This window comes from Epinephelus fuscoguttatus, linkage group LG23 (genome assembly GCF_011397635.1).
Source record: "Epinephelus fuscoguttatus linkage group LG23, E.fuscoguttatus.final_Chr_v1".
Lineage (NCBI taxonomy): Eukaryota > Metazoa > Chordata > Actinopteri > Perciformes > Serranidae > Epinephelus > Epinephelus fuscoguttatus.
Genome location: NC_064774.1, coordinates 19299561 through 19807588, shown reverse-complemented (window position 1 = coordinate 19807588; position 508028 = coordinate 19299561). Strand labels below are relative to the sequence as shown.

General features: G+C 41.3%; 19 protein-coding genes and 3 non-coding genes across 37 annotated transcripts in view; 10 read left to right on the top strand and 12 right to left on the bottom strand.

Moving 5' to 3' along the window:
- Positions 1-844: 844 nt before the first annotated feature.
- On the bottom strand, positions 845-13762 carry polr2a (RNA polymerase II subunit A). Its single transcript, XM_049567718.1, has 29 exons — positions 13415-13762; positions 12484-12616; positions 12237-12373; positions 11946-12119; positions 11539-11820; positions 11259-11420; positions 10875-11095; positions 10633-10765; positions 10396-10520; positions 10067-10277; positions 9776-9985; positions 9519-9687; positions 9324-9418; positions 8993-9196; positions 8679-8901; positions 8314-8497; positions 7946-8117; positions 7731-7836; positions 7124-7329; positions 6765-7028; positions 6421-6628; positions 6236-6336; positions 6049-6153; positions 5707-5889; positions 5418-5621; positions 5135-5321; positions 4923-5036; positions 4684-4833; positions 845-4523 (listed from the first exon to the last, which is right to left on the bottom strand). The coding sequence occupies exons 1-29, from the start codon at positions 13499-13501 to the stop codon at positions 3373-3375; spliced, it is 5901 nt and encodes a 1966-aa protein (XP_049423675.1). The 5' UTR covers positions 13502-13762; the 3' UTR covers positions 845-3372.
- A 10109-nt stretch (positions 13763-23871) lies between these two features.
- zbtb4 (zinc finger and BTB domain containing 4) lies at positions 23872-44496 on the top strand. Of its 3 annotated transcripts, XM_049567526.1 has the most exons (3): positions 23872-24033; positions 24262-24393; positions 35841-44496. In XM_049567526.1, exon 3 carries the CDS (start codon positions 35857-35859, stop codon positions 41377-41379), a length of 5523 nt encoding a protein of 1840 aa, XP_049423483.1. In that variant the 5' UTR covers positions 23872-24033; positions 24262-24393; positions 35841-35856; the 3' UTR covers positions 41380-44496. The 3 variants fall into 3 exon arrangements, with proteins under 3 accessions (XP_049423483.1, XP_049423481.1, XP_049423482.1); XM_049567524.1 differs by lacking the exons at positions 23872-24033; positions 24262-24393 and adding an exon at positions 29908-30080; XM_049567525.1 differs by lacking the exons at positions 23872-24033; positions 24262-24393 and adding an exon at positions 30089-30228.
- Positions 44497-46847: 2351 nt separating this feature from the next.
- On the top strand, positions 46848-54099 carry shbg (sex hormone-binding globulin). The gene is made up of 8 exons (XM_049567527.1): positions 46848-47892; positions 49892-49989; positions 50434-50623; positions 50764-50925; positions 52628-52784; positions 52980-53116; positions 53370-53574; positions 53702-54099. Exons 1-8 carry the CDS (start codon positions 47791-47793, stop codon positions 53830-53832), a joined length of 1182 nt encoding a protein of 393 aa, XP_049423484.1. The 5' UTR covers positions 46848-47790; the 3' UTR covers positions 53833-54099.
- Positions 54100-55674: 1575 nt separating this feature from the next.
- On the top strand, positions 55675-79628 carry neurl4 (neuralized E3 ubiquitin protein ligase 4). Of its 4 annotated transcripts, none has more exons than XM_049567723.1 (29): positions 55675-55874; positions 61105-61624; positions 61716-61781; positions 61868-62364; positions 64083-64194; positions 64295-64383; positions 64469-64541; positions 64824-65097; positions 66748-66929; positions 67033-67118; positions 67256-67418; positions 67513-67723; positions 68032-68108; positions 68294-68372; positions 69409-69578; positions 69702-69830; positions 70106-70248; positions 70410-70628; positions 71439-71537; positions 71626-71778; positions 71866-72033; positions 73311-73469; positions 73659-73838; positions 74144-74237; positions 74634-74741; positions 74838-74982; positions 75242-75354; positions 76744-76903; positions 77026-79628. In XM_049567723.1, exons 1-29 carry the CDS (start codon positions 55710-55712, stop codon positions 77228-77230), a joined length of 4839 nt encoding a protein of 1612 aa, XP_049423680.1. In that variant the 5' UTR covers positions 55675-55709; the 3' UTR covers positions 77231-79628. The 4 variants fall into 4 exon arrangements, with proteins under 4 accessions (XP_049423680.1, XP_049423678.1, XP_049423677.1 ...); XM_049567721.1 differs by having other exon boundaries at positions 70103-70248; XM_049567720.1 differs by having other exon boundaries at positions 69702-69854.
- Positions 79629-84417: 4789 nt separating this feature from the next.
- On the bottom strand, positions 84418-105479 carry hdlbpb (high density lipoprotein binding protein b). Its single transcript, XM_049567724.1, has 28 exons — positions 105376-105479; positions 103029-103108; positions 101753-101854; positions 101280-101431; positions 100764-100979; positions 99385-99591; positions 98930-99145; positions 96616-96822; positions 95944-96051; positions 95644-95748; positions 94234-94312; positions 92961-93100; positions 92741-92845; positions 92514-92627; positions 92340-92426; positions 92057-92188; positions 91402-91620; positions 91006-91227; positions 90650-90868; positions 90175-90316; positions 89696-89823; positions 89496-89600; positions 89121-89255; positions 88878-89021; positions 88325-88504; positions 88082-88198; positions 87811-87969; positions 84418-87462 (listed from the first exon to the last, which is right to left on the bottom strand). Exons 3-28 carry the CDS (start codon positions 101826-101828, stop codon positions 87370-87372), a joined length of 3807 nt encoding a protein of 1268 aa, XP_049423681.1. The 5' UTR covers positions 101829-101854; positions 103029-103108; positions 105376-105479; the 3' UTR covers positions 84418-87369.
- Positions 105480-108510: 3031 nt separating this feature from the next.
- arhgef15b (Rho guanine nucleotide exchange factor 15b) lies at positions 108511-130049 on the top strand. The gene is made up of 16 exons (XM_049568518.1): positions 108511-108829; positions 113895-114431; positions 117047-118057; positions 118169-118223; positions 119828-119895; positions 120045-120313; positions 120812-120972; positions 121210-121362; positions 121600-121729; positions 124429-124503; positions 125680-125772; positions 125893-126047; positions 127717-127884; positions 128125-128210; positions 128318-128422; positions 128918-130049. Exons 2-16 carry the CDS (start codon positions 113999-114001, stop codon positions 129085-129087), a joined length of 3132 nt encoding a protein of 1043 aa, XP_049424475.1. The 5' UTR covers positions 108511-108829; positions 113895-113998; the 3' UTR covers positions 129088-130049.
- Positions 130050-130162: 113 nt separating this feature from the next.
- LOC125883902 (uncharacterized) lies at positions 130163-134679 on the bottom strand. Of its 4 annotated transcripts, none has more exons than XM_049568522.1 (4): positions 134490-134679; positions 134287-134410; positions 134125-134213; positions 130163-131141 (listed from the first exon to the last, which is right to left on the bottom strand). In XM_049568522.1, the coding sequence occupies exons 1-4, from the start codon at positions 134514-134516 to the stop codon at positions 130266-130268; spliced, it is 1116 nt and encodes a 371-aa protein (XP_049424479.1). In that variant the 5' UTR covers positions 134517-134679; the 3' UTR covers positions 130163-130265. The 4 variants fall into 4 exon arrangements, with proteins under 4 accessions (XP_049424479.1, XP_049424480.1, XP_049424478.1 ...); XM_049568523.1 differs by having other exon boundaries at positions 134287-134407; XM_049568521.1 differs by having other exon boundaries at positions 134125-134407.
- Positions 134680-136747: 2068 nt separating this feature from the next.
- LOC125884345 (uncharacterized) lies at positions 136748-142712 on the bottom strand. Of its 2 annotated transcripts, XM_049569242.1 has the most exons (19): positions 141246-141439; positions 141103-141158; positions 140933-141022; positions 140147-140274; positions 139918-140058; positions 139770-139838; positions 139530-139700; positions 139360-139456; positions 139063-139271; positions 138755-138905; positions 138479-138687; positions 138282-138402; positions 137999-138204; positions 137790-137907; positions 137537-137709; positions 137366-137460; positions 137159-137277; positions 136921-137070; positions 136748-136845 (listed from the first exon to the last, which is right to left on the bottom strand). In XM_049569242.1, the coding sequence occupies exons 1-19, from the start codon at positions 141266-141268 to the stop codon at positions 136799-136801; spliced, it is 2373 nt and encodes a 790-aa protein (XP_049425199.1). In that variant the 5' UTR covers positions 141269-141439; the 3' UTR covers positions 136748-136798. The 2 variants fall into 2 exon arrangements, with proteins under 2 accessions (XP_049425199.1, XP_049425200.1); XM_049569243.1 differs by lacking the exons at positions 140933-141022; positions 141103-141158; positions 141246-141439 and adding an exon at positions 142577-142712.
- On the top strand, positions 141567-145701 carry LOC125884344 (uncharacterized). 2 transcript variants are annotated; one of them, XM_049569241.1, is made up of 19 exons: positions 141567-141723; positions 141816-141871; positions 141952-142041; positions 142173-142300; positions 142382-142522; positions 142593-142664; positions 142768-142938; positions 143016-143112; positions 143195-143406; positions 143559-143709; positions 143778-143986; positions 144085-144202; positions 144284-144489; positions 144561-144678; positions 144769-144941; positions 145025-145119; positions 145201-145319; positions 145391-145543; positions 145621-145701. In XM_049569241.1, the coding sequence occupies exons 1-19, from the start codon at positions 141701-141703 to the stop codon at positions 145665-145667; spliced, it is 2379 nt and encodes a 792-aa protein (XP_049425198.1). In that variant the 5' UTR covers positions 141567-141700; the 3' UTR covers positions 145668-145701. The 2 variants fall into 2 exon arrangements, with proteins under 2 accessions (XP_049425198.1, XP_049425197.1); XM_049569240.1 differs by having other exon boundaries at positions 143192-143406.
- A 3857-nt stretch (positions 145702-149558) lies between these two features.
- Positions 149559-153737, bottom strand: LOC125884346 (uncharacterized). The gene is made up of 19 exons (XM_049569244.1): positions 153426-153737; positions 153282-153337; positions 153116-153205; positions 152898-153025; positions 152683-152823; positions 152543-152614; positions 152275-152445; positions 152113-152209; positions 151810-152027; positions 151542-151692; positions 151264-151472; positions 151052-151169; positions 150765-150970; positions 150566-150683; positions 150312-150484; positions 150126-150220; positions 149926-150044; positions 149722-149856; positions 149559-149646 (listed from the first exon to the last, which is right to left on the bottom strand). Exons 1-19 carry the CDS (start codon positions 153446-153448, stop codon positions 149597-149599), a joined length of 2370 nt encoding a protein of 789 aa, XP_049425201.1. The 5' UTR covers positions 153449-153737; the 3' UTR covers positions 149559-149596.
- A 2311-nt stretch (positions 153738-156048) lies between these two features.
- Positions 156049-160391, bottom strand: LOC125884347 (uncharacterized). Its single transcript, XM_049569245.1, has 14 exons — positions 160286-160391; positions 160044-160188; positions 159912-159964; positions 159087-159176; positions 158486-158610; positions 158257-158400; positions 158004-158054; positions 157694-157867; positions 157523-157607; positions 157216-157433; positions 156853-157006; positions 156471-156688; positions 156276-156386; positions 156049-156187 (listed from the first exon to the last, which is right to left on the bottom strand). The coding sequence occupies exons 2-13, from the start codon at positions 160070-160072 to the stop codon at positions 156297-156299; spliced, it is 1431 nt and encodes a 476-aa protein (XP_049425202.1). The 5' UTR covers positions 160073-160188; positions 160286-160391; the 3' UTR covers positions 156049-156187; positions 156276-156296.
- A 2556-nt stretch (positions 160392-162947) lies between these two features.
- ankrd46b (ankyrin repeat domain 46b) lies at positions 162948-167497 on the bottom strand. Its single transcript, XM_049569215.1, has 4 exons — positions 167382-167497; positions 164746-165088; positions 164390-164548; positions 162948-164265 (listed from the first exon to the last, which is right to left on the bottom strand). Exons 2-4 carry the CDS (start codon positions 165054-165056, stop codon positions 164049-164051), a joined length of 687 nt encoding a protein of 228 aa, XP_049425172.1. The 5' UTR covers positions 165057-165088; positions 167382-167497; the 3' UTR covers positions 162948-164048.
- Positions 167498-168792: 1295 nt separating this feature from the next.
- On the bottom strand, positions 168793-302955 carry col4a6 (collagen, type IV, alpha 6). Of its 4 annotated transcripts, none has more exons than XM_049569536.1 (49): positions 302889-302955; positions 302578-302698; positions 302353-302398; positions 226815-226895; positions 204858-204992; positions 204529-204573; positions 204129-204248; positions 203938-204000; positions 202936-202971; positions 202755-202817; positions 202335-202370; positions 202164-202205; positions 197701-197790; positions 194556-194609; positions 194327-194389; positions 194045-194089; positions 193436-193489; positions 191698-191767; positions 191469-191579; positions 191229-191378; positions 190707-190754; positions 188966-189052; positions 187828-187985; positions 187490-187672; positions 186792-186975; positions 185471-185515; positions 183495-183566; positions 182865-182972; positions 182284-182502; positions 182011-182169; positions 178355-178525; positions 178127-178270; positions 177863-177985; positions 177474-177655; positions 177319-177382; positions 177119-177193; positions 176732-176839; positions 176505-176612; positions 176317-176388; positions 175593-175712; positions 175382-175498; positions 174702-174863; positions 174481-174579; positions 174114-174266; positions 173712-173828; positions 173164-173355; positions 172586-172757; positions 172340-172454; positions 168793-172209 (listed from the first exon to the last, which is right to left on the bottom strand). In XM_049569536.1, the coding sequence occupies exons 2-49, from the start codon at positions 302586-302588 to the stop codon at positions 171949-171951; spliced, it is 5133 nt and encodes a 1710-aa protein (XP_049425493.1). In that variant the 5' UTR covers positions 302589-302698; positions 302889-302955; the 3' UTR covers positions 168793-171948. The 4 variants fall into 4 exon arrangements, with proteins under 4 accessions (XP_049425493.1, XP_049425492.1, XP_049425495.1 ...); XM_049569535.1 differs by lacking the exon at positions 197701-197790 and adding an exon at positions 196413-196505; XM_049569538.1 differs by lacking the exon at positions 190707-190754.
- trnan-guu (transfer RNA asparagine (anticodon GUU)) lies at positions 250916-250989 on the top strand. The gene has a single exon. It is a non-coding gene; the product is annotated as a tRNA-Asn (tRNA).
- On the top strand, positions 251252-251325 carry trnan-guu (transfer RNA asparagine (anticodon GUU)). Its single transcript has one exon. It is a non-coding gene; the product is annotated as a tRNA-Asn (tRNA).
- trnan-guu (transfer RNA asparagine (anticodon GUU)) lies at positions 251588-251661 on the top strand. Its single transcript has one exon. It is a non-coding gene; the product is annotated as a tRNA-Asn (tRNA).
- Positions 302956-306288: 3333 nt separating the features above from the next.
- On the top strand, positions 306289-359178 carry col4a5 (collagen, type IV, alpha 5 (Alport syndrome)). Its single transcript, XM_049569539.1, has 49 exons — positions 306289-306605; positions 330788-330844; positions 332457-332546; positions 332847-332891; positions 333286-333330; positions 334412-334474; positions 334843-334896; positions 334997-335023; positions 335659-335739; positions 337205-337267; positions 337378-337413; positions 337538-337579; positions 337681-337773; positions 339501-339554; positions 339651-339707; positions 340275-340319; positions 340404-340457; positions 340572-340613; positions 341577-341670; positions 341918-342205; positions 342771-342860; positions 342988-343058; positions 343225-343416; positions 343498-343666; positions 345694-345786; positions 345888-345992; positions 346083-346180; positions 346523-346673; positions 347038-347151; positions 348434-348601; positions 348758-348847; positions 349135-349281; positions 349396-349494; positions 349599-349688; positions 349807-349946; positions 350027-350153; positions 350303-350482; positions 350583-350633; positions 350727-350912; positions 355981-356114; positions 356496-356568; positions 356690-356761; positions 356875-357003; positions 357312-357410; positions 357582-357794; positions 357877-358054; positions 358149-358263; positions 358351-358523; positions 358815-359178. Exons 1-49 carry the CDS (start codon positions 306516-306518, stop codon positions 358894-358896), a joined length of 5049 nt encoding a protein of 1682 aa, XP_049425496.1. The 5' UTR covers positions 306289-306515; the 3' UTR covers positions 358897-359178.
- A 26868-nt stretch (positions 359179-386046) lies between these two features.
- LOC125884378 (insulin receptor substrate 2-B) lies at positions 386047-411131 on the bottom strand. Its single transcript, XM_049569281.1, has 2 exons — positions 406620-411131; positions 386047-392262 (listed from the first exon to the last, which is right to left on the bottom strand). The coding sequence occupies exons 1-2, from the start codon at positions 410800-410802 to the stop codon at positions 392258-392260; spliced, it is 4188 nt and encodes a 1395-aa protein (XP_049425238.1). The 5' UTR covers positions 410803-411131; the 3' UTR covers positions 386047-392257.
- A 9700-nt stretch (positions 411132-420831) lies between these two features.
- Positions 420832-435332, bottom strand: gc2 (guanylyl cyclase 2; the record flags this gene model as incomplete). The annotated part of the gene is made up of 24 exons (XM_049569230.1): positions 420832-421972; positions 423362-423439; positions 424779-424864; positions 424947-425041; positions 425349-425447; positions 426957-427131; positions 427222-427414; positions 427725-427888; positions 428008-428156; positions 428361-428510; positions 428595-428751; positions 430237-430413; positions 430501-430581; positions 431018-431134; positions 431741-431837; positions 432053-432137; positions 432479-432597; positions 432903-433006; positions 433735-433866; positions 433964-434265; positions 434345-434462; positions 434571-434750; positions 434834-434962; positions 435057-435332. Coding segments are annotated over 24 exons (3408 nt in total), but the record flags the coding sequence as incomplete, so codon positions are not given.
- An 18125-nt stretch (positions 435333-453457) lies between these two features.
- On the bottom strand, positions 453458-468005 carry rasl11a (RAS-like, family 11, member A). The gene is made up of 8 exons (XM_049569335.1): positions 467306-468005; positions 463745-463801; positions 463501-463583; positions 457173-457213; positions 456964-457093; positions 456757-456832; positions 456247-456323; positions 453458-455168 (listed from the first exon to the last, which is right to left on the bottom strand). Exons 1-8 carry the CDS (start codon positions 467469-467471, stop codon positions 455022-455024), a joined length of 777 nt encoding a protein of 258 aa, XP_049425292.1. The 5' UTR covers positions 467472-468005; the 3' UTR covers positions 453458-455021.
- A 3509-nt stretch (positions 468006-471514) lies between these two features.
- On the top strand, positions 471515-499263 carry usp12b (ubiquitin specific peptidase 12b). Its single transcript, XM_049569324.1, has 10 exons — positions 471515-471662; positions 478973-479053; positions 479230-479313; positions 481041-481170; positions 481778-482082; positions 482413-482489; positions 482685-482768; positions 485766-485963; positions 486711-486789; positions 492967-499263. Exons 1-10 carry the CDS (start codon positions 471615-471617, stop codon positions 493066-493068), a joined length of 1188 nt encoding a protein of 395 aa, XP_049425281.1. The 5' UTR covers positions 471515-471614; the 3' UTR covers positions 493069-499263.
- Positions 499264-503644: 4381 nt separating this feature from the next.
- Positions 503645-508028, bottom strand: part of arhgap36 (Rho GTPase activating protein 36) — a 111053-nt gene continuing 106669 nt past the window's right edge. For all 3 annotated transcript variants that reach the window (XM_049569299.1, XM_049569301.1, XM_049569302.1), the window contains exon 12: positions 503645-507577. In XM_049569299.1, the coding sequence (XP_049425256.1) occupies positions 507261-507577 (317 nt within the window). In that variant the 3' untranslated portion in view covers positions 503645-507260. The remainder of the gene's footprint in view (positions 507578-508028) is intronic.

Below are 508028 nucleotides of genomic sequence, written 5' to 3'. Positions count from 1 at the left end.
TTCTTCCTCATTTCCTTCCATCCTTCCTTCCCTCCTTCCTTCCTTCCTTCCTCACTCCCTCATTCTTTCCTTCTTTCCCTCATTCCTGTCTCCCACCCTCCTTCCTTCCTTCCGTCTCTCCTTCATCCTCCCTCCCTCCGTCTGTCCCTCCTCCCACCCTCCTTCCTTCCCTCTGTCCCTCCTTCCTTCCATCCCTCCTTCTTTCCCTTCTTGCTTCTTTCCTCCTCCCTCCCTTCCACCCCTCCTTGCTTCTTTCCTTCCTTCTTTCCCTCATTCCTTCCTCCCTCCCTCCCTCCTTCCTTCCTTCTTTCCTTCCATCCATCCTTCCTTCCTTCCTTGTCCACTTAGGAACAACTGGCCTTCACAGAATGAGAGCTAATGTCCTCGAGAGTGGCCAAAAATTAATTGCTGGGTCTCAGGAGGTTAAATAATAATGCATCTTATTTTTGAGACACGTTTTTATGTTAAATCTTACATCTGTGTTCTAGTTTTTCAAGTGTAAGTGGAGTCTGCAAACATTTCTCTTCAACTCTTAAAAGTGTTTTTCTCTTCAGATGGCGCCATGTCGCCTTCAAAATGAGGTAAGTTACAGTGGCATAAAATCTTATTACTCAGTATAAGTGTCTTAAACTTATCCTGAAGTACAGTAACTTCTTTGCCCCAGTTAAAAAAACCTGGAGCATACTGGTGTTTATCTACATATATCTACTATAAGCACCATTTCCTTTACCCAAAACGCTTTAAAATGAACATTTGTTGTTGCACAAAATCATCATAAACACAGGCTATTCAGTGTGCTCACATTACAGCTGTAGTTGTGACACATAAAAAAGACAGACAGACATATAGTAAAACTTTTATTCATTTTTTTCAAGTCAAAAAACAAACAGAACAAAGATACAGAGAATGAGATAATGAATTGTTTTCTATACAGTGGCAATTTCAAGTTAAATCTTCCTTTGCCCAGACACGTGATGTCTTTCCTCAGTTTGAAACCCTGTCTCGCCCTCGGACGCACGTCAACCGCACACTCATACACACATTCATACAACCTGGGAGTCCTGATGTCCTGAATTGACCGGACAGCACACAGTTAAGACGACAGGATTAGATGCAAGCAGAGTGGACAAAATATCACAATGTCCGGGGCTTCGGTCCACCACGATTATTTACTAAGTGCAATTACCAAACCTGCTTTATCTCAAAAGGCCAGAAGGTGCAGTCCTTTCAATTCAAGACTGTGTTGGAAGCAATGTTTCACGAAATCAGGACTAATTATTTGAACATTTTCAGACTACTGGCTTTTTGGCGTTTTATCTGCTCAGGACTCCCAGTCAGATCTAACACACCTCCCCCCTCCCCATGATTCCCCCTCGTCACAGGTACATACATTGGTAGAAAAAAGGAAACACTGACTTCAGAAATGAGGATCACTTGTGGATGAAGAGGGGAGAGGGAGGAGACCCAGCTAGTCCAATAAATCCAGAAACCGCGCTGAATAATCAAATGGAACGAGGAGGGAAAGGAAAAACTGTTTCCATCATCATCATCATTATCATCGGGCATACAGACGGTTCCCTAACAGTCAAACTAGATCGACTCATGTAAGTAAGCACCCATATTCAAAAAGAAAGTTCACACTAATGTAGTGGGTAAGTTTTTCTTAACAGAGAGGCCAAAAGTGCTGCTTTCTCCTGACAGTCTCTGCTTAACATAAAATGTTCCACGCCGTCTTAAAGACTAGGCGTCCCGAGAAGTGAAGCACTGATCTTTGTGCCCCTCTACCTTTAACTGAAGCATTGTCATGAACTGGTGGAGTGCAGCGTGTTAGTGGAAAGAGTAAGTCGCTGTCGTGGCAAAAAACTCTGGGGCGGAACGAGGGGCGAAACTAAAAAAAAACCACTCCCCTCCGTCCCCTGCCCCTTCATCCACAGTACATGAACATGAGCCTCCTGCAAACAGGTTTACAAAGTCACCAGAAGCAAACGAGAGAAAAGCCAAAAAAAGAATTTTTTTTTAAAAAAAAATCTTAATTTTCCTCTATTCATATTCACACAGAATAGTAGTTAACTTTCTTTCTTAAATAAATTGAATAGTCTAAATAAACCTGTGTACACGTCAGCTATCAGAAATGGGACAAAGATTAGCGAGAGGGAATTGAACAAATTTTAAACCTAAAGCTCGATTAAAATGTATTAACATGTGCTACTCATGCAAACAATGACAAAAGCAGCGACGTCAAACTAGTGTCCCTCGTCCAAGTGTGCCCCATTTCCTTCTAGAATTGAAAATTAAAGACAGAATAATAATTCTATTATTTTTTTCCCCCATATAAATCTTTAAATTCCCAGTGTCAAGGGAAGAATCTGGAAAATGTTCTTGTGTTGTTTTTTTGCTTTTGATGCACAAGTCTCCAAAATGGTAGAGGACAAGAGGATGCTGGTGGGTGTTTTCATGACATCTTTCAGGTTTTGTCTTTGGGGTGTGAAGGAGGAAGAGGGGAGGGCGATGGGTACATACACCTGTGGTTAATGATGTTCAAGAGTGACATTTCTTTTCCCTGCAAGCCAGTTTCTCTCTCCCATCATGTCTGTATTCCCACGGACCATCCGACTGTCATCTTTGGACGATGTGACCCAACCATTTTTATTTATTTATATATATATATATATATATATATATATATATATATATATATATATCGAACACCTTTGATCCACCAAAACTGGCAGCGACTGGACTTTTACAAAAGCAGCAAAATGTCTAACAAGATACACCTTGGTGAAATATGCAGTAAACAAACTTTACCTCCTCGATTTTCTTTAGAGCTTATGCGTTTAGTGATGAATACAATCCACTTCTCAAAAGGCTTTTGGCAATATGTACGTCTCCCACGACTATAACATTTAGAGAATGAGAGAGAGACTGGATGCAGTACACTGTTAAAGTTAAAAAGGGACGTTTTCTCCCTCGTCATGTGTTCACCACATCTTCCTCTCCTTTTCATTCCCTCATGGGATTTGCGGTTTTGCTCCAACACCCCGTTTTGAAAATTAAAAAAACTATTTCAAAAGGCAGCCTTTTTGTTTTCCTTCAGGCAGAGCAGTCAAGTCTTTCACATAGTAGTTTTAATGATTTCTTGTGGTAGAGAGGGCGGGGAGCTCAGGTGGTCGAGGCTGGAGCGAGACAGAGGTCCCAAAGGAGAAAGAATCGCAGTTGGGACCCCTGTGGCTAGAAGCGCCGCCACCTCCAGCTGGTTAAAAAGGTGCTGTCCTTCAGTTGTTCACCCATGAGGTGACGGGGTTTCTTCAAGTGTCCACCCATGAGGTGACGGGGCTTCTTCAGCTGCCTCCCCTTCTCCTCCGCGGCTCATCAGTTGTTCTCCTCGTCGCTGTCGTCGGGGCTGATGGCCGGGCTGTAGGTGGGTGAGGTGGGGCTGTATCCGGGGGAGGTGGGGCTGTACGTGGAGCCTTTGGGGCTAGTTGGCGAGTACGTAGGAGACGTGGGGGAGTACTTGGGTGAAGTTGGGGAGTAAGTAGGAGAGGTAGGGGAGTATTTGGGGCTGGTGGGGGTGTAAGTGGGGGAGGTGGGGGAGTACGTGGGAGAGGTGGGGCTGTATTTTGGAGTCGTTGGGGAGTAAGTGGGAGAGGTCGGGGAGTACTTCGGCGACGTCGGGGAGTACTTTGGCGAGGTGGGGGAGTACTTGGGAGAGGTGGGGGTGTACTCCGGGGAGCTGGGGCTGTATGAGGGTGAAGTTGGGGTGTATTTGGGGGAGGTGGGGGAGTAGGAGGGAGAGCTGGGACTGTATGAGGGGGAGCTGGGTGTGTAGGTGGGCGACTGCGGGGTGTAGCGCGGACTGGAGGGCGAGTAGGACGGAGAGGTGGGAGAGTACGAGGGAGAGGTGGGGGAGTAGTTGGGGCTGGTCGGGGTGTAGTTGGGGGAGGTCGGGGAGTAAGAGGGTGATGTAGGGGAGTAGGAGGGAGAGGTGGGGGAGTAGCTGGGGGAGGTGGGCGTGTAGTTCGGTGATGTGGGGCTGTAGCTCGGGCTGGTGGGCGAGTAGGAAGGAGAGGTGGGCGAGTAGGACGGGGAGGTGGGGGAGTAAGATGGAGAGGTTGGAGAATAAGATGGGGAGGTGGGGGAGTATGAAGGAGAGGTGGGCGAGTAGCTGGGTGACGTCGGGCTGTAGCTCGGCGACGTCGGGCTGTAGCTCGGCGAGGTGGGAGAGTAGGAGGGGGATGTGGGGGAGTAGGACGGGGATGTGGGGGAGTAGGAGGGAGACGTCGGGGAGTAAGATGGAGACGTGGGAGAGTAGGACGGAGAGGTTGGGGAGTAACTGGGCGAGGTGGGTGAGTAGGAAGGAGATGTCGGGCTGTAGTTGGGGCTGGTCGGGGAGTAGGAGGGAGAAGTCGGGGAGTAGGAGGGTGATGTTGGGGAGTAGCCAGGGCTCTGTGGGGTGTAGCCTCCAGGGGAGCGAGGCTCGTAGGCCGGGGAGGTGGGTGAGTAGTTGGGTGACATGGCTCCACCTATGGAGAAAAACAGAAAAACTTTAAGGGGTGTTCTTTAAGGGGAAAAGGACGCAGAGGGAGATTCCCTGTCTTTCTTACATACACATCTACACACTGTATGTTGTGAAAATTGTTTCATTAATAAGCCACATGTGCTTTTCCCCCCTCAGTGTCTAACCTGGAGATGGGATGTACGGGCTGGCAGGTCCTGGAGATCCAGGAGACCCAGGAGTGGGCGACCAGGCCGGGGAGTAGCCCGGAGAGAAGCCACTCGCGTCTGACGCCGCACTGGGAGAGAAACCTGCTGCTCCGGGGGTCATGCCGCTTCCTGGAGGAAAAATAATCAAGGGCAAAGCTCAGTAACGGAAACACAAAGGAAACAGGAAAAGAGCCAACTCAACTTGAGGAAACACTTACCGACACTAGGGGACCAGGCACCGTAGGCTGGTGTTGCTCCCGTGTTCCAGGGGGTCATGGCAGGTGACATACCACTCATGGGACTCGGCACCGTACCAAAGAACATTCCAGTGGCTGCAAATAGGACACATATAGAACATAAACATTGTAGCTCTTATACAATATCAGCAATAGAAACATTTCTCCATTAAATCTAACGTCTTTTGACTTACGTCCAGCCACGCTGATGCCAGGTATGTTTGTCGGGATCTCCATGCCGTATTTACACTTCTCGGCATCCAACAGCAGGTCGAAGCATCCCGTACCAGCCGGAGCGAGCTGGCCAAGCATGATGTTCTCAGATACTCCCTTCATGGGGTCACTCTCACCGTGGGACGACGCCTCCATCAACACATCCACCTGGAGGAGGAGGTGCAAGAAAGAGAGGTTATTAAGACGATCCTTTTTCTAATCAGCAGCAGTTTAGTAAAGTAGAGTCTTTGATGGTCCTCTTACCGTCTCCTCAAAGGAACACTTCATGAGTGGTCCCGTGTCTTGACGGTTGATGCCGTGACGTGTGATGGCCATCAAGTGACCGCGGCAGGTCATGGTGTCACAGAGCAGAGCCAAGTGACGGTAGTTGACGTAGGAACCGTCAAAGGAGATGACGTGGTACAACTCCCTCTCCAGAGCCTTTCTCACTGCCTCAATTCCCAAGACCTACACAAGAGAGAAGCAGATAAATGTCTGTAAAAATCTGCTGTTATTACACTTTGAAAACAAAGGTATTTTTACGCTTTCTTACCGTGAAGATCTCCACAATGTCGTTGGACGTGGTCCTGACGGGATCTACGTCCTTCTCGCTGAGGACCCTCATGAGGCTGACGCCGTCTGTCTCAAGGATCCACTCCTGCAGGGCCTTGAACTCGCCATCCTCCGTGATGATGATCTTCTTCTTATTGTCAGTCTGAGGCAAGTGCATGTACACCTGGAAGAGGAGAGTGTGACCTTTAACTTGCAGCCACAGGCAGGTATTTCCTATTGTTACTAATGACATGATTGTGTGGGATCTGCAATCATCCTGTAATGGAAACCCTCTGTAGGTGAATACTATTATTAGTGTGTGTGTGTGTGTGAACTCTGTTACCTTGCTGATCTGCTCAATGCCTTGTAGGGTCATGTCTGTCAGCATGTTGGACTCGATGCACCTCAAGAACACATCGTCGTCCATTTTGTCCACAACCTCCTCATCCTAGACACAGAAAACACAGGTATTATGACTGATACTGAAGCTGACTACAGTGCACTTATCTTTAGTGAATATCAATGCTTACCTCTTGGAACTTGTTTTCATCGCTGTTCATGATTCTGATTCGCAGAACCAGCTTCTCGGCGTTGTCGTCATTGAAGATACAGTTCAGATCATCTCCGAAACCTTGCAGGAAAACAGAAGTGTCATTACGAAGAACTACCTTGTTTGTGTTAAAACACTGAATAACAGTATGTGTTCATGTCCTACCTGCGTTGATCTTCTCTGCAATCTGCTCCATAGTCAGTTTACGATCAGTCATGTGCTTGCGGTCGAGCTCGATACGCAGCAGCCACGGCGAAATGCGAGTCACGTCGAAGTCGGGCATCTCATAGTAGACGTTCACCCACTCCTGGTCCTCGGCCACCACTGTGTTCTGGGGGTTGGGGTCGTAGTAGATGGCGGTGTTGGCTGTCACCTAAGTAAAAAGGCAAATGTTTACTCACTGCGTCAAAGTAAGATGAAATTCTTTTGTTGATATGACATTATCAGATATGGAATTGCAAAGTTTGAAGGGGTGGTGAATCAAAAACCATTCAGTGTCTTTCTCTAACCTTTCGCAGTGTGGTGTGCTCCAGTCGACACAGGATGTCCTTGGCCCTCTCAGCGTCACGGGCTGCCTGACCCAGCAGGAAAACCGTCAGCGAGGGTGTTTTGGGCCTCTTGGAGATGTTGATCAACTCCTTTAGACGAGGCACACCGAGTGTTACGTTCTTGGCCGACACACCGGCGTAGTGGAAAGTGTTCAGTGTCATCTGGGTGGCTGGCTCTCCCAGTGACTGAGCGGCCAGAGCGCCAACCATTTCACCTGGGTGGGCCTGGAAACGGAGGAAAACATGAGATTAAATGAAAAAGGCAAAAAAAACAGTGTAGTTGTCTGACATATCAGGATACAACAATGTGCTAAACGTACAATGGACTGGTTGAATTTGGTCTCGATCTCTCCCAGCAGCCAGTCGAAGGCCTCTGTGGAAAGGCGGAACTCCTCGGTCATGCGTTTGGAGCAGAGGGTGGAGCGCAGGTGGATGTTGAACAGCAGAGTGGCGTTCTGCTGGGCCTGTCTGCTGAGCGGGTCGTCACCATTCACAATCACCAGCTTCTTACTCAACTCGTGAACACCTGGGGATGCAAACACAAGGATCAATGCTACAATGCCTCTTAAAGTATTGACTTTTATTAGACCTTTTGCTGCAGTTTTATAATGAGCTATATTTCATAGAACATTTGAATCCTAGATACTCTATGCTGTAAGATACAGTTTTCTCTATCGAGCAGAGAGACGAGGACTTCAACTGTTGATTCACCAAGTAGCTTTACATGGCTTTAAGGGGCACCCAAGGTCAGGCCATGATCTCCTATATCTAATTGTACAGCCAGTGCCTCTTTCACATGGTTCACAAAGTCCTGTGGCTAAATATAGCATGAAGACACTGTCTGAGTAGCAGCTAATTAACAGAGGACGAGTAAACAGTGAGTGTTGATTTGTTAATCTTCAGTTATTGTGCTATTTTTCAGCTCACCCTCGACCACCCTGAGAGGATTGAGGTCTGTCGGGGTTCGAGTGTTGATGCGGAAGATCTTCTGAGCGTTCCAGATCATTCTGGCCAGGTTGCACGGCAGCACCACCTGCAGGCGAGGAGAAACATTAGATTATATGTGTAGTTTTGATTGCACGTGGCAGACCAAGAGACTGTTGAAAGAGCTGAGGTACGTCAACGAATGTGAGCACACACACCTTACTGTCCCCGGTGGGGAAAATGGCTCGTAAGACCTCCCTGTCCTCCTTCATCTTGTCAAACTCCCTCTCCAAGGAACTCTGAACGTGAGCGTTGGTCAGCACGTCTTTGACTACGTCTTCCTGCAGCATCCTCCTCAGAGCTCGCTCATTGGTGCAATCAAACTTGAACCTAGACAGAAAATGACAAAGAGTTATGCCGCGGACAATACCACGCACGTAAGTGGGTAAAGTTATAGCAAGTTTGGGACTGAAACTCCCTTCCACTAATCACAAATCCATGTGAGGTACTGAAAAAGCGACTGACATCAGATTTATGAAAGCATGGCTTATACTACTCTAATTCTATATTGGTGTGTGTGACTTACTTCTTTTCAAAGGCCTTGTGTGAGGGTTTGAGTGTTGCCACGTTCTGGAACTCGACGTTCTCTCCTGCCAGGCCGTCCTCACCGTAACGCAGCTGAACCACCTGGTTGATGGAGTTTCGTACCGTGCCGTCGTACTTCACCATCACCGACTCCATAGACTTGATCAGACGACGCTGGATATAACCTGGAGAGGTAGACTTACCACGTTAGAAACCATAAAGACTTCTTGGTTCATGGACTGTCCATTTAGATGCCTGGGGTTAATACTAATAACTACTAAAAAATAGTTACTCTTGTTTATTTTTGAAACCCATCCTGACTCATTTCTTCCCGCACATTCCTTCCATCCAGCTGCTCGGACTTACCAGTCTCAGCAGTCTTGACAGCTGTGTCGATCAGACCCTCTCTGCCTCCCATGGCGTGGAAGAAGAACTCAGTTGGAGTCAAGCCAGCCAGGTAGGAGTTCTCCACAAAGCCTCTACTCTCGGGACCGTAGTCATCCTTAATGAAGTGAGGCAGCGTGCGGTGTTTGAAGCCGAAGGGGATTCGTTTACCCTCCACGTTCTGCTGCCCCACCACGGCAATAACCTGAACAAGGAGGTAAGAGGTAGAGAGATGTCAATCAAAGCTTTCATTTGTCTAATGTGAGGTAAAGATGACGTTAGAAGGTTTATTTTACCTGTGAGATGTTAATCTTTGAGCCCTTAGAGCCAGCCACCACCATGGACTTGAAGTTGTTGTACTCAGACAGAGATTTCTGGGCTGAGGATCCTGTTTTGTCACGAGCGTCGTTGAGGATACGATTCACCTGGTTCTCAAAGGTCTGCCTCAGTGTGTTACCAGGTGTTGGCTCCAGCTCATTGTTGTGAGCTTTCTCGATGACCTGGCAGACAAAAGGCAATTGTAATATAGCACTATTCTATGTGTGATTCCTGCTGAAAAGCAGGTAGAACTATGTTGATACAACCACATTTGAGATGTTGGTGACTTTACAAACACTCTGTGCTTACTTCTATCACATCCTGTTTGGCTTTCTTGATGGTATTCTGGATGTCAAGGTAGGTCTTGGCATCAGCAATGGAGTCACCAATACCAATGGAATGACCTGAAGAAGAAAAATATTGAGACAAATCAGAGACAAAGACCATAAAGTGTTGGTTGCCAAAACACTAATATCAATTTTAAAATCAAAACTGTACACTTACCCTCGATGAGCAGCCAGTTGTTGACCACTGTCTGAATGTTGGAGTAGAAGAGTCTAGTGATGTCGTGGCCCATCTCCAGGTATGAGATGTGGACGAGGGAGCCGGCTGAGGTTCCCAGTGATTTCTTACACAGGATGCCCATGATCAGCTCACCGTTCTCCACAATGACCTGTGTGAGTGAGTTCAACGTGAATTCACTTGCACTATAATTGATTTCCATTCTTAAATCTATACATGATTAATCAGGGATCTTGTACCTTGGTGTCCCCAGGGGAGATGTGCTTGTACGGGCCGCTGTCTTCATCGTCGGGATGGGTGCTGTGTGTGCGGATCACGTTAATGTGTCCAGGAATGATTAGGCTGAAGATCTGCTTGCCGGTCCACAGAGGACGGGGCTTGAGGATGGCCGGCTGAGGCACTTTACCATCCCAGGTGGAGAGGAACATGAGAAGGTTCATCACTTCACCCTGTGGTGGAGAAAGACAGTGTTAACAACCCTTTCAGCCCAGAAAAATCAGCAGCTGGTGACCCCGTGCCAATCTTCTCACCCTCTCTAAGAAGACGTCTCTTTTGGTGAATTTGCGGACAGCTGTGAGGGTGTCCTGCACGATACCCATGACAGGCCTGTTGGACTGGGGTGTGACGATCATACGCGGCACCATGGCCAGCTCCTGAATCTCTGCCCTCGTCTCGAGGGACTGAGGCAAGTGGAGGTTCATCTCATCCCCGTCAAAGTCAGCGTTGTATGGGGTGGTGACACTAGAGGGAGATGAAAGCATGGCATTTTAGAGCATACCAAAGTTAGTGTAGATACAGTCCAAAAACATAATTATGTACAATTAATGTAAGCCAGCGACTTGTGGTCGTCATTTGGTACCTGAGATTGAGTCGAAATGTAGACCAGGGCAGAATCCTGACCCTGTGCCCCATCATGGACATTTTATGTAGTGTGGGCTGTCTGTTGAAGATGACGATGTCGCCGTCACACATGTGTCTTTCCACCTAAACAGTGAGAAATTTTAGTTTAGTTAGTATAAAAATATATTTTAGATCATCTGACAAACCATAGTTGTAGATGTAGCTTTGAAGCTTCTTATAGGTATTTAAATCTTGCCTTGTAGCCAATCTGCAGGTGAAGGTCACTTGGTTTTGGGTGGAATCGCAGATCAATTCTGTCTCCATTGTCACGAATGATGTATTTGGCTCCTGGGTACTGGCTGTTGCCTCTTCGCACCAGCTCTTGTAGTCTGAGACAGTCATCGGAATGAATTAGCGGACACATTTCATAGACATTGTTTTGAAACACAGGTTTTTATGCATTGGATAACGTTTAATCAGCTAACTGCTTGGCAGTACCTGTCAATATTAAATGGTGTGACAATTTCTGGGAAGGTCATATTGGCTGCGATGGATCGTGGCACGCCAACTTGGTCAATCTGCAGGTTGGGGTCTGGGGTGATGACAGTTCGGGCAGAGAAGTCCACACGCTTGCCCATGAGGTTACCTCTCACTCGCCCCTCCTTTCCCTTTAGACGCTGTTTTATGGATTTGAGAGGGCGGCCAGACTTTTGCATCGCCTGTGGAAGGGAAAATTCATTGTAACTTTAACACCCAAAAATACTGACTGTGAAAGCAACAGAGGCTGGGCTCACATTAGTGTTATTTCGACTATGCTCCATTGATTGTTGTACTTGGCACAAATCTAACCCTATTCAAGGCATCAGGGAGGAGCATTCTTACCCTTGGCAGGCCCGGCAATTCATTGTCCACCATGGTGGCGACGTGAAACTGGAGCAGTTTGACATCCTCAGCTATGACATGAGCTGCCGCACCACTCTGCTCGTTTCTTCTCAGCTGGTTGTTGATTTTAACAATGTCAGCCAGCTTGTGGGTCAAGTCATCCTTTAACACAGAAGTTAATTGTTAATTTGTTGTTATTGGAATTTCATTTTTGCACAGCTTAAAAACATGCAGTGTAACACCACAACAAAAAATTTAGTCTGGGGTCATATTGCTTTACCTGGTTACGGGCAGAGCCCTGCATGACCACAGCAGGCCTGACAGCCAGTGGAGGCACAGGCAACACAGTTACAATCATCCACTCTGGTCGTGCAAACTTGGGATCCATGCCCAAGATGATGTCCTCTTCGTCAGAGATGCGCTTGAAGATCTCGTGCACACGCTCGGGACTCAGCAGGATTTTCTTCTCCTGCGAATCCTCATTGACGTGCTTCCACTCGGCGTACAGCTCCAAGCCGGAGCGTCTGATGCGTGGCTGGTAGCGCCCGCAGCCACCGTGGCCCTGTGTTAAATCACATTATGGGGAGTGAAGGAAAATGCGTGAGAGAGAAAATAAGTTGAGCAGTGCTGTGAATTTTAAGAGTCAAAATGCCTATTAACTATGACAGAAAGACTCCTCCCAAATACCTTCTCCTTGGTAATGTCCTCCTCAGTCTCCTGCTGTTCCATTCCGAATTTGTTGTCCATCTCCTCTCCTCCTTCACAGATATTTTTTCCTTTGCACAGCTCGTACACATGTGTCAAACGTTTCCTTGGCTGCCCTTTAGATTTTATCAGGATGTCTTTGATCTTTGGATTGTTCTGGAGATAACAGCGATGGGAGCATGTTAAACATCAAATAATAGAATATAATACTTTCATAATAAAATATCAATGGATTATTATCATTACGTATGGTAATATGCTGAATGGACATACCGAATCCACTAACAGCTTGGAGCAAAAGAAGCAGACACATCGAAGAACCTTCATTATCTTTGTTACGAAGCCGACATGGAAAACTGGCTTTGCCAGTTCTATGTGCCCAAAGTGGCCAGGGCATTCTGTCATGTTGCCTGAGGAAACAAAAAACAGGTTTATATTATTATTAAGTAATGACATCAGATAAAGACAACGCTCAACTGATCAATAATATATTTCAGCATCAAATGCTAACATGACATACCTGCACATGTCTGACATCTTCCCGTCCGCTCTATGACCCCTTGTCTCGGGTCCATAAGGCCACCAAGTTTAGGACGTCCTCCTTCTGTTGTTTCGGGGTATTTGATACCCCCTTCCGTAACAGACATCCGTTTCTGGGGAGAAAGACAGTATGTACTTAATCTGATGTTGAAATAGTAAGTCGATCATCTACTATCAGTGCTAGAATATAAACACCTAACGTCATATTTATTTTTGACAAGCATTCATCTGAATCAGTGACAGATCAAAATTTCTACAAACCATCATCTACTTGTCAGTGTTAAAAGTTTAGATCAAACAGATTTGAAAATTATACAAATCTAAATTTGTCTAGAGAGAGCTGAAATGGGCTAAAAAAAAATTCTGTAAACATCAACTTTACCTCTAATATGAAACTAAAATTCATGAATCCATACAACCACTTAACACCCAACCCTGAGTTAAAGAAAACATGCATATCGGACTTTGTGTAAGTACCCTTTTATTAATTTATTGTGTGAGAAAAAAAACAGACCAATGCGTACAATGCGACCAGTAGTAAAAACAAACGAGCTGTGTGTACAACGAATAGCTACCAAGTAACCAACATTTCTACTCACTGATGGGTCTGTAAGATACATTACATGAATAAAAAGGGGGTTTAATTCATGTGATAGCAAGGATCATTTCTCTAAAATGTTGTGCTTAAAGTTTTTCAAACTTCCTGCAACATGCTAGTTAGCACAAGCTCCACCAGCCTGACACAGCTAGTTAGCTAGGCTAGGCTAACAGCCAGCATTTTCCGTTGTAAACAGAACCATGTCTTTGCCACATTTGTTAAACTACAAGATTAGTCAAGAAACTGTAAGAGTGATGTGTGATCTGTCCGAGAATTAATAAAATACCCCCACTCCCCCAAAAAGAAAACCTACAAGCTCATCTGGACTGATGATGCCGAATTGAACTCTCTTGATCGTGCGCAATGGGCATGCGCTGTCGCCGGAGGGCGGTCCGTGCATCCTGTCTATTCAAAGAGACGCGTCCTTCCTCGGCACGCCGCTTTGTGAGCAGGAACAGCCTTTAAATTGTCACCACGACTCTGGTCAGGCCGCCAACGGTGACCGGAAAGTCTCCGAAGGCGATATCCCAGGGACCTCTGCTGTCGGTTGCCTTTATAGTCGAGTTATTTGTATTTTGGTCCTAAGTAAGATGGCTACCGACTGCTCCCTTCCCTTTTCTGATCTACACTGTGGAGCGCTCTAAGCGCTTCTGAGTATGAAGCGGTTCAACGCTTGTTTATATAGACTGAGTGCATACTACGGGGTTGCACACCCAAAAAGGCAGGGACTGGCTCTTCGGAAGGTGGGACATGGATCTCTGTAGTAAAACGCTCATTGGCCATTCAAGACAGTTATATGAATAATTAATTTGGTTTCACGTACAGCCAATCAGAGAGCACGTTTGTTTTTTCTAGCGAATCGGAACTAAAGGCGGGCGTTGATTTAATCTTAACTCATTCCGATTGGCTTTATTAAAACAGAGTAGGCGGTGCGTTGTGTATTTTGCATGTAAAATATGAATATTTAATTAAAATCCTCTTGATTCGTCCGTTTTCTCATGAATATTGAGGAGTAGAAAAGAGCTAACCAATGGCTGTGAAGAAATGAACCTTCTTAGAATAATTTCAACAAAACCCGCCCTTCTTCCGATGTTTGCCGAACGCGGCCGATGTGAATTTCTTCCCTCAGAGCAAAAATAAAAAAAATCTCTGTTCTCCCGTTCGTCTCGCTCTAGATCAGCCTGGGCTCTAAGAAAAGAGGCTCAGGGCTGAGGCCTGTTAAGACCTTTCATTAAACAGGGGAAAATGGTCGAAATACAGTATATTTTCACCTCGAAACACTGTATCATGGATTATTTTCGAGCTGCTTTAGAATCACGTCGACGGTTCGGTTTTTCGCCCTCTTCTTCTTTGGATTTCTGGGACTTTGTTGCAAGCCTCGGACTCGCCTGCGAGTGATGTCCGGCCAGTGGACTGGATTTTCCGCACGCCCTATAGGAAACTCTCGGGGAAGCCTTAAGTGTTGATTTAACGTTTGTTTTTCAACAGCTGTTGACCGTTTTTGCATGAACATGTTCTCTGTGTGATTTATATCTAATATTATTGTTCAGTTGTTCTTATGTTTTTTAATTTTTTTGTTAAAATGTGAAAATTGTCGTAGGCCACGTTTCGAAGGCAGCCTGAAATGCCGTCGTTTTGGCGGTTAAGAAACACTACTTAGCTATTTATTTAATTGGCAACTAACTTGAATTATTCAAGAGTATGATTATTACAAGGCATTTATTAACCAGATAAATGCGATATGAAATCCAAATTTAGGTTTCTAAGCATTATCGTTACAGATGATGATCTGGTTAGCTTAACGTAAGATTGCTCCGCCGACAACGACGGTATGTTCCCTGCCGTTTGTCTATTATTTTACACATTCTTCATATTTATTGTATGTAGCTTATGTAATAAGATGTGAAAGCAATATAAAACATTTTTAAGTACTGCTATACCAAGAAGGTGTATTAACTAACCCTGATGGTTTAGCCTTGTACTTCACGATACGGAACAAAACGTCCAGCTAACGTTAGCTTCTTACAAGTTAATTATTAGCCACGCTAGCTAAGTAAATCCGCGGTTTTGCTAGTCAGCCTTTGTGTTAATGTTAATGTTGCAGTAAACGGATGTTGTTTAAACTGATGGAGACGGTATGTACTGTGTTGTAACGTTGCTTTGAGGACTAACGTAAAGCTATAATAGCTAGCATAGTTGGACTCCATTAGCGCCCAACATGGCGGTGTTTGACGATATGCTTCTTGTTGTGAACGAGAAAGATGGAGTCTGGGATATTCTTGTTGGCTAACTTGACCGGCCAAATAGCTGCGCAATTGCAACGACATGTCGAGCTCCGTGAACAAAACAAGGAGCGCTTAAGTTCACTATGTATCTTCCTAATGTTTACGTTATAGATTTTAAATTGACGAAACTGCCTCTCAAGTTTCCTAGCTGACATTTCAATAGTCTTGACTCTCCGTCGGTGTCGAAGTTGAAGCCATTTTGCTAGCTTACTACGTGCATATTTGTCTGCTATTGGAAGGATAATCCTGCTGTGTAGTTTACAGGCTGTTTTAAGAGCTGGTTTTACAGTGATTGCGACAATTGAGGCATTCCTCCCATTTACTCACTCGTATGATTACTGAAAGTTAGGTGTTTAAAGGTTAGTTTAAGTATTAATCTCGTCTCCAGGGACTTGGGAGATGCCATTAGCTTGTTACACAATAGATTTATCCGGTTAGCTCTCGTTAGTTGTGCCCAAGGGAAGAGAACATGGTTGCTCGGTGTTAATGGCTAAATAAATGTCTAAAAGCAGAACGGCACAGTGTGTTAATGTATGGTCCTTTGGGAGCCATAAATCTCCGTTGTCCCATTCAAGAAGTGTGGAGGTATTTGCATAAGGTGCTGGAATAATGTCTCTCTTGACTGTTGTGCATTTTGTCTGTAAGAAGAGGAAGTAAAAGCTACACTGGTTTAATTACATCTGAATGTCTCGGTGCTATGATTGCTTTAATTCAGTCTGGTGTTGCTTGTAGGCATATCAAATGTAATGACTATGTAACAGTGCTTAAAACATCCTGACACGTTGTGTTATAATTTTTGACTGCCCATTGTTTAAATAAAGACACTGAACCAACATGATGGACTGTGAGGTTGTTTTATTCCTGAGTAATTACACAAAATTAATTTCACAAAAGCCATGTTGACTGTTACATTCATGTCATGTGGCACAGCTGACTGTTGATGTGCTGGTACCAGCATGAACATGCCTCTTTGCCATCATCTCTTATTTTGGCAGGTCCAGCAGAGAAAGAGGCATCAGTCAAGCCCAGATGCAAGGATACATCACACATCTGCCACATCTGCAGTATCCTTATGGAGTCTAAACCATGTTCTGTTCTGAGTTATTTTATTAAACTGAAACAAAAAAAGGTTTGACGTGTAGAAGAATGTGACAGTAAATCACTTTGTTCACCATGTGCCATGCAATACCATGACTATACAAAGGATTCATTATTGACCAGCTGGCTCCCTCCTCTGGCTCATACTGAGAATGATCAGCGTTGCAAAGCATTGCACAACCACATTTTCAATGCGGAAGCAAGTCCCACCAGGCTGTCAGACATGCTCCCTCTACTGCTGCAAGGAGGTTAGTGCATTGAGTAGCCTGAGGTCTCAGGCCTGTACGTGGGTAGCAAATCTACAGCACAGTTGTTGAATGATTTCTGCAAAATGTTAGAGATATCAGAAGCAGTTGCCTCCCTTTTATTAACCATTTGAGGACAAGTAAAATGTATTCATATCAATATGGGTTGGGCTTTAAACATGACGTACACCATGCTTTTTTATATTAAATATGACAGACTGAATGTCCAACATAAGATTTTTAACTGACAAGGCAAATGTATATATTATGTAAATATAGGAGTGTATTCTATGTACATTTACTCAAGTACTGTACAGTAGTGTGAGGTATTTGTAATTTGTGTGTATTTATACCACAACTCTAATCTTCTGCAATTATCTAACAGTAATTTTGTTGCCGATATGGACTCAACATGCAAAACAATAGTAGATGGCATGATAAATAATTAATATTTGCCCAATGTCGACTTGATACAGCTGTATAATGTGGCTTACATAATCCTCTAATAATGTAACAGTGGTCATGAGTATAATTACTTTTACCTGTAATGCTTAAAGTATATTTTACTGGTAATACTTGCATAATTTTACTTGGGTAAAAATTCAAATGCAGGACTTAAACTTTGTAGACTATTGTGTGATTACTTGTACAACATCTGATCTCTTCTTTCACCCCTGCACTGTAATTTAAACGTGAGGTTATCTTAAAATGGATGTTTGTAAGAGCTGGAAATGTGTGAAATTATTTAAAAATGCGAAGCATTGAAAGCTTATGAACACAGTTTGATTATTTAATGTCTCAGAAATACTGCAGTGTTGTGCGGTGAGAACACATCTGATGACTTACCCTCAGATGTGTTTAGATATGCCTAAATTTTGTTGTTGAAGTGATGGCATTGGTCTTTTTTAAATTCTAATTGATTTTAAGTTTGATTTGCCTGTGATGCTTGCAAGTACACTGATAACGTTGGGCCTCGCTGATGAACACTTGACGGTTTTGACAGTTTGACTTTGCATGATCTGTAGCATGTGGGTGGCTGTAGGTTATTCACAGTAGTTGCTTTTTTAGAGAAGACATCACTGTGAGGTAATGTTTGTGAAAAATAGTTCAGGCTTTAGGTTTAATTAAGTATAATTTTTTGTTCCTGCCTTGGCAGTTCATGTACTGTACATATAAATATAGTATATACGTGTTGCAGCATGTGATATCTCTCCCGAGGCATTAATTCCTGTAAGGGGTGAGGATTCATGTATCTAGGGGGAGCTCTTGTCTGTTGATGTCAGAGCCTGACAGCGAGTGTGTGTTTTCAGGGGTTGGTGGGGAGGGGGGGGGGGGGAGCTTTGTAGCACAATAAAGTCGGCGAACAAGGAGGGAGAGAGAGACAGACAGGCAGATGCAAAGCATGGTGGGAGGAGCAGACTATTTATTTTTTCAATCTGATTAACAATCAAAGAGCCTAAACTATAACTGCACTCTGATCAGAAAGGAAGAAGAAAGTAACCTCATTAGATGTGTTCAGTGAGTGAGCCGTTGAAGCACAGTCCATCAAAAATACACTACATGCCTGCTTTTTCTAAAACAATTCAGTTTCTCCGAAATCTGAAAAGCAAGGCAACACATCCTGAAGGCTGTGATGCTGTTTTTTTTGGGATAAAACATCCCTGCTGACCATGAAATTTTGTTAGCCGTGGTAAAGTTTGTGAATTAGACTCTGGGAACTTATTGCTGTAAAAACAGCCAGTCGTAGCCTCGAGTATCAGCTGATACACCATCAAAAAATAGAGAAACAACTGCGAGGATATTTGTCTAGTCAGGCTGTTTTGTGTGTATTTTTGCACACAAAATAAGAGTGAATCACCTGTTGTTATGTGAATGAGAAGAAATCTGTCTCAGGCTGTATTACCCCTTAAGTTATGCACCAGGATGCTGTTTTGTAATAAGGATGGGTGACGCAGGGTTGGAGGCATGCTCTCTCTCAGAGCCCATTGGAACAGGCCGGCCCATTTCTGTCCGCAAGAGAATGTCCTGTTCTTTGGGTGTTTGTTTTGGCTGATGTCAGCCCCTGCCAAGCGTCTTCATCTTTCTTTTATCCTTCCTTTTATCATCCACACACCCTTTCAGACCTTCCAAATTCTCCGCTCCCCTCTTTTACACAGGGTTCTTTATAGGCAGCTCATTTGTAGAGAGCAGACTCAAGTAGGAATGTTAAGTCAGCTAGCATTTGAGTTTTGTCGGAGATCTACGTTTTGTTAAAAGTCTTTCAGCCTCTTCCTGGAACTATCTGGGTGCTAAATTAATTGCTCTTGATCCTACCTCGCGTTGCAATCGGCTTAGTGCTAATCTGGGGTTCTCACAGTGCAGCCAAGTCTCGTCCAGGCAATGCTGCTGCACTGAGCTGTCCACTGCTCTCTTCTCCCGAGGTCTTGACCTCTGGCACTGTCAGTCAGGCTCCCCTTTGCCTGTACACTGTATTTTTTTTTTTTTTTCACATTCATTCTTGTCTCACTCATTGTTAAGCTTTTGGGAACCTTGTGTTTTTTTTTCCACCTTTTTTCTGCACCGTCCGCCCTTGTAGTCACATGATTGCTTTTCCTCCCTCTCAGAAGCGTCTCCCCTATTGTCTGAACCTCCCACTTGTACTCAAACCTTCTTCATATTTTTTCTGACTCCCTCTTCCACTCTCTCATCTTCCCTCCCTCGTTGCATTTCCTTCACTCCTCTCTCTTGCACACTAAGCCTCAGAGATGGCCACATGCTGTCTGCAGTGGCTCTCTCCTGGCCGTACCACTCGCCCTGCCTCTTTTCCTCTTTTCTCACTTTTTGTGTGTTTAGTTTTTCTGCTGTGCTGCTGTTGTGTTTCCCCTGGCGTGTCGCCATTGCCTCTAACCATCTGCCTCACTTTCTTCTTTCCCCTTTTCTGCTTTCCTTTTCTTCTGATGTCAGTGGTATATTATTTTATTTTTGATCACAGGATAAGTGTACCTCATGCTGCCATCGCTCAAAAACCCTTGGTGTCTTTCTTTTTCCTTTCTTATTGTAAGACGTTCTCGGCTCCCCGTCTTTCCGGGAGGCTCTGATTGAAGTGTCTCTGTGCTATTTAAAGAGGCGTGCAGAAAAGCAGGGTTGTTTACAGTGCCCTCAAAGTACAGGCTGTCTAGAAACAGGAAGTACCATCGCCCCGAAGCGCAGCAGCACACGGCGTCAGCCAACATGCAGCCACTTCCTCCTCCTCCTCATGGCTGAACAGAGGCTCCAGCAAAACAACCCTCACGCTTATCAGAGAATTATGCACCCCTCCCCTCCGCTGCCTGTCCTCCTGAATGGCGCACATACACAGCAGGCTTTTCACCCCTCCACCATGTCCTATCTCGCTTTCTCCCATTCTCTTATGCCAACAGCCCCCCCTCCTCTCCCTCTGACTGTCTCTCTTCGCCAGTACAGCATGCCTGAGTAGCTGCCTGGAGATGAAGGAGCTAATTAATTTGATTTAGCCGTCCTCTCTCTCTCTGGCAGTGGAAAAACCAGCCGTCCGCCCCCCCCTCCCTCCTCCACACCGTATCAGGCACCCCTCCCAGATGATTTTCCACCTATCCTTTCCAGTCTCCTTTGGCAACGTCCACACTCCAAACCCTCTCTTCTTCTCCGCTTTTGCTTTTTTCTTTCCTGTTACACAACCGTATTTTGCCAGCGGTTTATTACATATCAAACTGATTGTAAATTGCATGCCAACTGTAACTCTCTTACGTGGCCTACACCCCTCTAATTCCTTTTTTTAGCATTTACCGCTCCTGTGTGCCCAGAGACAGTTTGTGTGACTCAGCAGTGTTTCGCTGCTCGCGCAAACATGCTTTCTATAGCTCAGTGTGTCTGAGGCAGGCCTGTCAGGCTACGTGTGATCAAGCCCCACTTCTGTTACTTGATACTCTGACGATTCGCACGTTGAGTTATATTAGAAAAGTCCTAAACTATACAACTGCCTAACACTTGTCAACACAACTCTGTGAATCCTTTGAGTGCTTTTATCCTGCACAATATAAAGACATACTCCCAACTTTGCAGTACGCAGGTTGTGGACATCTGCTCAGGGTAGCCTCTATGTCATTGTGTGTTTCAGTCCTTCAGTGTCGTCTTGCAGGCGAGGGGTGGTGCATTGTTTAACTTCCTAACTTCTCTACTGAAGCTTGTAAAGCTTTCTCAGTTTTTTAAGTGTCTCCTCTATTGCAACTTAAAAGGTAAGAATGCTTGAGCATTTTTTAAGCTCTAACACTCAGCTGCCGAATGAGATGCTGCTTTAGTTAAGCTGCAGCATTTTGTTACAAAAGTCACAGAGGACATGATCAAAGATTTTCCTCCATTTTCATGTGATCAAAGGAACATTTTTTCTTAAGCTCAACATGATGGGCTCATTTTCTTGAGGTTGCACAATATTTCTGTAATACCAGAAAGTTTTTGTTATTTCGGTTTCTAAATTTTTGGTTTGTGACCCTTTTAAAGAAGTAGTTGGGAACTTTTTTTTTCTTGCATGCCATCGGTGAAGGAAGAATCCAAAAACAGAAAGGCGATTGCGTTTAACAGCAAAGCTTTATCAAAACATCTGTTTACAAACTCTCGCACAAGTCATGCAGTACAATCCAAGTCTCAGCTGTGGAGTGATATGTGAAGCGCTTTCCAAACACAAGCATTTTCCCCAAAATCTTACCATTTAAAACACCTCTGCATTTGAGTTGCGCATGTGTTTGAACTGCTTGTGCGTTCCACTGAGGAGAGTTTCAAACTCAAGTGTTTGACTAGGTGTGCGACTCGTCCGCGCATGAGACTGCACAAGTGTTTTAAATAGTATGGTTTTAGCAAAAATACCTGTGTTTGTGAGGTACTGAGCGTATGACTGGATCAATGAGTTGTGTGAGAGTAAGAATTTTCTCTATTTTTGGATTCCTCTTTCATAGTCCCAAATTCAACGCAACATGAGTCACTGATTTTCAAATGATCATTTTGTGGGTGAAGTATTTCTTTAAATTGACGCAGTGTCTATTTGTGGCTCCTCGTCAGCGGTTGCATAAGTCTGCTGCTTGTGACCAGTTCAACTAAAGAGTGAATTCTTACCTTGTTTTATATGAATAATTTTTAGAGCTTGCAGCGGTAAAATGATCCATTAATTCACAAGAGCAAAGCTTGAGGTCATTGTATGATTAAATCTAATTTCAATATAGCACAATTTTTTTTATACTGCATTTCTATCCTGTTCATCATCTCACATCTCAGATTTACCTTGCAAATATATAAATATTTCATGACAGAAAAGCACTGTTGCACCCACCTCTGGACTCAGCTGCAGTTCTGACCGTGTGACTTGACGTGTGTCCACATGAGAAAGGATATTGGAGCAGAACTCTAATATTTCAATTTTTATTACATTCTTACTGGACCGGTTGAAATCCTCTTCACCCCGGCCAAGTTGAAGGCCAGTTGCCTCAAAATCTCTTATAACATTTTATTAGATTGGATTTCGACACTCCTTGATGCATCAGGAAAAGATTTTGACACTTTCCTGGAGAAGTAGAAGTTGGGATCTTCAAGGAAAAATATATGAATATGCATGTTTGACATATAGCTGGCACGTAACTATTCCCAGCGGAGTAACACACCAATACACCCAGGTCCTCAAGATAACAACGTAGAAAAGCATGTCATCCAACCGTTAAAGGCCGCATACTTACTTAATAAATTTACTTTATGACTCATCTGGAAGAGATAAAAATGTGTAGTTTCTGTTAACAGATTAAATGTTGATAGACAAGTTGTTGCATAATATGAATTTTACGTTGCTCAACATATAGATGAGGGGATATCAATTTTATTTTTGCTGGTCTTGTGAAAACATAACATCTCAAGGTATGTGTCAGAAATCCCTGCAGAGGAAGTACATGAACTCTGTGCTGCACAATGTGAACTACAGAGTACTTTAGCCCCGTAAGGCTTTCATTAGGCCATTTAACCTTATTTGTGAGTGTGCATTTACTTGTGTGTAGCGAGCGATATGCCTGAAACGTCACATCTGCAGTTAAAGTCATTCATGTGGGAGCTGTTTGTGTACTTTTGTTCCATGTTGTTAAACTGCCGCCCTGACGTGTTTTTGTAAACAGCAGAGGAGTGTTAGTTGAGTACATGCTCCAGCGTGCTTATCTTTCCCTATTTCAAGCGAGGTCTCATAATGTTACGCACTGTACCGCCCCTGCGTCCTTAAGACAATGCTGAGGGCTTAAACACCCTTTCATCTGTGTACACCTACAAATGTAAACATTTCTCATGCTTATCTGAACATGTGCTTCCAGCTGAAGCTCTCCAGGGGCTCCTCAACCTGAGTCAACAGACGGAGAAAGTCCCAGTGCTGCGGAAAAAACATTTTGGGTCGTACCCATGCCCAAAACAGGGCGTAATGAAAGCCCTAAAGAAGACAAAATGAAAACCCTGGAGCAACTGATTCTCCCTCGCGTAAAGCCACAGGTTCCACTGGAAGAAGACCCCCTTCAGTTTGCCTACCAGGACCACATAGGAGCGGAAGATGTGGTCCTCTATATGCTGCACCACGCCTGGATGTGTCAAGCTCAGGAGTATGGGAGCGGTACCCTTCTTGACCTCCTGGATCATGGACTACTTAACAGCAAGACCGCAGTTCGTGAGGCTTGGGAATTGTCATTCTTTGGCCCTGGCTCCATTCCTGTTCATGTTGTACATGTACAACCTAAAACACAGTCCTGCCACATTCGCAAGTATTTGGACGATACAGCTGATGTGGCGTGTGTGCAAAGTGGACAAGAGGGGGAGTATAGGGACCTGGTAGGGGCCTTCAGTGAGTCCTGCTGAACGCCACGAAGACCAAGGTGGACTTCAGGAGATCAGACCACCCTGCCAGCTGCTCTGCATAAGGGGGGAGGCCATTGACATGGTGCGTACCTATTAATACTTGAGCGTGCTCCTGGACAGCAAGCTGGACTGGTCCGCGAACATGGATGCGCCGTACAAGAAGGAGCAGAGATGCCTCTTCGTGCTCAGGAAGCTCAGATCATTTGATGTCTGCAAGGATTTGCTGCTGGTGTTTTATCAGACTGTTGTGGCGAGCATGTCGGACGAAAGCAGCCGACATCTGGACCGGCTGGCTAAAAAAGCCAGCTCAGTGCTGGGCAGGAGACCGGACTCACTGGGAGCTGTGGTGGCCAGGCGCACACGGAATAAGCTGCAAGCCATAATGAACAATGTCAACCGCCTTCTCCACATCATCCCGGCTGGACAGAGGAGCAGCTGCAGTGAGTGACTCATCTTACAACCATCCTACAGCCATTAGGCTCTTACACACCTCTTAACAGCCTTATCTTTTCTATTGCTCTTATCCTTTGTTTTTAACTCTCTTATTTATGCATATTTACTTATTTCTCTGAGGGGGTGACTAAAGTATCTTTTATCTATCTATCTTGCAGAATAATCATGCACTCTGGTTTCACTTTGCCTCTCTGTCCTCACATTTCTGCACACAGGCTCCAGACACAGGACTCGCCGTGTCTTCCTCATGAAGCCACCGCTTCCTCTTTAAGAAACCACTGACATTTGAACTCCTCGAGCGTCTTGTCATCCCACTTTGATCTCAGTCCAAGTCAGCTGGAGAGCAGGTTAGTCATCCCTTCTTTGAGATCACTGAGGATGTTTACTAACCCTTGAGCACGCCTCTGGGTATATTCACACACATGTATTTAGTAGGAATCCAGCCTAAATTTAAAAAGAAGCAATTTTTATTTACAACAGACTCATGACTGTTTCTGATCATGTCTGTCTGCCTGTCTTCATACTGCATTTCTCTCATCTACTAGATAAAAACCAAACTAAAGATCTGATACATGATATGCACGTCAAACAAAGCTCGTATTGAATTGAACACATTTAGTGCTCGGTTGCACTAAATACAAAACAGCCTGCCTGCAGGCATGACTCTGCATTTTGGGAACTGACAGGGATGGTGAACTTTCCCTTCTTTATCAGACATAAGATGACTGACTCACTCAGCTCTTTTACTGGAACCACTAAGCACATTTAGTAGGTCAGTGTGGGGCCGCTGAAATATGAATTGTCAAATTATTAAAGTTACCCTGTGGGGTTTTCATTGTAAGTGAAATAGGGATGAAACGATTACTGGTTTCTTGATAAACTGCAGTAAAATTCCCGACAGTCAGTATTACTGTTTCAAATTTTAATCATTAAAACCATATTTGATTACTGTACTTTGAAAAACTCATATTAAATACTGTCTAGCATCAGTCAAAGTTAGCAACAGTTTCCAGACTCAGGCACAGTGCGTAACGTGAGGTTTGTTTTGTTTTTTCCCTTGTTTACAAAATGGGCGCGTAGCAGTCAAACCCAGTGATGCGAATGGTCCCTTGTCCCCATCTACAGTGACACACACTCGAGTAAGCATTTCAAAGACAGGCTATCTTTAATGTTGATGCATGTTTAATATGATTTTCACATGTTTACTGAAGGTATTGGCTGTGTTACTATTTTAATGTTTTCACAAACAAAAAAGCGCAAAGTGTTGCTGATTTTATTTGTGGTTTTCAATATAAAATTGGTGACATTTTAATTCCACAGTAATACTGATAATATGCTTGATAATTGAGTGGACATTTTGGTAAATGGACTTGCATTTATGAAGCACCTTTCTAGTCTTCACTCAAAGCGCTTTACATTTGACATTCACCCATTCACACACACATTCATACACTGATGGCAGAGGCTGCCATTTGAGGTGCCACCAGCTCATCAGAATCTAATGTTCACACACACATTCGCACACTGATGCCCAAAGATACTTCAACATGTGAACTGGGGGAGCTGGGGACTAAACCGCCAGTGTTCTGATTAGTGGACAACCCGCTCCTGAGCCACAGCTGCCCCACTTATTACCACTGTAGTCACTTAAACCGTGATATGAATTTTTCCTACTGTTTCATGATCTAAAGCAATGAAAAATTTACTCACATTAATATTTTTGGACTAAAATGCATGTTTTTCCCTCAAAGCTTCTATTATGAATATATGTATGATATCAATAGTTAAAATGACTATGTGTAATGCAAAAGGGGTTTGTTACAGTGATGAAACCACAGATAACTATAACCAGACTCTCTATAAACCTCTTCAATTTTAACGCTCTTATTGGGAAGCTGCAGCTAATGAGTCAGAGATTTCCCTCAGGAGTTGGTAGGGACCAAAACAGAGCTCAAAGAGAGTGAATATTGGACAGGTTGGACAGGAACGTAACACTGGATGTGTAAATAAGTAACTGTTTGCTAACCGGTTTTCCATATCAACCCAGATGGTGACAATACGTCAGTACCAGGGTGATGGCTTCTTTCTGTTGCCCCCATATGGCCCCCAGAAACCCCCAATTATTTTGAAGTTCCTCTCCATAACATTAACTTCTTTCCATGAAAAAAACCTCTTCATGGCTTTAAATTGCTGAAATGTCAGTCTACACCTTTGCTTCATTTAATAGACAAAGATCTGTCAATATGCAAATTAGTCTGAGCCTCTGACTCCCCCAGTTGCTTGCCTGCAGCTCAAGCGTACCTGCTCACCTTCCACTCTGCTCACTGCTCTCCACAACGTTAGAAATGTAACAGTAATAGAAAACATGAGCTTTCAGCTTGACTACATTATATATCAGATAATAATGCGTTGCGAATGTTAGATAAACCTTGTTCCTTACACCAGGCCTCTCCTCTGATACACTTCGTTTCACCGTGGGGTTATGCTAATGTTATGGACAGCCCCACCTCACCAGAGGACACAATTGGTTCCTTAGGTATGTGATGTAACAAACCTTGGCTGTCTGAATCCGTGTTGTTGAGACTGTCATTGGTACGCTGCAGGTGGATATGCACTGCTGTGGTGTTGACTACTTATTTCACTCATGATATGTCTTAGAGCGTATAAAAAAAACACCATATTGACATGCTAATAAAGTTTAAAGTATGATTTTCATTGGGGGGGTTCCTAGCTTCTGAGGTCTCTTCCTCTTTTATCACTACATAACAATACCGTCGTCAACTGTTACTGCCCTTCACAGTCAGCAGAAGTGTGTGTTACCTTACCCACATGGCGTGTGCATATGTGTCCTCATGCACACGCTGGTAGACCATAATAAACAAACAATACAAGGACCCACTTATCAAAACATCGCTCCTACAGCGCTGCCAGTGAGCAAACACTCTGCAGGGTGCCTTTAACTGCACCATTTACTTAAGTGTGTGTGTGATTTATATGATAATTGTGCTTGTTGTCTTTCCTCTTTTTTATTTTTTTGTTCTGTAAATACTCAATTGTGCTGTTGAGAAAATAACATTTTTGGATCACATCTTATAGAAATAAATGCATATTTAGCTGAAGACATTTATGTACGCCGGCTTGTTGGTAAACACCGCATGAAGGCCTCAAACGGATTTAATATTGATCTCGAGACTCGGTTAAACAGTTTTTTCTTTCTTTGGATAACGGTTAAATATTGAGTCTTGGTGAGCTAATGGTTTAAATTTTCCACCAAGATGGCTTCCTTAGTTCCTCCATCTTTGTGTATTCAGATGTGTGTGTCGCTTGGTAGCACAGCATGAAAAGCTATGATCACGTTTGGCCAAACATTCATGAATAGGGACGGCTGGACAACGGGGGTGCCTCTGAATACAGAGTTTGTGGCTGGCTGCAGCCACGGGACAATGCCAGCACACATGTGTGGACCGAGCGGTCGCACTCCTGGAACACACACACACTATTGTCTTTGCCAACGGGCAATCTGCTCCACACACACACAGCCCCTCTGTCTTTTGCTCCATGTCTTCACACAGACATAATGTTACTCTTAGTTTCACTGTCCTATCCTGAAGCTATTCACAACTGCTGTCATGTGTCCCGTCCACACACACCCAGCATGCTTTGAAAGCGTGCAGGAGTGCATGAGAGAGGACGGGGGGAGGAGGGGAAAAAAAAGTTCGTCCAACTCCAGCAGCCAGAGAGGTCACAGGAACAACACCCAATCCCAGAGCGGTTCCCATGGAGACAAGTGTGGCAGCGTACAATGAGGGTAGGAGAGAGTGATGAAAGAGAGGGAGAGAGGGAAAGGGCAGGGGAAGAGTAGGAGGAGGGCGGGATGCTGGCGTCAAGGTTCAGTTGGTGGGTACTGGGGGGTGGAGGGGGTGGGGGGTGTTGGGACAGCACTCAAAAGGACAGTGGGAAGTATAATGGTGTTGAAGCATAACAGTACGTGAACATTCTTCCACCCCTCCTCTCATTTTTTGCCCTCCTGTTCCCGCTGATAGAACACCTCCTGATCTGAGGCCGTCGAGTGGCACGCAGCCGACGACGGAGGGAGAACTGAGATATGTGGAATTTCCACTGACCATGACGTACGTGTCCTAGTGCAACCAGAACGAAGAGCTGTTGTGAGGCATTTTGCATGGATACGGATGAATCAGAGTTGATATCCAGCTGCAGGACATGCTGGTTGTGCAGTGGCGCCTTTGTTTTGGTGAGGGGAGGGCGGCGTTTCACTTGTGCTGTAAAACAAAACAGGAGCTAGTCACCAGTAGTTAGTTTAGTTAGTTAGTTTAGCCACATGTGCCAGACTCAGATACGCATGCTGACCTGAAAGCAGTCAATTGACATGACCGGCATCATCAGTGATAGCACTTGAACCCGTTTAGCTGAGGGCATGGACAATCGAAGAGTGTCCCTGTCCCAGTGTCTGTCCAGCTTTACCCCCTTTTCTCTTATAAAGAGGTGCTCAACTCATTTTACATATAAAGAGTAGTTTATTTGTCATAATGGGAACTGCTCAGCGTGTGAAAACAGTGAGAAAATAAAAGGGTGTTCTGACCACCTTGTTGGCACAGTGGCACAGGGCTTGTTCCTCAAATTTGAAACCTGCAAGCTGCGATTTTCCGCATAATTTAAAAACATTTCAAACGTGTATTAGTATGCAGGAGCCATGAAGGGCTTGCAAATTTATCTACAACTTGCAGCGACAATCATTTGTGTAATGCGATGCTGCTGATATTTGTGATATGTGTGCAAGCAGTGTTTGTTCGTGCGAAATGGGCCCCTAGCTCAACTTTTCCCGCGACCAAAGGCGACGTCATCTAACAAGATGGAGGATAGAATTATTGTGGCAATGCAGCCTGCTGTGCTATTTTTGATCTGAGCGCCCTTCAACGCTAGTAACTGAGGAAGTGGAGTTTTAGAAGTCGAGGGCATTTGCCAGGCAGGGAGAGTCTAGTGAAAGATGCTATGGAGTTGCATCATGGGAAATGTAGGATCCAGCGTTATTGGAGCTTGACCCACGCTGGAGACTTTAAGCGAGGATATCTCGGCCTCTGCTGCGTCGATTTTGACCGCTCTTTTTTTAATCTGTCTCTCACAAGTCTTTAGACCTTATCGAAGTGTGGCGCTAAATCACTGGAGTTCCCCTTTAATGCCTCCATTTTTCCCTCAACTTCACTTGTTTCACAGAGTGCTCCCATCCGCCATTTGACTACCGCCGGCTTGTCCTCCCTCTGTCTCACTCCCTCGCTGCCTCTCCCGCTCACTCTCCTCTCACTCCCCGTCTGTGTGTCTGTCCGTCCGTCCTTGTGCCCAGGTTTTCTGAGTTGGCGTGGTTCCTGTTTGTTTTCAGCCATTTTGGGGACTTGCAGTGCTCGTAACAAACTGCTTAAATGGCGTCCTCTTGCTTGCTTGCTCTCCCACTCTGTCTCCCTCTGCCTCTCCCTCCCTCTCCCTATCGCTGGGCTTTGTGTATATAAAGTAGTGTGTGTGTGTGTGTGTGTGTGTGTGTGTGCATGTGTGTATGTGTGTGCAGAGAGAGGGAACAACACTTCCAAATAAAAAGAAGATTGGATTCAGTGGGGGGGTTGGCTGAGGGGGGGTGCAGAGGGGGGGGGATTCACTTGCTGGAAAAAAAAAGAGCAAAAACACTAAGATTCGTGTGTCAGAGGCAAAAAACTGGAGTGAGACAGGCGAGGGAGAGCAAGAAAGGGGGAGTGAGTGAGGGAGAGTGAGCAAGTTCGAGTGTGAGAATCGCTCCTGCCCTCTGTCTTCACACACTGCTGCCTGTATGTGTGTGTATGCATGTGTGTGTGTGTGTGCGCACCGCCTCTCCCTGCGCTCACTCTCTCTCCCTCTCTCTCTCCCTCTCTCTCACACACACTCAGACGTGCGCATACACAGACCAAGGGGGAGAGAGAGAGAGAGGGAGAGAGGGAGTGTGAGGGGAGAGAACACATCGCAGCAGAGATGCAGCAGGAGGTTTTCCGAGGTACGTTCTCTTGTATGCTTGCCTTCCTGAGAGACAGCCAGAGAGAATAAGAGGAAGAGAGGCTGAATTCTGTTGTTTTCCTGCTTGTTTTTCTGCTTCACTCTGCTGCTGTGGCGGTGGTTGCTCCGCGCGTGAAGAGGAGGAAAAGGTTTTTATTTTACCGTGCGTGTGTTGGGGCGTGAGTGTCGGTGGGTGTGCGTATTTATGCAGTGTGTGTGTGTGTGTTTGTGGACGCGCATTTATGTGTGTGTGTGTGTGTGTGTGTGTGTGTGTGCCTCTGCTGGGTCTGTCTGTGTATGTGTGTGTGTATGTGTGCCAGTAACAGGCCTTGTCTCCCTCATCCTCTGTTGCTGGCGCACCACGCAGTTCTTTTTCAAGAGCGATGACTCGCTTTGAGATTGTGATGAAACTTTTAATTTATCGAAGCCTCTTGCGTCTCTGTGATTCACCGCAGACAGGGGGGGCGGTCAGCACACGTCAGAACAGATTTGAGCTTTGTTGTTGGGGTCTTAACACGGTGTCCCAATCCTGCTCATCAACTTACGGCCAACATCAGAGGAAGTGTTTCGAGGGGAGAACTTAACATGTAGGCGACTGTAAACATCTCTAGTTCCACCGACTTGTTCTGTCTCTTATTTCGGTCACGGGCCGCCCAGTTTGTCCTCCATTTTACCAGCCTGTTGTTTTGCTGGAGGTTGTCTCTCGTAGAGCAGCAGAGGGCATATTGATGTCACCAACCCCGTCATTGTTGCCCGAAGCCTTACTTTTTTTTTTTTCCAAAACAACACAGCATCTGCTGCCAACTACTCCACATTCCTGGTTTCCATGGATGCCAAGCCAAGCCCCCGTGCTCAATGTATGGAATATATATTATCCACGCTGCCACGGGGGTAGGGGTCATAGGTCAGACAATAGGAAGTGTAGTTTCTCGCTGCTCTGTGGTGTCACACTGATGATGTCGTCATAGGCATGACAGACTTTTTTGTGTTTGTTTTACACACTAGTTAAATCCTGTCTGCTGTGTCTGTCTTCGGGCCTTTTTTGCCCTGCTAACACACATGTGTTGTGGTTTGTACGACCAAGTTGGTTGGCTTTGTTTGATTGTGCAGTTATTTTTTTTAATGCCACAACCATAAAGGATGTGGACGTCCTCAGGAAACTGGTGCAGCACCTCATCTTCTCTAACCTGCCGTAGTTATACTTGCAGTTTATGGTGACTGTGTTAACGCGCCGCGCTGGCTCAGCTTTGCTAATACTTTTATGTTTCTTGGTTGTTTGAGAACTCCAAAGGAGCTTTCACACCCCCTTCAACAGGGACTGCCCATGAAATTGAAAATGATTTTGGGGGAAATTACCTCAAAAAGGTCACCGGTGTCATGTTACTGCTCTCCAGGGGTACCTTTTTGTGGCCGTACTGTTTCCGAATGCCTCCCGTGATTCTGTTGCAGCGAGCAGAATTATGGGAATTATGTGCTGGGCTGAGAGCTAACAGAGCGTGGAGAGTATGGCGTTTTAGACATGGGCAGGTTCGCTGGTGCGTGGAGCGGCATGTGAAAACACCACCATACGACAGTTTACACGTGGGGAGGGGGAGACGAGGGGGCATGCAGTCAGTCATGCTGAGGGGGATCTGAAAGACAAGGAAACCATGAAATGTGAACATAGGCGAGACGTGTTTGAAGTTACCCCTACCTCCCCTGCTCCCACCGCCACAACCACCACCACCACCACCACCACCTCCGCTCAACCACTCCCCAGCCCATACCAACTTCCCTTCCCCATACCTCCCTCCCTCCCTCTATCCCATCTGGCTGGCTCCACCACGCTCTCTTGGCCAGGGGGGTTGTGGAGAGTTCAGTAGCTGTTCTTGCTAACGATGCCCCCCTACCCAACCACACACACCCTTATGTGCACACATACACCCTCCTCTTCACAGACCAACTGCTGCTGCGATAGTTGGGCCCCTCTGGCTGCCCCTCACTGGGGAGAAAGCCCAACCGACACCTTCCTCTTCCCACATGCTCCTCGCCGCTGGCTCACCGGCTGGAACATCGGCTGGAACACCGAGGCCCCCCACGTTCTGCCTTGCAGGCACTCCCCTTAACCCCTCCTGATACACACACACACACTCACACACACACACACACACACACACACACACACACACACACACACACAATGACAGCACATCATCGCTAAGGATATGGTTAAAGGATATTTCTGATTTATTAACTGTGCGCTCTTAGATCTGTGATTGCAGTGACAAAAAGAAGTGCAGAAGAAGAAAAATGCAAATTACAGACAGACTTCTTGGTCCAGCTTTGACCTGCAGCACCTCAGGCACCAGAGTACTCCGTCAGGTTGCTGTAGCTCTGCGAGCACACGCTGTCCAAAGAGGAATTATCACCAATATTTCTGGTGCACTCGCTGTCAGTTTCATTTCAAAATGATCTAGATCATATCTAAACTGTTGACTCATTTAGAGGCTGTCGTCTGACCGCCTGCTTTCCTCGTCTCATCTGGTTGTGCCCTCGCTCCGTCGTTGTGTTTCCAGATCGCATTAACTACTGTGGTGAGCACAGTAATTGCTAAAACTATTAAAATAAGACACAAGTTGGTATCAATCAGAACTGTCCTTTAATGATGAGAGTACAGGGAAAGCAGAGATGACTTGATCATCTGAGCTATTAAAGACATTTTAATGAGGCTTCGATACAAAAACAGCGAGTTTACATTCATATTAAAATATAAAAGTAAATTAAGTGGCACTGAAACAGTATTAAATATGTATTTTCACTGTGACCTTTAAGCCTCAAACAGCCTTTTTAGAGCCAGCGTAAGTTTTAGTTTGAACTGCATGATATCACGCTACTTGTGGTCAGATTTTTGAGGAGTTTCCTTCGAGATGGAAGATGGCAACAACAAAAAAAAACAAAACAGCATGGTAATTGAATCCTAACAGTTATTTGTCTGTCAGCACAAGTACCAGTTTCAGTGTGGAATAAACAGATTGCTCAACGGCTGGTTCAAGGCCTTGAGCTGGCGTATAAGCCAAACTCCTCTGCCGTCCTGCCTTATGTTATGCAAGGCCACTTCGGCAGCAATGTTCCTAGGGACTGATTGACCATTCAAACTCAGTGAATTACTAACTAATGGTTTTCAAGGTCATGAAGTCATCCGTGCTTTTCAGATGCGAACGGCAAAGTATGTCAGAGTCGAATAGTACAACTGCTGTTGTTTTGGTCTCAGAATTCAATTCAGTGCTTTTAATTTTAAAGTTAAACTGCGCTCGGAGAGGGGACTAATGTGCAAGTTTGTGCTGTTTCTAAAGATCTAAAATTAAAAGAATAAAATTTCCATAATTAAAAAGCAATAAAGTTTACTACACATTTGTTATTTGATATGGAATACAGAGTGAATCAGTGCGTAGCTAAAAGTAGGCTTCTGTTCCTTCTGCCTGTCAGTGAAGGGCCTTTGTCGTTACATGAAAGCCTCTGTGTTTGGTAAAGTGTTTTTTATGTGTACCTAAGTCTAGTAAGTCTTTTATCCTGCACCAGCTGAGAACCTGTTCATGCTATGCGGTTTTGTAGTGCCACAAGCATAAATAGATGAACACTTCATAGCCTGACCAACATGTTTGTTTGCGCAGAACATCCTGTTGCAGAGAGGTGTGGGAACAGGGTTGCTGTTTATTTTGATTTTGTTTTAGGGCCTGTGCCACATTCATGGTCACATTTCTCTGTGAGTCTCCCAGAAGGATGTATGTGTGTCGATGTGTTTAACCACTTCTCTGCACGGTGTTTCACTGCATGTCCTGTGCATTTGTGTACACGTTCCTGTGCGTACGAGTAAATCCGGTACATTTAAAGCGCGTTTGAAGCTGCCTGTCACAGTCAGATGGCGTGTCGTGCAGGCTCGGCTGTGTGCGTCACAGGGAGATAAAGAAAAAGGAGCGAGGGGGCGTCATACGCATTTTCCTGTCCGCCGCGCAAGCATCAGATGAGATGGTGAAATTTTTAGCCTTAGCACTGTCTCTCAGTGTGTCCGCCCACTTGTAGCAGACTGGCGCTTGCCATAAGGGATTTCCTGCACAACAACTATCGCTCAGCAAATGTGAGTGACAATAAAGGCCTGCTTCAGTACAGAGCAACAAAATATGGCAAGCCTGGCGAGGCACGGTTCTGCATCCTTAGACGTTCAACTTGAATAGGCATGAGCTGTTTCTTTTGCTCCCGTGCAACAAAAAGCATGTGCTGCTGCTTGCTCTAAGTACGTCATTAATAGACACATGTGTTTTCCTTTTGTTGACTACTTCATTCCACCTGTACCCTCAGTCTCAGCGCTGTGCTGCACTCAGATTCACCTTTTGGTTTTAAATGTCATTTACAAGTGGGCCCCTCCATGTTGAACTACTTTGTTTATGCCTGTCTGTCCTGCCTGTGGGCATGTACGAGTGTATGTACAGTGCTGTGTACACATGCATGTTTGTTTGTGTGAGTGCATGTGCGTCGTTATATGTTTGTCAGTGTGCTGGTTGTTTCTGTGTGAGTGTTTGCCTGGGCTCCTGTCTGTCTGACAGTGCAGTGTGTCTGACTGTTCCTGTTTCAACCCCCCCTCCTCCTCTTCCTCTCCTCTCCTTCTCTCTGTCTCTTGCTCTCTCACTAACCCTCAGTCTCTTTCTCTCTCTCCCTTTTTCTATCACCCTTTCACTCTCCCTCATCCTCACCCTCTCTCTCTCGCTCTCTCTCTCCCTCCTCTTCCCTCTGCAATAACAGTGCTGACCTAGTTTCTGCCTGTTCAGGGCTGCCTGTGGAATTTTACAGCGGCCTGCCTTCCTGGCTGCTTTGCTGCTTGAAAACGCAGGCAGAAAAGCATGACTGAGGATTTTTCTTCTCGTCGCATCATTATGGCCTTATACTGTCTCCGTTCTTCTCCCCAATCTGCAGCCCTAAATAAATGGACCCATTTTGAATAAGTAATAACAGCAAATTGCCCATCACGCGAGAATCTGCAGCGATCTTACGTATGAAGAAACTGTAGCAGGACTGCATTCGCCACCATGGCAGTTGAATTAGAATGGAAATGAGAATAGCCTGTCGCTCATCTTTTACAGCTTAGCTGAGATTGTACCGGATGCAGAGGGCGGAAAAACACCCCTTCTCTGTGCACATGCATGCAATCTCCCTCCCTTCTCCTCTTCCCCTCTTTCCTTCCCTCCCTCCTTTGCCTTCACAAATAAATGGTTAGAGTCATGCCCGGCAAACACTAGCCACTGCCAGGAATGGCTAACAAGGCTCTTGCTCAAATAGCAAGAGAGTGGGACTATTTTTACGTGCGTTCGGACCATAGATCTTAGTCAACACTCTATTCTGAGGGAATCTTGATTAAATCTGAACGCCTTCCAATTAGGCATAGGGAATGTTGTGTCACAGCCGAGAGAGATGGATCTCTGGAATGCCTTTCTAAAGGCTTGGTTGTGGCACGCTGAAATCTAAACCAGCACTGCCGCAGATTCATTCCTTCCCCCTACCCTCTCCCTCCTTTCGCTCACCATTCCTGGCCGAGCTGTTGGAGTTCAGCATTGCTGGGGCATTTAGTTTTCTTTTCCGTTTCTCTAAAGTGTTCCACGAGCGTCACAGCTGCTAACTGCAAAAGCTTTGGGTGTAATGTTGATTCTTTGCTTTCTGTCGATATGAATTTACTAACATTTATCTTACGTTGCTTGTAATACTAATGCATACTGTCTGATTTCTCTTTCAGATTTCGGGGGCTGGTCATGGTGTCCGGTGAGAAGGTGTGGGACCCCCTCCACGCGGGCCTTATTCAGTCACATCTGAGTGAACAACACTTGGCTGCTGGGCTTACTCCCCTCTGCAACATCACGCATACTGCAACTAAGGACACCACGTGGCGCCAGAGTCAGCGGTTGCCACCTTTGTCTTCCCCGCCACTGTCATTAGTGGCTGTAGACACCCCTCACCCAGTACGGGCCTCCTCACCATTACACCGGCCTGTCAATTTCTACGGCTTGAACAAGATCGAAGGGCTACACAAACCAGTCCACTGTCTTGGAGTGGCCTCCCAGCCGGAAGAAGAAGAAGAGGAGGAGGAAGGGGAAGCTGAGCCGTTGGAGATGAAGGGTAAAAGGCATGGGGGCCGGGGAGAGGCCATGATGGAGGACAGGCTGGAGGACATGGCTGATGGACCTAAAAATGCAAAAATCACCCTAAGCTTCCCACTTAGTGCCGCTCCCCTCCCAGCCTCCCTGACTTCTCCAAACCACTGTCGTAGCTCTTCCTCGTCCTCGCCTTCCCCTCACCGACGGCGGCCATCCTCCAAGAGCTCAGATGAGGGGTCACTGTGGAAACTTGACGCTACCATGGACGTGAAGCACAGACCTTTTAAGCCCCCGAGGCACGACAGCTCTCCGTCCTCTTCACCATCCTCCTCCTCATCTCCTATGACTGTTCATGCACTTATAAGGAAGGATATAAAATCCCCGCCTCCTCTTAAGTGCTCCAAACTCAATCCAGAGACTCAGTTTCACAGGTCACCCCCAAGATCCTCCAGTGGGTCTTTAGGTGGCTGTTACGGGGGCGATGGATGGGATGAGAGACACAGGGTGGCCAACGGCACAGCCTCACCCTCTCAAACCGCCCAGATCCTCTTCAGCTTGGGCACATCGGCCTATCAGAGAGGAGGGGATGCAGAGAGGAGGGAGAAAATAACAGGAAGACCAGCTGGGAAAGTGGGGAGCCCTCATGGACCAAGCCTTCACCCACCCACCCTCCACCTCCCTCCCCCCTTACCACCACCTCCTCCTCCCCCATCTGAGGGCCTTACCGCACCCCCTCACTCGTCTTCCTATTCCCCTACCGACAGTCTGAAGCCCGAGCTGATTTGCGGGGTGTGCCATCGGCTTTTCAGCTCAGCCTCGTCCCTGACAGTCCACATGCGGCTGCATCGTGGCAGCCGCGCCCTCAGTTGCCGCTATTGTGGTAAAGTCTTCATCCACAGCAAGAGACTGCAATCCCATGAGGCTTCCTGCAGGGTGCCAGGCCTACCCTCCAACAGCCTGGGCCCTCCTTCTCTCACTGTGCAGCCAAAGGAGGAGCCGCTGGAGGAGGGTGAGGTGAGAGTGGAGGGGGGAGTGATTGTGGGACAAACAGACATCAGCAAGGCGCGGCCGGGGAAGAAAGCGCGGAGCCTCCTGGCACGTATCCAAGGTGATGATGCAGCAGCAGCAGAGCTACTAGCGGGTGATGAGCACCATTTTGTGAAGGTGGTAGATGGCAATGTCATTTACTTCTGCTCTGTGTGTGAACGCTCCTACATGACTCTATCCAGCCTGAAGCGTCACTCTAATGTGCACTCATGGCGCCGCAAATATCCGTGCCACTTCTGTGACAAGGTCTTTGCCCTGGCCGAGTACCGCACAAAGCATGAGGTGTGGCACACAGGAGAGCGGCGCTACCAGTGCATCTTCTGCTGGGATGCCTTTGCCACCTACTACAATCTCAAAACACACCAGAAGACCATTCATGGGATTAATCCCAGCCTCATTTCCAGTGAAAAGACAGCTAATGGCGGTTATAAGCAGAAAGCTAATGCCCTCAAGCTCTACCGCCTTCTCCCCATGCGCTCCCAGAAGAGACCCTACAAGACTTACAGTGACAGTTTGCATAATGGACTGCTACTGCCACCGACTGAAACACCTTCGCTCTCCCTGCCTGGCCTGGGCTGTACTCTGGGCCCTGGGGACCTACAAAGCCTCATCAGTGGGGCCCACCCTCAGAGTGTAAAGCCTGACCCAGAGGACTTCCCCGATGGCTTCCCTGTTTCTGTGTCTACTGAGCATGGGGACCTCTCCTCACTAACACCCCTCCCCCAAGCGGACATGCCCCAAGTCAGAAAACATGAGAGTGAGGCCCTAGAGTTAGAGCAGGGGAGAAGCGGCAGCAGCTTCAAAATGTCGAGTAGCAGCAAAACCAAAACACCCAAGACTGGTAGAGGCACAGAGACAAGCATGCCTTCTGTGATAACATATGGCCATACAAAACCCTCTGTCATAGTTCATGGAACAGCGGTGTCATCCTCTGTCATTGTGCATAGCAACCAGGTCACCTCTGGGAGTGAAAAAAGCCCAATGAGCAGCCCATCCCCTGAAACCAGCAGCAGTCAGACTTCATACAAGGGCAGTCCCAGGCCAATCAAAAAGCAAAGGGATAGTGCAGATAACCACAGAAAGAGGCCAAGAGACAGTTCAGATACCACAGAGGAGGGCTTGAGAGGTAGACAGGGTGAAGAGACAGGTGGATTATTTCACAAATCACGCAAATCCCACAGCAAGAGTGACATCTCTAACTCAAAGCAGCTGTCAGCATCTGTAGGGCCACAGGTCAAGGAGGCAGGGCCACTGTGCCAGATTACTGTACGTATCGGTGAGGAAGCCATAGTGAAGCGCAGCATCTCTGAGACAGACCTTAGGCGAGACAAGAGCCTTTCTCCTCCCAAAACCAAACGCAGTGAAACATCTGTGCGGGAAGCCAAGGAAACACGCCATGCTCACTCCCACCACCATCACCACAAACACCGCCTCCACCGCAGAGTCAGCCTGGAAGAAGAGGGTGATAAGGAAGCGGGAGATTGTGAGGAGGATGAGGAGGAGGAGGAGCAGGTGAGGAAAAAGAGCTCCAAGTCCCCTGATGAAGTGAGGGAGTACTACTTCCGTCGGGAGGTGCGTGATCAGGAGAGTGACCATGACACAGAGGATAATTTATGGCGGCCTTATTACTCCTACAAGCCTAAAAGAAAGGCCCAAGCACATCTACAGAGGGTGAAGAGCTGGCAGAGGAAACTGAAGTTCAAGCGCTCGATCCGGTTGAAGAGGAGGACAGAGAGGCTCAAGAACCATGTGAATAAAGACACAGAGAAATCACAAGATGAGGAGGAGGATGGAAAGATTGAGGAGGCCAAAAAAGTTCCAAAAGCTAAAAGAGACAAGGGAGAGGGGGAAAAGAAAGATTATCTCTCTGCCCCTTTAAAGGAGAAAAACAAAGATGCGGGCGAACAAGTTAAGGAGACCCGTCAAGAGGCTTCCACTCCTCCTCTGCACTCTCCAAAGCCTCCTCTGTCTACCTCAGTGGCTCCAACGGGAATTAAGAGGCGGCCTTGGACTAATGGGAACGCAGCAGAGTGTGGTACATGTGGCCGCTGGTTCTCAAGCCCCAGGAAGCGAGACAAACACGAGCTGAGCCATCTGCTGGAGTTTGTATGCCTCTTCTGCCGAGCCACGTTCCCCTCGAGGGATAAGTTGGAAGACCACCAGAGAGCCCAGCATCCCAAGCCTTCTGAGGCACCACCTGTACCCCCGAAAGTGGCACTTGGCGAGCAACTTGAAGGGGTCGGGGTTAAATCTGTGCCAGAGATTGCAAAGTATGATGAAGAAAAAGGGGGGCAGATAGTGGGGGTTAATTCTAGTCCAAGTCGCCTAAGCAGAAGAGCATTATCACGACACACCTGTCCACAGTGTCACAAGGTGTGCAAGACATCTTCAGCACTAACTCGCCATATCCGACGCCATGAGTTAAGCAGTTCCCCAGAGAGAGAAAAGGAAGATAAAGACTCAGAGCCAAAAACAACAGAGACAGTTGTTACCACTGTTAGCAGAGACCTAGAGACTGAAAAAGGACAGGTTCCCAGTGCTCTCTCTGTTTCAGTTATCAGCTATTCAACACCAGACCCGCCCAGCAGTGGCGACTGTTTGGCGTCACAGCAGCATGAAGACCATCTCACTGAACTGACAGATGAACATCAGATGTCAGAATCAAGAGACAAACCTGAACTGACAGAGCTCACACATCCAGCTCTAGAGAGAGAGCCCAGCCCACAAATCGCAGACCCTCCATTAGAAATCCCAGTTAACCTTACACCCACTAAACACGAATTCACGCCTGCCACACCCTCCACTCCACACAGCGTGCTCGTCATGAACGGATCTGAATGTCTGGACTACCGCACCCCCAGCAAAAAGAGCCTAGACAGCCAGATCCACAGAATACCCAGCCCTGTGCACATCGTGGCATCCACCAACACCTCTCCAAATGTGCCCATGACGTCACAGACCAGAATAACCACTGCTGCTCCTCCTGTTTCCATGACAACAGCTCTCAGCTCTGAGGGGGGATTCATGAAACGGGATGGGGTCATTATGGACAGAGAGAGGCAAGGGGGGAGTAGTGTATTCCTTCGTGCAGGTTATGAGGAACCACCTCTGGTCCAGGACCTCAGAGTTCAATCCCTGTCCAGGAGCCCCTCTCCCAATGAAGCACAAGACCTGACCATGTCCTCTATTCTCGCTAGAGAGCGGGAGATAGAGAGGCAAAGAGAGAAAGAGAGAGAGCTGGAGAGACTGAGAGAAAGGGAGAGGGACAAAGAAATAGTGAAAGAGCGAGAAAAAGAAATAGAGAGGGCCCATCAGATGAGTAGAGCTGCACACGCCCCACAGGACCAGGTTTCTCTGTTGGTCCCTAAAGAGGAGCCCTTGAGCCCTGTGCCGTCCCCCCAGCATATCCCCACTCAAACCACTATGAATGGATCCTCCTCACACAGGCACACTCCCAAATCCCCCTGCCGGTCCCCCTCAACTATTGGCCTCCTAGCTCAAGCCAACCGCCAGGTTCACTCCAGTTCACAAGGACTCGACAGGCTCACACTGCCCACTGGAGCAGCTGGTGCTGGTGACCGCCCCTCTGCCCACGCTCTGCTTCTCCCCCGAGCCCCCCAGCCACCTGAGCCTGAGCACCACGATACTGTTTCTTCCAGAGATTCCCAGCAGGGAGACGCCACCCCAGTGGGCTACCCTGCCCAGAATTATCCCCTACCCCTTATTGTGCCGGACAGCTACCGCTCTGGTAAGAAGCAGGAAGAAAACCTGCTCATGTCCTCCTACCCTGCTGGAGCACTTCCCTTTGGCCCACTGGGGAAAATGATGGTCCCTAATGGCGGGGACCTGGCTAAGCTGCCATTTTATCCGGACCCTTACCAGCTGCTCTATGGGCCTCAGCTGCTGGCCTACCCCTATAACCTGGCGGCTCTTCCTGTGGCTCTGAACATGATGGCACCTGGGGGGGACAAGGTGGAGCCTCTGCCTTTCCTCCCTGCCATCTTTAACTACGCAGCCACTGCTGGGCCCTACATGGGCACAGCCCCTCACCCCCTTGTGGCAAATCCCAGCCTCTACAGCAGCAGCAGCGGCAGCAGCAAGAAGCAACGAGACAGCAGCAGCAGCAAACCATAGGACACAGAAGCACTATAAGGAATATAATTCAATGGGGACGGCCTGGCCTGTTTAGGATGGGAGCGGGAGGGGTGCGTGCTCACTGAGTCACTGAGTACACTCGCACAGTACCCCTGCCTCTCTTTTATTCAGTAGAGATCAGAGCTAGGCATTAAATCAGGAGTGGGTTGAAGGGAGGAGAAGGAGCAAAGAAACGGGAGAGGGGCCGATATTATAGTAACGTATCATTACTCCCCTCTCTTTACTCTTGCTCACCTTTCTCCGTGTCTCTCCTGTCTTGCTGTAGTGTGTCGTAGTTCTAGAGCTTGTTTAATCTTCCTCTCTGACTCATTATATTATCTATAAGAATAAGAACTGCTAACAGGGTGTGTGTTGTGTGAAAAATTAGTTCAGTCTGCTTCCCTTTATAGTCACTGCATAACGAGGATAACCGCTCTTCAGGGAAGGCTAGTGAAGGCAAGGATAAGGGATGAAACAGAGGAGTCCTTTACTCAACACAGTTGAACGTGAAGCATTAATCAACTCAAACCTTGCGTGTGTTTGTATGAGCGAACAAGAGTGCAGGTGTATCCTGTTGTTAAACTGTCCATGAAAGTTATATATGAGCATGTACATGCACATGTACGTAGGGATTTGTGCATGCAAAGGTGGGCTTAAGCAAGTATTACTGCATACGTGTGAAAGTGTGTGTGTGTGTGTGTGTGTGTGTGTGAGTGTGTGTTTTTTGAATGATGTGTGTGAATGGCTAGATCATTCCATGTGAGACTCACACAGCATTCCTACTCTAGTTGGAATAGCTACTGTAGGTCAATATGTAGAAGTGCATTTAGAAGTGATTCCTCATATCCAAATCATAAAGAAGTCAATTCTATGGCTGGATGCAAGTCTATGACAATGACAGATCGTCTGAGCTTCTAATGTCTCAACTAACCTGGTGACTTTGTGGCCAGATGGCACTGTAGGATCTGTATAGCATTCACCATAGTTTATACCTTATGTGCACAAAAATAGAGAAGTAGTGGTCATTTAAAGGGGACACTTGTAGCTGCTTTGGATATGTAGCTGGCCACTGGGTAAGACATAAAGGCTGGTAGACCATTGCACTTCCGTTTTTCATCTCATTTCCTTCACGTATAAAAAAAAAGGAAAAGAATAAAAACCAGTCAGCCTTCATCTTGCGTAGCTTTTTCCTCTTTGATTGGAAGAGGAAAAGGCTCCATTTCCTAAGCCAGGAAGAAGAAAGTGACAGCAAGGAAGGAAAAAGAAAAATGGATTCAGGGTATTGAGTTATTTCTGGATAGGAAAAGAAATATATGGGCACAAAACTGTTGGACTCTGAGTCAGAAGGCCCCGCAGAAATGACTTTGGGGACAAATAAAACGTCCTGCTCCCCAACTGAGGGAGGGATTGGAAATAGCCCGAACTATTTCCCCTCCTGCCCTGTGTCATTTACTAAGAAGTAGGAAAAGGCTGAGCTTAGCAGCCAAAGTGGTGGCCGAAACTCCCCCAGGTGCCCTCCTGGGGCCTTTTTGTTATGTGTAATGTTATCTCTATATGTTTGTTTTGTTAAGCTATGTTGTTTATGTTGTTTAGCCCTCTTACCAGATGGAAATGGCTTCAGTGAAAAGGGGGAGTAAACTTAAAAATATGAATGTAAATTTAGTCATGAGGTTAATGAAGTACAGCTGCATTAATGGTAGAGTCTGTTTCAGTTCCTTTTTGTTTCTGTTTTGACACAAATAACCTGTTAAAGAACCGTATAACGTCTGGTATGCATATATACAGTAGTCCTAGGAACATGTCAGTAAACTTGGGTTCTGTATCCACAAAGCATGAGCAACACTTGCTTCCTAACCGTTTATATCCTCAGCAAATCTGGCATTGTGCGCACAGCTTTTTGTTTCCGTTTCCTTCGATATTTTCTGGCCTCTTCATCTTCCATTAATCTGTTAATATATATATATTTTTTTTTATTCATTATACACCGCAGTTTGGGAAAAACTCCACAAAACTAGCTGAAACATCTACGTCTCACAGTCACTGTTTAGGAGCTGTTTAATTCTCCCTCTTCCCTCAAGCATACACTCGCACACTGCACCACCTCCGAATGAAGTACACGTTTCGGCGTGTGTGCATGTGCGATGGTACTGGGGCACCTTTTGGTTCAGGCAGGAGTGTTTTAAACACATCGTGACCAACTGCAGGGGCGCGCTAGCATCCCCCTTGGGTGTGGTTACAAGCCTTTTTTTTGCGTGTAGGCGTACGTGTTTTGTGTACGAGAGTGAGTGACTACGCGAATATGAAAACCAAAATAAATCTGCCTGAGCAGCGTATCCCTTGGCAGTATATGGGCCACCTGTTTTTTTTTTTTGTTTTGTTTTGTTTTGTCCTTTGACACTTTCTGTGGGTAAGTTTCAGTGTAAAAAAGCCTTGCTGTCTCCAATACAATATCTCAAGCCATTCCTGTAGATGGACATGTTTGTGTTTTTGGACCATTTCTTATGCCATAGTTTGCCATCATGGTTATCATACAGACCAAAAGCATGCAAATCGACGTATTGTAGTGACTGGACTGGAATCTGGTGGTAATATACAACTATTTACTGTATGTTTTAGTTTAAATGAATGTGCCTCTGCTTTGATATTTAAATAACTATCTATAGTAAGATGTGGATCTGCCAGATTTCAACTGTTAAGGTGCCTTGTTATGGCATAAGAAATTTAAATAGCAAATGAACGTTTTTCTTGAGAAATGACAGTTTGATTTGGAGATAGATTTCATGGCTTTGTTTGCTATGAAGCTGTTCATAGATGTAGGGGTGTGGCTAAACTGTTTTGGTATCGTGTACATGTCTAGGGTAATACTGTGCCATATAGAGCCCACAAAATATGTTAATGTTATTTTTAAAAGATGTTTTAATGTTGCCTGATGACTTTGTCTTTAGATTTGATACAAAGGCTTGTAGCCACAGCTCTCCCAAAGTCTGTAGTCTCCTTTTACCCCACATTCTTCCTGTTCTCTCTCTCTCTCTCCCCCCCTTGTTTCCGTCTCCCTTTCTTTCTCTTTGCTGCAATCAAACAAAATAAAGTATTAACCTGATGACCCAATGAAATCAACTCTAGTCTGGACTCATGTTTTTTTTAAGCAGTGTTTCTATTAATCATTACAAGTTCTTAATTTGAACCATGTGCTTAAATTTGGCAGATTCCTTGATCCTCCATGTGAATCCTCTAGTGAAAGGCTCGTTTGCACATTTCACAACTGATTTAGAGAGCTGGTGAAAGCAGAACATACTGTGGTCGCACTTCTCTGAAGCATCGCTCCATTGGTTGATACATCTGTCACTGTGCATGTAGTGTTAATTTAAAGGTACACTAAGCAGTCGCTGTTTGTGAACATGCTCGTCAGCGAAAGAGAAAGTAAAAGCCAACCCCATATTCACTCTTGTTTGGCATTTGGCCTCTCTATGTTTGCGTTTTTTCAGCGCTGGGTCGATTGAATGCCTGTTGCCTACAGTCTGGCATCTGGTCGCTATGTTTTAATAAAGCTCTGACGTCACCTGAATGCTGTGAGGGTACCTGCCCATAAATGTCCCAAACACAGAAAATACAGGCAGAAGGAGAGTCTCTGCAGAAAAATACACCACCACACACTTCTAGTGGGTCATAAGAGATAATGCAGATGATTCTGTATGAGTCTATATATTGTATTTTTAGGAATATCCTTCATTGTATACCTTTAGCTGTTTCCACTGATGAGTAGTTTTTGGTATCTTTGGTAATTGTTGTTTTCATATATGTACCATTAATCCCAGCATGCACTCATGTTTTTTTTTTATTTCAGATATAGAAACATACACTGTCCTGATAGTTTGTTGCTGACATGTAAACCAGAGGCTGATAACAGCGTCCTCTTGGCAGTCAGGGAGGTGATTTCTTAACGTTCTTGCATGAGCTCTTTCCCACTAGTGACACTCAGTGGTTTGAACAGAAACAGCCAGCTTTGTGACTCCCTCGACTTTGCACTCTCGAAATATGATGTCAGAGATCATTTGAAAACGGAATATGAATAAAATAATTTCACAGATTGAATGAACTCATCAAAACGTATACCATGTATGTCAAGAGAGGGGAAAAACTGGTACAATTATGGCCTCTGGGATGGTTGGGATTTAAAGGTAAAGTGCACTCTTGCCAGTAATAGTTTTACCTCATTGGATCTTTTTCACAGCAGACATTTTGACTAATGGGAAAAGCACAGGTTTTACTAAAAGCATTAAAGGGACAGTTCACCCCAAAATTAAAAGTATGTATTTTACCTTTCCCTGTAGTGCTATTTATCAGTCTAGATTGTTTTGGTGTGGAGTTGCAGAGTGTTGAAGGTATCGGCCTTAGAGATGTCTGCCTTCTCTCCAATATAATAGAACCAGATGGCACTCAGCTTGTGGTGCTCAAAGTGCCAAAAAAGTACCCGCCAACCATATCACTTTGCATGTGTGCATCTACTGCAAGCTCACCTAGCACCACTGAGGTGGACACCATTAATGTTTACATATTCCACTGTTGTTCATGAGTAGATGCTCTCTTCCTTCTGTGTGGCGATGCAGTTGGTGAGTGTAGTTTGGTAGAAAGAAAATAGTTCCTACATGAAACTGCTCACAACAAGGTCTGTGGATTATCTTGAGTAACTGGGTCATAATTTCTGGAAAGAAACTTTATATGTCTTTTAAGTTCAGGGTGAACTGTCCCTTCAAACAGTGGCTCTGTTCCATTCAGATGCTCCAGTAAGTGAAGACAATGGGCCAGCATGCACAATAAAAGGACACCGAAACTTAACCAGCTAAATGAAAAGCGGCCATTGTTAATGTTAGACACGGCTCAAAAAAATTCACACTGAGCACATGTGACAGGCATCAAAGAGTCAGGAGACGCCGTGGTGAATGTTATGCTTTCCTGCAACATCATCCAGCGTGACCGGTTTGGTGGTGGGTCAGTGATGGTCTGGAGAGGCATATCTTTGGGGGGGTCGCACAGACGTCCATGTCATGACATAGTCCATAACGGTGCCCTGACTGCTGATAGGTACCAGGATAAAATCCTCAGAGTGACTGTCAGGCCTTACACTGCTGCAGTGTGTAGGCAGTTCCTGGATGACAAAGGCATTGATGCCATTGACTGGCCCTCTCGTTCCCCTGACCTAAATCCAATTATATGGGACATCTATGGGACGTTATGTATCGGTGCATCTGACGCCTCAAAGTACTGCCACAGACTGTCCTAGAGATTGCCCTGATCCAGGTCTGGGGAGGAGATCCCTCAGGATACCATCTGCTGACTCATCAGGAGCATGCACAGACGTTGTCAGGAGTGCATACAGGCACACGGGGGCCACACATGAGTTGCCAATGATAAGATTCACACAAGTTGGATTGATTTTCGGTGTGATTTTGAATCCAGCCCTCAGTGGGTTGATGATTTTGGTTTGCGCTGACCGTTGTTACGTCATTTTGTTCTCAACAAATTATACAGTAAAGATTTTCAACTTGAATAATTCGCTTATCAAGATCTGATTTGTGATTTAAGTGTTCCCTTATTTTTTTCAGCAGCTGTCAAAAAAAGGCTTATTTGCATATACCCAGTATAGTTAATAGACGTGTGTTTGAACTTCAATACTTAAAACTCAACAAATGAATAAGGGATAGTTCACTGATTGTTCCTCTGTGTGTGTGTGTGTGTTAAGCTCTTTTCCCAGTATTCCCCAGTTATCACAGCCTTCTTGGAAGGAGACCATATAACGGGAATCCAGCCATCCGCAGAGAAAAAAAGAGTTTCATGACTTGAAGCACAGTCCCCCTCTCATCTCTCTTTTCACTCTACAACACACACTGAGTCATAATCCAGCAGTGGGGACTCAAGGTTTCTGTGTAATGGGTAAACACACATCAGTGGTCTGGCTAAGGTCACTCACCTAGCCTGCAGTGTCCACTCCACATGAATCCCCCCCAAAGGCGAGAGATTCACAGTCTCATGGAGATACACTTATTAAAACACAATATAACAGCTTCTAACTGACTTTTTTTCTGCCTTTCACTTCACACTTTTCTATCTCTATCCTCTGTTTACCTGCTGCCCACTCTGTGTGCTTCGTCCACTTCCATGTTTGCAGAGATCTGGTCACAACCATGCAGCCACTCCCTCCTGGGGATCGATAACCTACACTGACCATGCCATATTTGCCCTCTGGACCCCAGGACCGAGTGCCAGCAGACACCCACGCTTCACACACCGTCGCAGAGTCTCTCTGCTCCTCGTCCCACCACCGACACCTCAGGGTAGCTTGAAGTCAGCAGACCACCCAAGGGCTGAGGAGAGTGCACACTGGGAGGCCTTGGTGGGTGAATGCACTGAAGGATGGCTGTGTTTTGGAAAGCAATGGCAGGTGGACTGCTGCTCACTTTGGGCCTCACTCTGCCAAGATGGGGAGTTGAGGGGCAGGGGAACGGACAGGGTAAGGTATGTTCACACAGGCAGCGCCATGATTATAATGCTTTGAATGAGAAGTTCACTGGTTTATATGTTTGTTTTTTAAAAATACTCTCATCGATCTCAATCTGATAAAGAGCTTTGACCGTATAAACAGATGAAGAAACACTTGTTTTGTTTTTTTTTAAGTAGAAATTCTTATGTAGTTACGGTCTATAAATTGTCTATGTGCATTTTGTACCATTAAAATCCCTAAATCTCTGAGCGTAAATAGTTTCTGTGATATTGTTTTTGCCTTGGGGAAACTGGGGTTGGTTGGGACACAGCTATTTTCTGGTCCTTTGAAGGTCACAGAAACAGAAATGTAACATCAAAATGTTTCTTTACCTGCACTCACCTATGTTAAAACATCTGAAAGTCACTATTTTTCTGGTGAGGGCAACTTTTCAGTTCATAGTATCAAAAGTAAAAAAGTGGTCCTTGGACTAAACGTATTGTAAAACTGTGTTAGATAGAGAGAGTTCTAGATAATAGACAAAGGAATCAGCTACATTTTGATATAAGATTTGAAAGTCTGTGTATTATTGTGTATTATTATTTTGAATGGTCAGTGGCAAAAATATTAGACATTCCTACTGATAAATTGCATAAAAATGTTGCTTGGTTTGTAAAATGGACAGTTATTTAATTAAATGATCATGTTTTCTGGTTGTTGTTTAAATAAAATGATCAAGTTGTTCCTATTGGTAGCTCCACTTTTTTGTAACAGCATTTTAACCTCCTGAGACCTGAACTTTTGTTTGGTATGCAATTTTAATTTCTCCTAGATATCTGGGCTTAGCAGGACCTGATAAGTGTAAAGAACCAGTCATTGTCAATGATAATAAGTCACAATCCTCAAACAAGACGACAATAAAGTCCCAATGATTTTTGTTTTTGATTCACCATTGCCTCTGTAATTACTGTTATTGAAACCCTGTGGTGTAGCGGAGGGTTGACACGGGTATACAGGGTATACCCACCTCTTTATCTCCCACCTCTCAGCCAAAAAGCTATTGTAGTTTATAGGAGAGTGCACCCACTTCCTCCTCAGTAGCCTACCCATCAGAAGTATTGATTATTAGTAGCAGGGAAGTCTTTGGATGATGTTTTAGAAGTTACCTGGCGAACTGAGTAATGCTGCTTCGTGCAGTTCCCCCACCTGGACTCTAGTTTCTGAAGGCAGGTGTCTGACTGATGGACATTGTTCACAACACCACAGTGTGAAGACATTTCATGCACTTCCCCATGAATAGTGGGGTATTTTATTTTAGGACCTATGTATGACTTGAGAAAAAATGGGTACTTTTCACTGGCATGTGTCTTTTGTTTCATATTTTATTATAATTTCATTTTTTACAAAGTAGTTTGAACTACTTTCTCTGAATACTTAACCAACCTGAATTTCTCCCCACAGCTTTGCTATGCAGTTTAGCTTCTTCCAAAAGTAATTGGATGCTTTCAAAGTATCTGCCCCAACACTGATTAACCAGTAAAAAGGAAAAAAAAGTCATGAATCAACTCATACTGTATGCACTTCAGATGCCAGTTGTAGCGGGATATCCCTGCATGCCCTAATAATAGTTTATTTAGACTTAGGACTTTGCTCAGTTTGTGGGAGGACAAATAAGCAGCATTACTGCAACACCAGCAGCTGTTTTTACCCCATTGAGGGATTCTTTCCCCCATTAGTTTCGTGATAGCCGCTGTATATTGATATACTGTAGTTGGACGCCATATGGCTCTCTTGTCAATGACTTGACATTGATTTTGCACTTCATTACCACTTGTACTCCCCTTGTTAAAAGATCATTAAGTGGAATCAATAACTGAATGAAAATCATCACTCCTGGCTTCAACCGCTGACCAATCAAGATATCTGACAAGAAAATACAAAGGCAGGGTTTAATGAATATGAGCTGTGCTAGAAGAAGGGCTGAAGTAATGATTTAATGTTATAAGCGTGCCTTATGAACATTGTGTCTTCCAGAAAGAAGTATCAGGCGGGGTGACTGTCTACCTTGGCCAGGACAGAGACATCTGGAGGCCACTGATCCACACAACAGTAAACCTCACTGTGATCAGCAGGTATGGCAGCAGGAGCAGAAGACTGCACCATGAACTCTTCACAGCAACCGCTTGCTGAAATACTGTGGTCAAAGAGGCAAAAAGGATCCTGCATATTTGAAATCGGAAACTGGTTTAATTTGACAGAAAACTCTCAGAGCAAGCACTTTGTGGAAGTATATGGGTAAGCAAGTACAGGATATAGTTAGGAATTCTGGACCCGCTGGAAGATTGTTGACCCTGGCTCCCTTATTTTTGATTACATAAATATTATATAACCCTTTATTATATTGCCTTTTTCCAACTGAAGGCCCCTAGAAGTATCACTGCCTTTACTCCTATGTCAGTGGCACCGGTCTGGGTAAAAAATAAAATATTGTTTGTCAGTTTTAATATTTATAAAGCAGCTCAACATTCCCTTTCTTTTAACACTACTCTGCTCTGGGTTCTCTTCTGTTTCTGCAGTATCAAGTCATCCTTTCAGTTACGGACGTTTGATCCAGAAGGTGTCGTTTTCTATGGAGACACCAAAAACGGGGAGGACTGGTTTATTTTGTCCCTGAAGGATGGCCTCCCTCTGATGCAGATCAGCAGAGGGGACATCCTCGTCAGTGTGGAAGGTGGCCCCAAGATCAATGACGGAAAATGGCACATAGTGAGTCTCCAGTGTCGTTTGATTTTCTCTGCGAATCAATGTCTTGAAATGACACTAGAAAAAATGTTATTTTCCACTGGAGACAAGTGAAATTTCCTAACTTTAATCTGCATTCTTCTTGTGCTCCTGGTGCCACCAAGCTGGAGGTGAGCAACCACGACAAGTTTGTGGTTCTGGAGGTGGATGGTGGCAATAGGCTGGTGGTGGGCATGCAGTCCAAACAGACAGAGGAAGTCCTCTCAGGTGAACTCCGGCTGGCTGTTGGCGGGATCCTGATCAACAAGGAAAAGATGATTGTTCAGGTATAGTGTGCTAATCCACCCTGTGATACTTAACATTACTTTACATTTGTCTTTTATCTGTTTTGTTCAATACACTACACAAGTTATTGGTAATTTTTTTTAGTCCGCTTTTTATCAACCTGCTTCTCCTACAGCACATACTTCTGCTTCATATAATGAATTCCTACATTTCCCATAACAACTTTCAGCAACAGCCAGAAAGTGAACACGCGCTTGTCATGAAGTTGAGGAAGTTTTCACAGTTACTGAGCTAGATCCATCCCATGACATCTGGGCAAACTCCATCCACTGAAAAAGACTGTGTGATACAATTTAAAGGTCCAGTGTGTAAGATTTGGGGGGATTTAGTGACATCTAGTGGTGAGGATTGCATATTGCAACCAGCTGAAACTGGTTAGGATTCCTTCAGTGTTCATTGTTCAGGTTTTTTTTTCCAGAGCTACATTTTCAGCAGAGGTCTCTTCCTCTTTAAAACAAAAGGACCAGGTGATTTAAACCGGTAAAAACACTGAATAAATTTGTTTTCATGTTACAAAAATCAGTGTTTCTCCTTCCCTGTTACAGGCCGCTATCCAAGCACCTGCAAATGTGTGCTCACCTTATTTCTGATCCAGATGTTCAGGAGGTTTTTACTGTGACCCACATTATCCACAGAGGTCTCCACCTCTCCAAAACAAACTCATCTGGTAATTTAAACAGGCAAAAACACTGAAGATGCTCCCGTCGCGGAGGGATTGCTGACAGCAAATGCTCCTATCTGGAGCCAGTGGTTTGTCCATTCTGGGCTACTGTAGAAACATGGCTGTGCAACATGGTGATCTCCATACACAAGGACCTGCTCCCTATGTAGAAATAAATGTCTCATTGTAAGGTAACAAAAACACAAAGATTCTTATTATCAGCTGATTAAGCACTAAAGAAGGCTTACTTAATTTTTTATATTCCACTTCTGTAAATATACAAAATCCTACACACTGGACTTTAAAGCTCAAGAGGAAAATAAAGCTTGCTGGGAGTATTTTTTTACAGTCACACATGCCTGGAGTATAAAGAAAGTAATTCTTTAGTGGCTGCATTGCATTCTGGTTTATTGAGGCTTTTGTCAGCACCTCTGCCTCAAAATCATTCGTCAACAAAAGAGCTTTTGCTGCTTATTCTGGGGGACTAACACCGGAGAAATTACTTTCCTGTTGGTGTTTAAAAATTGTACACACACTGTTTGGGGCCTGCGACATGACTTATTATTTGGCCAGCCGTCCTTGGTAATAAAAGAGAGATACTACCGTGAAATGGGTCTCTAAATCAAACTGTTTTGTTTTCCACCAGTAAGGTGTAGACAGGGGGGGTTTATGTTGAATTTTTGTTGCTTATGCACTTTGTAACAGGACTGTGACATATGTGTGACGTGCATAGGCATACATTTTTTTTGAACGGAGGCAGGGGACACGTCCTCCTCAATATCAAAAACATGTGCATTCGTTAAGTGTCAAAATATTCACCAGAATGCAGGATGTGTTTGATGCTCAACATTTCCAGGGGTACGACCCCTAATCCCCCTATTACATATATCCTTGACAAAGTACACTGAAAAATAACCATAAGCAATAATGAATGTTTAAAATGCTTTATACTCCCACTCCTCCTCTCGCTGTTTGTCTTGCAGTTCATTCCACTAAATGCACTGTTGCGTTCTTTGCTGTAGTTCGAGCCACACATGGATGGCTGTGTGCGGGAAGGCAGCTGGCTAAACCTCAGCGTCCCCTGGGAGGCAGAGGCGGAGGAGCTCTGGCCTTGCTATCAAAATGTCCAACCTGGCAGCTTCTTCCCTGGCACTGGATTCGCCATTTTTAACACCTCAGGTGGAAACATTGGGTTCTATTATACAAGACACGGACAAGCGCTAACACTCCTTCATGTAATAACAAGCTTTCCATCAGGCCTGGATGATGCATTCTTGCATGACATAGCATCTCCTGTAGAAATATGCTTGTATTTATAATATACTGTATTCATATTCTATTAATTTGTTTGAGTTATTCTTTTGTCCTCTGCAGTTTTTCCCTTTGAGGCAGATCATGGGGTCAAGACTGAATTGTGGGGAGATTTCAGTAAGATGGATGGGACCATTTTGAGCATCAAGGCTCCTGGGCAGGAGCTGATGTTCTCTTTAGTGGCCAATAATAACACAAAGGTATGCACATAAATCAGACATTAGCCAAAGTGAATTTGCTAATAATTCCTAGCATCTGTTAAAACCGCTCATGGCAGTGTACTGGTGGCTTACATGAACATTTGCGTCATGCAATCCCCATCACACACACACACACACACACACACACACACACACACACACACACACACACACACACAGATGGATGGCCGCTGTGAATTCATCCACAGAGTTATGTCAAGTTGTTTCTGCTGCCTCTCTCTTGAATTTGCAGGAGGTCATGGTCACTTTTGGTGAAGAAAAAATAAGTATGAAAGATACTTTCAAGAGACTGGTGATAACCTTTGAGACAGATTTGCTGCAAGTGCTTCAAGATGAAGATGAATCAAAGACTACTACATTACCTATCAGCCCAGTGAGCCACCCCGGTTACTTGACCACATGGAGAGAGGGTCATCTCGCTGTTGGAGGTCTCCTAGGTGAGATTAAACAGCGATGATGTGCAGTGTGTCACAAAACTGTCCACTGTTTAGACTGGACAAGGAGCACAGTGGAGTGCAATTAAGGTCACCCCTGTTTTCTTATTCCTCTTCTTTCACTTTTCAGGTGAGGATGAGGAAGACGGCTCACAGTTCTTGACAGGGTGTCTGGAGAAGATCCAGGTCCAGGGGAGGGATTTGGACCTGGATTTAGCCATCAAACACATGTCCATCTCCTCTCACAGCTGTCCTGCATAGACCATGAAAGTACGGATGTTCAACATGTGGACTCATGTGGATTGCTCGTGGTGGATGTGTTTGGGTCCAAATTACGTGAAAAAAAAAAAACGCAATGTGGGTGAAGGGCAAAATTGTCTGCAAAATGAAAGAGACACAGTGGCCTCTACAAAGCATAATGATATACTAAACTCTTTTATTAGGCCACTAGTAGTCGAATGTGGTATTTGTACCAATTAACCTCTAATATGTGGAGAATTTCCAATAAATTTTTAATATATTGTTCTATAGATATCTCTCCATTGGCCTCCTTTCAACAGAACATGCTGAACATTCTCTTTAATATAGCGATCTATGAATACAAAATTTTGCTTCTACACTGAAGGCAAAATAAAGAGCTTTCAGGAGATTTGAACACTGATGAAGCACTAATGTTGACTAGATACAGAGTGGGGTGAGTGAGACAGAGAATTAAGACATGGATTTTGCTCCCTCTAGTGGATTGTCAAAGGTAATGTTAGAGTCGTGCCAACCACTCTGCATGATGCTACCCATAAAATAAAACAACACTGGACTAGTGTAAAATAAATAAAATATTACTTGTCATCCAGGAGAAAATAGTCTATAATGTTAAGGAATAAGCACAAATGTCACACTGCCAAAGTCCGAGGTTCTTTTTTCTCTTTATTAAATGTTTATAAAGTGGAAATATATTACATATGCCTGCACAAGTCATGTTTTGAGTTGAATAGACATAGAGGGAAAAAAGGAATGAGACCAAATATTCATTATGCCTGTGGCTCATAATCAGAACACTTTTGATAAATGAATTTGATAAATGTTTAAGATATATTCTTGTGAATTAATCGGGATATTATGTGTGTGTAATGTATTTAAATTTATGATAGACTGAAGAGAAATAAGCTTAAATTTTTACCTTTTTTGTCCAAAATTCAAGCAGAAACGTTTAAGACATTATTATTATTATTATTATTATTAGTAGTAGTAGTAGTAGTAGTAGTAGTAGAAGTAGCATATTTTACTTCATGTTCATATTAAAACAAATCATGAAAATAAATGACACGCCACGCAAAATGATTGCGATACTATGATGTATCTATTTTTCTTCCCGTGGCAATATCGTACTGATACACAGATGCCAAGTAGCCTATCCATTTTTTGTCTATGAAATATTAATATTGCAAATAAAATTTAACTTTTGGTAGCCCACTAGAATAATGAAATGAATATTCTTTACTTTTCACTAGATATCTTACTCATTGTTGCAATAAAAATAATTGAAGTGAGATAAACAGACTGAAAACTTTATCTTATTGGATAAAAGGGACATAATTTACAGTTTAAAAAACGGTATTAAATTGCTAAATATGTTATCGCAATATTTATCGTATTGCAAAATGTTTAAAGTTGCAATAATATTGTATAATGACTAGGCCTAAATATAGCCTACTGATAATATGATATGGTGGAGCCTTTGGTGATTCCCAACCCTAATCTATAGCCTAAATAAAATGTTCACTCACTGAAATCAAAAGTTTTTATCTTCAGTGGACTTCACATTTAATCAGATTTTGACTAAAGCCAAAATTCAGAATAAGAAAACCGATTTAAGACAGATACAGGCCTAAAATCAAATATGAAGGCTTCACTTTATAAATATTAACGTTTGATTAAGTGTTCAAATTATATTCTAAACAATTCCATAATTTATAAACAAGTGTAAATCTTAAAATTTATGTTATAGTGATTAATTTTATGTATTACAGAAATGGGTGTGGTGCAGTTCAACTTTATCACTTGCGGTAATCTACCGGCTGCCGTAACCTTAGCTACTGTCGCAAACCCCGACTGTCGTAAATACTGGCCGCCCACTGAAGATGGCGGCGGAGCTGCATCCGCGGAGCGGAAAGCTGATCGGCCTGTCCAACTCGAACCGGACCGCCCGGCGCAACCAGCCAGTCCAGGAGTTCAACCATGGCCTGGTGCTTAGCAAGGAGCCGCTGAGGGACCGGGATGTCTTCACCGTCCGCATTGACAAGAAGGTAAACAACAACAGGCCCGCCGCTGATGCGTCTCCTGAGCGGGGATGAGAGCAGCGGGAATGCGGGAGCGGAGCTTTGCAGGACGGGCCGGGGGTCTGTGTCTGTCCGCAGTGAGGGGCTTCCCCTACACTGGGCGGCTCACACTGCCTGACAGCGACCACGGTGGTAGCGATTCTTGTTAGGTGTATAACAGAAACTGTCAGTGATTTAGCAGAGACAGGTGGACTTAATAAAAACATTATTTTGTGTTGGTATGTTAAACGGATCATTTGGCTAGCGATAGCCTGCTGGTGTTGCCCTGGTACCGTCAGTTAGCCATGCTAATGAGCCGTTAGCAGTAGCAAGCAGCGTGAGCTCAAGCTAGCCGGGGCTAGCTCTTCTGGAAGGTGCTGTCGGGGCTCTGCTGCATGTTGACAAGGACTTACTGTTGCTTGTTTTACTACAGGAGCTCAATTGAGTTTGTTAACAAGGCTCTGTTTAGTTTTGTTTTGAGGGAGTCGGTGACAGCCGTAGGTGCCTGTCACCTTCTCTGCCTGTCTGTCCTGTTGGCTAATAATACTGCAGTGCTCATACCAGACCGTTGGGCTATTACAGGGACTCAAAGGCTGTGTGTGAATCTAAATTGGCACAAAGGCGTAGAATTAGTCACTGCTATCTGCTACTAGTGTCATTTATATTATTCAGAGTGACATGCTACTATCCACACACACATCATGATCTAAACACAAAGCACATGCAGACCTACCAGCACTGATCAAACAGCCCTAGTGGTGTAATGCATGACATGGAGCTGGCCACTAAAAGCTATAACTCATTAATCACTGGTGCTGGGATCTTTAAACATACACTCTTCCAGTCAATGCAGGGGCATGCACTCTCATTTAGCTCATTTGTCACTTATTATTCATTGCACTTTTAAGATATTTGACAAAGAATATGAACCAATTGGAGTACACATTTGTCATCCTGCTGTCTTTTGTCCATATGGTCCTTTGATTTATCCAAATCCAGATATGATAGGGTACATATTGATCCAGAGAACATGATTCATTTCTCACACCTAATGAGAAAGGTCCCCCTCTTATTCTTCAGGGAAAATGACACATTTTCCACCATAAATATGTCCTTTACCATCTCCATCCATTATTTTAGAAGCTCTGTTTTATACTAGTTTTTACTGATTGCATTTTTGCAGGCAACCAGTAAAAAAAGACACAAGCAGCTCACTATCTTGCTGTCCATAAAGATAACATAACCAAGAATCTATCTTTAAGTCAAACATATATTCCCCTAGAATATGTTCATCTTTTTACATGGTCATCTCCACTGATCAGTATTTATTTTTAGTGAGGCATGGTGAAAGAGCTAAATAAATTCCTCCATTCACCATTTCCTTGAATTCACAGCTTCCATGTCCACTTCAACATAAGTGCTTATCTGTGTCTTGTGCTGCGTTCTCTTGAGACTCTGGCCTCACCATATCATATCGAAGCCTGTGCACAGTGTTTACATTTCGGCTGTTATCAGCACAGGAGAGCTTGTCTGTTGTAATGGCTACTGCCTCTGCAGTCTGCAAGCCTACTGGGTTTATCAACAACATGGCAGCTCTGTAGCTCATGCCAGTGCCAACTGGGCCACACACACACCCTCTGAATGACGGTGTGTACGGCCAAGATGAGACAAGTTAGATCTACGACGATGAGACGGAGCTTCATGTGAGCCAGTGAGGCTAACGTGTGGTTTAATAGCACTTACTGCACATGAATGATTACCCATCCCTGATGGTCCTCTCAGGCCCGCCATAAACAGCCCCATGCTCTGACATGACATGCAGCGCCTGTCTGAGGATCAATACTTTCCCATCACAGGGCACCCAGATTGGCATGCCTGCCCATGATGGATGATGGAAAATGAGTGCAAGAGGATGAACACATGAAGTGATTTATTGGACAGACAGTTTGCCCAGAGTAGGACGCTGTCAGTGGTTTAGGGTTTGTATTTAAAGCTGTGGCTGTGATCTAGAGGAATATCACATATTGTACGTTTTAGGGAAGCAATGGTTTTAAACTGAAGATGATCTATGACCTGTAGTCTATCAGCAGGCTATCAGTCACAAACAGTCTCTAGTTCAAGCCTTTTAGGTGTAAGGATTTGCTGATTATTAATCTTGTATCATATGAAACTGGAGATTTTTTGTAGTTTTGTACTGGTGATCGGACAAAACAAGCTATTTGCTACATGTCACAAATATTTTGTCGATTAATCAATAAGTTGTTTGGTTTTTAAAATGTCGGAAAGTGGTGAAATATGTTGATAAGTGTTTCCCAAAGCCCAAGATGATGTTCTTAAACATTTTGCTTTGTCCACAACCCAAAGATATTAAGTTTACTGTCGCAGAAGACTAAAGAAATCAAAAATATTCAAACTGAAGAAGCTGGAATCAGAAAATTTTGACTTTTTTCACTTAGAAAATAACTCAAACCGATTAGTCAATTATCAAATTAGTTGGAAATTAATTTAATAGTTGACAACTGATCAATTATTTGATCTATATATCTATATCTATATTCTAGGAATATAAGGCTTAGACTAATAAAATTATGAGGTTATCACAAGAATTAAAGAATGGCTGGGCAGTATATTGATTTAAAATTGATGTTATAATTTGAGACAAGATAGTGTCTTAGCTTTTGGACAGTGTTATATCACAAGTGTTGTCTTTTCCTGGTCTTAAAGACTGCGTTACAGTAAAGTGATGTCATTTTCTGAACGTACCACACTCTTCCATTCTAGTTTTATTATTTCCGTTTAGCTACATAGTCATTGTGTCTGCATTACTGAGGATTATTTATCAGAAATCTTGTGTAAATATGTTGTAAAAGCACCAATTTTCAACCCTAAAATATCGTCACAATAGGTATTTGGTATTGATTGATTTTCTCCATGTCACCCAGCCATAAATGAAAGTATCAGCACATTAAGTGTTTTGTAATAAAAAAAAAAATCGTATTAAAAATATATACTTTCTCTGTCAGAACCATGTTAATATTTTATACGGCAGTAAAACCTGGCTGTTAAAATTTTAATAATTCCCTCAACAGAGTTCAGCTGTTACATTTTGTCTCTCTGTGTTTATATGGTCTGTTGGATGAGAAGCCTTCTCTGCTCTGAAGTCCTTTCAGTGCTTCCCAGGCTCTGCTTTTGATGCAATTAATTTTTCATTCTCTTCAAAAAGCTGTCCAGTGGTCATACTCCGCATGTATCCTGTAGTTATTGGTCTTTGAACAGAGAGAGAGAAAGCGAGAGAGAGAGAGAGAGAGAGACTGAGAGGCAGACACCCACAGGCTGCCGTTACATAAGTGAATGAGCAAGAGAAGGAGATGTCTGTCTCCTCCACACAGCGACCCGGTCAGGCTGAGTTACTACTAAATCTGTTAACCCAGATACCCGGGCTTTCGTAGCACACTGCCTTACATAGCACCTGCCACAGAGCTGAGGAGGACACAACGAGAGCAGACGAAGGAGAGGAGGCAATGTAAAAGGCAGTGTTGTAAAAACAATTATGTTTTTCTCGGAGGAAATCTTTTTTTGTTTTCTTGGCACGGACATGAGCTGCAGAAAAACACCTCAGGGGCTGGTCAGGCTTCAATGTTATACTCAAGGTCACGTCATCAGGGTGGATTTCTGCCAACTTTAACTGGAGTCCCGTGGAGTATTGGGGGGGGGAAGAAAAGGAGAGTAGCTGGAGATTAATCTTTCCGATGACTTATGACTGAATTCTTTATCTCGAGGAGCAAACTGCATGGCTTTTTGCTGGGCGTGTTTATCCGGAGGGGCGGCGAGAGGAGTGCAGCGAGCCAGGCGAACACTCCTCAGCAGGATGACGTGGGTTCGTGCCCCTTTGTCGGCGAGCATCTGCTGGGCTGAAGTGTCTCTGAGCAGGACTCTGAATCCCCACCAGCTGCACTGACTCTGCTCTGCAGTATCGCTGACTCTGCATCCTGTCGTCCACATCATGGAGGCAAAACACATGAAACTCAGAAATGACCCCAGGAGATCAATAAAGTATCACGTTATTGCGAGCTGATGTTGAGCTTCGTATTTCTGGGAAGACATAGATATCTTCAGCTGCATGTCATGTGATAGGATTCCAGTGTAATGCGAAGGCGAGAGGAGTTTTGCAGTGAAACATTTGTTTGGTGTTTTCATGTCTTGAATCCTCCGTGGAAGGCGAGATCATGGAGGTGAAGCTTGCTTGCTCAGACAGTGTTTGCTTTTTATCTGTGTTTTTATGAAAGCGCTGGTAGTCAAACCTCTTGTCATTGTTTTAGTGGACAGAAGATAACATGATAAAGGAGATGGGAGCTGGGTCATATGGCAACTCTTTATTTATTCTTTTTATTGGAACAAAAAAGAAAATGGCTTGACCTTTCGGGTCTTTGTCAGGCAAATGTCCAACATGACAAAGGATCATGTGTACACGCAAACACTGATTACAGTCGTCTGATTTCATGGTCAACTGAATAAACAAAGAAGTGCAACACCTACAGTATGAGGGGACAGCATTGCATGCTCTATTTATAGCTCTTTAATCTGGTCTCCTGCACCTGATCTATATATAGTACAGCATGTGCACTCTACTACCTTTAAGTATGAAAATGTATGAACATCTAATTTTGGAAGTTGGGTGCAGGTGCACTGAGAGATGAGTTAATGAATTAGTTTGACCCTGGATTCACGTTTTAAGCACCTGGCACTAGACATACAACCATTGCCACTGCATGCTGCCGTCACGTAGCTCAATTTTCATCAAGCGTTTGTTTCTGTTGTGTCACCGTGTGTTCGCACTGTCCTGCTTTATTTTCAAAGCAGCGCTCCCTGAGCGATGCTCTTCACTGACAGAAGGACTAAAAATAACAAGATGGATCATACAACAAGGCGCTCTTTGTTTTCCATAGATATCTACCTGCAGTTTTTAGCACAGCGCTTCAGTCTTTCAACATCACAGCTCAGATGCTGCCACTCTGGGTGTTTTTGTGATCAGAGTAACAGCTGCTGACAAGGGTTTTGTTATAACTTATTGTAGCTGCTACTATCTCCAAAATTCATATCTCTAGAGGACTCATTCTAGGATATATCAGTAAAAAATGTCATGTTTTGGTAACTTGTGAAGGTCATGACATGGCATTTTTTGAGCCATATTACATTCCTTTCCTCTGTATCCCCCCAGGTGAACTCTTGGAGCGGTTCCATTGAGATTGGCGTGACGGCACTGGACCCCGCCGCGCTGGAGTTCCCCAGCAGCGCCACAGGCCTTAAGGGCGGCTCCTGGATCGTTTCAGGCTGCTCGGTGCTACGTGACGGCCGCTCCGTCCTGGAAGAGTACGGCCGCGACCTCGACCAGCTAGCCGAGGGGGACCGGGTGGGCATTCAGCGCAGCTCACGTGGAGAGCTCCACCTCTGGGTAAACGGGCAGGACTGTGGTGCAGCAGCGAGCGGCTTGCCGCCCAAGCTCTGGGCAGTGGTGGACCTGTACGGCAAGTGCACTCAAGTGACGGTGGTGAGCTGTGAGCCGCCGCCGCCCTCTGCGGAGAAAGAGACAATAGAGCGGGACGAGGAAGTGGATGATGATGAGGAGGAGGAGGAGGAGGAGGAGGAAGAGGTGGTGGTGCGTGGGGGTCGGGAGGATGCGGGGATCACGGCACTGATGAATGTGGCAGCAATGAATGGAATGATGAATGGAGATGAAGGTAGGGCGCCTTTTTATCACTGTAGTTCATTTTTCATATTCTGGGTTTCATTGTGTTCACCTATTGTATGTTCCTCTCTCCTCCCTGTCAGTGCCTGAGCTTAGCTGCAGTCACAGCAGACCAGACAAGTTCCCAAACAACCTGGAGCCGGACACGGGTAAGAACATCCTCCTCAGATCAGTTGATGGACGTCGTGCAACATGACCTGTATTGACAACCTCCTCTTCCTCTCTGTCTCCTCAGTTCTAACGGAGCACCAGCTCTTTGACGTGTTCAACAACGCAATAGTATCTTTTTATCGCTCTGAGGATGAGGGCGGAGGGGAGGATGGCGGCGGTGGAGGAGGAGCAGGAGGCGGCGGCAGCAGTGGAGGAGGAAATTCAGGATCTGACTCCTCTTCCAGAAATGACAGGGGGAGCAGCAGTGGGGGAGGTGCTGTCAACAGTGACAGTGGAACAGGGACATCAGGAGGAAGTAGTGGAGGAAGTGGAGGAAGTGGTGGCTCTGCAGGAGAAGGTGGGAATGCTAACAACAGCCCTGCTGGTAACGGAGGGGTCGGGCTGGCGACTGTGACGGGTGCGATGACCACCAACGACGCGCTGCTGTTCCATGAAAAATGTGGCACACTGATCAAACTGAGCAACAACAACAAGACGGCAGAGCGGAGGAGACCTCTGGACGAGTTCAATAACGGCGTGGTGATGACCAACCGGCCGCTCCGACACAACGAGATGTTTGAGGTGTTTACAATCACACGACTCAGTGCTGCCATGTTTGTGCTTACATGAATGAGACCAGATATCGTTTTAGTTTTTAAATATTATAAACGTTGTTCCCTGGTTTTAAAGGCTGAATTACAGTAAAGTGATGTAATGTCCTAAACTTACCAGACTGTTGTAGCTGTTCTATTATTTGCCTTTAACCACTCAGGACCTGTGTTCACCAAAGTATTTTTCCCAGCTGAAAACACCAGACGCTACTCTTCAGATGCCCAGCTGGGAGCGTGTGAGAGCGCTTTGGAGGCACTACGTATTCTGTTTTTCAGCTGAAATGCTTTGATTGCATCTGGTTGCTATGATATGGGAAATCTGTGAAAGTAAAAATGTCGAGGCAAGGTAGAGTACTTGCTTTGGATGAGGGGAAGGCAGAAGCATGCAGGGGGAAAGGATGGACTTGCCGGTCTGTGTGGGTTCATTACAGAAAACATATATTACACCGATCAGCCACAACATTAAAACCACTCGCGGGTAAAGTGAATAACATTGATCATCTTGCGACAGTGCAATGTTCTGTTGGGAAACCTTGGGTCATGGCATTCATGTGGATGCTACGTGACACGCTCCACCCATCCAAACACCATTGCAGACCAAGTGAGCCCCCTTATGGCAACGGCACTTGTCAATGGCAGTGCCCCCTCCCCAGCAGGACAATGCACCATGCCACACTATGTTAACTGCTCAGGAATGACCCCAGGAAGGGGACAAAGAGCTCAAGGCATTGACTTGGTCTCCAAATACCCCAGATCCCAATGTGATCGAACATCTGAGGAATGTGCTGTTACCCCAGAGGTACCCCCGATCCATGGTGGGTCCTCCTTGGACCGGACTTGGCTCTGAGCTGTTAAGACATGAACACAGGACCTCTGGAGGATGTCCTCTGGTGCCTGGCATCGGGGCGTTACTTTCAGATCTTTTGAGTCCCGTGAGTTGTGAGGTGGGGTACCAGCACATCTTACAGATGTTTCATCAGATCTGGATCCAAGAAATTCGGAGGCCAGATTGACGCCTTGAGCTCTTTGTCTTGTTCCTCGGACCATGGAGATGTCTCCTCCATTAATGTTGTTGTTCAGCACATGTACCTGTAAGATGTGACAGTGACTGTCTTTGTGTACTTGTCCCACCCCTCTTAATGTCATAGGATGGCCGGGTATTGAGATACTTGGTCAAAAACATTGTAAAATTAGATTTTCTCCATATCACGTAGCCATACTTAAATGTCAAAATTGTATTCATTTTCATCCATTGACAAACTGAAGCACCACTAGAAGACAATTACAAGAGTGTGAGTATGAAAATGAGTCTTTGCTTGGTCATCACATGACTTGACATTACTAGACACTCTCAAAGAGAAATAATCAAAATGTTCATAGAAATTTTACTTTTATTCAAGACTGTTTCAGTGCTTTTGCCTCAGGACAGTCAGAAATATCAGGATATTGTTTTATTGATAAAGGTGTTTCTAGTCTGTGCTGACGATACAGAGTCTCTTACAGTGAACAGGGTATTTTGTCATTGCAGTCGCATAAACTTCAGATGTTCACCTCATGCTTGGAGGTCTGGTGCCATTCATCACTCTGAGCTCGAGGCAGAACAGAGATCTCTTCATTTTAGCTCATGAATAATGTGAAGAAAATTGTCAGCACCAGAAAAGTTTAAATGTATTCCTGTTACATTTTCAGATCCGCATTGATAAGCTGGTGGACAAGTGGTCGGGCTCAATAGAGATCGGCGTGACAACACACAATCCCAACAACCTGGACTATCCTGCAACTATGACCAATCTGCGCTCAGGTGACACACACACACACACACACACCAAGATGCACAGACACTATGTCAAAGACAGCAGCTGTTGTTCACTGTGAAGTTACTGACATTGTTCTGTCTGTAGGTACAATCATGATGAGTGGCTGCGGGATACTGACCAACGGGAAAGGAACCCGTCGGGAATACTGTGAATTTAGCCTCGATGAACTTCAGGTTGGTGATGGCACATGCACACGCACATTTCATTCTGCCACCTATCATGTGAGTGTGTCTGTTAACTCCTCTGATCCATGTTTAGGAGGGAGATCACATAGGGCTGATGCGCAAAGCCAGTGGAGCGCTCCACTTCTACATCAATGGCATCGACCAAGGTGAGGCGCATCGAGACGCTTCTTGAGGGGAAAGCAAACCCACTACTGGGGAGTGGGTGGTCGCGATGATATGATGGTGATGGTTATAAATGAATGATAGAGAAACACCCAACCAGTCAGCTCTGAACAGAAAGATGGGGCTAAAATATAGATTTGTTTTTTAGATTTTTGTTTTCCTGTGATTCTGTGATGCTTTACATAATAAGTTGGACATAATAAATACTGTAACTGAGACTGTTGTCTGTGGAGCAAGTGTGATTACCACTCTGTTGTCTTTCCCAGGTGTTGCAGCAGCTCAGACCCCCGGCGTGGTCTACGGTGTGGTCGACCTCTACGGCATGGCCGTCAAAGTCACCATAGTCCACAACCACAACCACAGTGACCGCCTCAGACGCAACAACGCCATCATGAGGGCTTTATCGCCCGACGTGGGCCGGCCCAGGCCAGCTCTGTCTCTCACTCCAGACGCAGAGGGGCCCGACCGACTGCTCTTTCACCCCAACTGTGGCCAGAAGGCCGCCATCATTAGTGATGGCAGGACGGCGCTGCGGCCACAGTGAGTGCGAAAAGACTAAAATAACAATAGGTGCAAAAAGCTGGTGTTAGTTAGAGCAAAATTAAATAACAGCAGCTGAAGGTAAACAAAGCAGCTTCACCATGTTTTTTGAACTCTGGGAACAGATAGCCGACTTGTTCCTGATGACAGATGAAGCCTGTAGGCTTGATAAGGAAGAAGTAGGTCAGAAATGTATTTAGGTCCAAAGCCATTAAATAATTGATACACAACCAGCAACGTAAAGCGTGTTCTGTAACACACTGCTGCAGTTTATTTTTGCTTGTGGCATGTTCGGTTGTAGCATCCAATATGTTTTGTGTAGGCTGGTGTCATTGATTTATTTTCTGCTATAAAAACACATCAACAGCAAAGGCCAGTTTCTGAATTTGTGGTCCAGCTGAACACAGATGGAATCCCCTGAACCTTGTAAAAGTAAGGCAAGGCAAGTTTATTTAAATGTACATTTCAGTAGCAGGGCAAATCACTGTGTTACATACGAAGTGCAAAAGAAACACTGTTGTGGCTTCCAACTAAGTTCAAAAACAGCCACCCACAGACGCCATAATGGGAGATATGATGAACCCACTGGATGTATTGAGAGTTGCAGGATGAGGCTATGAACTGTTTGTCTTGACTGTCGCATTTAAAACAAATGAAAACAAAAATCCCCAAACAGACATTCCCCCAAATAAACAGGCCTGTACACAAACAAAGTTCAAATCAGTGGGGTATTAAACAACTCCATCTAACAATAAAACACTAATATTAACCAAATAGGCAGCGGTCAAAGACTTTAACCTCATTTTAGCACACCTGCCTTTAATTAAAGGTTCCTGAGATGCCTGGTCAGTGACTCAAAATAATAGCAAACTAGGACTTGGACAACAAGGCAAGTTGATATTAAAGGACATTTAAATACAGTCATTGAAGATATACTATGCAAGATTTTTCTAAAAAAAATAATGTACAGACTCATATGGGAGTAATCCCTCTTAATCATTAATTACAACCCACTAGAAGTGTGTGGTGGTGTATATTTCTGCAGAGACTCCGCCCTCTGCCTGTATTTTCTTAGTTTCCTTTTATTTTCTGTGTTCGGGGACCCCTGTGGGTGTGCACCCCCACAGCGCTCAGGTGAGGTCAGGGCTTTATAAAAAGGCAGTGACCAGGTGCCAGACCATGAGCAACAGGCATTCAAGAGACACAGTGCCTAAAAAAAATACCATAGCAAGGTGAAACACCAAATGAGGGTAAATTTGGGGTTGGCTTTCACTTTCACTTTTGCTGGTGAGCATGTTTATGAACAGTAGACTGCATAGTATACCTTTAACAGTGGGGTTTTTACTGGACTTATGGTATCTTCTGTCGTCAAGTGTTTCATTAAATTGGGTATGTCATGATTCTACAAGAGTTTTACTAAGCTAAGTGTAAAAGTCTGCTTTAGTTGTCTCACTAAATTTCTAGTGGAAAGTCTTAAATAAACTGGATTGTACTCAAAAAGTTGAAAGGGTTTTGGAAATGTTTTAAAAAAAATCTTCAGGTTTAGAGTTGATACTGCTTTTAGCATTTGCCCTACATGAAAAATACCAAAGTATGCAATGGGCAAAAATGCAGAAATCTTCTACAAGCAGTCTTCTTCTTCTTTCACAGTGCGACTGACGACTTCAACCATGGCGTGGTCCTGAGCAGCCGGCCGCTGCGCTCCAATGAGGTGTTCCAGGTTCGCATCGACAAGATGGTGGACAAGTGGGCGGGTTCCATCGAAATCGGTGTCACAACGCACAACCCTGCTTACCTGCAGCTGCCCTCCACCATGACCAACCTGCGCTCAGGTAAAGTACATGTGGGATACATGTAGAATTGCTGCTACATTTCTCTGCAAGTGTGAATCTCGTTACAACATTAACCAAATGTTTTGCTGTGTGTGTTTTCCAGGGACGTGGATGATGACGGGGAATGGCGTAATGCACAACGGAACAACAATACTGGATGAGTACGGACACAACCTGGACCGGCTCAAGGTGAGTGATGTTTGTTCTTTATTCCTCACCAGACTGTCACTTTCTGCCTTTTCATCCATCCCCCTCTCTTCTCCTCTCACATCCTTCCTGATATTTCCCTTTGTATGTTTTTATTAACCCTTTCTTCCCTCCTGCAGGCAGGTGACACAGTTGGTGTCGTGAGGAAAGAAGACGGCAGCCTCCACTTCTTTGTGAACGGTGTGGCTCAGGGCCCGGCAGCCTGGAACGTCCCTCCCAGTGTCTACGCTGTGGTCGACCTGTACGGCCAGGCTGCTCAGGCCACCATCATGGACGACATGGGTGAGTGACTGAGGAGCAGCTGAGATGCTAAAATTACTGAGACCCCTCTTTAGAAGATGTGAGCTTATATCTTTTCCCAATTATATTTTGCTAGTGGACCTCCCGCCTCTCCCAGAGGACAGCTCAGAGGGCCCCACAGCCATGTCCCCTGGGAGCCCCTGCTCGGTAGGAGGAGCCAGCACGATCAACGACCTGCGTTTTCACCACCTGCATGGCACTAACGCTGTCATCACCAATGGGGGGCGCACCGCCCTGCGTCAGAACTGCCGCAGCGAGTTCAACGACGCTATTGTCATTTCCAACAGGTGATGAAACACATGACAGATAACTTAGCACATCATATCTTTCCCATTTTCCCAGTGCTTTCTCTCATGTGTTAACTCAAAAATATCGATTCATCATAATTGATATTGATTCTGAATATTTGAAATTGTTTCAACAGTACCTGTCACTCTGCTGTTCTCTTCTACTACCCCAGAAAAGTAGTCGCTATCATTCTCTCGCCTTCTTCTATTTATCTTTTAATATATATTCTAATTTATTTGCCCTCAATGTCAGTTTCTCCCTGTGGTATTGAAAATGGTATCAAATATTGATATTTTCCTCCTTGTAGGTGCCTTCGAGATGGAGAGCTGTTTGAAATCATTATTCAGAAGATGGTGGACCGCTGGTCGGGTTCAATAGAAGCAGGTGAGGTGTTTCTAATGTGTCCACTCTGCCTTTCTATCCTTCTTTTTAGTCAGCCAACAAAAATGACAATAAAAGCTACTGTGTGTTGCTTCACATTTATCTCTATGGCAGCATTGGAATAATTCCCTATAAATGTGTTTAATATGTAATCACTACAGATTTCTTCTTACCTTCTCTGTGTGCAGGAGTGACAGCCATCAGGCCAGATGAGCTCGAGTTTCCTAACACTATGACTGATATCGACTATGACACTTGGATGCTCAGGTAGAACACTATGAGAACATGAAGACTCTAAATCTGTTTTTTCCAGCAATATCTTTATTCATCCCAAATGTTTTCAAAGACCGTTTGTTTACTCAATAATATTAATGATCTTTTCCAGAGGTCATAGTCTTTGGTCTGCCCGTCTTGAAGAGATTTAGAGAACTCATTTTGCAGTTAGTAATAAAAGATCTAAGGCAGCGGTGTCGTCCTTGGGCACATGATGTTTATCATGGTGTAAATCTAGGATTAAAATTAGATCATATATTAGTGAATGCCTAATTTATTCCCCAGAGCTTGTTTCATCTCCGTCCAGAACTCTTTCACTTCATCGCATTCTTAAATCACAATGGAAAAAGGTCTCTTCTCCTGTCCACACCTAATACACAGGTGCAGGATACTTGTTTAGCTTGTCTGGTGTCACGTATGACCTCATCAGCCAATTTTATTGCAAAAATTTGAATCCAGTTTTGACAGTTTGTGTGTCTGCTTTGGCACATACTGCTCCCCAGTCCTCCAAAGGGACTGTATTACCATAAATTTGTTTATTTTGCTGTTTATTAGGCTCTTAAACACACACTTTGCTGTTATTTCTGAGTTCTTCATTATTATCAAATACACAACAATCACAGAGAAACAGTTACTGGTAACAAAAATCTGGGATCTCAGGCTCCCTCCGACAATGCTAATTAAATATGTATTTAAAAAAGGAAAGGAAGGAACACCGATAATCACACAAGGAAAAAAAGAGAGAATCTAAGACATAGAATAGTGCAAGTTAAATATAGGGATAAAATATGACAAATAAATTTGCGAATGATTAAATTGAATGTAAACTGGAATATGTACTTCATCCATTTGCTAAATGTTAGTGCCTATATTTGGTTTAATCATGTTCCCAAAGTTTTTTTTTCCTTGAACCCCTTAGATGAAGAAATTCAAACTCAAAAATGTAGAGCTACATGAAACCTAGAAACATAATACGTTTATAAAAGTTCAGATCATATCTATAAAATTTGTCTTCCTTCTTTTCACACAGTGGAACAGCCATCATGCAGGATGGCAACACGATGCGCAACAACTACGGCTGCGACCTGGACTCCCTGACCACGGGCTCACGGATCGGCATGATGCGCTCAGCCAGCGGCGACCTCCACTATTACATCAACGGCGTGGATCAAGGAGTCGCCTGCACTGGTCTGCCCCCAGGTAAAGATTAGTCAGAGGAAGTCAGAAATGTGAAACCAGCACTCTGAAGCCAGATAGGAGAGAAATACTGCTGTGTCGAGTTGGGAGTGTAGATGATCATCCACGTCTCTCTGTGTCTCTCAGAGGTGTACGCTGTCATCGACCTGTATGGTCAGTGTGTTCAGGTGTCCATCACCAGCTCCTCAGGCCCGCTGGACAACAGTCTCTGTACCAGCAACATCACTGAGAAGAGCTTCCCCATCCACTCACCAGGTAGACATCAGGCTCCCTGCTCAGGTCTGCAAAGCCTTAAAACCCCAAAATATTCGGTATAATATGATATAAAACAGAGAAAAGCAGGAAATCTCCATATTTGCAAGGCTGAAAACAGCATTTGTCAGCTATCAGTGTAATAGGCGATTATTTTTCTGTTGATTAGTCGAGTAATCTTTGCAGCTCTAGTCTGAAATGCTATTTTAGTAGAAGATATATCAGTTGTCCTCAAAGCCTCATCTCCATATTTCTTCCTCTCTGTGTGTGTGCAGTAGCAGGCGTAGCCCATCGGCTCCACAGTAAACATGGTAAGAATGTGGTGCTGCTCGGCGACGGCTGCCAGGGCGTCAGAGTCGGAGGTTACGCTCACGGCATCGTGTTCAGCGCGAAGGAGCTCAAAACAGACGAGCTGTTTGAGGTAAACAAAGGCTTGAGCCTAGAACGTTCTACCTTGTCATGCTTTTAAGTAATTTGCATGTTATCTGCGTATGCTATAAATGTTTGTCATCCTTTTCTAGCTGCTGCTGTTTTGTTCTTTTTCCTGATCTCTCTCTCTCTCTCTCTCTCTCTCCACTGCAGGTGAGGATTGATGAGGTGGATGAGCAGTGGTGCGGTTCGCTGCATATCGGTCTGACCACTCTGGCACCCCCGGAGCTGCCGTCCTGCCCGCTGTCAGGTCTCTCCCCCTCCCTCCCTCAGCTTCGCACCAAGGTCACCTGGCTGCTCTGCGGCTCTGAGGTCCGTCGCAACGGCGTGCTGCAGCGCCAGAACTACGGCTGCTCACTGGACCGGCTGACGGTAAGCTGCAGCTCCCTGCACTGTGAGCACAGTTAGATTAGAGGTCACATCAAAGACCTTTAAACCCTCAGGGATCTCTTCGTCTGTCTCAAATCCATTGACTGAGATAAAGATGTTATCAGCTTTGAGATTTTCACAGTGTGACATCAGTATTACATCTTAAAACTGAAATTGAATCTTATGTTACTCATCGACCACAATAACCATTTCTTCTCTCTTTTTTATTCTGTTAGCATTTAAGATTATTGCCAAAGCACTTACTAAAATGTGCTTTTTAAAAACTGCTATGCAGATAAGGAGAAGCACACAGCCACAGCAGCATCACTCACAGTTCAGGCTGAGCAATGCTTTAGTATTTAACATGTCACAGGGAGAAATGTGGCCATTCAGCAACACAAAAAGCATCATTTAATGTTGACTCAAGGTAACAAAGGCTATGAATTATGTTGTGATTTATTTTAAAATCAATCTTCAAGTTCACTCATTTGAATCTTGATTATTTTCTGTTAGAGCTGCAACGATTAATTGGTTAGTTGTCAATGATTAAATTAGTCAACAACTAATTTGATAATCAATTGGTTTAAGTCATTTAAAAAGTCAAAGTTCTCAATATCACAAATCCCAGTTGACCTCAGAGGGCTTTACAACATACAACACCCTCTGTCCTTGGATCCTCAGAGCGAATAAGGAACCCACGCCACACTCAGTGCTTGTTATACTCACCTTGTCAGAAGATATTGTGCTCTTCTTTAAATTAAAAAAAATCTCAAAACTGTTTTTAATTCTTCACTGAACATGATTGTTCCTCAGGTTGGGAACCGTGTTGGTGTGAAGAGGTGCAGCGATGACACCATGCACATCTTCATCGATGGTGAAGACATGGGACCTGCAGCCACTGCAGTAGCCAAGGTACACACACACACACTCACACACATTTTCAGTACACAGCTACTCGGCCCCACGCTGTCATTCAGCCCCTCTCTCTGTCTCCTCACAGAATGTGTATGCAGTTTTGGACCTGTATGGGCGGATAACGGCGGTGTCCATCGTGAGCTCTTCGTTGATGGAAGACATGGAAAGCGTCAAGGCGCCCTCGCTCTCCTCTGACAGCTGCAGCGAAGGAGAAGAAGACAGCACCCCTGTCAGAGAGGTAGGAGCACCAGTCTGTCTGTTAACAAAACATGTTGCTCACTGCATCGTTGAATTTCCTGAGAGAAACTCTTCATGTCGCCTCCAGGTTGAGACTGAGCCGTGTGTACTGGTGCCCACTGTTATGGCGTTCCTGGAAAACCACGGCAAAAACATCCAGCTGTCCAACCAGAACCTGACAGCAGCCAGAGTATCCAGCTACAACCAGGGCCTGCTGGTCACCGCCCAGCCGCTAGCTCGCCAGCAGCTGTTCCAGGTAATGTACCTGTGTGGCTATGTTTCAGCTTCTTTGTCTTACTTTTAATAACTGAGTTTGTAATTTCAGTATTTACATAGTGTAGAGTAGTGTTGCACGGTATACTGGTACCAACGGTAGACCGCGGTACTAAAACTCCACGGTACATATGATACCATAATGTTGGAGTACCGTAGTACTACGGTACCTCACGGTACCACTACTGTGGGATAAGTTCAAAGTCCAATGGCAAGAGGGTGAGTGTCCATGAGCCGTCCAATAACGGCGGAGGATCTTTGAGCAGTGAAAGTCATTATTTATTTCTTACTTGTAGGCAGTGATTTGTTTTCCACAGAGCTCTACGGTGCGAGCATTTTACTCGCATTTGCGACTAAAAATATTTTTGCGCGAGCAAAAGAAATCATTCAGGAGCAGGCTGTGCGAGTACAGATTTCAACCAGCAGCAGAAACGAAAGGCGAATCCTGCCGGTTGTGGGTTGAACAGGGGTCACAGACAGGAATACGGCGGAGCACTATGGCCACCTCAATATAACGGCTTACCGGCGACAGAGAAGCCCGACTCCAGGTCCAATAATTTCCTCTTTGTTGGTGTCATGACTGCCCAGTAGTACCTGAACAGCCGAGCCGTGGCGGCACACAGGTATGTGGCGTGTCAGAGGAGAAACGAGGTGTTCACATTTCTCTCTTTGTGGCAGGTAACGGTCCACAAACCTCACCGCACTTTAGGGACTGTTCTTAGCTTATCAGGGGAGGAGGGTGGCTGGTTGATTTTTATTTCATTTATTTATTTTATTTTGATCCCCCCTATGTTAATCACTTATCGATGCTGTTTTTGAAGTATGAATACATCAGTAAGTAATTTATTCCAAAACTCAGGGAACTTCAAGGCACTCTCTTTGGAAAAATTAAAAAGCCTTTATTGTTATGGCTTGGTCATCTTAAACCTTTAAAAACTCTGACGCGTTTCGGCATACAAGCCTTCGTCAGGGAGTCAAACAGTAGTAATTTATTCCATTGAAATATCATTGATGTGTAATAGAAAAGTGATTTAACTTTTTATATTTGACAAAAGGCACATCTGCCTAATTTTTGCTTTGGTATCGTGATACTACTCAGAACCATGATACTTTGACTGGTATCGTACCGTGGGTCCCAATTTTGGTACCGTGACAACACTAGTGTACAGTACTTACTAGTAGAATATATATAGAATGCGATGGCAAGGTGTTTAGGCGGTGATTGTTCCAGTGTGTCAACAGCCTCTCTTTCCTCACCAGTTTCAAATCGACCGTCTGAACCCGTCATGGACGTCATCGCTGTCATTAGGGGTGATAGGTCACTCCCCCGACCGGCTCAACTTCCCCTCCACAGCGTGCTGTCTGAAACGCTCCGCCTGGCTGCTGCAGAGAGACTCTGTCTTCCACAACTCCCTGAAGGTACACCCACACTCTTAAACACACAGAATCTGTCTGTCATGTTGCACTGCTCTATTGATTTTTGCCTCACATGACAAACGGAGTGTGTTCTCTGACATCAGCCTCATCGATTGTTTGATTGATTCTCTTGTTATTTTCTCTCACTCGCTAATGTCTCTCCTTTTCTTCCATTTTTCCTTCACTCAACAGATATGTGAGAATTATGGTCCTAATTTGGACACCTGTCCAGAGGGGACGGTGTTGGGTCTGCTGGTGGACGCCAACAGCTGTCTCCACCTCTATGTCAACGGCATGGATCAGGGTGTGGCTGCGCAGGACATTCCTTCGCCCTGCTACCCCTTCATCGACCTCTACGGCCAGTGTGAACAGGTCAGCACTACAGACACATAAACACACTGAAACGGTCATGTCAGTTTGGTGTTTGACGCTTTTTCTTGACAGTTTACATAAATGATTGATCAATTATGGAAGCCTGTTTGTGCCTTTCTCAAAATTATTTGCAGATACTAACTCCATATTGGCGGAAATGAGCTTCCATAAACAATTATCTAAAGAAAAATAGTTGTTGGCAATTGATGTTCTGACAACTGACTAATCAGTAGTATTTCAGGATTACATTACTACGATCTAAATCCCAAGGTGATATCCTAATGAATGTTGTGTCGTCATGGCAGGTTACTATAGTAACAAATAACGTGCCAGCTGTGGGCGGAGAGAGTGGTGAGACCCGTTGTCAGGGCGACATGGAGAAGGCAGACATGGTTGACGGTAAGAAGTTTGTGTTTTACTGTCAGATTATCTTTTCATTTATTCAGGGGTCCTGCACAGTTTGGAAAAATATGGATTTTTAATTTTATTTTAATTTTTGTAATTTCCAGGTTTGGATAAGTGTAGAAAAAATACTTGCATTTCTGGAGTATTGCCCATTATCTCTTTTTATAATATAATATCCACAGTTTCTAAAAATACTATAGAATATAGTCAGAATGTAACATACATGGTAACAGCTGGATTTTCAAACCATTTATTAACATAATAAACATCAAGCTATTTGTCAAATACAGTTTAAAAAGTCTACAGGAAAGTCAGGAAAAGTGTGGAATTTTCAAAAGGAAAATGTTTCTGTTCAGTCTTGTATTTTATCTGTTTTGTTTTTATATACAGGAATCAAAGAGAGTGTGTGCTGGACGCCCCCTCCAGAGGTCAACCCCAACAAGACCTGCGAGTACCAGGCACTCTGCTCACGCTTTAAGGACCTGCTCACATTACCAGGTGAGTTTTATCCCAAGCCTTTCTGCCATGATCTCTGCCTCAGATCTAAAGTCATGTAACAACCCAATCTTTTTCCTCTCTACCACCACCTGTAAGATGGCTATTTTAATGAAGACGCAAAATACAACCTGTGCTACTGTGAGTCCTGCCACAAGCTTCGGGGTGACGAGGCTTATTACAAGAGAGGAGAGCCGCCTCGGGACTACGCCTTGCCCTTTGGATGGTGCCGCTTCGCCCTCAGGTGGGAGGACAATCTCATGGGTCACATACATGATAGAGCACTGAGATAACAGGGTGAAAGTTTGTAAATGGCTGTGTTCCTGTTTAATTTTCCTTGCCAGTATGTAACGCTATTCTACTTCTACTACTACAAATAACATGAAATAAAATGGACATAAAATAAAAATCACATGATGTCTGTCGGTCTGTTATTGACATCAGCAGAGCCCTGTCAATGCTGAATGTGTGTCTATATAAGTGCATGTATCTTCTTTGTTTAGGATCAAGCCCCACTGTGAGGTTTCTAATGCACTGAAGAAGTGGCACATCGCATACCACGGCACCAGTGTAGGAGCCCTGCGACGCACGCTGGACCACAGCCAGCTGCTGCCTGGTATGAAAATTGTTGGTTCCTTTTTATAAAGACACAAACTCTGTGACTTTGAGAAGAGGTTTCAACAACTGACTGAAAGAAATGTCCCTGAAACTAAAACCTTGACTAAATGTTGTGACTTTTCAACAATATTTTTATGACTTAATATATTATTACCTTTTCATGACATTTTATTGCCATGCTACATATGACATTTTTATGACCTACTATACCAGCACATTTTTATCACATTCTTATACCTTACTAAACTATGACTTTTTTCCTTCACATTATAGCATGTAATTTTAAAGGTGATTTAAAAAGTCATAGTAGAGTATGCAAAAAATTAATGAAAAAAAGGTTATCATATAGCACGTCATCAAAGTCATAGAATAATATGTCAAATATGTACTCAAAATGTCACACTGTAAGGATGTGATTTAAAAAGTCATTGTATAATATGTCAAAAAAGTCACAGTATAGAGTATAGTATAGAGTGCCATAAAAATGTGAAAAAAGTATGTCATGAAAAAAAAGTCATAGTATAGCATGTCGTCAAAAACTATGAAAAAAATATTATAGTGTAGTATGTCGTCCAAAATCATGAAAAAAACATCATAGTATAGTATGTCATTCAAAAGCCTGAAAAAAGTCATAGTATACTATGTCCTCAAAAATCATGAAAAAAGTCAGTATAGTATATCGTCAAAAACGATGAAAAAGTCATACTGTAGTATGTCGTCCAAAATCATTAAAAAAGTCATAGTATAGTATGTCATCAAAAATCTTGAAAAAAAAGTCATAGTATAGTATGTCGTGAAAAACAATGAAAAAAAGTCATAGTATAGCATGTCGTCCAAAATCATGAAAAAAGTCATAGTTTAGTATGTCATCAAAAATCTTGAAAAAAATGTCATAGTATAGTATGTCGTCCAAAATCATGAAAAAAGTTATAGTATAGTACGTGGTCAAAAATCTTGAAAAAAAAAAAAAGTCATAGTATAGTATGTTGTCAAAAATCTTGGAAAAAAAAGTCATAGTATAGTATGTCGTCCAAAAAAAAAGAAAAAAAAAAAAGTCATAGTATAGTATGTCGTCCAAAATCAAGAAAAAAGTCATGGTATAGTATGTCGGCCAAAAATCATGAAAAAAAAGTCATAGTTTAGTATGTCGTCAAAAATCATGAAAAAAAAGTCATAGTATAGTATGTCAAAAACGATGAAAAAAAATAAGTCATGATATAGTATGTCGTCAAAAACGATGAAAAAATGTCATAGTAAAATATGTTGTCCAAATACAAAGAATGCATTCAATGTGAAGTTCAGAGATTGTATAAAATGTTTCTGAGGGCCGTCATTGGCCAGCGAGCCAAACTTGACCTTCATGATAAATGTAATTTTGTTGTTGCAGGAACATCATCCATCTTCTCGGTGTCTCCGGTGAAGGCGGAGGGGCCTAATGGCTACACTGAGCCAGAGGAGAACAGTGCCCCAGGCAGGGAGGTTCCCAGAGTGCGCCTCTCCCCCACTATGCGCTACTCCGGCATGGAGATCTTTGCCCCTAAAGTGCAGTAAGACCTCCTGCTTCACTGATACATGTGATTTGTTTGCACCTACCCGTTTACAGTGGAGAGCGAACAGGAAACAACGGGACAAAGAGCACTTACTGATAGTTTCCTCTCTCCTCATGCAGATTTCGGGACCCGCGTTCTCACCGCAGTCACCATGCTCAGGTGGGATTCCAGGTGTGTGTGCGTCCAGGCTCCTACAAGGTGGGACCCCAGACACTCGGCCACAGCGAGTCCCTGGACCCTCGCTTCAGCAACTCAGAGATTGAGTGGATTACAAAAGAGCAGGGCGGCACGCTCCTCTACGGACTGCTCATCCGGGTCGAGTGAATGTTGCGACAAGGGAGGCATTCGGGTGGAAGTGGGGAGGGTCCATGCGGCGCTCCTCGTACTTTTAATAAACTGACAACCAAATCCAACCCCTGCCTTGAGCGAGAGACTCCTCTGGAATCCAGCTGTTCCTACTGTGGATTGTTGACAATTCAGCATTATTGATTTGTTTTGTTTATTTTGTCAGTTTTTGGTTGTTTGCTCTTGGACTCTTTTAATGGCCGGGGGCTACGGCGGTTTCAAAGAAGAACAGACACTGCCTGCACTTTATGTTTTGGACACTCGTGGGCGATTTTTAAACTAACTTCTCATCGACACGACACGTTTGTTCATTCGCTACAGTTAGTTCTTTTTGCCACGTTTTTTGTTCTCATCCTTCCCAGTATATTTTCTTCCACACTCACAAACAGCTGTTTTTTTTTTTCCTTTAAATTTTGGCACTTATTTTAACACTCATCACCTCTGCTCTGATGAGTGTTTTTGATTTGGGAGGAGCTGTCCCCTGCCAATCTGCACGTTAAAGGACTGTCACCTAAAAAGACTGAAACGTGGGTCAAAAAGAAAAAAGAAAAAAAAAGAGTGACAATGTTTTCATAAAAAAAAACAGAAAGACACTTGAATCTGAGAATGAACCTGAGAGTGTCTTGTGATTGTGACTTCTTTGGGGGGGGGGGGGGGGGGTTTAAAACTGGAGGAAGAAAAAAAAATGTTTACACATGTACAACTGTATGTCGCTGTCCTCGTCATGTCTCCACGTTAGCAGTTCGGCTACTTTATCAGTCCTGTTTGCGTTTCTGTTGTGGCCCGGCATCACGTCTGACTCATCTTGTCAAATGGAAAACATTCACAGGCTTTAAACTGTGGTGAAAACTGGAAGGTTTGACATAAAAACAGACTTTTGGAGATTATGAATTGCAAATGATGTTCCAGCCTGACAGCATATGTGTTCATATTGAGAGGATTATGATGAAATTAAAAAATATACATTTACTTCTAGACTTGGCAGGCTTGATACAGGAAAAGGGGAAAAAGTCAAAGTTCGATACTTTGTTGTAGAGCAGCGTAAGAAGACTGATGCCACTCTCATGTTCTAATGGGAACTATGAAACTCCGGCTAGCAGTCTGCTAACTTAGCGTAGCATGTAGACTTGAAACAAGGAGACACAGCTAGCATAGCGCTGTCTTAAAGGTAGCCAAGTCCACCTGTTAGCACCTCCAAAGCTCACACGTCTTTTGTTTGTTTTGTTGATACAAAAACCAAAGAGTAAGAACACCACTTTGCCATTTTATAAAGTGTTACATGCCACAGTCTTTCTTGGCAAGGATCAGTTGCCAGGCAACCAGCGGAGACTCAGCTGGTTGTCTTGCAACCAAGAAATTGTTTGGCACAAAACCCCTTGTAAAAGATGAAATGTCGTTGTATCACTTTGGTTTTTTACAGATAAAACAAATTACAGGAAACAACAACATGCTGGTGAGCAGCTACCTTTGACCCCAAACCTCACTGTCTCCTGGCTGTAGCTTCACCTCAATACACAAACAAGTGAGTGCTATCAGTTTTCTCAAAAAGCAAGCTCTTGGCAAGAAAGTGAACTACCCATAATGTCGTACTTTAAAAAATAAACTAAAAGGCAGGTAAATGTGCTGAAGCCAAAAGGTTTAAGTGGTTTTCCACATCACTCCGACTGTGTCACTTCCCCCTCATCGTTTACTCTAGATCCACTCACACCTCCACTCTGATCTCTGCGTCAGTCGTGACCGACTGTGTTTACCTGGCAGGACCTCCAGAGCCAAAAAGGTGTAGTTTCCAGATCAGCAGGCCGTCATGTCGTCTGCATTCAACGACCTTTGCTGGTGTTTACATGTGAATGTTATTCATTAGGGCTCTGCAGTTCTTTTACATCAGCTAACATCATGGATTTACATTTGTCAAATGTTTTTACAAGGGTTTTCATTTAATCCCAAACATCCACCTAATGATTGATTGTATGTGAACAGCTTTCCAAAGTGTTGTTTTTTTTTTCACTGTTGTCAGTCCTGTTGCCAATTTGATAAACCTGCTACAGAACATGAAACCCTGACACTTTTCAAGGCACAGTTTTGTTGAGTCAAACTCAAAAATCATAATTGAAGAAGCTCAGTCACCTTCTAAGAGCAGCTGTGATTTGACTGATGGAAGGTCTATGGGGTTTGGCAGAAGGAGAAACTTCCAATCAAAAAATGTGAAAACTATTACTATATGGGTTATTTACAGCCCAGTGCTGCTTTGTACAATTTAGTTTGTATTGTTTTCTTCATTTGTTTTCTGTATGTTGCGTTGTACAGGCTGTTACATAACAAATCATATCTTCCTGATTTATAAAAAAGAAAAATAAACTGACAGACAGTATGCACAGAAGGATGGTTAAAGTTGTGGTTTTTTTTCTTTTTTAAATTTTATTTAAAGTAGAAAAAAAGTCTGATCACTGACATGTTATTGCAGTGTTGCATACGTTCTCAATCACACCTTTCCCAAAATGCTGTACTAATTACTCATTAAGGCCAATACTGTTTTTTTTCATAGCTTTTTGCAGAAATAATGGCTGCTTCAGGGGGCAGCTCTGTCCTGCCATTTAAGAACAGACACACACAAAGTGATGTGTCAAAAACGATGAAAAACAAAGTCATACTATAGTATGTCGTCCAAAATCATGAAAAAAGTCATAGTATAGTATGTCGTTCAAAATCATGAAAAAAAAAGTCATAGTATCGTACATCGTCCAAAATCATGAAAAAAAGGTCATAGTATAGTATGTTGTTCAAAATCATGAAAAAAAGTCATAGTATCGTACATCGTCCAAAATCATGAAAAAAAGTCATAGTATAGTATGTCGTCCAAAATCATGAAAAAACATCATAGTATATAGTATGTTCTCCAAAATCATGACAAAAGGTCATCGTATAGTATGTCGTTCAAAATCATGAAAAAAGGTCATCGTATAGTATGTCGTTCAAAATCATGAAAAAAAATGTCATAGTATAGTATGTCGTCCAAAATCATGAAAAAACATCATAGTATATAGTATGTCGTCCAAAATCTTGAAAAAACATCATAGTATATATTATGTCGTCCAAAATCATGAAAAAAGGTCATTGTGTAGTATGTCGTCCAAAATCATGAAAAAACATCATAGTATATAGTATGTCGTCCAAAATCATGAAAAAACATCATAGTATATAGTATGTTCTCCAAAATCATGAAAAAGGTCATCGCATAGTATGTCGTTCAAAATCATGAAAAAAAATGTCATAGTATAGTATGTCGTCCAAAATCATGAAAAAACATCATAGTATATAGTATGTCGTCCAAAATCATGAAAAAAGGTCATCGTGTAGTATGTCGTCCAAAATCATGAAAAAACATCATAGTATACAGTATGTTCTCCAAAATCATGAAAAAAAGTCATCGCATAGTATGTCGTTCAAAATCATGAAAAAAAATGTCATAGTATAGTATGTCGTTCAAAATCATGAAAAAAATGTCATAGTATAGTATGTCGTCCAAAATCATGAAAAAACATCATAGTATATAGTCTGTCGTCCAAAATCATGAAAAAACATCATAGTATATAGTATGTTCTCCAAAATCATGAAAAAAAGTCATCGCATAGTATGTCGTTCAAAATCATGAAAAAAGGTCATCGTATAGTATGTCGTCCAAAATCATGAAAAAAGGTCATCGTATAGTATGTCGTCCAAAATCATGAAAAAACATCATAGTATATAGTATGTTCTCCAAAATCATGAAAAAAAGTCATCGCATAGTATGTCGTTCAAAATCATGAAAAAACATCATAGTATATAGTATGTCGTCCAAAATCATGAAAAAACATCATAGTATATAGTATGTCGTCCAAAATCATGAAAAAATGTCATAGTATAGTATGTTGTCCAAAATCATGAAAAAAGGTCATCGCATAGTATGTCGTTCAAAATCATGAAAAAAAAAGTCATAGTATAGTATGTCATCCAAAATCATGAAAAAACATCATAGTATATAGTATGTCATCCAAAATCATGAAAAAAGGTCATCGCATAGTATGTCGTTCAAAATCATGAAAAAAAATGTCATAGTATAGTATGTCGTCCAAAATCATGAAAAAACATCATAGTATATATTATGTCATCCAAAATCATGAAAAAAGGTCATCGCATAGTATGTCGTTCAAAATCATGAAAAAAAAATGTCATAGTATAGTATGTCGTCCAAAATCATGAAAAAACATCATAGTATATAGTATGTTCTCCAAAATCATGAAAAAACATCATAGTATATAGTATGTTCTCCAAAATCATGAAAAAACATCATAGTATATAGTCTGTCATCCAAAATCATGAAAAAACATCATAGTATATAGTATGTCGTCCAAAATCATGAAAAAAGGTCATCGTATAGTATGTCGTCCAAAATCATGAAAAAACATCATAGTATATAGTATGTTCTCCAAAATCATGAAAAAAAGTCATCGCATAGTATGTCGTTCAAAATCATGAAAAAACATCATAGTATATAGTATGTTCTCCAAAATCATGAAAAAAGGTCATCGCATAGTATGTCGTCCAAAATCATGAAAAAAAGTCAGAGTATAGTATGTCGTCCAAAATCATGAAAAAAGTCATAGTATAGTATGTCGTCCAAAATCATGAAAAAAAGTCATAGTATAGTATGTCATCCAAAATCATGAAAAAAGGTCATCGCATAGTATGTCGTTCAAAATCATGAAAAAAAATGTCATAGTATAGTATGTCATCCAAAATCATGAAAAAACATCATAGTATATATTATGTCATCCAAAATCATGAAAAAAGGTCATCGCATAGTATGTCGTTCAAAATCATGAAAAAAAATGTCATAGTATAGCATGTCGTCCAAAATCATGAAAAAACATCATAGTATATAGTATGTCGTCCAAAATCATGAAAAAACATCATAGTATATAGTATGTCGTTCAAAATCATGAAAAAAAATGTCATAGTATAGTATGTCGTCCAAAATCATGAAAAAACATCATAGTATATATTATGTCATCCAAAATCATGAAAAAAGGTCATCGCATAGTATGTCGTCCAAAATCATGAAAAAACATCATAGTATATATTATGTCATCCAAAATCATGAAAAAAGGTCATCGCATAGTATGTCGTCCAAAATCATGAAAAAACATCATAGTATATAGTATGTTCTCCAAAATCATGAAAAAACATCATAGTATATAGTATGTTCTCCAAAATCATGAAAAAACATCATAGTATATAGTCTGTCGTCCAAAATCATGAAAAAACATCATAGTATATAGTATGTCGTCCAAAATCATGAAAAAAGGTCATCGTATAGTATGTCGTCCAAAATCATGAAAAAACATCATAGTATATAGTATGTTCTCCAAAATCATGAAAAAAAGTCATCGCATAGTATGTCGTTCAAAATCATGAAAAAACATCATAGTATATAGTATGTTCTCCAAAATCATGAAAAAAGGTCATCGCATAGTATGTCGTTCAAAATCATGAAAAAAAAAGTCATAGTATAGTATGTCGTCCAAAATCATGAAAAAACATCATAGTATAGTATGTCGTTCGAAATCATGAAAAAAAAAAAGTCATAGTATAGTATGTCATCCAAAATCATGAAAAAAGGTCATCGCATAGTATGTCGTTCAAAATCATGAAAAAAAATGTCATAGTATAGTATGTCATCCAAAATCATGAAAAAACATCATAGTATATATTATGTCATCCAAAATCATGAAAAAAGGTCATCGCATAGTATGTCGTCCAAAATCATGAAAAAACATCATAGTATATAGTATGTCGTCCAAAATCATGAAAAAACATCATAGTATATAGTATGTCGTCCAAAATCATGAAAAAACATCATAGTATATATTATGTCATCCAAAATCATGAAAAAAGGTCATCGCATAGTATGTCGTTCAAAATCATGAAAAAAAAGTCATAGTATAGTATGTCGTCCAAAATCATGAAAAAACATCATAGTATATCGTCCAAAATCATGAAAAAACATCATAGTATATAGTATGTTCTCCAAAATCATGAGAAAAAATCATAGTATATAGTATGTCATCCAAAATCATGAAAAAACATCATAGTATATAGTATGTTCTCCAAAATCATGAGAAAAAATCATAGTATATAGTATGTCATCCAAAATCATGAAAAAACATCATAGTATATAGTATGTTCTCCAAAATCATGAAAAAAGGTCATCGTATAGTATGTCGTTCAAAATCATGAAAAAAAAGTCATAGTATAGTATGTCGTCCAACATAATGAAAATATGTCATAGTATAGTATGTCGTTCAAAATCATGAAAAAAAAGTCATAGTATAGTATGTTGTCCAAAATCATGAAAAATATACATGGTATAATACGTCCTCAAAAACGTCGAAAAAACATCATAGTATAGTATGTTGTCCAAAATCATGAAAAAATGTCATAGTGTAGTATGTCTTCCAAAAATAGTCACAGTATATAGTATGTCGTCCAAAATCATGTATGTTGTGAAAAACGATGAAAAAAGTCATACTATAGTATGTCGTCAAGAAGCAAGCTCTTGGCAAGAAAGTGAAATGTCGTAAAAAGCCACAATGTCGTACTTTAAAAAATAAACTAAAAGGCAGGTAAATGTGCTGAATCCAAAAGGTTTAAGTGGTTTTCCACATCACTCCGACTGTGTCACTTCCCCCTCATCGTTTACTCTAGATCCACTCACACCTCCACTCTGATCTCTGCGTCAGTTGTGACCGACTGTGTTTACCTGGCAGGACCTCCAGAGCCAAAAAGGTGTAGTTTCTAGATCAGCAGGCCGTCATGTCGTCTGCATTCAACGACCTTTGCTGGTGTTTACATGTGAATGTTATTCATTAGGGCTCTGCAGTTCTTTTACGTCAGCTAACATCATGGATTTACATTTGTCAAATGTTTTTACAAGGGTTTTCATTTAATCCCAAACATCCCAAACTAATGATTGATTGTATGTGAACAGCTTTCCAAAGTGTTGTTTTTTTCCACAGTTGTCAGCCCTGTTGCCAATTTGATAAACCTGCTACAGAACATGAAACCCTGACACTTATAACACAATACACTTACGTACAATTTAATTTGTATTGTTTTCTGTATGTTGCGTTGTACAGGCTGTTACATAACACATATCTTTCTGATTAATTAAAGGAAAAATAAACTGACAGACAGTATGCACAGAAGGATGGTTAAAGTTGTGGTGTTTTTTTGGGTAGGGGCTGTAAAACAAAAAGATACCATGAAGAAAGACAACCTACTGGTGCTTTTGGTTCTTTTTTTTATTTAATTTTATTTAGAGTAGGAAAAAAATTCTGATCACTGACATGTTATTGCAGTGTTGCATACGTTCTCAATCACACCTTTCCCAAAATGCTGTACTAATTACTCATTAAGGCCAATAGTGGGTTTTTTCATAGCTTTTTACAGAAATAGTGGCTGCTTCAGGGGGCAGCTCTGTCCTGCCATTAAAGAACAGACACACACGAAGTGATTTAAAAATGCAGAGACTCAGCCATGAGTTCATCAACTAAAAATAAACAAATTACTAGTTTGCTGTCCCAAAAAACACACAACTATAATGACGCCATAATTGTAGCAAAGTACAGTAAAGTACCACTGACGGACAGTGATCTGCCGTATGATCCTGTTGGGTTGCATAGTCGGTTTGGTTTACTAATCTGTCGCCAGCTTTAAAGAGTAATTTCTGCACCAGCTTTGCTTTTTAGCTTGGACCCTGAGTTTTCTGTTTTTGTTCTAAAGTCTAACGTAGAGCTGCCAATCTGGTCCTGAGCTCTTCCTGGCCCTGTCAGATAGTTTTACATTTTGAGAAGTTTGCTTTCTTTCCGAAAGATGGTAGATTATTAGATTGAGATTAATCTCATATCTGTGCTATTAGTACGGAGCTGGAATCAGGACGTGGTTAGCTTAGCCTAGCTTATCTTAGCTTAGTTTAGTTTAGCATCTCTACAGGAATCAAATGAAAACAGGTAGCATCTGTAACCTCAGCACTCCATAACAATAAAATATTAGCTTGACCTGGTATCCTGATACAGATGCTTGTTATCTGCCCACAATGATAAAATGTTTGCTGGAGACATAAACGACATTTAAATCCAATATTTCTACTTTAAAGTACAATCTGTTGCTGGAAAACGAGTAAACAAGTTCTTTATGCTATGCTAAGTACCAATCGTACAGACTTGAGAGTGATAACAATCTTCTTTTAATATAGGAAATTCGGAGTGTATGAGTTGCCTGGACTCGGTTCCTAACATGGAGGGGGCTGATCCAGCGGCTAACAGTGCTGACTGAGCTAACAGTGTTAACCAGGGTGGAACCGGGGGATGGGCACTATGCCTCTGCGATGACGCCTTCCCGATTTAAGCTGCACCCGCTGCAGTGGCTTGCTGCTATATAAATTCTCAAAATGTCGTATAAAGAGCATTTAATTTTCAGAAAGAAAGCAAGTGTGTTTCCAAAACTGTAAAACTATTCCTTTAAGACTTCCAGGCACAAGGAAGCATTGATTTAACTGACTGAAATCTGGACCAGTTGAATGGTTTAGCAACAGGACACATCGCTCTCAGATCTTGATAAAGGAATAAGGGGCAACAAGGTTTCTGCTACAAAATATCACTAAATACATGTGAAGCACTTGCATGAGGGAAAACCAAAGTGCAGCTGTTGATACTGAGTTTGTTTTGTGGGAGGGGAGGTCAGATTTTAAGCAGCTTTATATGCATGTTGACAGGAAAAAAAATTAAGTGTTTATGACAAGTTGAGAGAGTACAAACCTCTAAATGCAAAGATAGACAAACGGACAAAGACGATGTAAAAGTTTGGTTCAGCTTCATTCAAATATACATCTTAACTTCCACGCGCGCTCACATACATACATACATACAGTCTTCCAAATATGCCAGAAACCAACAACAACAAAAAAGTCCCACACAGTTTTAAAAAAATAGCGAAAAGTTCTTTGTACACTTACACATAACAACTGTTAACATGTTCCCAAACCCTGACGTACGACATTCACTCCCAAACATAAGGTTGTAAGCATCAAGCTACAGTGAGTGCTTTTATAAAAACGCATGATCACAGTAGTTCAAATAAAATGGCTCATTTTTGAATAAATAAACAGTGACAAAATGACCTTCAGTACAAACACCTGGCGCAGGACTTCCACATCTTTTGATTCATCGTCGTTTAAAAAGAAAAAGCTCCAGAAAGTCGACTACAGCAGCTGTTTTTGCTCCCCGCCCAAACATAAATAAAAAGGGGGATCTACAAACACTTGTGGGTGAAAAACCTCTCCTGAACCCACCGACACACGCACACACACACACACACACACACACACGCACACACACACGGCTCATTGCCTCACCTGCTGCACCACATTAGTGTCTGGTAAGATGAGCCAACGAGAAACCTCTTTGTGAAAACCACAGGAAAAGAAGATGTCATTGCTTACAAACTCTTTTTGCACAGTAAAACACAGACCTCTTTTCTTTTTTAGCTTAAAAATCCAAGATTTAGCAATTGTTACTTGGATACACGACCACCACCTCCCCAGTGCTCTCTGACCCCACTCCTCTGATTCAGCAGACTGTGAAGAGTTTAAACATTTCTAATGTGCTGGAGTCAGGTGATAGATTTTGTGGAGGAGTTTGGCAGTCACGGGTGAAAAAGAGGGGACAGTCTTTGACATATTTCAGCGAGACCGGCAGGGGTGGTGCAACCGAGAGGCAGAGCTGGACAGCAAAACTATGAAGAGAGCACTCAATGTTCTTTTTTTCTCTCAGGGGGAAGGAGGAGGTGGAGGTACTAAGAGGAAAGACAGATGAGGAAAAAAAGAAGGGATAGTTCTCCCAGAATTCATTGTGGCTGGTTGTGGGAGGACAGTACAAGGGGTTTACAGAGAAAGAGACAAAGGGAGGTCACTAAAGAGAAGAGGAGGAGGAGGAGGGAAGGCGAGCAGCAATTTGATCAGAGACTTTGTCTCTCATCATCTACTTTACAGAAGTTTTTTTTTGTTTTCCTCCACATGAGCAGCTTCAGAACTTCTTGGGACCCCAGGCGGATGCTTGCTTTGGAGCCACACCTGTCCCAAAAGTAGGGAAATCCTCCGCACTGCTCATGTCAGGAGCCTGGAACAGATACAAAGTCTTTGATACGCTGCACTAAAAACTGGATGTAATACAAGACTCTCAGGGGCTAATTCACAAAAGGATTTGGCAGCTTTTACAGCCCCTAAACCTGCACAAATAAGCCAAACAAAAAGAAACTGTAATTCTCACCGGGGTGGTTAGCGGCTGCAAATGATGTGCAAATCATGGTACTATCAGTGGCCCTAAATACTTCAAAATATTTCATCTGATTAAGATTCAGTTAGAGAGATAAACAAAGGATCATTTCACTTCCCTAGGATCATTATCCCTAATACCACATAATACCCTAATACTACAGTCATAAATGAGCGTAAGCTAAAAACTAACCTTGTTCCCTGCTGCGTTCCAGGGAGCGTCCCGCACCACAAAGCCTTTCGCTGGACCCCCGCTGCTATCATCACCTCCTCCTGCTCCACCTCCTCCTCCATAGCGAGATGGAGGCTTCATGTAAGCTGCCAAGGTCTCCGTCTCCGTCACGCTGAGCATCTGAGAGAGGTGGAGAAAGGACAAACAGTAAACTTCTTTTGCACTTTTTATCTTTAGTGCCAGGAGTGAAAAACACTGAATTCTATATTGTGTGCAACTACTAGAGTCTCACATATTCCTCCTCCAGGTTGAGCAGGTGGTCGATGGCGTTGTCGACAGTCTCAGGAAGGCCTGTCACTGTCACTTTGTCGGGCTCGTCGGAGCCTGGCTGAGGGAACCGGATATCCACCTTAACACAAGAGCGGGAGGAACAAGGGGACAACAGATGAAAATCAAACAAGATACAATAACACAAACAGAATCAGAACTTTTACTTTTCTCCCACGTGTGTAACACTCCCGAACAAACATCTAACCTTGAACTCCTCCATCAGCTTGCGGATGGCTTTGCCACGAGCTCCGATGATGCGTGCGTGGGTCCTCGGGTCCAGGTGAACATCCTGGCTCACCATTTCCTGCAGCTCGGCCACCAGCTGCTGGATGGCTTGACGTGCCTCCTCCACGTTACGCTCGTACCCCGAGATCACGATCAGATCCTGGGAGGGGAAGCCCAGGACAGAAGAAAACACAACCGGGGAAAACACGCGTCATTAATTAAGATGAAACGGATAGGTACATGTAACAGAGGGTCAGACAGAAGGAAACAATGTGAAGTGGACAAAGAGGGAATAAGAAGCATGTATTTAAGCTCAAAATAAAGCCAGTTTTGAAAAGGAAAATGCGATCATGAACGAAGGACAAATACACCAAAGGGTGCAGGTAAAAAAATGTGGGTGTATATGATTTTAAAAACTACATAGCAGCGGATGTTTGGGTGGAGAATATGAACACATGATGCCTGCGGCCACGGCTGTTGCTGGCACAGAGGTATGAAAACTACATCATTAACAGCATGACACAAACACACACCTGCTGCTCGTCTCCTTTGTCGGGGAACTGGATGCTAACGTCGTGGTCTTTCCTGATCTGGGAGATGACCGCTCCTTTGCGGCCGATGATCTTGGGGTGAAACTTTGGATCTACGGACATGGTTACCTTGAAACTGCGCAGGGCCTGAGAAGGAGACGGGGCAGCAAAGACCTCAGACACTCAAGAATCGTTACAATGTGATGATAACAGAACTATGTTGAAGACTTGTGTGTGTGTGTGTACCCTGTCCTCCTGCTCAGCCTGCAATTCTTTGACCCTCTCGAGCAGACCTTGTTTGGCCCGCTCCACGTTGGATACCAGGCCCGTGACCTTGATCACGTCCAGCTGCTTTTCTGGCTGCGGCACCCAGATGTTCACCTGCACATGCAAAACCACACAGACAACATGCAAACAATCAATCAGAGATGACTTGTGTTGTTTGGAAGTCTCCTTTAATTACACTCCAACTTTTTTCCAAATCAATATGGTCGATGAAACAATCGCAATAACAAAGCATTTTTAAAACAGCTTCTCTCATTACATCACTGACGCAGACCTTCTGACCAGCAGTGTGAAAGGTCCCATGGCCAGAAGTGGCACCAGAGCGCGTAAACTCACCTCGTATTCCTCCATCATCTTCCTGATCCCACTGCCCTTCTGGCCGATGATGTAGCGATGCAGCTCGTAAGACACTTCCACGTCCTCTGTTATGGGCACCAGCGCCTGAAGGAAGAGGCATGGACAGGATTATTACTGAGGAAATGGATGATGAAGAACAGACAGCATCATTTCTGGAATTAGATTACAATGGTGCTTACAAGGAGGGCGGCTTTAGCCAGTTCACACTTCTCTGCACGCCCAGCAATCGTGATGATGTCACACTTGCGGGGCACGAACTCCACTTCTGGGCTGACCTCACCGTTTTCTTGTGGTGGAGCATCCGGACCTGGAAGTTTACCACAGATGATGGATTAAAAGCCAGTTTATGACTTGCCTGTTTCCTGTGTAAACATAATAAGACTTTGCAATTTCCTTTACTGCAAATACAGTATTTTTCTCCACTGGCTGCCGTATTGTGGATTAAAATATCACATGTTAACCTTTCTCAAAAGGTGGTAATTTCTAATCTTGACTAATTTACAATGATCTGCCATTTTTTTTTTAGTTATATGTTCATAATGTGCCACCAGATATAATTTCTGTGCTCTTTTCTGCTCTCTTTGAGGTGGCAGCATATTAACAACAGCATTAGCATGATATCTGCAGGTACACTTGTCTCGTGTGTTGTGTTTCTAACCTGAAGCGCTGTCGTCTCTCTCTGGGAACTTGATTTGGACCTCGTGCTCCCTGGTGATGTGCTGGATACGGCAGCCTTTAGGCCCCATGATGGCTCGGTGGTAGCGCTGAGGGATGGCCACCTCCACACTCACCTGGGACTCCTGCTCGAGAGAGAGGGGGAGGAGAGAGCAGACAGCTGGGTAACAACAACAAACACACATCATGGGTTTAGGATTATTCCATCACTTCTGGATGTGAGATCATTGAGCACAACAGGACATGTTTGCTGCGCTCAGATTTTACCTCTTGAACCTTTTTAATATTTAAAATGCAGCTACTACTGGCAAAATTTCAATACTTGGATTAAACTACTTTAATTTAGCTTTGACCTAAACAGCAATATTCATCTGTGCAGAAAATTACAGAAAAAAATTGTTTAGTGATGACCTGAATTTCACCCTGTATCGTTTCTTAATTTCCTCAAACACTCTTACCAGGTCCTCAATGATCTCCTGGATGCGTTTCTTGGCGGCCTCCACGCAGTCCTTGGCTCCCTTCAGAGTGACCCTCTGACTGTTGGCTCCCGTGCGAGGGAAGCTCACAGCTACTCCGCCGTACTCCTCCGCCAGCTCCCGCAGCACCTGGCCTCTCCGACACACAAAGTGCCGGTGGTGGCGAACATCTACTACCATGCTGTCCTCCACCACGTCGTCCTGGAGAGGAAGACAATAAATAGGGCAGATGGTTAAAAAGTAAAATGCACGAAAAATCTAGGCAGATAAAAAGAGACTTTTAAAATGAACATAAGATGAGTGAATAATTTCAACATCAAATGCAGTGTAGTAATTACCAGGTTTTTAACCAGACTTTCCAGCTCCTTTTGGGCCTGACGGACGGCTTCTTCCTTCCCTACGATGGTGATCAGTTCCTGCTCTGTGTCATCCGGCGAAGGGAAGATGATGCGAGCCCCCGTCTTGTCCCGTACACGGCGAATATTGGCCCCACCACGGCCAATCAGGAATTTATGGTACTCTGGTTTGGCCTGAAGCTCAGCTGTGAAGTTGTTGACTTGCTAAAAACGGCAGGAAGTACAGAAAGGAGGACAGAGTACAGAAAAAGGGATGTAAGTATTTGGCGTCTCTTCGCCTCATCTCCATGGTAACTCACTTCTCAGTCATTTTAAGTCACCTCATCTGTTCATTCACTCTTTGTTTCCATCTCTTGTAATGTTTCTGTCCCCACTCACCTTCTCTTCAGCCAGCTGCAGCAGCTGTTTCTTGGCCTTCTCCACTTCACCGGCAGGCCCTCTGATGGTGACCTTGTCCGAGCCGGAGCCCTCGGAGGGAAAATGGATGTGGACGCCGCCGCAGTCTTCCATGATGGAGCGGACGAGGCAGCCCTTGGAGCCGATCAGAGAGTTGTGCAGCTTGGCAGGGATGGCGACCTCTGTCTCCTTGATGTTGGCCTGAAGGGGTGACAAGAGAAATGAGAGTCAGGGAGATGTTGGGATATAGCTGCAACTGCAGTATTTGTCTTTCACCTCATCCTGCCTTCATATATAAATATGTAAAGGAATATTACAACTAATATTCAGACCTTAAACTTTAATTCTTCTTTAATTAATCTAAATTTGTTGGGTTGCAATTTTGGTTATATTTAATTTAAACTTATTTAATTGAGCATGGGGATGTCTTAACACTGTTTATCTGCACACACTCCCCAAACGGTGGTGACACAGAGCTGGTTGAAAGTTTTTATTATCAAAACGTAATCTAAATTATGCATCCATCTCATGTCAAATGTCAAGTAACTTTTTGCGGGGACCATGAAAGAAGGAAACTGCAAAAGAACAAAGATCTATTAGCTACAACAAATGACAGAAAGAGTCTGACGTCTCTCACCAGTTCTCTCTGGATGGAAAGGATTCGATCTCTGGCTGCCTCACAGTTGCTCTTCTTGCCTGTGATGACGATCATCTCAGAGTTACTGTTCTCTGTCGGCAGGTCGATCTTAGTGTTGGTCTCTTCGCGGATCTGGTGACATTTTAAATAAAGGTTTCAGCCATTATGCATATTTTCAATATTGGTTCATTTCATTATACGGCTTAAAAACTAGAAATCTTAAACTAAAATGAATGCTTAAATTGAAGTGATCATTTTCACATTTTCAAAATGCACTTCTCACCTTTTTGATGTTGGCACCGCCCTTACCAATTATGTTTTTGTGAAACTGCTTAAAGATGGGAACAGAGAGCGAGAAGCTGTTCTCAATCTGAAAGAGAAAGAAAACTGCTGTGAGGTCAAGTGTAGGCAGACAGAGACCGATAAAAAGACGGGGGTGGAGCATGGTGGGTCGTACCAGGTCGGCGATGATTTTCTGTAGGAACTTTGCACATTTCTCCACCTCGTTCTTCGGCCCTCTCAGCTGGACTATGTCACTCTTCTGCGATGGGTCGGGGAAATTGATAATGACCTGGAGGCAGATGACATAATGGTTGTTGAATTAAATTAGAACTGGAGCAAAACAAATTATCGCACAATGATGAATGGACGAGATAAAGTGCAGGCAGGGTCAGAGACGATTACCTCAGGGAACTTGTCTCTGACTTCTTTGATCTTTTCTCCCTTCTGGCCGATGATTGTCCGATGGAACTTCTGCTCCACGATCAGGTCTTTGGTGCGCTCGTTTTCCTGGAAATCAGGAAAGACAAGTGTGAGCAGGCGACTTTGGATTCTGTGTACGGAGCTTTTTATTGGCCAGCAGAATGAATGAATGAACCAACCTAAACTTTGACCCCATTCTCACCATTCTCTGGACCATCTCAATGAGCTCTCTGCGTGCCAACTGGACTCCTTTAGGGTCTCCCTCAATCCGCACCAGGCCACTTCGTTCAGAGTCCTGGGGGATACGTACCGACACTTTGTACTGCTCCTTGATCCGGTTGACTGTCATAAGGGGGATGGAAGGTGTGAAAGAAGAGTTAAAATTAGGGGGCTACATTTTCAAAGATGTGCCAGAAGATTTTAAGCCAAATCTTTTGAGGATAAAACATTAATCCTCTGCAGGAAAGGTTTCTGTGAAGAGGATGTAGCTCTGTCTGTCATGGAGCACATTAGCTGTGCTCAGTTTGAATGTTTATGGTGCGTCAAACTGTTCACACAAACTTGCCACAGCCCTCCATCATCATAATCCACTTCTCTGCTTTCCACTCTAAAAACTAGTCTCTAACGAAGTCCACTGTAAGTCACATGAATTCAGGCCGACCACAGCCACTGTGCTCCAGGACGGCTGAATCTGAAACTGAGACTGTACCATATACTATTATACCGCACTGCATCAGCGTTTCTGTGAAAGCCACAAATCAGTGGAACACCTTGCCTGACGATGTGAGGCGCTGCAGCTCTATCAGCACTCTCAAAATCAACTTAAAAAATCTGTTAAAAGCTGCTCTGCTCTGTGCCCACTGACTTTGATTTTCATTTTATGGTCTTCATGATTTGCTTTTATTTAACAGGCATACATTCGTGATGTGCTATTGTGTGTAGCTTTGTAATGTGTGTCTTCAGACAGCGAAAATCCACAGGACAAAGCAAAACTCAGAACGGATTTTAACTGAGATGAACAGGAAGATCTGGGAGCTGGTAAGGCAGAGTGAAGTTTCCCACAGTTCATTAACAGATACCACTCACACTGCTATGACACAAAGCTGGCTAAAAATCTGCAAAGTATCCCTTAAGGTTTTGGGGCATGCCAGATTGCCTGTCAAGACGCACATAATAACAGCCAACTCTATTTTCAGACTGTGTCATGGTATGATCATTACAACAGACACACAATGTGAGGATGCCACAAAAGATATCATCGTGTATGGTGGAACCAAGAATTTGACGCAGGGTCTCTTCACTGGATGTCTTTACTCAGTGGCATAAAAACTTACTGAGTCAGTGGCTTGAAAAAAAAAAAAAAAAAAACAGAAAAAGAAACGCCTGCTCCCACTGACATCTGAACTCTAAACCTCAGCAGTGTCGATGTCCCAGATTTTTTTCTGTTGAGATCAGCAGAACAGAAGTGTACTTACTGTTGGCTCCGTTCTTCCCGATAAGGTGTCTGTGGAAACGCTGGTCTATGATGACTTCGGTGTAGTCCATCCTCACCAGCTGAACACAGAGAGCAGCAAGATTTGTCAATGACACTGTTCCTTGAGCTGCAGTACTGAACCTCATCAAATCTGTATCTGTTTTGTCTCTTTCTCTGTATCTCTCGGCTTTCCAAACATTTCATCATCTGTGCTACATTTTATAATAGATAACACAAAGTTTAACAATAACAAATATAAAACCAGAATTACAGGCTCGCAGATGAATGCCACTGTGAACCAGGCAGGTTACAGTTCACATCCATGTCTGTCCAGACTCATACTGTACTGTATGTAGCCATGACAGTTGACGATGGTTTAAATATGGATGTTGCAAGTGAGCAAAACGTGGATGCTTCACACACGTCTCCAACCCGGCAACACAGAAGAGTTATAAAATCAGCTCAGTTTCAAGATGGGCACCCAAAATTAGAGTCCCCATTGCAGTATCAGACCAAATGTCTCCCCTTCTGTTCCTGAGTTGTGGCGCTAAATCATCATCAGAAAAGTGGTTCTACAGAATACTATTATGCCACAGTGCAGCTGACTTTTCGATCTTTTGGATATAAAATATAATCTTTTTATTCAATTAAATATTTGGGTGAAATTTTGCCATACTCGAGTTAACTCTCGACAACAATGCCCCATCTTATTTTGGAATGTTACAACTACCTTGAAATGAATTCTGTTGGAAATAATATCAGGAGCATTTGACTGTGTTATGAGCTTTTTTACTAAAGCAGTTAGTCATCAAAATTGATCCTCTTATCACAAGAAATATCCCATCTAAGGCTGCAACTAACAGTTGTTTTCGTAATCACCTCATCTGCTAATGATTTTCCTGCTTATCTGACTCAAGGTTTAATCTATAAAATGTCAAAAAATGGTGAAAAATGCCAATCACAATCACGTGAAGCCCAATATGACACTTTCAAAGTGTTGGTTGTATCTGACCAAAAGTTCAAAACAATATTAAGTCAAAAATATGAAGTTTACCATGATATGAAACAAAGAAAAGCAGCAAATCCTCACATTTGGACAGCTGAGGCCATTTATACTTGAAAACTGACTCTGGACAATTAACTAATCAATTGACCAATCCAATAGTTGACTAATCGTTTTAGCTCTAATCCCATAAATTAAATTTGGGTTAATTTCAGATGCAGGGCCCTACAAAATCAATTTATATTTTTCCAAGTTCCGTTTTATTTTTTCCTAAATTCTGTGCTTTTAAAAAAAAAATTCTGAACCCTGTGTTTTACGATAGATTGAATAAAATTTCAACAATTCAATTAGAAAATATTTCTATGACAGATGACTCTGTAGTGTGTGTTTGTGTGTGTGAGTACTCACCAAGTCCTTAATGATCTCTTGTATCTGGGCCTGAGCCTGTTCCACCTCCTCCGTCGGCCCCTCCAGACTGATTCGCTCCTCACCATCCGTAAACTCTATGTGAACCTACACAAACACGCACGAATAAAGATAAACCAGTGCATCGTCTCGTGCCCCGCATTGTGTTGATTCCTCCTTGCTTCAAGGTCAACAAAACAAATCTCAGTTCACGCTACAACTGTCACTTCTAAATTATCTGTGACCTCCTACATAACATGCACTGTTCAAAGTACACCCCCTCCTCTCTTCCTCTCCCCTCACCCGTGGTAGCTGCTGTGTGATCCGCCCGATGTTCTGTCCTTTCTTGCCGATGATGAAGCGATGCAGCCAGGCCGGAGCAGTCACCTCCACCACCATCACACTCTTCGCCTGCACAGGGACAAAAGACTTACGAGTAAGAATCCTATTTGTATTCACACCACCTCACTGAAATGTCGGAAGAAGTAATCACTTATATAGTTACAGACTGATTCACCTAAAGTAAATCACTGTCTGGAAACTGAAATTGCGTTAACATATTTCTGTATGAAATGGGACCTATGATACTTCTTCTTACTTTTGTCAAGCCAAATGTTACAATCTCAGATGGTCGTATTAACATGGCTTAAGTTTCAAATAATGAAGTAAATGTATGTAAAAGTGAGCAAAAACCTCAGGCTTAAAGAGACAGGTGCTACAATGGAGCGTTTCAGACAGAGGGTAAATACTGGTGTTCCAGCACAGACAGTCTGAGGACAATAAACTGTTAATTGACCCTTGAATGTAAACATGTTGTAGAATCAACCCAAAATAAAAACATGAACCTGAAAATGTGCATAACAGGTCCCCCGTAACATTGGATCAAGTGACTAGATGTAATGCGAGAGGGGTCGCTCACAGTGGCGAACCCACAGGTAATTATCATGTACTCTCAGCCTCCCCTCTCCTCCTCACCTTCGCATACACCTGTGTGAGCGCCGGTCCCAGCTTATCGGGCTCCCCCCTGAGGATGATGGTCTCTGAGCCAGAGTCCAGAGGGGGCATCTCCACAGACACCCCCGTGGTCTCCAGGATCTCCTGCAGGGTGTTGCCCTTTGGACCGATGATGTACTTGTGCTGAGACTTCTTCACCTCCACGGAGATGGTGGTGGTCTTCCTCTTCTGCAGGGCGGATGGGGAGAAGATTAGAAATGATGAGTGAGCAGCATGGAAAAAACGACGGTGGTGAAAGGAAGGACGGCAGGAGGAAGTGAGCAAATTGAGGAGCACAGTGAAGGATGAATGGGAACACAACAGGCGACAGAAAGAAGAATGACAGTCAGGAAACAGGAGGGATAGAATGGATGAAAGTTGGCATGAGTAGGCGGAAAAAGGAGGACTGATTGACAGAAGGAGAAGAGGAAATAAGAAGGAAAGAGGTGAGCAGAGCAGTAAAGGAGAGTGATTGAAAGCGAGAGGGCAATGGAGAAAATATTTGTTTTTGCCTCTCATGCATATGCACTAAATGACATTAGCATTCTCATTCTGTTGTTCTCTGGTGAAATCCAATTTTCTCTCCACACTATCTCCGGCCTGCCTATCACCAGCACTCATCTGGTATACACAAACAAACACACGCTTCCTCTCCACGTTTTATCCATCTATCTTTTGGAGTTTCTTTTGTGTGATAGATAAAAACCTCCTTATTCTGAAAACACACAGTTTATCTAGCTGCACTAAACATTATTATTACAAATGAGGTTTAAGATCCAGGCGGCAGAGTGAACAACTAAAGTGAGACTGTGGTGAAGACAGAGCAATAAAGTCCGCATCTGCCATCACGTGTCGGGCCATGAAGCCAAAACTAAACCCCAATCTGCTCCCTCACAGCAAGTTGTTCCGCGTAAGTCGAGCACAGATCAAAGGCTGGCATTAATTACTGAACTAAATGTCTGAATGATCCAAGAACAACAGCAGGTAGGGATGTAAACAAACAATTGAGACTTGTCTCAAGTGCTTGACCCACTTTCACTGTCACTAATCCAGTTTCATGCTTTGTTTGATTCCTTGTTTGCTTCTCCGTCTAAACTACAATGCTTACATTGATATGGTTGAGGATACTAGAAGTGATAGAATGAAAATATCCGCAGCACCTTATCAAACAAATATGTAGATGAACTAGAAGTACCACCTTGTGGTTGCATGCCTTCACAAACTAGTCGAGTTGCAGTAACAGTGTGTATCCATGTCTATCCAGATGTGGCTTTGACAGTAGACAACGCTTCAAATATTAATGTTGCTGCAAAGATGTAAAAAAAAAAATTCACACCCATCTTCAACACGGCATTACAGAAGACCTAGACAATCAGCACAGTTACAGTTACCCGTTACAGTACAGGGTTCATGGTCTGGTGTATGCAGCCGCACCAACAATACACAGTATGTCGATTAATGCGCATAACGTGGAACCAAAGTTCAAAGGGGAGTTCAGCCCAGGAATTTTTAGCTGTATCTTGTAAGGAACATACGCTGAGGTTAACATGCTAACACACATTCAACAACGTTCAACACTCACCCAGATGTGCTGATTACAGGGATGATGAATGTTTGGGTGCTTTAAATGTTTAAATGTAAGAGATGCTTGTGACCTGTTGCCTTTTTGGAAAGTGTTTGCACAGTGTCTGTGCAGTTTAACCCAAAGTGTTTGAAATATCTATTTATAATGAAAATAACTGACTTAAGTTATAAGTGGGCAAAATGCTACGTCAATCCCCAGCAGGAGGAGTTTGTCTGTCTGATGCTTCAACTACTGTCTATTCAAAATACTTTAAAACAAGTGTATCCTTATGCTGTTTTTTCAGCTGTACTGAACTCCCACTGAACTGTGACTTATAATCTGGGGTATGAGCTAGACCATGACTTTAGTTCACTGTTACACCCCTAGTAAAAACAGAGACAGCAAACAAGGGAGTAGACAGAGGCGTAGGCCGTGAAATAAAGGTCCCCAGCTGGAGCGTGAATGCTACAGTCACATGGTATACGTCTTTATCATTACTCCACCAGGACACTAAGATAGATCGCAGTTAGATTAAAGACTGCTTTGCACAAATGGAGATAAAAGCTCCGTTGTTTAAGCTGTTGCTGAGCCACTAATGACTTTGAAAAGAATCAATTAAACATTACAAATCAATTCTAAACTCATTCAGGAGCCAGCGTGAGTTAGTTAGAATGGGGTGATACTATGAGGCTACTAAGGGCTCAGGAAACCGCTTCTTCTGAGCGAACACACCTTGTCGTCGTAGATGGCTCGGATGCGGTTCAGCGCCAAGGCGACGGCCTCCTTCTCCCCGGTGATGACAATCTCGTCCTTGGGCAGGCTGGGTGGGGGGATGCTGATGCGAGCGCCCGTCTCCTGGCTCAGCTCCTGCACCAGGCGGTTGTGGGCGCCAGCGATGAAGGGGTGGAAAGCCTTCTCCAGGGACAGACGCTCCACTGCACGCTTGTCCTGGTGAGCGGGTGAGTGTGAACGAGGAGTTGGCAAACAGAAGAGTCAATCAGGCAACAGAACATGTAAACAGTAACTGCAATGTTTGGAGAGGCAATAAAGTAGAATCTAGAAAGGGAATTCAGCAGTAATGGCCGAGTCACACCCAAAATAAATAATGTATGTATCAAGCCTCAACTACATCTGGTTTCAGGCCTACTTTAAAAAAATCACATCACAGACTGAACCCCGCAGCTCACCTGTTCAGCAGAGATCAGAAGTATTTCATGTCGAGCCTTCTCAATGCCCTCCTTGGTGCCAGTGATGCGGATGTTGGCGCTGGGGTCGTCAGGACGTGGAATAGCGATCTTGGTGGCGGTCTTAAGCTCCAGCTCTTGCAGCTTCTCACCGTTCTTACCGATGACAAAACGATGGTGCTCCTTGGGGATGGCGACCGTAGCTGAGGCCTGGTGGGTAGCGGGAGGAAGGGAGTTAGATTTGCATTGTTACACATTGTGAAACTGTGGTAGATCAGTGAATCTGGGCTCACTGTCATGCCTGAACTGATTTCATTTGCATTATATGAATCTCTCTTTGGAGTTAACATTCAGACATATCCATAAAAATCTACATTTGTAGATGTAGCAGCTTCAGTGTCAACATTTATGATATTAGAGGCGAGAGTATTAGTTTTCTAGTTCATCACATTCCTAGTTCACCAAGGACAGCGGTTGGATGAAACTTAACTGTATAAATGGAGTATGTGAGTTTTCAGTAGGTAAACAAAAACAAAAGCATTCGACCTTGCGAAGAGGACAGAGTGTTTTTCTGCACTATTGTATCAATAACTGCAGCTCAGCTAAACAGGTGAACCTCAGTGCACCAATTGAAGTGGAAATCAGCATGTTTACTGCTGAAGCCCAGAAAGGCCGCCCACGGGAGCTGACGGTCATTTTTCAGCTCAACTTTTTGTCCTAAAGCGGCCTGCCTGCACAGATAGGATTCTTCAAGCTGCAGCTAGAACGAAATATACTATACGATTCAGTGAGGGCGTAAAAGGAGCAAATACCACTAAAAGTAACAGATTGTCACATTAAAACCTCTCTGATCACTTCACTTTAGGTGGTGATGTGACTCTTTGTTATTCCTCAAAGAAACATCTGTTACCCGCTGGTATTTTTCCAATGGTATTCACCATCAAGACAAAACCCCCTTTTTTATATTTCACTCACTGCTGTGTGAGGTTCCAACATACAGCAATGCATAATCCCTAAAAAACAAATTGTACAACAGCAGCACCCACCGTGCTTAGACCAATACACTGTCACACAATGTACCAAGATAAATAGGTAACAAGAGGCATTTTTAAATTGGCAGAGTGACAGTAATTTTACCGAAGGTGATAATCTCACGACTGTCCACTACTGTGTGACAAAGCTCACAATTAAATCACAACGGCATGCAGAAGCAACAACTTATATCCATTTTAATTTGGAAAATCAATTTGCTGTTATTTAGCAAAGGAAAGATGGCATTTTTAAACAGATCTAGTCAACAAAACAATCCTACAACACACTCAGTCTCCCACAATCCAACAATGATGACAAACTATAAGCACAAACAACTGCGGTGAATTTACCTGCGTCTGCAGGCGAGCTACGATTTCCTTGCGAGCCTTCATGACAGAGTCCAGTTTGCCGGTGACCATGATGGACAGACCCTGGTCTTTGGCCAGGGACAGCTCAATGTGGGCCCCCGTCCGCTGCATGATGTCCAAGCACACTTTGGCCTCCTCGCCCTCCCCGAACTGGCTGTTGTCCTTGTAGCGACGCTCCTCCAGGGGCACGTGGAACACCTACACACAGAGCGGGTGAGCAGAGAGGAGGCAGGCAGCGTGTCTCACTTGCGTTATTTCCCATAAGTGGTGCATGTTATTGACCACTAATGTGGCTTGTGGCAGAATTTAGTTACTGTCAAAGAAAAATGTAAAGAGCAGAGGATGTTTTACTTTAATATCTTTGTAGTATTGGTGCATGTAATTCTTGGTATGAATGATAGTCATTGTTATATTCAAAGCAGTTTGCAAATTAGAAAGTGGGTGTCTACAGTAACTCATCACATGTATACTTGTGTACAGAGTCAGCAGCTGCCTGACCTGGGTGATGACAGAGGCTTTGATGGGCCTGATCTTGCTCCCCCACGCTGAAGCCGGCTCCCCGGCCTTTTCCCCTGGTGCCCCCTTCTCCGGCAGCGGAGGGAAGGCCTCCAGGTAGGTGGGGATGTAGGCCTCATCCTCCGGGACACAGCCTGGCCCGGAGAGACAAAGATAAATAAGGCAAAGATGGAGGCAGAAAACAGACCGCATGTGTGTATGGAGAGAGGAGGATCATTAAAGTTAAGAAGAGTTGAGACGCAAAACACCATAACTCAAAAATTATACCAGCCTCAGAAAAAAAAACATTCATAAAATATAATCATATATGGTACAAGAAAACTGAGAATACAAAGCAAAGACACGTAGAAGACCTGATTTCTTGGGCCAATAACTGTGACTAGCTTGGGCGACTGAGGTGAAAGCCTTCAGTCAAAAGTAAAAACAGGTTAAGTGAATGGCAGGCAAGACGTTACCTGTAATCTCCTGGTCCTTGAGGCCACTGCGATGCTCCGCAAAGCTCTCCGGGGTCAACACTGCCACTGAGCTCATGGTTCAAGACTTATTCCGCTATTCCACTACAACAGAGAGGTGTTGAAAGATGGAGTGCAAGATAATAAGAACAAATGGTGCCATCTCTGAGGAAGACATTAGCTGCTATACGTGCGGGAAATGTTATATTCCTCATGCACTAACTGGACAATTCAACAGCAAGACGCCATCAGAAATACATAAGCTCGTTTCAAACTGTGTCTCTGTCATTGTTCTTCTTCCCTCCCTCTCTCTAGGATTCTTTTCACAAGCCCCAGAAGATTGAGGCTGCCTCTGTGGCATTGCTACACTGCACCGGTGCTGCACGTTACACCTGAGATGCTCCAATTAACACTTTACAAGCCTCAGACAAACACACGTTGCCAAAAAAGCCTCGGGGACAGGGTTATCACAAGTCATACACCAAGAGCTGTCTTAGTCTAAAAACAACTACTGCGGACATTCCTTGTGATTCAGAATCACAGGATCTTGTCAACAGTGGGTCCTCTCTGAGCATTTTGAAAATCAAAAGACTGCAAATCATTAAGCTGCTGCTCCCCTGGCTGTGAATGTTAGACCATCTTTATGAACACAGAGACAGTCTCATGATTTAGGGAGGATTTTGCATTTTTATGGCGACTAACTGCTGGTGCAGCAATAAAATAAAAAAAATCATTAAAATGTTAAAAAACGCACTTTTCCGAGACCCTCATAAAAATTGTTCTCTAATTAACAGATGGAAGGAAATGAGGATTCCTCTCTTACATCCCTTACTTGTACTCCTGGGTTGTGCCTTTAAGATGAAGTCTTTAATATCTTTGACAACCAAGATGTTTTTCTCACTACATAAACAGCCATGCAAATCCATTCCCTTACTGTGCGATGCTTCTGGCTCAGCACAACAGCGACTTTGTGTTATTATCTAATATCTGTGACATGCTCCAGTAGGGCTGTTTCTCCTGAAATGTTACTGTGTACTCCCTATGTGTATTCAAGTCATTGCTGCCATGTGAGATCTGTGCCTGCTGGCAAACACTCTGCCTAAGCCCCTCTATAATAAGACAAAAATGTAACTACACTAACAAAAGTAGAAGATGCATCTCAGTGAGGAAACAAGCAAGTCTGGGGAAATATAGCAGGATACAGTAACACTGAGTCAAAGCTGTGGAAGATAAAACAGAAGTAGCTTTACCGTACTGTACAAAGTGAGCCCAGGCTTACCTGCAAAAGGTCAATTGCCAGAGAGTCCGTCCAGTTAGCGGCTACCGTAGGCGCTTCAGTGTGAGTGTGTGTTTCAGCTCCTGGGTGCACAGGATGGGAAAAAAAAAAGGCTGAAAGTGAAGACTGTAAATCAAAAAGCTATAGAGCACGGAGGCTGAGTTAATACTGTGAACACCCACACTGCACTGCACCTTACACTGTCTGGATCTGATTCACTCTCCTCCCTTCTCCTCCCCTCCCCTCTCCACATCTCTCTGCCCATCGTCCCTCCTTTGTAGTTTTACAAATTCAACAGCCGAGGAAATCTGAGAGCAAATATAACCTGTGTTGTAGGAGAAACAAAGGACTGGAGCACACTGACCAATTTACAGCCAATTTACAAAAACATGATGCCTCTCACTAGTTTATAGGTTCAGCCTTTGGTGTGTTATGTTGAGATTACGGGGGATAAACACATAGCAGCCAGTTGATCAGAATAACAAACTCATGCTGTGCAGCCAAGGATTGCTCAACTTTGTTAAGATTCTAGTGGAGATCTGAAAGTTTCCAAAGATACCAAAAATGCCAGGCTAATGTTTTGGATATGGTGCACCCAAAAATATCACAGTGTTGGGTTTAAATATTTCACTAAGTAAAAACACCATAAAGCTTCAGTAAAGAAGCAAAACGAGCTGATACATATTATATATGATGCCAACAAGAGTGAAGAAGATAAAATATGTGTCAAGGACTTTGAAATGGATCCAGTGTCTTTTATTCAGGGCCTCCCAAGTAGAAATATAACTGCTGCAACTAGCAAAAGGTTATGCAATATTCTTACTTGTGCCGCAAGGAAAAAATATGCTGTTACAGTGGACTAGTGATAAGGGCCCTTTTGTTAAGGGCTGGTGTAAAGTTATTTTTGAGCAGAATATCTTACAAATGTTTAACAAAGTCTGGCTGCCGTATCTGAATTATCTTGGACCTGATTCTTCTGTCATTAGTTTCCTGAACTTGAACTCCTGTAACCTGTGATTTACCTGCAACATAGACTAATTCCTGTAACTTCCTACCTATGTTTGTATTATATAGTTCATGGAAATAAGGAAATTCAGTTGGGTATTGTTAAAATAAACAGTAAGAAAGATGCTACTTATGTCGAAACAAGGAAGATAACTGTATGTTAGGGGAAATGATGGCATGCAGCTTAGTACATTCACACAAGTACTGAACATGCATTTCAATTGTAAGCCACTTCTACTACACTACATTACAGATGCAACTATCTTACTCCATCTACATCCCCATCTCCAGTTATTCAACAGCAATAGCTTCTTTGCAGAAATAAAAGTGTGCATACAAACACATTTATATCATTATTAAACAACTCAATAACAAATACGGTAGCTTGAATTGGCTCCACCTAAACCAAATTCAACAGTAAATGGCTGCTTACACATGAATGCAGCAATACTAATGAGTGTAATTATAATGAAATGAAGTGACTGAGACATGAGTGCTTTTACTTGTTAAACTTAATGCATATTGTTCTGTTAATATGTGGGTATATTTACAACTACTTCACACACAATTACACAACAAATAATAGCTCTGAATGGAGGACTTTAATTGCAGTATTTCTGCTTTTACTTAAGTGATTGATCACGATACTTCTTCCACCATTTGTAAAGGGGGTTAAATGAGTAACTACTGCTGCATGTCTCCCATCGTGGCTCAGCAGCACCTGCTAACACTTTGATAGCTAACCGTTATATTGAAAAGCAATGAGCGAGGAAACTAAAACAAAATTAAATAAACAAAGGGCACTTGACTTACTGCAACACAGTTTAACACTACGTTTAGCAGCGGCTGGGACTATTAATACTATTGCTGCTGGCTCTCAATTGATAAATAAGACATAAAGACGGTGAAATTAATCCAGCCATGCACCGTGCTAGCTAACAGCCCCGCTAAACGCATCTCTCTCGAGCCGACGTCTTTATTGCTAGCTTGAGGATGCACTGCATGGCTGGTCCCGTTAGCTTAACGGCTGTGGTAACCTCTGCAAACGTAGGCGAACAATTGGGTTTCAAACAGTAGCTAGTCTGCTTCGCTAAGCTAGCACACCGCTGTGCTCCGACCTCAGCCGGGGGGATGATTAGGCGCAAGGACTTTCTGATAATCGGCTAAAAAACAAGCCAGGCGAACAGATAACCAGTTCCAGCTCTCTAGCTCCGGGGGCGCTAACCTTGCTAACCCCGGCTGCTTCTTGTCACAGTCGCACCGGCTGTCTCGCTACTATATGTAGACTCGTACACACTTCATATTTAGGTAAAAAAGGAAGATGAAATAAAGAGAGAATTCCTACCTTTCAGAGAGAAAATATAGCAGAGGGTGTGTGTCTGACAGGTGATGGTGTAAACACAGATGTGATTGGTCTAGGAGCATTTCCTCTGCCGGCGGAGCGATACCGGCATGCACTGCGACTCACTGAGTATAAAGCAAATGCCGCAGTATCTTTGCGCAACAGGAGCATCCAAGTTAAGTAGATCCAGGTGATTTTAGTCTCGCTATACCCACCCTGCCGTTATATTCAGATGTTAAAGAGCTAGACGTGGTGTCCTGAGTGGTCATCAATAAATGAAATGATATTAAAAGTTTTCAGCCCTTTGCAACGTCTCACGTCCACCAAACTGACCGGGTCTACTTACCATTCATAATGGCCTGTGTGCTCTACAGGAGTCAGAGCATCGTACTTTCTCCCAGGTTATGCAGCTCAGAGAGTTAAAAATAAAAAATACTTATGGTAAATATAAATTATGAGAGTTAGTCCCATGTAATTAAATTGCAAAATAACCTCATATGTAATCAGTTACAGTTACTGAGAAAAAATATACAATTAATTAAAAGCTACTAATCAAAATTTTAGTGATTACAGAGGGTCTAAATCTGAATATATTCTTTACATTTAAAACTTTATGTATAGAATATAACTTTCATTCTTTGCTTTGCATCTTTTCACCATACTGGAATATCTTCTTTCTTTCGGACACTTTTCAGCTTTACTGCCCAGTTTAAAACATTTGTTAGAGAAGTCATCAAAAATAATTAAATGTGATAAGTTACATTACTTTGGTAAAGTAATTAAAATATTTACATTATTTATTACATTTTTAATAGGGTAACTAGTAGGCCTTAATATTGTAACCTATTACATTTCAAAAGTAACCAACACTGGAGATAGTAATTCAACAAACTTGACATGTTAAGCCATTTTTGTGATACCAAGTCATAATTGTAAAAAAAAATAAATAAATAAAATAATAGAAAATAAATTAATGAAATGAAATAAAAAAATATCTTCAGTTGTGAAATACAAATTGTAAAAAAAAAAAGAAGTTAAAAGTTATGAGATAGTAAACAAAATGTTGACGTACAAAGTAAAAAATCATGATAGTAAGCCAAAATAATGAGATATAAAGTTACATCTTGGATTACTAAATTAAAATCATTGATAATAATATAACATTTAACTATCCAAGTCAAGTGTCTGATTACAAGTAGAGTTATAAGACAGTAAGTCAAGATTTTGATTTATGAAACCCAAAATATGAGATAATACTTAAAAAAAAATGAAGATTAGTCAAAAATGATGAGATAATAAGTTAAAAGTTTGGATTACTAAGTTTAAAAATGTATTGTGACCAAAATTGTGGAAATAGTAAACCCAAAGTTAAAGTGATAAGTCAAAAAATTGTCTCATCGTGAGTATTTTTATGTTTATCACATCTCTCTTCTTTTTATTTTTCTATTCCCAGGCTTCCATAACATATTGATTTGCATTAAAACTTTACCATTTACAGCCCAAAAATACTTTTGGACTTCACATACAGCAGTGGAAACAATAAACATCTCAAATGAAATATAATCTGTGAAGAATTCAGTTTCTCTAATCTACAGGACACTTAATGTCTGTTCCAAAGTCAGGCACTAGGTGGCGGTAGGACACAAAAGTAACATACAGAGAGGTGAGTGAAGGGAAGGACGTCTCAGCAGCCAAGCACCTCCTCCTGTGCACCTGTTAAGCTATGGTTATTGGGTTATTGTATCATGTGATATATATTTACAGGCTGCAGTTACCATAGCACAATATCAGACCTGTGTCATTATGTGCTCGTAAAAAGTAGGTCTAACAGAATAATTATTGTGACAGCAGTGTGTTCACTGTTTATTGCTGAAACAAGCAGAGACTTTACTGTAAAGAACAGGTTAAAGTATAATAGGCACACTTTTGCGATACCAGCCATAAAAGAAAAATATTCAGAGGTTTATTATAGTTTCTGGGGTGTTAGACAGAAAGAAAGAAAGATGTGTGAAGTTCACAACAAACATATAGAAAGTGCCGGAAGTATGGCATTTTGGATTTCAAAATAAGAGTGCTAAAATGAAACCGCCTAATCATCAAAGCAAGATTTGTGGTTAAGAATATAGGATACAAAAAATTTACCATACAAGAGTAAAAGGGTAAAGCATGCAAGAGTAAAAAAAAAAAGAGGGTTGAGGATATTTTTGCGTTTATTTTATGCAGCACAACTTTTATACAGCAATATTAAATGAACAGTAGATAGTGAATCTCATGCAAAAAATACAAAGATAGAATTCATAATTCTATTCTTGTGTGAAATAATGTGTGAATAAATCTCTTCATTTGTATTTACCTCTGTAGTTACCAACACTGTAGCACTGGAAAGCCAAGTCCCGTCTGACATGTAGATTTTTTTTAGTCACTTATTTAATTTATATTTAATTTTTTTGCTTTTAAAATAGACTGTTGATGTGTCTGTTTTGAAAATGCTTTTGAAAAGATAGGCTCAAGTGCATGCTGTTATGAAGGGCCCGATAGTGTACACTTTCATGAAGATATCGTCTCATCACATGAACACAGACTTGACATTGGATAACATTAACATACATATAACACAGCAATCATCATTGCATATATATCACAAAAATGACCAAAGAGAGTGATGAATTATTAACTTAATTGAACTATTTTAATGGTTTACTACAGTTTATTTGGAATAAGGATATATTTTTGTTATAGATACTACTGACTATTTCACAAAAAGAGTTAGGTTTACCTTTTTCAAGGGCAAATATAGCAAATGACACTGTTTTAAAATACCGGTTAAAATACACAACAGTTAAACAGTTTTAACAGCATTTAACTGTTTGACTCTATGAAATAATTGTTCTGAGGTAATTCCCTGCATGAGTTTTAAGTAACAATAAATACATTGAATTGAATTTCTAAAATAGATACATAGCTACATGCATGTATTCTTAACAACTATAGCCTCCATAGACAGAAGATAATTATACAGCTGTTAAGCATTTATTCCCAGTTTACATTGTTTTATTTTGAAAAGCGTAACCGGAAGCTATAGAGACTACCGTGTGTGCCTTGTCGGTTGGAGCCCTCAGGGGGGTTGTTGCACTCCTACCTCCCGTCCTCTCCTCTCATACATGCTGCTGGTAACAAAGGAGACAACAACAGGGGGATGATGGGTCCTCACACAACAAGCCTGTCACAGAAACAATAAGAAACTGAGCCGGTTCGCTTCTTCTACGCTGCGGATAATTTCAATAACACTATATTTAACTACCGAGTTAAGTTTAAAGTAACGTTACAGTAGCGCGACCTGCGCCTGGACCCATTTTAACCTAAAACGTCTTTTCTTGCCAAAGCTAACCATGTTGGACTGCCAACAGTAGAGCCGAATTACTGAGGAGAAGGAGTCAGACATGTCTCATTAACATCGGTGAGTTTTCCTCATATAAATCATATTTTAAATTAGATTAGTTTATAAGTGGTGATTTAGCAGGTGCGGTTTGGTTGATGGTTGAGACTGGAGGCACCTGTTCCCCTGAGAAACCATTGTAATACATGCCTAAAGGTTTATAGCTTTGTACTGACATTATCCTACTGAAAAGTATTTCTTTAAACCCCTGTGGTATTGTTATTGAATATATGGAGTTGAATTTATTGACATATTTTAATATTTTGTTAATGTAGGTAAGTAACAGCACAGGACTACCTTATATATAAGGCGATTTTAGGGATTCAAATAAGACAGTAGCAGGGAAACTTTTATTTTGACCATATTATAGACAGTCTGACCTTGACAATTAATTCGTCTTTATGAATTCAATGCTGGGAAACGATTTTTATTATAATTAATATACAATAGTTGGCAGCTTCACAACCTTATGTCCACATTTGCATATAGGTAGGGTTTTCTTGTCCCACCTTATGTCACTAAACCAGATCTATTCTTATTCCTTTTTCCTGTATTCCCACCTCTTGTATGTGTGTGTATGAGTGAGTATGTGTGTGTGTTTTCCTTTCTGACACACCTTTTCCGTCCCCTCTTCCTGTCCAACGTGGAGCTTCCATACACACCACATGTACTGTAATGGTAGCTCTCGCTTAAAGCCCCCCCTACCCATTTTGTACACAGATTGACCCATTAGTGTCCAGAGCAGATGGTATGCTGTACACACACACACACACACACACACACACACACACACACACACACACACACACACACGGAGAGAGTGAGCATTGTGTTAATGGACGCCCCCTTTAAGCACTTAAGGATTGTTCTCAAGCTGCTCTGATTTAAGGGATCACACCATATCTGATATTTATTGGATTTCCCCGGACAAACACACTTACCAAAATGAATGACTGGCCCACTGACCCAGCCTGAGTGTGTGTAGGGTCCAGGAGACTGGAGGACGTAGCCATTGAACTAACCAGGTCAATAGAGCAAAGGGAGACAAAAGAGTCTGGTGGGGGCCGACTGAAAGAAAGTGAATGGGGAATTGTAACCTCAAGTCTATTCTTTAACTTCTGCAAGTCCATTAACACACCATCAAAATGAGTTATCCCCACTGTGTGTATGAGTGCTTTGTGGGCGCACACACACCCTCCCGTTCGAGGTTTATATGTCACCCTGTGGACAATGATAATAACCAGAGGGCCCAAACTGAAACCTGGAAAGACTTACATTACACACACACACACACACATTGCTGTGGTGATGTCATGTTTCCCAATGCCTGAGATTATAAAACAAGTTGAGCACTCACAATCAAGACACTGTGTTAGAAAATGAAGATTGGTGCAGCACGGTTATAAAGGAGCAACGTTTTTTAATTAGTTCCTGAAGTTTTCATGCCATGCGTTCCTGCTCTGTCATTTTGTTATTACCTAATACGCGCTATTTGTCAGCGCAGGAATATCTTCTCGTCAGACTGAAACATGAAGCCCTCTCTGTCTTTTTATTATAAGCTCACTGACTGTGCAGCATGCACATCCCTTCCAAACTGGTCAGACGAGCTGGTGCACTTTCTCAATGACAAACAAGTACTGGCCGTGTGTTATTGACTCAAGTTACTTCTGTGGAAAAAACTCTGTAGACGTCCCCCCCAAAAAAAGTAGCTGCTGTCTGTGGTGCTTTTGTTCACCTGCTGGTTTTAGGCACTACTTTTGATTAATTTATTTAAATTGTTGTGTGGTACGGTCACGACTCCATATGAAAAATGAGCAGCTTTTAATCTTTCACAAAGCATTGAACACTCTGTGAATGCTCCATTAAAGGAGCACTTTACCGTATTGCTCTTGCATAAAGTTGGATGACTTACGGAAGAGAGATTTTAAAAATAAAGGTCAGAATTGATGCAGCAGAGGCTGGGATGTCAGCCAGAAACATATACTCCTACGTTTCCCATAAAGCAACTCAGTAATAAGAGCATAAATTGATTATAGAGTGCTCATGGAGAACATGTTTTTTTTTTTGGTTAGATGCCTGAAAAAAGGTCTGTGGTTAATACAAGCTGAAGAGACTTTAATGTTTTGTCGTATGACATAAAATACGTCGTACATAAAAACTAAATAAAACTTTTATCATTTCCCCGGGATTTTGAAAAACCTCGGCGTGTTTCCACCAAAATTAGCTGGGGGAAAAACGCCCCCTCAATCCAAAACTTTCCCTGAAAAAAGTACCTAATGGGGGGTAGGACTTTTCAGATTCCCCAGAATTCTTGATGAAGAACGCAAATTGGTGGAACTCACACTTGCAGCGTTCCGCACTTCCGTGCCAGTGTGGCGGCAACCTTTATTTTATTTCTACAAGCTTCAATTTGTTTGTGTTTGGAAAATGGAGCAAAAGAAGAGAAGCTATGAGAAGTGGACGGATGACGAGGTCCAGGCTCAGCAGGACTTCGAATTGGCGCCTCGAAACAACCAAGTCTATGGAAGAATGGCCGACAAACTGGTGGCGCTAAATATAGGGTGCACGCCGAAAAACAAATTCGTGAAAAGTTGAAGAAACTTAAGCCTATGATTTGATTAAATTTTCTGTAACTTTGAGATGCGGTTGAAACGCAAACCACACAGATTACCAGGAATTCTTTTACCTGGAAATGAAAGCTCCAGGAAATGTTGGTGGAAAAGGGGCTATATGTCTTTAAAAAGGTGGTTGCTAACAAGAAGCTAAATGAGACTACAGTGAGTCCTCCCGCCAAACATGGCTTTACAGCTTTGTCGGGGTGGTGACATTACAGTCATGAAACCAAAGTGTAGATTGCTTCTAGCCTAGCGTTAGCTTTTTACTAGACTTCAAAATCATAAAAGAAAGTGGTGTTCCTGTTATTTTGCTGAACAAAACTTGAAGGTATCGTAAACTTTTGTTTGCCACAGAGATTATTTTCGGCAATAACCCAAAATCCAATGGAAAAATCCCATAGGCTTTTTGACAAGGGAACCAGGGTGACACTAACTTTCGCTTTGGCCGACAGAAAAACATCACCTCTGAAGCACTCTGTAGGCTGCAAATTCTTATTTATATTCTTTATCAGCAACGCTAAATGGAATTGCTACTTGTTATTATTTTAACTATCAATTAATCTCTTGGTTAAAAATGCTCATCACATTTTCTCTGAGCCAAGGATGATGTGTTAAGAAGGTTTGTTTTTTTCCAAAGTCCAAATTGTTAGCGATGCATAGCCAAGAAAAGCTGGCAATTCTCACATTTGAGAAGCTGCGACCAGTGTGTCAATCATCAGAATAATTTTTGGTTTAATATCTGTCATCAACTGACTGATGATCTGAGTGATTGGTTCAGCATTTGTAAATAACTGTTGAGATATTAAGAGGTGAACATTAAGGTTTACATCCATAGAGAAATGCTGCTAGTGTGGCTGAAATATAAATACATGAGGTTCATATGACTAACAGCTGCTTACTGGTCTCTGTAACAGGCATCTGTCTTTATTTTACACACTTATCAGTGAAACCAAACTATAATCACTACTTTAATCATCAGTTAATTGTTTGTCAGTCTTCCAATGATGTGTGAGTAATCCTAAATGAAAGCAGCTGCGTGCAAAAAGTTTCAATCAAAGATTCACACAGAGCAGTGCTGTCACGTTTCCCTCTGGATCTCTGCTTGGTCTGTGCATGACTCAGACGATGAGTAACTCCGGTTTGGTTGGGTATTGCATCAGCTGTTGCACACGTATCAAAAAAAAATATGGTCAGAAGAATGTGCAGCATGGCCACTTGGTCGCCCAGAATGGAAATTTCACCTTATTGTCATCACGTTTCTTTTTATAGACGCTTTCTGGCTGAAAGCAGCGTCTCATTTGACTGCTTCATTTGAATGACTAGAGTGCTTTGAATAAGGAAATCGTCAGTGTTGGAGGAATGGATCAGCTCTGATTGTGTGTAAGGCATAGCAGCACACACTAAGGGGTCATATTTTTAAAACATGGGCGTCTACAGAATGCAAAGACCTCAGACAATGTTGCTGCACAAGAAATATTGAAGGGGCGTACAAACATTTTCAGAGTGCTTGTAAGGTGAAAGATTACGAGGAGCTTGAAGCTATTCAACCTGTTCGTGCACCAGTGGACAGGGTGGAGTGATTATTGATTTAGATAGTTATTGAAACAGTGGTTAACTGTTAATTGAATTACAACAGTGTGTCATGAATCATATGATACCGTTAAAACGTCAGCTTCTGTTCAGGTATGACGCATGGATTAACAGCAGACCGAAGAAGAACTGACATTTATGTTTGCTGATTTCCTTTTACAGAGACGTTCCAGCTGTATTAATATTACATTTGAAAATAGCTTCCATAGGCTGACTCTCACTGACAGCTACCTTCTCTGAAATCGAAACCTTGTGTTTGATCGGCATCCCAGGCAGTAAATGAATAAATAAGATCATGCCTTTCAGCTGTGAGTCATTAATAGACAACAACTGAAGGAGATGTACAGAGACATCAGGGAAAAATCAATTCTCTCTAGTCATGGCTGGATACCTCTCCACTGCGTCTTTTTGTGGTGCAGTAAACAGACCTGTCAGCTTCAGCTACTCAGCTGATTCTGTATTATCTCTTGTTTTCTTTGCGGGGACGTGTGCTCACTCAATGAGTGGGCTCCTTACAGTGCAAAGTTCAGTCTCCTGTGAGGCCTTACAGTGGGGAATGGTAATGCAGAGTTCAAAGTCTGGTTGTGGGATTATACTGTAATGGAAATACTGAATTATGTTGTGTTTATTGCATGTGTAAATGTTTAGTTCGGCTACAGAAAATGACTGTGATTAAAGTGGGTTGTGCTTTTTAAGGGAGTCACAAGACGAGAAGGTTTAGAACCACTGACCTCGAGGTTTAAGGCGTTCACTGCGTTATCTCTTCTTTCCTAGACCTTTCTCTCTTTCTACCTTCATTCCCTTTTAGCTCTCTACTGTCTAATAAATGCATCAAATGCAACTGGTTTTAATCTTTCTTTTCCTCTTTCTTCACCCATCAGGTGATGATGACACAATAACATTGACCTACGCCCTCAAAGCCTGACCACACATTGGTCAGAGCTGGGAGTTAAACACACCGATACAAGAGAACACTCCAGCTGCCATGTCCGTCCAGGAAGCATCCCAGCGGCCCCCGTCGCCCGTGCCCCTCAAAACTGACGCCAAACCGAGACCGGAGATCCCCCCAAAACCATCATCACAAACTAGCTCCCCTCCTCTGGGAGACAGGAGTAGCAGCACGAGCCTTCCTGGAGGGAAGGTCAAGAGGATTGTGAACAAGTTTAGCCAGAAAGAGTCAAATGAACAAGGAGAGAAATCCACCAATGGTACTGCAGAGGTAAAAGCAATTAAACGGTCCAAAAGGCCGCCAACGGTGAAGCCCAAACCGGGCCGCGCCAGTCTGCAGCTTCAGCTTGGGAATGAGGGAGAGAAGGCGCCTCCGCTGCCTTTGAAGAGGAGTCGTATCCTGCAGAAGCAGAAAGAGACGGAGGGAGGAGAGCAGGAGGATGGCATCAGTGCGACAGGAGGTCGATCAGGTACAGTGGGTTTTACTTGGGTCTTGGTGTTTCTGTCTGCTGCTTTTTTATTTTTTATTTAGTATTTTTTTGTATACATGTTTTTCACTATAGATAACTGTCACCAGTACTTTCCTGTGCTCTGTACGTTTAATGCCTGGTGTCCAAATTTTCACCGCAAATCTTTAAAATATGCACACATTAAGGCGAGGGTAGCACTAAAACAGTTGCAGGTAGCAGTTCTCCTCCAGCTCGTTTAGCTTGATATGGTAAACGTCTAGTCATGTGACTTCTTGAAAATGAAATTAAAATGTGTCACACAATTGCAGACACTTATCGCAGCTCTTAGTCTGCAGTCTGCAGGACAAAGATCAGATAAAGCTATGAACCGTATTTTACTCCTTGTATCCTCTGAGTCTCACACAACCTGCAGTGTAACTAAAGTCAGGGCCGGTTTCACAGACACTGCACTGATTGTAGTTTTAGAGAATTTTGCGTGACCACATTTAATAAACGATTCAGAAAGTGTGTAAGTACAGGGTTTTGCATATGAGTGTGTGTGCGCGTACATTCATTGATTTTAATCTACAGTGCAGTCGGGTTATTGTTCTGACCGTGAGCTCTAAAACAGACAGGTGTGGTGCCGCTGGCTAAGCTGCACCAACAGCAGTAAACAGGTTCCGTCAGTCAGCTGATCACGTCTCTGTGTTGGCAAGAGGGAGTATATGTGTGTGTGCATGCTCCTGAGTAATGTGAAAGCAGGAAGTGATGCCCACTGTGCTTACTTACAGTAAAAGAGAATAACACAGAAGCATTTATATCTGTTACCTCCTCTTCCTCGTGATGGTGTTTGTGATTACACGGTCGTATAGTAGAGCACACTGAAACTTCCCTTGCATTTTAAACTGTAGCTCATTGACACGGGGACGTCCTTTGCTGACTCACCAAAAGAGGAAGCCAAAGACATTTTATTGGCCGCCTGATTAAATAGAGATTTGTGTGTCCCCTCCCAAGGTATATATATACACTGTGCTTTCACTTCTTTGTTTTGGTTCTCTGTGAGCAACAAGAAGCCTTTAAAGGGATAGTTCAGATTTTTTGAAGTGGGGATGTCTAAGGTACTTATCAAACAGTAGATGTCAGTCAGCACATCCCCAGTTTGGAGACGCAGGCTGGAGTCCGACACAGAAGTAAAGCCATGTACTGGTGTTGAGTAAATTCCCACTTAAAAAAAAAATCAATATTAGTTGAAGTGAATGCTATTTTAAGAGTATTTTCACAGCTTTACCTTTATGTCAGTGATTTCCAATGGGAAAATAAAGCCATTGTATCGTTCTCTTCAAAGCCAGACTCAGACCAGTGATTTAACATTGCTAAACACGGCACCTGCTGGTCTCCTGCTGCCTCGATCTCATAGTTTGTTTGTGTTGTTGTGTGACTTTGGCTTTTAAAAGGGTAAGATTGGATTCACAAACATCACAAAATAACACTAACTGATGGAAGAAGCAGTAGACCAGCAGCTCCCGTGCTTATTGAGCTAAAATGGCTATTTTTCTCGATGGAGTCTGGTGGCTTTTGACACCCATCGGACTCTCTAGCCCTTTTTAAACAGGAATTGTGCAAATTTGCAGGAAAGCCCAATCAGTCTTTTTTTCAGCATTGGCAGTATAAAAACAAAATGGGGGAGTGCGGCAAAATGTCACCTACCTACTTTTGTTTATACAGAATGCAACTTTTTCAAGGCAATGGGGCGCGTGAGCAAGTAACAAAATGTGTAGCTCAGCGTGTAACCAGTGACGTGTCTCCCTAGTTGCTCATCTTTACAGTGTCTGTCAGGTTTGCGTTTCCCTCTTGCTACTAGCTACTCACTAATTCCTGCTATCAGGTGTTTCCTGTTTATCCACTGCCAGTGGGTCGCCGAAAAATTGCTTCAACGATTAATCCAGTATCAAAACACTTTAATTTATTTTCTGTATATCAACTGATCAGTTAATCGACTAATGGTTTTATCCCTACTGGTGATACTGAAGCTATATCAGAGATGGAATTAAGCTTTAATGCAACTCCTGCATGTTATACAAAAGTGTAAAAAGTTCAATCTTCTATCCATCTTTATTTAAATATATATATTCTAAAATGACATCTGTGTTGGTTTATAGTAAGATTTAGTTTGACCTCAAAACACCTCATTATCTCTCACTGACTTTCTTCTTTAATGTCTTCGTGCACTGACCCTTTCATCCTTCATCCTCTCTCTCCTTTCTCTTTCTTCCACCTCTTCCATTTCCTTTTGTCAATATTGGATCCCCCCCATGAAATGCTCCAAACTTTCCATGAATATTTGAAGACACCACTTGCAGACGGGCTGTATTTGCATAGTGATGAACTGCTGACTAGACAGTCCAGTGTGTGCCATGTGTAGCTGGAAAAAAAAAGCTCTTAATGAAAGTGAGCTGCCCTATCTGGGGATACACATGTAGGAAAGAAGTGCGCAGGAAACAGGTCATTCACACCCGTTAGCTTAGCCTGAAGGAAAATAGGCATCTCAGTGTTTCCTTCAACAGTAACATTAGGTAGGACTAAAATATCATTAACATTTCAAATCTGTTAATCTTTGTTGATTCTTTTCGACGCAGAGCCTGATGGGAAAGAGGTGGAGATTCAGCTAACTGGGGGAGGTGAAGTGGAGGCGGAGCACAGTCCAAACACGCCTCTCAGTCCATGCTGCGACCCAAGCTGCAGCTGTGTGTGCCACCTCCAGTGGCCTGGCATGAAACTAATATGGGTGCCCGTGGACGCGGATGAGGGCAGGGAGAAGGAGGATGGAGGCGGACAGGAGGTTGAGACTGATGAGGAAGAGGGGAGGGATGAGGATGTGGAGGATTGGGAGGAGGTTGATGTGGAAGTGAGGGGAGGGGAAAGGGACAGCGAGGCAGGGGATGAGGTGGACAGGACGTCAGTGGTCGATGAGGGTGAAGTGTTGAAACAAGAAAAGGCAAAGTTCCACCAGTGTTTGGATATTTTGATCGCCGACGGTCACAGGAGACGTTCGGACCCGGGCCCTCACTCTATTCTCACCTCTTTCGCTGTCACTCGCTCTCAGTCCCCCCCTGTTCCCCCAAAACGAGCTCAGTCACCACATATCCACAACATACCCACCCAAAACGAAGAAGAAAACATTTATGAGGCCACACTTCCGGTGCCAGTGGTTGACCCCACTCCTAAAAAGACCACAGTGGATATTACACACCTGGAAATTCCTCAAATCAAAGTGCGCAAACCAGCCCGCCGGTCTAAACTCTCCTACAGCACCTCAGACCCAACATCTGAGTTTCAGATGAACATAGAACCCATCTCCAGCCCAGAGGACGTGCCGCCTGCCATCCCGCCAAGGATGCCTGTGGCTCAGGACAGCCGCAGCCTCACGCCAGTGCACCGTGGCGGCATTCCTCTCCCCCAGCCCACACTGGAGGAGTGGCGCACCCTGCGGCCCTCGTCCCCCAGCGGCTCTACTACCAGCGGGCTGAGCCCCCAGCGGGCCATCACTCCACCCCCACTCAGCCCTCACAGACCCCCACCTCCGCCGCCAAAGACAGACCCCAGGAGGCTCAGCAGTGCCTCACTGCAATCCCTTACACCGAAAAAAGGTTTGTAGTGAACAAACATTATTACTTTTGCCTGATGAGACATGAATGATTTACAAAGTGCTAATTTTCTGTGTAATCAAAAGCAATGATGACATGGATTCGTCTTTTTAGAAGGAGAGGAGAATGGAGGGAATGAAGGAGAGAGAGAGGACACAGCTGAAGAACCGTGAGTTCAGTTGTTTAAAATGATAAGGCTGAGGATGTTTTATGTTTTTCTATTTGTAAAAAAAAATCCCATGAAAAGACCAAAACCATCAATGAACTGATCCTTTTAATAGGTATTGTCTGCCTGATGTAGCTTAATCCTCTGAGTCATAGAAATCCATTATTGTCCAAACGCACACCAGTGAGCCGCACTGTTGCACTGAATGACATGCTTCTTTAATGCCATGAACATGGGCACCGTAGCTTATTTTAATCAAGCTAAGTGGCTAATGGGCATGTAGCTACTTCCATGTTTCAGATGATACGTCATGTTTGTAGTCGACCAATGAAGATGAGTTTACATATCACCTTGGGTTCGTCCCTCACCTTCTCAAAATGGTCCCACACTTTGGATTTCCTGCCCGACATGTTGTTAACTGGCCTGTGGAATAACTGCAGGTACCAGCCCTGGAAATTAGGGGCCGTACACATGCCGTGTCTTTAACCGCCTGGAAGATGTCAGGTCGGGCGCTGGATGCTACTCTCGTGGCTTTTTTGTGCCAGCTTTCAAGAGCACGGACTAACGTTTGGTCGACTAATAGGGGGCAGCCCTACTTTTTTTGTAATCTGGATCATATTTTCCCATGTTTTAGTGTCTAAGTGACTACTAGAAACAACAATTTTTTAAACTGGTCCAGTATTAAGAGAGACTGCTGCAGCCGTAGTAGAGAAACAGGCGGCAATGTAATCCCTGCGGGCAAGTGTGCACTGTATATTTACGTCCACTGAAAGAGCTTGTTTTTGCCACTGGCAGACTGAGATTGTTATTCTAAGTGCCGGACAACATAATGGAAAAGACCCTTTTACTCATCCCGTCTGTTTGTTGATGTGTGCAACCAAGTCTCACTCAAGGAGAAATCTTGTTCTGAAATCTCGCTGACATTTCCACATTGTAAACATCGGCCAACTTTTCAGCCATGACTTTGAAATTCTTACGATAACACGTAGCTTCACTTTCTGTTCTCCAACACAACAAACTCTTCCCAGTAGTCCTGTCTCCAACCCTCACTAATGTTTCCATTCTTGTTTTTCCCGCAACAAGTCACCTCTCATGAGACTTCTCCTTGAGCGAGTCTTGGTCACAATGACAAACAGACCAATGAAAGGTACAGAAAAACTGAAATTTCTCTGTAGGGTCCTTTCCATTATGTTATCAGACGCAATCTGAGCCTGTCAGTGGCAAAACAAGAACTTTTAGTGGACTTAAATTAAGTATGCACACTTGCCCATTGGAAGAACAGTGCAGCCTGTTTCACTGCTACAGCTGCAGCGCTCTCTCTCGATGTTGGGGTAATTTCAAAAACTGTTTCCATTCGTCACTTAGACACAAAAAGTTGCTATGTTTCCCTTCAAGTCTCAATTTGGAAGAAATGGGCTGAGAGCCACAGTCAGAGTACAGACGTTGGGTAGTATTAAGAGATGCAGTTGACACCTTGTTGGTTTTGGCCTTTTATGGGATATGCTGACATGAAGAAAAATATAGAATCGGTCATATCCTTTAAGTGAAGACTGGTGTTGTTGTGTGTACGGAGGAGTCATTAACTTTGTCATTCACTTTTGTTTCAGGCGTCCAGTCAGGAGCGGCTCCCTCAGGAGGGAGTCCTCGTTCAACTGGGAGTCCCGGCTGCAGGATGGTAAGGCTGACACCTGTAACAAACAAAACATAAAAAGACAACGATGAATCAGGCCACTGAAACACATTGTCAGTATGTTGTCATGTTAGCCATCACCATTATATTGTGGGGTCTACAATTGTGAATATTTGTGACCTGTGTACCCTTAGAGCCTCTGTACCAGACATACCGCGCCACCGTCATCACCAAGGAGATCCGACGGCAGACAGTTTGTCGCAACATCAGTAAAACCAGTGCGGACTACGCCATGGACTGGACAGCCCGTCAGTCAGGGACTGGAACTGCAACTGGTAATGGAGCACCCAGGAGTAGCCCTGTTCCAACGCCGGGCCAGAGCACCCTGTGGCAGGACCTCCCAGCTGTTCGGGAGGCAGGGGTGCTGGAGCAGCTCACCCCTGAGCAGTGCAAGTACCAGGAGGTGAGGGACTGATGTGAGGAGAGGAGGGAGAGGCTAATGAGAGAGAATGAGAGATCAATGATGAGAAATGGGGAGAGTTGCAGTATCAGGTTTCAAATCACATCTTAAAGTAATAATGTGATATTTTTATTTAAATCAAGGTCCACTTGGCCTCATGGTATCACTCACTCCTGTAATATAATATCGATTCACTCTCCTATCCCGAGTTCATGAAAGCTTTTACAGTCACTGCTCCGACTTTCCAACATCAGGCAGGACTTTTCAAGTGGAAAAATCCCTCTAAGTACAGGAAGTGACAGATTAGTGATGCATTTACAAGGAATATTTTAAATGCTGGTGTTAGAAAGAACCCTGAATTTTTGCTCATCCAAGTAGGAAACTATTGCAAATGTTTTATACAGGAAACCACGGATACAAAGAAGCCCTGCTTTTTCTGTGCAGAATAGGATGCACCACAGTATAATTTTAAGCCTAAAGTTAATATTTTTTCCCTGGCAGAGTATGTTCGAGGTTTTGACATCTGAGGCCTCTTACCTTCGATCCCTGCGAGTCCTGACCGAACACTTCCTAGACAGCCGGGAGCTGGAGGAGACGATGATCATCAGAGACAAGAAAACCCTCTTCTCCAACATCCTGAGGGTCCGAGAGGTCAGCGAGAGGTGAGAAATGGCAGGATGGAGGGAGATAAAGGAAAAGGGAAATAGGAAGGTGATTTATGACTTGATCTAGCATGAGGTCACTCACGACCAAGAGATAGGACGGAAAAGGAAAAATGCAATGAGTCATTTCCTGAACTGAGGCCGGGCCACGGTAGGTTAAGGCATTGTAAGTCTTTGTCTTCATGGTTCAACAAGGTTTTATGTGTCTGATGAACCCTTTGCTGTCTGACTCTACAGGTTCTTGAAGGACCTGGAGGACCGCATATTCAAGGACCTGGTCTTCCCTGACATCTGTGACATTATCCACTACCACGCCCAGCACAACTTCCCTGCCTACATCGACTACGTCCGCAACCAGATCTACCAGGAGAAGATCTACACTTCACTCATGTAAGGAATTTTCTAAAGTTGTTATACTAGTTTAAGATTTCAGGGAATTTGGGGAAAATCCTTCTCTCTGTTGTATCTATCGATAGCATTTTGTATATGCCAAGAAAACTACATGCTAAAGCAGGAGTTCATTGTCAGATATTGTATCGTCTGAAACCACCGTGCTCTCTCCTTTATCTGTTTTACAACCATATGAATCTTACAGCTGCATTACATACCATATATGTGTGTCTACAGGAAGAACAACTCTCAGTTTGCTTCGGTCATCACTCGTCTCCAAGAGTCGCCTCAATGCCAGCGGCTGCCTTTCATGTCCTTCTTGCTGCTGCCCTTCCAGCGAATAACACGCATCAAAATGCTCATTGAGGTGAGAAACATCACAGGAACACTGGTTAAATCTTGTTGTAGAAATGTTTTTATAGTGGAACAATGGTAATGTTTTTTTGCTTTATCATCATTAAGTAAATGTTGTTCACACAATGTAATGGCTATAGAATAATGACTGCAACCAGGTACGGTCACCTAGGAAAATGAAGTCCTGACTTAGATCACAAAGAGAATGCATCAACCATTACAAAATCAAAACAGCAAGAGGACAGCTCTCGTAGCTATCCACAGTTACCAAAGTGTGAGTTCTTTGCAGTTACTATCACTAGTGGTGGAAAAGGCAGACAGTGGAACAACTGTGGAAAACAAAAGCAATGTGTCCTCTGTCGTTGGTAGCTGCTAGGCTGTGAGGACAACGGAAAACGAACTGGTTGTCTTTGCGACAGTGGTGCCAACAATAATACCACTGGGAAACTGTGGTGGGGGACTGAAAAGATGTCTGTTTCCCGTTTACAGGATTCCTATGGAACCAAATTAGAAAAACTGCTTTTTGGCCTGGAAATGGCTTCGAGTAAGCAAAATGTTTCGGAAACGTTTTGAATAGACATTGTCCAAAACAGCTTTTGGATCAGTAAATCGAAAGCGAAGCATCTACATCCTAATCCTCACCTATAATCATGAGCTCTGGGTAGTGACCGAAAGAATGAGGTTGGGGATACAAGCAACTGAAATGAGCTTCCTCTGTGGGGTAGCTGGACTCAGCCTTAGAGATAGGGTAAGGAGCTCGGACATGTGGCGGGAGCTGCTCCTTCATGTCGAAAGGGGTCAGTTGAGGTGATACAGGGATCTGATCAGGATGCCTCCTGGGCAACTCCTGTTAGAGGTGGTTCGGGCACGTCCCACTGGTACGATCCCCCGGGGCAGACCCAGAACATGCTGGAGGGATTACATATCTCATCTGGCCTGGGAACGCCTCGGGGTCCCCCAGGAGGAGCTGGAAAGCATTGCTGGGGAGAGGGATGTCTGTGATGCTTTGCTTGGCCTGCTGCCCCCGCAACCCAGCTCCGGATAAGTGGATGAAAATGGATGGATGGATTGTCCAAAACACGTGTTAACGTTTTGCAAAATACGTTCCTTGTAATGCTAATTTAAAATCTAGTGTTGTGTTGTGTGGCCGTTAAAACGTCCCCAGTATTACATGATACACATTGCCCAGCCTGGCATCGCATCATCGCCAAGGCTGTATCCTCTTTGTCAAATCAGTAAATACACATGAAAATTCCGAAAAGCTGTTGTGTTTTTGCAGGTTAACCAAGGCTTTTTAATTTGAAGCACATAAGATACGTTAATATTCACTGTCAGTTTGGTGAATCTTGAAATGGTGCTGGTTACTACTGATGCATAGCTAACGTTAGCTTGAGTGGGGGGCTGCTGCAGTACAGTCATACAGTTGAGCTGTCGTCTCCAACGAAATCTCAGCCTGTAGATCAAACAGCTGGCTATTTACAGGTTGGTTATTTATAGACATAGACAACACTTAGCCTAACATCACCTGGTGATTTCATCAAATATACATACTTGAATGAATCAATAGGTGTCGTGGTCTGAACATCTATACATTTAACGGTAAAGTGCATGTTTAATAATGTATAGCTGTATTGCTATATAGGCCAACCCATGTTAAAGTACTTCGATAAAGTCATGGAAATGGGGTAAAATCTAAGGAAAAATTTTGGAAAATTCATTAGTAGAACTGTGTGAGAAGCCTGACTTTAATAGTTAAGACATAGTTCAATGAATCTAGCAATTTGCCAAGTATCGTAGCCTGGCTCTGTGTTTGACTGCTGTTAGCCAAAATATAGCTACAGGTCATAAGCACCCAGCTAAACCACAATTGAGCATTTTTATATTTCAATTTCTACAGATTAAACAACAGAGACAACATTTTAATCACTGAGCTAGAGGCTTATATCGATTTTTTTTAAAACTTTGGATAGAGCCAGAGTAGCTAGCTTTGGTACCCTGTCTCCAGTCTTTATGCTAAGCTAAGCTAAGCTAAGCTAAGCTAATTGCCCCCTAGGTTAAGCTCAGTACCTAACATAGAGGCATATGAGTTGTAGCCAGTCCTCTCATCTGACTCCCAAATGCGGATATTTCCCAAAATGTGGGTTAATCTTTTGAAGTAGAAAAGTAACAACATAATTATACACATCATGTGTGCATGCAAAGCTTGGCTAGAAAACAGCATCTGTAGAAAAGTCATTCCCGCACGCTATCTTTGATCTTTGTAGGGTAGTAATGACTAATCAGATTGTGGTTTTGAGTCAGTGTGCAGGTGTTTTTCCTCTCCTTTAAGGAAGAAGCTCAAGAGGTCTGTGTCACAGTTATGTCACTGGTATGTGACCACAATGCAGTTAGTCTTTGCAACCTTTTAATTATTTCCTCGTGTCTGAACGGATCACCACAGTACATTCTGTACAACTGACCCTTCTCTTTTCGTGCTACACGTCATTGAAAGCCAATAGCCTGACTTTATCACGGTGTGTTGCTTCGTGGAATGTCAACATTTCAGCGTAATCTTCCCCTGATCCCCGTCACTGCCTCTTGACCTACGAGCAAACATATGGGCACACCTTGGCTCAACCTCATGACCTTAATTGCATGTAGATGGAAAAAATGTATCCTGTTGATGCTGTTTGTCCGTTGCAGAAATAGAAAAGAAGTTGTTTGTTGTTTCAGAACATCCTGAAGAGAACAAAGGAGAGGACGAATGAGGAGCAGACAGCCTCCAAGGCTTTGGCTTCGGTGTCGAAGGTAAACGCCCCTCACTCTTCACCCTCTTGTCTGCCTACAAATCCATATCATTTGACTCCCGAGTGCTTCGCATGCCTCTGGATATTTGACGTCAGCCATTGTCTGAGTGAAGGATTTCCTATTGAATGAGCTCCGCAGTGACAGTGAGTCATATGTGTCACTAAGGACAAAGAGAGTGTGAGTTTTCTCAAACAGGGAGACATTTGTGAAAGGAACGAACCTGATGCTCCCAATGAGGAGCAGCCAGTTTTATCTAAGGACAGCTGAAGGCAATGTGAGGCTTGTAAGTGTGGAGAGAAAAATAATCTGTAGATTCAAGGGTAACTCCTGTGTTTTTCAACCTGGACCCTCTTTTACCATGTTTGTGTGTTTCAATGACTAATGTTGAAAACAATTTTTGAAACTGGTCCAGTATTGAGCGAGAGTGCTGCAATGTACAAGCAGTGTACATTCACTGACAGGCTCAGATTGTTTTTGTGTGTCTGACGACATCATGCAAAAGAACCCCATAGAGACAGACCTTTCTTAGGGAGTAAGATCTTTTTTGTTTCACCAGAAACCGCCCTGAAATCGCCATCGTCAAAGCCACCAGATTCCATTTAAATAAACAGTAATTTTATCATGGTAAAACAAACTTCATTCAAAGTCAACAGAAGCAAAATAAAACACACAACTTGTCTTTACACTGACTGAACAATCACCAGCTCTGGTTTGACTGAAATAAAACCTTAATTCACCCAGTTAGATGTGAAAATATTCTGACTCTATACATGATGAAATCACTGTTTATTTCAATGGAGTCTGGTGGCTTTGCCAATAGCAATTGTGGGGCCCTTTCTGGTTAAACTAAAGGATCTTATTCTTTAACAAAAAGGTTTATCTCTAGGGATCTTTCAGTAATGTTGTCATACACTTGCCCTCTCTCTCAATACTGGATATTGTTGTTCCCATTTGTCACTTAGACACAAAAACATGGGGAAACAAGAGCCAGGTTGAAAAATGGCTCGAAGTTACAATGGAAGTACAGTTGTTGCTATGGAGACAATACACTGTCTCCCCTAGTCGCATTAGCGTAAACTGGCAGGTTTTCAGATAATTGCAGACCGCTGCATTGCAGGTAGTTGCAAGTTTCAACTCTTCTCTTTCTCTTTTTTCCTCTCCTATGATCTCCTGCAGATCATCGACGAGTGTAACACGCAGGTGGGAAAGATGAGACAGATGGAAGAGCTGATTCATGTCTCTCAAACACTGGAATTTGACAAGCTCAGGGTAAAGTTACACACATTATTTGCATTATTTGTTAGAATTTTAGTTGGACTTGAGCTACTTGCACATTTATTTTGTAAAGGAGCTAAACGGTCCTTCCTTTGCTTGTGTCTTCCTCTCCAGGCTATCCCGATCATCTCCCAGACACGATACTTGGAGAAGAAGGGAGAGCTGCAGGAAATGTCCAAAGGAGGAACTCTCTTCAACATGAGGGCAAAGTTCATCCCCGTCTACCTCTTCCTCTTCAATGATCTGCTCATCATCGCTGCCAAGAAAGGGTGAGGCAGAACTGACTGATGTTCAACACCAGTTAGAGACACACGCTAGTGGCGTGGCTCTAGGGAGGGCAATGTGTTTGTCTGGGGTAGGCTGCTAGGTCCACCACTTGGTGACTTTGTGATCCTCCGACGTTTCCCCTAGAGGCATCAGGCCACATTTTCAAGTCATCCAACCTTTGGCTTAAGACCAAATACCTGCAAACCAAATGACATTTCCATCAGACTCAGCTGTACTTTCTGTTTAGAGCTAGTATAACTAGTTTAATATAGCATGGCTGTAGACTCTTATGCCTACCATACACTAGACGACTTTGAAAAGAAACCCTCTCACATCTTAAGACAATGTGAGCTTTTAGTCACGCACTCACACATAACTCTAGAAATACAAGATTAAAGGCGTCATATGCTGACAGTATTTTTTGTGAATTCGACATCAAGTAATGAAGATAAACTGTGTTTGCCTACAAACTTTACATGTTGGATTTTGTCGCCTAAACTCGCTACTAGCTTCCGTTGGTTTGCTGTGTTATAATAGTAGTAGGAGACCGTGGGAATCAGGGGTAAACCAATTCAAAATTAAGATTTCTCACTAAAATAAGTGCTGGCTGGTGGAATTTGATAGACGCCGAATAATACACCGACTCTTGTTCTATCCATAACTCTACATGTTTACTGTCCACTGGGTTTGCTGCTTCATGTTTAGTGCTGAAGAGAGCACAGTTGTGTGTTGACAATGTTCACATCATTGAAATTCTTTTTTTGCTTGAGCCATGGTTAAAACTTACAATAGTATTAAATATGTTTGATTTTGTTGTAATGTGAGGATGAGAGAAAGACTGATTTAAGACAGCTCGGATTGAGTTTTATGACCACGTTACAACAAACCATCCAAATCACGGAGGTGCGCTAATCGAGATAACGCTCTCATGATTTTAATCTAACAATAGAAATTTGTCTGTACTTGTGAAGCAACTTCAGCCACGTTCCTCTTAAACTTCTGCAGAAGTCAAGTTGTGCCAAGCACTTCCTCACATTACAATGACCTACATAAAACAATGTGTGTCAAACATCAGCCCCAGCACGCTGTGCCCTGCAATATTAAGCATCTTTGCCTATAATTCATGAGGCAGAGCTGAATCAGCACCCAACGATCAACTACTGCCAATAAAAAGCTAGTAAGCCTTGCTCAAGCTGCTTCTGGAAAATAATAGATATAAAATAATGCCACTTATCTCACTGTTCAGTACGGTGCTTCACATTTGGGCTGTATAAGAATGCAGCCAGTCCTCTTGGAAACTATGCAGAGGAAAGTTCTCCACCTGCTTTCATAATGCCACCTTAACCATGGACAATGTGACCACTGACCGCAGAAGCAATCATGACTCTTAAACAGAGTGTTATCACTAGCAAAATGACTCCAAACTTCCTCAAATGTATTAGGAAGTAGTGCTTAAAGAGAAGTGAGAGGAAGAGAAAAGTAGAATTCAAACATTGCTGTTGATGCAACATAGACAGCAGGTAGGAAAAGAAACAATGACACAGAACATATAAAATAAACCTCAGTACATAAACCTTCATTTATCACCGTTTATCACTATCACAAATATGTTCCCGCTTTATCCCCAAAAACAACAACAAAAAACGACTCACCCTTCTTTTTCTTGAACAGTGCGGAGCGTTTTGTGGTACTCGACCACGCCCATCGCTCTCTGGTGCAGGTGCAGTCTATAGATGAAAGTGGGGGCAGCTGCGGCCCATACGAGCACTGCTTCAACCTCACGCTGCTGGAAAACCACCAGGGACGCATGATGGAGAGGCTGCTCAAAGCTCCCACCCAGTGAGTAGCTCTAAGAACCTAAGAATAGTAAATCTATTCTTACGCTCTACATACACTATAACATACAAATTCCTACAGCAGTCACATGAAAAATGTCCACAAAGGAGCTTTAAATACAATATGAGACATTGTTGATACACGATTTTCCATTTGCATTTCACCAAAATACAACCTTCATGTTGCAACAAAAGAAATGCAAATCTGTTTGATTGTTATTTCATAAGCTGTTTCTGTCAACAGGTCAGACATGCACAGGTGGATGGCAGCTTTCCCCAACCCCACCAACCCAGACACAGACGACAATGAAGTGATTTACGAGGACTGGGGTGAGGACACGCACACACAATGCACACAAAGTGAAACTACAGTTTGTGGTTGTTTGTGTTTTGTATCCGAAGTTTCTTACGGTTATGTGTGTGTGTGTGTGTGTCAGATTGTCCTCAGGTGCAGTGCGTGGAGCAGTACATTGCCCAGCAGGCAGACGAGCTCACATTGGAGCCCACTGAGATCATCAACGTCATCCGCAAAGCCAATGAGGGTAAGAACATGAAGGGAAACCTGGACCAAAGAGCTGTTTTTAAATTTGTTTTTCAGACTGTCATGGAAACAAGCTGGCCGTTACATGTAAAAAAAGATCATAAAAGGATTATAAACATTTCCTCTTTTACAGAACAAAACTGCAGCTGAAACTAAAGTGATATGAATCTGTTCTTGCGTCAAATTAATTTTTCCACGTCTCTACATTTGGCATTATCAGTGTCTGTGGATCTAAACAGATTACGAAGGTTTAAAATGTGGAACAGACAGTGGAAGTCGAATGTACTGACATGACTTTGTATCATTATGCCCCTTCCTTTGACTCTGCTTGTTTATACAACCTGATCCTTGTAACTTCCTCAATCCTCCAACCCTCTCACCTTAGCAGTTTATTGATTTGTTTTCACTTTCTCTGCATGAACGATACAGAAACCTCCAATCTTCCCTTGTTTGTTCTCCTCCCACCCCCCCTTCCTCTCCTCCTACTTCCTCCTAGGCTTTTATGAAGGCATCCGCCTGTCCGACGGTCAGAAGGGCTGGTTCCCTGTAGGAAACGTCATAGAGATCACCAACGAGCACGTGAGGCGGCGAAACCTCCGAGAGCGCTACAGAGTCATGCAGGCTGCGAGCTTGGTCGCCAACAGCAAGGCCAACACCGCTCATTGATCGATGGATGGAGGATGTCTACATTGAGTTGTTGTCATGGATACAAACTCTTCAGGAGTTAACTCTGTACAAAGACTATTCAGGGACTTTATAGTTAAAGTGTCGGTTTCTAATAACCGGGAAATGAAAGATAAAAGGAGAAGGGTGACGATCATGAAACGTCATAACAGACCTGCAGTGATCAAGTACGTGAGTGTGCACTTAAGCAGCTGGGAGCTCGAGGTAGATCATTTACAACTGGCACTGACAAACTATGTGAACATGCATGCATTATATTACAGATATCAGCATCTTGAGTGTACCTCCTCTTGTGAGCATGTAGCCCTGCGTTAACCTTTGCTCTGCACAAACTGAAACTGCACATTTGAAATGCCAATAATTCTCGCCACTGCCAGACCTGATTGTGCACATGTCAGACCTGCTGCGAAGAAAAGAGTTGGGTGTTCCTGCAAACGCCTCTTGTGTCCTACTTGTCACATGCACAAACAAGTTAGATCCTCTCATTCCTGACATGCACAACAACCTGGTGTCACCATGGTGGCCAAGAATACAAGATATGACATGTTTTTATGATACAAGAATCCTGTAAATGAATCATCTTCACTGAAACTCAACAGGAATTTATCTCACCACGTAACAAACCGTTACTGTTAAAAGAAATCTAATCAGGAAGTGCCTTTGAATAAACTCAGAGCGCAGGACTACACACCGGGACTTCTATCAGGATCAAGCACAAGAGCTTTGAAAATGCATGTCAATGTGGGCTGAGCTGTACTGCCATTATGACGTTAGCTTGTTAGCTTGTGTCAGTAGCCGTTGTGGACTAATACTGTAGCTCCCCATGCAGCTTGTTGTTGTCTGTGGATAGACTGTAAATGTACAATATGTTGTAAATATTGAGTGGGGGGTTCTCTCCTTCAAAAACAGTAGAAGTGCTTTTAATAAAAATGTGTGTCTTTTTAGCTTGAGGCTCAACTGTTTATTTTTATCTAACACTGATACAGTAAATAACCAATACTCAAATGTAGACTGGGAAACAATATTTAAGGGTATACTGGGTCAAAGACATTAAAGATTAAACCACTGCAAAAAACCCTCAACTGGTCGCTTCCATTATGAGAACAAGGTAGTGAAAAAGTCCCTTAAAAACTCACCCTGGGACGAGAAGACCCTCAAGTTTAAGACAATGCTCCTGTCTCTCCGAGGCTCAAGAGCACATGCACAGCATCGTCCTCAGACTCTAAGAGCGTCCAATCCTTTACTTTGAAATAACCTCCAGCGGCACTCAAACTGCTCTTTACCTTAGAGTCTGAGGACGGTGACGACTCGCCAACTGGCAGATGGACATCAGCATCCCTTCCCTCCACAAACCCCAAATCCCCCCAGCCTTGTTCTCCTTCTTCCCTGGCACAACTGAAGCTGACGTAGCCAACGTTGTTTTGGGTACAATCATTAGTTATTAATAGAGGTAAAGTCTCAAATTCTTGTTGGGTTCCAGTGCTCACTGATGCATCCTCGTGACGTTGGTATGACACAGGATCAGGAAGTGTTACCGCCAACGTATTGCAGTTCTGCGCCCAGATTTTGTCCTTCTCCATCACGCTGAAGCAACTCAAGAGGGTGTTGGCTGCCTCAAGCTCCGTGTCTGACCAACATCTTCCCTGCTGTAACTCACTTTGCAAATTGGCCTCCTTCAGATACTGCACATCGCTACAGTTATAGTCTCCTTCAGCTGACGTCGAGTCCATAAGTTCAGGGTGAAGGAACGAGATGGAAAAGTCCATTTGCGGACCAGTAAGGGTGTCCTCACTCTGTATCGGCTGTTGGTGGTGCAGTGTCAGTAGGTTAGTGACGGCCTGGTCCTCCTCCTGGGTGAGCTGGACGATGACTTGGTTTGGCTGCACTTGAGGGTGGAGGGCGTTTATTTTCAAGGTGAGGCTGCCCAGATTCCGGGTAGGGTGTGGTGCTAATCTGAATGGGTCAGGACAGGTTGGTGGAGCCAGGCAGGCGGACATAATTGGTGGAGGAGTGTTGAGCTGGAAGCAATCGAAAGCCTGGTGGAGAGAAATGAGGGTGGAGAGGTTTTACTGGAAAAATAGAACAAAAGCGATATATCTCCATCATCTCTTGTGACCCACTAGAAGTGTGTGGTGGTGTATAGCAATGTTCTTAGGAAAATACATATTTACTAAATGATTAAAGTTTTTAACCGACTAATGTTTCTGATGCCGATTAGCAAGGGTAGCAGTGTTTAATCAACTAGTCAGCTGATCATGTACATCCCTAGAAAACACTGGCAGTCTATGGGATCTGATCTATAGGGGCTTAGTTGTGACCCCAGTATGTGATTTAGGCTAATAGTATGGACTTGTGTAGCGTTACACACGTGTTAATTTCTAAACAACTAACACGACATACGTTCAAACAACTCTAGTTTGCAATATTTACTTTTACAGAAATACATTTTTTGTTTTCTTGCCATCCTCGCCATCTGTTTTATGCTCTTTCCTTTTCTGTGCTGCTCTCCAATTATTTTGTGAATCCCTTTACAATATACAAACATCTCAGGTCTTTGATAGTTTGCCCTGAAATTTAAAGGCTATAAAGCTGACTCTATGTCTCACTGTCAGAACACATTGCCCCTTTTTTTGCCTTTGGTCTCAATTTCCTTCCAGCCCCCTGGTCAGGGTCTTAGCTCTGTCTGACAGCACTGAGCCGATCTTATTAAATGTCCTCTTCTGTCTGAGCCCCTCTATAAGCTCTACGCTCTACACCCACCACCACCACCACCACCCAAAGGTCACAGAGGACAACATCAGGACCCCCCTCGTCACCTCAACCTGAGCACAATACATTCTCACAGTCTAAATAAATGTTTGATTTAAAAAAATGAAAGTGTCCCTTACCATAAAATGATGTTCACTCTCACTGCACAGAGAGCACCACATTCTACTGTATTTTATATCACATCTGATTACAGTGTGCTGTAGCCACTGTTGCAGTTAGTAGGAGTGCAGTGCATCAGTCCAGTCATGGTTTCATCATTAAATACCATGACCTACCTCAGCCAGTGACATGAGCCACCTAGTGGCTTGGGGGGATATTACATTTAACACAAATCAAACATATGGCTCCAACAGTACTGAAAGTCTTAAGGTAACAATGCAATGTTCTGCTGAGAAACCTTTGGTCCTGGCATTCATGTGGATGCCATTTGACACGCTCCACTCAACCGAACACCGTTGCAGACGAAGGACACCCCCAAGCAACGGCACTCCACAATGGCAGTGGCCCCCTCCACAGCAGGACAATGCCCAATGCCTCACTACGAAAGCTGTTCAGGAATGACCCAAGGAACGTGACAAAGAGCTCAAGACATCGACCTGGCCTCAGTGGAACCTCCTTGGTTCAGACTTGGCTCTGACTTGTCGAGACATGGACACAGGACCTCTGGGGTTGTCCTGTGGTGTCTGGCACCAGGGCGTTGGCAGAGGATCCTCTGAGTCTGGGCAATTTGGAGGCCAGGTCAACACCTTGAGCTCTTTGTCACGTTCCTTGGGTCATTCCTGAATAAGGGCATTGTCCTGCTGTGGGGCCCATCGCCATCAGAGAGTGTCATTGCCATGAGGAGGGATACCTGGTCTGCAACAGTGTTCGGGTGGGTGGAGCACATCAAGCGGCATCTACATGAATGCCAGGGCCAACGGTTTCCCAGCAGAACAGTGCATTGGAACAAAAACAATCGATGTATTCACTTCATCTGTCAGTGGTTTTAATATTTTGGCTGATCGGTGTAGGTAAATGTAATATATTAAGGATGGGAATTAAAAGAGGCCCCACCATATGATATTAACATGATACTTATGGCACGATACAATATTATTGGGATTTCAAATGTGTTGGAATATGCTGAGTATTGGGATAAAATATATTGCAATGTATTGTGATTTAATACTTTTCCCTCATTTGCTAATTTATATCCCCAAAGCAAAACTTTGTCAACATCTGTTATATAAAGTTTTTGGTCCGTTTATCCGTTTATCACATTAGTCATTATTATTGCAGCAACATGTATCTAGTGGACTGAAAAAAGCAATTGATATTATTCTAACGGACTACAAAAAGTTCAGTTTGTGTATGAAAATTAATAATTTATGTCATAAAAAAATCGATACTTGGCATCTGTGCCTCAATACGATATTGCCACACAAAAACACTATATTGACCCCCCCACACACACACCTAGTATATGTATATTTAACAATTTTAAAAGCTTAATTGCATTTTGTCCTTGAAATCCATCCTGAATCCACCCTTTTCTGCTGGGATCAGAGTAATCCCCATTTTTGGATCAAAGGTATGCAAGATGCAAGAAGTAATTTTTACTTCTTTACTCCTCTATCTCTATGTATAATATTGTTGATTGTAGATTGTAACACAAATTGATGTTTGATATTTATGCCTTCACACTGCACGAGGGTAATGTGACACCCTTACTTAAGATGGCTTCTCTTTGTTACAAAACTGTGCCTGATGATGGTGTAGTCATGGAAACGCTGCAGCATTAACATCAATATTTTTGCAAGTTGGACAGTGTGCAGAGGGTTTTCTCTACAAGTCAGATCAAAGGTGTTCCAATCCTACGAAAAACTTTTTAACAACACATGCTGAATATTTGATCCAGATCAAAACCAAAACTGGATTACATGATGTAATCTGATTTCAGAATCCCTTTTTACTGTAAAGATCTGATCCAATCTGATCACATTACTTCAGAACAACTGGGTTCTGGACCTTTTCACTACCTGTATTCCTAACTTTTGCATTGATTAGTTAGTCGTTCATCCAGTCTTGATTCCCTTTGGATGCGTGGTGCTGAAAATGACATTTAACTACTGTATTTTCAAAACTGTACCACATTCTCTATCTCTGCAACACTCAGCTTTATGAATGTGTGTCTTTATGCTGTCTTTAAGAACTAACTCCCAAGGTTATTGAAGGTATGAATGAGGGTATCCATGGCAACAGTTCACTTACCCTCAGCTCACTGACTATGTTGGGGATCCTGATCCCAGAGACCATGGTGGGATCAGTGTAGAAGAACTCTGCTGGGATGTTGGGATGGACTGGGGAAGAGAGGAGAGGATGGGCGCTCAGCTGAAACTTTAAAAACAGACATGTGGGTAAAAACTGACTCACCTGTTTGGTTTGTAAAGTCCGTGTGATGGTGTGCAAAGGCTGCAGCCATGTACTGAGGCATAAAGGAGGGGTGGTGCAGGGTCCTGTTGGAGTAAGGAGGCAGGGTGGGCTGCCTGGACCTCTGCTGGAGGAGAAACATGGGGCCATGTTTGTGTCGTCACAGTAAATTTTGGGCTGAAAGACGAATTAGACAGAAAACTCACGGCGCATTGTCCATCACTGTAGCTCATGGTTGACTTGTTTAATTAAGCAGCTTGAGGAGAGTCAACTAACTGGCAAAGTAGCGAGCTCACATGTCGTCAGGAGAAAGTCCAGAATAAACTGTCACGTCCATTAGCAGCTAACTGGTAGCAGCTAGCGCCCCCTGCTGGTTGGATTAAGAGACCCCGTTTATCTCCCTGTTCACCATTATCAAACTAATAAAGATATTTGAATTTTTCCCTTACACAGAAGTTTGTTTGTTTGTTTCTCACAGGTTTAAGTTAGAGAGCTAAGATTTTTAACTCACTCAGCAGGTACAATTCTACAAAAAGGATTAGGGCCATGTCAAAGAACAAAAAATCTTAGACACAACAACCTCCAGGGGATGTTTGTTCTGGTGACCCACTGGCAGAAATTAATGAATACAATAAACAGTTTCCGGGTGGTAACGCCTTATGTGACATTGTAACTGTAGTTGTATGACTTGAAATCCTGTTGGCAGTTTTCAGTATTATTTTGGTCCTGCTAAAACTATATTACTGTCACCCGCAACACTGTTTGTTCACCCTTCGTCAATTTTTAGACAATGTTACCCGACTTTCCAGTGATAATCTGTGGCCTTTTTCCTCCAAAGATTACGAATTTAATCTTATATTTCAACTTTATTCTCATAGATTTACGACTTTATTCCCTGGATTTACGACTTTATTCCTGTAGATTTACGATTTACGACTTAATTCCTGTAGATTTACAACTTTGATTCCGTAGATTCACGACTTTAATCCCGTAGATTAATCTCGTAGATTAACTACTTTAATCTTGTAGATCTATTACTTAATTCTTGTAGATTTACGACTTTATTCTCACTTTTACAACTTTATTCCCATCGATTTGAATTTATTCTCAAAATCTAAATTTTTGTCTCTTTAAAAATTTGGTCGCAAGTTTGTTAAAATCCTTGTCAGCACTTGTTTTCCAAGACAACCCATCCACCTGGCAGGTGTAGCATATCATGATGCTGATTAAACGTGCCTTGGGCTGGTCACAATTAAAGAAGTTTGATCAATCATAATGCCACAGATGTCCCAAGTTTCAAAAGAGCGTGCCATTGGCATGCTGACTGCAGGAGTGTCTACCAAAGCTGTTGCCCATGAACTACCATAAATCGTCTCTAATGTTGTTTCCATCAATTTGGTAGTACATCCAACCAGCCTCACAGCAGCAGACCCCATGTAACCACATCAGCCCAGGACCTCCACATCCAGCATCTTTGCCTGCAAGATTGTCTGACACCGGCCATCTAAACAGCTGATGCAACAATTATTTGTGCAACTTAGATTTTCTGAACAAAGAGTCAGAAACAGTCCATCTGCACACTCGTTGCCCTCACCAAGGTTGTGCCCTGACAGCAGTTAGTCATTGTAAACGACTTGTGAGGTTGGGGGTTTTTCATGGAAGACATTTTGACTTGTCACAGTAGAAAAATCACAGGTGTAAATATTACTTACACTAATTAATGATGGTTGAATTTCATTTAACTGCTTTTATGTCTGGTTCCTGGTGTTGTGCCTGTTGGCTCACTATCACTCACTGAAACACTTGAGATGAGCCACTGTTCATGTCATCAGCAATACCTGTGCTTATCCTGTGAAGTCAAAATTCTTGCTATGAAAAAAGGCCTTTTCCTCAAACGCTGCATCTGGTAGGTGGAGCCAGTTTTAAATTGTTTTTGCCTGATATGTTGCTTTTGTTTGCATATCAACCCTTTGTCGCTTGTTTAATTCTCCTGATTATAGGACTACTGCATTTGCTTATTAAAGTGACATTCCTTATAGCCAAGAGGTTTCTCATCTCACCTGCACAACTTGTATTGTTCTGTTGCTTTTGTGCAAATAAACCTTAGAACTACTTAACACTATTGTGTCGTTTACAATCTTACCTGTGAGGTAATTGGGTACTATAGCTGCGTGATACTAAGGTACTTTTTCCTCTGAAATATAGCAGAGTATGGGTACTAGAGTTACATAAAAAGTACAGGTTTACTGGTGAAAACTGCAGTTTTGAGTAGGTAGTTTTGGTGCAGTAACAGGTTTATCCTCATTACCACCTTTAATATGTACAAACCTTAAGTTGCTTTCACCCACATCCAACCCTAACAGACAGTTTGTCTCAAAGTGTTAATCTTCCTGTGTCTGCATCATTTGTCTGTAGTAGGTGTTCGACAAGTTTGTATAAAAACACAAATACAGCACTCTAAGAACAACAACTTTATTAAATTCCAAATTTTCCATTTAAAATATTAGGACTTCCTTCAAATTTGGCTAGGATTTACTTTAGTCTGTGAGGATCCTTTTGCTCCTGTGAAGAGAGTTCAGAACATTCAACAAAGTGTCACTTTAGAGCTTAAATTTGATTTTCAATTGTCAGTCTCACCTTTTTTCATGCTACTGAAGAGATTTCTGAACCTAGAAACTTTGATGTAGCGGGCAGGGGGGTGGACAGCAGGTAGTCTAGCTGGCCTGCTGGTAGTAGAAGGTGTAGTTTTCAGTGGTGCAGAGGGCCTGATGGCAGGAATCAGCAGCCCTGCAGTGCAGAAAGAGGAGGAATGCTCAAATTGTGATACGAGTGACCAATAACCGGTCATCTCCAGCAGGCGATGAAACTACACTACCTGCTGTGGGCTTTGTAGTGTGGATGATGCTGCCGACACCATCTGTGTCAGACTCAAACCTGTACACTGAGAAGAGGCGATGGAGGCCAGCCAGAGGATATGTGCACTGTATTATCACCCTGTAAAACAAGAGGACAGGTTATTTGCCGCTACCTCATTTATCTCATGCTAAACAGCATCTCTTTGACAATTTAGCATTTAACATACCTCTCAGTGGCATTATCAGAAGCTCCCTTGTTCATATTGAGGGATTTCCTGCTGTAGACAATCTCGTTATGATAGGTCACATTTTCCTTGTCGAGCTGTATGTGAAACATGCAAATAGTGAATATTTGTGACATTCGGATTGGATAGTTTTTAGATTTGTAGCAGCAGTACCATGACGATGGATCCACAGCCGTTGAGTGGAAAAGAGAAGAGAGCCCTGGTGCCGTCCGTCTCTTTGGGTCCACAGTATTTGTCTCGGAGGTTGGTTCTAGCAGGAACTCCTCCACTTGGGATGGCCAGAGACAAGTCAGCCGCCACAGTCATCCTCCCATCAGTCGAACACACTAAAGAAAGATTCGTTTAATTGCGTCAGTTTTATACAGAAATCACAACTGCTCTTAGAATTAGGATAGGATGTTCTTACTAATGAATTCATTATTGGAGAACAGGCAAGTCTTGACAGTTGAACCCTGAACCTCTGATGTTTCATGATCCCGCATGAAGATCTCGAAGGTGCCGGAGAAACCCTTCAAACTCATGTCCTATAAAAACACATGCAGCTCAGCCATTGATCATCATGTTCAAAACTCAACACAAGGGTCGATGCTTCCACCAAGTCACTCCTCATCTCACCTTGTACTCGTAGCCATGAGTGAAGAGCGGCACATCAAGCAGCAGACTCTGGCTGTTGTTGCTCATGATGTAGCCATGCTGGGCTGCCAGCTCTTTCGTCAGTGGGTCTGAGTCGATACTGATCACCCACAGGTAGTCAAAAGGCCGGTGGTCCAGTCTGAAGCTGATGCCGGACTCAGAACAGACAGCGTCAAAAGCTGGAGGAGCTGTTAAATACAAGACAAAGGGTTACAATACAACAGCAATGACAACTATCTAACTTTATCAAATTTAGTAGACTTACAGATGTTGGTGAACAATGCCACGATAGATGCCGGGTGGTAGTAAGACTCATTGTCAGGCAGAACTGTCAGTGTGTAGTTGATGTCCAGCTTATACTGAAGAACTGCATCTTCTTTAGAGAACTAGGAGACAAAAACATGACTGAGGACAGACAGTTGCAAGACTCAGAAGTCAACCTACTTTGAAAAGACCATTTACCTTCTCTTCAACGACAGGGTCATCAAAAGGCACCCTCAGAGTGTAGCCATGAGTGCTGTTGGGATGAACAACCTTTGTGATGGTGTGGCTGCTTGTGTTTGTAAGTGGAACTGTGAATTCTTGTCCATTCAAATTAACAGAAGCCAACTCAACGTCTTCAGGGACGTCTCCGAGGTAGACCACGAAGGTGTGCTCCTCAAGAACTGTTCCTGGAACAAGAGGATATTCAGATGATTGCTGCATCAAACTGATGATTGAGTTTGTCATTAGACTTACTGTTTTCAGTGAAAACAGGGCGCGGTAGCAGAGGAGTAGCCAGCATCCTGTGAAATCGGAGCCTGGTCTCTACTTGATCCTTATCCACTGAGATTTGCTCCAAGTCGAGATGATAGATGTAGAATTCGTAGAGGTCGCCAGACACCAAGCTCTGCAACAGATGCATGCAAGTATTCCTTCAAACTACAAGTAAAACACTAATTCAGATATTAAGAGTTAGTTTCTTCTATTGCATGCTCTGATGAGCAATTTTGTGATTTAGGCTACCAAGCCCCGTGTGAATCTACTTTAAGTTTGTGCTTGCTCACCTTCCTGTATCCTCCATCAGTATTATAGGGGATGCTGATCTGGACTGTGGCGTTGTGCTTCTCCACAATGTAGCCTCTCTCCTCTGCAACTGGCTGCCCCACAAGTTCACCATTGAGACCAAGGTTGAGCTGTGTGGCGTCTGGAGTCACGGACGGCACATCTGGAGTTTCCCACATCATGTAGCCGCTGTGATCATATGACCCTTCATCTGTGGACATTACAATAATATTATAGCTTTAACTAGGGTCTTTCAAAAAAGGGAAAAGAGAAGCCACAGAGTAAGGAAAAATACTGACGCATGGAGCAAGCAGCCTCCAGGTCGACCATGAGGACGATCCAGCTTTGTCTGGAGAACAGAGTTGCATGGACCACCTCTACTGGAACACCATTCACCTGGAGAGAGACTCAATTAAAACCTGCCTTGGACTAAGTGCTTTGCAAAACATGTTTAGCATCGGTGGTTTACCTCAGTGCTGAATGAGTCAGGTTGTCCATACGGAGCACGAAATACCAGCCTTCCATCAGTCAAGTCAAATGCATAACCCTGCTTTCTAGCGTCAGAGATGTTCACGGGCGGCAGCTGCTCCTCATTTCTCTGAAACATCACCTGCCAGTCTGAAGTGGTGGAGCTATGTGCCTTGAAAGAGATTTAAGGTGTTAAAAAGTGGCACTTGACTGAGAAATTCTAAAAATAATTTAAACATACAGGTTTGAGGGCATTCCAGTCATCTTTCTTTGTTCCAGAGGGACAGGTGAGTTCACTCCTCACAGACACCTGGGAGAAAAACACAACAGTCAACATCTGAAACTACTCCAGAAATTACAAGAAAAATCTGAGACGTAAACCAGCTTACTTCCATGTAATTGGTCTCACAGGTAACCTCTTTGGGAAACCAGGGGAGAGAGGGAGAACAGGTCTTCCTCATGGAATAGGTGACCTCCTTTCCTTCATGAGTCGCAATCAGGTTGAAGTTAAAAGTGAACTCTTCGTCATTCTGAAAGACCAAGTAGAAAATTATAGGATGCCACACCTAACCTGTACAGTAAGAGTCAAAAACTGTTTTATATGCAACTTGTACGCACTGTGTTGTCAGTGTGACAGCTGAAGTAAGAGGCTCGGAGCTCCACATGGCCGGCTAGAGGGAGAACACTGACAGTGTAGCCACACTGAGCTGCATACTGCTCAGTGATGGCGTGCACGCCTGTCCCACCTGGAAGAGAAATATTAGATCAGTAATGCAGCTCACCATTCACTCCAATCCTGTTATTGAAAAGTAGATGAGATCTCATTGATTTGTTCAGTGGTTCCCAGTCTTTTTCCTTAAGGGATCCCTTGTCCATCATTGCCTAATACCCCTGACTAAATGACATATCTTTTAAGGATATTTCATATTCTATTCAATGCATAACAGCAGAGAACTACTGATAAACTGTACACTTAACTAAATAGTGAACACAATAACTGCAGGAAAATTGTGTAAAATGAGCGATTTGAATTATTTTGAGCTGATTATTTCTTGTAAATATTACACAAGACATGAGTTCCTGATATTTTATAGTAATTCTGTCTATACTGTTTTGTTTCTTTTTGGGAGTTTTTCATAGTTTCTTTTCCCTGGTGTTTGGCCATTTTTAAAAGGGCTCTTCGGTTGTTTTAACTGGGTACTTTTCTAACAAAGAAGAAGGCTGTTTGGCAGAGAGTAAAGGCTTTCTTTACAGAAATGGCCTAAATCTCAGCATTTTGTACAACTGAATATATTTTTAAAGAAACGTTTTCTTATATCCCTTTAAATCAAGATGACGAACATGTTTGCCTAGCCCTGTTTTAGGTGATGATGGCTGAGCATGACAAAGCTGCCTGGCACTTACCAACAGCCTCAAAGCGAGGTTCCTCTCCAGTGAAGGAGAGATCAACAGCTGCCATGAAGTGGCGATCATGACACTCCATATGAATGACTCCTGTGTGCACAAACAAGTTAGAGTTCAAATATGGACATCCTATTAATTACTGTAGGTCAGTGAGCCAATATTTCAGTTACCATCAGGAATGCCAGCACACGTTGCAGCTGACCACACAGACAGGAGTAAAGCAACACTGTAGGACAAAAGCATATGTCTCTTAGATGCAAAAATGTCAACACATATAAAACTCAATAACCTGTAGGTCTCTAAAACAACTCACCCAAGGCAAATCTCAAAAACCATAGCCACTGATGTGCTGGCAGTGTCTAAAGCTAGCCTAGCTGCTAGCAAACTACACCTGCTAACCAACACAAGCTAAAGGGAACACTTGCTTGGTGTGTATCCTGGCAAAACTAGCACCATGTCCTGCTACACCACATTTTATGGTCCATTTTTTCACCCATGAGGTTGAAAAGCAACTCTAACCTCATCAGCTGCAGCTGATTGAAAGACAGCTTGATTGCTGATGAGCTACACATGTGGCTGTAACACTGAGGGCCTCTGATTGGCCAGTGAATAAAATGACTTATAAAACCTGGCGTAGCAGAGAGCAGGACATGGTGCCAGTTTGAGTGGGATACACCAAGCAAGTGTTCACTTCAGCTTGTGTTGGTTAGCAGGTGTAGTTTGATAGCAGCTAGGCTAGCTTTAGACACTGCCAGCACATCAGTGGTTATGGCTTTTGGGTTTTACCTTGGGTAAGGTGCTTTAATTTCATGCAATTTATAAACTGTGACATAACATTAGTGTGCCAGTATGCTTGCAGTTTATATCTGCTTCTGTCTTGCAGTGTGACCTTGCTCCTGTCTGTGTGGGCAACTGCAAAATGTGATCCTATTCCCAATGGTAAGCGTTGAAATGTCTGAAAACAGAGGCTTGTAGTCGTCAGGTCATGTATTCAGATCTGAACTTGTCTGTTCATGCAGAAGTTCTTCTTATGGAGTGTCGTGATCGCTTCTTCATGATAGCTGTTGATCTCTCATTCACTGGGAATGAACCTCACTTTGAGGCCGTTGGTAAGTCCCAGGCAGCTTGGCCACAAATTAGCCCCCCCTGAAAACGAGTATCTTTTCGATCACCCTGGTGTGGCCTCAAAATGAAGCTGATTAGTTGATGTACAGGGGTGTGTTATGTGATTGTCTTCCAGATGGGACAGGCGTGCACGCCATCACTGAGCAGTATGCAGCTCAGTGTGGCTACACTGTCAGTGTTCTCCCTCTAGCCGGCCATGTGGAGCTCCGAGCCTCTTACTTCAGCTGTCACACTGACAACACAGTGCGTATAAATAGCCTGTAATACAGGTTTTGACTCTCTTGTACAGACCAGGTGTGACATTCTGTCGTTTTCTACTTTCAGGATGACGAAGTGTTCACATTTAACTTCAACCTGATTGCGACACATGAAGGAAAGGAGGTCCCCTATCCCATGAACAAGACCTGTTCTCCCTCTCTCCCCTGGTCTCCCAGAGAGGTTACCTGTGAAACCAACTACATGGAAGTAAGGTTAATTTAATCATAACATTTTGCTAGTGTAATTCAGAAGCTTGCTAACCTTGAGTTCTCTGTAGGTGTCTGTGAGGAGTGATGTAGCCTGTCCATCTGGGACAAAGGAGGATGACTGGAATGCTGTTGTCCAAACGGTATGTTCAGCATAGCAGTCTGGGAAATGGGTGGAACTTCTCACCTACAGCTGGAATACAATAACATTATTTAATAGCTGTTAAATCTGCATTTGCTTTTAAGGCTTACACCTCAGCTGCCTCAGACTGGCAGGTGATGTTCCAGAGGATGGACCAGGAGCTGACGCCCATGAGCCTGGCTGAAGCTCATGAGCTGGGTTATGAATTTGACTTGACTGATGGAAGGCTGGTATTTCGTGCTCCGTATGGACAACCTGACTCATTCAGCACTGAGGTAAACAACTGATGCTTAATGTCAGTCTTGTAAAGCATGTAGTCCAAAGCAGGTTTTGATTTGGAGTCTCTCTCCAGGTGAATGGTGTTCCAGTAGAGGTGGTCCATGCAACTCTGTTCTCCAGACAAAGCTGGGTGGTCCTCATGGTCGACCTGGAGGCTGCTTGCTCCACGGGTCAGTATTACTATTTTTATGCTGTGGCTTCTTCTTCTTGATGGGACAGCAATAAAACCGTAATATTGGTGTACTCTAGAAGAAGGTTTGTACGACAGTGGCTACATGATGTGGGCAACTCCTGAGGTGCTGCACCCGCTGTTGTCTGGTCTACATGGGACTCAGGTCAACATTGGAGTCAATGGTGAACTTGTGGAGCAGCCAGTTGCAGAGGAGAGAGGCTACATCGTGGAGAAGCACAACACTACAGTCCAGATCAGCATCCCTTATAATGCTGATGGAGGATACAGGAAGGTCAGGAAACTCTGATAAGTTGCAATCACTCTGCAGTACAGACACATTCAGGCTCCTCATATCTAAATTAGGAATTTTATATTTTTGTGTGGGGGACTTTTTGATCTCTTACCACTGCTTGACATTCTTCCCTGAAACTGTATTTTTTGCAGAGCTTGGTGTCTGGCGACCTCTACGAGTTCTACATCTTTCATCTCTACTTGGAGCAAATCTCAGTGGAAGAGGACCAAGTTGACACCAGAATTCGTTTCCACAGGACGCTGGCTACGCCTATGCTGCCACGCCCTGTTTTTACTGAAAACAGTAGGTCTGATGACAAACCCATTCATCAGGTTGATGCAGTAATAATCTGAATGCCTTTTTCATTTCAGGAACAGTTCTTGAGGAGCGCATATTCACTGTCTACCTTGGAGACGTCCCTGAGGACGTTGAGTTGGTGTCTGTTAATTTGAATGGACAAGAATTTACAGTTCCACTTACAAACACAAGCAGCCACACCATCACAAAGGTTGTTCATCCCAACAACACTCATGGCTACACTCTGAGGGTGCCTTTTGATGACCCTGTTGTCATGCAGCAGGTAAAAGGTCTTTAATTTTGACCAGATGTGTTTTCAGATTAATACTGGTTTTATACATGGAAACATCTGCTCGACTCAGCCAGAATTCTGTCTCCTAGTTCTCTAAAGAAGACGCAGCCATGCAGCACACACTGGACATCAACTACACACTGACCGTCTTGCCTGAGAACGAGCCTTTTCACCAGCTGGTGTCAGTCATGGCCTTATCTGATGCCTGTAAGTCCTTTACTTAATTTTTAGCTTTGGTCAATCCTACTCGTACATTAAATGGTTAACCCTTTGTCTTTTCTTTAACAGCTCCTCCAGCTTTTGACGCTGTCTGTTCTGAGTCCGGCATCAGCTTCAGACTGGACCACCGGCCTTTTGACTACCTGTGGGTGATCAGTATCGACTCAGACCCACTGACGAAAGAGCTGGCAGCCCAGCACGGCTACATCATGAGCAATGACAGCCAGAGTCTGCTGCTCGACGTGCCGCTCTTCACTCATGGCTATGAGTACAAGGTGAGATGAGGAATGACTATTGACAGCAATTCTCTAGTTCTCAACATCAATCTAAGATGCACGTTTTACAGGATGTGTTCTTGAATGGCTTCTCTGGCACCTTCGAGATCCTCATGCGGGATCCTGAAACATCGGAGGTTCAGAGTTCAACTGTCAAGACTTGCCCGTTCTCCAATAATGAATTCATCAGTAAGAACATCAGTCTTTTTTCTTCTTCACTGTAAGAGCAGGTGGGTCTCCATATGGTTGGCACATGTGCTTAAACATGTCTGTCTTTAGTGTGTTCCACTGACGGGAAGATGACTGTGGCGGCTGACTTGTCTCTGGCCATCCCAAGTGGAGGAGTTCCTGCTAGAACCAACCTCCGAGACAAATACTGTGGACCCAAAGAGACGGACAGCACCAGGGCTCTCTTCTCTTTTCCACTCAACAGCTGTGGATCCATCATCAAGGTACAGATTTCTGATGTAAACCATTGCCTTTAATTCCTTTAAAACATGCATCTGGCAGTGAATGTGCCTACGTGTTTCTCCAGCTCGGCAAGGCGTATGTGACCTATGAAAACGAGATTTTCTTCAGCAAGAAGCTGCATGCTCTGAAAAATCCAGACTCCAGCTATGATATTGACAGGTATATCTTCAACCCAACCCCTCTGGCTATCTATGCCTCTTGTACCCATAAGGCAAACTATGTATCCCTCTTGTCTTGCAGGGTGACGATGCAGTGCACATATCCTCTGGCTGGACTGTTCCGCCTCTTCTCAGTGTACAGGTTTGAGTCTGACACCGTTGGGGTGGGCCGCATCGTGCATTCTGCGCACTCCACTGAAAGTAAGTGGTTCACCTAAATAAACCCCATCCCCAATTTATTGCGTGCTGAATCTGTTTGTCTTGTGCGCTAGGTCTACAGAGTCCCACCATAAAGCCTACTATAGTGCTTCAAACTCCAGTGTCAACTACCAGACGCAACAGAAGACCTGTCTCAATACGACCTGGCTACCAACCTGCTCAGTATGTCAAAGTATCAAGCTTTCTGAGGAATCTGCCAAAGAAAGGTCAGTACTTGATTTTAAAACCTGTCTAAATTTCATGATCTGCAGATAACTTACTAAATACTATATTCTCTTCACAGGAGCCAGAGGATCTTCTCAATCCAAAGTACATGCCAACGTAGTTTGAGGATGGCTTTGATGTATTTTTAACTGTAAATCTCAATAAAATTTCTTTAAAAAAAAGCAGACTGTCATTGGAGACTTCAACCAACACCACTATACTTTTTTTTTTTTTTTTTTTTAAATGCATTTATGTTCAGCAGGTTTGCTTCAGCATGTTGCTGTAGTAACTGACTCAGGGTTAGCTGAACTAGCTTTCTGAAACAAAATTCAGTTTCCCTCATCTTTAGACTAAACCTTCTCAGAATTTTTCCTAATCCCACTTTCTGAAATGAGGCCCAGCTCTGAGATATTAAGCCTGGTTTATGTATACAAATTGGGAGTTTCTCATGTACAAAAATGTAGCCTGATTGAGTGTCACCACTTGACCCAACAAACACCAATCTGTCTTGCCATGTGACTAAAACATGCGACATCTAGCTGTTAGTCCAGTGCTCAGAGTGGAGATGGCAAAAAAATTAGTCACATCTGGACCTATGTTGGGAAACAGAACAGCTGTGCTTAGAAATGTATTTCTCTTTCAATGCTATTATCTTGATCATGAGTTGATAACATTAAAATTAACATTAAAAATGAGCTTTATGTCAAAGAGAATCAACCAGCTATATGAAACAAATCGCTATTGCAAGTTTCAGACGAAGTGCCATGCCAGCATGCACGGCTGGTGTCTTGACAACTGTAACAACAGACTTAAGCTGAATGTCGGCTCAAGTATTGACCATTTTAACAGATCAGACTGCAAGTATAAGACTGGCAGAACTTGTGCTGTGCCATTCTGTAAGACGTGCATTTAGATCAGTCCTTGTCATTGAAGATTGGCTTGGCTGCAACTTGACAGGCTTTGAGCAGCTGCTGACTGAAGCAGACAGATGGGAGCTGGTCAACCTCATCTTCAGTTACTGTAAGTTTCTGCTTTAATGACATCAGCAGCAAACAAACTACACCTTTGCCTTGATAATGTTCAATTATGACTGTCTCCTGACAGTCATGACAGTCATCTTGAAGGCAGAAATTGGGTGTGATTAAATTAAGCACTCATTTCAGTTGTCCATAATTATCTTGTGATCGTGAAAAATTCTTATTTAGAAATCATCTGTTTTCTAAAACTGACAAGTTATGAGAAAACGAGCTGTGTCATGTGTAACGAAATAATTAACTTGTGATCTTAACAGCTTGAAAAAAGTGATTGCAAGCACAGCCATTCTTGGTTTCCTTGGGTTAGTAACAATTACACTGCAGTTCAGTTGTTGCTGGATGGTAAATACAAGCGGATACTTTGATAGTTTGGCAGGGCATTTGCGAGTAGATTCCCAGACAATGGTGTCACTATCTGATGTGTTCCCTGAGAAGACGGCAAAAGTTAAAAACCCATTATTGAAGAAGTCCAATCGTGGACTTTAAAATTGGCTTCCTATGTCTGTTTCCATAGGTTGGTGAACTCAAAGCCTCATCAATGAGCCGCACAGTTCATCGATGGATCAGGAGTTGGAAAGATCAGTTTGGCAGTATTCAGTCCTCTAGATCTGAGAATGGAGACAGAGGAATTGTCAGAGCCACTGTGCTCGGTGACCTCAAGACATGAAGACAAGATCTAATTTTCATGTCCTTATTGTGGGGGTCTCAAGAAAAATGTGTCCACACTAAGACTGAATGGAAATGTGAGGGGACCTCCTGTGCTCAGGAATCTCTACACGCCAGTAACGCCTCCCTCATTGGTCACCTGTAAAAGAAGGCCTCTCACTTGACACATCTCATACAGTACCTGGGCCTCACATCACCTTTTCAAGGGCTAATGTCACATGATATCAAATATGTCTGTTTTCCACAAACACTTATGTTGGTTTTATGAATGTGCATGACCTTGGAATCCGACCACTCCACCGGCTTGACTGATTTGTTTGGTACTGTAACATGAAACAACCTGCTGGAATAAGAAACAACCAATGAGCGCAGCAGGGGAATGACAATTCGCCCCTCAGCGCCATGGGTGGGACTAATACTGTTGTGAAGCTGCTGTCAAGAGGTACAACAAAACCAATGAGGAATGTTAACAATGATGAGCGCTACAGACCGTTTCAAACATACATAAATATTCTAAGTGGTTTCCTCTGTATTTCCCGTTAGAAGGTTGTTGATGCAGACTCTGACAGGAAGTAAACAGGGATCAAAGGTGTTTTAACACCAGAATAGCAATGAAACGATCTATGGACAAGATGGATGCTATTGAGGCTGTAAATCAACATGTCTTCTCAATACTGCCTCACATCATACTTTGTTTTACTTCGCTGCACCCTTAAAACCCCGGCAAAACAAGTACGGCAAGCATGGCTACTCATCGACATAGACATCAAATGTTACATTCAGGTGTGGGTTTCTAGTGATGGTTTGGGAAAACTGAATCCCTGGCTCCCACAGCAATCAGAGTGGACGCAATGTCAGACTGGAAACTGAACATTAGGAGCTGACAATTCTGTCGGGTATCAGACAGAAATGTTAGGCCACAGGAAGACCTTCACATGGGCTCATCTTACTTGTGCATGCATGGATATCTAGGAGTCATGCAGTGACTACACTTAACTTTACTTTCAGAACATTACATTTCTTACTCATTTTAGTCACTGATTCAGGCAATAAGGAGACTTGTGCTTGAGCAATGTTCAGAGCGCAATGCTAAATCAATGGAAAGATAGAGTATCAAACTGATGCAGCAAAACACGCTTTTAAGTCACAATCTTCCGTGTCAAAATCTGGTGCTTGCATAACCCACAAGTACTACAGACAGCTCAGTAAGATTTGGGTGTGCTATGCCAGTCCCAGCTAAAGCCTGGTATATACTGTGGAATTTTGGGATGTCCCAGACAGAAGATGACCAGTGTGAAAGAAACATGGTGGCATCTTCGGTTGTAGCTCTAACCAAAAAAAAAAAAAAAAGGGTCCTATGTCACAGTGGAAGAGGTTCAAGGATAGCCATTGTCATGATCTTATGATCAAAGACATGGGATAAAATTCATGAATGAACATCTCACAGTATGACTGCTGGTAAGACCCACGTCTAACCAACCAATAGAAATGCAGCATGCAATGACACTGCTGCTGAAACTAAACAGATGGATAGCATCTCGCCATGGAGGCAAAATGTGCGGGATTCCAGCAAAGAGGAAACCTCAGAGCTGTGGCAGAAGCCTTGCCTGTGCGTGTGCTCCAGCTCGTACCATGATCAAGTAAAGAAGGACGAAGCATGGAAGGAAACAGGAGTTGCAGCTGCCGGGTGAGCACCCTAGTAGCTAGCAAACACAAAACTTGTGATTTGACAATGTGACCCTCTGTTGCGCTTCATTTGAAATAACCCATGCAACATCTTTGCTCACTACCTATGGGAAGTGATTGAATCATGTTGTAGCCTGCAATTCAAGTGTCCTCAGTCTGCATACAAACTTTGATGCCCAAGATTTAGATTTATGGCATATAGCTTGCGCCAAACTTAGTTTGCTAAAATCTCAGTCAGAGGCTCGATGTAGCCTCAAGCAGAAATGATAATGTGTCACAAGTCTAATAAGCTCTCTTCTTCCCAGCTAAAAGGTTCTCATTTTTAAACCTGTACTGTACTTTTAGTCTTGAGCTCCAACTGATTTAAATTCCTGTCAGGCACTCAGATTTTGAAAGGTTTTACACAACTTAACACAGAAGCAGTTATACTCCAAAACCCATAAGACTTTGAAAGTCAACACCACACTTAACTCATGGTTCAACCAAGCAGCTCAAGCATCATGCTCTGTATCTAGGAAACAATGTACAGATATGAACCTGCACTAAGCTTTTGGTTTGTTACCAAGTTACCAAGGTTTGTCCTTACATGTTCAGGAAGTTAAAGTCTCAATGACAATACAAGAGCATTTAAGACAAACATTTATTGAACTTTATTTAAAATCCATGCAATTACAATCCAGAATATAGAGTCACTTTAGCTTGAGATGATCCTCTAGATCCTGTGAAGAGAATTCAACAAGATGAACAAATGCTTACATTTAACCAAATTTCAAATAACCAAGCAACCAACCTACCTTTCTTTCTGTTTAGAAAGCTTGATACTTTGATGTACTGAGCAGGAGGCTGGTAACCAGGTCTAAGTGAGACAGGTCTTCTGGTGCGCCTGGTAGTAGGCACTGTAGTGGGCTTGATGGTGGGACTGTCTAGACCTAGAGTACAAGGTCAGATTGTCAGCATGCGATCATGTAAAGTGTTGTTTATTCATATGAACTGCTTACCTTCGGTGGAGTGCGCAGAATGCACGATGCGGCCCACACCAACAGTGTCAGACTCAAACCTGTACACTGAGAAGAGGCGGAACAGTCCAGCCAGAGGATATGTGCACTGCATCGTCACTCTGCAAGACAAGAGGGATACATAGTTTGCCTTATGGGTACAAGAGGTGTCAATAGCCAGAGAGGTTGGGTTGAAGATATACCTGTCAATATCATAGCTAGAGTCTGGGTTTTTCAAAGCACGCAGCTTCTTGCTGAAGAAAATCTCGTTTTCATAGGTCACATACTCCTTGCCGAGCTGGAGAAAGAAAAGCATAATGTGGATGCAGGCGCCAGATGTAAATCGCCTTGTTAAGTTAAATGCAACCGTTTACATTAGAAATCAGTACCCTGACAATGGATCCACAGCTGTTGAGTGGAAAAGAGAAGAGAGCCCTGGTGCCGTCTGTCTCTTTGGGTCCACAGTATTTGTCTCGCAGGTTGGTTCTAGCAGGAACTCCTCCACTTGGGATGGCCAGAGACAAGTCAGCTGCCACAGTCATCCTCCCGTCAGTGGAACACACTAAAGACAGACATGTTTAAGAACATGTGCCAACTATAGAGACCCACCTGCTCTTATAAAGAAAACTGATGATGTTTTTACTGATGAATTCATTATTGGAGAACGGGCAAGTCTTGACAGTTGAACTCTGAACCTCCGATGTTTCAGGATCCCGCATGAGGATCTCGAAGGCGCCAGAGAAGCCATTCAAAGTAATGTCCTATAAAACATGTGCATCTTAGTCACTGACCTCCATATTCAGAACTAAATGATTGCTGTCAATAGTCATTCCTCATCTCACCTTGTACTCATAGCCATGAGTGAAGAGCGGCACGTCGAGCAGCAGACTCTGGCTGTCGTTGCTCATGATGTAGCCGTGCTGGGCTGCCAGCTCTGATGTCAGCGGGTCTGAGTCGATACTGATCACCCACAGGTAGTCAAAAGGCCGGTGGTCCAGTCTGAAGCTGATGCCGGACTCAGAACAGACAGCGTCAAAAGCTGGAGGAGCTGTTAAATACAAAATAAATGGTTAACGAATTCATGCACAAGTAGGATTGACCAAGTCTAAAAATCAAGTCAGTGACTTACAGGCATCAGATAAGGCCATGACTGACACCGTTTGGTGATAAGGCTCGTTTTCAGGCAGAACTGTCAGTGTGTAGTTGATGTCCAGTGTGTGCTGCATGGCTGCGTCTTCTTTAGAGAACTAGGAGACAAAATTCTGGCTGAGTCGAGCAGATGTTTCCATGTATAAACTAATCACATCTTAACAAAACTGCTCAAAATTAAAGACCTTTTACCTGCTGCATGACAACAGGGTCATCAAAAGGCACCCTCAGAGTGTAGCCATAAGTGTTGTTGGGATGAACAACCTTTGTGATGGTGTGGCTGCTTGTGTTTGTAAGTGGAACTGTAAATTCTTGTCCATTAAAATTAACAGAAGTCAACTCAACGTCCTCAGGGACGTCTCCAAGGTAGACAGTGAATATGCGCTCCTCAAGAACTGTTCCTGAAATGAAAAAAGGCATTCAGATTATTGCTGCATCAACCTGATGAATGGGTTTGTCATCAGACCTACGGTTTTCAGTGAAAACAGGGCGTGGCAGCATAGGCGTAGCCAGCGTCCTGTGGAAACGAATTCTGGTGTCAACTTGGTCCTCTTCCACTGAGATTTGCTCCAAGTAGAGATGAAAGATGTAGAACTCGTAGAGGTCGCCAGACACCAAGCTCTGCAAAAACCAAGTATCTCATCACATTTTTCCTGTGAAGAAGTTTTTCAATGTGTAATAAACCTGATCCTTCTAGCAGACATAAACTACATTAGGGTTATGACCATGCTTCCTGACCTTCCTGTATCCTCCATCAGCGTTATAGGGGATGCTGATCTGGACTATAGTATTGTGCTTCTCCACAATGTAGCCCCTCTCCTCTGCAACTGTCTGCTCCACAAGTTCACCATTGACTCCAATGTTGAGCTGTGTCTTGTGTAGACCGGACACCAGTGGGTGCAGCACCTCAGGAGTCTCCCACATCATGTAGCCACTGTCATCATATGATCCTTCATCTGTGAAGACACAACATTACAGCTTTGCTTGTTAACCGTCATGGAAAAAGAGAAACTATGGAAAATGTGAGATTGTAGCAATGACCTGTGGAGCAAGCAGCCTCCAGGTCGACCATGAGGACCACCCAGCTTTGTCTGGAGAACAGAGTTGCATGGACCACCTCTACTGGAACACCATTCACCTGGAGAGAGACTCCAAATCAAAACCTGCTTTGGACTACATGCTTTACAAGCATCAGTTGTTTACCTCAGTGCTGAATGAGTCAGGTTGTCCATACGGAGCACGAAATACCAGCCTTCCATCAGTCAACTCAAATGCATAACCCTGCTTATGAGCCTCAGAGAGCTTCACAGGCATCATCTGCTCCCCATCTCTGTGAAACATCACCTGCCAATCTGAAGTAGCTGATGAGTAGGCCTACAGGGGAGATAGATGCCTCCGCTTACTATATTGTTAATCCAGATACACATAGGCGACAAGAATCAAATATTCAAGAGTACAAGTTGAGACATACAGGTTGTAGAGCAGCATTCCAGTCGTATTTCTTTGTGTCAGATGGACAGGTCACTTCACTCCTCACAGACACCTACAGAGAAGCCAGGATTAGTAAATATTAACAACTTCCAAAATAATATTACATCTATCCAAGCTTACTTCCATGTAGTTGGTCTCACAGGTAACCTCTCTGGGAGACCAGGGGAGAGAGGGAGAACAGGTCTTGTTCATGGGATAGGTGACCTCCTTTCCTTCATGTGTCGCAATCAGGTTGAAGTTGAATGTGAACACTTCGTCATCCTGAAAGTAGAAAATGTCACACCTGGCCTGTACAGTAAGAGCCAAAAACTGTATTACAGGCTATTTATACACACTGTGTTGTCAGTGTGACAGCTGAAGTAAGAGGCTCGGAGCTCCACATGGCCGGCTAGAGGGAGAACACTGACAGTGTAGCCACACTGAGCTGCATACTGCTCAGTGATGGCGTGCACGCCTGTCCCATCTGGAAGACAATCACATTATTAGACCCAACACACCCATGCACATCTAAACAGCTTCATTTTAATTTGTGGCCAAGCTGCCCGGGACTTACCAAAGGCCTCAAAGTGAGGTTCATTCCCAGTGAATGAGAGATCAACAGCTATCATGAAGAAGCGATCATGACACTCCATGTGAAGAACTTCTGCATGAACAGACAAGGTGTGTTAAAATAGTTAAGTTATAATTAAAGGCCTGTATGCAAACAGTTCAAATCTTACCATCAGGAATAGGATCACATTTTGCAGTTGCCCACGCAGACAGGAGCAAAACCCCACTGTAAGACAAAAGCAGATATAAGTTGCAAACATACAGGTGGACTGATGTCAACTAACAGCTCACAAACTGCAATGAAAGCACCTTACCCCAGGTAAAACCCAAAAGCCATAACCACTGATGTGCTGGCAGTGTCTAAAGCTAGCCTAGCTGCTAGCAAACTACACCTGCTAACCAACACAAGCTGAAGTGAACACTTGCTTGGTGTATCCCAATCAAACTGGCACCATGTCCTGCTCTCTGCTACACCAGGTTTTATAAGTCATTTTCTTCACTGACCAATCAGAGGCCCTCAGTGTTACAGCCACATGTGTAGCTCATCAGCAATCAAGCTGTCTTTCAATCACTGCACTGTGTCTCACAGCAGGAAAAGCACAGGTGTGACAAATGACATTAATGATGGCTCATTTCCATTCAAGTGTTTCTCTCTGGTTAGAGTTTTTTTTTTAATTATTTATTTTTTTTTATCTGAAGATACTTGATGTAGATCAGTGGTTCCCAAGTGATGGGTCGTGGTCCAAAAGTGGTTCGTGGGTCCATTCTGGATGGACCATAAGTGACTTGCGAACATGTCAACTTTGTAAAAAATGCACTTTATTCTTTCAATTAACTTCCAGCACAGGGCTCTTATTTTGAAGTGCCGTTTCCTGCTGTTGAGCCAGTGAATACCCATATATTAAACTGTGTGGACCTTGAACTAATGACTATGGAGCAATGTGGACCCCCTGGCTGCACCAGTTTGGAACCACTGATGTAGACAATGCCAGCAGTAATGAGTAATAAATAAATAAATAATGAATAATTTAAGAAACTCACAGACTGAATTACAAGTTCACAAAAAAAAACCCAACCTTTTTTTCATTTCTCATATCTTGTCAGGATAGACACTACAGAGAATTCACTTCAATAACTTACAACAAAGACCTAATAAAAAGGTAAAATAAAAGAGCATTCATTTATTTAATTTACAGGTTACATATGCAGACACCCATGTGCAGAGAACCAGCAACAGCAGAATGGAGACAAGCGTCCATTTGATCCCGACTGAAACTCCAGAAATGAGGAAACAAAAGGTTAAGCATCATGTTCCTTCTTTACATCAATTTATATGACACTAAATTTTATAACACATAATTCATTTTTGTAATATGATCCCCCCAAGTTCAGTTTCAATACAAAGTAGATTTACAAAACATTTAGCACAATGATTCAAATACAGTTTAAATAAAGTTTCACTACCTTGATGAAGGTTTTGCTTTCCTTCCAAATTCACTCTTGATTTTCTTTGGCCTGATTGTGCTGAAAAACATTCACACATTTACATTACAAATACTAAATATGAATTGCAGATGGACTGGTCTGATGTTCTGACATTTGAGTTTTACAAACACACACCTGTGCTTGCAGCTTCCCTCTGTGTGCCTTTGACTGGCGTGACTGAAAGGTCCAGAGAGGAATGCAAAGGGTGTTCCATAGCCACAGTACGGCTATCGTTTGCTGGGTAGCGACACTGAATTGTCAGCCTAGAACAGACAAGACTTACATCAACACCATCATGTGGTTAAAAGACAGACTGAGTTCAGTGTGTATGCTTCCAACCTGTATGGAGAATCTCTGTGTATGAGAGGATCACCCAAAGGCAGAAAATCTTGAGGGTAACTGATCTGGTTTTCATAAACAAGGAGACTTCCCTCAGTCTGAGGAAACATGAGAGGATCAGAACAGAGGCCGGAGCGAGTACTTTCTTTGTTAATCCAAGTTAATTAAATTATCTCACAGTTACAGTTGTCCCACAGGAGTCCAGGCTGAAGCTGAACAGAGCTCTAGCACTGTCCGTCTCCATGGGAACACAACTGGGGTCCAATAGCGTGGTTCGGTTGGGATGAGTGGGTGGAATGGTGTGGGTGGTGTCGACCACTGCCACCATCCTCCCTTCTGGCAAACATACTGTCAGAGAAACACTGCGAGTGTGAAGATCATTATAAACTAACACACAAATATGCTTCGGTTTGAGCTTGTGGTTTGTACCTAGCAGCTCTCTCGCCGGAAAAATGCATTTATGGACGAGACTGTCCTCCACTTTCAGAGACTCTGCGTCTACAACAGACACTTCCACTCCTGCGACAAGACCCTGCAATGTCAGCTCCTGTGTGGGAGAAGAAAAGGAGAAAATGTGCTTTATTACAGCAGAGCACCAAACTCACCAGACTCCATTTAAATAAACAGTAATTTTAAAGTGTATGGAGCCAACATATTTTCACATCTAGAGGTTATTTTATGAGTTTTAATTTGCTTCTATTAACTTTGAATTAAGTGCATTTTACGATGATAAAATTAGTGTTTATTTGAATGTAATCTGGTGGTTTTGGCGATAGCAATTTCCAGGGTCTTTCTGTTTCAAAGAAACAGAAATTATACTTTTTAAAAAAAAGGTTTATATCTGTAAGGATCCCTTCCAAAATGTTGTCAGACACTTAGAATAAAAATCTGAGCCCATCAGTGCCAAAACAAGCACTTTTAGGGGACGTAAATTGGCAGTGCTCCAATGCCCTGAGAGGTGAGACTGCAGCCTGTTTCGCTGTTACTGGCTACAGTGGTCTCACTCAATACTGGACCTCTTGGCTATGATTGGTTACCTCATAGTTCATCCAAGGGCTGTCGAAGGGGATCTCCACAGACAAGTAGTCCTCCTCCGCCTCCACGACAAACCCACCCATCTCCACCAGGTCCCAGTCCAGCTTGCGAGCTCTGAGGAACAGCTCCCACTGCAGCTCGGTCTTGGTCCCGTGGCGCAGCAGCACCAGCAGGCTGCTCTCTGTGCACTTCCCCTCCAGCTTGGGGGAACGTGGAGCTGCACCAGGTTAGAAGGGGAATCATAAGTATATTGATTTAAACCACACAAACTGCTCTAAATCTATGATGATGACTGAATTTCTCACCTGTGTATTCGACACTCTGCTCTATAGTAGCTCGATGGTAAAACACCTTTCCGCTGGGTAAGATGTTAAAAGTAAAGGAGAAAGAGAGGCTGTACGTCTCATAGCCACCACCTATATACTGGGATCAAACAGCAGGTTGTTTCAGATATTTTTGGTCTTCTAAACAAAATAAAAGTGGCTCAGTGTCAATCTGACCTCTGGGATTATTTTTGGGTGTGACAACGGGAAACGAAGCTGGTAGGAGTGGCTCCCGTTGGCGTGGGAGATCCTGGACACACTGAGGTCGTCTGTGTCACTCTGGGTCCAGGTTAAAAGGTCACCATCACCACCATCTACTGTCACTTTCTGGAGGGAAACATCAGGTGCAAAGACGCCGAATATGGCGGAGAACGATCTGTCAGATAGGTCTGTGTCTGTGGAGAGAGAGAGAGAGAGAGAGAGATCAGTGATGGCAGTGTGTTTACCACATTGGAAATACACATAATCTGTATTTCTACCTCTTTTGTTCTTTTTTATTAGCCAAATATTACTAAATATTAGTTAATATTAGTATTATCGTGGCTTAGGAAAGCCTTACTGTTGGTGAGGACTGGAATTTGTGGGATGAGAGGAGACTTGAGGAGCCTGAAGGAGCGATGCTGCGTGAAAGGCCAGCGCTCATCCTCCCACTGACTCATGAAGAACAGATCTGTAGGCATGGACTGGCTGTACTGTCCCCTCACAACACCACTCTGGAAGAATTACAGCAGACAAAACTCACGACAGAACATTTTGTACAACTGATTTCTTTAGAGCCATTCACAAAAAAAAAAAAAAAAATTCACAATTTTCTTCGACACAAATATAATTTTTCTTCCTCATCCTATAAATCATCTTATTATCTGTCACAAAATAACAAAGTGGGAGACAGTGACACTGTCCTATAGTACATCTTGTATACCTTAATGTGTCCACCATGGGCTCCAACAGGAATCCTGACCTCCACTCTCCCCTCCTGCAGGCCCATCTTGTATCCTCTCTCTTTACTTTCAGACTCACTCAGAGCCCGGCCGTTTACTCCGACCCTAACGCCTCTGTCTCTGAACCGACCGTGGACTAACGGAGAGAGAATATAAGGGACAGTCCACAGCAGGTCAGACCCATCAGCTGTAGCCTCACCTGGGGGTGAGAAAGGGGAGAGCAAGGAGACATGTCACTCTGATATTTTGCAACTGTACAATAGTGCAATACTGATGAACTGTACTAACTCAGTGTGCAGGCAGCAGTGATTTCAACAGCCAGGAGTTGGTACAGGATGATTGCTCTGACAATCTCTAAATCCACTCCACTCTCCTGGGAAAAACACCCACACACCGCATCCAGAAAAAATAACAAAACATTGCTCTGAGACCCCTGCAAAGAATATCGTCTCTGAATACCTTGACAAAGTATGAGAAAGGGGAGGAGTAGGGGCAGCGGAGGGTGAGGTGAGAGCCATGCAGTGAGATGTGGTAGCCAAGAGCAGCAGCCTCTATCGGGGAGAACACCTTCGCTTCCTCTGGTGACTGGTCATCTGTGTGGAACATCACAGCCATTGCTGCCTCGTCAGCTCCCTGCTCAGTGACAAAGATGTGTCTAATCAACTTGTTTATGAAGCCATATGAAGCAAAACCTCATTTAAAACCGCACATTCATCCTGCACACAGGATGCAATTTATTTTAAATCCTCTTGTCTTGCCATTTACTAACCTTCAACTTCTTTTTGGATGTAATGGGCAGGATATGTTGCTGCACAGACACCTAGAGAGGAAAAAAATAAGGCTCTGTATCCTTTCATAAATGGCCTGAATCTTCTCTTGGCCCTTGCATATGTTTTGGGGAAAAAAACCCTTTAAAATTAAACACAAATCTCTTTCTCTTAAACACAGTATATTGTCAAATCTCTTCCACCACCATAAAAAGTGTGGATGTGATGACATAACTACACAGGTTAGTAATTCACCTCCATATAGTTTTCCTCACACACGATCTCTCTGGTGCTCCAGCGCCCCTGGAGAGAGCAGCTGAGCTGAAAGGGATACGCTGCTGCTTTCCCATCCGCCTGCAGGTTCACAAACCAGAGACGCAGGTGATAGTCTGTGCCTCTCTGCAGAGGAGAGATACATGAGTGGTAGGTTGTTAAGAATGGAATCCTGCCACATATCAAAGTATATAAATGTAGAAAAATCTACCTCACTGTGGACGTGACAGGCCAGGAAGGAGGCACGAAACACCAGGTCTCCAACGTCATCGATTAGGACAGTGTAACCACAGAGCGTGGCCTCGTGATCAGACAGGAAGTGGAGTCCATATTGGTCTGGTGGTTTACATCAAAAGGTCATTTACATGTATGGATACCGAAGCAGAATCCAAACAATTCCATCAACAAAGAACCTCTCTGGTTCCTATTTTTCTCAAGCACCCCTTGCCCACCAAATTAGCTCTGGTTCTTGAAGCAGTTCCATTCAGGATTCGTGGAACCTTGGTGCTATCGAGCGAACAAGCTTGTGTTTTTCAGTATTTTTTATGCAGAACCACTGTAATCTAGGATGTGTCATTAATGAAAGACGTTGCTCAACAGAAGTAAACTGTAAACATGCTCACTGATGTTGTCACGGTTTGCACATCAGGTCAAGATAAACTTACTATTTTTTGGTTCCAACTGAGAGCCAAATGTACTGTAGTTAATTTTTGGTCAAAATGCTCCGAGCGGTACAAAATTACATGCGGATTTGGAATTGAACCAATACCATGTTGGAGGAAAACAGGCTTCAGGAGGATAAAGAGACATACCTTCAAAGTCAAAACGAGTCACCCGGCCAATGAAGCTGGACTTGACAGAAAGCCAGAAGTGACGATCAAGACATTTGGTCTGAAATGTTTCTGAAAATATTCAGAATGACACCAAAATGCATTAAACATTAGTTAATTCAGATGTTTCAGCGTACCCTGGGCCTTCTTCATTGCACTGAAAAATACGTACAGGAGGGCGAGGCAAACATTTTATATTACTGCATAGCGACTTTAGGTGGAACTGTGTCATGATTAATTAATCTAATTTTCTTTGTTTTAAATGTACTGGCTTGGTGGTGATATGATGCATAGCAGTGAGGCACACTGTTTTGAACATACTGTACATTTGATTACTTTATGTATGGTTTAGCACAATTTCCCACATTATAAAGCCATTGATATCATAAAAACAGTATTACTGTAGCAATACCTCCTCTCCCTATACAGTATGTGTATGTGGTAAAGGAAAACGTATGTTATTAGACAATGTAATGTTGAGAGAGGCAATAAAATTACAGTATGTAGCCATTCCACACTGCACTATGCAACACTGTATTGTAAATCTTATCCTGTATATAATTTCAGACAGGAGCTCTGTAACAGTGATAAAAGTATTTCCCCTGACATATAAAACTGCATATAGGAAGGTAGTATATTAAATTTAAAGAAAAGCATTTTATTAGCAAGGCTGAAGTAATAACCAGCCCCCAGGAGTCCCCTGAAGGACCCCCCAGAGCTCGCTGGTCCTGACATATTTCTGGTTGATATCATGACGCAGGTATTTTAGCTTTAAGGTACCTCACAGTTTTATTAAACTGGTCTTACCTGTTGGCACTGGACTGCTGACACAGTGAGGTGAGGCGAGGAGAAACACCGCACTGAAACAAATACACTACATCACTGTTTGAATGAGGTTATAATTAAAAATTAAGCTTTTGCATTTCACTTGGAACATACCCACACACAATATGGACAAATGTTTTCATTTCTGGAGTGCAAATGTAGACTTAGCTCGTTGATGTAACTGTAGATCTCGATTTTAAAGCTGTCAGTGGTGTTTACCTTCGGGAGGGCCGCCATTTTGACTGACTCACCTGTTAAGCTAATTGAGAAGCTAATTAGCATTCACTTCCGTTTACTCGGCCTTCGTCTTTACACAGCTTATATTTACTCTCAAAATTAATTAGCAAAAACCTTACATGGATATGTCATGAAGTGTTTATGTAAAGTGTTGAACAAAGTCAGCCTCTGGGTTAAAATCATAGGTTAAAATACGGTATTACAGCGACACCCAGTGGACATCCGTGTCACTAATGTAAATACATTCCCGGATGTTGACAGTATGTCCCGCCCTTCTCTGCCTTATTCTGCCTCTGATTGGCTTACTGTACCTTACTCTGCCTCTGATTGGCTTACCCTCACATTATTCAATTCAAGCTTTATTGTCACGACATTTCATGTGTTACCAAAAGCACAATTACAATTGAAGACAGTGAATTCAGTTAACTGCAATGGAATATATTAAAGGCACACTTAACAAGGATGTATTAATACATAATCATAGACATAAACTTAAAAACATATCCTCATTAAGTGAAGGAGTAAATAAAAGGCAGAGCGTGGTCTATGAGGAAATTAATGTTGACTATTTGCCTGAGACTTGCACTGACGTATTGTGCTGCATCTATGGCTACACTATTTTCTCCAAATAGATGTTACATTTTAGTCAGTGAGTGTATGAAATCTTGGACTTAACGTTTAATTTGTCCTGATGTTGTGTGTTTCTGTGGACAGTGCTGACACAGCCTGTCTCCTGTAAGCAGCCAGGTCTGCTGTGTCTGCTAGTATCCATGCCCAGGCTGTGATCACTGAGTCTGTGCATACTTTAAAACTTTATTTAAAAGCCTAGTCCCAATTAAACGCCCAGACCCTTTTACTAGCCCAGTGAGGCCACACAATTTGACAAATAAAAACTCAATAAGACGCCTGGTCTGGTTGCCAAGCAGTTCACTTTTATAGAAAATTAGGGTCGCAGGTTCAAGTCCCCATCCAGACTCAATATGGACTGTGGACTACTTGGGGCGCTCTGTTTAATGCATGTATAGGTCTTGTTTGTGCATGTGTGTGTATTTTGAGCCTGTGACAACAGAGTGAAAACACTGAATTTCCCCTCAGGGATTAATAAAGTATATCTCCTTCTTCTACAAACATACCCTCTTCTGGTGCATACAACACTAAGGTATTAAAATAATAGTGTGAGTTAGCTCACTTTCATGGTTGCAGGAGGATTCATGAGCAACACTGTCATTAATGTTGTGTACTGTAAATGAAATGGGCTGTTTTTTCATGAAAAGGGAGATAAATTTCAAATAAGTTTCAAATATTCTGGGGGGGGAAAAACTATAAAACTATAAACTATAAAATAATTTGGCGCTCCTGCAGTAACTCAGAGTACCACCTAGGGGTCATGGACCCCCTGTTGAGGCCGGTGGTTTACACTTTTTTGAGATGCCCTTTTGAAATACTGAGAAACTGAGACAGGGGCATTTTCTAAGTATGTTTTCAACATTCATTTGATATCCTTCATTATTCATTTTTACATGCTTTTGGCCTCTTTGGTCCATGCTTGTAAATAAAAAAAAAAGAGGTGTCATATTTTATAGATAGATGAGGACTGATTACTGACTGAAGAGTTGTGCAAGAGTTTCACACAGCTGGACTAGAGTCATAATTATGCAAGTAATGTCCAACAGCTGTGAAAAGGTGTTTTCCTTTTGTTATACAGTTATTCCAATAGAGTTTTGGGGTCTTTCTATGAGATCTATATTTAAAAAAGGGTGTGAAACCACATTTGCATAAGAAGACTTCTGCTGCACTAAGGTGATGATGATCAAGTGAATCCAACCTTCATTTAACATGTCCAGATATCAAGAAAAACTGTAATACTATGCAAGGCCACTGTTCCTTTACATACGTCATATTTTTCCAGGAACTGTATGGTTGTTTTTAGTTGCTTTTAAATGGTCGATCGGATGTGTTATCATTGGTTCCGAGCCTGATTTATTAACCTTTACTGCATATGGTTGCCTTAAAAAAATGTTTTTGACCCATATACCCTGCCATTCTTACATATATATATATATATATATATATTTTTTTTTTTTTACTTTTATAAGCTGTAATATCTGAAGACCTGTTTCTGATTACAGGGTGTGTACAGGTATCTTAAATGTTTAAACCTTTTCAAGATCATTTTTAAGATAATTAAGACATATTTTTAGACAAATCCTCTTTTTTCTTTGTTCAAGCATTGCAGGTCAGTATAAAAGCAGGTAACTAGGTTTATGTAGGAATGTGGTTATTAGAGTAAGCTAGGTTAAACTACATTTTTGCCAACAGGCAGCACAAACATGATGTAAAAAGTATTATGTTCAGTGGTAGGTTTAAAGACTTGTAACATCAAAAGTGTGGACTTTCACACTCAACAGCTGAACTCATTTTAAATGACCTGCAGACACTCTGGATTAATCAAATAAAAGATTAAAGGGTTATAATGTTGCATTTTGGAGTGAAAACACCATTTTCAGAAAGCAGAATGTTACGTATCAAGGAAGGGTCAAATAAAAACGGCTGTTTTACCACCTCACATCAAGATAACATACTGGAAAAAATACAACCATGTACAAGAATCCCTACAGAAGCATTCTTGGTGGATTAAAGACACATTATATTTTATACATATTTCTAAACTGTGATTTTCAGTTCCCTGTGTTCACTTCAACCTCTGTAACCACAATATCTTGTGAATGAATGCACCGCTCAGCAGAGAATTCAGAAATCAAACAACACGGGCAGTCGCCTTGTTGATTAGAATCATACATACACATGATTTTATTCTCTTTCCACATTAAATTAGGATTTACTTGTACATAGAAAATCAACAGGTGGAAAACCTACAACAAATAAAATCAACTTGGTTTACAAGGACATTAAGATAAAATGAATATACAACAAAAAAAGAAACAAAAGTAATGACTGTTAATCTGCCGCCAAAATCCTACAGTTTATGAGCGTTGTGCCTATATATGGTGTTTACAACAACAGGGTAGATTTAATGCAATAAAGCCACATGCTTTTGGCAGGAATGTCTGAATGAGCGGTCGTGAAACGTGAAGCTTTCTCTCACAAAGGCACACAGTCAAGGTGCTTCTCTAATCTGTACATGAGCAGACGACATGACATGAGGATCAACTTTCAGTCATCACAACTTAACTGCGTCCAGTCGGAGTGGATACTGATTCAATGACGGTTCAAAAAACGGAAGGGTACAGACAGCAAGGGTGCAGTGTATTAACAAAACGTACAGTATGCAGGAAAATTAATGCAGATTCAGATATTTGATAAATAACACAACTGAAAGATCAAACAAATACGAAAATAAAAGGTACAAAACATTGGCAATATACAGCTTGTAACAGAACATACAGTATGAATGAAATGAAGAGGCGTTATACGAGGAAATGTCTTTGTATAACTGCGTTAAAACAAAACAAGAGCATCATGTTGTCTCACTCTCACACTTTTTCAAAAGCAGCTTTAACTGTGAACTCATTTTAAAGGGGATATGTTACACAATAATTAAACAGGACCGACACGTGACACACTTCCTGGGCCCTTCTGTTAATCACCACACACAAGCTTGCAAGTTTGTTCAAGTTTTCAATCGAGTGAGTTTTGTTCTTTGAATCACTGCTTTTTAGAAATACTTTTTTATACTAACAATACATGATGATGTTTCTCTGTTTATATAACGGAGAAAAACACTAGATCTGGGCTGAGAATAAACAAAAATCTGGATTTCTGTTCTGGTATGAACACAGCCGAAAACAGAACTTCACTTGTTTATTTTGCTACCTCTCTACCTCATGCTTCTTCTTTACCTCACCTCATCCCACACCTCCCTCAGTGCACTAGCTCCAGCTGGCTGGTGGAGAACGGCAGCACCCCGCTGACGTAGTAGGCGATGCCCAGGGAGAGCAGGGCGATGACCACCAGCAGCAGCAGCACCCTCCAGAAGCCCAGATCCTCCACAAACTCCTGCCAGGTGGTCCTGAAGCTGGACAGGACGCCCTCGCTGCTCTGCAGGTTGGGGTTGAGTAAGGAGTGGCTCTCCATCGCACTGGGACACACAGAGGAAATCACAGTTACACATATGTAGGCTGAATGTGTCCCAAGAGTTCAGCTCAGTGCTGTGACTTAGTCTCAATCACTGAATCCTCCCCACATTCCCCACATGTGTTTACCTCTCACTATCGGCCATCTGCATGGTCTCCAGCTTGGAGTGGGGTCCTCTGTTGAAGCCCTTCACCTCCTGCTCTTCCAGTCCCTCCAGCAGACGAATGGCGTCCTTGTTGACGCCGCGTCTCTTCGCCAGCACCAGTGGGGTGGAGCCGTTGTGGTTACTATCAAGCAGGACAACCGACAGAGGAAATACAAGGGAAACCAGATCAAAACTGTAATTTCACCTACCTTTTTATTAATGTGTATTTTAATTTATTTTTAATTAACATAAAAGTGTGTTGCACTTCAATAAAACTATGCGTAAAAATATGATAAGTAAAATGTTTAAAATAAAAATATTATAAAATTGTATTCTTACCAGATATCTATCTTCAGCCCGTTGGAAACCAGGAACTGTATTGTATCCACATGACCGCACAGATGCAGCGCCGTGTTTCCTTGATAATCAGTTGCCAACAGATCGGCCCCAAACTTATGTAGGAGACGGCATATGTCCACATTCCCCCGGGCGGCGGCTAGGTGCAGGCCAGTGCGGCCCCGGTTGTCACGGATGTTGGGGTCGCATCCGGTCTCCAGGAGCCTCTTGGCGAACGGCAGGTCTCCATCGATGCAGGCCTGCAGCAGAGGCACGTTGGTCTGCGACGAGTCGTTGATGAAGACATAGGACATGTCCGAGTGGGTATCAGAAAATTCCAGCGTACCTGCAATGAGGATCAGAGAGGAAAAACACGACATATGTTTTATTAGTGATAATAATCTGAGGGGTTTGTCAGTAAAGTTTAACCATAGAAAGTGCATTGACAGGCTTTTAGGGATACTGGGAAATACATCTAAGTAGTTCTAGTAATAGGTGTTGTTAATCGCAGAATGTTGGATACACAGCACATGGCCAAATGTATGTGGACACCCACATGTGATAGTTACTGGAATTTCATTACAATAAAAGCAGTGAGAGTGAACCAAAACAGCCGGACAGCTGAACAACACCATAAAGCTCAATAAAGCAGGAGAGCTGCAGTGTCGGGGTGATCATTCTCCGTAGGTTCATCACTATGAGCGACACCTTTGACACAATGTCGCACTATGTTCACATCATCTGCTCCAGTATTATGAAAATATAAATTACAGCCACTTCAATATTCCCTTGTTCCTGTGTCATAAATGTGAGCATACATTATATTCAGTGTAGCCTGTTACCCTTTCCAACAGTTGCCCACAATGCATTTGTTATTCGTCATAAACTGTGCTGTAAACTACACCTTGAGAGCAGCTTCCTGGTCATAAACATATAATAAACAGTCATAAAATTGATTTCACAAGAGAGCAAGAGCCTTTTGAGCACAACATTAGTTCCAGTCTCTGTGAGGCTCAACAGTCTCATTTAGGAAAGAGATGCAGGTTCAGTCTGGCCCAGGCGTGTGGGCTCCATCTATTCGAGGATTAAGATCTCATTTCGGTCTGCTGTTGTTTGGATGAATCCTGACCTTTGACCTTTCCTTAATGGCAAAGTTTGAGTAATTTCCTCTAGGGGGATTTTATATAATGTTAGTTTGGTGATTAAAGTGTTTCGACAAACCAATGTGTATTCTTAAAAGTATTCTTAAAATTGTGGTTTAAGAATACTTTTAAGATGACAAATCAAAACTCTGGTTATAACACATGTTGGCATTTATTTTATTTTATTTTATTTTTTTTTACATAGAAATGTGTACCACACAGAAGTCACCCTTTCTGCACTGGGAAGCTATTATTCAACATTTAAAATGTAACATGTATATGTGCGTTTTACTGCCATTAATTAGCTTGTAAATGGAAATAAAATGCTGTAGGCCTTCACTTGTAGTACTTCTGTACATTAGGGCTGCAACTAACGATTATTTTCATTGTCGACTAATCTAATTTTATCGAAAAATGTGTTGAATTGTTGAAAAATGTCAGTCTGTCTCTCCCAAACTCCAAAATTATGTCATCTAATGTCTTGTTTTGTACTCACGTCAAAGAGTTTTACTTCACCGTCATGGGAGAGTGTGTAAAGCTGCCAATATTTGAACGTAAGAAGCTGCAGTAAGAGTATTTTGGGGTATTGTTATAGTACTTTTCTATGAAAAATGACTCAAACCGATTAGTCGACTACTAAAATAGTCACCAATTATTTTAATAGCCCATTAGTCATCGATTAGTCGACTAATCCTGGCAGCCCTACTGTACATTGGTTACCAGTACACCTTTTCACCTGAACACACATTAATTTAATCATTTTCCATTCATGTCTATGCACAAAAAAGAAAACAGTCACTTTACCTGCCCCTCTCTCAAAACATAAGTTATTAGAAGACATAGATGATCTGTCAGTTACAGTTACCAACCAATACTTAAAATATCTAATTCAGAGCCATACACAATGTTACCTTCAACAAGGGGACAGCTTCTACATGTCAACTTCATATCGTCTAATTATTCTTTCTTATTTCGTTCTTCTTAAACTGCAAATGATCTCTACAACCCTTTAAATCATTGTGTAGACATAAGCATCAGCACACATTACCTGCAAACGTACAAACCCTGCATACCACACACCAAAATGCCCTTTATGTTCAGGAGAAGACACAAGAAATCACTTTGAGCCAATGTTAGTGTAACTTAATGTTGTATGTTTGTGTTGTAAAATAACAGGTTGCAGTATAATATCTAGCCAACTGTGGCATTACCCAGCCCATGTTGCAGTGATAAAGATGGCAGCAACATCAAATTGTAGCTACGCATTTATCTTTATGACACACCAGACTGTTTGCATGCAGCGACTTCGCAGTTTGTACCAGAATTAAACGTTAGATTATGACAGCACAAGAAGCTAGCGGGGCTAATTTTAGCCTGCAAGCTAACCTTTACACACCGCTGACACACACTAATATGTGATTTAACGACTGTAGCGACATTCACATGAACTTAACGTGTAATTTAGATACTCTTTAGGCTGTAAACTGTGTTACTCACCTGTTAATATGTTCCAAATTAGCAGAAAAAAATACAGTTCGCTTTCCTACGAGCTAGCGTTGGTAGCTGTGTTGTTGTGATGCTAGGGTTCTTCTGTTGTAGTGCTGACAGCGTTGCTTCTGTCGCCCCCTACTGTCAGGGAGGTGTCATAGCGGTTACTAGCTGCACCTATTCCCATTGTTCTGTAATAATTTGATGTATTCATTTAATTTTAATGATTTAAAAAACTATTGAATAAATCTGCTTGACTATTTTTATGACATTTGATTCATATCTCGTTGTATTTTGCAGTGGTGGAAGAAGTTTTCACATCTTTTACATAAGTGAAAGTGGCAATAAAAATAATCTGTTAGGGACTGTACTTAATTTATCAGAGCAGGGGAATGGCTGATATCATGTTCCTTTCCAGAGTTAGAAATATGTTTCCTTGAGCCTCCCTGAGTGACTAGGAGAAAATGCATGACCCTCCTTTCACCAAAAATAACCATATTTGACAGTTTCTTGCTATGATAAATGGTGTCATATGAAGACTTTTAACCCTCTGGTGTGTCCAAATCACATGACCGATTTAAGATGACGTAGCAGCAAGATGCAGCCTCGCTGAGTCACTGTTTCACTGTTGTGTCAGAAGTGCGAATTTGAAACTATATACCAGTTTCAAATTGTGTTGATAGGCCAAGTAAAACCAGACTTATGATATATAATTTACGCCATACAATCAAAAAGTAGTCAAAAACGGTCAATTATACCCTTGATCACAAAGGGTTGAAGCAAGCATGCCTTTAAACCGCACTTATGGGTTTTGGGGTTCTGAGAGTATTTAAAATACAAAAATACAAAATACAACCATTCAAAGTAAAATGTAACTTCCCTAAGCAAATCAAATAACATAACTCCCTCCCCAGTGCTTAAAAATACATTTAAAGTGACACCCCTGTTTTGCACCACCCTGTCCCATCTCATAGTGAACAGTCCCTCACAGGCAAAAGTCCTGCATTCAAACTCTAGCTAAATAAAAGTACAAAAACATCAGCATCAAAATATCCTTAAAGTACCAAAAGTAAAAATATAATTCAGATAATTTAGATTACTTTATATACCCCTGGTTGGCTTAACCTTTAATAATATATCATAATTTATTATTTGATTAATAATTAATAGAGTAAAAGCAGAGGGTAACATAAAATAGAAATACTCAAGAGGGGTACAAGTACCTCAAAATTGTACTTAAGTACTTATTGACTTTCCTACACTATTATTTAAATTTTCTTTCTACATTAAGTTTTATCCTGTGTCAATGTTTATTTCATCAAATTTTAAATTCTATTTTATCAAACATGAAAAAAACCCCACCTGCTTTCATAAAATTACTGAAACACATCATTGCTTTACGAATAATAATTCAGCATCAGATATTCTTAGAGACTTTATTTCAAAGTGTGTGAGCACAGAAATAAACATTACAGTAACAGACATGTTATTACCATTTTTTTTGTTATAGATCCTCTTTGAGGAAAACTGCATTTCTTTTCTGTCACTCCAGGCATAAAACAGTTCAACTCCTTGCTTTGAAAACGGGATAACAACTGAACAGACAATAAAGACAGTTGCTGCGTCTGTTATATCATCAGAGGTGAATATATTCTCCATATAAAAACATAATCCGAAAGGCATTTTTTTTTCTCCATAATATTTAATGTACACATCATTATCATCCCATTCCCTCCCATCTCAGTAAATAAAACCAGGGGATAGTATCATGATTTACGTAAAATAATTACAATCTAGATTACAAAACCACAAAGGCTGACAAAACAAAAAAGAGAAAAATAAAATAAAATAAAACAAAAAAGGAAGTAAAATGCGACATAGTAATAAAATCAGGGCTACCAGCAGAGAGACAGAGCTATGTGCTAGACACAGTGGTCATAGTGGTTACAAGTCACCAAGCAGCTTCCACTGTCCGAGGATAAGGTCACAAGAGTCTGATATTAACCAGTTTTATGAATTAAGACCTTTAATTTACACTGCAAACCAAAGTTAATGTAAAAAAATGAGACGTTCTGTCATAAATCTGGCTCCAAAATCTACATTTATAGACAGAAAATGAGTAAATTCTTCCTCTTTCTTATCCAGGGACAGAGAAAACACACAAGGACTGGAAAAAAATAAAAATAAAATAAAGAGCTAATAGCTTTATAGACTTCTGCTCCGACATACTTTGGTGGGAAATACAGGAAGCACTATGTACAGCAATAATTAACAATCAGAGAGTGTGTGTGTGTTTGGTTTTCTGTTGCTAATTTAGTGAGTAAAGGGTGATTTAAAAAACACTAGTTTGGTCACAATGTAAAGATGAAAGCCTGTGAAGGTGGAGAGGAAATAGGGTCTGACTTGTTTCTTGTTCTAACCCATGTGAGCTCAAATCAGTGCAATACATATGAATGGGAGGCCTCATTCAAGTCGTTTGTTACAGTCAGCTGGTGAAGAGGTTTTGTTTCAGAAACTCTTTCTTCCTTTTTTATTGCATGCAGGTTCATATTTTAAGTGTTGTCGAGTTCAAGTCAACTGTCAGGGTATTTTGTAGCACCATAGAGTCGTACTGTGACATGTACAGAGATCACAGGCGTATGAAATGTGACAAATGTTGAAAGTTAAAGGACTGCACTGGTCGTTTTGCACGATAACTACAAACTGGAGCTTTCGCTTTCATCATACTTAACACGTTTAGGAAGATTTGATGATGTCAAGGCTATCGTGGGTTTGAAATGATTTCTGTAAGCTATGAAAATCAACTTGTGAAGAATCATGACTTGCTTAAAATAGTAAAAAGTGGCTTAATTGTCGGTTAGAAGCAGCCGTATCTGAAATCTGATAGTTTACACCTGAAAATGTTGCTTGCTTTGTTAGAAAATCCACTCACATGAGCAAAAATGTAAATTAAAAAAGGACTGAGAAATCTGTTGTTGTTGTTTTTTGCCTTAAAAAGTTGCTGTTGGTCCAGAATCTGATTTAAAATGTTGTGTACCGGCAGCAATCTGCTTTTGTATTTATCAATTTTTGCCCTTTTCTCTCACTTTTCCTCAGTTTTTTTTTTTTTTTAACATTTTGCTACTTTTCTCCTGTTTTTGAAATACATTTTATTCTGTTATATTTTCTCCCAAGTGTGTTTTGTGCATCTGATGTTGCACACACAACACTGATGAAAACTGTACAGTACTGTACAGTAGCTTCAGAAAAGTTGGTGACTTTAGTATCTCAGATGCTTTTAAATACATTTCCTTAACTGCACAAAGATGTAATTTTCCAAGAAACGTACAACTACAATACTGCAACTTCCTAAAAACAACAGTGTTCCCCCTTTAAATGTAAAGGCCTGGCAGTGGGAACCCCGACAGCCCAAAAGAAATGTGCACTACCTAAACTGCAGCGGTGCATCGCTATGAGTCCATGAATGACTCAAGTGTCTGTAATGAGTTCACATGTCTGTAATAACAGAAGGAAGGTTGAGTGTCCATTATGTAAACTGCCAAAGTCAGCTGAACAGGTGAGGTTAAGATAACAGGGTCAGAATCGCTAACATGGATCAAATTCAAGCTGATGTGGAGAGTGGTTCATATGGATTGCGAAAACTAATTGATAAATATTCTGAAGAGTGGGCTACATGTTTAAAATCTAAAGAAACTTCTAAGTCGTAAATTTGAGAGCAGAATTTGGTGTGGCAGTAGGTGGTGGAATGAGTGCTTAGTTTTGTTAGCATAAGGGCTAAAGCAGCTAACGTGGGGGAAACACTGAACAACACGGTGCACTAACAAGTCTTAAATCTCAACAATTTGATTTCCATACTGTTCTGAAATGAGTGATGACCAATGGAGTCATTCGCGCAAAACCACCAGTAAGTTTTGAGCTGGTGCAGCTTTAACGTAACACAATCTGTAACATCACTGTAGTTGAAGTGGTTGTAGCCGGCAGATAATACAAAAGAGGTGAAAATCGATGGCGGCCATTTCACTAAAAATGTGTGTCTGAACCGTGATCAGGTGACTCTGCTTCAGTTACATCAGCTCACTAAAGTTAAGATACAACAGACTGCCAAACAGTCTGAACCGATGCACCTGGAGCAGACGTCCCGCCCTGATGTGTAAGCGGTGCAGTGCTATCCAAAGGGGTGGCACTCTCCGAGGTAGCCGAGAACGATTCTCGCCAAAACCGTAACGAGAAAACAGACACAAAAAAATAAAACACAAAGAACATAAACAATAGCACCATTGTCAGTGATAATCTAGAGAAGAGGCATCACACTGAAGCCCTTCTCTTTCTGTTTCCTCCCTCCAACTCTTCTTTTTTTTATATAATAAGCCATTCATTCCTAAAAGGGATCAAAAACTCTAAAAACGGAGTCGATGTTGTTCGACTGGATTCAGGAGAGGGGCTCATGTACAGTCAGTCACGTGTTCTTTTATAGATTTCTGTATAAATCATCTCATCCTCCATCATCAACACCTCTCTCTTTTTTTTTCCTTTGAGGTGTTGATATATCACCTCCATCCCTCCGCTCCTCCTCCTACTACAAGAGCTTGCTGCAGACTTGGCAGCGGCTGACTTTGGAGCGCTCCTGGCCTCCCTTCAGGGTCTCCTGTAATGGCGAATAGACAAACTCCTGGCTGGGCTCCACCGTGGTGAGCCAGAAGCTGTACTTGTTGGCAAAGTAGTGGCAGGTGCCCTTGGCTCCGTTGCACTCGATGAACGGTGTTGCGCGGAAATCCTCCAGACAGGAGCCGGGAGACACCAGGGACTGACCGCCGCCCTCGGCGCCAGCTGCTGTGTGCTGCACAGGAGAGGAGAGAAGTTGATTCAGTAGCTATCTGACACAAACTGCTGTTGCTGCTGCAGGAGAGGATGATGACTGATTTTATTTGTACGCCTTATTATAAAGAAATGGTTATAAAATAGTTTACCATGAGGAAGGAGTATCCTATCCAGAGACTCCTCCAGCCGGGAGGACAGGTGGGGATGGTCATGTCCTGACTGTGGACGGCCACAGCCTGAGATGGAGCCTCACACACAGAACACCTGGAGTGTTTGTACAAGAGGAGATAAATAAATAAAAAGGGTTAGGGTGCACATGTATGGTACGTTTGTAATGTAAAGGGTGCAGTTTGATTTAACAGTCACAGTAACACAGTCAAAGCAGTGTGCAGCACCTGCTGATGTAAGGTCGAATCTGCTCCTCGGCCACAGGCATCATGGGTATGGGTGCGGTCGTGGAGAGCCAGTAGGATTTGTCGTTGCGGCTGGCGTAGTAGCAGACCTCGTTGGGGGAGCAGTACAGGAAGGGGATGGTGCTGAACCTGGGGAGGCACGACCCTGGCTGACCTGCAGACACAAAGAAAGAGAGAAAGAGGGGTAAAGCAGGTAGAGCTTGTTTGCATGGAGGGCAGGAAGTGATAAATTACTCTATTGCGTGAACTGGAAATAGAGAAACGTGAATACATAAGTGTTGGATGAACCTGTAGACAGCAGGTATCGTCAGAAAACTGAAACTCATGTTGGATGTGATCCATACAAAACAAAGGAAAGTGATTTTTCCAAAACTTGACCGATTTCCTCGGTGACATGATGTTTGTTATAACGTACGCTCCAGACCTCATAACATTAAACACCGAGCTGATGAAAGCGCACAAGAGTCTAGTGGACTGTAACTATTTTGTGTGCAGTTGGGTCCACGACTGAAACAACTGCCATCTTGTTTTTGGCTGGGTGAGTAAAAGTGTTTCCATACCGAGGTCCTGGTTGTGTGCCTTCTCCTGTCCCTCCACGTACAGCAGACTGTATCCGTCCCACAGCTTGGCCATGCCCTGAGGACACATGGGGACCTGGGAGTTCTGGCTGTGCTTCACCAGCGTGTATCCGATGCTGTAACTGCGGCCGACACCGCCAGGGGGGCCGGGACGTCCAGCTGCACCAGGGGGACCTGAAATGAGAGGATATTGAGACAGATGTTGGAACTGCTGTCAGTGGGGATGGTAGTGTTTTGTTTCTCATGTTGATACAGTGATAATCCAGGGATTGGCATGGAGGCATGTATGGGTTAAAGGAGCTTTTTAGCCGGCGCTATCATTTATGGTTTTTTTATGGTGATAAACAGCATTTCAACGTCTCAGCTTGAATGGTCACAGACTGTAAGAACTGCAGACAAAATAAGTTGTGGCATCAAATACAATACAATCTGTTATTTTAATGTTTTCTACCAACTTTGGAGTAAAGCTGTGTTATATTTGCTATCAGTTGCTTCAGGATCTGAGACACAAAGAGAGACAGACTACTGACCTTGTTCTCCAGTAGGTCCAGGGAAACCAGGGGGTCCGCCATCACCGAGGGATCCTGGCAGACCAGGAGATCCAGTCCTGCCAAGTTTGCCCACAGAACCAGGACGACCTTTAGGACCTGCAGAAGGAGAGTGAACAAGGGGTCAGACAGCCATTTGTTTTTATTTTTATGTTCCACTTTATTACGTTTCTGTCTCCCTGCACTGTAAAGCACACTGGATTGACGTCACTAAATATTCTCCTTTAAATAGTGTCAACAGCTGTCTAATACATGCTGTTTCCTAGAGGTAAAGCTAATGTGATTAACAGAGAACAGCCACACAAGAAAGAGATCATTCTCAACAACAACATCTTCAACACTGCAAACATCATCTGTAAAAAGCTGCACTGATTCACCACTCACCTGGACGTCCAGGTATTCCAGGCTGACCAGATTCTCCAGGGGCACCGTTGCTTCCGCCTGCACCGGGATAACCCATTTCTCCGTAGGGTCGCTCGTAATCTCGTGGCACCATGGGCAGCGTGACTCCGGGGAGACCCTTACGACCAGTACGCCCTGGAGAGGAGGTGATGGACAGACAGAGGGAAGGAGGACAGGTGATGGGTGGTAAAATACAGGGTGAATGTGTGAGAGGGAAAAAGAGGGAATATTGGTGGAAGAACGGGTGAAGGAGGTGAGGTGCGAGAGAGAGAAAAGTTTTCATTCTTTTCTGGTACCATCACAACCCACTTATGGAATTCTACCTGTGGGAAGATAAAAGTCGTCTTACCTCGAAATCCCTTTGGTCCTTTGCTTCCATAGAAACCAGGGTCACCGGGGAAGCCCTTGAGACCAGGACCTCCACTGAAGCCAGTCTCACCTCGTCCTCCTAAAAAGCAAAAATACAAGGTTTTACATTTTTAGAAGATCAAAAGAACCACAATTATTATTAGTTGAATATCTTCTTATTATTGTATTTTTGTTTATGGACTGTTTGGAGCTTCACTTCACCTTTGAAACCAGAGCTGCCTGGAAGTCCGGGGCCTCCAGGGATGCCTGAGTCTCCTTTCCTGCCAGGGGAGCCAGGGAAGCCTGGGAGCCCAGAGTCACCTCTGTCTCCCTGGGCTGTGCCTGGACCAGGAGGCCCGGGAGGACCTGGAGGACCTTGGAATCCTGGAGGAGAGAGGAGAGGGTTAGAAGGAGAGAGAGGGAGAAGAGATGAGAGGAAAGGAAACCAAAGGAGAGGAAAGGAGAGAAAGGGAAGAAAAAGAAAGGAGAGTAAAGGAGAAGAGATGAGAGGAGAGTAGGAAAGGAAAGGAAGGGAAAGGAAAGGAAGGGAAAGGAAAGGAAAGGAAAGGAAAGGAAAGGAAAGGAAAGTAGAGAACATAACAGGAAAGAATAGGGGAGAGGAAAGGAAAAGAAAGGACAGGGAAGTAAAGGAAAGAAAAGGAGAGAAGGGAAATAAAAAAAGGAGACAAAGGGAAGGGAAGAAAAGGAAAGGGGAGAAGAGGGGACAAAGGGAAGGAAGGACATGGAAGGAAAGGATAGAAAGCAAAGTAGAGAAGAGGAGAGAAGAGGGGAGATGAGAGAAAGGAAAAGTAAGCAAATTGAGGGAAAGGAGAAAAAGGGAAGGAAAGGAAATGAAAGGTAATAGGAAATGGGAGATAATTTAATTAAGAAAACATATTTACCATACTCTCCATCCAGTCCAGGAAGGCCGGGGTCTCCCAAAGGTCCGGGGATATCCGACCCCACAGTAGGACCAGGAGGTCCGGGCCGACCAGGGAACCCTGGGCGCCCAGGACCACCTGGCATCCACAAAAACAAACAATTAGTTTGATATAATAATATTTCATTCATTATTTAATTGGCATTTTAAAATTTCTTTGACGTCTAACTTACCTGAATCTCCTCTCTCTCCCTTTGATCCAGGGTAGCCTGGACCTCCTGGGTAGGAGATGCCTCTCTCTCCCTTTAACCCTGGAATACCAGGAGCTCCTGGGCGACCTCCTACACTCCCACCTGGATTCAAATACATACATCATATGTTGTAAAGCCCTCTGAGGCAAACTATGATCTGTGATCTGAATTGAACTGAATTGGTTTAAGTCTCTTCAGACTCCTTTAAAAGTCATTTGATGCTCCACATAAGCCCAGTTTCCATCAAACACATCCGGTATGGTCCCTTTGGAACCAAAAGTAACCCTTCAGACATGGTAGCTAGACCCTAGATCCATTTAGCATTTCCAGTCTGCCCCTCTTTCATCGTCCATTTTATTTTATAGTGTACTAATATATGTAAAACTCTCCACGGTATGAACAGTGGTTACATGAGCCTCAAAATCAGCCACAGCTCAGCCCTGAGCAGAGTGACTGTCCTCTATTGACCAATCAACAGACTGCAGTGTTCACAGCTCCACCTTTTAGTACCAGATCTGTGTGCTAGGTACCCCAACAGAGGGGGGACCAAAAATGGGGACGGTACAGAACGGTTCCATTGGTACCATCCACAACTTTTCACAGTGGAAACAGTACTGAACTGAGCTGAGCTGTACCGTACTGCTTGGTGGAAATGGGGCCCATGGAATTCCTAGCATAATTCTGGTGTGTTTATTGAAGTACTTGCCTGGGGTTCCAGGGAGGCCTTTAGGTCCACCTAGGCCATTAAGTCCATCCAAACCAGGGGGTCCAGGCACACCTGTAGAAACACAACAGAGTGTTTGTCCGCAGCCTCAGCTTACATCTTTACCTGCTGTGCTCTCTCATCTCATGTGGAAACACAATATAAACGTGCTTTAGCAATATTTCTCTCACCTTTGGCCCCAGGACCTCCAGGACCTGCAGGCAGACCAGGAGGCCCATCTGCTCCTCTTCTTCCTGGGTAGCCAGCCTGGCCCTTTGGCCCGGGGAAACCAGGGGAGCCTGCACAGGAGCCGAGGCAAATGTGTTACTGTCTGAACGTAGTTTCCTCTGACTGTCTGGTGTCTCAAAATAAATATAGCAGCTGGTTATGTGTTTGTCATGGTAGCGGTCTCTCTCACCCATTATTCCAGGCCGTCCTGCTTCACCAGGAGCTCCCTTCGCTCCAGGGAAACCTGGACTTCCTGGAAAACCGTTTTCACCAGGTGCGCCATCATTGCTACGTCCACCTGAAGAGAGACAATCAATTTAATAGGTTAAAGTTTTAACTTTTCATTGTAGGCTGAACAGAGGCAAAAAGTTGCAATAAAAGCCAAACCCATTTTAACAGTGTGGGAGCTGCCCAAGTGAGAATAAAACAATGTGAATATGTAAGTGGTGAACTGTGGAGTCTTTTCTCAAGTTAAAAGCAGTTTAAAGAAGCTTCTTTTGGAATATCCAGACAACACTTGATTATATTAAGACAAGGGGCAACTGGTTTTATTAAAACCAACCATGATGGGTCTTACCTGGGAAGCCTGGGTTTCCTGGCTGGCCTTTAGGTCCTGGCGCTCCAGGATAACCATAACTCTCTCCGGGTGCACCTGAGGAACAAAACATGTGAGACGAAGACCTCATATATGTATTTAAGTATTTAAATACAGATGTGAGGTTGAATGTCTAGATTTGATAGGAGATGAGCTGAAGGATAATTGATATTCACACTCACCTTTGCCACCAGGCCGACCGAACTCTCCAGGGTTGCCCGGTAAACCAGGAGCACCATCATCACCCTAAAGAAAGCCGTCAGAACGTGAGTCTCACTGGCTGAACTTGCTCTGCATGTTTGCGTATGTAGGGGTGTGTGTGTGTGTGTTTCTTTACCCTTGGTCCAGACATGCCAGGGAATCCCATGATGCCAGCTTCTCCCTTTGGTCCGAGGAAGCCTGGAGTTCCTGGTTGCCCGGGGAACCCAGGCTGTCCCGGCTGTCCTTTACTCTGCTCAGCGAAACCAGGAAGTCCAGGCAGACCCTGACGACCAGGTGTACCTGGCAGACCCTTGTCACCTGAAAGCAGGCACAGAGTTGAGGGGTTACAGGTGCAACATGGAGAAAACATCTTCATCAGCTCGGCAGAAAATGACAGATTTGATCACACAAGTGATACTCTGATGGAATAATTGATCATGAGTAGTTTTAGTTTATTGTCGGGCTTCCTTGAACACAATATCATGTTTTACATTTACAGTCCGTGTCAAGAAGAAGTCGTGTTACCTCTGGGTCCAGGGAAGCCAGGAAGGCCGCTACTGCCAGGGGTTCCAGGTTCTCCTCTCTCCACAAACTCTGATCGGAAAGGGACACCGGGCAAGCCGGGGGGGCCAGGATATCCTCTCTCACCTACAGGAGTAGACACAGATGCATGTTAGCTGTTATGGCTGTAGATCACTCTACTCCACTTCAGTTGGCCTGTTGTGACACTGCCATCCTGTAATCGCAGCCCTGTTGTCATCGTCCTAATTCCTGTTCTGGGCGCACTACCTTTCTGTCCGGGGTATCCGGGACCGCCGGGTAGTCCGTCTCTTCCTGGCCCTCCAGACGATCCTTTCCCTCCAGAAAACCCTGGGCTTCCAGGACGACCTGGTAGTCCAGGGAAACCCATCACTCCTGGGAAACCTCTCTCGCCTGTGGGAAGACACAGAGAATCAAAATGTTGTCACTGTAAGGAGATGTTACAAGTAAGAAAATCAACTGTGAGCTCCAGCCTACCCTTCCTTCCTGGTATTCCTGGTATTCCCTCTACAGTTCCTGGTCCTGGGGGTCCAGGGGGTCCCCTGGGCCCTGGTGATCCAGGGGTGCCTGGCAGTCCTGGAGTTCCCTTCATTCCAGCAGGTCCTGGGAAACCTGAGTCTCCTCTGTCTCCTTTTCGACCGGGGAAACCTGGTGGTGGAACGATGATGGATGGCAAAACAGGGCGAAAGAAAGACGGTGAGATATTTAGCCAGACACAAGTCATAATCTACATAATAAGTGGAGATATCTTTATATCCAGATCTAAAACACAGAACTGATATAAAAATATCATAATGTGAGTATAGATTTTACTTATTCAGACACACAACTTATTAGGTGAAAGAAAAAACACTATAAGGCAATATAAACTTACCTTTCATTTCAGAATAAATAAACTTACCTCTGACACAAATACTACGAATAGTTTATTAGTAAGTATAGCAATTAATTTATTAATTCATTTATATTCTGAATACACACACACAATTTGGCAAAAAAGTAGGCAACAATGTAAACACACATGTTCCATTACATTGTTTCATTGCCTTGGTTAGGCTGCAATTGCACTTAGATTGTTATTACAGATACAAGCATGTATTGGTTCATTTCAGAGACATATACACGGATTTAAAATAGATCAAAGCTGTAATTATACTGAGCTATTTCATTCAAATAGGTAAAAAACCTCAAGTGCAATTCCAGACTGAATTAGCAAGGTTCAACCGTCTAAAGTTTGGGTAACACTTCACTTGAAAGTATCTACATAAGAGTGACATGACACTATCATAACTGATAACCTGTCATGGACATTATGTACATGTCATAAACATTTATGACTGCTGTCATTAAGCGTCATTCAGTTTTTGTAATGACAAGTTGACATTGTTTGGGTTGTCTTGATTATGACAAGTTGACATTAATCAAAGTGACATTACCAGAAGTTGTCTTTGTCATGACAAGTTGACGTTGAATTTGTTTGGGATGTCCTTATAATGACAACTTGACATTAACCCTATGGGCCTGAACGACGCATTGTGCATCCAAATTCACACCTGTTCTTCTCTATTGATTTTCTCCGCGACCGTGCGTCATAGCGAGAAGCCACGCATATCACGTGAAACAGAGGAATTGTAGCTTTCCGACAAGACCACTTGTTGGTAGTCCAATGTTTTCACAGTGAAAAAGAATGATAAAGTTACACAAAAATTATGTATAACAAAGCTTTCACACAGCTTTGCACACACATTACTCCTGGATGGATTACTCGCAAATGCAGGGTCGCACAGAAATGCCACGCATATCACATGAAAGCACAGGAGCAGAGCTTTCCAGTGATACCACACACACATCATTGTGCTGTCATCCCATCATGCTATAAATACAGATTAATTGTCTACAAAATAAAAACCTGACAAATTTCTTTACAACCCATTATACAGATCTTGTTATCAGTCACTTCATATAGTGAGGAATATTGTATCTTACCACGTCTTAGGCTTGCGTGTGTTTCTCCCTGTCTATCCACATTTGTAGTCCGGCTTTCAAGATGCAAATATCTCCATATTGTCCAGTTGACACTCCATCAAACTTTGTAAGATAAGACCAGCCACTTCACCTTTGCGCACCCAGACAAGTGCAGCCTAATTATGCATGCATGACAGGGCCGTAGTCACCATATACATTGAGGGGGACATGTGTCCCCCCCAATGCCCAAAATGCCCCCCCAATATATAACTGAAACTGAAAAACAACAATAAACTTTGTTTACTGCAAACAAAGTGGCAAATATTATCTTGGAGGACATCATTGCACTTGGTTGACTATTTTTCTATGATCTTAGATGTAAATATTGCATGTTTCTTTCAGATAAAACACATTTTTGACTTGTGAATGAGTCAATGGAATTTCTTGCAATAATGAAAAAATACTGGCAATCATGTCCGCCTGGCACAAACCACATGTTTTGGACAGCTGTGAAGTGACAGAATGTCCCAGCATCATGGTTCTTATATTGCCAGATTCCAGAGAGTCTCCCCTCTTCATATATGGCAGAATATGTCATTTTCCAACTTGCTATGGTGAGATACATGTAAAAATGTAAGAATTTAGTTACACAGATTTGTTTTTTTTTTCATTGATATGAAAATTAATATAAAATACAGGCACATAGAAGGACATGAAATGTAAAAAATACCCCAAAAATGCCTAGGGCCCATAGGGTTAACCAGGATGACATTACCAGAAGATGTCTTTGTGTTAATGTCAAGTTGTCATGTTAAGGACATCCCAGGACATCCCAAACAAATTTAATGTCACCTTGTCATGACAAAGACAACTGATAATGTCACTTTAATTAATGACACTTAATGACAGCAGTCATAAACATTTATGACATGTACATGATGTTTATGACAAGTTCATGACAGTGTCATGTCATGGTTATGACAGTGTCAAGCCACCCTTATGTAGATACCTTCAAGTAAAGTGTTACCAAAGTTTGTTTGTCCTACAGGATAGCAAACTACTACTACTGTTCACTTTCTTAAAATGAGAACCCATCTTCAACACATCCATGCTACTAACATTTCATATTTAGTAGCATGGATGTGTTGAACCCATCTTCAACACATCCATGCTACTAAATATGAAATGTTAGTCAGACTTGCTACAAATTGGGGGCATAGCAGAGATGAGTTGAAAATTAAAAGTCCTTTTTTTAAGAGTGGAGGAAATGCCACTACGGTCGTTGATGCAGCAACATTGTTAAACAGCATTTGCGCCAAAAACGTTCAAACCTATTGCAATTAATGCAATAAACACATCTAGTATGAACTACACTTGAAGATGTAATTGAACTACGAGGGTTAGTACTGGCTGGCAAAAATAAAACCCAAACAAAAGGGGTCACATTTCTTGAGAACATCCTGTTTCTGAATCTCCTGCAGCTAAAATGTCCATCTTAACTCACTGTTCTGACCATTAATGGAGTTGCAAAATTTTATTTTTGTTTTATCAGCTGTGCGATACAAGACTAACTGACTGCAAAATCAATCACACTTTGGAGATGGACATTTTTTGCTGTGGATGAGATATGTAAGGCAGGCAGACACTTTGAGGAACACTGCAGTTAAAGCGTTTGGTCTAATGCATGAATAGCAGGAAGATAGAGGGATGGAAGCAAAGGATGGTGGATGGATGGATGAATGGGGAAGAGAGTGTCTCACCTTGGCAGCCTATAGCGAATGACCCAACACCAAGAAAAGGATGGAGGGATGAGAGAATGGATGGAGATAATGGTGGTGTGTAGGAAGGAGAGAAGAAAGAAGGAAAAAATACAAAACAGGAGAAGAAGACATTCTTTTGGGTGATGCAGAGTTTGAATAAACAACAGGAACAAAACTGTGGTGTCTGATTTGTAAAATGGAGGATTGTGAAAGAAATACAGGGAAAAAAGAGAAATGAACCAACAGGGATGAAGAGTGAAAGACAAGAAACTAAATAAAATATTCTTCTTTTACTATAAATCTAAAACTATTTAGACATACACATTCAAGTCTAAAATGTCTATATTCCTTCACAATTAAACAGAAGTCTGGTGAAACATGGACAGGGCTGCTGAATCTTTCTCTCACCTGGTGGTCCGCTCAGTCCCTTGGCGCCAGGAGATCCAGGCAGACCAGGAATGCCAAAGGTCGGCTCACCTGGAAGACCAGGAAGGCCGGGACTACCAGGATACCCATCAACTCCACGCTCTCCCTTCAGTCCAGGGACACCACTACGTCCATCACCACCTGAAGAAGGAAGAAACAACAGTAACAGATATTACTGCTACTGCTGAGCTACTGCTGCTACCACTACAAAACATAAAAAATGTAACAGTGTGAGTCTCTCTGTCTCAGACCCACCAGGTAATCCAGGTCCTCCTGGCGTCCCAGGCTGGCCCTTGTCTCCAGGGAGTCCTGGTAAACCGTTCTGTCCTGGGGAACCAGGTGTAGCTCCCAGTACCTCTCCAGGCTGGCCCTTGGCTCCAGGACGCCCTGGGGCACCATCCTTCCCCCTGCCTCCGTCAAAACTCTGTCCTGGAATACCTGGAGCTCCAGGATCTCCTCTGGGTCCAGGGAAACCTGCATGGGAGGAAACAGTAGAGGTGATTAATGGCGATTAACCAAACTCACTTTATAAGTACAGTGAAAATGTACATTTCCAAATTCAGCAAAAACACAATTTACTGCTTTCACTTGTTATCATGGCTTCCATCTGTCATGTTAGCTGCGTACAAGTATCTGACATGAGTCTTCTGCAGACACAAAATGGTAACTTATTACTTATTATCATAGCTTCAAATCTTCAGTATTGGCTCTGATTCTGCTCTGGATAACAAATACTAACTGTGTCTTCAAATACCCACACTACCATACTATTTAGTATGTCAGAGAAAAAAATCAGTATTTCACAATACATAGTACGTGAGACCACGCAGCTTTACCTTGTGGTCCAGGTTGGCCTCCAAAACCGGGGTCTCCTCTCTCTCCTTTGGCACCATCAAACCCTGGACGTCCACGGCCTCCTGGCTGTCCTGGCTCACCTTTAGAACCTGGGAGGTGCACACAGGTGTGACTCCAATTATTAGCATCATTCATTGTGTTAAAATGGCATTTTTTATGGCACTTCAATTTTATCTGAATATATTTTTGTTGCTCAAAATATCCTCTGGAATTGGTGAGTTTCCTGTTTGAAAAGTGCCATCTATAGAAAATACATTTTTATCATTAGAAAGCAAATCATAAATCAAATCCTTTCATTATTGTCCATATACAATGTTTCAAGTAGCATACAGTGAAATTAATCCATTCTCCAGCATTGTGTTGTCAATAATATTTTGAACAAAATCACATTCATCCATTGGCCAACACGACTGCCCTTCAATCCCTTCTCCTTCCCAAAAAGATCTTGCATTTTGACAAACAAATAAAGAAAATGGGGAAAAAAGATGCTACATAATGTGCTCCACCGCAGAAAAAAAAGTTTTACTTTAGCAAAAAATATTTCAACATGAGATGAGACAACAGCCAGAGTCAGAGTCAAAAAATAAAAATCCCTGTTTGTTAAATCCTACCTGGTCGTCCTGGTAGACCGGGGAAGCCAGGGTCTCCTTGCTCGCCAGGTATGGAGCATGGCAGCACTTGGCCTGGTAGCAGTCACATATAGTTAGCAAACACACTTTAAATACTTTAACAGACATATAGAGTAAACCACAATGGCTACTTATTCCATCCATAAAGGAGTAACTACACGCTTCTCTGACTAAATCCTACAGATGTGGCTCAAATAACATTTCTAAACATCTGTATAACAATAACAATTGACAATTAACAATACTATACTACACCATTGCTTCGACTTGTATCATAACTTTATAAACAGCCTGTGAATGTCATTCGCAGTGTTGATTGTCTGTCGCCTCCATTCATGCCAAAAATAAGATTTCCATTACAGTTAATCTGAGTTTAATCATGAGAATTATTTTTGTGGGTTGAATGTTAGTAGCAAAATTCATCACAATGAAGGGCAGGTCAAAAAACTCATAGGATGAAGACTAAAATATTAGAAAAAATTAAAGTTATAAACTGAATCTTGTACTTGGGGATCATTTCTATAATTTCCATATATATATATATATATATATATATATAAATCCCTCCCCTCCCTCCTAAACCCTCACTGGTTAAAAGCACTTAGCAGAGGCAGGGCTTGGAAACATGCGCCAGGTTTCAGCAGCTTTGATTGGAGGAAGAGGAGCGTGTCTGCGGCATATGTCGCATGTTTCAAAATAGTGGTGTATCTCTGAAGGGATATATATTCAAATAAAACCTGAAACTCGACTGTCAATCATTGACTGACTCTGCCAGAGTGGAATCCCTGAGACGCAGGGAGCGAGAGGCTTCCATCGGTGCCGTCATGAACAAATGATTGACAGTGAGAATCCCAAAGACTACGTTTCCCTACTGCTCTAGATTCACTACTAGATTTTGTTTTAACTATTTGTCTACAAAAACAGAACACTAATCTTTATTTTTCCATCAGTGAGAGATACTAACGATGTGTTCACACTGCAAACAATGGATCAATGTGTCAATGGAAGTGCATTTACCTGGCAGGTGCTTCAAGGCTTAACAAACATGTTACAGGGCTAAAAACATGGCCCCAGAAGGTGTCGGCTACTTAATTTTTGAGTCTTAAAGTTATTTATTTTTCTTTTCTTTAAGCATTTAATTAGTGACAGATAATGTCAAATAAATACTTAAGATTTGAAACAAAGTCTTGAAGTGCTTTGCTTTTCAGTTTAACATAATCAAAAGCAATATAGATCTTTTTCATGGCAGCCATTTTGACGTCACGGTAGGAAAAGCACAGGTGTATAGACTGAGTGACAAAGTTGGTTTACAATACCCTACACATCATGTTCATAAAATGAAACAGCGCTGAGCTGGCACTGCCTCAAATTGTTTCGTTTTTTGGCACCAAAAAAAAGTATTAGTTTAAGTATACGATATATTTAGAATATTTTCAAAGCTTTGCCTTGCCATCAGGCTACACTGGTTAGCTTCCTCATGGTGATTCTGTCTATTGAATGACATCTAAATAGGGATGCCTTAATATTGTGCACGCTGGCTCACTAGAATGTGCTTTTTCTAATATGACAAGTCAAAATGTCTCCTGTGAAAAAAGTCCGTTGTCAGAGAAAATGAGAGTTTGTCTTCACACCTGCACGTTTATCACACAGATTCAATCGTTTAGTCAGAATACAGTGACCTGTCAACCAAGCTGCTTGCAATGTGAACACAGTAAAGGCAGTATGTGGCAATACCTCACTTAAGTTGGCTTAAACTCCTGAGTAGCACTGTTTATTCTCCTAATCTAATGATGTCTTTAACGCCATTTCCTGTTGGGCAGATTAGCTCTGGCCAGCATGTGAACACAAGGGATATTTGATGAATCCACCAGTGGCTGGGCTGCCTGACACTAAAACAGCTACAGACTTTGTCCCAGGCTCGTTACTCTGGCTGGTGGATGAAAAAGTTAGTTACCCACCCGTTCCCTCTCCGGCGTCATTAACCCCTTCGCAGCTGTTTTCACCTGGACAGATACACATGCACAAGGAAGGTCAGAGAGATGGAGGGATGGATGGATAGAGAGAGTAGAGAGAGAGGTAGAAGATGGCAGCATACAAAGCCAGTCAGGGTCATTTACATGCGCCAAATAAAGCAATTAAATTGTCTTTTTTACAAGACAGATATCAGTAAATCAGTTTCATTCAATTAATCAGAGGCTCATTCAGTTAAGGCAAAAGCATATTATCATGTTTGCTTCAATGTAAAAGTGCTTCAAAATAGGTTATTCCACTCAATGAGAAGAGAGACAGTGACAGGTGTAACAAAACACTGTCATATTGTGACTTAAAGTTAAACTTCCTCTTAATGTCCTCTCAGGTCATATGAGTGACAATAACCTTCATATTAAGAGCAAAATGAATCAGTTGTTTAGCATTAGCATCATGAGATGTATGAGAGCACACATTCATACTGAAGATGAGTGGCCCAGCTGCTGCTGGGGACTTTGTGTCATTTAGTCTCAGAGAAGAAGACAGAATAATGGACGTCTAAAGGAGGCCGCTGGTGTCATATACTTATGTACTTCATTCTAGGTGTAGTTTACATTTCTCCCAGTCATGTTAGATGCAGGATATTACTAGTATTTTCCTTAAACAGAACAATAAAATACTTCTTAGTGAATAATTAACTGATTCATATCCATAATTTTGACTGACCAAATGAAATCTTCTCACTTCCTCTGAGACTAAAGAAGCACAGTAGCTGTTGCGCAATCAGCATTAAAATCACATCATTGTGCGCCAATGAGTCAACTAATGAAGCAGCTTATGGATTTTTCAATTATTGGCTGCAGAAGAAGTGTTTAAGCACATTAATGGAGACCATTAATCATGTAGTTAACTGCAGCAGTTGAGGCATGAGGGGCAGGAAGCTGCTTTGGTAGAGAAAATATCTAACAGGAGCCACATTGTCCCTCCAGGTCCCGGAGAGTTTGGCTGCTTCAGTCAGGCAGACAACCTGGGAACTGTTTTTCCCCTAGAAAATGTCCTCTAATGGTTTAGGGTGTTAGCATGAGGTTGCTATGGTGACTACAGTTTGTAGAGGATGGACAGAGATTGGATGGGATGAATGGATGGTCTGGGTTTCACCCTGTGGGGAGTGCACACACACACACACACACCCACACACACAGACACAGACACAGACACACACACACACACACACACACACACACACACACACACACACCACCACCTCCTTTCCATATTTTGCCTCCTCTGTTCCTCCGCAGCATCACTTACCTTTAGGTCCGGGTAAACCTGGTGCCCCTGGCACCCCGGGTATACCGGGGTCTCCAGGCTCTCCCCGAAAGCCGGGTGTTCCGCTATAACCGATACCAGGCTCGCCAGGGCCGCCCGCACGACCCTTAGGCCCCGGGAACCCTGGGAAACCTTTCTCTCCAACTGTGCCATAACCAGCGTCGCCCTGGAGGGGAGAGGTGAGGTTTGTTTTAAAATTCTTTTCTGTAATTCTTCTTTTAAGGGAACCTATTATGCTAATTTTCAGGTTGCTCCTTTTAGCGACTGTCTCTTTAAGCCCTACCTCCCAAAAAAGCCCAGTCTGCTCTGATTGGTTAGCGTGACCAGGTCTCGGCATATCTACACCATCATTACAGCCAAGAGAATAACGGCACTTTGTACGGTGAAAAATCACCAATAAATACTTCAATTCACAATATCGACACCTGGGACTACATTTCCCTGACATCTGCAGCTTGGTAATGGAAACACTTGCAGTAGTCAGCCTGGAGCAGATGACCATATAAAGAATCCATCACAGGCTGATGTCAGCTTGTCTCGAGTAGCAAAAAAAGTTGGATATTTACATTCGTTTACCTCATTGGCCGTGTTTAACATGAACGTCCGACACTGTAACATTATACACACACCGACACACACACACACATATATGTATATATTTTGTTTGTCTAAGCACTCACTGGGGGTCCAGGGGCTCCAGGGAAGCCAGGGAGTCCATCCCTGCCAGGTTTTCCAGTTTCACCTGTTGGTCCTCTGGGTCCAGTTGCTCCGAGCTCTCCTTTCACCCCGATACCCAGGTTGGGGTAATAAGATGCGCCCTTCTCTCCCTTACGACCAAAGAAACCAGGGCTACCAGCACGACCCTGTAGGAGGACAGACATGATGGATTTCTGCGAAACTTGCACACACACACACACACACACAGTTTCAATTCATAACATACATATTTCTCTGCTACAGCAGTTAAGAGTGTTACGAAACTGTCAACAACAACAAAAATACTCAAAATTCTACTCACAGGAGGTCCCTGAACACCATTAAAGCCAGGTGAACCGCGTTCACCGGGCTCACCCTTTTGTCCAGGGAAGCCGGGGCTGCCGTTAGCTCCAGGACTTCCGGGTAACCCAGGCAACCCAGAGGTGCCTCCACCTAGACAGGCACAGTCGCCGGGATCACCTGTAGGACAGAGGAAATGGGACAAACAGAGAGAAAGGATGACAGAAAGATGATGAATAAAAGAGTGGAACAAGGATCAAGGGAGGGATGAGGGAAAACAGAGATAGATGGTGATTATAAAGGGAAGATACTGATGAAGAAATTTATGGAGCCTGTTCTCAAAAATCAATCTTGTGGGCAGATGCTATTAGCACCCAGGTGTTCATGGCCAATATCGCTCTTTGCACCCACGTGTAAATAGCTAATGTGGCTATGTAGGTGTGGGTGTATATTCCTGGGCGTCCTAGCAACATCGAAATATGACGCTAACACAAACGGGTTTATTCAGCTATTCTGCTAAAGCTAATGTACACAATTTGCATTCAGCAGCTTTACACATCCTAAAAAATAAAATTAATAAGCCAATGTTGACTTACACAGGACTCAAACCTCAGTCCTGTGCTTGTGCCATTTATCGATGACATCATTGGCCCATTGCTGCTCTGTAGAATATGTCATCTGACTTATTGGCAGTTAATTTGTGAGTTCTTCTTGTAAATTTACCACTTTAATATCAGAGAATATCCAAAAATGGCCAGTACTAGCCCTGACATGATCTCTTTTCCCTCATCCTAACCGCCTCCGACCTTGATGTATTGAATATCAGCTGATAACGGCACGCAATGGGATCCATAATAACACCTTGTAGGGATGGGTGTAAATAGTGGAATAGCTGCAGTGTAAATACTCTCACCCGAGTGCAAACAGACATTCTGAATCTGTCTTTCTTTTATTTGTGATGAAAGGATCACCCAAAATTCATACATGTTAAAAAACATGCAGGACATGTTGACTCCAGCACACAAATTTAAACATGTACAGGTAACTAACACTTACCTTCTGTTGACTGAACAATACATTTTTGTTTAAGTAATTTCTTGCAGACACGCACAGGTTTTGTCTGTTATTAATTCAATTCCAGTTCGCATATGTTCGTGTACCTCTGAAGCCATTGAATCCTCTTTCACCCGGCGGTCCTCTGGGGCCAGGTGGCCCAGGCTCTCCCGGGGTGCTGGTACTGGGAATACCTGAAGGCACACACCAGAAAAGGTTCAATCAGTTAAAGACTGAATTATAGTGACAAAGTAGATTTCACTCTGTTTGAACTGAAGCTACACTGCACTGACTGATGTAAGATGTCAAAAAAAGGGATATCTGTAAAGTTCCTATTGTGGAGGAACTTCTTTTTTACATGCTCTCAAGCATGCCTTAATATTTCAGAAGGTAAATAAGAATAATTTAGACCAGCACAGTGCAAGTGCAGCTTGGTGTCACAATGTGAAATCAGGATTAGTCTCTTTGTTCTGCAGGTAATATGAAAAGAGTTCAGCTGCTTTTGCAAGATGACAGAAGCTTATCAAAAATAAATAAATGAAAGCATGAACTTGTTTATATCATATTAAAATATAAAACAGCGTTGTGCTTGAACTAATTCAGTGACTTTACATTGACTATAATGGCTGAGAGCTATTTGCCACAAGCAGCATGCATAGCGCATTGCGGTTTGGCACCTACACAAACAAAAGAAAACAAATGGCTAACGATACAAATTTATACTATAATTTTGTAAAGGGTAAAAATGTGTCATCTATGAAGAGATGTTCATTCTAGACTTTTATGGTTAAGAGAATCTGAAGGCTGAAACGCACTGAAAGAGATAACTGACTTGCCTCATTACAGACATGTGAATGGATGCTCCTATGGCTCGTATAGTATCAAAGCTGTTGGCAGTGGTAGTTGTTTTTGTGTAGCATTGCAGAATTACAATTGTAGAACTGTTCATACAGTTTAAAGCTAAGCAAACAGAGCTAATGTCAGCTGTTGCCCAAAACTGTTGTGCACTCTCGCTGCAGGCCTGCCTCTCTGTCTCGCCATGTCTCCTTTCTGCCTCAGACTTTGGTCACTGGGTTCTCATTTGATGCTCCAAAACCAAAACAAGGTCAGATTTGGCACGTCACAGCAGTTTGATGGGCATCAAAGCGTGTGTGTCAGATGAGTTCAGTGCATTTGGGCCTTCAGTCTTAATTCTGTGAACCTGTCTTGGTTCAAGGATGACAAATCATTTATAAGTAGAGCTCTGCGCTAACATTCTCATCACCAAACACATGTATCCGATGAAGGAAGGAGTTTCAGTGAAGCTCTGAAAGGAATTTGTGAGGCTGCAAGAATGCTTATACTGCAAAACACTGTTTAATTATTTCAAACGTGTTTCCGACAAACTGAAAGAAAAACAAGTGTATTGTTATTATAATTGTTATTACTGTGATTTTCTTTCAGCTTGTGTCTCTACTCTTATGTCTTCCTTCGTTCAATGTGTTTGTGCCGAGAAAACAAACAAACAAACAAACAAACAAAAATGTCCCTGTTTGCAAACAACACTGCTGCCATGCATTTAAGTCCATGTAAAATCAGTGAATTATGTTCACCACAGGCGACACCTGCTGGCAAAGATGAGAAAAGAAGCTTGGAGTAGAGAAACCCTCCCATCCAAGTCTGAAGAATAGCCTCCTGCGCTTGTCTTATCTATACTTACCACCGCACCCTCCACAGAGAATAGCGTTAAAAAAAGCATTTTGGCAGTTAGATAATGTCTGCTGAAAGTTTGTTGTTTTGAATTATACTTTGACGAGCTGAATATTGCCATGGCGTTTATGGCAATATGGCCTTGTTTAGGATACCTGCCTTCGGGCCTGGGCTCAGGATAGATGACGCAGGGTTCAATGGAAAAGCCTTGGAGAACAGTTAAATCAGTCAGCCATGACGTTTAAAGTCTGATTCTGTCTTGTCTTATACTTTAAGAGAGAAATTAGCATTTTATGGCTGGTAAAAATACAAAATCCATTTTCTTATGCTAACTTTAGCTCTATGTCAGAACAATCAAGATACTGTATTCTCCCCTAGAAGTTTTTATTCATTAAAAAAACGACATTTTTCACTATTTTAGCTCCTTTTATACAGGGAATCCAGGTTTGTCACAGAAAAATAAATAGCAGAGAACATAACCAACCGATTTAAAATGTCTAAAAAGACAAGAGAGGAAGTACAGACTACTAATGTTCAGTTTGTTTTCTTATTCACAATTAAGAGCCTTTTATCGACTGCAATGGATTTCTAACTTCTCATCTCTCAAATAAGCCACATCAATCTTTATGACGACCACCTGTGAAGAAAGAGCTTCTGTCAGTCAATTCTGTGTGAACGTACTAGCTGGGCCCTGAAGTCCAGGAGGGCCAGGAGGGCCGGGGAGTCCAGGGGAGCCAGGGCTTCCTTCGAAGCCATAACCTGGTATGCCTGGGTTTCCTTTCTCTCCCTTTGGGCCTGGGGTCCCAGGAAAACCTGGGGATCCACGACCACCTACATATGGGGGAAATTGACATTTTAATGTAAAAACAGTTATGTGATATATTCTGTATAATATTGCATTCGTGTGTCTGTGTATATTACCTGGACCAACTCCACCAATTCCTGGTGGGCCTGGTGATCCTGGGAATCCTGGAGGTCCCTGGTCACCAGGGGAACCAGGCAGGCCACTGAAACCTGGGTCACCTGTTGGTCCTTCAGCCAATCAGAGAAGAGGTGGTCAACATAAGAAACTTGCACATATCAAACAAAAACTCAGCCACTTGGGACTGATCTATTAATGTCTTATTGTTGAGGTGGATTTTTGTGTTACCTTGAACAGAAGTGCCATGCCCAGAAACGTATGCAGGTGGTCCTGGTGGTCCGGGGTCTCCCTGATCTCCCTATTAAAAACACACCACCAGTTCAGAACAAAATACAAAACAGGTCTACCTAAGGGTCCCATCTGGCCCACTGGATGACTTTGCATACCCAATATTGATGCACTTGTGAAGGCTAAAAGGTGCAAGGTTTAACAGTGAGTAGCCTACTACATGTAAAGGGCTGATTCGGAGGCTTTCCACCCTGACCACACTATAGTTCTTCAAACTTGAGATGGTTTGTGAGGCAGGGTGATAACTTGACCTGCTTTCTCAATAGCTTTCACTTAAATTTGCTGTGGTGATGCCAGCAATACTACACAGGAGTGGGAATATTTGGGGAAAAATGCACATCATCATCACTCTTGTAAATGGATAAACATTTTCAGAATGTAAAGGAAAACATCTGGAGGAGTTGTTCTTTTACTGGTCTGGCCAACTTGAGATCAAATTGGGCTGTATGTGACTCATAAACTAAAATGACTTTGACACCCCTTACATTATTTTAGCTTGACTTGGGACAAACTTTTGCCAAGCTAAAGGACTCCTAATTGGTTTAAAATAAATGTTGTTTAGAATAAAACGCTAATGCCTACACTAATCAACCTTAGAGGAACACTCTAATGTATGTGTTTGTGATGCAAAAATATTGACACCATCTACTGTATATATGCTGCAGAGGCTAGCGTCAGGAGCTAGCTAACGTTAACTTAACGTTAGCCTTATGTTAGTTTAGCAGAGGGACTGGAAAAAGGGAGAAACAGCTAGCCTAACTTTGTCTAGAGCTTCCAAATCAAAATGCCATATCTCCCCAAAAATAAAGAAAAAAAGCGACATATAGTTGTTTTATTGGGATGTTACTGTTAACCTAAGTTAAGCTAACTGGCTGCTTCTATTTAGCCAACTGTTATTTCCGGTTTTTTATGATTTAACGTTAGGTTAATTCTTGTCTAGAAAGCGAATAAGCTCTTGTTAACCACAATTTTAAACGATTCCTGTAAAATATTTACAAATAAATTCCTTTAAAAATATTTACAAATAAATAATAAATTAACTATTTACCAGTTGACTGGGTAAATGACAGGAATATCTTGCACAATGCTTAAAAAGAAAAGTTTCTTCATCTTCATATTAAACCAGCCGTGGTAAATTCATTGAAGAAACACTGGCGCCATCTGCTGGTGAAATGAGGGTATTGCAAAGAAAACGCATAACCCTACATAGAGTGTTAATTCTTTTTAATAATTCTTAAATAATTAATAATAATAATAATAATAATAATAATTAATAATTCTTAAGTTAATTCTTTTTTAGTTTTAAGTTTAAATAACTGAGTGTGTTTCAACTGTAAAAGTGACAAAAATAATAATAATTTAAATAGAGAAGCTTCTTAGTGCTGGAAAAAATGTAAGTAATGATAACTGTTGGTGAAACGGCAAGACAGTTTGCTTTGTGCTTATTAGGTTGAATTGGAAGTGACATTTTAAAGTTGCATTTGGATTAACATCTGCAAGTATTAAATAAATAATTTCCTGTTAGTATAAAACAGTGATTTCTTGTACACTAACTGCAGAAACAGTCGACTATTAAGCACAGTATTTTAAATACTGTATGCAGTTCGTATGTAGAATTAAAATGGGACACAACAAAATATGTCAACAGCCAGTGTACACAAACACACACTCATCTTACCTTGGGCCCTATGTATCCTTCTTGCCCGGGGTAACCTGGAACACCTCTGAGTCCCTGTGTCAGGAAAAAATTAAGTAATCTGAATTTACTGTACAGATAAAGGAGGCACTGAAGTACAATCTAAAAGTACTTGTACTTTATTGCATGTAATTATTCCCATTTTTCTGCAACTTTATGCTTGTACTTGCAAATATCATGATTTTACATCACTATATTTAACAGACAGCTTCATAGTTACTAGTCAGTTTTGCGATTATATGCAAAATATGTATAAAAAAGTCATATAAAACTACTACTAACACAATGTTTAAAACAATGTAGTCTGGGTTAACCCTGAATGAAATGAGTTTCATCTGCGAATTAAGTGGTCCTGTGGCAAATACAATAAGCACTGTTGCCATGGTAACCGGCAGTTTAATATACCTAGCACAATGATAAAACTGTTAATGAGAAATATGTTCGATGTGTCCTGTTAAATGACACCCGTAGGCCAATCAGAAATAAGTATGTCTGTGTATTTTCTATGTCCATGCCACAGTATAATGTCTCATAATATCAACTTTATGAGTTATTGAATGTTCTAGGGGAACAGTTCTGACAGATGCCCACCTGTTGTCCTGGAGATCCAGGAGGCCCGTTAAACCCGGGAGGACCCTGTTTGGTGGAATCAAAAGCGACATCAACCACAGACGAAGAGGGTAAGTAAGGGTGACAACACAGAAAAAGACAAATAGCATATTTCACCATGGAAGAAGAACATAAGGAATCTCCAGTATGCTGAGGTTAGGGAAGGATTTATACCACAAAAGGGCATTTGTCTACTTCTTTGTACCTCTTCTTTACTGTACGCAATAACACAGTGCTATAACACAGTCTGCTGATAGCTCTTACTCTTGCACCGGGGTATCCAGGAATGCCCTTCTCTCCGTATTCACCACGATAGCCGAAAGGTCCCTGGAATTAAGTGAAAGATAGTTAAGTGTTTCTTAAAGTAAAACGTCTCTCACTGATCTCTCAGCTGTTTCAACAAACCTTTTTAAGCTTTGGTGTCTTCCTACTTGACACATTTGTTCTGCAGAAATTTCTTTGAAAATGTTTATTTCAGGAAAAAAACACTTACAGGTCGGCCAGGATTGCCAGGGTATCCTCTGATTCCCTTTCGACCAGGTTCACCCTTTGAGAAAGACAAACAGAACAAACTTAACAACATGAGAACGGCATCATTTTGCATTAAATGAACTATGAGCAACATTTAGAGTCTTGCACATACTTTGTGTTCAAACTTACCTTTGACAGCCAGTACAAACAGTGAAATCTCACGAGAGACAGACGAGAACAATTTAAACCTGTCCTAATATCTGAATCAATACTTTCATAGTGACCTTGAGGGTGATGGGAATAATATTTGGATCAAGTAGACAGACTGTGGTTCCCAGCCCAGTTGCAGTGCTCTTCAAACCCCTGAGAGGATGCACTGTGTTGGGCTTGGAACACTAAAGAATTCAGGGTGGATGATTCAGATTATTTCCGTCTCTATGGTTAGCAACAAGGGGATAAAGTGCTACCTCTAATGTTCACAGTGGGCTTTTCCACTCTGATAACTGTAGTGGCTTCGGTTACCTTTGGTCTCGATGTGTTCTTTATGTGAGCTCGACTTTTCCTGGCAGCCACTGGATTTTTTTTTTTTTTCAGTTTATACAGTCAACTTTTATCATCACAGTGACCTTTTGATGGCCGTAACGTTTTGTCAAAGGTTCATCATCATTGTGTGGTACTGAAAATGTAACTGTGAGTGTTTTAAAACTCTCCTCTGTTGGCGCATTCAAGTACGCTTTGATGTTTATAAATGCTGGAAAAAAAGCATTAGATTATACATTTTTTAAGGAAATGTAAACATCATGTTATCAAAAGGATAAAAAGGTTGTGGATGTTGAAGAGTCCTCCAATGCAACAGCTTTTCAAAACAGACCTACTGTAACCAACCTTACCAAGTGATGATAGAAAGTAATTATTACCTAAAATAAAATGAAAACACTAAAGGTTGTGAAATTAATACTATAATGGATTTTCTTTTGCTGGTTAGTTTCAAGTCTCTGCAAGTTAAAGGAATACTTCATCCCCAAATGATCATTTCTATATCAGTTACTCACCCCATGTTACATTGGACTTGAAGAAAAGCTTGGTTTTCTTGCATGCCCCCATGGTGGACGAAGAATCCAAAAACTAAGAAAAATCTTGGTGAATTAGAGTAAAGAGGGACGAATTGTAAGTCTACCACTGCCTCCATCAGTTCACTTTGATGAATAACCTTCTAAAACACCAAAGTTGCACAATGCTACAAAGAAGCTACCAATTGAGGCAGTGGTAGACCGGCAGCTCCTGTGTTCAGTAAGGTAAAATGACCGTTTTTGTCAACAGAGTCTGGCTTTGAAGAGAATTTGACTGGATAAATGAGACTTGGAATATGCTATACGAGTTGTCTTAGAGTTTGTAAAGAGATATTTTGTTGTAGTTTTGCCGTCGTTAAAAGCGGATCCCTATGACTTCGACTCATCAAGAATTTTCTCCATTTTGGATTCTTTGTTCACCATGAAGGCATGAGAGAAACATGAAGTTTTCTTCACGAATTCAAGGTAACGTGGGTTGTGTAACTGATACAGAAATGATAATTTGTGGGTTGAAGTATTCCTTTAATTTCTGTACTACATAAAACAAGATCACACCAATGGCTATTCGGAAGGTAAGGCAGCTTTGTACAAGTGTCGATGAGTAATGCCATGTATTCAAGATAGACAGTTTTGGGGTTAAAAACTTGCAAAACCATACATATTGTTCGACAAACTTATGACTTAATCACCAAGAGAAACTTGTATTGATTAGGTGGGAGGTTGAGGGACACATGGCTGTATTTGTCCATCTCATCCTGCTCACCATTCCAAATGTTGACTACGAGAAGACTTGCATTTTTCCAACAAACCTGCATTCCTTTGTCTCCTTTGGGAAAACCCACAAACTCCACAACGCCATTGATCATTGGCTGGCCGGGGTCACCGGGCAAGCCCACGTCGCCCTGGATATCGTAACCAAGGAAGAGGAGAACTGTTTATACTGATCACCGCTGTGACGGTGAGATAGCAGGGCAAGGAGGGGAAAGGGGGCGGATGAGTTTTGGGAAGACGGGGGAGAGATGGGGGACCGTTGACTGGAGGACGGGCTCTGTTTGACTGTGGATGAAGCCACTGAAGGGGCTGCTGTGACAGAGCGAGCGCAGGAGTGAGGAAACATTAGGGTGATGAAGAGAGGGTGGTCTTAGTATGAAGGTCATTGCTTTAGTCAACAAACTTTTATCAGGGTCAAAGAATCTCTGGAGGCAGAAAGGATCGGATTGGTTGAGCTACACTTCAATGGAAGGAGCCATGGGTCTATAGTTTGGTTTTAGCTACAAAATTTAATAGCAATTTGCATTATTTTTATGCAATCTTGATAATGAATGCATTTATTTTGGTAGGTCCGAGGACAATCTATCTGCACAAAGAAAGTTGATTTTCTGACGAACAATTCTCAAAATAGATCCAATTACTTGGTGTTTCCAAAACTTTAAGCCACATCTTTTAGCCTAAATTCTGTACGTAGGTCATTCGCTGACAGCTGAGCTACTCCATCTGGCAAGGAAGGTCATGAGATATGGACGAAAGCTACAGAAACACCAAGTTGGTTGACCTTGCTTTGACAAACTGCTTTTTTTAGGTCAAGATTGGACCTTTGAGCTCAATAATTTGAACTTAAAACACCAGCTATGTTAACTTCCTACAGATAGATTCCTCTGTCCCTACTTCAACTGGTTTCGGTCTAATGTCAAGTAATGGGAAAGTTAGACTGAATTACATCCAAATATTGCCTCCAGAGCAGCTGTGCTTGTAGAAAGTGTTATGCGACAAAGTATCACGACAAAGATGCCGGGGTGATGATCCATTGAACCAACCTTTCCTCCTCCCCCCCTCCAAGTCTCCTCCTCCTTTGGCTCCTCATTTGTCTTCCCCTCCATAGCTTTAAAGTTTGCTGCAATCACTGCTCCTCTTCCTCTTTTCACCTTTAGTTTCTAACAACAAACAGCCTGCTGCCTGCTGTGTTATTGACCTTCTTGTTGCCATTTTTATAATGAAACCCCACCACATCCAAGTGTGTGTGTGTGTGTGTGTGTGTGTGTGTGCGAACATTGTGGAAGCGCTACGACCTCTGCTCCTAGCCTTCCCTTGCTGTGTTACCTTAGATCCTTTGTAGATAGTGAGAGTTTGTTCGCTTGTTAGCGACCCGTCGCCGGGAGTACCACTGGGTCCGGGAAGACCCACGTCGCCCTGGAGTCCGAAATACACACAATACACCGTTAGCCAATCAAGAGGGGCAGAGTAGTGGAGCAGAAACAGGAAGAGGAAAGAGGTCAAGATGGGAGGTGAGAGGAAAAGATGTAGATATAAAAAGAGAGAAGGGGCAGAAAAGATGAAGAAAAGAAAAAACAAGCAGAGATGATAGAAAGATAGATAATAAAACTACATGGCCAAAAGTATGTGGACACCTGATCATTACACATGGAGCTAAAGTAGATGTATAAAGCTTTTTGTGGCTCGAGTCTAGAGGGAGCTGCGTGAAATTTAAAAAAAAAAAAATTGCCTCAAATTATGTCACTTGAGTCAGCATCACTTGGGGCTGAAGACTACAAGTTTGATGTTTGCTAGCATGGCACGCCTGAAATGCCAAGTTGCATTGTGGGCAATGTAGGTGGCATGTTTAGACAAGGAAGAGGAAGGCGAGGACTAAAAAAGACAACATCTCTGGTTCATGTTGATCCTTTGTTGGTTTTAAATTGTATTTATTTTAACTCTTCTTATGTATTCATTTTGTCTGTTGCCTTGTTTTTATTTATGAAGCACTTTGTTATGTCTTCTTATGAAAAGTGCTACATAAACAAACTTACTTGCTTACATAAAGGTACACTATGCAGAGTTTGTCCTTAAAAACAACGTATCTACTCAAACAAAAGTAATCCCTCTCAGTCATCACTTATGACCCACTAAAAGTGTTTGGCAGCGTATTTATCTGCAGAGACTCTGCTCCTTTGCCTGTATGTTCTTATTTCTTGCTAATCTGCTGTGTTTGGGACGTTCCTAGGCACAACACGCAGGTCAGGGCAGAACTTGAAAGAGGGTAGTGAACAGGCACCAGACTGTGAACAGCGTACCTCCAAGAAGAAACTGAGGAAATCCTGGATACAGCCGCAAAATGCAAATATGAATCTGGGATTGGCTTTTCACCTCTGCTGGTGATTAACCACCATTAATATTGTCGAAAATGACCTTGTGTGCTGCAGGATTAAAATTTTCTAGACCACAACTGCACATAAAACACATCTGTCCACGCACTTTTGGCCATATAGCGTGCAGAGATAGATAATGTATAATAGTGAGAGGAACAAACACGGCCCTGGTCAGCTTTGCTCTCTTACAAAGTTAGATGTAGATAGATAGGTAGGTGAGTGGGTAGGTAGGTTTGTAGGTAGGTGGGTGGGTGGGTGGGTAGTTAGGTAGGTAGATAGGTGGGTGGGTAGGTAGGGAGGTAAGTGGGTATTTAGGGAAGGTAGGTGGATAGATAGGATTGAAGGTGTGCAGGGAGGGAGGTAGGTAGGTAGGTAGGTGGGTAAGTGGGTGGGTAGGTAGGAATGAACATGGTAGGGAGGGAGGTAGATGGGTGGGTAGGTAGATAGATAGCTAGATAGCTAGGTAGGTAGGTAGACAGGTAGTTTGGTAGGTCGCTAAATGGGTAGGTAGGTGGGTAGGTAAATGGGAAGTTTGGTAGCTACATGGGTAGGTAGGCAAGAAGCCAGGTAGGTGGGTGGGTAGGTAGATAGCTAGGGAGGTAGGTGGGTGGGTAGATAGGTAGGTGGGTAGGCAGGGAGGGAGGGAGGTAGTTGGCTAGATAGATAGGTGGGTAGGTAGGGAGGGAGGGAGGGAGGGAGTTAGATAGGTGGGCAGGTAGGGAAGGAGGCAGGTAGGTAGTGAGGGAAAGAAGGAGGGAGGTAGGTAGGTAGGTAGGTGAGTAGATAGGTAGGTGGGTGGGTGGTTAGGTAGGTAGGTAGATAGGTAGGTAGGTCACTACATGGGTAGGTCGGTAGATAGGTTAGTGGGAAGTTAGGTAGCTACGTGGGTAGGTAGGTAAGAAGCTAGGTAGGTGGGTAGGTAGATAGCTAGGGAGGTAGGTGGGTAGGTGGGTGGATAGGTAGGTAGGTAGGTAGGTGGGTAGGTAGATAGCTAGGGAGGTAGGTGGGTAAGTGGGTGGATAGGTAGGTAGGTAGGTGGGTGGGTAGGTAGGTGGGTGGGTAGGTAGATAGGTAGGTGGGTGGGTAGATAGGTGGGTGGATAGGTAGGTGGGTAGGTAGACAGGTAGGTAACTACGTAGGTAAGTAGGTAGATTGTTAGGTAGTTGGGTAGCTTGGTAGGTAGATAAAAAACAAAAAAAGAACAGGACAATATGTGAATGCAAAGAGGAGAGACTTGAAGACACAAAGAAAAACAGTAAAAGGAGTGATAGAGAGAAAGAAAGACAAAGAGAGAGAAGGAGAAGAGAGCTCAGGGATACTTTATCTTGAGCTACTTGTTGATCAATTTTAAGATATCTCAAGTTCCCATTTTCCCCCATGGCTAAAAGAGAAAAACACCATCCTAAAGAAACCTATCTAAACAGGCTCAACAGTAAATCCAGCTGTTTCCACATCCAGTTCAACCCTGAATCTGTCTGAGTTCAGTGTTTTGGTGGAGCATAACATGCATGCAATGTGTGAGGAAGATGACTTGTTAGTACACTTTGTGTGATTGTTTCAAAATGAGATGGGTGGGTGAATGGAGGTTGAGGAGTCAAAGAGCAGGTAGATGGACTACAAATCCCAGGGTTCACCACCACCAGATGCCCAAACATGATTAAAGGGAGGATAAAGTGTGACATGGGAAGTAGGAGCAAGTGATTCCAGCACCCAGTTACAGTTCACAGATCGGCCTCCACAGTGACAGCTCAGACATTTGAATGATGAAGTTTTATTTTTTAGTATTTGTGTACTTTTCCTGATTGAAGCAGAATTGATATTTAATGCTGGACAGTCAGGTCAAGATTGGATAAATTTTACTTCAGCATTTGCTTCATTTTTCTAATTTTGGAGAAAAACTTTATCATGTAAAATCTCTGAGCCATCACTCAACGGTGAGGGAAACAAGTGTGTAATGCCACTGGTCAACACACAAACTACACTTCAAGTAGATTTTGGGATTTGATTGAAAATTCAAAATGAATCAGTGAATCCAGATCTGACTTAAAACACATCTGAGGGAGTCTGCGACTTATCTCAGTGGCACCACAGATCATTCGAAAGAACAAACCAGACTGAATCAAGTAGAGGTTCAAGTGATCTTTTTATCAAACAGGAAACGGATGCAACAAACAGTTCAGTGGTCAATCTGAGGATGGAGAGAGGAGGAGGAGGAGGATGGAGGGATGCAGGGATGGGTGGGGTTAGAGGGGGGAAGGATAGATGGTGGGTGAATTAATGCGTGTTGGACGGAAGAAGTGTAGGTTGCCAAGCCACCACCAGTCAGATTTTAACATGCACAGCATTATGTCCAACCAATTCATTACACACACACACACACACACACACACACACACACACACACACACACACACACACACATAAATGCATACACACTCACACAGCTAGGACCCAGCTAGAGCACTCTAAGCCTGCTGTTTTGGTGTCTGTAGCTGACATTAATGGGAGCGAAAGTGCAGAAACCACAACTTTTTACTGTAAAGTCTCTTCACCATTTGGTCACAGTAAAGAAACGTTCTTTAGGAAATTCTAGTGACATGGCTGGGGCATGTTAGCCAACTTTAGCTTAGCACGAAGGCTGCTAGGTGGCAAAAAAATGCTTCTTTGCTAACTAGCTAAACAACAACCTATAAAAACATCCCTAAAGTTATCAGAAACTGGCTATACATTCCAAATTGTGTCCAAAACCCCCCCAAATTTCTTTTAAATCAGCAAGGCTACCTGGTCTTCCTGCTGCCTGATTTTACGCTAAGCTAGGCTAATGCACACCTGGGTTGACAAAAATGAAATCATCAGACTTATTTTAGCCTAGATGACAATCAATTTTACGCCACAAATGTTGGACTCTTCCTTTAAAGTTTATTTCTAATAAGTTAAATGTTGTGGATTTTACACTCTCGCTCCGGCATCCGTCTCAAACTATCGCCTGAGATGATATCATGGAGATAAAGTATCCTCAATCTCACTCACAGGCAACATGTAAACAGCTTGTGTCTTGGTATAAAACATCTGTATGTCACTGTGTACATTCTGAGGTGGGAATTAACACCAACTAAAAACTCAAATCCTTTGATAAATGGCATGTAAACCATTTACACACTGTCCAAATGGCTTCCACTGGTATTATAGTGTCTTTAAGTCTGAGGAGCTGAACTACGACTGTTCATTGTGTAAGTGATGGAAAAACTGGAACTGAATGAGACAAGAACAAAGAGTGCGTTCAAGAGTTTAAAAAAGACGTGCAGATGTTACTGTTCAGCTAGCTGCACTCACTCAACAGGCCATTACATGTGTGTATCTGCATCAATCTCTACAGATCAATGAGTCTACATGCGCTCTTCAGTTAACAAAGCATACCTTGTCTCCTTTCTCTCCTTCATATCCGTCACTACGGCTCCCCTAAAAACAACAAGGGTTAACAGAACGCACTTGGAGGAACAAGAACAATAACTTTTCACATTCTTTGACAGCTGTGCACTACCTTATCACAGAATATGATACATGATTGTACTCTGTTGTTTGACTTACCATTGGCCCTGGGAGACCGGGAGGACCAGGTGGGCCCTGGAGACAGATGATAGATAAAGTCAGCAGCAAAATCAGAAATAATATTCACAAATACTTCGATCGAAAGAAAATTTAAAATAAGTATTCTTAGACAGGTGGAAAGATTTGTGTCAAATTTATGACTGGCTAAACTCCTGAATTTTAATACATATTACAACATCATCTTATGGATTAATTAACAATAGATTATGTAATAATAAAGTATTTCCTGTATATTAAACTGGTTTTATAGCATTTTTCCTTACGCCATCAGCTGCCACAAACCACCATCAGATATATAACACACAGCACCTCAGAGAATTTGATGTATGAAACACAAATATGTAACTGAACATAATGTCAATATGCAGGGAGCAGTCTGAGGTGAATCAGTTTACATACGGGATATCCCTCAGGCCCTCTTGGACCAGGATAACCAGGCGGACCATTAGGACCTGTGATACCCTGCAGAGAATAAAACACAACCACGTCACAACGATGCGTTCAAAGAAGTACAATAGGTGTGTTATTTTGTATTAAAGATAATTTATCACAACGTAGAGGAGAAAAGTAAGAGTCCTACCGACTGACCCTTGATTCCTTGTAAACCTGGTATATACTAAATATGGGGGAAAAGAAAAGCATGAATTAATAAACATGTGGCACATTTCTTTTATAATAAAACAGAACATGAATACATGTTTTATCTTCATTACAGAATACAGACAGTTATGCTGACTGGTTGATGGAGAAAATCTCTCTTGTTTGGGGGTATCTGTACACAAATGAGATTTATGGAAAGTTTCATGACCACTGTGTTATTTTAATTCAATTTTACTGTGGCACCACCTAGTGGCCACATCAAACTTTGGCGGCTGGCTCAGGCCTGATAGATTTATGTCACAAATTAATTTGGTTGAAGTTGTCCAGTGACTTTCTATAAAATACAACAAATCACAAATATAATATGTATGTTCAAAACCTATTCTAAATATTTTTCTGGGTTTATCCTAGTGGTGTACTAGGGGGTTTACACAAGCATACAGGGTATACCCACCTCCTTTTCTGGCTGTTAACAGTATACCAATCTATTAGCCAAAGGGCCAATGGAGTATATAGGAGTGTATACCCGACTCCTCCATGGTAACCTAGGTATCTACCTCGTAGTACACCCACCTCATTAACTACCACTACACCAGTGGAGTTCATCAAAATATTTTACGAAAGAAATGTGGTGCAGATTATTCAAAATGTCTTGGGTTCTTGAAATCCTTAAATCCCGGACCAAATGCACACCAAAAACTAGTGACTTTCCACCAGATTCAATATCCTAAAATAAACTCTCCAGGATTGTGACAATAGCAAGTACAGTAGTTGGCGAGACACTAAAGCCCTTGACCCAACTCGTTACAGAGAGGATGAGGAAGAAAGCGAGGTGTATCTTAGCAGATAACTCCCATCCTCTCTTCAGCCAGTTTGAGCTCTTGAGCTACGGAAGGCGCTATAGTGGACACAACAAACATGATCTAAAGTTCTTTAGTGAGCAGGAAGAAAGACAGAAGATGAGGAAAGTGTGAGACCTTACCGAGACACCACCATCTGAGATGTATCTAGGCTCTCCTTTCTGACCCTTTTGCCCATTAGGCCCCTGTTGGAGGAGAGGACACCATTGGTATTAATCTACCTATCACAGGCAGTGACAATAAACGCTACAGTCTCTTAATCATGGCATTCATAGTATAAAGACTACAAAGAGAAACTGAAGTTTGTCCTCACAGCAGGTCCAGGATATCCAGGTCCTCCTGTCCCATAGCCCGGTGCTCCAGGCTCTCCTCTGGTCCCGTTACAACCGTCCAGTCCTGGTGGGCCTCTGCCACCCTCCTGACCCGGGTGACCCTGCAAAGAGACAGAGGGGAAGGGTGTATTCTTCAAGAACAAGCACTAACGACGGCACTGCGGGATTATCCTTTTATCATAGTGCGAATAATGTATCTTTGTTTTCATCACAGAAATAATATCTGCCCATTCTAACTTTAGCCTGCTTCAGATAGGAATGTTAGCTTTACAACATTAGAAAAACTATGACTATAACAACAGGATGATGAAAGATATTTCTAAATTTCATTCAAGTGCATGACCGCATGTGTGTGCGTATTTGTGTTTCTGGTTTACTCACAGGTACTCCATCACTTCCTTGGAATCCTGGCACTCCCATAGGTCCCTGTTAAAGCAAGTAATCCACTGTGTTAATATTTAATCATCTTCAATAGTGACACCTGGTGGCGAAAACATGTCACTGCTTGTTTGTTGCAGAGTTGTGTTTAATACTGCTTTAATGATGTTTGGTACATTTAGTCTTAGTCATGAAACACAATTAAATCAATATTTTAGCTTAGATAATTAATATATTTGGTATAAAGCCATATAAGAGACAGGTTATTCTTTCACAGAACAATATTGTCATAAAAATAATATATGAATCCTGTTATGATCTATAACACCCACCTTGTCTCCTTTGGGGCCAGATGGTCCCTTTAGTCCAATGTGGCCCTTCTCTCCTTTAGGCCCTGTAGGCCCCGGGCCCCCACGTGGCCCCTCTGGTCCGCTCTGACCAACTTCACCGAGAGGCCCTGGACGACCCTGAGAGAAGACAGGAGACACGGTTACTTTTCAAGTCAAATAGGAAGAACAGTGAACCTAAAAACAGAAGCGAAGGCTTCATTTTTATTCCTATTATTAGTATTAAGTCAAGTTAAGCGTGTCTAAAGAAAACTGTAATAAGTCACTTTAAATTAAATAGTCAAAAATATTACATTTGTGACTGCACATCATTAAACAACCTCTCTGCTTACAGCCTTGATTCTGATAAGGAAAACTTACTTATTTGAAACCCCTTTTATTCAACATTTATACCCAATAAATGGTGATAACACACCATAATGTAGTTGCTACCAAATATTAAACTGCTTTAATCTCTTGTGGAGGGTCCATAAGTTGATGCTGGTATATGAAAATAGAATTGATGGTTTTATAATATGACACAGTTGTAATTTTGTGTAAAATATGTGTTCACAGGAGATGTTTTTTTGTGTAATTGTTAATTAATATGCACTGACAAATGTCCTTATATCTCCTTATATGGCATTAAAATCCATTATAAATTATTTATTATATGTTTAATTACTGCTCATAGATAATCAATATGGCAGGCTGAGTTAAATACTGCCTTTGGGAAGATATCCGAAATATCAATATTAGCTTGTGTGCAACATTCTTCCTGAATGGTATTAGTACTACAAATAATAATACGTAATATTGCAATCCCAAACATTAATTAATGTGTGACTGCATGATGCCTTGATAACGGATCATCTAATCCCCTAGAAGGTCAATTTGAAGTTATAAGTTTTGTGTCTTTGATTAGCTCATAAGTGCTTTTTAAAGACTGGTACGTGATTCAAAGCAAGTACGTAAGTGATCTGCATATGACACATATATGAACCTCTTGTTTGTCCCATCATCATCTTCATCTGACATCACGGTAAACACAGTGTCTTCATCTATTTCTGGCCTTTTCGTCAACATCCTCAATCACACACCATCATCCACCTGACGATTGAGTTTTTCAAGAAACACTTGCAAAACAAATTGCCAGAGAAGCCATTTTGTCTCTGTGTTGTGGATTTCGGTGTGTTTACATGAGATGGAACAAGTCAGGGCGGAAAACACAGCTGTGGGTTTTTTTTGTTTGTTTTTTTAACTCAGGGTGGGATGTTAAGACGTGAGAGTGGCTCATCATCCTGAATCTGAGAGGGATGGTGAAGTGCTTTATGTGGGCATGCAGCGGCATGCGGTCTTGGATGGTGGTCTGGAGGAAAAACTGCTACAGTGGATTCATATTTGGTTTAAAAGTCACATTGAAAAGGCAGTTATTGAATTGAACCTATGATAACATTTTAGGGATAAACTTTGTATGTATTTAGGAAAGAAGTCAGCTGTGACGCCTTAATCTTGTTTTGAATGTGCTGCAGGTGACAGGCTGCACTACCACTTTCTACCACATGATGGCAGTAGAAAAACAACGAAACAACATTAACAGGTGGACGAACAAACAGACCAAAGGAATCCCTCTCTTGAATGGCAGAGTTTAAGACACATGTTCACACTACAGCTTCGACTACTCAACCTGCCATTAGCTCATATTTTAGGCAGTATGACAGGGTGGAGAGAAAGGAGACAGATGGAGGGTGGAGAGGGCGGAGAGACGGACAGATGTCTGGGTCAAAGGAAAGTCAGAGGATTTGATTTTGAAGTGACTCATGCTGAAACCTGGTTTATTATTGTTTTCACAGAGAGCTAAATTACAGGTCTTGATATTCAAAGCTACAACATGCAAACAGGGAACTTGTTTTACTTTTGCATCAATGTACATCATATAGAAAATTTGAATATAAGCAATTTTGTTTCGTTACCACATCACAATACTATGTGCTCATAAATTCATTCATAAAGATGTCAGGCAATTAAGGTTACTGGGGGAAGTAAACCAGTGCTGCAGATGTACATTTAACATTTATGAGACATTTATAGAAACATTTATGGAACTAAGATGCATGTAAATGCTGGCATGCATGGACGTGTGTGACTGCATGTTCCTCAACTTTGCCTAATTTAGCTACGCACTTAAATCACAATTACAATATAAAGAAGTTAGGTTAAAAAATGTATGCATGCATATTACATTCACACAGTAGTCTATAGCACACATATACTGTTAATGTAAATGCACAGAGGTTGCACACCCTTCATTACACACAGGGTAAAGGTTCACACACCCCTCTATTACTTCCACACACACACACACACACACACACACACACACAATACAAAAGGGAAGGTAATTCTCCACTTCACACCTGGTCCTATTCATATATAACTGCCCTGCCTGCAGACACAGACTCTGAAATAACAAATCTAACATCAGGGACATCATGACACAAAGGTCAAATACCAGTTCTAAACATCTTTAGTATTTGTTTTAACCTGCAGGGAGAACCAGACGGGTGGAGTTTATAGCATCCGGACCACTTAGATAAAGACTGACAATCACACAGAAGCATAGAAACCTTCTTCTGACTGTTTAAACTTTATGTTTTATTCTGTATGGCAAAGCACAGGTCACTTATGAAGCATGAAATCAGTCAGCCAGGTCATTTGTTTTAATTAAATGACCCTGGTAAAAACTAGTCACTGTATGTAGCACTATAAGGCATTACATATGACACTGGTGGAATCTTGCCGCTGAAGACAAGACAAGGAAGAAATCAAGAAATGAGAAGTGTAACATTTTGGGAACATTTCTTTTTTGCTTTCTTGGTGACAATATCACTCTAATGTCTGTAAATTTAAAGGTACAGTCAGCTGCAGGTTAGCTTAGCTTAGCGCCTCACAGTGACAATGGTTGAGTAATACTCCTCCAGTAAACCACAAGTCAGCTTTACCCTTCTCTTTTTGTTAGGGTTAGAGAAGCTAGTTCATCAGTGTGCTTTAGAGGTGCTCTAAAGCTAAGATAGCTGTTTCCCCCAATGTCTTTATGCTAAGCTAAGCTAACCGTCCGTTGGCAGTTGCTTCATATTTAAAGGACAAACACTAAGGTAGTATCGATCTTCTCAGCTCACTCTCGGCAAAAAAAACATTTAGTATATTTCCCAAAATGTTTAAGTATCAAAAGAAACTTGAAATATATTGTATTTTTGATGTTTACAATCAACCATTTAAAAAATAAAGGCAGGCAAAGAGAGAGGGAACCTTTTACAGAACCTTCACTGTATGGGGCTTCTATTTTGAAAATGGAGTCTCAGTTTGAGAAAGTATAAATAACCTCTAAGATAGATTGTAACACAGACTGTAAAGCCTATCTGAGATAAACCAATAGCCTAATTTTTTGAACACATAAACTTGACATACCAAAAAAAATCCTATGCGACAGGTTTGACGGCAAGAACAGCACTGTAGTGATGTCACCAAGACATATTTCCTGTCACTGCACTTTGGTTTTTAAAGGAGCTCGACACAATATTCAGATCGTATCTAAGACTCAGAGGTTGTCTGCACACGGCTCTCAACATGGAAGTGGCTCAGCTGGATGCTAGCAGCTAAAGTTGCTAACAGCATGAACAGTGCTAACAACAGCAACAGTGCTGACAGAGGTATTGGTGTTAACCGAGGGGAACCGTAAGGTGGCTTAAGCTTCTGCGATGATTGCCTCCTGACATTAGTTGGAACCGCTGTATGAGCGCAGTGCATAACAGCGGTGATTAGCTAGCCAGTGGGATACACACAGGGGACCTATATGCAGTGTATATGCATGTGCACGTGCACGTGTGGCTGGACTGTCTACTACAACAAAAAACAGAGAAGCTCAGATTATAACACACACAGATTGAGCATGACTTCATTCCTTGCTCACGATGCCATGTCTCCACTATATCTTCACATCACAAATAGTTGTTTACTGCTATGTTAATGTTCTGAATATTGTATAGAGCTTCTTTACAGTGTCAGTGACCCTTGACCATAGTCTGTATTTGGGGCTGCAGCTCTGCTTCTAGCCCACGTGGCCTCAGGGGCAGGCAGGTAACAGTAATGACAGGGCTGTGCCAGGTAAAGGCAGCCTGCCAGAGCTGTCTGACTCGCAGCTAGCACTCACACCTGGTTTCACCCGCAGAAAATATGCAGGGGTCCCACAGGGAGCCACTTTCTCTCACGCCTCACCTTCCTTCCATCCCATCCTCCATCACTCTTTCTTGTCAACCTCATCACCTCTAGTTTGGGACTTTCATCTTGTTTCTTTGCCGGACTTGTCATCTGTCGTCCTGTCATTCTGCCCACTTCCTTCTGTCGGCTTCTAACCTGTCTTCACCCCAGCTGCAAGCACACTTAAAGTGCCAACCAGCTTCTACGGTAACCTCTTTGTGTCTATCTGAAATAGACATGTTTTACAACAGAGGGTTTTGGGGTCAACTTGTGAAAGGGCGCTGGCGTCTTTCTAGTATCTATTTTCAGGTCACAGGGGCATATTTAAAGACTTGGCTGGCTGTCTGGTGTTATTTAAAGGTGAAAGGTGAGGTGTGAGTTAAGGTGAATAGACAGTTTGCTCTCGGTATCCAGTGTGTGCTAAATACTGCTTTTGTTGCGCTTATAAGATCTTAGTCATACTTAACCATGCATGGATATAGAGGTACTTTTCTGACTTGTGAAAAGCTAACAGATGTAAGAAAAAGCTACTAAAATCTAATCTTCAGAGAATTTCTTTCAAGGTCAGCTGGAAGTGAGTGTCTTTGAGGGTTTGAAGGAGAAGGTGAGGCAGGTTTCTAAATGTTTAAACCACCTCTGTTTATTCCCTAACATGGCATGGAATTAAAAAATGCAGGCTGCAGGGGAAGGAGATCACAAAGTGGAGAGTGGAGATAAAAGGGAAGGGATGAAAGGGAACAAAAAAGGAAACCAATAAAGACAAAAAAGAGCACTCAATCTCCTCAGATGATTCAGATCAGCATGAGGCTGCTCTGAAAATGCCCACTAGGTGGCGATCTACCATCCCACACAGATCACCACCCCTCAGTAACCTCTGTATATGAAACTAAGTCAGAGCCACCAGAGCAGCAGTTCAAAAACTGAGGAGGAAATACTTTTTGCTGCAACCCTTACCTTGTGATTTTTGACGGGTGAGTTTTTAGATTAGATTTCCACACACACAAAAGCATCCCTTTTTTTGTATCAACGCAATGACTCTTCTTTTGGTCTTATTACTTAAAGCTGCTTCTATATTATTTTGGCCACTAGGAGGCAGAAAAACAATCTGATAGATATGCGTCTCTGACTTATTCTCACCCTATAAAATTGTTTAAAGAAATTAAAGACAAATGAGAAAGAAAGGAAAACAAAGGAAAAGAAAAAGACACCAACAAAACAAGACAAACTCACTAACGTGACGGTTAATTGAACCCTGCTATAACGCAATACTTTAGTGAATAAATATGAGGCCAAATGTAGCAACAATCCACCTTATACATTCACTTTTGTTACTATACAGGAAGACATAATTCCCCTTTTAAGTAACGAGAAGTACCCATTGACTAACCTGAAGCGATACTTTTTAACACTTTATAGCTAGCTTAATGCTAACTTAGCATTTTATTCAAGGCTCTTGCTTCCAGGCTAAGGAGCAAAAGAGGCATTTTCATTTAGCATTTGGTCTGAACACACCTTAAAAAAGCTAGAAGGTTAACTTTCTCTACTAGCTAGTCACTGAATTAACTGTTACTGGGCAGATGGACTGCAGTGTGTTTGTGTTTGAGTTTTATTTTATAGACAAGACCTCTAAGAAGGTAAACCAGCTTGAATGTGCAGTAGAACCAAAACAATGTGCTAAAAGAGGCTTAAAAGCTCCGCAGAGCTGCAGAATTAGGTGATAGCCTAACTGTCTGTGGGACTGTCACTAAGAGCAACCCTTGTCTTATAACACCTCCTCATTTGACAAAAATGGAACTTAAAGACCCTAAATATTTATTGTCACTCCTTCTTTGTTAAGGTTACAACAGATTTATTACTTTGGTTACGGTCCTACTTCGTCTCTGTAGTCCACAAGGTTCACAACTGGTTTGCACACATTATACAAATAATGTACTTTGCTTTTTATACACATGGAGACAAATTTTATCTGAGATCAGTCTACCCCCCTGCCAGCGTCTACTGACACATCTCACCACACACACACACCCTTGCCAGTTGGCATCCCCGTGTGTTTTCATGCAAGCCCGTCGGGTCTCCGCCCGGCTCTTCCAGACCTTCCATCCTCATCACCTTCCAGCAGACTGGTCAGTTTGTAGGCCCAAATCCCCTCCAGCACAAAGGGCACAATGGAGCCTATTCTGGGCCACTAAGCTCTCTGGACTTACTGCTCCCATCGGGCCTACCTCACTTCCTGATAGAGGAGAGTGCTTGGACAGACAGATTCTAGCCGCCATGCGTGTGAAAACCAGTGTGTGTGTGCGTTGGCCACCAACGCACGCGCGCCGAAACACGAACCCACACCCTCGGGCCCTCTGAGGATTTATCAGGACGCATTGTTTCGAACACCGAGTGTGCTGGGGGGAAGATTTTAGCTGTCACACCGCATGCTCACTGGGGGACGGTGATGGGAGCAACGTGGAGGGGGGGCTGGCAAACGTTGGGTCTCTGGGTGCAAGTTTAATCAGCGGGGGCAGTCTGATAACCTAATTACAGTTTGAGCCACATGAATCGGCAGAACCTCAAACGGCCTTTTGACAAAAACGGCGAAGCGATGGCTACAAAACTGTGCTCAAAGGATGGGACTTTTTGATGCTGTTAAAGATGAAACAGCTGAACACACTAACTAAAAAGTCGGCAGCTCCCACACTCAACTGCACACGCACATAGAGACAAGAGAAAGAGGGAAATCCTCTCTAGATGGGAATGTTTAGGTTGTGTTGTCTTTTTTTCTCCTATCCCCTCCAGCGATCAGACGGCGAACCCAAACACCTTCATCTATCTCAGACATGTTTGTCCTGCTCAGGATGAGTGATGATACAGCAACCAAAGACAGGGCTGACACAGACAGAGAGATGGCCTCATTATCTCTGCATAGGGGCATTTAGGATAGATTTTCTCAGATATGTGGAAGGTATAGAAACAACAACAAACTGGGAGCAGCTGGGTGCTAAGAATGCTATCACACCTGCATTATAATTTGTGTAATCGTTGCATTTTGGTTGTTTAAAAGCCACGAAAAGCTTGTTTACTGGACAGTTTTGGTGGTCCGTGATTCTGCAAGACTTTTGGCATCTGCATTTTTAAGGTGGTTATTGCTTTACTTTCTTCTGCTAGATTTACTTTCTGTCCTTTAGATTCAGACTGGTCTCCTTATACCCATCAAACCTTGTGTTTTTCTATCTTTTCCTGGACTCCAGACAGCTGAAACGTCCAGTATGTCATTCATCAATTTAACTTGTACAAATACCAAAAACAGTTAACACTCCAGATGTTCCGCTCCAAAAAATCGGAACTATTTCAGGGTTACTCTCCACTTCCTGGGTGGCTCAGTGTTTAGAGCATTCATCAATTTAACTTGTACAAATACCAAAAACAGTTAACACTCCAGATGTTCCGCTCCAAAAAATCGGAACTATTTCAGGGTTACTCTCCACTTCCTGGGTGGCTCAGTGTTTAGAGCATTTACTCCCATCCTCCCATCCCTTTATATGATTTCCTTTACATCAACATAAACACTTAACATGTGCTAGTGATGATATTGTTCTACACATCCTTGTGGCTGAGGTCATCATCCAAACTCCAGTAAATGACCAATAAAACCCTTTATATGTTGTTTGTTCGAAAAGGATAAGGAGACTCTAATTAAAAACTTGGGAACCAACACTATTACTTGGCGTTGGTTCCTTTAGCCAATGTCCTGTTAAACTACCATTAAATGTAAATCAATTAGAAGAGAAAGAGTCACTTTGTTCACATGTTGGGCATCCCTGCAGTTTTGGCTTCTTTGTTTCTCTCTCAGACTGATTCCCACCCCTCCTCTGCACTTCTGACTCATCTGTTTGTAGTGATGGCCGCAGTTAAACAAACAACCTGTTCTCTCTTTTCATCCAGGTGCTTTCCCCTCCAATAAAAACCCCATTAACGGTCAGCTGTCCCACGCTGATGATGTCATAAAGTCGTGGTGTTTTCTCAGCTGTCGGGACAGGAAGTGAGCTCCAGTACAAGGAGGGAGGGTAAAAAACAGCTATGATACTTTTTGGTTTGTTGTTCTTTTTGTCATTTGAGGGCAAAACATTATGAGCCTTAACAAGTGAGACAAAATGTTTCTTTCTCCATCAAATAACCACAATTTCCCACGAGGCCACACTCAGGACGAGCTGTTAAAAAAAGCCATAAATATAATACAGAGGGGTTTTACTTCACAGCCTTAAAAACTGGAACTAATTGGTGTGCTTGGGACTGGAACGAAAAATTAGCCTGAGGTGACTGAGGTCCAAACAGCAGATGTAATTGGCATGTTTGGCTCGTTTAGACCTTAAAAACCGATGTACAGATGTGACTGTTGGGGTAATGCAGATATAGATGTCTGGCAACGGCTCGAAAAATAATTTCTACGCAATAATATGATTTGTTTGGCTCTCAGGGGGGATTACACTGAGGTAAACTGAAGATGAATACAGGGAAAATTAACGTTTCAATGTTCAATTTGAATTTTAAAAAAGTAATGTTTCTTGGTGATGCTGCAACATCTCTACTGGACAGCAGCTCAGAGCAATAAACTAAAGTTAAATTAGGATAAAAATGATCCTCCCAAAGCAGACTCTTCATCAGTTAATCCCTTCATCCCTCTAAAAAGAGGGAGTGCAGTAGGGGGAGTTCAGAGATAGGGAGTGGTGAAAGAGGCATCCCATATGGAGCACAATGAGCAAAGAGGTGACGGGAGGAAAACTGCAAGTGATGAAATTATTAAGAAGAACAAATCAGCATGTGATGTTGAGTCACTGGGAAATATAATAAGATATCTGTGTATTTTTAGGCATCAACTAACTCACAACTGATACTATTAGCCACTCTGCCTGATGATCTGCCCGTACAGACCTTGTCGTTAAATGTAATTAACTGGCTGCTCTTCGAATAGTTACAAACCTGAAAGTCACCTGCAAAATTTTGCCCTTCTAGTTCAGGTAGATTTTCATTCCTCTTCTTTATATTCTGATTTTGTTATTACTGCTAGATTACGGCCTGTTTTATGATGTGTTTAGGTGCAGGTAACCTTACATTCCAGCATGCAAAGCCAACTTTTGCTACATATTATTGACATGAAATTAACTGCTTGAGTGTATGTGCAGTCTGTAGCCAAGTTTCCATCCAAATTTCTAAAAAACTGTCAAAAGAAAATCAATATTAATGTGTTTCCATCCACTACTGGTATGTGAATATGCAGGTTGTTCTCATGCACTGTGTGAATTTATACCTATGAAAAGTAATGTGCCAGAATTCGTATATATCCCACCTAATTATGAGCCAGTAATTTGTATATAATGCATGTTATTGTGAGGGAACGATCATGTGACTAATGCACTGATGGGGGTAAAAAGGAAGTAGTATGAAGAGTCCCTGTAAGGAGAGAGGTTGGGTTGGTGGATAGGTCAAACGAACACACAACTTTCCCCTAGGAGACAGGTGTTCGTGTGTCGTGGAAAACCAAGTGAACTTGAGTTATTTTAAGGTACGCTGTCATGGCCTTCACCATGTTTTTGTTCTCTAAACCCAGCCTACATAACTTTATGTTAAGTATGTAGCGTAAAGATGCCCAAGCATGCTTATTTTCCTACACCGAACCTAACTGATTAGGGTGCAAATTTGTTGGATAGATATCAGGACTTTGGTGCAATTAAGACTAATTTAAAGAGCGTCAGTCAAACTGTGATTAAACAATGAATGACTTTAGCTCAAGTCAAATTACCTAGAACGAACACACTGAGTTTCCTCTTTTCTTAATGCTCTAAAACAAATTTCAGAACCTTTCTTAGTAAAGTCTCGGCATAGAAATGCAACATTTTCAAAGCTGTGATGATCAGGACAAAATCCAGGCTGCTGATTAACGTCAACCTGCAAACACTAGCTGTCAAAATCATCATCTACAAACAAACAATACTACAGATCTGATTCATCAAGGATGTAAAAATGTGTGGTGAGTGAACCTCCTGCTTTTCTGTCAGTTTCACCTCTCTTTGTTTATAACAGAGGAAAAGAAACACGGTCACATTCTCTGCACGACAAAAGAGCCGAAGCGTGTGAAGACGAGCTCGATCCAGCTGTGTTTAGTTAGGTAGAGATTTGAGATTCCTGCAAAGTTTGTTAATACTGATGTGCATATTTTCTGTATCAGTGTGTGTGTGTGTGTGTGTGGGACTCTTCGCCTCTACTTTATCTTCTCTCTCTGCTGCTTCAAAACAAGACAGAAAATACAGCAGACAGAGACAGCTGTACTCCCTCCTGATACAATCTGACGCCCACCCAACCTGCAGGTGAGGCCCCTCCGACGACACACTGAGGGTCAAGATCAAAAGCGTCCTATTATACTCACTTTTAATTGTGTTTATGTTTAAGTAAACCTGCATATATGAGGTTTAATCCAAACCACACGCAGAAAGATAATTGCACATCCCAAAGTATTTTTGTCCTGTTTTAAGGTGATGAGCTCCCACATGTTTAACAGCGTTTTATTTTAACCTTCAGTAACGAGCAGGGTGGGGCGACTGCTGAAAAGCAAAAATGTCATAAATGATAGTTTGGATGTGTGTGTGTATGTGTGTGTGTGTGTGTGAGTGGAAATGTCATAAATAACTCTGCCGTCATCATCGCATCAAATCACAAGAGCCTATAAAATCAGTAATAACCAGTTTTGTACATTCCTGCCCTTTGTATAAGTGTGTGTGTGTGCATGTGTGCAGACATTAGATCACCCAGAAGGTGTCTAATTCCTGCTCTGTGCATAAAAGACAGCAGAGGAGGGGAACCCAGTGACACCTCTCCCTCTGGCATTTTTCATTTACGTTTAATCTACACTCTCATGCTTTCATTTTGTTCTACCTCAGTGGAAAAAACTGCAATTAAATGAATAAAAACATCGCTTTAATGCCCAAAACAGAGCAAAAATGTACCTTCAAGATTTATTACAACATTTAAATCTGTATCTTTAATTCCAAAACATGTTTAAAGTATTACAATCATAGTTTTGTATTAAGAGGCCACTCCATGTTAATCCTCTTGACATCAAACATGTATGTGTACATTTAAACTGCACTATATAGCACTGTGTTATTACTGCTCAGATCTATACTAACATCATCTCAGTGTTGTAAACTAGTTTTTGAAAGCAGTTTTTAAAATAGACTGTAGTGATTTGTGTTAATCTTTTAATGCTATATAGATTATTACACAAGTAAAAAGAATTAAAGATAAACTTGTGTCTGTCTGTAGATACATTTTCCCATGAGAAAAGCGTCTCTAAAAAAATGTGATACTATTTGGTCACCGCTTAAGTAGCAGCAGGGTTTGAGCCGTAAAAGCTGTCATTAACCAGCTTAAAGTCATTGCCTAAATAATTAACAGCTTTTTCTGTGCCATTCTGCCATTGCTTTCTCAGGAGACGGAGTTTCCTCAGTTGTAATGGAAAGCTAGTAAGTGGACCTTGAGTTAAATCAATCTGCTATTTCCAAATAATTTCACACCTTACCTCACTGAAAGTTACATTAAATGACCAAATTTAACCAAACAATGTTTTCCACATTAAACAGTATTGAATATTTCTATGCTATAGTCTTAAACTTTGTGAGAAAATACCTGCCAAAGATGCACCTTGTGCTTTGGAGCAGGTTCGTAGCAGTTCCTAAAGCAGCCATGTGAGGGCATTAGTGCGCACTGTAAGCTGAGATGATGCAACAACAGGTCTCAAGATACTGAAGGTCTAACTTTGATATGAGTTTCTTCTTCTGCTGTTGTCTGTTTCGTTCTGGTTTTCTTTAACTTTCACACAAAACAGGAAACAACCCGAGCAATACACTGAAGTGTTTGTGCCTTTTCTTCTTCTGTACTTTTTTATCTTAGGTTATTTTAACTTCACATGGGATTCAAAGCCATCAAAAAGAAGTTAGGAGTGATAAGACAGGAGAGACGGGGAGAAAAGGATAAAGACAGCATCTTAAAGCACCTTGGAGACTATTCAACACACACTGACACACACATACACACACACTCACACAAACACTTCAGCCTGTCTATCTCTGCCTCTGTGATCTTGGTGCCCCTGACCTTCTGCTCTACCCTGTCTTTTGTGTTGGCTGTGACCTTTGACCTTTCCTAGATTAAACTCTGTGCCTAGCGAGGGGACGAGCCCCCCTATGAATGTCAGGTGTGTGAGTGTGTGTGTGTGTGTGTGTGTGTGTGTGTGTGTGTGTGTGTTTGAGAAAAAAGTTCAAAGGTAAATTGGATCCTTTCCATCATTTTACGTTGAAAGACAAGGAGATGGTATTGTTTGTCGAGACATTTTGGGACATGGGGGAGGCAAAGATGGCCGCTCTACCGCCATTTTATACTCTTCTGTGCGTGTGTGTGTGTGTGTGTGTGTGTGTGTCTTTTACGATGGAGCCTAAACAAAGACCACCACCATTTTTAGCCTCCTGCCTTAAAAGGAGGGAGAGACTGATAAAATGCCATCCGGGGGCCCAGGAGTGTGTGTGTGTGTGTGTGTGTGTGTGTGTGTGTGTGTGTGTGTGTGTGTGTGTGATAAGACTGTCCTGTACTTTAGTCCGCTCTGTAGGTACATCGCACATTACAAGCGCTTGCTCAGCAAAACCTGCGCGAGCTTCATATAATTACAAACACAACACATTAGAGAACGCATGGAGAGAGAGATGGAGAGAGACAGAGAGAGGAGGAGAGGGAGGGAGGGAGAGAGAGGTTGGAGATATATTGAAAGATAAGGAAAAGAGACATCAAAGTCATCATTCATGCTTATCTCAGGGTCATGCTACTGCCAGCGCTGATTATCTGTGTGCAATCTGAGCCTTTGTCTGTGTGTGTGACAAAATATAGATTATTTTTTATCTCATTGCTTTCCCTTCTACTTCCCTCTGTCTTTAAGTTTTTATGGTGAATTAAAAAAAAAAAAAAAAAGAATAAATGTTGGCATTGTATGTTCTGCAAACCATATGTTACATTTGTGCATTTCAAGTAGCAGATATGTTGAAACTTTTTTTACATTTTAGTTTTCAATTTTATGTTGTGATAGCGCTGTGTATGATGTGTGGTTATGATACAGCACAAAAACCACTTGGTTAGGGTTAGAGTATCATGTTTTGGCTCAAATTACCCCGTTGGTCACTACAAACATGGCTGAAAATGTCCAGAACTCTCTTTAAAAATCACCCACTTTTGTTGGTCTAAAACAGTGGTCCGCTGTTGTCTGCTGCTTGGCTGAAAATGTCCTAAAATCATATTTAAAAATACCTGATTTGGTCACTACAAACATGGTTGGAAATGTCCCGACGTCTCGGTAAAAAACACATGCTTCTGTCATTACAAATAAGGCTGAAAATCTCCCAAACTTTTCTTAAAAAAAATACCCATTCTTGTCGCTACAAACATGGCTGGAAATGTCCTGACATCTTGCAAAAACATGCAGTCTTTTGTCACCACAAACATGGCTGAAAATGTCCCCAACTCCTTTTAACAAATACCCACTTTTCTCACAACACACATGGCTGGAAACGTCCCAAACTCTTTTTAAAAATCATCCACTTTTGTTGCTGTTGACACTTCTGTCATTACAAATAAGGCTGAAAATGTCCCAAACTGTTGTTAAAAATTACCCGCTATTGTTGCTACAAAACATGGCTGGAGATGTCCTAAACTCCTGTAAAAAAAAGTTTGGTCACTACAGACACGGCTGTAAATGCCCGATCTGTCATTAAAATATACTCAGCGTTGTTAGTCTCAAACAGTGGTCTGCTTCTGTCTGCTGCTTAGCGGCCGTTTTGCGTAGGTGTCACGCCATCCACCATTTCCTGCTTGTCCTAATAGAAAACTCCGCTCATACACTGTACATGTAATCTGAACTATGTCACTTAGAAATGTTGATATGATAAGTATGAAATATACAAATGTAACGTATCCGTGATTTGCATCAACATACAATGCCAACATTTAATTCTCGCCACTGCCCTTGGCTGTATTGTTTGTTGAAAATTGTGGTCACTCTAACCATCTTTCTCTTCTTCTCTTCTGGTTTGACATAAAAGGAATTCTGCCAACCTGTCTCTCTGTCTTTTTTCCTCTCTACCTGCTTCAGGATTGAAGTAAAGGAATTCAGGGACGGAGAGATGCGGTCTTTCAGCGAGAGGCCCCAGCAGAGGGGTTTCATCCCTTGTTTTCTTATCTTCCCATCCCAGCGAGACACATATCCACTATCACTTTACCGTCATCGTATTTTAAAAGGGGCGGCTGCTGCACTCTCTCTTTTACCCTCTATTCATCCTTTATTCCTATCTCCCTTTGTTGTTTGGGTGTGTGAGAGATACTCTGTCTCTGTCACAGACATACATACTGTACTTCCTTTGCTAATGGCTTCATGTCAACACTTTATCATTTGCGGAAGCCAACACCTCTTCCAGCTAATCACAGCGTTTGTTCCGTTATCATACATGAATAATTGATTTATCGTTGTTTAGTCATTCATCAGTCAGCAAAGCCAATCATTTTCTATTTTCAGCTTCTCACGTGAGGATTTGCTGCTTTTCTTTGCTTTATATTCTTGTAAAGTGAATGTTTTTGGATTTGGACTGCTGGTTGTGGTCATTTAATCAAACATTATTTAGTCAATGACTGAATACGTTCTTGCTGCAGAAACACTCAGATGGGATGAAGAATTTAAATCCAGCGTGACACAGAGAATGTTGAACTGACCCCGCTGGCAGCTTGACAAAATTAGGAAGTCTCTCTGGTTCTGATTGACACAGATGGAGGTCTGGCAAAATTAAATAAAGCACATACTTCCTGACTGCTTTGCAACTTCAATTGTGTGTTGACCAAACACACACGCGCACACACACACACACACACACACACACACACACCATCCTGTCATCCCCAACACTGCCCTTTGACCCGAGGGGGTTTACCCAATGGGAGCGGATGTTATTGGACCTAATGGATCCAGTATGACACAGATATTAAAGCCAGGAAAGTCCAACTTCACACACACAAGCTATTAAACACTTGTGCTCTGTATTTACTCAGAGTCTCAGGACTTTAAGTCGAAGCAAAACTAAAGCCCTCTGGCTATTAATAATGAAAACCAACTCACACACACACACCGCCTGGACTGTGTCTCTTCTGTGTATGTGTTGGGATCCGATGTTATATCACCCAGGTGGGCAGGGTCTTACTCAGGCAGTAGCAATGATTTAAGAGCTACAGCTCAGCAAAGTAAGCAACTATCTATCTGATACAGTCATTAAACATTGTATATTCTTTTAAAGAGCACACACAGCTGACAAGAGGTGTGTTTGTTCCTGCCATTACTACCGGATGTGTGTTTTAATGCCACATTTATTAGCCAGAGGAAACATCTCCAGTTAGTATCTTTGTGTCTTAGCATGTCAGTCCTGCCCTCCTCCTCCTCCACCTTCATAAGTAATAATAATGCTCCAATGCGTGCAATGCCCTCCAGAGCAGTTGGCACAGTTGTTGGTACATGTGAGCTGCAACAATGGAAACATGAAAACTTTTTTCGTCTGCAAAGCTTCAGTGACAATTTGCACATGAAATGAATTTGAGTGTCTATAATTAGGGTGACGAGAATGCACTATAATAAATACATACAATGTTATAGGTTTGTTGCATGAGGTAAGTACACTGTGTCTCACAGTTCGTCACAGAGAGTGCCAGCAAAAAAAGTTTTCAATGTGTTTTTATTCCCTAATTTTTCACTCAAAGGAACTCTGGGAAATTTAGAGTTTATGGACATGGTTCTCAGCATAGAGGTGGCTGAACTGGTGGCTAGCGGCTAACGGTGCTAACTTCATACACACTGCAAACAGAGCTATCAGTATTAGCAAAGGGGGAAGTGGAGGGTGGGTGCCATGCTAGCGCTAACTGCTGCATGAGTCCGGTGCAAAGCATTGCTGCTAAGCTAGTCAACACACACAGAGGTAGTGTGACTTCACTCTGAGCTCAGGACGCCATTATTGCGCTATATCTTCACATGGCAAACAGTGGTTAGCTGCTGTGCTAATGCTCTGAATGTCGAATACAAAACCTTTAATTACAGTAAAACAATCTCCGTGTTTGTGGCCCTTTGAAGTAATAGTTCAACATTTTGGGGAAATGCTCTCATTAGCTTTCTTGCTCAGACTTAGATAAGAAGATTGACACCATTCTCTTGTGTTTACTGTAAACATGAAACCTACAGCCAGCAGCTGGTTATCTTAGCTTAGCATAAAGACAGGAAACTGGGCAAACAGCACGAAGTGACTGTTCCAGGGTAAACCTGCTCATTGTTGTTTCACACTTCAGTTTTTGTAACAATAGCAAAATGTAAAGTATTAATTAGTGAGCTTTGGAGGTGCTGGCAGGCAGATTTTGTTACATACAAGCTTTCTGTTTCCAGTCCTCATGCTCAGCTAAGCGTCATGGCTGCTGCCCACAGCTACATATTAAAGGGACTAATATGAGAGTGGCATCGATCTTATCATGTACATCTTGGTAAGAAAGCAAATAAGAACATTATAAGTGTGCAATATCTGTACATAACCAGTAATTATACCTGGATAGCACATGCCGTACTCTCCCTGTGGCTGTGATTGATTCCTTTATGAGATGAACTTCTGATAAACCCTATCATTTCTTCTGGTTCACAACTGACGAAAATTCACCCTCGGGGATCAACAGAGCATCCTCAGAATCGTACATGACAACATTTGTACTGTCAGTCAGTCAGTCAGTCCTCAGCCGGCTCTGATTGATCTCATTACTGGTGTTGTTTTTTTTATGGTATAAGGTGCCAAAGTTTCTCGCTGGCACAGCTCCCACATTATATAACAAACATAATTTATGCCGATGTGAACTTTGATAATGAACATCTTCTGGAGTCATATACGAGAAGCTGGGACAACGTATTTTTTCTGGTCCAAAGCAAACTAAATAGATGAGATGATGACAGGATAATATTTGGCTCACTGAAGGAAATGCCTCCTCTGATATTTTGTATTTTGTATCTCAGAAGAGGCGTGGCTGTGGATAATTTAAGGGGACACAGATGCAGATGCAAATTAGCTGAACTTTCACTCACTTTCAAATGTCAAATGTCTTTTGGACGACTGCTAGTTTTGACGTTAATGCAAATTTTACTACATTTCAGCAGTTATAAAGGTTAAAACTAAGCCGTACTCGCAACGCTGCTTGTGCTCCCCAACACTTGAATTTTCCTTTTTAAACATCTCAGATTGTTTCTATTAAACTCGTTCTAGAAGTATTTCACAAAAAAGCAAATATTAGAGTACAAAGGTTTCTGTGGGGTTAAATTTAACACTTTTAATACCACATAGAACATAATATAATATCTGTTGTTTAATGATCATACCTACAAACGTATGAAAGTGTGACAGAAAACCAGTAGAGATGATACATTTATTATTATATCATATTTTCAGTACTTCTCAGCAATAATTCCTAGACATATACTAAATTAAATTAACACTAGATTCAGATAAGTTGCATAAAATAGATTAATTAATTAGTTAATTTACATTTTTACATTTGCCAATTTCAAACTTTTCAAATACATTTTAAGGCCTTTTCTGAGGAAACTGTATTCAGTGCTTTTCAAGATTTGCAGATACCCTGAGTAAATTTTCCATCTTGTTTTCCATCGTATTAATCATCTTGTGACACATTGGAGGGGTCCTTGTCCCCAGTTTGGGAAGAGCGGATTGACAAAAATGTTGAACTGTTTTAGGCATTTTCTTGTTCTAACTTTTAAAATATGAGTATTTGCTGCTTTTCTCCATTTTATTTCACTACTAATTGAAAATTTTAGGGTTTTATCACATTCTTTGGACATCTTCTTGGGCTCAAAGAACTTGTGGTGTACCATTTTTTCCTATTTTTCAACATTTTCAGACTTGATGATGAGTCAAAGTTAGTTTATCAAAGCAATAATTGGCATTACAGACTGATAACAAAATATATGTTTTGAATAATGAATGTTTCTGCCCAACAGAGTGCTTCCCATCACTCTCCACACACGACCATAAACGTACCACTGACTCCCACTTTCTTGGAAAATTACCAGCCATTTTTTAATGTGGAGTAATTTAATGTTTATATTACTCTGAAACTAAGAACCACAACTAATAAAAAAGAAGATATTTTTATCCTCAAGCCCTGCGTCTGCACAAACTACTTTCCACCTGTAAACTTCAGAGCTGTTAACACCTATGATCGTGAACACTTGACCTCAATGACCTGTAAGTACAAAAGTAAAACTGAAAAGAGACAAATAAGCACCTTACGACTTAAACGTCTCAGCTGAAGAAGGTAATACGGCGGCGGCCGTGTCATTTAGGCCTAGCAGGAGGCCTGTACGGGGGGTAGGTGGTATTACCTGAGCTATATCATTTAGCTACAGGTACCTGGGTGTAATGCGGAGGCCGTCACTATGTTATTTACCTAAACTGGCGTACTGTAGGCAGGCAGTAAGTGCAGGCTTCTGTGTCAGACAGTAATTGTTGTTTGGATACGGGCTGAAAGAGACCGAGCTACAGCGTGAAGCTTACAGTTAGTCTGGTTTTAGTCAGATGTGAACACACACAGAGGTCTCAGATGAGGTTTGGTTTTTTGGAGGGTTTTTTTTATAGAAATGATTTACATATACATAGGCTTTCTGTCATGTTATCAGTACTAATGTATGGTTACGTTTTGTTTTACATCAGAATAAAGCCAAAGAAGGAAGTTGAAGACCACAGGTGGTACGTTAATATGTGAATACAGCATTATCTCATCGTGTCTCTCTATCAGTGAAACACAATGTGATTTTTAGTTTAAGTACACACGTGTTAAGACCACATTTTGAATTTTTTTGTCACTCATTTCTTGTGTTATTTGCTCAGTTAAAATGTATGTACATAAATGATATTACACCGTATTGATACCTAAATGAATGACCGAAATCAACAGCTTTTATATACTCTTTTGCTGTCAGAGCATTTTTATATATGTTTCAAAAAATCCCACATCTATATTTACAGTGTCAACCCCTCTAACCTGGTGATTCTGAAGCACTTTTAGGGGCTTGTTAATGTGTAGGAATTCATATGAAGCCAGCAGGTTTATACTGACGTGTAAAACGCCTGCAAAACTTTCCTCTTCACTGTCACTCAAAGTCATAAATCCTGAGGTAGAGCTCCTTGTTTGTCGTTACCAAAGTGTAAACAGCTGACAGGTGGAAAGTGAGTCTCAAAATACTGAAAAAAAGCCTGTATTTAAACTTTAAAATATGTGCAGTCCTTTATCTATGAGCCAATCACCTCGCACTCTGTCAACACCTCGCTGGGATGTCATATGTAACAAATGACAGCTGATGTTAATTTCATGGTAGCAATGACAAGAAAATGAGTTCCTCGCCTAAAGACACTCCCCCCCCCCGGTCTTTCTTATTCCTTGCCTGGAGAAATCACAATAGTCTATATAGATAAGGACTGTTGAAACATGTATAACATTGACTGACACACAGCTCGCTTTGATATATGTCCTATAGTGATGTGTCTGTGGGTGTTGATGTGTGTAGCTGCGAGATGGAAAGAGATAAAAATTGATAACCTCCGCTGATAACCTCCGCTCCTCAACTGAAATAAATGCTCCTCTCACAAATTAATAACTGTTTGTGGTGTGTATAGCTGCCAAATACAGAACCACTAACCTCTGCAATATGTATAGGGCAATAAATATGAACCAAACATTTGGGACAAACAAGAAATCTGCTATCATGAATAATAAACCAAAGTTTGTTGTCAATTGAAAAATGTGTTCTGTGAAATCCGTTTTGCATCTTTAATCATGAGCAGTGGAGAAAGTTGTTTTTTTGCATAACGAGGAGTTATTGATCACAGAACAATTTAATATCACTGTAGTTTTATGAGAAAGTTGGGTTGAAGGAAAAACTCCCCCCTCCACTGTCACTTCTATAAGTACAGGAGATCAACTCTACATATAAAAATATTTAAAAGAAGACCGTTTGTATATAGATAGCAAAGCTATATCAAAACATCTCTTTACAAACACTCACACATCTCATGCAGTATAATCCAAGTCTCATTTATCCAGTGGTGTGCTCAGTACTTCTCAGACATACGCATTTTCACTAAAACCTTACTATTCAAAACACTGGTAACACTTTACTTGAAGGTATCTACATAAGGGTGACATGACACTGTCATGAACCTGTCATAAACATCATGTGCATGTCATAACCATTTATGACTGCTGTCATTAAGTGCCATTCAGTTATTGTAATGACAAGTTGACATTGTTTGGGATGTCCTTATTATGACAACTTGACATTAATCAAAGTGACATTACCAGAAGTTGTCTTTGTCATGACAAGTTGACATTAAATTTGTTTGGGATGTCCTTATTATGACAACTTGACGTTGACCAGGATGACATTACCAGAAGATGTCTTTGTCATAACAATAATAATCATTATGTCAACTTGTCATAAACACAAAAAGAGGTGCATTTCTTGTTAATGTCAAGTTGTTATGACAAAGACATCTTCTGGTAATGTCATCCTGGTTAATGTCAAGTTGCCATAATAAGGACATCCCAAAAAAATTTAATGTCAAGTTGTCATAATGAGGACATCCCAGGACATCCCAAAAAAATTTAATGTCAAGTTGTCATAATGAGGACATCCCAGGACATCCCAAACAAATTTAATGTGAAGTTGTCATTATGAGGACATCCCAAACAAATTTTATGTCAACTTGTCATGACAAAGACAACTTCTGGTAATGTCACTTTGATTAATGTCAACTTCTCATAATCAAGACAACCCAAACAATGCCAACTTGTCATTACAAAAACCAAATGACACTTAATGACAGCAGTCATAAACGTTTATGACATGTACATAATGTTCATGACAGGTTCATGACTGTGCCATGTCATAGTTATGACAGTGTCATGCCACCCTTATGTAGATACCTTCATGCAAAGTCTTACTGAAACACTTCCATTTCCAGGTAATGTGCCCTGAGAGTGCCTGAGTGTGCTTATGAGCTCTGTTTGAGCTGAGTTCAAATGCACATGCACACTCAAGTACTCTATTTGGCCATGCATGAGACTGTTTGTACAGAAGTGTTTTAAATCAGAATGTTATGGCCTAACGCATGTGTTTGGGAAGTACTGGGCATAGACTGGACAAATGAGACGTGGATTATACTGCAGGAGTTGTTTTGATATAGTTTTGCTGCTGTTAAATGTCCTTCCCTTGTCAGAATATTTGCCTTTTTTGGATTCTCCGTTCACCGTGGGGGCAGGTTTTCTATGTGATTAAACATGCTGTGAATACTTGACATACAAATAGTCATTTTGTGAGTGTCATCATTATTGAAAGGAATTGAACACCTCTGTATGTCTTCGTGGATCAGGAGCTAAAACAGTGTTCTTTGTGAAGACGCCATAAAATGGTAACTGACAGCGGAAACATTTTGTGTATTGATGATAATGTGCTGGAGGCTGTTATTGGGCTGTTGGAAACATGAAGATGGATTTTACTGCACAGAAACCAAGACAGCTCGATACAGATGAGACATGACTCACCCTGCTGCCTTTCTCTGGGTTGCACCTGCATCCTCCGCTACAGTCCTGGCCACTACACGGCTCGTCAGACTTCCCCACACCCTGCAGAAAGAAAAGAGACTCACGTTACAAACAATGCTTTGGAAATACATGAGATGAGACCAGGTATTTTGGTGTACGGACGTCACGCTTTCTTTTCATTTGAGCCGTTTCACCACCTAATTGCAACAAATTGCCAAATAGCAAGAGTCTTTTCTTTTTAAAATCCCTTCATAACTAAAAACCAATCATACAAAGAAGTAGAAAACAGAGGCAGAAGAGCACGTACAGACTCAGTTAACAACTCCATGAGTCATGTGGGTATAAGGACTAGTTGCATCAGTGAAAAGATGGCAGATTTACGGGGACTTAAACAGGATTTAGTATCCAGATCCAGTCGGTGCTGATTGAAAAAGTGTTCCTTTAAAGGTCAGATCTAATTATGTATTAAACACAACATGTACTATCAGGTTTCCCTTTGTGTTTACAGCCTTCATTTGTCTCTCCTCGTGCCTTTCTTTTTGGGTTTTCCGACTCGGTGTGTAACCGAGATCTGATCCCTTCAGCTCCTCCATTTGATTAGTAACAGAGACACAAACCAGCCCTTAAACACAACCAGAGTCAAGCCTCTAACCAAAGAATAGAGCCAGTGATAGCAGCAGCAGCAGCCCCAGGGAAGCCCTCTAGGACTCTACATGACTCCTTTCATAATGTTACTGTGGTGACCCGGGGGACGTTTGTTTTCTCAGCCAGGCTGACCAGGACTGAAAGGCTTCGGTACATGAGGCTCAAAAGGAGATAGCAGTGATGAGCGGTGATGGCCACCTCAGAAGGTTCAGAAAATTTAAAAAAATACAATGTCTGTTAATGAAAAAGGTTATCCAAAGGTAAGAGACAAAAAGGTCTGCCTCAAACTGTATGACTGACGAGTGACTTCTGTGATTTGAAGTGCAGAAACAAGCGATTTTACTTGATTACCACCACTAGAATGCCAGATAATTAACTGAAAATTGTTGTTTCCAAGGTCAAGAATGAACTTTGAATCTCAAATTTGAAGCCAAACTAACAAGAAGTCCTTTAATTGCTCAAAAAAAAGGAAATTAAACATCTACAATTAAATAACACTTGCAAACATTACACTAGTACAGGTGCTTTTCATGATTTATATTATAAACTCTTACTTAGACACTGCATGTGATTGTGTTAATTTAAATTTTTGGGCCTTTAGTTCAACAAATTTGACATAAGGCATTCAGTATTTTAAATTCAAAATTACCGCAGATTGTCAGCCTTTGAAACGGCAGTTTGATCGTACAAAAAAAATCTCATCTAAACTTCAACTTATTGGCTTTTTCTTGAGCTTTCAACCGTATCTTAAAGTCTTCCTCAGCTGACTGAGTTTGCTCAGTTGTCATGGAGATATGTAGCTTAGTAAGTGGACCTTAAGTTAAGAATTTTTTCCTCAAAACATTTGTACTTTTTCCTCTATCCAAGCCTACAACAGCATTATAATTGAAAGATGTACTGAAGATCCCTTTAACAATTGTAATAAGGTTTTATATCCTTCTATATCCCCTCTTACTCACAGCAAACAAACATCATTTTTAGCTCATAAACTCTGAGTGAACTGCAGATTAACCTTTCTGTGTTCAGGGTGGCATTCCTGAGATATCTACCAAACATCACGCAGTGCTTTTAGAGGTTATAAGCTGACGTATGAGTGGCATAAGCTCATATATATGAGGCTCTTAAAACTTTAAAATGTCCTCTATTAACTTATGGACCACACGGTGAGCAGAGAAATATGTTGTCTTATTTCTCTTCTACATATCTCTGTGTTTGTTTGTGCTAAATACTGTGTGTGAAACTTAACCTGCGCTATGGCGCATATATGTAAATAAATAATGAATGAACTCCTTATGATTATGGGAGCAAATGTCTCATATGAGTCCATAGTTCGGGGGTCTCTTCGGGGTCAAACTCTGGGGTCATGGCTGGCATTTCAATGTGATTAGTGGATGAAAGGATGCTGGCGGGGTGGAGAGACACGGAGGAGAAGGGGACAGGAGGGAGGAGAGGACAAAAGGGTGTTAACTGGGTGTGATGGAGGTTCAGAGGACAGGGGTGGATGAGGAGAAAGTGTAGGGTGTATTAGTTCATATGACCACAGTCTGCGAGTGCTCATACTCACAATAATCAAGGTCAAGGACCCTCCAGGACCCCTGTAAATACTCATCAGCTGGTCTAGTCTGGGTCGCAGTCTAATATAATACCAGCCTGGGAAACACTGGTGTGAAAGTGCCTGAGAAATATTTAGCTAAAGAGGGTCAGTAAGATGATGATTGATAGAACAACCTTGCACAAGACTGAGTGAGACTGCATTACTATTCTATATACTCATATATATTATATATAAACTTATTTATATGAAGTAAATTTGTGATCTGTTTAACTAATAGCTCCAATAGCTGCATCTCTTTCCCTCTATCCCAGATTATTTCTCCAAAATAAACACTGGATATTATCATGTAAGGAAATTAAAATATGGCAAGAAAGCTAGTGAACACAGAAAATGATGCATCGCTGTAGATCAAACTACCCTGTAAAGGATTTAAAATGAACAACCCTAAACATCTACAACAGTTTAATGCAATATGTGGATAATCCCACCCCAAAAAATCATATATAACACTGACAGGAAACATTTTACTGCACAATAACTTTTACTTTTCATACTTGAAGAACATTTTGCTGATAATACCTTTATACTTGTACTTAAGTATTGAATGTGGGACCTTTATTTCCACCACTGCTGCCAACTAGGCTACTACTTCTACTACTACAACTACTACTGGACGTAAAACATGGCGTGAACACGGTGCGGAAGGAAGAGATAAAGAGGAAAACAATCAACAAGGAGAAAGTGAGCTTGGCCCAAAGCAGAGCGAGGAGAGAGGGAGGGAGAAAGAGAGAAGGAGGGGAAAGGTCAGTGGTGCTGGTCCTGCTTTCTTCCCTCTGATCTCCTCAGCTCCTCTAATCACAATGACAGAAGGAGGGCAAGAGAGAGAGAAAGTGAGCAGGGAAACAGTGAAATTTGGGCTAATGGAGGGAGCAAGAAAGGGGAAAAGAGAGCGGTTAAAGGAAATGGAGGGAGGCCAAACAAGAGAGGGCGGCTCGAATGAAGCTTTTGGCAAAGTGGCTAAAGAAGAAGAAGCTAAAAATAGATGCAGAGCAAATGATTTGTGGCGCTAATTGTACTCCGAATTAAGACCAAAAAAGAACAGCATAGTAAAACAAGCAAATAGAGTGAAAACTTTTAAATTTACGGGAACTTCAAGCAAATACATGGTTTAAAAGTTAGGTAAAACACGCAGAGACTGACAAAAGATGATGCTGTAAGTGCTCTTAGCTCCCATCTCTATATCATGTTACTCTTATTATTTAGCTCTATTATCCTTCTTTTGTTAAGGCATCAATACCTCCTCAGGTGTTATCCAATCACAGCGAGCTGCCTCAGATTGTTATGTGCCCTGTGGATGCATTGTTCTGGGAAATAATCCAGCGTCTACCTGAGTAAGGCGGAGATGCACTCAGCCACTGATGCTCTTTGGGTTCGCTCTGTCCACACCCAGAGTTAAAAGTGAAGGATGATATGGGCAAACAGATGCTAAGCCAGCGCCCGAGGGGGAGTACTCAACCCTCAAATACAGAGGAGGAAAACATGCGCACATGCACGCAGTTTACTTATTAGAGGTAAATAAACGCTCACAGAGCAGGGCACCTGAGTGCATTTGGACATGTAGATGCCGGTCATGCTCCATGAGTAGACACAATCTATAGTTGTGGGGACAAAAGCCACTCCCTTAAGTTAATGCTAAGATTAGACCTTAAAACCTGAAGTCTAAACCCTAAAATGGAACTTTAAAAAGTCGCACTCACTTCACTAAAACTAGTCCTTACAAAGATACAAGTACAAGCGCACAGGCAAGCACACACAGGCACATATAGGCATTTAGGGTCACATTCTACCAACAAAGACATGTGAGGACAATGAGCTGATAACCTGGTTTAACAAATGAAAGCTACTTGATCATCTCATTATCTTTCACCCACTGAAACACAACCTGTGTGTGTTTGTGAGTGTGTGTCTGTGAGTGTGTGTGCTCTTGGACTGGCCTTGATTAAAAAAAAAAAAAGTGGAGTGTGCGGGGAGGAGCATGGACCGATCATGGCTCGTTCAACTGCTCTCGACTCACCGTCACACACTCCAATCAATCTCTGACACATTAGAAATTTTGTTAAAGCGGAGCTATGAGTCTGTTTCCCAAATTGAGTGCCTTCATTCCCTCACTCAACCATCTTACAGTGTATACTCAGCAAGTATGTCGGTGCTGCTAACATGCTAACTTGTGTGTCTGTGTGTGTATGTGTGTGTGTGACAGAGAGAGAAAGAAAGAAAGGAAGACCAAGAAGCGGGAGCGGGAATCAAAACTTGGACCGACCCATGTTTGCAGAAAATGACTTTAAAGTTCTTTTTGGGACATCTGTCTCTTCATTATGTTGAACCATACCTTCGCTAGCAAACGTTTACCTGCCTGCAGCCCTGGAGCTTTCATACGTATATTCACTGAACACTGTCAGTGGTCAAAACGTTCTGCAAGGGCCGTTTTATCGTCTATTGTACAAGTACAGTGTGAGCGCTCAGGTCGCGGATTGATGATTGGAGCTTTGGCTTTACATCGCAGATGATTTACTTGGAGTTGTACTTAAAAAAACATGTCTAAAATTGTACAACGTATGCCCAGCTTCATGTCCTCTATTCAAAAAAGCAGTCACATGACTCTAACTGATGTGTGACTGCCCGACACAGTACATGAGAAGACGTATTTTACATTCTGTTCCGCTGATCCTTTACTGCTAAGATAAGGGCCATAGAGGTAAAGTTAAAGGAATGTAAATCTGCAGAGTTCAACATGTAGAGATAAGGTTACAGCACTCCAGACAAAAGCACAATTTGCATACATTCACTGACATAACGTGATGGAACAGGCACGTTCCCGATTGTCTGCATGAACACAACAGTGCGCTCATTCTTCCCTCCACTCTGTCATCCCGGCATTACGCAGCTATGCATCTTTAGGCTCTGGCTAATGTTCCCCAATCAATCTCCGCTTGTTTGCTCATACTTTACTGTCCAAACACTTTCATGTACTAACTGAGACTTTTCTAAAAGCCGTCTGCTTAAACCTCCTGCTGTTCATATACTGGAGAGTGGCAGCTCATGAGTAGCGGCTGACGTCTGGACTTGCCCTGTTCATTCCTATAGGGTCTGCTGATGTTATCCGCACGAAGGTTGAGTCTAGGGTTACCCAGAAATATGGTGTAAACTGGCGTCTCCTGAGGTACACGACTGAGACAACAGAGCATGATGTGACAGGACAATCAGTTTGTTTTAAAAAAAAAAGTGAGCTGAAGCCCTGCATGCTTCGTATGTCACAGAATTCTTTACTATAATCATGATGGTGGTGGTTTAAAGGTCAGATATTGAAGGAATGTGTGATCCCCAGAATTCCTTTCATTATGTATGAGCAGATGGCAGTGCAGCTATTATGTAGTTATACAAAAAATGTGGCACTTTGATGTAAAATAATGTACATTAGGGCTGCAAGCAACACAGAATGATGTCAGTCAAATCAGAATTGACAATATACTGTTTTCGATAAAGAGTCTGAACGAGGTTCAGGGGGGCATTCAGAGTGACATTGCCATTCACGTAATAATGTTAACAAGCTAACTATGTTAACAGCAGATCGGAAATGTGCAACAACAGTCTTTGCCGACACTAGATACCAAACAAAAGCCAGAGACTGTATTGTATTAAAATGATGTGAGCTGTAATTTCACCATTTCCAAGTAGAAGGCAGAAAATAACTCCATTTTGGAGGTTCACAGGGAAAAGACTCTCCTCCTCCAGGCAGCTGCCTCTGTGTACGCAGCTGCCTGTAAAGAGCAGCGTGAAAGTGAAGGGTCCGAATTAGTTCTAACTCAACTTACTTTAGACTGACTAATTAAATGACTACTTGTTTCAGCTCTAATTTGCTCTTTGTACAATTTATGTACAGAGCTGTAATGTGGGAAATTCTCTTGCCACAGAGGAAGTCGTTGAGTGTCCGATTTAATTGGATAAAAAGAGCAAAAGAAGGAGCAAGAAGTTGGAGCAATGACAGCCATCTTAGAAGGTTACAAAAAACAGAAAGAAACGATCTCCATCAGCAACAAAGGTTGTCAAAAGGAAAAAGACGCCAAAGGAAGTAAAGAAAAAAGCAATTTTAAAAAGTACCAACCATCTTGATTTCCTAAAACTGACCCTTCACACTTGCACAGGAATGAGTTTAATCCACTGCCAATCAGCATGTCATCACATGGTAACAACCAATGGGAGTGCAGGGTTTACTTTAACACCTGCCAGTCAAAATGACATTGCTCCATACAAACCAATGAACACACTGATTACGCAAAGGAGGAACCGCTGTCAATTTTTAACAACAAAAACCTGACAGGGCAAGGAAAATGGATATGAAAATACCGTTTGCCCCTCTTCAAATTTCACCTTCACCTGAACCTGACGTTGAGGAATGACTTTGAGGGAAAACACAAGAGGAATGGGGGGCTGTGACTGCTTGTGCAAATAAAGAAAGGCAAAGGGCATGAAAGAAAATGTGGAGATAAGAGAAGGAAAAGAGTCTCTTTCCTCCCTGCTATGTCCTTCTCTTTATATTTATCATCGCATTCTCTGTTTTGTCTTCCCTTCGTCCCCATGTTTCCTTTCTTCTCCCTGCCTGTCCTCCTATCCTCCCTCTCTTCTCTTCCTCCCCTTCCCTCTCCCTCTCTTCTTCCTCTCCTGTCTCCATCTGTGACCCTGACATCCACCACAGGAGACTAACCAGCTGTGTTTGGGCCTCCAGCTTTCCTCGTTTACTTCTGTTTATTCCACGCTGTGTTTGTGTCTACGTGTGTGTGAGCGGTATGGACTGTACATGTACCCACGTGTGCGCTTTGTGTACTTGTACACAAGCTCACGTGCGTCTTCTGTGATGTGTTATCCCTCGACCATGCAGGCCACCCAGCTGGAGTCAGGTCATCTATAACTTGGCCAGACAGCGGAAATTTGTGGCGCTAACACCGGCCCAAACAGGATGTTGCACATTGCAGGCTGACACGGCCAACGGCTGTAAATGTCAATAAAGCAAACCGCTGTTGAATGCAGACAAAACGCATATGCATCAGGAGGGGGACCTCACTTTTACATTCACTTTTTGAAACTACAAAAATAGTACAAAATTTAAAACTCAATAAGAAATACATTTATGATGTAAATAGCAAAAAAGCACAATTTTTATTCAACTAAAATTCCAAAGCTTCACCTTTTCAATGGTTTTCATTCATCCCTAAAGGCAACACGTTCTCATTCCGAAGTCGTCAATTACCACTGCTTGGACACTGATTTCTGCATCAGACAGACAAAAATCAGGCATCCTTTCACAGTTGTATGTTACGCCGGTAATAACGCTACCAGACGGCATCAGTTGAAAACGACAATGCCATTTAAGGACCTGGAAAGTCCCTATAAGGTGGGTGGGAGGGGTGGTGGATGGGTTCAACAGCACTGGACTTGCACCCAGGAGACTGGTGTTTGCTTCCCATGTGAATGTAAAAGATGAATGTTTTTTTTTAGACCTAACCACCTGTGTTTGTTGCACAATTAAATAAATGTAAATATGAGGTGTTTCATCATTGCTGTAAGTTTATTTTGCAAAAGACACAATGCGTGAAACAGGTGTAAACGGACACCACATCCCAGAATGTCAACAACAGACGCACCCAGGATACTCAGCGCATAATATGTAGAAGTGAAAGTCCACTGACCAAGCAGCGATATGTGACAAGTTCGGATTTATAATGTGTTGCTTCAGGACAAAAGATTTAAATCTTTTTTCTAAAAGTAATGTAAAAGTTTTAAAAACTTTTGCAAACCATTTGATGTATTTTTCTCATCTTCCATACTGCCATTGACTTCCATTCACATCTATGTGCTACGAAATTCAATAAGCAGATTTGTGAGGCTTAATCCATCACATTTTACATTAAATCAGCATTTATTTTTGTCAGAGTCACCTTATTATTTTGGGGGATTTGTGGAGCAAAGAAATCACTGAGCATAAAAATGTATTTATGCAGGAATAATGTCTCAATCTGCATCTCAATTAGTGGAAGCAAATGGATGTCTAAAAAGTAGAAAAGTTACAAGTTGTTACAATCTTGTCATTAAATGATCAGCTGATATTATGAACTTTAAATCCAGATGCACTGTGGGACTTAACGTAAGCAGCCCCTCTGCATTTCCCAATCCCAGTTAAGACTGTTTAATGTTCGCTGAAACGCTTTAATGTTACAAAGTCCAAATGAGCTGCATAATGTGGCTTTCCTGGCAGAGTCAAGTAAACTGAGATTAGTTCAGCTAAGCTAAACTAAGCTTCTTCCAAACGCCATATCTCCCCTGACAAAGAGGGCAGAGGGAATAACAAAAACAGCAAGAAAATCCCATCAGACCAGGTGATAACTTTTATCCGACTAAATTGACTGGAAAACATAAAATGGTTGTGCAAGTGATGAAAGAATCTCATGTGTGAATTAATAAGCTATTAAAAATGTGATGCCTGTGGGGTTTCATAACACACAACACCCTCTGGAGTTTAACTGACTGATGTATACTTATACGAAAGTGATAAATTTGACAGAATCATACACAAACACTTGACTCCTTTAAACCTTCCAATATATTATAATACCTATCATCAATCACTTTAAATCTAACAGCCAGTGTGTCAGCACATAAAATGAAGTGCACACACACACACACACGTGCAGATGTACGTTCTGTGACCTTTCTCATCGTGTTTCTGTGTACGTGTTTGAAAACTTTCCAACAAAAAAAAGAAGAAATATCTAGTTATCTTTTATCACAGTCCAAACTTGCTCACTTATAATTTGCAAATTCTCCCCAGTCAATGAGATCGCTGCATTCTCCAGAAAAACGGCAGATATCGCTCCTTAACACTTCTGATACCAGCATGAAGCAAGAATGTAAACTACCTGGCTTACTGACAGCTGAGATTGTGATATAAACGTAATTTAAGATGTAGAGTTTGTGTGTACAGTGTGTTCAGGTGTGTGTGTGTGTGTGTGTCAAAAGAAGCTGTCAGTCTAACGCTAACATAATATTTTAACTGATACTTTGACATGTCGCTGCAGCGATACAAAATCCAGGAAAAAGATGTTTTATATCAGCGTAGGTTGGATATATTTGAGTTTTGCACTGTTGTTTGGAGAAAAAGAGTAATTTGAAGACGTCTACTTGTGGTTCATTGTGATGAGTTTTTTTCACTATTTTCAGATGAATAACACATAGACATAGCAACAGTGGTGGATAGAAGTGCATTTACCCAAGTACTGTCCTTCTACAATCTTGATGTTCTTGCACTTCAATTTTATGTTACAATCTATTTTAACGCCACAACGTTTAAGAGGGAAATTTACCTTTTACTCCTCTAATTCAATTTGTTTTGCAGATTCTGATAAATAACACAAAATACAATCAACAAATGATGAATACAAAGTAATCTCAATAAGCCCCATCTTTACCAGCTGCAGCATTAAAGTGATGTACAAATTAACGCATCAATAATTATTAGGGATGCACGATATTGGAGCTTTTGCCGACATGCCGATATGTAACAACTTATTTGACCAATAACCAATACCGATAATAGTGATCATCAAGTCTCTTCTGTAGTGGAATTTCCATCATATTATGCATGCATACCCTTATCGTGATGGCCCACCAGCAGATGGACACATGAAATACAATATTTTATATTATTTTATAAAGAAAAAAAGCATGTTGGCCTGTTCTAATATTTCATTTTAAAGCCAGTATCAGCCTAAAATGATGACGTGACGATATTACTGTGCATCCCTAAGAATTAGAATCCAATTATGTGACATAGAATCGAGTAGTCTGCGTTCTGTTTTTATTTTTCCATGTTAAGCTAGATGGAAGCTAAACTTCCAGCAGGTGGAGCTAATTTTACGTTTACTATTTTTACTATACTGTTGAATAGTGTGCTTTTGAAGATCATCAGTTGTACTTGCTTGCACACATGCAAGAACTTCTATTTGCTGCTGCACACACACACACACACACACACACACACACATCTAGGCCCACTAAAGCTGGGCGACATGGAAGAAATTAATTATTACGATATTTTTTATCAATATCGACATTGCGACATTATCATAGGGTTTCACCAATGATTTACACAAACAGATTTTTGATAAATAAGCATCAGCAATGTGGCTATAATGACTAAGTAGGTAAAGGCAAAAATTACATCATTTTACTGTAATGCAGCTTTTACAGTGATCAAAGAAAATTACATCATGATATCGATATATCAATATATCGTCAAGCCCTAAGGGGGGCACACACACACACACACACACACACACACACACACACACACACACACACACACACACACTCTTTCCCCTGGCTCAGGATTGTGCAGTCATGATAGAACAGAAACACTGCTATTAGACAGGATTAGGACTCTACCTGCCTCGCCTTGTTGTCTCTCTCTCTAGCTCTCTTTTTTCCTTCATGAACATAATTAGAGACTTAAGAGGGGGAACTTAATTTTATCAGGTTTTTTTAAGAGAACAAAATGAACCAGGGCGAGAACGGGCACGCACACCGAACAGGAGCTAAGTAACATGTTTCTACTAATACCACTGGTAAGGGTTTATGTAGTATATCCTTAGGTCGTGCGCCTGGTATTTCAGCCCTGCCCAGGTCCTTCAGTGTGTGTGTTTAACAGTTGATGTTATCAGCAAAAGATGGATTGATCAGTTACACTTGAATGATCTGAAACACTTTAGATGCTTTCATGATAACGATTCTTAACCATGCCCCACCTTGCCTCTTTAATGAGTGCTCACCCGACGTTTATAGGCCTAAATCAGGGGTTCACAGTGTTTTTGTGTTCCATGTCTTCTCTCTCCACTTAGAAACAAAGAGCTGGATCCCCTAATAACAGCACAATCTAATCAAATGACTTCACCTCCTATGTGGACAGGAACTCTGTTGTCCTGACAACCAACACCAACGTGAGGGAAGTCACATGATCTCCATCTACTTTTATTAAAGTTCAGACCCCCATCACAGCCCCCACTACGGGTATTCAGTCCTGCAGCCAGGATGCCGTCCAGCAGTCCACATCGTCGGAATATGAGCTTCCGGTAGGGGTTTGGTTTCTCTCAAGCTATAAATCCACTCTGAGTGAAGAACGCTGACATGAAAATAAACCCAAACCACCAAGTATAGAACAGTGTGTCACTTTTAAAGTGTGTGCAAGGTCAACAATCACTGGTGGTCTGTTTAATATTAGAAGAAAGACTTTTTTTGGAGCTTATATTAAATAGAAAGAGCAGATAAAGTATCGCTTTTAAACCTCAACGATCTGATAAACATCAAAAGAAAGAAACAAAAATCCAAAACATACCTCAGGTATGGAAACATGGAGACAATCTCATAATTCTTTCAGTGCAACAATAAAATTGGGATTCCCCTAGGTTGCAAAGTTGTTTCCATTGTTTCAATCACTTCTTCCATCGACAGTGGAAATGATTAATCATCATTTTTTACAACCTGATGAAATATAGTCAAAGTCTAAATTTATCTGTACATCCTCCACCTTTCAGCACAGACACAGCCACACTTGGAATGAACCTCCTTAACTCTTCGGCATGCCAATAAAGGCGGCCGGCTGCCCACTAGTAAAACTGGCACAAACAGCCAGGAACAGGCCGCTTCACGCCAGCTCAATTATGTCATCCGACAACAATAAAAAAAAAAAGCGCTCCGAGACGTTTTATGCAGCAAAAAAATCTGCAGTCGACACAGACAGAGACAAAGGAAGAGACTCAGATTGGAGCCAAAACAAACTGCAAGCCGCTGTCCGGACAAGAGCGCAGACAAAGAGGGGGAAGAACACAGTGTGATCAATGGAGCACATGAAATGTATCTTTAGGTGTAAATCAGTCATAAATTACACGCTGGCAAGCCAACAACAGAACAGATGGGAAAGAAAGGATTGGCACACAGGAATGATGAGGAAAGAGCAGTTGTCACCACAATTTTTTGCCGACTGTTATGTTCTGACTTGTGAAATTAGACGTGGTGGAAAGATTTTTTCGTAATTAAACTGAAAACAAAGCTGCTCCGACTTAGTTCCTGAAAGGTTTAAAGTGTGACGAAGAACAACCACAGGCTACTTGTTCAGTCGTCAGTGATTTATATGTGTTTGTTAGCATTTAAGATGAGAATTTATGCTGACACTACACTTTCATACCACAGGTTCTGATAGATAACAGTTTGGAAATAGTCTGGGACTCTTCAAAAGAAGGATCATGGATACAGTTACTAGAAAGGTGATCCTGGTCTCTTGAAAGTCCAAAACACTACATGTCATCCACCTACAGCCACATCAAAGCTATGCTATATCCCTCATTAGCAGTAAACATTAACATTCAGTGTAAATTTTGAGGTGCTGAATTGTCCAATATGGGAGTATTTCCTAGAGATACCAGGCTGAATTTTTGGTACTATTGGCTTTGAAAGTCCTGAGAGATACAACTGCCTTAGAGTACATGGATGACGTCCTCACCTAGTATATGTGATTTATCCTGAAGTATATCCTGCCATAATGTATGTTCTGGATGACAATTAGAAAGTAATTTCTTGTTACGTTTTATTTCGTCAAATGAAATACCTGACAAATCAAAGGTTTAACACACCCAGAGACATCAAAGGGATCGAAACAACAGTATAAACAGTGTGGTAAAGTTCTTGACGGTTGACTATTATGCTGCAACAATTGGAAGATTATTCATTTGGTTGATTGACAGCAAGTTAACTGGCGACTACTTTGATATTTCTAAGCAAAAAAGACAAACTTTTTTGGGGGTTTTATGATTCTTAAATGTGAGACTTTAATAATTTATTTTGTCTGGCTTTAGATTTTTGGACTGTTGGTCGGGTAATAATCGACTGATCTAGAAGCTTATGGGCAGATTAACTGATAATGAAAATACTGGTGAGTTGTAGCTCTGGTTTACAACTTAATATTGTCTCACAGAATACACACTTCAGTCAGAACATTAAAACCACTGGCTGGTAAAGTGAAATGATCACTGCTATCATTGATCATTTCATCACAATGCAATGTTCTGCTGGTAAAACCTTGGTCCTAGCATTCATGTGGATGCCACCTGACACCCTCCACCCATCCAAACAGCACTAAAGACCAAGCACACCCCCCATGACAACAGCAAATCCCTGATGGAAGTGGCCCCCCAACAGGACAATGCACCATACCACACCATAAAAATCGCTCAAGAGGAATGTGACAAAGAGCTCAAGGCGATGACCTGGCCTCCAACTTCCCCAGATTCCAATCTGATCAAGCTTCTGTGGGATGTGCTGGTACCCCACCTCACACCCCATGGGAATCAAAGGACCTGCCGCCAATGCACTGGAGTTAAACACCATAGGACACCCCCAGAGGTCCTGTGTTGACGTCTTGACAGGTCACAGCCAAGTTTGATCTAAGGAGGCCCCACTGTGGATGGGGGTACCTCCGGAGTACCGGCATGTCCCACAAATGCTTGACGAGATTGGGATCTGGTGAGTTTGGAGGACAGGTTGATGCCTTGAGCTCTTTTTCACGTTCCTTGGACCAGTCCTGAGTAGTTTTTATGGGGTGGCAGGTGCATTGTCCTGCTGAGAGGGAGGGGCAATGCCATCAGAAAGTGCTGTTGCCAAGGCAGGGGCTACTTTGTTTGCAATGTATTTGTGTGGGTAGAGTGCGTCAAGTGGCATCCACAGGAATGTCAGGACCCGAGGTTTTTCAACAGAACACTGCACTGGAACAAGACAATGAATGGTATTCACTTCACCAGCCAGTGTTTGGCCGATTGGTGTTTATAACGTAGTAAAAGTTAAAAGAGAACAATAAGGAAAAAGGATTTCTCTGCAATGCTCTATTGAATAGGGGATGTAAAAAAATATGTTTGTAAGGGATCTCTACAACAGAGGCAGCAACTGTTAATCTTTTTGTAATCTTCTTTATCGTCTTATTTTGTCTTGGCAGTCAACACATAGACAATGAACTACTGGACCACTTCACTGTGAGCAGGTGGATCTGAGGTTCTGCAAGTAAACATCCCATTTCTGTTCGAGCATCTGGGTTTGATTTTGTCCTGAAACTCCTCTCATTGTGCAACATGAGGAGATTATTACCCTGACAAATGGCTTCCACTTTCAAGTGTTGACAGAATAAAAACTTTATATCTGACCACAGGAAAACTGTTTAGACAGAGTTTGACAGATTACCCAGCTCGAGACAGAGAGGAGTATTTATGGTAGACTGAAATAATAATAGACCATCCGCAAAGAAGTATTTATGATTTGATTTCAATTAGCAAAGAAGAGCCAACAAGACATCTGATGCTAAAGATAATATTTACATTACACATTCAGATTATATTACTAGAGGATCCATTAGTGTAGCATGATGTTAATACACGCTGGTTGAGTATGAGCAGAGCTGAGGGCTACAGGAGACAAACTGCAGTGTAGTAAACATGGAATTAACCTGTCAAATACTCCAAACACGCTGGACAGAGCAGTTTTCAAGTCAAAGGGCGATAAAGATGCTTTGTTTCCTCTGTCATTCTTGTAAACATGATCAAAGTTGATGCTTCTCATGACTTTCCTCTACTTTCTACCTACAGCTAATTGAAACAGTATCTATAAGGCTTCTGCTGGTATATGCATACAGCCAGCACTTTTTATAAATGGTCCATTAACTCTCATACAAGCTGCTGTAATCTCATTTAAACCAAACATGTCTGTAGTCAAGGTCATAAGTTTACATAGGAACATCCAGTGGGTACTATAAGTCAGCAATGTCAAGAGAGGACAATTCAGGACCAAGTCTCTCAGTGTAACCTCATCTTACTTCCGAACACTAAGTATAATCTGCTCCTTTAAAAATCTAAAAATCTCCTTTCCCACTGGACAAAAAACTCGCCAACACCCACTAACATCTGGCTTCTATCTTTAATGGCAAAGGTTGCAATTGGACTTGATTCCCGGGACAAATGACTCATCAGTAGTCACAGGTATTTATCAGCCCCAGCAGTGATGGAGACATGACACCTGGATGGACACGCTAATTTTCGCCCGTTTTCCGGTGCAACCACAGGTAACTCCCGTCTGTCTTTGCCATCTTAACCACAAATTCTGTCGACATCTGTCCCAGCAGCATTCGAACATCATGCCAAATTAGTCAGCGCTGATTTTGAAAGAGACTAAATAAGCCGCAGATGGAAAAAGCCGTAACCATTGAATCGTTTTCACTGGCTTCCTTGCTGCTTTCTATTGTTTACTAACCTGGTTATATATCCCTTATTTGTAGCATGTTTTGGCACATATATGTGCTAATTTAGGTGGAAAAAGGGCTTACGTCTGCACATAACTGGTGCACTGTTGTGCCCTTTTTGTATTTGACTCTTTTTATAACTTAACAGCTTTCTAGTTTCTTGTATCATGACAGTTGAGGGGGCCTAAATGCCAAGAAGAAAATGTTAAGAAAACCTGATCTTTTTCCAGCACTCAAATTATTTTTACATGAGCAACACTTTCTCTGGTAAATCATGAAGTAAACACACTCTGTTTGATATTAACTTTCCCAAAAACACAACTCTAAATCTGTGAAGTCAAAAAAAATATAAATAATTTCAAGACACAAGCACATGCTGAGACACATCTACACAAAATACACACACACACACACACACACACACACACACACACACACACACACACACACAAAGTGACAGTGCCCACCCTGTTGATAAGTGCTATGATAATCACCCCCTTTGAAGCACACTAAACACCCCTCGCCTGGAGGGGGACGAGGGGCTTTTGAAGAGGAAAGGGGAGGCAAATGGAGGACTGGAGAGGTAGATAATAGAGGAGTACACGGATAAACAACAGAGGGAAGTAGTGAAAAACGTAATGGCTTCCAACAGGTACACATGAAGGCAAAGCTGGGACGAAAAGAGGGTGTAATGGTGGACACATGGGGCTGATGGTGTGGAAATAATCTTGCAGAGAGGTGAAGGGAAAGATGGAGAGGGAGGAGTGAAACAAGATCTGGTTTCACCTGTTTTGTACCTTGGAGCGACATGTGTGTGCAGGGATGAATGAGGAGGGGAAAAGTGAACATATGTGGAGAAGATGCGTGTGTGTTTTGTCTATAATCACAATGGGACGGCAATTACAGCTCGTATATTAGAGGGCAGAAATCTGAGAGCTGATGTGCCTCAGAAGAGCAAAGAAACTTGTCACATAGCCATGTCCTTACCTAGAGGCCCACAGACACACACAGAAATGCCTTCACCAGTGTAGTTTAAGGTTTCGTCCGAACAACAAGTGTAAACCGATCGGTGGGTCTCCATGGATCTACGTGAAAGGATAAATGCTCCCTCACGCTGCCATGTGTGTGTATATGTGTGTCTACTAATGTATGGATATTTGTGTCTTCCAATGTGTCGCCACAGGCAGTGTCAGGATGACGATCCTCAAGTCCACCACAGTCTCCACTTTGATAATGTTAGTTTGGGCCCATAGGGCAGATTATCTACTCTTTGAACTCTTAAATATGCGACCGTATCAGTAATTTAACACCTCAGATGGAAACATCATGAAGTGAAGAGTAAGAAAAAGGTCTGACGTTAGCGGAAACACTTTAAGCGTGGAAATGTAGAAGCAAGAGGTAGATCGAACAATATCCAACACATATTATTGGGTTTATATGATATTAGCCTTTATGCTAAGCTAAGCTAAGCATCCCCTAGCTTCGTGTTTTATTCAACAGATATGAGTGGTATTGATCTTCTCATCTAAGTCTCATCAAGAAAGCTATAAAAGCATTTCCCAAAAATGTCAAACTATTATCCCTTTAAATCTTCTCCACTATCGCATCGCATCATCTTGGATTGGCAAATTAAGAAGGCAAAGGTAGCAGCAACAAATTTCAGATTTCTATTTCTCTAGTTCTCTTTTATTCTTACACTTTAGAACTGCTGCAATAGCTGTTTTAAATTTGCTAAATGTTTGGATTTTTCCTTTAAATTCCCACATCGTCATGGTTACAACGAACCACTGATCCAAAAGAAACCACCTGACCTTATAACAGACAAAACTCCTGATTTTTTTTTTTTTTAAATATCAGTGACTCTGCAAACAAATGTAACCTCTTTCAAAAGCCACAGACTCCCTGAGCCAGCGTGCACCTCAAGTTACCTCACCGTATCCTGCCGCCCTGCCAAACAACGCCTCGCATTGCCAACCACCACTGCCAACCGGGACCTATTTTTAGCAACGGAAGTGTCACTAACAGAGCAGCAACTTCTCCCCTTCGCTTTTTTTTCTCCCCTTGTCGAGGTGGTGTGAATAGAGTGTTGGTGGTAATCTTGACAAAGATTTCACTTGAGTGTGTGTGAGTGTGTGTGAATGTGTGTGTGAATGCGTGTGTGTGTGTGTGTGTGCGCACTCAAATAGCAGGTATGTGTCTATGGATAGACTGCTGTAGTTTATGGTGTATATTTGTGTATTGAGTGTGTGTACTGCTGAATTACACACCTGCAGGCTGAACAAGAAACACAGCTGGAGCCACAGACACATGTTCTGCCTCTATTTTTTCTTTTCATCATCAATCACTGCATCTCTCTTTTGCCCCTCCTTCTGTAGTCTAATCACTATTTTAAGTCCAGTTTCTAAAACCCCAGAGAAGTCCTGACTCTTTTGACATTTTTAGGTCAGAAGGAAACGTTTTACTCGACTATGATTGTAGAGTTTGGAGGAACAGTTCAACAAACATCTTGCAGTTCCATGACAAGAAAATCTGTTGAATGTGAAGCCAGGTGACAGTTAGCTTAGCTTAGCACAAAGAATGGAAACAAAGGGAAACAGCTAGCCTGGCTTTGTCCAGAGGTAACAAAATCCACCTATACCAGCACCTCTAAAACTAGTAACACATCCTGATTGTTTAATCCATACAAAAAGCTAAGCATATAAGTTTTCTGATAAAAAAAAAAACAAATCTATGTCTCCCTCTGTATCTTTACATCTCATCCTCCCATTTATCCCTGCTTTCCTCTGACCTCAGCGTCTCTAATTCCTCAGTGAGTCAGCTCCCAATAAAACAGTACAAACCACAAGCCTAATTAACCTTCAGTTGTGGCTAAAGCTCACCCATCCATCCAGACACGTTCCTAACCATCATCAAAAATTCCTTTTCTGCCTTTAAACCTATTTGATCAGTGAATTTTTGGGGATTTATGAGACAGAGAAAAATTTCCAGTCGACTGAGTCACTCTCCATCAGCTGCATCTACTGTATGTCTTGTGTCGTCTGGCTTTTGCTGATTGAAGTCGAATTGCCTGTGCAAACACTTCAGCCCGAAAACATAATAACACATGCATTCACTGTCACCGCAGTCTGCTGGTGTGGCTACTGTGCAGCCAGCCAGACTTATCAAAACCACAAAGGTTAAAAAGGAGCTCTGATTCATCGCTGGGTGTGTGTTTTCCTTTCCAAAATAAAGAGGTGTGTTGAATCCCTGCCAGCTCCAGCATCTGACCCCAACCTTTCAGTTCCCCCTTTTGGCCACAGGGGGCGATGTGGGGAAGGAGACAGGCCGACAAGTGCATCGCTTGCCTCAGTCGTCTGATCACAAACAGAGGGGAAATTCCACTCGCTGACCCCCAAACACACATGGCAACACACACCTGGGAGAGCCTGCAGCGGTGTAATGAGACCACAGGAATTGTTCACTCCATTAAATTTCACTTTTACCCTCCTGACTAAGTGACGGCAGCAGCTTCAGTCTATTAAATCTCACTTGTTGTGATGACTAACTAACTTGGCTGCAGTGTAGGAGAGTCTGTTGAAGTCTGGGTCACATTTAAATAATCGTTGGTGTTTGTTTTAACCTGCTTGGAGGATCAGACAGTCTGGATCACATCATAGAGGATGTCAGTCAAAAAATCTGATTGATCAACAGTTTGTGTGTGTGTGTGTGTGTGTGTGTGTGTGTGTGTGTGTGTGTGTGTGTGTGTGTGTGTCTTTCACCCTCTGCAGGGAGGTCAGAGGTCAGGGTCAGATTCAGAGCAGCACCCTGGAGCTGGCAGAGATTTAATTTCTTGCTCAAAGACACTTCAGCAGCATGGAGGCATACCAACAACTGGTTTGGATCTGAAGGTAAAGGTCTTTGAACACCCAGTTCACCGTGCACAGTTACTAAAAGGTGAAATTTCATTGCTCAAAAGTCTGAAACGTCATGCTCTATGTGTTCATCTGCACGAACACACTAAAATGAGGAACCTGCAGCCACTTTCTAATTGATTCTGAGCATTTCGTCCATCTTTTTCTTTAAATTTGGACCCATAAACTCTCTTGTGCAGGGTCCAGTGAATCCTCAGATATGATGCGAGCTGTAATGTTAACAGACTTGGAGCACGATGTGATGTCCTTAAATGGAAAAGACATTTGAAGTGAGTGTGACACCTTGTATACACTTTTTAAAGTACTTTTTACATCCTACAAAATGCCTTAAACAAATTAAATATGTTAAAATTGTAGCAGTGTGTCACTCCTCTCCGTCACGTGTTTCAAGAGTGTCTTAGCGCGCACTGACATGTCCATAAAAGGTAAGGGTTCCCAAAACTCGGGGTGAAGTCTTGAAATAAGCTGCTTAGCTGCAGCTTCAGTTTGGCCAGCACTCCAAAAGGAACGTTGAGAAAGACCTTGAGGTTTGTCATAAACTATACGGTAGGTTTATGCTCTTTTTATTGAATGTGTTTGTCTCTTCTTTACTGGTGGCAGCGTTTCTTATTTTAAGTAATTATCTTGAGTCTCAGAAACACGACAGTTTGGCCGAAGAGTCCTGATTGTCCCATTTAATTTTAAATGTAAAATTATAAACAACAAAATAAAACCAAACAACAGGACACTCAGAAAGTGTTTCTGTGCCTCAGAGGTTTAAAATGTTTTTCATCCACTAAAGAACAAGGTGTGTCTGGAAATCTGTAGAGAAACAAATACACAGTGTAACGAAGTTTCAAGCACATCCACATATTAGTAGCCTGCAGGCAGGAAAAAACTCCCAGCTATGCTATGCTATAGACACCCCCCTCTCCTCCGCCCCTCTCTAGTCAATCAGCTTTTCAGCAGCTCTTAAAGCAGCATGGTGAGGTTAAAATATCACCCTGACGCTCCTTCTTTTGTGATCCGATCCACCTCTTTCTCTTCCTCCTAAACACACAAGTCAGGCATGTATTTTTGCATGTGGGAGAGAGGACAGAGAGACAGAGGAGAGGCCAGCGCTGGTAAGAGAACAACAGAGTTACCTACAGACCATTAGACTTTGATGGGAACCAGTAAAATACAGCCTGAAGCTGTGAATGGGACGGACAGAAAGGAGTGTGAGGAGGGAGGGGACAAAAATCTCATTCTCAGCTCAAGGACAAGCCAGAAAGAGAGGGAACTCAATTATTCGTCGATGATCGCACATGATGGAGTGGAAGAGAGGAGACATAAACTACTTTATTTTCTTCTGATCACCGTTTGTCACGTGGAAACGATTTAGTTCGTACAGTGCGGATACACTGTAAAGTTTGCCCTTAGGCTGCATCTCAAATGAAAAGAAAATGAGAACTGGAGATCTCAGACAATAAACTGAGAAAGAAAGCAGTAACAGATCTTATTACATGATGGACAGTCGGAGGAGGAGCAGAGGAGTGAAGAAGGAGCTAGAAATAAAAGCCTCTATAAATCATAAAGGTGCTCCCACCTGAGAAACTGTCTGAAGTAAAGACACACACACACGCACGCACACACACACACATGTTGACACAATATAATGAAAGAGAGGCATCCCAAAATGCCTTTCTTTAGTCTCAGGGGTCCTCAGGCGATGTGTGTATTTGTGTGTATATGTTCGGGTGAGACAACATGTGTGAAGAAACAGCTCTCGGGATAAATGTCAACGGAAACTGCGGTTGTGGTTAACACTGATGAAAGTAAAGCACTGTAGGTGACATCGTTTAAGGTGATTTAAACGTTTGGTGCAGCTCCTTCCTGTGGCTTCACTTTAAGGTGGTGGGACTGCTGATGGGAGAGGAAGTCACAGATTAAAGAACTAACGCAAAGAAAGGCCGCCTTAAACAAACACTGCAATCTTTATGCCTGAAAATCTGTCATCTTGGGTTTACTGCTCAATGAATAAAGCTAGTAGAGGGTTAATAGATTGGGGCCAGATATACTGCTAATCTATTCACTCATGATGCTATAAGCTTCTTTACCTCACCTCTACTTCCTGTGTCATATCTTGGATTAAAATTTATTTTGGTACAAAACTCTTCTTGTGTCTTATTTCCAAGCAAAGCTCCTCTTTGGGGCATCTTATTTTGTGCTCAAAGGAACCATTTTTCGTATCAAAGCTAGCGAGTGGAATATGCCTCGAATGTATTGGCTGTACACTAGCTGATATAAAAAATGTATGCTAGGTAGCTGCCATTCTGATAGGGATTTAGCATAACATTGCATAATTTTATGAATTGATAACAATTAATATAATGATCATTTTCATTGCACTTCACTAAAACTATCACAATACAGAGATATTGTGGGTACAAAACAGCTTTGTGCATATAATGGTGCATGGAAATTCTTCTTTGTATTTGTAACTTTTCTTTGCATAATTTATTTTGGAATGAAACTCTTCAGGCATTTTGTTTAGGGAAAAATCTTCTTTCCCATCCAAGCTCAACTTTTATGTTGCCTTCAAACAGCAAACTGGAATTACTTATAACAAAAGGAATGAATCATTTGATGTATCTCCACTTTATAAATACAGCCTTTTAATGTTGGAGCTGCTGGTTGGGCTTCATATGACTTACAGGAAGAAATGTCATTCAACAATTACTTTGCAACACATACTTTTAATCCCAGTGATGCAAAAAGGAAAGAAATAAATGCACACCACAGTTTGCATGCATATTTTAGCATGCTACAACAGAGCAGGAGCAACCTCAGCAGCCTCCGACACAGACAGGAGAGAAATGTCTCTGGTACCCGGAGGCTAGACTGTGTTGACATACTTTTATTATTAAAAAAACATCAATCTGGATACCAAGACAACTGCTCGCCTGCAGTGATGTTCACAATAATGGGAGCAGAGTTTTGAACTTGGGGGCTGGTATTTTTTTGATCTGGAAAAGGTTAGGAGGTTTGGCATGTTGAAGCAAAAAGGAGGGTTTGACAATATCTACTCGTACAGGCAGACAGAAACGATGTATGCTTGCACGCAATGTGAACACAAAACATTTGAGGTTAATAGAGGTTATTTTTGTGACTCAGTACGTCAATTTCCTTCCACTGAGTTATGAGACTCCAGTACAATGTGTGCATTCTAGCATTTGCGTCTCTCTGCACAAGAACGAATTCCTACACTTTTCCTCTGGGTGGAAATATGTGCCCACTAATGCCAACGTATGGGTAAAGTAAAGGTTCCCATGTACATTGACTTGATAAATAAATGTGCTTCAACAAAGTGATTTTTCAGCTGTCAAGCTTTCCTTTATATGACCAGGATTTACCATCGTCCCCTTTTGGTATCTAGGTGCACTGCAATGCTTCTAGCATGCAAGTATTTCTTTCACATGTACCATGTGTAATTGAACAGCCTCTGTAATGAGTGCGTGGAGCCCGGGGAAGCCATATATCGCACCGTGCATCCTGCCACATACCGCGTCTCTGTCTGCAGTATCCATGTGAGGAGCACAGGCATCTGCTAAGGGATATTTAGGATACTTGGCAGAAGTCGGGAAACATTGCATTGCACTTGGATACCAAATGAGCTCCATACACGTGACATTTGAATCAACTTAAGGCTGCGAATCACCGGGTATAGTATCTTCAGATTATCTTCTTAAATCACATTAAAAATCATGTATGTCTAGAAAAAAGAGCTCGATATTAAAATGCGACCCACCTTAACATTGTACAAAATGGTACACAAGTTAAATGTTTCCTGGAGCTGTAATTTGATGTTGTTAACAGATGTATTGATGTAATTATTATAATTAGAGAGATTGGGTTTTGGTTGGGATTTATGTGGCTTTACTGATGAAAGATAAGATCAAGCAAAAGCAGACAACAAGATCAGCTGCCTTTGTCAGGTAATTACTATCTTTATTACAATTTTTGTATTTTTTTTTTAAATTATAAATATAAACATATCCATAGTACATTTATTCCTCTATTGTATTTGAGTACAGTTACTTTTTAGATTAAAATTCAGACACATATGATCAATTTCTAAAGTATAATTTGCTCTCATGGATTAAACTACCCAAAAATAAAGTTATAATTTTGTCCAACTCGACAAAGTACAACATTAAAGTGGTGGTTTCAGGTTAACCACTGTTAACCATCATGCACCATTAATAATGATCTAATAATACAGTCTACAATGTTTTTTTGAGTTATAATTGAATGTTTTTATGTTGATTTTGTTGAAAAAAACTTTTTTTTTTTTTTAAATTAAAATTTTTACTTAAGTTACATTATACATGCTAAACTGCTGCAGCGTGATGTAATTTCTTAAATTGTAAGAGCAGCCTCCGTGGCGCAATCAGTCAGTGGTCGGCTGTTACCCGAAAGGATGGTGGTTCGAGCCCTCCCAGGGACGTAGCATTTCATATTTCAACAACCAGGTAACAACATATAAGTGAAAAATAACTTTGTTTAATGGTTTGGGCTAATGCTAGCATGCTAACTCATGTTTCGAACTGCAGAGTGATCTCTCTTTTTTTCAGCTACCAGAGCAGTCTCTGTGGCGCAATTGGTCAGCGCGTTCGGCTGTTAACCGAAAGGATGGTGGTTCGAGCCCACCCAGGGACGCAGCGTTTCATATTTAAACAACCAGGTCACATTATGTAAATAAGTAACCTGACGTCTTTAATCAGGGGTAAAGGTCAGGCTCAAATTTGTGACTGTGGCTTCCGTCAGTCTACCTAAGTCGGATTCAACTTTCTCTAAATAACAACGAAATAAACTGATAAACAAATGAGCTAAATAGCATCAGAAAAGTCATGCCAGTGTTAATGGTAACTCTAGCTTCTAGGTGCAGAGTGATCTCTCTTTTTTTTTGGCTGCAAACTAAGTCTCTGTGGCGCAATCGGTCAGCGCGTTCGGCTGTTAACCGAAAGGATGGTGGTTCGAGCCCACCCAGGGACGTAACATTTCATATTTGAACAACCAGGTCACATTATGTAAATAAGTAACCTGACATCTTTAATCAGGGGTAAAGGTCAGGCTCAAATTTGTGACTGTGGCTTCCGTTAGTCTACCTAAGTCGGATTCAACTTTCTCTAAATAACAATGAAATAAACTGATAAACAAATGAGCTAAATAGCATCAGAAAAGTCATGCCAGTGTTAATGGTAACGCTAGCTTCTAGGTGCAGAGTGATCTCTCTTTTTTTTTGGCTGCAAAATAAGTCTCTGTGGCGCAATCGGTCAGCGCGTTCGGCTGTTAACCGAAAGGATGGTGGTTCGAGCCCACCCAGGGACGCAGTGTTTCATATTTCAACAACCAGGTAACATGTTAATGAAAAGTAACTTTTTCTGTGATCAGGAGCAAATGTGGGACAAACCATAATCAAATTTGCAAAGTCAGATTAAACTGTCTCAAAATAACAAGAAAATAAACTGTTGAACAAATAAAAGTGGGAAGCAGTGTTAGCAGCATCAAAGTCCTTAGAGACAGTGGCCTGTATACTGAAGTACGAAGCTACCATCTGTAGTATGTGTATATTTATGGCCATCATTACTGCGTGTCCGTGTGTGTTTGTGCTACTAGTCATTAGTAAAACTTGTTATGAAATCATCTTCCACAAATACCCATCTGTCGCATTAACTTGGTCCAGACTGATCCGGAATGTAAGACGAGCAGGAGGAGGATGTTACCTGACAAACCTGGCAACAAGACAAGTTGCCCCGACAACCAGACAAACAACACATATCTGACATGACAACGGGGGCGCACATGACTGGGCAATCTGTTTTTACCATGTTGATACATGCTCTTTTGGGACAATCCAATCTGATATTGGCTGTCACATATTTTATTTAAGCTGCTTAATAAAGGTTAGGAGCCAGTTTTGGATGTGAGAATGTGGATCAGATCTCGAGGAAATTTAAAAAAGGGCTGAGATGCAGTTAAAGGCCGGACTCAATAGTACCATAGATGTATTTATTAAAACCTGAGGGGGAGCTTACAGGGTTTTTTGGGTTATGTCAATTGTTTCATTTCATATTTCCTTTGGGATTGATAAAATTCCACCCATATTCACCAAAGAAGTAGCTGAATATCTGTACTAAATCATGCTCATTCCCCTAATCTAAATGCAGAAGACTTTGTAAAAGATCAAATTTCAATCAAAAACAAGCCTGAGGCATTATAGTCTGAAACTGTACCAGCATATATTTAGTCTAAATGTGGAGTTTAAGCAGAGAAACAAGCTGATTTATGAAGTAAATTGGGTCTACACATCACTTTAGAATCACTGTCACACAGTGCCAAATCTCCAGCTAGAAATGTCCCCCAGCTGTTTTTTATGTGTCTTAGATCAAGTTACTCCACCCTTCCTCGCACAAGAAATCTCTTTGATGTGTGATATGATATCTGTTATATTATCACTATCATCCACATGCCTTCCAAAAAAATTGTTTTTTTTTCTTCTAAAGAAATGTTTATACCACTGCAGCATCAGATCAATAATAATCTGTATACATGCTGGGTTAGGACAGATTTGGGGAAAACAGCAACATTATAATCCATGTGAATGAACTACTGCACAAAGTGTCTCCTAACTGTGACTGATGATATCTTAAATTTGTTGAGACTGGATGAAGATCAGCCAAGATGAAGTCACACAAAGCACCTGTTTAGCAGTGTGGGAAAGTCCTTAAGTAATGTTGAGGGAACACAGAATATGTGCAGATGTAGCCTTCACAGAGGTCGAGTTTTAATACACTCTACATGACTGATTGTTTTAGACAAGTAGTTATCACATGTAGGACGTTTTCCCTGCATTTACCTCAATACTAACAGCATATTTTGATTGAAAAAGGGCTTCATAGTTTTGTCACAAATGGCACCAATGTGGAAATGGAGTGGCAAAATGGCAACATACTATAGTCTGGGCTTCAAATTCACCAAAAGAGACAAACTAAAAGCTCAAAAGTGGTCTTATTTTGATCTTTTTGGCTAGCACGCTAGAACAACTGTTAAATCAGACTGTAATCTCCACTGTCTTAGAGCTACAATGAGCAAAAATAAGAGCTTTGCTAAGGAAACTCAAGCTCTTTTTTAGACCTTTAAATTGCTGCCAACATCTCTAATTTGTGGATGCCTGGGTTAATTCTGGTATGGTAACATTTTAATGCAGTCTCTATGGCATGATTGGTTAGTGCACTGGACTGCTAGCTGAAAGGATGGTGGTTCAAGTCCACCCAGGGACATTGTGTTTAAATAACCAGGTAAACGTATAACACCTTTAGCTGGGTGAGTCTACTTGAAGGAGGAGTCAGGTATTCCAGAGAAACACTCGATATTAAAATTCAACTTCCAAACAATTTCACTCCTTTCAAGAGCTTAATTTTACTGTCTCTCTTTCTCCCACTGCATTTGTCTTTATACACATATGACCTTTCCCCTTTCCTTTTCATGAGCACAGCGCAATAGTGTTGTGTGGTTTGGTCCAATGCCACTTTGTGTTTTTCCATTTAAAAAAGCAAGGGCTGTGTATCAACACTGGATTTTCTTTTAGCAGTTAGCGGACCATGACGAGATATACGCTGAATTTGACATCAAGTGTGTTGAACTGGAATAGCTACACTGCACCTTCAAGTCATTCAGTTGCCACTTCTTCCAAATAACAAGAAACTGATGAAAGGGAGCAGTACTAGCAGCAGAATTGCTCTAAATTCACAACAGGAAACATGCAAAAGTCTTAATAAATCAGTTTTAAGCCAATAAGTTTTGTCTGTCTCTGCTGTCTTGAAATATGTTTAGATGCTGCATCATCAGAATAAATCAGATCAACAACCAGACAGTGACGACAAGCTAACAAGGTGCTGTCACAGTTGGGTAACTAACCAGCCAATATCAATCACACGGAAGCGAAACGATGTGTCTCCAGATGTTCCCTCCTCTGATGAGGCCAAAGGTGAGGGGAGAGAAGGTGCCCATAAAGACGGAGACAAATGTATGACAGGACCCAGAAGTAGAGGACAGCACCAAACCAGGTGTGTAAGCCTGTACCCCTCAGGTACTCCGCTTGTCCTACACTGTGTTTAAAATGACTGATGGTTGAACTGTGAGTGCCCAGACACATTTGTCTGTCTGCTGTTCTATGAGCCATTGTGTCTCTTAGCCCAACATTAAAATGTCTGGACAGTGAGAGACGTTTTTAGTAACTTACAGCAAACTAGAACTACTGCCTCGCTGTAGTGTGCCTCCATGAACCAGCCAAGTGGCAGTTACAGTTTACATCCATGTCTGTCCAGACTCATATGTAGTTATGACAGTTGTCAGTGGTTTAAATATGGATATTTCTGCAAAGACGCCATGTTAAAATTTGCATATGAATTCTTGAGTTGTGGCCAACAACAGTCCAGGTACAAGTGGATGTTTGTGCCAGATTTGAAGTAATTCCCTCAAGGTGGTTTTGAGATATTCCATTTACAAGAATGGGGCGGAAAAACCGAAAACATAATGCGTCCAGCCACAGGTATATTATACCGGTGCAAAGGCATAATGAAAATGCTTATACAACAGCAGGAGGGAGTTGAGAAAGAAAGGTGTGTCCCTATAAAATACGACTTTGGGAAACCCCAGGAAAATGTATAGCTGTCAGCTCCAAATGTGATTAATATCCTGTTAAATGGCTCTGCTACACTGCCTAATATATAAACTGGTGTCATATAGCAAACCAGCCATTCATGCCCTCAAACCCAAAGCGATATAGTCACTCATCACCTCATCTGCTGTCAAGTGTGTGTGTGTTCGTGTGTGTGACACACATTCCTCTATCTTGCATCTTACATGACAAGACAAGAGACATACATAGCTGTCCCTCACCACTATGCAAGTGTATGGACTGAGTGTGTGCTGTCCTGAATGTGTCAGCAGGGAAGCATCTCGTCCTAAACGCACAGCTGCTTTTCCAGACCCACAAACTAGATGGTCACTGTCTTTTCCATCTCTCTCTCCATCTATCCATTTTTTTTGCTTTGTTCATCATTCCAGGGTTTAAACTACCCTTGAAAGTCCTTAACAGTTTGCCAGAAAAGGTTTTCTGAAATAAAACCAAGACAAACACCAGAAAACTTTCAAAACTGATCAACAGTCCATCAGACCTCGAACTAAATCCCAGTCCCCTTAATGTTTTTTTAAAAACAGCTAAAAAATTCTGGTGTCGTCCTAACACAACCTTCCTCTGTCTTTATCCTCCTCCTCTTCCCTCCCTCCCTCTCCCTCACCTTTCATCCCTTCCACTGCCTCTCTGACCCTGAAACAGAGGAAGGACCTCCAGAGGGAGGGAAGCAGGACAAGAGACACGGGAGTAATGAAAGCAGGGAGAAGTGGGTTTCTAGTGGAGTGGATCAGAGTGAGCTGTGGAGGTCAGGAATGTCATGTTGTAGGCTGCAGGGAGTCAGGATCACCGGGTTTAATGGTCTGCAGAGACCTCATATGAGAACTCAACTCCAAATCTGGGAATTTAAGGAATTCAAAGGGACAGTGAAGGAGGGTCTGTCGTCTGAGATGAATAATTTTACTTATCTGGAGAAAGGCTTGGGAGATCCAAGAATTCTTGGGATGCTGCTGTTTGAGATGTCATATGTTGAAGTGAGGACTACTGGCTCGAAGTCAATGTAATGATTAATCAAATGTAGAGATATCAACATGAATCAAGAGTTCCCCTTCAAAAACGGTCTTGTTTTTACATCACCATCATTGTTCTGACTCACTTGTTGCACTGCTCAGCTAAAAATCAACTGTCAGTCCAACATTAAGGCCTTTATCACCCAAAGATTTTTTTCACTTACATAAAAAAAAACATAAAAAAGTTATCCTGTTTGCGCTCGATTGAAAAAGGTCTTCATTCTTGATGTTTGGTGGGATTATGACCGAGTTTCTTTCTATTACTTTCTAAACTGCTCAGTTGTTTTGCTTTTTGTTGACTAAGAACGCATTCACACTAGCGTTATTTGGTGCGCTTTAAATGAACCCTGGTCAACTTCCACGGATAGTTCGGTTGGTTTGGAGCGGTGTGAACACTCATTCCAACTCTGGTGCGGACCAAATGAGCGAACTGTGGTCCGCTTGAAAACTGGGGGTCTCAGTTCACTTGCGAGTGAACCCTGGTGTGGTTCACTTACAGTGGGAAATGCAAACGGACTAATCACAGAGAAGATATCAGTATTGCATCAAGGTAACACAAAAACCTCAACAGCAATATATTAAGGTCCGCGACTGAAGGGGATGGATTTCCGTTTTCGGTCCTGGCCAAAAGATGAGCCGGGTTTTCTTCTTTCTCATGCTTTTTTCCTTCCTGGTCAGTGGCTGTTTTGGGCAATAACGGCCCCAAACAAGCAGCTGTTGTAACTGTGTGTTTGGTCCGCTTTAAAAAGTGCAGTGTGGAAGTGAACCGACCCAAATTTTTCGGCATTGGCTGTCCAATCGAACCGAGGCCCTCGGATTATCCTGGTGTGAACGCACCCTCACTGTACAACAACTTGTTTTATAAGGAAGGCACTGCATTCACAAAATTTACTAGATCTTAAGGATACACCGAAAACCAACAGAAAAACTACCTAAAAATGGTAAACTTTTCTTCAAAGAAAATGGACACAGGCATCATGAACATCTGTCCCAAATTTAATGGCAATCACTCAAATACTTAACAAGATATTTCAATCTGGATTAAAGTGGTGGATTGACCACTATATATTTTCAGAAAGTCACTTATTGAGTTTATTGTCCCTGACGTGACCATGAACATAAAGCACCATGTGACCTTTTCCCCAACCAATAGTTTAGATTTCTGTGAAAGTTACCATGATCCAACAACAACATAGTGCACTGTATAGCACAGAGTTGGGGAGTGGACAGACGGAGGGTCATATCCTGTCTGGATGTTCACCTGGACGTTTCTTAACGCAGGTGTATCTGTTTGTTTTAGCCTTGTACCTATAAAAAATGGGAATTCAGGATGCACACAGTAAATTTCCTGTCTGTGTCTGTGTGTTTCATTCCTCTATCAAAGCTGGAATGTAATGCACTTGTCTTTAAAATTTCCTGTCTGTTCAAACCTCTCATGTGGATGTTTACTTGTAGCTTTTGTGTATATGAGCATCGGTCCATGATGGCTTACATGCACACATGCCAGCCCTGGGTCAAACGGCCTCCGCAGATACTTTTTATGGTTTGTTTTACTTTACGCTGGCGCCACAGAAACAATCACACAATCACAGAAATTTCACTCCAGTGTGCTTTTGCATGATTGATAACTCAATGCTGTGTCTGAATCACAGTGGCACACTGAAGTGTGACCATCTGGAACCTCAGGCAGGTTTAAACAAATTACATATTTGCAGATAGTGTTCGGCACTGGGATTTCAATGTACTTCATCTCTAAGCATCACTGAAAGAGTGTGGCATGGACAAGCCTGCATTCAGCCAAGCAGCTGGCTGTGTGCACCTCTAACTCCTTCACATCTTCCCATTTGTAGTACACAATACTGTGACTCGCACGCAATTAGACTTGGACCAGAATGTGTGTGTATTTCGGTGAGTGTATCAACATGTTCTTGTTGATGTTTTATTATCTTTGCGTACTTTTAACCTTCCGTGTTGCTCCGTTTACAGTTCAGTATATTTTCTGCATATGCTGATCCGAGAAACAGACACAAGTCCCAGACACATGCACATAGTTACGACAATATGTCGAGGACATGTACAAACCTTTGCAACAAAATGTAATGTAGCATGTAGTGATCATCACAGGTTGTTTTTATCTGAATGTTTCCCTGCACACGTTGCTGGAGTGAAAATGCATGTTGAAGAGGTCAACCACAACCGTCAAATGTGTCATCACATCACATGAAGGACTACGACAACAAAAGCAGATTAATAATCACCATTTTACTGCCAAATCTGCAATGACGAGAGACATATTAATGAAATAAAACAAGATGTCATTAAAAAGGAACCGGAATTGGGTATAAAAATTGAAGAAGTAGACCTGCAGACATTACAAAATTTGAGAAAAATGTTGGATGCAACATGCAAAAAAATCACAACAAACTCATTGAAGCAACAGAAAACACAAGGCCATTGTGTAGCGTTAACCGCTACATTATATAGCTTCTTGTCAGGGATATTCATTCATGATCTAAACCTTTACATCCATACATCTACATCTGTATGAGATAAAAAGATTAAAAACTACAGAGCTAAAGAAAAAAAATCACTTACTTTTCATAGAATTGCCACCAAATTTTAAAAAATGGTGCAATGTTGTTTGTCTATTTTAAAAGTTTACGTCATTTAAATACTTTTTTTAAAAACTAGAGTACATTTTAATGAATAATTGGACATTATGTAGATCGTTAAGCTCAGCTGCAAACATGTGCATCAACAAATATCCATCACTGTAATGAGAGCGTATAATTACTGAGGTATTTAGAGAGTGTGAAAGTGTGTGTATACCTGAAATTGTGTGTGTGTGTTTGGTGTTGGCCTCTTATGTAAGCAGGACAGTGCTTTGTAGTAACTCCCACAGGAATTAACATGAACAACAGTTTTGACTGTCAACTCAGCCACTATCAATCAGTCAAGCCTTGTGAGTTTCTCTAAATAGCTTCTCTAAATACCTGTATAATTACGCTCTCTCACTCCAATGGGGGACATCTGTTGAAATTATTTTAATTACCTGGAGCAGGTGAGAGGTGATGCGTCGGTCTGTGAACACACACAGGCACACACAAACACGTACACACTGAGAGCACCGTGACCAGATCAGATCAGTTTAGTGTTTTTAGATGAAGGGTGTTAAATCGGTACATCTGCACAGCCTGCATGCGTTGGATTCAGGGAGGCAGAAAGTTGAGGGGAGAAGGAGAGAGATAGAGGGGTGGAGGTCGAAAGTACACAGAGTGTAAGTGAGGTGAGGTAAGGTAAGGGGAGGAAAAAAAGTAGGAAAGAAGATGGAAGACAGCTAGTTATCCGTATAGGGTAATGGAAAAGGCTGGTGTGAGTTGGAAGGGTGAAACTGATTTGAAGAAGTTAGTTAACATTATTATTCTGCAGCATCTGATATGGTCTGTTTCTATAAAGCTGGACTGAGGAGGCTAATGTACTGTTCAGGTACAGGCGTCTTCAGTTGTAATTTAAGCCAATAAACCCATTATTGACAGCTGCTCTAACTAGAGCTACACTTTTCTAAGAGCTCTACTTCAGCACCGTTTTGAGTTTCTTGTACCTATTTTTAAAGGTTAAAGTAAAACTTAATGCATCACATGAAATTGACAAGCCACCTATCCAGTATAGTAAAAATTGGCTCCATTTTTACCAACACATGAATGCATCAATGATTACAATCTAATTTGGACTTTGGACAATAATTATAATCTTATTTATATTATTCTGAAATGGGCCATTCCACATTATGAGTAAAAACTGCTAAAACTTTTGCACTTTTATGGAAGTAAAAATTGGAATGCAGGACATTTGCTTGCAAGAGTTTTTCTACACAGTTGTAATGCTACTTTAATTCAAGTAAAACATCTGAGTACTCCTTCCACCACTGTCTAAGAGAGAGGAATCAAACTATATGATATGCTATATTGTTGAATTCAACGCCATTGTCAGCATAACTGATTCCAAAATTGGATATTACCTTGTTTTTGTAGCACCAGTTTATGGAAACTGCAGGTGCAAAATGAGTCTGTATGGTTTAAAAGTTGCCAATCAATCTACTGTTGATCGACAACAGCTGTCCAAAACATCAGCATAGAAATAATTTTGGAAGAACACCTCTAAATTTACATTACATCCCTCTCAGTCCCGTCACTTTCTGTGATGTGAAATTCCTTCACTGCCTCGTTCTCTGCCTCCTCCCCTCAACTTGTTCCTCTTTTTAATTTTGACCCTTTCATCCTCCTGTCATGAGCCCTCTGCCCCAGTGCCCTTTGAATGAGCCTCGACACAGACAGATGAGGAAAGAAAGAGAGACAGAAAAGAAAGACAGACAGACAGTGGGAGAAGGGAAGGGGAGGAGGGGGAGTAAGAAAGAGAAGAAAGAGGGAGGGCAGCTGATTGGGATCGCCCCGGTAATTTACGGCTTTTCATAGTGATGCAAAAAAGTCTATAAATTGAGTTGATGTGAGGCTATTGACTCACTCCCCCATTAACACAGGCGCGCATGCATATACACACACACACACACACACACACACACACACACACACAAAATAAAAATTTGTAGCGGCGAGTTCAGCAGCCTTTTTGAAGACTAATGAAATAGTTACTCAGCACACTGAGGTCAACTCCCTGTGTGTACATGAGTGTGAATCAGCCCATGACCTTTGCAAATAAAGACACTGAACAGCCCCTTGACACAACGCTGACAGATATACGACTGTCTCTTTATATCTTTGTTCTGTCTGTCCCCACAATAACTCCTGTCCATCCCCCGGTCACTCTTCTTACTCCTGACTCTCCAGTCGTTTCAGTCTACGTCCTTTTTGCCTTTTGGTTTCTCCATTTCTGTCGTCATTTATTTCTCCTCGCTTAATTTCTTATCGCTACTTTTCATGCTCCAATTAAGTTGACAGGACAGCGATGACCCTTTGATTTAAGTGACAGAGTTTTCTTCTGTGTATGTGTGAAACAGAGAGAAAGGGAGACACACAATACCGGGTCATCGCATGAAGGCCTTTGCAGGGGTTCAAGGTGACCTTTGACCCCCAGTGGACAGCTGTGCTCTGGACAGTTCTCCATCCAAGAGTGAAAGAGATGCACAAGTTCACAGATACACAGTGTCTCTTTCTACAAATATTGTGGGCATCTCAAATTAATAATTTATTGTTTTTTGACTCATAAATCCATTTGTTGCTCTTTTAAGTGTCGAGGAATTTAAATTTTTTGGTCTCCAAATTCTTTTATGATTAACTTAAAACATCTTGGAGCTAACTTTCCACCTGACACCAATACGCAAAAGGAATTAAACCTCAAGCCATTTTTACTACCAGTTGAAATGTGACCATGGCACTGAATATCAAAAAACTAGGGCAAGTGTTTTCTATTCAATTAGCTTCTGATTTAAATAATAATTTTGCCAATTTTAGACTTTATTCACTTCATTCAGACAATGTTCTTGCATGGCTCCATGTTTTTAGATAGGTTTAACATTCGGCTCCTTTTGTTACATGAAAAAGTGAACAATTACAGAAAATTTTGTTTAAACTTTTATAAAGAATTGCAGAAAAATCTGTTAAAGTTTCTTAAAACATCATTCTGGTTTTGGCACAAGGTATCATACTGACATTACAGTGATGATACGATGTTTTTTGTGTATGCAGAGGCCCATTGGGTGATGTTGCACTTAAAATAAAGTTAAAGTTGACTCAATAACAAGTAAAATTTTAAGTTTTATACACTACTGCCATTTAGCAGAGAAAGATATTCAAAAGATGTATTAAGCAACACACACCGTGGTGTGTTAAAGCAGCTGAGAATCAGCTCATAGCAGAGGAGCAGGAGACCCTGTTAAACCCCCTCCCACCGCGACAGCAGCCCTTTTGAATGGTAATGCTATTCTCTCCTTAGCTACGGTAAAAACACCACATCACAATGCTCTGCTCATCTTCTTCACCGCAGTCCACTCTACAGGAGGTCACTCACACACACACACACACACACACACACACAAAAGCACGGATGGGCTTCTAGCTTTAAGAGGAGCTGCATGTCGACACAAACCAAGTGAGATGGATTGTAACCTGTTGCAGATTATTACTGGACCAGAGGCCACACACACACCCGAACACATTGTCTTTCACACACACACACACACACACACACACACACACACACACACACACACACACACACACACACACAAGTAGCCTTTGAGGTTTTACACAGAGCAGTCCCCAGACACCACTTTGCTCCATGTGAGGGGCTTAAGGGGCCCCTGGGGAACTGTTAAAACCTGGTGACTTTGTAGGTCAGAGACCTGCTGGTGGCTGGAGAGCGAGGGCACTACTCCACTTATAAAACCAATGCTTCCTTTAAGACACTAAAAACCAAAAACACAGGGATATCCTGCAATGCTAACAAAAGAAAAAAAAATACTTTTTGTATCCACCCCGTGAATCCACTGGCCTGTAGTTTGTCCCGAATCCTGCTGACAAACGGACAAAGAAACACACAAAGAACACCGAAAATATAACCTCCTTGGCAGAGGTAAATCGACACATACATCAGGGGAATAACATCAGGGTAGAGCAGAAATGTTAAAGTGATGGTATGATAGTGACATGAAAAACACAACAGGCATCTTCCCTTCTTAACTTCATAAACTGCATGATTGAGAAAAAAAGATAGCAGAATGAGAGAATGAAGAGGAGAAGGAGTAGATGAACTTTTTTGGCCTGTTGGTTATTTTCAGATGTTGCAAGAAGATACCAGATTTCCAGTAACTAAGGGGGAAGAGACAAGAGTCAAGCAGATATGTTGCATAAGTCTGGCAAGCTAACAAACCTGTGCAGAACTTGAAGATGAAGATGAAGAAGAAGACTAGGAACCTTCTTGCTTTGAGGCGACAATGCTAACCACTGCACCACCATGACGCCAAGTTCAAATAAAAAATCGGGAGGTGTCAAGATAGAAAGACCTCTCAGAAGCTCAAAGCTACATTAGCCAGTACAACACCTGAATCTCCAACTGGACTGTCAAAAGCTGAGTTGCATTGTGGGTAATATAGTTAGGTAGTAGGTAGAAGGAAGAAGAATGCATGGAATAAAAAGCTGATATCGCTGGTTCTGCTGCACAGAGTTGTAATATTGTCCATCGTGAGAACAGCACGTTTTAGTAGTGTAATGCTAAATCGGTGGTACAGTCTGATGTAAATGTGGTTCACAGTATATTAGAAACACTTCTTAATATGATGCAATACAAATCAACAGCACTACAAACTACAGTCTCCAAAACTGGTTCTAGTTTCAATTAAAAAACTGAACATAAAAACCTCCATGACAGAAGGATTTATTGCAGGACTGTTGTATGACCGCATTATCTTAGCTAGGTGTAACTAGTAAAACAAGAAACCAAGCACAATTCGTCTCATTGCCCAATCCTACAGGAAAGGGGAGTTTGCTCCTCCTACCATAGCCAAGTTAGGACAAACTAAGATTCTCTAAACTGAGCTTCCAACTCATGTTTCTGTTCTTTTCTATCCCAAATCTTCAGTCAAACGCAGACTGAGATCAGATTGCAGGTGAATACTGTCTTTGCTTCTGACAGCCTAGCTTAACAGATCAGTAGCTACGCTGCTTTAGCATTAGCCACACAGGTTGGGTTACAGGTATAAGTTAGCTTTACTCGAGGGCTGCGTGAATGGTGGTATTGTAGATATAAAAGAGGCTTGGGGCATTGTGAGGGCCTTAGTGAATGAGGCAGAAAAGAGTTAATTGGTTCCTTTTATCACAGTGTGCTACCTGTGACCCAGGTGTCAGGTTGCTTTAAATCTTTACATTTTTTAAATGTGAACTCTGCTTAAAGAGCTTTGTGAGAGGAACATGCAGTAGTAAATTGGTCACAGGGTTGCATTCCCATCCCAGTCCAAAGGCAAGACCACATTTTAAAATTAATTGTGAGGTGTTAAGTTATTTAGCACCCTTACTAAAACACCAAATCGCTCAACAACTTAAAAGCCTTTGACCACACTGCAAAGATAAGCAGTGTAATGTTTTCGTTAGCGGGATCTGCTTATGCTCATTTGGTTGCGGTTCAGAGTATCTGAGGAACATAACCCACATCAGGGATAAAATAAACTGGTAGTTTGAGTGATTTACAAGCTAAGGTGTGCATGTGTGTGGACATTTGATGCACTAACAACTAACCTCCCTGCTGTCGGTGTATACACCGAGGCCACCCATAAAGACAGAGGACGGCTGCCAGATACTGAGTGTGAGAGGACTGAACGCGTGTCAGATGGGAAATGATCTACATATCACTTCTCAAAGTGGTGTGGAACCCTATCATTGACAATTGTACAACATGTTTCCTGCTATCTCATCAAAAAGTCCCCAGAACATTTGTCTTGCCTAAACATGTGCAACCCCACCTGACCTCTACACAAACATACACACACGAACAGACCTTGAATGTATCAAATATTTCCTTTTACAACACATAAAAATTTGAATAAATGTCTGCCAAACAGCACTCGGCTTTGCCTGAAATGTAAACGCAAACCACAAACATCTGTCAGCTGCAGACTTCCAGAGAGGATCCACAAGATCTACGTTTCTACAGCTGTAATCGTGCAGTTGTTCATGGGCTATGAGCCACTGCCTGCTCCCTCATCATCTTGCTACCCTGATTCGTTCAGGTTTGGGTGAGACGGGACATCTAATTGGACCATAGTGGCCATTTGACTGTTAATCTGACAAACCATACTATTAACTTTTACCCATTCATTCCAAAACATCTACATTTCAAGGAAACTTCTTTTGGATATCAAACAATAATTGCTACACCAATAAATCCCTTGATACACTACACGTTCAGCTGGGTTTTTGAACAAGAACGCAATGGCACAAGTCAATATGTTGTGGAAAAACTGCGAGGCCTTGAAACAAACTTAACATAGAGATAAACAGCAATGAAGCTGATATGGCGCAAGAGGGATCTGAGAACTTTCTATGTTCTGACTTTTTCTTTGACCTGTTCTTCAATACAGGAATTTATTCTTTTTTTGGGGGCATTTTTAGCCTTTATTTGACAGAACAGACAAGCGTGAAAGGGGGAGAGAGAGAGGGAGTGGCATGCAGCAAAGGGCCACAGGCTGGAGTCGAACCCAGACCGCTGCGGCAAGAGCCTTGTACATGAGGCGCCTGCTCTACCACTAAGCCACCGACACCCCGACAGGAAGTTATTCTAAACAAGTCGCCATCGTCTGCGAAGGAGCAAGCTTTGAACTATTCAGAGCCACCTTTAAAGCCAACAGTAAAGTATGTAGTCCTTTAAAGAAATGGTGTAAAGATCAAGCATGACTCCACATTACAAAACATGTCATAGAAGTCTCATTCTCAGTTATTTGCCCGTGCTGTAGGCCAGTGGTTTACAACCTATCATCCACAACCTGAATCTAAGGGGTCACCGGATTCTTAAAGGTATAAAATACACATATATGTTACTTTTATCCTTATTTTTCCTTTGAAATTGTACTAACTCATTGGGGCATCGGTGGCTTAGTAGTAGAGCAGGCGCCCCATGTACAAGGCTGTTGGCGCAGCAGCCCGGGTTCGACTCCAGCCTGTGGCCCTTTGCTGCATGTCACACTCATCTGTCCTATCAATTAAAGGCTTAAAATGCCCAAAAAAAACATCTTTTAAAAAAAGAAATTGTACTAACTCATTGGGCCTCTAAAGCATCCTTCAAATGAACCGATCCAAGATGGAAAAACTCACAACTCGTGTTTTGAGCCGGCCATTATAAGGGGTCAGAAGTGTGGGGATAGTGGGCTAATGCTGTGTTCCAATGGGGGGTTGTTGCATGTGAGAAAGAAGTCTTTCTGTGTGTGTTTGCATGTTTATGCGAACATGCTTGGGACCCCCTCTGTCTGTGTGAATGGGGGTAGAGAGGTCACAAGCGGACATCCCAGATCTGGGACGCAGTGACAGAGAGAAAGGGGTGGTGATGGCGGAGGAAGGATGTACAATAGTTTCATCACGTGCTGTTGGAATTAGCCATGCACCTGATCCTCTCTCTCTTTTTTCTTTCTTTCTTTTTTTTTTTACTTCTCATTTTGTCCAGTTGTCCAGTACTTTGGTTTATCTGTCAAACAATTTGGTTTTCTCATGCTGGCGTGGCTTGAACAGAAAGAGACAGCAGCACTTCAGGAAAAGGCATGCAAACAGGTTGCTGTATTGGAGTCAAATATGAGCCCCATCCCACTATTTGGATGCCTTTTGGAAAGCATACCAATCTTTTATTGCCTCTAATTAAATGCAGATGAAAATGATTTGTGTGCTCTGCAGCAATTTTTTTTGCTGCACGAAGACAAGCCATCACCAGTCACATACTGATGGGTCGCTCTAGCATGATAAATCACGGCTGCATTGTGTACCAATACAGATGTTTAAAATGATTCTGCTACTTTCCCAACTTGGAAAAAAGGTTGTGTTTTAACATCTGCTTGACTGTTACTGGCTGTATTTCAAATTCCAAAGATGAAGTAGGTCTATCCTATCATTAAGTGTAGCTAATATTGAGAAATGTTGTTTAAATCGTTACCAAGGCCTGTGCCACATAAACACCTCTAGTTAAATAAGCAATAAATCAGCTGGGTGTTTTTTAGCTCTGCCAGGCAAATATTCCTCCCTGTTGGCTTAATTACAAAAAGTCAGGTTTCTGCTTGACAGGTAAAATCTGCAGTATGTATTTTTGCCTGTTCTGAGATAATTATATATTTCACAAAGCAGGGTGTGAGAAGTTTCAGTTAAGTAAAAACTAAGGCTAACGTCTAACTAAAGGTTATTCTCTCACAAAACACTGATAAGGTCTTTTTTAACACACACACACACACACACACACACACACACACACACACACACACACAAACACACAGACAGTGTTTTCTCACAGCTTTCCTCGACAGTGTGCGAGAAGTGCCAACCACACTAGATGGGTCATCCAAAACAGATTGTGGGCTACTTTCATAAATCAGACACCTCAACACTGCAGCGAAAAAAAATCATGTATCTTCTGAAATATAAGCCTACCGGAGCACCTGTCACAGGCTGAATGGTAACTGAAGTTGCCCAACCATGCACAGCATCTACAGTGTGTTGCAATGGAAGACTTGGCAAAAAATGTCAGATGCTGGTGAAATACGTCGTCTCATAAATAAACACTGATCCTCCTGCTGTCTGAGAGAGACAAACACATACAGTATTTCACAACCAAACACATCTCTCTGAAAAATGATCGATCGTTTGCTGGTTGCAGCTTCTTAAAGACTTCACAGTGTCCACTGGGAAATTTTGATAGGCATTTTAACTGTTTTCCAACATTTCATCAACTAAATTCATTGTTTAAATGAGAAATATTTGATTGATCAATAATGGGAATAATCACAGAGCCAAAAGATGAGCACTATTTGCCGACATATGTAGTCTAAAATGAGGTTTTTTATACTAAATTCAAAACTACTGCATCAATGCAAAATCCAAAAACAAGGATGCAGAGGTTTAACAAAGTCTGCTGTGACGAGTTGCAACAAGAGCTGTTGCTTGCCAGTGATGGATGGAAAACACAAATTCCCCAAAACCAAACCAGAACATGTTTTCCAACACAGTGTGATGTGCAAACAGTGCAGAGAGTGTGAAATATGTTTGAGCAAAAAAAAGTGTGTCCGTCTTTCCGTCTTTATCTTACACCTAACAGTGTATTTATGGGGGAACTCACACTCAACAATGTGTTTCAATGCACACACACATAGATGCATACAGAGACCTGCTGCAGCACGTTACCTGCTCGATTTTTTCTAACATGTTCCTAAAGCATACATTGTACCTAATGAGGCTCTGCTGCATGCTTGATTTGTTGTAAATCAAAGCCGCTGACGTCAAAACTAGCAATAAAACATGGCAGGAAACATTATGGGCTTGGAACAATCCCAGTAACGTGCGACAAAACAGCAGTGAAAGTGAGGAAACATGTGGGGAAGACAAAGGAATGTAAAGAGGCAAAGATAGAGATGTGGATCTTAATCTCTCTTTATCTATTTCTGCGGTTGTCATAGGGCTTGTATAAACCTGTGGTTAACAGCACATGGGGCCCTGCTGGATAAGACATATTGACAAGTAAAACCCATATGTATGTGTGCATGTGTGTGTGTGTTGGCTACACATGTCAAAGTGTGGTGAGCAGCTACAATATACACAGAAATTCCTGTCGAGGCTGGTCATTATGTATCTGGAGGCTAATCCTCTTCAACATAGAGCCGAAGGAGCTTATTATCACAAATCAGGAGTTTCTAGGAATGAAGAGGATCAGGAGGAAAAAAGGGGAGAAAAAATGAGAGGTGGAAATGGAGAGAGGATGAATTTCAACATGTAGCTTCCCCTGTGGGTTTCAGGTAGTGTTTTTCTTTCACATCTTTGGGCTGACACCTTCGTAGTTTTGGCTTCTTTGCTAAAAGGAGGTCTGACAGGGGAAGAAACCCAGGCAGTCAGATGCTCTTTCAGGGTTTTAAACCTCCAGGTTATAGCCTTACTTTTTTGGAAGACAAAATGAAGGTGGTGGTAAATTATTTCCCAATCTGTCCGATGTAAACATCTATCACAGTTTATGGACTGACTTCTTGATTCAGCTTAAACCCACCGCAACTACAGTACTTTTGTGTGCATAATGTTATCTTGTGTTATCTGAGGTGTGCTCACATTTGGGGCCTGTATCATTTCTACCCCTTAAATCTTCCACTTGGTATTGAGTGCCCCTGTTTGCGAGATAACCCTTGATGAGGGATGTGAGAGCAGAGACACGACTTCATACAAATCGGCGTGGCCAACGTGCAGGCATATGTCACGCGTAGTAGCGATGCAAGATACCGGTAGTCATTCAGATTTGAAAATGCCAGCTCCAGCACTTGTGTTGTGGCATGTGCTATGTTTATTCTTTATTCACTACCTCAATTCTGTTTTGGGACACCACTAGCCTAAAAGTGAACGCACACAACCAAGTGCAAGTGGGTATTTCTAGGGGAAGTGTGTATTTTTAGAAAGGTTTCGACAAAGCTTCTACGTTCCTAGCCTAAGAAACTACTATGGTGAAGACATTGTTATCATAACCAATAGAAATTATGGCTAAAACTATGGAAATAAGATCCAAATTGTAATAAACCATAAATATTCTTTTATCTTCCTTGTTTGACTTTGGATAGCAGGGCTGCAATGATTGTTGTCATTAACCATCCATATGCCCATTATATTTTAGATGTTTTTCATCTACAAACATGAGAAAAATTGTGAGAAATTTCCTAGAATGTCAGGTGACATCTTCGAATGTGTGGCTTTTTTTGTGGGGTTGGGTCAAGGAAAAGACTTAGTGGGAGAAAGAAAGAGACAGAGGGGGGTAGTGTTGTTAAAAGAGGAGGAGAGTGACAGAATAATGGAGGCAGATGGAAGATGGATAGTGTGACAGACATTTGTTGACCAGCCTCCATCGTCACGGCAGCTGCTTGTTTTGACAGTACAGTACCCCCTCCTCCATACTGTATCACCCCATTCATGGAACCATCCCGCCTCAGCGTGTTGGTTGTCCGGAGCTTCACAAACAATCACAGGTAATAAGTTCAACCTGTCAATCGCGATCTATCAAACCGGCTTGGAGGGGGTTGATAGCAGCCCTGGAGGGGGATTGTAGGTATTTAAACAATCACTGATTGACGAGTGGCAGCTCTGAATGGAGATCAGTGCATTGTGCGGATTATCATCTGACACAAGCATTCCTCAAAGCAGTAGCTATATTGAGGACAGTAGGAGTGATACATGATAACTGATCTGAGACAAGTAACTGTTTTTTTGCATGCCATCTGTATTTGATAGTCATAGCTCAGGAGCTTTTGACCAATTACTGGTCCTACAAACCTAAAAAGAAATAGCAGCAGATCCTCAAACAAATCAAGCTGATTAAAGAATCTTTTTAGTACTAAAAATACCCTTTGAAGGTTGAATCTGAGATGTTAAAGTGGCTGAATTAAGCTAAGAATAATAGATAATAGAAAACATATGTGTTATATTTAGGACAAAACCCTTAATTTTCTGCCTTTTAGATCCCATACTAACAGAAGGATGTGTATTCTGTGTCCCCTCTATTTCACCACAAACAGAAGACAATACAGCAAATACAAGTGACACTTTTTTCCCAAAGGCACGAAGATGGAGAGGTTGTTTCTCTTCTTCTTTTTTTTTTCTTTCATCAGGCATGTGAACTACAGAAACCCTCCAGTGCTTTTCCAAACACACAGTACTGTAATCTCTACAGCTGGCCAAGGGAGACAAGCTGAGACACAAACACGCTGAGTAAAACACACACGGAGACACATGCAAACATGGTCATACACATGCACATGCAAGCATACTGTCCGTGGACTTTCAACCGCACACTAAGTTCCTGTGGTTTATGTCAAGTGTAACAGGAGGACAGAGAAACCAAATACTGTATTTCGAACCTAAACTTCCTTCACTACATGTGGGTGACAGGAGGGTGTAGAATGTAACAACAGCTTTGAAGACAGTGAACATGAGGGGTCATGTGATTAACCATGGCTTTAAAAAGAATGCAGCCCCTGCAAAAGTTTGGATGTATTTTTTCCAGGGCTGTGAGCAGCCAAATGGTCAGATGGACACTGTAAGGGTAAAACCTGTTTATAACTCTGAATTGGTCGCTCGTAACTAAGATATAATTGGTCCAAATTGATATCCACAAACCTTGGCACATCTGTTAATTCACAGAGTAAAAACTCAACTCCAAATCACTGGCTAACTTTGAAGGCACCTCCTGTGCACCTCCATCATACATGGGGAAGTAAATATGTTGAGGTGGAAGTTATTTCTTGATATGGAAATCCCAATATGATGGAGAACAATGTGCATCTTCAGTCACTGAGTTTCTACACCGACTACTTTTGCAACAACTTGACAGATCTCAATTAAATGCATAGCTTCAATTACTGCCACACTCAGCATCCATGAATATGCCTTTTGGAAATGATTAGTTACGTAAATACTTTGAATTTACTGCATAAAAAATATTGATTTCATACAAGATTTGTAATTACAAAATGCGTTTCTCCTATTTCTTAATCTCTCTTTTATCTCCTCCTCCTTTTAGCACAAGTGCAACAAATACTAAGGTATGAAGAAAAATGCAAATTTCCAGTGAAGCTTAAAGGCACAACTTTGGTGAAATTACCAGGAGTGTGTGTGTTTGCGTGTGAGAGAGAGAGAGACACCAACAGAGAGCTATGCTCGACACTGCACAGGCATGCTGCGCAGGCAATTATCAAATTAACTCCTTAGTCTGTACACTCACATAAAGGCCTGATGTATACGGACGCTCAGTGTGTGTGTGTGTGTGTGTGTGTGTGTGTGTGAGTATGTGTCCCTTTTAATATCATAACTGGCCCCTTTAGCCACTCAATCTTCTTATTTCTATGGATCTGCTAAGGAGTTGATGTGATGAATGCTATTAATCTTTATCTCTCCTGCTACACATTGGTTTAAAATACTCAGAGGCTCCTAAAACTTTACTTCTGATAAAGAAAAGTCTGGTTATTAGCACAGACCCTACACCATAGCCTACACATGTGGCTTAGACCATTGTGAGCATTTACTTGTGTGGTGGTGTGTCTGTGTCACTCTGTAGTTACCCCTCCAAAGCGCTAGTAGGCAGTGGGGTTCCTGTGAAGTGCTGTAAAGTTTGATTGATTCAAAACATATCTAAACCACACATAAAACATGGCTTAATAGCAACAACATAAAACAGAAGTACACAAATCAGCTTCATTATAACTCATAAGTAGGGCTGTCACTAACGATTATTTTCATTGTCGACTAATCTGTCGATTATTTCTTCGATTAGTCGACTAATCATTTCATCGAAAAATGTGTTAAAATGTTGAAAAATGTCGGTCTGTCTCGCCCAAACCCCAAAATTACGTCATCTAATGTCTTGTTTCGTACTCACGCCAAAGGGTTTTAGTTCACTGTCATGGGGGAGTGTGTAAAGCTGCCAATATCTGAACGTAAGAAGCTGCAGTAAGAGTATTTTGGGGTACTGTTATAGTACTGTTCTATGAAAAATGACTCAAACCGATTAGTCGACTACTGAAATAGTTACCGATTATTTTAATAGTCGATTAGTCATCGACTAGTCAACTAATGGTGGCAGCCCTACTCATAAGGTTCACAAACAAAGCACTTGTCTTTTGCTGGACACATTTTCAGCACGAATACGTGCTAATGTTGTTAGCACAAGCCTGTGGCATTTTACATTGTATAAATTAGCCTAACAGTTAGCAAAGTTTTCCTCTACTCATATGAAGCCAGAGACAACAGCAACATAAAGGCATTGCTACTAAATGTAGCTCCATTACAACTCACAAGGTTCACCAGCAAAATGACTGTCTTAATCCTAAATCAGATTTCTCGAGAGTTTGAAAGGTTTTAACTGCATTTGTTTGAGGTGGTTTCTCAGCTTTAAAATAGCTGCTATGCAGCTTCAGTAAAAAAAAAAAAGTGCTTTCAAAAGCCATATTTCTAATCGTAAGTGGTTGATCAATCAATCCCATAACTGCATTGAAAGGACCAAGTTAGCTGGATCAGAGGATAAGGTCATTTTAAATTCATAACATCAGGTAAGTCTGGATTTGTTAAACCAGAATTTAAGAACAGGTCCCGGTCCTTGCAGTCAAATGCCAGCCTGCAGGGTGGAGTGGGGGGACATGAAGTGACAGGCGCTGATAGGCGCAGGGGTGCAGATTACATAAATGCGATAAACATACACACACACACTCTAGGAAGCACTATTTTAACGACAGTGACGACTCCGGCTCGCTGTAATTGCTGCTCTTAGTTTAAAATAACTAAGATAGAGTGATGGGAGGCTCCAGAGAGAGAGGAGGGTCGGATTCTCTGCCTATCTGTCTGAGTCATCCAGAGGCCAAGGTTGAGGAGGGGTGAGGGGACTAAAATATAGCTTTGAGGAATATATTTATCTCAACAAAAGGTGGCACGGCTGCAGCATCGACTGCAGATTACCTGTTTTCTAATTTTAGGACGAATCTGTCTCATGTTGACTTGCAGCAGGAAGAAATATACTTCCATATCAACCATTTTTGAGTGTTCACAGGTCTGTTTCTTAAACTACAGCTTGGCACAAGGACCAGAGTCATGAGGCTACTGCTGCCCGAGATCCTGCATGACAAGATTATCAAAATATCTTTTAATGAGTCTGGATTGCAGCCAAGAAGACAGGCTACCTTCTCTCGTTTTGGGTTTGCTCATTTGTTATGAGAAAACAGTGAAACAGTAGCCTCATACGTCTGTTAAAAGAACAGGATTTTGTGTTTAAGCCAGAGAGACAGTCTGTGAGAGTCTGTGTGGTGCAAGCCCCCCCTCCATGGGTGTGTTTGTGTCCATAAAGAAGTGTCCCAGTTCTAAAATCAGACAGGAGTCAAAGGTCAGAGTGGCAGTGTCCCTACTCTGCTCCTTTACTGTTTGCTGAGTGTGTGTGCCGTTTTAAAATACGTAGAGGTAACGCAGCGGTGTCTTGGTGAAAAAAAACACCTGCTTTTCGTGGCACTATCCCCTGTGGAAAACAGCAATGACTTGCTAAAACACAACCGCTTTTGTTGTTTGTTGGTCTGGAACAGTTGTCTGCAGTGGTCCGCAGCTTGGCAGGCGTCTCAACTAAGAGTCACGCCATCCCACCTGCTCCTTATCTGCCACATGACAAAGTCCGCTTACACATTACATCACTTTAGAAACGTTGATCTGATTCATATGATAGTAACATATTTGTGGTTTCCATCCCTATCCTTCGCCTCCTTTTCTCCTTGCTTCCTTTCCTCCACGTTCCACTCCAAACTCCCCCTCATTTTCACCTTCTCATTGTCATCCTTTCGCTCCTACGTCTCTTCATTCACTTCTTCTTCCTTGCCCGTCTTTTCCAACCTCCCTCCTCCTCCTCCTTCACACCATGCTTCTCAGGAGGAATTCCTCTCCTGGGTCGTTTGCAGCCTTTTGACTGCAGTTACAAGGAACTGTAAAAGCAGCGTGTTTACCTCCGAAAAGAAGGGGTGAAATTCATTAAACATCTTTTGTTGACAGTAAAAAGGCACGGCTACGCTCGAGGGAGCGTACGCTGACAATTGCCAGGTTAGGGCATGGAGGAGCAGACGTGTGTGTGTGCGTGTGTGCGAATGCTGAGGAATGCAACCGGTGTATTTGTAGTCTATAGGGCATGTCAATCCACCCAACATGTGGACTTGACTGGATAAAAATGACAAGCTGGGAAGGACGGAGGGAGGAGTCTAAGGATGGAAAGGACAGAAATCAGGAGAGAAAAGACGAGAGATGATGATGGAAAGTGTGGGATGCACCAACATTTAGAGACAGAGATGGAGGAATAACAACGAAGGAACATAAGAAGATGCATTTACTCCCTTTCTCTACCTGAACCCCCTCCCTCCCTTCTTCCTCCCCCTTCTCTTCCTAAGGCCCTCCTTCTTTTGTCCTCCTCACATTCCTCCCATCATGAACCGGGTATAGCTGTCAGTTCGCTCCCCCGAGGCGAGGACAGGGATGAAAACACCAAATCTCCCTCCACCTCGATCCATACATTTATACTCTACAAATGAAGTAAGCGTTGACCTCAGTGTGAGAGAGAAACACAATCCAGGGCACTATCTAAAACTGCTGCTACAAACCCAATAACCCCGCCTGATGAACCAGACAGTACAACATATCTTCTGTTCACTGATATGCAAAGTTATAAATGAAATGCCACATGACTGATCATGTCCACGCAAGCATCAGATTTTTCCTGCAAGGCACAAGTATGGCAGCGCTGATTTTAGTGGCCATAAATAACAGAGATAAAGTAGTGATATTTGGAGCTGGATGAGAAATTTGGTGGCCTACACCTTTTTGGTGATGTCACAGAAAACGCCATCTGTACTAAAGATGATCTAGAGGATATGAAATGGTTTTGCGTTCTCTCTAATGGAACGTTTTGGTGAATTTTCTTTGAAATCCACTTTTAAGAAAATTAATTCACTTGTTTACTTAGCAAACATATTCATGTAACACTTTTTTTATTCAGGAAAATTTAGCAAAAACACAACTGAATGCTGGAAAATGGGGAAAATACATCTTAACTAATATGACACACACAGGACAATAAAGAGTAAGGAAAATACAACCTATTCCTATTCTGGGAATTTCTAAAATGCGTTCTTCATATGATGGCAAAATGTCCATATGAAGGCTTTTGTTATTTCAAGCCTGACATGCATGAAATGAAATAGCAGTTATGCCCCCCAAAAAATGTATAAATCTATCAATTTCCATTTAAAAACTCACCCCCTGCGAGACATAACTTAGGCTGGCCTGATTGTCCAGGCCAACTAAAATGTCACATGGGGCTAGTTGATCTGGCAACTCACCTACCTGATCAGACAGGTGGTAAAAAACAATTTAAGTTTAAGACCCAAGAGACTAAAGAGTGTTTAGGACAATCAGAGATCTTCCCTGGGGATGCCTTCAGGACAAAAAGCAACGTGAAGCGTGATATGTTTTACGGTTTTACCCTGAATGCTGCCCTGTGAGCAACACATAACTGTTGAAATTGGCATGAGAAGAGTGAGCTAGCGTTAGCTGTCATCTGTTAGCAGCTGGTGGGCAGCACGATCCTGCTCGGCTAAGTAACGGTGCTAACAGCTAACGGAGGTTGCATTGAGTGTTACATTATGATGCGTTCAAGTTCTGTTTATTCAAAATGAGTATGGGCTAAGGTAAATTATAATGGTATGTCTTCAAGATCAAATTTAGTATTTGTCAGGAAACTTCAAGAAATACTTGTTTGGCGGAGAAATTTGTTGATGATCGACTACTTAAGTTCCTAACAGTCGGTGTAATACATAATTAAAACTACTACTGCCAAGATTTTTATTCTATCCAAGCAAATATTAAAAATAAAAATGCAGTAATTTATGTCCTAAACATTTTAATTGTGTGTTTTTATGCAAATAACCCTATGACTGGTAGATAAAGATAAAAGGATAATAGTTTATAAAGCATGTGAAGTGTCTGCTATAGCCTGGACTTTCACTGAACCCCTCACATTTCATTTCTGACACATTTACTTAACTATTAAACATGACAATTAGTCTTCTTTGCTATGTGATAACAGCAAATAAATAAAACTATTTGTATAGGGGCAAGCGAGAACTGAATTTAGGCAACTGACTCAACAGGTAGGTAAAAAAAAAGAAAAACCTTAACATTGAACACTGCCCTTTAAAGGATTTCTATCTTTTAAATCTTCACAAACGAAATCAATGCTGCAGCAAAACACCTGGCTGTAGCAAAGTGACTCCATGCCCCTCCCTCGGCCCACCAACTGGCTCCAATCCAACCTTATTTGTAGCCTATACCTCTGTTTACACAGCCATCTGTCACCATATACTTAACAGCATTCCACAGACCTAAAGCTTCATAACACAGCAAACCTCAGGTAAACTTACAGTATATACAAACTCCTTCACACACCCTGCCTCTCTCTATCCATCCTCCCCTCTCTCTCTGTCTCTCTGGTTTGTGTAATCTTTAACTGGCTGTCCTGGAAAACTCCAACAGAACAGCGACATAAAGGGAATATGTGCAAACTGAAGGCTGGACCACCAACATCAGCCACTACCAGTAAATCAGCTGACAAGGCTAATGGACGTCTGTGTTTACACATAGTTATGCACTATTTTTGTTTTACTGCAGTACAGAGGGTGAAGAGTTTTTAATTACTGAAAAGTGATGTCTTTAAGTGTCTTTTTTTGTTTCATCAACAACCCAGTAACCAAAAATACAGTTTAACATCATGAAATTAATAAAAACGACATATCACAGTTCAGTAGCTGGAACTAGGAGATGCTGTAGTTTGACTGATCAAGAATATGGTTTTTAACCACGTCTTTCTGGACTTAAATGAAGGAAAACAGAAGAGGGACGCCAACACATCACTGGGAAAAAAAAGATTTTGACAGTTGGCTGTGTTGGGCGTGTTGATAAGGTGAAGACATGATGAGGTAGCTGGAGCTGCTTCTGCTCCTGCTTCCAACTGGGAACAAGAAATCGTTGCCTCCAGTCAAACATAAAGACTGAGAAATTAATTAATAGGAGCAGCAAGCTGGGACACAAATGCCATCTTAGATAAGTAGGAATGCATATTTTGTCGATTTGTCTTGAGTAAATTTGTTTAACAGTAGTTTGAATCTTCAAATGTGGCCTTTTCAGTAGATGCATACTGTATTGTGTCACACAAATCTCTCTGTCCCTTACAGCCCTGTCTATCTCTATACTGTCAAAATAGCATTTTTTCAAGGAAGTGTAACTGTTTTGCGTCATTGCTAAAAGTGAAAACTTTGCACCTTGGGCAGGATTAAAATAGCAGCCAGTTACTCCCCATGAATCTTTGAGCAGTTTACTATGTGACACACACACACATATACACACAGAGTGGCTGAACTATGTGCTGTGGAAGTTGGCTGGTCGGTGCGAAGGTTGGACATGAAAAGCCACAGCAATGTCACAGCAGCCTGTCAAGGAAGAGGACCACCGAGTGACAGAGAGACACTCGGTAGAGTAGGTGTACTTCAGGGAGTGTATGTATGTGTGTGTGTGTGTGTGTGTGTGTGACAGTGTGTGTGTGCGCCGGACAGCTGGTGGGAATCTCTCAAACGTCAGCTCTGCTTGTTCACCTCATGATGGGCAGCGGTTGGCATAGCAACCATGTACACAGAGCAGAGGCGATGCTTGGCTAACAGGAAGGCCTCGGAGAGAAGTCAAATTTAGAAAAAAGTGAAACCCAGGAGCTGAGTTTGCCCCGGTGACTCAGCAGACGAATGATGAATGAAGTAAAAATAAAGGGACAGTTCACTGTTTATTACAGATCGTACATTAGAGGCAAGATTTCCACTTTATGTCCTGACACACGTCTAAAAAAAGCTGATGATCTGAAGGCCAGAATTATTAAAATGTATTATTATTTTGTCTCTTAATCAAACTAGCTAGCCAAAATTGATGAATTAATGATTCTTTTAACTCCGTTTTCAAGCAAAAATGACTAACATAACCTGGTTGCAGGTTCTCAGGTCTGAAGCTTTGTGTCATTTTTTATTTATTATGTGATACTGAACTGAATATAGTTGGGTTTTGGACTGTTTATTGAACAAACAAAAAACATTTAAAGACGTCACTTTCGGCTTTAGGTAACTGGGATTTACATTTTTCAGTATTTATGGTCATTTTGAAGACCGAGCGGTTATTTGTTCACTGGAAAAAATAAACATAAGACTTAAAAATAATGAAAACAGACACTGGTTGCAGCCCTAATTCAAACCATCTCTTAACTCTTCATACTCTCAATCACTGTTGATACAGCAATAACACAAAAGAGTGTGATATATGTCGTTGCATGAGCTCTAATTTCAACAGTTTTTGCAAAATACATGATTTTTCCCCTCATAATAATGTACTCAACAAACAAATCCCTTTTTGTTCAAACCTGTCCTCTAAAACAAGATACACACAGTCCATTTTTAGTCCTCTGGGGTGCTCACACTCACACACACACATTGTGCCAAGAAGCCATCATGCAGGTATGCGGAACAGGCCTTAGTCCAGGAGCAACAGGTAATAAACAGGACAAGGTAGAGAGACAGACAGAGAATCAGACGATCAGACAGACGATACGGGAGCAGATACTCTTTTGTCACACACACACAAATAGTAAGCGCCCTGTGCTATGATCCCTTTAATCCACAGAGATATTTCTCATTTGTCTCAGCGAGTTAGACACAGACCACTGTGTAATTTATGACATGTCGCAGCTGCCAGTAGAGACATCATGCTTTCGTGAAACAAGAGGCGGAGGAAGGAATTATACAGGACATGATTAAATACAAGACAGGCTAAATATGAAGCTATAAAGCAACGCAACTGACAGACTGTTGCTTCCATTACTCAAAGAAATCTAGCAAATCTGAGCAGTGAATATTAGATTCTTTCTTATCGAAAGCTCCGGGACAAGTAAGTCGACCTCGAGCTGCTTTGTCAACAGCTGTTTTGAAGCTCAAGAACTATCAAGCTCAATTTTTTGGCCAAAAAAGGCTCAAGAGCGGCAAGTGTACAGTGGTACAACATCTACATCAGCTGCTGAAGACCATGTGATACCGTCAAAAGCCCCTAAACAAGCGAGAAAGAGGACCTTGAGTTGAGATTGTTTGATTGGTTGATTAAAAGTTAAGTCAATTATTAATTTAAGAGAATAACGACAAGCTTAACCATTAATGGAACTACTCATTATATGCATCCCTGTAGCGCAGAGAGAGACGGTGTGAATAACACTTTAACAAGTACAATCTACTTCCTCTAAGCGCCAACATTACACTCCATTGCCACGAATATTTAGACACGCACAACTGCACACACGTGTTGAAAATTAACAATAAGAAATGATCTGCACGCCCACCGATGATGATGATGGAGGAGCTGTAATATGTGGCAGGTGAGATGAGATTATGGGACTATTTGGTACCGTCATATTTAATGTCAGGTGAGGTGCTGAAAAGAGGTGATGAGTGATTCACCTTTCGATACTGATATGGAGGTAATCCAGGAGGTTAAGTCAACACTGACTGTGTATCGTACATCAATCTCAATTCAACTGTTTCACTCAAATATGAGATATGAGGCACTGGAAAACTGAACAGGATGATGATCACATTGTGTATGACGTTATTCTGGGGGATATTTGGAAGTAATTTTCGCTCACTGACTCTGAGACCTCTACAGAAAGAATTTTGACAACCAGAAGATTTAAAGAGCACTTTAAAAGCCTTTCTCCTTTCACTCCGTAAAGGGCTTAATTAGTCTTCTTCCCACCCACTGGAGAGAGGTCAGGGTCAGCCGCACACCAGCAACCTCAGGGCTGGAAGATACTTCACCTCGCTCCAGAATCAAACCTGGGATCTTTTTGCTACCTGGACAACATGTCTGTGTCCCCTATGGGGACCTCTGAAAGTATGCCTGACCTGCATCTGCACTGCATTATGGGCAGTGGTGTTTAATAAACATGTGCATGTACACAGCAGCAGCAGAGTTATGAAACTATGGCGTTTAAAAGGAATCACAGATGTAGGATGTGACAGTGTGTATATTCTAAAGACGTACAGTCACAGCTTATGTATGAGTATGTAAACCCACTGTTTGAAGGGACAGGAGGACGGACTGTAAATATCAGAGATAGAAGCTGATGTAAGAGCGTGGTGGACATATTTCAGTTTGGTAATGGGAGGTAGCGTTGGGAAGAAGCTTGATGCATGAAAAGTAATTCAAAAACAACTTTTATAAACAAAAATATCAGACCACAGGTCCATTTTACATTCACGTGACACACATTTCACCATCTTAATAGACGATGTGTGGTCTGGGTGACACACTCCACAAGCTGCTAGCCACTTTAGCATGACTGTAACTACAGTGATAATAGCCTGGCATAGCAAGCCCACCCACTTTGTGTTGCCATGTCTGTGATTCGGCACCATACATGTAGCATAACAGGTAGTGGATAAGGAATAACCCAAACTGTGCTGGCAGTCAACCTAGATATAAAGAGAGTCATTTAAAATGTGACTGTAAACGCATAATGTGCAGCTGTTTGGGGAGCCTACACCCCACTGTCTCTTCATATTCCTACATACTATATACTATACTGAGTTCAATGCAATGCAAACAAACTCAAGGACGTGCACTAGAAGATCGCATTGCTCCCTACAGATGTGTGAAGGAATCTGCTTTTCAAACAAGACATTGTCACTCGTTTTGACAACATTCTCGAAACAAGTGAAACCGTGGTGAAAACAGGAGGAGATGTGCAGATGACGGACATCTTTTGCATTGTGCAATGACACTTTTTTTGTTTTCCAAAGAAATGCACGGACTTAGCTGAGCTTTACACAGCTGGCAGGCGTCACGGTTTCACACACCGCGGGAGTCCTGCCTGGACAAGCCGCCTGCTGTCAGCCCCTCGACTCCCTCTCCACCACAGGAAACCACCACTCCGCTGCGGAGCACGAGGAGACGGGGGGCACTCAGAAGTGGCAAATCCCATAGGGGGAGCCATTTTGGATCAAACCGCACTGAAATAATACAGACAGACCGGGATTAAGTGTCCCGCTGCGGAGCCATTACAGCTCACCCATCATCACAGCGAGGTACAGACGGACTCAAAGATGACGAATAGACATATAGACACTGGAACAATATTGTGTATAACTGAGATAATATTTTCAGGCCAAGCCCCATTGAGAAGCCATTATAGTGATGCAGCAGATAAGATCACTGATCAGAGGAGAAAGGAGGCGCGTTTGACATCCAGATGGAAGCCATTTTGAGTTCAACCATATTGAAATAACATAGGATGACTGTTTAAACTCTGCATGGAGGGTTAAGTGCTACACATACATCAGAGGCGAGGGTCAAGGTGGAGATATAGAAAGCAGTTTGATCCCGATCTGCACACAGTCAGTGGGAGTCAATGTGAGGATCAAACATTTTGATGCTTAGCTTCTTTCTACTTGGGTGATGGGAGTTCGGGGTTTGCAACTTATGGTCAACACATGTCTAAAATCATTGGCAAATAGGCCTTTTCCACTGCAGGAACTTTTATAAAGAATCCAGGAACCTGTTCCTGTATTTAGACCTTAAGAACATTCAGCTCCTGGCCCCAAAGATGTCCCTGTGCCAAAGGAACTGCTTTCCAATGGTCCAGGATGGAGTTTGCTATCCTGACAGTCATCGATTGGTCAGCCACAACCCTCAAGACACACACTAAACATGTACAGGGTGCCAGTGGTACCAATATTCGGACATAGGGTGAATTTCAGTATTTCTAGGTCTGGGTGCCTCCTTTACAACATCAAGTCAAAAGTAACAGGAATGCAAAGAGAACTTTTAGTTCTTGATTTAAGTTCCTGAGGCTCATAAGCGTCTAGGTTGAAAAGGGCTACGAGCCAGACAATGATGCACGCCTCGCCCATTAATTACTCTAAAATGATTAACAGAAAATTTAAGATGTGAGCGCAAATGAAACTACATCTGTACAGGAAATACAGCAGATGACAAAAAGTTTTTTCTTCAGATTTTATACTAAAAAAGGGGGATCAGGAACTAAAGCCGAGGCTAAAAGGTTCATTAAACTTGGTTACCCAATAACACTGTGCTTCCAATGAACTCTTGCTGCCAATCAGTGACGCATCCACCTGCTCGGGTTAATTACCCATGAAGCATTGCATGTCAGTGCACCCACATGCCTGGGCAGTTCAGAAAAAGACAAACATCCTTCTCCCTTCTTCTCCCTCTCTCCCTCTAACTTTCTCCCTCCTCCGCTATGTGAAAAATGACTTTGAAGACAAAACTAACAGGAGGACATACAGAGAAACCTGCTAACTAACACAACACTGAGGGAAAATAAAGGACACTCCCTGCCAACAACCGCCGCCCTCCTCCCTTATTCACCTTTCTTCTTCTGGGTGACCTTTGACCTTATCTGTGGAGAGGTTGAGACAAGCGGAGGGAAAGGAATGCTCAGTGGCTGTCTGACATTAGGTCAGTACATGGAGACAGAGAGACCAGGGAAGTAAATGTACAACTGTGGCTCCACATTAACCTGGTTTTACGTCTTTTTATGTCCGTCTAAAACAAAAATCCAGTCCCAAATCCATACATCATACTTATTTCATTTAGTAATAAACTAGCAGGGAGTGATACCTCTGTGTGTGACTTCAGATGTTAAATTAACCTCACGTAGACGCTTCAAAATGTTTTTCCTGGGATTGAATACTTACATTTGCTGCTTCTGTTTGTCGTCAAGATTTTTTGGAACTGTTTCACCACCGCCCACAGTTTATTTATAATATTTCCTCCTATTTCCTTGGTGCACACTTCAACATCAGCTGTATTTAGCTTGAGTATACTTCATCTGGTCACTTGTCTATATCGTAAAAACTTATTTGGGACTTGCTGAGCTGCAGCAGAAGGATAAGGATCAATGAAGTTAGAAAATACCTAATTAACTTGATTAATCTATCTGCTGAAACCTCATATAAGTGTCAGATAAACTATATTTACAGCATTTTGGCACTTAAGAGGATTTTGTTCCCCATCCCTTCCACTGAAAGCACAAATTAGGAAAGGTGCTTGACTTTTGTTTAAAGACAGACTTAATAAACATATTGTTTAAATTCAGGATTAAAACAAAAAACTAACCTGAACAACCACTGTACTGTGACGTGGGGGCTTACATTCTTTCTTGCTTTCCTCTTGGTTTTCTCTAACATAAAACCAACTCTTTCTGCTGATCATTAACTCTTTGAGGCCACCTACACTGCATCCTCTGTCCTTTAATCTCCTAAATGACCGTTAGCTGACAGGCAGAAATTGCATCAACTTTCCCAAACTGAGTTTACACTCAATAACAAACACAGCAGTTTAAGTTCCAAACATTCAATATTTAAAGCTGTGGGGTAAAACCGAGCCATTTGCACGGAAACTGACAGGCTAAATCGAGGGTAAAACGTTCAACCCTGGAGCAATGATTTACTTCAAGAACAGGAAGCAGGAATGTTGTCCATCTTGGATGCTTGCAGCGAGTGTTGATGCTTAAACAATGACCTTATGGTGTGAAAGAGCGTCATGGGAAAGTCTGTTAAAGAGAGGGAAGGCAGAGCATCAGTTTAATTTGGTTGTAAACAGGGGCTGAGTTATGGGGAAGAGGCCCAGGACTCCATTTTGCTTTCTTTTTGTGTTCTCTCTATAGACAAAGTTATGGTGTTAAACAGCATCTAGGGCACGTCTTCACTATTTTATTGCAATATTTGGTTATTTTCCTCTCAAAGTCTTTCTCCCTGACTTCCCTTTAACCTGTAACTCCTTCCAAAGTCCCTGTTTTGCTCAGTCCATCTTTGCCTGAAGGAACATCTTGTATGTTTCTCAGTTTTGGAGGACTGAGATGGATAGACACTGAAATAACCCTGTTTACCTTAAAGCAGCATTTTATGAAACACTGGCTCACAAAAATTTAGGCCATGGGCCTGTGTCTCGTAATTGGCCTTTTTCAATGAGTGCGAGGTATTTTGCAAGAGGCTTGGCTCCAGGCGAAATACAGTGACGACCCACCAACAGCTTCTTCCAAATGACATCACACATCCAAAGCCATTTGCTCTTAGTTTATGCAAAGCAGCTGCTCCGTTTCACTATGATGATTCATTTCTCTGCACCTTGAGGGTCCGCCTCTGAGTTACATTGCCTTAAATCATTTTCAAAGACTCATTATTGCCACTGTCAGCTGATGCTATCTCTCCAGCAAAAGGTCAGTCAGTGACCATTCCTAAAAGTTGGCGGAGACATCTTCCTCCAGGAGTTTGACGTTAAACAGCCCCTGAAAGCAGCGATGTGTCTTGGCCTCAGTTTTACCTCTATACCTAGAGGTCATCCACGGCCACTTAAACCATTAGAAGCAATTATTACTTTTGCTTTTCCATTTTTGTTTTCCGCTTTAACCTTTCTTAGTCCATGGCTGAAAATCAAGCCTGGACACGAACCTCTTCTCTTAAGAGTTCAACCAAAGTGAACCTTAAAAAGTTTGACTGACAGCAGACAATCACAGTGCTAAAGCTTTTGTTGACAAAATGATAACCCCTGAAACAGCCAGGGACTGTCACTTTCAACAACGGTCAATGTGCACATTTTGGGATTCATTTCAAAAGAAAATTGCAAAAAAATTGTTTTAATCTAACCACTGCGAGATTTACTGCCTCGCTTATCGGTCCAGTAAACAGGTGGATCCCTGGTCACTTCCTATTGCGCTCCAATAAACTCTGAAGCAACTGCATGTCCATCAATCGCCTCTCCTCTTAGCAGCTATAATCCCAAAAGAAAACATTTCCAAACTCAATAAACAGATAAAACTCTGACCTCTGCTGAGGTCAGTGAAGGTCATAACCGGCTATTTACCTTTATGGCATGCTGTGCGCACAATTCAAATCCTTAAAATACGTGTGTGCTCTTGTCTCTCTTCTCAAATTCCCGAAGGTAACATGTAACGTTAAGTAATTAACAGTGACCCCTGTGCACCGTTAGTTACAAACCTCACAGCCTACCTGCTGGCTCTCAGTCACCTCTGACCCCCAGCTCTCACTCTGACCTCTCACAGCTATTCTCACTGATCCAGAGATTAGGTTCCCACACAAATGGATTTATGGGTATTGTAGTCGTTTAAAAATATAGGTGGGTGTTTTTTTTCTAATGCTACAAGGGAGAGCTCATCTGTGAAACCATCTGCTTTGGGATACAGGTGGAGAGGCAATATGAGGAGAAAGGGAAAGACATGCGGAGTGAAAGAGACGCTGAGGAATGTCTGCGAGGGGTCTCAGTTATCCAGGTTATTGGATATTGAGTGGTAAGTCTAAAACAGCTGCAGTGTGGAGTCCCAAAGATGTTCTGTGACTCATGTCGGCATACATGTGTGTTTTCAGTTTAGTCTTTGAGACAAAACATCTTCAAGACTAAACAGTGAGTCCAGTGACCTCTGATTCAGTTCTAGACTGGGAGTGAAGCTTCAAAGGACATTTTTATGCTCAACCTAAATCCTTGCTAAATTAGCATGTTTGCTGCCTGAATCTAATTCTGGCTTACAGTTCAATCCTCAAGAAAATGTTGAATCCAGACAGCAACAACTAAAACTCACCAACTCTAGAAATGGTGCCTCTTCTGTCCCTTTGGTAACCTTTGGTATTAAGCCATTACAGACATGACAAGGTTTACATATTTGAGGGGATCTACAGTCGACATTGGTCTTTCTAAGACTTACATAACAAACAATAATGTGAATGAGGGTATGCTAAGTAAAATCTAACTAGAAACTTCTCTATGTATGAAGCAATACAGTTCAGGAGCAAACCAACTACATCCCCCGAAATGATCATGAAGTTCAATCAACACCTCAATAAAACAGCTTCAACAAAAACTGAGAATTATATCCCTCATGAAGGTAGGATATATGTATGTAAAGGGTAAAACTAACATTTATTTTATTATCAATTGATCTGCTGATTGTTTCTTAAATTACGCGATTAATCGTTTGGTCTGTGAACTGTTTGAAAATGGTGACAAGCCCAAGATCATGGAACGTTTCCTTTGCTTTACAGATGATATTGTGCATTCTTGGTGTTTAAACACTTAATAACGAGAAAAAAATCAATGGAGTCACTGAGTTCAAATGACAATAAGAGGGCGAGGGGGAAGGGTAAAAAGAGTGAAAGAGAAGGAGGGAAGGAGGGGGAAGGTAAAGGCGAGGAAAGGAAAGAAGAGGTGCAGACAGGTGTGCGACCTCTTCAAGGAGCTTGAGGGCAGCAGGGGTAGGAGGTGGCGGGTCGAGGGTAGGGGGGTGGTGGGGGTTGTTGTAGTAGCTATGGCGATGACATGGAATGCTCACGTCGCCCCTGGCAACGGTTCATTAGCTATTAGCCCTCACAGGCTGATGGATGCTAAGCCCAGACCTGTCCCCCCACAGTCTGTCACGGATTCTGGAATGCCAGCGGTGGGATCGGGAATGACTGAACATTCTTGAAGGAAAAGGTGCGACGCTCGCCTGCAGGTCGACACCGCAACACGCCAGGGGTTTGAATGTGACGCTCTAGGAAAAAAGGTCCTCGAGGTGCTGAAATGTCAAGCAGCATGACAACAGCTTCTCAGTTACACTTCATAAAACCTTCTTTTCAGGTCAAAAAACTGACCTGAGGAATGCTGTAATTTCAGAAATATGTCATGCCTGGAGGAGCTGAACAAGTCTGAATGGGATTTTTCACAGATTCTAATCAAATTTTAAAAACTCCAGTGCTGCTACTAATGATTATTCTCATTACTGTTCAATTTGTACATCATTTTCTCAGTTATCCATTAATCACTTGGTCCATGCAACACTCCAAAACCAATCATATTTAATTTACCATCATGTAACACAAGAAAAAGCTGCCAATTCTCCCATTTGAGAAGCCTTTGTGCTTGAAAAAATGACATGAAACATTAATTTATTAATTATCAAAATAGTTGCCGATTTAAAAGACTCATATGTTGTACACCTCATTTCTAATTAAGTTAAAGAAATCTGTGACCTTGAAGAGATTTTCTTACAGTGTAGGAGCAGATAATGTTTTCGAAATATGCCCTTAATACGCTTATACTGTTTCCAAAATACATGCTCATTCCATTACATGAAGCAGTGAAGGTATATGTACTGTATGTAGAAGTTATCTCTCCTTACTGACGTCGCTGCTTAAAGAGTTTCAGTCATAACAAAGACAAATATGCAGGCAAAGAGTTGAGCTAAAATGGATTTGTAAACCTTGAATTTACCAAATAAGGTTAACTAAAAGAGTGAATGTTAACGTAAGGTGCTTTTCTAAATTTTTGCAATACGTGCTACATAAATCTACTTTCTTAGCTGACCTTTGAGAAGAAGCAATGAAAGATGTTAGCAAATTAGTCCACCATTTTCTGTCTAAACTCTGTATATCATGCTCTTGCAGGCCCCAAAATTACTCTAACACTCTGCCAGTCACAGCTTTGCATCAGTTCATCTTCTACCCTGCAGTAAGAACAGTAACTCAGGGTTATGGAGTGTGTGTGTGTGTGTATGTGTGTGTACCTCGGTGCTTAAGAGACATTTAAGACCTTTGTGTTGCAAAAAACGGTCCCCTAAGCGATGAATCTTTAAGCGATGTCAAACAGCTAATAAGGTTAAAAAGATTTGTGACAGGCTCTTTCTAGTGAAGCACTCAATCATATGAGGTAATGGAAGATGTGACAGACTTCATATAGGGCAGTAGAGGAGGTATGCAAAGTGCTCTTCATGTTTTGTTTTGTTGTGTTTTGCAGCTGACAAGAGAAACATTCTTGAAAAGGGCAAAAAAATATCTGTTACCTAACTAAAATTAGCGATAGAGACCAAAACTGATTCTTGTACCAGGTTGTAAACATGTTTATTTCTGCTGTAAAGTTTGCTATTTTAACCTGAAGGTCTATGGGGATTGTCTCTAGTTTGGAGCCAGCCTCAAGTGGCCATTTGAGGAACTGCAGTTTTTGAAGCCTATGCATCTGAGGTTGCCACTTGGTTTGTTCTCACTGTTCTCTCATTGATTCAGTTCATCCTCTCTGACTCATAAACAAATGATGGTTAAGATAATAATTAGTATATTCATTTTGCTTCCTGGTTTACCTATAGGACAGTTTGTTGAAACAATTAGCTGAAAATTAAAACTATTTTTGTTGAAGATCTTGAGCCACTTTTTGTGGAAAACCTGCCAACAATCTGCTGGTACCAGCTGCTGGTAATGTGAATATTTTCTAGTTTAATGCTGTTGTAAATTCAATTTCTTGTGGTTTCAGATTGTTGGACAACTTTCTGACATTTTATAGACAAAACAATCTTAAGATTAATAATCATTAGTTGCAGCCCTGAAACAAAGAGCCTTGAATGTTGCATGTTGCAGCCTGGTTGTTGTCAGTATATCAGTGAATCAGTATCTTTTATTTAAGTATATTTAAGCATAAATTATTAGGGTGTAGAAGAATTAACTAATGCTAGAGATAAATTATGTGCTGTCGATTTGTGGGAGTTCCCTTTTTAAAGAGCATGTTTGTGTCATCTTCTGTCACACTCACTAGCACACTGACCATTCACAGAAATACCGAAACCTTGCCTCACCCCTTTGCACTTGTTCCACACACACACAAACATAGCTGAAGCTGCTCTCTGGCCAGCCAGTGCGTGAGCAAGTGGGCTATTTTAGGAACAAGAGGAGCCAGCTAAATAAATATGAGGGGCAACTGCACTCTGTTGACAAACACACTGACCCCAGTTACAGCACGCTGTCGGCTTACAGTGCAAAAAAAAAAAAAAAAAAAAAAAAATCACCAACACACGGCACGGAGTCTTAGCTTCTATTAATGTGAGATATTTGAAGTTGTTTCTAATGCAAATGAAGATGATAAAGAGCAAATGTGAGACTTAATCACCCCCCCAGGAAGCGGTTGTGCTTTGCAGCATGGGTTGGCACAATGATCATCTGTCCCCCCTCATTAGTGGCCATTTGGGGCCACAGTGGGCAATGGGGAACAGAGCCAGAGGACTAGCGGAGGCCCTTTGCTCTGTAATGAATGGAGTTAAAGCTAAGAGCACGAGGCACAGGGTGAAGTTGAAGGGAACGGTGCCAGGTAGTGCTAAGCTGCAAGGCACTTCAGTCAGGGTGCTACAATGAACACTATGCTGGTCAACCTTCATTAACTGGTTAAACAGATGATTTTGAGGTTATAAAAGAATGAAGGGAACGTGTGCAGCTATTAAGAGCAAAAATTTACATTGGGGAGTATTTTTTAATGAAATTATGGACATTTTTTTAAGGACAAAGTTCTATTTTTGCCCTTTTCTTGTTGACATCAAGACATTTTTTCTATGAATAATTCAAATTTTGGTACAGTTGGTTTTTAGGGCATGACACGTGAGTTCTCATACCGCAGGAGTGATATCATGAAAGTCACATACACTTTAAATTGCCTCTGTGGTTGAAAACTGCAATATAAAAATGTTCCTTGACTAAAAATATTAAAGGCGTGGACACTGGATGTGGACAAGGCTATTTGTCAAGTCAGGTTAAATTCCTTTACAAAGCTCTTTGAACAGTTTGATCTGACAGTGATTTAAAGGAGACCAGGCACAGAAACCTAACAACAAGAAGGCCTTGTTACATGTGACGTTAAGCGCTGCACCTGCCAAAAGTAGTCTTACACTTGCTCGCAGTCACACAGCCAGGTATGAGGTCCGAGACAGCACAGGAGAAAACTGGGCCAGGGTTTGCGAGTGAGGATGGAGGCCTGCCAGCAGTGGGTCAAGGCAGCGAGCTAAGGCTGCTTTATGGGCGTGTGCCAGAGGACGGAGTGACCCAGTCCCTGAAAATATCCCCACCAAGGCCTTTAAATGCAGCCACAACTCCCTCATAAACAAGATTCTGTATCACTGGGAGTTCCTCTCGTGGAGCCTGTGAGAAATACCTGAGCAGTCTCGAGGGGGATACAAATGTTCTTGAGGTTTTCACAAATTGCAAATACAAATTTTTTCTGTTCTGGGGAACAGTTAACTGATATAATAACCACTGTTGAAAATGAGATGAAACTGGTAAAAAAAAATGGTTTAAGTTATCTTTAAATACAAGTAAAACAAAATTTATGATATTTGGGAATCGTAAAATAGATACAGTAGTTAAACTGAGAATAGAGGATACAGAAATTGAAAGAGTGTTTGAAACAAAATTTTTAGGTGTCATTATGGACCATAAACTGAATTGGAAAATGCATATTAATCATGTTAAATCAAAATTAGCCAAATCAATTGCCATATTATACAAGGTAAAGGATATGTTGGACCAGCATGCTATGTATATTCTGTATTGTTCAATGGTTGTCCCTTACATAATGTATTGCCTAGAAATATGGGGGAATGCATATTCTACCCATACTAAACCTATTTTTATCCTTCAAAAAAGAGCTGTAAGGATTATCACAAAATCAAATTACAGAGAACCATCAAATGGATTATTTATTAAATTAAGGGCTTTCAAATTTATGGACTTAGTGGACTACAGAATAGCACTGATAATGTACAAAGCGTATAACAACCTGTTACCATGTAAAATAGTGAGTATGTTTAAAAAAAGGGAATGTAGATATGAGCTCCGAGGGAAACGTATGATTGAGAAAATAAAATCCAGGACTAAGATAAAAGATCAATGTATTTCTGTAAGGGGTGCAAATTTATGGAATGCTCTTGACGAGGAATTGAAGATGTGCCAGTCAATTTATGAATTCAGATGCTTGTTTAAAAGTAAGGTATTTGAAAAATATGAGAAATGTAGTTGATGTTACTGATATCATTCTGGAATTATATGTGGGATTTTTGTGTAATGGTATTATTTTCTGTTTAATGTTTTGAATGATTTAATCTGAATAAGCTGATTATGTTAGAAGGGTAGGCGAAAATAAGCGTTAGCTTCAGCCTATGCCTTTTCTGTTTGGTTATTTTCTAGTTATACTGATATTTTCTGTTAAACTGTGTATTTTTGTTAAATGACCTGACCGAAATAAACATTTTAATTTATTCATTCAAGTCATACGCTGTGAGGCTAATTTGAGGCTCCTAACTGATGAAAGAGCAGAAGCTCAGAGGACAAAAGTTAGTAGAACACCAAGTGATAAGGAGACAGTCAATCAATCACAGCCTTACGTAAAAGTCAGAATTATAAAGACTGACTGCTGCTCATCGGTCCTGCCACGGATGGTGAATAGTGCTGTTAGGGGTTCAACTGTGGGGTGGGGGGTGGTAGCGTCACACTGAGCGACAAAGCACGGTAAATTACACCTGACTGACGTGGTATTTTCCCCTCTGGATAGACCTAGAAGACAAATTAGAAAGTCTTTCTGATTTATGACTGTGTATGACTTTTAGAAAGGCAGTGCTGATTGACAAACGCTACTCGAAATGAAGAAAGACACCTGTGTCCAGCCCGCAATGCTCTTTAACTCGCAGACAACAAATATTTATGCAACATCTGATATGAAAATCCCGTATTACATCCCATAAAGTGCAATAACTTGAGAAAGGATACTACCAGGCATACACCAAGAATACAGATACACCAAGAAAGAACAATTGGTGTCTAACAATGAGGTAAGTCGTCTAATAATCATACTAAACAGGAACAAAGATATCAAGAGAATACTCTAACATCTATCTGTTGGTCAGACAAGACATCAGCTCTACAAAAATGTGTTTTAAGGCATTAAATCTACAAGTTATTGCCTCGATTTGTCTGCTCATACAACAATAAGTTGTGGCACTTCCATGGCCAGAGGCTGTGTTTTCCCCAAAGCAGTGGCATCATTAACTTTGGCAGACACTTCAGTTAAGTTATGACAAAAGAAAAAGCGAAACAAACACAGACAACCTGGCATCAAGGGGCATATAAAAGAAAAAATCCAATAAAGCAGGTACCCAACGTACCAAAGTTATGTCATTTATTAGAAGCTCAGAGAGGAAAAAGGAGGGAGGCGGTAGATGGAGGTATGGATGAGGTGTGCTGCCTGGATTACCTGGCTGGCACAGAGGAGGGAGCGTAGGATGAGTGTGAGACAAAGATGGGGGAAAAACAGAGCGGAGGTATCTGTAATTACAGGGACAGGCAGAGACACAGTGAGGCAGTAATAGCACACAATAACTGACACATCTGATGTGCCAATGATAGTGTTCCCATCACAGTGGGACATTAGTGGGCTGTGGCCGGGGTTTACCTCACCACAGATACGGTAACCTTGGATACAAGAACTGGGGGTAGGGGAGACTTGCCCTGATGTCAACTACGGAAAATTAAAGTGAGGTGAAACGTTTTAAATTGAAATACAAAAATGTAGCTTTTGAAGACAGACAAGATCAAACATGGCTGCCGCAATTTGTCTTCCTGAGGTAAAAAATCTGTGCTCACATCAAAAGCTAACATTGTCTTGCTTTAAACTTGATCTGACGTACAGCTGTTATCGTTCACGTTTTTTTTCTGATATGACAACTGCAAAACTACAAAAAGGGGATTTGATTATGTCTCACAATGCTTACTAGCTATCAAGACACAATGGTAATTCTTGTACTAATTAACTTGAAACTTTTTTTTTCCAGTTTCTCTGCAGGATTAGAAGCTCTTCTCCTTCACAATACACAGAGTTAAAGCTAACACTGCCGTGCTAAAGGTAAACTTAAACAGGATATCAGTGCTGTGCACACATTTGTTTAGGTTTGGTTTACATTAGCTGCCGGCCACACATGTCACTCTGCTACAAAACGGGTAAATATCTGCACCTGCACATTCACTACACACAACAATGACATTAATGCAGACTCAAGTGTGTAATTAACGATTAAAGAACATTAATGGTAATTAGAAAGCCACTCCAAAAGCCACACAGGCACACACCGATACTTTGTCCCTACAGGGGCGGCTGTTCAGACCACCACCACGGTAAACTGGCAAACAGAAAAAGTGTTCCCTCTGCACAGGCACGCATATGATAATTGCAGTGAAAAATGTTTGACTTAAAGGGCTGAGGGTTGGTGTCTAATGCCAAAGTAATGATGCTGTGGAGGGAAAAAGTGGAGCATCAAAGCAAAGCGGGAATTGAACCTGTCAGGCTCCCTGACTTCAAAACAAACTGATAGACCTCAGGGGTTAAGTTGCCATGGTTTCTGTTTTAAAATAGACATTAGCAATAAAAGGTCTCTGTTCTGTTCTGATCTTTTTTGTAGGTAGAAAGCTAATAATGTTAGTATAGCGTTTTTTATAACTCCCATATTTGCTTTTTTAGCTCTGTTTTGGTCTCCACCAGCTACTGAGGGAAACATCTGGCTCTTAAGCTGCTAAATTCTCCACTACATTCACCTGCTAGTTGCTTACTTCGTCTGTCTGTCGTCTGGAGTGCACCGTGGGTTTACATACAGTGGGTTTATTAGACTTTTTATATTGAAAACAGCTCCCTGTTGCTGCTACAAACAGGGTTAATAAGGACGAAAATAAGCTCAAAGTTGCTTAAATGCTTTGTAGAGCTGACAGGAAGTGCAGAGATAGGTGATACTTATCTGCCCATAGTCATTCAATCCATTGCTGATACAAACATTTTGATTATTACAGCTTCAAGTTGCCAAATTTGTCAAAATCTAATAAAGAGATGAGGGACTTCTGGGAGTAAAAAAGGGCGGTATTGTGGTGGTGTTGCATGAAAAGGGAAGAAAGGAGAAAAGAGCAGGGTTTTAAAGGGACAAGATAAACAAAATGAAGCAAGAACAGGAAGGATGAAAGTCAGACAGACAGAAGAGAAAACCCAACAAGTGAGGAGAAGCAGATTGGAGGTCTAATCCTTCTGAAGTGCAAACAGCCCCGAGGGGAGTGATGGCATTATGGAGAAGGGACCGGGCACGTCGAACAAGCTAAGACAGCACTCCCACCGAGCATCCAGCCAGCCAAACACTGCCCCACCTCAGCTCCTCTCTGACAAGCCTAAAGACCTTCACAAACACACCCCCGGGGCCTGAATATAGATAGAGTAACCCCCCATCTTCCCTCCCCTCTGACGTCCCCCTGCTCTCCCTCTCCATTTGAGGTGTTTTTGCTCGTCTTCCTTTCATGAGAGGTAGAAAAGCAAAAGACAAAGTGCAATAAACAAATCTGGACAGCAGAGTGCTGGAATGTTAAGCCGATGGTGCGGCCGAGAGCCCCTGCTGCCTTTGTGCTCCGACGACCTCTGACCCCTGGAGTTCACCGTGACCAATCGCGGGACAAACTGACAGTGTGAGAGCCAGAGGGGGTCCGAAATGTGAAAGTGGCGCTGCCGAGGACTCCGCAGATGGCGGAGGATGATGGTGATGACATGTCTCCTTGTCCTGTCCTGCCATTTGTTGCCACAACCTTTAAATTGGTTCAACACAAACCAATAAATTTAATGACTTTGGCATCAAAATTCCAGTATGTACCACAGCTGCCAAAACTAACAACACCCTCGATGCCATATCAGCTGCTAAAACACACAAATAAAGTCGGAATGCAAAAGACGAAAATAAAAAATCTAATATAATCTTAAGAGCTATTAAAGGGCAGCAACAGCCTCGTCACTTTATCAGATTGATTACAATGATTCCATCATCCTTATCAATAATTTTCAAACATTGGTCCACATCTGCACCAAAGATAACAAACTTTTCATGCCTTTAACCCATACCCGTAAACATGACACAGACAGCCTTCGTTTTGGGGAATGCATGGAAAGATGGATGGATGCAAACGCATGACAGGTGGGATTTTGGAGGATTGCGCAACGCAAACACTGTTACCAAGTAAAAGACGAACACACCAATGAAAAGGAGGGAATAGGAGGGCAGAAGCCCGAATCTGTCAACAGTTAAGCCAACACACCTCTCTCGCTCTGTTGTTTTTGGATGCTTTAACAGATTCTTATTAGGCATTAAGCATCTCAGAGATTGCTCAACATTCTTCATAGACCTGGCTCATGCAAGGTTCAGGGCATCCCAAATGAATATGACAAAGGTCACTGTCATCAGGTGGAAAGCTAATAATGCTAGCCAAACATTTGCTCCTTCAAAACTGAACACAAATGTACAAAATCTAGAATTCTTCACTTGATTAATAGAAAAGGATATCAATATTAGTCAACACTGACAGTAATTTTTAAATTGCAGCAATTTTAAGAGGCAAAAAAGCAGCATAAGTGCTATTTCTGCCATTTGCTGTGTACTACACTATATAAAATCTTCCAGAGAACATGCAACTGTGTACAACCATAGTGCATTCAGTGACAGTTAAGCCTAAACTTCTCTTTCTGCATACTTGATATTTATTCCACACATTAATCTCTTGACCTCTTGACTCAAATTATCTTTACATGTGCACCAATGCTGTGTGACATTATCTACCTGAAAAGCCAATGTGTAGTTTTGAAGAGGGTATTTCCCAGTGGAAAAAAGGGCCTTCATCCCACCTGCACTAACAACACACACAGACACAGAGGCATATACAATTTATGGGGCTAGGAAACATGCACAAATGCATGTAAGTACCACACAGGCAGCAGAGTCTTAACTGTGGGCGTGGGAGAGGAATAGCAGGGGCTTTTCAATGGTACGTTAAACCTGCTATGTGTGGTTTATAGGTTTCCTCGTGCACTTAGTGACAAAGTGTTTTCCTCTGACGAAACTACAGAGAGGATAGTAGGGTGAGACTGAAGGGAGGAAATAGAAGGGTTATTCCAGCTTTAAAACATGCAAAGAAATTAGGACTATGCGGGAAGGAAAAGAGACAGAAAAACAATAAGTAAGAATGAAATGATGCAGAGAAAACAGACCTCCTGACTCTTCACGACCGACGACATGCACCACAAACCGAGACAGAGCAGCATGACCTAGTCACATCAGACACACGCTCTCCAGATTTGCCACTCAGCTCTTTGCCTATCACATTTCAAAACAATGTCAGAACTTTTTCATAAACTTCACTAATCTCATCCTGACCCAAATTATCAGCGTTCATTCTTGTTTCAGGAAAAAGCCCTTGGGGAATGTAAACTACAGCAAAGCAACTCCTAAACATCCAGGGACATACTGATAATTTAAACCAACACATACTTAAACCCTGAAAAATTTTAACCAAAGAGTAAAGTAATAAATTATGTTTAATTAAGTCTGACAGGTCTGTCTGCACTACAATTGTGTGGTTTGGGTTTTTGTCACCTTGTTTTTCTCATACACAGCAAAAATGAGACATTAAATTGATGCTGTGTGAATCAGAAGCACTTAAAGAGCACAAGACGATATTAACTCAACTCAACTTAATTTATATCGCACCTTTCATACAAACATGCAGCCCAAAGTGCTTCACATGGCAAACATGCAGATAATAGGGCTGCAAATAACCATTATCTTCACTCTTAATTCATCTGAATAGTTTCTTGATTAAATAATTAATAGTAACAGAATACTGTGACAGACATTTTAATGTCCCAGAGCCCACAGTGGCATCTGCAAATTACTTGTTTTCTTTTAACTGTCCAAAACCTAAAAAATATTCAGTTTGCCATCACATATGACAAAGAACAACTGGAACCAGCAAACATTTAACCATGTTGCTTGAAAATTATTGAACTGAATGTCAAAATAGTTTCAGGTCTATAAGCAATGCATTTGGAGCTCCTGTATTTAAAGCAGTAATGAAATGTTTTAAATTTTGCAAAAGAGGAACTTATAAAATACTTAAAAGACAGGAAGGTGAAGAGGTTATGGGGGACCACCACTTGCAAATCAAACCACAAATCAACCGGTAATGGTTTGCCTGACTTGTGGAAGCAGTGAGGGCAAAAAGTGATAGGAAAAGGGGGTGTGAGGGGGTAATGATCGGGTTAGGGAGGGAGGGGAGGAGTGCAGAAGGGAAAGGAAGGAAGGAGGAGGTGGGGGACTTAGTTGAACTGGGGAGGGTCTAGCAACCACAAATCAAGCAGTGATCAGTCGCCTCACTTAGCGTTTCTGGAATGTTCCAGCCTATAGCACCTGCAGGGAGTGAGAGACAGCCTGACAAGTCCTGCCAAGCTCTGGAGGAATTCAAGGAAGGGGAGGGAGGGAGGCAGAGGGGGAGTAGCTGGATGTCCCCGCACCAGTTGTCAGTATGCAAGTTTTCAGCATCATTTTTGCACCAAAACCACTGCTGGCATCTCTATTGGTATCTCTTGAATTCTCAAGATCCTACGTTTCCTGTGAAAACCTTTGCGTTAAATGCCACCTCTATAGATTATCTACAGTATTAACAACTTTATCACATTAATTTATCTCCAAGAATTACAGACTTTGCAACAACGAAAACTTATTAAGAAACTTAATATTCAAAAACTGAGAGAAGCATATAGTTTTGCTCAGACGTCACTCCCACACCTAATTTTGACAATGCAAACTTGATCACTTCTCATGCAAGTCTACTACCTGATTATCATAACACAGAAACATAAATGGAAACCAATGGGTGTGCGGAACAGTAAGAAAACGACATCCAAAAAGCTAAAACTGCATAGTGAGCATCAAAAATGTCAGCAAAAACACAACATAGCCTATATGTGACTTGTATTTTATGGAGATTAAACTTGCAAAAACACTACCTGCCATAAGATATTTCAAACAGGATAAAAATCTAAATTTCTGCCTTGAAATACACTCATACAACATAATCCACAAGTGTCAAACTTGTTCTTAAAACCCTAATTTGTCACCACACTGAGATTAAACAGTATGTACAAATGTGTACAACCCATCCATCTTGCATTCCAAAAAAAATGTAAAGAGTGCATTTCCTAACCATCCAGGTAGTACAGAATTGCCTGCTTCAACCCTTAACTCCCTCCTGTCCTTCCCATCATGCCTCCTCCCCTCTCCTCACCATTCCTCCTCACCCGAGTGTGATGTTTTCCCTGTGCCAACAGCTGTGTCAGCCCTTACAGACACGTCTTGCTCTCTCTGTATGTTCACTGAAACATCATTTTCAAAAAAAGTCTGAGTGGAGAATAAACTGAGTTGTCCTCATGTTTCCAGAGTCCTTCATCCCTATCGTTTTAGGTCCCTTGATAGAAACTAACCTTGTAAGAGATAGATAAGAGCCTGCTTCACAGTTCAAAATGCAAAAGAACAAAAGGAGATGAACACTTCCAGTGCAGTTTGAGTTGTAAAATCTGTTCAGCTACTGCAGAGATATCAGTGTTTAAAGTCAAGAAAACTGTCTTGGCCACAAATATGTAGGTGTAAGGAACACCAGTCGGCTGTAAGCTGCAACGTACTGACCCAGGGAAACATACACTTAACATATGACCTAAGGAAAAATATTGCTTCAAACCTAAAACCGTTTGAAATGTCCACTTCATGTGTCACATTAACATGATATTGAGTTCGGAAAATAGGACCCCTGGAGGAACATAAATCTGCCCCCGAATCAGCTAGCAATGAAATAATCCAGAAATATAACAACCAGGCTAAAAGTAGTGAACTCCTAAAAGAACTGTTGTGGTGTGGAGTTACTAATAATAAAAATAATGCAAAATAGTTCAAAACATACACATATTTACTGTAAGTTAATGTGACTGAATTAACGCTTGAGAAGACTCAGTTTAGTTAGCCTGAACAAACTATTGGTTTTAGCATCATAATTAGCTGGTGAACTTACTAACCAGCAAGCCAAACAATGCTAACACACTATTACTCCACAATATACATATATTTCTGAATTTACTGAGTTGATATTGCTCAATTAATGTTTGTGTGTTAAGATCTTAGCTCTATGGCCTGTAGCTTGAGAAGACTCAGCTCAGATAGCCTGAACAAACTGTTGGTTTTAGCATCTTTACTAGCCAGCTAACTCACTAAGCACCAAGCTAAACAATGCTAACACACTAGTACCCCAAAACATATACATATTTCTAAATGCACTGTGACTTACTGTGGCTTAATTAATGTTTGTGTGTTTAGTTCTTACCTCCCAGTTAGCACTGCAGTCTGTAGCTTGAGAGGAGTTAGCTCGGTTAGCCTAAACAAAATGTTGGTTCGAGCATCATTACTAGCCAGCTAACTTGCTAACCAGCAAGCTAAACAATGCTAACGTGCTAATACACCAAATAAACACGTATTTCTGAATTTAATGTGACTTAGTGTTGCTTAATAAATGTGTGTGTGTTTAGCTCTTACCTCCTGGTAACACTGCTGTTTGTAGCTTGACAGGTGTCAGTTCAGTTGAACATATTGTTGGTTTTAGCTAACTCGCTAACCAGCAAGCTAAACAATGCTAACACGCTACACCTTTCCACTACCAAAGCTAGCTTCTTCAAAACTTCTTCGTACTTGGTGTACAGCAATACATATAGTAGGTTATATTACAGTATTATTCCAATGGAGGCCGCAGCTAAAAGCTAATGGAGTTGTTGCAAGGTAACATTTATGTGTGCAAGCCCTGGACCAAATCTCATGAAAAGCAAGAGCCAGTGTGAACTTTACGTATCTGGAACAGTAAAATACACCTAGTTTACACTTTAACCAAATTCAAGAGCCATCCATTAGCCTACATTACATAAAAACATTAGTTTATGTTTGTGCAGTTTGAGTGCAAAAGTTTATAAAACATTTTACATAAGTGCAATCTTGATATGTGCTATCTTTAGTGTTACAGCAACCATATCCACAATCGACAAATATGTATGCCTTTAATCTTATCTGATGACACTGATAACAATTGAGAAAAACCTGTTTTACGTTTTATCAGCAGCACTGAAACTTTCACATTTCACTTCAGCCAAAAGCACACATTACTCTGGGCCGGACCGCCGCCTCACCACGGCGATACCCAAAGACACAGTTACCAAGGTTACGTCAGCCCAGACCACCCAATGAACTCATCTGTCAGTCACTCAACACACATACAGACATATCCATCCACTCAGCCACCCACACACACGCACAGATGTAGGCTACAACACAATACAACAAGGAGGTGGGAAGTGGGTGGAGGAGTCAATTCAAAGTCAATGCAGCTCCATCAAATGAGCCCTATTGAGACACAGGAAGCTTTTTTGCTGCTGATTCGCTTTAATGTTTCCCTGTCAGCTTCTCTGTCACAGCTGATGGCAATCTTAGTAGCATTTCCTGTCACTCAGCTGGTAGAGCAAGGCACTGACACTGCTACGGTTGAGGGTTTGGTTCCCTCTAGAGCTGTATAGTGTAGAATTATGATATTACAAGCGGCTGTGGGGTTTAACTGGGTACATTTACCCATGAACTGTACTTAAGTGCTATTTTAGGTACTTGTACTTAAGTATTATGCAACTAAATATAACTTTTTTTTCTCCACTTCATTGACTTCATTGCTTAAATAAGTAGTTCCTCTGTATGCTTTTACATATAAAGATCAACTTAAACATAAAAGTATAATTCGTTGCTCTAGATTTAACTACAAACTGATATATGATGCCATAAGACGCTTTGGATTAAATGGTATTTTGTCACCACTGGTCACCACAGCTAAATATTGTACAGATATTACAGATATAGCTCATACTTTTGATCGTCTTCAACCACAAATCCTGCCCAATGAACAAGAACAAAGCCATGTTGCCCCCTATCAGCCTAAATGACATCAAAACACTTTACTTTAACTCCCTTTAATTTTTAGCATTTATAAGCAAAATAAAAGCCTTTCATAAATCATCATAACACTCCATAATGTAGTTTTAAACAGATAAAAGTGTCATTAATGTATTTGTCAACTACTAACTCTTCATGTGGGCACCCATAGGTTTGTGTATAAACAGATGTTATCATATCATACTATCATACTGTTGTAAACAGATGAAAGAACAGCAATGCACTTTACTGTATACAGTAAAGTGCATTTTAAACCATTTATCAAACATTTATATGGTGCTTATGAATGCTGAATAGGGAGGGTTCGAGTAAAGTGTTGCTAGAACTTGAAATGTAGATATACATGGTTTGACAAAAAGACTTCAGGTGGGATAAATTGGAATAAAAGAGAAAACTGGGTAAAATTAAAATGACAAACTAAGGAAAACAGATTCACAGTATAGTAAACAGCACTTATTTACCAATAAAAAAAATGAATTAAATGTTTAGATGTGTTTTTGGGTGGTGAAAGGAAAGTCGTATTCCCTATTTGCTTGCACTCTTGCAGCAGCAGATGTGTCCCACAGCAGTACGAAGTCTTGCATAGGTGTGGCTTGAAGAAGGCCCGTCGCCCCAATAATCTCCTTATTTTAAATATTCAACAGCAGGGCGGGGTTTGAATTGCAAATGACTCTGAGCGGGCCCACTCAAATATGAACTGCTTTTTCAGTCCCTAGGGCTACTTCTATATGCAAACTTCACACCAAAGCTTAAAAAAAAAAACATCCATAGCTCAGACAGAGCACAAATGACGCAACGTTGGGTGTAACGGGAAAATTAAATTTCAGTAATATGACATTTAAAAAAAGTCATGCAAATCACTTTAAAATTTTGTGTCGTGACAAAGAAAATATTCAGAGATGTGTCTCCTCATGCGACAGACTGAAGACACCCACAACGTGACGCATGGAGGCATAAAGGCATGTTGGAGACCTGTGCAGAGTGCGCGTCTCTACACATGTCTGAAAATCACTTCATACACATTTAAACGTTGAATTAATGCAACAAGCTGTGTTAAAATGTCATTTTAAACATATTTAAAAGTGGGTTTAAGTAGTGTAGAGTGGTCACATTGGATAAGCTGAGACATTTATGTGCAAAACATTCATGAAAAGTATCTCCTCCGGCAACTTTACAGGCAGGATGCATGAAAGCCGTTCATCTTCATCGTTTATATGTTGCATCTGCGCTCTAAATAAACCGAGTGGAGAAGCCACTTCACCTGAAGGAGTGTAATAATAAGCAAATAGGACTTACTCCGTGCGCAGATCTCACCGCCAAGGCGACTGCTACTACACAAATCCTGCCAGAGAAATAAACATTTCAATGTTAGTTTCCCCCGGTGATTATCTGGCAGGTAGACTGCGCCGGAGCACGGCTAATGTAGCCTGCAGCCGCGACCAGAGCTGCGGCTGTTTGCAAAGCCGAAAACTTTTGAAGAAATCACTCTGGAGTGTGATTTGCAAGAGAAAAGCAACTTACAGGAATTTCATTTTGATCCGACTGGCAGAGGGGGAACCGCAGGTCGAGACTCGATCCCCTTGTCTTCACCAGCAAGGCACTTCAAACGCGCTCATCGACGGCTCCAAAAAACCCCTGTCATCTACCCGGAGACAGACACACACAGAAAGAGAGAGATAAAGTAGTCCCACCGCCAAACACACCCCGCATTCACACACACACACACACACACACACACACACACAGCCTCACGCGTAAAAACACAACCAGCACGAAAGCTGCCTCTTTCTGTGGGTGATTTCTTTCATAAAATCAGAGCTTATCCAACTCACCAAAGTTGCAGCGGCGAAGTCGCTGCTGCGCTCTCCGGGTTGTTGCGCTTCAACTCAGCAGCGCACCACAGCAGCAGGGAGAGGAGGGGCCAACACATGTCATTCATGCCTCCATAACGTTTGGCTACAACAGGAGATTTTACCCACGCACACATCATAACCTCGTCAGTCTGTGTGGAGCAGCAAAGGGGACTCATCTGTCCAGGAGAAATTTCTATATGGTTTTAAAACACGAGAAAAGCAGAGAATTAGAGAAAACATTTCATTATTAAAGATAATAAAAAAAGACATCCACATATGATTCTTAATTATGGGTTTATAAAAACATTAATGAACATTTTTGCATTTTTTCTTTTCTGTACCCCCCATAATATACCTAAAAAGTTAGTCTGTCTATAAACATTGCAAAAATTAGCACCACAATCTGTATAATAGTCCTGCCAGTCTCTATAAGGACATTAAGTCTGGTACTAAACAGTAACTTTCATGTAATCTCATGTGGTTGCATTATATTTCTGCTGTCCATCATAAATTTGCATGTCATAGTTTTCCTTTAAACTTCTAAAAAACAAGGATGCTGACATATAGGATACTGCAGTATTTTCATGGTTCTGTGTTGTGATAAATATCTTAAGTATGAGATAAAATTAAAAATTTTGTTTGAACACCTCTGTCCTGATCTTGTCGACAGCTTGTTTTTTAGCTGTGGTGTACCACAGAGATCCTGCCTGGGACCTCTTTAGTTTCGCGCTGATGTAGGAATTTGAAGGCATATTATTCATTGTCATTGCTCCTAGAATCAGAATATTACTTACCTGAACTGTACACGCAACCCTAACCTAAAGTCCATTGCCTATAGTAGAAAAAGTTTAAAACTTAGATGCTTGAAACTTTCTTAAAAGTTAGCTAAAATTGGCCCATTGGATTTTGAATTCATGATCATCTTTGCAGCAATGCCAGATCCCGTCTATACCAGTTATACGGTGACAAAAGGAAATGTGGTTCCTCATTGTGGGTGGAAAAACTAATAGAAACACCTGTCAGTATAACACAATTCAACAGCATCACAAACTTCAGACTCCAAAATTATCTGTTAAATTGTTAAACAGTTACAAAACATGAATCAAACATTATAACCTTTGGGAAGGTAGGGTTACTGTGGAACTGTTGTTGCTGGCAACTAGCTGTACTAGCCTATTTATTTGACATTATGAGAATAAGGACATCAAATTACACACAACTGCAAAAATGACAATAACACAAAACTTATTTTTCTTGCAGTCCCTGATGTCCAATAAACTCCATGTGGTTGCATTATATTTCTACTGTTCATCATAAATTTGCATATCATAGTTTTCCTTTTAACTTTTCAAAAACAAAGATGCTGCACATATACTGCAGGGTTATCATAGCTCTGTGTTGTCATATCTATCTGAAGTATGAGATAAAATTGAAAACTTTGTTTTAACACCTCTGTCCTGTTCTTGAAAGCTCTAAATATGGTGCAGACACTGATTTACTCAAGTTGCAAACAGTTGCAAATGTTCTATTTTAGTTTAACTTGAGTGAGTCTTCAACGGTTTATCACAACATGTTAATTTATCTACTAAAAGGTTTTGTTGAAATTACATACATGTTCTTGTTTAAATTACATCATGGCTCTTATATACAGTAAATGCAACTTTGTTCTCCTTGACAGCTTGTTTTTTGCTGTGGTGTACCACAGGGATCCTGCCTGGGACCTCATTAGTTTAGCACTGATGTAGTAATTTGAAGGCACATTATCTTTTTTCATTGCTCCTAGAATCAGAATATTACTTACCCGAACTGTACACGCAACCTTAACCTGAAGTCCATTGCCTATAGTAGAAAAAGTTTAAAACTTAGATGCTCGAAACTTTCATCAAAGTTAGCCAGAATTGGCCCATTGGATTTTTAATTCATGATCATCTTTGCAGCAATGCCAGATCCCATCTATACCAGTTATATGGTGATAAATGGAAATGTAGTTCCTCGTTGCGGGTGGAAAAACTAATAGAAACACCTGTCAGTATAACACAATTCAACAGTATCACAAACTTCAAAATTATCGGTTAAATTGTTAAACAGTTACAAAACATGAATCAAACATTATAACCTTTGGGAAGGTAGGGTTATTGTGGGACTGTTGTTACTGGCAACTAGCTGTAGTAGCCTATTTATTTGATATTATGAGAATAAGGACATCAAATTACACACAACTGCAAAAATGACAATAACACAAAACTTATTTTTCTTGCAGTCTCTGATGTCCAATAAACTCCAAGTCAAACATCCCCTATTATATTTTAACTAGTGATCTTACACTGCAAATTTCCCTTAGACCATACACTGACCTTTTTACATTTGTGGTTACTTAGAATTTAAATATGCAAAATTATCTTATTCCAACTCTTCAGAGCATAAAAGAACAGATAGCTACAATGGTATCGAACTTCGGAAGCACAAGTCAACAGCCCTAGCTCTATTTGGTGGGCATAAGGTCCCCAAACCCTGTGAAAGTGGTGTTTGAGATGCTCAGTGCCTTTTAAAATTTTGGCCTGCACCTGGCTCTTAATATAGTGAGAAAAGTGTGTAGCCTAAGCCTTCTAGGAACAAGAGCTAAAACAAATAAGCTGAGAGAGAAGCTTGTCAAACAGATCAATGATCCTTAACTCCTGGTTACTCTATAACTTGAAGACCCTGAAAGATGTCATCTGCATTTGAAATGGTGTTATACTTTCAGGACAAATATTTCATAAGAAAATAGGAACTTCATGTGTGTTTAAGGACATTTTGATGATTTTATCCATATAGTTTTATATATTATATTCAGTACCAGCAGTTGAATATGACTTCTCCCTCCTGCCCCACAAATTTCTTAAAAGAATGTAGTAAAATGAGAAGGAAAGGATGATGAACTACTTTTCGAAAGAAGAGTTTTTACTTTCTTCCATTCTGCCAACAGCATCTTCCTGTCAGGAGTCAAAAGTGAGAATTTGGCCTTTAATAATCTGACTGGAATGCAACATGTCCAGGCGTATAGAAAATGTCAAATAAAGGTTTAATGTCAAAGTTTTTTTTGTGCAGCCTCAGGCGCTGGGTAGGATTGGGGAGGCACGCAGAAGGAAAGCACCATATCCATCCGCGCATACTTAGGGGGATCTTTATTGTGGGAGAATGATGTGGAACAACATAAAATAATCTGTATTTGGATAGAATGGCACATGTTTATGGACTAATCTTAAGGTGCAAGTCACCTTGAAACTTTATTTTAGATGAATTGTGAGTGATAGTGTAGGTGCAAGTGTGTAATATCAGTGCGCCCTGCGTGTGGGAAGTAGATCCGGCTGGGCAGGTTTGCAAGTCGAGGAGAGAAAAAGTTAGAGAGGGGGACTGCAGAGGCGCACGGTGCCAGAGCCAGGACCACTGGGAGCCTCTGCAAGCGCAACAACAGCCTACACGCCGAGAAGAAGTGCCTTTTCTTATTATTTCTATTTCACTGAGAAGCAAGTGTGCAGGGGGGGAAGCAGGGCTATGACACGCGAGTAGAGAGCCGTAGAGTTTGAGAGTGTTAACGCAGGCGGATCCTTGTTTTATTCCCCCAAGATGAATAAAGACTTGAAGAGCCTGCGACAGCTCGCCGTGCCGCTGCTCTTCCTCGCCCTGTGCGTCGCGGTGCAGCGATCCGACTCTGCGGTAAGTGCCTTTCCATTTTGGTTCTGTTGCAGAGATTTAAAACCCTCTGGTGGCTTTTGCCCCGCAAGATAACCCCTCATGAAGAACCCGAGAGACCTGCTGCTCTCAGTCAGCCGGCGCTGGGACACCACCGGCTCCCACAGCAAGCCCAACTATGGTTTATAAATAGAGTGGCTGCTTTATAACAAGTGTTTATCCTCCTGCTCTAATAATAATCCCGTGGCCGTTTCCGTTTTGTTGCAATGAAAATAATTAACCAGTTACACCCCTGTGGCTCTGAGCTTCACCGACACTTTTGAGCGGCCCGTGAGCACCTTCACGAGCTCTGCTTTGTCGTTTCATGGGAGAATCGGACGGAGTTTCTGTCCTGCTCCCCTGCGCATCACGTTTCTTCCTCCCCTGCTCCCTGCAGCAGGAGGCAACCTGTAGCAACACGCCGACCACGGCGCACTTTTCTCAGCCTGCATCTGTCTTTTATGCTTGTGATCACTTCAAACAACCAGACGACACATAAAGTGTGTGGAGAAGCGCGGTGGTGCAGCGCGCAAAATCTTCCTCCTTCACACATTTGTCTGCTAATTAAAATATTAAAGTTAACTTCAACACCTGGCTGAAATAGGCTGTGCGTAATTTAGTTTGGTGACATCCATTTTCATCCCAGAAGAGAGGGCTTGTGATTTTTAGCAGCGTTTATGAAGTTGTATCTCCCCTGCAGGTGTGTTTTATGTTGACAGCATCTTGTCACTGGCGGATATTGAATTATAGACCATAAACTCAATCTGCATTGCTTGATTTTGCTCCTAGCATCATGCAAACGTAAATTATGTGCAGCCAGGAACAGCAGAAGCACCATTTTTGGTGACTGTAACACCAGTTTATATGCATCAAGCTGAGTTTTCCCCTTCCACTTGAGATGTTTTAGGAGTACAAATCCAGGAGGGGTGTGCGTGTGTTTGTGTTTGCGCATTCTTTACCCCTCTTCACTCTTGCATTTGTTTAAATTAGCGTGTCCTGAGCCCGGCTGCAGCCCTCCAACTTTGACGTCCCTGCATGATGCAACTGCACCATCAAAGTCATCAACCAGTGGAAGCGACTATAAGTCTCACTTCTCATGTAATATTCCAACAGGCTATAATCTATATAGGCTAATGAATATTCACTAGTCATTAATAATTCATGTGCTAGTTGCATGCTGATACACATGGCCCCGCCCACACACAAGGCGTGTCCAATCAGGCCTGCACACTTGCTGTTCATCATAAGCCTGTAAGGACTTTTTATGTTCCTATGCAAGGATAGGCTGCTGTTACATACCTCTGTCTCGCATCATGTGTTTCTTTGGCTGTATTACACCAAACAGAACTTCTAATAAGTTGAGAGTGAGGTCCAGGACAGTCCTCAAGAGGACAGTCTGCTTAATAAATAACAACCCAGGTGGCTTGCTCCTCTCAGTTTATGCATCTTGTCTACTAAATAAACATCTGAACTTAGTGAGCTTCCCCCTGCTTTCCAGTTGGAGTGGCTGCCACATGAAACACATCAAATCTTCAATATGCTGATTTTATAAAAGCTAGAAAAGTTAATACAGGGCAGTGACATTATTTGACATGCTGCAGAATGTTTTCTAAATTTGTTAGGGATAAATATGTCCCAGTGACAAAATGCAAACAATTATATAAGGATTGAAGATGTTATAATAGTAGAATATTGTGTGAACAATCCTGTGGAAGAAAAGTAGTATGTAAAGTAAAAAATAAAGTGGTCAGGGTGTCTGGTAAAGGCGTGTTTGTAGGCGTTGGTTAAAGGCATGACTTGCAGAGTGGCTGTTATAGTTGCCATGGAGATGGAGGGGGGTCCACTTTGCACCTAGGAATGTGGCTGACCCCACCCTCTTGATGAGGATGAGGAGGAAGAGGAAGTTCAGAGGGGAGAGGGTATAGATGGATAGAGTTTTTTTTTTTTAAAGACAAAACATGGTGACTTCAGGAACAAAATTGGTTCACTGGCTTTCAGACGCATCTCACAGGCTTCATCTGTAATTGGGGTTTACATAGGCTCTGCGAAAAGCTAGTAAGGGGACCTTGAGTGAAGATAATTAGGATAAGAAAGATGTGAGTGATAGCAATTCAGTTTGAGGGATGCTGCATGTGGTGTTGCAAAGTCATTTTCACACTTTCCCTCCTTCCCTGTATTCCTGAGCTGCATCAGTGCGCTCACTGAGGCCCCCTAGTGGACGCTGTGTGTATGAGACGCACACCACTAAGTGAATCCTGTGGAATTCAGCTTGCTTTCATCATCGCTGTTCACTCAAAACCACATATCTCCAAACTTGGTAAAGTTTTAAGCATACATGAAGTATTAAATTTATCATTATTCCACTTGTGTGTAGAACTGTTGTAATGCTTAGATAAGTAAAACCCTTTAAAACCCACTTTAAAAAAGTGAATTTTTACATCTGTAAAGGGTTGTCTTTGTCTTATAGTTCATTTAAAGCTGACATTTGGAGATACATGGTTTTTAACAGGAAGGGGAGAAAAAGCTTAACAGGGCTGAATCAGCACAAACATTCAAAATAAACACATATGCAAAGAGCTTTTCATTCTCATTCAGCATGCATCTCATACATCACTTTTTCATAGCTGTTTGGTCGTGTGTGTGTGTGTGTGCGCGCTTTTAATCCTCGCCCAGATATGAATCTCTATTCAGCCAGGTGAGGGAGTTCAGCGGTAATGTATACCTGGAGGTTTTCTTTGAACTCGTCATGCCGCGCAACCACAAACACACACTTAATTTGATGCATGCTCTGCTGTGCACGTGCACACACACAGGTTGCCTCACCTTTTCCGTGACCCACATCCCAGGTGGAGCTGTGTGTGTCTGTGTATCTATGCGTGGTAGCCACATCCTCAGATTGCAGAGATGAATCTGCGATGTTTGCTGACACCACAGAGATGAATCTGAGCTGTTCTCTCTCATGTTTGTCTCTTAGTTTGTTGGATTTTCCTCATTTTTCTGCCGTTGACTCGTCTTTTTTTCCCCCTACATCCATCTTTTCTTCTCACTGCTTCTTCCTGAGCATAAAAAAAAAACAGAGAGTTAATAATTTGTTTGGCCTTGAGTTGCAAGGTGTAACATATTCACCTATTCCCTGCAATGTTTTTTCCCACAACAAAGTGTTTGAATTGTAAAAATGCCTGCCAGTTTGGGAGCCACTGAGATTATACCAAAAAATAATCAAATGTGTGTTGATTTGCAGCCTTTTTTTGTTTTATGTGAGAGTTTAGATGGTTGGTTGGACAAAACAAGCTATTAAACATGTCAAATGGGCCTTTAGGAAATTGTTTTTCGCTATTTGCCAGCATTTTCTAGACCAAATCAATAATAAAAATTGTTATTAGTTGCAGCCCTACTCATGCAGCATTATATTTCATGGTATATAGTGCAGCAATTGCCTTATAAATTAAATTCATGGGGGAAAAAGCCACTGAAAGAGCATTTATCTTTCTGACTTGCAGCTACTAACAGCTGCCAAATTTATTTATATAACAAATTTGTATTTAAATGAAAGAAAAACTTTGTTTTTTGCACATTTTTCGTGGAAAAACACTGCAGCAGATTTTGTCGTTTTGACCTCATAAACGTGAGATATCCTGACGGAACTGAATAATCAAAGCTCCTTTGCTCTCTTTCTCAAACTTATCTCAGCTAACCTCTATCCTTCTCTGTTTCTTTCTGTGTCTCCCTCCCCTCTTTCTCTCCCCCATCTCTCTCACCCTGGTTTCCCTTTGTGTCTGTTCTTGATGGCAAATTCCATCTTTATCTCACCTGCTCTGAGAGAAGGGCTCCTTAAACAAGCACAGTGCGGGCAGCAATCGCATCTACCTCCTTCATATAGTTACACATTATATAGGAGGATATATGTGCTTGCTTTGTGTGTGCATGTGTGTGTGTTCCTGGCAGAATTCACACTGTGGTGTCAATGAGCTGAAGATGCCATTAGGATTAACAGGTGGACAAAAGTCAATGAGAGCTAAGACCAAATGTTTAGACAGCTAATTACCAATATCCACTATTTCACTCCCTCCTCCTCTTCATTCACAGTCTCTCTTTTTACAGCTGGAAGAAGCAGTATTTCGAAGTACACGTTGAAGTAGCCTGAGTACAAGATGTAATAATACCAGAATGAGTGACAGAAGCAGTAATAGTAATGGTAATAAAAGAAGGGGAAGTAATGGGAGGGGTGGGAGTGAGTGTAGAGGCACTACTAGTGGTAACAGTGGTAGCAGCTGTAGAAGTAGAGGTAGTAGCAGTGATAAGAATTGTAGCAGTTGCAGAAGTACTATTGATTTTTGACACTAATGTAGTAGCAATAGTAACTGCAATCAAAGCCTATATGCAAAATTGAGGTTGTAGTAGAAGTTTAGAAGTTGTAGTAGTAGAATAACTAACAGAAATAGCAAGAGTTTCAATAGTAGTGGTAGGTGGAGGATAGTTTCAAAGGCAGTAGTAGTACCTGTAGACATAGTAGTGGTAGTAGTAGCAGCAGTAATACTTGTAGTAGTCGTAGTAGTAAAGGTCACAAAAGTAGGCGCTGCAGTAGCAGAATGACTTACAACAGTTGCATAAGTTGCAGTAGTAGTGGTAGTACTGTAGAGGGAGGACTAGCATTGGCAACAGTGGTAGTCGTAGGAATAGTGTAGTTTCAGTAGCAGTAGTTACAGAGTTAGCAGTAACATGAGCAATAGTAGTAGTAGCATTAGCAGTGCCAGAAGTAAAGTACCAGTAATAGCAATAGCATAGCATGTGTACTAATACCAGAATGAGTAACAGAAGCAGTAATAATAGTGATAATAAAAGATGTAGTAATGGGAGGGGTGGGAGGGAGTGTAGAAGTACTGCTAGTAACATCAGTAGCACCTGTAGAAGTAGTAGTAGTGGTGATAGGAATCGTTGTAGTTGCAGGAGTACTATTGTTTTTTAACACTACCATAGTAGCAAGTAGTAAAGTATTGCCCAAAACGACCAATGACCAGGAAGAAAAAAAACAGTTTGAATGAGCGTTCACACCACTCCAAACCAACCGAACTATCTGTGGAAGCGGCCCATGGTTCGTTTAAAGCGGACCAAATAGCACCAGTGTGAATAATTTTTCAGCTTACAGTAGCTCATTCCAGGCTGTGGTTGGATAACCTTAAATGCTTTTATCAGTCAGATCTTTGGAGTTTGTAGAAAGTCCTGCTGATGTTGATTTTCTCAGTTGGTATCTAGTAAAGTACTTTGAGTGAATAATAAATAAACTCTTTGTGAGATATCCTAGATTGATGTAAGCTTGCACCCATAAGGGCGTTTATATCTGAGTCTGTATCTGATTCATCTTATCTGACCTCCTTTGATCTTTTCACATTTAGACAGTGTCTGTCTTAAGACAAACAGAAACACCGGAGATATTTATGTGGGATTGAAGCTCGATTTGGGAACAGAATGTTGGGTCTTAAGACATTTGTTTGTCTGTTAGCTAGATTTGGTTCTGGGATCAGTGTTTGGTGACGATCCAGACCTGGAATTTGTGTTTTAGTGTTTTGTTTTTTCTTCTTGCATTTTTAGCCAACTTTTATGTTGTGTTCATGTGCTGATGGGAAAGTCAGACATCTGGGAATTCAATATTAAACTTTAGACAGTGTTGATCCATGTACTGTTTGTCAGATGATCCAAACTGGAAGGCATTACGGAGGCGGTGCTGTGATCGTAGAAGAATTATTTATCATAAATGGAGTGTTTTCTACTTGTTTTTGGAAGTTCTGCATCCTTTTTTTTTATTGTAAAGTTGTCAAACAACGGCTTTTGACTTACAAGAGGATAGATTTTTTTCCCATGAGCAACTTTATGTGAAATTTTGCAGTGTGTGTTTGTGTGTGGCTGCGAACCAGTGGGCTACCTGACAAGTCCACCTACACAGAACAGTCACAAGACATGCTGTCCTTTTCTGCTCATGCGTTCCTGACCTTCTTTTCTTCATGCCTCCCCCTTTTTTATGAGGAAAAAATTAAATTTTGCAGCCCAGAGGAAGCGCAAAGAGCTGCTTAGGGACAAAGCGAAATGAGACGGAGGAAGAAAGAGACTCATCGCTTCAGGTGGGAAGCAAAGAAAACAAACAATAAAGTTAGACTGAAGGAGAGTTATTGGATGCAAAAGGAAAACAATGGATCAAAAGAGCAAATAAATACAGAGGATGATGCAGGTATATAAGGTTGAAACAAATCACATATTTCTCCTCCAAGCAGCAGCATTTATTGTTTTGCATTCTTCCTCTTGGAAAAGGGGGGCGAGTTTTAATCTGTCTGAGATCAGCAGGTGACCTTGATTTACAGATGTCTACTTCTTCCTCTCCTTTCCCTCTCACCTGCTGAAACTGCGGGCTGTGCCTTATACAGCTTCCCCTGAAGTACTTGTTAAGAAATATTTGTGAACGCAGTTCGACCCAAGCTGACTCGCCTCGTCTTCACATCACTCAACACCTTTTTATTACTATCTGCAGAGCATCCACTCCCCTGTCTCCTGTTACTCCACCAGCCTTGTATCTTTATCTTCTTTTAAAATTGGAAGCTGGATGTAAAACACAAACTCGCCTTGTTTTCAAGCTGTTGTGTGCTTTAACTCTTTCTTTTCTCGTTTCCACTTTCATTAATGTCGTTCCCAACAAAGAAGAATACAGCCACAATGCAACTTTAGCATCTCTAAAAAGCAGCAAGAGATAATTGTTTGAAATTCACAAATTACAAAAATACACCCTGGGCTCATGACATAAAGTTATGTAAGCTAGGTTTAGTCAGGTAAAGTTAAGTAGGTTAGATTTAGGAGAAGAAACATGACTGTGCGTCGTCGTGTTACTTAGTTAATGCAAAGTTACATACGTAACATTAAGCTATATCGGTCAGATTTACGAATGATAGGTAACGTAGGAGATTTAGGAAAAGAAACATGGTTTGGGATCTACATTTTGTATGCTTAACATAAAGTTATGTACTTAAAGGTCCAGTGCGTAGGATTTAGGGGCATATATTGGCAGAAAATAGAAAGTATGTTTCCTTTAGTGTATAATCACCTGAAAATAAGAGTTGTTGTGTTTTCGTCACCTCATAATGAGCAATTAATATCAACACAAGGAGCAGGTCCTTGTTTATGGAGATCACTGTGTTGCTCCACCATGTTTCTACAGTAGCCCATAGTGGACAAACCAAACACTATTCCAGAGGGGGCCATTCGCGGTTTGTGTTTTTGCATTTTTGCATCGGCCACCATCATAAGTAGCTCATCTGCAATGAGCAGCATTGGAGCAGCACTAGTTTTTAATGTGAAACTGCTCTATTTAGTGTTTTTACTGGTTTAAATCACCGGGTCTGTTAATTTTGAAGATGAAGAGACCTCTGCAGATAACTCGGCTTCTGGTAAAAACCTGAAGGTGTGGATTGTAAGTTCTCAGAGGAAAAAGGTGACCACACATTTTTAGCTAGTTGCATCCTACAATTTTAAACACTAGACGCCACCAAATTCCCCTAAATCTTACACACTTCACCTTCAAGGTAATGTGACAGTGAGACAACGGGATAGCATATCTTAAAATAACTCAAAGTTCACGTGGTTTCAGGCAGGACATGATCACCAGTCTCCTTGGGGAAAGTCCTATGTTTGTTTGACCCATCCATCACCCCAGCCAGTGTCCTCTCATGGACTCTTTATACCACTTTATACTTTACTCCTGTTAGGGCAAGTTACAAATTTTTTGTGAATTCTGAGGCAGTCAAATTTAATAGCTAACTCCAAAACAGTCATGCAACCAACCATCAACTGTGTGCAGTTTTTGGTGCAACTGTCATAAACTATGACAAGGTCACAACATTATCCAACTTCTACTCAAGTCAAGCCATGTCACAAATATCTCTAAATGTATAGGGGTAATGTGACAATACCTAGAATGTGATTTATTTACAAAATCATTTGAATAAATACATTAAAAAACAATCACTTCAGTACTTCAGGAGCACATGTGCTGCTTTAATTACCGTAAAATATGCAAGGATAGGGTTACAATCAAGCATGATAACTTATTTTACCCATGAGGAACAGGAGTTTATTGACAGCACAGTCCACCTGTTTGCCCATAAGCCTCATTTAAAGGAATAGTTCACCCAAAAACAATATTAATTGCATATAGTACTCACCTCCCTTGGCTCTTTGTGGTCCCAGAAAAGTTTTTCATGGAATCATTGCCTGAAAATGAAAGCACAGCAGTGCAAACAGACTTTGACGGAGGCAGAACAAAAGACAGCAAAAGAGGTCATAAACCTTCTGGAAAACTTTCTGAAAATTCCTGTGCAGCATTATCCAAGTGTCCTGTATCCATTAATGGTTTCATGGAAATTCAAACAGCTATTTTCACTGCACTTTTGATGTTCAGAGCAGACTCGAATAATGACATTACTTGGATTATAAAATGCATTGTTTAACAATTGTTAAAGAATTTTCAGAAAGTTTTCAGTTGTTTTAAACTTTTTTTTTGCTGTCTTGTGTTCGGCCTCTGTGGAAGTCTGTCTGCGCTGGTATGCTTTCATTTGCACCATTTCAAAGAGAACTTGGGGCCATAGAGAGGAAGGGGGGTGAATACTACAATTTATATTGTTTTTGGGTGAACTATTCCTTTAACATCTGTCAAAGAATAACCTGACATGAATTCCATCATCCTTTTTCTTTATCTCCCAGCTCCATATTTCCCCTAGCCCTTTATCTGTTCATCTCAAGTGCGAGACTGATGGCGAGGAGCGATAACACGCCACACGCACTCGCAGTGCTTTGACAGAGACCCACAGCTCATTGTGTTTAACATGCAGTCTGTGGATGAATGAATGAAGTCATCAGAGTCCCTTCAGAGAGGCAGAAAGCTGTTTTGACTGCCGCTGAATCAGCCTAAGTGTGGGAGGGCATCTGGTTATCTCTTCTTCTCTGTTTTTCTCTCCTCTCTCCCTTTCTTGTTCCCTCGCTAATTTTACTGCTCTCTCCTCCATTTTGTCCACCTGTTTCTCTAATCACACGACTGAGGAGGAAACAGGGCTTCCCCGAAAACCACATGGGAAAAATGGTATGAGTGAATGTGTGTCAGTGTGGCTACTGTTTCTTTACATATTTCCACATATGACAGAGTCATTTTGAAGTAAAGGACAAGCTATAGTAAAATATTTGATATCCTTGGCTGTTCTGTTGCCTAAAACAATAGAATTGTGTTTACATTTGCCCGACAAGGACGTCTCATGGCTGCAAGAATTATGACCCCAGTCTCTCAGGAGTAAAAGCGGAGGTAGTGTGATGTTGTTGCAGCGCTGTCATGTAACCACGTAGTTTAAGTGCTTGAATTTAACCTGCAGTAACTTTATTGTGCCACATGGGGGCGATTGAACACGATGTAAACACAACATCTGATATATTATCTCATAAGGCTTTCATCCAGGAGCTATGAGGCGACATCAGCTTTCATTTGGAGTTGTGTTCGTGTCAACCTGACGAATGTTCACTCTATTTTAGCTCTGTTTTTGGTCCCCTCCACCTCCTGATGCAATTATCTGGCTCTTTAAATGCTAAATGCTTCGCTATGTTGCTAACTTTTGCTAGTTGCTAACAATTGGTGCTAGTGTATGGATGGTTTTTTAAAAAAAAATTCATGGAGGAACTGAACCAAAACAGTAAATCTGTGGGCCTTAAAACCAAAACAATGAGCTGAAAGATACTAAAACGCTCCATCAAGCTGCAGTCTGGTGACAATTCTCAAAGGGTTCATCTGTGCCCCCTGTCTTTGGCTTATTGTTTATATAAAAATATCAATTTATGCTGCTATAAATCAAATCTTATCCACAAAGGGGGCAGATTAACAACATTTTTTGTTGTGTAGTTTGGAGAATTATTTCCACCTCTTCCTTCAAGTTAAGACAGTTTATGTATTCTTAGACCCTAAAGGCTTCTTGTCAAACATTCATCATGCTCTTCTCTGTGTTTCTATGGACTTTTGTCTTTCCTGTCAACTCTCTGAAAGACTTTTTTTCTGTCTCCACATCGTCTCCATCTCTCTTTTCTCCCCTCTTCATCAGATCAGAATCCTGTTAAATCCTAATAACTTGTACTGTACATACAGTAGTCACAAATACTGTTTGTACTTTACACTACAGTAAGCTGCACACCGCTATGTGTGTGTGTGTGTGTGTGTGTGTGTGTGTGTGTGTGGGTGTGTGTGTCCCAGGTGGAGCCTGGTTTTAGTTAATCCCAGGTCAGTGTGCCGGCTGGTATGCAGCTAAGCCTTTAGCATGCAGTCAGAGGATAATGTTCAGCAGCAGAGAAGGTGCATGTTGAGGTCTCTGTTGGGGCATTTTTCGCATTGTTTAGTGACACAGAGGGAGACACGAGGCAACTGAGCCACCACTCTTATGTGCGTTAGTTATTTAGAATTATTATTGTTATTATTGTATTTTTCTCTCTTGTGTTTTATTTTCTCTGTGTTCTTTGGCCTGTAATCACTTTTTAGTGACAGTATTGTATTCCCTTCATGTTTGTACACTATTTGAAGTAGCTGTTGGTGTGTTTATCAATTTTTGATGAATTTGTGGCCTGTTTTCTTTCTGCTTGAGTGCACCTTGTCATAGATTGTTAAGACTCTGAAGTTCACTGGAGTGATTCTTTAAAGAGATGCTCCCTCATTTGGTGTTTGGATGATAGTTTGATATGTTTCTCTGCTAATTTATTCACGATATTTCATTGATATGCCCCCTGTTTCTATGTGGTTGAGTGGTGATAGAAGGTGCCTTTAAAATTCCCGACTCTTTCTCACTCTTTTGCATTGTCAGTATAGTCCAATACAGACCGAAATTTAAAATATAGATATAAGACATTCAATTCAACAGAACTTAATTCATCCCAAAGGAAATTCTTGTGCCAGAGAATGCTTTAAATTAACACTAAGTACAGTTACCACAATTTTAACGATTCACAACCAGTACCACCCTGGCAACCAGTGGGTTTTCTGGGTCAGGGTCACTCACTGGGCCGAGTTTTATAAACAACAGAGTATTAAATATCTGGCAAAATATATGAATATACAAGATAAGAAGTGTTTTCAAGGTGCAGAAGCAAAACCAGTGCCTAATAGAGTAACAATAGGGGTTCGATAAATACAAGAGTTACTCAAAATGAATTAAAATGGTGGAAAAAACAGACTGCACCTGATAATTAGTGTTATATTGAATATGATATCACAATGAGAAGTAGTATTGCACATGGCTGAGACAATTATATTGCACTACATTGACAAGTGAACATGATATTGAAGAATAATGCACAGGATGTTGTGACATACCTTTTTTTAGCTTTTGATTGTATATAAGTGTGTGTGTGTGTGTGTGGTTGTGTGTGTGTGTAGTCGTGTACATTTGTTTGTGCATGTCAACACTGAATACGCAGCATTCCTCATCTCTACACAAACCAACCCCCGCTGATCAGAACGACGGGAAATATCAGACATCTGTCACATTACAGAGAGAGGACAAGAAGAAGAGGAGAGGGTGGAGGGATGGATGGAAAGGTGGACCCCTCCTGTCACTTGATTTTTTGGGGTCTTTTTTGCAGAAAGTGATGAACTAGCCCTATTTTATTGTCAAAAACTGACTTTGCTAAATGTGTTAAGGTGACTTTTAACTCACTTTTAAAATGTATTCTGCAGAAAAGAGGATTAACTGCTCCTTTATTGGTTGAGAAAAGCTAAATTATCCAAGAGGTGCATTGCCACAAAGCTTTAAAAAAGGCTGATCTTCATCTTGTGTGGAAAGTTTTCAAGTACACTTTTTTCCCATTGCATGGTAAAAGACAGGCTACTAAATGACTGAATAACCACCATTCTAAACCTTGCTAAACGCTAACAGCCACTGGAGAGGCCACTCTGTCACAGCAGATGTTTTCAGGTTCAGGTCATAAATGTTTCCCCTCCAAATGTTTTACTTTTTCTCATTTTTTAGTGCAAAACCAATAGACGGCTGAACAGCTGAACTTCCCTGTAACATTTCAGCTGCAGCACTGCAGATGTGCCTGTTCACATCAGATGCTGGCATATGTGAGGATGTTTAAGAGAAATGTAGGCAGGGCAGGAACCTGCTGTGACCTGTCTCTTCAGGAGATCAGATCAGACACTGAGGATATGGAGCAGCAAGAGAGAGCATGTTGCAGCTGTGTCGATGTGAACCAAACTACCGCTAGAAGACACAGTCAGCAACTCTAAATGTATCTTGGATACATTATGTTATTTAAGTAATTGTTTTAATGAACCTTCATGTCATGACTGTCTAAATAATGTTTTATTTTGGCTGAGATGCTCCTCATCTTTTTACCTGCGTGCCTCCCAGTTTTGTTGCCGCCCTCATGTGGCGAGGATGTGGGACTGCAGGTGGACAGGTAGAAGCATGGCTAAAGTACAGGGAGGTAAGTGGACACCCCTACTTACTTGGGGGTGTTTGTCGTGTTGTGGACTGGGGCCCAAATTTCTAATACAGGGGACTGTCAGTACTACAGTATATGATGATATTTCAGATAGCTGATTTAAGTTAATTGCAATTACGACAAGCATCTGGACTCCGTCTTTCTAAGCTCATAGTGAAAGAAAACACCACTAATGTAAAAGAGGAGCTCTATACAAGAAAAGATTTCAAGGTGCATAAGCAAAAAGCATAAGCTGAAAACAAAAAGTACTCTCAAGTGCCAAAAATGTATCATAAAGAGTCAAATCCAGGAAAGGTACGTCTTTGCTGCAGCTCAGATTTAACAATAGAAGACAGCTGCAGGGAGAGAATCATCTCCGGTGTAGTGTTAGTTTGGGGAAGCCCTTTTCCTGTTTCAACATGACAGTGCCCCTATGCACAATGCCAGGTTAAAAAAAATGGTTCTCCCAGTTTGGTGTACAGGAACGTGACCGGCCCGCACAGAGACCTGATTTCAACCACATCCAACGTTGCAACCCAATCGCCAGAAAAGATGTTGGCGATGTTTCTGCAAACCTCAGAAACATTATATTTGCATGTTATTATGTAGTGGATACTTTTCAAGTTTCCATTTCAACAACCCTGTGGTTGAGGTGTTGTTATATTTAGCCCCAAAAACCACTTGGTTAGGCTTAAAAGATCATGGTTTGGCTTGAAATACCCAGTTTTGGGGGCACACTCCCTGCTGAAAAACATCAATGGCTCTAAGCAAGAGGCACTTTTTGTGGCTCAATCGTCGCTGGAAAAACAGTGACAGGTCAAGCCAAGTTTGGTGCCTAAAAAGCCGCTGGAATCATGGCGATTGCTTACATCTTGAACTGTGGTTTGCAGCCTGGCAGGTGTCTTGCCACCTTTGGTTTGCAGAAATGTACAATACAAACATTTTTCTGGGTCTCAAAGATGACTTCTGGGGACTGGACTGACCTTTGGGATAAACTTGAACACTGCCTGTGCAGCCAGGCTCCAAAAGTTGGTGGAAAAGCCCAAAATAGTTCAGTAATGTGATGTTCAACAATCAAACATGGGTCCAAAGTTCAAGTCTTTACAAATTTATTTCACCTTTCTCCACAAATATTAGTCCCTTCAGCTTTAGTCAGAAGCTTGCAGCATGCGATCCAGCATTAAAAAACTCAAGTCCTCCTCTCTGTCCCGCTATCTCGCGGATAAACTATCAGGATGTACCATCTTGTTTTGGCTACAGCAGAGGCTCCTGGGTAAATATTAAGATTAGGCTGCAACTCATCCAAACAGGGATGCACCCCCAGTACGCAGGTTTCCCTGCTTGGTTTATGGAAGCATGGAGCAGCTTACTCAAAGGTTTACACAGATGTTGACAACCTTCATGTCAAAGTCTGATATGTTTATACGTAAACAGGGTCGTGATTTGTTTGGACTGATGTTTCTAGCTGAGTTTTTCTTTTTTTGGCTCAGGGTGCAAAAATCCCTCGAGCAGACAGCAGCAGGATGTTGTAGACACATGTATGGATGCAGTTACAGCTGGACATATTTACAGGTTCTGATGAGACACAGACTGAGACAAAACTTCCCAGTTGAAGCAAACTTGAAAGAAACATAAAGGGATTTGTTTAAACATAGATTCTTTTGTTCCACTGGAGCGGCTCATGTCGTGACCGCTGGACTGAAACCCTTAAAAACGTTTATGGTTGTATGAAACAGACCGGTCACACCCCTGTGCTTTGGACTGTTTGAGTCCAAAGGAAGAACAACAATTCGGACCACACAAATTTGTCTGTTCTTTCTCTGTTACAGTTTCTGACTGTGAACCTGAATGTGACGTGATTTTATCAGTGCGATTTTAATGCTTTAATTTAGAAAGAAAAGGAGGTGAGCTTTTCCTTTTTCCTCACTCCCTTTCTCTTCTCATCTGTCTTTCTTTCTTTGTCACCTCCTTCCCTCCTCCCTCCTCCTACCTGCCCTCTCTCAGTCTATCCCCAGGCTACACATATCCAGGTATTCACCTGGCAAGCCGCCGCTCCCCTCTCTAATTTCTTGTTGCCCGTAGCTACGTTGAACCGTGCCAAGTGGTGATGTATGTGGAGTGTTGCAGAGAGATGGTAGAGAGGCATGTTTAAACCTGTGTCAGGCAGGGCCGGGCGGGGATGGGATGGGTAGGGCTGGGCTAGGGCGGGTTGTCATGTCTCCCATGGGGAAGGAATTCAACCTTCCCCTGTTTACAAGATCCATGTGGGGACATTTTCTGGAACAAAGATGGGTAGATTAGCAATGTATAGTCTTCAGCCTTCTTTCTTTAGATTTGCAAACCAATGAATTGCACTAATTAGGCACCAACACTCTGGATTACATGGTGACTAAAAATGCTAATATTAAGTTATATTTTTGAGAACGAAGCTGTAATTTCTCACAGTTTTAACCTCTTGCGACCCTGTGTCCGTTTTGTTTAACTTAGATCTGTTGTACTCTTTCGTGGACGCTTTTTTGTGCCATCTAGTGGTAGAAAACGCAAATTACACTTGAATTTTAGCAATAGTGGGACTTTCTTAGGGGTTCATTTGAGGAAATTGGACTTTATTGTTGCATATTGCAGTATTTCACACAGGGAAATTAAGTGTGACAGACAAAAAAACAACGTTTGTAGCGAGTTACAAAATGAACAAGTCACAAGGCGTGTTGCATTATTTGCAATCTGCCTTTCCACAGCCATGTTCAGGCCTCGAAATTAACCGTTTTGAACAGTTTTAGACTTGAACAGTGACCCCTTACCCATAGATTTACAACACACTGAACATCAGACACATCTTCGTGTAACAACTGGGCTGGCCTACATTACCCACAATGCAGCCTGACCACAGACAGTTAATTCAGAGCTCTTTAGTGTAGTTTATAGTCATTGTTTCATGTTTCTGTTCCTTAAGGATGGACTAACGCACCCCTGTGGTGTGAAAACCACTGCGGAGGATAAGATGCATGGGACCTGATGCTGTTTACACCTCTGATTCTGTTCCCATACATTCACAGAACATTAGTGATGCAAACACATCTTGTGTGTGTATATGTTTACCTCTCCCTCTCAGGGCCTGTTTAGATAATGTTCCATGTGGATGGTGAAATTACAGGAATTCCAAACACTTCCTAGAAATGTGTTCAGGGGTAATGCAGTATTTGCATGATCCAGGGAGCAAAGACGAACACGAAATTGCCACTAACACTAAATTGCTTACAAAAGGAACCAGGTCTGGTGCCTCAAAACCCGTAAGCGCTTTCCCTGTGTGTATCTCTCAGTGGGAGGTCACTCGGGGTCAACATTCATTAGACCGAATGAAAAGAGAAGAGAGGAGAGAAAATTGCGTTTAGAAGAAAGAGAATTCCCGGGAATATCAATGGAATTCCTGGACTGGCACTGTGGCGTGTGTGTGTGAGTGTGTGTTTGTGGGACTGTCGGGGGTCTTCCTCTTCCAAAGGGCTGGTTAGTCAAAACACACATGGTCGACTTTTTTTGGCCAAGTGAAAATATTTGGTTTGTTCGTCGCTCTCGGGGTGTCAGCACCTTGAAGTAGTCGAAGTCCAGCCGCGATGAAAGGATCAACAGTTTTAGGGCAGCAGCTCAGAGCCTGGTGTGCCACACTTCAGAACAAGGATAAACACACACACACTTTCAACACACAGATATTCAACATGTGTTGCAGAACACACACACAGATGCTGAGCCATGGAAATACACCATTATAGTAACGTGATGGTCTAGTTTTTCTATATCAATACATCAAATTGTCAGCAGTAACTAACTCCAAACTACAATTACTTTTTTCATATTTTAAGTATAAAGCCAAACTTAAAGCAAAAGTGAAAAGCTATAAGATACAAGATAAGACAGAACTTTTCATCCTGAAGTTAACTGTCGTGCAGTAGTTTGAAGTAGGAAAGAATGCGAATATAAAATGTAAAATATCTGTAAGGACCCAAGGACCGCCACTCTTTTATTGTTTGAGTGAACAAGCCCATGTTTTAATGCAAGTTGAAATATTTCATCACATTAATATGTTCAGTTAGCCCCTACATGTTTTAGGGGAAGATCAGGGAGGTATTTAACAGTAAAACGTATGAATGAAACCAAGGAGCATTGGAGATTTCAATGCTGAAAATGTCATGCCATACACATAATCTTTGTTGCTCCTCAGGCACAAAACATGGCATTTTTTGGCAATATGATGTGTGTTATGGCTGACTCAGATTCATATCCTGTTAATGGAGATGCATGTATGAGAATTAGAGTTATTGCCAAGTAGTAAGTATAAAGTATATGTGTTTCTAAAAGGAAAAGAGCTGAACCGTATTTGAAAGTATTTGAGGTAACTCAGGTGCAATATCAGCATATAGTTGCACTAAACTTTGCAACATCTATACTTTGTACATGCAATAATGAAGGCAGTCATGCAGCCTGTCTGTTGCTTCTTTTCTATTGATTACTTATTTTATTGCTTTGTGTTATTTAACTGATGTTTGATGTTTTGCACTCCCTTGTGCTGCTGTAGTGATGCAAATATCCCTGCTGTGTTATTAATAAAGGGATTATCTTACCTTAAAGTGTAAATAAAAAGGTTTAAATTGGACTCTATTCTGATATTAGACACACTAAATGACATGGGTAAGTACCTGTAATGTGTGCAGTCAAAAATAGTACAGAGTCATCCTGTAACAAGTTATGTTGTTTTGAGTCAAGGTAACTGGAAATATGTTGTATCCGTGTGTGTGTGTGTGTGTGTGTGTGTGTGTGTGTGTGTGTGAAGATGTTGGCTCTAGTTCCAGATTGTGGTTTCTGACTCCTGATCTGCTATCAGTGTTGAAAAGCAGAAGTTATTAGTTGTGGTTAGACGGTGGGGGTTTCACACACTCAGTGTTTGTGTGCATTAATGATGGTAGTACACTCTGTCCTCGCAGCTGTGTGTATAATTTATCAAAGTATTTGGGTATATACAATGTGTTTTTCTATGTTGCATGAATGCATACGTATGAGCGTGTGTTTGTGTGTGTGCTATCCAGGGCAGGGCAGTGTGTATACGTAGGTGTCTAATCATCAGTCTTTGATGAGCGGGGGAATTCCAGTCTCGCCAGTCTAATCCCAGGGTACATGCCTTCCGCTCCCTCCCCCCTCCTCACCTCACCTCAGCTCACCTGGCTCACCTCTCCATCGCTCTGTTCACACCTAGCTCCTTCTCACTTTTTAATGCAGTTTGTTTTTGTACATGAATCAAAATAAAAGTTCAGTTAATAACTGAAAGCACCAGACACACAAAATTTGACAAACTAGAGCAAAAACGTTGAGATCCAAAACAAGAACTGAGAGAAGTCTAGGTTCATTGTTTGTGGATTCACACGTATATATTTGAATGTACACGTATGTAAATGTGTGATATGTATGTGCATATGTATGGATGGATGCGTACTATTATGTCCATGGAGGGTGTCACATGGGTAGCTGTGTTTCTTCTTATGCTGTAAGATGATGAATCAATATCCACGTGTGCATTAATGTCAGGTAAAACCCACTCTCAAGACAGTTTTGTTCTGCAGTGTTAATTGCCTGTCCATTGCTGTTAGGAGCAATAAAGTTATAAATAATAATAATAATAATAATAATAATTGAGTAAAGTTGATACTTTGTCAAGTCCAAAACTGAATCTTCTCCCCTTTGCGAAGTGTTTAGGAGAACTACGGTGGCCGACGCAAAGACGAGAAACCGCAAATTGCCCTCTCTAGAGCTAGCGTTTGGTTTGTCCCTTCTGGGTTACTGTAGAAGAGCATGGCGGACTTAATGAGCCGCTGCGGTTTGAACCCCCGATATTAACGGCTCATTCTAGGGTAACGAGAACACGGCGACTCGTCTTTTCAGGTGATTATAAACTAATTAAAACATAGCTATGAGTATTATTTACCATTTTTGCCAACACACGCAGGACATTTAGACTTCTAAATATAAATTTAAGCTACTTTTGCTAATTAACTGCGTCACGTTGACCTCAGATAGTGCTGAACATTCACCCTCAGTGTGAGAGCTATACCTGCGCCATCTTGCCTCTGACTATTACCTGTCCTATACGGACCTCCAGTGGTGCTGAGCGGGCCGGCCGGGGCTTGTCAGAGTTACCTCCCCTCAGGCCTGATAGCCGGGGTTGGCGTGATGGAAAAAAAAAAAGTGGGACGGAGGTGAGGAGAGAGTGAGGGAAATGATAGAGAGAGCTAAAAGACAGATACAGACGGAGGGAGTGGAGCAAATATCTGCAGCTCACTGACCTCTCTAAGTGGATTACATGCCCCGTCAGTGCTGTGGGGGTAAATGAGAGGGTGGAGAGAAGGCCTGAGCAGCACAGAGAGAGAGAGAGGTGCTTTTAACACTGTGTTCAGGCTCAGTTCAGTTTAGTCTATTATTTTACCCCAAAGGGCAACAGCTCTGTGCATGACCTCAGCCTGCAGCTAATATGATACTAAATAAAATGTGTTATAAGATCAAAGATTAATGATGTAATAATATAGGTTATACCATAATTTAGCATGTTACATCACTTACCTATTATGTATTAAATTGAGTCGTGCAAGAACTACTCAGATCTTTTACTGAAGTCAAAGTAACAATTAGGGATGCATGATATGGATGTTTTGCTGATATCCGATAAGCCAACGTGTAACATCTCTAGTGCTGCCCCTGTCTAAGAATTTTCCTAGTCGACCAATAGTCATCATTTAGAGCCATTAGTCGACTAGTCGCCTGCATGCTACCAATATTAATTTAATTATTAAATTATATAATTTGGGCGGGGCAACACAATGGTTAGAGTTGAAGGTGTGAGAAAGAATAGTATCAGTAACATTGTTAACACTGTGCTACATTACAGAGAAATACAAAACCGTACTAATGAACCTTCATTAATATAGGCCTATATTTTATCTACAAGTGCACGTCACACACTGTGCGAGCCGCCTGTTAATGACGCTGTGGGCTAATGGGCATGTAGCTACTTCCATGTTTCAGATGATACATCATGTTTGTAGTCGACCAATGAAGATGAGTTTACATATCACCTTGGGTTCGTCCTTCACCTTCTCAAAATGATCCCACACTTTGGATTTCCTGCCCGACATGTTATTAACTAGCCTGTGGAATAACCGGCGACTAAGTGACCAATGAAATCTTGCCGACTAACGACCTTTCTGTGCGACTAAGGTTTGGTCAGCTGTTAGGAGGCAGCCCTAAACAACTCATTTGACTGATAACCAATACCGCTATCATTATATCCACTTTTTTCCTTGCCTAATTGAAGTGATCATCAAGTCTCTTCTGTAGTGGAATTAACATCATATTATGCATGCATGAAGGCCCACCAGCAGATGGAGACATGGAATACAATTCTTTTCAACGTATGTAATATTCATTCATTGTGCAAATTAAGAAAAAGCATGTTGGCTGATTCTGATTGTTCATTTTAAAGGCAATATCGGCCAATACTGATGACGTGATTATCGTGCATCCCTAGTTGTGATACTACAGTGTAAGAATACTCTTTTACAAGCAAAAGTTTTGCATTCAAACACTGGCTCTAGATAGGGTAATTTGTGTTTTTGTATCGACTACATGCTTGGCACATAGGTGAAGTATCAGCTCTACACCCTCAATGCTAGATGCCGCCAATCCTACACGCTGAGGTGTTGCCAACCTTCTATCAAGGTTTAGTGACTTTTCAGACCCTTTTTGTGACTTCCTGCTCAGGGTAAATTATGTCAAAGCAACAGCACCATAGCGTTTCTCCCTTTCCTCTCTAGCCGGATGCACACAGACCAGGTTAGCTTGCAGCTTTCTCAAGAACTGCTCATCCTAACGACCTCACACTCAACACTGTGCTTTGTTGGGTCCAAGAACAAAAACATTAATTCAGAAATTTACAATCGCTGAGCAAGTGTTTGAGTTTGCCACAATGTAATCTCTGGTCTTTCTGGTCTTTTTCTTTCTGTTGCTGAATGTAGCCTACTGTAACGAGCGATGGAGAGGTGAAGACGTGTGAATCTGTAGGGCGCTATTCGGCTGTTTATTGAATGTGTCCCATGTCTTAATTGCACCAAATACAACACTGCACATCCCAGGGTTCCCAGCAATCCACATGCCAAGTGTGAAATAGATCAGATGAATAGTTTTCGAGACATGTCAAGGACAGACAGAGATTCCCTGCTTTATAGTTAGATACTTTTGTTAAAAATGATCACTTTAGTGCCACTTTTGGGTATTGGAAATTGAATTTGGATCTGTGGTCAATTTTAGAGAAATAGCTACCAATTATTCATTGTTACTATTTTGTTGTTTATCTGCTGCCTCATCCAAATGATCCATGCGCGGCAGCCAAACGAGAGGTTTGCTTAGAAATGACATGTTATTTTTTTAAAGCCTTCATGCTTTTAACTCACCAAAGTATTCTGAAATCAGCCATATTTGATACATTTAAGATATTTCTCTTTTCTTTTTCCCTTTCACTTGTTTTTGCATTGATGGATGCAGCTTGTTATGACACAACTGAGCAATTCAAGCGGTAAAGTGGTTGGTACTAAATGACAAGTGGTTAAGGGAGCAGAGCTGCAGCTGGTTTAAGTGGAAATCTCAAGGGTTTTGAGTGAGCATCTTTGAATGCTAGCCTTATTAGAGCAAGAGAGCTCTGGATAAACTCATGTCGAGGGCGGGGGAGAGGACTGAATGTAGAGATGGCAGGAAAACAGATGGATGAAGAGAAAAAGAGAGAGAGATAGATGGAGGTGAAAAGAGAGTGAGCTGCAAGCCTGGGCGTGGGAGAGCAGACTGCATTGAGCTGAAGCAGACCAGAGACTAATCTGGAGATTCAGGGCTTGTAAAAACACCTCCACACACACACACACACACACACACACACACACACACACACACACACACACACACACACACACTTGGCTACCCCTGTACAAATGTATTGAGGCATGTACGTATGTGTTGATAACCCCTCTACCTTCCAGTCCAGATAACAGTTTGCACACGTTTTGTGTTTACTGCCAACATGCGACATTCTGTGTATCTTTTAATCTAAAAAAAACTCCTGACATGTGATAAGGTCATGCTTCCTGGCATGGAAGACATCAGTGGGAATCAAACCCTCAACCCTGGCTGTGAAGCGCACTTTGCCTTAGCCTCTGAGCCGTACAGGAGGCCGCCACTATATCAAGCTATCAGTCCGTCAGAGCACAGATCTGCATTGTGGAAATAATGAAAACAGGACGAATATAACGTCTTAAAATCTCAAAATTGCTTGTTTTGTTCGACAAACAGCCCGAAACCTAAATGTATGTTCCATTTAAAATGATGTAAAACAGAAAAGCATAGAATCCTCACATTTGAGTACCTGAAACCGGCCAGAATTTGGCATTTCTGCTTAGTAACTGTCTTAAATTATCATTAAATGGTGATACATTTTCTGTCGATTGACTTTTTGATTGTGGTACCCTTGAATATTAAAATGTGTTTGATATTCTTTAAATGTTTATTAAAGTTTGTGGCAAAAACTAGTAAAAAAAAAACTTTCATACTTAAGTCAGTGAGAGTTGCAGGGAGGCTTGATTGTGTATCTACAAGGTGTTGAAACACACATACAGTCATGTGAGGTAACCCTAACACAGAGAAACACATACATGCGTGTCCTGGCTCTGAGGTTTCTTTGTCAAATCTTTTTAGACTGATGCAAAATAGAAAGACATACCACTATCTTAAAATATTTTCCACTGTAGAAAGTGGTTTGGTACAAATTTGAACAGCTGTTTTTACCTCCCGCTGTCCTCTGTCACTGCTACAAAGCTGACTCCCATATCGTTAACTGCAGTTAAAGGGACACTTTGCCAATTTTCAACCAGGTCTGTGTCACCGCAGTGTGGGGAGTGTGTGCACTCCAGTGTTTGGCAGAAATCAAATTTTGGCTCAAGGAGCTGGTGGCAATGATGGAAGCCTAACACCGTTCACCTGCACACACTCCCCACACCGCAGTGACACAGAACTGGTTGAAAATTCAGTAAAGTGTTCCTTTAAATAAGCTGCGTGTTGGCTTTAGTGGCATCTAGTGGTGAGGTTGCAGATTGCAGCCAACTGGATTGTTCAACCAGCGGTCCAAAACTCAAACGTATCTTCACATGGCATTTGAGAAGCCAACCATGGATTGTTTGTAATTTATTTTATTGATGTATTGAAATTGTTTCGATTGATTGATTGTTTCCTTCTGTGGCTATTCAGTCATTATCTATAAATCTGTCAATCCATGTAAAAGCACCGATCTGATAGTACCGATGGAAGAACAGAAACAATTTTTCAGCACCAACTCAAGCAGCTATTTGCCAGCTGTGCCCGATTCACATGTGCAGTTTCTTTTCAGTGCCATTACTTTATAATATGTAATTCAGTCACAACAAGCTGTTGACTCAATTTATAATGCCACAGCAATCACTGATGCATAATTATGGCTTATGTATTATTATACGGCAGGTATGAATCAGTACTGGGCGTTCAGGATCGTCTGTTTAGACTCATCCCTCATCTTCAGAATATCTTTGGGTTTTTAACTGTTGGTCGCACAGATTATTTGAAGACGTCCCCTTGGGGAAATGATAACCTTCATTTCTTACAATTTTCTGCTATTTTTTAGACTGAGATCTAGCCACACCCCTACTGTCTGCACCGCCCATTAAAACAGAGCCATCAACACCAACATGGACACACAAAAGGTTTTTGCAGACACAGAAGAATGCTGACTTGTCTGCGCGTTTGTCCTCTCTCGTGCGCTCACTGCCTCCCCGTCTTTCTCACAACCTGGCTGCCTGGCATGCGTGCAATCGATGCCCGTCTGGCATTCGCTGTGTCAACAAGCATGGGAAAAGTTAATCAACTGCTTGGCACTCCCACTCCCTCCCGCTCTCCTTTAACCCGCTTCTCCACAACTTTCTCACTCTTTGCGCTCTCAGAACAGCACTTCCTGCTGAGAGTTCTGGGGAGATAAATTTGTTTTATTTCAGATAAAAACTTTTATTTGCGGTTAGCTTGTTGTTGTGGTCCTTGCTGACCTTGCATCTTATTATCAGAGAACCCCTGCAGAAAAATCCATGAGTCTTGGGAAGAGATGCTGCCTGTAGCATGCATTAGAGTGACAGTGAAGCGCCCTCTAGTGGCGCTGGTGGATTTCAGCATGAAAGTATCCACTTCCATTGATAGAAATGCCTAATATAAAAGACAATTCATCAACAAAACAAGTGCAGACTAAATGCATGCAAAGAGAGTATAATGTACAGGATGCAGCAGTAGTTTCTTGGGTAAAAAAAAATCTCACTTTTCAACATTTTTACTTCTGTTTTCCAAGGAAAATGCCCACATGTTGATTTTCGGCAGCAACATCTTTGTATACTTCATTTCTGATCTGTACTTAAGGTTATCTGTCTATGATTTTGTCTGTATGTTTTTGTTTTTGTTGCCATATTTGGCCAGAAGAATCTTAGGAAAGATTGTTTTTAATGATACTGAAAGTATAAGTCATATAAATAAATGACATTTTCCCAACATGCATCCTCATCTTTCTTTTTCTTGTCATCCAACAGGCTTGCCATGGATGTGTGGGATCCAAATGTGACTGCAGTGGAGTGAAAGGAAGCAAGGTAGGCAAAAAGTGACACAACACACAGAATACATGTTCAATAAATGCTTTATAATGTAGTTATAAGCAGATTGAAGCGTCTTTTTAATGTTCGGTAGTTGCCAACAATTATATTTTCTCCTATATAGACATACTTTATATTACCTTGGCCAAGGAGGTTATGTTTTTGGTTCAGTTTTTTGTTTGTTTGTTTGTCAGCAGTATTATGGAAAAACTACTGGCCCAATTTTCAAGAACTTTGGTGGAAGGGTGTACCATGGGCCAAAGAAGAACCCATGAATTTTTGTAATGGATGTAAATCACAGGGCAGATACATGAATTATTTTTCACTTTTGTTAACATTGCAAGATATGGCATTTGGCCTTTGCAGAATAAATGCCATATGTATTAAAATCCAGTAAGTGATAATTAAGTTCAGTGGTGACAAAACAGCTAACTGAGGAAATACTCAATATCACAGTACATTTTCAAGGGTACCAGTGAGGCCTTGTTCAGACTGCCTGCCCAGATCCTTACTTTGGCATATTCAGATTGTATCCAGATTGATTTTAGAATGTCTGAACAACATAAAACAAAATGAAATGCAATTCAATGTGATCCAAACCAAATTTGGAGGTGGTTTGAAATGCGTTTCCAATCAGATGTGTCTCAGATTGGATGCTCAAATCTTATTGCAAAGTGTCCTCACATCACTTGCAACATGACACGTAACTAAGACGTCAAATCCAGGTTGACGAAAGGGCTGAGCAGAATCCATGCTGCTGCTAGCAGAGCGCTGTGGAGGAGAACAACAGTCAATGCCGAAATAAACTAGACAGTGTGATTGTGTGGATGGCAAAATGACAGACCTCCATTTCTCATGCTTCCACATTGGAAAGTCCCGTCAGCGGCATAGCTATGTATTTACTGACACCTGCGTTGTTACCACAGCAACACATGCTGATAGGGTAGTGATGTGTGGACACACAAATCTGATTTGATGATTCGCAAATAACAATGCGAACAGTCTGTCTTAAAGGTCTGATTTGAGGAACGTATCTGATTTGCCTGCAGTCTGAATGACGCCTAATCATCTGGTGTCACCTACTGTACACATGTAGTTGCTTAAACTTCATGCAGAAAGTACTTGATTCATGGTAGAACGCAACTGCTAATTGTTACGACACTATTTTCTCAAATTAAAGTGTGGCTTTGGAAACATAAATACACACATATCATGCAACTAATTATAGTCCTACTCACATCCAAATGCGAATTGTCTGCAATAAACTCCAGCAGAGACGTGAAGGGAAAATGTTTGACTTTACACTTCATGAGAACAAGCCATAAAATTGACTGCAAGTAGAAGTAGTACATAATAACTGCCAAGCTGAAATGATGAGGCTTCAGCTAGGCACAACCACATTGTGAAATCATTATAGTTTTGGAAATATACCCAGACGCTTGCAGATTTGAATGTGATAGGAAGACTTGGCTATTGGCCAGGTCTTTGCGGTCTAAGTTTGAGGTTCGAGGTATTATGTGTTTATACACCAGCATCCACTTAGAGTATGTTAATGGGAGAACTTGGTAGTGCATTTATTTGTTTACTGTATCTGTGTGACTGTTTGCAGGGTGAGCGGGGTTTCCCAGGTCTCACCGGACAGCCAGGAGTTCCAGGATTCCCCGGACCTGAGGGACCCATTGGACCCAGAGGAGAGAAGGTGGGTCAGGGGTCAATTTGATTAGTATACCAAACTTGTACTTGAACAGATCAGTGAAGAGTCGGGACGTTTAGAGGAGAAACTTCACTTTAGTTCAGGCATTTCTAGCAAGAATACGTGCAGTTTTTAAGGCTACTCTGTGTACAAGTATTTGCCTTTGAATAAGTAAACAAAATGGAGAATGTGATGAGTGTTTTGGTGCAAACACTCAGTGCAGAATAGTTTTTATTCTCAGTGCAACTGACAGTTCGTTTAAAGATTATTAATCTAATCCAGTTTAATGTCTGTTCTTCTTCACAGGGTAGCGATGGACCTCAAGGACTTATTGGCGCAAAAGGAATAAGAGTGAGTACATTACTTCTTTTTTTAATTTATGCTGTCCCTTGTCAAAAGCAGTGTCACACTTCATTTTAGAGACATATTGAGGGAAAAAAAACACCACTTTCACCAGGTTTACCTTAATTTATGGGTCAGTCTCATCACTTCAGACTAATCCCAGGCTTTAGTTAAAACAGTTTAATCTCAGTTTGGTTTAGTTTTCCAAACTACAAACACATCAGGATCCCAGGTTGTAATACTCTCCTCTGACCAGCAGATGTCCCCATTTCACAGCATCTCACCTAGACTGAGGGAGATTATGTAGAAACTACAAGCGGGTTCATCTGTGTTTAACATATTCTGCAGCTTTTATACTTTGAATTACTGATATTTTTGGCGTTATAATTTTTCCTCCGAACAGGGGCCACCTGGATTGCCAGGATTTCCAGGAACGCCAGGACTTCCAGTGAGTTTCCACATCATCTATTCTTACATATATGTCTCATTATTAGTTATTGTTTTACTTCCCACTCTATTTGTACTCATTTCTGTCCTTATGCTGCTGCAACACCTGAATTTCCCCTCTGGGTATCAATAAAGGTTTATCTCATATCACCTCATCTCATCTTATTTTATCTTATCTAAAATCAGGGATGGAAAGAATACTATAAAATTTTACTCAGGTGAAAATATTGTGGCTTAAAATAAAAATAACTTTGGCTACAAATAGATCAATGTAAATTAAATAACTTGGTGCTTCCTGTAGAATTTACAGCAGAGTAAATCATCACCTGAGCAGATAGCATGGAGTATAATCAATATAAACTCCACAGCAGCTGCAGCCACACACATTAACACATTACCATGGCTGCACCCCAAAAAAGTGAAGCAAAATGTTTATTTAAACAGACACAGTGGTTTCTTGGACACTCTGTGTTACGCAGGTGCACTGCCTACGGTGGGGTTTAATTCAGTCCAGTTAAAAGGGGCTTTATTGGCATGGAAAACGTACGTTGACATTGCCAAAGCAAGCGTGAAATAAAAACAAAAATAGGTAAATATCTACCACAGTCTGTTACAGCAATTACAATAAGTTTGTTAATTGAAGTCCCCTGTCTTATGCACTGTAAAGTCCTCAAGCTGCTCCAGGCTCAACTTTTTAAATCCGTGATTAATTTAGGCAGATGCAACATTCATTTTGATTTATTTTGAATCACAATAATACTAATGCTATTTTTTAAATATCAGTCTATATTATTTTCTTCCATTCTCACACAGTATCAGAACTTTTTTATGTGTCTTTGGTTTTTACTCCAATACTTGGGATAAAAACTACTCTTGTAAAATTGCTGATTATACTGAAACAAAAAGAAAGAAAAACTTCGGTAAGCTACAAGTACACACACACAAAAAAAAAGTCATCTTTATTCTAATTCATTGCTTTCACCCCTGTCTGAAATAATTATCACACTATCCTAACACTACTCTTACTAAAAAGTCAAATAGCATATGTGATCTAACTTCTTATTTACTCCGTGTTTCCTCAGGGTCTGCCTGGGCAGGATGGACCTCCAGGGCCGAGAGGAGTGCCCGGATGCAACGGAACAAAGGTATCTGATGAAAAGTGTTTTGGAGAACAAATAAAAAACAAACTAGACAGAAGTTCTGCAAAACAAGAAAAAAAAACCTAAAAATTAAGATGCTTCTTATATATATCTGATAATAGCGATATTGAATATTTTCACATTTGTTTCTTTTGTCCAGAAATTTGACCTTTTAATTGATTTTTGCCAGATTCTCATTATTCTCATGTTGAAAAAAACCCCTCCATTATGCCATTAAATAAACATTTTATGGGTCTTGACAAAAAAGTCTTAACTCAAGGTCCACTTACCAGCTTTATCTTAGCATGTTTTTAATATACAGGCTTTTATATATTATCAGTGGGCTGTGTGTGAAGTGTATGTCTACTCTCCAGGGTGAACGGGGTTTCCCAGGAACTTCAGGAATTCCTGGACAGCCAGGACGACAGGTGAGTTTGCAGCATTGAAGAGAACGTTTTTTTGTTGGCAGACTATTATTTAAAAATGGTCTTCTTTAACATTTTCTTCTTCTCTTTATTTATTCTCTAGGGTCCACCTGGTCTGCCAGGACAAAAGGTAAGTGTATCGTTAAGATGGGACTAATTTTACCTGTGTATCACTCTTATTGATAGACACACATAGAGTTTAATGTTTTGCCCAATCAGAGCTCCTGGGTAAAAATTAAATTAAGAAAAAAGTGCATCAAATTACAAAAAAATTACTAAATAAATAGAAATAGACTTTTGTTTTTGTGTTTATTTTATTCTTGTTTTATATTATTCTTCGTATATTAAATTTTTATTTTGTTTTTTTCTTCTGCAGTGTAAATTTAAAAAAAGCTAAATTTCTTAATAATTCTTTTGGCTGTCCAAGGCTTAGTATTGCATTATATTACAATGTTTCAGGCTCGTCAACAGGGAAGATCTTTGCAAACAAAATTCTCACTCAGTTTGATCAGCTGTTCTTTAGTTAATTAGGTTTTTAAATGATTTTTATCAGGAGTTTATTTGACTTGAAGGCTCTTCTGTGATATAAAACTGTCCAGTTGGATTTTTGTGCTTTTGCCACAAGATGGCGCTGTTTAATTTGTTCAGAAATCTGATCAACAGTGTCTTGATATTTTGAAATAACAAACCTGGAAGAAACAGCGGATGTTTGTTTGCCTCTTGTTGACAAACCTCTGACGTATTGTTCACTCTGCTCCTTTACAGGGTGACCCAGGCGATGTGATCTCCACCAATCGTTTTGGAGAGGATGGACCAGTGGGATTACCCGGACCGCCAGGAGTTCCTGTGAGTTTCTGTGTATTTTAACCTCTTAAAAAATAATTTTCAAGTTTCCAAAGATACTGAATATGTCAGGCTGACCCTGGTAGAGTCTTGAGTTTGAATATCTGACTCTGTAAACATCATATGACGTCAGTGGAAAAACAAACTGATACTGAATTGTATATGACGCTGTTAGACAATGTCAAGAAAAGAAGATTATAACCTTAAAGCTTCATAAGGGGGAATAGTGTATGTTAAGAGGTTATTAATGTGGACAGTCTGATGGCTTGTCTTTGCATCTGATCATTTATATGCTGAAATATTAGAAAGCGTTTATTGTTTCCTCTAAAATGACCAAAATATGTATTGTTATATCTTGAGACTTCAGATAAAGCCTTATATTTTCACAATTAAAAACTTTTATCTGATTTATCTTTATATTAAAAGATGTGCTCAATAATCCTGCATTGATTTAAAACAATTCAGGATTCAAGCAAATAAAATGAGGCAGGTTTTTTTTTAGAAAATACAAGGAACAATAAAAATAAGATAAAGATCTGACTCACAGGGGAGAAGCATCTATATATTTGTTATTTTTAGAGATGTTCCCTTACCAGTATGGAAACCAACACAGGAACCAGTGTTGGTAATGTCTCCGATACTGGCTAAAATGCTGGATCTGGTATCAGCAAGTGCGCAAGGCTGTGCTTCGATACGACACCACGTTATTTATTAATAAACCTTTAAGTACTTTCACACCTGAATTAAGAGCAGTTTTCTCTGGTGCTCTTCAACAGAAGCCCATAGAGTAAGTTGCTTTGTGCAGCCACTGGCAACTACCATTTTAGAGCAACAAAGAAGAATTGATTTCCAGTAAATAATTTAACGTTCACTGTCAACAGTGAACAAATTTTTTTTACACATGAAACTCCTATGAGTAAAGTATGCAAGGCTTGAGTATTGAGGGCTGACACTATTGTTGCCAGTTTCAACGCCAGCAGTCTCATAAAGCATTTAAAGACACGTCACGCAGAGAGCACGACAAGTTTACCAAAGCAAAGAACAAAACAGGACAAAGTGCAGGAGCAAATGTCTGAAACTCTGTTCCACAAAAGTGACAAAAATGACTAACAAAAGTGTTGGATTCATTGTTCTGGTTGACCCACTCGCCGGGCGTCAAAAATGTGGGATTTCGCTCCTTAATGGATCAGATCAGTATTCCATATCAGTCGGTACGCAAGTTCAGATTGTAGTGTCAGTATAGGAAAAGAAACAAAAAGGGTAGCTATTGGAACATCTCTTGTTACTACTGCCAAATGTTTAGAACAAACCACCTCCATCTTTCGGAGCAATTTTTGTATCCATAAAAAACTAAAACACTCACAATAGTAGTCTTAAGTGCTCTTAAAATATTTATTTTCACAATAAAGTAACTCTTTAAGTATATTTTAAAGGCTTTGTATAACATTTTCTGTGTGTGTGTTCACAGGGACCTCCTGGACCACAAGGTTTGCAGGGTCCACTCGGCCCTCCAGGACCCAGAGGTCTTGAGGTGAAGACTGCTTCTTCAAAACATCATGTGTATTTTCCATTTCAGTTGACTGAACTATTGTTAAAGTGAATCATAGTCCAACAGTATTGTTTTCTGGGGTTGTTTTCCAGGGTCGTCCAGGTCCTCCAGGTCTTCCTGGACCAAAGGTGTGTTCAAACATCGACGTGTTAATAGAACAACTGATTTTACAATGACGTGTTTGCTCTACATGAATCCTCTTTGTCATTGTCTCAAACTGAGAGCTTGTTGTTTTCCTGCTCTGTCCAACAGGGAAACATGGGACTGAACTTCCAAGGACCCAAAGGAGAGAAGGTATTTATTGAGTTAACGGTGTCAGAGTTTGATCATCACCTTCTACCTTTAATACAAAGTTTTAAAGTTAACCCTTAATCTCCTCTGGTGTGTGAACACAGGGTGAACCAGGTCTGCCAGGACCTCCTGGTCCTCCCGGGCAAGTGGGAGAACAGAAGAGGCCACCTGAGACGGAGATTCAGAGAGGAGACAAGGTACGACACTTGAGAGTGATGCCAGTTTTACATTGAACACACAAAGTGTCTATAACTGTGATTCGGTTGATTATACCAAATAGGTTTGGCTGATAGGATGATAGGGTTTAACTCAAGTGTTGTGTCACGTGAAGCTGTCGATTTTTTGTTCGTATGGAGGTTCCTAAAAGAAGAAAATAATCAAAGTGCTGCAGTACGGTAATTTTTACTTAATTGAGTTTACACAACAATTACTGTATGGTGATAAATACAGTTACCGTGATATAAGATTACATAACGTGATAGAAGATTTTGGCCATAGAGATGTAAATATAGACAGTGCAGGAAGTGCAGTTGCACAGGGGCCCGTGGGGTGGAGGGGCCCGAAGAGAGAGCGGGCCCTTGCAAGTGATTCAGATTGCCACCTTGAATATATTCCTGTGTTTAAAGAGGAATGGTTAAAAAAAAAGAATATTCCTAATTTAAAAATGGTGCCATTTGCTATGTATTTCCTCAAAAAGGCAAACCCATCTACGTCATGGGTAACTTTTGTTTTTATTTTTTTAAATAATATTTTTGATATTGTATATTAAAACTGAGTAAATGAAAGACAGTTTAAATGAACCTAAAACTCAAGTAAATGTACATTTTAAGTAGGGACAATTGCTCTGTCAGTAGCAATCGAAAACAAAATGATATGCTTTATCTGCATAAGCTATGAAATCTTTAAATAAATCATTAAAACTATTTAATCAAAGGATTAATTTTCTTTGATATATTTGTCAGATATGCAATGATGATTGATTCCTGGGTAATAAATATGTTGATGTTATCCAATGTCAAGTCTCTATTTGTGTCCAGACACTACATTCACAATGGCGTGCACTGGGGCCCACCATAACTTTCTTACGCCACTGCCCCTCTAAGCTTCAGGTGACAAAAAAAATGTAAATGTAAATAGGACAAAAAGTTAAAACCGTTAAATAGTCGTAAAAGGCATTATTTATTTAGGATTTAGGATAGGATTTATTTTAAAAAATTGAGTAAATGTGACTTGCAAGAAATTTTTCCTTTAGGGTTCAGGAAAAAATAAATAGATAAGCCTAACATGTGACTGTAACAATATTTGCATCTATTTTTTACATACCCTGTATAAACTGCTGCATGCTGCAACTCCCACTTTAGCCACATGATGGCAGCAGATAATTTCTGCACCTGTCGCTCCGTATACTACCTCATCTCACTACCACAGAGCTGTTACACTGTCAACTAGTCAAATCATAAGGGTGCAGGAATAAGTTACAGCATGGATTGTACAGTATTGTTTTTTGGAAGGGTTTATTTTGTGGATCTGCAGCATTCCTGTATTCATGTTTATTCATGTTGTTGTGGTAAAGAATTTGTAGCCAATACAATTACTCTAATAACTCAGTTTATAAATCTGCAAAGCTGGGCTGGGCGCTAAATTGATATTATATAGATATTGTAAGTGTTATCTTTTCCTGGTTTTAAAAGCTGTATTACGTAAAGTGATGTCGTTTTCTACAACCCTACAATATCGTTGCAGTATACATATTGAGGTGTTTGAAAAAAAGAAACTGTGATATTTGATTTTCTACATGACGCTCAGCTCTACTGTAATGTCATGAGCAGTTGTCTAATTAGACCCTGCTTTGTAGATCCCTGATTAATTATTACATTGGAGAGCATTTTCAATCACCAATATTGTTTGAACTCTTCCTCTGTAGGGTGATCCAGGAATCCCAGGCCCCCCAGGTGATCCAGGCTACCCAGGACCTCCTGTAAGTATCTATTTCCACCTGTGAACATCATAATGTCAAAAGCACAAACAAGCCCTGTTCCTAACAGCCATGTTGTGTGTTTTGCTGTCTTTGTAGGGTCCATCTGGAGGACAGAAAGGAGAAAAGGGAGAACCAGGGGAAGCAGGCAAAAGAGTAAGTAAAGTTCTCACAAAAAACAGATTTACAGCTGTACTTCTGTGCTGTGAAGACCTTCATCCACATCATATTGCCCTAACCCTTTCCTACAGCTAAAATTCTAAAGGACTCCAGAGTAATTACTGAATCATCTAAAGCACCTGGAGTCCGGTTTTAGAATCAGAATTCGGGGTGAGGGTTTGGTCCAACTGTTTTTTGTAACTTTCCGAAGAAATCTGAATATCATGCCCACCTAATAGAAGACTAAAAGACTCTGAATTCTTGGGAAAACGAGTGGGATGCAGCCAGGAAGAAGCTTTGATGGTTGGCTTTTTTGGGCGTGACCATTCAGAACTTTTAGACATATTCATACAAAATGTTCTCCTCGTTCATTTGAAGCAAACTGAGGCCTTAACAGTAACTCGTAATCCTTAAAATTTGTCCTCACTTTCCAAAGACATCCTCACTTGTATGGTCTTAGAAATACAGAGGTACATTTAAGTAAGTTCGTATTTAGGAAACTGAACATAAATGTCACAGATGTCTTGACTTTGAACCCTGATCACCGTTGTCTCCCATTTACAGGGCAAACCAGGCAAAGATGGCGACCCTGGAACTCCAGGCTTCCCTGTGAGTTCTGATCTCTTCTTCACATGTTTTTAGCTTTATTTATAGTGAACAAAGTATAATGTTCTTTTCCTCATTCACTATCAGGGAATCAAAGGAGACCCAGGCCTGCCAGGTCCTCCAGGCAGGGATGGAGAGAGAGTAAGTTTTTTGTCCAACTTTTTTCTTTAAATCAATTCTCAAACTATAAACAACAATTCATACATCAATGTAATTGATTGTTTCAATAACTTCACCCATCTCTCTTTTATTAAGGGCTTAAAAGGTGATCGTGGATACCCAGGCCCACCGGGAGTGGTGTGTATTCTATAGTTCTCTTATTTAACAAAATTATCTCAACTCTAACCACTTACAGGCTCCGTAGTTTTTTCTGGAGCTGTCAGCAGGTCTTCATCACCAGATAGTTTAAGTCACTGATTCCCAACTGGTCCAGCCACAGGATGCAGATTTCTCCTTGCTCATTAGTTCAAGGTCCACACAGTTAAACATATTCAGCATCATACCTTCCTCTGGCCGTGTTGTTGAGCTAGTCTGCTGTCTCTGTCAAGTAGCTGTCTGTTAGTCACTAGCTCTACAGCAGGACACAGCACGTCACAATAAAAGCTCTGCCAGAAATTCACTGTACTTCAAAATAAAGTGTGTTTTTGTACAAACTTTACATGTTTGCAAGTCACTTGCGGTCCATTCAGCATGGACCTGCAACCCACTTTTGGCCTGCGACCCACCAGTTGGGAACCACTACAACAGAAGACTGTGGCTGTGGTGGAAGCTCCACTAATGTTAGAAAAAAAAAAAAAATCTAATCTGGAGCTGACGCCCCTAATTGTCCAAGTTGATTCCTGGTGTACTACATCTTTCTGACCACTAGATGGGGACATTTCTGTCTATCCATTTATTAAGTTGTTTATTAATAATAAGAAAATATATTATTTAAAGCTTTTAGCATCTCCTCTGGTGGATATAGGCTATTAATTCAATCACACTCTACTTTGCTATTGGAAATCAAGCTAAAAACAATGTTGAATACAATTTAAAAAAAAAAAAAGAAGTGCTCAGTTCACTAATTTGACCACTAGGTGGTGTCATGATCTTCCTCTGTCTTACCGTGATTGAATTAGATTGTTTTCTATATATTAAAATTAATATTGTAAAATGATCACCTCCATTTTTTACTTTATTTCATTTGTTGTTAAAAATAATGATTTTAATCACACCAAGTATCGTAATAATGAATAATTATTCATTTAATTTTGCCACCAGGTGCTTGGCGGACAAGCAGGAAGTCAGGTCGGCCCTAAAGGTGAGCCCGGATTCCCCGGAGCACCTGGAGTCAAAGGAGATAGAGGGCCACAAGGTAAACCCACTCACACAAACACAAAACATTCAAGTATTTTATCTGTAGTCAGGTTGTTTTAGTAACGCTAAAGATGCTGGCTAAAGAACCATGGATGAGGCTGCCGTTGCTAATAGTCTAAAAATAATTGGCAGATTAATCAAAAATGAATTGTTAGTTGCAGCTTTAAATAACTGAGTTGCATTGAGGTGTTTTAATTGTTTCGGTTTCTTTTTTTATATGAATTTTGCCCTTGTGTCCTCCTCAGGTTTAACAGGACCTCCAGGAGCACCAGGACTTCCAGGTATCGGTGGTGGTGGTCAGCCTGGATCTCCAGGCTTCCCAGGAGAGAGGGGTCAGAAGGGAGACATCGGCGCTCCAGGGCTGTCTTTGCCAGGTCCCCCTGGACGTTCAGGGTCTCCTGGTGCCCAGGGTCCACCAGGGCTTCCTGGACCTCCGGGCTTTTCCACGGCAGGACAAAACTGCGTCGCTGGAGAGCCCGGGCGTCCCGGTGTGCAGGGAGAGAGAGGTTACCCCGGAGAGGCAGGACAGAAAGGTGAGAGATTCTGTTGTTTGAGTGTGTGATTGTGTGAAGTCATAATTGAATTTCAAGAATTCTATAATGCTGTTGAGAGTTAAGGAATAACATACTGTTATACTTTGGTTTCTTATTTTACAGTCAGTGTTACTAATAATCTGATGTGCACAGACTTATAGTGTCATAGTTAATATTATGAGTTCCAAAATCTTGTTTTAATGTTAGGTATCTATATTTACATGTTAGACGATTCATTATTCCTCAGATAGGCTGGTTGTCCTTTTCCTTAAAAAGACAAATACACCACTTTAATTTGAAGGAGTGTTGATTGTAAGGAGCAAAACATTTACGGGGAACAAGGCTTCTCAAGTTTAGGGGAGACTCATGAGAACCCATAGAGCTTATTTTCATTCCCATATATTGAGGTGAGAGCTCAAGAGACCCCTTTGAACATGGCCATGCCAGTTGTTCCCTCGCCAAAATTTACTTTGGAGGACTATTTGCCTGCTTGGCTGCTACCAATGGATTACATTTACAGAGTTTACACAAAAACATTGACCTCAGGGATCTGCTACTGTTTCAGGTGAGAAGGGAGACACCTGTGTGAACTGCTTTGGCGGTACCACTGGCATCCCAGGACCCCCAGGACCAGCAGGACAGCCCGGATTCCCCGGTAACACAACGTCTACTAAACAGATTCCCACATGAGACATTAGACTTAGTTTCTAATTATCATTCACAATAAACAGTGGGAATCTATTACATCATTGTTACTGTATTCCTTTTCTCTCCTCCATCAGGTTCTCCTGGTAGCCCAGGTATCAAAGGAGACAGAGGATACCCAGGAACACCTGGTAGCATTGGACCACCTGTAAGTACTCCTTAAACGTAAACAGCACATATCATCTTAAGACAAATATTCATGCAATGGAAGTTGTAGTATGGGGATATGGGAAATGAATACTATAAAGCTAGAATTACCTAGTAAACAAACCAGGCTAAACAACACTTTCCTCTTTGCTCTCTTTCCTTTCCAGGGTTCCCCTGGTCCTCAAGGTGCTCCAGGATTCGCAGGAGAGAAGGGAGACCCAGGCGATGCCATCACAGTCAGCGGTGTGAGGGGAGATAAGGGTGACACTGGCTTCCCTGGACCACCCGGTCTGCCCGGTCTGGACGGTCGCCCCGGTCGTGACGGACAGCCTGGAGCCCCTGGACCCAAAGGAGCTCCTGTAGGTGGCTTTCACTCGGTCTGTCCATCATTGTGATTGATCCATCCATGATCCATGTCATAACTAAAATGCGTCATACAGGGCTCTCTGCTGGTGAAAGGAGAACGTGGTATCCCTGGTGAGCCAGGTCCCCAAGGTATCCCAGGAGACAGAGGTCCTCCAGGAAGCCCTGGCTTTGGACCTCAGGGACCTCCAGGAGAGAAAGGTGTCCAGGGCGTCTCAGGAAGACCTGGCGGACCTGGTGCACCTGGTAAGAATGGAGTTTTAGGTTACTTTCTAAAAGTAGTATTTTTGAAGTATATTTATTTACAACATTTGATTTAGGAGGAACACTGTAAGTTCTGATGCTGCAAGTTCAGAAAACTGCCGTTTCAAAACCCATTGGCTATCGTCTGATTAAGATAAAGCCTCTGGGGGCAACAGCCAATATTTCGGGAGATCCGGTGTATCAAGCTGATATCTAAGCCAACACTCCCTTAGCTGTGTGCCGGTTATTTAAAGTAATCTCGCTTATCTGCAGATTTTTAAAAAGTGCTAATATGAAGCTAAATTGTAATCAGACCACAGTTGATGGGCTCTGAGATGGCATTTCAGCCAATGTATTCTGCCTCTAAACACTTACCTGCCGTTCAAATGTGATGTGTCAATCTTACTTGGACTATAAACGGAAACCAGAACTTATACATACGCAGATATCTGCTTATAGTGATTAAGAAAACTGTATTAATAAGACCAGGAAGAGACAATTCAGGCTGCAAGACACATTAAGAGGACATAACAGAAATGGTGACAGTCTAACTGTAGCCAGTGGACTCTAGTGTTGTGTTGATATGGAAAGGCCCAGACCGTGGATATCTTAGACCTGACAACTCTGACAGCAAGAGGTAAAAACAAAATCCTTCGTAGATTACGGCCATGTAACTCGAGCCTCTCTCCCATGGAGTACAACAGCAAAAGGGCAGCCATGTTACCTTCAATTCAGTACAATAAAACACAGAAAACATACCTGACAGCAAGAGGTAAAAACGAAATCCTCCGACAGTTACAACCATATAACTATAACCCCTACACAAATAAAGTGAATCAGGAATATGTTAGCATATTGTAGTTTACAGATTATAAATTTAAGATGAAAAATGAACTTTTAAATATAGCGTAACAGCGCTAAAACATGGAAATTACCTCAGGAGCAATATCGCTTACCAGAAACTGAGTATAGGTAATAACAACTGAAACAAATTTTGTATAATTATAATACTTATTTGACTTTGTTACACATATTACTGCTGTATAATTGACCGTGTTACATACCTAAATGGTCTAAAGCCACAATTCAGTACTGTATAGTTCCCGGTCTTTTCACATGTTTTTAGTAAGTGTTTTCTAACAGGTAGACCGTGTTTAGATGTAAATCTCAGATTTTGCCTTACCCAGACTTGAATTTATTAACTTTCTTTTTTTGTTGTTTGTGAGCAACTGCTTATATTTTGAACTTAGAGAACATATTAAGCAAATACAATATTTCAAATGAATCAATACCAATGGATTGTTGCATTTCTACCAGTGACTAAAATACATTTTCTATCAATTACTACCAAATCATTTCAGCTCTAAAGGCAACATTCAAGCTACAGTGTGTCGTTATATTCCAGTATCTAAAATCAAAGACGACAGATAGTCTCATGCCAACTGCCATTATATTTGACAAATAAAGGCCTGTCTCAATTAGAGGCCTGGTCTGGTGTACAAGCTCTTTGAATGTATAAGACAGGTTGTTGGCTACCTACTTGAGCTAACATTAGTCAGCTGTTTAGATCGCGCATAGAAAAATGTTTAAACTTTTGTCAATATGTAGATGCTACACATAGTTAGCCCAATTAGATTCTCCACAACTCAATCGTTCAGTTCATTGTACTGAAACCACAAGCACCAGAGAAGACTGAGGAGTTCCTAGTGTGACTCCCCTCCTCTGAAGCTGTCATAAAGTCAGAATATGTATCCATTCCTTGATTGCCAGATACGTTATTCATATTCCTTTAGTCTGTAAGGGTCCACTGATGAAAAGAATGAAAAGGGTTTTTTATAACGACTAAAAAAGACTCTGCTATTTTTATATTAAGTACCAGCACACTTTTATCTGCTCACTGAAGTCATCCATTTGACTGACGATGTTTTACTATTATGCAGCAGTTCTTATCTTGCCCTTCGCTCTCTCTTTAAAACAAGAGATCCTGCAAAGTCACCTCACTTTCGCCTGTGCTTTCTCACACCATAAAGGTGCTAAAGGTGAACCAGGCCTCACAGTGTCCGAGAAAGGCTTACCAGGACCCAGAGGACTGGATGGAGAGCCAGGACTGCCTGGATCACCAGGTGAGCAATTGTTACTTTACAGTAAAGATCATATTTTTCTTGCAGTGCTCACTTCAGGTAAACTGTAACCAAGGTGTCTCTGTTGTCTGATTGGCTGGCAGGTAACCCAGGTCAGCCCGGACAGAATGGTTTCCCTGGTTTACCAGGAGCGAAGGGTGACCCTGGACTCCCAGGCATTGGACTTCCAGGACCCCCAGGCGTTAAAGGTAAAGACAACAATGATCATGACTGGGATTTCTCTTCCTACCACCTGTTCTTCCTGCTCCCCCTCACTCCTCTCTTTTTTCCTCCTCCAGGTTTCCCAGGTATCCCTGGCCAGCCAGGATCTCCTGGAGGACCAGGAAGACCAGGAGTGGATGGACTCCCCGGCCAGCCTGGATTCCCTGGACCAAAGGTAGGTAGCTGTGGCATATCAACGGCATCATTACTACACAGATGTGCCTTGGGCTGGTCACAATAAAAGGCCAGTCTAAAATTTGCAGTTTCAGGGTGCATTCACACATGAGCGAAATCCTTTCTACAAATTGATAACAAGACACAGTTAGACCATATAGTGGCTGCGCTGGAAATTGTATGATTGATTTCAGATTTTCACCCAGATGAACAATTTTTTATGAAATGTGCACTTGTTTTGGGGTAAACACGGCCCTGTTTTCTGGCCATGAGTTAATGTATATCACAGGGTGCCTCATTTACTGTACATTGAATTAACCGTTCCCTGCCTTCTGTGTAACAGGGTGAGCCTGGCTTTGGCCTTCCTGGACCCCCAGGTTTGCCAGGAGTGCCTGGATCTAAAGGTTTCCCTGGACCAAAGGGAGATCCTGGTTTCCCTGGCAGCCCCGGTTCACCCGGACGATCTGGATTTGATGGCGGACCGGGAGCTAAAGGTAATCTGCAGATCTGTCACTGACTTGATTTGTTTTAAGGCAGTGGTTCCCAGCTTGCGGGTTGTGGTCCAAAAGTGGGTTGCAGGCCCATTCTGAATGGCCCGCGAACATGTCAAGATTGTAAAAAACACTTAATTTTGAGGTGCAGTGAAATCCTGGCACAGAGCTTTTTTTTGAAGTGCTGTTTCCTGCTGTAGAGCAAGTCACTGATGGATAACTACTAGTTTTAGCTTTAGCTAGTTTTGTAAAATTTCTCCTCCATTTGCACTTCCATGTATATTCTGCTTACAAACTTTACAATCTACCCACAAACTAATAAAGTCAACAGCACACTGAGCTGACTTTTTCTCCTGTCTCCATGCAGGTGAGCCCGGTAGCCCTGGTATACCTGGAGCTCGTGGCCCACCTGGATCTGCCACAACCGGCTCACTGGGGCAGCCAGGCCCCCCTGGACCTCCTGGACCAATGGGACCACCAGGTGAGATACATAAGGCTGTCTCTTCCTGCATAAGCTTGTCTCAAAATTTTCATTGTGTTGACTGGAACAAACACGTGTGTAGTCTATCTATTTCTTGCTACATCTGATGTGTTCTTTGTCATTTTGTACTGTATGTGTGCATGTTTTTACATATTTACAGTATTGAAACATTTGTTAATTTGTTTGGAAAGTCACCCAGGACTTTGCATGACCACCCACTTGTCCATGTTTTGAGCTTGTACATGTGTCTGGATGTAATTTTGGTACAGGGGTTCAAACTATATATTGCACACTTTACATGTGAGCACCAGACTCAGTGTCGATTGTTTGTGTGGTTGATTTGAAAGAACACGGTCACCATTTGGGTGTGTTGGTGATCAAGGTTAATGAATATGCATCTGAACGGTTACCACCACTACACTGGATGGCAACCGTACCTTGATCTGGGGAACCTTTCCTCACATCTTCATCTTGTCTTTGCTTTCGTTTGAGCACCGCCTCTCTGATTTTAAGATACCACCAAAAGAGTTACAGCGCTCTCACCCTTTCTTGACTGCATCACCACTCTGCACTTTGTCTTTGTACAGCTTCTGTATCTCAGAGCAACACACGTCAGACCTCACCATCACCGCACTTAACATCACTTAACGCTGTTTCTTCGCGAGCACACAGATCATAAACTAACCTCACAGAATTTCACATCACTCTTCCTTCGAATGCACACACAACCCACAAACTAACACATGTCCAGCAACATTTTCAATACTCTGAGCATGCACTGGTTGCTGCATGTTCAGAGTGTTTGAAAGCCGGCTTCATATAGACGTTTTAATGCATTTAATGCATTATATACTTTGTTCTCCTCATCTCATCTTCGGCTTATTCCAACGCTCCGCCCTCTGCGCTTTGAAACGCACCCCTTCCTTACCTGCGACCCTCTGATGCCAAGGCGAGAAAGGTATTGTAACCCAATACTGGTGCTGGTTGTTGGCCAGTCAATGGTGACACATAACACACATGGAAATGTATGATATACTTTAAACACATAGTATTGTTTTGTGAGGATATATTGTGTTTTAATTTACTGCTTTGCCTCCGCTTTGTGTGTATTAAGACCAGAAAATAGTTAGATGTAGCGTCTTATTTTGGACTCCCCACTCCAGGGGAAGACAGCACTCTGTAAAAAGATTAATTTGTCTTCAGATCATTTCTATACTGGAAACCTGGAGTTGAAATATATTTCCTTTGACCAGACAGTAAAGTCTCGATACCATCATTACAGGATTCCCTGGATCAAACGGAGAGAAGGGAGACCCTGGTCCTCCAGGTCTAGACATCCCAGGTCTGCCAGGAGACAGAGGTAGCCCCGGTTTCCCAGGTTCCCCAGGACCAGCTGGAACCCCAGGACCTCCTGGAGGACCTGGACGGGATGGCCTGCCTGGACTGCCAGGTAACATATAACTATCTTTGAATAATGCGTTAGCACTACCAATAAAATATGTTAAAATATGACCTTCTTGCTATAGCTCTACAAATGATGGACTGTGTAACTGATTATTCCATGTATTTTTTTGTTCAATAACTCATCCTCTCTGACTGGCTGAAGGTTCGAAAGGAGACATGGGTCCTATGGGACCTCCAGGACCTTCTGGAGGGCCAGGAGGACCAGGAGGGCCTGGTGCTCCTGGACTTAAAGGTAATGACTCTTGCATACAGCCCTAAAAGACATATATCACACAGGATATGTTCAAAGTTATGTCACCACTTTGTATTATTTTTAATACAAGAAAACAGTGTGTTAAAGGAATACAAGCTGACACGAGTTCAGAGTTTGTAATCCATGGAATAATTCATGATATCCTCATTTATTAAATGTCTGTTTTGTTACTTCCACCTTCTATGAAAGCTTTTAAAGAGAATAAAGAACCAAAGGACCTCGCTGATGACCACTAAACTTCTCTTATCTCCTGTTCTCCTCTCCAGGTGAGCCTGGATTCCCGGGTAGAGACGGAGGACCCGGCAGTCCTGGTGGTAAAGGAGAGAGAGGTGACCCTGGTGTCCAGGGACCCCCAGGAGCCAGCCTGCCATCAGCGGCCACAAAGGGAGCCAAAGGAGATCCTGGACTACCAGGTACAGCGGCCTTCACTGCACACAAAATATACCTCATTTTAAGAATAGGTCAACAAATGAAATGACTATTTACTATGTTATTAAATACACATTATGTGTGCGTGTGTTCTTCAGGTGCCCCAGGTCTTCCAGGTCAGAAAGGTATCCCTGGTCTCAACGGTGACCCCGGACTGCCAGGATCAGATGGACGCCCTGGACTCCCCGGACCTTCAGGTATGGGTTTACCTCCCAACACAGACACACACACACACACACATGCATACATAAATGCACACATGCAAATATATTTCTAACATGCTATTTACATTGTGCTGCAGGTCCTAAGGGAGATCCTGGCATCCCAGGAGGCCCAGGTGCTCCCGGAAGTCCAGGACCAAAGGGTGGCATGGGAGAAATGGGATTTCCAGGTGGGTTTGAATGTCTCACAGTTGGTTCTTGGTGACTCACTGAAAGATGTTTCCAAATTTCTCCAACACCTGATTTCTTTGTCATAAATGCTGACATCACATTTTGATGATGTGACAGGACCGTCAGGGCAGAAGGGTCTGCCAGGTACGCCAGGTAGGCCAGGATCCCCCGGACAGCCAGGAGGACCTGGTTTCCCTGGAGCTAAAGGTGAACCAGGCTCTGCTGGAATTGGACCACCAGGACAGTCCGGACCCAAGGTACAGGATTCAACCTTTGAAATGTCCTACTACAGAAAAACTCTTAAATGTAGGGTCACACCTCATTTTCTTTCTCATAGGGTGAACCAGGCCAGCCAGGGTTCCCAGGAAGTCCAGGACTTAAAGGAAGTCCAGGAGCACCCGGTCTTCCAGGTTTACCAGGAGGACCAGGTTCCAAAGGCGACCCCGGACTCCCAGGATTCCAAGGTATGTTTGACCACAGCAGGTTCAGGAAAGACCCCTCAGAGGGCACAAGCAGGTGGTGTCAGTGAAGCACATATATGATGCTGAGTCTGGTTATTCTGATAAGGGGCTGTAGGGGCTAAAATAATGAATGAAGCATTGTCTCTTGTCAGGTCCTCCCGGCGTCCCTGGTCCCAAGGGTCTCGATGGTGGGCCCGGTGCCCCAGGTCTCACTGGCGCGCCTGGTAGACCAGGAGAGTCTGGCCGACCAGGAGGACCAGGGTTGCCAGGAGAGAAGGGTCAGGCAGGTCGGGACGGGATCCCAGGACCAGCTGGAGTCAAAGGAGAGCCAGGTAAGTTGCTCATCAACATGACTGGAAGAAAATTACTTTAAATTGATATGTAGTGTATTCAGTTTTGATTTGATTCACGTCTGATTTATTTCTACTTCAGGACTTCCTGGTTATGGTGGTCCTGGTCCTTCTGGGCTTCCAGGGTTGCCGGGTGAGTAACCCCCCACTATATATAACCCTTTTATTTGTTGTGATTATTGCACTTGTGTAACAACCTCTACTTTATCTCTCACTATGTTTTAAGGTGCAAAGGGAGACCCAGGTCTTCCCGGCCCATCTGGCAGTCCCGGTTTCCCTGGCACTAAAGGAGAGGCTGGTTTCCCCGGTGCACCCGGCCCAGCAGGCAACACTGGCCCTCCTGGGCCTCCAGGACTGGCTCTTCAAGGCCCCAAAGGACTCCAAGGACCCCCTGGGCCACCTGGAAGAGCAGGTAAAGCACTTGAATATAAAATTTGTCACCACATGTGCTGCCAGAAATTGCTGTCTGGTTTTCTGTCAGATCTGTCAGACCTCGATCAAGTGGTAGTTTGTTTTACTCACCTACAGTAACAAGTGGGTGGGGTGTAATGTGTAGGACATTCCAATCATTATTAGGGTCCAAATGGTGCTAATGCAACAAACCCTGTTTATCTGGTAGTCTGTGTGTTTTAACTCATTAACTACAAATCATGGATACTTCACATTACTACAGCAACCTTATTTCAGCCAGCTCTTGGCATCTCTTATTGTGAAAGTGTGAAAGTCAGAGACTTAAAACTTGCTTGTGATCATAGTGAACAAGACGCTAACTGAGCTTTTTTTTTGTCAGTCATGCTATAATTACCTGCAGCTTGCAATCAGAAACTGTTTAAATCTTCCTTGTTGGTGCTTAAATGTGCCAGTGAGATGCAGATTTTTGAGATCCAGTCCCCAAATGGCAGCACAGTCCTGATCTTGGACTGTTTAATATGAAACATTGGCAGAAAACAATTGGTCAGGATAGGAAAGGATAATTTGGTCTTTTCAAAGAACTCTTGAATCTCAGTCGTTTAATATAAAATCTTATAGATTTCCAAACAGAAATTTAACAAGTTCTACACTGAGTCACACACTGAGCGAGCCCCCTGTTAATGACACTGTTGGCAAAGCAGTAATGATTGTGCTAAGTGGCTAATGGGCATGTAGCTACTTCCATGTTTCAGATGATACGTCATGTTTGTAGTCGACCAATGAAGATGAGTTTACATATCACCTTGGGTTCGTCCTTCACCTTCTCAAAATGATCCCACACTTTGGATTTCCTGCCCAACATGTTGTTAACTAGCCTGTGGAAAAACCGCAGAAAAAGGAAGCTTATAGTTAATGGTCTAAAACACACAAACCACCAGCATAATCTAGTGGGCAAAGTTCTGAATTTACATTACAAAACATTATTGATTCAAACTTAAGAAAAGGTAGTGAGGAACTGATGTCATTCACTTCACCTAACCAGCGAAACCCAGACAGCAAATGGCAGACACCTGCACTTTAAATGTGAATGCTTTCATCTCCATGTCAGCTGATTTGCATGGGAAGTTGTTGCACCAATCGCCACCACCACCAGTGTAAGAACCATGTCACTGTCTGAGCACAACCTGTCCAGTCATTATCGACACTGAGCACGGATGATAAAATATCTTTTCACCAGGAAATGTCGGGGTGCTCCGCATGCACCGATCACTGTTTGTCCCCAGGGTTCAACCCCAAAGAGAGCATGTGTTAATGGCACTTTTTTTGTTTCATCATCATCAAGTTTTTTCTCTTTTATCCACCAATCCATCCATCCTTGTGTCTTCCTCACCCCCTCGCCCTCTTCTCCTAATCCCACAGTGGGGGAAGCTGTAATCTATCCATCTCTCCACAGCGCTGATGTCCTGTATATGTATGTGTTTGCTCATAACCAGTGTGTGTCCAGTGTTTGTGGTCCTGTTGAATCATTTTTGAAGAAGTGTTGGTGTGAAACAGTGGAGCCAAAACAAGCTCAACAGAACTCTCAACTTGCATCTGAAAAAATACTACTGATACTGGCGCTGATACGGCTATTGGATTATTACCAAAAACAATAAGCCTAGAGTCTAGTTGAGAGTGTTTGGGTTTGCATCTGGCTCTGCTGTCCTGTGTTCTGTCCCACCAATCAGTCATCTGCATGGACACTGTTTGTCCCAACACAAACACACACAGTGGGAACAAGCCTAACACAATGCTGGAAAGAGTGGACAGACCTGACGCACACCTCGGGGAGATAATGCACAGCTTACGGCACCCAGTGCAATGGTTTTGAATGACAAGAAAATTTGAATTTACTGTAAATATCATTTTGCCTTTTATAAAAATATGGATTAAGAAAAATAAGCCTGTAAGAAACAACTTTCCACCTAATCCAATGGGTTTTTAAATGGTTTATTAAGAGACATTTCTCAACCCATAACTAAAAAACTTCATCCTTCAGTCTGTCTGATAAATTCCAAATCATCAGTTTTTGGAATCAGATTAATTGCAATAAATTATGGCACTTTTTTAACTCTTTGAAACCTGAGCACATTGGCTTTGGTTCTTTCAAAAACATGGGAAGAAGGCAATGAGCAACAACCTACGAAATGACCCCAAAGAAATTAGCAAGAATTTAGTAAATTAAAAAAAAAAATTAAAAAGCAAAAATAAAACAATAAAAAATGTATAAATCAAATCAAATAAAATAATAAAAGAAAAAAGAAAAAAATAAAATCAAGAAAATTAGAAAGAAAAGTTAAAAAAAGAGCTTAAAAAATCTAATAAATATGTAAAATAATTAAATCCAGTAAATAACAAAATTTAAAAAGAAAAAATAAAACAATATAAAATGAATAAATCAAATAAAATAATAACAGAAAAGAAAAAATGAAAATCAAGAAAATCAGAAAGAAAAGTACAAAAAAAAAGGGAAATGACTTGGAAAAAGAGCTTTTAAATTCTAATAAATATGTAACATAATTTTGAATTCAGTAAATATTTTTTTTTTAAAAAGCAAAAATAAAACAATAAAAAATGAATAAATCAAATGAAATAAAAGAAAAAAGAAAAAATTAAAAACAAACAAAATCAGAAAGAAAAGTTAAAAAAAAGGAAGTGACCTGAAAAAAGAACTTTTAAAATTCTAATAAATATGTACCATAATTTTAAATATAAAACAATGATAATTACATAAATATAGTTTTTCCCTTCTTTTTTTTTTTTTTTGAAAGAAATCACACCAAGTAGCTCAGGGTTCAAAGATTTGAATACTTGTGGAAGGTGTATGAAAGCAGCACAAGAAAAGTGATGTAGCTCCAGGTTTCAAAGGGTTAACATGTTCACATTCACTACAACTTGGCAGCGTTCACATATAAAACCATAAAAATAAATTTAAACACACGTGGGAGCAGGCAAAATTGTAGCATGTATAGCACGCTTTATGTAGAGATTAAATTGATAGCAGTAACTTGTTTTTTTTTTTTGTAATTATTATACTTAAATATTTAGATTTCTGTTATGAGTTGTTGAAGCCTGTGAAATATTTATTTTAAATAGAATAATATCACTCTCATGTGCATATTTTCTCCCAGATTGGAATTCATATTTACAGTAAAACAACCACAACCTAAACATATTTGCTCTTATATTCATTCATAAAATTGTTTCTTTTCTAAAGTAAATATCAACACTGACCACACTCCAGCGCTGTGTTAGGCTAGTCAAAAACACACAAGTGTTTCTCTGGGTGTGAGGATGACAAAATGAAGCTATGACATTTTACCCCCTGTGTTTCCTGTGGCTTGGCCCCACCCACTGCGGTGTGGCCCCGCCTCCTCATGTGATGACACGTGCATCCGGCTGCCACAGGTCCAGCAGGTCAGATCAACGGCGTCCAGACGTCTATTGCACGTTCCTCTCCGCACCACTGAGTTTAACCCCACTCTCTGATCTAAAGGGAACAAATGCCTTCTGGGAAATCACTTCATCTTCTCTTGTCTGACTTCTTCTTCTTCACTTCTTCTAATAACTGTCTCCTTTCACTTTCTGTGCACACTGATGGTAATGTGATGCACCTTTAACAAGTAAGCACCCTTTTTTAAAACAAATTGTTTAAGAGTTATAAAAATATAACACACAGTAGTTGTTTTCCGGCAGTTAGCATGTTACCTGGATCACATGTAGGTGTGTTATGCAAATAGCATCATACAGTTTGTACACGAAAACACACCATGATATCACTAACTCACCTGAAATGTTAAATCATTGTGTATAGTGTGTGTTACGTAGTGTAATTTTAGCTCTGTCGGATTTTCCTGAAAGTTAATTGTTTGTATATAAGCACTAATTTAAACATAGTAGCTTAAATGTTTTTGTTATAGTAACCAGCAGTATCTCCCAAATCCCAAAATGGCCTCCTAGCTTGCCTTTAAAGGTCTCTACATGCTAACAGTAACACCAGGCGGCCTTTTTGGTTAATACCTCCTGGCTACTAAAAGACAAATATGTATTAGTCTGACTGTTTCTGTGCTGATGCTTGCTTCAGTCTTAACCTCCTCTTCTTTTTTTGTCCTGCGCCGTCAACCCGGCTCCGCTTTGAATGGGAATTCTGGGAACCCTAGGTCCTCCAGGTTAGACTCCAGTGGTTTGATGGTTTTGATACATGCTCTTAAATGGGATCTGTATCATAACATGTTCTGTTTTGATTAGGAGCGACATTTGGAGAGAGTGTGTGAGACTGAGTGAACATCAGTGTTGATGTTGGCAGTTGTGTTTTACCCTTTCTTCACCCCACAGGACAGACTGGGCACTCAGGACGGCTCATAATCACCCAAACACATTTAATCCTATTGTGTTTTCTCGACATTCTGTATGAACAATACGCTTTGGTTTTTACATTTCTTCCTTGTCGTCCTCGTCTTTTTCAACTCTGACAGACAAGTTTCTCTGAGGTAAAGCTGGTGGATTTAAAGTTAGTTTGTAAACTGGCAAATTTGAATAGCAAAGATCGGACCTCAGCTCTGCCTCTGAGAAATATTGACTGAAATTATATGTAAAATAACGTCTCTAAATGGTTAGCAACATCACCAATATGAAGATTTTCTTAGCCAGTTATGTAAAATGTAAGAAATACGCTTCTGTTGTGTGTTGCAAAGGTTTTTGTGGATGAAATGGAAGTTGACGTCTGAAGCAATTTGTTAATTTTACTGGCTGCATTGTAAAAAAAACAAAGGTCTGGGTCAGTTCAGTTTCCATTTATGCAGATTAAAATATGAAGTGAGTTTATGTTTACTTCATCTTTTCAGTTGTTAATCTAAATTTAGACAACACAACTTCTCAATAGGTTTTTTTAATAGTAGAAAATCCTGCTTTTGAGTTGCTGAATGGAAACCAAACTGATCTCTGGTGAGACTATAATGAGAAGAAACTTGTATGTTATTGTGTCATTTCCCTATCATTCTGTTCCTGACTTTTGGCGTCTGCATATGAAGGTGCACCCGGACCAGAGGGTCCCCGTGGGCCTCCAGGAAGTGGCGGCATTAAGGGAGAGAAAGGTATTCCCGGAGCTCCTGGCCAGCCGGGCTTCCCCGGACAGAAGGGAGAGAGTGGCACTCCTGGATTCCCGGTAAGATTATTTGGTTGAGGACACAGTGCGTAGGATTTAGGGGCATCTAGTGGTGAGGATTGCAGATTGCAACCAGATGAAACTTCTCCTGTCTTCCAAGTGTGAACTCCCGGTTAGGATTCCTTACTGCAGAGGTCTCTTCCTCTCCAAAACAAACAGATCAGGGGATTTAAACCGGTAAAAACACTGAATAAAGCAGTGTAACGTTACAAATCAGTGCTTGGCTTGTCGCAAATGCCGCTAGCCAAGCACCTGCTAATGCGTGCCAATAAATCCCCCTAAATCCATCACACTGGACCTTTAAATTTGCTAGATTTGGATCTAAGAAAAGCAAAGTTAAACTTTTTGTGGAGTTGTAACTGTGGACCTCTTTCTTACCAGGGTCCCTCTGGTCTTCCCGGTAGTCCTGGTCTGAAGGGAGATATTGGTCTGCCTGGTGTTCCTGGATTCCCTGGTTAGTCCACCATACTCCCACAGCTTTTTCCTGTATCTTCCTATTATCCATAACTGTACTTTTATCTTGTGGTTTCATCGCAAGCAAAACCCAAACATTTGTATCATTGTGTTTTTGCCAGGACCAAAGGGAGACTCAGGAATTCCTGGCAGCAGCGGCCTTCCCGGAGACCCTGGAGATATCGGACCCGTTGGTGGGTGAACACATTTGGATTTTCAGTTACAGTGAATAGTGTCAGGAATAGAAAAGAAATTCTGTTTATTTCAACACAAAATATGACTGATTATTCTCCTTTGTGACCTCTAGGCCCCCCTGGTGACCCCGGTGTACCTGCAGCTCCCATTGTGGTGAAGGGAGAGCGAGGACCCCCTGGTCCTCAAGGCCTGCCCGGTGGTCGGGGACTCCCTGGTCCTTCTGGGCGTGACGGAGTTCCAGGTGAGTGACTGTGGACTGTTTGATGCGATCTGATGGTGGTCACGAGAAGATAAAAATAATATTGTTTAGGACAGTCAAACTATCGGAAACATGTCTGATCATTACAATGACATTTTCATTAGGTCAGCGTAGGGCTGGGCGATAGAACGACTATGTACGATATATCGATATGTTTTCAAGCCAGATACAGATTTAGACAGCACCATTTATATCGATATAGGGTCATGTTGCATAAGTTGCCAGTTCTAGCACCAGAGAAGGTTCACTAATCTAACAATGAGTACTCTTGTCTGTCTCCGTGCTTTCAGGTCTGCCTGGTGATCCTGGGGATCCTGGTCCAGAGGGTCCTCCTGGCTTCAGCGGCCCACCCGGCAGGAAGGGAGACAACGGACCCGCTGGTCAGCCTGGTGAGTGACACTGGAACCAGACATACCAACCATCACAGCTCAGTTGTAGTTGTTAAAAATACCATCTTGACTGAAGCTGGGCGAATAATTTATAAAACCAGAAACACAGCGGGACTTAGTGGTTGAACGATTTAGTTTAATTTCTGATACATGCATTTCCTCTGATCTTAGGTCAGCGTGGCTACCCTGGTCCCCCTGGTTCAGATGGTCCACAGGGTCTTCCCGGTCCCCCGGGCTCAGTCTCTGCAGCCCACGGCTTCCTCATCACTCGCCACAGCCAAGGTCAGGACGTGCCCTTCTGTCCCGACGGAACTAACCTCATCTACGACGGTTACTCCCTGCTGTACGTGCAGGGCAACGAGAGGGCGCACGGCCAGGACCTTGGTACGAAGGAGTTAAACTTTACTCAGCCCTCCTGATCTTATTTTACCATCATATATTTGACCTTCCTCTTCCTCTGCTCCAGGCACGGCCGGCAGCTGTCTGCGCAGGTTCAGCACCATGCCCTTCATGTTCTGCAACATCAACAACGTCTGCAACTTTGCCTCCCGCAACGACTACTCCTACTGGCTGTCCACGCCGGAGCCCATGCCCATGTCCATGGCCCCCATCACTGGAGAGGGCATCAAGCCGTACATCAGCAGGTAGGGTGGAGACAGAGGGAAGAAGAAGAAGAAGAAGAAGGAAGAGACGACGAGGGATGATGCAAGATGTTTAATTGTACATTTCTGTGTGTAGGTGTGCAGTGTGTGAAGCTCCAGCCATGGTGATCGCAGTCCACAGTCAGACCATCCAGATTCCCACTTGCCCTTTGAATTGGGAAGCTCTGTGGATAGGATACTCCTTCATGATGGTAGGACATGTTTGCACTCAGCACTCTTGTTCACATTGTTGTTCACATGCAGTCCAGTACATAACCAGTCTTCCCTCTCCTCCTCAGCACACCAGTGCAGGTGCAGAGGGCTCCGGTCAGGCCCTGGCCTCCCCCGGCTCCTGCCTGGAGGAGTTCCGCAGCGCGCCCTTCATAGAGTGCCACGGCAGAGGGACGTGCAACTACTACGGCAACTCGTACAGCTTCTGGCTGGCCACTGTGGAACCCTCTGAGATGTTCAGGTGCGGATTCATGAGTGGAGAAGCTGTTGCATGAGTGAAAGTTGAAGCACGAAAGATGCATTAAAAAAGGGTGATATAGACAAAAGAGATTTAGAGATGTAAGACAGAGAGGGGTCGCAGATGAAAAGAGAGAGAATCTGTTTTTTAAATGGTCGAACGCTCATTTTAAAACAGAAAAACAAATAATTTCACTGTTAACGTGCCTGAAAATTGAATTGATATCTGAAAATGATATAAAGCACATATGTCTATCTCCCTGCCGTAACCACCTTCCCCCTTTGGCCCTTACAGGAAGCCCCAGTCAGAGACTCTCAAGGCGGGTAACCTACGGACACGCGTCAGCCGTTGCGTGGTCTGCATGAAGAGGACGTAACGGCAACGAGCAAACCCACTGTTGCCGGGGACGCATAAATCAGTACCGAGATGATTGGATGATGGGAGACAAGTAAGGGGTGGGGGCGGTGGTCACAGCGACGGATAGGCCGTCGCCTGACGACAAGGTGGAATTCCAATGGTGCATTGTCTTCCGGAAAACAAACTTACAACTTAAACAATGGTGCTACTGTGCAACACAGCTTAAAAAAAAAAAAAGAAAAAGAAAAGAAAAAAACTGACGTAAATAAATCTTACATTTATTCTTTGTTTCTCTTAAGAAGTACCTCAAAACGAAAGCAGAAAAATATCCACTAAATGGTGCCATGATGGATGTGTGACAACAAAAGTGCATTTTTCATTCTTCTCCCTTCTTTCCCAAAAAAGGATCACATCTTCCTTTCTCTTGTTTTTTTTTTAAAAAAAAAAAAGAAAAGTCACTTTTGACGTTGGTGCAACAAAAATGTGATACTGTACATCCCTGTCTAGACAGAAGTGCGCTTTTTTTTCTTTTTTCTTTTTTCTTTTTTTTGTTTTGTTTTTGGCCTTATTGATGAGGAGTGGATGGTCTCCACGGTTACCAAATCGGCACTTTGACTTCGGAACATCCAAGATGAGAGATGCACTGACGATGAGCTTTCCTTAGCGAGACTGCCTTTTTTTTTTTTTTTTTTTTTTTATTACTAGCTCTTCATTCACACACTCTTTCTCTCTCTATCTCCGTCATGTTTCTGTGGTTTTAACGTTACATTTGGTGGTACTAACCCTGCTGTAACCCACCTTCTAACCATCAGCCTACACCTTCTTCCTCTTACCTTTTTTTTTTGTAAGTAATAAAATGTGTATATTGTGTAAAACACCTTTTGTTTTTAGTGTATTAGGTCCTGAATCGGTACCAGCTGTTTGTTATACGACAATTTTTTCCAGGTTCCTTTTTAGCTCACACACTCACGCGCTCACACACAATTACACACACATACACCCACACACATTCATGCATTCACTTCAATGCTTACTGACGCACATCGACTCAGATATTGTACAAAGTAAGGCTTTTATGAATGAAACAGTATTTTATATATAATAAATATATATTTGAAAAAAGAGGATAAAAAGGTATATAAACTTTATTCGGCTGTGGGGAGATTGTTCGCTGTTTTCAAACGCTAACAAAGTTCAGGCATTTCACTGAAAAATAAAGCCAACTACTGAGCACAGACAGAGCCATTTTCCCTTCAACGTAACAGTCTTGTATGATATTAACGATGCCAATCACTTAAACCTTTTGTATTCAAGTTGTAGAATTGATAAATGTTGAACTGAGATAAAGGGGATTTGCTTTTACGTAGTCTAATGATTGGGGAATGTGACAGATATTTGTGCAAAAAGGATTTGAATTAAATCTTGGCTCCTTGATTAGAAAACCTCGATATTTGTTTTGTGTTCTTTAACATTTCCAGGTGCTGGGCTTTGCTCATAAAAAGAGGGCCTGAGGTTTTGGGGGCTTTGCACCCCAAAACCTTAAAATCCACTTTGACTGGCTTGAATTTGTATCTAAAATTGGTAAAAAGTGTTCACACTCGACCCTGTTGAAACACAGGTTGAAGTGTCTGTACATTTGTTCTTAACAGTCCCTGATGTGACGCTTCTCTCACGTCGGGTGTACAGACTAATGATGTACTGAAAGTCTACAAGAGCTGTTTTAGGGGGGAAGATTTTTTTTTCCTGTGATTTTATTGTTATTTTTATTTTTTCAAAACTGCTTTTATGAATTCTAATTATGTCAACCTGGGGTGCGATTAAAAATGTGTATTTTTTTTTTCTTTTTTTGTTTATTTTTCATGTCATGTTATCCAGAAGTTGTTATAAACTTTTAAGACTGAAATAAATACTATGTCCAAAGTGCTGTCTTCAGAAAATGTATGATTATCACCACAAGAGAATAGTTGAATATCCTACTGTGGAAAAGCATCCTAATAAATACTTAAGGTTGTTACTCCAACCATAGGCTAGATTTCTGGAGAAACACAGGGCACATGCATTTATTACCTTCAATAAAAATATGAACGTAGCAGAGGACTTTTATTTTGATGAAATTAAAGACAATTTCACCCTAAATTGATGCAGAAAAGGCAGCATTGAAATTCAACAATTCAGGAAATTTTGACTAAAGAAGAGGAGGACATGATCAGAATAACAGTAAAAGCTCATGTATGGTAAGCCATGTGAAAAATGCGAGTGATACGGCAGTTCTGTTTGTTGCATAATTGTGTGAGGAAGGTTATCTCCTCATCGTTCCACTCAGATGTGATATTGCATGTGCGCGTGTGCCTGTGTGTATGTGATGCATTGGCATTGCATATAGATAGATTCTAGGATCTCTATGACATTTTAAATCAGATAGTTCATAGAATTTCTATGATGCATAAAAATCCCATTTTTTTTAAACTGTTTATTGACATTTTTCTTATATGCACACACACACTTGTAAATATTCACAGAATTATAGCAAATGTGTAGACCTGTGCATGCCTCATTAATAAAGGCACCTGCTGTTGTACAAGTGTTGGAAACCAAAAAAAAAATTACAAACAAACAATACACATACACATCACAAACTTCTCAGCCATAAACATTTGTGCACAATTTAATGACCTATAACAATTACAGGTATTTGAACTCACTAACCCTGTTATGAGGTTTACATAACTGAATGCTTATTCCTCCTAGTTGTCATTTGCTAGATTGATACTTTTAACAAACACATTACATGGTTCCCATATCTTTTCAAACATATCCTGCCTTCCTCTTCGTATGTACATCACTAAAAATCCCATTTAGATAAATTCTAGAATCTCTATGACACAATCACCGGTCACAATTACATATTGATTGTAGAATCTCCATGACACATTAGAATCACATATAGAAAGATTCTTAAATCTCTATAACCCATTAGCTTACATATAGATTCTGGAAACCTTACAACCTGTTAGAAAGACACATACACTAGGCACAAAAAGTAACTTGTGTTTGGTAGATTATTTCTTTGTTGTGACAATCCTTGGCAGTAAATCTTATACCATTGGAAAGCCTGTTTATTTCTCTTTTAAATGGTGCCACATTTGTAAGGAACATGTATTTGTGGGATGAGCAGCAGAGCTGAGTATGTGGGTTGTGCCCATAAAAAAATCTGCCAAATCTTCTCTGCCAGTGCCAAACAGCTTTTTATTGCTGTTGACTCTTATTTGGTGTTGTTTGGTGGATTGGATGATTGAAGTCTGAAAGAACATAAAGGTAGAATTTAGAATGTCTACGACACATTAGAATCAAAAATAGATTCTAGAATGTCTATGACACATTAGAATCACATAAAGATAGATTCTGGAATGTCTATGACAGAATCATATAAAGATAGATTCGAGAATGTCTATGACTCATTAGAATCACATAAAGATAGATTCTAGAATCTCTGACTCATTAGAATCACAAAGCTAGATTCTGAAATGTCTGACTCAGAATCACAAAGATAGAATCTAGAATGTCTATGACACATACAAATCATACGGATGATTCTATAATGTCTATGACATAAGAATCACATAAAGATAGATTCTATAATGTCTATGATACATAAGAATCACAAAAACACAGATTCTAGAATCTCTGTGACACAATAGAATCACATAAAGATTGATTCTGGAATGTCTATGACACACAAGAATCACAAAGATCTATTCTAGAATGTGTATGACACATAAGAATCACAAAATAGATTGTAGAATGTCTATGACACATCAGAATCACATAAATATAGATCTTAGAATGTCTATGACACGTTAAAATCACATAAAGATAGATTCTAGAATGTCTATGACACAAGAATCACAAAGATTGATTCTAGAATGTCCGTGACACATTAGAATCACAAAGATTGATTCTAGAATGTCTATGACACATTAGAATCACATAAAGATAGATTCTAGAATGTCTATGGCATAAGAATCACATAAAGACAGATTCTAGAATCTCTGTGACACATTAGAATCACATAAAGATTGATTCTACAATGTCTATGACACATAAGAATCACATAAAGATAGATTCTAGAATCTCTGTGACACATCAGAATCACATAAAGATTAATTCTAGAATATCGATGACATATCAGAATCACATAAAGATAGATTCTAGACTGTCTATGACACATTAGTATCACATAAAGATACATTGTAGAATGTCTATGACACATACGAATCACATAAAGATAGATTCTAGAATGTCAATGACACTAGAATCACATAAAGATTGATTCTAGAATGTCTATGACACATTAGAATCACATAAAAACAGATTGTAAAATGCCTATGACACATTAGAATCCCATAAAGACAGATTCTAGAATGTCTATGACACATTAGAATCACATAAAGATAGATTCTAGAATGTCTATGACACGCTAGAATCACATAAAAACAGATTGTAGAATGTCTATGACACATTAGAATCGCATAAAGACAGATTCTAGAATGTCTATGACACGTTAGAATCCCAAAAAGACAGATTCTAGAATGTCTATGACACATTAGAATCCCATAAAGACAGATTCTAGAATGTCTATGACACATCAGAATCACATAAAGATTAATTCTAGAATATCTATGACACATAAGAATCACATAAAGATAGATTCTAGAATGTCCATGACACATATGAATCCCATAAAGATAGATTATAGAATGTCTATGACACTTCAGAATCACATAAAGATTGATTCTAAAATGTCTATGACATGCTAGAATCACATAAAAACAGACTGTAGAATGTCTATGACACATTAGAATCACATAAAGACAGATTCTAGAATGTCTATGACACATAAGAATCACATAAAGATAGATTCTAGAATGTCCATGACACATATGAATCACATAAAGATAGATTATAGAATGTCTATGACACAATAGAATCACATAAAGATAGATTCTAGAATGTCTATGACACATAAGAATCCCATAAAGATAGATTCTAGAATGTCTATGACACATTATAATCATATAAAGATAGATTCTAGAATGTCTATGACACGCTAGAATCACATAAAGATTAATTCTAGAATGTCTATGACACATAAGAATCACATAGATAGATTCTAGAATGTCTATGACACATACGAATCACATAAAGACAGATTCTAGAATGTCTATGACACATAAGAATTACATAAAGATAGATTATAGAATGTCTATGACACTTCAGAATCACATAAAGATAGATTCTAGAATATCTACGACAGAATCACATAAAGACAGATTCTAGATTGTCTATGACATGTCAGAATCACATAAAGATAGATTCTAGAATGTCAATTACATGTTAGAATCACATAAAGACAGATTCTAGAATGTCTATGACACATTAGAATCACATAGATAGATTCTAGAATCTCTGACTCATTAGAATTCCAAAGATAGATTCTGAAATGTCTGTGACTCATTGGAATGACACAACGATAGAATCTAGAATGTCTATGACACATACAAATCACATACAGATAGATTCTCTAATGTCTATGACACAAGAATCACATAAAGATGGATTCTAGAATCTCTATGACATAAGATTCACATAAAGACAGATTCTCGAATGTCTATGACTCATTAGAATCACATCAAGATAGAATCTAGAAAGTCTGTGACACATTAGAATCACATAAGGATAGAATCTAGAATGTCTATGACACAAGAATCACATAAAGATAGATTCTACAATCTCTGACTCATTAGAATCACAAAGATAGATTCTGAAATGTCTGAGACTCATTAGAATCACATAAAGTTAGAATCTAGAATGTCTGACACATACGAATCACATAAAGATAGATTCTAGAATATCTGCGACACATTAGAATCACCTTAAGATAGATTCTAGAATGTGTGCCATAAGAATCACATAAAGACATATTCTAGAATGTCTATGACTCGTTAGAATCACATAAAGATAGATTATAGAATGTCTGACTCATTAGAATCACATAAAGATAGATTCTAGAATGTCTGTGACAGATTAGAATCACATAAAGATAGATTATAGAAAGTCTATGACACATAAGAATCACATAAAGATAGATTCTACAATCTGTATTTTTCATTTTTTTATGTCTGAAGCACGTCTCTTAAATTACAGTTTGTTTGACACAAACTATATCTGACTTATATAAAATTCATATTCTGGTAAATAAAGGTTTGTGTATTAATGGATTAGCTCAGGAAAAGCAACAGAAATAGTTTTTCATTGTAACAGTTTTACATCTTTACAACGTGTGGCACAGAAGAGAGTGTGTGCAAAGTCTTCTAGCCTATGCATTGCATGTGCATGTGTTTAACTATATTTCATGTAAAATAGAGCAAATAATATTAATGTGGGCAATCTGCAGCAGCAGCAGTCACACTTCTGTGAGTTTGGCAGAATGAGCTGCACAGTAATTGTCCTGATTAGTTAATGACTAATATCACATCAAATCTACATTTAGACCGCTTAAAATTTACAGGTATGTGTTTTGTCAAGTTATTAAGATGTCAAACTTTTGATAGATTTGTTTCTGCTGTATGCAATTGTGTAGCTTTTGAGGCATGGTTGGATTATTTTAACAATGAAAAGAGTCAAAGTTATCTTAGCTAATGGAGGACGATTTTGGCATCCATCCATCCATCCATCTCATCTGCTTATCAGGGTCCTGGTCTCCGCAGCAACGCTTCCCAGCTCCTCCTGGAGGACCCCAAGGCATTCTCAGGCCAGACGAGATATGTAATCCCTCCAGCATGTTCTGGGTCTGCCCCAGGGCCTTCTACCAGTTGGATGTGTCTGGAAAACCTCTAACGGGAGGCTCCCAGGAGGCATCCTGCCATCAATGGAGCATCCTGATCAGATGCCCGAAACACTTCAACTGACCCCTTTCGACACAAAGGAGTAGTGGCTCTACTCCGAGCTCCCTCCTGATGTCCAAGCTCTTTACCCTATCTCTAAGGCTGAGCCCAGCCACCCCACGAAGGAAACTCATTTCAGCTACTTGTATCCACAACCTCATTCTTTTGGTCACTACCCAGAGCTCATGACCGCAGGTGAGGGTTGGGACCTAGATGGACGTAGAGCTGACCTTCTGGCTCAGCTCTCTCTTCATCTTGACAATCTGGTGCAGCGCCTGCATTTTGGCACTGAGAGTAAGATAATCTAAGGCTGTTACTCACACTTCTCAAAAATATTTATACTTGAATTAAAGGAGCCATATGTAAGAAATCCAAAGCACATAGTCATAAAATCCTCCTAATATGTCACAGAGACTGAGGAATAATGTTCATATAACATACTGATCTCACCGACAACAATAGTACGGCCAGAATATTCGCATTTAAAAAAATATTTTACGGTCCGCAAATCATGTTTATGTTTTGAATTTGTGTTTTGGTCTGTTGCACCACCCACCGCCGTCTACCAGTCACGCAGTCAGTAGAGTCTCAGCATCAGTAACAGTTACGACTGAGCTACAGCAGCACGGCAAGCAGCATTAGCAGTGTCCCAGTACATAGCATTAGCAGTCTCCTCCGCTGTATCCCGGCAGCAGCGTTAGCAGCAGAGAAGCCGGACTTGCTCGAACGGTCCGCTGGAAAACTGAAGATCACGGACACGGCGACACGGCCCTGCTATGGCAGCCGCCCGTGGGCAAACAAATCAGTCTCCAGCGTGCCGCTGTCCAGCAACCTCGAATCTGTAGGGGAGGGGGGGCGGACATGACTCGCGGCAGTATTTTGAATTTGAGTGTAGTAACCGTTTTGGCCACATTGTTACATACAGCGCCTTTAATGTTGGAATTAAAACCTTAAAATGAGCCTGCTAGAAAATCCGGTGTAGACCCGCATGTAAATCCTAATGGTCTATGTTGATGCGTAGGATATAACTCTCTTGGCGGTAATCATACATTTTCAGTAGACAGGACTTTCTTTGGACGTAGTATTCATTTCAGTCTTAAAAGTTTGTGTGATTGGATGTCATTCGTATTAGACTCTATTGTACTCCAAAAATACAGCATGTAGGAGATAGTAGAAACAGCATTTCTCCAAGCAATTTCCTCCTCCTTAATAAAACGGCATATGGAACAGATTCTGTGGTTACTTTTTCCTTTTCTGTTTTGTTAGAGAAAGGTGTTATAGGTAGACCTTATTCAGTCATTCTTGTAAACAGCAGCTATTAACACACGCCGTCCTCTTCCAGGAAGAAGGAAACCCAGATAACCCCTCCCTCTGCTGTACAACACAGCCAGTTCCATTCAGCCTAAGAGTCCTGCCTCCATAGATCTACAAGTTTTCAGATGAGTCTAACCAGCATGCTGTTAAGTGTGAGAGCTGACAATCCACATTCAACGCAGATCAGCAAGTGCATATGAGGGAAATTAACTTCGAATCAGAGGCAAGTATTTACCAGGAAGTGAAACTGTTTGTTACTGTCATGGCGCAGCAAGGACTTCACTCTGACAAGGAAAAACGCTGTTCAGTGTGTTCCGGTGGCAATTCCCTGTGGGCACAGCTACTGCATGCGCTGTATTAAAAGCCACTGCGATGAAGAGAATCAGGAGGAAACCCACAGCTGTCCTCAGTGCGGACAGGTCTTCATGCCGAGGCGTGTCCTGGAGGAAACCAACATGTTAGATTCAGTGGAGCAGCCGAAGAAGACAGGACTCCAAGCTGCTCCAGGACCTGCAGATGAGACGGTAGCTGTGTCAGATACACCACAGGGAAGGATCAATGAGGATCAAACCATGCTGTCACCAACAGATGCTGAGGTGGACGAGCCCAAAACCAGGGCTGAATTCCTCAAATACTCATGTGAAATAACCCTGGATCCAAACACACTGAATGGATACCTGCTGTTATCGGATGGGAATCGAAAAGTAACAAAAATGGCAGAGGATCAGGGATATCCCAGTCACCCAGATAGATTCATGGATGGGTCTCTGGTCCTGAGTAATGACAGTCTGACTGGACGTCACTACTTCGAGGTGGAGAGGAGCGGGGGAGCTATTTCCGTTGGCGTCTCATACAAGGACGTGAGCAGAAAAGGAACTGAGAGTGTCATTGGGTTCAATGACAAGTCTTGGGCTGTCGATTGTTTCGACAGTCGTTATCAGGTCAGACATGTGTACATCCATGCTGCCAAGCCATACACTCTGTCATCCAGAGTGGGAGTGTACCTGGATCACAGGGCAGGTATTCTGTCCTTCTATGATGTCTCTGACACCATGACGCTCCTCCACAGATACCAGACTACGTTCGCTGAGCCGCTCTATGTGGGACTGTGGGTTCATGGCTCGGAGTCTGTTGCTGTGATGTGCTATGACGCCTCATGTTGACTGTGGGAGCTGAAGATGTAGCATTCTTCATTCGTCACTACACAACTTCAGCATGGTGTAGTGAGGAGGACTTTAGGACCGAGGACTTTGGGTGGAGGGGAGGATAGATGAGGAGGAAGGGCTTGTCAGTGGGAGGAGCTTAGGTTAGAAAAGGCCAAGCTAGCCATTTGTAGGCCTCTATGTTTTTTTGCCTCTTGTCTGAGGTACACACTGAGATCCAGGGTCAGTTACCATGACCACTAGAATTGTTTGTGGATAATAATCTGCCCGGATTAAGTGAAATTAAAGTGGTGGTGTAACACCAGGGTTCATAGTGAAGTGGTGTGTAGTGCTAGCTGGATGTAACCACTTTGAGATTGGGTGAGTGTATCATGGTTGTAGTGATTATCCTGTAACTGTCTTTGGTGCCACCTTGTGCTGCCCCCTCTGACTGTCTTCTCTACCCTCAGCCTGTTTTTGTAGGAACAGGAGATGTTAATTCTTTTTATTTTAAGGTGGAGAAAAATAATAAACTGCTCGTATCAGTGCTTGAACTGGTTACGTTGACTGCTGTGTTAATCAGAACTGAATGTACCCAGACAACATTTGCATGTGGGGCTCATGTGGTTAGTAAATGGGCTGAAAATGGGCTCTCTATGGGATTGTTCACTGGTTCAATAATGGCCCCATGCCAATTGCCCACATGAATGGATTCACCCAAATGAGCCATGCATGGGTTATGTTAGGGCAACCAAGTGGGTATGGGCCCAGTTTGGGGATCTTATTTGGAGCCCACTTGGGTAAGATCAACCTTGTGGGAAATCGGTATGATCCCATTGAAGAACCAGTGGACAATTCCAAACATGGCCCATTTTTCAACCCATTTACAACCCTCTTAGACTCAGCATAGATATGTTGGCCTGATGGCTCTGTTTATTGTCACCAGTCATCAGGCTTCAACTGTAATAACTTTGTTTTTTCACATTATAGTCACATCCAGTTCATCATCAGGTCTTTTGCTGCCTAAAAGTTGTCCAGTTGTTTTCATTGTAAATGCAAGAAGAGAGGCGCTGAGACTGGAATGGTAACCAACTGCAGTGTTTCTACTGGAAAGGCAAAGCATAGTACTTCCTGCCAAGTACTTCCTAACATGTTCTATAAAATGTGTCGAATATTTAGCATAACTGTGTAAATACTGAAGGTCTTTATCACATAAACACAGAATAGTGCACACATGGGTGCAGATCTGATGACAAGTTTGGGGGGGACACAATCAGTTGTGATTTTTTTTTTAATTGCACGCGTGCAAATCATGCCCACAGAGCGCTTGAGATTGCCAGCATATTTCACGATTTCATAGAGGCTCATCACCATCACCAAGTCATTCAAAAAGCACTACAAAGAGAATCATATGCTTACCTTTACTGTTTATTTCTCTTAAACAGCCAGAAGTACATGGAACCAGCCATCACCCTCCTTTTCACTGCTTCGCTGTTAGTTAATGCTACTTCTAGTTTCAGGGTCTCAGGCATGTTATGTCCACTCACGTTCTCATCTCTCGCCTCTCACGGATTCCCATTTTTCCTCATCATCTTCCCTTTCTCCCAGTATATAGGACTACTGTCTACATTTGTTCAATTTCAATCATTTAAGCTATTTAAAACTGGGGGGGACAATTTGTGTTTTTCAGAATTTGGGGGGGACATGTCCCCCCCATCCCCCCCGGGATCTGCACCCATGAGTGCACATTAAAGAGATAAAGAGGCAAAGTAACCTCATCAACTCTACAACCACTATAAGCATTAACTTAAAAATACTCAAATTTATTTTTAAATTATTTCAAAGGCCATGTTACACATTAATGGCGTCCTTCTTAGCTGGGCTGTATTGTTAGCATAAATTGTTAGCTAGCTCAGTGGTGTTAAGTGAGCTAGCAGTAGATACACACGTCTTTCTGCGCAGTGATACGGTTGGTGGGTGTAGTTCGGTAGAGGGAAAATAGTTCCTACATGAAACTGCTCACAACAAGGTCTGTGGATTATTTTTGAGTGACTAGGTCATGATTTCTGTAAAGAGACATTACTGTTGACTTTTTTAATGTAATTTTTGGTGCTTTTTGAGTTTGGGCTGAACTGTCAATTATAGACAGTGAAGATACCCTACATTTTTAGCCTGCTTTTTTAATTTGAAAATTAACATAACCAGGAAAAGCCTCTGAGATTAAAAATCTCCAACATGTTATATTACTGTAACTTGGTATCTAATGCTGCTCGAGTGCAGTGACTTGTGTTATCCTCTAGAGGGAGACAGAGACAGCTGTCTGTGTGACGACATACAGGACACTGATCTACAAGGTGAGCTGAGAAGTTTGTTCGTCACTTATTTATTATCACCAAACTACGTGATCTGCACACAGAGATACACAAAGATTTCACAAAAACACAAATGAAGAGGAAATATAACTTTTATTGTTCCTTTATGTATATGAGAACATTGGTACATACATAGTGACAGATGTTAGAAATGGCTGTTAGAAATAACACATAAAGGTACTACTTATTGTAAACAGTGCATTCAAATCAACCTACTCCAACTAGCAGAGAAATAGAAGAACAGTAGAAATAGAAGAGGAGGAAAGTGGAGGATGAATAAAAAAAATTACTTAAATTTTAAAATTTAAATAGATGCAAAATGTTCTATAATATTAAAATAGTTTTAATCTGACAAATTCAGACCGTGGTTTTTCTTCATAGGTCTCCTTATGCAACAGTCTAAATCCAGATGTGATGCTGCTGTTATTGCAGCATACACTGATGGATATAATGTTAGCCCACCCACCCACTGTCACCACCAGCCATCACTAGAGACACTGTAATGTTGAAATAGCTCAATTAAATATAGCAAATAAATTATAATAATGTAATTGATGGTAGGGTCTGTGGACCAACACCAGGTAAAGTCTATATCTGATGAAGAAGTAAAAATTCCACCAGGAGCCCTAAAAGTCAAATATTTAATGGTGATTAAATTGACTGTTAATTTGTTTGAGAAACAGGTGTATCTAAGGGTGTTGTGTGTGCCACTGATTTTTAATTATGGACTATTTAAGAGCTCCAGAGGTCTCACAATACACTTATTGACCAGCAGATGGCACATTGACCACATAAAAACTGCAAATTAAACTTATTCTAAATATATAAACTGGCTGGAAAACCTTTCAGGGTTAACATACAAACAGTTTATCCTCCCTTTAGAGATGGTTATTCAACTTTCAAATGGTCTATTTAGATTGTTTTTAAAATTATTACAGAAACTATTTGTTTCTGTGTGATGTTGAGCAATGTATGGCAAATATTTAGATTCATCAATACTGAAGACAGATGTAAAAATAATGTTTATGAGGCCAAGAAATTATCAAAAATATATATTTTTTTAAATAAAATATTTAAGAAGCAGAACAAACAGAAATTCAATCAAGAAAAAAGATGCTTAAAGAACCTCTTTAGGAGAGGAACAAGACATCATAGACATCATTGCATTTTCCTATCTAATGCACACCTGGTGATCACATTTTGCACAGGTAAACAGATACTCCTGTTTTATATAAATAATGCGCAAACAAAATAAAGAGCATAAAATCACTATAGAAATGAAATCCATACACAGTCTAAGCATCGGAGGACTTCTTCCCTCACCTTCCTGTTTCTCTATGTGGTAGCTGCAGCTATTGTTTTGGTCTCCTAAGCTGTTTGAGGCTACAGGCTCTCTTGACTAATCTACTTCCTGATTAGTATTGGCTGAGCTATAGAGACAAGAGAGGATCGGAGGTGAGGTGGTCTGTGTGTGTTGTCTCAGCTCTCTAAGCTGTTTAGAGCTGCTGCCTGCTGGTTCCTGAAAAGACATACTGATCTTTTGTTTCCCCGGCTGCCATTCGCTGCTCAAAGGTAAGTTCGGGGAAGCACAACAAAAAACAAAACACGATATCACACAATTGATTAATACTGCCCCTTACCTTTATATACTTCACTTACCATTCTCCAAACTGTTTATACCTTCCTGTTTATATTATGTTCCTTTATTTGCATTACTGTCTTTAAAAATGTAATTACTGTATTTCTATTTCATTTATATTTGTATATCAGGCCTATAATTTAATTTGCACTGATTTATGTCTTAGATTCAGATTTTGTTTTTATTATATTGTAAAGATATTTAAAGAGCATGTTGAGGGGAGCGTGAGGCCTAAGATTTACATTGCCAATGACTGCATCTCTGTAATTGTTGCGCGTATAATAATAATGAATTTGAACTAAACTGGTGCTAGTGGAAGCGGTGAGGTTCCTTGGTGTTAAGAATGCCCATCCGATTACCAAAAACGGATTACATGTTCCCTGCGCTCATGGATACAAGGTGTCCTGCCAAATTGTCCTTAAGTAAGACAGAATCCCTGCTCAATGAGAATAAAGCGCCTTTCCCACTACACAAAAAAAACCCCACTAACACCCGCTAACATCGGGCTTTTGTATGTAATAGGAAAGGTTACAATCGGCATTCACACTCAGGTGAAATGACTCTGCAATAGACGCTGATTTTTTTTTTTGGCTCCGACTCCTACCAGTTAGGAAACACACTAATTTTAGTCCCTTTGCCGGCAAGATACAATGACGCGCCACCACAGATACCGTCTTTCTCCACCCAAACAGCACTCAAACATCGACTGAGTTTGAAAGAGACTGAAAAAAAGATATATAGGAGTAACCATCACCACATTTTCACCGGCCTCAATGCTGCTTTCTACTGTTTACTAACCTGTTGTCTGGCCAGTCCGTGAAGTTGAACAGGACACAGACGCAGAGCTGTGTACATGGCTCCAGTCTACTTGCAATGGGAAGGGAGTCTATAGCCTATTTTTAGTGAGTTGCGACATGTATGAAAAAAGCCTTTGCACATGCTAATTGTGGTGGAAAAGGGGTTTTAGTCTCACTAATAATCACCCAAGATTCAAATGTTGTATCACAGAGGTTTAATATGTCTTTAAGATGTTTAAAGTTCCTGAGAGTAGCACGCTTCCCACAGCAACCTAGGCAAGGCGCCACCCAGTGGGGGGATGCTACATTTTTTTTGCAACAATCAAAAAATTAAAAACGGTCACGATTGACCAGTTCCGAGTCAAATCCCAAGCCCTAAACTTGAGTTTCAAGTCCCAAACAAGTCATGATGTACTCTTTACTAAACATAATGCCATTTTAAGAACAGAATAGTGCATTGAATTTACAAAAATCATATATACTTTTTAAAATTAGTATTTGGGGACGGCAGTGGCTCAGTCCATAGGGACTTGGGCTGGGAACCGGAGGGTCGCCTGTTCGAGTCCCCGTCCGGACCAAAATATGGAGCGTGGACTGGTGGCTGGAGAGGTGCCAGTTCACCTCCTGGGCACTGCCGAGGTGCCCTTGAGCAAGGCACCGAACCCCTCAACCGCTCGGGGCGCCTCACCAAGGGCAGCCCCCTCACTCTCCACCTTGTGCATGTATAGGTCCTGTTTGTGCATGTGTGTGTCTTTCGGACCTGTGTGTAATCAACCAACGCTGATGTGTGATTGAGAGTGAAAACATTGAATTTCCCCTCAGGGGGATTAATAAAGTAAATAAACTAAACTTATTTGTTAAACAATGGGTTGAACGTTATTGCATCTCGGTTTGTACTTCCTAACTCACATGTTTTTTATACTGCAATTAGCTCTTTGTTGACAACTGCATAGTTATTCTATGTGAACAAAATTATCTGTGGTATCTACAACTGGCGCTCAGTAACAAAACATATGTTTTTCATGGTTCTGTCCTGCAACTTGACTAAATGCTGTTGGATTGGTATAAAGTGGATCCGGGGAATTAAGTGTCGACTTGCTGGGAAGTGTTGGAGAGTTGGCGAGTGGTCAAAACAGACATGATGAGACTGGAACCCTTTCACAATGGATGCCTTAGACAAACATGCCAGATCTTCTTAGACTTACTTTATTCGTCCCAGAGGAAAATTCGTTTCCACTAACTGTACATTTACAGAGATCGATCACAAATATCACAGATACAGACATATCACAGACATCACAAAACATCACAAAAACATCGCATGTTCTGGCCAAACAAAATCTCCAACCTTCAACTGTACAAGAAAACAGGTAGCCGGAGCATCACCAGAGAAATCACACACAGACCTTTGAGATGGCTAGGCCATGTGCTAAGAATATCACGAGAGTCGCCTTAAGATGGACACCACCAGGCAAAGGAAAACCTGGAAGGCCCAAAACCACCTGGTGCAAAACTTTGACACTAGAGTTGGACAAGATGAACCTGTCATGGAGAGAGGTGTTATATGTTGCCAAGGATTGAATGCAATGGAAAGAGCTCATTGAAGCCTTATGTCCCAAAGGGGATAAAGAGGAGTAAGTGACTAAGTTCCTGGGAATTAAAAGTGTTAATGAAGGGAAATTAATTGCTTTGTGGCACACTTTCTAAATAACAAACTTTTTAATTTTGGGCTTAGGGGAAGGTATCGACTATTTTTATGTCAAAAGACTCAAGTCCAAGTAAAGTCATGAGTCATTGGTGTTAAAGTAGGGGCAGCAGTAGTAGTGTCTGTGGGGATTTGGCTTGGGAACTAGAGGTCACCGGTCAAGTCCCCATACAGACCCAAGTATGGGCTGGTAGCTGGAGAGGTTCCAGTTTGCCCCCTGGGCACTGCCAAAGTGCCCTTGAGCAAGGCACCGAATCCCTAAACTGCTCCAGGGGTGCTGTATCATGGCTGACCCTGCTATACCCCTCGGCAGTAATTGCATGAGTGAGTGTGTGTAATAAGACAGATATGTGAAAGTCACATTTCAACTGCAAACTGCCCTGTATGGATTGACAAGACATGAATTAATAGAAAAGTCCAAGTCGAGTTGCAAGTCTTTTTTGATTTTGTCAAGATGAATCTGAAGTCATCAAATCTGTGACTTGAGTCTGACTTGATTTTACACCTCTGCTTGCTGAAGGGCTGAAATATGATAGATGGGTTTTCTGCTCATATTATAAGTTAAATATTTCGGCGTAAAATTTCAACACTTCCTCCTTTAACCCAGATGAAACAGTGATTATCTTGTTAGCATTCACCGGCTCTCATGCGGGTCAGATGGCAAGCCCATGGCTAATAATGGCTAACAAAGTAATAAAGTTTTATTTTGGGTAAAATGACAATTGGCCCTTATTTTAGTGTCCCTTCAGTGTAAATGGAAATGGACTGCACTGCACTTCCAACCACTCTAAACGCTTTTTACATTACGAGCCACATTCACCCATTCACACACTGGTGGCTGAGGCTACCATACATGGTGCCACCTGCTACTCAGTAATCATTCACACACACACTCATACACTGATGGAACAACCATCGTGAGCAATTTGGGGTTCAGTATCTTGCCCAAGGTTGCTTTGGCGGCAGGGATAGGACCGCTGATCTTCTAATTGGTGGATGACCCACTCAACCTCTTGAACCACAGCCACCCCTGCAGCAGCAGTGGATACTGATAACTGAATGTTGGCGAAACAAAATCCAACTTGAATGTTGGACATGACCTCTCTACATCGCAAGTGTTAGTTTAATATTAGCCATTATTTTGTAGGGCAGGCTCTTTTGCTTCCAATACATATCCAATTATAAGATGTCCACACCATCTGCTCTGGAGATACCTGGAAAGCCCTCTCACTTGCTACCTAAATAGGAAACTTTCTAGGATGTGAGAGGGAGGCGTCCCCCCCGTCAATGGAGTCTTTCCCGAAGACAGATGCTGTTGTTGAACGTCAACGAGGTCAGGCCTCCCGCTGGGTGACATGGAAATGAAATGCGGTCAGGTGAAACTCTGACGCATCCTGAAGCCATCTGCAAGTGTGTTTGTGTGTGTGAGAAGGGTTAGTGGGGGGATTCTTATGCACTCACTGACGAAGATGCTAATAGCAGCACTAATAGTTGAAAAGCCGCGTACAGCATTGGACTTCCAGCCTTGACCTACATTGTGCACATAAACTCATACACACTCACACACACAGCAACACACACTGGGTGTTGTTTTGAAACTCTAGCACCAGTCTACATCCCCAGTGGGCCCACTGGTTCGTCCATCAGTAATGAAACTCTAGCGGGTCACATGCTGGTGTTGAAATGCCCCCTGCTTGGTCCACTGGCCCAGCTCTCATCCTCCACACACACTCACACTAACACTTCATCATCATCATATCTCTGCTGGCCTCACTGTGGAAGTCGATCAGTCAGCAGGGAAGCAGTAGCTGCTCCCCCCCAGGCTGCAGAGGAGTCACTGGGTAAAAACATCAAGGACTTCATCTCTGGGATTAGATGCTGTGTTAGAGAGCATCCCAAGGTCACAATTCCAGCCCCATTCCACAGCCAAACCTGCTCCAATAACTCTTGAACCTTTTCCTGCGTACTCTCTGAATGAAATGAATCAGCCTTGTATAATTAGGTGATGTAACTCATCCTCTAGTGGCCATATTAGGGCACCTAAGCTGTGCAAGTATGCAGAGCCATAGCTACTAATAAAGTCATGTGTTTAGTATAAATCCTAACCTTATCAAAAGATCCCTTTCTGGTAGAAAACCCTCAAGGAAAATTTCCCACCACTTAGGGTATGCCAATCAGATGCAGAGTAGGGCATTATGCTTCCCTGTTGACATTATCTGACAGCGATACTAAGAGAGCTAACAGTGCTAACAACGGCAAGAGTGCCAACAGAGCTAACAATGCTAATGGGGGTAAGCTTATACCTACCAGGACAACCTAAGGGGTTGGGGGAAGGGAGGGAAGGAAGGTGGGCGTTATTGTTTCTGTTGATCGAATCGGCATTGTTGATAATAACCCCGGGAGGTAACACAACCAAAAACACAGCAACAACCCCCCCAGCTAGCCCGTAGCTCCTATATACGTTAGTCAGTAACTGGCCCACACAGAGGAGAAGCTAATCAAGCAAATTAAGTGACAACACCTGCAGATATGGCCAGGGTGTTCTTTCAGCAGACAAGGATCAACATTAGCATCATGTCTCTGTCCATCTGATGAACTTAAGTCCAATATTCACTCTCATTTCAACTCCAGTACCTGACAAGCACATTTGATTCTTAAGCTAGCAGCTGATTTTGTCTTCTCTTTGGTGCAGGTAACGTTAGCATGCAGTGGGTTTAATATCCCAGACACATGACAAATAGCTACTAGAGCATGTTTAATAACACAAATATTCTAGGTTCACTTCAACATCTGTTGTATCTCTTATCTGAATGCTGTGGCTTTTAGGTTTACTCTGGGTTTGGGTCCCATAAATACCTAAAATGAAAATGGTATCTTGAAACCACCAACGCTGACGTGTTCAGAGGTCCAGATGTCGTCAGAGAAAATTTCCATACTTCTATCTCAGTGCAATCAGAGGGCAGTTGATCAAAGAGAGTAATATATCAAGGTTTTTGAAACAAGAAGATAACATGTTTTACTAAAATGACAGATATCTGATAATATTTGCAGACGTCAGATGTGGCATTTCAAACAAACAGCTTTAAAGACCCAAGCCACCATTTGACTTCTGTGTCTGCTCAGTAGTGAGCCCAAAAAGGTCAAAATGTTAGTTAAATATAATTATATTTCATGATCTGATTGCTGATAACTTTTGTGGTCAGCATCATAAACCCTGAGGCTAATGAAGGGGGAATTCCTGGCACAATTTGACTTTTTATTTTTACTCAAAGTGTAATTCACTGTGGTTTGGCAACACGTCCTTAAAATAACCAAAAACAGACCCAGAAGTCGCTCCTAAACTGTTTCCCTGAATCTGGAAGTGTTTTTATGGTGTGGTGTCAGTGTGAATCTTCACAGTCCAAATCTGTTTTATGGAACAGTGAAATTTATTTTAAGACATCTGTCAGGAACATTTCAAATACATTTAGAGATGATTGACAGTAAGTGTCTCTATTAAAAAACTGATTGACTTTGATTGAAATCTGTGATGTAGAGGAGTGGCTTGTGAGTTAATGTACTGTGGTTTGGAGTTGAGGTTTTGGCTTTCCAAGGTTCCAGACACTGTTAACCATGTTCCCCTTTCCTTGTCCAATTCCTCTGCACCTGACAAAGAGCCAGTTTGGGCTTGAAGTGTTGTACTTTTCCTCATGCAACAAAGTAGAAGGTCCTTGGGAGGCAGAAATCACAAGCAGTATGTTTTGCAACCAAAAATGCAGCAAAGCACCTTAAGTGATCAGTCATTGTTCTCTCTTCATACGTAGTCCCTAAAATAATTTAAAGCTTTATTAAAATGGCAGATGACCAATATAACTTGAGAGGACAGTGCATGTTTAAAGTCCCTTTCTGAACATGTTTTATAGGCTTGCTAATATTACTTTGTTAAACATGGATTTCCCACATAATAGATAAAAAAAAAACTTTGAAAAGGGGATGGAAGTAGATCTACTCTAAGATTATCTTACTAAATAGAAACATGTCAATATCATAAACATTTATTTGCCACAGAGCTTACTTTCTGCAATAATCCAAAATTCAGTGGAAAAAAATGCCATTGGCCTTTTGTCGAGGGAACCAGGGCTAAGCTTACTTCCGTGTTGGTCTACAAAAAAATGTCATCCCTGATCCACTCTACACCCTGTAGCACATGGGAGTAGTGTTCCTTGGAGGCCCTCTCCAAGAAACCCCTTTCCGACAGAAAGCTATTCATTCTTAACAAAGAGATCCCTTTCTGGTAGAAAGCCCTCAAGGATAATTTCCCACCACTGAGGGTAAGCCAATCAGAAGCAGAGTAGGACATTTTGCTTCCCTGATGACATAATCAGTCAGCGATACTAACAGGGCTAACAGTGCTAACAAAGGCAAGAGTGCCAACAGAGCTAACCATTATTTATACAACCTGATGTGCACCTCCCCAGAAATGTAATTAAACAAATTTGTAAGCTGACATTTCCCTCAGTGGAAACAGCTTTTATTTACTTTAATTTCACAGATAAAAAACAATAAAATGTGAAGACAATAAAGCCTCCACAAACATAGCGTTTTAAGTCTTGTGTGTGATTTATCCTGGCTTCATATGAGCAGAGGAAATTTAGGCTAGTTACTTGGCTAATTTATACAATGTAAAATGCCATAGGCTTGTGCTAATAACGTTAGCATGTTGTATTTGTTTGGAAAATGTGTTTAGTATAAGACAGTTGCTTTGTTAGTGAACCTTGTGAGTTGTAATGGAGCTTAACTTTGTCACGTTACCTTTGTTAAATGTTGCTGTTGTCCCTGGCTTCATGTGAGTAACGAGGAAAGATCTGGAGGAAAACTGACTAGCTAACGTATCAGAATGGTAAGTGCAGTTAGCATCTTTTATTTTTGTTGTTTGTTAGCCTGTTAGCTTGTAGGCTAACCGGCAGCGGCTGAACCCTTAATAATGTTTGTGAAACATACAATATTATCTGCTGCAATAAGGTTTTCTGACAGATAGTGGAAGGAAGCTGCAGGTGTCTGGTTAACATCCAAAAGCGGCACATTCTTCCTTATTTGCTGTCAAAACTTTAACTAATGCTAACTTTAGCTGTACGCTGGAAGTTTCAGGTATCTTTGCCGCTGCTTTGTTAAAGTCTGTTTCATAGATTTTCATAATAACCAGATAGAGAATGGCAATATGGTTCATTTTCATAAACATGGATTTGCTCGCCAATTTTTTATTAGGTTTTACTGTTACAGTGGCCCACTAAAGTTTCTCCCACTGGCTCAGCTCATGCGTTCCCGCTCAGCTTTAGACTTAACATTTTGATGACAAAACAGATTTTTCAATCATTTTCTGGGATCCAGGAAAATTTTACAAAAATTAAATCTCCATGGATGAAAAATTCATAATAAAGAGTCACAATTGACTTTGTTTGCAGTTCGAGGTGTCCTGTCAACAGTTGTACAGACACCTCTTTTATAATGGTCGTCTTCAGGGCAGCAGCTCCCAGCTGGTGGGTCGCAGTCCAAAAGTGGCTTACTGATCCCTTCTGAAAGGACTGCAAGTGACTCGCAAATGTGTCAAATTGATAAGAAACACACTTTATTTTGAAGTGTTGTTTTCTGCTGTAGAGTGATGGACAGAGACAGCGAACTAGCTCAATGACAATGAAATGTCATTGAAATGGAAGCTGTTTGATTATTGACTTACAGGAAGAAACCAGAAAAAAACAAAACTATGGATCAAAACTCTCCTCTCAGCTGGCCTCTCATGACCAAAGTGAACTTTGATGTTGTTTTGACAGTTGGACTTTGAGATGCTGGGCAGGTCACCTGAGCTGGATAAACACTGTGTCATTGGTCGAAAACCACTAACCTGCCAAAAGAGCTTCAGGAATGAGGAAGTAAGTGCTTGTTTTGTTGTTGACACCCATGTTTTTAACAGGCTCCAGAGGTCAAAGGGTCACAAAACCCAGTAAAACACATGAATGATTATCAGGTCAGTTGAGGACAACAGATCTGCAGTCATGTGGCTCCATGTGTTTTCCCATTCATTCATGATGCATCAGGATCTTATTTGACGAGTCCTTTTGTTTGTATGTCTGGCTTTAATCAGAGTTTATAACTGGGCACTTAAACAATCATTACTGTTGAGCCAGTTCCCCCATGTCAGCGTTGAATGAAATCAAACAAAGGCTGCACACAATATAGATAAGAATGATGTAATGTCTAAAATAAGCCTTTATTTTTTCCACTAATTTAGGCCTTATGTGAATGCTGACTCTTGGACTCTTAACAACTGTCACATAAGCTGGAAATTAAATTCCCTCTGGTTCTAGTGTGCATGATATGATGGCCAGTAATAAGCCTTGCCCAGCAATTAGACAACTAGCATTGCTTAGCACACAGACTGGAAGCAAGGGGAAACCAAAAATCTACCCACTGCTAGTGGACAGATAAACTGAAAGAATCAAGGCGCTTTACTCCAATCAGAGAATGTGTACCTTCTTCCCGACCTCCAGAGGGAGAACAAGCATTTATCTGGGTGTTTGGGATCCTTATTAACTCTTCTAGCCTTATTCTTGTGGCACCTGTTGTCAATATCCTGGAGGTAGGGTAGTATGTTCAGCCGAACCAACCACCTTGTGCTGGGCCTTGTGGTCCTGTGTGGTGCTGTTTCCGAATCAGGCAGTGATGTTCCCTGTTGGGATGTTCTCAATGGTGCAGGCTAGGTGCACTGCCAGGAGAGGCAAAGCTGGCAGATGTTTGTGCATTGACATCTAGGGTTTAGGGTGTCTCGATTCTTGTTGGGATAGAGGGGCAGGGTGACGTGACTCTCCAGATGGAGGTTTTTCAGAGGCACACTTCAAACAAGTGTTATGAGAAATCATTGGCAAGATGGCAACAAAAGCAACAAAAGAAACCTACAAACGCGTTGTGTTAATTAATAAAGATGTAATAATTATGGTAACCATCGGGCTATCTTATTGTAAAACTTCAATTAGTAGCCTGGGCTATTATTTGCTTAAATCACTGAAATCATGAGGCCTGTATTTGGGACAGGCTTTTAATTCTTTTCACACAAAACTGTTGCTCAGCAAAGATCAGGAAATACAATCAACTTGTTTATTTAAATCACTATGCATCAGATAATATATCGAATATGAATCATTTATTTGCTCTAGCTCTGACAGACAGCATCAGAGAGAGAGAGTGAGTTATGGGACTCGAGGATAGCAGTGCCTGGCATACCGACACACCACCACTTTATCCTGTTAAAACAATACTCACAATTTGGATTAATTTTTATGAGAAACCCTTTTGATTCTCTTGATCTGAGGACCCTTACGGACTAAAGGAATATGTATAACTTACATAGTAATTGAGGAATGGACACATATTCTGAGGGCCCCAACAACCTGGTTTTATACACCCGAAGAACTTCTGTCAAAAAAATCAACTGCCTGGCAACCAGACCAGGCCTCTAATTGAGACAGGCCTTTATTTGTGAAAATGTGTAGCCACATTGGGCTAGTAAAAGGGACTGGGCTTTTAATTGAAGTTTTACGGTAGTTTAATGTAATTTCAATGTATTATGGTCCTTGTCTTTATTACAAGCAAAACACAAGAAATCGCTAATATGTCGATGTCATGTGAGGGGGAAAATTCAACATAAGTCCAGCATCAAAGTCGCTGCTCCTCTAATATCATGCACAGACTGGCATGACAGGAGTAGGGGTTGCTACTCAGGTCTCAAAAAAAGTTTGCAATTGTAGATCTAAATCTGAGTTTTCCTTAAACGACCACCGTACAAAGACTAAAACCTTTTATTTAGATGAACAACATGCCATTTTATCTGGTACCACAAACTTCACATAATTGAAAAGTTGTCCCTCTATGTTTGGCCAAGTAGTGGACACCCACACACACACACACACACACACACTCAAAAAGTAAACCTTGTCTTGAGGGTGCAGCGCCTTGGTGCATTACACTGTGATTCACAGCAATTTACAGTTTAACTAAGAGCTAGCTGACATAAGGAAATCTAGAGGACACAAGAGGAAACATCCTAAAATTTGGCCTCATTGTGGTGCTGTAGCGGAGAGGTCAGGAGGTTATGCTCTACTATACTATGACATTTCACCATCTTACATCAAACACAATAATAAAATTGAATCACATTTACTATATTGTTAAGGTGTCATGCTGTGTCTTTATACATTATATATGTAATGTATGAGTAATTAGTTATAGGCCTATACACAGTTGACACACTAGAGTTGCTGATCGTGCTGCTTCTAATCACATCACACCACCGTCACTATTGACTTGTAATCTTGTCTCTATTTGTTCTTGTACAGTTTCTATTTTTACTTCTATTCTTATTATAGTTTTATGTACCTCTTACTATTTATGTATCTATTCTTATCACCGTCCTAGTGCTGCTGCAACAACCAAATTTCCCCTCTGGGATCAATAAAGGCTTATCTTATCTTGAAGACATTAGGATTTATCACGTGGGTAACACAAACATCCAAAGCAAATTTCATGGCGACTGACCAAAGTGTTAGATGAGACCTACTGGCTGACGTCACATTCCTGACTACAGCGGGTTTTGAGAGGGTTTTATCAGGGATATTTCTCAACCCGTAGACGAATCATGTGGTCCTCCAGTGTGAGTGAACACGTTAAAGAAAACATGTTTTCAGATGATAGAAACGATGTTTTCCTTCTCGGCTCCTCCAGGTGCTGATGTAACCTGTTTTTGCTTCAATCAAAGCGTGTCTTTGTTGGACATTTCAAACAGACACTGTGTCAAAAAATACATTCGGTGTTGAGCAAACACACACAAAGATTAACATTTCTGGTACATTAACACCAGATTTTTTGTTTTCAGTGACGTCAAAGCTCTCGATTAGAAGTCTTGTTCACGTTTGAAAAAAAGCTGGAGTGTTTTGTAATAGTGTTTTGACGAATAGAGAGTTGTGTGCTGTGGAAGAAGTAGTACTTAGATCCTTAAGTAAAATACTTCTCTGTTTAAGGCTTGGAGTTGGATGGTTTAATCTACACCAAGGCATCACAATCTGTAAGATCATCATATGTTTGCAGTTTCACTGTCCCGTGAGAACCCAGTATCTCCAAAAAAATCAACTTTCCATGGTGTCAGAAAAGCAGCCCTGTTTTCAGCTGTGTGACAATGCATTTTCCAGCTGATCCAAGAGGGTTTTTAAAACGTTATTTAGTTAAAGAAGTAGGGGAATTTCCTCAACACATAAAGGAGCACTTCATCCTTCAGTTTATCACAAACATTCAGAATCAACATTTAGAGATCCTTGGTTTTCACTGGATCAGAAGGCAATGAGAAACTGTAATCTGAAAAGTAACTATCGGACAAATGTAGTGAAGTAAAAAATACAATATTTACCTCTGAGATGTGGAGCAGTAAAGTATAAAGAAGCATAAAATAGACTTATTCAAATTCGTAGGGGAGAGCAGGGTCAGTTGGGACTTTTTTGTATCAACCTGAAATAAGCTTCCATTACTCACAAGCCCTTTTAAAACAGGAATTGTTCAAATTTGCACAAAAGCCCAATCAGTCTTCTTTCAGCATTGGCAGTATAAAAACAAAACTGGGGAGTGCGGCAAAATGTCATGTACCTACTTTTGTTCATGCAGAATGCGCCTTTTTCGGGGCAATGGGGGGCGTGAGCAAGTAACAAAACGTGTAGCTCAGCGTGTGATGTAAACAGTGATGTGGGAGGGAAGCCGCGGCTGGTCAGTCCTTCGGCAATTCTCTTGTAAATTGTCCCGTTCTTCACCATTCCCGTCATCTGACGGTTAATGGCCTCTTCGTTTGCGAGGGCAAGGAGGGCGCGCAATTCCTTGTCTCCCCAGCTGCTCATCTTTACAGCGTCTGTCAAGTTTGTGTGGGTCACACATGCTGTGTCATCAACAGCTCCTCCCACAAGTCTTAAACAGCCCCTTCCGTGGCGGAAGGCTGCCTCAGTCTTTTTAAACCAAAAAGGTTCCGCCAATATGACTACCCTACGAGGCGCAAAATTGGGCACCCTGGATCAACTCATCAATCCGGCTCTGTGTGTCTAAGCACTTGCAACTTGCCGGCAAAACGGCCCAACATTCACAGAAAATCTGGCAGTGTATAAGGGGCTACAGACTACTAGAACTGTAATGAAATTAAGTTGACCCCTGAACAGATACAGGTGTCTGCTAACAATATACTGTTAAACTTAAATTAAAAGCCTAATCCCAATTAAATGCCCAGTCCCTTTTGCTAGCCCGGTGTGGCTACACATTTTGACAAATAAAGGTCTGTCTCAATTAGACACCTGGTCTGGTTGCCAAGCAGCTCATTTTTGTAATACCAGTTCTTTGGATGTATAAAACAGGGTTGTTGGCTACCTCAAATTATGTGTCCATTCCTCGATTACCCTGTAAGTTATTCATATTCATTTCAGTGACAAAAAGGAAAACAATTGTAGAATTATTATATTTTCCTATATTACTAAAATATGGTAGTTGGCTTTGTCCTCGGACTGGCACCTTTCGCCTCAATGTGGACACCACAGGCTACATTATCAGTTATAGGTTCATATGGGCTATTCAGTTTGTTTCATTTTGAGAGAAAAAGTCAGTACCATCAGCTTCCAAGTTAAAGAAAAAGTCCAATAGTTGAACTCTGCACATTTAAATTATGCCCAAGGCTTAAAATGAGAAGTTCGTGCTGTAAACATTCACTCAGTGACTTAACAGTGGGTCTTTGTCTTGTTTTTGTCTACTTTTGTACATATGTAACAAAGTTACAACACTTACAGTTACAACAGTTGAACAACACTGCCCCAACCACACCTGGGTAACTGTCCCGACCGCCCCAAGGAGGGACGACACACTTTGGTTTCCTGTGCTGGCTACAAACTAAAATAATCAGACAGCTAATATTAGATGAATATTAGATACAGAAAATCAGCTTTTCAAAAATATATTTTTTGTATATGGCATAAATAAAAACAGTATATGAATGAATATATGAAAGATATATGAAAGAGCCAAAAAATGTATTTGCACACTTTAGATCTTAAAACATTAAATAAAATGTGAGGAATATTCAGTCACTCTGCTAAATTGCTTTCGAAGTTGCTACGCTCTGTACTTAGTTACTTTCCACCTGTGGTTGTGTACTCGCCAGGATGATGCATCACACATGCAACAAAAAGACAGCTGAGACAGCAGCAGTTACATGAACACATTTTTATTGCAATAGCTCTATCGAAAGCAAAAAAGTTTTGATAAATATAAACACTATGCCGATGCTCAAATCGCCTCTGAGTACCCCTCCTACCCCCCTTTCCCTCCACGAGGAAAAACAAGAGAGAAAGAAAGAGAGAAGGAAGTAAAACAAAAACAAAAAAAGGGGGGGCACCTGCTGAGGCGCCGATTATAACATGAAAAAAGCGACAACTTGAGTTTTTCCTTATTTACAGAAGGAGGATTTCCATTTCCACCACAGTTTTCTCTTTTTTTAATTCTTTTTTTCTTCTTTTTCGTATATAGGACGTACGTCGCTGAAAAATAATGCACATACGAAGGATACACACCTCCACAGTATTTTTTTTTTAACTCTTTCTCTTTCCTGTAAAGCTAATAAACAACAGCATTCAACTCGGAAACTAAGAACACAGGTAGCAGGGTAGAGTGGGATTTGCTTCCCCCCTCCTCCTCCGAAGTTTCGAAAGGAACCCGCGCCTGATAGCAGGGCAATGAACATCGTCTTCATTGTCGTGGTTGCCATCGACAGCATTTCCAACTGTTAACTGTACTACACAGCAGCAAATAAACTGTAATATAGTTACAAAAAAATAAACATTAGGCAGAGGTTGTAACCCATTTCTTTATACAAATAACTGCAAAATGCCTATGTACTCTTAAAAAAAAATACTACCCTTGTGTCGCTTTGTTTTCAGAGAAACAAGGTCGCCCCGATACAACAAAACAACCAAAAATAAGATGATTATTTTCCCTCTGTAAACTAGAATACAAAATGAACCAAAAGATTAGAGGAAAAAGGAAACAAAAGTTTGCATAATGATGCAGTACCCTAAGTCTTCTCTGCAAGGATTATATATAATTTTATATATATATATTTATATATATTACGTAGGTCTTCTCATTTCTCATACCCCTAACAAGAAAAAAATCATAACAGCTGATTTTCAACATCAGAATCGGTAACGTTGAGGACAGTTTTGAGGTTGAATTGTTGCCAAGATAAACACAGATTCTGTGTAAATTCATTCAGTCATTACAGGGTTAAACAGGGGGGTAAAATTCAACATAAAGGCAAATCAGACATGAAAGACATTTATCCGTTTTTGAATAATGCTTCAAATAAATTAAGAGGGATTCTTCCAAAAATCCCCCCCAGAATCTAGCTCTAACATTTTTTTTTTTGCCATAGCGGTAAAAAACTCAAAAGCAACACGTCGCTGTAGCATCGTAAGAACACAAAACATTTTCCAAAACAGAAACAAAAAATGTTCTCGTTTGTCTCGGGCCACTGCAGCCTAAATATTCTTATAATAGTCTTCGTTTGTTCAAGGGAGATGAGGGGTCAATATCTCAAATTGTTCAAAATGTACATATAAGACATGTCACAGGCTTGAAAATCTTTAAACAGCATTTTGTGGGTTTTCACTTTGAAACCAGACCATTAAAAACATGGATCTGTAGAAGGGGAAGGTTAGCTTAATTATCCCGACCCTCCAGAGGGCGACGAAGGGTAAAAGTGCTCAAAAGCTCTGCTGTTTCTGTACCGACGTGGATCGTTCTGACCACATTTTGAGCCTCACAGTTTGTTTGTTTTTTAACGTTTTTGGCTCTGTTGTTGCTGCCATTTGAAAAAAGGGACATGGGACGAAGGGAAGGGGTGAAGATATTCGGAAATTCAGTTTAAGTGGTGTACCTCACAGGTGGGATTTTGTTCTTGGACTATGACATGGAAAATTTTGGTGAATACTAGAAAGTCAGTCTTGAATTTGCTGAAATGCCTGACACACTCTGGATTGCCGTAATGCAGTAAACTCCACCTATCTGGTGATTCAAACGAAGCAAAACAATTAACGTTTTATATCATTATTAACTGAATATCTTTGGGTTTGGGACAAGATATCAGAAAACATCACATTAGGTTCTTGGACACTGATGCACTGTTTTAAAATTATCTTTCAGAAAGCTTCGTTGGTGCACATGCTACGACTTTTGCATTCAATAAGAGTTACTTAAGTGATTGCATTTCACGAGGCTGGTCTCACTCCGAAGTCATCGAAAGCCGGCACTTAGTCAGTGACTTATGGTGTCAGAAACCAATGAAAAAAGGCGTCTTTTAATGTCAGCATGATACGCGGCCCGTTGCCTTTATAGTTTAACGGCGCCATTAGAGGGAAACGCAGCTGAACAAGGACGAAGGTTAGGTCCCGACTGGGACAGGCCGGTCCAACAAACACCGACTTTCACCCGAGAGAGTGGTGTTTGTGTCCCATAAGATTCTAAAGCCAAACCCTGTTCTTTTTTCCTAAACCTAACTACGTGCTTTTGTTGTTGATGGAAAAGAAACGTCAATTTGCGATGTTGTACCGATGTAGTGCATTTATTTTGAAAGAGACTGTAAGTGTTAAATTTCCTGTGAAAACGGCAACAGGCAGAACTTTACACGGTGTCCCAGAATGTCATTAACCAATGCACCCAGGGTACCTTTCACGTTGTATGTGGACGTGGAAAGCCCATGACCAAACGTCGATATGTGACGAGGTCGGAGTAAGAATGTGTTGGCCTTTACAGATCTGTAAAGTCGGCAACAAAGACTGAAGTTCCGGCAGTAGAAAATCACAAGAATATTTCTTTAATCTTGTGCCCATAACATTAAAGATTCTCATATGCACAAAATGATATTGTGCAGAGGGCACAATTCATTAAACAAAATATGTTTCAGAGCTTCAGGGCCTCCACTGATCTGAGCAGAAACAGTTTTTGTTGCAACAAAACTGAGTCTGTGTTTTACAAGTTATGAATCTTAAGGTCATTTAAAAAAACACTTAGGGTCTTTAAAGTTGTTTTCTAGTTGTCAAACTTTACTTATACAGAATGCTGCACTGTATATGACCCTAGCATGTGCACCACGCAGCTATCTATCTGAGACACTTTTTACTTTATTTTCCAATGAGTCAGACATCCAAAAATTTTACACTTGTGTTGTTTCAATGAACACCGGGCATCATATGTGCAGAGTTCGCTGCATCTGTGCAGTTCAGAGGGCATCGAGTAAGCTGTCAATCACGGCCGGCTGACCTTCACTTTGAAATCATTCCCCGCAGTCAGTCAAACTTCTGCTCGAAAATCTCCCTAAAACCAGACATTAACAATTATTTAAAGATACCTCAGCTCAGTCCCTCAGCATCCCCGCTGTGTGGGGCCCTAAAAGGACGACAGTGATGCGTCCCACACAACGAGCACAGCGAGAGTGACAGGCCTTCATCCGTCCAAACAAATTAAAAACAACAAAAAAAGAGTGGGCTGAAGGAAAAAAAAAAAAATCAGAAACGGGGCGAAGATAGCATTAGAAGAGTGAATACTGAGCAGAAAAAAAAGCAATTCAGTGGGCTCTGCTAGCTGTCAGTCTTTGTTTTTTATTTAAGCAAATTTTCTTTCTATGAAAACAGCTGTGTGGGTAAAAGTCATGGGAGAGGAGCGTGAGTAGAAATGCTAAATATGGGCGTCTCAGTCTGATGAAAGTGTGAGAGAGAAGAGGCAACAAGCTCCGGCTAAGACTGATTGATGTGGGTGTTCACTGCCTGTCCCAATGTGTGTGTGTGTGTGTGTGTGTGTGTGTGAGGTTGTAGCAGGGCAAGTATGACCAGCGCGCTGCACCTGGGGCTGGAGCTCTGGTTACTCGAAACCTCTTTACGTCACTCAGAGCCAGTGACAAACCCTCCAGTGTGCAGCATGCATATATATATATATATATATATATATATATATATATATGCATGCGTGTGTGTTAATGTGCGTCACCAAGAGCCGCTGACAAAGAGCCGAAATGGGAGCACACAGGAGTTACCCTCGCCTTTCTAGGGCTGCATGACTACTGTATGTGTTATGAGAGCAGGCATTGGAGATGCCACATGACCATGACATGCGTCTTCATGACGTACAGGCATGTCTGTGTGTGTGTGTGTGTGTGCGCATACATGCCACTGCCGTACAGTATAGAGTTCACTTGCAGAGATTTCGTGTGTGTGTGCATTAGACTAGTGTTTGCATCCCAGTGTCAACGTCTGTACTTTGTGCTTTTACCTTTCACAGCGTTGCGAGTGTGAGTGCATGTGTGTGTGTGTGTGTGTTGGTGCCACTCTCCCTCACTAACCTGAACTGTGCTACGGACCATATGAGGTAAAACTGGAAGAAAAAAAAAAAAAAAATACTAAAACAGTTGCTTCAATTTCGGATAACACAAGCCGACCAAGCAGCAGGGCGGGAAAACGTCATTTTCCATCCGTTGGGCACAGCGGCCGAGTTTCCAAAACCTCTACAAGCTACTTTGATTTCTTCCTAATGTTTTCTTTTTCAACATTTTGGGAATGATGCTTATTTGCTTGGCGTCACATGAGAAGATCGATATCACTCTAACATTAGACCGTTCAATATGTAGTGACAGTTGGCTTAGCTTAGCATAAAGATTTAAAGCCTTACTCTGTGCAAAGGTAACAAAATCCACCTCCCAGCACCTCTGAAGTTCACTTATTAACATGTTAGACCGTGTTTGTTTAACCTGCACACAAACCCAAATGTAAAAGCCGTAATTTGCCATTTTACAGAGGGGAGACTTCAGGAAATAGTCCCGCCCATAATACAGTAAATAATCATTTTTACATTGGGTTAAACAGATTAAACAAACAGGATATATCATACTATTCCATTAGCTACAGAGGTACTGGTCGGTACTTTTGAGTTTTGGACATTAACATGCTAACCCTGGCTTACGGTCTTTATGCAAAGATAAAACAGTATGCTTCATATTTAACAGACAGTGCTGTGTTCACATGAAATCAGGCAGACAGTAGACGGCACACATAAGATATCATTTTACTGGAGGATAGCAGGACGATAAAGTTAGGTGAGACTGGTTGAAAATATTGGCAACAGTAGCAGTAGACGGCATTGCCGTTTTAAGTTTAAATATTTATATTTTTTGCCAAATCTTTTTGTATTTGTGTAGTGTTTCTATCGACTCAAATCTGTCTCCATAAGAAGGTACTGTCCTTGTGCCGTGTACAGTCCATGTGAAGGCAGCAAAACTGAAATATCGCATTTCCCAAAATGTTGAACTATCCCTTTAAACACATCAATTATCTGCAAAGTAGCTTGGAGAGGAGACAAAGACTAAACTTTCCAGCATTCGACTGGTGACCGGCGTTTATCCCCCGCCCTATTGAGTACCATTGCCGTCCTGAAAGCAAACAAAGAAATGTACTGGAATATTTGTACCTATCGCAACAAATAAATAATAATATGTGAATAATGCTTTTAAGGTTTCCCATTGTATCAGTACACTCTGATAAACCCATACTGGCACTGTACCATAGCTCTGTTTCCCCAGTTTGAATTTTTAAATAGCGATCCAAAAAGGGTGCTGACACTGTGCCACACCCGACTGGGCAAAGCACGGGAACAAGCACAGTACGTGTGCAATGCCACTTCTCGCCTCTGAGGCTAAAATGGATCCAGCCATGAGCTCGTACCATTTAAGGGGTAATTCATTAGGAAAAAAAAATACATTCTCTACTATGACTTTGTCCACAATGTAATAACTGTATGGTACCGTACTGAGGAAGGGTTATGCATGGGGTAAAAAAAATAATTAAAAATAAAAATTAACGTTTGAAATTCAACATAAAAGTTTCCAAGTTTGTACCATAATGCCTTTGCTTAGTATTTCCAGCCTCCCTTTTTAATACCGTACGGAGAAGCAGAACCATCTGATAATAAGACTACCTCGGGTTCTGCCGACACCCCCCTCAACCAAAGTTCACTGACCGATGTCTGTTGAAAAAAGCAGCGCACACTGGCAGCATCGATTGTGAGAGGGGGGGGGGGAAATGATTAAAAAAAAAAAAAAAAAAACAGGACAAGATATGCATATAAAACACACAAAAAAAAATAAAAGATGAAATACACTTATAAAAAACTGCAAGCGTTTTTGTCATCTGTTGTTATGTTGTTGTTGTTTTCTGCATCCAGAAGGGAGCGGCTTCTCAGTCTGGGTGAAGAGGTCAGAGGTCGCCGGCGGGATGGGAGGGGGAGGCCAAAGGTCGCAGGCAGAGTCAAGTGCCCCGAGCAGAGACATGAGGAGGAGGAGAAGGAGGAAGGTGGGGAACCTCTATCGTCCCGTTGCTCAGTCTGAGGGAGAGAATGAGACAGGAAGAGAAAACAAAAAGGTAAGAGATCCATCTTCAATCATCAAATTCAAGGACTTTCCAGGCCTAATTCCCAATTCAAAGACCCAACTCTGCATAGTTTAAAACAGTGGTTCCAAACTGATGAGTCAGGGTCCAAAAGTGGGTTTTGGGTCCATTCTGAATGAACCACAAGTGACTCACAAACATGTCAAGTTTGTAAAAACCCCACTCTGTCTTTAAGTACAGTGAATTTCCAGCACACGATTTTTATTTTGAAATGCCATTTCCTGCTGTAGAATGAGTGACTAACAGACAGCTACTTCACAGAGACAACAAACTAGCCTGACAACATGGCCAAATGCAAGCTGAATGTATTCAACTGTGTGGACCTTGAACTAATGACTAATGAGAAATCTGGACCCTGTGGCTGGACCAGGTGGGAACCACTGGTTTAAAACATGGATCAAGGTTGATTACTGATGAGAACTGGCTGCTTTACAGAAGCTCGCAGACAACAATTAAACACAGCGTTAACTAGAATAACTTGAATTTCTATACTTGCATAAAATATATATAAATCCAAGCACTTTCGTTGAACCATGTTTGATTTAAAAAACTTTCAAAGTCTTGATTTTCTCCCTCATATTCACAGATTTTCAAGGATTTCAATGACCTGTGATAACCCTATTTTATACAAAAAGTGTCACAAGAGTCAGCTCATGCACTGTCAACGCTTACATGAATAGCCACAGTTTCTGTTCTTCTTTTTGCAACACATTGTGTCTTCAATTATTCCCCCTTTCCATCTGTCTACGCAATGGTCATGTTCCTGAAACACTGTACATATGATTCTTTTTATAATAATCTCTCACATTTGGTGATGTAGGCAGGACACTTAAGAGCTTGACGTCAAAGGATGCAGGTAAACGTGACTATAAGATGAAAGTATGCTTTGAGAATATTAGTCTCAATCTTTGCAAACAGCACATAACAATACACCAATGACAATAACAAAAAACAAACAAAACCAAAAACACTCAATGATGCCAAATATACATCAAATGCAGCTTTTGCAGGAAGTTCCAGAACATATAAAAAAGATCATCACTTTATTACAATAAATACCAGTATTATATTAAACAGAGGCCCTTTTTAAACAGGAATTGTGCAAATTTGCAGGAAAGTCCAATCAGTCTTTTTTCAGCATTGGCAGTATAAAAACAAAATCAGGGAGTGCAGCGAAATGCTGCCTACCTAATTTTGTTTATACAGAATGCGCCTTTTTTGGGGCAATGGGGGTCGTGAGCAAGTAACAAAACGTGTAGCTCAGCGTGTGACGTAAACAGTGACGTGGGAGGGAAGCCGCGGCTGGTCAGTTCTTCAGCAATTCTCTCGTAAGTCGGCCCGTCCTTCACCGTCCCCGTCATCTGATGGTTAATGGCCTCTTCATTTGCGAGGACAAGGAGGGCGCGCAATTGCTTGTCTCCCCAGTTGCACATCTTTACAGTGTCTGTCAGGTTTGCGTTTCTCTCTTGCTACTAACTGCTCGCTAATTCCTGCTATCAGATGTTTCGTGTTTATCCACCGCCAGTGGGTCACACATGCTGCGTCATCAACAGCTCCTCCCACAAGTCTTCAACAGCCCCTCCCGTTGCAGAAGGCCGCCTCGGTCTGTTTAAACTAAAAGGGTTCCGCCATATGACTACCCTACGAGGTGGAAAATTGGGCGCCTCGGATCAACTCGCCAATCTGGCTCTGTGTCTAAGCGTTCGCAGCTTGCCGGCAAAACGGCCCAACATTCGCGAAAAGTCTGGCAGTGTAAAAGGGGCTATATTTTATTAATTGACAGATGATGTTGCTGATGACAAGAAATGGAGCAAAACTTACATGAAGTTTAATAAAGTTGAATCAAACTCAAATACTTTGAAGTTATTTGTGTATAAAACGGAAAGGTTTATGTGTCTGGGACAAGGCAATAAGGGTTAGAGCGATATATCGGTTTCAAGGTACACTGTAATAGAAAAGATGACGGTTATCATAACGTGTACATTTGCTTATCTACGATATTGAAAAAAACAACAACATGCAAATTGACGTTAAATCTCCACTTTATTTTAGTTATTTTCTAAGAGGAGACTTTTTACCAGAGATGGGGACTTGAGTCATTGTGACTTGGACTCGAGTCGACTCGAGTCGCTGTTTTGATGACTTGTGACTTGACTTGACAAAAAATAAAAGACTTGAGACTTGACTTGGACTTGGAAGTTAAAGACTCAGGACTTGACTTGAGACACGATGACTTGAACGACTTGAGTGTTATTCACATCATGTTTTCGGTTAGAATATAAAATTAATAAATTAATTAAAAAAATAATGTTGATTACCCAGTAGGAGTGCAGGCTGAGAATGGCGTTGTCATGATTGGATCATGATCCTCTCAATCAGTCATGCCCTCTTTACGGACCTTACATGTTTATTGGAGAAACGGGCCCTCTTATATCAGATAGGCGGGGGGGGGGTCGGCTTGGTGGAACTTGTTTTTTTAATTTATTTGCTAACATTAACCACCGAAAACGTGAGCGAACATTCCGACCGGTTCGTCGTTGACTTCATCATTGCAGCGATGAAGTCAATGTTTACTGACAGTTACTTATATCTTGTCTTTTCACTTTATTAAGATCAGAATCTGCAGGTAAAATTACAATAATAAGGTGACTTGACTTGGACTTGACTTGACCTATTACAGGACTTGACCTGACTTGACATAACCTGTGACTTGACTTGCCCAAGAAAAAATGACTTGGGACTTACTTGAGACTTGCACATGTGTGACTTGGTCCCATCTCTGCTTTTTACACATACTTCCATTAATAAAATGGTTTCAAGTATAAGTTTAAGTAATAAAATGGTTGTTTAACCAACAATAACCCTTTTGTTTTAATTCATTTAAGGGTCATTTTGACTGCTAATATAATAAATTCTGAAACACTGTGACACTGTGAAACTGCAATATTTTCTGAGATTGAGGTTATTGTACCGTGAAAATCTTATACTGTTGCAACCCTAATCTGGGACAAGCTAATAAAAGGTGATATTTGCCTGCTGATATTATATATACAATTCAAAGTTTAAGAGGTGAATAATTCAATCTACATATACCAACCATAAACATAAAAAGTATTCATAAAAGCATCCAGTGGAAAAAACTGTTGTTTTCTATTTGCCTGCTGTGACCCCCCCCCCCCCCCCCCCACACACACACACACACACTCACATGGACACACACACACAGACAGAGTAACTGGAATGTGGCCGGTTCACTGACAGTGGTTTTGGACTGGTAATATTAGTTGTTTTGGACATTTTGAAGCCAAGTGCTGCTGACTAATTTTGACTGGGATCTGTCTGGCTTTGGACTCGGCCTTCCGAACAGCGCTGCAGGGAAGCAAAACCTCACCTCTCCCACTTTTGGGGGATTTTCTGAGGGGTTACGCGGCCGTACGTGGCCCCAGGGGGTTTTGTGAAATGTTTTTAAAGCCCACTGTTTAATTTGCAAAACCAGAAATATGAAAGTTCTTCAGCCACACTGGTGAACGGGTTTGTTTACAGGTATGTACACACCCCCCACCTAATTTCTTGGAGGATTATGGAAACGAGCCTCATATATTATAATCATAGTAAAATCAAGAGTAGTTTATCTTTACCAACGGACATTCACCGTCAAAGCCTTTAAAAGAAGCAGCACAGATGTAAGACATCTCTGACCAAGGCGGCGACTTGGCTCAAACTATTTGCTGTAATAAAAAAGAAAAAACTGTTTTCCTGGTAAATAAGCGAGCGTGGCCGGTGAACTTTGGATTCAGCTCGCTGCCAGCACACACACACAAAGTTCTTTCCCTGCCCTGCTATCATGGCTGGGCCTGGGCTGTCAGGTTGGCTGTTTTGGTTGCGGCCTGGCGGCTCCGAGTGACCCCGGCGATGGCCGCCATCCAGCTGGGTTATTCCACTGAGAGCGAGGCTTTGTCTGACACAACAATGTGAGCAGCACGCCACAATACAGATGCTTTGACAGGGGGCACTGCTGGAATGCTGCTCCTCTGTTTGTTAGCCACGGGGACGGACGGAGGGATGGATGAACGGACGGACTGATAGAAAGACAGGAGCACACAGTACACAGAGAGGAGGAGTGACGGTACACAGACTCAGCACAGCCTAAACACCGACCAAATTATAGCCAGAGACAAGTGACCACAACTGGGTGACACAAACCAACCTGGCAACCCAACAACAAGAGGTGGAGGAAGAGCAACACTTCCTGCCACACTGATACACTTGTAGACACAAGTTCAGACTCACTCTGAGACGAAAAAAGTTCAATATTTACTCGGGAAAAACAGACATTGCAAAACATGCTGAGGCCTGAGAGACGACCAGTACAGCTACTTCGTTGTTTTTTTTTCACAATCTGATTCGTTTGCTGCAAATCTCTTTTATAAAACTACGATCATATAGTTGCAACTCTCGTTGTGTCCACACTCCGTCTTGCTCCCTCCTGCAAATTACCTTGCAGTTTTTGCACTCATAAAACTGAAGTTAAGCCAACTACTATGACTAACAGCAGAACGCACTGGGTAGTTTTTGCAACTTCAGTGTTGAAGATTGTGATGTTTACTAAAACTTAAGAATATCTTCCGGGCTACGGCAGCTCCAGCCTGTTGGCCAGTCTGTGGCACTGCAGCCTTCAGTGTTGATAGGCTATTTCTTGTGATGTGTAACCAGTCAGATTGCGGCTGGGACATTAAGCAAGGCCACAGAGTGGTGACGGCAGACAGAGTAGTAATAACGAATAATAATAGAAAAGCGGTTTGACCAAATCATATGCTGATGTAACCAACTGGAAAGGTTTTCTTTCTTTAAGACGATACATGATACCAAGAATGATACGACGGCCATATTTTGGGGGTAATACACCCAAAGCGTTCCCACCCCACTCGTCAAATATCGCTGCTTTGTGTGTGGACGTTCACGTCTACATATGAGGTGCTAGGTATCCTCCTTTGCCTGTTGCTGGCGTTTCGGGACGCTGTGTCAATTGATACTTGCTACATGCATTGCTTCTTCAAAATACACCACCATTTTCACAGGAAATGTTAGAATTAACATTTATTTCCTTGTGCAACAAAAGATCGTGGTTAGGTTTGGTAAAAAACCCCATCATGGTTTGACTCATCATTCACATAGGAAGTGAACAGTGGGCTCCCAGGTGAAAGTCCGGGGTTTGGTGGACATATTTGATGGCATTGGTTTGCTCAACGCTGCGCCAAATACTGCCACTGCACGGCGTGTATTATACCGCTGCAAAAGGCGCCTTTGTGCGTCGGTCTTTAATGCCCAGATCAGTGACAAAGCAGCAGTATTTGATGAGTTCGGGATGAGAACAGGCTGATGTACCACATGGCCGAAACTGAAAGCTTCAAACAGTTTCTTGTCCTCTTTTCCATTTTGATTGATTTTAAATATTAGGTATATATAGTTTCTTATTATGTATATACAACAGGCACCATCCTGTCAATTGTGCTCATATTAAATCTTTCTGTTGTTGATTCATTTGTAGAATTTCACTGTAAAGCAGTGTCAGGACATGAACTGTATTTGTTATAACATTACAGCAGAGACGGAGAAAAAGAGAGAGACAGAGCGAGAGACAGACAAAGAGACAGAGACAGCAGGAGAAAGACGGACAGACAGAGAGAACCAGACGGACCGAAACAGACAGAGAGAGAGACAGAGCAGTCTGAGGTCTCTGGGTTTCTCTGCAGTCCAGTCGTGGACTTTGATCAAAACAACTCTCTTAGGACACGAGCCCGACTGACCTAAACTGACCTCCGCTGAACACACACACACAAACACACAGACACCCTCGCCACAAAATCGGGTTATGAAAACACTGTTCTCCAAACACCTGCATTAGCTAACAGCTTGTTGTGTCGTTGCAACACAGGCAGGTGTTCAGAGCCGTGACCGTCTCTCTCGCTCTCTGTCTGTCTCTCTGTCCTTAAATCCCATTCAGCCAGCTGGGACAACAGATGAAAGGCATCATGGGAGTGAACAGCCAGCGTAACGTGTTGACCTGACACAGGCTGGCGTGACAGCTGAGGGCAACGGCCTTTTAAGTGCAGATCGAGAAATGAAAGTGGTCGTTTTTTCCTCCTCCCTGATCTTGATCGGCATTTGTTAACAGTTTCTGACTTTATTATCTAACAGATTCTGGGTTTAAGTTTCCTCAAGCAACAGATCTGGTACTTTTATACCATTTTCACCCTTTCTACCTGTGTTATAAAACCCATAAATTGTCTAGGGATTCACTGACTGATACTGATATCGGGCTGATACTGACTTAAATGTATTGCACGTACAAAAATAACTACGACCTCACATTGTGTTAATCACGTTTACACACTGACTTCAAAACTTCTGTCTGACATTAAAATCATTGGAACAGGTTCGATTTTTGCATTTTCCGACATTGCTCAAAGCTGAGAGAGACCAAGATGCAGTGAAGAAAATATGGCATGACCTGCAGGACACAAACATCCACAACAACAGGGAGAAATGGGACACAGTTTCGTTTTATACATCCGATAACCTGCTTTAAACCGGAGGGTCACTAGTTCAAGTTCCCGTTCGGATCAAATATGGAGCGTGGACTGGCAGCTGGAGAGGTGCCAGTTCACCTCCTGGGCCTTAATCAAGGCGCTCCAACTGCCTGTCCATTGGCGGCTGCCTTGCTCCGACATCTCTCCATTTAATGCATATATAGGTCCTGTTTGTGCATGTGTGTGTATGACAAACTGAATTTCCCCTCGGGGATTAATAAAGTATATCCTCTTCCTCTTATTTCCTGCAGCATGCAAATATTTTAGATTTATTCTAGTTTGTTCTGTGCATGTCAAAAGGTCAACAGAAGCCGCAATCAAAAAGATGAACAAAGGTGTGTGTTGCTGTTTTCAAAGACGCATGAGCACACACATTTAGAGTTTGCCTAATAAAGTGATCCAACGTCACATTCCTGCAAGTCAAGGGGTACTCTCTGAGACAATAAGCATTAAAAAAAAAGACGAGAGGCAAAGAAACCAAGAAAAACACGAAGGAAGAAAGGACATAAAGAAGAACTGGAACTTCCTGCATGTTTGAGAGAAACAGGAGGTTCAGTGATTGAGTAATGCTCAGGACCACCTATGAAATCTACACTTAGAGAGTAACTGAGAACTCGAGACCACATAGCTGACAGTGTTTAGGGCCATTTATTACTGATGAGACACAACATTTCCCTTTGAGTAAGCACCGCAGGATGTTAGACACTTAGCTCTTTGGTCTTGTAGAGCTCAATCACTGCCTGTGACTTTGTTTTGCACGACTTGAAATCTTCATTTCTCTACTTCAGTAAGTAAGCTCATAGAGATGAATCAGGTTTCTGGCTCGCTAACCTTAATGCATGTAAAATGTGAGATATATTCCAATATGTTCTTGCGAATAACAATTCTTCTCAATATCGGCATCAATTTGTCAAAGTGATAAACAAAACTCAAGATGGCGCCTTCAAATGACTCATTTAGTCCAACAAACAGTCTAAAACTAAAAGATATTATGTTAATTATCATGAGAAAAGCAGCAAAGTCTTCAAAATTTAGAAGCTTGAACAACAAAACTACAATAAAATTACACAAAATCATCAAAACAGCTGCAGATTAATTGTCTATCAATGACTAAGTTACCAAATGTCCCAAACTTCCTTCAAAGGCAGAAATTCAATCACACAGATCAGATCCAACCTGTAACCTAAACCTCTGGGAAACACCTCCTTCTGTAATACTCCAGGAACTCACTGACCAATGGGAACCCTGCTGGCGCCAACACGTCCGAGGTTAGGGGATCAATTCCCTGTTTAGCTCAATGGACACCAACACTGCCAGGTTTATAGATTCCCATGCGTCTCAGAGCGGGCCACCCATGCTAAAAGCACATCTAGCATGTCAGTGCTTTGAATTAAGGTGCTCATCAAACAGCGCAAGTTATTTTGAGATTATTTATTTGCTAAATGGACACTAAAATGGGCATCGCAGGGAAAAAACTTCAACCTCTGGGGGGCTTTCAGAGAGCCGTAAACACTTTTCTGTGACAGTCTGAATGGCTGCTTAAAATCTAAATCACTTTATGTGCACGCATGACAGTTAATAATTCTAACATCTGTGGGTATATATGTATATCTGGCTATTTAAGAGAGGGATAGAGACCTCTGCCTGCAACACACACTGAGCAAAAAGGGGGGTCCTGTTACGAGCATGCCTCGGACCGGCCCATAAATTCATGTCGGTCTGGAAATAGACTTGTAAATATAGACGGGCATGGCTGTGGAGGTGGGAACGAGAGAGGAAAGGGCAGCCTCGTACCATCTTCTCTCACATCTTACTCCCCCCCCCGTCGCTCGCTGAGAGATAACCCTGCCTCACACTCTGACTAACCCTTTACCACCTCATATCCACTTGGGGGAGAGGGAGAAAAGGGCAGGTTCCCACCGCTGTCACTTACAGCTGAAAAACTCCTCAACTTCCTGCCCTGACCTGACTTTAACCTTTTGCCATCTTATATCCACCTGCTCTTCTTTCCCATCATCCACCTCACCCTTTAATCCATCAGAGCTGTAGCACAATAACCAAAGCATTAAAGGAGTATTTCATGTATTCCCCTTGTAGGTCAATAGTTTGCACATTCCTGCACAACTTTTATAACGTTTTCCTATTTCATATTTTTCTTGACTTTTGCAGTACTTGCCTTTTTATCTGTTTCTCTTACTATGTTAAGTCTTGTTCAATTAAACACCACAGAAAATTCCTTGTTCATGAAAATCTACTTACCAATAAACCATGATTATGGTTCTGATCAATGAGCCTGACAAAGATAATCTTACATTTACACCCTTTTGAGTGGTAACAGGGGTTTAACTAACAGGAGAGATATATTAACCATGATATGGAGTTGGCTATGCGGTTAATTTCATCGTTAAAAGGTTGACAGAAATGTTCAAATTCACCATTGATTAATCTTGTGATTACTTTATTTCTTTCTCGATTGGTTTATAAAATGTCAGAAGACAGAAAAATTGTTGAAAGTACCAAGTTATTTTCAGTATCAGTTAATCTTATTATTTAACATCTAATCAATTAAATGTTCATCACAATTTCCCAGAGCCCAAAGTGACGTATTCAAACTGCATCTTTTCTCAAACTAGTAGTCAAAAAATCCCAAAATTCTTGTGTTTAAAGAGGCTGGATGCAGCAAATATTTGACATTTTGGCTTCAAAAATGACCAAAACAATCAATAGATTATGACAAAAGCTGGCGATTAGTTTTCATTTGATCGACTGATCAATTAGTTGACTAATCGTTGCAACTCTAGCACAAACTCACTTCTTCAAACTGCTTATTTTGTCTGACCAAAAACCCTCCAAATATTCAATTCACACTGTTTTGATGTAGAAAAAAAGCATCATATCTTCTCATCTGAGAAGCCTGTACCAAACAATGTTTGGCCTTCTTGCCAAAAATGACTTTTGTTATGAAAATTGTTGCGAATAATTTTCTGTCAATTGACATCCCTTCGTCACTGCAACTTCCTGCATGTTCAGTTAGTGTGCGTTTTGTTTTGACTGTAAAACAAAAAGGGAAAAGGTTATGATACAGCTAAAATACATTTGCAAGGCAAGAAAAAATGTGCAGAGCTACAGGTGCCAAAAAATACCCCAACAAACTTGACTACTGACTGCACAGGTCAACAGTTTTTACCAGAGGTGTTAATAATACAAAAGAATCTCTTATATGTGAGGACAGTTTAAGGTGCTCTGGTACCAACACAAGTTTAAGTGTTGTTGTGAAGACAGAAACACAGAGCAGACATCACCCTATGAGTCACTGACTAGTCACTGTCTTCATGATAGGAAAAGCCGGCAGCAGAGAGACGTTACACACTCCATAAATGTGCATCTATGTAAAAATATCCAAACTGTTTCTCACCCAGAATCTTTACAAGTAAAAACCTCTGCAATACCTTTTATAAATTGCCTGATCAAAAGGAACAAGCACTTGTAGCTCACCTAACAGCTCTGTCTTTGTTGCAGCAAATACCTGATTTATTAAACTAAAAAACTGGACAATTGCAAGAAAAATACCTGAAATTATTGATTATCAAAATTGCTGACAATTAGTTGTTGTTGTTTTGTTTGAGTATATCAGACTGATATTTATAGAGGAAGGGAAAGATATCTGTTGGCTGTGATTGGTTGTCCCTCGTCACATGACAACAGGTGCGCACTGCTACGCTGCTACGTTCCAAAAGTCAAACTCTATTCATCTCAGTGCTCAGCCATTGCTCTTTGAAAAACATGCACTCAGGAACGTGTGCGCGCTGCAATGGCATATGTCAAAGGATTCTGGCTTTGAAAAGAGCGATATAACTACTACTTTTTCCCGTCAGATATCACTCTCTGACATTACGTTAAGGTGGTAAAAATACTCTCAACATGGTGGCTAAAATACGTTTTGGTGCGGACCCCTGCACAGTAGATTGCTAAGCTTGTACATTAGACTCCAGCCTGTATCTCCAGTCTTCGAATGTGCTGACTAACATCAACTGTTTGGAATATACTGTCCATGGATAAGTGCCCCACACAAAACCACTTCAGAAAGTCTGAACTATCCCTTTAACATCAGCTGAATTCATGTTTTATCTAATATTTACAGCCACGTTTCAGAAGTTCACACCAAATTTCCTTGACAGCTGGTCAGAAAGCTCGTCTCTCCCTCCCCCTCCCTGCTCTGGGTCAAGGATCCAGGTGTGCCTGTATCAGTTCAACACCGCAGCTGAGAGGAAGTGCATTCCTGAGTGATGATGATGCGTTTCCTCCCGGCCCCGCTGTGTGCCTTGACACGCTGCCGCCGCAATTACGACGCCACATCAAAGGCTGCCTGCCATGACTCAGCGCGTATAAACACACACACACCTACCTAGATGCAGACTAACACACAAATATAACACAGACTGATTGTGTGTGTGTGTGTGTGTGTGTGTGGGCAAGGATTAACATTTCTGAATGTTACCTTGAACTGCATGAACCAACACACACACATACACACACTTAATGAACCCGCTGGCAGCGGCTGAAAACAAAAACACACAAACACACACAGACAGACAGACAAACATGCACAATGGGATGTGCTTGAGCGCTTTGAGTGTCAGTTGATCTCCACACATTCAGCACTGTAGATTTACCACACACACACACATATACACACGCACACAGACACACGCTCTTTCATCCCCGCTCAGCATCACGATAAACAAATGAGTCAGCCGGCGTTTGCAGAGAATCCTGACTCATGCACACACACACATGAAGCGAGACAGTGAAATTCGGGGAGGAAGCGAGGGGGAAGCGCAGGAGGAGAGAGTATGAGAGAGGACGAGTGGGTGAAAGAGAAAAGGAGATGATCAAAGTGGAAGTGAGAGACTGAAAACTGAGTCAAAACATCCTCTTTTGGTCCTCTTGATCTGTGCACGCCATCTACCACACTGACTGTAGACCTAACCTCAGCACTAAGTGTCATTGACACACACGTCCATGTCTGGACTTTGCATGCTGTAACTGAGTGCCAGGCAACATGAACACCTACTACACAGCTAGTTCCAATATAATCTATATTCCACTGGAAATTATATTAGATAACAGTGACACTGAAAACAAAACAAAGGAAGATGCAGTGCTTAGTGCTAGTGGATATGTTATAATCCTGTCAGCATAGTACTAGTCCTTTATTAAGCTTGTTCAAAAATCAGTTCGAAGGGTTGACTCAGGAATAAGGATGTGCTAGTCTGGAAATATTTTAGATTTTGGAGAATGTATGGGTCAACAGACAGAGCATGTGCCATATGTAAACAATGCCGTTTTAGGATAAAATACACAGGCGAAAACACAATGTACCTGCCTACTCCTAACCTCACAGCAACACACCAACATTAGCTGCTCTGTTTCAACAATGTTAGGCTGAAAAAACGTGCATGCAGACTGAAATTATTGACTTAAATCAACAATGAGTAAGAAAAATAACAAGGTTACATGTAATTTGTAAGGCTATGAGTAGAGGAAAAAAGTCTACTGCGGCTGCTAGGCTAATTTATGCAATGAAAAGCCCTAAGCTAATAATGGGTGACTGGCAAAAAACAACTGTTTTGCCTATGAACTACGAACAAATTTTATACTTTTGTTAAATTATCTTGCTGTTAATTCATGTTTTATGGCTGTTGGGAGAAGTTTGCTTAAGCTAGATAGCCCCGGAGTTTTAGGAAAAAGATAATGGTTTGGGATAAAATGAAAAGTTTTCTTTCAGAAAGCATTTATGTGCCGTTTTTTATCATTTATGGCCAAAACAAAAAAAGAAAGAGATTGCCACTTATTCTGTAACTGATTGTGTTGAATGGGCATATGATATCATCTCATATCAATCAAAATCGTATCACTGTAGACTTTGTGATATCGGCAAATATGGTCTTGTTGTTCCAAGAATTGATATACTATGGTTTAGTGATGAAACTCGTGATTTATACCCCTCTCAATTAGTCGACTCGTCGATTAAATACCCTTGGTAGTCACCTCAAGAAGTACTAGTAGGTTAAACTTATTTTTCAAATTTTGATTACATATGACTGCATTCACCCAATAAAAATCTTGTTGTAATAATAAGGCATCCTGCAGATTTATTTTGTTCAATGTCAAATGTTCAAAATCTGATCAAAATATAAAATGTTTTACGCTTCTACATTAAATTGTGCTTAATTTGACTGTTCTGAGTTATTTCTTACTTTTAGACTAGTCGACAAGTCCAAGTTTAAACTCCAGTTTAAATGTAAGGGGAAATTAGATGTTAGGAACATCCCTACTCCCCTACAGAATACACTTAAGTTAGAGGAGTATCAGCCTCCTTAGTACAGCCTACAAATTGTGTTCGAATACACTGAATAAAAGGCTCACAGTCAGTAGAAAGAAACCTGCCCTTAACTATTAATGACTGATTCAGTAAGTTCATTGTTCATCCAACAAATCAAATATGAGGCTTTGCGGCTTTTCTTTGTCATAAATGACATTAAATTTAACATTTTGGGGCTTTTTAACTGTTTGAAAAAGTCCCCTTGGCTTCTGTGGAAAAAGTGATGCACATTATTCTCACTTTTTTTGCCATGTTACGGACTAAACAATTACCTGTGAATATTTTCATCAGATTAATCAATGATAAAAAGAATAATTAGTCGCAACCCTACAAACTATGGCTTCAAAATTAACTACTGAATTTAGTTAACACCTCAGAAAGTGAACATTGCAAAGCTTCGCTAAATTAGAGCACCGTTAGGTGTTTTATGTGTTTTGCCATCATACTAACCGCTCCTGCTGGCACTGCACTCATCCCTGTTTCTGTATAAATAAATATATTTTTTCAAAAATGTAGAAAAGTGTCTCAAGTGACAGCTTCGCAGCAGACAAAAGGCTGTGAACACACAAACACCCACACGTTAAGAACACTCTGCACACATGCTGACACAAAGAAAACAGCGGCACGTGCACAGACAGGCAGAGAGACACTACCAGCTACAAAGACAGGAAGTCAGGGCCCTTTTTTTTTTGGGATGATTCAGTCTGCACTTGACCTCAGATAAACCTCAGTTCATTCAGCGAGCTAATTGTCTACCAGTCTGCTTGCACACAACGTACACACAGACCTCAAGATGAACCGCATATTGGTGCCACTTCCTGTAGCAGCACTGTTATAGCCTAGACTTTAGCTCCCTGGACAGATGCCTTCAAAGACATTGTCTGGTTGCTCAAAGCGCCTGAACGCAGCCTTGTCAAGATCACAGAGACTTGATCCAAAATAGATTCACTAGAGGAGCTGCAAATTGATATAATACGACTAATAATAGCATGCAGCTCTTAGGGTTATTTTGGTTTTCAGTGAGGAAAAAATATCCATAACATTGCTCTCTTTTACTCACACATGAAAGCTCATTCTCTCTCACACACACACACACACACACACACACACACTGCAAGGAACTATATTTTTCCAAACACTGGCTGGCTGTTGTGACTTCAGAAAACCAATGAAAGTTCTTCCTGCCAAATATGATTGTGAAAGTAGGAAGAGTCTTTAAACAATGGCTGTCAGAGGAGACAAACAAAATTTTAGCACCATTTGTCTGTGAGTGACACTTCCCCCCACCTGACAAAAAACACACTTGTGTTTACTCACCCTTGGTTGTCGTGGTGACTCCATCAGATTTGGTGAAGTCTATACTGGCGTAGGCTCCGTTCTCCGGCAGAGGCACCGTCCCTGCCGTCACTGCCGCCACCGAGCTCCCATTGCTGCTACCGGCTCCCGACGTCATGGCTCCCGTGTTACTCCCATCCTCCCTCAGCTCCAAGGCAATGTAGTTCAGGCCGTTCTGGTAGCCCACAGACATGTTCCTGCACATTCTGCTGGCTCCAGCCCCCGAGGAGGAGGATGCTGAGGTCCCGGAGGCTGCGCCCATTTCCATGGCTCTTATTGGAGCATGGTGAGCCGGTGAGTCCCCTAGACCCTCCATGGACACCCACATGCTGTCAAAAGATGCGGAGCTGGCCCATCTGGAAGCCTGACCCTCCGTTAGGTAAGATCCGTTGGGGGCTGTGGAGCTGGCCAGTGTCGGGTGGGTGGCTGAGGATGATGGGGCTAGTCCTCCTCCAGAGGGAGTTGAATTAGAGGAGGACGTGGATGAGAACGTCTCCGAGCTGTGTCTTCTTCTGCCTTGGGGGTCGGCCCGAACCACTTTGGGTTCCACCTGCTGTGATGGTGCCCTTCCAGGGCTTGACGGGGGGAGAGGGGGAGAAATGGATGAGGAGGAGGCGGAGGGAGCGTGGCCGTAATGTCCCTCGATCACACAGAGATGCTGCAGCATGGCTGTGGGGCTCGTTTGCGTCCTCTCACCTCTGCTGAGGTTAAATGTCATGTCTGTGTAGTCGTCCCCCATTGACCTCCAGTGACCGCCGGCAGGGACTCCAGGGGAGGCCAGCGCCCCGGGATTGCTAGCCAGGGGTCGGATATAGCTGGGTGGGTTCCAGGGGGCAACAAGGCTGGGTCTGGGTGACTGGTTTTTACCCAGACATTCAGCGCTGTCCTGCTGATCAGCTGCTACCTCCACACTCATGTAGTCCTGGTGAGGGGAGTGACAGTGGTCACTGGATCCCAGGGAAGGCGCTTCATCTTGGGTAGAGAGAGGATAAGGAGGGGGCTGTTGTTGGTGGGGGTAGTGATCCCCAAACTCGATGTTAATATACTCCCCGGGACTGGAGGGCCTTTCAGATGAGCTGACAGTGGCGGGGACTGAGGTGGAGGTGCCTGCAGACGCTGTGGAGGGCTCACTAACCCGCAGTGGACCATGGAAACTTCTCCTGCCTAAAGGGAGGCGGTTTGGCCTCACGACGCGTCGGTCGGCCATTGCTGCAGTCGTATGGTGAGCTCCATAAGGCGGGGGTGGGTGAGAGGGGGTGGAGGTGCTACTACCTCCTCCACCCTTCTTCTCTGGTGTTGACATGGAAGCTGTGGCAACTGATGAATATACTGGCTTGGCAGGAGAACTCATAGGAACATACTCCCCATACTCCTTCTCATCCCTCTCTCTGGTGGGGGCCTTGTAGGAACGAGGGAGGGAGAAATAAGGGCTGTAAGACTTTGGGGTGCTCTCAGGTGTGCCAGGTGTGTAATACGCACCGCTCCCTTCATTTGAGAGCTTGCGCCCCCCACCGCTGCAGTACGACATGTCCATATATTCTCCATTTTCAGGTCTCTCCGCTATGCTGTCACTTCCACTGGCACCTGCCATGCTGGAGCTACTGTGAGGGCTGGGGGAGGCCTGACCTGGAGACGGGGAGCTGCCGCTGCCCCCTGGGAGCATCATCATGTAGCCGTGGGAGTCTGTGGAGGATTGGGACTGGATCTGTGGAGGGTGGTGGGCTGAACGGGGACCTAAAGCTGGACTGTGAAACTGGGGGGAATGGGAGATGGGATGGGAGTAAGAGCTGGGTTGCATAGGCATGTAGTCGGGAGGAGTGTCCCGTGGCGACGCAGCCACGCCACACATCATAGGCATGTAGCCGCTGTCTTCCTTGGCAGAGGAGGAGGAGGAGAGGGGCGGGCGCTCACTGCTGGTCTCCGTCCGGGAGAGCGTGGAGGGACGGCTCTGCTGGCTGTGCTCGGAGCAGGAGCTGTAGTCAGAACGCAGCGAGGAAGAGGAGGAGGACGGCCCACCGCGGAGCAGTCCGCTGCCAAATGGTAACACAACATCTGACCCCTCGTCCAATGAGAAGTTGGTCTGGGTCATTTTCTGGTAAACTGCCACTCCAGAACCGCCAGTTGCACCACCGGTTGGTCTGGTGAAAGAGTGTGTCCTTCTCCTCAGTGACGACGAAGAAAAGCGGTCATCCTCTGTCGACGTGCTCTCGTCCCGTGGCGTGTCACCTCCGCTGTTGTTTCCAGAGCCTCCACTGGTGCCAAAGACCTCCCGGTTCCAGCCCATGGCCATGTAATCATTTAGACAGTTCTCTTCTCTGATTGGCGGGGTGTTGCCAAGGGAGTCTGGCGTGTTACTCCGCACCCGGAAGTACCGGAAGTCACCAGGACTGGAGCCATACTCATCTGAAGAGTTGAAGCCTCCGTCAGATGGGGAGCCACATATCGAGGCGCTTGACGGGCGGGTGAGCGTGTCGGAGACGGAGCCATGGCCACTGCTGGAGGAGACGCTTACTGGACTGGTGGTGGATGGGAAGTGGGAGACTGGCAGCGAGGCGGAACGGGCGTGGTAGGTGGATGTCGACCCCGGGATTGCTCTGACGTAGCGCCCGCTGCCTGTGCTCGTGCCAGCGTTTCCTGTGGCGACACCACTCCCGCTGCTGCTGCCACCCCCTTCCTGGCGACCATGATGGGCGCGTGCCGAGTTCAGGTGAACCAGACTTCCTGTGGCTGAGCGGAACGGCCGGTTCATTGTCCCCTCGCCTTCACTGGATGTTCGGAAGCGATAACCACTCGCCCCAGAGCTCTTACTTGACGGCGGCGTGCCAACCACTGACTCTGTCCTCGACCGCCGCTGCAGTCCAGTCTGGCTCGGTGGCAGGTTGCCCAGGTGGCGCCGTGTTGTGATAAACGGCATAGGGTTGGAGCCCGATGACTGGCTCTTGCTCCTGGGCCGAAACTCTGCAAAAGCTTTCAGGGCTTTCATTGTCTCCAAGATGGTCTCGTGCATGTTTTGGGCCACGACAGAGTCATCTACCTGCATCCATATCTCCCCGGGCCCGATGGAGGAGGAGCGGCCCACCTCAATGAAAAAGAAGCTTTCTGAATGTCCGCAACGTCTGATATTCATCAACTGAAGGTTAACACAGGGGGTTTCAGAGTTCAACTTTACGAGGTGAATGGTTTTAGTTGAGAGGCATAGCCGGTAAACACCTGTGAGGTTTTTAGTTTGACCCAGTCCTTTAGGTTTCACATTCACCTGCCACACCTCTTTGAACACAGTACCAGGGGTGACCGTACCATACCCATCATCCAAGTCATCTGAATCCACGTGCCCTTTTTTGCCCTCACTCATCAACTCACTGACAGCCACGTACCAGTCCTCTTGCTCCTGCTCGTTCTCCGCCACAATAGCAAAGTACTCGTCCTTAGTGTAAAGGGCAATGAGGTGCTTGTTTTTGGAATCCGCCCTTTTGTTTACCGTGAAGCACTGGTAGAGGTAAATAACCCTTTTCGGGGGAGAAGGGGCGACCGCTCCACCGCTGGCGGCGGCCGCGGCAGCAGAGCGCAGGCTGTTCCTGAATTTCTTCTCGCTGTCGTAGTACTCCAGGCGGCTCGGCCCGAGGTGGCTGGCAGCCCGGAGCACAAAAAACCTCTTGTGTCCGTGTTTTTGCTTTCTTAAATAGCCACATTTTCGGATATCATCCACAACGTCCGAGGTGTTGGCGACGTTCACAGCGGCGTATACATGGCCGCTGCTGCTGCTGCTGCTGCTAGCGGCGGAGGAAGCGGCGGGGTCCTCGGCGGTGTGTACCTGGCTGAGGGACGAGGAGGAGGAGGCTTTCCTGCCCGGGGACTCTGCGGTGCTTTCCCCGGAAAGATGCTGCTGCTGCGGGGCCAGCTGGTAGTGATGGTGCTGCTGCAGCTGTTGTTCCTTTGGCGGGTTATGGAGGCTGAGGTGGTGATGGTTGGAGGGCGGTAAATGTTGATGGAAGCGAGAGCCGCCTCCTCCGCCGCCGCCGATATTAATTAACAGGGAAGGGGGTTCCCCGACCGAGCCGTCTCCGTTCGCGGTGGCGGCCGCGGATTTCGTCCCCACGTCCCTCTGCTGCGTCTCCACCATCAACATCGCTGCCTTGCCTTCCTGGTAATTCGTGAAATTTGCCATCAGTGAATACAATCAAAGGTCACTTTACTAGCAAGCTAATCCGAGTGGACCTAGACCCCATTCTTGTTTTGGGAGACGAGCTCCCGAGTCCGGCTAGGCCAGCTAACGTTGACTCACAGCTCAGATTTGCAATCCTCACGCACCGGCTTTGTTATTCCGTCAAAAAACAAGTCCCCTCGCCTCTTTTCACGCGGCGAGGCGAGTATTCCACAGCGAGCTTTTTTTCACGAAATGAATCCTACCGTGTGCAACATGACCACGCTCTGCCGTGTTTCTATAATCGGGAGGATCCGGCTAGCTCGGTTAGCAATCCGTTCCCTTCTCCTCCTGTACACATCTCTACGGGCCAGAGCACAAACAACACATGACCCTCTGCGTCACACACCAAACGGGAGGAACAAAGAGTCAGACGCGCGCTCTGATTGGCTCATCATTTTGACTGACAAGCTGTGACAGGAGTCTGAACCAATCGCTGCAGGATATTAGTGCTTTGCGTCAATAGCAGTGACCAATCACATCGCGTCGAGTTGTGCTGGAGTTAAAAATAAGGCGGTGACTTTGTAGGGCTGATCTGGAGTCTGCTGAGAGGATTTACAGCAACTGTGTAGACGTAGAAAACTGATCTCAGAGCTGCAGACGAGCCAAAGAACCACCTAGAGTCTTCCCCCTGTCGCTGAGAGCAAACACAGGTCCTGGGTCAAGTTATAGATATTTTTTAAACGTTAATATCAGTTGTATAAGACAGTATTAAATCCTTTACTTAAGTAAAAGTAATAATACCGAACTGTAAAACACTTTGTTACAAGTAAAGTCCTGCATTGAAAATGCTGAGTAAGTAAAGTATGTAAGTGTGTATTAAAAATGTAGTTTAAGTATTGAAAGAGACTGTGCTCAAGGCAAATAAGATGAAATAAAATAGTAATAATAAACACAATTAAAAAGCAATTTTATCTTTTTATTTATTTACTATTATTTTATTTTATATTTCTCTTTTATCTTATTCTATTTAATGTCTTTTGTTCTGTCTTGTGCTGCTGTGATTTTTGAATTTCCCCTCTGGGGGATCAATAAAGTATATCTTATCTTATATATTATAAAATTAGAATATTACCTATGCATTAATATAGAATATCGAGTTCATCTCGAACAATTTGAGTGCAACAAATTATTATTTTAATTGTAGATTAAAATCTCCATGAATCAATTGTTCATTCGGTTTGTAAAAAATTAAAAAAGAAAATGGGGAAAAATATGTCATAATTACCCAGAGCCCAAAGTGACACAATGTTTGTTTTGTCCAACAAACAGTACAAACCTCAACATGATTAAATACAAAATAAAATAATTAAAAAGGAAAAACTAATAATAATTAAATGCATTTGTTTAAGTACTTAACGTGTAATTTTGAGGTACTAATACTTGAATATTTTGATTTTATGCTCCTTTATACTTGTGCTACATATAGGTCAGTGACAAATATTGCCACTATATTTATCTAGCTGTCGTAGATGTAAACCATCCTGCTGATTAATATTTTACACACAAAACATAGTAGGAGCTACTCATAAGATATGATGATTGTTATCATTGTGTTGCAACGCATAAACTCTGCTCACACATGAATGCATCAGTAACACACTATAATTCTGATAATAAAAATGAGCACAATTTAAATGTAATCAATACAGCATATTTAAGAAAATAATCCAGTGTGAGTCACAATAAATGAAAAAATACACCTAAAAAATGGATAAAACAACAGAATGAGACAACAAATAAAAATAGATATTTAAAACATAAAGAAATCAACAGTAAATAAATCAAACTAAAGGTGGGGTCAAATCCAGTAAATGTTCTTACTTTACTTAGTATCATATTAAATGTATGAGTTTTCTAATGAAGGGTTTCTACGTTGCTTAGAAAAAGGTTCTGAAATAGTGCTGAAGAAATAGTAGAATGTGTGTTACCCTGCAGGAAGTACTGCAATGTAATGCACGCCACATAGACCACATGTAGTCAGTTGTGGCCGGATTCATCTCTCACAATGCATCATCTATGATCATATCAATGTTGTGCATGCAAAACCTTGTTCTGCAAAATGGTAAAATACCACTTTAAATATAGAGTGCAAAATAAGAATTGAAAAACTTCTTAAAAATTGTAAGTGGGTCAGTATGTGTGCTTTGTTGCTCTTTGACTCTTCTTCATGCACTATATCTTTGTAGTATTAAACCTATTGAACATATTTATCACCCCCCTTTCACTCTTTTCCCACCATAAATTAAAGCTTAGTTAGCTTCTTTAGAGATCTTTTACCCATACACTGAGGATCCTGACAGCTCCCCAAACGTTGGACCTCTTGCCTGCAGCGCCTGAGGTTTACTAAAACACATTGCTGCTCCGGTCATGTGAGAATCCACTGGTGAGTTTGGGCACCGGCCAGCCACAGTGTCAGCAAGGGTCAAGCCAGCCGGGGTGACCTCACACGGCCTGCATCCTCTACGCCTAAAGCTAAAACCAAACCCCGCTCTGGCACAGACAATGAATTCAGATCAAATCCAGGTTTGTTTACATCGTGCCATCTGCGGCATCCGCCTTCCACCACACTTGGAAAGAAGTTTTTCAACCGCAGGATGCTTATTAAGAGGGCATGCATGTGCGGCAGCCGAGCCTCGAGGCCCTGCTGTGTTTTCCATGGGAGCCTAGATAGAGCGGTCGAGGAAGACTCCCCCCTCTGCCCAGGGGAGGTATCTGTGTTCTTCCACGCCTTGGAGAATGCCACGCTCGGCTTTCCCAGCCTCTACTACACTTTGCATGCGACAATCTGCTGGACGCTTTTATCCCAAACACCTTTTGGTATCATGAGTGGGATCATGTGTAGTGCAGCTGGCCCCAGTGGGAATCATACCATTCACCCGGCCAGAGCTGGTGCCATGTTTTACCAATGGAGGTATGCAGCACCACCTGTTTGTGTCCAACTCCGAAACTCCTACAAAGGAGAAATTATTGCAGATTTATCTCTGCCCTCATCAGTCATACTTTGTATTCACCCCATGCTGTATATAATTGGAACTTCTTTTTACAGTTGTACAAAGTTAAAGGAACACTCTATCCTTTTGGGAAATATGTTTTCTTGCAGGAGTTACACGACAAACTACATTTCAGTATCACTAGTATCACAGTCTCACCAACAAAGTCCATTTAGTAGCTGCTCAGGAGCTTTCAATCGTATGATCATGAGGTCGTTTACTCTTACCGAGATCAATTTCTACCTCAGTTTCAATTGAATATTTGGGCTTTCACTTCAGAGATTGCCCAAGATATGTTAGCCTAGCTTGGCTTAGCAGTTAGCCAATCTGGCATAACTCTGAACAAGCTAGTTTAGCTTTAGCCTAACTCCAGACCTTTTGCATCCACTTCTCCAAATTGGTCGACTATTGAGATAAGGCTGGTGTTGCGCCGATTGATATCAATCTTCTGCACAGTTTCCCCAAAATATTTGCACATTTTAATTTTAAATATCTACCAAATTTAGCTTGAAACAGTCTGACTGAATGAACACTGCCTATTGAGCGCAGGAATGAGTCCTAAAATGCGAAAATGAGTTAGCATTTTAGCAACTGCGCTATCCCCATCTTGAAGTCAATGGGTTTTCGGTTAGATGTGTTAAAGTCTGTGGTCAGTAAATATCCCACTTGTGTATTCCGAAGTTTTTCCGTGTCTTAAAAAAGGTGGTTGCTAACAAGTGGCTAAATGAAACTACAGAACGCCAGCATGCTGAGCGCGGCTTTTCACCCTCGCTGTGGTGGTGACGTTGAAGTCATACATGGTGTAGTTTGTTCAAAGCCGAACTTTTTATTTTTGTGGATTGTATTCACACTTCAAAAATCCTAAAAGTGGTGTTCATCTATGAAGATTATTTCACTGAACCAAACAAATGTGTCAAACTTTTATCTTATTTTCTGCAATAATGCAAAATCCAATGGAAAAATCCCATTGGCTTTTTGTCAAGGGAACCAGGGCGACCTTAACCTCTATGTCGGCCCACAAAAACATCCTTGCCGCACTGTATTTGAGGGGCAACTTAGGTAAAGAATCATATAATTTACCCTCTTGTATAAGCCTGTTTTCCTCGTTCACTCTTTCACCTCTTTAACCTCTTGTTACGGAAAAACTGGACCGCATTGTGACAGCCGGAATACCAGCCCTCCAATCTCTCCCATAATGACGGCGAGCTACCAGTCGAGCCGACGGGCAACCCAACTCTTCCCAGGGGAAATGTCAGCTGCTTTTCAAAGGAAGCCCGGTTCTGCTAACCTCCGTCTGGCGTGAGACCAGTCAAACCACACACGGAAGCCCCTGCGTCCTTTCATCTGCTAACTCTGCCGCTGTGAGAACAGCTGAACTCGTGTAGCCTTCAACCTTTTACCCTGTTTCTGCCTCACTTTTAATATTAAGGGAGGACCATTTCGAATCGTGCTCTGAAATTCTCCAGAATCCCAAACATTGTTTTCTCAACCATCAGAGAAACACACCCTTGCTTAAGGTTAAAATATGATGTTTTTTTTTTTTTTTTTTTTTATTGGTGCAGTGACCGCATCATGCAGTGCTGCTGAGTAATCTTCCTAATAGGTGTGGTGAAGTCAAGCATCAGACCTCTGAGTAAAAAAAACTGCTTTACAATATATTCTTGAGAACTGAGACACTGATTGCAGCTGTAGCTACAAAGGAGTGTCGTTTGCACGTGAGCAGTAGTGGGAGAAACTTTCGGATATTTGGGTTGAGTAAAAGCAGCAACACCACAGTGTAGAAACAATGTGTTGCAAGTAAAAGTCCTGCATTCAAAACTTTAAATTAAAGTACAAAAGCATTTTAAAAAAGGCATAAAGATATACTTAAAGTACCAAAGTAAAGGCGCTGATTATGCAAAATGTCTCATTTCAGAATCATGTATGTCATATTGTTGGATTAAAAGTGGAGCATATTTGGATAACTTTTCAAACTGCTGAATAGTTACCTACAATAACATATGATTTATTAGTTGATTTATATGTTAAATTAATAATCTAAATCTGCAAAGTCACTTGAAGTATGGAAATGTTCAAGTAAAGTACCTCAATATTTAAGTAAATGTACTTCCTACTGCTGACTAGGGGGAACAAAGACATGCATGTATATGTGTGTGTGTGTTTGCATGTGTAAGTGTGTGTGTGAGTCCCAGTGTCAGGCAAAGTGGCAACCGGCTTGAGGGCTTAATGATGCAAATTTTGGCTGTTGCATGAAGTCATTTATTTTGTCGTTTTGGACAACGGTTGACGTCATTCGTCTGGGTCTGTAGACACACAGGAGGGAGTAATATGGATCCATTCATTCATGGACAAACAGCCTGTGTGTACACTTCAAATGAACTGTAGTTTAGTGTAATGAGATGGGAGAAGGCATGTTTTTCTTTACAGAACAAAGAGATGACATGTGAGCCGCTTTCTCTGGTGTAAATTAAGCTTACAGTTGCAGCTCTGATAGTTGCCAGCTACAATCATCCAGGTGGTTGCTTTTAAATATACCCTGAGTTTTAACAGAAAACTGCATTCTCTTACTCTGCACCTTGGACACTGAACAATCTTCAGAAACATCTAAAATTAGAAACGCTTAAATCCACTGACGAATTTAAGGGCATCATGTTGAATAGTTGTTCTTTTATTGTTGATTTTTGTACTGCAGATTGTATTTGTTGCATTTTGATTGGCTGCTATTGGCCAGGTCTCTCTTGTAATAGAGATTTTCAGTCTCAATGGGAGCAATTCAGTATTTCTTAGTCTTATTTAAGACAAACCAAAATGTAAAAACTCAACCTGTTATTTAAATTTAATTCCAAGCACGACTACATTCTCTTTTCTCTAACTTGGAAGCTGGTGACATCACTTCTTAGTGTTTCGTGGCTTTAAATCTCTTGGCTTAATGTGTGTCAACTAAGGCACAGTATCAGCTGACATGAAATTACAGTCGGCCAACATCGAGGTCCTGTCTCGAAGAGTGTCCTTGTTTAAAAAAATCAAGTTTTCAAGGCCTGTTTCTTTGTCAGTTTGGGTTGAAATAATGCAAAACACAAAAAAATCTGGGGCCTCAAAGTACCTGACATAGAAAACCATGCGCAGAGGATGAGGAGTGGGATATGAGGCCATATTTGTTAACAGATAAATGCTTGTTTTTTTGTTATTAGTAACTGATATTATACAGAGATTCAAGCAGGGTTGAACCTAGCATTGATCAGGTCATGTCCTTTGTAATATTACAAAAAAAGTATGGTTTATGACATAAAGAGATAAATGTGGAGTTTCTAAAGGTCATTCTACTATTTTTATGAATATCTTTTACTTCGAAAAAATGATTTTAGGCAGCTAATAGAGGCTCAGGAGCAACTTTTTGCAGGCAGGTTCATATGTTTGTGCCTCTTTAAAACATTTAATAGAGGTAAGGCTTGCTGAATTAAAAAAAAACGAACAAAAACTGACTGAAAGTGACATTAATTTACATAAACCCATATTTTTTTAACACCTATTTTGCTGCTTGTGTTGTTTATTCAGTTATTACTGAACTTGATGATTCCTCACATCTTGCCCTGCTCCTCCTCCCGTTCCTTGTCCTGACCTGCAGTTACATCACACAGCTCCCTCTGCTGGCCCGTGTCGCACACTACAGTCGACCCTCTGCTCCTATTGTACTTGCAACAAAGGAGCAGAGCCAACAAAGCTGAAACACACACACAGGAAACACAAAGGAAAGCATGCTTCCCTTTGTTACAGACTCAGTCTGTTATTTCAGAACAAGCACAGTTGCGACACCGCCGCTGCTGCCGCTGTTGACAATGCAATTTCAACAGACAGTTTATTTATTCCACTGAGAACAAACTGTTCAAATCTGCATGTCCAAGATAATTCAATCCTGCATGTTTTGAGGATCAGTAGCATTCAAACAAGTAGATTTATCAATGACCTCTGACTCTGTATGTCATACAGAGAGTACAACAAATATGCATTTAAGTGGAACTACTTAAGATATGAAAACTGCATTTGTTTTCAGAGTAAATATGTTGAAATTGGAACCTTTCATATATTTTAGGGTCTTTAAGCTTTCTCGTTAAGCAACATGTCCTTTGCTCCCTGTTCTACTCCATTCAAACAAACACAGTAGACATATATTTAAAGTCTGGTTTTGTACCAGCACTTACATTAACATTGCACTTTTTTACTATTGTGAAAAAACATATAGGCCTTACATACACAAACACACACAGATATACATTTCAGCCTACATTTGTGTCTTTACAGAGTCTTGTCTGCACTGTTTTTGGCTCTGGGAATCTTTATTATTGAATATTTTGCGGCTTTTCCAGCGTCCTGTACTTGTTCTCTTGGGTTGTTTAAAAAATGTCTTGTCATTCTTTAGCTTTGGTTTTAGCCTGAGAGTTTTAATGTCTTTTTTTTTTACCCGTGATATTTGTCCTGACCAGTTGCTGTCTCCATGAAACCGCACTGTGGTCTCCTACTGGTTTCTAAATTTTGGTACTTTGAGGTATTTCTGTCCTTTGTCTCACACTCCCATGTTTGTGCTTCTGCAGGGTCATTAAATAGGAGGTCTGAAGTTTCTTGAGGCGAGACTGTGATTGCTCCATCCCTGGACCAGTAGGATAAATGTGTGTGGGAATAGTGTTTTCCAGGTATGAACGTATAAACCTGTGAAAGACTGTGCTTCCTCCTTGGTGGTGTTTATTCAGCGTTGAATCAGCGTCACACACCATGGTTGAATCACTGTTGAATTATGTTTTAATTTTGAAAAATGGATCAATGTTGATTTCCCAGTGTTGTGAAATTTCAATGTTGATTTATGAGAATTCTTCTTAACCTTTTTACAACCATTAGAACTGAAATGTCTCAATGTTGTTTTAATGCTGAAACAACAACTGACATCATTTCAAATTCCATTTCAGTGTTGCAGGTCGGTTGTGTGCCAGCTGAGCTGTCTTTGTGTGAAGCTAATTGCACTTAAATGCACAAAATGTTGACCTTTTCCTTTAACTATGGCACATTGCTTAATAACCTATTATAAAACATATAGTATACACTATCCAATTAACTTTTTTTCTCATATTTAGAGTTCATGCAGAGAAAAAAACAGGTATTTTAATTTATTTGTGTCATTATGTTTCTGTTCTAACATGAGCTTTTGAACAAGAGCTTGACTTTTAGTGTATTTATAGTGAAACATGCTGCTGTGCATCTGACGGGACGGCATCAGGTCACACTTACACCAGTAATCCAAATCTAATCTGCCATTCCTCAATATTCTGTAATCTTTCCGATCCATATTCCTCCTTATTCTATATATCACTATATCATAATCTATACTAATCTCTTGCTGCCCCCAAACAAACTGCCATTAACGCCTGGATAACAGCGTAAATCCTCTGATAATCTCAGCTCTATAGCTCTGACTCACGACAGCTTGATGGCTGGGCAACATGTCAAACACACATGTACGTGAAGTTAGGAAAGAAATATAGTCAGGCAGGCTAAATATGTTTAAAATTTTACTGATTTTAGGCCGTTATTAGAGGCGCGTGAAACAATTTTTGAGCCCTCTGGCAGATTCATGTTGCCATGTTTGCACCTTTGTAAAATACTAAGGCTCATTCTTCTATTTTACAGACTAAATATCTTTTAAAAATGACAGTTTTTAGGCAATTAACCACATAAATGAAAAGTGGCGAGATTTTTTAAATATTTTTTTTTACACTGATGTAACGGGAAAAAAAATGTACTTACAGAAAATACAATAAAACAAAAATACATTAGATATACACACAATATTTTTTGCTTTCTTGTGACTTGTCAAGCATTTCCTTCCTTAAGAAAAACTTTAAATTGACTATTTTAAACACTTGATGTCTCATAATCCTCCTTGGGAAAAAGGACTAAACATATCGTGCAGTTTTCTTGGAATAAACCGAAAAAGAACAAGTGTTATTGTGAGCAGTAAATGTAACCAAGACACAAAACAGCACCACCTGCAGACACTCAAATGCATCGAGAGAAGCCCCTTCACAGCCTCGCCTACATTGTTTGACTGACAGGTGATTTTCTGGGACGTGCAGTGCAGAAATCACCATTACACAATTTTTATTTAAAAATTTAAAGGGCTTTAGAAAGCATCAATAGGCTTATGGCTGGGGTTGTAGCATTCTACTGTGTGTGTGTATGTGTGTGTGTGTGTTGCCTGTAATGCATCCAGGGGCGTCGGAGCTCCTAAAAGGGGTCTCGACATAAATCTGAGGGGTCATGACATGATGAATGGGATAAATCAAACAGAAATATGGTCATTTTTTTTCCTGACTTATCTCTTCATTTGCATTTTCAAATTATTAAATCGACTGTGTGTCTCTCTGTGTGTGTTAAAGCCAGTGTGAACATGTGTGTATATATACTGTCTTTATAACGTAACAAACTGAATAAATTACAGTAAAATAAAAAGGATTAAAGCTTTTAAAGCAAATTTTTATAAAAGTCACAGAAAATGTAATGAAACAGTTAAATATATGAAGTAAATTAATCAGTGAGTGTGGTAACCTGCCTGTCAGTTTAGACACACACACACACACACACACACACACACACACACACACACACACACGCACTGAGGATCAACAGAGATAATCCTGCAGAGCCTCCAGGATGCCATCTGTAGTTTAAGCAAAGTTTATTTCCTGCTGCATCACCAGGGGGCGCTGTGGGCTTGTTTAAAAATCAATGTCATTGATTAACACACACACACACACACACACACACACACACACATCTTAACACTGAATTCGAGCACCAGAGATTTATTTTTTATTTGTCAGGCAGGTTTGGTTACAAAAACAAAATGAACTCATCACTTGTATTACAAGAAAATCCTAAAATATAATCCAGTAATTTCATACCTATTCAGGATGGGTTTCAACTATAAGCAAAAAATTAAACTGTAACTGCCTGATATTAAGTTGTATTTACATCGACACAGGTGTTGTAAACAAAATAAAACATTTCAACAGAGCTACAAGATGGAAAACTGTGGCGAAAAAGTCACATTGCACGAAGATGTCAAGCCCTCCTACACAAATTCAAATTCATACACTATTTAAAGTCCATTAAAATTCTGGTGTCAGATTTATTTACAGTAAGATTCACTTCACTTCACTTTCCACACACGTTTAGTCCTCTACTAAAGGAAATTCAATATATTTGGCCTTTGGACTGTTGGTCAGACAAATCAAGCCATCTGAATGTGTCACCGTGGAGTCCAGGAAGTTTTTGGGGCCTTTTTCACTGTTTTCTGACACTTTATAGAAAAACAATTAAGAAAATAATGGGCAGAGAATGACAATTATCATTACCCGCAGCTCTACAATAATCTTAATGTCATTTACTGTCATCTCTCTACTGTTTCATTATTTCTATTTCTGGGAGTATAAATGTGTTTTGCCAACTTTGACAACTTGGTAGCCAATCACAAACCCAAGATGCCACATTCCTTCACAAGCTGGGAGTTAAAATCTACTCTCCTGCTGCCTCCTCACCTCTCTATTCCCCATCCTTCCCTTCTTCATTTGCTCTCCTCACTTCAGCTTCCTCCTCTCCTCTCCTCAGACAGAGAAAGAGGGAAGCGAAGGAGGAGGAAATGAAGGAGAGATTAGCTGCTGCTGACAGACAGTTTGTGTAGATCCCTGCTCTGCTGAGTCACCACTCCTCTGCCTCTATACATAGTTCCACACGGGACGTCATCGCCTCGACTCAAGCCGTTAATACACACAGACACACAGTGGTAATCTGAACTAACACTTTCACCTAACCGAAACCTTTGGCCGTGGATGATCACTAGCGGGGAATTCCATAAGGAAATATCAGGATGGTTTTCACTTTTGTGTGATGTGATAGCTCAGTCCTAACAGAAACTCCAGTCCAGGCAAAGTTGTAAACTACAGGTCGGTCAGTGGTGCGACAACATGACGTTGTTGTCCTCATCAGGCCCAAGGACCTGAGTCACCACGCGAACATGAGAGATCTTCTTCACCGCCTTGTGAAACGCACGCTTCAGGTCCTTCGACTCGTTCATTGAAAAGCTGCTGCGGGTGCTGAGAGGAGGAGAGAGGATGGGGGAGGGAGAGGACAGAGAGAAAAAACAATTAACGCAAGATGGGAAAGGAAAATTGCTCCCCTAAAACATAAAAACAAGGCAATGATTGCCTTAGCTGAATTGCTTCCTTGCCCAGAGTTAGATAAGAAAATCAATACTATTCATATCTGGGACTAAAGTACAGAGCTAGGTAGGTTTATCTATCAATTGGGGACAGAGCCAAGATAGCTTTATCCTTCTGTTTCTGGTCTTCATGCTAAGCTAAGCTAATCGCTAAGCTAATGTAGCGTTATCTTGTGAAACTAGACAACCTAAAGCATCCATTGATACCACCCTATGCTATAACCAACCAGGCTCCAACCAGGCTAACTCTTCTGAAAGGGGGCTAAATAATTCTCCAAAGTTAGGCTAAATTTTGGCGAGGGAACACCTTGGCATGGCCATTTTCAAAGGGGTCCCTTGAATTCTCACCTTGAGATATCTTAATGAAAATTGGTTCTATGGGTACCTACAAGTCTCCCCTAAACTTGAGAAGGTTTGTTTCCAGTGACTGGTTTGTTCCGTACAATCAATGTACCCCTTCAAATTGAAGCTGTACATTTGTCTTTATTAGGAAAAAGACAACCAGTGTCAAGTAATCAGTGTCAGCATCTGAATAGTAGTGAAAATGAACTAGCCTGCTGTCCATAAAGCTTCCTGACAAGAAAGACAGTTGGTGTCAAGTCACATTTGAGAACAGATACAACAAGTCTGACATTAACTAACGGTAACATGGTGAACATGTGACATTTTAAAACTTGTAAAGTAGAAGAACTGAGTTTTGTCAGCGACCAGCTCATCAAAATGATGACTAGCCTGACGAAAAGAGCAAAGTCTTTCTATCTCATGGGCAAAATCCCCACACCCTTGGCTCTAGCTGACTCTAGATATTACTGTCTTCTATTTGCATTTACTTGTGTCTTGAATAGCAACGTGACCCACTCCAAAGAAATCTTTAATGCAAAACCTGCAGCAAGAAATGTCTGGTCGGCAAAACATGAAAAATTGACACTGTCATAGGTTTTGCTGAAATTCGATGATTTCATTTTGAAATTCAATCAACAGTTTCTAGTTTCTTCTCCAAATAGAACTTCTAGGCATCCGATTTTAAAACTAAAAGCAAAATCTTGCACCAGAACCCATCGTTTGACCAGCTGCATCTCGTATTGTGGCTAAGACGTTGAACAGGTCAAGCTCAAGATGCAACTAAAACGCAAGCAAACTGCAGTGAGCCCTTGAGACAGTTCGTGCTAACAAGTGTTTGCCAAAGGAGGAGTCACATTGCCAGTAATGTTATACATTTTTAAAACAATGCATAACATTACCTCAGTTTTTCTTCTTTGCAAGCTGTTCCTGTTGCTGTCTTTCTGCTTTCCGTTTCTTGTACTGGGCTATCTCGGCCATCTGCAGCCCATGGGCCATTTGCCTGTTGGGACGGAGTGAACAGCGTGAACACAGCACACACACATAGCCACAGTTATGCATCTAACCTGAAGGCGGGCTTAAGGGCCAGCTGTCAACACATGATCACTGATAGAAATATTTACATACTGATTTAGTCCAAATTATTTGACTTTAAAGAAGATAGTTTAAAATTTTAGGAAATCAACTTGTCAACTTGTCTCGGTCAGAAAGTTGTACCTGAACACACCACAAAGACTACAGCTGACAGCTAACTAGCATGTAGTTCTGTGCCTGTGTGAGAGGAAATAACTCTCCATAGCAGTAGCCCGTATTTATCATTCAAAAAGGGAAATTGGAAGACCAACAGGACGGATTCAAGACGCTACTTAGCCAGTTAGACAGTTAGCACACTAACAATGATGTTGATGTTGGGAGAACAAAACATATCTACTATGATGTTGAAAGAACAAAACATATTTACCATGTGTTGGCGAACAGAAATGAGGACATAAGTTGATCCATCTAAATTAACGTGACGATTTGCTACTTTGTTAGCACGCAGGTCACGCATTAGCCATAATAGAAAACTGACGTTTTTAAGACTGGTTAGCATATCTGTGAGCCTGTCTTGTGTGGTCAGACTTTCCCAGTTTCATTAATGCTGGACAGCTGGTGACTGACGGTAGATATGAGCAAGTGGGAGTCCCAAAGCTATCACTACATTTAAATGTCCTTGTCTGAGGACCGAGGAGATCTCCTGGCACTGTTTTATATAAAAAAGCTCTATTTCTAAGTTTTTTTATGCACTCTGGCACCTAATTTATATTAAAAGTACAAAACAAAATCCTATTGTGAATCAGTTGATTTTCATTGAGAATTAGAAAATGGTTGGGGCACCACCTGGCACCCTATTGGGGACCTTAAGTTGAGTATCACAGGTCTAACTTCTTCAAAAGCATACAATGATGTTTTTTCTTTCACCCTGACAACCTCATTGTAACAACAAGAAAGTAACTACACCCTTTTTTTTTTTTTGGCCAGGAAATAGGTCCACCTCTTAACCCCACGTAAAACCCCGCCTCAAATCTTCATTTTCTTTTTTTTTTTTACTGTTTTAAGTACTCAGTCTTTGTTTCTATTTCTGTTTCAACCACCAAAAGAAGCTCTACTCTGGAGTCAGAAAATAAACCACCAGACAATAGGTGAGTGAGGTACTATTTTCTACCAACTTTTAAATACAATACTAATAACTAAAATGACTACTTGTGACCTGTGCATGCTGGGTGAGAGTTAAAGCTTAGGTGTTAGGGGAGTGCAAAGTAAAAACAGGAGAATAAAGGAGAAAGTAGAACTGTTCATACCCGGACTTGACCTCTGGAGGAACAGGAAGGGGTTTGTTAAATCCCTCTCTCCCTACAAGCCAGTAGGTCTCCTCCACTGTTTTCCCCTGAGAAAGAGACAGACTGCAGTGATGGACTGTGCTTCATCCACATGCAGAAATCTCCACTGTCTGAATAGCAGTGTTGTACCTTGGCTTCTGTCTTGCCTCTCAACTCCACCTTGTAGCCGAGATTTAGCTCCCGCAGGACCTTCACTGTACTCTGGTGGACATGGATCCTGTAGGCTGCAACAAAACAGAAAAGAGAATGGATGTTACAATTTGCAGGTGGTTGTTAATTATTATTAAAATGTACAAGAAAACATGCTTTCAGGTGGTTTCTGAGTAGGGTTGTGACAAAGACATATAAGAAACTGGAAATTTTGAAATCTTTACCTAAAAAATATGAGACCCAATGAATTAATTATCATTATATGCCATTTGTTACTGTTCTTTTTACAGTATTTAACACACAGATCAGCCAAAAACAGCCATTCATGTCTGATTATTTTATTCATATACACTTATTTTTTTCCATAGGTGTGTGACTTACGCAACCCACTGGACTCCATACGAGAGGCAGTGGTCACTGTGTCTCCAAACAGACAGTAGCGAGGCATGGTGAGACCTACAACACCTGCTACACATGGACCTATAACAGTCAAACAAACACACACACACACACACACACACACACACAGAACTATTACTTGTTCAGTTGGCTAGGTTATAGTTAGGGTCTGGATTTTTAAAAGATCCATATTAAATTTAAACATGACCATGCAGTGACCTTTAAATGACTTCCGTTATTTTAGCATATTACTGCTAATATACAACACCTCTGAACCCAACAGTAACTATATTATACTGTACAACAGCAGGTCGAAACCTTTTGTCTGTATTTTGTATGAATTATTATTAAATGATGTTTATTTAAAGGGGACCTGTTATACTCATTTTCAGGTTTATATAGGGATGTCAGTTTCTGTTAACTTTGCTTTTGAAAAACTGACATCCATTAACCTGTAACTAAAGGCGCTGTCACATGATTGCTGCTTTGCTGACTTGTCAGCGCTCGCCGTTGGCTTGACCCAACGCTGATTATATGTATGCACTGATGGCCGGGGGAAAGCGCTGCCGGCAGCGGAATCATTGGCTCTACACGGAAAGGTCAGTGTCAAATAGGGTCGAAGTTCAACAAAATTGAACTTTCGGCGTCGCATCAAAACGTCAGTGAAGCCCACAGTGCGACGCCAAAGTCAAAAAGTACCCTGATGTCAGTGTTAACGCCAGCTTCTGTAGGAAAACAATGGCACAGTGGGCATCAAGAGATTTTTAACGCTGGTCATATGCAAGCACCTTAAGTGGTTAATTTTTAAGAAAAACAGAGGCCTTTCCTTTTAGTCTGGTGGTTCTCTGACTCAGTGAGTTTTAGCACCGCATTTCAAAGCGGCACTGATCATTTGTCAATTACAGCTGTTAATGCTGTCTCAACCCAACAGCATTGCTGCAGAAACATTGTGCCCATCCTCCAGTCTCCTCCTAGCTTGTTCCGGTGACTAAGCATCTTTATTTTTGACAGCAAAACCCTAGTAGGATTCTTTAGAATGTTAGCACCACTAGCCATGGTAACACTGCTAATGGGCATAACACTGTCAACTATGTTAAAGGGGGTTTTACGGCTCAAAACTGAGCCACTTACTCACTGAGGCGAGCTAGGGGGAGACTGGAGGGTGGATGCAATGTTTCCACAGCAATGATGTTGGTGTTGGGATGGCATTACTACCAGTAATAGCCAAATAAGCAGCACTGCTAACCGGCTAGCTGGCTAGCTTTTACCAGAACCAGTGCGACTGAAGAGTAGCAAAATTAATCTATTCAACACGTGTAATGGGTCAAAAATATTCTTGGCGGTTAATCAGAAATAACTACATATTACTGTGGCTGAATAAACTGATAAAAATAATATCAATAACACTAGAACAACCCATGCTTTGACCATGATTGGAGACCCAGTGGGTTTTAAACCAATGAGTAGAGGGTGAAGTTTATTCTGCACTGGTCTGGTTCTCTGCTATATTCACCCAGTACAGGGCACCATGTTTGACCAAAACTGACTCAGTAATTTTTCATTACCTATTTTTCCTCCTTCCTGCCTCACCTGTGTGTAGTCCAATACGTATCCTGACAGGAACGTCAGGCATGTGTCTCATTTTAAAGGTTCCCACGGCACTCAGGATATCGAGGGCCATGTTGGCTATCTCTGCAGCATGGCGATTGCCATTAGGAACGGGAACACCTGACGCCACCATGTAAGCATCACCTATAGTCTCCACCTAAGTAAGAATATAATAGAGTGAGCAACAGTGTGATCTAATCAGGTTTAATGCCACAATATTAATGTAATAAAGATTAAAACACAGCACCTTGTAGACATCATGGTTTCCTATGATGGCGTCAAAGACCGTGTAGAGGTCATTGAGCAGGTCAACCACCTCGATAGGTTCACTGTTGGCTGAGATGGTGGTGAAGCCGACGATGTCGCTGAAGTAAAGCGACACGTTGTCAAAGTGCTCCGGTTCGACGGTACCGCCCACCTTCAAAGCCTCGGCCACAGACCTGCAGGGGAGGAGAAAATACCAATTTGAAGTGAATAAGGTCGTGGAGAAATGATTCACACCGTTATTTAGCTTTTGTGAAAAACAAAACATGGTGAAGCAGCATTAAGTATACCATGCATGCAAATGTAGAGAGCATATTCTGCTCTCTACATTTAGCGTCTTATCTTTCTAGCTCTTATTCTTTTGATAGTTTGCCTTTTTATGTCATATGTAAAGCATGCGTGCAAATTTCCCTCAGTGTAGTCGTGTGTTTATGTATGTACATACAACTGTCTTGTGTTTAGGCATGTTTGTCTATGTTAACTCACGGAGGAAGCATTTGTGTCAGCAGCTTCTCCGTCTTCTGTTTCTCGATCTCCAGCTCCTCCGTTCGCTCCCTGATCAGCTCCTCCAGGTTAGACGAGTACTGCTCCAACATCCTCAGCATGGAGTCTATGATGTTGGTCTTCTTCCCCTTGTTGATGTTCTTAAACTGAGAAGCACCAGTATTTAAAGCTTCACCCAAACTCTCTTCTGTGTCTATTTAAAGACAGATATTTTTTTCAAATTAAAACCAAATGTAGTGACGACCTTACAAAACTTAATAGCTACCTGGTCGAAGATCTCATCAAAGCTGGGTCTTTTGTCTGGCTGTTCGTTCCAGCAGTGCTTCATCAGGTGGATGCACTCTAAAGGAGCGTAGTCTGGACTGACCACTGGACGACACAGAGGAGGAGGCTTACGCAACTTCTCTATTATTTCTAAAACACAGAGAAACATCCGCTGTTAGGTGTGTGGTCACTGTTTACTAGGATATGGATATGTTCAGTACTTGAGTAGATGTCCTCAGTTATCAAATGTAACAGCAGTTGTAAATTTAACAAAAGCAATATTTGGGGTTTTAAACTGATCAGAAAAATGTGTTTTTTAGGTTTGTTTGTGTGTTTGTGAGGTTGTTATCTTGCCTATGGCGGACTGGTCCAGCATACAGAACGGAGGCCCTCTGACCACCACCTCCTGCATGATGATGGCAAAGCTGTACACGTCTCCAGCCAGACTCCCGTGAAGCTCCGGCCTCCCGCTCCTCAGGATCTCTGGAGCCGTCCACAGTAACTCTGGAACACAGAGAGCTGGGTTAGCTTTCTACTGTGGTGACAACATACAAATGGTTCATGAAATGTGATCATGTATCCTCTCACCATCTGCAGGTTGTTCCATGTAGGGTAACCTCTGAGCCTCCAGAACGTCGCTGTAGCCGTAGTCTGTGATCTTCAAGACAAAACGCCCGTCCACCACACAGTTACGGGACTTGAGACGATTGTGGCTCACTCCGCGGTGATGGAGGTACTTCATACCCTGAGACAGAAAACAAGCCAGGTTGTTTTATAGCAGTGGTGGAATGTAAGCACAAATATAAGATACTTGTTCTTAACTTAAGTCTTTTCTTTTTATCCTCCTTTTTATCAGCGCGCTGCCACAACATAAGGAGGATTTAACATGTCACCGTTTTCGTTTGAATAAACGTTTTGCTATGCTTTATCACAGCTGAACGCAGCCTTGATATAAACTTTCGTCTTGGGTGACTGGATCACAAGTGGACAGATGTAAGTCCAGATGTGAATGCATCCTCTGTGTCCTCAATCATGACTTTCTCACTTTGACTTCGTCACATATCGACATTTGGTCATGGACTTTCCACATCCAGATATGACCTGCAAGGTACCCTAGGAGCGTTTGTGCATTCTAGGATGCCCAGGCAAGTTCTGCCTGTTACATGCATTGTCTTCTTTCAAAATACACTTCCATTTTCACAGGAAATTTACCGTTTATATACAGTCTCTTTCAAAATAGACGCACCACGTGGGTACAACACCGTGATGTTTCTTTTCCTTTAACAACAAAAACACATGGTTGGGTTTAGGAAAAAAGAACAGCATCTCACCATTATACACCACTCTCCCATGTGAAAGTTGGCGTTTGTTGGACCCATCCATCACCCCTCCTCCTTGCACTTTCGCCACCTTATTTTCGTTCTTGTTCTGCCTCGTTTCCCCCTGATGCCACCAGGCGCTGTTAAACTATAACGGCAACCAGCTGCGTATCATGCCGACGTGAAAGGATGGCTTTTTTCGCTAGTCATTGCCCAAGAGCTGGATTTCAATGACTTTGGAGTAAGTCCAGGTTGCCCCAATGTGTCTTCAGATCTGCTCGACATTTGGAGGTAATCTGGTCCGCATAGTGCCACATTCTTTCAACAGTCTGTACACTAATGTGTCCTGGGCCACATTGAGGGAACGCCTACTCAACTGACGTCCATGCATAGGCAGAAGTATACTCAGTGGCAACCTTTTTAAAGTGCGAAAGTGATAGAGGAATATTATGAGTGTGTCAAACATCTTGGGCGATTTGGAACACGCCAAGGAATAGATCTCGTCCGTAGCTTTTGATTTTGCCTGCGTGCCAAGGTCTTTGCAGGCTTCTTCCTCTTCATGAGAAGTACATTTCTTCTTCCTCTTTGTCTTTTTTATATCACCAGTGAAAAACAACAATGCATTTGGTCTTTGTAAATGGAAATGATGTTTGTGTTTATTTGCATATAAAGACGGGAGGTGAGATCTGATCACAAGTGGTCACTCGAGATGCATGTGGAGACACGTTCTAATGCCAGGTGTGAACAGACAGACTAGAGCTGTCCACCAGTGATTGGATAACTGAAGACCTACATTAATACCAGGTATAAACGGGGCCTTAAACAAACCAATCTTGCCCTAAAAATATCACATGCCACGACCACCCCCTCTTGTGTTATCTGCTCCCGTCCCGCCCTTCCTCCATACTGACCTTAATTAAATCCAGTAGCAGCGACGACTTGAACATCCAGTCAAGTTTGACCTCCTCATTCAGCAACAGGTCCTCCAAACTTCCTCTGGAGCAGAACTCAGTCACGATGGCGAACACGCCGCAGTCGTGAAAGAAGCCCAGGAAAGGGTTCACATTCTCATGACGCATGTCCTTCATCTGCGGCCAAAAACCAAAGCACTTAATGATGCTGTTTTCTGTCATGAGCTGTGTTGTTCATGACTTGTTCCTTTACTTGTCACGTACCAGTTCAAACACTTGGCTGGTTTTGGGGTTGATGCTGCTGAACGACCCATCGGGAAGTCTCTTCAGCCACGCCCAGTCACCCTGGGGGAGAGAAACACCAGGTATCAGGTACTGTACACTACTGAACTGAACTGATGCCGCCACTTATGTTTATCCTTAAATTGAAGGATTAAGCTTGACGAAATCTTCCCAAAGGTTTATAGTGGAGGTTTACGGTAGATACTAATTTTAGAAGATTGTTATGGTAGGTTAAAAACTTAGGTGGCACATTTTGCAACCCAAATTCTACATGTACTGTATGTCTATCATAAATCGACTGCAACTTTATCCATTAAAATCCTTTCTTTGTCAAATAGTCTTGGTTATTATGAAAGGGAGCTCATGCAATACATCCATATTTGAAGCTAATGAGAAACAAAGACATGACTTTTTGGCTACTGGGTCGTCACAGTTTAGAAAGGACGTAAGGGGTGGTGTTGTTTAACTGTACATGTTAAATCGTCTTAGACTGTCTCGCCTCGAAAATGACGACGTTGGTGTTCTCGTGGGTGGCCGGGGATTGGGTGGAAACTGGCGACGTGATTTCTGACACGCTCCTCATGCCACTTGTCCTGCTGTCATCCAGACTCAGCTTCTGTAGAGGAGTCAAAGTCAGGATGGAAGATCAGTTTTCTAGTTTTGAACTAGTGTTACAGGCAGCCTCAGTATTTGTAATTTGCAGTAGCAGTATCACGGTGTGGAAATACTCGGCAATCAAAATTTTACTAAAGTATATGTACCAACAAAGTATAAATATAAGGTCCTGGTCATACAAAATGGCCGTTTTCACAGCATTATGTTCTGGCTGGTAAAGGTGGGGCTAAGTTTAACTACTTTATACACTGCTGTCTAGCTTAATGTATGATAATAAATCGTATTTTCTTTGTTGATGATGTTTTTTATTCATAATCTGAATCTATAACTAAATTTATCAAATAAATGTAGTGGAACAACAAGTACAATATTTCCCTCTGAGATGTAGAAGTATAACAATTCACAGAAAATGGAAATACTCAAGAAAGTACCTCACAAGTAAGAATACTCAAGTAAATGTACTTAGTTTCTTTCCACCACTGTCACAGTAACACACAATCTTCACATTTAAATGTGCAAGAAATGTTGATGTATTTAATTGAAATTAATAAATCAACATGTAAAACAACTTTCTCTTACATAGTTTTACTTTTATAATGAGTACAACCTTGTTGCTAAGTGACGGGTTGATAAATGTGACATCAGCCAGAGTCAGCAAGATCTTGTTTGGACCCTTAAGCAGTTGGATCTGATGGATGCGTCGCCTAGGCAACAAGAGACAGCAGGATAGACTGTTATGAAATCATCAGTAACTAACAGTTGTACGTAAAACAAAACCTGACTTTATTCTATACTGCAAACAACCACAAATGGTCACGTGTTCTTAAAACGTTTTTCTACCTAGACATAATTAATTTTATTTTGTTGTAATTATTTTCTGGAGCTTTCAGACCAACATAACTTCCTGTTGACTTTGTACCTGATGCAGTAAATAAGTGCCACTGCAAAAACAGAGGCAAACATAGTGCCGAGGAACATGCTGATGGTGGAGAACAGATCCACACCTGAAACAAGAAAACATTTTCTGAGTTTTGATGGAAAACATTTAAAGGGAAGGCTTTTTTGTTACTGTGGCTTTAAAGATATAGTTATTGCTCTTAGTTTTAAGGAAGGTGAACGTTATAAAATGAAACACGGGAGCGACTTATTCTTTACAAAACAACCCGAACAAGAACCACCCACATGATGGTCAAAATAAAGTAAATACAAAAAAATGGAAGAAAAAAAAGATTAACACAAAAATAATTAACTGATAAAAAAAGTCATAAATTAACAAACCTAAACATCCAGCATATGCACACATGGAAGTACACTGTATATATTTTTATGTGTATGGGTTCCTTACCCCCTGAGCAGATGACTCCAGGAGTAAACCAGCAGGAGGAGTCCTTCCTTGGTTTGTAGCCACGAGGGAAGTGGATTTCTCGACCCAGGAAACGCACCATGCCGGTCTCCATATTGATGCTGTCATTAATCAGTATGATAAAGTTACTAATGCAAAAATAGCATGTGAGATGGCACTCCATTCTCTGACTATAAGCAAGCTTTAGAATATAATGCAACCCAAACCACAACCTGAAAAATGTTGGTATTTCTATCAAAAGTCTTTGCACTGAAACTGCAGAACTCTATTTATGCTTTTATACCTTTTCCCCACATTACTGTGTTTAAGTTAAGTTTATCGACATCATCATCAGCCTGGTCTGATTTTCCTTTACTTCATCTACCTCATTAAATATTTAATCTGTCTAACGTCAGTCCTCAGATACCTGTATGTTGGCTTCAGCTCCCAGGAGAGTCCGTCAGTGTCAAGTATGAGGTACTCCAGCAGAGCTGCTCCAGAGCCGTTGGTTTTGATGGGGTGGCTGAAGCCCTGCAACGTGAGTAAGATATGTATCTGTAAAAGCTGTTTTGTATTATGTTCTTTTGTCATTTCATCAGGCCAGGGAACCTAAAGTGTTGAGTCTGGATGGTAAAAATTGGAGTACAGTCAAAGGGCAAAGGGTGATTCTTCAACTATATAGTCTATATAGTCTAACAGTTAAAACCGAAATGTCTTTGTTCAGGCTATATACAGTTTCTTGTCAATCGTTGAATTACTAATTGAATTGAATGAATAAATTGAATTATTTAATATATAAAAAAATGCTAAAATACTTTTGGAATATTTTTTCAACACTGACACCTATGTTATGTAACTTGTATTTATGTATGTATTTTTATATACTACTATACTACTACTATACTGATACATTGAAAATATATCATATATATATATATATATATATATATATATAAAAATATCCTCTACTTCAATAAGATTTGGAGCCCTTATCGTGCAGTAATTAATATGTTTTCCTCATAAACTGTATTTATACAAGTTAAAAATATGTTCTATTTAAAATGTCCAGTCCTATATAACTTTCATATGTTAATATACTGGTTTTAATATTCACAAAACTTCCTTGTACCTGTTTTAGACGTTTTAAACTGTGACAATAAACACTTTTCTACTGAATATAAATTCAATTTTACAGGTTCATTTACTGTATATTCCTGTATATCTTAGATACTGTGTCTTCTCCATGATCCTCTTGGTACCTGGAGGTCCAGGTTGCGGGTGTGTCTTGCCAGGTTTCCCCCAGACATCCACTCCCGAGCTTCCCGAACACGATAAACTGCGTGAGCCATGACGAGGATGGAGTTGTAGATGGTGCCAAAGAGTGGAGACACCTGCGGGACACACAGTCAGATTAAACTGCCTTGTTCAAGGGCATCTCAACAGTGCACATGAGCCCTCCTCTCCAATCTGTACAGCCCCCTGCATCACCTGGTGAGGCTTCAGCGTCTTGGCCACCTCCCCCCTCTCCATGGCTTCACTGTAGGCTTCGTAGAAGGACATCTGGGGTGAGTTGATGGTGACGGTTAACACGGCGTCGTAGGCCCGCAGCAGTTTGCTGTTCCTCTTCAGAGCTGGGTAGGTGACGTTGCGGTAGGGCAGGCTGTAGAGGAAGGTGTCATAGGGCACAAAGACCAGGGAGCCGTCGATCAGCTGCATGTCGTAGGCCGTCTCCAAGAGCTGCTTCTGGACTCCACCGCCGATCAGAGCCGAGTGCATACAGAGGATCACAACTAGGACAAGACGTAATACTGAGCTGCAGATTTAAAGATTTTAATACTCAAGAACTAAGATGACTGATCAAGAACTCACTTCGTATTTCCCTCATCTTGCGTAGCTTGTGCAGAGTTCGTCTGATGCCGTGAGGCGTGTTCTCCATAAAACTGATCAGTCTGACGGGCAGACCATGACTCCTCAAGGAATCAGCCACCTGTACGGGTCAGAGGCAGATACTTTTCCCCTCCATTTCTTATTGGATTCATCAACATCTAGGCTGCTACAAAAAACCAATAGCTGTTATAAGAGAAAATATTCAAACCTTGGTGGCCGTCTCAACCCAGACGTCGTCTGAGGAAGAGATGATGCCAACATGGGCCCACCTGAAGTAGTTTATGATGCTGAGCAGCACCCAGGTGGGCCTCGGCATGGAGCGTGCAAAGGTGGGGTGGCTCCGAACGTCGTCTAGCTCATAGCCAACACAGCTCCAAGAAAACAATGCCTAGAGGAAAAGAGTAAAGGTAAAAATGGACATGTCACATTTGATAAAGACAGAGCATTTCTAATGTGAGAAACACAACCTACTTTGTTCCAGCCTTTGCTCAGCATTGATGCAGCATCACAGTAGCCGGGGTTGGCTGGTCCAATGTATCCCGAGGCCTTTGTGTGGAAACCAATGAACGTCTCCAGGGCCCGTGATGTCTCACATGGCTCCTGAAAGGAGACAATTAATCCATAAATCAATCAGTGTACCAATCAGTCACAATATTTTCAGACTGATGGGGCTGAGATCACTGTCACATCGCACCTGCAGCACAGAGTAGTCGAACGTTGTAGCGTAGGCCAGTGCCGGGTCCTTGTTGATACGGTTGACGGCAAGTTGTGCTGCCACACTTGGGAGGGCCTTGGCAAAGAGAGGATCGCACCCCCACGGCCCCACCACCCCGACACGAAACCATGCTGCCTGTGCTGGGCAGGGCAGTAAACAGAAGGAGGCCAGGAGGACCAGGAGGAACCTCAGGAGGCCATGGAGGGATGGAGGAAGCAGAGGAGAGAGGTGGGATAAAACTGGGGAGGTGGGAACAGGAGACAGTTGGGATGCAGAGAAATCATTGACAGGAGAGATGTGAAGACAAGGAGGAGGAGGAGGAATGGAGGATGAGTGGACGTCAGGAGCTCTGCCTGGTGTCTGCTTCCATGTTTGAGGTAAGAAGAAGATGAAGGCACGTCGCTGTGAAAGCATCTCAAGGCTCAAGACCTCCAGGGCTCACAAGGACCTGGAGGATGACGGTCTGAAGGTGCTGCTTCCCTGGAACAACCATGGATTCAGAGAAAAGTAAAAGTGAATTTATTTTGGATGTAGTTAGTATCGTATAATCTGTTATAAATCTTGGACTGGTTGATGCTGAATCATATCAAGCTCTGGTTTGGAGGGAAATTTTGATGCCTGTGTGGGTTTGTCTTTCCTTGTTGCTGATAGAGAAGGAATGTGATGCTCAAGGACACTTAAGCAGAGTAGATTATGAGGGCATCCCTAGATACGCGATCTCTCTACTTATGACACTTTCTGCACAAATTCAGCAATGTGCACATAATTTGTTGGGTCAGGAATAAAAATCAATTTGGAAAGAGTTTTGGTAGGCCATGAAGAAGAAGAGATAACTCCTTTTCTCAGACAGCATCCTGTCCTCTGTACTGTGATATATATAGTTTCTCATGAAAGGACAAAGACAAACATGTTCCAGACATAAATTGGAGGATAAGATTGACGAATGTTTGATATGGCTTTAAAAGTCATTTCAATGGAAACCAAAGTCTTGCAAGAGCCGATTTAGTGTCTTCAGACTTGAGACATTGTACCTGGCTCAGTCAGGGTTATTATTACTCTCATACCTGTACTGTGTTGTAATCCTCATGTCTCTGAGAGAAGACAAATTCAAGTTGGCTTTGTTGGTTTTTTGGTGAATCTGCATGTCATGTATATTGAAAATACTATCTAGATCTACAGCAACTTTTTAGGACGATTAAGGAGCTTGAATGAGTGTGGTTTTCTTCAATGAAAAATATGTGTAAATATGCAGGGTGCACATGTTTAATTGTCTAAAGCAATATTTGTTTTCATGTCTGCTACTTCTGTCATGTCAGATACAGAAAACAGATGCTACTAACTAGAGTATCATCTTTTAAATTACTTCGAAAAACTCACTCAACCTGATTGTTGACATTTTGATGTACTTGTTCTGTATTCTCTTGCTCATACATGTTATTTCATACTCCTCATATACAAATATTTTCTTTAAAGGACTCCTACCACGCATCGATGAGACGGACAGGTCTTGCTTCTCCCCGAGGCGAATCTTCTCCACCAAAATGCCCCAGCCCCAGATCCTTTCATCACTTCCTCTTTTGTTTACATCCAAAAGGCAGAAAAGTTGTCCATGAGGAACCGAGTGAGTATCACTGCTTCATATATACAGGATACAGACATATAACTCAGTAGTTGGTTTGTCTCGGCTCGTACATGTGTGAGATGACCTAGAACAAGTGTGTGACCTGTCCTGTCAGATTATATCAAATCCAATCAGGACCTCTGTAGCTGTAAGCTGCACCGACTGAGGTGAAGTGAAAATTATGATCAGTATGTTTATAATTATTATAATATTAATGATTATTATTAGAAGTAATATGTTGGTCTAAAACTTCACTCAGGTGAGGTTGTGGCTTTATAAAAAGGTAGCAACCAGATCCCAGACCATAAGAAGCAGGCATCCAAGAGACACAGCCTAAAAAAACTCAAATTTAATAAGTATAATATATATGTATCGGTGAAACAGGCTCTGTGAATTACTGTGTGTTTTCTTTTCTGAGTGTTTCATTCCCCAGTTAATCAGATTTTTTAAAATTTTACCCAACATCCGTGTATAAAAATACGGAACTGTTGTGATGCTTGTTCATGTCAGGTACATGAACATTATGTAGAACGTTTTTAATGTTACAAAACACTGGTAGTGGTACAGGGAGTGGGATAAGAATTTAAAAGCAATAAAAAAAGTAGGACTTAAAGGAAAAAAAAATCTATTTTCTTGCTCATATTTTAATAACTTGTTTTAATGTCTAAATAAACCAACACAGTCCTTTTTCTTTCTCTTGTTCTTATTTTAACTTTTGTATCTTTAAGTTCCTCCTCTCTGATAAAGTTCACCTACATCCTGTGAAAATAAACATATATCTAAGTGTCAAATGCAACATTTTCCTGCTAATGAAACCCCCAGTTTGAACTCTGCATCTCACTATTCTTTTCTCATTCATACTGTCCATGTTTACTCCTTAAACACACAGCACAGTGTGTCTCTGAAAGCTAGAGGGCAGCATGATACAGAAACACAGTCTAGCCTCTCAGGTCAGTCTCCTGTGCAGAAAACTGTTGTGTGTGTGGAGTTTTCTTGAGGAAAATTTCTACTTATATCCAGTTATAAGGCAAATATTTCTCTCCTCAGTTCTCAATGAGTCCCACTCAGTAAAAAGTTACAAAGTGTTGTGCAATGTGACAGAACAAAGTGCACATTTCAGCAGGGTAAACGTCACTGTTTTTATTTGAACAGACTCACCCTCTCCTTTGGGGTTTACTCTGTTGTCACAATTCAAGCATTTTAAAATTCAATGTCAAAAACAAAAGTGAGGTTTACACAAGATCAGGAAAAGTAAAGGCATCATAGTGTGTATTTTCTCTCAGCATCTAAATGAGAATAATCTGCTTTTGTGTGTCTCATGTCACTAGAGGTGAGGCCAAAGGCAACTGGATGATTTTTGGAAAATAAAGTTGTAACTCGACTCCACCAACATTATGTCATGACCGAGACAAATCAGTCCAGATGTAAAGTCCTGACCTGCCAGATGAACCCTCTGACTCCATTAATGTTGCAGTACACATTTACTCTAAGTACATGCTGCGTTATAACAATTTACAACATTGATACTGTATTTTTCAAAACTATTTTTTGTGAGAGAAAATGTTTGATAGCACAAATGAAATTAAATATTTCAGAAAACTAATGAAGATGGTTCAGTTGTCTCAGTGTGACATGAGTAAGAAATAAATTGCTGATGAAGGCCATGAGATGTGGCTCAAAGCTCAGGAGGGAATCTGATATAACACATCAAGGTCTGTATACAGGTACTACTCCATCAAAAGACTGTTTTAAACAAATTAACATAGCCACTGAGATGTCACCCATTAGTTTGTGACTCCTATTTTGAAGCTTTGAGTTTAGCATTTTGGCTGTTGCCATCTTGATTTTTTGGGGGCCAGAATCGACCATATCTAGATGAGAGAGTGGAGCTGTAGAGGAGTAAGCAGTAGAAATGACTCCACCTGTACAGTTGTCATGAGACCAAAACCATTTTTGTACCAGGCTGTGAACATGTTTATTTCTGCTGTAAAGGTGGGCACTGGAACATGGAGATCTATGGGGACTGACTTGCTTTTGGAGCTAGCCCCAAGTGGTTGTTTGAGGAACTGCAGTTTTTGGCACTCCTACGATTGTCTTATTTTTCAGCCCCAGAAGTTGCTGCTTGTCTTATATGAATGAAGTTGTATTAAAGGGCCAGTGTGTAAAATGGGTTGAAAACAGTGACATCAGTGGTCAAATTCTAGATTGCAGGGCTCACTCGCTCACCCCTCCCGTCGGGTAAATGACGGTGGCCTCGTAGGGACAAAAAGTCTTGCGCACAAGTTTTTCAGGAGTAGGTCTATCTAGCGACGAGGTGAATGTTTATTTAGAAATCTAAGCCATTTTACGATATTGTAATGAATCACTCATGAGCAGGAGACCAGAGGAGCGTTCGGGAAAAAGGCCTGTTTATTTGAGCACTCCAAAAACTCCGGTAACACTCCAGGGTGTAAAAGACTCCGTCCCAAACTCTGACTCTTCTAGCGTAACAGACACACTTCATACACACATACTCGTTTACCATACCGAGTGGGGACCCCTCTCTGCTCCACCAATCTCCAGCCCGCACACTGACTGACAGCGTAGCTGGTAAACAGAGCTCAGCTGTTCATTTAGCCTAGCAATATCTCCGGACTATAGTAGCTGCAATGGACGACTTTGAACGCGATTTTGAAGAGTTTCTTGTAGCGGACACAGACCCAGAGCCATACCTGTTTGAGCCGGAGCATACAGATGAGGAACTCCATGTGTTTGATGCTGAGCGGGCGAGAAGAGAGGCTGAATGCACAGAATGGGATTCGGTGCTACTGCTACCATCGCTGGGGAGATATATCATCAGGAGGAAAAGCATGGCAGAGAGTGCATCACAAGGAGTGAAGTTGTGTCTTCTTTTCCTCGCAGATGACAGTTCAGGTTCATTCTCTCCTGTTGCGTGGTAAGTGTGGTCCATTCGCAAACTTTAAAACTAAAAAAACTTTTCACTACTCTCTATCGACGAACTACTAACACTCTCTGCTGTTTCCTCCTCCTTCTTCCTTCCTTCCGCTGTCTTCGTTGGTTCATTTATACACGCGAAACGCGTTCTCTGGCTGGCTGGATTGTCTGCTCGGTCTGCCGTACATACATGGCGGCGCAAGATGGCAACCTCTCTAAAGCAAGGCCCTTGCTATATATATATATATATAAAAGCATAATTATAAGGCTACGAAAACCAAACGAATTTTATTTTATAGCGATTATACACTTGTATAAACATATTAATGGGTAGAATATTCAGATTCAGATTCAGATTGACAATAAACCATGCCAAATATTACACACTGGCCCTTTAAGTCTTTTATTATTCCTCTGTGCCTGCGATAGCCTTTGGCAGAGGCAGTATGTTTGTCAAGTTGTCCGTTCTGTTCTCGTAAAAGCAATATCTCAAGAACACCATAACTGATTTTTTTCAGATTTGGCACAAACATCCACTTGGACTCAACTCAAATTCATGCATGCTAATTATGACAAATTTCACAAACAGTGAACAGTCTGAAAGGATAAAACGATTTAGTGATGACATTTTATATCCAGAAGGGCAGAAGGTCATCATGATGTTCTGCATTTTTTTTCTTTTCTGGCCATTATTCAGTGTCTTAAGTCAGGAACAGAAGGGGAGTTCTAGTTTTAAAAAACTCTGCTGGTGGGGAGTCATAAAGCACACACCTGTAGCTCGCGCCTCATTTTTGCTGCAGACTAGCAACTCGAGACTACATTAGCTGCTCACCTGAACTGCCAACCAAACTGTCAGCGACCAATTTGCATTGTAGGTTATGTAGGTGCAAAAAGTAAAGTTCCAACCAATTCAAATGTTTCTGGCCAAGGTAGACAGAAACAACTCTGGGCCGAATTCACAAAAGGATTGCGTGGCTTTTGCGGCCGCTAAACCGGTAAAAATGGAGCAAACAGATACCGTCTAATTCACAAAGCACGTGCAGAGGGTGAAATGCTCCACTAACTGCGCTGCCAAGCAGCTTGCGTCTTGGTGCTCCGGTGTTATTTGCAGGTATTTAAATGAGGTAATATGGATATATTTGGCGGAAAAATTGCCCCTTTCTATGCAAATGAGCCTCATTGCTAAACAACATCTAATTCAGTAACACCAGTGCTAATAGCCACATGCAGTTTGAGTGTAGCAAATAATGTCTTTAGAAAGCTGGTGCAAACTGGGCGCTCCTCTGGGGAAGCATCTCGCCCAGACTTTCCAGTGACTGTGGCAGCAGTGATCATCTGTTAAATCAGTCTGTAAATAATGTTTTGACATTATTATTGTAATCATTATTACTTTAATGGCATCCGAAGATATTGATGCGTTGAACAGGTGACAGTCTGCGGCGTTCTCAAAACGTACTTCTGTCACGCACTTCAAAAGCAACTTTCAATAATTGATTTCACGAAACGGGGGAAACAAACGTGAACAAAAATGGTTCCATAATTCATATTAAATTCAAAAGATAACGAAAAAAACAGCTACAAGTGAAAGGGAATAGTGATAAAGTGGTCAAACTTGGTCAAATCCACAGCCTCAACCCATCCGACACTGTTAGACTGACTCACCAGCAGACATCACTACATGAGGGTATACAGTATTCAGTACTTTGCCAAACAAAGTCTGCCATTGTTCTGCCACGGTGTTTCTTGGAGCAAAGCCAGCATTTATACTTTGCCATGTGGCTAATTGCAATCAGGGGCAAACTGCACTCAGCTGCCAAACTTTGTGGGCATGTTTGCGCTGTTATATCATTAGCGCAATATCCTTTGTGAATAGGACGTTAAGACGGAGCAAACTGCGGGTGCAAATGAAGTGCAGTTCAAGGTGCTATCAGCGGCCGCAGTTCATTCTTTGTGAATTCGGCCCTCTGAGTTACAAACAGAAATGTAATTATAAAATCATTAGCATTTTATGCTAAAAACAACTAGACAATTAACACAACAGGAATGGCGTTACTCTAGTTTCAGGCCTCTAAAAATCCCTTAACTACTTCTTTTTGTTTGGTATAGGTATTTATTGTGAGTAGACATTTGCTGGGTTCCAAACTGCATAATTAAATGTCATTTTACTTAAATGTACTGCAGCTGCCCTTACAAAAGTATGTACTGTTGCATGAAGTATGCATACAATTTGGACATATTACTTCATTATAACAATGTGCCTTGAATTAAACCCTTTTGCTCATACATCTGTCGCATGGATATGTATTAATTCAGTGGTTCTTAAACTATTTTCTCAAATAAAGGTCAGCATGATAGCATCACAAAACTCTTGTTTGTTTTCCCTTTATAAATCATAAACAGCTGTATTAATTACACACACAAATCACACAGAGGACTGTTGATGAGAATAGCCAGAAAAGCATGCTGGCTTGCATACTGTAAAAGGACATATTGGTATTTTTGGCATACTGCATTTGACATACCTTGTATTGGGACATATTTTGTCTCGCATACTAAAAAGTATGATAGTACATGTATTCAGACATTGGTTTTAAAGGAGCCGAAAGGGCTGGGAACCATGATCATTGTAGGGACCTTAAATGTCTATGACCACTTTGCTTGATGTTTGCATCATGAAACTAGAAGCTGTAACATCAACATGAAAATATATAGGTAAAAAAAATGTATTTTTAAAGGTTTCCAACTATTTATAATTTTTGGTATTTCATTCTTTGCTACATCAAAGGAAGCTTTAGAGGTTTTTCTGTCTATCCCAGAGTTCATTTCTGCAGCAGGAGTTCAACCACAGGTTACTGTACACATCCAAATGGTCTCCTTATATCCAGGCGTTGACAGTCTCTGCCATAAGCAACTCTTTGAATTGATTGTGAGCTCCTTCTTTCCTGAATGGCACTTATCTTTATGAAACGCCCACTTAGCGGTCACTGATGGAGGGGCCCCTCATTCTCAAGACTGACCGGCACCGTCGTGTTCAGAGGTGGAGTGGCTGGAGGGGCCTCAAACAGGACAGAACTGGTTCTCACATTCCTTTAGTGGCGACAGCAGCTGAATACAAATAGGCTCCCTCTGCTGGCCATATTGAAAGTAAACCAACAGTTTTAAGGGGACTGGCGACCGTAAACCTAGATGACAAAATACAGTCTTTTTAATTGGATATTAAAAATGACCCATGATAATGTTGGGTTACAAAATCCAAAGTCCTCTTTCCATGCAAAAAGAAAAATCCACTCTAAAGGTAGATTTATATTTGTGCGTCACCTCTATGCAGAGCCTATGTTGTAGGCTACGCACATGGCATTGGTGTGTCTGTATCACTCTGCAGTTACACCTCCAAAACACTAGTCGGCGGTGGGGTTCTGTGAAGTGTTGTAAAGTCCAGTTGATTCAAAATACACCCAAAAACACATTAAACATGGCTTAGTAGAGACAATTTCAAACACAAGTACACAAATCAAATTCATTATAACTAACAGCATCCCCACAAATACAACATGCTAACGTTATTAGCACAAGCCTATGGCATTTTACATTGTATAAATTAGCCTAGCGATGTACAGAGATTTCCTCTGCTCATAATGAAGCCAGGATAAATCACACACAGACAAATACATTTAGCGACTAGCTGGTGAACATATAGAGCGTATTTAGCTGCTTTTCATAGGAGCTGGTGGAGACCAAAAACAGAGCTAAAAGAAGAATGACCATTGGGCTCACATTCAGAAACACCACTCCGAATGATTGTTGTTGCTTGTCTGTTGAATGTGTAAATTGGCAGGCTCTTAGATAATATGTAGCCTGAATGTTGCAGTGCTCCCGAGGGACCAAAAATATAGGCTGCATTTGGGTATTAATGCATGTTTAAACAACACTTCGGTCAAATGTTTGGTCATTCATATTATTATTATTTTTTTGGGGGCTTTTTGCCTTTAATGGACAGGACAGACTGAAATGGGGTGAGAGAGAGAGAGAGAGAGAGAGAGTGGGGGTTGACATGCAGCAAAGGGTTGCAAGCCGGAGTTGAACCTGCGACCGCTGCAGCGAGACATCGCCTCTGTACATGGGGTGCCGGCACTATCCACTACGCTACCAACGCCCCAGGTCATTCATATTCTTGGCGTACCTCTATTTGTTTGCTCCAATCTCAACAGTTCTTGTTACGAGTTACTGAAGTGTGAATGACTGGTGGGCCTAATCTCCATGCAAGAACTAGTTTGCGTGGGACAACCAATTTTAATTTAATGATGCAGTAATCTGTAGTAAACACTTAAAAAAGACCAGTTTGGGAATTACAGTCCAGTAAAATGAGCTCTGGGACACAATTCATTATTTAGTTTGTCATTTACACGTATTACTGTATTTAATAGCAATCAATTCCACATTGACTGGTGCTGAAATATTCATTCATTGCCTTTCTTTTCCTTTGCCGGCCCCAACCTCAGTCAGTCTGCAGATCGTCCTTATCTGATGTGGTCTGTAATTTGACCACACATGAAAGGAGGAACGATGAAAAGTCAGAAATGCAGAAAAGCAGAGTGACATGAATGAAAAATAAGAGTAAAAAGGAGAATGAAACTGACCCTGCCACCCAGAAGCAACCACACACACACACACACACACACACACACACAATACACAAAGTCAAGGAAAGTGACCCTTCGAGTCAGCCTCTCTCAGAATTTTCTCTTTCTGGTAGGATGTGTTTGTAATGTTGATAAATCAGTAAGCATGACTCATCCTCGAACTCCTTTCTGCCTCCCATCTGCCTGTTTGTCGTGGAGAGACAGAAAGATATATAAAGGCATGTTGATGTGTTTTCATATCACCTCTAGAAAACCACAATTTATTAGTGGTAAACTCCCAGACTAGCTCAAGAATTAACATAGCTTTTGTGTCTCTTTCTTAGAAACAAGGATGCATACATGTTTCAGATTTTTTCCCCCTCCTATTTGGTGATGGTTGACTTTTCTTTTGGCTTATGAAGCTGAATCACTACATCACATAGTGTCCAGGAGGCAGCTAGCATAAGTGGCTGACTAGCATACCCACAATGTTGCTGTGGTTGCTGTTTGTTTGTTATGGCAACTGGAAGATCCCTAAAAGTTTTCTCTAATCTCACTCCGTGGTTAGAGCTGCACGGAAACATTCAACATTTTCTTTTATGGACAACACAGAGGGAAAGCACTGACATATCATACACTTAACATTATAAATACATACGCTGATTGGCTTCAAATGATAACATTGACCATTTTGTTACAGTGCAGGGTTCTGCTGGGAAACCTTGGGTCCTGGCATTCATGTGGATGCTACTTAACATTCACCACCCACCAAAACACCATTGCACATCAAGTAGCCGACACAGGCTCATGCCCATGTCACTTTCCAATTGCAGTGACCCCCCACTAGGACAGTGCATCATGACACACCACAAAAACTGCTCCACAATGGCCTGAAGAACATGTTAAAGAGCTCAAGGTGTCGACGTGTCCTCCAAATTCCCCAGATCCCAATCTGGTGAAGCATCTTTGGGATGTGCTGGTACCCCACCTCACAACCCATAGGACTCAAAGGATCTGGACACCCCCAAAGGTACTGTGTCCATGGCTCCACCGGTCAGAGGCCCCACCGTGGATCGGATTTGACTTTGATCTGTCGAGGCATGGACACAATACCTTTGGAATTTGGAGGTCATGTCAACACCTCAAGCTCCTTATTTTTTCCTTAGGACATTCCTGAGAGTTTGCGAATCTTGTATAGCAAAGGAACGACCCACCCTATTTTCTCTATGACTGGGAAGTAATCATTGCCTTCGTTGGTTGGATTCAGTAAGTTTAGGCAAGAGGAGTGGGACTGGCTAGGGTTAGAATGAGAACGTCAGGGTAAGCCCATCGGAGGCACAATAAGGCAGAGTAGGGCTGGCTGTACTTTTGTTATTCCAGGATTTGCAAATTCACTTCCTGAGAAGTTCTTGTGGTGTGGCATGGTGCACTGTCCTGAAGGGGGGGCATAGTGCCATGGGGGAGTGCCATAGCGATGATGGATGGTAATTGCTCTGCAACGTTGTTTGGGTGGGTGGTGCATGCCAAGTTGAATTCACTTGAATGCCAGGACCCATGAGTGCGCAGCAGAACATTGTACTGTAGGGAGATGATCCATAGTATTCACTTCACCTGTCAGTGGTTTCAATGTTGTGGCTGATTGGTGTATACTAAAATACAATGATTACATGAGTTATGGAAGCAAAACTTTAAAAAAAAATCTGGTGAAATATTAAAATATTTCTGAGATTTAAGTGGTTATGATGGTTATATTTCATGTGGTTTGTCAGTAAATTGTCTTCCAAGTTGCATTCAAGAAAGAAAAACCAGAGTTGCTTGTACTGAAAGTGTTCCAGCTAGTTGTAACAACACAGAATTTTGTGATGATGAATCAGAGCATTTTAATAACCCATTAGCTTAACTTGAAAACATGATGCAAGCCAAGATGAAGGATGAAGAGTGGAGAGAGCAAGACATGGTTCAAAATAAACTGTTGATAAATACGTATATAATGAGAAATTGGATTGTGACCATGTCAAAACCCTTTAACAAGGTATGATAATAAGTGTGGAGAAGCTGGAGCTGTTGTTGGAGGTGCCCATGGACAGCCCTGTTGGTCTGGAAAACCCTCGGTTTGAATGCCTTGCTGAGTCCCAAGAAATATTGTACGAGGAGGGGAAGAGTGAGGAAAAACAGGCGAGCAGGGAGGGAGAGGGGAAATGGGGGGTTAAATGGGTTGCCCACTGGGAGCTGCGGAGACAAAAATAGAGACAACAGACCTCAGACATTGTTTATGCATTAACTCTATACTTCCATCCATTAAGCCAGAAATGAAAGGAGGAGGTCAGAAGGCAAAAATAAAGATGCTGGATTCTTAAGATATTCAGTGGTTCCAATGATTGGTTGCTGCTCCAGATCAGTTTCACCTAATTGGTTCATATACAGATACAAGATTAAATTATGTTGGTTATGTTTGAAGTGTCTAGTGAGGTTTTCAAGAACACTGTCCTTATCAGAAAAACAACAGCATTGGTCATTTATGACCCTTATTTACATTTATCTAAAAAGGACCCTTGTGGCAAAGACCAAAGTGGCATTATGTTGGCTTTTGATTAAAACTGAAAAATGGATATTCCACTTACATCAACTGATAAAGATAATGTAATACAACCAAAGCCCCCAGAACACATAGACTAAAAAAATAACTTTGAACCTCAATTTCCTGTCCTTATTAGCCTGGGAACCAGACACATCTGCGAGCTCATGTTTTATGTGCTTTGACAGATGCCTCTGTTCTCCCTCCTGTTCAGACAGATTTCCAGACAACCTGGCCCAGGTCACGCCAATAACAACCCTTTATCTAATATGTGGTGTGTTTCAGATGATGACTGACAACCTAGGGAGCACTGTGACCAGTGTGTTGATTGTAGTAAAGAAGGAAATAGAGTGAAAGTCCACATGAGGCAGGTTGGGCTGGAGGATGCATCAAACAAAACAGGATGTTCCCCCAGGAGATCAGTGTTTGTGTCCTGTGTGAAACCAAGTAAAGTTATTTGAAGGTACGTCTTCACCATGTTTCTTTTCCTAAACCTAACCTACATAACTTTATGTTACGTACCTAACGTGACGATGCAAAACCATGTTTCTTTATCTAAACCTACCTATGTAACTGTACTTGCTTAAACCTAAGTAACTTAACATTAGTATGTAATTTTATCTTAAGTATGTAACGTGATGATGCCATTCATGGGGTGCTAATTTGTTAGATATCATATAAAACATTGTATGAGGGTAAGTTGTGATCTTACACCATCACGGCTTATCTCCGCGTGCTATAGTCTGTTTACATTTGTCTGTTGCTCAGTGCTACGTCACCTTTCTATTGCTCTGATTGGTTGTAGTTCTATTCAATTGCATCCAGAGGCACATCGGTCTATGGCTGTTGATAGCACCTTTTGGAAATTGAAAATGAACTGTGAGGTTCCAGACTATCTTGCAGTTGCAATTTAGTCTGGCCATATCAGGCAATGTCCTTAAAGTTCTAAAAAACATTCAATGACAACATTTGCTGAAGACGATTGTGATATAATTGAAAGCTCCAGAACATTGACTAAATGGACCCTTAGTTGAGAACATTTTGTCAATGATGAGTTTTTGTGCCTAAACCTAACCTAACCAAACTAAAATCACAGATATCAGATCAGAAACCAGTCACATGAATGAATTTTGTACCTGTCATATGCGTATTGGAAGGCGTTGAGAATAACTTCCTGACAGTGGGGGCACCACATGAGATACTTAGTTTTTTTTTAAGTCTTTCGGGTCAAGTCACAAGTCTTGATATTCTAATTCAAGCCAGTTGGAAGTCTCTCGCCCAAAATCGAATATTCAAACTGTGAGTCTTTACAAGGCCTGCCTGTCATTGTAAAGCGTTAAGTAAGTCTAAGTGCTCTAAAAGGACTAATGCCACCTAGTGGCTCCTTTAAGCACCACAGGAAATAACCTTTGACTTCCTGTCTGAAGTATAACCAGGAAGTGGGTGCACATGCCATGGAAATCGGTGTAAATCAGCAGCATCTGTGCACATCTTTGTCACTGTTGGTATGTAATGCTGATGAGTGTTTTTTTTCACTATTTATGTCTCATTGTTTGGCTCAAGGTGTTGCTATTGTTAGTTTTGTAAGTGAGAAATGTTTATTGGTTGACGTTCAGTGATGTTTGTGTAACCCAAAAGGGTGTATTAATACCCAAATATGTAGCTTAAAGTGATTAGGGTTAAAGCAATAAATGTCACACCTTTTATTTGGCTATTTGTAATAATTAAACCTACATATTTTTGATTATGTTGTTGTTGTTGTTTTCTTTTCAGTTACACTATTTTTTTTTTCAGTAAACCTGTTGGCAACCACATAATGGTTTACACTGTCTAATAAGGCTTGGAAAATGCTCCCTGCCCCCCAAACATTCGAATGTAAATATCAATGCATTTTTTGAGTCTGCAGCTCTGAGAATGTCACCAGCCTAAAAATATTATTTCAAAAACCCTAGTTTTCTTTGCAGATAACAATAATTAAGCATTAATGCTCTTGATTTTTATCATCAAAAAGCAGTGTTGGCCTTTCACAGCAGCATTTATATGTCATTCATTTAGCATCTCGTGTTGAAAGCGTTGCTGAAAGATGACATGTTCATTTGTTTAATGTCTGCACAAACAAGCTGATAATCTTCTGTCTCATTTTTATCTGTCTGACTTTGTCTCCCTTCAACACCCGCTATCTTCTGTCTCTCCTCCCCCCCCCTGCTTCTTTCAACCCCTTACTAGAGAGGGGGTTTACATAATGATCCACTCTCTCTTCTCTTTCACTTTTAATATTTTGTTTTACTTTCATAAGTCTTAGATCTTCTTAGGTCTGGGGTCCTGACTTCATCCCAAATGGGACGTTAACTTCCTGCCGCCTCCTAGAGATAACAGAATAAGGCATCACACACACACACACACACACACACACACACACACACACACACACACACACACACACACACAGCTGGCTTATGTCCTCCACACTGCTGTTGTTGATAAAGTGCTTTCCCATAGTGGTCACCAGAACACCCACATGTTTGTATTTGGTTGCTTGGGGTGTTTTGCCTTTGAAAAGCTGACTTCATCTATGCTAGTCCATTACCTTTTTTAGCATGTTAGCATTTACCATGTTTAGATTGTGTCTACTTTTACATGGAAAGAAAACTGACTAAAGCACACTGACTGTTTTCCCATAGACCACCACTATAGAAGAGATGTCTGAATAACTGTTGAAAGGACTCCTCAGCCTGCAGGCAAGGTCAGTTATTACTCTTTTCATTATGAGATTTTAAACCATGACGGTATAATAAATATAAAACTTTACTTGAGAGCCTAGAAAAGCTGTTTTTATGCATGTACAATCGTCCAAGCTACCTAGATCATTGCTTGCAAGATATGTGTTTCTGAAAAGTAGAAGATAACATTAAGCAAGCTTTTCTTAAGCTTACTTAACCTTGTCTTTACTGTCAACAATCTCTACCAGCATCAGGAAATTGTAGGAAAACACAAACAGCCCAAGCTGACCAATCAGAGATCTTGCTGTCTTCATGTAGTACAGTTGCTGTTTTGACATGTGGGTTTGATATGTATAGAATTTTTAAGCGGGTGCATGTTGCCATAACCCCTTAAAGGGATAGTTTGCCTGTTTTCAACCAGCTCTGTATCACAACAATGTTGGTAGTGTGTGCAAATGAACAGCAGTACACTTTGCTTCATCTAACCAGCACCCAGATCTCCCTGCTCATCTCTCAGCTCTTTTCGCTGGCTTTAAGGCTGTTGCTCAAACTACAGACTTCTTCATTTCTGTGTGCCTGACACCACAGACACAAAAGCCCTGTTTAGATAGGAATTGTGCAAATTTGCAGGAAAGCCCAATCAGTCTTTTTTTCAGCATTGGCAGTATAACCGTTCCTGTCATCTCCCGGTTAATAGCCTCTTCGTTTGTGAGGGCAAGGAGGGCGCACAATTCCTTGTCTCCCCAGTTGCTCATCTTTACAGTGTCTGTCAGGTTTGTGTTTCCCTCTTGCTACTAGCTGCTCGCTAATTCCTGCCATCAACTGTTTCCTGTTTATCCACCGCCAGTGGGTCGCACGTGTGGCGTCATCAACAGCTCCTCCCACAAGTCTTCAACAGCCCCTCCTGTTGCAGAAGGCTGCCTTGCTCTTTTTAAACTAAAAGGGTTCCGCCAATATGTCTACCCTACAAAGCAGAAAATTGGGCACCTTGGATCAATTCGCCAATCCGGCTCTGTGTGTCTAAGCGCTCACAGCTTGCCGGCAAAACAGCCCAACATTCGCAGGAAATCTGGCAGTGTAAAAGGGGCTAAAGAGTATAGAAGCGAAGTGTGGGAAAGAGCCGCCCCTCTCTTGATCTCTGTCAAACTCGGATCAAATGGTAAAACTAAGATTACGTTACTGTGTTGCCTATTTCTTTCCTAAAATGTTTCCAGAAACATATTTTAGCTGACTGTTTTAACTATAATATGAGATTGTTTGTTACAGCTGCCATGTTGTTTTCTGTGCCAAAATGGACAAGCATACATTACGTCACCCATCACTGGGAACATTTATTGGTGTTGCACTCTGGTAGTTGTGGGTGTTCTACCTCTTGAGACAAAGCAAATGCCACAGCCCTTTTTCTTTGTTTTCTCTAATGATGTAGCACCAATTTCAGAAGCAGTGAAATACTTCTTTAAGGCACAAACAAGTATACTCAGCTATGCAGATGACGCAAGATTATATTTGCACCACCAACAAATAATGGATTCCAGCTTTAAGTAGCTGTTATTAGATTGAAAATGAGGACATCCTGGTGTTTTAATTATGCCCACAAAATTAAAGAAAGCAGTCTGTTCATGTCCAGAGTCAACAGACTCTGTCAGAGAAGTTGGCTTCGGGGAATTTAATTTCTTTCTTGTTTGCACTCTTCAGTATTGGAATGATTTTCTTTTTGGGACACAAGAAATTAGGTGAGCACAGGGGCAGATACTGATGCACACCTTATGTTCTTCTCTGCAGTTCTACATTGATAAAGCAATGTGTTTTAACAGCTTGCAGTAAAGGCTTTATATTTACTACTAAATGCTATGAGGCCCATTTAAAGCAGCAATGTAAGAGGGCAAAGGCACTGGAATATGAACTTGGATGGGGATGGAAAAATCACATGTGGCGCATCTCTTGTGACACATGTGGAAAGTCCAGTATGTGCTATGTCTTACCTGGAAAAATGAATGACTTCCATATGCTACTGGTTTGCTAACTGACGTGTGTGTGTGGGTGTGCGTGTTTCCGTGGACTCCAGTGATTTGAAAATATTTGTAACTCTGCCCGAAATACTGTCCTGGATGTACTGCTCACATTTCTGTACAAGCAGAACAATCTGCCAACTCAAGCTGGTATCAGAGAACATTAAGTACTTGAACTTCCAGTGCAAATATGTGATCAAATCCCAGCAGCACCTTTCACAGTTTTGCAGTCTGGTCCCAAATTATCACACTACTACAGACTGGATTTGGTAATTTAGGTTCGTTTTTGTGGTGTGTTTTATCTGTGAAGTGTCTTTTGTATGCGGCCTTTTGTAACCACAGTTGTGAACCACATTTCCCACGAGTACTTGCACGAATAAGCACATGTGCTCTATCTGATGTCATTATGAGCTCTGACCTTCTTGTCAAACATTTACCATAGTAAAAACCAAAAGCCTTTAATTAAATCCCTGCATGGACGTGAGCTGTGTATTTCTTTCTCGTGATTTGATGTTCTTGGCCTCAACAGCATGTCATGTCTAGATGACATGACATAGACATACTTCAAAACCAGACATTTACTGACAATGTCAATGTTATTTTGATTTTCTTATTCTCGAAATAGAACCCAGAAGTTCCCCTCAGCTCCTTTTCTCCTTACCGAAAAAGGGAACACTTAGTGGAGGCTCCATTTTCTAAATCTGGCCTCATAAATGTCACATTAACTCCTCATTTATCAAATTAAACTCACATTTAATGTCCGTGTTGTGCTTCTTCGAGGGAAAAAAGGGGAGGAAATCCTCACTTATTCATTTGAGAATGTAGGAGCACTTGATCCAGTGGCACACAGGAAAGAGGTCTTTAAAGAGCAACATGGTGTGTGTGTGTGTGTGTGTGTGTGTGTGTGTGGGAAGTAAAGTTGACGTCTTAAAAGAAAACACGAGAAAAATTAGACTTAAAGTAACTGAAAATTATGGGAAAAAAATCTAAGTTTATCACACACGTCACTTCTATCTTTGCATTCATCAAATGGCATCTCAGGATTTTTGCCTTGATACGCAGCAAGCGAGACAAGTGGCCTTATCTCAGCTTTTTTCCAGACTCTTGATGGAGCCCTGCTGCTTTTAAAGGTCAAAGGGCAAAAAAGGTCACAAGTTGGGGTCAGAAGACAATTTCTAAAGTGTGTGTTTGTGTGTGTAAAAAGGGTTAGAGTGGCAGTTCAGTGACCGAGGAAGAAATTCCAGATGTTGTGGAATTTTCTCTTTACTGGGAATTTTGTGTGTGTCAGTAAGAGGAGGGGTCATGAGAACAGCGGAAAACACACACTCACAAACACACTTCCCAACTTCCTTTTACATACTTGAACCTATTCCCAAATCTTTACAGATAGCAGCGACTCTATTTTATCAATTCCATCCGCAGTTTAGGATCTTGACCCTTGAACACAACAGTTAAACTCTGGACTTCTTTCTTTACAGCAAATGCAACATCTCTTAGTACCAAGAAACTGTGACTCGCCCAGAAATTCCTTCTCTTAAGAAAGAAAAGGCCTCAGGAGCAACATGAACTCCACAGAACACTAACACCTTCCTCTAAAGAAACAACAGAAATGAAATACTTCTCAGACCACGGGCCATTAATGGGGCTTTCACACCTTGAGTTTGGATTGTTCGGGCTGAGCTATAGTGGAAAAGTTTATGTTGTCACAATTACAGGCAATCTAGGCTCGTAAATGAGACACATGGATTCATAAGTACACCGTGTTTTGGAGATTCTGGTGATGAATTTGGAGGTTTAAAATTAACCCTAATGGCAGCCCCTGTAACTCTTGCAAAACATTAATGTCAAAACATCAGTTAAAACACAATGAACAGCTGAATAAAGAAGTCTATGGCTGCCAATATAATAATTGCTGAATAGTGTGTGTGCATGTTGTGTGACAAATGAAAATCCAAAATTAAAATAACATTTTTAATTTCATGCTGTAAAAAAAAATGTCTAAAAAATATTTAAGCGAATTTTGAATGAAAATAAAATGGAAATGGCCTTTTTTATGGTGAGTTTAATAATGACAGAGGGTTTCAAAATTGGGCACTTAAAAAAATGTTGACATCTGTGTTTTTTTAGCCTATATTTGTTATATTCTGAAAAGCTGGCACCTTTAAAAGTATGCTGAATTAGCTATTGGCAGTTCCTGCTTGCAATGCAAATTCAATGTCCAGACAGCTATCGCTATCTCTGGATTACTTTGATACTGAAGAAAACTTTATCAAGTTCTGATGGTACAAGGTATCCTGACATAATAAAAACTTTAATTTTCACAATAAATGATTGAAAAGAACATTATTTAAATTTAAGTGCAGCAGTTAAGTGCCAATTTGAAGTTTAGGCTACATATTATACGCAACTTTAAAGTGCAAATGAAATGTAAATTTTACATAAAATTTTGTAATCAATATGCAAGTTCCATTTACATTTTTATTTTGGCAGTAATTATGTATTTTCAAAATTGGATTTTAAATTCTAACTGTGAATTTTGTCATACATTATTCACAAATGCAAAATAAAATTTGATTAAATTATTATATTTTGTTATTGGCAGCCATTGACTTCCATAAAAATCAGAGTTTGTCCTCACTTTGTTTTGCGAGGCTTCCCTTCCGGCTGTCAAATACCGACGTTTTGTCTCAGTGAAAACCTTGAACCTTGCGTTTCGGGGTCATTTCCTGTTTCTGTTCTGACTACTATCTTAATAAGTCTGCAACAGACAGGATGGAGACTCGCATTTCATTTATTTGATTTTGGCAAAGTTGAAATCTGGCATTACTCTCATCTTGAACCAAATAAAAAAATGAGTCTTTTGAGTGTTTAGTCGCAAAAAAATCCCAATTAAAATCAAAATAAAGGAAACTGTAACAAGAGGGGGTAAAATGAGACTCCATGTTATATGACAGGACATTAGAAACAACAGTTTTTTCTTTAAATTGTCTTCTCAGGTGTAAAACGTGTTAAATTCCCTTTGTCACAATGTATTAAGAGTGATTTTTCAGCCTCAAGAAAACTGAGACACGGCTTAGTTTACAGTGACCCAGTCAGTGGACCAACACGCTCACTGCCTTCGTGGTAAACAAGTTTGTGACAACACGAGCCGTTTGTTTTGCAGTCTGTGACATGTTAATTCTGAGCAGCATCCTGGGTAGAGGTCATGTTGACCATGAGCTCCGTCCAAAACGCAGAGAAGAGCTTAGCCTGCAGAAACCTCCGTTCAGTCTTTGTCTTTAGACATCTGAAGACGACAAAGTTAAAATGCTTCAATCACCACAGAACAGCTTCAGTTCCCAAACTTTAAAGTCCTCCATATCGAGGCCTCTTCCATTTTTCTTCAGCCTTCCATCAGCAAAGGAGCAGAATCTTTTTATGTCCATGGAAGCTCTCTTATCTCGATGTTTTTAGTTTCATCCTACGATCAGAGAGTTGTTGAGGACTTGACTTTGGAGGAGAGGACCTGCCTGAACCTCCTCTTCAGCTCCTGCATGTTGGGAGATTTGGGTCTGGCCAGGTGGAGGCCTCCTCTTCGTTTCTCCCCGTTGCCTCCTCCCAGTGCCCGGATTACCTGAAACACAGACGACACAGTGACTCGCTGAAATAAAGCCAGACCTGGGACCAAGTTTACTTTGCTCAAACAGCCAAACACACACTTGATAAGACCTGTCTTTGTATATTTGCTTCTACTTTAGTCTTAATTGAATGTATTTCTATTTTATGTCTGTAGTTGTTTTTTTGTGGTGGCACAGTGGTTAGCATTGATGCTCCACAGCAAGAGGGTTCCTGGTTCAAACCCAGGGTGGGAGATTCAAACCCTGGGGTAGGGTTATTTTTGGACAACACATCCATCACATCCAGTGACAACAATTTCAGTCACATTAAGTCATGTTTTGGGGCACCTGATGAATATACCTCCAATTCTGAACCCTCCTTTTTGCTCTGTTTTTGGTCTCCTCCATCTCCTGAGGGAAATATGCGGCTCTTTAGCCACCAAATGCTTCGTTTGTTCACCAGCTTTGTGAGTCTTCTGCTTGATGCTAAGGAGGTCGTGTAACAGTTGGCTTATCAGACCTTTTTTTTTGCTGCAAACAGCTGCCTGCAGCAGTTGGATACCAGAGTTGAGCTGAAAGATGCTAAACAGCTGAGGGGGACTGCACAGTCTTGTTCTATTGTTAATAAAAACATATTGACTGCAGTTTCAAAGCGCCTAATCACTTAAATGATGTTCGACATTCAACAGAACTTAGGTTTAAGAATCTGCTCTCTTGAGCACCAGAAAAGGAAACAGCCTAAACACACTCTGATGTAATGAGCCTCTGGGCAAAAACTCTGTAATGCTCCACCAGAAAAACAAATATACAGAACAGACCGATGTGGGCTGGTATAGCTCCGTCTGACCAAAAGACATACATGGTATTTCTGTATTCTTTTGGTGACTCTGGGCATTGGTGGGAAATATCCTGTAATCATGGTTCCCACAGGAAGTTATAATCCATTAAAGTTTCCTGGATTTAAAGTGAATAAGATCCTGATATGTGCCTATAAATGCCTTCATGAGAAAACGAATAAGCTACAACTGCCCGTTCTCGTCCTTAACTGGCAGATTAACAAACCAATAAATAGACAACAACATCAAAAGGTCCCACCTCCTGACAGAGATGTAGAAAGGCAGTGTGGACTCCCTCGTGGTTCTCTCTGGCCGAGGCCTCAAAGTAAACTCCTCCTGTGAGAAGAAGCAGTTCTCAGATCAGTTTTATCTTCCAGATAACACTCGGCATTCCTTGTTCATTAGGCAGCATGAAAGATATAGTTTACATGGAGACAGATGTGTGTGTTATAATTAGGCGGTGCATTCAGAGTTCTTTTACAAATTGGCTATTGTGGGAAATTCTGTCTTCTGTCCGAGCTCCATTTGCAGCGCAGTTTCTGTACGAAAACAAAGCATCTGCAACCATTGGAATCTCATGGAGTTCAATGAAGGTAAGGTAAAGACAGACAACTAGTGCTCAAAACACCTAATTTTAGGGCCCTGAAACGCATCTCATTTTATAAAGAATTTAACTTGAAAAATACAAATTATCGTGGTCTTTAAGTTTGGTCAAAACAACAAGAGAAGAAGAATGAGGAGGAGGAGGAGGATGATGAGGATGCCCCACCTAGTGAAGCTGCTAATGTCTCGCCTTCGTCTGCTGGCACCTGTCGGGCTCTGAGCAGGTCGCTCTTGTTGCCAACCTGCAGCAGATTACAGATTACAGGATAGATTAGATTGGGATGAGGATTAGGGTTAGTAGGTGTTATTGTCTGTTCTAGATTACATCACAGCATGTTGTACTTTTACAAACGGGATGTCTCATCTCACTGACCAGTATAACAGGAATGTTTCCAGAGGGGTGTATACGTCTGACATGTTGGTACAGTGGCTGGATGGTGCGGTAGCTGTTGTGGTCCGTGATGGAGAAAACCAGCACGTAACCGTCTGCCCAGTAGATTGACCTGAAAGTGCAGTTGTGGTACAGTTATTACGGGATATTACTTTATTAGTTTAATTCATATTTAGGTAAATAAGTCTGACCTGTTGATCTGCTCCTGGCAGTACAGACCCTCAGCATCATCCTGAGAAAATAAAACAGAAAAATGTATAATTGTATAAAATATCAAAGAGTTTAAAGAAGTATTTCACTGGTGGAAAGATGGTCTTTTCATAAAACTGAACGGTTTCAACGCAGTTGAAATTGGTGCTATACAAGCTGAGAAAAGACTAAAAGTGCTGTGGTGTTTGCTTTTGCTCAACAGATAGAAAAGCTACAACTAATAGAATAACAGTAACAGATTTTGGTTTATATTTGATCGGCACTGCTAAGTTTTACTGTTTAACCTAATTTTTTTCAGCCTCCATTTTTCACAAACCAGTAAACAGTATGGTGCCCACTTCCTGTTCACAAACTCTTACATTACAGCCGAACAGGACACTAAAATATGTTTCTGAAAATATTTTAGGCAAGAACACGGTAACAAAATCTTGGTTTAAATTAGATCAGCACTTCCGAGTTTACAGTTTGGTCTGAGTCTGAGAGAGACAAAGAGGGGTGGGTCTCTCTCTCTCGATCCACCTCTACAGATCCTTTTGCTGTTAGGAAACGGTATGACTTTTTTGGTGGGCGGGGCTTAGCTGGAGGCAAAACGATTCTCCACAGACATTAGCCAGTCCTAGCTAGCAAGTTCTCTTGGTTTGTTTTACACAGTGGAGGAAGATGACGTGAGTGGTACTTTCAGAAATATTCATTCTGAGTGCTGGCACAAACTGGACCATTCATAAATTCAGAGCGCTGTTGGAATGTACTGTTCGGTTATCCAGAGCACCGCAATGTGTGATTAACTTAACCATTTGTTAGATAACGCTCTGTTTCTTTGATCAACAGGACACTCATTTTAGTGTAGAGCACCAGACTGAATTTACAAACGCACCTTGTCAGGTCACTCACTCTCCGGGACCGCAAGTGTTACTTGAATAAGTAAACCCTGACCAACAGGACCAGACTGGCCGACCCGTATGCTCTCACTCAGTGGATGGATGATGTCACAGGAAGCTTTGTGGTTGACTCCAATCTTACAAAGGAAATCGATACTTGAATGGTTTCTTCCAGTTTGTTTTGCTATTGAAGCAAATGTTAGCTAATGCGCTAAAAAGTTAGCATTACAGAGAAATCCAATATTCCTCTTAATACCTTCCCAGTTTCTGATGAGGTGGACATGATAACACTTAATACACATAACGTTATTCATCCCTACAACAGTTAATACTTTTTCCCTAAGCTGATATGAAGTGTGCGCTGCACATGTGAGCATTTTTGATGATCGCCTCCGTCCAGTCCTTTCCTCTTATCACATTTAAAAATAGTTGTTTTTGTTTCTGTTGACGGGCGGTATGGTTAACAATAAAAGGTTTTGAGCCATGACTCCTTCTGTTCTGGCTCCCAATAACACAACAAGACGACATTTTAAGACTCCTATGTAGCCTACAGCCCTGTGGTGGAGAGTCGTGTTTTGCCTCCAGCAAATAAATTACGCCATTGTGACGTCAGCCCTAAAAGGATCTATACTCTTTGTGTCTGAGCATACAAAAATTAGGAAGTACAATCAGTAGTTCGAGCATCTGTAGTTTGAGCAACAGCTATGATTTTATGTAACAAATAAACTGATTGATTAATTGATTGGATGATGTGAATGAGCAGGGAGATCTAGGCCCTGGCAAGGTTGAGGGAATTCCAAAAACTAAAGATATTAAACCAACAGTGATATAAAACAGAGAAAAGCAGCAAATTCTCACATTTGAGAAGCTGCAGAAAACAAATGTTTGCCTTTTTTACTTTAATAAACAACTTTAAATATCAATTAAATTACCTGTCAGTCGTCTACAGTAATAGTTTCTTATCAGTTGAATGAAATGCTTTGAAGACACTGCATTGTTGAGAATGGAAACTGGCTGAAGTGGCTTCTTATTTTAAGACACTTCCTCATTCCTCTGAGTTACAGCAGCAGCAACAGACTGATAGTGGAAACTGCTCAGCAGAAAACCATCTGTCATTTTGTTTAACTGCTTTAAAATAACCCATGATTACTTTCAGTGGCGAAGCAGGAAGTGGTGTGATGTTTGGTGCGTTCCCAGTGAGATCCCAGTGGATTAATGGATGTATAGAGTTTCCGAGTGTGACACCAGACATTAGACCAGACCAGATAATTTCTTCCTTACTGCAACCAACTGGTTTTTGATACCTTAACTTGAAAAACGGCAGCTAAAGTGTCCCTAATTATCCAGAATCATTTAGATGCATCATCCTGAGCAGCTTAAAGTCAGTTAGCAGGTGGTGATTTTACTAAAAAGGCACATTGCCAAGACAAATGGCTGTTTATGGACACACACCAGCTGGTTCAGAGTTTGAACTTATGACTCCCAACCCACCAGACCACCCAGCTGGCAGTTCAGCAACAACTAGACTTCAGGTTGGGTGACTCCTTACACACACTGGGTCCAGAACACATTATCTGTAATTAAGAGTTGAAGATGAGTTCAGTTTTCTGTCTGAAAATCTCCTTTAATGAATCCTCCAGGAGCTCAGTAACTTCTCGACCTCTCTGCCTCCACACACCAATTATTTCTGTCTAATCTCTGGAAGCTGGTCACCATCAGCCTCCATCCTGCCAGTAGGAACTTCCTCACCCTCCGTTATCTTCCCCCGCTGGAGGAAATGAGCAGCTCTGAGGCCTGGTTTTGTAAACAGACTGGCGGTGTGGAGCAGGGTGAGCCGTGTGGCATGTTGCACTCATTATATTCAAAGAGATGGTCCCAAGATCTCTTCCTCTCACTTCAAATACATTCCTGAAATTGCTTTTGAGACAAAGTGGCAGTTTTTTTTTTACGTCTTTAATGAGCTGAACTTTTAGGTAGAACGTTAAACAACGACATCGAACAAAGACTTTTTCACCATTTTAACACCATCTGTTAATAAAGTTAAAATGTAAATGCAAAATTTATGCTTGACTTGTGATATGGAGTCAGCCAATTACTAAAAATAGAGTCTCGGAACCCCTCTGCCTTCGGCCTGACAATGATGAGCCTCTGGGGACGAGGGTCAATATTTTGAGCTGTAGCTAGTGGATAAACGAGCTGAGACTTCCTCCTCTGTATGCCGATTGTTGGGACTAATCTCTGTCTGTTAACAGATATATGCATATGACTGCAGATACATTTTAAAAAACTAAAAAGCCAAGCTGTCACCAGACGATAGCCAGTTAATTCATAGATTGCATTTTGGCCTATGTGTTCCGCCTCTCCACAGCTCCAATACCAAAATCCTTTCCTGTTGTCAATAGATACCACATACATATGCAGATATCTGTTTCTAGAGATTACTAAGAATAGAAATATACCACATTTTAATGGTGAACGCATCTTAAAGATAATGTTTTGTTTGGACGTTTGTGCCACAGTTGGTGTGTTTCCATCCACTTCTTTTCATTAGCATTGTCAGCATTGCGCATGAATAACTTGATGGGAAACGATGAATAAAGTCTTGAAATAAAGTTGGCGTTTCGATAAAAGATAAATGCAGGTAAGTGCAAGGGAAACAGATTCAGCTTATAAATAACGTACCGTCATTGCATCGGCCACTGCAAGCAGCAGAAATCTTCCAAACACACATAGCTGTAATATTACTTGTAATATATCTATTATTATACATCCATCGTTTTCCTTTGTTTGACATTTGACTGATGCTGTTTTACTATCTCGTTGTGCCCTCTTCATCTGCAGGCTACTGACCAGAGAATTAGCGCCACCTACTGCTTATCACAATGAACCAAATTCCAATACTTGCATACAGTAGAGGATGGAAAAGCACAAGTTTACAATTTCTTTTGCCCATTTTTGGAAAATTTGGTTAAAATTTGTGCTACATTTGATTGGAAACCCAACTAGTGCCACCCACAAGCAGTGTTGGGCAAGTTACTATCAAAATGTAATATATTCCATATTACTAGTTACCGTCATTTGAAAGTAATAAGTTACTTTACAAGGTAAAAAAAAGAACTGGAGGCCAGCTCCCTATACCTGCTACTTTCAGGCAGTCTTGGGACGCAAAGCACAACAGGAAACATTGTACGTCGTTATGTGTTGAAACACAATGAACATGATAACACACAGTGCTGCACCGGCACCCTTCTATGATGAAGTCTGTAGTGACATGACAACACACATCAACCTTCAGGCGATGTTTTTTCTGGTAGTGTACTGGTGGAGGTGGAGCAGTGTGGATGAATGAAAAATGAAAAAATCAACAGTTTATTTTGGGTAGTAACGCGTTATGCCACACTGTAACTGTAATTGTATTCCCCGAAATTATGTTGGTAATTCGGACAGGCAGAAGGTACTTGCTGTAGCTCTGGTTGAGGGTGGGAGGCTGTCAGTAAATAGTTTGTTGGGCACAGGGAAACAGAGATCTGTGTGGATACATGAGACCCTAATAAAGAGGGTGGGTCATGGGGAGTACCACCAGTTGGTCCAGGAGCTTCTCCTCCATGATGGCAGTTTCCAGGCATATTTTAGGATGACTCAGGGGCAGTTTGACAACCTGCTGTCTATCGCCGGGCCGTATAGCTCTGGGTATCCAGCAACCACTACCACCAGTTTCTCCTCCATTGTTTACCAGCTGTTAACTGGTTGTCGTGACTACTACAGAAGGCTCGCCTCTCAAATCATCTGATTGGACAATGGGAAAAAAAGATGATGAAAAATATATGACATGGGATGTTTTTCTGCTCTAAGTTGAAGTTTTTTCAACTCGAGGGGTTCAGAGCCGGCAAAAATGCCAGGCACCTCGAGTGCAGAAACCCAAGGCGTGTCACAACGCAAAAACCACGAGCAAAAAGTTTCATTCTTATTAAAAACAATTACAAAAAAGCACCTCCAGCTGCTGAAACGCTTTCTGTGTGACCAGGGCCTCAGGATGTTGGAGCTGAATGAAGCAAACATAGGTGGTGCTAGAAGCTTGGTAGTAACATATATAGTGGTAGAGTGGCAACACACAGAGCTAGCTAGAGATACATATTAGCTAACGAGCTAACTGCCATCACACTAGCCAGCTGTCTGTCACATAGCTCTTCAAGTTAGCTTACTTGCTTACTCCTGTGTCATAACTGCGCTCCGTGACTTTTTTTGTTGAACATTTTACACACAAGCAGAGGAGGGTTAAATAAACGGGGTCATCCCTATGTTTCCAGGGTTCTATGTTTCCCGCTTGGTTGAGCAGGCAACACAGAACCCTGGAAACATAGAACCTTTTTTGTGTAAGCGGGGAACATAGAACCTTTTTTGCAGGGTTAAGTGGGGAACATAGAACCTGGGAACATAGATACGCTCCCTAATAAACATGGACGGCGTAAACTACTACCTGAAAGCTACATAGTGTTCCCTGGAAGGTCAGTTCTGGTTGAAATCTATGCGAAAGCCGATGATGATGATTCCACTGAAATGAATTGATTTTACTCTGAAGTTTCAAAAGCTGATGCGATAAATGGGCTGCTCACTGTCTAAAATCATATTAGCTGAAATGATATCTGGTGTTACTGATCATCCACCAACAAATCAGGTAAATCACACACATAAATCTAACTTGTGCACACTGACAGACACAACTCGAGAGAAAAGAAAGGTTTTATGCTAAAAAGCAAATTCTTTCAGAGCTAACCTTTTCAAACTCTTGCATAGTCCCATGGTGCACACAAACTCTAGGTCTAATTAAATCACCAAACAATTTCATATGCCTGTTGTTGGCCTGCCATTCCTCAGTGTTGAGACCACAACTGTCTTAGTCATCCCACAAGGAAGTTAACACTGTGACCCTAAACCTATTACGCTTTTCTTCCTCTCTGTCATTATTTCCTTGTGCAGTTGTTGACTAACAACACACTGAGAACAACATTTTGTAAGGGAAGGAACATTTTGGCACAGTTGTTAAATGATGTTTGAGCAGCTCAGAACAAAAACAACACAGTAATGAGCTCTCAGCATCAAACGTGTTGCCAAGGATAAAGAATTAAGAATCTTGTGAGAATTTCAACTGAATTTTCTGCTTCAAGTCAGATGCCAATTGAAGAAGAAGAAAAGGATGCAGTTGTTTTAAGTCTTCCACAAAGAGAAATCAATGGACTCCTGTCATAATTTATGCGACAAATGTGTTTCCATCACCAGTTTGGCACATCACGTCTCCATTAACTGAAGCAACAACCAGCTCAAGCTGAGGTTGTTTACACTCAGCTGTGTCCATCCAGACGTTCTGTTCCTAATGCACATTAAAACTCTGGGATGGAAACATGGTTGCTGTCTCTCTGCCTCCATCAGTTACCTGGAGAGCGACACAGGGAGTATCCTGGATCTGAAGCGACACTTCCTCCCCATCCAGTGTGACCTTTCTGGAGTAGAGCGCTCCTGTGGAGAATGAAAGTGACAGGATGAATGAATGGATGGATGAATGGATCAATAGTGGGGACTTCTGCAGAGGGAAATCAGTCACTAAGTGCATTTGTTTCTGCTGCTTATTTTGCCAAATGTTTCTCGTTTTATTGCAGACAAGATGGGCTGGAACTCACCAGTGTTTGCTTCATAGTCCCCGATGAACCTCTTGGTCAGAAACCTGACGATCAAAGCTGAAAAGGAATCAAAACTCTGCATGAAGTACAAAATATGTATCTGCTGTTTCATCTTAAACTTCTTGTACTTGGAATAAAAAACATGTATAAGAACCCCACCCCCCCACCCCCCCTAACCTGCTGCAACCTACTGACCTATATTACACTTAAACATTTGCAGGTGTTGCAATAACTTTGACTTTTATAGGAAAGAGACGAGCCAAATAAACAGGCCCAAAGTCTGAAGTAAGAAAATGATTCACCAGTGCTCAGATCTGATGTTGCAATCCCTCATGCATCACCTTTGTACTGGTAAATGATTGTCTCATGTATCTCTTGTTTTTCTCTTGTTTTTTAGGGATTCTGGGTGGACTCCTGCTGACTGTGGGAGGATAGTTTCATTTGAGTTGAAGCTTTTCTTCCCATTAAAGGATCACACCACAGATTGTTCACATTAAAGTGCAGTAATGTCAGAAAGCTCACAAGAGGCAGTTCAAAAGAAGAATAGGCAAATTCAGAGCAGCACAGGCCGAGATATCCTCACTTTTAGTTCCTAGTGTGGATCAACCACCAAAAAACCCTGTATCCTACATTTCCCATAATGCAACTCGACAGCACTTTTCATTAAACTCCCTCCCTTCCCTCCCTGTCATGTCTTTCTAATGTTACACCTCCACTTTGAAACTTTCCACTTCAATTTGTTGTCTCTGAGGTCAAACTGACACAACCCTGATGATGTCGCTATGACATCATCAGGGTTGTTTTCTCCGACTGTTAAAAAAAAAAGCTCCCTCCAGAGACACTGTGTCCACCGGCTGAATAGTACTCCCTGCAATGAGTAAACTAAACCATAAAACTAAAGTACAGCTACAATTACCTAATTTTTTTACCATTAAATGAAAAACTATTTGTGTCTAGTTGGACTTAAGTGGTTTATACATGAATGTCTGCGCTCCGTTGTTAAACATTAAGAATTCCCTGAGGTTTATTACCAATTGCAAATCGCTCACTTATCACCATTTGGACAAATTAGCCACTTTTAGTAGGCTAATTTAACTGTTTCTGCACTGTACTGCCTGGTGGCCACCGCCCTTTCTAAAACAAGATCTTAATCTCAATGTGATCTTTCTGTTGGTTGCATTCAGTGGTGAAAAGTAACTAAAGATATTTACTTAAGTGCTGAGCTTAAGTATAATTTTAAGGTACTTGTAGTTTACTCGAGTATTGTAAAACTACAATTAAACGGCCAGTCCCTTTTACTGGCCTGATGTGGCTACACATTTTGACAAATAATGCCTGTCTCAATTAGACTCCTGGGGTCTCACTGATAAACAATGCGTACGCACAGAATGAGTCCTGACAGAGGCATACGCCACTTCTTATGCAAAAGTTGTGATCTATAAGAACAAACTTGATGGGAGAAACTTTGACCCATGCTGATGAACATTTTGGAGACAGGAAGGTAGCGATGCAAATGGTGAGGTGGAAGCCTGGTTGTAGAATTTGTTGAATATTTTTTGCCGAACGCCATTTTTGGCTTTTGTCCATATGTATGTTTTTAGTATGGATCCCGTGCTTTGTTTCATAAAGGAGACGCCTGGTCTGGTTGCCAAGCAGTTCATTTTTTTTTTTTTTTTTTTACAGAGGTTCTTCAGATGTATAAAAGCAGGTTGTTGGCTACCTCAAATTATGTGTCCATTCCTCGATTACCCTGTAAGTTATTCATTTTCCTTTAGTCCGTACGGGTCCTCAGATTGAAACAATCAAAGGGTTTTTCATGAAAATGAATCCAAGTTGTGAATATTGTTTTAACAGGATTAAATGGTGGTGTGTCGGTATGCTGAGTGGCGAAATCTTCGATAGCCTGGTGTGCTGTCTGTCACAGCTAGATCAAACAAATGATTCATAATTGATATATTATCTGACACCTAATTTTGTTACTTTATTATTACAAGTTATATTCATACTGGTTTAAATAAACAATTTGTATCTCCCATCTTTGCTGAAGAACAGGTTTGTATGAAAGGAATTAAAGGCCTGTCCAAAATATGGGCCAGTGATTTAAGCAAATAAAAGCCAGGGCTAATAATTGAAGTTTAATGGTATTTCCATTTACTGTCTCTTTATATCCTCCTTTTTAATCTCTCCTAGCAATTTGGGATGACCCGATAGTATTAAAAACTAAAGTAAGTATTAAAAACTAAACTCTATCAACCATAATTAAGTCCCAATGTCCTCAAACGAGACAATAATAAAGTCCTAATGTCTCCAAACCAGTGCTTCCGAATTAACAGCACCTTAGCTTGTTACTGTTGCTACAATTGGTTCAATTAGTTGCCATATCAAACTAAAAACATTATTAATCATAAATAAACAAGTTTCAAACATAAAACGTGATCAGGTTTTGGACCTTGCCGACTTTTGTGTCGGGATCGGCTGCAGACTGACTTGGCAGAGATGGCTGCCATCTTGTTTTTACATGCATGAGTGTAATGTGCTCTTACTACCACTAGATGGCACAAAAAAGTGTCCACGAACGAGGACAGCAGGTCTAAGTTAAGTAGAATGAAGTATTAGGTCAAATAAACCCAAAATGTGACATCTCAAGAGGATATATTATCTGTCGCCTAATTTTTAAACAAGTAATAATCATACTGGTTTAAATAAACAATATGTATTTCCCAATCTTTGCTGAGCAACAGGTTTGTGTGAATGGAATTAAATTCCTGTCCCAAAAAAGCAAATAAAAGCCTGGGCTAATAAGTTTTACAGTGTGTCCATTTCATGTCTCCTCATATAATTCTACTCTACAACATTTCAGAGGGAAATATTATACTGTTTACTCCATTACACTATGTTACTATTACAATTAAGATTTAACATGTGTGCTGCAAATTAAATTACAATACTCTAAAGTGTATAAAATACTTAAAATTAGCTCCACAGCAACATTTACAACTAACACATTAATAATAATAATAATCTATAAGTGTAATGCAGTATGATGATCATAACACTCTGAAAGGTGGCATTCTGCACACAAGTGCATTTTGCAGATAATATTTTTGCACTTTCATTCATCTAAATTCATGCATACAGGACTTTTAATTGTATTGAAGTATTTTTAAAAATATATTGTTTTACTTAGGATCTGAATACTTCTTCCACCACTGATATATATATCAGTAATTAATAATTTTCTAACGCATAAATGCAAAATGTCGCCCCCTGTCGTTCAGGTTTGGTTGTTCAAACATTTACACTACTTTCCTTCGGTATTCCTCCTCTATTACACAAATATACTATCACAGCGACATCCATAGCAATAACAAGCTGCATCATGAGGGGGTTAATTTACTGTCACATATTACTGAGATGCATGAAATCCCAAACATCCTGTCCCAACAGTTTAATCCCTACAAACCATCTGTTGCATCACAGTTTCAGATTGTTCGGACACACTTTCCTAACTCAGCTGACTTTTATATTTGTCCCTTCCCCAGCTCTTCCCTCCATCCATACCGGTTTTCCCGACGTTGCTCGCCCCCAGCACCACAATCTTCACCGTCTTGTTGGGCACACAGTCCAGCAGGGGATACTCCGGTATGGGCACCAGCAGAAAGTTGCCAGACCCGGTGCTGCTGCTGTTCATGGTTCCCGGTGCAGGGTCACTGGCAGTCAGCCGCATTTAGCTCCCCTCTGCCCTCAGATCAGATCTGCTTTATGTGGGAAAATTACAGTGTCCGGTGAACCCCCGTCCGCCCCGAGGAAAATCACTCCAGTATTCCCATTATGCTCCTGCACAGACAGCAAAAAGAGCTCCTCAGGTATCCTGGTGTTTACCTTGGTGCGGTGCTTTATAATTCCTGCATAAAAAAGTAGGTTTTCCTTTGAGTTAAAGTAGCAGAATTCCCAAATATTTTCCAAGTATTGCAGCTCCACTGCACAGTTTTCCTCCACTCAGTGCTCAGAAAAACTTTTAACCCCTCCGTGGATCTTGCAGCAACGAAACTCCGTCATTTCACTCCCTTAAATACTAAAATCACAACTCAGTTTTGATACAAGCTGCATAATAAATTGCAAAAGAAGCATTCCCGTCCACACCGACTCCAGATGCTGCTGACTGCGGACAGAGAGCAGAAGGAGGGAGGGAAGGAGCTTCTGAACCATCCCCTCTAATATTCCCATGAGACCAGTCTAAACTGGGCTCTCTGCAGCCTGACTCACATATCATTAGACATCCCGGGGCCAATAAACAAGGAAATGAAGGTTTACAATAATAAAGCTGTAAAGCAAATTAGATGAAGACGAGACTGTAGGTGGCAGTAAATATTTTATTTTGCTTTAATGAAGCAGAGAGACGAGAGCATCAACGCATCAGTGCATTGTAAGGTATGGAAGCCCATTAGCGCCTGGATTAAATTAAATTTAGGAATAAAAATAAAAATGCAGGTGATAAAAACTAAGCTAATAAGTAAAAATTAATATTTCTGATTGATATTTTTTCCATATCTTTAAGTTTGCAGAACTGACTTGATGTCAAAAGGGGATTTTTGTGATGTGTGGAATTATTAAAAACTGTGGCTGTTTAAGCCATTATTTAATATAACTGATATATTGTAGGTTTTTTTTTTTTTTTTAGTTTTATTGCCCCTATAAAAATTCAATAAATTACCACAGACGTAACAGTTCAAGTGTCTTGCTCTTCATCAGATGAAAAGTGTCTGATGTGTTCTGAAGTCTTCTTCTTCTTGTCTCTTGAATGATCTCTTATCCAGCACTTAGTTTTTATCGTTTGGATGTGCACACTTTTGTAACCTTTTTTTTTATTCAACATTTTGCACCACTAAATTATAAAATAACAAGTTATAACTCTTAAAATCAAAAGTATGAAACTGACAAAGTCAATATAGTGCATAAAATTCCTGACACTGGCTACCATGTATATTTTTTTAAATTCTTATTATTATGTTTTTATTATCATTCAACATTTGCTTCTTATTATTTGGCAGAAATGAGCTTCCATACATTCCACATATAGCGCATGCTGGGAATAAATATCTTTGGTAAAGGAAAAAAGATATATATAGTATAGAAATATTCTCCAGAGTTTATTACTTATGGGTGAATGAAAGGCAAGAAACAAATGAGGAAAGATGTAAAAATAGGAAGTAGGAATTTAAAATAGCAAGAAACAAAAACACAACAACACAACACAACAACAACTACAAATATATATATACATAGAAAGATTTTATCAAGGAAAATATTTTTTGGGAAATGGTACCAAATCATGAAAAAACAACAACAACAAAAAAAACCCCAAACTCAATTACCTTACGATAACTGCATGAAAGTCATCCTTTACTTATTGTATTTTCAATGGAATTAAATAAATGTAGAGGTTATAATAATATCCACTGTTATGAAAAACAGTGGTATATTAGTATGCAGTAGGTGGAAGAAATACTCAGATCTTTTACTCAAACTAAAGTAGCAATAGCCTACCACAGTGTGAAATACTATATTACAAGTAAAAGTCTTGTATTCACAATTTAAAGTAAAAATACAAAAGTCTTAACATCAAAATATACTTATAGTACCCTACTAAAGGTAGAAGTAGCCTACTTATCATGCAGAATGGCCCATTTCAGAGTAAGTCATATGGGCTTATTATCTGAATCTGCAAAGTAACCCGTAGCCTAAATAAGCTTCAGCATGACTATAGTGGAGTAAAATTGTACTTAAGTACAGCAGGCTACTTGAGTAAATGTACTTAGTTACTTTCTACCACTGTAGTGTTAGTAGGCTTCATGAGCTATTCTCTTATGTCCCGAAGGAGACAAAGTTCGGGTAATAATGGAGTAGTAATACCTAAACACACGGACCAAAGCACCGCCCACCGATTCTACCCCTGTGTCAGGAATTGAACGAACCGAAGTGCATCTGAGTTTTGCGTCGGCGACACTCCCTCACAGCAGCTTCTCCAGACTGGACGGGAGGAAGCTGGCAGACACGGCCAGTAATACCGGAAGCTACGTTTGGTACATTCAAAATAAGAAACAACAAATACATAAATAACAACAACAACAAATTGTTATAGATACAATTCGACTCACTAGCTTTTCCTTGACATCTCACAGTCTTCCTCAGAACATAAACATTTTTAGTACAATAAAAATGAAGCGTGAGCAGAGTGAGAAAGAAATCAGTTTAAAACAACTAAATAAATTACCAACTTATCAACTTTAAGAATATATCAGCAATATTAAGTAAAGAAAAAAATATTTCGAGTAAGAGTTCTACATGACTTAATGTGTTAGCAGCTCACTACAGTTTGTCCTTCTGAATGCATTTTATTTATTTATTTATTTATTTATTTATTTATTTATTTATTTACATAGGCCTATATCAATGTCCCTAAACTCTCCTATCTAAAATCAGACACAAGAGGTATGAAGTAGGGCTGGCTAGCAGCCAATGTTCAGTGGTGGAATTTACTCAAGTGCTGCAGGCCTATGTAAGTACAGTTTTGAGGTATCTGTCCTTTACTTAAGTATTTCTATTTATGGAGAAACATTTGTCACAGTGATGAGGGAAAAGTATTTTTTATTTTTCATCTAAAGTCACATTTCAGAATCATATTATCAATACAAAATATAAATCAACAAATAAATGAGCAGTTTATAAAACAATCAAAAGCAGTTATATAAATTAATCAATAATTATAATCCAGTGGGCCTAAGACAATATATATTCTGTAGCTGCAATGATTGGTCAGTTAATTGATTACTTGAATGACAGGAAAATGTATTTTGTTAATAAACTAATCATTTAAGTCATTTTTAAAGCAAAATGCCAGAAAAATAATTGATATTTCCAAGTTCTCAGAACTGCAGCTTTCCTCCGTCCTACATTATAAAAAATTATATGTTTTGGGGTTTGTAAATGATGGTTGGAAAAAAAACAAACATTTGATATTGTAACAGGTTTTTCTTACTGCTTATACTGTTTTGTAAAACAAATGATTGATCAATAAATTGAGAAAATACTCTCCAGATTAATCGGTAACCAACATGCGATTTAGTTGCAGCCAGGGGTGCTGCAGAGGAGGGGAAAAGTGGGACTAATTGCCAAGGGTCCCGATGGGTGAGGGCCCTTGAAAAGCTTGGAATAAAAAAAATGGTTTTGTTTGCATTTTTTTAATTCAGAGAGTGCCATAACTTAATTAAAAATGGGGAATAAATTGGTTAAAAGACTGAACTTTGAATACAGAATTTGTGGAAGCTCTTTAGGGGCCCCTCTGACCCCTTAAAAGTCATCCATCCCTGCACTAGAAGTTGTCTCTAAAGCTGACTGCTTATGCTGTGGGAGGACCAACTTACACCATCATGTCTAATATCAAGAATGGGAAATTTGGGTTCCAATAAAAGAAATGAAAGACTGGCTTTGTTAAAAACTTTCAGGGCGGGGGGCCCACAGAGACTGCTCATAGGACCCAGAATATGATGTTACGTCCCTGGTTGCAGCCCTATAAATGTATATTATTCTGAAGTGAACCATTCTGCATAATTAGTACTTTTATTTTAGGGTACATTGTTTCTAATTCTTTTGCATTAGAATTAATATTAAAAATAAAAATAAGAAAATATTTTTTATTATGTATTCATTCGGCGTATTATTTTGAAACTCCAGACCGGAAGTGGTGGATGCTCCTCAGTGTATGTTAACGGCACTAACCAACAGGGCAGACGGCTCTCCCGGAACTCTGCAGCCGCATCGGCTCTGATTATTTCAACATCGGGGTTCGGTCCAACATGGCGGCTTACGGATGGAAATACTGATGACAGTCCGAAAGATCGCCTCGATTTGTACGATGGTAAGGAGCTGTTTTTCGGCTTTACCGTTGGTATCCGTGCGCCGCGCCTCTGTCCGGTGCCCGGGCTCGTGAGCCAGGACAGCGACAGCTAGCTGCTGAGCTTAGCCTGTTTGCTAACATCACAGGGCAGCATGATAATAACACACAGTGGTTTCCAGAAAGTTGTAACGTGTTAACAGTGAGCTCCCCAGCTCCGCACACACCCCGGGTCAGCTTAATAAACAGGAAGATATTAAATAAGCTTGTTTGGGAGTTTATTAGCCAGCTTGTCGTTTGTTTACGCGAGAAGGGCAGGGTTGACCAACGGGCGAAAACTAGCTAGCTTAGCTGGAAGCGTATCTCTGCTCCCAGGGTCCTGTGTTCCCCACTCCAGTATCCCGTTATTATGACTTATTAAGGAGACATTTTAAAGGCTTTTAAGTTCCCAGTAGTGTTTTCCACCAGGTCACATGTTAAGTGTATGTTCCCCTGGGTCAACATGTCAGAATCACCCACCTACAGCTTATACTTGAAACCTACGCCCTCAATCTGTGGGCAACACAGTTTCCCTGGCTTTAGACATTAATATCTCTGCAGTGGCTGAATATATTTTTATCATTCAAATTGTATTTAAAACATACAACCCTTGGCTCTTGTTGCAAGCGAAAGTGCGAAAACAACCCCTAGCAATCTCTTTTAATTAAAGTTTACATCAAGAGACACTTGTCTGGAAACATAGGACTGCTAAGCCTGCTTGTCCAGTGTTGTTTGCCCACACAGACACAAATCCAAGTTTATATCCTTTATTGTAGCTTCTTTATTGTTTTTATAGCTGTTGCACATACAAGAGTAAAGAATAACTAAACATTTCCATGGTCAGTGAATGTCAACACCTCAGCCAGCTGACATTGCTGTCTCTTAATGTGTAACCAATGAAGAAATTTAGCATTTCCTGTCATGGGATACACCCTGAATGTTTCCTCTAAACTGCTAATGTTCAGGTTTTGGTTCCCAAAATTAGCAACACTTTTAACTTGAAGAGGCCGTTACGGTGTGAGTGTTTGTAAGGTTATGTAAAAGATAAGTTAATTTAAAGGTAAGAGTGCTTGTGCCTCTTTTTTTCTTATGTGTCAGCAGTTTAACATATCTTCTCATACCGTAGCCCAGTTAGACCAATTACCCATGAAAGCTGCTTTTTAGAAGGCTTTAATAATATCATTCTGTATTGATCCTCGTACAGAAATCCTTGGAGGTCAGAGGTCAGGGTCAGCCGTGCTCAAAGACACCATCAGCCGGTAGATGCTTGTAAACACTAGCTGTAGCACACATTCCCCAGTTGTAGGACAGCAACCTGTTTGAGCAGACAAGGTTAAAAAGGTCAGACACTGCTTCCTTCGCCCTCGTGGCATTTATTGTGACGGCTTCATCTTTGTGTCTTTTGCGGCGTAGCTAAGTCACAGGAGCAAGCGGAGGAGCTTAAAGCCAGCAGATTAACTTCTGACTGTAACTTATCCTGTTCCTGCCCGCTGCACCTTTCAGAGCTGACAGACGGCTAGGCAGATGCCACGAAGACGTCTGCTGCAGTCTTTTTTAATTTACTAGCCTCTGTTGGTGTGTGTTTGTGTGTGTGTGTGCTGAGAACAGTGAGCTGTGTGGCTGGAACATGCACAGCGTTTTAAAGACCACACAACAGGCCTTGTAACCCTTTTAAGTGTGAAGGCCAGCATCATTGTGGCAAATCACCAGCACCTGCTAGACAAATACTAACAAGGCTTAATATTAGCTGTGTCTGGCAGGTTTGCTCAGTCTGTTTGCCACTTTGGCAGGCTACCAGTTGCTGCCCGGAAGGTATTTGTTTTTCAGAAAATCAATTTCGCTGGTGAAGCCGTGAAAGTCACTGGTAGGGCTGCACAAAGCCGAGCTGGGCAGTTGTACATCAGTTTTGATAATGTGGCAGCATTTTGGGATGGCTGTTGGTGTTTTTAGAGAAAGAAAAATGTAGTAAACAGTCAATAGAGACGTTTGTTTATTTCACTTTGCACTATATAATGATAAGTCTAGTCATATCAGTTAACTGTAAGTCTGCACTAAAGACAACTGGAAGACAGCAGCTTTATATCACAATATTAAGGTAGCCATAATCCCAGGTGATGTCTCATCTTACAGAGCTGTCTTTCAGCTCTATGACCACTTATATATCACAACTTTAGCTTCTAATTTGCGGAATATAGAATAAGCAGATTACTCAAGACAGTGATTGAACCTCAGCGCTTTTTTAATATCAACTGACATGAGTGTGTAGCACAGAGCATCAAGAGCTGTCAGGTACTAAAGGCTGGCTGCAAATGACTAATCTTCTGTAATTATTCTTTGATAGGATACACTGCAATTTTTTTTCTAGCAAGTTACAATATGTAACTGTAATATTTCACAATAAATTACATTATTATCACCTCACAGGCTTTCACTGTGATATTTAACCACAATCAGAATTGTATTGTGAAATTCATGCAGGTAAATATAGTCATTTTACAGAAGCATACTGCAAAATGACAATAATATATGGCGTTTAACTGTAAGATTACAGTGAAATACTGTAATTCTACAGGAATATATTACTGCTAATTTACAGTAATCAACTGGAAACTGAAGTTAATTATTTACAGTAGCACACTATCACAGTAATGTAATGTGCTTTAACTGTGAGGCTACAGTCAGATATGGTAATTTTACAGGCACATACTGCTAAATCACAGTTATCAAATGTAAATAAACCAAAGTTACAGTTATGTTCAGGAGTTTTTTAGGAACATACTGTAATATCACGGTAATGTAATGGCCTTTAACTGTGAGGTTACAGTTAAATATAGTAATTTTACAGGAGCATACTGCTAAATCACAGTAATATGCAGGCATAAGGCACATCAGTTTACTTACTACAAATGAGTCATTTACTGTAAGTGTAATGCAACTATCAGCCAGCAATTTACTGTAAATGCACAGTAAAATATTTAACAGTGTATTTCCATATTTAAATCAAAATTTTGGCTGTTTTTGATTTTTTTTATTCTTCCATTTTGTCATTTGAAAGTTGAGAACTCTTGCGTCTTATGTTAAATATTAAAGGATTTTATAGGAAATCTTTTTTTTTTATATTTCTCAGGTATTGGTACTAGGAGATGGAAATTTGGGTATAGGGAGAGGGATTAGTCTTAGATTTTTTTTAGGAAGTTTTTCCTTCCTCCCGTCAAAGGAGTGAATTCCATTCTCTTTTATATATTTCAAGATTTTTTATCGATTTTGTTTGTCGACAAAACAATCACATGGCAAGGTTCATTTAGTTGCAATTTATTCTGAGTGCTTTCGTCTATTTTGCCTGTAAAAGCTGAGACTGAAAGTTTGTTCTTGACTTTCTAAACAGCAGATGACACCAGTTTCACCATGAGGTCCTTTTAGTAGCATTTCTGGAGCTTTCAACCGACTGTCTTATTGTGTAATCGTGCTCCTTTTAGACAGATTCTTGACATTCTTGTACAGCTTTCTTTGTTAAATGAAAACAAGAACCTCTAAAAAAGCATGTTTGTTTAATTCAAATCAGAAAATAAGGCTGTCAGATGCTCAACTGATGGTCACCATGAATAAACATGATCACAGTGTCTTAACTGAACAGTCATTTAGCCCTGCTGTCTGGAATCTAGTTTTCACTGAAGCTGGTGTCTAAAAAGTTTTTCAGGCTGCCCTGCACAGGCGGCAGTTCACTTTCATTTCCATCAATACAGGATACAGAGTCATTTCAAAGCTGTCACTTCAAACCGAAGCCGAATACATAAATAATTCCCAGCATCTGTGTACAGCACGTATTGAACAAATCTAATTCCTTTTTCCCAGGCAGATATTTGCCTTCCTCTCCGTTTGCCGTCCCGACATCAGAAAGCTTGTCTTGGTGTGCTCTGACTTTGTTTACAACCCTGTGATGTTTGGACGTGGTGTTGTTAGATAAATAACCTCAGCCGAGGCTTCATTTGCTCTCCTCTTGTTGACTTTACATGGACTGCAGTGTGATGATGAGTAACAACTGAGCAGCTCCATTTGCGTAGTCATTCACCCCTGAAGGAAAAGCTGCATCATTGTTATCATCATCATCACTGTTCCCCTCCTCTCTCTGTGCCTCTCTCCTGCCTTAATATAGTAATCAATTTCTGGAAGCTCAGACTGAATGACATCCAGAAGCAAAAGGTTTTATAATGACTGAAAGACTTGTTTCACTGCGTTTTAAAGTTCAGTCTTATGATGGTCTGGCATTTACCAAAAAAAGCACTGCTACATTTTGGAGAGCGAATGTTGTTACAGCAGTAAAACAGAGCCATTCTTTTAGTGTTTGCTAAGATTTTTAAACTGCATCATACAGTGAAAGTCATGTTTTCGAGAATGATTCAGAAGCCTCCTGTGGTAAAAGCTACATTTGTTTAATCTGTACTGTAGGAAGTCATTTCAGCATTTACAATGCAGGCATGATTTTTATTTTTAAAAAGACTGCTTTATTGTCTTGTCTTGAAAATCCCCTAAATGTGTGTTTACGTACATGTGCAATTTTAGTGTTGTACACAGTGTGGGAACTTTCACACATAGTTTTCTGCTCAAAGTCAGATGCTTTCTTGTCTTGGTGTTACCTCACCAAGTATGTAATTTGTGCACAATTTTTATTTTGACATTGACAATTTTTTGTCTCCTCACATTTAAAATCATGAATTTCTGATGCAGCGTTTTTCACTTGTGTGCAACCACATTTTGTTTTGTTTTTTCCATTCAGCATCATTTTACAAGCTCAAAATGTCATTGGATTTTGATAGAGCTAAGCTTTTCTGATGAAGACTTAAACAGTTTCATGGGTGTATTTAAGGGCTGGGTGATACGGACAAAAATTCATGTCTCGTTATTGACAGGCTGACTGGAGAAACAAGATTGTATTTTCAGTTGCAAGCCAAAGCCACAATTGCCACAGATAAACACTTGTCTTTATCTGGACACATTTTCCCCACAAATACCACATGCTAATGTTTTTAGCACAAGCCTATGGCATTTTACATTGTATAAATTAGCCTAGCAGCTAGCAGACTTTTCCTCTACTCATATGAAGCCAGGGACAACAGCAACATTTAACAAAGGTAAAGTTACAAAATTTGGCTCCATTACAACTCACAAGTTTCACTGACAAAGCACCTATCTTATACTAAACACGTTTTCCAAACAAATACATAGCACATGCCTATGGCATTTTACATTGTATAAATTAGCCTAGTGACTAGTTGAGATTTCCTCTGCTTATATGAAGCCAGTATGAATCCTGAAGTATAATTCAGATTCTGTTTGGCTTGTTGAAACAATTAATAAATAAACGAATAAACAAAAATGCACGCTTAAAGAGAGAGTGCACCCAAAAATGAAAATTCAGCCAGTATCTTCTCACCCATATGCCGATGGAGGCCCTGGTGAAGTTTTAGAGTCCTCACATCCTTTGCGGAGATCGGCGGGCGGAGTGGATAGCACACCTAATGGCAGATGGCGCCCCAGACTGACGTCCAAGAACACAAAATTGAATCCACAAAGTATCTCCATACTGCTCATCCGTAGTGATCCAAGTGTGCTGCAGCCGCGACATAAAAAGTCGTTTCGAAAAACGTCATATGAACTCTGTTTTTAGCCTCACTGTAGCCTGTAGCTCTGACTGCTTCTCTGTGCTCCGCGTTCACGTGTGCGCGCCTGTGCGAGACCAGCGAAAGCATGAGCTTTGCTCACCCGTGTTTACATCATGTGACACGTGCACAGCAGGGAGAGACAACGTAACCACAGAGCTAAAAGATAATTTGCACTATGGTCTTTTAGCAAAGGACAGCCCAACATGTCTGAAGACTTTGAAATTGAGGAGGAACAGCATTTCTTTGTTGAGCCGTATTTGTTTGAGCCCGAGTATACGGATGGAACTCAGGCTACTGGACGAAGCAGCCGCCGCAGCTCATGAGCCTAACCCTCAGCCAGCCGCAGAATACCGGAGTTGAGCACTGGAAACCTGGGTGGTGTAGCTGTTTCAAATGCAAAGCAGTGCCATCGGATGAGGAAAGTCTTTGCTGCTCAGACTGGGAATTGGCGATGCCTGCACTTGAGAATCTGGACATCAGTACTGACGAGACTGCTGCTCTTCAGAGACCGTGCATCACTGATCACCCTGAGCGTGCACACGTGAGCGCGGAGCACAGAGAAGCAGTCAGAGCTACAGGCTTCAGTGAGGCTAAAAACAAAGTTCATATGACGTTTTTCGAAACAACTTCGCGGCTGCAGCACACTTGGATCACTATGGATAAGCAGTATGGAGATACTTTGTTGATTCAATTTTGTGTTCTTGGACGTTAGTCTGGGGCGCCGTCTGCCATTAGGTGTGCTATTCGCTCCGCCCACCGATCTCCGCAAGGGATGTGAGGACTCTAAAACTTCACCAGGGCCTCCATCGGCATATGGGTGAGTAGATAATGGCTGAATTTTCATTTTTGGGTGCACTATCCCTTTAAAGCTCCTCTCAATGTTATTGCTGTGCTCCCATGATAGTGCACTCATATCCTGAAGTGCCCTTTCAGCTTGCTGTAGATATGACAGCTGAGTCATGGGAGTACATTTGGGGATTTTTGGGCACTGTTGGGTAATACAAGAAAACCAGGAAGTGGCCTTTTAATAACAAATGCACCATCTGCACGTCAGAACAGTGTGGTATATCCGGCATAATTTGACAAACCAGTTTTTGTGCAATTTCTGCAGTTGCATACTTTTAATTAATGTGTTTATGTGTTGTAACAGAATGTACTTCTTCTACGTTTTCTATTCTATAGACAGTAACTCAAAGTGTTTTACACACAGCAAGGTAACCACTCTGATATTCAAGTTGAATAATGATATTAAAGAAGTGACTTGGTTAAAGGTTTGTCCTGAGTCATTCTGGTAAAGCTCTGTCATTAAGATGCCAATTGATTATTGGCGCAGTTATGAAGCATATACAATAAGTAATGAGACTTACACGGAGAAAATCAGAACATAAATGGAGGAATGAAGCAGGAAACACAGCTGCAGCAAACAGATGGTTGACAGTCCAGCAGAGCGCAGAGAGAATAGAGCAGGAAAACAGAAAACAATGAGGAGGAAACAGGAGCACAAAGGAGGGATTCAGATGGGTAATTTCATGTAAAGGAAATGTTTATTTTACTGTACTGTGTCGTTGCGCATGCATCTTTTTGTTTTTAACCACACACCATATCATTAAATATTCTCCTCTTTTTCTTCTTCAGGGCGCCAATGCCTCTGCCTTGGAAAAGGAGATTGGACCGGAACAGTTTCCCGTTAATGAACACTACTTTGGATTGGTCAACGTAAGTGTCAGCTAAGAGCACATATTGCTGCCCCTAAGTTAGTGTAAAGGCAGTCTAGCTTTACTGCTAAAACACAGTACATAAACACATCTCAGGATCAGGAGCATCCCCTCCCCTCAGTTCTGTGTCTGTCTTTCTCTCCGTGTCTCTAATTCTGTCTCTGTTTTTTTTCCTAGTTTGGCAACACCTGCTACTGTAACTCAGTGCTGCAGGCTCTGTATTTCTGTCGACCGTTCAGGGAGAAGGTTTTGGCATACAAGGTAAGTGATGAGAGACATGTTAGCTTTACCATCCAGCGATGTTCTTATCCTCATATTTGACCATACTTTTTCTGGATATTATATTTGTGGTGCTGTATTACCATTCCCAGCACACCTCCTCCCTAAACATTTACACAGTGCTAGCGGTCTAGTGCCAGGCATATGTTGTGATTCTCACAATATTTCAACTTGTTGATATATTGGCATCATATGGTTACCCACGGCAACAGCAAGCATGGCTGAAAGCGAAATTATTACTGGCTTCGTGATGGTTCCTAAAAGAGGAGCAGCTTCAGTAGTGTGGAATAAGCTGTGGCATCCTGAATGTTTTGTGAACAGCCCCGGACTTCTCAGACTCTTTTAGAGAGTTACCACTCAGAGGGAACTCAGTCAGCGGCTCCTCTGACAGCAGCACAGCATCTCTCCCTCTCCTCTCTCACTATGCGCACACTGGATTCGATGTCGTTAAGTGATTTTGTTATAAATCTTTCGTAATGTAATACATTTTTTTTTTTTTATATTATTTTAGGGCCATATCGCCCACCCCTAATTTCTACCTAAGAATAGATATTCAAAAATGTAAAATGTAGGCAACATTAATGAGAGTTAAGACAAGGGTCAACAGTTAAACCAGATTATCTAGCCACTTTCAATGGAGGTAAAACTGAAAGTTTGTGATTTTGTTAATAATCTGCCATTGAATAGGAAAACTGTGCACAACTATGGTAAGAATCAAAGGGATCCTTATCCCACTGTATGCCTTTATATTCTCTTCCAAATAACTCTGATCAACCTTGATGTTTGTTGCCCCAACATAATCTATTTTTATTATGGTTGCCACATTATGAGAGCTCAGTAATTACTTTGTTAGGTACAGTCTTATCATAACTGATAGAATCAATGGCTGGAGCCACAAAAATAAAACCACAGCTGTGACAAATTGTCGTTTTACTCGTTCAGCCTAGTTTCTGATGGCTTGTGTAGCACAGAGCCCGAGAAGTCAGTGTGTGTTGTGGGTGGTTGCTAATGATTTAATAGAAAGATTGTTTGCTGGTCCAATATGTAGGTTCAGTGGCTCCTGTAATACGCTTTGCTGCCACTGCGGGAACATGTTTCTGACAAGTGAAAACAAACAGAAAGCGATTAGGAGCTCAAAAAGAAGTCTGAAATGCTAACAGTTCAAGAAATCTACTACGATTGAGTCCAAGAGCTTGACTGCAGAGTGATGAGCAGAATGAAGAATTAGCTACACTAATGTGGACTTTAAAGTATGTTATGCTTCCATGGAAATACTTCATGTTTCATTTTTATGAGCGAACAGGCTTCAGGAATCTTTCCCTTGGATTACTAGTATCTCTGGCAAACTTTCCAAACAAGACAGGTTGGATAAAGTGTTTCTTATCTTCGAACATTGTTGGGAAAGAATCCATTTCTCTGTTGTTTAATTGTCTTACAGAGAGAGACTTTAAAACCTCCTCTGACTGTTCTGTCCCTCGGTTACCTCTCACCCTGATTGAGTTAAATATAAATTTCATAGGTCATTAATATCACATTGTGTGTGTGTTATGGTTTTGTCATATCACTCCCGTAGATTAGATAAAATGTCAAGGTTCAGGCCGGACGTGGCCTCACCTCAGCTGCACTTTAGAGCTCTGTACATCAGAGAAAGTTGTTTATGGTTTGTCGAAGTCTCAGAGGAGTTACAGGTGTGTCCTCGTTCTTCGTAGGTGCAGCCGCGTCGCAAGGAGTCCCTCCTCACCTGTCTGGCCGACCTGTTCAACAGCATTGCGACACAGAAGAAGAAAGTCGGAGTCATCCCTCCCAAGAAGTTCATCTCACGACTGAGAAAAGAAAATGGTAGGCATCGTTACAGTGTAATACTGTACTGAAAGGAAGGAGAGAGGGATGTTTGGACTTGACAGCTCTGCCAGATTGTGCAGCTGTTGCTCCTGTCAGAAACTTCACCACATGACTTCCTCCACTTTTCTCAGGAAAACATCAATCCAGCACCATGTGTTTAGAAATTAGAGACCTGAAATGGTCTTTCACCAGCTATTTGTTAAGTGTGACACAGAGGAGTTATCTGATTATGGAGGGAGAGAGGGACGAGGCGGAGAGCGGGGAAAAGAAGCGAGGAAGAAAAAGGACGAAGGGGAGGGGAGGAGGTATTTCAGCTGAGAAGTTAATCTCACAGCTGAGGAAATAAAATTGTCAGCCAAAATCCTGGAGCGGAAAGCAGATGAGAAAGAAGAGATCTTAATTGCCTCTATTTCTCCTCGCCAACACATGCTGATGTTGTTTATTTTCTGTTCTCGCTTTCTTCCTTCCTGGTCTGGCTCGATTTCTCTTGATTTATACCATTCTCTATATTCCTTCCACCACTTCTCTAAAACTATCTATTTGTTTTTTTTTTCGATTTTGTTTGTCTACATATTTTTTGTTTTCTCTGTCCGTCCCCTTTCAGAGCTGTTTGACAACTACATGCAGCAGGACGCCCACGAATTCCTCAACTACCTCCTCAACACCATCGCAGACCTGCTCCAGGAGGAGAAGAGCCAGGAGCGACAGCAGAATGGAAAACTGGTGCAGAATGGAGGAGGAGGGGGAGGAGGTGGAGGAGGGGGAGGAGGGACGGGAGGAGGAAGTGAGGGAGGAGGAGGAGGAGGAGGAGGAGAAGGGGAAGGAGGAAAGGAGACACAACAGACTTGGGTCCACGAGATTTTCCAAGGAACACTGACCAACGAGACGCGCTGCCTCAACTGTGAAGCTGTAAGTTAGATGCCTAAAAAACAGACTTACTAAGAATCATAAACATGAATGGTAACAACGCTGGGTTTAAAATGCTTGGAAAAAAAGTTCCTTTTGCAAATGTTTTTATGAGGCATTCAAGCCATTTGTTGGACCTCAAGGATACACACATTTGTGCTAACACAATGTAAAAAGAATTGTGTTTGTTTACAAGAAAACACCACAGGACACCTCCACATTTTTACGTGTTTACCTGGCGGTGCCCTCATCTGTCGCTGCATCACAAAACACTGTTTTCCCTTTGTAATAAGAGAATCCATGTGACCTTGAGTGTCTTCACTTGCACTGCAGGTGAGCAGTAAAGACGAGGACTTTCTGGATCTGTCGGTGGACGTGGAGCAGAACACCTCCATCACGCACTGTCTCAGGTAACATGGAGCTCTCATCAGTCGTCCATGAAAAGGGAAATTAGTCTTTTATGCTCAGCTGATGTGGAAACCCACGAAGATGAAGCTTGAATTTTGATTAGGACTCTTAAGGTTTTTAAACATTGTTTATTTGTGTTGGTAAATGTGTGTGTGTGTGTGTGTGTGTGTGTGTGTGTGTGTGTGTGTTCTTAACAGGGGCTTCAGCAACACAGAGACGTTATGTAGTGAATACAAATACTACTGTGAGCAGTGTCGCAGCAAACAGGAAGCCCAGAAAAGGTGGGTGACATCGTGTGCTAGTTACTTTTATTTCCTGCCGTGCAGATTTAGAATCTTTCTTTCTTTCTTTCTTTCTTTCTTTCACCAGTCGTGTAATGGAGGGTATACTCAGGTATACGGGGTATACCCACTTCTTTTTCTATCCAGTTACAGTCTACCCACCTATCAGCTAAAAAGCCATTGTAATATATGGAGAGTATGCCTACTTTCTCATCGGTAACCTACCTATCTACCGAGTAATACATCCACCTCATCAACTACCACTACACCACCAATCTGGAAATCCATCGGTAAAAAACAAACAAACAAAAAAACCCTTTTTTTTTTCTTCCTTTACCTCTGGAGGCACAGCCCGGAATTTTTCGACTAACAGAAGTGCAGGGGCCTCGGCGATCGCTCACGCCCTTCACTTCCGGCGGTGCCCCCAGGGAATCGCCGTGTTGTTTGCAAATACTTTTGGTAGAAAACCAACAGAGTTTAGCTATATCTCACATTTTTCACGTCACTATATCACCGTTTAGACTAATCTGATGTTTGTAAAGTCTATAAATGACTAAAAAATATATTTCTTTGTGCACGTAATTAATATGGTTATCGTAGATTAGCTGGGCTAACCGTTAGCTGTTAACCAAAGACTGTATAAAAGTAAGGTAATAACTCAATAAACTGTCCGTGAATAAAATATATTTTCCAGCGGGTATCTTACATGATTGAGCTAGCAAAGCAGTTTTGTGTTGCTATGTGTGGTATTTATTCAGTTATGGGAATTCACGATGTCTAGAAAGCATCAGTGGCTGCAGCTGACAGGGACAGTTAGCAAAGCTAACGTCAGGACGTCATCTGTTAAAGCCTCCCGTTGTCGGATACGACATGAAACTACTCCAGTTAGCTCAATCATGTTGTAACTCAGACATCTGCTGCAAAAAATCTTTTTTTTCACGTTGATGAGACGGCGTTTTGGGTGGAGCGGTTGCTATGGACGCGGAGCTTGCTGTTTCTGTAGGTACACATTTCCTGGGGACACCTGCACGTCTCGGTCACGCCCCCTCCATTGTGATTGGCTAAAGCGCAGCATCGTTTAAACTCAAATTTACATTCTACAATGTAAATTGCAGAATCTGTCTTGAGAGATTACAACACCACTCACTTACACTAATAACCATTTTCTGTAGGCATGCACGATAATATTGTCATGTCATCGGTATTGGCCAATATCGACTTTAGAATGAAGTACCAGAAACGACCAACATGCTTTTTCTTACTTTGCACAATGAATGAATATTACATACATTAAAAAAGTATTGTATTTCATGTCTCCATCTGCTGGTGGGCCATCACGATAAGAGTGTGCACGCATAATATGATATTAATTGCACTACAAAAGAGACTTGATGATCACTAAAATTAGGTAGGGAAAAATTGGATATATAGATATTGGTATTGGTTGTCGGTCAAATGAGTTGTTACATATCAATGGGGGTGGGAGTCACCAGAGGATATTATTTCGATACTTGTGTCATGATATGATATTATTGCGTTTTTAAATGTACTGCAATAAAATATATTGGGATATATTGTGATTTATTACGTTTTTTCAACTGTGAATTATGTCCCCAAAGAAAAACTTCATTAACGTCTGTTTTATCTAATAAGATGAAGTTTGCAGTCTGTTCATCTCACTTCAGTCTTTTTCTTTTAGGCAGCAAAATGTGTCTAGTAGCCTGAAAAAGCAATTGATTTTATTATTCTAGTAGGCTACCTAAAGTTTAATTGATATTTGTAATATTAATAATTTATATAATAAAGTATTGATACTTGGCACTGTGTGACAAAACGTTACTGCTACACAAAAATATCGTGATACTATGCTGTTTCGATTTTTCCCCCCCAACCCTACATATCAGCATATCGGATATCGATTAAAAAATCCAATATTGTGCATCTCTAATATTCCTACATAAAACCTACCTCTGCATGGGACTAGATTCACTAACTGCCTTTATAATAACCTGCACTGCTTTAATGAGATAAAGATGATTTGTCTAAAGATTTATCTTGAAAAGGTCTAAAAAAGCTACTTTTGAACACAAAGCTTTAAGGCGGTTGTTGTTGTTTTATTAACCACGTGGAAGGGTTAAGAGATTTGGGGCATTTGAAAATAGTTGCTCTTTGCTATGTGATCTTCCATCAGCATGACCACATTATCTCTATATACATGTGCAGGGGCGGCTCTAACCGCAGTCACGCAGCTGTATATATAGCACCAGCGCTCTTCAGCTTTTCTAAGCGGATGAATATGGTTCAAGGTTGTTCCAATAGAAGGTACCCCTAAACCACATCTGATATTACTATAGCAACCGTTCAGGGCCTTCCTGTTTCAATCTAACAAGCGCATCATGTGTCTTTAGAGTCGACCTGGGCCAAGATTAGCCTTTTATTAAAGCCCATTACTAAGTCTGTGTTAAGTATTGCACAGCAGTTGTATGTGATGACGCTGCAGATTTTTCACACTGTAAACAGAAAAACCAACTGGTAGAAAGCGCCTGTCCTGTATTTTTATACATACCATGCACTGTTTTTGCCTGCTAAGTGCACCAAGTAACATCCATTAGCTTGAAAGGGCCATGCTGTCACCAGCGGCTGCACCTCGCATTAACACTGAGCAGAATGCTGCAAGAGCACGAGCCAAAGGTTTCGGCCAAATTAGGAGGAGCGCACGGCGTCTAAAAACACACTTCTTGTTCCTGATATGGGGTCTGGAGCCGTAATGGTGTCAACATGGAAAGCTTTTAGCTCTCTAAGGTTTTCTCGGGGACACACTGCCCTTGCTGCCTGTCGTTGCACGATTCTCTCCTGGTGTTTTTCCGCTGACCTTTTATAAGCTGTGCACTTTGTGTTGTCCTTGATTTTTACATCTTCTTTGTATTTAGTTCAGTTCAGAGATAATGTCAGTGTCATCATATCTCAAAAACCTCTCTCTGTCTCTCCGTCTCTCAGGATGAGGGTAAAGAAGCTACCGATGATCCTTGCTCTCCACCTGAAGCGCTTTAAATACATGGACCAGCTGCACCGCTACACCAAACTGTCCTATCGCGTCGTCTTCCCCCTGGAGCTCCGCCTCTTCAACACGTCCGGGGACGCCACCAACCCCGACCGCATGTACGACCTGGTGGCTGTCGTTGTACACTGTGGCAGGTAGGTTCTTCTGTTATCCTCAATTTTTTTCTTACATTCTCTTGGAGAGGATAGTTTTTGAAGGTGTATAAGAAAGTCTAAACCCTCTGCGATAAGGCAACTAAAATCAGACATTTGAAATAATACAATAAAATACCCAGCAATAATATAAGATAAAGACAGAAGCAATAAAACAGAGAAGAAATGTTGAAAATAAAATTGTGTGCTGGCTTTAATAAGAGACTCTTTTCTCTAGGATATATTTTGAAAAATGAAATGGCATCACAAACAACATAAAAACATAAATATAAGAATAAAAACTGAATAGAAGAGGTAGCAGATGCGTAGATATACTGCAAAGATGACTTGCTGCTGTTTTCTGAGGTTGATCAGGTCACGTCAGCTGATTTGTAAGTGAGCATATGCAACTTATTAGTCGCTGGATTGTCTTCAGCTTGCAGAGGAGTTTGATGTAATCTTCCTGCGGTGCTTTTCTCAGGTGGATAAACATTGTGTGTAAACACAAAGGGTTGATATGCTTCAGTCTGTTGATGTCAGCATTTTACTCATTCAAAATTAAAACATCCCTGTATAAAAGATTCAACAGTAAATGCTGTTTTTAGAGCAATTATTTCATGTTTTTTCCTCTGCCAGTGCCTTGATAGGAGCATCCCCATTTATATCTTTACATGGGAATAAGAGACAACCATTAGCTGCTGCTGTCATGACTTTCTGCTAATACTTTCATAATGTTCGTCCTCTCTGCAGTGGTCCCAACCGCGGACACTACATCACCATCGTCAAGAGCCATGGCTTCTGGCTGCTGTTTGATGACGACATCGTAGAGGTAAGAGAGATTTTATAATTATGTTTCCTTTGTCTTTTTTTTTTTTTTTTTACAACCGCATTCAGTTTAAATTCTTTGTAGTATTTGTTCATTTTCTAGTGAACTGGATGTCTTCAAATTACGAATACATCCAGTAACCAGTCCCCACTTTAAATGTGCCATATTACATTCTTCAGCATCTAGTTCAATACAGTCTTACATCCTGAGCTTTATTTCCTTGAGCCTTCACTATACAAAGATCTGTTTTATGTTTTATACTTTGCTGTTGCAATGTTATGTTATCTCAATTGTTTTCTTATTTTATACATTAGCAAATAAATCCCAGAAGAGTAACTGTTTATAGAACACCACTAAACAAAAGTTTCAGCAGAATTAAGAGACAACATTGATGATAACAGATACAAAATTTACAAAAAAAAAAGGCTTAGAACAAAGCAATTAAAAACAATAGAAACTTTGTAGAATAAATGGAATAAGGGAGCAAAATGTAATTTAAAAAAAAGGTGTAAGCTATATGACCATAGTATCTGAGATCTGTAAGGTAGTTAACCTCATGAAACCTAGAGCGACATCACTTTTCTTCTTTTGCTTTTAGACACCTTTCGCAAGTACTGAAGGCTTTGAACCTTGAAATTTGGTAAGAAATGTCTCACAAATTGCAAAAAAATAAATAAATAGATTCAGAAAATTATATAAAAAAATACAGAAAAAAAGAACTTTTAAGCAATTTCCAGGTGATTTCTTTTTTGTTTGCTTTTTATGTTCTTTCTTTTTTTGTTTTTACTAATTTTCTTGTTTTTAAGTTTCTCTTTTTACCTATTTCTTGCAAATTTTTAGGGTCACATCTTAGTTACTCGCTGCCTTATTCCCATGTTTTTGAAAGAAATCAGGCCAGTTTGGCCGTGGTTTAAAGGGTTAAAAGAACAGGCAGAAAAAACTTTGTACTTCTTGGTATTTAGTCTCAACTCAAAATAAACAAAAAAAATCTGATAGAAACAGAAGATCAGTGTATAAAAAGCGGTATTTTGTAAAAGTAAAATAAAAGCTCAGGAAGCTTAATTAACTGTCTTATTGCTTAAACATCAAGCAAAGATAAATTAACCCATCAGATGTCCAAAGTTTCTTCCTCACCAGACAGGAATGTCAAATAGCTCTCCTTCCAGACTCCATGTAGATCCTGGCAATCCCTATGTTGTGTCTGGATTTCCTAGGACGGGCCGACCTAGATACCTTAACCTTTGCTGAATTATGGGTTAAAATGGGCTTAGCAATCAGGACAAAATTAGAGCAATATTAGGTTTGATGAAAGCATTTACAAAGAAGAAATGTAAGAAGATAAAAGGGGAAAAGAAAACAGAAAGAAGTAGATACCTGCGTCAGATTAGAGTGCAGGATTAGCCCGAAGCCTCGTAGACAAGATCTGGAATGAGAATAATGTTTAGCTGCTTTGTCCTCTTTGCTCTTTCCCTCTCAGCACCATGTCTCATGCTCAGCACGTACCTGCTTTAGCTGTTCTTTTAGTTTAAACTGTATTCATCCAAGTTATGGAATTATTTCTTCTTCTTCTTCTTCTACTAATACTTTTGTACTACAGCTTCTTTTACTAGTACTACAACTTCTTCTACAACTAGCCTACTTCTTCTACTACTGCTACTCTTCTACTGTCTCATCTTCTACTACTACTGACTTTTCTACTACTGTTACTGCTACCCCTCTACTTTCTCTTCTTGTACGACTACTACTTCTTCGTCTTCTACTATTACTACTATCTCTACTGCTGCAGCTGCTCTTCGTCTATAGTTACTACCACTTTTTCTGCAGCTACTTCTACTACTACTCTTCTACTATCTCTTCTTGTATTACAACTTTCTACTACTGTTTCTTCATCTACCAATACTTTTCTGCTACTACTACAACTCTTCTATTACTATTACTACCACTTCCTCTATGACTCCTTCTTCTACTATCTCTTCTTGGATTACTACTTTCTACTACTCTGTTTCTTCATCTACCAGTACTTTTCTGCTACTGCTACAACTCTTATATTACTATTACTACTACTACCACCACTTTCTCTGTGACTACTTAACCTTCTACTACTGCTACTCTTCTACTATCTCATCTTCTACTACTACGACTTTTCTACTACTATTACCACTACCTCTTCTATGACTACTTCTTCGACTACTGCTACCCTTCCACTTTTTCTTCTTCTTCTACAGCTACTACTTCTATCACTTCTTCATCTCCTCTTCTATGACTTCGTATCTCCTCTTGTACTACTACTTTCTACTACTCTGCTTCTTCTACTACTGCTACTTTTCTGCTACTACTACTACGACTCTTGTATTACTACCACTTCCTCTACAACTACTTCTTCTACTATCTCATCTTCTACTACTACTACTACTACGATGTTTGTACTACTATTACTGCTACTTCCTCTATGACTACTACTAGTACTACTACTACTACCACCCCTTTACTTTCTCTTCTTCTATGATTCCTGCTTCTTCATCTTCTAGCACTACTACTCCTGCCACTCTTCTTCTACTACTAGTACTCCTACCACTGCAGCTACTTCTTCTACTACTACTGCTAATTCTACTTCTCTACTTCTACGCTTTACACTTCTGCTATACCCTGTTCCACTACTCCTACTTCTACTACAACTGCTATTACTGCTACGTCTTCAACAACTACTACTACTACTACTCTCTCCTAGGCTCTCCCACTAATTTCGCCTGCTCCGCTTCTTCTTCTTCTACTACTGCTTTTCTGCTACTAATACAACTTTTCTATCACGATTACTATTACTACCACTTCTTCTACATCCTCTACTACCGTTAGTTTTCTACTACTATTATTGCTACTTCTTCCACAGCGATTACCTCTAATACCACTACTGCTACCCTTCTACATTTTCCTCTAATACTACTTTTCCTGCTACTACGAGTACTATGAGTTTCTTCTGCTATTACTACTACTTCTTCTACTACCACTACTCTTGTACTACCTCCCCTTCTACTACTACTGCTACTTTTTCCGCTATTACTACTACTCTACTATTACTACTCCTTCTTCTACAAGTTCTTCTACAACTACTACTGCTACTCTTCTGTTGGTACTACTAGTAAATTTTTGACTACAACATTTTCTGTTTGTGTTTCTGCTACTACTAGTATCTCCTCTTCTACTACTATATTTTCTACTACTTCTACTGCTACTGTGCTATTACACTTGCTCCACTATCGCCTACCTTACTACTACTTTATAAAAAGCAACTTATTTTAGTCTTTCTCTCATCTGCTACTAAAATGTTAATATTTAATTTTAGAGTAGTTGCCATGAAATTTCTGATCCCCTGCAGTTTCTTCTGTAAAACCATCTATTCTCTGCTCTGATGTGGTGTCAGGAGAAAACATGGCAGCCTACATAGAAACAACACACTCTGACATCCTTCTAGCATGTGTGATGGCACTCAGCTAACAGTTTCCATTATTCCTGTATGTGATAAGAATCAATTAGCAGACTTTTGAAACTTGACTGGTCTATTACAGTAAGTCTGCATTAATGTTATCATTGCTGAGTAATGCAAGTAAAGTGCTCATCGTCTCTTATCTACACTCTCTGCACTGCATTTAGAGCTGGCCAATATGGAGAAAATAATTTGATCAAATACCTCTGTTGTTACTGTGATGATATTATAGGGCTGACTAATGGTGCTTTCACAATATTTACACAATGAGATTTCTGATAAGTAATCATCAGTAATGTGGATATAATGACTAAGTGGGTAAAGGAAAACAGCTGGAACAGTCTGGTAAGTTCAGAAAGTTACATCACTTACAATAATGAATGTTAAAACCACTTACAATGTCACAGTATTCAAATTCTAAGATGATATCTAGCCTCACATCACAGTATTGTTGTATCAGTATATTACCCAGCACTAATAGCATTATATCACAATGATATAACTTTGACAGAAATTACTACAGACTATGTGTAGACTGTGATCCCACAACTCAAGCATGTTTGCCTGCTAGTGCTAAGATAGTAATTAATGGACATCAATGGCATTTTGGAACGACAGAAAAATAGATTTAAATGTCTAAAACGCAACAGTGTGGTTGTGGTGAAAGGGTTAAAACATGCAGTGCTCCTTTTACAAGCATTTCTATATGCGCCCAAACTTTACAATCTTCAATTTTGTTGCCTCTTTTTGGTCTGAGTATGGCACCAGTTTGGCAACAGTTCTAGCTTGGCCCAATTAAAATGGTTTATTTTACTTTGAATCTCCCCGTCAGTGGGAGAAGTCACCCTGCTGTTTGAATTCAGAGGAAACTGCTCAGTCAGAGTCATCAAGGACTGATGTTTAAAACTGATCCTCATCACCAGTGTATTTTTCCACTATGATGGGACGGAGGCCCAGATGAACATCTGGTCCAGAAACTGACCAAGTTCTGGAAGATTCCGCTGACTTTGCAGAGCAGAAACACAAACAAATCATTTTTTTTATGGTTTGTGGAGATTTACTCTGTCTCACTGCTTTGTATTCCAGCCTTCAGTCTCTTTCTTAAATCTGTCTTTTTGCTTATCTGTCTTTTTTTTTTGTCTTTCCACCTGGAATTGAAGCTGTCTGACTTTTAAAAACCTGTAGCCAGTTCTCTTTCAACACCCATCCAAAAGTATGTTTTGTGCAATTTGTTTTCAACACCACTCTGTCTCTCTTTGGACAAAGTTGCTACACCAAATATGAAACAGTTGTCAGGGTCAAATCTCAAGATACTCATTGTCAACATATTCGATTCTAAATGGAGATTCGGTAGCAAATAAAAACAAAAGCCTCCATGAAACAGTTACACAGCAAAGTTCAAAAGCACAGCTGTTAACTAAAGGGAAGGATTTTATGTTGTGCTCACACAAAGACTTAAGGTCATGTTTATAAAAAGGTTTACCAAGGTGGTGAAGTCTGAAATGTGTTTTTTGTTTGCAAATATGTGTCAAGAATATCATGCTTCTCTGATGGGTTAAGCAAAGTGAATATATAAAAAGGATATCAACTTGTGGTAAAACTTTTTGGCTCCCTAATACATGATAAATGTTGAGTTATTGTCAGCTGTTCCCGTGCTTTTTTTAATTCACTTTCATTGCATGATGGATATGGGTCACAAATGTACACATTTTACATTCAAACCCTCATTACTTTTGGCAATAACTTTATTTTTCATGTGAAATTAAGAATAATTCAGAACAAGGATGCACCAGTTTTGAAATTCTGGGTTGATACTGATGTTTGAAATAACAATTTGGCATCATCTTTTTAAAAAAAATAATGGTTTCAAAAGCAATTTTCCTCTATATGATATATCATAAATTCCTTTCTAACACATATTTAATATTGCTGTGAAAACATCAACAAATTTCTCCTTGAAACAACTGTATTTATTCATGTTTCCCACCAGAAACTACATTTTACAAGATTACATTGAACATAGCATGAGAACATGATAATTTACTTTCCCCAAGGACTCATTTTTACTGAATAGAGCTTGAACGCATCATTATGTAACTCAGCGCAACCTCCATGAGCTGTGAGTTGAGGCCATCAGCTAATAACAGCTAACGCTAACACGGATTCACAATGTAGCATTATCAGGGAACAATAGGTTGCCTGCTCGAACGCGACGATTGTGAGCTCACTGCATCCTTTTGTCACGAATGGATCTCAGGGAAGATCTCTGTTCATCCCAAATGTGCTTTCTATTGTCCCCTGGAAAGACGGGACGCTGGCTGCTACTAGCCATCGTGTCACACAACAGTGAGATCACAGAGCCCATTTACCAAACACTCATTGTATTCTTCTTCTGCCTGCTCATTAATCTAATGCTGAGCTACATGACAAAGCAGCAACACAGCTGCCATCGAATTGTCAAGAAAACGCTCATGTTATGTGAAAAAAGAAGTCGTTACTTTTAAGAACAAAGAAGGTCAAATGAATTAGCTCACTGGGCTGAAGGCCACAAGTCAAAATGGTTTGTTCTGTAAACTGTGAGTTTTGACCTCTCTAGACTTTTTACTTTCTTCATGCACCTTGTAAGTAGGTGAAGTTGTGTCAAAGATCCCTACGCTGTCTGTGTCCAAAGTCTAACAATGTTTCTTCTTCTCTTGTAGAAAATTGACGCGCAGGCGATCGAGGAGTTCTACGGTCTGACGTCGGACATTTCCAAGAACTCTGAGTCAGGATACATCCTGTTCTACCAGTCCAGAGACTGAACCAGCCAGTGGTAAATCCCCAACAGACTGTCACTCAGCAGAGGGGGAGGCGCTTATGGCTGCCACCGGCTCCGCCCAGTACGCTCACATAAGTATCCAGGCTTTATTTCCTGCAGGCGGAGCTTTGCACTGGAGCGCCACTCGGATCGGTAGAGACTTGTGCAGGTCGCGTGCCAGCCTCCTGGATTACTACCGTTCAAATCCTCTGAGCCCACACTGCTAAAAAGCACCTTAATAAAAAAACAAGATGGCTGAATCTGTAACACTCGCTTTGCACTGGGGCATCAGCTGGGAAGACTGAGTAACACCAATCCAAGAGGCTGACATCGCCAGGCGCACAGCGGTCCATTTCTGGAGGTAAAAGCAGTTTGAGGTTGTTGAGGCGATGCAGAGTAATCAATCAACTGTTTCTGATGAGACACAGGATTGTAATCCTCCTTGTCACGGTAACCATCAGTGTCATCACAGTCTTCTTTAGCGTTTTTTTTTTTTTTTGGTGTGTGTATATTATACCGTGCTAAATTAGCTTTACGCTAACACACAAGTATCATGTGTTCACCCCCCAGAAAATTCTGGAGACAGAGAAACTAATGTCTTACAGCCATTTTAAAAAGTCCCACCTGTCATAACAAAACCATTGACACTACCTTTGGTGACTGAAGAACTTGAACGTGTGCACGGAGCGCGACGCGGTGATGCAGTTGCTAGTTTGCAGTGTTAGTATCATGAAGTGGTGCTAATAACAGATAGTGTTAAAGGCAGAGCGTGAAATGAAAACCAGCCATCTGATAGAGGGACTCATTATTTTTGTTTTTAACTAAGAAGTTATCCCAAATTAATCTGATTTAAGCACTTCCGTTGTATTAATTACACTGAAAGAAGGTTTTCTGTAAATTGCAGCCAAAATCTGTTTGTTCCAATCCTTTTAAAACATCTAAATAAATACTAATAAACAAAAATAATGAGCCTCCCAGATGTGTTGCAGAAAGCAATGAGTGAAAGTGGCTGGCAAAATTTTTAGTTTTTAATTTCCTGGTGTGACGTGCCATTACGGGTCATGTTTGGTGCCACAGTTGGAACAAGTTTTGAGCGAAGGGCGGTCAGGTGTTTCACCATTAAACAACATAAGCTAACGGTTTTTTTAAAGCAGGCTTTCCATGGTTTTGATAAGCACAGCCTCCTTTTGCAGTTTGCTTTCAAAGTTTTGTGTTGTGAGTTTTTTTAAAATGCCAGAATATGCACATTTGTACCATTTATAAGGGACACATACAGAGACTTTTTATTTCCTTGAAGTCAGTACTGGCATCCAAACTGTCACACTACATACAGGTGGAATGTTTGCATGTTGTGCGTCTTGTCAAAGCTTTATTTCTGGACAGCTAACTCTCAACACCTCCATACATCTGCCGTGCTGCAGCTGGTTCACTGCACCTCATTATATCAGCCACCAAGCACGCGCTGGCAAATTTCGACTCTGGCTCAAGTGTTTCTCCTGCAGCTGCAGCTCTGGCAGGCAGTCAGACCTTTTTACATAACATGTTTTTCACTCCAGAATCTTAAATTGGAAGCCCTCAGTAATGCCAAGAGATGCTAACGGTCTGCTGATGAGGAGCGCGTCCGCTGCCGGTTGAAGATGTGGTGTATTTAGTGCAGTGAGACTGTCTCTGTCTGATGTTTGTCTCAGTGGTTTAAAATGGATTCCTCTCCTCCGTGTCTTTTAAAATCTAATTCAGCACAATAGGAGAGAGACCAGGATGGTAATAACTTTTGATGTCATGATGACTAATTCTCTTAAAAAATAATGTAACAGATGAAAATGCGCAGGAAAGGCAGCTTTTCTAATGTGAGGCTGGTTTTCTCTTTCTCTCATCACTGTAAATTCAAACCCTTTGGGCCTTTTTCACGATTGTGCCACACAAAAAACTGAAAGTCTTCTTCTGCTATTGGAATTTTCTTTGAAAATTTTAAATCCCTTAATAAAAAAAATCAATGAGGAATAATGAAAATAATTATTAGTAGCAGCCATATCATAAATGCATTTTATCAACTTCTAAAAATAGAAAAAATGGAATGCAAAAGTTTTATCTGCTCCTTGAGGTCTCTTACAGGATATTTCAGTAGATTGTGAAGTAATTTAATGGTAATAACAGTTGGCATTATTATTAATCACAGATCTACAAATATGCTCCTGAAGAGATTAAATGTAATGTAATAGGGCTACAACTAACAATTGTTTTCATTATTGCTGTTTGTTCAATGTAATTAGTCAATAAAATTTCAGAAAACTTAAAAATGCACATTTTATTTTCTCAGACCGAAGGGTATGTTTTATAAGTTAGGACTGTTAAAAAAAAAAAAAAAAATCAAATTAACTACATGCTCTGTGATTAATTTGTCTAAATAAATTCTCATGAATTTTTATGAGTCAGTCGATCCCAGGTAGACTTACTCAGTTCGCGTCTGAAGGCCTGGTCGAGACAGGCTTGACGAGGCTAGCTGCTAGTGTTAGCATCAGAGGCTGTGTTAGCTTGGACCTCCGGGTTCGCTGCTAAGTGCTTTGCGTTGAGGTGATATTTCAGGCTTTAAGTACACCAAGCGTACAAAAATTCCTTACTGCAGAGAATGGTGCTCCTATCAACATTTCCATCTGGGCATTTTTTAAATGTAAATGTTCCATTCACGTGGCCAAGCAGCATCGTCTCATCTGCCTCCATCATGTGACAAAGCCACTGTGGCCTTCGATGATGCACCGGGTCAAAGGGCACTACGGAACACGATTAATTGGCGTTGATTGAATCAGTATTTTTTTTTTTTTTCTGTGATTGATTGATTAGCTATTTTAAATAGCTTAGTTTTTCCTACAAACAAAAAAAGATTCAATTTACAGTGACAGAAAACAGAGAAAACACCAGATCTTCACATTTGAGAAGCTGTAACCAATAAACTTTCAAAGAATTTTTTAGTGAGGTAACAATTATCTGACTGTCAGAACTAGAATTATTTTTGTGTTCATCAACTTACCATTGACATTGACTGCAAATAGTGGTGTTGGTGCCGAGGGAAAAAAAACAGCGTAATGAATGGGTTTTAACTGTGCTGAGGAAAGGAGAAACATTTTAAAGTCTGTACTCGTCCTCCCAAACTTGAGCCCTCTGATAGGCAACAGCCTCCGTTTTTCACCTCTGTTGTTTTAACGCACAAACAAACCAAATGTAGGTTTTTTTTTTGTTTGTTGTTTTTTGTTTTTTGTTTCGTCTTGTTTTTTAATGCCGCCAAGCTCGTGAGGCTTCACCCAACTGCGCCCTCTCAGATTAACAAGCAAGCTCACCCCGTCAGTCTGTAACAGAGCTGCAGCAGATGGAAAGTAAATGGAAACATGCTGTGTGTAGCCTTTAAAGGTGTTTATATTCTACAGTAGTTGAGTGGCCCGGGCAGTGGGTCAGTTATTATCTGAATGTTATACAGTTGTACAGTAAAATAAAAATAGGGCTGCTGCTTGACCTGTAAAACACCATGTGGAGTCAGGTACGTCTTGATAATCTGAAATCGCTCTCTTTCCTGAGTCCTTCTGTTTGCATGTTCTCCCTGTGTCAGTGTGGGTTTTCTCTGGGTACTCCAGCTTCCTCCCACAGTCCAAAGACATGCAGCTTAATTGGTGACTCTAAATTGTCCGTAGGTGTGAATGTGAGTGTCTCTATGTGTCAGCCCTGTGATAGTCTGGTGACCTGTCCAAGGTGTACCCCACCTCTCTTACTTAGACTTACTTAATCTAACTTACTCAGTTTTCGAAAGGCGGAAATAGAGCGACTACAGATGACGTGTCCCAAACGTTTCACTTCATCAACAGGTTTTTAAAGTCAACACTATTTCCATTTCCTGTCTGTGCTGCTCTTGAGCTCAATTAACCTACATGAAGGATGATGTTTTCGGGCGGTGCTGAATTTTTGGGGTTCAGTTCTGCAATTTCTGAAAGTCAGAAATCGTAGTTTACGGGTTATATCCAGGCACCAACAAAAACTGTGGACTCCTTTCAGAGTTACTTTCATATATGGTGTGTTTATATTTTAAGCATTTTGAGAAAATTTTTCCATTTACTCGTGTAAATGAATGAAAACAAGCACAAAAGCACGTTATCTGGGGGGTGAAAGTCCACAGATTCAGTTTGGAGCTGGTCATGATTCTGTTTTTTAATGAAATGCAGTTTCATGGAAATTATGGGAACCAAAACTGTACATGTGTTGGTTGAAGTTTTTTGACTAGACAAAGCGTTGGAAACCATGTTGAAACAAGGCTCTTTTTTTAATTTAAATACTATAAATATTATTATTATTCTGAATGTTTATGTTTATCTTCTTTTTCCTAGATGTTTCACTTGTTTTTGATATATTTCACTAATTTTACTAGTCTACCATTCTTGTGTAGGCAGCTCTGGATATTTTGAAGATTATTTTGGTTTAATTTTGGGAGTGTGTGACGAGAGATGTTGATGTGTACATAAATACAGATGTTATTATTGGAATATAAATAATTGCTTGCTTGAAATAATCGGCAGACCTAGATCAAAAATGTTAGTGGATGTTATGTCTCAAAATACTTTTATTCTGGTAACGAACCAACACGCCTGGTGCTCAAAAAGTAACAAGCCCCACCCATCTGGCGTCCCAGGCAGCCTAAACCAAACAGCCCCAAAGTGAGCTCATATGTAATCTGACTGATCACATTATAGTGCACAGGAAACTGACTGATTTTACTCACATACACTTATTTTGAAGAAGTTCCCGTACAAGAAACTGCTGTGCAGAAAGTAACTGACCAAAAACTGTTCTGTGTATTACTGTGTAAAAGGAAAAATCCACTTTAGAGTACAAAACAACTGTTGGTTAGTTTTTCTTTTTCTCTCTCAACCTGTTATAATTTGATTTTTACTTTTTCCTGTGAGTAACTTGTCAAATGTAGTTGACACATACGGAAAGACTGCAGGACTACTAATTGCCCTCTAGGGACAAAATAAAGTTGAAGTTGTAGGGTGAGATGAGTTTATCCTTTAATTGTAAAATGTTCCACTGAACACATATCAGCAAATATGTCAGTATTGGATTTTTTTTTTTTTTTTTTTTTTTAAATTCTATCTCAAAAAAAAGAAAAAGAAAAACCTTTAAAAATATTTTTAAAAAATAAGTACAAACTTAGGAAATTAACAAAAATCAAATCAAAATTGGAGTACTATAAGTAAAATTATGACATTGACTCTTCAAAAAGTACGAAATTGGCAATTAATTTCACCAAGCATTAAATGTAAAGTTTTCTTTCTCTGAGTCCTGGACTCAAAAATGACTTAACTTTGATACATGGCTCCACTCTTGCTACGTTAAACTGATAATTAGCGTTGTGACATTTTGTCCCAGAATACCTAATTAAATAAAAACTGACATTTGCAAGTGGATTTTTCCTTAACAGTTTGACTTGTTCTGTCCTCTGAAATCTGAAATGTCCCTTTAGGGCTTCGGTTGTCCACATCACTCCCCCTTTTCAGACTCACCAAGAATGTAAATGTTTAGAGCCCAGTCTGTGATGGGGGAAAAGTGACTGAATGTGTCATTAACACTCTGATATTGTATGTTGCAACTAAATCATGTGCCAGGTGGCAGCAGCCTCACAGACACAAACCAAATGGCTATCAACTTAGGATCCAAACAGCTCAGAAAAGATTCAGACTCCTTGATTGTTTTGCACATTGGATTCAAACTTTTAGAAAAGTAAGTTGTGTTTATGCATCAGTTTATGTAAAATACTCCATTATGAAGTTCGTATTCTGCTCCTTGACTGAGACTGAAGTTCAGAAGACTGGGGGTAAAAAACAATCAAGGTGATTGAGTCTTTTCCTGAACGGTTTGTTCTTATTTTAGCACCAGTCTGAGACACAGAAATGTTTTAGCTGGTTTTTGCAGCAGACATTTAATTGGCCATGAAACCGCACAGTCTGGGGCTTCTCAGTTCCAGCTACGGACAGATCTGAAGGACAAACAATTGAATCATTCTCTTGAGTTGTGAGTGTTTGTCGAGGCTGCTGCTGCACATACTGCTGTCTGAAGTTCATTCTGAATACATGTAGATGCAGTGAAGTTTGGGAATGACGGCTGGTTCTGATGGTGTCCAAACTGTTTGAAATAAAACAAACTGGTTTTTAAGATGGAATGATCTGGACTGTCTTCTTTGTTTTATCTAAGTATTCAGTTTACGGTTGACATATTGATGAGGAAGGATTTCAGTTTAGTTTTAAGGACAAATTTTCACATTAACTGTGATGACAGTATTTAAAGTGTCACAGTATAGTTTGTAATAGAAAAGGACAGGTTTCATAATATTATTTCTTATAATGTAAAAGAATAATTGTATAGCATGTAAAAACAGCCATATAAATCATAGTGTAGTATGTTGCAAAAAAGACCAAAACAAAAAAACAGTCATACTATAGTACATTGTAAAAGGTGCCACAAAAAAGTCATAGTATAGTGGGGCGTAAAAAGTGTCAATAAAAAGTCATACTATAGTATGTCGTACAAGTGTCATAAAAAGTCATAGTATAATATGGCATAAAAGTGCCAGAAAAGGATGAAAGGATTTTTGGATGAAAAAACATTGTAGTATACTATGTCGTCCAAAATCATGAAAGAAAGTGATGATATAGTATGTTGTCAAAAACGATGAAAATAATCATATTATAGTATGCTGTCAAAAATCATGAAAAAATGTCATAAGATAGTATGTCGTCATAAATCAAAAAATAGTATTTCGTCAGAAAGGAAAATAAGTCATAGTATAGCATGTCGTTCAAAATTACATAAAAAAGTCACAGTATAGCAAGTCTTCTAAAATTGTATAAAAAAAGTCATAGTATACTATGTCGTTTAAAAATGCAAAAAAAGTCAGTATAGCATGTTGTTCAAAATTGCATAAAAAAAATCAAAGTATAGCATATCGTTAAAAATTGCATAAAAACATACTATTGCATGTCGTTCAAAATTGCATAAAAAAGTCATAGTATAGCATGTTGTTTAAAATTGCATAAAAATGGCATAGTATAGCATGTTGTTCAAAATTGCATGAAAATAGTCATAGTATAGCATGTCATCTAACATTGCATAAAAACATCATAGTATAGCATGTCATTCAAAACTGCATAAAAAAAGTCATACTCTATCATGTTCAAAATTGCCTAAAAACGTCATAGTATAGCATGTTCAAAACTGCACAAAAAAGTCATACTGTAGCATGTCGTTCAAAATTGCATAGAAACGACAGTATAGCATGTTGTTTAAAATTGCATAAAAACATCATGGTATAGCATTTCGTTCAAAATTTCATAAAAACGACATAGTATAGCCTGACGTTTAAAATTGCATTAAAAGTCATAGTATAGCATGTCATTCAAAACTGCATACTAAGGTCATAGTATAGCATGTCATTCAAAACTGCATACTAAGGTCATAGTATAGCACGTTGTTCAAAATTTCATAAAAACGACATAGTATAGCATGTTTAAAATTGCATAAAAACGTCATAGCATAGCATGTCATTACAAATTGCATTAAAACGCCATAGTATAGCATATCGTTCAAATTGCATAAAAAGGTCATACTATAGTATGTTGTTCAAAATGACATAAAAAAGTCATACTATACCATGTCGTTCAAATTGCATAAAAATAGTTATACTATAACATGTCAATGAAAATAGCATAAAAAAGTCATGCTGTTTAACATTGCATAAAAAACTTCATAGTATAGCATGTTGATCAAAATGGCACAAAAATGTCATAGTATGGCATGTTGTTCAAAATTGCATAAAAATGTCATAGTATTGCAAAAACAATGAAAAACAGTGATAGTATACTATGTCGTCCAAAACGACGAAAAAACATCATATTATGATATGTCCTCAAAAATCATGAAAAAAGTCATAGTATTGTGTGTCATCCAAATTAATAAAAAAAAAAAAGACAATACAGTATGTCCTCAAAAACGCTGAAAAATAGTTATGGTATACGTCTTTAACAATCTTGAAAAAAGTCACACTTTACTATGTTGTCAAACATCTTGAAAAAATGTCACTGTGTAGCATGTTGTCAAAATATTGAAAGAAAGTCATAGTATAGTATGCTGTCAAAAATGATGAAAAATAGTAATAGTTTAGTATGTCGCCCAAAACTATTAAAAACAAGTCAGATTATACCATGTCGTCAAATGTCACAGGATTTTCTTCAAAAACCATTAAAGAAGTCATAGTATAGTATGTCATCAAAAACGATGAAAAGAAGTCATAGTTTAGTATGTTGTCAAAAACGAAAAAAATGTCATAGTATAGCATGTCATGAGCAATTATGAAAAAAAGGTCATAGTATAGCATGTCATCAAAAACGATGAAAAGAAGTCATAGTTTAGTATGTTGTCAAAAACGAAAAAAATGTCATAGTATAGCATGTCATGAGCAATTATGAAAAAAAGGTCATAGTATAGCATGTCATCAAAAACGATGAAAAGAAGTCATAGTTTAGTATGTTGTCAAAAAAGAAAAAAATGTCATAGTATAGCATGTCATCAAAAACAAAAAAAAATAGTTATAGTATAGTACAGTACATCATTGAAAATCATGAAAAATATGTCGTCAAAAACCATGAAAGACGTACATAGTATAGTGTGTCCTCAAAACGCTGAAAAATAGTCATAGTATAATATGTTGTCAAAATCCTCAACAATAATCATGATATGGTGTGTCGGTAGCGTAGCGGATAGTGCTGTTGCCCCATGTACAGAGGTGATGCCTCACTGCAGCGGTCGCAGGTTCGACTCCGGCTTGCAACCCTTTGCTGTGTGTCACCCCCCAGCTCTCTCTCTCTCACCCCATTTCACTCTGTCCTGTTCATTAAAGGCAAAAGCCCAAAAAAATAATCATGATATAGTATGTCGAATAAACCATGAAAAATAGTCATGATATAGTATGTCGAATAAACCATGAAAAATAGTCATCGTATTGTATGTCATCAAAAATGATGAAAAAATGTTATAGTATACTATGTCATTAAGAAATCATAAAAAAATGTCATAGCATAGTATGTCATTAAGAATCATGAAAAAAAATTGATAGTGTTGTATGTCATCAAAAATAACGAAAAAAAGGTCACAGTATAGTATGTCATCAAAAATCATGTAAGAAAGTCATAGTATAGTATGTCGTCCACAACACTGAAAAATAGTCACAGTATAGGCTAATATGTCGTCAGCAATCACTGAAAATGATCATGGTATAGTTTGTCGAAATAAACCATGGCAAAAAGTCATAGTATAGTATGTCATCAAAAACCATGAGAACAAGTCATAGTATAGTATCTCTACCAAAATCAATAAGTATGTCAATAAGTATGCCAAAAACATGAAAAAGTAGTCCTAGTCCTGTATGTCGTCCAAAACCTTGAAAAAACATCTTAGTATAGCATGTCCTCAACACCATGAAAACAAAGTCATAGTATAGTATGTTGTCAAAAATTATGAAAAATCATGTGTCACATCAAGATGTGAGTCAGTTTAACATCACCTAAAAAATATGAAAATGTCATAGTATGCTATGTGTAATCAAAAATGCCTTCCTGATGTTTAGTCAAGCAAACCTCATTGACTGCTATTCTGTCTTTTTCTTCTTCTGTCTCCTTCATCCCTTCAAGTCTCCCTGACATGTGGCTCTTATATGCACACTTAATCTCTGCCAAAATGTTCTACAAAGTTCTTAAAATTGTGAAAAAAAAATTGAACAGCAGGAGAAATTTCTTTGCTTATCATGTTTTTATGTTTTGCTTTGTAAACTGCTGTCGAAAATTATAATCGAAATCACACAATTTTTAATTTTTAATTCACTCACTTTTCTCTATACTTGTTGTCTTCTAGTTAAATACTGGAAAGTCTAAAAAATTAGTACCTTTAAAATCCCTTCAGTAAAACAATGTATAAACTTTACTTCATTTTAAGGGGTCACAAGCAAAATAACAATGAGCTACTGCTTTGAGTTAACGTAGACACAGTGTGAACTTTGTCTTGTGAACCAGTGGAGAATTCTGAGGGGATGTTGTCTCCGGTCTTGAAATACTGCTCTAAGGTAAATGATGCTGAATACATTTAAAGAGACTGAAAACAAGAGTCCATATCACAGACTATTATACAGATGTATGACTTTGTATTTTTACCATATGCCAAACACGGAGATGCTTCTGGTCTCTTGCAGTTTGGTATGTCAGCTACAATAACTGCAGTAAGTTTTGAAAAACAACTGCAGCATCTAAATGGAAGAAATCCAAATTCGCCGCAGGATGAGAAAGCTCTCCGTCTGCAAATTCAGTGTGAGATCATCTTCACTCCGAGGGCTTTCTCATCTCCCGACTCACATTATTGCTTTTTAAATGCTTTTTGCGCTGCCAAAAGTCTGACCCAAAACTCCTAAAAACTGATTATTCTGTTCAGCGCACTATCTCAGAACATTTAAACATTTTCTCTCCTGGGACATTTCACAATAAGCAATGACACTTAGAGGCAGTTTGACATTTAATTTTCTGCAGGTATGTGGTACATTCTCTGGTTTAGGTCTTGATGGATTTTACAGCGATATAGAAAAAACAGACAAAAAGACAATACATCTTGTTTTCTCCTTAAGGAATCCAAAAGAGAAGATGATAAATCCATCTGCAGAGGTGAAGGACGGACTCAGTACGACTTCTGCATTTATGGTGAAGAAATACAATGTGAGGATGTAGGAACAGCTCTGTACAGTGGAAACATGGATTTCTACAACGAGGCCAAAAAACAAAAACACCTTTACAGTTTCTAGTCGTGTGGCACTACTCCCCAAACCTAATACATTTAATCTATATATTTGACCAACATTATATGAGTCTGTGGATAATAGGAAAAGCAATGAGAGAGTTTAAGGTTGCACTTATGTGGAGAATGTCGCCCTCCTGTGGTTACAGCCAGGCAACTACACTCTATGACAATATGACAAACAGATATTCATGCCTCCACATTTCTTTAAAGGTATTCAGATTCAGGTGGAGAGATGTCTAGACGTCCAGGGCAAAATTTGGTTGACAGGTTAAAGGTTTTTAGACATATAGCCATTGTTTCAACAGTATTTCAAGTACTGCTTTACACTGAAATATGGGTATTGGAGAGTTGTTGGAACAGCCTAGATCAGAGGTCCCCAAGATGACTGGCTTGATAAGAAATAATTCATTCTTGACCTTGGTAACCAAAGGTCAAATTTAGTTTCAACTATACAATGCTATCTTCCAAAGGAGGTGGAATTGCACAGTCTGCAGTTTGTAATTGTGGATGTTCAATTTTAAATGTTTCAGAGCACTTGAAACAATGAAAGACCTTTATTTCTTTGAGGCATAAACAAGTTCTACTGGAGAAAATAACATTAATTTTTTATTTTACTTTTTTATTGTTGCTTTTACCTTGTGAAATACTGAACAAGTTTATGTCACAGTCACATAATATTGAATTCAATTCAATTTCAATTCAATTTTATTTATAAAGCCCAATATCACAAATCACAATTTGCCTCACAGGGCTTTACAGCATACGACATCCCTCTGTCCTTATGACCCTTGCAGCGGATAAGGAAAAACTCCCCCAAAAAACCCTTTAACGGGGAAAAATTATTGAATTCATAGTAGAAATGGTAAAAATTTGATTGTAAAGTTTACCATGGTGAGAAATGTCCCACAAATTGCAAAACATTTTAGAATTTAGAAAATTATATTGAAAAAAATAGAGGAAAAGAAAAAAGCTAGGGAAAACTGTATTTATAATTATTTTCATATTCTAAAATTATCTCACATTATTATTATAATTTTAAGCACTCTTTTTATTTTCTCTTTTAACTCATTTCTTCCTATTTTTTTCTAATTTTTTGGGTCGTTTTTCCTTTCATTGCTCATGGCCTTCTTTTGGGCCCTCCCATGTTTTTAAAAGAAATCAAGTCAATTTTATTGGGATCTTTCAGAAAAATTTGAATATCCCAGTTGCAATCTTGAATGGATATTGACATAGATGCGACTGAAAAGACAGTAACGGTTGTTACTGTGACTCATGAGATTTGAATGCAGCATCTGACCTCTGAGAAATGCCAAGAAGTCTGGAGGTTAGAGTTCAAAATGTGTGAGCAACTTTTGGGTAAGGGGTCATATGAAGACACTGTACTGAAGCCCTAGGAGACAAGGTGATGCGAAACGTCTGACCTAGACATAAAACATTAACATATCAACCAACTCTGGCCCAGGTTTGATATTTTGACTTGGTTGCAAATCACCACATCAGTGCGTAGTGGAATGCGCAGCTGTTTGTGTGCTCAGAAATTTGTCAGCTGGTGAACATCTGTTTTTATGGGATTGATAACAGATTCCAAGTGTATCAACGTGTTTCCATCATAACTGTTGTGTCCAAATTCTTGGTCTGGATTCTCTAAAGTTCATATTTCTGGAGTGAATAGGTCCTGTTGCAGAGCTCCTTAAAATACAGCAAACATGGTACTGTGCTTTAAACTCAGGCATTATAAAATTGTCTACATATGATATAAGGCGGGGGTTCCCAACTGGTCCAGCCACGGGGTCCAAATTTCCTCTTAGTTATTAGTTCAAGGTCACCTGGGGTCCATTCAGAATGGACCCACGACCCACTTTTGGACTGCAACCCACCAGTTGGGAACCACTAAGATAAGGTATTTAACACTTTGTGGGCTCTTTGAGGGGAATGTCCTGATGTTAACATTGAAATTTTAAATTTTGAGAGATGACAAAAAGTGCCTGTACACACCCGATTTAGTGTTTGACTCGATTGTCTTGTTTGTCGACGATGAGCAGGTTTACATGTGTGTCAAAAACAGATTAAATGCCCATCAGTTGATAAACTATTGATAATTGATTGTTAATAAGTCATTTATAAAGCCAAAAAAATTCATTTTCAAAATTTTTTGAAACAATAAATTGATAAATTGACTGATAATGAAAATAACTGTTAGCTTAAACTAACATAGATGCACTTTCTTAATAAGCAGTGATGTGGTGGTTTGCAGGTCAAAATATTTCTACTTAAAACAGATGACTTTGGTATAAACCTTAAACCCTTGTAGACATCTAGTTTATGTATGACTGTTATTTCAACTCCATTTTACTGACTGTATTTCAATATAAATGACATTACCACATGTTAAAATACAGCAACGTAAATGGTGTTAAAATAAACTTAACTGATGTCTATCTATAAATACATTTAGCAAAGTTCTGGCTTTAATATGTTTATTTTTTGTTTTGCAGAGTCATCGTAAGGTGTTTTGGATGCTAGCTGAATGTTAGATAGCTGAATTGTACATTACATTGATAGTGAATGTAGCTTACTGCAGGTTACAGGAAAACAACAAAAAAACAGTCTGGTATGATATCAGTACAGGTATCAGATAAAGAAGTGTTAGTAGAGTCCATGCAGCTACACATAGTAACACAGTTCTACGCAGTACAGACAAGAGTTGTGTGTGTAAAATTATGAATACATCATGTACACAATATGTACATCACAATTATTACTGCATCCACTTTCATATAATCTCATAAACAGAGTTTGTCAGTCTTGTTTCCTTCATTTAATTTTGTCCACGTCAGTCAGAGTGAGCCGTGCTTAAAAGTTTGCAACAATTTCTGTCACAAATCCAATGTCTTTTTAAAAAAAGAAAAAAGTTTTTGATGCGTTTTTCCAAAATGTCCTTCCTCTTCTGTGTCCCAACTATACATTCATACACGTGCTGCGTTCCAGAGATGCCAGAAAATACCAACTTCCATCAGGGAAGATCTTCAACAGCATGCTCCCTTAAAGTCCTAAGGTCAGGTAGGCTTTGAGAATTCAGTGGAGATATTAGGAGCATGAAGTGCTGCAGAGGATTTATGTTATCACTTCTGTATCACTAGAAATACACTTTTAGATTTTTAATATTATTGGATCTTAACATCCTTTTAAATCAGCACGTGTGTCTGTTGCAAATGTAACAGGAAATCTGACAAATTTTTGGGGGGATTTCTGACCTCTGACAGCATCAGCACAAGCACACACACACACTCCTTCCCTTCATGTTCTTCCTCTTCTCACCCTTCATCATACCATCGTCTCCGAGCTCGACCCTTTCCCCGTAAAGAAGTCCCAGAAATTAGAGGCCGGTGATGGTTTGCTCTCCTCCTGCGGCGTCTGTCTCACCCAGATACTGTTCTCTGTCGATCCGGTCAGACTGGAGCAGCTGCCACTGCTGACGCCTGCCAGTGTGAAGCTCAGTGCAGAGCCCAGTGGGCCCCTGCTGCGGTCCTGGGAGTCGTGTTCCTGACCGTGGCCTCTGGAGGGCTGCGCCAGGCTGAGCAAGTTGTGGTGGGAGTGGAACTGGCGCATGTGGCGGATGGATTTACCTGAAGGGGCGTCACCTGGAGGATTGACAAGAGGATGGGGTTCAAACCAGTAATGTTGTCAAGGGGTTCAGGTTTCGGTTTGGGGATGGGGGAGTGGGGGTGCACATGGCCCTTCCTTGATGTTCACAACATTATTTTTTCACTCCAGAAACATAGCTAAGGTACGACCATTTCTAAATGGAAAAGATGCTGAGAAATTGATCCTCGAGCAAGCCTCTTGATCCCTTTATATATTATTTTAAAAAAGTAGATGACTCATTTAAAACTTTAAATTTCAAAATTGAAATTCCACACAAACTGGGAAAAACAAAGGACTATGACACAAGCAAAATACGGTCAGTTTTGTAGGAGGAAATTGTGTGATATTTGTCATTTATTTACTCCATCAGAACTTGATGCTCTTGTTACCAACTCTCTATCTGTCACAACTAGGTGGTGCTGTGGGCACATTTATCATCCAAGCACA

Coding starts and splice junctions, on each gene's coding strand:
- col4a6 (XM_049569535.1), bottom strand. Junction 191,768..193,435: donor AAGGATACATAGGGCCCAAG/GTAAGATGAGTG, acceptor TGTTTTTAATAG/GGAGATCAGGGAGACCCCGG. Junction 187,673..187,827: donor ATGGTGTTCAGGGACCTCCT/GTGAGTAGAATT, acceptor GTCCTCCTACAG/GGTCGTGCTGGTAGCCCTGG.
- LOC125884346 (XM_049569244.1), bottom strand. CDS start 153,448: ATGGCTTTTGGGTTTTACCTGGG. Junction 151,693..151,809: donor CTGATGGAGGATACAGGAAG/GTCAGGAAGCAT, acceptor TGGTTTTTGCAG/AGCTTGGTGTCTGGCGACCT. Junction 151,170..151,263: donor ACCCTGTTGTCATGCAGCAG/GTAAAAGGTCTT, acceptor TTTGTCTCCTAG/TTCTCTAAAGAAGACGCAGC.
- rasl11a (XM_049569335.1), bottom strand. CDS start 467,471: ATGCGGCTGACTGCCAGTGACCCTGCACCGGGAACCATGAACAGCAGC. Junction 457,214..463,500: donor CTCCCTGTGTCGCTCTCCAG/GTAACTGATGGA, acceptor TTATTTTCTCAG/GATGATGCTGAGGGTCTGTA. Junction 456,833..456,963: donor GAAACATTCCTGTTATACTG/GTCAGTGAGATG, acceptor AATCTGCTGCAG/GTTGGCAACAAGAGCGACCT.
- LOC125883902 (XM_049568520.1), bottom strand. CDS start 134,433: ATGGCCCCATGTTTCTCCTCCAGCAGAGGTCCAGGCAGCCCACCCTGC. Junction 131,142..134,124: donor ACATAGTCAGTGAGCTGAGG/GTAAGTGAACTG, acceptor TCTCTCCACCAG/GCTTTCGATTGCTTCCAGCT.
- zbtb4 (XM_049567526.1), top strand. CDS start 35,857: ATGGTGTCCGGTGAGAAGGTGTGGGACCCCCTCCACGCGGGCCTTATT.
- LOC125884345 (XM_049569242.1), bottom strand. CDS start 141,268: ATGGTTTTTGAGATTTGCCTTGG. Junction 139,272..139,359: donor GGAGGCTGCTTGCTCCATGC/GTCAGTATTTTT, acceptor TAATGTCCACAG/ATGAAGGGTCATATGATCAC. Junction 137,710..137,789: donor CTCCAATAATGAATTCATTA/GTAAGAACATCC, acceptor ATCTTTCTTTAG/TGTGTTCGACTGATGGGAGG.
- ankrd46b (XM_049569215.1), bottom strand. CDS start 165,056: ATGTCCTATGTCTTCATCAACGACTCGTCGCAGACCAACGTGCCTCTG. Junction 164,549..164,745: donor GGGCTGAAGATAGATATCTG/GTAAGAATACAA, acceptor CCTGCTTGATAG/TAACCACAACGGCTCCACCC. Junction 164,266..164,389: donor CAGATGGCCGATAGTGAGAG/GTAAACACATGT, acceptor TGTGTGTCCCAG/TGCGATGGAGAGCCACTCCT.
- LOC125884344 (XM_049569240.1), top strand. CDS start 141,701: ATGGCTTTTGGGTTTTACCTTGG. Junction 142,042..142,172: donor ACCTCACTTTGAGGCCGTTG/GTAAGTCCCAGG, acceptor ATTGTCTTCCAG/ATGGGACAGGCGTGCACGCC. Junction 143,710..143,777: donor CCCTGTTTTTACTGAAAACA/GTAGGTCTGATG, acceptor TTTTCATTTCAG/GAACAGTTCTTGAGGAGCGC.
- arhgef15b (XM_049568518.1), top strand. CDS start 113,999: ATGTCCGTCCAGGAAGCATCCCAGCGGCCCCCGTCGCCCGTGCCCCTC. Junction 126,048..127,716: donor ATCATCGCTGCCAAGAAAGG/GTGAGGCAGAAC, acceptor TTTCTTGAACAG/TGCGGAGCGTTTTGTGGTAC. Junction 128,423..128,917: donor CATCCGCAAAGCCAATGAGG/GTAAGAACATGA, acceptor ACTTCCTCCTAG/GCTTTTATGAAGGCATCCGC.
- hdlbpb (XM_049567724.1), bottom strand. CDS start 101,828: ATGAGCTCAGTGGCAGTGTTGACCCCGGAGAGCTTTGCGGAGCATCGC. Junction 101,432..101,752: donor CAAGGACCAGGAGATTACAG/GTAACGTCTTGC, acceptor TCTCCGGGCCAG/GCTGTGTCCCGGAGGATGAG. Junction 89,022..89,120: donor AGGCTGAGCAGGAGGACAGG/GTACACACACAC, acceptor TCTCCTTCTCAG/GCCCTGCGCAGTTTCAAGGT.
- LOC125884347 (XM_049569245.1), bottom strand. CDS start 160,072: ATGAAAACATTTGTCCATATTGTGTGTGG. Junction 157,434..157,522: donor CACTGCTGCCTGCACACTGA/GTTAGTACAGTT, acceptor TCTCACCCCCAG/GTGAGGCTACAGCTGATGGG. Junction 157,007..157,215: donor CCCATGGTGGACACATTAAG/GTATACAAGATG, acceptor TAATTCTTCCAG/AGTGGTGTTGTGAGGGGACA.
- polr2a (XM_049567718.1), bottom strand. CDS start 13,501: ATGCACGGACCGCCCTCCGGCGACAGCGCATGCCCATTGCGCACGATC. Junction 11,096..11,258: donor AATTGCCGGGCCTGCCAAGG/GTAAGAATGCTC, acceptor TCCCTTCCACAG/GCGATGCAAAAGTCTGGCCG. Junction 9,197..9,323: donor CCAAACAGGATGTGATAGAA/GTAAGCACAGAG, acceptor TTTGTCTGCCAG/GTCATCGAGAAAGCTCACAA.
- col4a5 (XM_049569539.1), top strand. CDS start 306,516: ATGAATAAAGACTTGAAGAGCCTGCGACAGCTCGCCGTGCCGCTGCTC. Junction 306,606..330,787: donor TGCAGCGATCCGACTCTGCG/GTAAGTGCCTTT, acceptor GTCATCCAACAG/GCTTGCCATGGATGTGTGGG. Junction 340,458..340,571: donor CAGGCAGGGATGGAGAGAGA/GTAAGTTTTTTG, acceptor TCTTTTATTAAG/GGCTTAAAAGGTGATCGTGG.
- usp12b (XM_049569324.1), top strand. CDS start 471,615: ATGGAAATACTGATGACAGTCCGAAAGATCGCCTCGATTTGTACGATG. Junction 479,054..479,229: donor ACTACTTTGGATTGGTCAAC/GTAAGTGTCAGC, acceptor TTTTTTTCCTAG/TTTGGCAACACCTGCTACTG. Junction 481,171..481,777: donor ACGACTGAGAAAAGAAAATG/GTAGGCATCGTT, acceptor GTCCCCTTTCAG/AGCTGTTTGACAACTACATG.
- LOC125884378 (XM_049569281.1), bottom strand. CDS start 410,802: ATGGCAAATTTCACGAATTACCAGGAAGGCAAGGCAGCGATGTTGATG.
- neurl4 (XM_049567719.1), top strand. CDS start 55,710: ATGGCGGCGGAGCTGCATCCGCGGAGCGGAAAGCTGATCGGCCTGTCC. Junction 69,579..69,701: donor CTGCACTGGTCTGCCCCCAG/GTAAAGATTAGT, acceptor TGTGTCTCTCAG/AGGTGTACGCTGTCATCGAC. Junction 76,904..77,025: donor ATCTTTGCCCCTAAAGTGCA/GTAAGACCTCCT, acceptor CTCCTCATGCAG/ATTTCGGGACCCGCGTTCTC.
- shbg (XM_049567527.1), top strand. CDS start 47,791: ATGGCTGTGTTTTGGAAAGCAATGGCAGGTGGACTGCTGCTCACTTTG. Junction 53,117..53,369: donor TGGCCAATAATAACACAAAG/GTATGCACATAA, acceptor TTGAATTTGCAG/GAGGTCATGGTCACTTTTGG. Junction 53,575..53,701: donor CGCTGTTGGAGGTCTCCTAG/GTGAGATTAAAC, acceptor TTCACTTTTCAG/GTGAGGATGAGGAAGACGGC.